At 41.2% G+C, this 500,834-nt stretch overlaps 21 protein-coding genes and 1 long non-coding RNA gene across 34 annotated transcripts; 9 read left to right on the top strand and 13 right to left on the bottom strand.

Moving 5' to 3' along the window:
- Positions 1-34,560: 34,560 nt before the first annotated feature.
- Positions 34,561-36,999, bottom strand: LOC309699479 (uncharacterized protein). The gene is made up of 3 exons (XM_082522508.1): positions 36,843-36,999; positions 35,375-35,485; positions 34,561-35,104 (listed from the first exon to the last, which is right to left on the bottom strand). The coding sequence occupies exons 1-3, from the start codon at positions 36,892-36,894 to the stop codon at positions 34,869-34,871; spliced, it is 399 nt and encodes a 132-aa protein (XP_082378634.1). The 5' UTR covers positions 36,895-36,999; the 3' UTR covers positions 34,561-34,868.
- A 441-nt stretch (positions 37,000-37,440) lies between these two features.
- LOC309699480 (lymphocyte antigen 6B-like) lies at positions 37,441-45,834 on the bottom strand. The gene is made up of 3 exons (XM_082522509.1): positions 45,673-45,834; positions 39,077-39,187; positions 37,441-38,565 (listed from the first exon to the last, which is right to left on the bottom strand). The coding sequence occupies exons 1-3, from the start codon at positions 45,722-45,724 to the stop codon at positions 38,354-38,356; spliced, it is 375 nt and encodes a 124-aa protein (XP_082378635.1). The 5' UTR covers positions 45,725-45,834; the 3' UTR covers positions 37,441-38,353.
- Positions 45,835-60,571: 14,737 nt separating this feature from the next.
- csnk2b (casein kinase 2, beta polypeptide) lies at positions 60,572-69,900 on the bottom strand. Its single transcript, XM_082521845.1, has 7 exons — positions 69,768-69,900; positions 69,037-69,118; positions 67,596-67,698; positions 66,865-66,980; positions 65,369-65,444; positions 64,767-64,956; positions 60,572-62,744 (listed from the first exon to the last, which is right to left on the bottom strand). Exons 2-7 carry the CDS (start codon positions 69,106-69,108, stop codon positions 62,654-62,656), a joined length of 648 nt encoding a protein of 215 aa, XP_082377971.1. The 5' UTR covers positions 69,109-69,118; positions 69,768-69,900; the 3' UTR covers positions 60,572-62,653.
- Positions 69,901-72,366: 2,466 nt separating this feature from the next.
- On the bottom strand, positions 72,367-90,264 carry prrc2a (proline-rich coiled-coil 2A). Of its 3 annotated transcripts, none has more exons than XM_082522510.1 (17): positions 90,134-90,264; positions 84,092-84,243; positions 82,692-82,869; positions 82,471-82,567; positions 82,265-82,346; positions 82,038-82,181; positions 81,543-81,784; positions 81,341-81,429; positions 80,996-81,147; positions 80,317-80,419; positions 80,007-80,196; positions 79,429-79,521; positions 78,641-79,190; positions 78,207-78,463; positions 77,727-78,033; positions 77,354-77,576; positions 72,367-77,159 (listed from the first exon to the last, which is right to left on the bottom strand). In XM_082522510.1, the coding sequence occupies exons 2-17, from the start codon at positions 84,204-84,206 to the stop codon at positions 74,138-74,140; spliced, it is 5,844 nt and encodes a 1,947-aa protein (XP_082378636.1). In that variant the 5' UTR covers positions 84,207-84,243; positions 90,134-90,264; the 3' UTR covers positions 72,367-74,137. The 3 variants fall into 3 exon arrangements, with proteins under 3 accessions (XP_082378636.1, XP_082378637.1, XP_082378638.1); XM_082522511.1 differs by lacking the exon at positions 90,134-90,264 and adding an exon at positions 89,936-90,117; XM_082522512.1 differs by lacking the exon at positions 79,429-79,521 and having other exon boundaries at positions 90,134-90,263.
- A 3,975-nt stretch (positions 90,265-94,239) lies between these two features.
- Positions 94,240-106,155, bottom strand: neu1 (neuraminidase 1). The gene is made up of 6 exons (XM_082521699.1): positions 105,884-106,155; positions 103,173-103,362; positions 102,536-102,798; positions 99,259-99,441; positions 96,250-96,469; positions 94,240-95,466 (listed from the first exon to the last, which is right to left on the bottom strand). Exons 1-6 carry the CDS (start codon positions 105,968-105,970, stop codon positions 95,246-95,248), a joined length of 1,164 nt encoding a protein of 387 aa, XP_082377825.1. The 5' UTR covers positions 105,971-106,155; the 3' UTR covers positions 94,240-95,245.
- A 547-nt stretch (positions 106,156-106,702) lies between these two features.
- LOC309698943 lies at positions 106,703-112,511 on the top strand. Its single transcript, XR_014274222.1, has 3 exons — positions 106,703-107,230; positions 111,358-111,492; positions 112,429-112,511. It is a non-coding gene; the product is annotated as an uncharacterized lncRNA (long non-coding RNA).
- Positions 109,407-117,389, bottom strand: LOC309698942 (sialidase-1-like). Its single transcript, XM_082521700.1, has 7 exons — positions 117,155-117,389; positions 116,593-116,782; positions 115,378-115,640; positions 113,039-113,221; positions 112,412-112,631; positions 111,272-111,505; positions 109,407-110,680 (listed from the first exon to the last, which is right to left on the bottom strand). Exons 1-6 carry the CDS (start codon positions 117,236-117,238, stop codon positions 111,285-111,287), a joined length of 1,161 nt encoding a protein of 386 aa, XP_082377826.1. The 5' UTR covers positions 117,239-117,389; the 3' UTR covers positions 109,407-110,680; positions 111,272-111,284.
- Positions 117,390-120,222: 2,833 nt separating this feature from the next.
- tmem268 (transmembrane protein 268) lies at positions 120,223-131,890 on the top strand. 2 transcript variants are annotated; one of them, XM_082522718.1, is made up of 9 exons: positions 120,223-120,465; positions 123,114-123,252; positions 126,736-126,830; positions 126,907-127,014; positions 128,354-128,506; positions 128,592-128,702; positions 129,148-129,237; positions 129,421-129,627; positions 130,748-131,890. In XM_082522718.1, exons 2-9 carry the CDS (start codon positions 123,120-123,122, stop codon positions 130,907-130,909), a joined length of 1,059 nt encoding a protein of 352 aa, XP_082378844.1. In that variant the 5' UTR covers positions 120,223-120,465; positions 123,114-123,119; the 3' UTR covers positions 130,910-131,890. The 2 variants fall into 2 exon arrangements, with proteins under 2 accessions (XP_082378844.1, XP_082378845.1); XM_082522719.1 differs by lacking the exon at positions 120,223-120,465 and adding an exon at positions 126,142-126,372 and having other exon boundaries at positions 123,178-123,252.
- A 2,475-nt stretch (positions 131,891-134,365) lies between these two features.
- On the bottom strand, positions 134,366-147,047 carry prrt1 (proline-rich transmembrane protein 1). 2 transcript variants are annotated; one of them, XM_082521701.1, is made up of 4 exons: positions 146,653-147,047; positions 143,269-143,606; positions 140,257-140,448; positions 134,366-137,362 (listed from the first exon to the last, which is right to left on the bottom strand). In XM_082521701.1, exons 1-4 carry the CDS (start codon positions 146,669-146,671, stop codon positions 137,186-137,188), a joined length of 726 nt encoding a protein of 241 aa, XP_082377827.1. In that variant the 5' UTR covers positions 146,672-147,047; the 3' UTR covers positions 134,366-137,185. The 2 variants fall into 2 exon arrangements, with proteins under 2 accessions (XP_082377827.1, XP_082377828.1); XM_082521702.1 differs by lacking the exon at positions 146,653-147,047 and adding an exon at positions 145,069-145,208.
- Positions 147,048-147,243: 196 nt separating this feature from the next.
- skic2 (SKI2 subunit of superkiller complex) lies at positions 147,244-167,037 on the bottom strand. Of its 2 annotated transcripts, none has more exons than XM_082522513.1 (29): positions 166,938-167,037; positions 166,484-166,602; positions 165,653-165,774; positions 165,316-165,433; positions 164,314-164,428; positions 164,117-164,191; positions 163,960-164,013; positions 163,704-163,861; positions 160,750-160,905; positions 160,463-160,608; positions 158,898-159,044; positions 158,727-158,811; positions 158,536-158,642; positions 158,193-158,339; positions 158,013-158,109; positions 157,691-157,903; positions 157,104-157,214; positions 156,347-156,458; positions 156,107-156,225; positions 155,224-155,355; positions 154,982-155,119; positions 154,782-154,886; positions 153,505-153,634; positions 153,263-153,389; positions 152,059-152,269; positions 151,191-151,301; positions 149,761-149,979; positions 149,233-149,373; positions 147,244-147,705 (listed from the first exon to the last, which is right to left on the bottom strand). In XM_082522513.1, the coding sequence occupies exons 1-29, from the start codon at positions 166,948-166,950 to the stop codon at positions 147,505-147,507; spliced, it is 3,729 nt and encodes a 1,242-aa protein (XP_082378639.1). In that variant the 5' UTR covers positions 166,951-167,037; the 3' UTR covers positions 147,244-147,504. The 2 variants fall into 2 exon arrangements, with proteins under 2 accessions (XP_082378639.1, XP_082378640.1); XM_082522514.1 differs by lacking the exon at positions 166,938-167,037 and adding an exon at positions 166,759-166,927.
- On the top strand, positions 166,669-172,057 carry nelfe (negative elongation factor complex member E). Of its 2 annotated transcripts, none has more exons than XM_082522521.1 (11): positions 166,669-166,692; positions 167,563-167,648; positions 167,862-167,931; positions 168,252-168,397; positions 168,526-168,600; positions 168,684-168,721; positions 168,813-169,102; positions 170,347-170,491; positions 170,615-170,669; positions 171,522-171,624; positions 171,723-172,057. In XM_082522521.1, the coding sequence occupies exons 2-11, from the start codon at positions 167,574-167,576 to the stop codon at positions 171,800-171,802; spliced, it is 1,077 nt and encodes a 358-aa protein (XP_082378647.1). In that variant the 5' UTR covers positions 166,669-166,692; positions 167,563-167,573; the 3' UTR covers positions 171,803-172,057. The 2 variants fall into 2 exon arrangements, with proteins under 2 accessions (XP_082378647.1, XP_082378646.1); XM_082522520.1 differs by lacking the exon at positions 166,669-166,692 and adding an exon at positions 167,191-167,273.
- A 321-nt stretch (positions 172,058-172,378) lies between these two features.
- LOC309699484 (uncharacterized protein) lies at positions 172,379-185,294 on the bottom strand. 3 transcript variants are annotated; one of them, XM_082522518.1, is made up of 5 exons: positions 184,965-185,294; positions 180,681-180,884; positions 180,404-180,598; positions 179,114-179,320; positions 172,379-173,976 (listed from the first exon to the last, which is right to left on the bottom strand). In XM_082522518.1, exons 2-5 carry the CDS (start codon positions 180,882-180,884, stop codon positions 172,879-172,881), a joined length of 1,704 nt encoding a protein of 567 aa, XP_082378644.1. In that variant the 5' UTR covers positions 184,965-185,294; the 3' UTR covers positions 172,379-172,878. The 3 variants fall into 3 exon arrangements, with proteins under 3 accessions (XP_082378644.1, XP_082378643.1, XP_082378645.1); XM_082522517.1 differs by having other exon boundaries at positions 180,681-180,887; positions 184,965-185,293; XM_082522519.1 differs by lacking the exon at positions 184,965-185,294 and adding an exon at positions 184,752-184,955 and having other exon boundaries at positions 180,681-180,887.
- A 22-nt stretch (positions 185,295-185,316) lies between these two features.
- Positions 185,317-200,869, top strand: ehmt2 (euchromatic histone-lysine N-methyltransferase 2). Of its 2 annotated transcripts, none has more exons than XM_082522515.1 (28): positions 185,317-185,432; positions 186,728-186,797; positions 187,073-187,240; positions 187,353-187,609; positions 188,047-188,125; positions 188,234-188,316; positions 188,403-188,537; positions 188,648-188,719; positions 190,432-190,543; positions 191,322-191,405; positions 191,706-191,842; positions 192,536-192,679; positions 193,077-193,393; positions 193,488-193,721; positions 194,198-194,280; positions 194,602-194,708; positions 195,123-195,245; positions 195,377-195,478; positions 195,701-195,805; positions 196,118-196,290; positions 196,404-196,571; positions 197,420-197,564; positions 197,656-197,733; positions 197,857-197,972; positions 198,371-198,457; positions 198,558-198,636; positions 198,978-199,153; positions 200,092-200,869. In XM_082522515.1, the coding sequence occupies exons 1-28, from the start codon at positions 185,406-185,408 to the stop codon at positions 200,270-200,272; spliced, it is 3,642 nt and encodes a 1,213-aa protein (XP_082378641.1). In that variant the 5' UTR covers positions 185,317-185,405; the 3' UTR covers positions 200,273-200,869. The 2 variants fall into 2 exon arrangements, with proteins under 2 accessions (XP_082378641.1, XP_082378642.1); XM_082522516.1 differs by having other exon boundaries at positions 196,136-196,290.
- A 671-nt stretch (positions 200,870-201,540) lies between these two features.
- On the top strand, positions 201,541-217,031 carry slc44a4 (solute carrier family 44 member 4). Of its 2 annotated transcripts, XR_014274144.1 has the most exons (23): positions 201,541-201,817; positions 205,402-205,450; positions 205,718-205,791; positions 208,170-208,248; positions 208,349-208,448; positions 208,543-208,674; positions 209,132-209,192; positions 209,342-209,462; positions 210,047-210,130; positions 210,832-210,944; positions 211,100-211,222; positions 212,062-212,161; positions 212,363-212,455; positions 212,578-212,680; positions 213,106-213,365; positions 214,326-214,420; positions 214,551-214,654; positions 214,829-214,902; positions 215,064-215,134; positions 216,060-216,154; positions 216,245-216,329; positions 216,427-216,595; positions 216,645-217,031. XR_014274144.1 is itself a non-coding variant. In XM_082521275.1 (22 exons), the coding sequence occupies exons 1-22, from the start codon at positions 201,772-201,774 to the stop codon at positions 216,543-216,545; spliced, it is 2,181 nt and encodes a 726-aa protein (XP_082377401.1). In that variant the 5' UTR covers positions 201,541-201,771; the 3' UTR covers positions 216,546-217,031. The 2 variants fall into 2 exon arrangements, 1 of the variants encoding a protein (XP_082377401.1); XM_082521275.1 differs by having other exon boundaries at positions 216,427-217,031.
- Positions 217,032-222,066: 5,035 nt separating this feature from the next.
- On the bottom strand, positions 222,067-234,637 carry rnf5 (ring finger protein 5). Its single transcript, XM_082521725.1, has 6 exons — positions 234,216-234,637; positions 227,872-227,890; positions 225,639-225,751; positions 225,502-225,559; positions 225,296-225,407; positions 222,067-224,095 (listed from the first exon to the last, which is right to left on the bottom strand). The coding sequence occupies exons 1-6, from the start codon at positions 234,422-234,424 to the stop codon at positions 223,971-223,973; spliced, it is 636 nt and encodes a 211-aa protein (XP_082377851.1). The 5' UTR covers positions 234,425-234,637; the 3' UTR covers positions 222,067-223,970.
- Positions 234,638-235,448: 811 nt separating this feature from the next.
- On the top strand, positions 235,449-238,191 carry utp23 (UTP23 small subunit processome component). Its single transcript, XM_082521720.1, has 3 exons — positions 235,449-235,812; positions 235,930-236,104; positions 236,511-238,191. The coding sequence occupies exons 1-3, from the start codon at positions 235,625-235,627 to the stop codon at positions 236,910-236,912; spliced, it is 765 nt and encodes a 254-aa protein (XP_082377846.1). The 5' UTR covers positions 235,449-235,624; the 3' UTR covers positions 236,913-238,191.
- A 105-nt stretch (positions 238,192-238,296) lies between these two features.
- Positions 238,297-247,664, bottom strand: rad21b (RAD21 cohesin complex component b). 2 transcript variants are annotated; one of them, XM_082521708.1, is made up of 14 exons: positions 247,425-247,664; positions 245,053-245,250; positions 244,112-244,241; positions 243,842-243,941; positions 243,501-243,607; positions 243,136-243,345; positions 242,886-243,008; positions 242,607-242,735; positions 241,574-241,797; positions 241,323-241,479; positions 240,718-240,863; positions 240,433-240,636; positions 240,210-240,293; positions 238,297-239,207 (listed from the first exon to the last, which is right to left on the bottom strand). In XM_082521708.1, exons 2-14 carry the CDS (start codon positions 245,194-245,196, stop codon positions 239,016-239,018), a joined length of 1,950 nt encoding a protein of 649 aa, XP_082377834.1. In that variant the 5' UTR covers positions 245,197-245,250; positions 247,425-247,664; the 3' UTR covers positions 238,297-239,015. The 2 variants fall into 2 exon arrangements, with proteins under 2 accessions (XP_082377834.1, XP_082377835.1); XM_082521709.1 differs by having other exon boundaries at positions 247,106-247,664.
- Positions 247,665-252,325: 4,661 nt separating this feature from the next.
- Positions 252,326-253,819, top strand: aard (alanine and arginine rich domain containing protein). Its single transcript, XM_082521730.1, has 2 exons — positions 252,326-253,197; positions 253,397-253,819. The coding sequence occupies exons 1-2, from the start codon at positions 252,973-252,975 to the stop codon at positions 253,517-253,519; spliced, it is 348 nt and encodes a 115-aa protein (XP_082377856.1). The 5' UTR covers positions 252,326-252,972; the 3' UTR covers positions 253,520-253,819.
- A 10-nt stretch (positions 253,820-253,829) lies between these two features.
- LOC309698959 (uncharacterized protein) lies at positions 253,830-259,137 on the bottom strand. Its single transcript, XM_082521729.1, has 2 exons — positions 258,610-259,137; positions 253,830-254,995 (listed from the first exon to the last, which is right to left on the bottom strand). Exons 1-2 carry the CDS (start codon positions 258,805-258,807, stop codon positions 254,708-254,710), a joined length of 486 nt encoding a protein of 161 aa, XP_082377855.1. The 5' UTR covers positions 258,808-259,137; the 3' UTR covers positions 253,830-254,707.
- A 5,311-nt stretch (positions 259,138-264,448) lies between these two features.
- Positions 264,449-274,827, top strand: slc30a8 (solute carrier family 30 member 8). Its single transcript, XM_082520491.1, has 10 exons — positions 264,449-264,867; positions 264,966-265,077; positions 269,662-269,828; positions 270,194-270,340; positions 271,779-271,932; positions 272,046-272,212; positions 272,329-272,441; positions 273,202-273,307; positions 273,401-273,535; positions 274,024-274,827. The coding sequence occupies exons 2-10, from the start codon at positions 265,004-265,006 to the stop codon at positions 274,167-274,169; spliced, it is 1,209 nt and encodes a 402-aa protein (XP_082376617.1). The 5' UTR covers positions 264,449-264,867; positions 264,966-265,003; the 3' UTR covers positions 274,170-274,827.
- A 6,344-nt stretch (positions 274,828-281,171) lies between these two features.
- med30 (mediator complex subunit 30) lies at positions 281,172-325,562 on the top strand. Of its 2 annotated transcripts, none has more exons than XM_082521727.1 (6): positions 281,172-281,257; positions 281,811-282,094; positions 283,873-284,031; positions 289,678-289,785; positions 324,004-324,087; positions 324,933-325,562. In XM_082521727.1, exons 2-6 carry the CDS (start codon positions 281,909-281,911, stop codon positions 325,002-325,004), a joined length of 609 nt encoding a protein of 202 aa, XP_082377853.1. In that variant the 5' UTR covers positions 281,172-281,257; positions 281,811-281,908; the 3' UTR covers positions 325,005-325,562. The 2 variants fall into 2 exon arrangements, with proteins under 2 accessions (XP_082377853.1, XP_082377854.1); XM_082521728.1 differs by lacking the exon at positions 281,172-281,257 and adding an exon at positions 281,424-281,526.
- Positions 325,563-330,825: 5,263 nt separating this feature from the next.
- On the bottom strand, positions 330,826-461,654 carry ext1b (exostosin glycosyltransferase 1b). The gene is made up of 11 exons (XM_082521846.1): positions 459,709-461,654; positions 373,489-373,582; positions 370,195-370,302; positions 368,163-368,282; positions 361,491-361,623; positions 357,194-357,312; positions 350,868-350,963; positions 340,242-340,331; positions 337,934-338,094; positions 337,078-337,249; positions 330,826-334,846 (listed from the first exon to the last, which is right to left on the bottom strand). Exons 1-11 carry the CDS (start codon positions 460,650-460,652, stop codon positions 334,661-334,663), a joined length of 2,223 nt encoding a protein of 740 aa, XP_082377972.1. The 5' UTR covers positions 460,653-461,654; the 3' UTR covers positions 330,826-334,660.
- Positions 461,655-500,834: the final 39,180 nt, after the last annotated feature.

The following is a 500,834-nucleotide window of genomic DNA, read 5'->3' on the forward strand; positions in this document are numbered from 1 at the left end:
CCATCAGAGCTCAATGAACAGTAACTTCATATGCATGTGATGAAGTTGCTGAAGACTAGTCTTTACCCACTTAAGAGCATAAGTTTCAAGACTTTCAATTGTATGCTCTTTGCATATACAGGGAGTGCAGAATTATTAGGCAAATGAGTATTTTGTCCACATCATCCTCTTCATGCATGTTGTCTAACTCCAAGCTGTATAGGCTTGAAAGCCTACTACCAATTAAGCATATTAGGTGATGTGCATCTCTGTAATGAGAAGAGGTGTGGTCTAATGACATCAACACCCTATATCAGGTGTGCATAATTATTAGGCAACGTCCTTTCCTTTGGCAAAATGGGTCAAAAGAAGGACTTGACAGGCTCAGAAAAGTCAAAAATAGTGAGATATCTTGCAGAGGGATGCAGCAGTCTCAAAATTGCAAAGCTTCTGAAGCGTGATCATCGAACAATCAAGCGTTTCATTCAAAATAGTCAACAGGGTCGCAAGAAGCGTGTGGAAAAACCAAGGCGCAAAATAACTGCCCATGAACTGAGAAAAGTCAAGCGTGCAACTGCCAAGATGCCACTTGCCACCAGTTTGGCCATATTGCAGAGCTGCAACATCACTGGAGTGCCCAAAAGCACAAGGTGTGCAATACTCAGAGACATGGCCAAGGTAAGAAAGGCTGAAAGATGACCACCACTGAACAAGACACACAAGCTGAAACGTCAAGACTGGGCCAAGAAATATCTCAAGACTGGTTTTTCTAAGGTTTTATGGACTAATGAAATGAGAGTGAGTCTTGATGGGCCAGATGGATGGGCCCGTGGCTGGATTGGTAAAGGCAGAGAGCTCCAGTCCGACTCAGACGCCAGCAAGGTGGAGGTGGAGTACTGGTTTGGGCTGGTATCATCAAAGATGAGCTTGTGGGGCCTTTTCGGGTTGAGGATGGAGTCAAGCTCAACTCCCAGTCCTACTGCCAGTTTCTGGAAGACACCTTCTTCAAGCAGTGGTACAGGAAGAAGTCTGCATCCTTCAAGAAAAACATGATTTTCATGCAGGACAATGCTCCATCACACGCGTCCAAGTACTCCACAGCGTGGCTGGCAAGAAAGGGTATAAAAGAAGAAAAACTAATGACATGGCCACCTTGTTCACCTGATCTGAACCCCATTGAGAACCTGTGGTCCATCATCAAATGTGAGATTTACAAGGAGGGAAAACAGTACACCTCTCTGAACAGTGTCTGGGAGGCTGTGGTTGCTGCTGCACGCAATGTTGATGGTGAACAGATCAAAACACTGACACAATCCATGGATGGCAGGCTTTTGAGTGTCCTTGCAAAGAAAGGTGGCTACATTGGTCACTGATTTGTTTTTGTTTTGTTTTTGAATGTCAGAAATGTATATTTGTGAATGTGGAGATGTTATATTGGTTTCACTGGTAAAAATAAATAATTGAAATGGGTATATATTTGTTTTTTGTTGAGTTGCCTAATAATTATGCACAGTAATAGTCACCTGCACACACAGATATCCCCCTAAAATGGCTAAAACTAAAAACAAACTAAAGACTACTTCTAAAAACATTCAGCTTTGATATTAATGAGTTTTTTGGGTTCATTGAGAACATGGTTGTTGTTCAATAATAAAATTATTCCTCAAAAATACAACTTGCCTAATAATTCTGCACTCCCTATATAATGTGAGGTCTGTGGATAATAGGACGGACAAGTTCTAACTGCTGATTAAGACACTCAGGGAACAGATTAAATCTATCAGCAAATGACACAAACACCCCTATGCTACAAAAGCTTACTCCCATCTAGATAGCAGCAGCTTCACATTTTTGATATATGCCTCCCATTAAAACTAGCCAAAGAAAAATATGTGCTCTTGAGGTGTGGTTTTAAATCCTACTCTCCCCAAAAATGTAATCAACAATTGTACCTAACCTTATATGGATCAGAAGAGGCACATCATTATCATACCTTTTGGGACTGCCCTAACTTAAAAAATTACTGGCTGGGAATCCATAAAACTTTGTGTGAGGTTTTTAAGATAAAATTTGACATCAAGTTTGTAAATTTGTACTTGGGCTTGGTTGCTGGCTCGGTCCGGGGAGGGGACACAAAACTCTTACAAGCGCTATTAGCGGCCAGCAAAAAATCAATAACCAGAAAGTGGTTAAATCCAACTCCGCCAACACTTGAGGATTGGTTTAATGTGGTTTTCGAAATATTTAAAATGGAAAAACTGACATTCTTTTTAAAAATTCGGAAAGACAAATTCTACAAAATATGGAATAAATGGATTAGCTTTGTGTCCCCCATCCGCCCTGAATTTAGGTAAGACCAGCCCTGAATTGGTGTATCTTGGTGTATCTCCCATATATCGTACAATGTCAGGTTGAACCTCAACTTCATAATATGTACCTAATGTAGTTTTTGTAAATAAGTTAAACATGCTGCATTATGTAACACATTGTCAAGCCAATGAGTTAATTTATTTTTTTGCTATCAGAATGTAAAACAAAATGACTAAGAAAAAGGGTTTTGTTTTTTTTGTTTTTTTTTCCTTTTCTCTTTTTTTGACTAAATAATGTCAATGCACTTTATTGTAACAAGTCCCTTTTTTTTTCTTCAATAAAAATATAATTAAAAAAAAAAAACAATTTTACCTAACCAGCTCTTATATGGTCTAATTAAAAATTTACAATGCCTGTAGCTTGGCTAACCCAGGTGGCATAGCAGGAACTCTTTAAGGCCTGTTTTTGTTGCGGGCTCATCTGGGAGATTTTTGATGAAAGTCTTGGGATCTCTAAATTGGTTTTTAAACTATGATCTTAAAATTAAGTTCTAAATTGGAGTAACTCTGAGATCTGCAACTCTGAGTTTTCTGTTCCCCAACAGCTGGTCAGAGTTACTTAAAACAACTTTCAACATACAACGGAACATAAATATGCACCAATGTGAACCATGACATTTATCTTAAAATGGGGGCTCATCCAGGATATTTCTGTTGAAAGTATCTCAATGTTTTTGTTTGGTGTTTCTGATAGAAAGCCACTATTCCAGGAAAAATGTTCAACAAACTATGAGCTTAAAAATAAATTCTAAGTTAGAGTAACTCTGTGATCGGCAAATCTTTTTGTTCTGTTCCACGCCAGCTGATAAGGATTAGTTCGAGTCTGAGCATCTTCGTATGATTTGCTCAAGTTTTTTTAAGTGTGCGTGTTAGTCCTCATAGGGAAATAGTTCCTCTGCATTTAACCCATTCAAGCAGTGGGCAGCCACCAGTGCAGCGCCCGGGGAGCAGTGTGTAGGGACGGTACCTTGCTCAGGGGTACCTCAGGGTAGCCGTTCAGTGGAGTCGAACCCCCGAGCTTCCGATCATGGGGCCACCACTCTACCTACTGAGCTATCCCTGCCCCAAGTTTCACTACCAACCACTTTGTGGTTTTTGAACCAGTTCTTGGAGACAAGTTGGCATCTTCCATGCAATTTCCATGAAATTCTTGTGAGGGGTCAGATTTGAAGCTACGCTGTTTTTATAGTCAGATGTCCTTTAGTTAGCAATGGATCTGCCCTTGAGTCTGGCACCTTTGTGTCACTTGGTAATGATTTTTATAACCTGCTTGCTTTTGACTTTTATGGTTTTAACTTTGAAAACCTGTTTTAGAATACAGGATTGCATATGGCACAAATGTTTATGAAAGACCTCACCTATGAAAGACTTAAGCACTTGAGTTGATGTCAACTGGATTGAATCTTGAACCCGGTATCATCCACAGATGAAAAATGGGTCTAAACTTGCCAACAGGCATTTGTAACATCTAAAAGGACTTTTGATGTTTTTTAGATGGGACTTTGTTATGGTTAGCTTTCTGGTAGTCAGATGTGCTCTAAGATACTAGACTATAAAATGTACACCCACTTCCCAAGTGACTTTGGTTGTCTTTGGTAAATACCTGTCATCAAAACACACCGCTGTCACTTTTGTATTCTAAGTAAAGGTGTGGGTTCAAATCCCCGTCTTGACAAAACTTTTGTCTTTAGATTTCATTCAGCAGGTCTTCCTGTGAAGAACCCTGAGTGTCTTAATCAGCAGTTAGAACTTGTCCGTCCTATTATCCACAGACCTCACATTATATATGCAAAGAGCATACAATTGAAAGTCTTGAAACTTGTGCTCTTAAGTGGGTAAAGACTAGTCTTCAGCAACTTCATCACATGTATATGAGGTTACTGTTCAATGAGCTCTGATGGTGAGGACTTCTTCAGTATAGTAACCAGACGAGATGTTCAAAGTGTTTTCCTCATCCACCTTTTCGTTCAACATTTTATAAGTATAGGTTCAAATCCCACACCTGACAAATAGCTTTTCTTACATGTTGTACACTTGCATTCATTCATATGTCCAATAGACTGTTTAGCACAGGTTTAGCTGTGATGTCTCTTTAAATTAAAGTACAAAACACAAGTATATTCAGAAATAGATCACTTCCAAGCAGCTTTCTAAGCAAATTTAAGGTTCATATGGAGTTGTAGGAGCTTTACTTTCTGTTTGTCTGAATAGCTAAGTGGTTTAAGGCATGAAAATCTGTTTTTTCCTGACCAAAGTGACATCTAGCATCCAAATAGAGACACTGGTTCAACCCCAACACCTGCCAAACATTTTATCCAAGCTGTTTGATGAAACTTTACCTCAACACAAGACTTTTACAGTTTTTACCGAATGCCTAAACACTAACTGTGAATCCTGTAGCACAATTTCTAAAACTAGTCAGACTTATAGCAAAACCACTCACTGAGTGTGCAAAACTAAAAGCACAAAAACTGCTTTGCACTCAGTTTGCAATTTTGTAACACACACTTTGCAAAACTGTAGGCACAATTCACTGCACAACACTCAATTACCAAATTTCCAACACACTCCTAGCAAAAGTATACACATGTATGGCTATCATTACAGTTTTTTCTGATTGCTTAAGCACATTTTTTGTAACTATTGGCTAATTTTGCAAAACTCTTCACACAAATAAGAAAACCTGTCACCCAATCATCAAAACATTGTAGTTCTCTTGCAAAAGCAAACACAGCTAGATTAACTCTTCACACCTTCGTAAAAATGGTGTTTCCGTATCAAACAGTACACACAAGCCATCATCTACTAAGCACACAATGCGCCAACTGCACACCGATGGTATGAATACAAAACACATCTGGCGTTTGCCTTCCCTGTGCACAAGGTAGGCTATGTCAGTTTGAGCTCATACTTCTGTCATAGATCCATAAGCATGGAGGGATCCAAACTTCAAGTACTGGTGTTTAGTCAAACACATCAAAACAAACACAAGTGTTTATTTCCAAGTATAGGATTATTTGCAATCGCTATAATGACTATATGGGTTACTTGGTCTGCAGTGAACATGCTTCCTCTGCCCCCTCCTCGTCTTCCTCTTGCTCCTCCTTGTCCTTGTCGTCCTCTTCATCCTACTTCTTCACCTCCACGTCCTCTTCCTCGGCCTCCTCTACTTCTCACTCTTTCTGCTCCCACCATTGTACTCCGCACACACAGCTTACCTGTATTATAGTGCTTAGGCTGATTGCAAAGTGAACGAATTATCTAAGAAAGTTTTCACATGTGAAAGTGTGCCAGACAGTTGGCAAATTAGTGTTAATGATAGCCATACATGTGTATACTTTTGCTAGGAGTGTGTTGGAAATTTGGAAATTGAGTGTTGTGCAGTGAATTGTGCCTACAGTCTTGCAAAGTGTGTGTTACAAAATTGCAAACTGAGTGCAAAGCAGTTTTTGTGCTTTTAGTTTTGCACACTCAGTGAGTGGTTTTGCTATAAGTCTGACTAGTTTTAGAAATTGTGCTACAGGATTCACAGTTAGTGTTTAGGCATTCGGTAAAAACTGTAACACTAATTTGCCAACTGTCTGGCACACTTTCACATGTGAAAACTTTCTTAGATAATTCGTTCACTTTGCAATCAGCCTAAGCACTATAATACAGGTAAGCTGTGTGTGCGGAGTACAATGGTGGGAGCAGAAAGAGTGAGAAGTAGAGGAGGCCGAGGAAGAGGACGTGGAGGTGAAGAAGTAGGATGAAGAGGACGACAAGGACAAGGAGGAGCAAGAGGAAGACGAGGAGGGGGCAGAGGAAGCATGTTCACTGCAGACCACGTAACCCATATAGTCATTATGGCGATTGCAAATAATCCTATACTTGGAAATAAACACTTGTGTTTGTTTTGATGTGTTTGACTAAACACCAGTACTTGAAGTTTGGATCCCTCCATGCTTATGGATCTATGACAGAAGTATGAGCTCAAACTGACATAGCCTACCTTGTGCACAGGGAAGGCAAACGCCAGATGTGTTTTGTATTCATACCATCAGTGTGCAGTTGGCGCATTGTGTGCTTAGTAGATGATGGCTTGTGTGTACTGTTTGATACGGAAACACCATTTTTACGAAGGTGTGAAGAGTTAATCTAGCTGTGTTTGCTTTTGCAAGAGAACTACAATGTTTTGATGATTGGGTGACAGGTTTTCTTATTTGTGTGAAGAGTTTTGCAAAATTAGCCAATAGTTACAAAAAATGTGCTTAAGCAATCAGAAAAAACTGTAATCAAAAACTTTTTTAGTTTGACAGTGAGAGACTTCTATGTGGAGGACTTTTAGATTGTCAAAATGAAAGGAGGCACTCCTTCCTCCTTCCTCTACAGTTCCTGTCCTGCAGCAAACACAGAATGGCTGAATTATCTCTTCATTATGCCATCACATTTGGCAAAGGCCTGGTTACAATCCACTCATTAGATTCAGATGTGCTGGAACAATGATGCATCTAAAAGCAGCAGGATATTAGCCCTCCAGGATTGGAGTGGAGACCCCTGATTTAGTGGAAAAGAAAACTGGCTTTCAATTGCGATAAGGACTCTTACACGCTTAACACAAATAGTACTAGATCAGTGACATGATTGGGTAATAGGAGCATCTTAGAGAAGCAGAGCTTCTGAGAAGATGACCATGCAGTATTTTGGAGGAATCCAGTGAAACTGAGGAAAGACTGGAATCATTTGTTCTACGGAAGAGATTCTGGCAATGACATGAGCCTCTGCATTGTAAACCAGATGAAGTACATGGATATGTTGTTCATAAGTCAGAGGGGTACTACGGTACTTCATTACACAATGGACCCCAGTTTTCCAAGTGGCTTTGGTCAGCTTTGGCAAATGCACCAGAACTGCCAACGGTCACTTATGTGTTTTAAAGAAAGGTGTGGGTTCAAATCCCATTTTTGACAAAGATTTTGTCTTTAGATTTCATTAAAGTTTCCTGATGAAAGTTTGAAACTCATAACATGAAGTGCAGTTTGAAATCCTACATTTTATGATTTCATCTTGCATGTGCTACTGTCTTGCCTGATGACCAACATTTAAAGAACTTAATCAAAAACTTTTTTAAATGACAGTGAGAGACTTCTATGTGGAGGACTTTTAGATTGTCAAAATGGAAGGAGGCACTCCTTCCTCCTTCCTCTACAGTTCCTGTCCTGCAGCAAACACAGAATGGCTGAATTACCTCTTCATTATGCCATCACATTTGGCAAAGGCCTGGTTACAATCCACTCATTAGATTCAGATGTGCTGGAACAATGATGCATCTAAAAGCAGCAGGATATTAGCCCTCCAGGATTGGAGTGGAGACCCCTGATTTAGTGGAAAAGAAAACTGGCTTTCAATTGCGATAAGGACTCTTACACGCTTAACACAAATAGTACTAGATCAGTGACATGATTGGGTAATAGGAGCATCTTAGAGAAGCAGAGCTTCTGAGAAGATGACCATGCAGTATTTTGGAGGAATCCAGTGAAACTGAGGAAAGACTGGAATCATTTGTTCTACGGAAGAGATTCTGGCAATGACATGAGCCTCTGCATTGTAAACCAGATGAAGTACATGGATATGTTGTTCATAAGTCAGAGGGGTACTACGGTACTTCATTACACAATGGACCCCAGTTTTCCAAGTGGCTTTGGTCAGCTTTGGCAAATGCACCAGAACTGCCAACGGTCACTTATGTGTTTTAAAGAAAGGTGTGGGTTCAAATCCCATTTTTGACAAAGATTTTGTCTTTAGATTTCATTAAAGTTTCCTGATGAAAGTTTGAAACTCATAACATGAAGTGCAGTTTGAAATCCTACATTTTATGATTTCATCTTGCATGTGCTACTGTCTTGCCTGATGACCAACATTTAAAGAACTTAATCAAAAACTTTTTTAAATGACAGTGAGAGACTTCTATGTGGAGGACTTTTAGATTATCAAAATGGAAGGAGGCACTCCTTCCTGACCAAAGGGACTTCTGCTCTGCTAATGGTCTTCAAATTTCATTCAAGTTCTGTAAATTTATTTTGTAAGTTGATGATATGAGGTCTATGTCCAGAGGAACAGAATCAACTTTTGGGGATTTAAAACATGCTTATTTCTTTACTTTGAATGTTTGACTTGGATTTTATCTTGACTTAGATATCGTCCACAAATTACAAATACAGCTAAACTTGTGAACAGGCATTACTTTGTGATTAATGTTCTACTAGTCAGAGGTGGTCTAAGATACTGGACTCAAGTATGGATTTGCTCTTCCCAAGTGACTTTGGCTGACTTTGGTAAATGACTTAACAAAGATCCTCTGACGTCACTTATGCTTTTTAAATAGAGTAGTGAGTTCAAATCCCATTTCTGACAACCATTTTTTATTTTGATTTAGTTCAAGTTGCTTAATGAAAATTTGTTTAAAATTCATGACATGAAGTGTGGGTTTAATGATAAAGGTTTGAGCTTTTACATGCTGCTGTCTTACAGCTCTAAATTGGTCAGCAGTAAGGGAAGTAAAATAATTGGATGCTTAGAGTCTTGGAATCGTTCTGTTCTCTGGTTAAGTGTTTACAGAGGTGGAAAGCCTGGCTAGTTCAGTTGGAACCCCATATATCTCAGAGATGTGAAAACATGTTAGCCGTGCAATAAGCGGTCCAGCGTCTACCCCGACTCTCATCCTATGGTAGCTAGAATATGCTCCATTACCCATGAATCAGAATTGGATAAATGAAAGAGGATGGTTGGATGAATGAATGGATGAATGGATTCTGTATCCTCTGGACTAAAGATGAGACAGACCATCTCAACTGTTGTAAGCGTTCAGTTCAAAAGGTTGCATGTCTGATGGTATGGGAGTTCATCAGTGCTCATGGAATTGTCAGCTTGCACGTTTGGAAAGGGACCATCAATGCATTACGAACATTGCATCCTATACTCCAAACAGACGGGGTGCTGTGGGGTAGTAGTCAAAGCAGGGAAGCCTAGACCTCTTTACTTTACTTTATTGATAAACATAAAACAGTACAATCAAATATACAGCACAAGTCTAATTAAAAGCTAGTCTAAATTAAGGAGTCTTAAGATGATGTTTAAAAGAATAAATACAATCCAGGCAATGTAGAGATGCAGGGAGAGAATTCCACAACCTGGGGACCACTGCTCTAAAAGATCGAATACCTCTCTCTCACCAGTCACCTCACCCATCTTTTTTGGAGAAACCTCAAGGAGTTCCCACATCGGTCGATAGATGTAACCTCTCCAGTGTGTCCTGGGTCTACCCCAGGCCTTCTCCTGATTGGACATGCCCGGCCGAAACCCCTTAACGTTATGCCTCAAGTAGCTCCTTTCTAAGTGTAAGAGGGAGGATAAGAAGGACAGACGCAACAACATTGTCATCCCCGTGTAGCCGGTGTATCAGAAAAACTCAGGAGCGTTTTCTCCAAGCATGACATCCCAGTGCATTTCAGACCCAGCAACACGCTCAGACAAAAACTGGTTCACCCGAAAGACAAAACTCCAAAACACAGACTTAACAATGTGGTGTATGCTGTACAGTGCAGCGAGGAATGCCCAGACCTCTACATTGGAGAGCCCAAACAGCCACTTCACAAGCGCATGGCACAACATAGAAGAGCCACCTCCACAGGACAAGACTCAGCAGCCAATCTGCATCTTAAGGATAAAGGACACTCTTTCGAGGATGCCAATGTTCACATTTTGGACAGAGAGGACAGATGGTTTAAAAGAGGAGTAAAAGAAGCCATCTATGTCCACTGTGAGCGACCGTCTTTGAACAGAGACGGTGGTTTACGTCACCAACTCTCTGCTATCTATAATCCAGTTTTGAGTTCCCTCCCCAGACGCCTTAACGCCCACTCACATCCTGGGCCCTCTGACCTCAGGAATTCGCATGATAAGGTGGGGCCAGGTTTCACAATGAGCTCACCCGAAACTCTGGCTGATTGGGACCCACACCCAGTTTCACACCTTGGCTCAGGCGATTAGAGGATCATCAAGGGGTCCTTTTGTCCCTCTGTGGGGGGATACTCCCACTAGGTTTAAATCTGGGACTCCCCACCATTTGACCTTAGAACTGAAGAAGCTTCTCGGATGAGAGGTGAAATGTCTTGAAGCAACTTAAAGAAGTCCAGACGCTTTTCTTTGCAAGCTCCTTTGACTATGATGACCTGGATGACTGAGAACCTTCACAGACATAATTCAAGGCTTTAAATTATTGTAGGAATATTTGTGCTTTGTGATTGTGTGTTGTGAGAAGCATGGCACCTGGCTTGTTCAGTTGGAAGACCATGCACCTCATGGATGTGTGTTCAAGCCCCTAGGTGAGTGAAGATTTGTCATTTAATGGAACTATTTAGTGCAGGGGTCTCCAAGTTCAGTCCTCTACAGTTACTGTCCTGCAGCAAACACAGAATGGCTGAATTATCTCTTCATTATGCCATCACATTTGGCAAAGGCCTGGTTACAATCCACTCATTAGATTCAGATGTGCTGGAACAATGATGCATCTAAAAGCAGCAGGATATTAGCCCTCCAGGATTGGAGTGGAGACCCCTGATTTAGTGGAAAAGAAAACTGGCTTTCAATTGCGATAAGGACTCTTACACGCTTAACACAAATAGTACTAGATCAGTGACATGATTGGGTAATAGGAGCATCTTAGAGAAGCAGAGCTTCTGAGAAGATGACCATGCAGTATTTTGGAGGAATCCAGTGAAACTGCGGAAAGACTGGAATCATTTGTTCTACGGAAGAGATTCTGGCAATGACATGAGCCTCTGCATTGTAAACCAGATGAAGTACATGGATACATGTTGTTCATAAGTCAGAGGTGGACTACGGTACTTCATTACACAATGGACCCCAGCTTTCCAAGTGGCTTTAGTCAGCTTTGGCAAATGCACCAGAACTGCCAACAGTCACTTATGTGTTTTAAAGAAAGGTGTGGGTTCAAATCCCATTTTTGACAAAGATTTTGTCTTTAGATTTCATTAAAGTTTCCTGATGAAAGTTTGAAACTCATAACATGAAGTGCAGTTTGAAATCCTACATTTTATGATTTCATCTTGCATGTGCTACTGTCTTGCCTGATGACCAACATTTAAAGAACTTAATCAAAAACTTTTTAAATGACAGTGAGAGACTTTACTTTGAATGTTTGACTTGGATTTTATCTTGACTTAGATATCATCCACAAATTACAAATACAGCTAAACTTGTGAACAGGCATTACTTTGTGATTAATGTTCTACTAGTCAGAGGTGGTCTAAGATACTGGACTCAAGTATGGATTTGCACTTCCCAAGTGTCTTTGGCTGACTTTGGTAAATGACTTGGCAAAGACCTGCTGAAGTCACTTATGCTTTTTAAATAGAGTAGTGGGTTCAAATACCATTCCTGACAACCATTTTAAATTTTGATTTAGATCAAGTTGCTTAATGAAATAAAGGGAGTAAAATAATTGAGGGTTTTTGTTGAAAGCGTTGCAACTTTCTGTTTGGTGGTATTTTTCCGCTCATTTTATTATTAATGAGCTTTGCACCAAGAAGAAGGGAATATTCCTCGATCACATTCATATTCTGTACTGTGGATAACCAGATATCATGAGATATCGCCACAGCATGTCTTCCAACAGTGCTATAAGGCATGCAAGATGAAACCTTTCAAATCACACTTCATCTCATTGATTTGAATTTGAACTTGAATAAAATCTAAATAAAAAAGATTTGTCAGGCGTGGGATTTGAACCCACACTTTATATTACAACACAAAAGCGCCTTCATGTTGATTTGGTTGCCTGTTCTTACCGAATCCAACCAAAGACACTTGGAAAAGAGTGGTCCATTCTTGAATCCAGTATCTTGGACCATCTGTATCGGGTCTCAGTGACCCAGCACATGAAAGTCTTGACATCCTTGCATCAATGGGTTACTTAATCATAACTAACTCCAAGATATAGGTGGAAAAGACCCTTGTGTGAAATATAAATTCACTATAACCGTAAGATCCAGATAGACTTTTATGAGGAGCACTTTCAGATTGTACAACTGGGTGAGTAGTCTAGGATGTCATACTCAGTCTTTCCTCTCTAAATGATCTGCTGGACTCTGGATGGTTGTGTGTGTTGAACTCCTGCCAAAGTTTTGTCTCCAGATTTCATTCGTCATTAGATAAAAATGTATATTTAGATCTTATGTTCATGGCTAGGGGGCCATGTGAGAAACTTGAAATGTTGTGGATTGCCTAACCCTAACCACAGGGCTACTAAAGCCAAACAAGTGCACTTTCTCAAAATCCCATACTTAAAAATAACTCCTGTTAATGTTGAAACAGGCAAGTAATAAACTTTGTTACATTAAATTGTAACATCCGGATTGACTACCACTTTACCTGACTGTCACAATGGCCAAGTGTGCGATAAGGACGTGAGGATGGACTTGAAAATGATGGAGAGGCTTCAAATCACTTTTCCTGTTAGAGTTCTGGCTACAGTAGTGGGTAATTTCCTTTTGTAGGACACGTTGGATACTTTTAAGACTTTTCTTCCCCCAAATACAATCTGGCTAGCTCAGACAGCATAGCAGCCACCTCCTGTAGTCACCTCTTCTTGCCTGATAACAAACATTGAAAGAACTTAATCAAAAACTTTTTTAAATGACAGTGAGAGACTTCTATGTGGAGGACTTTTAGATTGTCAAAATGGAAGGAGGCACTCCTTCCTGACCAAAGGGACTTCTGCTCTGCTAATGGTCTTCAAATTTTATTCAAGTTCTGCAAATTTATTTTGTAAGTTGATGATATGAGGTCTATGCCCAGAGCTACAGAATCAACTTTTGGGGATTTAAAACATGCTTATTTCTTTACTTTGAATGTTTGACTTGGATTTTATCTTGACTTAGATATTGTCCACAAATTACAAATACAGCTAAACTTGTGAGCAGGTATTACTTTGTGATTAATGTTCTACTAGTCAGAGGTGGTCTGAGATACTGGACTCAAGTATGGATTTGCACTTCCCAAGTGACTTTGGCTGACTTTGGTAAAGCACTTCGCACACAACTGCTGACGTCACTTATGCTTTTTAAATAGAGTAGTGAGTTCAAATCCCATTCCTGACAAACATTTTTTTTATTTTGATTTAGTTCAAGTTGCTTAATGAAAATTTGTTTAAAATTCATGACATGAAGTTTGGGTTTAATGATAAAGGTTTGAGCTTTTACATGCTGCTGTCTTACAGCTCTAAATTGGTCAGCAGTAAGGGAAGTAACAACAACAACAATCTTTATTTATAGAGCACATTTAAAAGCCTTGGGCATACCAAAGTGCTTTACATAAAACAATAAAAAATAAAACAGTTCACACATTAACATCAAATACATAAAGGTAACGAATTATGTTCACAGATAAAAGCCACCAATAAGAGTAAACTGCAGCACATAGGTTATAGCAAGGTAAGACTGTACCACCATGATAAAAGACACCAATAATGGAAAGATAGCAGAGAATTTAATACAATAGGTCAATAGGTCACTGCAAGCAAGCCAGCATTTAACTGGTAGAAAAGGCAAGTTTAAAAAGATATGTTTTTAGCTGTGATTTAAAAGAATGAATAGAATCAGACGCCCGGATGCCAATCGGGAGATTGTTCCACAGCTCCGGTGCAACTAGAGCAAACGATCGATCACCTCTAGATTTCAGTCGAGATCTGGGCTGAACCAACAGTAACTGTGAGGATGACCTTAAAGCCCTAGCAGGAGCATATGGGTTTAAAAGTTCCTTAAGATAGCTTTGTGCAGTGTTATTGGTAATTTTAAAAGTAAACAACAAAATTTTAAATTGAATACGATATTTGACAGGCAACCAGTGCAGATCAGCAAGGACAGGAGTAATGTGGGCAAACTTCTTGGTTTTAGTTAGAATGCGTGCTGCAGCATTCTGAACTGTCTGTAATCTATGTAAAAGGGAAGAGTGGAGACCACAATAAAGTGAATTACAGTAATCTAGCCTTGACGTTACAAAGGCGTGGATGAGCTTTTCTAGGTCTTTATACGGGATATAGTGCCTGGCCTTAGAAATAAGGCGAAGCTGGTAAAAACTAGATCTGACAACAGCAGATACTTGTTTATCAAGTGTAAATGAGCTGTCAAATAAGACACCCAGATTCCTAACAGTGTCAGAGAAAGAACTAGTGAGAAAACCAAAGGCATCCCGAAGTTTGGCACGAAGGGCATTACTACCAAAAATCATAATTTCGGTTTTCTTATCATTAAGGATAAGAGTATTTGCCAAAAGCCATTTCTTGACCTCACACATGCATTCTCGGAAGCTATTCAAAGACAGAGCAAGATCATCGTTTAACTCAAAATAGATCTGGATATCATCCGCATAATAGTGAAAAGCAATGTGGTATTTCTCAAAGATAGCACTTAAAGGAAGCATGTACAATGAGAAAAGGGTAGGGCCTAACACAGATCCCTGGGGGACACCACAGCAAACAGGTACAGCCGAAGAAGAGGATGTGGCCAGATATACCGAAGAGAGCCGATTGGAGAGGTAGGATTTAAACCAATCCAAGGCAGCGCCCTTAATGCCTACAGTGTGCTCTAGTCTCGCCAATAGGATGTTATGGTCAACCATGTCAAATGCCGATGAAAGATCCAATAGCACTAGGACAGAGGGGCGTCCATTGTCAGCCATTAGTAAAAGATCATTGAAAACACGAAGCAGCGCTGATTCAGTGCTGTGATGTTGTTTGAAGGCCGATTGAAATTTATCATTTATATTATTCTCATCCAGGTAGGTCTGCAGTTGAAGCAGAACCACCTTCTCAAGAATTTTAGCCAGAAAGGGAAGCTTAGAAATCGGCCTATAGTTGGCAAAATCACTATGATCAAGGTTCCTTTTTTTTAGAACGGGTTGAATTATAGCATGTTTGAGAGCTGAAGGTACATAGCCAGAAAGCAAGGAAAGGTTCAATATGGACAATAAACAAGGTCCAATTGCATTAAAACAATCCTTGACTATACGGGATGGGAGAACATCATGTACAAAATTAGTATTGTTCAGTTTATCAATTAGACGCTTCAGAGTAGAGAGTGAAACGGGTTCAAATTGATAAAGAGTAGCAGACCTAACATTAAATAAGGCCATCCGAGTCCGAGGAGCCAAGTCCTTAGTAGTAGCCCGTCGCAAGGTGCTAAGGTTGTTATGTTGAACACCACGGCCAGGCGGTGTTATCCAAGATCGAGCAGAGTGGTAAGCCACTGGGCAGGCAGAGTAGGTTTGAAGGCCGACGGAGCATATCCAACGGTGGGTTAGCAATCTAGCCGCAAAGCGGCTACTGAGATAGTGGATGAAACGAGATAGCTCACGGCTTGTAGAAGGGTAATCCGTAGCCATGGCTCTGATATAAGCCTTGAAGCGGACACGGACACCACTCCTTCTACCCCGTTTCCTGAGACGTTTCCTGCGGAGCATGGGAAGAGGTAGGTAGGTCACATTGGTGGGGGAGACAGGCATCAGGGGGATAGCGGCACCCGCGGTCCCAAGGCTGTCCAGTCGTTGAGAACAGGAAAACCGAAGATTCAGGAGCGTGTCTCTATCATAAGTTATTAGCGTACAATCACCTAAAGAACATAAAACAAAAGATAAAACAACGAGGAGTACAACGCCGAGGCGCAGACGGGGTCGAAGACGGTCAGCCATGCACACCGGCGCCATCTTGAACTGTAAAATAATTGGATGCTTAGAGTCTTGGAATCTTTCTGTTCTCTGGTTAAGTGTTTACAGAGGTGGAAAGCCTGGCTAGTTCAGTTGGAACCCCATATATCTCAGGGATGTGAAAACATGTTAGCCGTGCAATAAGCTGTCCAGCTACTACTCTACTCTAAGCGTTCAGTTCAAAAGGTTGCATGTCTGATAGTATGGAAGTTCATCAGTGCTCATGGAATTGTCAGCTTGCACATTTGGAAAGGGACCATCAATGCATTACGAACATTGCATCCTATACTCCAAACAGACGGGGTGCTGTGGGGTAGTAGTCAAAGCAGGGAAGCCTAGACCTCTCTACTTTACTTTATTGATAAACATAAAACAGTACAATCAAATATACAGCACAAGTCTAATTAAAAGCTAGTCTAAATTAAGGAGTCTTAAGATGATGTTTAAAAGAATAAATACAATCCAGGCAACGTAGAGATGCAGGGAGAGAATTCCACAACCTGGGGACCACTGCTCTAAAAGATCGAATACCTCTCTCTCACCAGTCACCTCACCCATCTTTTTTGGAGAAACCTCAAGGAGTTCCCACATCGGTCGATAGATGTAACCTCTCCAGTGTGTCCTGGGTCTACCCCAGGCCTTCTCCTGATTGGACATGCCCGGCCGAAACCCCTTAACGTTATGCCTCAAGTGGCTCCTTTCTAAGTGTAAGAGGGAGGATAAGAAGGACAGACGCAACAACATTGTCATCCCCGTGTAGCCGGTGTATCAGAAAATCTCAGGAGAGTTTTCTCCAAGCATGACATCCCAGTGCATTCCAGACCCAGCAACACACTCAGACAAAAACTGGTTCTTCCGAAAGACAAAACTCCAAAACACAGACTTAACAATGTGGTGTATGCTGTACAGTGCAGCGAGGAATGCCCAGACCTCTACATTGGAGAGCCCAAACAGCCACTTCACAAGCACATGGCACAACACAGAAAAGCCACCTCCACAGGACAAGACTCAGCAGTCCATCTGCATCTAAAGGATAAAGGACACTCTTTCGAGGATGCCAATGTTCACATTTTGGACAGAGAGGACAGATGGTTTGAAAGAGGAGTAAAAGAAGCCATTAATGTCCACTGTGAACGACTGTCTTTGAACAGAGGCGGTGGTTTACGACACCAACTGTCTGCCATCTATAATCAAGTTTTGAGTTCCCTCCCCAGACGCCTTAACGCCCATTCACATCCTGGGCCATCTGACCTCAGGATTTCGCATGATAAGGTGGGGCCAGGTTTCACAATGAACTCACCCGAAACTCTGGCTGATTGGGATCCACACCCAGTTTCACACCTTGGCTCAGGCGATTAGAGGATCATCAGGGGGTTTAAATCTGGGACTCCCCAAAATTTGACCTTAGAACTGAAGAAGCTTCTCGGATGAGAGGTGAAGCGTCTTCAAGCAACCTAAAGAAGTTCAGATGCTTTTCTTTGCATGTTCCTTTGACTACGATGACCTGGATGACTGAGAACCTTCACAGACATAATTCAAGGCTTTAAATTATTGTAGGAATATTTGTGCTTTGTGATTGTGTGTTGTGAGAAGAATGGCACCTGGCTTGTTCAGTTGGAAGACCATGCACCTCATGGATGTGTGTTCAAGCTCCTTGGTGAGTGAAGGTTTGTCATTTAATGGAAAGATTTAGTGCAGGGGTCTCCAAGTTCAGTCCTCTACAGTTACTGTCCTGCAGCTTTTAGGTGCATCCCTACTCCAACACAGAATGGCTGAATTACCTCTTCATTATACCATCACATTTGGCAAAGGCCTGGTTACAATCCACTCATTAGATTCAGATGTGCTGGAACAATGATGCATCTAAAAGCAGCAGGATATTAGCCCTCCAGGATTGGAGTGGAGACCCCTGATTTAGTGGAAAAGAAAACTGGCTTTCAATTGCGATATTGATTCTTACACGTTTAACACAAATAGTACTAGATCAGTGACATGATTGGGTAATAGGAGCATCTTAGAGAAGCAGAGCTTCTGAGAAGATGACCATGCAGTATTTTAGAGGAATCCAGTGAAACTGCGGAAAAACTGGAACGATTTGTTCTACGGAAGAGATTCTGGCAATGACATGAGCCTCTGCATTGTAAACCAGATGAAGTACATGGATATGTTGTTCATAAGTCAGAGGTGGACTACGGTACTTCATTACACAATGGACCCCAGCTTTCCAAGTGGCTTTAGTCAGCTTTGGCAAATGCACCAGAACTGCCAACAGTCATTTATGTGTTTTAAAGAAAGGTGTGGGTTCAAATCCCATTTTTGACAAAGATTTTGTCTTTAGATTTCATTAAAGTTTCCTGATGAAAGTTTGAAACTCATAACATGAAGTGCAGTTTGAAATCCTACATTTTATGATTTCATCTTGCATGTGCTACTGTCTTGCCTGATGACCAACATTTAAAGAACTTAATCAAAAACTTTTTAAATGACAGTGAGAGACTTTACTTTGAATGTTTGACTTGGATTTTATCTTGACTTAGATATCATCCACAAATTACAAATACAGCTAAACTTGTGAACAGGCATTACTTTGTGATTAATGTTCTACTAGTCAGAGGTGGTCTAAGATACTGGACTCAAGTATGGATTTGCACTTCCCAAGTGTCTTTGGCTGACTTTGGTAAATGACTTGGCAAAGACCTGCTGAAGTCACTTATGCTTTTTAAATAGAGTAGTGAGTTCAAATCCCATTCCTGACAACCATTTTAAATTTTGATTTAGATCAAGTTGCTTAATGAAATAAAGGGAGTAAAATAATTGAGGGTTTTTGTTGAAAGCGTTGCAACTTTCTGTTTGGTGGTATTTTTCCGCTCATTTTATTATTAATGAGCTTTGCACCAAGAAGAAGGGAATATTCCTCGATCACATTCATGTTCTGTACTGTGGATAACCAGATATCATGAGATATCGCCACAGCATGTCTTCCAACAGTGCTATAAGGCATGCAAGATGAAACCTTTCAAATCACACTTCATCTCATTGATTTGAATTTGAACTTGAATAAAATCTAAATAAAAAAGCTTTGTCAGGTGTGGGATTTGAACCCACACTTTATTTTACAACACAAAAGCGCCTTCATGTTGATTTGGTTGCCTGTTCTTACCGAATCCAACCAAAGCCACTTGGAAAAGAGTGGTCCATTCTTGAATCTAGTATCTTGGACCATCTGTGACCCAGCACATGAAAGTCTTGACATCTTTGCATCAATGGGTTACTTAATCATAACTAACTCCAAGATATAGGTGGAAAAGACCCTTGTGTGAAATATAAATTCACTATAACCGTAAGATCCAGATAGACTTTTATGAGGAGCACTTTCAGATTGTACAACTGGGTGAGTAGTCTAGGATGTCATACTCAGTCTTTCCTCTCTAAATGATCTGCTGGACTCTGGATGGTTGTGTGTGTTGAACTCCTGCCAAAGTTTTGTCTCCAGATTTCATTCGTCATTAGATAAAAATGTATATTTAGATCTTATGTTCATGGCTAGGGGGCCATGTGAGAAACTTGAAATGTTGTGGATTGCCTAACCCTAACCACAGGGCTACTAAAGCCAAACAAGTGCACTTTCTCAAAATCCCATACTTAAAAATAACTCCTGTCAATGTTGAAACAGGCAAGTAATAAACTTTGTTACATTAAATTGTAACATCCGGATTGACTACCACTTTACCTGACTGTCACAATGGCCAAGTGTGCGATAAGGACGTGAGGATGGACTTGAAAATGATGGAGAGGCTTCGAATCACTTTTCCTGTTAGAGTTCTGGCTACAGTAGTGGGTAATTTCCTTTTGTAGGACACGTTGGATACTTTTAAGACTTTTCTTCCCCCAAATACAATCTGGCTAGCTCAGACAGCATAGCAGCCACCTCCTGTAGTCACCTCTTCTTGCCTGATAACAAACATTGAAAGAACTTAATCAAAAACTTTTTTAAATGACAGTGAGAGACTTCTATGTGGAGGACTTTTAGATTGTCAAAATGGAAGGAGGCACTCCTTCCTGACCAAAGGGACTTCTGCTCTGCTAATGGTCTTCAAATTTTATTCAAGTTCTGCAAATTTATTTTGTAAGTTGATGATATGAGGTCTATGCCCAGAGCTACAGAATCAACTTTTGGGGATTTAAAACATGCTTATTTCTTTACTTTGAATGTTTGACTTGGATTTTATCTTGACTTAGATATCGTCCACAAATTACAAATACAGCTAAACTTGTGAACAGGTATTACTTTGTGATTAATGTTCTACTAGTCAGAGGTGGTCTAAGATACTGGACTCAAGTATGGATTTGCACTTCCCAAGTGACTTTGGCTGACTTTGGTAAATGACTTCGCAAACAACTGCTGACGGCACTTATGCTTTTTAAATAGAGTAGTGAGTTCAAATCCCATTCCTGACAACCATTTTTTATTTTGATTTAGATCAAGTTGCTTAATGAAATAAAGGGAGTAAAATAATTTAGGGTTTTTGTTGAAAGCGTTGCAACTTTCTGTTTGGTGGTATTCTGCAACTGACACAACCTAGACCTGGATGTCAGAATTGGCACCAGATTGCCAAAGTTGCCTATAGTTTTTACCCCTAAGCTGTAAAAGGTTGAGAGGGTGTTGCTGTTACCCTTAGAGACACCCTTGGCAAACTGGTAGCAATCATTAAAGTTTACGGTGTAGCATCTTTTTTGCTACCTTTTCTGAAAATCTTGTGAACATGATACCTCAAAAAACCCCAAATCCAAGACATTTACAGAGAGAGGGGGGGTGGGGAGTTTGCAGTCTTTAATTTAAATAACTTAAATTACAAATTGCCTTTCGACAAGTGGGATTTGAACGCATGCCTCCTTTTGGACACTATAAACCCGTCACACAAGACGGGTTTATAGTGTCCAAAGAGGGCTTCAAAATCCTCTTTCTGGAGACTGTCCAAATAGCAGGGACCAGCAATGTGAACGACAGTGACCTTAAGGTGCTTTAAATAGTAAGGTGGAGACCCTACAATATTATTGTGAAGTAAAACAATGCAGTTTTGTGTCACTTTCGTCTTTAAAGCATGTCACTCTGCACCAAACAGGCTTGACTTCAACTGGGCATATGCTAGCAAGTTTATCTGTCCCCACAGCCTTCTGGAGGCCAGCACCCTCACTCTCTTATTCTGTTTTGGGACAAGACTCTTACAGATCCCAGTATGGGTCTTGAATTTACAAACCTGAAATTAAGAGTTCAGGTGGAAAAGAGATGCTTTTTCAGCTGAGCAGCAGCAGTGCATCTATAGCCCATACAAAAGGCTCTTATTTTTTGTGCTGTCAGTCAATGCAATTTTGTAATTTAACTTAATTGTATATATACAACTGTAGTGCATATAACTACTGATTCACCGATTCACTTTTTTAATCAGGAAGTGTTTGCAGACTGTATTACAATCTGCTAACAACCAAAGAGACCACATAGAAGCTTTTGTTGCAGCATCTTCTTTGCTTTAGATTTCACTTAGTATCAAAGTCAAAAACAGGAACAGCCCAGCTAGCTCAGTTAGCGGAGCATGAGATCCTTAATCTCAGGATTGTGGGTTCAAGCCCCAAGATGTGTGGCGCTAACAACAAAATGACAGTCCACTGGAGGAAAATATGGGGAACTTCCCAAGGCAACAGATGATTGTGCTGTAATGCTGTTAACTGGGTTGGTAGGTGTCTTCCTCTTTGTTGTAAACAAAGCTATTCCAAGATAAGATGACCCCATTAAATGTGAAGTCTCCTCAAATCAATAACAAAAGCTTGTGAGAAGGCAGGGTAGGGAACTAAAAGAATTACATACAGTTTAGAGATAACTAATAAAAGAATTTCTATGCGTGGAGTGAAGCTGTGGAACAGTTTGAGTATGGAGTTGAAGCAATGTCCAAACACAAAGCATAAAGAAAGAAAAAAAGAGTTATAAAGATATGATCTTCATGAGTTATAGAGGAAGGGAAAAGGATGAAGTTTTATTCATGCTTTTTGGATTGTGCAATTGGCTATTGCAGACCTGGAGGTGTTGGGTTTGTTGTGTGGAGGCGGGGTTATGGAATCACAAGACATAATGACATAATAATTTGTACTTTATGTGGTGTATGGATTAGATTAGAAATATGTTCATTATTATTACTGCAGATTATATTATGTATGGCGAAGGGGTGCGATTAAATAGTGGCTGTAGCTCAGGTGGCAAAGCAGGTCAGCCACTAATCAGAAGGTCGGTGGTTTGATCCTCGGCTCCCTCCTGGCTGCATGCCAAATATCTTCGGGCAAGATACTAACCCCATGTTTGCCTACCGGTGGTGGTCAGAGGGCCCGGTGGTGCCAGTGTCCGGCAGCCTCACCTCTGTCAGTGAGCCCCAGGGCAGCTGTGGCTACAACGTAGCTTGCTATTGCCAATGTGTGTGTGAATGACTGAATGTAGTGTAAAGCGCTTTGGGGTCCTTAGGGACAGAGTAAAGCGCTTTACAAATGCAGGCCATTTAAATAAGTGTGTACTTCTTGCCACTCCTTTTCAATATGTAACTGAATCATAACAGGTGAAGCAATGTTGAAATGAATTTTTCTTGCTTTTGTTTAGCATTTTTTCTTTTCTTTGCTAAATGGACTTCTGTAATCATACATACACATGTATACATGATCAAAATAAAAGTGCAGCCTGTATGTCAACAACTATACATAAACGAGTAAGTTATGAACTTTGACTTTAAAACATTCACATCCTCTGATGATTAAAAACAAACTGATGGCCTGATTGATTGTAGCTACAGGACAGAAGGAGCCTCCTGTTGTACCCAAATCCCAGCAATCACAACAGTGATTTTTTTCCCCTGTACCCAACTGCAGACTTAGTTGTTATCTCTTCAAAGATAAACAATGTTATACGTGTGAAGAAGGCTGGGAGCAACGTGCTATTACGTGCTATTATTTGTCCACCAGAAAATCATCCTGAGAAGAGAGCAGAAGACAATGTAGGATAAAAGGAGGAGACCTGGTGAAAACAGACAGCAGAGAGGAGCAGGTATTCTTTTTAAAAATCGGAAGAAGCTGAAGACCTTTTCTGGATTGGACTGACAGACTCAGCAGAATGCTTTGACAAGCAGCAGGGTGCTTTTACCTACCTGCAGAGCCGCTTTCATCAGAGTTGTTGCTTGTCAGACACCCATCACCCAACATGGGGCTGAAACCCATGACAGTGAGTTAAAGCATCTTATGCACTTCCGACTGAGCTAGGTGGACTATGGGACAGAAATGGACACATATAACACTAAAACTATAGGAAAATATGGAATATGGCATTCTAAATGATGAGAATGACAGGAAGGATTAAGATTTATGCTCACAATAAAAAACAAAACTGCAGGCATGACACTGGAGGGCAACAGAGTGCAGTCACCCTCCTTTGTACAGTTCTATAACCTTAGTAAGGTTTGGCAGAGTATGTCACATGCTGAACACTTAAAAAAATAGGCAATATAAAATGCAACAAAAGACGCTCCCAGCCTGACAGTACAAGGTTTGGCTTCATTTGATTGCTTTCAAAGAACTTGTTTTGCAGACCTTGCGGTTAGTTATGCTTGTTAAAAGCAACAAATAATGCAGTGACCTTTCTATGGCTTTGTGATGTGACTGTGTCTTAAGATCAGTGACTCAGTTCTTATGGAATGTAGATGCTTATAATACTGACGGCATCATTCTCTGAACATTTCTGGAACTATCCCCTATCATCCAGTGCATTTAACTGAACTATATTTAATTAAGAAAATTAAAATGAGCTAATGAAGACTATCATATATTACAATTTTGAAACAGAAGGAACCAGAGCTAGACAATGGACTTGGGATCAACGTGAGTCCTGTGATATGATACAGCTTTTTCCCAGATTATCAGAAACCAGATTTTTAAAAAAATCCACGTTGGTTTCTGTACATCAATGACATCACAACTGACACGCTGTTCTCACTGAATTTATATACCATGATATCAATGCTTAAAGTCTGTTATAGAAACCAGAACATCAGTAATGTAGTAGCTCTTCATGCTAATATGTGAAGTACAGAAGGAAAGTGTCAAACCTGTTACCACTGATGGCTCTACTGTACAAACTAAAGATAATTAAAATCAACTGAGAACTTATGGAGGCTTGTGAACTGTCATATATGGGAAATTAATGTAGCTCACATGTCGAGTTCAGCAGTATTGTAGTTAGTAGTAACCATGGAAATAAAAAGCATGAAAATATGTGGACACACCCCATGTCATAGGATTAACTGGACTACTGACCAGCTGTTTGACACTCCCTCCAGCACTTGTTTATCATGACTAATAATGTCATGATCAACAAGTGATATGCAGCATTTGTGGTAAAGGGATATTTCAAGTTATCACATCAGTGTTTCGTGAAAATTCTGTCTTTATCATTTTTGGCATACCAAATTTATCAACATGGAGAGTTTTTTGTTAAAGACTTCAGGAGTGAGAAATAGATTTTAATAGCTAAAATCGTTGACTCTGTTTTTCAGCACTTTACTTTATTTTACTTAAGAAGTCATGAATTTTTAATCCAAATTAAAAAGAAACTAAATTTGACCCATGTCATGTTCTTTTTCTACAACAAAACTGTTTATTCTAAGAAAGTCAGACCCTGAATTGGACAAGTGGAAGCAAATAGATGGATAATCAGCGTAAGAATTTATTTTCCTTTAAATCAGCTTTAAAAAGTAATTAAAAAGCAATTCAAGTAATATAATGCATCTGGTTGTTATATTTTGGCTTGAAACTGTATCAAACTGTAGAATTGCATAGAAAAACCTATAGTTTAGATTATTAAGCACATTACATCATCACACTGACACTTACATGTTAGAGATATTGTTTAACTCGTTTTTTTTAATTGAACGTTTTGAAAGTGAATTATTATGAAATGGAAACTCAAAGCAACACTCTGTTGTGTCTTCTCGTCATCTTTAAAAACCCAACTGGCTCCAAACTGCTAGCAGGGCAGCACACAGAGCTGCAGTGAAGCCAGGCTGGATGAAGGTGGCCCCATTGCACAGGTCGGTGCTGCAGCAGGTCCTGGTGACGGTGTAGTTCACATACAAGATGGAGCCCGTCTCGTTTCTGCACTCGGCTGGTTCTATACAGCCACGTTCATAGATGTTCAACAGGCTGATCGTAAACTCTGAGAGAGGAAAGGACAGTCCATGTTTGACTTGTTTATCTCGTTTTGGCTTGTTTTAGGTTATTCAAAGTTTTCAATGTTTTTAAGATGTATTCTTTTTAATACTTTAACATAAAATATTTTGAAGCTTGTAAAACATTTTTTTTGGATTACATGTTAAAATGTGTTTTTTGTAGCACATGTTAAAGAAATGAAATATAAAAAGATTTATGTCCCTACGCTGGAAACTTTGACAAAAAGTCTGAACTGCTTTTTGACACAGTGAACAAATTCAGTGGAAAGTCTTATCACTGTTGTGAGAAATCAAAATGTAATTTTCTTCATAGTTCCTCTGTAGCTGTGCCACAGAAAGTTCTGGGTATTTCTCTTACTTGCAACTCCAGTGAAGCAGTTAGTCTGAGATCCTGTGCAATTTACAGGATCAGTGTGCATGCAGTAGCCAAGGATCTTAAAATCACACGTCTCACAGGTGAGAGATTCAACTGTGGGAAAGAAAACAATAACCAAAAAAAGCAACTGTAAATAAAAAAGGTGCTGGAAAGTATCAGAAAGTGTTTTAATCAGCTGTGTCAAATATCTGACTCCATTTAATTACAATTTTATCAAAATAGGAACCTCCTTTATCACAAAGTACACAAGCAGAAGTTGTTTTTTAACCTGCCAAGGTTAACAGGCTGTTTATATAAGAAAGCAATTCAAGCTACATACCATGTTTTTCGGACCATGAAGCGCATGGGATTATAAGGCGCACTAAGCGAAACAAAACAGTCAGAGAAGTCAAATTTTACTCAACTCATTCCTCTTGCTTCCTCCACTTCCGTACCATTGATTCATTAATGTTGAATTCTCTTGCAGCTACTCTATTCCCATGTTGTTGCTGTTGACTGACCTCGTATTGTGGATAGATTTTTCATGACTGAAGTTTAACCCTTGATGAGTGAAAAAAGTTAGCTGTGTAACATAGCTCTGTCGCTAGCGATCACGTAGCACATCATTATACACAGCTAGCTAGTCCAAGCTAGCAGCTAGTCCAACTTAAGTAACCCCACAATTGATCAATTTATTAAAGGTGAAAGAATTTAGACAGTTTTTAACTCTCAGTGATGCCACAGTGTTTTGGACGGAGTTTTGGACCCAGATTACTTTGTGAGGCTCCCGACTACGGTAGCCGTAATGCTCTGACAAGCCATCAAGCAGTGCGGCTTCGAAGCTTACCAAAGTCATACTAAAACATTTTTTGAAATATTTTTGAGCACCGTGTACCACATAAAATCGGTTTGAAGTCAGTAAGCACAATAATACATAAGGCGCGCTGTTGATTTTTGAGAAAATTGAAGGATATTAAGTGCACCTTATAGTGCGGAAAATACGGTATATATATATGTGTGTGTGTGTGTGTGTGTGTGTGTGTGTGTGTGTGTGTGTGTGTGTGTGTGTGTGTGTGTGTGTGTATATGGTTTGTGTGTCTCTCTCTGCATTAGCCCTGCTAACACTTGCGACCTGTGACATCCTCTGACATCCTTTCTACAGTGGAATTAGGGAGGTCCATTCCAACTCTGTTTCACAAGTAGATTTCTTTGCTTTCACCTTTGTCACAAATTCATGACAAAGGTCAAGGGTTTAAGTTTGGCGACTATTCGTCATCTGCAATCTACCTCCTAGATCGTTTTTCCCCAAATGTTTTGCCTTTCATCTTTCTGACAAACTCTTAACAAACCAGTCCTTCTACCTGCATTTTCTCAGTATTCAGAATGACTTCGAGCAACACTAAATGCCCTCATTGTGATTCTGGGGAAACATTTACATGGTTTTAACAACACTGCAATTGTTGTGAATAGTTTTCATTACAAACAGGTGACAGACATCATGAGAAAATGACAAACCTTATTTTATGGGAGGTGCTGGACCATTACATCATGCTAGAACAGCTTTGGTATTTTGAGGCATTGATTCTTGATTCTAAGAGCTCTATGCATGCTTTGTTATCTTAAAAGAAAGTGGCTGCATTAGAATAGAAAATTTTTATGATAGGATAAAGGTGATCACTTTTAACATGTCTGTATGAATTTTTAGTGGCCCTTTACTTTAAGGGAGCAGTCCCTGACCTATGGTTGAATCACAGGCATGGAAACAAGGGCAAATACACAGCATAGAGTTTGCTGATGCTATCGTGCTGACCTTCATTTAACTTTAGCTACAACTCCGCTCAATTCTTTTAAAAAAATTGTTAATAACCCATAAAAAATTGTTGTAGGTTGCGAAAGGGGTGAACTTCTTCAGCTCATGAAACATTTGAGAAATACAAGTGGCTCTACACCATAACAGAGCCACTGGATCACTCACTGTAAGATCCAAACCCTTTTTCTATGGCTTCATGGATGCTGCAGGTTAATCTGTTTATTGACCCATGAAAAAGTTTATTTTCCATCAAACTCATTAGTCGTTTTACCACAATTCACAGATTACTGCCTGTGAATTCTACAATTTCGGTGAAGACCATATCAGATGTTAGTCTGAACAAAGTAGTAGCAGTGATCCTTAGGCATTATGAATGGAGGGTTGTGGCATGAGCTTAATGGTCCTTTAGCCATTTCTGCTCAAGTTTAAAATACACTTTTGTTTATCAGATGGTCAGAAACAACAGGAAACTGCACAGGCTTCTATTAAATAGGAATATGCAGACTCTTTGCCTTACCTATACATGGGTCAGCACTGCTTAGGGGCCTAGACACCCTCCAAAAAGCTCGAGCTGAGCCAGATAAAACCCTATTATCACTTACCTTGGTTCTTTTAAGGATATTCTAATAACAATTTGGAAGAACAGCAGTGTAAAACTTTTTAACAGTCGAGTAAAAACGTTTTGGGGTTATGAAATCAGACCCTTCAGAAACACTGAACAATATTCTCGATTGTTGATTTGAAGTCGTAAAAAATTAAATCACTTGTTCAAGGTATTTATATTTATACATATTTTCAGTTTTTCCCAAGACAGGATATACACATTTTAAAGTATCTCTGAAAATAACCAGTAGTATTTGAGTCCAAGCAGAAAGAAAAGCAAGCAAAAAAACCTCCTACCTGTAACAAACAGAGTCATTACTGCTGCACAACTCCACAGTAAAGTTTTCATCTTGATGTTTCCAGAAGTGCAGGTGAAAATACCAGAAAGATAACTTTTATTTTATTTTTCTACGAACTCACTGTTACGGCAGCTGTGGGAAATCTGCTTTGACGAACAATGCAGTCATATCTTTGTTCACTGGGGGAGTTGTATCAGAAATACACATCAACTGGACTGATAAAGTTTGCAAGGAGTGACATGAGTGTTGCTAGATGAATATGTATAAGAGAAAGTAAGATTAAAGTAAACCTATTATTTACTGTAGGGTTTATGTATCAGCCCATAATAAAAAAACGTTATCTGATCTTTATCAGGTCTTGATTTAAATATATTAAATGATTTTCAATTCTGAGATGAAGAACAACACATGACATATTACACCATGTCATTATTTATAGATTATAAACTAAGGCAAATTTCAGAAGCAGTGCACGAGCATGAGGTGTTCAGTACTGTGGCTGCAAAACAAGCCCAAGTCATCACTCCTCCAATGCAGTTGGCATGAGCTGATTGTGCTTATTCACCAAACGTGGAGCTTGCATTGTGTTAGCAAAGACCTGAAAGCTCCAGACCAGCAAACTGCCAAAATGTCTACATTTTTATTACACTTGCTGGGGGTCAGTTAATCAAGTGCATTTGATTAGCAACACCCTACTCGATCTGTTTAATTCAAATGGAAGCAGTGAGGGTGTACTAAATTTCTCACCCACTGCTTCTGCACAACCAGATACAAGAGCAAAGGATGATCATTGAGTACATTTTTCTCATCATTTTTACACATACACAGGACCACTTCCAGCTCCATCTTTTTCATCTTTAACTCTCCTAGAGTAGCTTTGCATAATTCACAATTTACAGAACCATGAATGAACAGTCTGAAATTCAGTATTTAGACAAGCGTGAAGGAATTATTTGCACATATGTTTGAAGCTTTGGCAACATTTAATATGAAAATCTACCCCATTGTTGCGCTGTTAACCCAACATAAAGAGGAGCTGGCAGCAGAACTCAAGACTGAATTAAAGTCTTCCTTTACTCAACTTTAAGTTTGACCAGGTTGGGCTAGCAGTGGATGAACATGGCCAGCGTTTGTCTTCGCTTGGGCTGGCAGCAGAAGATGCAGGTCAGCGGATCAAAGAGCTCAAAGAAGCACATGGTGACCTCCGAGAGGCTAACTCCAAGCTGGGCGTCAAAGTTATCGACCTAGAAGGCCTCAGCCTTTGGAAAAACCTACAAATACTTGACTTAGCAGAATCCACTCAAAGTGGACTGACTTTTTCGTCGCTGCCCTCTGTGAAATCGTTGGTGGGGATATACTCACATCGCCTCCAGAAATTGACAGAGCTCACCGTACCTTAGTGCCGAAGCTAAAACTGGGTGACCAACCGCGACCAGTGATTCTCCACTTTCATGTGTTTCAGACCAAATAGCTCATTATCCCACGTCAGAGGGGAGTTCTCAACTACTGGGACCAGCGGATTCGAGTTAGACTCAATTCAGTATATTTTTCTTGCCTTCTTTCTGGGTTCTTCTCTCCCTCTATCCATTGACAACTTTACATCTAATCTGATAATTCAGCACTCCCTCAGGGTGTGGGCTCAGTTCAGGAAACATTTCAATCTTAAAAATTTCTCACTTCAAAGCCCCATCCAATCAAGTCACCTATTCCTCCCTCCAGCTTTGGACAATTTGTTCCAGGTCTGGTTTAGAGATGGTATTATCTACTTTAAAGATCTCGTTATACACAATAAACTAGCATCATTTGATCAGCTGTCAGCAAAATACATTCTTCCCAAAAATCAATTTTTTTAGACATTTACAACTCAGACAATTTTTGCAATCCCACCTCTCCAATTTTCCAGAAGCTCGAGCTGCTAACTAATGGACGAGCTCCTTAATTTGCAACTGTCAGGCAAGGTATAATCTTCCGCATCTATAACAAACTGTGCAGTGTAACTTCAGCTCCCTTTGAAGGCCTCAAATCCACATGGGGGAAGGAGTTGGGTATAACTATGTCAGATGACGTATGGAATTCAGTCCTCACTCTGGTAAGTTCCACATCACTCTGCGCACGCCACTCCTTATTCCAATTCAAGGTAGTCCGTAGGGCCCACTTGTCTAAATCCAAATTAACTAAGATTTATCCTAGCTTTGACCCTCACTGTAACAGGTTCTGGTATGATGATGCCAGTCTTACCCACATGTTTTGGACCTGCCCTGCCTTGGCAAATTTTTGGGAAGAGGTTTTCTGCACTTTGAACAAGGCTGCCGGCCTGAAACTGGCTCTCAACCCCGTACTTGCTCTCTTTGATACAGTAGGTGAGGATGATAAGTATATTACCGGGATAAAACGTCGGGTGCTGTCCTTTGGTTCCCTCCTGGCTAGATGTGCCATTTTGAGAAGTTGGAAGGCTCCATCCAAAATAAAAAAGGCACATTTTCTGACAAACTTGTCTAACCTTAAATTTAGGGATGCTCCTGCTAAATAACAGATTTGCTTATTCCATAGATGTTCGATGACCTACCACTGTAGGTTTTACTGTGTTAATGGGAATGTGAAGCTCAGTTGTGTTGCAGCTAACTTCTTTGTGGTTTGCAAGGAAAGGTTTTGTTAGTATCAATCGCCCCTCCCGGGTTCTTGTGCTTTGTTACTTTCTTCTTTTTTTTTTACCTAAGTTGCAACATGAGAAGTTCTGTTTTGTATTCAATGTAACCAGTTTTTGTGTTTCCCTTTGTTTTTGTTGTCATTTTTGTAAACTGTATCCACAATCAGTCAAATACAGTTTTTTTTAATTGGTTTGGTACTATTTTCATAACTAAAGTGTACATTTTCAAATCTCTCAGTACAAAACTCACATTTGATCACATTTGTAACACCACTAGTCATTCTTTCAAATCTGATGTCATGATTTCATTGTATTTGCACATATTTTCATTCCACTTAATCATTGTTGCAGAACATATGATCATTGTGATATATTCTGAGAACATTTGCGTTAATCACCCAAACAAAACAGTAAGATCTTTTTTCAGCTTAGTACTTTTACCAATCATTTCATTCAGGAGCAAATAATACAAGGTAAGCGTTTCAAATTGTCCTTGGTGATGAATGAGTGTAACTGAACTGTAAAACTTTACACAGCAAATATTACACTTATGTTCAGGCATAACAAAAGAAAAAAAAAAAATTTGAAAGCTGACATTGTCCCACACAACAACATAGACGATGTCTTCTCCCTGACAGGCCTGCTCCAGTTCATTTACAGTTTTTTCTGATTGCTTAAGCACATTTTTTGTAACTATTGGCTAATTTTGCAAAACTCTTCACACAAATAAGAAAACCTGTCACCCAATAATCAAAACATTGTAGTTCTCTTGCAAAAACAAACACAGCTAGATTAACTCTTCACACCTTCGTAAAAATGGTGTTTCCGTATCAAACAGTACACACAAGCCATCATCTCCTAAGCACACAATGCGCCAACTGCACACTGATGGTATGAATACAAAACACATCTGGCTTTTGCTTTCTCTGTGCACAAGGTAGGCTATGTCAGTTTGAGCTCATACTTCTGTCATAGATCCATAAGCATAGAGGGATCCAAACTTCAAGTACTGGTGTACTTGAAACACATCAAAACAAACACAAGTGTTTATTTCCAAGTATAGGATTATTTGCAATCGCCATAATGACTATATGGGTTACTTGGTCTGCAGTGAACATGCTTCCTCTGCCCCAGCATCTGGTCATCTAGCAATTCTGTAAAGTAACAATTTCAGTATTTTTACATCAATGGTATTGGTGTGTTTCTCATTGGCATATGGCAGTGCTACAAATCTTTGTGCGAAGTGACTGTACTCACCGATTCTCATTTCAAGATGTCCTTATGGTACTTGCTACAGTGTAGCGGCTCGAGTTAGGCTGGACCCGTTGGCCAGCTACCCTCAGGGTCATTCCACGGTTGATGACATGGTCCACTATTGTAGCTCTGATGTCATCAGCAATTCTATTTCTTACTCTTCCTACCCTTCCTCTCCCCCCTCCTCATCTTCCTCTCCCCCCTCCTCGTCTTCCTCTTGCTCCTCCTTGTCCTTGTCGTCCTCTTCATCCTACTTCTTCACCTCCACGTCCTCTTCCTCGGCCTCCTCTACTTCTCACTCTTTCTGCTCCCTCCATTGTACTCCGCACACACAGCTTACCTGTATTATAGTGCTTAGGCTGATTGCAAAGTGAACTAATTATCTAAGAAAGTTTTGACATGTGAAAGTGTGCCAGACAGTTGGCAAATTAGCGTTAATGATAGCCATACATGTGTATACTTTTGCTAGGAGTGTGTTGGAAATTTGGTAATTGAGTGTTGTGCAGTGAATTTTGCCTACAGTTTTGCAAAGTGTGTGTTACAAAATTGCAAACTGAGTGCAAAGCAGTTTTTGTGCTTTTAGTTTTGCAAACTCAGTGAGTGGTTTTGCTGTAAGTCTGAATAGTTTTAGAGATTGTGCTACAGGAATCACAGTTAGGGTTTAAGCATTCAGAAAAAACTAAAAAAAAAAAAAAAAACACCACACAACTATCAGGTGTTCAGTGTTGTATGACCCTAGAACTGGTCTACAGCCTACCACACCATCTTCAGATATAGCTGCACACATTGAGATGTTTCCCCCACGTTGTCCAGGGACTTGGATGGTAGCCCTTTGTCCAATAAGGTTACGTCCTCTGCGTCTAGTTTTTGCCAGATTGAAACCGGCCTCATCAACAACAATATACTTGTGATGATTCACAGCAGCGTCCAGCTCCATCACCCTCTAAAATAATAATTTAGTTGTTTTTTTTTTATACAACTAATAGTTGTCAGTACTGTTACAGTAATTGCATGCCAGTTTAGTGTTGTACCTGAATATATTCTGAACGCAGTTGTTTCACCCGGACATTGTTCCTCTCAAAAGGAACCAAGTAAATTTGTTTCATGGAAACCTGGTGCTTCTTCAAAAGCCGGGCAATCGTTGGAAGGCTAACTGATGGCACATTGGCAAAGGTGTCATTGCTGTTCTCAATAGCCTGTTTGATTTCAGACAGCCGTATGTCATTCTTTGCCCTGACCATTTCCACCACAGCCAACACCTGCTGGTCAGTCAAAACACATGGGCGACCACCACCAGGTTGTCTCCTGTTAATTCTGAGGACAATCATATACTGTGAATATTGAAGTATTACAAATTACATTACTGTAAACTGACAATTACATGTTGTTCATCTATACAATAGAGTATTATATTTTAGAAGTGAAGTTGCTATAGCAGACATACCGGTTTTCTTGGCGAAAAGTTCTGATGATAGAGCTGAAAGTTGACCTTTGTAAATTAGGCTGTACCAACCTGGCAGCCTCAGCCATGGTAAAGCCTCTGTTAACCACATGGTCAACAATGATGGCCCGGACTTCATTAGAGATGATGGTGCATTGTCTTCTGCCTACATTTCTCTGAAGACCACCTCTCTGTCGAGGAGCACCACCACCCCTTCGATGAAGATCTCCTCTCCCTAAGAGTCTATCCTGCTCCATATTTGAACAGTGCAAAGTCTCAAACACAGTTCTACTTATATGGTAACTAATTGTGATCATCAGGGGGAAACAATTAGCAATTAGTATTTCTAGATTGAAAGCTCTTGCAGCAATGTGTAACTTACAAATGACCAGACAACAATCAGTCAAGTTGAAAATCCATGGACATAATGAAGGATTCATTGATTAAACATTAAGATCAGTTGAATTAAATGATAGAATAATGTATTAAACTGAATAATAAGAGATGCAAATCAAAAATTTGATAGTGATAACATTATAAAAGGCAGTAACTGTGAACAAAACATTTATTTAGATGAAACACTTATTTTGTGTAGTGAAAAGGATATTTTGTCATAATGTGTATTGTACTGACACAATTGAAAATATGCTGAAATGTTTGAAAAACGTGCACTTTTGATGATCTGTTGTGATATAAGTACTAAGAGTTTTGAAAATGTACCAATTGCTTGTGAAAACTGCGCCAAACCAATTAAAAAAAAACTGTAATAAATACTCTGAGGCTAAAGATGCTTTTTAGAACTTCTTTTATTTTCATATAGTCATTAAAAGGAGAAATACAAAAAAGGAAAGCAACAACATGGAAGACTTAAAAACTCAATGTTTCCCTGAAACATCTCATAGATTAACTTTCATGACGTTGGCACTAGAGGTTTGTGTTTTATGTGACAAACAAAACTTCGCTTCATGACTATGCATGTAAGTTTACTTAATAACTGCTGAGATCCAAAGACTTCATTTTAGATAGAGTGTAAAGAACATGTTTTTTCTTAGGTTTTTGGTACGAATGGCTTTAGCTAGCATTGTGTGAAGTTTGATCACAACATGCTTCCCCAAGCGGAGGCCAGGACGGCTGCAGCAATGGCGGCAGAAAGGGTGATCTTGGCAGATGGGGCACCGCTTGTGGGGTTGCAATTATCCGTGGAGCAGCACGTGATTGCGAGGTTGTAGCGGACTCCCAGCAGGGTGCTGTTAGACGTAATGTTGCAAGCTGTAGTGTCACCTCGGCAGCCCCGGCTGGTGAAGCCTGAGAAGCTGGTGAGTGATGGGAAAGCTGGAGAGAGAAAAGTTATGTTAGGCTATTGAGACTTACAGAGGTGAAGAATGTTTTTATAACCTTAAACCAGTTGAACTGACTTTTCTTTAAAGCACAGCACCTGTTAACTAGTAATTTTCCACTGTCACCACACCCTACTTTGTTTTGGCAGCTGAGGACATCGGGTATGTCTTCAGATACATTTGTGAAAGTAGACAGGTATAATTTATGTGATTCATTCCTGTGCTCACTTGCTGTGATATTTAAAACAATCAGGAGGTGACCTACCCACGGTTCCAGTATAGCAAGTGCTGGTGTTGGTAGAGCAGGTCTCTTTACTGCTGGACAAGCAGAACCCCACAAGGCCAAAGCTGCACTTGTTGCATGACAGGGAATCCACTGAAACACACAAAGGAAAGCAGAAAAGTGAACATCATTTTGAGAGGCGATCAGAAGTGATTGACATATTCGCTTGGCAAGGAAACGGTCACCGGTTACTTTACAGCCAGAGACACACATCCCGTGTTGGTCATCCGGCAAAATCAAACATGTGGCACTACCCGGAGTGACAAAGGGAGTAGCCAAAAGTATTTTTATCAGTGAAAAAAAAATCAGGTTGATAAAGCAGTCAAGTTTTTGTTTCTGATTTTTTGTGTTTTTCCCCCTGTCCAGTCAGTTTTGCCCTGCGCCAGGTGTGACTGAGACTCAGACACACTGCAATGGAAAATGTCTGATCTGCCACACCCTGTACACAGGTGTGAGCAACAGCTGTCAGTCAATCAGCTTTATATGTTAAAAGGCTATCATCTCAATTCAGTACAGAAACATCTGTTAACAAAAACACTTTCACTAAATGGGACGTCAAAGTAGGTTTTATTTAATTTGGAGGATTGAAAAAGAGTCAGTCTGCTGTTATTTTAGTAGACTTGTCATTAATCATAAATACACCAGAGGCCTGAACTTTTATAGACCTCACCCTGAGCAGCAGCTCAGTCAGTTTTGGCGTTAATTATTCAGATAGTTAAAAAAAACAGCACGGGCAAATATCCAAATATCATATAACGTATGAATTCTGCTTCCTGCATGCCTCACCCAGGCTTCGCATCTTGGCAACACACACGAAAAATGTCTGCATTTCCAGAATGTGAGAAAGAGCATCTTTGGGCAAAGCTGGAGCGGATTCTCCTGACATCGTGTGGTGCTCATGTGCAGTTGGCCCAAACAACACAAAGCAGGAACAGTGTTTGCCTCTGACGCAGTTACAGGAGTCTTACTTAGATGTTACCGTGAGGAGAATTTGACCAGTTTTGTCAAAAAACCAACAACATCCCATCACTCTCGATAGTCCCTTAACCAGCTGTCTCCTACTGTTTTTTAAGTGCCCTGTGAAGTGAATGATTACCCTCAGCACAAAGAAAAAAAACTTTTTTTTTTTAAATGCTGGGATGATGGCAGATGTTTTATTTCTGAAATTATGGAAAAATAAATAAAAACCACCACAATAAGTTTGCCAGAGTCCTGAATTTATTTTTACCCTGCTACCAAAATAATTTACTAAAGACAATGATTTTTTTATCACCAAAAAGGAACTTAGCAGTAATACTTGTCTAAAGCATTTCAGGAAAAAAAGATAATTTTACACCTTTTTTAGCTCCTCTGATTTCCTTATATTATATAAGATATCGTAATATTTATGTTATTTTTGTAACCTCATTTTATCATTAACCAATGCAGAGAACTGATTGGATAACCTTACCCAGCATGAAGGATGCAACAGCTGCGATGACTGCAAGCACAATCTTTGCCATCTTGTGTTGATTTGGTCGTTGGCTTTGAGTCCTCAGAAAGTCCTTCCACAGAGAGGCTGCTGGCTCTTGGCACTTCTCGATAAACTGATGAGCTTGTTTGGTGGGGACAGATTTATATTTGACAGCTGAAGGGAGTGGACAGTTTTTTTTTCCTAAGCCTTTTGTCTTTGTCACCTCAGGTGGACGGGAGAGGGAGTGCTAATGAGCGAAGGAATGCCATGAATGATGAAAGCAGTGAGGCTGAAAAACGTAAAAACACAAAACCAAAAACAGAACTACCGACTAAGTGGTTCTTCTTTGTAAGTAAAATTTGCTTTTATTACAGAATTTAATGAGTTATTTCTAGGTTTACCCCCTTTTTTCCCCCCTCTAGAAATGACATCAGAACCCCAGAATAATCTTTTTAATCTCACATATGACACATCGATAAAGTCTCTCTCTGCAAAGTGGCACGGAAACCTGGTTAACCAGTAAATCTAGCAGTTTCACAAAAAGAAACATTTGTTTCATCAGCAGTAAAGAAATCAAACCCGATACACACATCTCTCCAGTTTCAATAGTTTTATTTAAAGACTTTGAAGCATCAAAATATACATTTTTAACACAAAAAAGGATCTCTTTTGAAAGTATTGCCAAACTAGCCATTTTATAAAAAGTTTTTGCAAACGGGAAAATGTGTATATGAAGACAAATCCGATCAAGACGCATTAGTCTATACATCCCCATCACTCCCATATAGCCAACATACACACTGGAGGGACCAAAAAAAACAAAACAAAAAAAAACCAAAAAAAAAAAAAAAAAAACACGTTATTTAGACCTGGCAGGGGGAAAGGGGGAGAAACAAGAATGATGAACCGGTGCCAGCCTTAAGCTCCATAATGCGTTCATAAACACCCTTTATGCTTTGGTATGTTTCACAGGTAGTAATAATGTTATACAGCTAGTTTACACTTACTCCCCGTCTTAGTTTCCACTCAGTAAGATAAGAAACACATTTGGTTTAGCCTTAAAATTAAGCCCCCCACCACCACCACCATCTTCAAATGCAATGCTGGCAGCGATGCTCAGAGTATCAAACTCTTCGTTTGAGGCGTTCTGACAGCGACAGAGCTAGAAAACAATTAGGAAATTCCTCACAGGTTATTCACCTAATTAAACCAAAATGCACATTGATATCAGTATTACACCCGATTAATATAAACAGACTTTATTAAGCATCTGTTACAGTAAATGCAGGCTGACCCAAATAAAGAAAAATGTTTAAAAGATTGAATTAATTGAAAAACATCTGAAACCAAAACTGCAACATAACTGAAGGACAGCAAACAAAAGACCCATAATGAAAAAAGAAAAAAAAAACTCCATGATTACAAAAACCTCATGTTTAAGGACATTTTATCGAATCTCTGGTGTGTGTTGCATCCATGTTTGCATTTTAAACTGGTGGCATCTTCTGTCAAACCAGGAGGTTTCCCACAAACACAGCAGAGATGGTGGCGAGGGCCAGGGTCAGCGTGGGGGTGCCGGGCGCTGCGTTGCATAGGTTTGTGTTGCAGCACGTCTTGGTCATCTTGTAGACGGTCTTGTTTGTGCCAAAGTCCACATCTTCAGTCTTGTTGCATTTCGCTACTGCTAGGCAACCCTTCATCTTGATGTCCACAAATCCAACTGTGGAACAACAAACAGCGTCAGCGTTTACCACTCAGGGTGCTCGCAGATTCTTTAGAGTTTATCATATGTCAGCAAAAGTCTAGAAAGTGAGCAAAGTTCAGTTTGCAGAAGGACCAAGCATTATAAAAGAGATCCTGCAACCGTTTGTGAAGTCTGTTCATGAAGCATTTTTGCTCTTGCCATTTTGAAATTTGGAAAACTAATGTGTGAAAGATGAATTGGACTGAAACCACATGCTCTTTGTCACCAGTCAATAATCATTTAGCTTATCATGGAAAGCCTGACAATGTAATATGGCTACATGTTACAGGTAGAAATTCCCCAACTGAGAAGGATCAACTTGAATGGGATCAGTGACAGGGCAATCAAGAGTTTGTTCCTGCAGCACAATGTCTAAAACTTCCCCCTTTGTTTGCATTTTAAGAATGCAGGGGTTTCACCTGAGAGCTGACGACAAGCTTTACAAGAATGCAGTGTGTTCACATTTGTAGCCACTGGCGGTGCTTACTTGCTTTCCCAACTCCACTGTAGCACAGTTCGCCGCTTGCACACGTTTTTTCAGACGTCACACACAGACTTCCAATCCCAATGGTGCATTGGTAGCATACAAGAGCTTGGGCTGATATCAGATTTGGAGAAAAAGGGAGAAGAAAAGAGGAAACAGTTTAGTTTGTTACAGGGAATAAATGAGAGTTCAAACATTTGCATTGTTCACAGCCGCTTGAAATAGAGGCTGAGAAAAAGAGGCCTTTCAGTGTTTGTCCTCCATTAGGGTATCGACGTCTGGCATTTAACAGATAAGGACGACAAAGTCTGAGATAAAGAAAAATATGACCTTCAGTCTGAAGCACAGGGGAGGCTCTCTTTAGGCCCTACATGTGTTAAAAGGAACCCTCTGGAGCGGTTCTTCTGAGCCGATTATAAAAGAACGTTGTGCTTTCATGACAAGACTGGGACTTCCTCTTATTCAATTTTTTAAGACTGTAAATGTTGCTCATGTATGCAGAAACCCTTAGAGACCAATTCAGCTTTTTCAATAGAACCTGTGAGACAGCTGTAATCTGCTTTAAGACAAAAACAAGAAGCATGACTGGTCTCTGATAACACCATCCGGGTACAAGCTGTGATTTCACAACCTGTTATTTGTGCTGGGGTTGGGCGAAGAGGTAACTACAGTTTCCTTCAGTGCAGAGAGTGTTGACAAACCTTGCAGGAAAGAAAGAAAAAAAAAACAAACAAAAAAAAAAAAACCCAAGATAAGTGTCACCCATGGAATTTCTAAGCTACCTTTGAGTGCGTCACTAGAAAGAATTGGGCACAAACCGTACAACATTGAGCAGTAACCAATGAGACAGGGAAATTAAAGCATTGTAATACCGTGGCTTATTAGAAATCAAGCTGCTTATATTGCGAATGCAGCATTAAACAAATAAAACAGTTTAAAATGTTCAAAGCTTATAACTTTACCCTGAAATCATCTTTGTAGTTTTGGGCTACAGCTTAAGTTGTTCCTCAAGTCTACAACTTTTAATTATTGTCTTAAATGTGACATTTTAAAATTACAGACAATTTAGAATTACTGCCACTTCTGACAAGCTGGGAGGGGAAAAAAAAGAAAAAAAAAAACCCAAACAAAACACATGTAGCTGTAGACAAAATCTTCCAGATTATTAAGCTAATAAAACATCTCATGATGAGTAACCAATCACAATTGGAGTGTTCCCCTGAAGTAATTGCATAACTAGCGTGATGACTAAGCATCATCTGCCTTGCTGCATTGACTCACGCCCTTCCTCAGCTCACTAGTTCCCTCCTTTTTATCGTCCAATACATCGAGGGGGGGGGGAGATTGTGTTGTGGCGTGAGCACTGTAACAATGTGTTCTGATGTTTCAGTTCAATTACAAAGAAAAAACAAAAACAAAAAGGATGTGGATGTGATGCGATAGAGATATATCTCCATCTCATCACATCTACACCTTTGTACAGAGAACACAACCCCACACCCGCCCCAGCCGGTTTCGGTTACACCCCTGAGCTCATGTCATGTGGCAGTTTATGTAGTAGAGGTAAACATTAACTTTTGATTTAAAATAAATAAATCTGTATTAGGATACAACCAAGATTTGAATTACCGTATCAAAAAGCTTTCATATAATAGGACAACTAATTATAAACATGTGAATGTAGTCAAACCTGGAGGTCCTGTTAACAACGGGAGGAAAGAAACATCAAGTCATCAAATACAGCACCTTCAGTAAAAAGTAGCTATAGGACCACAGTTTTATTTTTCTTGCATCAAATTTGATAGAGATACATTTGAGAACTTTCTTATGGTAGGTTTGTTTGTTTAGTTATGGTGACAGGATATAACCAAGACTGCTGAGATGTGTTGCAAGACTTCCTCTCCAATCCAACCAGTTCCTCCACCTTCACGGAACCAACTCATGCACATACGTCACAGAAAACAAACCTGAGGTAAGGCGTGTTATTTTTAGTGTTTCAGGGTTAAAGGGTGCCCAGTTACAGCAGCACATTCGTTCACTTGAGGTGATGCATCAGCATATGACTGGTGGTCTTCACTGCCAGCTGGAGAACACACAGTTTAAAGATCAGCCTCTGGACCAATTCTTCCCGATGGTCAGCTTTAGAAAATGTGAAGGCGGACATTTGTTATCTTTATGGCCATTGATGCCACAGAGTAATTAAGTAATGTAATAATTAAATAACAAGGAATTTCCAGGGTTTTTTGTTTTTGTAACCACTATACAAGTGCTTTAAACACAATGGCTGGATGTTTCAAAGGACATTTACTCTGAATTAACAATAATTACTTGCATGCATTTCAAGCCTAGAAACTATTTAGCATTGAACTGTAATCTCTTTATTCTTAGCTATTAAATATATCACATCGAGTCATCCTTTCTAAAATGTAATGACTTTATAAATCTATATCCAAGCTACAATACTTTTAGAAAACAAGGCACAATTCTGAAAATCCTCTTTGGTCCAGCATAATTCAGATACTTCCCTGTGTGATACCTATGAACAGTATTAATTTAAGAAATGTGAAGAAGGCTTAAGGAAACAAACACCTATATTTACTTTGAACATTTATAGATAACATGTTAATGTGATCATTTCTGAGGGATTTGCAGACTCTGAGGAGCATAGGCACCTTGTACAAGAAGCTTTCCAACACATTAAAAACATAACAGGCACAGTTCTCCTTTTTACTGAATTGCCCAAATTTAAAATGGATTTCGTTAGCAGGCTGTTCTTTAATAATGAAGGAACACTCTGAGCAGTCAGATGTGCCACATTACTAACGAAGTTGAGCCTCAGTCCTACACTGCCCTCCATCGCTCACAGACTAAAGCTGCAGGCTGTGGACCTGTGATTTTCCACTCCAAGGTCAAAGCACATACTAGTTGGACAAAGTATATTGAAAGGTGTTGTGTCTATGGTAATGAACGCAGAGCTAAATGAAGATGTTTCTTTTGTTGTTGCGGCAGTGGGGTGGGTACTGTTTACAGTGCCAACACCGTCAACTGCACAGGACTGGAGGGGCAGGACAATTTGGGAACAAAAAACAAACTCACAAGGCTCAGATTTAGAACTGTGGGAATCTGCTGGAAAAGGACGAAGGGAGGAGGCACTGACTAAATACCCTCAGCCAAACAATGAGTCATGTGCTGCAATATGGAAAGAAATTAAACCAGGAAGTCGGGAAACATGCAAACAAGCTCATGAAATCTGTTATGAGGGCGACTGTATTTAAAGGCTTCTTTCAAGGAGGGATGATGGCCTGTATTTGTATAGTGCTTTTGATGGCCCATCTTTACTCCCTTTGTATTCCTATCATGTTTACTTTAGTCTCCATTTAGTCTAATTGTTATAATTGCTTTTCTTTTTGGGGAGTATCATTGACCTACATTGTTTTTGTGAAGTGGCTACTGTTAAATTTAGTTTCTGCCTCTGGGCTTAATAAAGTATGTCATCCATGCCTGCATGTCTGATTTTGGCACAGATTCACTCCAAATACGCTTCCTGGTGCAACCCTCCCATGTATCCAGGCGTGCCCCTTCCCTCCCAGTGTGAGTTTGTGGCTCAAGAAAGGAATCTTTTGCATGCAAGGAAAAATGTGTAAACCACTACAGTCACTTCCACATCACATCTCAAGCATATCAAAAATGTCTCTTTGGCAGGGAACACTGTAGATTACTTAGATTTATTGACTAAGGATTTAAAGCAGCTGGTAGCTGAACAGAGGTGACGATTTGTCTATTTTTATGTGAGCTGGTGATTTGGGAAACATTTCACTGGCCTGTAACAAGTTTCCTTCAGAAATGAACCAGTCCACTGTCTGAATCATTCACTTCAGACTCACCCAAACACCTTTATGCAATTATCACCATATGGGGATCACTTTTTGGTCACACAAGTAAAAAGGTCAGCATTATCGCCTGAAGGTACAGCAAGCAGCCAGGATGACAATACAGATCCCAGAAAGGTGTGGTTTGAAATGGAATACAAAGCACAGCAGCTGAAATCTCAAGGACAAAACTGGACAAAGGGTGTAAAACACAATACAAGCAGAAAAACAATAAAATAAAATAGGAAGACTGGACAGCAGAGGAATTTGAACCTTTGGGAAAGTCTCAACTACTACAAGGACAGAAATTTAATGTAATGCCTGGCAAGTTTTTACTTGACTTTGTGTTTAACAGCCTGGGGGTGGATTTAAAAAAGCACTTCTCCGCATATCACAAACAAGCTGCCTCACCCTGGAGCCTGCAATAATCAGCATTAAAATAAAGCCTGGGATGTGCACAGAGGGTAAACACTACACCCAAAGTCTTAGTCACTCAGGTGAATCATACAATACACATCATTTAACATGCTAACAAAATAATTTAATTCTCTAATAAATGTTAAGAAATTTGATTTCACCTCCATCTAGACATTTTCACATTATTCAGTTTATTTTGAAGTTAAAAAAAAAAAGTGTAAACCTAATTGTTAAGGTAAAAACAAGACAACCAATTGAAAACAAAACACAGACCTGACAATTTCACATAAACTTCTTTGAGCCACTTAAACTGTTTAAAGACTTAAAGCAGAGTGTTAGCGCTACTGCTTCTAGCTAAACCAGGTGATACGGATCATTTCTAGGCATTTGTACATGAACCTCGATACAAGTTTCATTCTTTGAGAAAAATAGTCATTTAACCACTCTTTAGCAAACCAATTCCTCAATTTCAATGGAAACTCCGAAAATTAAAACGACTGTAGCAGTTTATACACTTTGTTTTGGTATATTTTAACAAAGTGGCTCAATGGTTTACTTTTTCAGTCAAATAAAAGTCAGTTGTCTACTCATTACCTTTAGCTAGAGGTTTAATCACTGCTGTTAATACTTTTGAAAAGAATTTTTTAAATTTAAGTCAACTATGAAGCTTTAGTTTCACCAAATCTATTAGCTGCCATCTTTAGCCAACGCCTTTGGTAGCTTAACCTCTTTTCTGATTATTTTAATCAGTTATTCGCACTTTTGGCTTAACCAACCAATTTAAATAAAACTCTCCATATCATTTCACTTACCAGTAATGCATTTAAGTCACAATGCCAGATAATGTATGGAAGACAAATTTAAATATTTTTGGAATTTTTTTGCAAAGGTCCTTTGCTCATTGAGCTATAAAGATTCTTTTTAAAACAAATTAGCCCAATTTGCCATGGGTGACTTTGAATCGGCACTTAAGCTTGTCAATATAAATTTTTCACAGGACAACTTAAGTTATTAGCTACTTTTAGCAATAGGGCACCATCATACATAACACATTGGACCCGATACCACCATTGGTTGCGAGGGGAAAGAGAGGCTATCCCTCAACTGGTTGTTGAAAACCACCTTGCAATTGTTTTGATCACAAGCTGATTGCCACAAAATCTGAAATAAAATTGAGTGAAGCTGACATTTAACACATGTTAGCCATAGTGCTCAGGCAACACCTCTAATATTTCTGCTTTGTGAGTAGCTGTGAATGCTTACTGAAAACGTCATCTTCCGTGCAAGCTATGAGCAACCACAAAATCTAATAATGATCAGATGAATTGCATGCAATCATGAAGACACAATTTCCCCTAGCAACCTCCAACCGGCTGCCTACAAAACCAGCACAAGTTTATTAAGGGTCAAACTAACAACACTCATTTGAGATAAATGTCAGCTTTGTATGCAGAAGCATTTATTTTCTGTGCAACTTTCTTATTTCTTATGTTTTTTAGAGTGGAGTGTCTCCATTTTACCCAAGCTACACTTAGAAGCAGCGCATTTCCATATACATTTATAGTTTACAGCATAAATAAATCAGAGCTGCATTTCATATGAGTGGTTTAATATGCATTACTATTCACAAACTTTGATATGCGGCTGGGGTTTTAAATGTTTCATATCTTATCTGCAACAGTCAAAAGATCTCTACCCAGATTATGAGATGAACTAGAACATACCATTTAAAACCACAGAGAGATATGGGGAAAAAAACAAACTGATATTTGATTTAGTTTACGCCCAAAAGGGAAGGTTTCCTCATCTTTACATTCGTCTAGGTGGTGTTTATACCTTCTTTTGCGCACACACCCAGCAAAAACAGCTCTGCACCCTCCAACAAGGACACACCCATCAAAAAAAAAAAAAAAAGGGCGGGGGGGGAACACGTTTTCCAAAGAAAGTGGAAAAATAATGGTAAAGCTTCCAGGACCAAAAAAAAAAAAGATACACATAAAACGGTATTAGAACATATAAAAGCTCAGTTTAGAACTAAAATAAAGATCTTAAACATAATTTAATCATAAAACTTGTACAAAAAAGTAAGGCGTTAATTAGGAGCGCACACATGACTGTGCAGGTGATAGTTACCGACTACAGCAAAGTTCAACTTAAACATTTATTGCTAAAATTCAAACTTAAGTCTTTAAAGGTAGCAGTTCACTTCAAACGTATTTAGAGAAAACTCATTTTTATTGAATAATTCGTATAACGGGTAAGCTGCAATTAAATCGAATATTTACTTGTGCGTTTGTTTGTTTTTAAACTTACCGATTGCAAAGCACAATCCGACTGCAAAAAGCTGGAGGATAACTCTCTTCATCTTGGGTTAAAAGAAGAGAGGGAGAGAAACAAATGAAGAAAGTGCGCTTTAGGAGCTGGCTGCCTGTGAGCTCTCAGACCGTTATAATCTCGACCTAACGACAAAATTTTCCGCCATCGCTGTATTTATAATCCTCCCCCTCCTTACCAAATGTCACCGTTACCCAATCAGAGGAGCTCATTCTGAACGTCCATCGTGATTGTGTCGACCTTCACACAGCTCATACAGGTAGGAAGATTACCTGAAAGCAGGAAGTTATAAATACAAGAAAGCTGGGAAATGCTGAGTTTGTTTGGCTCGTAGCTCATTTGTTGTTGACGATATTACAGTTTTTTCTGAATGCTTAAACCCTAACTGTGAATCCTGTAGCACAATTTCTAAAACTAGTCAGACTTATAGCAAAACCACTCACTGAGTGTGCAAAACTAAAAGCACAAAAACTGCTTTGCACTCAGTTTGCAATTTTGTAACACACACTTTGCAAGACTGTAGGCACAATTCACTGCACAACACTCAATTTCCAAATTTCCAACACACTCCTAGCAAAAGTATACACATGTATGGCTATCATTAACACTAATTTGCCAACTGTCTGGCACACTTTCACATGTGAAAACTTTCTTAGATAATTCGTTCACTTTGCAATCAGCCTAAGCACTATAATACAGGTAAGCTGTGTGTGCGGAGTACAATGGTGGGAGCAGAAAGAGTGAGAAGTAGAGGAGGCCGAGGAAGAGGACGTGGAGGTGAAGAAGTAGGATGAAGAGGACGACAAGGACAAGGAGGAGCAAGAGGAAGACGAGGAGGGGGCAGAGGAAGCATGTTCACTGCAGACCACGTAACCCATATAGTCATTATGGCGATTGCAAATAATCCTATACTTGGAAATAAACACTTGTGTTTGTTTTGATGTGTTTGACTAAACACCAGTACTTGAAGTTTGGATCCCTCCATGCTTATGGATCTATGACAGAAGTATGAGCTCAAACTGACATAGCCTACCTTGTGCACAGGGAAGGCAAACGCCAGATGTGTTTTGTATTCATACCATCAGTGTGCAGTTGGCGCATTGTGTGCTTAGTAGATGATGGCTTGTGTGTACTGTTTGATACGGAAACACCATTTTTATGAAGGTGTGAAGAGTTAATCTAGCTGTGTTTGCTTTTGCAAGAGAACTACAATGTTTTGATGATTGGGTGACAGGTTTTCTTATTTGTGTGAAGAGTTTTGCAAAATTAGCCAATAGTTACAAAAAATGTGCTTAAGCAATCAGAAAAAACTGTAAGCAATCAGAAAAAACTGTAATCTAGCTGTGTTTGCTTTTGCAAGAGAACTACAATGTTTTGATGATTGGGTGACAGGTTTTCTTATTTGTGTGAAGAGTTTTGCAAAATTAGCCAATAGTTACAAAAAATGTGCTTAAGCAATCAGAAAAAACTGTAAGAAAATGTAAGCATTGTGGAAATGTGTTCACTGACTGCATATTGGGTGAACACGACATGAAATGTGTGAATGGTATGGCCACAACAGACCAATGCTGTGCTAATTGTGTTTAGAGTTTTGCAAATGTGACAACTGTTTGGACAAACGCTTGTTAGCGACTGAAAAAAACTGTAAGCATTCAGAAAAAACTGTATTGACATTACAAAAACTGCATAGACTTTTATGTTTCAGTTTTACAGGTATTTGCATGCGAAACATGCAATCCACCATTTTGACACCAGAAATGTCTTGGTTGGTAACTGTATGTCCACATGTACAGTAATGTTCACATTCAAAAGCATTCCAGTAAAAAGCAAACAAGTTTTTGTTCCTTTACTGTTTACTACAGGAGGTACAGTAGAAACACGGTATGGTAGGACAGAGAAAGTTTTACAGTATTGCTTACAGTGAACAAAATATCCATGAAACACACAAGAGCATTCTGAACAAAAAAACAACAGCAAAAAGCCAAGATAAAAGGGGGGGGGGGGGCTAAAAAAAGGCAAAAAATGTGCATCTAATCTCTGCGATCTTCAGGGTTAGGACACATGTTTTCATCAACATCCCATCTGATGTTATCCAAGTCGATGCACCTGGGATAAAACCGCATGGTATGTCGGATCCACCCTTGGCAATCGTCAACTGTGATGTCCCTGGAGCCAGCATCCATGGCTTCAAGGAGGGACATCTGGTCATGTGGCTGATGGTCATAAACCTTCCACCGCCATGCAGAAAAGAACTCCTCTATGGGGTTGAGGAAAGGTGAATAGGGTGGAAGGAAGAGACTTACCAGTCTTGGGTGGACTTCAAACCATGTTGTTATTGCTTGCGAGTGATGGAAAGCCACATTGTCCCAGGTAATTACAAAGGTCCTCATGTTTTCACCCTCCTGACCCTGCTCTGGAACCAGGCGCTGGTGGAGATCATTGAGAAAGGCAAGCAAGCGCTCTGTATTATAGGGTCCAACCTGACATCTGTGAAGGAGTAATCCTGCATTTGCAATTGCTGCACACATGGTAATGTTTGCCCCTCTCTGTCCTGGCACATCAACTGTGGCCCTTTTTCCAATGACATTTCGTCCACGTCGACGCCTTTTGGCCAGATTGAATCCTGCCTCATCGATGTATATGAATTCATGAGGGGCCTGGTTGGCCTCCAATTCCATAACTCTCTGAAACAAAGTTTATGTAAGTCATGTTATTACTGTATACCATACTGTACTGTAACCTAGTATTGTGTAGGTTACCTACTTGCAAAGTGCAAAGCTTATAGAACTGGACATTGGATTGAATATACACTATACCTGGACATATTGTCGTCGTAGCTCCTTGACCCTCTCACTGTTCCTCTCAAAGGGAACAGCGTAGAGCTGCTTCATCCGCACTCTGTGTTTGGACAATGTCCGCGTAATGGTTGTGAGGCTGATTCTATCGATATTGTCAAATATCTCATGGTCCGCCACAATTCTAGGTTGAATTTCACGCAGTTTTATTGCATTATTTGCAGTAACCATTTCTACAATGGCAAGCTCCTGATCATTACTGAGGAGCTTTCCTCTTCCCCCAGAGGGTGGAAGACGTTGCATTCTTTAGAAAGACAAAAAATTCAACATATGCATTACTGTATGACCATATTGACATGTCAAGTGAGAATAGAAACAATCCATGTAAAATGCAATACTTACCTGTTGGTTTGTTGAAAGATGCGTATAATGGAGGCAACCGTTGACCGCCTCAAATTGGGCTGCACTCTTTCACCAGCCTCTCTTAGTGAAAGACCATGGTTGATTACATGGTCAATGATAGTGGCACGAATTTCATCACTGACTACTGTTCTTGCAGCCCTTGGAATGCCACCACCACGCATTCTTACACCTCTTCCTTGCCCTCTCCTTGGGCCTGCTCTTCTCCCTGGGCCCCTTGCTCTTACTCTTCCTCGACCAGACATTACAGTGTTTGTCTTTTTTTTGTTTCCAAAAACATCACTCCTCAAGGTCTTGCCTTATAAACCCCACTGAGTCTAAGCCAGAATGGAAGAAGCTGTGGTTGGCCCAATTTACCCAACATAAATCAGCTGTGTGTCAATTATTCAATTGTTTGTTTATTATCAGCTGAGATATATTTTTGATATTGATATTGTTTTTGTACTGATATCATTGCAGAGGCAGAGGTTTTTATGCTGTATCTAAGGTTTGGAATATTGTTTTTGCTATTGTGGGATGTTGTGTGTTAACATTCGTAGATACTACAGAAACAGTCCATAATTTTGTTGGTAGGTATAGCTTGTCTGTTAAGAAAATGTGAGCATTGTGGAAATGTGTTCACTGACTGCATATTGGGTGAACACGACATGAAATGTGTGAATGGTATGGCCACAACAGACCGATGCTGTGCTAATTGTGTTTAGAGTTAAGCACATTTTTTGTAACATTTTTTTGCAAAACTCTTCACACAAATAAGAAAACCTGTCACCCAATCATCAAAACATTGTAGTTCTCTTGCAAAAGCAAACACAGCTAGATTAACTCTTCACACCTTCGTAAAAATGGTGTTTCCGTATCAAACAGTACACACAAGCCATCATCTACTAAGCACACAATGCGCCAACTGCACACTGATGGTATGAATACAAAACACATCTGGCTTTTGCTTTCTCTGTGCACAAGGTAGGCTATGTCAGTTTGAGCTCATACTTCTGTCATAGATCCATAAGCATAGAGGGATCCAAACTTCAAGTACTGCTGTTTATTCAAACACATCAAAACAAACACAAGTGTTTATTTCCAAGTATAGGATTATTTGCAACCGCCATAATGACTATATGGGTTACTTGGTCTGCAGTGAACATGCTTCCTCTGCCCCAGCATCTGGTCATCTAGCAATTCTGTAAAGTAACAATTTCAGTATTTTTACATCAATGGTATTGGTGTGTTTCTCATTGGCATATGGCAGTGCTACAAATCTTTGTGCGAAGTGACTGTACTCACCGATTCTCATTTCAAGATGTCCTTATGGTACTTGCTACAGTGTAGTGGCTCGAGTTAGGCTGGACCCGTTGGCCAGCTACCCTCAGTGTCATTCCACGGTTGATTACATGGTCCACTATTGTAGCTCTGATGTCATCAGCAATTCTATTTCTTACTCTTCCTACCCTTCCTCTCCCCCTTCCTCGTCTTCCTCTTGCTCCTCCTTGTCCTTGTCGTCCTCTTCATCCTACTTCTTCACCTCCACGTCCTCTTCCTCGGCTTCCTCTACTTCTCACTCTTTCTGCTCCCTCCATTGTACTCCGCACACACAGCTTACCTGTATTATAGTGCTTAGGCTGATTGCAAAGTGAACTAATTATCTAAAAAAGTTTTCACATGTGAAAGTGTGCCAGACAGTTGGCAAATTAGTGTTAATGATAGCCATACATGTGTATACTTTTGCTAGGAGTGTGTTGGAAATTTGGTAATTGAGTGTTGTGCAGTGAATTGTGCCTACAGTTTTGCAAAGTGTGTGTTACAAAATTGCAAACTGAGTGCAAAGCAGTTTTTGTGCTTTTAGTTTTGCAAACTCAGTGAGTGGTTTTGCTATAAGTCTGAATAGTTTTAGAGATTGTGCTACAGGAATCACAGTTTAGCATTCAGAAAAAAACTGTAATATAGGGCTGTTTTAATTTTTATGTATTATGTGTTTTATTTATTTATTTTGCTGTTTTCTGTTATTCTATTGTTTTTACAGTTTTTTCTGAATGCTTAAACCCTAACTGTAACCCATGTTCACTGCAGACCAAGTAACCCATATAGTCATTATGGCGATTGCAAATAATCCTATACTTGGAAATAAACACTTGTGTTTGTTTTGATGTACTTGAAGTTTGGATCCCTCTATGCTTATGGATCTATGACAGAAGTATGAGCTCAAACTGACATAGCCTACCTTGTGCACAGAGAAAGCAAAAGCCAGATGTGTTTTGTATTCATACCATCAGTGTGCAGTTGGCGCATTGTGTGCTTAGTAGATGATGGCTTGTGTGTACTGTTTGATACGGAAACACCATTTTTACGAAGGTGTGAAGAGTTAATCTAGCTGTGTTTGCTTTTGCAAGAGAACTACAATGTTTTGATGATTGGGTGACAGGTTTTCTTATTTGTGTGAAGAGTTTTGCAAAATTAGCCAATAGTTACAAAAAATGTGCTTAAGCAATCAGAAAAAACTGTAACCGGGTTTCCCACTTTCCCAGTCATATAAATCACGCAAAGTCAGGATTTTTGGATACTTCCTTAATACCACAGATGATTATCAGACACAAAATCAGATGAAATGACAGTTTTAACAGCTTTTTGTGGTATAAAAGATGCACAAAAGTGTACAAAGACTATCACACAAGAACACTGGAAAACATACACTTCAAGTTTTTATTATCCTTTATTTATCCAAATAAAACGTAAATCTGATTTCCAAGAGAGATGTGACCAACAGGGCAGAAAAAGTTACAACAAATATAACACACAACAAGTAAAAGACAAATACAATATTCCGTACAGACAAGTGTTCACAAGGCAGAGTGATGTATATGATTTCCACAGCCAGTAATAAAACATAGAGCACAATGTTAGACAGTATCTGACCTCTTTAGGTACTGGGCACATGCATTCATAAAAAAGCAGACCATGGTAATCCAGTAAAGGTAAAAAGCAGTTGTGTAAATCAAATGTTTGCTCACTTGGTAAGATAAACCAGATGGATTATAAGCGACTCTGGTTTGTTTTCATCTTGGGCACAAGCCTTTTAATGTGAGTTTTATTGTAAAGATGTTGGAAAAATATTTTTGGTACAAAATACAGAATAATTTCTCCTCATGTGATCAATGCCAAACCTTTCACCTGAATAACTGTTCTAAAAGTCCTATATTGTAAAAGATATATCAACATTTCAGACCTCGATATAGTTCCACAGAAATGAACAGTCTGATCCACGTGTAGCTTGTTGGGCTCTGGTTACCCTATGTGCTTATATTTTGATATATTACAGTGTTTCTACCCGGGTTTATAATGTTTCTTTGATGCTCATTAGTTGCCAGCATAGACACAATGTATCAACATAAGTGGTAATAGATCTGCTGATCTGTGGATACTGAAACCTAGACACACTGTGTCTCCATGTGTTTATAACATATAAACTATTTATGTCTACACAGGTGATTTATTGTTGCTAAATTTGCAAGATTTATGCCATTTTTACTCCAATAAATTACTAAATGTGACCAAAAATGACCAAAGATACATAGTGTGTCCACTTATGTATGTATTTTTGGTCATTTTATGAGTTTAAGTGGCCTCATCTTTAGACACTTATTATATGTTACAGTTAACAGAGTTGAGGGAAATCAAACAATGTTTGCTTTCTTATTCCTAAAAATTAAATTTAAATTCACTGGACGAGTGAGACCTGGTAGTAAAATAAAGTTGTGATGTTCATGTTCAAAAGGACACTGCCCTGTATTTTGAGGAATTTACAAAAGTCCCAACACAAAGGCTACCATATAGGATAATTAAAATCATACTTTCCCTAATAACTAAGAATAAATCAACTCCGTTCAGCTCAGTATTAATTTTCATCTCTTTATAAGCTTATTGGTTCAGTTTCTGCTGGTCCGTCACAACAATCCTAGTTTCTAATGTTGCATCATGGGAAAATCATTTGCCCATCCCTGGTTTAGAGGGATCTCAGGTGTTATGACCCAGCAAATCTTTTCAGCTTTTCTTTGTTACTGAAATACAAAATCACTGAACGAGAGTGGATTTCTGCTCTCTCGTGCGGTGTTATAAGATACAGCACTGACGTTCGTAAGGAGGACACAGCATAATGTTACACGTCTGTGTCAGCTTCTCATTTGAAATATTACTTTTCTTCTAATGAGCAGACCTGTTATTTCACAATTACATCATAATCTTACGTGTTCAAATTCCAGAAAATAATTAACATAACAATTTCTGGGAGGGCAAAATCCCTTTGAGCTGGCTGACACCTTAAAAGAACTTAATGAGAGGTCTTCTGGTGAAGGCCCAGTTAAAGCATCAACTTCTCTCTAGTAATATGATACTGTTATTTCCCACAACTGGATGAGGGTTACACATTAGTGACACACAACAAACTGACAAACAGTTGGGAGCAAAAAGAAAAAGAACTGATACTTGATTTTTTTTAAAGGGTTTATTTCAGCTTTCCCATGTAATGGAGAAAGGGACACGGAGCTACTTTTCATGCTTTGATTAAGATCTCTCACATCGATTGCTGGAAACATAAGTAAACATCCCTATTAACAACTTGTTGGATAGCCTTTAGCTATTTTTCAACAGGTAGGTGATGGCAAGCAGCAACCTCCAGAGCTGATGCAGAAGTGCAAAAAAAATGATGTTGATTTTTGAACAGAACCACATTTTATTAGTAGTCAGTACGGAAACATTGGGAAATAGGCTTGCAGAATTTTCCCCTATAATGACCCACGCCATGCAGCCATTTGTTAGGCAAGTCTGGTGTGCACTGAAGGGCTGCTTTGGCTCGTTTCCAATAAGTGCTAGTCCTTGAAAATCCCTCAGAGCTCAGTTATGATGTGGCACTTCATGGACCTTGGTTTGGGTTTCTGCACTAAACTGGTTTGTGGGGATACCTGGGCAGGTGTAAGCTATTAGCAGTGATTGAATGGTTCTCTGGTGTGGTGAGTTTTGTCTTAAGCGGACTCTCTTACACTGTAAGTATAGCAATGTGAACTTTTGTTGTTTGCTAACTTCCAACAAAATTAATAACAATAAAGTTGTATGGCATGTGGTTCATTTGAGCTTGTGCGTTGTGTGTGTTTCTTTATTGTTATTTTTGTGTGTTTTGTTTTGTTTTTTGTGTGTGTGCTTTGCTTTACATTTACAGCGAACCAAGGAGAGAGAGAACCAGCCTAACTGGGTTACATGGGATAATTAGCATAAATATATACTCACTGGGCAACTGATCATGTACACCTCGCTATTACCAGGTTGGACCCATTTTTGCCTTCACAGCTGCTTCAGTTCTACATGGCACAGATTCAACGCGGCCCTGGAAATATTAGTCAGAGATTTTAGTCCATTTTCACATGACATCATCACGCAGTTGCTGCACAATTGCTTGTTGCATATCCATGATGGGAATCTCCTGTTGCTGCACATCCCAAAGGTGCTCTATTGGCTTAAAATCTGATGATTGCGGAAATCATTTGTGTGCAGGGAACTCACTGTCATGTTCCGGAAACCAGTTTTGAAAAAAAAAAATCCTGTACAGCATTAGGCCACCGTCAGTCTGATAGGATGGATGTCAAATTCTGTTCCTTACATTGTGTTTTGCAGTGTTACAATAGAAATCAAGACTCATCAGATCGTGTTGTTCTAATCTTCTGTTGTCCACTTTTATATCGATGCATCTTTGCTGTGCTTACGTATAAAGGATACTGTCTATTATTGAGCACCAAGATTTATTACAAACCTTAAAGCTCTTACCCACAATAGCATGTTGCATGCTCGGGTCTGAGTTGACTAAGTCACTGGTTCATTCTGATTTATGAGGCCATTCTTGCTTTGATCCCATCTTACTTACTGACTTACATGCATTAAAAAAAGCAAGAGAAGTTATTGTCCTCAGTCTCAAGACTTTCTTTGGTCTGTACTGAAAGTTTGCACTGAAATTAGAAATAAGGGCAGCTTTGTCTTCCTGAAATTAACAAAATCTTAATTGACCTGTCTCACTGAATCACCTGAAGGAAGTTACTTCAGGCCAGCCTGAATAATAGTACCTCTGTTTTGACAAAGAAATGATATCTATCGTGCTTCTGTCATGGACACGGTGATGAAACAACTTTACTTTAGTTCAAACTTTGAATGGTTGACCTGCTTTGAAGCAGGTCTCGTCTTGCCCAGAATTTGTTCTCCAACATATTTCTGTTTGCTTGTCTGCAAACATGCAATTAAGTGACAGATGAGCAGTCTTGGGTGGAGGAAGTTCCTAGCAGTTTTTTAACATCGCTCACAACATATTTGTTGGATTTTGTTTTCTTGTTTGGTCTGTATGGTTGTTTGGGTTTGTTCTGCAGAGGAAATAGAGGAAAATTTGCCTTCTCGCTGTGGAGAGAAAGAGTTATGAAACAGCATCTTTAGAGTCATGGTTTTGAAATGCTTTGGTGTGAGGGAGGTTGTTTGAGCCCGATGAAATGCCTCTATTGTTTTGCCCACAGTTTCTCAATTGCTACAATTTGGAAAGCGGGCATGTGGTAGAAACCAGCCAGAGAAATAACAGAGGAAAAGGAACGTCCAAGAGTGTGGGATAAAAGCCAACCAGGAACAAAAAGCAGAAGCAGCAAGAGACATAAAATATCCAGTTTAAAAAGAAAACAAATAAATATAAAGTATGTTTCAGAGAATCAAAAATGCCTTTAGTACTCCCTTTACATCTAAAATCATGTGTAACTACACAAATGGAAGCTACCTGTGTGTAGTCATGGGGCTTCATTTCATTGTATGTATAAATACACCTTTGTCTGGGTGTTTCAGGTGAATGAGCACTGAAGGGAACAAACAAAGAAACACTCCAAGCAGCAGTTCATTTAAGAGCACAGCAGCTAAATAGGGTGTAACAGGAGTGTCTCTCAGTTACCCGGAGGATACATGCTACAGCCTTGAATCTGTGATCTGTGACAGTCTGAGCACACAGATCACTTTTCAAAGCAGAGTATCTAAGCATCTGTGCATCTGTGTGAAGAAAGACTTCAGTGGTGTTTTGAATGATGTTTAGAGCACCACATTTTAAGCAACCTGATTTTCTCAAAATAATGCACCTTTGTGGTTGTACAGGTCTTAGAAAAGGTAGTTACACAGCAGCCACGCTGGACGGATTTACCGTACCTTGATAAGCTCTCCTCACGGTTTGTTTTTTAATATTGCTTTTGTGGACGGTTTGTTGAGACACTATAAAATGACTGAACTGAACTGAAGCAATGCAGCAGGTGTGCAAGGTTCATGTCACACCTCACTCATAGAGGTTTCTTAGTTGCCACATGTGATTCATTTAAGTTTATGTCACTTCTGATGGGAAGCATGAGTGACGCTGAAAAACTAGTTATTACTTCCAGGCTGGACTACTGCAATTCATTATTATCAGGATGTCCAAAAAACTCGCTGAAAAGCCTTCAGTTAATCCAAAATGCTGCAGCAAGAGTCCTGACAGGGACTAGAAAGAGAGAGCAGATTTCTCCTGTTTTGGCTTCCCTTCATCGGCTTCCTGTTAAATCCAGAATTGAATTCAAAATCCTGCTCCTCACATACAAGGTCTTAAATAATCAGGCCCCATCTTATCTTAATGACCTTGTAGCACATATCACCTTATTAGAGCACTTCGCTCTCACACTGTAGGCCTACTTGTTGTTCCTAGAGTATTTAAAAGTAGAATGGGAGGCAGAGCCTTCAGTTTTCAGGCCCCTCTTCTGTGGAACCAGCTTCCAGTTTGTATTCGGGAGACAGACACTATCTCTACTTTCATGATTAGGCTTAAAACTTTCCTTTTTGCTAAAGCATATAGTTAGGGCTGGACCAGGTGACCCTGAATCCTCCCTTAGTTATGCTGCAATAGACGTAGGCTGCCGGGGGATTCCCATGATGCATTGAGTTTTTCCTTTCCAGTCACCGTTCTCACTCACTATGTGTTAATAGACCTCTCTGCATTGAATCATACCTGTTATTAACCTCTGTCTCTCTTCCACAGCATGTCTTTTATCCTGCCTTCCTTCTCTCACCCCAACCAGTCGCAGCAGATGGCCCCGCCCCTCCCTGAGCCTGGTTCTGCCGGAGGTTTCTTCCTGTTAAAAGGGAGTTTTTCCTTCCCACTGTCGCCAAAGTGCTTGCTCATAGGGGGTCATTTGATTGTTGGGTTTTTCTCTGTATCTATGAAGCGCCTTGAGGCGACATTTGTTGTGATTTGGCGCTATATAAATAAAATTGAATTGAATTGATTTGAAGCAGTTTTTGGATTTGGATTTTAAGGGTCTGAGTTGTTTTTGTATTCATCAGCTGAGAAATATTAGTAAACTGTGTCCTATTATTTCTAAATCTTTTGTAGAGATTGTTCTTCATGCTTTTCTCTTATCTCACCTGGGCTATTTTGATTCACTCTTTACCTGCCTCAGTAAAACTTGCATTGGATCATCTATAGATTGTACATGCAGAAGGTTCCTTACCTTCCCCCAAACGTTCTCATATCACAGTTCTGGTTTTCACCAATGGGACTCTGCATGGTTAAATACCTACAGTGAACTCTTGCAGGCATGTGCCCCAGTAGGACTCTGATGTGGTCTGATCAGGGTTTATTGTCCATCTCCAAATCTAGACTGAAAACTAAAGATGACACCAAAGATGAGACCTCCCACACAAAAGCACAAATGAAACTGTTCTTGATAAACATTTAGGTGGTTTTAACGTCTTTTTGTACATGGTGTTATATAAATAACTATTACATGATGCAATTCCTAATGAGGCTGCAGGTAATTCCAAAAGTGTTGGAAAGGCCAGTCAGTTTGTTCCTGCTGTGTACTGAAGACATGTTGTTTGTGTATGAGATTACAAGATGACTATGAGGAGAGACATCCAAGTATCAGCTTGAATTCCCTGGTATTTATGTCTTCATACAGTTACTGGAAAAATAAAGCACGCCCTCGCTCAGTTCTCTTGTCTTACGTATCAGGACCCGAGGCCAAACAGTTACCAAGAGAAATAAATCTGATCCACAAATTCCAGAATCAGACTATAACAGACAGAGGACTGCTAAATGTGTTCCAACAGTTAGTCTAAACACATTAACTCCACCTTCCACATACCTGCAAAAACACCACCATCTGCAACCAGAATGAGACCTAAAAACCAGGCCTGCAGGTGTCCTTTATAGTCAAGCTTTGACTTTTTTTTTGTACTTCTCTTTTCCTCTCACACTGCTGATTTGTCTGCACTAGCAGTCTATTCCTAACCTCTGTTGCCAGTATGCTTATCCATAACTGTGACTGGCTGCCAATGTCACCCTTTCATGTGAACATGAGGGGGGAACTCTGTGTTAACAAAGCGAGCTGATAAGATGAGTTAATCCACGTGAAAGACAACATGGGTATGTTGAACTCATTATCTAGGCCTGTGATTGAAAGGATGTTCAACAAACCCTATTTCAGGAAGCTATCCCTGCTTCCTATTTCAGGAAGCTATTCCTGCTTCCTGAAATAGGAAGCAGGAATAGCTTCCTGAAATAGGAAGCTATTCCTGAAATAGGGTTCTGGCGTTCTTGGAATCATTGTCCCATTACATGATCCAGTTTCATCCAAGCTTTAGCTGTCAGGCAGATGGCCTCACATTTGACTCAAGAATACTTTGCTATACAGAGGACTTCATGGTGACTTAGTTTATCTTATTTCTGTATAGTCGTATATGTGTATATTTGAATTTTTTAATTTTTATTTTTACAGTTTGCACATTTGATCCAGGACAACGATATTTCGTCCCACTGTATACTTGAGCGTATACTGTTGGTACGACAATAAAACTCTTCTTGACTTCGCTTGTGGCTCCAAGACAAGCCTAGATCGCCACCATGGCAGACAGTTGGTATGAGGTATTTTGTGCCGTTTTCTCCAAATGTGGCTCTGTGCATTATTGCCAAATATCTTTGCTTTGGTTTCGGCTGTCTGAGACAATGTTCCAGCCAAAACAATTCATACTTGTTTCTAATTCTGCAAGCATGAACTTTACCATTTAACATGTTAGCTGCGGCCTGTAGAGTCTGACATATAGCTCTTGGTTTCTCTGAGCATTGCACAGTCTGACTGAACTGACTGGAGAATGGTCCACTCCTGGTAAATCACTGGGGCATTTTGTTAACACACCTGGATGCTACAGACCAGCAAACTGCCAAAACTTCTGCTTTTGTGGTGGTGGTCATACTTGGCTTAAATCCCAATAAGTAATGTGCACTGTCTTGAGAGTGTTTTGAACAGTGCAGATGACAATGTAACAGCAATTATGTGGAAAATAAAACAAACGAAGAAAAATCTGATGTTTTTTCCCAGCTAAACGTGCGTCCAGCTATAGAGGACTGACATATAATGTAAATAAAAACAAATCCTTGCCTGAAGTGGCCTTGAATTTCCCCCCGAAAAAACAAAACAAAAAAAACCCCAAAAACATAAATAAAAGGGTACACGGACTGAAAGGTGTCAAGACATTTTTGCAAAGTACAGCAAGCAATGGAGCTCCAGAGTGAATCTTCTAACAAAGGAAGATCATTTTTAATCTGTAACACAGATTTAGACGGGGTTTTGTTTGTTTTTGTTAAAATGCATGTGTCCTCAGAGTTTGCGGTGAACATTTTTTCTTAACAGCTCGATCTGCTTTGGAGTGACATCATGAAACAAATAAAAAAAGAAACTCAGATGAAAATGGTGCAATGTTGTCTCTGGGTGTGGCAGCGCAAAGGGCTTGATATTTCACATCACTACAGTATTAGGAGCTAAACGAACCAGATTATTCCTGTGGAGACTGTCTCAGGGCTTCTTTTGGCTCCCGGGAAAACAAACTACTGTTACAGAAAAGTCTGTTTTTCCCCCAGTGTCTGTACGTCTCAGCGTATTTCAAAACAAAGTCGGAGATTCCTTTTCACTGGGCTGAGCTAAGAGGAGGAGGAGACGAAGGGCAGGTCCCAGGATGTGGTTTGAGGTTATCCTGAGTCATGAAGGAACCTCCTCTGGAAAATCTTACATGCTATGGTCAAATGAAGACAGCTCAGCTCTGCCACCGATTTAGCCAGACGGCTGCTGTGCAGAGGGGAAAAACACTGAGTCACACATAAATACGACCATATCACGGTGTCCTGGGTGTCTTTTCAACTTACCCCGAGTGTGCATACTGAATGTTTTCAGACTAAAAGATGTGTTTTACTCACTTCTAACTCCAAATACGATTTTTCCATGTCCCTAAAAGTTAATTTAAGAATAACCACAGAAGCATGACTGAGATCTTATGACTTTTTCCATGAAATAATTGTTTTCTGCTTGTGTTAGACCACTGCAGCTGTTGTTCAGTCATGTGAAATGGCACCAGAACCACACCCAGAAGCAAGACATCCAGCCCTACCTCCATCACTGAGGGAAAACACCTCATTAGCTCCAACATCAAGCACAATTCAGTTAGTTTACAGTCACTCTGCATAATCTTATAAATTCATCTGGCTGCTTTAAGTGGATGAAAAGATGAAGAAGAGGACTCTCTACTGACTCTGAGTGGCCAGAAAACTTTGGTGCTAAATAATAATAAAAAGGAGGACAGAAGAATATGAAAAGAAAATAGAAGTTTATTGAGAATTCTGAATCCTGCTCACCCGTCCACAGTAGCAGAAAGAATACAACAACACAGACAAACAATTAGTTAAAATCTGGACACATAAATACGTTTCTCTTGTATCATGAAATCCAAAAGCAAAAATCTATCGCAGTCATACCAACATAAGACAGGAGTGGAGGGAGCGCCGCCGAGTGTGTGCCCCCACTGTTTAGGAGACGCCACCTGCCTCCGAGCCCAAACATAAACAAGAAAAGAAAGACTGTGCTGTGGTGGAGTGAGCTGAACTTCTGAGGCCCAGGCAGTTTGAGATGAGAAGACTGATATCTCATGTTCATGTTAAATCTAAAGCTACAGACAGGAGGAGATGACTAGCTAAGCTCTTCCGAGACTACGAAGCCCTAGCTTGGCTCTGTTTGGCAGCAACAAATCCACCTATGGGCATCTAGTTTGTTAAACAATGTAAAGAGAATTTGGCCTTTTTAAACCTCTCATCAGCACCTTGTGATACACCAGCTCTGCATGAAGAAAAAAAAAAAAAAGCATCCTTTAGCATTATTACTACTCTCTTCGTGGCAAAATGTGTTCAAAAAGTGCGCCGTTGTTCACTGACTTAGTTGTGTGTGTGTGTCTAATGAGGCTTATTCAGACTTTATGAAATGAGAGTAACATAATTCAATGCCAGTACAGGTGAGCAGTCTGAAGAGGAATTACGTGAAACTTTACCTGCAAACTGAAAAATATATACCATCTAAATACTGTTGTCTTTTACTTGACCCTTTTGAAAGCCTGAATAAGCTCATTTGAAGTAACACACTGGTATCAGCACACTGGACGTCACACTTCACACTGCTAGTCATTATTCTTCTGGTTTTTGTTCTGATTGAAACAAACTTAAGCTCGCACAGTAACGTCTGTTTATTAAGGTGCAAACTGCTCGTCGTGGTGAAAACCTGGAACTCCAGTGGACTTTACATGGGTTGAAACTGGCACACAACCGCACACTTAATGAGGATTTATATAATCTGAGCAGACTCAGCTTTGTTGCTGATCTGTAACCACTAGAACAGAGCCAGGATACCTGCTTCCTTATTGAGTTTAAGCTAACCGTCTGCCAGTATTTGCTTCATATTTACCATAAAAGCATGAGCGATATCGATCTTCTAATCTAATCACTGCCAGAAAGCAAATTTCCACACTATCCAGAATATTCGGCTGTTTCTGTATCAGAGATGAAGCTACACGGGAGGGAGGGGTGGGTGACAGTACAAACCTGCTTCTGCAGGACGTGATGGGTAGAGGAGGGTGTTGTTGTTTGACACACGCACAGACAGCTGGAGAAAAGACACCAACTTGTTACAATTATCTGACGATTCATAAATTGTCTCATTTGACCTATTTCTAGTTCATCTCCTCTAACCATGGAAAGAAAGAGAAAAATCAGACACTCGAAAGGACAGAAACAGCTCGGGTGTTTCTCTCTACTTTAAGGCAAATTTAACAACGATGGGCCAAATTTTACAAATCAAAAAAGGGAGGGGGAAATAAAACTGTCTCTGCGAGTGCCAGCCTCCATCGGGGTTAGGTGGGACTAACGGTGGAGACGAGGCATCGAATGACAGAAGGTTTTACCACCACCTTTACCAAACTGTGCCAAATACACAAATACACTGATCGTACTCTGGTGTCATCCACCGACGACATAACTCCCTCCTCTGTGCTCACAATGCGATTGAACAGAGCCCCCGCCCCCCCGCCATGTTCGGCTTCCTCTTAGCTTGCCTTCTGTTTTTGGCACGGAGGAGTTTGGTAAGGAACGTCTGAAAACCAAATGTGTGTTTGTCTTTAAGATCATGGCTGTGCATTTTTTCTCTCGCTCACACTCAAAGGAAAAAAAAAAGAAAAAAAAGAAAAGATCTTTTCATTTGCCCTAATCTAAATCAAAATAATACAGTCTTCTTCAGGGTGAGGAGGGGGCACATGAAGAGCTTTGAAAAATGCAGGTGACCCCTCTCCATCCTATAATAACTCTTTCCTCTCTGGCTTCTCTCTCTCCCCCCTCAGTCCTGGGCGCTCTAGCGGATAGCCTTGACGGGGCTCTTGAAGCTTGAGGCGGCTTGCAGCTGCAGCTGGTAGGCCATCGGGTGGATCTTGAACCCATAAAGCCTGAAGAGGAAGAAGAAGAAAAAGATGATGACAATGTTTAGACTGATCAGTCATGCATTTTCTTTAAAGGGAGACAGCGCTGACATTTGATGACAAACATCACACCACCCTGACTGTGTTCTATGTAATACAAACAGACATCACAGCGTATTGACACAGGATCCAGGAAAGGATGTGCAATCGTTGCCATCTAGTCAGCCTGTGCACGTAAGTACATTTGAAATAAAATAAAAACAAACATTATACTTGTGCAAATATTAACTTGATGAGTATTTTTGTGACTAATGACCAACAGCAGGGAGAACAAGAACTAACGTCAGAAGGTGACAGTGGAGGCAAATCAAATGAAATGTATGTCCAGTTTCGAGCACTAGGGACAAGCTCAGGGATGTCAAACTTATTTTACATTGTGGGCCACATACAGCCCACTCTGAACTTAAATGGACATTTAAATATTTAATCCCTGAGATTTATTTAAAATACTTTAATAATGCCATGTTTAATGCAATGCAATTTTGAAAAACAAAAGTAATTTCTACAGTAAAGTAAAATTCTATGCACTTGTTTTAAAGCTGTCCAGTGGGCCAGATTGGAATCTTTGCTAGGCCAATTCTGTCCCACAGGTCTTATTTTTGACACTCCTAGGCTAGCTGGTTAGATGAACTGATGGATTTAAACAAAACAACTCAATATGAGAGCCCTGAAGTCAGGCTGTGTGACGTTCACAGCGCAGAGGACCGTAACACAAATAGGAAGAGTAAGCAAACATGTCAAAGTCAAAGTTACCGCCTGACTTCATAGCTCAAATAACCAGCTGTGTGTGTGTCTGTTTGCATATGTCTTTGTCTATGCATCAAAGGAATGGGACTGTGTAACACACAGAGACACACAGTCCAACAGGTTAAACCATTAACAAATGGGCTTAAATGGCAAAGAGAATGACATCAGAGTAAATATAAATAAATATCACAAAAAGCAGCACGAGAACATAGAAACGGGCTGCAGTCTCCACAGCAGCCGAAGGGACAACATATTCTTCTTAACACTGCACCCTGGTTACGGTAAACAGTACAGCATGCAGACAATGGTCTCCAAGGGCAGGCACAGGATTAGTGGACAACCACGCTAATCTGCTGCTAATCTACCAAGAGATGCAGCAGGTATTCACAAACACAGAGAGACTAAACCTTTTCGGCATTAACCACACCCACTCTTTCTATGGAAACAAACAGGAACATACATTTCCAGTGTTGTCCATCTGGGACGGCATCCCATACGACCGATAACGAGCTGCTGTGTTTTATGCACGCACAGGCAAATAGTCAGAGCTAGATAATATGTTGTTAGCATGGAAGTGAGTGAAGGCAAAAGCTTGGTAATGTAAACCATGAGGGAAATCAAACCAAAGAAAACAATTGGAACAACAAACCTAATGAGCCAACGACAGAAAAACAGCTAAAGCTAAAGCTAATGAGAGACACAAGGCAGCAGGCTCAGTACGAGCCTCAGTATGAGCAAAGAATCAAAGCAGTTACTGAAAAAATTATGAAAAAAAAAAAAAAAAAGGGTGGATCCTGTCTTATCTGATGATGTTATAAACATGAAAGAAGTAACAGATATTTGTTTTGTTCAGTAAATCTGGTGCACTGTTATTGTTCTTTGAAAGAAAATCTTAATCAGCTGCTCACACTGAGGAAAATCTGAATTGTCAGAGAAAACTGCAATGGGGGCATCTCTAGTGTTTATATTAAGCCATATTATTGTGCAGTTCTGAACTTCACATATTTTGGGCCCTGACACTTTAAAATTAAAATTAAAATAATAATAATAAAGCATGTATTTAAAACACTAAAAAGTGAAAGAAGCTAAGCCAATATCACTATGGAAACTAAGAAAAAGCAGAACTAAAATGAAAACAAAATCAAAACAATCAGTTACAAATTTACAACAAATCTGCCTATGAACATCAGCAGGAGGTGGATTTAGTGCTCGGAGTCTTTACAGCTGAATATCAACGCTAACCTTGGAACAAACTGGTTGGCAGGCCTCTTGGGCCTGTACTCGGGATGAACCATGAACAGCATGTGGGGGAACCCGGTGCCAAAATAAGCTCCATCTGTGTGGTGATGCCTGGAGGACTTGGGTGTGTAGACATCCATACATTTGGGGCAGTACAGCTTCACCATGGCCTCTCCTGGGATGTCTGACAGGCCTGTGAGAAGTGTGGAAGAGGAAGAAACCCATTTAAGTATGAGATCAAGACACCCGAGATAATTGGCAAACAATCCCTTGTGGATCAAAGTTATCCTCACCTGCAGGAAAATCTAGATTCAATAAAAACAAATAGCATTTGTTTTGTACTGATTGGCACAGCCAGCCAGATACAGCTGCTGTGCCTTTTAATCACAGATTTAAAAACAAACAAGCAAACAAAAACAAATTTCCCCAAAACTAAATATCACACCCATGAAGAGTTCCTGACTAACTTCGCTGCATCGAGGAGAGACATGCAAGGCAGGGAAGAGCAAACTTTTAGTCACTCGTGAAAGCTGTCTGCCACCTTGTGGTAATCCTTGGGTAACTGTTTAACGCATGCATGAGGGCATTCACATCAGTTTACTCACCAATAGGAAGCATAGGCTGATTCTCACAATAGACCCGGGGGCAGTAGCCAAAGTCTCCCTGCTGATACTTCTCCAGCTGAGCAAGCAGAAATGAGCCCAATAAAGAGTTAATATATGAACAGAAGGTAGCTCCACAATCCTGGGTTAATTCATATCCTGCTGTGTGGAAAACAACATTTGAACCTGAGGAAATTTTAACATGACTGAAATTAATGGGTGACTGTGCTAAAGATTAAAAAAAAGCAAGCAGACAATATTGAATGGACTCTTGTTTGCCATTTTGGATGCGTTGCATTACAGGATCAAGTGATTCAGGCTTCGTCACAGAAACTAGAGACCGATCGTGAGTGGAAAAATTTGTATTCTCCGACCTTTTGTGGTTAGCTGATGGCAATTGTAGGGAAAATGATTGATCAAGTCCCAGAGACGCAAATCTGTCACTAAAGAAAAACATCAAGCGTGCTGCTGCAGTTCGAGCTGTACGGAAACAGTGAAAATTGTGACGCAAACTGGAGAAGGAGAAGGGTTGCCTTTAAAGTAAAAGCTGCACTTTATTCTATATGTTTCAAAAATAAAAAAACTTTTACCTTAAAACGCGAACCTCCAGAAACTACTGACAACTGTTCAGGCAAAATGTGCACATGATAAACTTTAATAAAGCAGTTTTTCCACATAAACATCTTGATGATTTCCAGAGAATCAGGCTGGAACATTTTCCACAGTTGTGCTTTTTCACATGTAGCCCACAGCAGGAAACAGTCTGCTTTAGATGCATCTGCACCACAAGGACCTGTCTGCATGGAGCACAACGGCCTCTACTAGGAAGTTAACACACTGGACTAGCAGTATTGCTGTTCTCACACTGGTGTAGCATGAAACCATGTGAACTTTGCACAGGAGAGCTGTGCAAATTTTGTGTTTTGTTTTCCTATGCACATGTTGTTGTTGTCAGTTTGTTGAACATGGTCGTAAAAGTGTAATACTGTCATTTTGCATTTTGAACACATTTAATCGTGTTTTCCTACATAAAGTAGACGATAATGACTAATAAACAGGAAAAAATACGCCGTTATGACAGTGTGGAGGAGGAAAAGAATAAAGAAAACACGGTCTTTACTTTTTCTATCAGCACCATAGGAAGGAGATGAATGATTTGTTTTCAGCAGTAAAAAGCAGTGAAGCTGAAAGATTTTGCATTTTATGCCGTTCCCTCAGACAGACAGCTTTTCATGTCCACTTTTATCTTCCTCTGAGGGATGAACCCACCCTCTGCTGCCACACTGGACATTATTTCAGTCAGGACTTTATAGCTGTGAGAGCTGTTCTCCCAACCCCCCCCCACACACACACACACAAGATTATAATTTAAGTACAACTATCCTGATTACCACGTATGAGACATTCACATCTCAACAACACTTTACTCCATTACGAGTGGAGTAAAATCTGACTCAAACAACATGTAGAGACAGAACTGGTGGATTTTTGGCACCTACCATCTGTGCAATGCCTCGGTTAGTGAGGATGTAGCGTGCATGGATGAGGCCGTACAGCATCTCAGCAGCCTGCTCAATCAGGTCGCTCTGGTTGGGATTGTCCTCAAGCTCCTCATCTAAAGAAATCAGAAACAGGGAAACTACTCACGCTTTTGACAGTTGGAAAAAACATAAATTTATCAGAGGAAAAGGAAACGCTGGGAATAAAACAGAGAGACTGGGACACATTATGGTTTTCTAAAGGTGCTCCAGCAATAAAAGAGCATGAAACAAAGATGTTCTGAGCAAGTTTGAAAAGAGAGAGGAAACCTGCACAAAGCACCTCAAATCAAAAGAAAGCCGAGATCAAATGTCCCCTCTCATTATTTGTTAATGACAGAAGGAACACATTAAAAGCTCAGGAGATGTCACAGACATGAAACACTCGCAGCTCTTTTAGTCTTACTTCCTGATGTCTGCTGCAGATGGGAGGTGATAAACAGTAATACTTCTGCATACAGACAACAAACAATAAAGCGACTTTCCACTCGCCACAGCAGGCAGCTCCTCATGTTTTGTTTGGCAGATTTTTAGGCCAGATTGGTGATACAACCCCAGAGGGGTTTGTGTCTCCTTCCGGGATCAAACTGGGGATCTTTTGCTTTTTTGGCAAATGTGTCACATAAGCAAACACTGACATACCTTATTTACTTAAAACTGAGAACAATGAGTCAGGAATGCAACATACAGACCTGGCTCAAGGTCCAGGATCATGTCTAGAGCCTGGCGGTAGTGTGGAACCTGCTCATTGAGCCCAGTTAGGTTGAATTTGTCCTGGATGTAGTCTTCATCCACCTGTCGTTGGAGAAACCACAAATCAGACTCATTTCAATCCATGAGGAATCAAGTAGCTGTAGGAACAGAACTCCCTGAAAGTTGATTCTGTTCATCTGATCGTAGCGTTTTCAGCAGGAAAAATATTTTAACAATCCTCAAAATGACTTGTTCGGTTTGAAACAGATCCTCCGATTTCTTCACGAAGCTGGATGTGTGATAAAACATTTCTCCAACTGACAACGCACCTCATGAACAGAAATCACTTTCTGGGATTTCCTTACCTGGGTGATTGAGGATCCATCAAGACAGGAGTATGAACTGTTTAACCCTTACAGTGACTGACCCAGACATTTTTTGCTAATTTATTACTATTACTGTGTTATTGATATTTTTAACTTTTTCATAGTTTTTTGTTTTTACACATTTTAGCATTTCTGCACAAAATATTTGAATTATTACACATCTACACACAAGATGTGTACAGAAATGCACACGTAGGATGTTGCCTTTCTCCAGTTTAGAAACTGCTGGGAGAAAACCCAACTGTACACCAGGTAGCTGTAATAAATTTGATAAGCAGGAGTTTTTTTGAAGGTCTCCATCACTTTACTCTAAAGAAATCTGAATTTTTCCTCTTTTGGTAACAGAAATGTTATTTCATTTTCTCATTCTGGCTGCTTTCTTTAGGTGAATCATCAGTCTGCATCTCATCCTATCCCTAACATCTTCCTCATTCACACCATCCCTCTGCATGTCCTCCTTCAAAACATCCATGAACTTGCTCTGTGGTCTTCCTCTTTTCCTCCTGCCTGCCAGCTACATCTTCAACATCCTTTGTCCAGCATATCCACTATCCCTCCTCCGCACATGTCTAAACCATCTCAGCATCACCTGTCTCACTTTGTTCCCACACCACTCAATCTGAGCCCTCCCTGATGTAGCACATTTAAAACCGAAGGCACACCAAAGTGCTTCACAACAAGGTTAAAACATAAGATATAAGATAAAAGGCTACCGTATATATAACAGAATACAAACAACCCCAAAAAGTACAGACAAAATAAGAAATAAAACATTAGAGCATAGTTTAGAAGATAGAATTACTGGGTATTCATAAATATAAAGGTGGTGGGTATTTATACAGTGGAATATTGGTAGAAGATAAATAACATAAGGGTAAAATACAGGGCATGTGCACTAGCTAATTTCTATCCCTGTCCATCCTTGCTCTTTTTCGTGATAATCTTAGCAACTGCTACTCTGCCACTTCTCTGTCTCCAAACCATGCATGGCCTTATATCACAAATAACCCCGACACTCATGTGTTGTAAAAATATGTCCGCCTTGGTTCCTCACCTCACAGAAAAACTCATTCCCCCGCAGCCCACAGAACCAGGAGATCCATGAAACCTCTTCTGAACTGCTCATCTCTGAAGACCTGAAAAACGAAACAGTAAATTATGAGTGGGGAAAAAGCCAACATTCAACAGCTTCATATTACAGTAGCTAGGTCTGGTTTAACGCGGCACAAAAAGAAGCTGTTCATCTGGTGTGAGCACCTGATTAGCATTGATGCTAACCCCTGGAAAATAATGGGCCATTTCTTGTTTTTTCGATAACGCTATGAATGCAACACTAAGCGTTCACTCACTAAATAACAGATTTAACCGATACTTTCGCCCAACTGGATTGTTTGTTAGTCATTTATTAACCTTTTCTTGTGAAAAGATCATAAAAGTATATCAGTAACAGTCGCTGCTCAAGATCTGTAAAGGCTAAGCCAGCTAACAGGTATTACCTTCTCCCTGTCGTTAGGGTAACTTTTAAAGTTTGCTTTATCACATTTAGCGCAGATTTTCTGTCAAAAACACGTCTAATGAATAACAAAACAATGGGCTAAATCCGGCCTTACATGTATGCTGTAGTCCTGCGTGCCGGGTAACGCTAGCATGCTAAGCTAAAACCAGAAGAGCGTCAATATGGCGCCTGGTACGACTTCAGGCCCCGGAGCGGGGGTCTGCCGTGGCTCTTCTGCCTCTGCGCTCAAACGGCTCAACGGACTGATATGCGTAACAATGCTAACTTACCCGGCTTTCAGCTTTAACAATCCCGAAGAAATCAACAGATCAACAATTTAGCAATCTCACGGGTGTAAATAAGATGGACACCACCTCCCAGTTCACCCCGTAGGTTACGCTCTTCCTCTTCCTCCGGTCTGCCGTCGGAAGGTTCAAGACTTATCGGTGCTGCCGCTCACTGTTCAGTCCCGGTACTGCATGTTCGTGAAAAAGCTGTTTGTTAGCCCTCTTTTCCATCCTGTCTCTCTATAATAATTTATAAAAGTATATAAAATATGGCCCGTTCAAAGTTTTTTTCTGATAACCATCTACTAATGAATACATCAACTTCCATATTATTCTCATCCCTATCCCTAGAATTCTCCTTTGACATTATATCCATGAATTGCTGGATATAATGTCCAGCAATTCATATATGCTCCTCCTGCATATGTCCAAACCATCTCAGCCTTTCCTCTCTTTGTCTCCACACCCCACCAACATGATCGGTCTCTCTCATGTACGTACTCATTTCTGAACTTATTGTGACTCCCAATGAAGTAATGACTAAACATTAAAATGTTTGTCATGAAACTTGGACCTAGAAATTTTAAAGAAAGCACAATTAAAATTTACAAATAAATGTTTTCTTCTGGATAACCATTGTTTGTATTATGGCTTAAAAGTGAGATTGAATCATAGTAAATATAAAGAAAAAGGAAAAAAGAAAAAAAGCTTCAACTTCAGATGATTGTTCTTTCAAATCATTCATTAACCACCATCAAAAATAATCTCATGTCGAGATAAAAGTACAAGTAACCTGCACCTTGTACATTTATCTCAACAAGAGCCGTTCATGTACAGTTATTAAATTTAATTAAAGTGGAGCTACTGTCCTGACCTTCAGCTTATTTTATGCTGGGCCTTAGTGTAGCCTGTGAGTTCATCCTGATTGGTTGCCCCTCATAAGCAGAAATTTTAAACAGCATGAAGGTGTGACTTTTGTACTCTGAGCCAGAGCTGTGGAAAGCTGAGGCTCTCTCTGACATCATACAGAACCATGACTATACCATGAATAGAACCCCCCCCCCCCCCAAAAAATAAATAAATAAATAAATAAATAAATCAAAACAAAAAAACAATTGGACACGTATTTAGAATAGTCTGACTGCGGAAACAAATCGGTCGCTTTTGCTCCGTCCACTAAAAGATAAACGAAAGTTCAGGACAAAATATTCTCATTTCACTAAAATCCTCCAGGAGGAGCAGAGACTCCTGCGAACTGCGGCCGGATGAGCTAAAAATGGACCCAACGCCGCTTTTAGCGATGTGGAGGACATGCTTCTGAGACGCTCCGTGGCACATCTTGTGTAATTGAAAGCAGCTCTGTGTACTCCTGTGGTGGAGCCTGAGGTTTTCTCTCAGGGATTGCTTTCACATACGCAGACCTCACGATCAGAAACTCAACATGAACATCTAACACTGTAACAACACATACATGTCACACACAAGCACCACCACCATCAATACAATCTTTCTTCTACCACACAAGCAGGCAGAGAACAATTTTATCATCAAAGAAACAGACGCACAACTTAAATGTTTCCATTAAATCAAAAGTAGTTTATTTAACTTTGCCTTCTCTGTATAACTTTATTATAATAAGACACTTCTCTGCTTGTACATTGCTCCCTTGAACTAAAAATGGCAACATTTGTTTGTGGGAATGTAAGTTGGGGTAGACAAAAACTTAGATACATACCAATATACATACATGTGTGTATATTACGGTTCCATTAATAAAACCATAAATGCTAAAAAAAAAAAAGTCTGACCCACTCCAGGTACCTCAGTAATGCTGGAAACATAATACAATCTTGAGTAATTTTTTCTCTCTTTTATCTGGAATACACTTTTGTTTTTAACATGGGTACATACAATAATGCGCACATCAACATTAAGAGTTAAGGAGGGATGAAGGACTCTTTGAGCCAGTGTTAAAGAGTATAGCTATCAATGAAGAAACCAGTAACAGGCAAGGCAAGCTGCACCCACGTGTGTTCATGCTCAGAAGTCATAGTGGAAAAATAAAATATGTCCAACTTCGCTTGCCTGCTGATGAACGTAAGCTTAAATTACACAAAAGAAAACCAACTGGTGACGTTTCCCACTGCAGATTCTTAATCTGGATGAACATATACACACAGCTGAATGTATATATATGTGGATGTATTTAAGAAACAGTAGAATTGTCTTAATAATAATAATTGGTTAAATCACTCGCGGGCAAACAAGGCAGAAAAGTGCTCGCCATTCATGTTATAACCCTCTGGTCCCCCACCCTTAACCCCCCCCCCCTCGTTATTACACAGACACCAGAAAAAAACAAAAACAAAAACAAAACAACCAAGCACACGTACATACACGCTCACGTACACGCACACATACACAAATCATCAAATGCCCTACTCACAACATCCCAGAGACAACCTTCACACTGTTGTCAGTAAACAAACGAACCCCAACTTACAGCAGTGACAGAATTGATGAAGATGTGAAAACATGTTAGTTCACCTTTGCTGTTGTCTCCAGTCTTTCTGTCTCTCTTAAACTTGTGTTTGAGTGTGTAATCTTACATCGATCCCACATTTCCTCACTTCAGGTCAGCATTAATTGTTGCAAGTAAAATCTTGAAAACCGTGCAGCAAACTGCAGAAGGCGACGCTCGGTCACCCCCCGGTTCGGCTTTAAGTCCTGAATTTTAATTTGAGCTCCCGCTTGCTGCCGTCCAAACGAAAACAGCCTTCCCGAGTAAACACGCCTGTGAAAAATACTTCATACCTCAGACAAGGAGTCCTTCTTGGTGCGAGGAGCCTCTGCTACGACAAGCAGAGGGGTGTACAACACTTGGCCTTAGCTGTGTACTCTGGGCCCAGACAGAGTACCCCGTCCTGCTTTATCATGTGTAACTTGCCCAAGTCATTAACACAAAAGAAGAGGAAAAGAACCAGCAAAAGTGGATGTTTGTTATACTACAAGGAGTGCTTATTAGAACATACTCGATCATCTATCGAAGCATAAACAATTTCAGGAAAAGTCAAACATCTGCTTTATTCTATCATGACCTACATTTTCATTTAATTCATTCCCCCCAACTTGAAAGGAGGGAAAAACACATTTCCATTAAAATGGAAGTCACCCCGAGAAAATAATAGATATTAAAATAAAGCCATCACGCCATCGATACAGTCTTCAGGAGGGCAAACGGAACTCAAAGAAAGGGAGCTTCAAACTACTGTCTGTGGGGGGAAACTTTAGATTTTTGCAGTGTGCAGAAATTCTGCAGGTGAAGATGCTACGACGAGGCCAAAAACCTCCTCTTTAAAGAAAAAAGAAAATAACAATTATAATTATAATGAAATGTCAGAGCAGATCATTCAAAAAATAAAAACAAAATTCAAACCATCGACCTGAACAAGCAGCAGAAACATTGATATAAAGACCAATCACTGAGCAGTAGTACTTTAACAGGTCTCATCACAGTAATCGGACCAAAAAGTCAGTCAGAGGAGGAATTTGGACATTTTTAGTAAAAATTTAGTTTAATGACTTGCTTTGTTGAAGAGAGAAAACACACACACGCGCGCGCGCGCACACACACACACACACACCCCTAAAATTCCTCACGAGGCTGAAAAATCAGAGCTGACACGAGGCCAAACAAAAGACAGAAACAAAACGTCTTATGGTACATTGTTCTTATTAAAAGATGTAGCTGCACCCCTTTCACTTGTGAAGGAAGTGATGCACAACTGCAATACAGAAAACCACACGAGGCCAGAGTGTGACAGAAATATACACAGACACATAAATATAAAAGTTTGGCCGATCCAAATATTCATGCCAATTTAATCCCACATTTTCCTTCTGGGCTCAAGTGACCTCACATGCTCTTTGTGGGGGTTTTAAAGATGTCACATTTGTGCTTGTATGTGTGAGTGTGTGTGGAGCTCAGTGTGACTGTCTTCTGTCAAAATGAGGTGTAACCCCCCCGCCCACCAATTGAACAATCACATGCTTGTCAAATCCAACCGGGGTGAGGAAGAGTTAAAAAAAAAGAAAAAAAGAAAGAAAAAAAAAAAGAGAGGGTGGGGCACAAATGAACAGAGAGCAAGATGGAACAGACTGAGAAATTTACAAGAACGGATGGCAGATACGAGGATGATGCAAAGGTGAAAGAGGTGACTGGGTGGGGAAGGAGGGGTGAATACCATCTCCATTTACTGTACAAAGCACTAATGCCAACAGATAAGCTGTGAAATTACGATCAAAAGGGATTAAAGGCGTAACAGGGTGGGGGTTAATGTGGGTGGGGTTTAACTGAAATGTCGCATATTCCGTCACTTCCTATTTTTCGGTGAGGGCCAGTTGCCACGCTTCTCTCCCCGGTTGCCGCCTCCGCTGCCAGGTCCACCAGGGCCGCCGCCAGGTGGGCCACGGGGGCCTCTTCCCCCCCCTCCACCACCTCCAGGTCCTCCGGTGTTGACCCTCCGGTTCTGCCGCTCCATCCCAGGACGCTGACTCGAGAAGCTTCGTTTGTTAGCAGAGGGTTCTTTACCCGTCATCTCACGCTCCACGATGCTGCCGCCTCCTCCTCCTCCTCCGCCTCTTCCCATGTGGTGGTGGTGATGAGAAGCATACGACTTCCCTCCTCCTCCTCCCCCTCCCCCCTCTCTGTCTCTGAACTCTGTGAAGTCGCTGCTCTCAGAAGCTGTCTCCCACTCCTCATTGGCTTGGTCTGAGTTCTGGTTGGTGAAGTCAGGCGACTTGGCACCGTGGGGGTGCTGTGGGTGCGTGGGACCCACACTGCCCTGGTTGTAGTGGTGATGGTGGTGGCTGTTCGCATTACTGAGATGCCCGCCACTGTTGTTACTGTTGGCCGTTAATGTGGCGTTGTGGGTAGCATTCTGAGCATTTCCTGTCATGGGAGCAGAGACTGGGGCTCCGTTACCATCTTGCACAGAATTCATGGAAGGAGATGAGGGCCTTTCTCCACCAATGACCCCCACACTGCCGTTGATACGAGCAGCATTCTCCCGCTCCTTCAGTTTCCGGAAGCGGGGTGGCTTGTCCTGCTGGTGCTGGGATCGCCCATGACGACGGCGCCTAGGTGGTCGCTCAAAGCCACGATTAGAAGGAAGAGGAAGAGCATTTGGCCCTCCAGAGTTTGACACAGGTTTTGCAGAAGTTTGCTGGGTCGCAACTCCACCATTTTCAGTGGAAACCAGAGTAGCAGAGGTTGTTGTAGCAGGCAGAGACGGCTGAGGGGGGTTGGTCCCCTGACTTTGAGTTTGACTTCCATCAGCCACCTTGTCCTTCTTCTCACCAGCATTTCCTCCTCGGCCTAAGTCTTTATGCCCAGAGCTCTGTGGCGGACCTTGCTGTTTCCGGGCTGAAGCTGAAGACTTGGAGGACCCACCATGCGAGCCTGAGCTGGGCCCAACACGGTGTCCCCCAGCTGTTGCTCCCATATTGCCACTACTCCTGTAGATGTTTCCTCCTCCACCTCCGCCACCCCTGCCCCTTCTAGAGGGCACACCCCTAGGGGTGAAGACACGGGCCTGGGAGCCTCTGGGTGGAGCAGATGAAATGCTTACACTGCTAGTGGTGTTATCAGAGCCATTCTTGGTGTTCGATTTCTGGCTGTCTTCTTTGTCCGAGTGGCCGACATCGCTTGCTCCACTCTCGCTGCCCGTCTCAGAGCCTCTCTCCCTCCTCCTCTTGGGGATTTCTTCATACTCTGAGCCCTCACTGCGGGTTTCACTGCGGTTTCTGGCCCTGGCTGGGTTATGCTGGGACCGATCTTGACCATGCCTTCCACTGGCTCCTTCACCCTTGGATTCCTGATGATGGCCACCACCGGCTGTTGAGCGGTAGTCTCTTCCACTCCTGCCACCCATTCTGCCCCGGCTTCCACCTGTGGGTCCAGCACTAGCCATGTAGGTGCCCCGGTACCCACGGCCTCGCCCATAGAATTCTCCCCCTCTTCCTCTGCTGGCTCTGCCGCCTTTCTGGGGGACTCCATGGTGGTGAGAGATGTTGCCTCCCTTTTCAAAGGAACGGTCTCTGTCTCTCCTGGAGGAGGACCCTGAAAAACCTGATGAAGTAGTGTCTACATCTTTTTGACCTCTACCTGACCCTCCTCCAGCTGAGGATCGCTCTTTTCCACCATTTCTGGGTTTGGCTGTCTGGGGTGGCTCGTCCTTAGATGAAACTGATGTGTTCTGAGAGTTGGAGGAGGCATCCTGCTTCATAGAGACAGGCTGTCCACCATCTTGCTCTTTATCTTTTCCAAATCCTGTGCCTTGTTTTTCTCCTCCATCTGCATCCATTGCCTCTCTCTTGATTTCTTTCAGCACTGGCTTCTTAATGGGCCCAGCCCTCCTGTTGGCATTGCTCCCTCCTGATTGGTTGGAGGGTTTGTGGTCCAATGGAGTGTTGGAAGAGTCCTCTCCTCCACGGGAGTTGTTCCCACCTCCTGCATTGTTGCCCCTCCTTCCGTGAGAGGAACCCCCAGTAGTATTGCTGCCAGGCCGTGGACCCCAGTGTGTCTCTGTCTTATGCTCCCGCCCTCCTCTTTGGTTTGATTTAGGATGAGGATGCTGCTGCTGTGGGGGCTGACTGTGGCTGCCAAGTTGAGCCAGAGGTGGGCTAGAAGTGTTGGCTGAATGGGAAGTATATGCCGGACCTGTCTTCTCTTGTTTCACATGGCCACCACCTCCAGCGTTACCACTGCTGCCTCTTTCAGCGTGACTGTGCCCGACACTGGTTTCGCTCTCTCTCTGTGATGGGTGATGGTGCGGTGCCACTTTGACATTCCCATCCTCCCTGGCGGAGGAGGAAGAGGAGGAAGAGGAGCAGGAGGATGAGAGGGAAGGTTGGTGAAGAGGAGGAGAAGAGTCAGTCTTCTTAGCTGGGGCCTCACCACCTCTGTTCTCTGGCTTATGGGGATGGAGAGGGAAGTGAGGCTGTTGAGGGTGGTGGCTGTGAGGGTGGTGGAGGTGAGAGTTGCTTTCAACAGGAGGATGATCTGGGCGCCCGCTACGATCATAGTGAGGATGTGGGGCTCCCCATATCTGGCCCTGCTGAGCTCCTCGGGCAGGCCCTTCATCCTGGTGGGGGAACCCATGTGGCTGGCTTCCCCTTTCACCCGCCCTCTGATGCTGGTGAGGAGGCATCCTTGCGCCCTGATCGGGGAAGTTGCTGTAGTTGCTCTGTCCGCCGATGTAGTGATGAGGGTGATGGCTGCCTCCCTGGTTGCCAACAGGGGGTGGGGTTTGATTGGATGTCCCAGATGCAGAGCTGGGCTGCTGAATGGGTCCCAATCCACCCTCTCGCATGCGGTGTGGAGGAGTGTCGCTCCTATGATAAAGAAAGACAGAATACAAAATAGCAACTTATTCACTCAATAAATGAAAACACAGATGATTAAAAAAAAAAACAATACAAACTTACATGGACACTTTTATAATTGCTCTATATAGCAACAATCTAACAGTAAAGAAGGAGGTTTTATCTTCGATCTCACTCAAACAAAACAAAACGAGTATCCATACCTGGGCCCTTTGGCCACATCATCATCCTCCGATGCCTGCTTCTGTCTCAGGGGAGAAGTTAGCCCACGGTTTTCCCCTCCTCCAGGGAACACCTCAGGCCCCCAGGCCAGCTTAGGATCCATAGGGGGAGTCCCACGGTGAGGATGCCCTGGATGCTGTTGCTGTCTGTCAAAGGGGTCTGAACCAGACCCCCCAGAATCAGACCGCTCACGCCCAATAAGCCCTGAGTAAAATTTTAAGAAAAATATCTAAGTCAACAGCCAACATTGTGACTTCACAGTAACACAATACCACTGAACATTTTAAGCATGGCCTGTAATACTGCAATATTTCCTGATTTAATTTTATTACTTGTGTTTATGCATCCACTTACCAGAAGGATGCATGCCGGCCTGATAGTATTCCATGGGTGAAGGGCGACTCTGTATCATACGAGGGTCCATGTAGGGCATCATCATCCACCGAGGGTCAAAATTCAATGGTAAGGGTGGAGGTCGAACCATACCGCCAGGCTGATACAAGGGTCCGCCCTGTTTAGGTCCAGGTACAGGCTGGGGAGTTGAACCTGGTGAAGGACCTTGTGGAGCCTGGGTCTGTGGGGACAGCTGACTTTGTGATGCCTGGCTGTGTTGTTGCTGCTGTTGCTGTTGCCACTGCTGCTGTTGCTTTAGGAGTTGCTCCTACAGAGAAGTGAATGGAAAAATGCAATCACTCAGGTTGTTTAAAAGCACTTCCCTTTGAGGAAAAAAAAGTAAAAAGAGAAAATCACAGTGGCCCTGCTCAATCAGAATGCAACAACAACTTTTAACTGAATTTCTCTCTTACGTTTGGAAAAAAAAAAACAAAAACAAACCTGCTGCTGCCTCTGAAATCGAGGTGGAAGAGACTTCTGATACTTTGAGTAGCCCTGGCCAGGAGGGCCACCAGCTTGACGACCGGATCCCCCTCCGATATTTTCGACCTTTACTTGGTCGATTCCTCTTTCGCCTCCACTTCCTGTACGGATGTGAGGAGTGCTCACAGCTTCTTCCTTACTCTCTCCTAGTAAAGGTACATCCAGTGTGGGCTGCTGCGGCTGTGGTGCAGCCAACTGGGGACACTGTTGGGTATCTAAATCAAGAACAAAGTTGCAGGGTTAAATCTGTAGTCATCATGATTATTATGTGGTGTATTTACTTAAAATGCTATATTAAATAAAGAATAGAAATGTTATTTACTTGAATGCTTCTTGATGATTTTTGTCAGGATAGGTCTGTGTTTCAGGCCATTTGCATCTGAGAAACTCACCTGCACCAGAGTCATAACTGCTGTTGCTGCTGGGTCGCTGGCGGTCATTACCAGCTGGACCTGTTCCTGACGGGACAGCTAGCACTGGAGGCTCCTCAGAGTCCACGCAGGGGGAAGGAGGCTGGCTGATATTAGGGGAGGAAGCTGAAACTGATGGACTTGGGCTGCCTGCCATAGCAGCTGTTGAATTTCCATCAAGGCTAGGGGTTTTGCTGCCGCCACCACCACCAGCAGCACTTGTGTTGCTGCTCTGCTGCTGCTGCTTTTCATCCAGCCTCTTCAGCTTTTCCGCACAGGCTGCACGTCTCTCCTCCTCCATCCTGCGTTCTTCCTCTTCACGCCTGCGACGAGCTCGCTCAACAGCAGCAGAAATCTCAGAGGATGACTGCTTCCTGCGCTGACGCCACGTCTCGTCCTCATCATCCCCCTGGGCTGCATGAACCAGCAGACCAGGCTGTGTAAGAGGGTTAGGGGCTCCTGCTGCTGGTTGATGCTGGGCAGGGGCAGGTTTCCCCTGGCCAAGAGAGGCTCCCTGATTGTGGGGCCGATCCTGAGGAGTTAGAAAACACTGAATGTTTTATCATGAAGTTTTTAACCTTCCAAGTGAAATTACTGTAATCTTTTAAAAAGTAGAAATGTATGTATGAATGATAATCTCCACTGTAACAAAAACCAAAGTGAAGGGGGGGGAAAAGGGAACTAAAAATGACTTGGCTATAAGACCCGTAGGTGGTGGATGAGGCAATGACAGAAATGATTATTCTATGAGGCCCTGTCCTGATGTCTACCTGTCGGTAAAAGGAGTAGGGCCCTGGTCCGAGGAGCGGCCCAGGTGGGGGGGAGGGCTGCTCCTGGGGACCACCCAATCCAGGCCTGCGCCCCTGTATACAGGCAGACACAGTTAGCTAAGGTCCACCACAATGATCTACACTGATGCAAAATACAGACACTCACACATGCCTGCCCACTAAAAAAGTCTTGCCTTAACAGAATTAACTCTGTAACCTGTTTTCAATTTGAAAACTTCACAAGGCCTCAATGTAAGGTAAAACCATAGGGCCTTATCCACTGCAGGAACTCAGAGCACACATTTACAACCCCAAATCAGCCCGTTTAAGCCTGTTCCCATTGCGGTGTAGGATTCACCACAAATCTTCCTGTTCCAAAAAAACCCCAAAAAAATATCGAGGGATTCAAGAGGACAATTCTACGTTGCTTCTCTTCCTCACCTGCATAGTAGTTATAGGTAAGTTTTTTTTGGTCTGAAAACACCCCTTTAAGAGGTCCTAAAGGGATGGTTCCTAAAAGAGCCCACAGGTTCCTGCAGTGAAAAATGTCTTGTTGTTACTGCTGTTCAACACAGTACCTGATAGGCGGATGGCGCTCCCTGGCTCACCCAACCACTACCTCCCTCCTCGGCCCATCCTGGCTTGCTGGAGGGGGGTTGGGGGCCATTGTCAACATTAGAGGGAGGGGTCCTGCGGGTCTCTCCACCGCTGTCTGAGGCTCGAGAGTGAGAGGTTGCATTGGGGGCATCCTGAGACCTCTGCTGATCACTGAAGACAAGAAGGACAAAAAATGTAAGTGAATAATATCTAGAAAAACAACAACAACAACAACCCCCCCCCCCGAGAGTACTGTAATTTATCACACATTAAATGTACTTGGTCACTCACCGCGGATCAATCTTGCTCTCGTTTCTATCCTCTTCTCCCTCTTCCTCTCCTTCATCATCGCTGAATTTCAGCTTGGCGGAGTAATCTATCTCCTCATGAGCTCCTGTTTCAGCAAAACAACAAAAAACAAAATGGAAGCCATCAGAACCATGTTTGTGCCAAACATCCACAGTGTAACATTATTCAGCAACCATCACTAATCCTTCTCCCTCCCTCTAGCAACTTAAACCATGCTGGACGGATCAGCATGAAATTTGATATGCACCAACAACAGCAATCCTCGAAAGCAGAAAAAGGAAGGCTCAGCAGAACACGCTCTGCACAGCTGAACTAAATTAACTTGCATAAGCAAGACACACAAAAACAAGTCTTTACTTAAAACACAGAAGGTTATGATTCTTGTTCTAGGTCTGTAACAACATTAAAAGTAACCAATTATTATTGTTTTAAAGCCATTTGTTAAAATTTCTGTTTCTGCATGCTTTAGAGCCCTCCTCCAAACAGAAAACATTCTGTTTTTATTATAGATAGGAACAACTTCAAAAAGAAAATAACTTCATTTAACAAAAACACTGTTTTAGTGTATATTTGGAGGTGGCTTACAAACTTAGAACCAGTTTTATGATGTTTCACCTTTGTGAATGGAATTTTATTTTATATTATTTATTTATTTTTTTACCTGCCCAGCCTTCGTCTCCATCGTGGTCCAGCTCATCTAGCTCCTTCAAATCGTCTTGTTTTAAAATGGAGGGTCGCTTTACCACCTCTCCACCCACATCGCGTGGACCGCCCTGTGACCTGCTCTCAGGACCAACCGGCCCACGAGAGAACCTGAAATAATGGGGGAGGTTCTTTTTTAAGGGATATGATGGAGAAAAAAAAAAAAAAAAAAAAAAGCATGGCCCAAAAAAAGCAGCTCTTGATTACTTAGGAGTTAAACTATAGGCCATTTGACTGCACTGAAGAACATTTTCCCTCCACAGTGAAATTAAAAGTAGATGAAGTAGCATCTCAGTGAACATACCTTGGAGCTGTCCCTTCACCAGGTGGTGGGTACCTGTAGGGCCCTTGAGGCCCATAGGGGCCCGGGAAGGGCAGATAGGGAGGATACATCTAGGGAGTAATAACAGATCCAGTTCAGACACCCATTTCTTTTGTTTTTGTTTGTTTATTTATTTGGGCGAGAAGATAAAGATAAATGCTAATAAAAGAAAACTAACACTTACGAAGGGGGGTATGATCCCTCGATATTGGGGGAACCCAGGCCCCACAGGAGGCTGGGGCAAGGGCAGGGCGGGGCTGCTTGCAGGAGGGTTCCTAGGTGGCCCGTGGTTCTGTGAGTTTGGAGGGGGGACCCCTGCTGCCCCATCCATCACCAGAGCTCCACCAGTGCCACCCTCGGTTACCCCCTCCCCAGGCAGGGTGGGTGCCAGGGCTCGGCCCCCACCATCCCGCCAACTTGTAACGTCTGAGGACAGTGAAGACAGGAGAGGACGGAGTGGTTAGTATGATTTATGGACTTTTATGTAATCAGAACAAGAATGGAAAGTCATTTTTTATGATTATGAATGTGAAAAGCAATGAATATCAATACTGTCAATTAGTAAAGTTAAAAAATAAATAAATACAAATGAAAATCCTGCCCGAGGTGTTTCTCTCCAAACTACCATAGACAAATAAGTGGATGACAAATTATTAGAGACAAAGCTTGCATTACTCACTCTGGGGGCGGAGGCTTGGTCCGGGCCCATACCACTGATCTGCAGTGCCCTGTTCTTTGCCAGCTTTGTCCTGGTCGCCAGCCGCCTGCAGGGTGGGAAATTCCTCGCGAGAGAATGGCGACGGTAGGTTTGATCCCTTTCCACCTGCAAAAACATATGATGAAAAGAGGGGCTGAGTTGCAAACAAACAAACCCATTGAAGGACATGCAGCAAAAGAAGGACTCACCATCCCCTTGTGTTCCATGTGTTCCACTGGCCTGTGCCCAGGACCTTGCCCCTACGGCCTGGGTTGAAGCTGGGGCCAGAGCCTGAACACGGTGCACACACAAAGTCAAATACCATATGATACACGCCAGCTAGTAGTGCTAGATGTCTTTCGGCAACCATTACTCAGGGTATATTCTGTTTTAATGTTATGGAGATAACGTGTACCTCTGAAGCTTGCGGGGTTCTCGGGCGGGTCGGTGCAGGTGTCTGTGAAGCCACAGGCTGCTGCGACTCCGGCTGCGGTGCTGACAATGCATCGGTACTGAGAGGGAAAAAGCAGACATACAAGTCTTCAGACCGAATGCAACAAGCAATCACACAAGAATAAAACTACTTGTTACATTAACACCCAATAACTTAAAGGTGTTTGATTACAGCTTTCTTACCTCTTTGGGTCTGCTGCTTCCTGTTTGCTTGCCCATCCTGTGCCGTCTTTGGGAACGAGCGAGACGTTAGGATCGTTGCCTTTGTTCTCTGCCTTCAGACTGGGCAGGTTGGCAGGGGGTGGCATACGCCGCGCAGAGGCAACTTTACCAAGAGACTGCAGGCCATGGCGTGGGGGAACTGATATGGAAACAAGAATAGAATAGAATAGAATAGCAATAATTCTTTAATTGTCCCACAAGGGGAAATTTGGTTGTAACAGCAGGAAGTCGCTAGCACAGATGGACCACTGAAACCCTACACTGGTGAAATCCAGAGGGAGCCTGAAAACAGGGATGGCGTTCTGATTACTTTCTGGATGTAAAATTAGGGTGCTGAATCACTGAGAAGGCTAAAAACGTGGTGGTTTTAGTCTGGTGATTCTAATGAATGTGGATTTATTTATTTTTTTAAACAAACAAACAAAAAAACTCTCTTGACGTTATTAAAAACATTCAGCAAACCCACTTCAATTACAATTTTATAGAGAAGCATTAGCACATTGATGCTTACAGAACCATGGAAAAGCCTAAAAGCGAAGCCGTTCTGAATATCAATCCCTCATTTGTTTTCCTAAGGCTCAGAGCAACCACAGCAGCTTCAGGCCTTCACTATGTAAGAGGGGGCAAGTCTGTAGTCGGGGAAAGGGGACAGCTGCTTGAATCTAGAGGGCAGCCTCTGAATAAAACATAAACTGGGGTCTCAGCATAGAAGTCAAACAGCATCCACAAGTAAGCCTCTGTCTCTGGTCAGCCTCAGTGTCTCTGGAGCTCAGCTAATACATCGAGCCTCGAGAGCCATTCACCCTCCAGGACCCCCTTTTCCCTTTGTTATTTCTTTAACACGTCAGTGCAAACACTAGTCAATAACAAACAGTATAACACAGTTTCATCAAAAAACAGTGCTGACAGATAGATAGATAGATAAACTTTGTGTATTAAAAAGCAGCGCCATTAAGGAGACCCTAAGCTAACACTTCAAAGTTGCATTAGTTGGTGCAAACACAGTACAACGAGAAAATTGTAATCACACTAATGAGCAGATCTGACTGAGATATGTTTGTTTAAGGTTCAAATGATCAGTGACAGCACAGGTTTTTACTAAACCACACCACCTGGCAGAATTTAATTAGAGCCCTTTGAAATCTGTTACAACTGCTTAGAAAGTGATGTATGTTGAGGATGTAGATAATAACAATGTTATCATCTACATATTATGATATGTTGTGATAGCCATAAGCTCTGACTTTCAGGTTTTACCAAACCAGCTAATTCAAAGAAAGCCTGGCTATGCTGAATCTGATTCATAATACACCCCCTCTGGATGTATGCTGTGAAAGCTTGTGTGTTCTGAAGATACTCACCAACAGGCTTTTGTGTTTCAAGGCTCTTTCCTTTGTATGTATCAAACAGGTTGAGAGACGCATACTTGGTTTTGCCTTCCTTCCCCTTTGCAGTTTGCCCAGAGCGATCTGACATTGCGCTGTCCGCTCATTGAGTATGGTGAGCCCTGAGACTGTAGAAGAAAGAAGAGACAAGGATAACAAGAATACACAGAAAGAGAATGAAAGTGCTGAATTTTAACTATATTTAACAAGGGATTACAGATATGATACAGTTATGTTTCTTCCAGCTGACATTAGGTATAATTGCTTTCAGATTAATAGGTGTAGCAAACCTTTCTTTTAAGATAGCTCTATGAAACAGGATATTCTGAAACACAATGACACAGCACGTAGGGATAATACACTCAGATTAGTTTATTTTTTAAATTTTTCTACGAATCAGAATAATTGGCAATTTACAGCATTTTCTGGGGCTTTTCTGGTTTAATTTTACTTCTATGTCTGAAGCAATATTCCTCCATTTTAAATTTTTTGTCAATTCAAATGACAAAAAAGATGTCAACAAAATATTTGGCAAATATCAGCATCATCTGATACCAGACTTACTGATTTTTAAACAAATTAATGAGATGCCATGTACCTACATGAGTGGCTCATATTTAACTTTTTACATTCCTTTTGCACTGGCTAAAGGAAGACAGTCTTTGTTTCTCTGACACAGGTGGGAAATACAAAAAATACATTTAAAAACATTAAAACACAAGAACTCTTGTCTCATTATTAGCTGAAGTGTTATTGTAAACATCAATATTAGCCCACAATTTTTCAGCCTGTCCATCAGTAATTTAAACAAAGGATTGCAAGTTGATATATTTTAACATCTGCTACATTTACGACCGATACATCTGATTTAAAAACACTTGTTTTTATATTTTGAGGTATTCATTCAACACTTAGCAACTTAGTAAAGACTGGTGTGACTTTGACTGACCTGTCTGTAGACAGGGGGCTTATGAAGTTAAACAACTTCCCTATGACAATGTGGACAACAGTCGAGGAAACCAGCTTCGTAACATAAAAATTAACTGAAAGCTTTTGAGCATGTGTATAGGTAAGACCATAAGTTTTCTGTCACATATTGCTGAATGTCATCTAACTTGGATTTGGTGAATCAACAACATATAAAGACAAGAATCAACACAGTTTTTGGATCAGATAATGGTCCAATCCTGACTCAAAAAGCTGGACTAATATATTGGTGACCCCTGAGTGACCTATGAGACAAATATATTCAGTTCAATTCCACTTTTCTAGCAGGAGAGCTTAACACAACATGGAAGAGGCTAACAATAAAGCAACAGTGGTTTAGAGGCGTTTCACAGCTGTGACGCCAACAATTTTTCTTTGTATGTTTGCAACAGTTTTGAATTTAACCAAGAATTGTGGCCACGTGACTGGAAACGTCAGGCGACAGGAATGCCTTCACTGCCCTTTGCTTCGAAGCACTTGCAATTTTTATGATAACATAATGCATTCTTGACAACTTGGTTAATATTATTTGAATTTCAGGTTTCTAGTCAACTCTACTCCAATATGTGTGTCAAAACGTTAAGTACTTAGCTAGAAAGGAGAGACTAGCGTGCAAAGAGCAGTAAGCAGTAAAGAATAAAGTAGAATTCATGGTAGCATGTTCATGTTTATTTTGGTAGGCAGCCAAAAAATTAATTAATAAATAAAAAAGCATGTAGCAGTGATGATATGCATGCATAGGATGCTGACTGATTAAAAAGTTGGGTCGAACATTAAAGGAGGTGATAATGCAGTTCACCACGGAGAGAAAGAAGTGTTAAAAAAATAATATTAATAAAGAAAATAAGCATGAGAAGCACAGAGCTGCAGTGTTCATTACTTTTAACACCTGGCTTCACATCACTACAAAGAAACATGAGTTTGTTCTCTGTGGCAATGGTTAAAACTAAAGGACAAATAACAGCGCAAACACATACCTTTTGGTCTACACAGTTTTAGCTCTTCCCCCTTCTGACAATACATAGACACAACATGCAGACATTGGTCTGCAAAGCTCTGCATAGGACTAACACATAGCCAGGGTCATTCCTTAATTTAATTTGTCTTAATTTGTCATCCCTCACCACGAGGTCCCATCTACAATTCAAGAGATACTATAACGTACTAACTAAGCCAGCACCTTTCATCAAGACTTAAAACTGTCTTTATCGACAGTGTCTGCAGTTGTCCATATCCACAACTGAGTACAATCCCTAGCCAGCTATCCACTATTCAAATACATTAGATAAACTGTGCATTTCTGATTTTTAATAAAGACCTTTTGGATGCATTTATTTAACAATTTGGTTCAAAAAGTCAGAAAAAACTTTATGTGTAGACTACTGTTGCCTTATATATATATATATATATATATATATATATATCATATTCGTTGTGTTCCCACTAGTGCTTTCAGGTTGATCTCGTTGAAATGACCTTAACGCCACAACACGGCAAATCTCCGTTAACGAGCTACCGCCAATCGCCCCGTGCATGGGGCTAGACAGCCAACACGTTAACGAGCTAACTGCGCTAACACACTAGTTCCCACCCATGTAATTGAGCATTGCATGGCACATCCAACATACTGTTTTACTTTAGTCCATGACTCGCTTACCTTCAGGGTCATACGTCACATGAAAACCAAAATAATTCCAAACGCCAGATCTGAATGTTGCAAGGAGAGCTTAACTTCTGTCTTGCTAGCTTGCCCTGCGCTCTTCCTTCTGACTATGCTGTCTGTGTTGAGCGCTCAGTGGATCTGCACTCGACAGTGCAGCCTAGGCGGAGTAGTCGAACGCAGATTCACTGAGCGCTCAACACAGACAGCATCGTCGGAAGGAAAGTTGATAAAATAAATTACAAATGTTGTATTGTTCGATACATATGCGTACCGAACCGAAAGCACTGTATCGAACGGTTCAATATCGATACGAATATCGTTGCACCCCTAATATATATATATATATATATATATATATATATATATATATATATATATATATATATATAGAGAGAGAGAGAGAGAGAGAGAAAAGACTCCAGCTTATTAACTGAACACTAGTACTGGTTTGGTACTGTATCAGCAGCAACCTGGAGCCAACATGTCAGTTCTATTTTCTATTTGTATAAATTCAGATAAGCAGATCTCTATATGCCCATATGGATACAGTTTAATGGGAGCATATGACTGCACCATTTATAATACAGCAATAACACCAGCATAATTTTTTATGTGCTATAAAAATGTCATACCATATATAGCAACATTATACGTTTATGATCTGTAGTGCACACAATAAGACAAGCCTGTCATGTCTGATAGCAAGAGCTGCGTAGTACCTAAGAAGCCCCTCCCAAAGTAGTGCTCTGTAAAATATGCAAGAAAACTGTTCCTGTTGAGTGTAGAAAAAAAAAAAACTTGTTACAGTGCTTGAAGCAAAAACAGATGATCAAGTACAACCAGCTAATAAAGGAGGAGATACTAGGAGCTAGTGATGTGCGACTCAAATGTAAACAAATGGCTCCACTGAGCAATTTGCTAACTGCACTCCATGTGACAGGAAGAGCAAATGGTGGATGGAAATTACTGATGTGGTTACAAGGTGGTGAAGCAGGGCTATGAGCAGGTGGTTAAAATGCACAACCCAAAGCACAACACCCCAAGAAATATGCGACAATACCATGAATCTCCGGAAGACTTAAGGTTAAGTTACTTTATTTACTGTTGTTCTAAAGTGTTAACCAGTTATTTTATACTCCTTAAACATTCCAGGAAAAACAAAACCTAGGCTATTTTTGTGCTACGTTTGACTTATGCTGTGTCACTACTATTGCACCACAATGCTGCTGCTGTCATCTTGCTTCAATTGATTCAAACATCAAATCGAGAAGTGTGTCATCAAATACAGCAACTCAATGGAAAAGGATGGATAATGCCAAACTGCTAATTTTCTTAAAATATCATGACATTTTAGGGCTATACTGTTCAACCCTAGTTAGCAGACGTTCACTGCTTATCAGATGAACATTATTTCAAAAAAAAGGTGGGGAAAAAGCAGAACCATGGTTTCTATGGAAACACATTATAAATGATATTCTTCATGCCTTGAGACAGAGGGTTCGGCTCCATGGCAACTGCCAGGCCTTTAGCTTGAACTCATTTTACTGCACATCAATAAAAGACAGGGCACTGACATCTGTCCAATTCACAGTGATTTGGCTGCATCCATCAGGTTAAACTGCTGCCACCACCTCCTACTCCCATTAGGCACAATGACTGCGAACACACGGGTCTCTAAGATCGTGAAGACTTTGTCACATCGTCATATCATTTCATTCACTTGGCTTCAATAAAAAAATTAATACTGACGTGAGAAAGCCAATCTAAATTGTCTGTGTTTAGAAAACAGCGATTATAGAGATATAGGTCTGTGCTACAGTGACTCAAGCATTAAATAACTGAAAGGTGGGAAGACGTCTCATTAGATGGCTGCATAACACAAACAGCAACACATTCCCAAGATATGCTTGAAGACTCAAATATGCAGCCTTCTACTGCGCACTGACGATCATCAAAGGAGCAAAATGTACGATTTTTGCTTTTACACACATCACTTTTAAAAAAACAAAAACAAATAACCCTTCGTTCATTACTTTTTAAAAAAGGTTGCACACGGTAACTACGAAGCTGCGGCAGCCTCAATAACCAGATGAGATTAGAAAATTAGGTCGTGGGATGGCTGGTCAGTTAGATGTTGGATTAACTGGAGCCCTAAGTGCAGCAACGTATACCACAAAGAGGCCCTGTGAAGCTAAAGGCTAACCGTCAACACCAACTACGACGGGCAAAAATCAGCTAGTAGCTCCAGGAATCATTGCCTTGTACATATATATGCAAAACAGAAACATCCGGAGCGGTGATGTTTTTCTTATTTTTTTTTCCTCCTGTGGTGCTAACCAGCTCGATGCTAACAGAGGCCCTCGGTGATCTCGTTGGGAGGGGGACTGCGTTGATGTTTCATAATGTATTTTCAACACCTCGCAGCTATCACTTAGCTCACCGCTTGTCAGCTCCATGCTTTGAATCACAGAGTGACATTACGACTGCTCGTCCTTACCAAACTGTTATGCTTACTTACAGTTACTGGGAGGCCCGGGGTAACGCAGAAAAAAAACACAGATTTTTATTAGGTGAACAAAACAAAATGGCGGTGTAGATGGGCCCTGTGCATACTAACCCAGGCCGGTTGGGTAGCATTAGAGAGCTGGCTTGTGTAGGTACATACTACTTAAAATACACTACACTATACAACTTAACTGTGCTGGAAAAAACAACCACTGACAAATCATCAATACTGAGCAACGGGAGCATCTTTTAATCGGACACCCTCCGAGCTAAAGCTGAAGCCTCGCTAACGTTTATCCGTTAGCACTAGCCACGAAAAAAAACATCTAATAGTAAACAGATATTTCATCAGCACACAAACGTCCCAGAGACCTTTACTAAAAGGTAAATAAATGTGTGTTTACACACTAAAAAAAACAAGTGGCTAAATTCAGAAGCTAGCGAATACTAGTCAACCACTTAGCCAAGCTAGGCTAATGAGCTAGACAGCCACCTAACGTTAGCTATGCCTTTACAAAAATAAAAATAACCTCGATCCTTAACCAAAAACACCCTCACAGATGCGCCGAGCCATTGCCCAGAGGTAAGAGTAACAATGTCTCTTCGGTACAATGTAACTGCCCAATGTCCGCATGGAAACATGCACAATTTTCCCAACCACTGACCTGGTCTTGTCCCGACTTGTCTCGAGGTTGTATCGCTGAGTGAGGTTAGCTTATGCTATCACGTATAGCCTCTTTCCAGCAAGTGACCCAGCTAGCTAAGCAACGTTATCCTCTCGCATAGTCAAACCAACACACTCTGGCTTTGCTCTAACTTTGATACCAGCGGCAACGTATGGATAAAGAAGATATTCGGCTTACTTGTGCTCCTTTTCTTTTTTTTGTAACTCCCAAAAATAAATGAAAAGGGGGTAAAAGAAAATGGTTAATGCTGGACTCGATCCGTCGCCTAAAGAGCCGTCAACGGCTACTGAGCCGTTTGGGACCTCTACAGTAAAATAAATAAGCCACTCTTATGTTTTTTAAAGTGCAAGTGAAGCCTCTCCGAAAGAAATGTGAATATTGCAAAGTTAATACCAAAAATATCTAGCAAATTTATCCATGAAAAGTTAAACAATTAATTTTACAATAGAAATCTGAAATTTCACGTTTTCAATATGTAGATGGTGCATTATCTTTTTTAATATATGTTAATTGTAATACATTTATAAACAGAAATCTAAAAATTTGATTACAAACATTTGACATTTTTTATATGTTACGATTTCTGTATTTATCACTTCATAAATAAATAAATAATAATAATAATAGAAAATAAAAATGCTAAAAGACACAAAATTAAAACTTTTCCACCTCTGTGCAAAGACTTTGAGCCATGTTTCTTTATATTACCTTTGAAGGAGCCAGTCCTTGTTTTTTAAAGTGGTCTTGAACTATACTTCTCCAGTCTTTCTGAACATCTTTCAAAGTTTTCCTTTGGCCATTGGCTGCTTTTTCACTCATTTTCAGTCCAGTCTTTGTACCTGACCATTTTCAGAGGAATGTTTGTTTGTTTGTTTGTTTGTTTGTTTGTTTGTTAAGCACTTATCAGTCATGGATTGACCTCAATGTTATTGATCATCCTGACAGAAAATACAATAAAAGGCAGGCACTGACCTTTGAGAAGACTGGAAAGCCATTCCTGAAGACTACATAAAGAAATGAGAAGAAATGAGGACTGGCTCCAGACTTTTGGTTGTACTATAGATGGATAGATAATTTGCAGTGTGAAATTCCAGTCATGCCTATGGAGCCACTTATTTTTTTAAAACAAAAAGATTGCCAGTAAAAGTCTACAGCTGATTACTTACACCGAGATGTCTTTTTTTTGTAAGTTTTATAAAATGTTATGATTTAATTTTCCATATATGCACTAATTTGCATGAATATTGACTATAAGTGTATGAAATAAAGACCTATATGTGTATTTGAATTTACTTTTTCCAAGCGTAAACAAAAACATGTCAGAAAAATTGACGTTGGCGTGACATTTGCAACATATTTTTTTACCTCATGACTCAATTGTGACTTTCAAAAGGCGATTCATAATTAATCTATTTTTTTTAAACTACATTCTATTAAAATGCAAAATATGTTAACCTGTTGATATGCCTAACTGCTGATCATTGTCATCTTGGTGGCTGTCTATGTTCCCCCCTCTGCTAACCCCACAGCTGCATGTGACACTATCCACTCTGCCATAGCTCGGCTACAGACTCAGCACCCGAGTGCCTTTATTGTGATCTCGGGTGACTTCAACCATGTATCACTGGACAATACACTACCAACATTCAAACAATATGTGGACTGTCCCACCAGGGGAGAGAAAACTTTAGACTTACTGTATGCTAACGTCAAGGATGCATACAGCTCCTCCTCCCTCCCCCCACTTGGTAGGTCAGATCATAACCTGATTCACCTCACCCCCCGCTATGTGCCAATTGTGAGGAGGGAACCTGTGACCACCAGGACTGTTAGGAGGTGGTCAGAGGAGGCAATAGCGGAACTACAGGGCTGTTTCGAGGTGACCGACTGGGAAACACTCTGTGAGCCTCACGCCGAGGACATCAATGGGCTTACTGAGTGTATCACAGACTACATAACTTTCTGCACCGACTCCATTGTTCCAGCTCAGACTGTTCATTGTTACCCAAATAACAAGCCGTGGGTGACTAAGGACATCAAAGCCCTCCTCAACAACAAGAAGAGGGCTTTCAGAGGGGGCAACAAAGAGGAGGTGAGGAAGATCCAGGTGTTACTAAAGGACAAGATCAGAGAGGCTAAGGACAATTACAGGAGGAAGCTGGAGTGGAAACTCCAGCAGAACAGCATGAGAGAGGTGTGGAGGGGCATGAAGACCATCACTGGATTCAGGCCAACCAACAGCAGGGGAGCTGAGGGAGGTGAGAATAGAGCCGACGAGTTGAATCTGTTTTTCAATAGATTCGACACCACAGTGTCTGCTCCCACCCCCACAACCTCACCTGCAGTCAGCCTGGAATCCAGAGCCACACCACTGTGCCAGCCTCTCTCTTCACATGTTGCCTCCTGTGAGATTCCTGACACCCCTCCCCCACCCATCACCTTCACTCAATACCAGGTTGAGATGCAAATGAGGAGACTTCACTCAGGCAAGTCTGCTGGACCAGACGGAGTGAGTCCCCTTGTCCTCAAGGCCTGTGCCCCCCAGCTGTGTGGAGTCTTTCATAAACTGTTTATGCTGAGTCTGAGTCTGCAGAGGGTCCCGGTGATGTGGAAGACATCATGCCTCGTCCCTGTACCAAAGACGCCTCGTCCCAGTGGCCCCTAGGATTACAGGCCCGTGGCACTGACCTCCCACATCATGAAGACCCTGGAAAGGCTCATCCTGGACCAGCTACGACCCATAGTAAGACCACATCTGGATCCCCTTCAGTTCGCTTATCAGCCTCGTCTCGGAACAGAGGACGCCATCATCTACCTGCTCAATCGTGTCTACACCCATCTGGACCAGCCGGCGAGCACTGTGAGGGTCATGTTTTTTGACTTTTCCAGTGCTTTCAACACCATCAGGCCGACCCTCCTGGGTGATAAGTTAGCAGCGATGCAGGTGGATGCTTCTCTGGTGTCCTGGATTGTTGATTACCTGACAGGAAGACCACAATATGTACGTCTCCCACAGTGTGTGTCTGACAAGGTGATTAGCAACACAGGGGCACCACAGGGGACTGTCCTCTCCCCCTTCCTCTTCACCCTCTACACCACAGACTTCAGCCACTGCACAGAGACCTGCCATCTTCAGAAGTTTTCTGATGACTCTGCGGTGGTTGGATGCATCAGCAGGGATGATGAGACAGAGTACCGGGCTGTGGTCGACTCCTTTGTCACGTGGTGTGAGCAGAATCATCTGCAGCTCAATGTGGCAAAGACCAAGGAACTGATCGTGGACTTCAGGAAGACCAGGAAACACTTGACCCCTGTTTCAATCCAGGGGGTCAGTGTTGACATTGTGGAGGACTATAAATACCTTGGAGTACACATTGACAATAAACTGGACTGGGCTAAAAACACCACAGCACTTTACAGGAAGGGCCAGAGTCGTCTCTATTTTTTGAGGCGACTGAGGTCCTTCAACATCTGCCAGAAAATGCTGAGGATTTTCTATGAGTCTGTTGTGGCCAGTGCGATCCTCTATGCTGTTGCATGCTGGGGGAGCAGGCTGAGGGTCGCAGATGCCAACAGACTTAATAAACTGATCCGTAAGGCCAGCAATGTTGTGGGGATGGAGCTGGACTCCCTCAAGGTGGTGTCGGAGAGGCGGATGCTGTCCAAGATAAAGACAATGTTGGATAACACCTCCCACCCACTCCATGACATGTTGGTCAGTCACAGGAGCACGTTCAGTGAGAGACTGAGATTACCGAAAAGCACCACTGAACGACACAGGAAATCATTCCTGCCTGTGGCCATCTCCCTGTACAACGCATCCACTTAACACACTGTTTGCTGCTACAACTACACGTTTCTTTTCCAACTATTTATTTATGAGTGACTTATGTATGTATGTATGTATGTATGTATGTATGTATGTATGTATGTATGTATGTATGTATGTATGTATATGTATATATTGTACTATTCTTAGTTAGCGTATTGTCCGTCTTGTCTTAATGTTGATTTAAAATGGAGCACTGTAACAAAAAATAATTTCCCCCAGGGATCAATAAAGTATTCTGATTCTGATTCTGATATTCATATCCCAACTAAATGTTCTTTCTTTTGGAAAACTCAGCACACTGATTTTCATTCTAATGTAAAGTAAGTTTCAAAATAAAAGCAGTAAATATTTTACAACTTAAAACTGAAAAAATGAGTTTTTTCCCTTATATTAGAGTTGTATCAGAAAGACGTATAGAGAAAAACATGAAGTGACATTTTTTGCCTTCAACTGTGGTTTAAATCAGTCCCTCCCTTTTATTTTCATTTCAGACATAAAAAGTGTGTTTTCCACAATCAAATCCATAAAAACAAGGACAATGTGACAAGAAGGAAAATCCATTACAGCACAGATTCATTTATCCGCCAAGCAACTACAGACAAAGGACATTTGGTCATAATCTGACATTTAAAATATACAAATAAAATAACTCCGCTTCCGCTCCATAAGTACAAACAAAGACATTTTGGGTTACGTTAGGCACCTTTTCATTCACACATTCTTCCACACATGTATATGAAACAATTATTTAAACCTCAAAGAAACAATTAAAGAGAATTTATAAGTGAAAATATATATCTTTTAAAAAAGGTTTTGCTTTTTTAGGCCATTATTTTACACAATTACAAGTTTTCTAAAGGTAGAACTGATTTCAATCAGCATGAATTCACAGCAAACTTTATGATAGTAAAAGAAAAAACTGTTGCATCTATAGTGGTTCAAAAGTAATTTTCACTTTCACACACTCAAACATTAGTTTTTTTTCTGTCCCAAAACAATTAGGTTTACAAAATACTTAACAATCAGCTTTTTGTAAACTATGTACCCCGTCTGTAAAACATTCTTCAGCATTTCCTGCTTTGACATATTTCTCTGCCCGAATTTTGCAGCTGTGTAGTTACTTGGCAAATAAAATTAAAGGGTTACAAACACGTGATTTAAACCCCCTTTGAAAAATGTAAAGGACAGAAGGATTAAATCAGAGAAAAATATTTTTTGATGGCGTAATCACAAAATGTGTGCGTGCAGATTCTTCTTTCTCCATTTTCGTGATATCCTAGAATGAGTCTGTTTATCTTCCTGAGAAAGATGATGGATTAAAAAAAAAAAAAAACCCTCTTCCGGTTTTCTTTTTTCCCTTAAGTGTTTAAATCTGAGACAAAACAGATAAGTTATTTATGTTTAGTTTGCACCATAGTTCATGTCTGACTTTGCTCTACCTACGTCCTCGTGTGCTCTTAACGACCACCATACAGGTGGATCTTGGTGAACGAGACAGTCTCGAAATAGTCTTTCTGGCCCTTCTCGTAGATGACAAAGATGTACTTGCGGTCTTCTACAGAGCCGCTGTCCAGTGATGTCATACTGGAGTAGCCGCTCGGACCCGCCCATATCTGGACAGCTTTGTTCTCCCAAGACATGCCGTTTGTCAGCGACCATTTCAGGGTTAGATTCACTCCTGAAGGAGATAAAGCATCACTTATTTATCCACTCAACTTAATCAGGATCATTTCAACCTGGGTTTTTTCTCATCAGTGAGACTCTGTGTTTTATGCTGATTAAGCAGTTTCCACCTGTACTGCAAAGATTCAGGGAAACAAGGTCAATCTATCTGATTACAGCATTGCATCATGGTATCATTTTCTGCCAGAAAGTTTGCCTCAAACTGGCGTGCATGGATCACTGCGTAGCATCAGATTTCTGTGTTTACTTTCAGTTCAAATTGAAACCGAAATAAGGTGAAAGTCACTTTTTTATGAAGCTTTACTGAGCTTGTACTTTAGCTCATATGTGAATACAGTTCATAAAAAAGTGGAAAGTTGCCATGATTTATAGAGCTACAGTAAAAACAAACCAGATAAGTTAGGGGAGCTGAAATAAACTTAATTATCATTGGATTCCATAAGAATATAAAGTAGTTATTGTGCCGTAAAGGAAAACACTAAAAGTGGCCAAAGTAACCAAATATTAAATTAAATTTATTAGTGAATACTAAATTTACTCAGGAACTAACTGGGTGGACATTTTTGGGGTAACAGGACATGAATATTTAATAATTATAACTAATGCAACTGATATGAGCCAAGAGTAGAAACGGGAGCAGAGATCACCATGTTTCATATTAGCATTTCTCACTAGAATGGCATACAGAATACATAAAGAGTAACATTCTTAATACACAAAACTAACTTTTTGCTAGTCTTACACAGAGATGAAAAAGCTTAGTGCTCGTGTTTCTTACTCTTTTGCTCATTGGAGGGGTTGGTGAAGTAGATCACGCCCTCTTTTTGCAGAGCTCCGGCTGCCACTACAGGATCCACCAGTGCCTCGTCAAAAATCAGGCCTTCTAAGGGCAGGGTCAACCCTCCATCATAGCTGTGCACCACAATGCGGCACCGGCAGTGGTAGTTGTTCTGGTTCCGGACGTTGATGGCGATGGTCCCGTCAGTCAACTCAATTGGCTGCAGAAGAACAGACGGAGAAAAGAGTGTATCAAAGGTGAAAGATTATAATTACAATTGTAATAGGGATGCCTTCATATAACTGCACTGAATAAAATAAATGGGAGAATCTACACTGAAGTTAAAGACAAAAACAACAACTTTCTGTCCACTAGAGGGCAGAACCACACTTCACAACAGTGCACTATGAGCATTCACGCTTCCTCATAATGTCACTAAATAAACTAATGCTAACTCCCCTTTAACTTAATAACCACCAAACTTTATTTTTGCTGCTACAAGTGTGACTTTTCCCCAAGAACCACTTGATAATTTTCTGTAATGCAAGCAAAACAAAGTCATTTTAAAACTCCACATAAACATTTCCAAAGACAAGAGAGAAGTGGCTGTTTAACGTAGGTCTATCAGAAGATTCAAATCATTAGTTACACTCAAGAACAAGAAGACCAAATGATACTTTTCCATAAAAACAACTAATAGAGCCTCCACAGGTTTGGAATATATTGGTTGAAGAAATTAAACCAAGATTAACTGATACCAGAATGATGGGAAGATACAGAATGGAGAAAGAAAGGAACTGTTCATGATCCAAAGCAAACCACATCATGTGTCAAACATGATGGAAACAATATTATGACATGGAAATTTACGGCTGCCAATGAAACAGAGTCACCAGTGTTTATTGATGATGTGACTGCTGACAGAAGCAAACTGCAAACCACACTCAAGAATTTCACAAGAAACTGGATATTCCTCATAGGCCAAGCGAGTCACCTGATCCAACCAAACACGGCACGCGTTTCAGTTATTAAATAGAAAAGTGAATGTAGAAAAAGCCTCAAATAAGCTGCAAGGAAGGAAACCATCTGCAGTAAAGGACTGACAGAGCATATTAAAGGAGGAAATGCAACATTCGGTGATGTCCTTGACTTCAAGGAGTCGTTATTAAAAGCATTAAAAACAATCCTTATGTTAATTTTTCCTATCGTGTTTGAGCGTCTGAAATGGGGGACTGTGCATAAAAAGGGCCATCATTTATAAACAGTTAATCGTTTTGTAATCGTGAATTAAGCTGAAAGTCTGCACTTTTAAATCCATCGTAGTAGTGTAGTGAAACTCTGGTATTATTTATCCTGTACCACTTTATTTATAAAGCAAGTAAGTGAAGGAGATCACCTGATGTGCGATGATAAATCCTTCCACAATTCTGGAGCCGAGAAAGCTCTATCATCTCAGAGTTTGCATTATGTCTTTGGAACGAGTAAAAGCACGTGGCCTTCTGACCTGACCTGCTGACCTGTACATAAACATGTGCTAGAGTAGGTATGAAACAGCACTGTGCTAAAGTATGCAGATGACTCTGTTATTGTTAGTCAGTTGCAGGAGGCCAGCCTCATGATTCTGTTAAATGGCACGTTGAGTCCTCTCTTCAGTTAAAAAATGTCAAAAGATGTTAATCACTGATTGGTCTGATTTTAGGAAATGTTCTCACACACAACAGGTCACAGCTATAAAGGGCCAGGTGGTATAACGTCTTGAGTCTGATAAACATCTTGGAACAATTATTGATTCAAAACTGAACTTTGAGGCAAACAAACTGTGAAGCTGTGAGCACAGAAGGCACCAGCAACTGTCCTGCTTGAGGAAACGTTCTTTCTTCCACAAAACCACGATGACTTTATCCCGCTTTCACCAAGTCTGTTTTGTCCTTTTCCTTGGTGGTCTGGATATTTATGTGTAAAAAAACAGAAGCTCACTCAGGCACAATGTTAAATTACAGGCTGACTGGTGAGCCACAGCTGAACCCAGCTTCTCTGTATGTCAGGCAGTTACAGCGGTTGGCTAGTTAACTTTCACTTGATGACTCACAGCCGTTGCATAGCGAGTTTCAATCTCAATCTCTTCAATCTCTAAGGATACAAACAGAGTAATCTAAAGCTGAATGATGTTTGATCACCACTGTTATGTTTATATAAATGATATGCAAATACAGGATATGGAATGTGAAAATGTTTAACATTTGCTGATGTTATGGCTGTTTGTTGGTTTCTTTAATGGTAATTTTAAGTCTGATTATTTTGCTCAGGTATGTAGATTTGAGGATTGGTGTAAATCTTGTTATTTGCTGATTAATGCTGACAAAGGGAAACGCCTTGAATTACACGGGCTCAAAAAAACAGGTTTTTCACTTTCTGATCAGTCTGTTTAAGTCAGTAAAAGCTTCAAGCGTCTGAGGACAAGATGACAAGATTTATGGGAAGTATGATTTATGGAAAATATTGATGTCATCAACAAGAAAGCTAGTCAGTTTTTTTTTTTTTAGGAAGTTAAAAAGTTAAAAGTCAACAAAAACATTATTTTTTTGGTGTATGTCAGCTTCAATATCTCCATCTGGGATGGTAACCCGAGTGTGGCAGATAGAAACAAACTGGGCAGCATTGTCAGAACTGCTGTTGGTTGACAACAAACCTCATTAGATAATCTGTATCACACTGGCGTCTTAAAAACGCCGTTCTGTTGTTGCTGTCTGAGAACGTCCTCTTTATTCTGATGCCACTAGGTAGAAAAAAGGTGTGCATGTAGTTATTATTGTATGAATAATTACCAGTATTTTTATTATGGATTGATTATGAATTGATCTGCAGCATGGTGAACCAAAGAAAGTTTTCCGCTAATGTCGACAACAAAGTTAATTTAATTGTGGAAATGACAAAAAAACTCTGTAACTGTTCAAATACTAATGGCTCTAACTGTAATCTCTAACTGACCGACGGCACCAGCAAACATACCTGGCACTCATCAGGGTTGAAGTCCTGCGCTTTTTTCTTCTGGTTGTAGGGGATGCTTTTCAGCGCTGCACCGTTGTACCAGGTTTGTCCGTGGTCGTCGCTCAGGATGCAGAAAACACCGTCGCCCTCCAGTGTCCCATGACCGCAAACCACCAACCTCCCCTTTGCAGGATTGAAGCGCTTCTGTAGTCCAAAAGACACAAACAAAAAACAGTTCAGGGATGCAGCTGTTGGTTATCATCATTTAGTATTTTTTTTAATGTTTAAACACGGTTGGTGAGCTGAGAAGTCAGAGAAAACAAAGAGGAGAGGAATTAAACGAGTGAGCTGTGTTCAAATAATTTATTTATTTTTTTTACAGATACTGTTTTGTGTCATATTACTGATTAAAAAGGTGTAATATCCACAAACATAACAGCTCTTAAAGATTGATATAGACTGTGGAGAGAAACAAGCAGCTGCAGACATTACTGTCTGGATTAAATGCATTCAAAGCTGAAAATAAAGCTATGCATCTGGTTAAATTCAATTGAATAAAGTCCATATTAGAAAGGCAAGTATAAATATAGCTCACACAAAAACAAAGAGGTTCATTTACTGAATATCGGTGCTGTTACACTTGCAGTGCCTTACATTATGCTCTAACTTTTTCTTTTATAAACCAGCTTTAATATTCCTGTGTGTGAGCTGAGCACCTCTATGCAAGGAGAGGTTTGCTTGTCTGGAGCATTCATGTGTGTGTTAACACCAGCGATGATCTCAGAGGAGCAACTGCTGCTGCCCATCAGTCTGGGTTTCCAAACAATTTGAAGTTGACTCAAAAGTGGAAAACATTCAGGACAGCTGCTGATCTTCCCAGGACTGGACGTCCCAGCGAATTCACCCCAAGGTCAGATGGTTAAATGCTGGGAGAAGCTGGATAAAAATCCCTGAGAGCTACATCTCAGACTCAGCAGGCCTCATCTAGCAAATTAAATGTTACAGTTAATGTTCGTTTAGAAAAAGACTGAACAAGCACAGCTTGTTTGGAAGGGTTACAAGGAGAAAGCCTGTCTTCTCTAAAAAGAACATGAAAGCACAGCTTAGGTTTGCAGAGTCGCGCTGACTCCTGGAACAATGTCCTTTGGACAGACGAGGCCAAAGCGGAGCTGTTTGTTCATCGTGCACAGCACCACCTGACAACCAAACACAGCATATCAGCACAAACACCTCATACCAGCTGTCAGGCACGGCGCTGGAGCACCTAGCCACAGGACCTGAGCACCTTACAGTCATTGAGTCATAAAGTCAAACAGTGGTGCTACAAGCTACTGAATCACAGAGTGTACTTAGTTTTTCACATGACTGTAGCTCATAATAATAATAAAAAAATTAAAAAATGAATCTGCATGTTCTAGGGAAGGCAACAACATCATAAGAAGCAGATTTTATTACAGCAACGTTTATAGTTCACCTCGCACTTAACATAATGTTTCAGTGAAGGTTCAAAACATATCAGCAGGTTACGGCATTAATTGGGATTCTATTATCTATTTTTATTTCATAAAAAGGTAGACCAGTGTATCCTCTGCTTAACGAAATAATACTTCAGCACTTCCAGCTCACTTCACTTCACACAGTTAGGACCCTTTCATCATCGACAGCCTTACTCTGACCTCTCAGAGGCATGCAAGGGGAAAAAGTGACATTTCAACTGAACATTTTTTATACTTCTCATTGTTCTGGAAACCCCATTATAGTTTTAGGGAGCATTCATGGTTACGAATTTATGCTACACGTTCGGGTTTCACACTTAGGATCCCAACTGCTCAGCCACTGAGGTGATTCATAGTATATTTAGACATTTAGTAAAGACACAAACATCCCAACATGTACACTTTATCTTCCACTGATGCCTTTCTTATTTATGTCTGATTTAAGTATTGCTTCCCTGTTTAGGATTAATGAAAGTATTTAAGGAAGTCATGTCAGTGTGAGGTATTTTGATTACAATTACAGGTAACTGAAAAATACTCAAGTACAATCGTTAGACCACAACTAAGACATACTGTGCATCAAATGCAACAACAAGAAGCTCCGTTTGCATCTGATTCTGAGTCCATTTTAATAAACTAACGCTCTGTGAGAGGTTTATATACTTTCAGCTGCTACTACTGACCCCTTTTTGTCTGAAATGAAACAAGAACAAAGCCAGGTGTCGTTTCTCTAATCTGGACAGAATAATAAAAGAGACAGCAATCACGAACCAGTGCAATCCTCAGTAATCCTTTATCTTCTGAGCTCATGACTTCTTTTTTTTTTCCTTTTTATTAAAGCTGGCCTGTTTTTATGACAGCTGCACATTGCAAAACTCTGATGTCAAACTCAAACCAGTGCTTTTGTACCCGAGTCACATTGGAATGTGTGTGTGTGTGTGTGTGTGTGTGTGTGTGTGTGTGTGTGTGTGTGTGTGTGTGTGTGTGTGTGTGTGTGTGTGTGTGTGTGTCAGTCAGAGTGTCAGAGTGTGACCCCATAAACAACTTCCCTTAACCTGCTGGTCTGGAAAATCCAACAGTTCATCTATATGTAAAAAAGCACTTAGACTAAAACTGACATAGCTACGTTAATCCTACCGTAAAACAATAAGACAAGGTACAACCTCTCCCATACTCCCAGGATGTGGGGGTGAACGCCAGAACACCCTGGAATGTCACAGACCCCCTAGGATGAGACATTCTTTCAATATGCCACCAACTATATACTTCTAAACACTAATGATTACATGCAGTATTCTACCATATGCAAACTTATATCATTAAAGGATTATACTGACTACTAAGTACAATTTTCTATTGACAGATAGGGAGTCAGATTGATAAAGAATGTAGTCTACAAGTAGGATCAATAAAAGGCTTGTGGCTTCTAATGCATGAACACACAATCACTCTTTTTGCTAAGCATCAAAAGAATATTCTTAATGCTAATTTAATGCAAATTAGTTTTTGCACATTACACCTAAACCTCTTCAGAGCATAATTACAGAGGTGGAAAACAGATGCATGGAGCAAGATTTCAGGAACAGGAACCAAATTTACATTATAGCCACAGAGAAATCTGCCTGGAAAATCTCACTTTAACATCTTGAATCGTGACTCTGTGATGGGAAGTGCTGAGCACCCAGGAGCTCATGATCACAATAAAAATAAATCCAGCTTAAAGGTCGTTTCACTTACATTTTAGCTCATTTTACAGCTTGAAAAGTTCTCTCACTTCAGTGTCACATGTCTTGTTCTCTCACCTGGAGGCCGAGGCCCGGCCCGGGAGCAAAGTTCTTCACGCCGAGCGTAACCGAGAGGTTTCTGGGCGGGGTCCAGCTGAGGCCGTCATCCCGGCTCTCCACCATCATGATGCTGGCCGGGCTACAGTGGTAGTGGTGGAAGCACACTGAGTAGATCAGAATCACTGAGCCCACTTCCTCGTCCACCACAACAGAGCCCAGGTTTATGCCATCCGGTGCCGCCCCGTCATCGATAATAAAGGTGGTCGGGGACCAGGTGGCTCCTAGAGAGATGATAGAGGAAGAGGAGGAGATGAAGCAGAGAAAACGTGACCTGTTTTTTGTGCTTTTGTGATTTTTACTTTTATTTCAAGGCTCAGTCAGCAGAATTTATATCATCAGTCTGTTTGAACACTGCGTAGAACTCGTTGATCCAGTTTCAAGGTATGAAATGTTAAAAAAAAAATAAATGGTAAATATAAATAAAACCAAACATCTACTCAAAATATCAATTATGGTTGATGCTAACAATGACATACACTCCCAGACATTCATTCAGAAGCGATAAACTCTCCTCATTTGCGCCCATGTGACTGCTGACTGTTTTCTGACACACTGTAAGTTTTGTGTGACTGTCTATCTCTTGCAGTGGTCTTGCCTTTGTCTGTGGAGCGCCGCAAAGCAAAGAATTTCGCTCCAATGTCAGAAGAAGAAGACTTCCTGGCTTCTGCAAACGCCAGCAGGCTTCCTTTGGGGGTGAAGGTGAGCAGCGGGATCCTGTAAGTGTTCACCTGACCCTGGGCTCCGCTCACCCACAGCAGCTGCTCCTCAAACACCAGGGGGTCGATCTGAACAGCGGGGAGAAGGGAAGGTAAAAGAGAGGGAAGAGATATTTGTGAATTATCTGTAGGCAGGAGCATTTTCAGCATGCTTCAGGTGTCATGTAACAGACAAACATGTGATCTGGCTTTGAGTTCAGGAAATGAAAAGAAAATCAGGTGATCTTGCTTTTCCTTTAAGGAAGCGATTTTGTGTCCTTCAGCCACTAGAAACTATTATCAAAGGTCTAAAGTGGCATCCTGGCACCTAAAATAAATAAATAATTCAACCTGATAGGTAATCTGGTACAGAATAGTCTAAATCAGTTCATTTTTCATGTGGTGCAGCCTGACAGTCCTTTCAGCTATGACTATGAAGGCAATTAAAGTCATCACATGGCCCTGTCGTGCACCAACTCCACTGAAGCGAGGAGCTTCCTCCTTCTGTTTTTTTAATATGTCAAGTAAGTTAAATTCAACATTTCAAACATCTCAACTTCTATCACCAAAAACACAAACTGTTTCTGTGCAGTTTGAATATTAATACATCTGTTAGCTAAGGGTAGAGCTGCAGTATTTTCCAGGAGCACAAAAGTGAATATGATTTCACACTGACAGACAGGTCAGGAGAAGATGAGAGATTATTTTGAAGGGTAAAGACTGTAACAGATAAACTGGAAATTTAAAGCTTACATACCACGTCCTAGTGCATGCCAGATTTTAAAATCAGGCAGTGGATCTGTACAGGATGTGCAGCTGAAGTTATCTGATTATCTAATATCTGAAGACTATCCTCTGATAGTTCTAACATGTTATTAAAAGTGTATACTGTGTTGTATGGTTTACAGCTGCATGGTGCACTAATGCAGGTCAACAAAGCCATAAGACAGATAGACAGCAGACATTTACGTGGGAATTATGGTTTTAAGTTTTTTCATAGGATTCGACATAAAGTTCTGGCCATGCAATAATATACTCAGCTGAAATTAGAGTTAATTTTGATAATGCATTAAAATAAATGTCCATATGCATATGACTAAGTGACACATGTTGCTTCTAGAAGGGTTTTGGTAGGAACAATCAATACGAATGTAAGCCTTTCTTTAGTAACACTTACCAAATTCCACCTTTACCCTAGCTTTAAGGTTTAAAAGCAGCAATGATGATTCATGTAACATCAGTACTGTAGAAACTTGTTCTTTCAGGGGTCACAACAGCTCAGCATTTCATATCTGCCTCCATCTCACCCTATCCTTAGCAACTCCCTCTGCATGTCCTGCTTCACATCATTTGTGAACCTGCTCTGTGGGCTCCCTTGTCGACGTCCTGGTTTGGCAGGTCTCTAAACCTGAGCTCTCCCTCTGATGTGCTCATTTCTAATCCTGGTCATTTTGAACAAAAATGTTAACATCTTCAGCTGCACCTCCTGTCGTTTTGTCAGCACATACGTCTTCAAACCATACGTCATAGCAGGTCTAGTAACAGTTTAATTCTTCTCTCCAGAGCATGCCTGCACCTCTCCAGAGTCTCTTCCACATGCTTAGTACTCTCACTACAGATCACAATGTCATCTGTAATCATAGTCCATGGAGACTCCTGCAGACTCCCAATGCATGTGAAGGTTATCCTGTCTAACGCTATGCCCATCAGTCAAAGTTACAACTCACCAATAAGACAAAAAGGCTTTTAAATATGATGGAAACTACCATAGAGAAAATGAAGCAGCAGTATATTTTGAGAAACAGAGTTACTGTCTTTTTTTTTTTTTGTTAGTGTGACTTTAAAGTGTCACACGAGAGGAAATGGTTCGAAGTGATGTGTCATAACTGGCTAAAAATGGTCTGTTACCAGAGAGAGCAGCAGCCCAAATAACAGTGAAATAACAGAGAATGCAGACTAGCTCATGAGGCCACAAGAACAAACTTCTTATGGTGTTTACTTAGCAAGAGAGATGGGCAAGTTTCATTCAAATGTAATATATCTGCTTTAATCCCAGCATTGTTAACGCGTCCCACACAAACTGTTTGTCACACATTTAGTTTGTTAGTTGCAGTTTGTATTCAGCAGCAGGCTGAATCCGCGAAGAGCAATAACCCTAAGAAATGCGGGGCAATAGGCGACAAAGAAACTAAACTACATGCGCAAACACAGAAAACTTCAAGTTCCCCCAACTGCCAAATCCCACTTTAACCCCTGGTTATATCCACTGTTGGGTTGCTTGCCTTTAGATTACTCTCCACCCAGAAAACAACCGCGCTAAACTAGATAAGTGATGGATGATGATTTTACTACAGTCATTGAACGTCTTTGCACTGTTTTATCTCTGAAGCAGGAAATATATAATATTATTTTTCTTTTATATATTCTTATTGTTATATGGTTGCGCGTTATATGACCTGAATGAAAGTAAAGTGCATGTTTGTAGTCCATCTTCTAAAGTTGTAGTTTCAGCACAGACATCCGCTGTCACATTATTGCTCAGAAATTCATGCCGAGCACTTAGCATGCTGTTATGAAGAGACACTAAGCAGATAATTGCGGGCTACTGTACCTGCTGAGGGCTGACGTTAGAAACACAGCAAGACACCACAACAAAGAGCTGTAGCCAAAGAGCAGCGAGCCGGCTTCCTGCTGCCATGTTGGCTCTTTCTCGTAACTTCTTCTTCTTCTTCACTCCGGCAGACACAAAGAAGCGAGTGAGGAAAGAAAGTGTCGAAATAAGTCCGCAAAAACAGAAACAAAAAGAGTAGTAGGGATAAAATTCTCTCCTCTACTTCATATACCGAAAGGCCTGCCCCTGTGAGTCATATGACCCAAGGTGGGAGTCACATGACTAACGTCACTCGTTGCCTACTTCGGATTTAATGGTATTTAACCTGACATGTTTTCTATAGCCCTTTATTAACTATTAGAAATTTATTATTATAATTATTATTATTTTTTTATTTGGACTATTTTGAAAATGTTACTTTTCACTTTAATTGCTATATTTTATTGAGTCTACAAGAAAGCCTGTATGCAAGTGGTGTAAATACATGTATAAAATTGCAAATACATAATATTACACGTGTTGTGACATTTTTAATTAATTATTAATATAGCTGATGGATCAGCAGGACTTACATCTATATCGTCTTGGCTCAGTTTTTTCTCGAATATACATCCGGAAATACCGTCCGTGCGTAAATATGTGCATCTAATTCAAATTTACTTATGCACTAAATTATCATATCTCTATTCACAATACAGCAGAATGGATGCACTTATTACTTTTATCCAAACTGTGGCAGAATATCATGAAAATAGCACAGACGTCAGGCAATCTAAAGTGTGCTGTACAGCAGAGGTGTGGACTCGAGTCACATGACTTGGACTCGAGTCAGACTCGAGTCATTAATTTTATGACTTTAGACTTGACTTGAAAAAATGTTCTAAGACTTGTGACTTGACTTGGACTTTTACACCAATGACTTGGGACTTGAATTGGACTTGAACCGGTTTACTTGAAAAGACTTGATATTTTACCCCAAATATAAAATTTAACATGCATATTATATAGAGATTGAAAATGTGACGTCATTCACGGGTAGAACCGCGAAGGATTCTGGGAACTCGTGGCAAGCGGTACTAGCGCACGCAGGCTTTCAATTAAAATCAGTTATACAGCGATAAAAAGAAACACAAAAATGTCAAGAAGCCGTTGTATTATTAACTGCAATAGCCGGTCGCATGACAGCCACGGGAAGCCGACGGGTAAAGAGATCGGTTGTTATCGGATTACCTCGTTGAAGAGAAATTGTTCAAGCCATGTTTCCGAAGTAACAAAGAGGCGACAGATGGCCTGGATTGCAGCCATTCAAAGATCAAATATAACGTCCCAGAACACTCCAGCTCACAGGTTAGTCTGCTCCAAGCATTTACACGAAGGTCAGTGTTTTTTAGTAGTTAATATGTCATTTTCATAACATAATTGGTGATATAGGTTACAAGCAAGTCTGGCGCTGAACAGAAATTGTCACGCTATGCTCCTTTATTTATTGTGCATAAATAGTGAATTGTCCTGACACAATATTGCGTTTCGCTTCTGTTATTATGGTACATTGACAAAAACATATGCTTTTATTCACAGGATAAAACAGGTTTTTTGTATCACTAATTGCCCAGTACGATTACAGCATACAATATTGTTGTCACTGCTACATTTCTGTGATGCTACCAGAAATTATTTCCACTACTAATTAATTACCGTTGAGCTCAAAGGTCCTATTAATAAACGGTTAAGGAATGTATATTTATGACGACGATTTGTGAGACTGGTAAACTTATGATACGTACGATGGTCTTTCGTTCGACACGGTGCGTTTCAAGGTCCTGTACCCATCTGTCGGTAAACTGTACCTGGGCTTGTTGCAGTGACCGGAAGTTACTAAACTTCATGAGTGTATGCACTCACTCCAAGAACCGTATGATTATAAATATGCATATAAATATGCTAAGATGAGATAGCTGACTTCATCTAACTAGCAAATGTTGTCCAGGCTACGTTGGTGATACAGTTTTTTTTAATGTGTATGATATTTTTGTCATGCGATTTTAAAGCTGGTCCTACAACCGCATCCAAGAATAACATGCAGCTTATCTCAGAACTGTCGGTGAAAATTATTCTTGGAGCTAAGTTTAATTGAGCTGCATTTTAAAGAGGTGCAATTTCACAATTTGTGTATATTTTCTAAGTTCACTATTTTGTCATGTGTTGAGAAAAACACAGATTTTAAAATTACATGGTCTAATATTTACATTTAGCATATAACTGCAACATGCTTTTTTTTCGTTGTTTTTTTTTTTTTAAAGACTCGAAAGGACTTGAAATTCAAAGTTTCAGACTTGTGACTTGACTCGGACTTTTACACCAGTGACTTGAGACTCGACTCTGACTTGCCTGACATTACTTGAGACTTGACTTGAGACTTGAGGATAAAGACTTGAGACTTACTTGAGACTTGCAAAACAATGACTTGGTCCCACCTCTGCTGTACAGAGATAATCATGAAATCGTGCACATACACACCACAGAACCACAGACCAAAAAACTCAAATCAGCTGCAGAAAACAATCCTTTACATTTAACTAGTGAAGCTGCAAACATCAGCTCAGTGGGCACTAATGACCCTCCTTCAAACTGTTCTTTAGATTTTATTCAAAGAGTGTATGCATAAAGATTTAGATACATATAAAACATAAAGTTTATATATTCTTGTCACGATCTGGTTACAGGGACTCAAACGCAGAGCGGTTAGGTGTCTCCAAGGTGTAGTTTATTTACAGTGCCAGTGCAATGTATGTACAGGGAAGGGATCTAAAACTCCGGGGAATCACAGGGTAGCTCTCTCACACTCGCTCACGTCTTCTTTGCTCACACTCACACACGTTCACACGGCAGGGAGGACGCAGGTCCGGGGTGGGGAGAGAGATCTGAGGCAGAAGAGAAGGAAAGTCACCAACTAATCACAAATCACGAATTATGAAGCACAAGTCCACAGGAGCTGTGAGAACACTAACGTCAGTAGTACAATCCTCCAGCGACGAGAGGATCTGTGTTCCAGCCTCAAATAGTGCTCCCGGTGATGACAGGTGATTGTTGTCAGGTGTGTGTGTGGGCCAAGGGCGGGAGCCCACAGTGAGCTCCGTCCAGGCAGAGAGGGAGAGAACAGAAACAGCAAATGTAGCCTTGTGGGGCCGACCGGGCAGGCACGGAGACCATGACAATTCTGCATAATACAGTGTCATGTGGATGCATTTCCCTGTGTGGTTGGCCAATAAACAGCATATTTTAAGGGTTAAATTGTAGATCTATGACTTTTTTTCTATGCTTGCAATGATCAGGATCGTTTATTTATTCTATAAATAGTAGCCATCCTTAACCCAACTGGACATTTACAATAGATAACTAAAACGACAACATATTCTCCTTACATACAAACACAGTTTTATTACGTCATTCACACACAAACACACACAGGTAAATGTAAACCACTCAGATTAAAAACTCACTTTGCAAAAATGATGCAGAAAAATGCAGAAAGTAAAAAGAAGATTTTATTTAAAATAATATTTAAAAAATCCAACTTCACATGTACAACTTCATGAAACAGTTTATTTGTTGATTTGCCGTACAGCTGATTAGTAAAGATCCTCCCCGTGTTTTCACATCCCAACTAAATCCCTGAATAAACAATAAAAACAGAAGTATGTTGGAAAATAAAAGTAATAAACATTTTACAATTTAAAACTGTGAAAAAAGGAAATTCTTTCCTACATTAGAGCCATATTTATATCAAACAGGCACTCAGAGAAAAACATAAAGTGACATTTTCCATCATAGAAACAGAAACAAGAACAATTTCATTACAAGGAAGAAAATCAGCTACCGCACATTTAATGTACCCGACTTGTATTTTAAAGTGCTCAGAGTGGTCAGTAAGACCAGAAAAGTGTTGCTTAATGCAATTACAGTACACAAGGAAACTATTATTATTATTACAGCAGATCTAATGGACTCAGCTGGACATTTAAAACCCACAGGTAAAAAAAAAAAATGCAGCATTTTCTATAAAAATCTAAATATAATTCCTTTGGTTACATTAAGCACCTTGTTTTTTTCACACATTCGATCACACAAGTACCTGAATTTAATATTTTACATCAGTTTTCTAAGAGGAGAACTGATTTCAGAATTTGAGGCATCTTGTATATTTAAGAAGTTCACTTATGTGACTACACCAGGGGTGTCAAAGATAAGGTCCGGGGGCTAGAATCAGACTGGCACAGACTCCATTTGGCCCGCAGCTTTGAAAAATGTGAAGGTGCGCATAAATTGTGGACTTTTAACTGCATTTTCACTTCGTCTCTATGCAGCTCTAGATTTTGGCAACACTGTGCATGCGTCGTGGCCTGGTTAAAGCCAGATGTCTATGACTGTGTCAGTTTTACCGTCATTTCAATGATATATCAGAAAGGTAGCTCAGAAAAGAAAGGGTGGTAGTTTTTTCAGCATCTCTTGCTTCATCATTCCTGTGTGAGGTCAGGAGTCTGTCAGAATATTGTGGCTCTGCAGCTATTTACCAAAACACACATAAGAGCTGTGACATACATCAGCTTTGGAAAATGTAAAGGATAGAAAAAAAATTTTAAAAAAAGATTTTTAATCAAAAATAGCGTGACATTCATTGTGCAGATCCTTGTCTCTCCATTTTTTTGACATCATAAAATTCGTTTTTAAAGTCTCTTTGCGTTCCTGAGAAATTCGATGGATTAAAAAACCCTCTTAGTTTTCTTGCAGTGTTTCAATCTGAGAAAGAAAACAGGTGTAAATATTGTTAGACAGTTCACACTGTTCTGCATAAGACAACAAATGAACAGACGTAAACCCGGCTTCTCATCCACAACTTTGTCTCTGCGTGTTGGGGTGATATAGTTTAAATGGATGCTTCTTCTGCCACCCGAAGCGTCTTGATTTTGATCATCGCAGCGTGCTGCCATGTATCAAGCGTAATTTTCTTCTCTTACTAATTTTTGCACAGTGCATCTTACATGAAAAGTCGCACGGTCCTCCTCAGTTAACAGAAGAGAGCAACATTTATGTTTATTTCGAGGGTTCTCTTGCAAACGCTGCCTGCTTACCTCTGCTCTTTGATTACATTTAAACACAGTAATTACAACAACAGGTCACAGGCCATTTTAACTTCACACTGAACTTTAAATACTCGAAGTGCGCTCTCTGATTTCACTGGAACATTTTAAAAGGTTATATTTATTTTTGTGCAAATAGCCATGTACGTGCTTTTCTTATCTAAGTGCAAGGACACATTAGATGTACTTCATGAACTTTTGGATGTTTAAGTAAAGGATTTAATAATATTTTCTGACATTTTCTACCTACCTTCTCGTCTGCTTTAATGGCCACTATACAGGTGGATCTTGGCGAACGAGACAGTCTCGAAATACTGATTGTGGCCTTTCTCGTAGATGACAAAGATGTACTTGCGGTCCTCTGCAGAACCGCTGTCCAGTGAAGTGATGCAGGAATAGCCGCTCGGTCCCGCCCATATCTGCATGGCTTCCTTCTCCCAAGATTTGCCGTTTGTCAGCGACCATTTCAAGGTTAGGTTCACTCCTGAGGGAGATTATGAGGTTATTTACTCGATCACCCAACTTTATAACATAAATCTTAGAGAGTTTTCAGTTCAATTAAAAAAAGCATTAAGGGAATCCTCGATCATCGTATCTCAATCTCTCCACTTAGAGAGCATAAACCATTGTGACTCTATTTCGGCTGCTTTGGTGCAAATTAAAGTGACAACATGAGAGGCAACGAGGAGACAAACTACCAAAAAAGGGAGTACTTTTGCAAAGACCATTGCTCTCGCCTTATCCATCCTTTCTGATTTTTCTGTAGTGTTGCTCTGTGTTAGTGTCCTTCTCACTATTGGTACTCTGGTTGCACAGATAGTTCAGTGACACATCCATATGTGCCACAAGAAGGTTTGCTGTGCCACCCAGTACAGTCTCAAGAGTGTGGAGGAGATACCAGGAGACAGGGGAGGTTACATGAGGAGCTAGGCAGGGACGTAGTCTCTGCTCCTTTGTGCAACTGCCAGAGCACTACAAAATGAGTCTACTGACATTCTTCAAGATTGTGCTCCATTAGTGTATGTTCACTGGAAGAGGACTTATCCTCATTATCGGCTCCATATTTTGATTATTAAACTCTGGAAGAGAATTACTCATCAAAACAATCGTTCTTTATTTTATTTGGGCCTTTGTGCAGCCCTTCAGTTCATCTACTATTAGAAACAAGACATTTTACCTCCCTTTCTGTCCTTTGAGCTAACTGCTCTCTTTGACATCATACAGAGACAAGAGTATAAAAAAACTGTGTGAAAGCTGAACATTTCGTATGAGGAGAGATCAGTGTAACTATATCTTTACTTAAAATAAACAAAAGTACTGCATACAAAACTAGAAACTGTGCTTCTACAGAATTAAAGTGCTTTGTTTACTAGAGTTTAGCGCTTCTCACTCTTTTCCTCGTTGCAGGGGTTGGTGAAGTAGATCACGCCCTCTTTTTGCAGAGTTCCAGCTGCCACTACAGGATCCACCAGTGCCTCGTCAAAGATCAGGCCCTCCAAGGGCAGGGTCAACCCTCCATCATAGCTGTGCACCACAATGCGACACTGACAGTGGTATCTGTTCTGGTTCCGCACGTTGATGGCGATGGTGCCGTCAGTCAACTCAATGGGCTGGAGAAGAAGAGACGGAGAGAAAAGACTAAATGCTTGTGTTAATGCTTGTGTGTGTCACTGCACAGACCTAGCTTTAGTGATATCACATTTTATGAACTTCTCTTTTACTATGATGCCAGTTCATAGAATCTACAGAAGGAACTGAAACTGGCAAAGCAGGTAACTATGTGGAAGTTTCATCCAGTTTTATAGGAATGTGAAAATACTGCTTTGGTAAATGTGATTTCTCTTAAAGTCACACTGAAATCAATTTAAAACTTAACCTTTTTATATTCTTTATATGTTCTTTTACATCATCATAGTGTTTACTTGTTTGTGCTGTGTGGTAGCTGTGTGTCTGTTGGATCATTGTCAAAAAAAGACATTTTTAATCCCAGTGACACATTTTCCTGGATACCTCTTACCTGGCACTCATCAGGGTTAAAGTCTTGTGGTTTCTTCTTGTGGTTGTAGGGGATACTTTTCAGCGCCGCACCGTTGTACCAGGTTTCCCCGTGGTCGTCGCTCAGGATGCAGAAAACACCGTCGCCGTTCAGCGTCCCGTGACCGCAAACCACCAACCTCCCCTTTGCAGGATTGAAGCGTTTCTGTAGTCCAGAGCAGACAAAACAGGAAGAAAGATGGTGATCAGAGTCAGCATCGTGACCTCTGTTATAATTCTTATCAGTGCATAGTATTACATCTGAGTAGATCACTAAACACCTAAAGGTTTCTATTTAAAAAGCAAACCTTTTGGGTTTACCGAGGCTTTAAACTGAAAAGTAATGACTGAATGAATCTGGGGGGGGTTTATTATGCATGTTGTTGTTTTTGTGCTCTCCTGCAACCTCAAGTATTTGTTCCTTGTTTAGGTTCTTGTTTCAGTTTTTAAGTCTTTTTTTATTATGCTTTAACTGTGAAAATTGTTTAAAGTCATCAAAATCTTTTCCAAATCTATCTGCTTTAGAGATACAGGTCACTTACATTTTAAGTAGAGCAAAAAAGCAGTAAGCCAAGAAGTAGATTTTTTTTTATTCCCTCTGAATTAGAGCAATAAAAGCACTCGAGTTCAAACTGGGCGCTGGTACAGCAGGTAAACCATATGTGATAAGGTTATTCCTTAGGCCCAGGTTTGAATTTTTCCCATAGCTTTCCTGGTTTCTTTCTTCTGTCCTTTCTAGAATAAAAACTAACAAGCCACAAACTATATCTTAAAACGTATAAACGCCAAATATAGTTGTTGTTTTTTTACATTAACAGCAGTAACACCTGTTGATCACCTGTGAACTATTAAATCTTTACCAGAAAAGTTTTTTTTTTTTAAAGAAAAAATATTAGTTTGCATATATGAGTTTAAATTTGCATCATTCTTGTCATGGCTAACTGTGTGGGGAAATAAATGAGGACCCAAGAGCAGGCACTCGCTGAGATACGAAGGAGGTTTATTGCAAAATAAAACACAAGGAGAGAATGGCAAAATGGAACAAAAGATAATCTAAACTGGGAGGAATAAACTTTACACAGACGTAAAGCTGAAAACACTCATATGAGACAGAGACCTTCAGAATAAAACAGGAAACTCACACATTCGAAGACACAGACCAAGAAACATGGACTTTACACAGAGGGAACACACGGGCAGAGAAAACTAAACACAGAACAGAGGGGGCACAGAGAAACACGAGGGGCAAGGGATCAAAACCTAGGAACCATGGAAATAAATCACTAATGAACTCGACATTATACAAAAATCTCAGAGAACTGAAAACGCTGGGTCAAAATGAACCAGAACCGTGACAATTCTTGCAACATCAGGCATTTTTGTGTAACTGATTCTGCATTTTCAGGAAAAACTAATCTGTCTATGACAATGTTGAGGTCACAGAAACTGAGAATAGCTTGTATGGAATATGATACACGTGGCATCACGAGGTCAGGCGTGCACATGGTCAGTGAGTTTCAGCTTGTGACGCCGAGGCTGAATACATGTCGGCACTTTCACATGGTGGATCATTTGACCTCAACAAGAAAAGACGAACAACGCGCCTGAGAGAGGCTGTGATATGGCATCAAAAACAAAACCAGGCAGCTCAGTTTATAACACTAAGTTCATTTGTAATGAACTGGTTCTCCATGAGGGATTTAAACCCTGTTGTGCCAAACTGTTGCACTTTCAGGTGCTATACTGACCATTTTCTGTCTGAGCTTGAAGCTATGAGGATCTCTGCTCTCACTTCTTTAATTTGGACAGGATAAAAAAAAGAGACAGGAATCGAGAACCAGCTCCAAACTGTTCCATCACTTAACCTCCAGGCTCATCAGTTCCTTTTGTTAAAGCTAGCTGCTAAATTCACAGCAATGCAGCCTTTTGCACACATGAAAGTGTTTCTACACAGAGATAATAAAGCAGTGCAGGACAGCTCTCCTTCTACACAGAAAACTGATCAAGATTAACGATCTGATCCATCAGCAGATTCAATAAGGGCCTTGGTGCTTCTAATGCACAAAAAACACTCTTTTCACTGACAATAAAAGATTCATACTGCCAAACCAGTGCACTAAGTTTGCACACACGTGCAAAATTATACATAATTACAGAGGTGGAAAGCCACGCAGTAAAATCTTACTTTATGACTTTCATGGAAATACTGAGCTGTCAGGATTCACATGATCTAAATAAAAATGAATCTGGCTTAAAGGTCATTGAAATCATTTTACATCTTGAGAAGTTCACTCACTTCACTGTCACATGACTCTCTCTCACCTGGAGGCCGAGGCCCGGCCCGGGAATGAAGTTCTTCACCCCGAGCGTAACTGAGAGGTTTCTGGGCGGGGTCCAGCTGAGGCCGTCGTCCCGGCTCTCCACCATCATGATGCTGGGTGGGCTGCAGTGGTCGAGGTAGAAGCACACGTCGTAGATCAGAATCACTGAGCCCACTTCCTCGTCCACCACAACGGAGCCTAAGTTCAGGCCGTCCGGCTTCATCCCGTCATCGACGATGAAGCTGGTCGGGGACCAGGTGGCTCCTGGAAGATGATAAATTGTTCAATTTGACGTTTTATGATTTAACTTTCTACTCACGGAACAGTTGTGTTATAACTCTGAATTTTTTTTGTCTATATTTTCCACTAATTTTGTGCATTTTCTCCTTTTAAAACCAAGATTTCAGTTTTATGTTTGGGGCTCAATCACGAGAATTTATGCAATCAAGCTGTTGTATTGCTGTTTTTTTCTACAAACCAGGGCTAAAACTGTGACATGTGTGACATAATTTTGAAAATATTTGTAAAACCAAATATCTGCTGCAAAAACTGACTGATGCTAATGATAATGGCACATGTCTCTTAACTGAACTGGTCTCCACAGAGAGGGCAAACATCAGAGACAGGTGTGTGAGTCTCTGCATCGCGCTGCACCGTAATTGTTTTAATCGCACATGAGGTTAACACAGGGACAGTTTTCAGAGTTTTCAGGGGGATGGACAAATGAATCATGACTGTGCTGCTCTTCTACAAATCCTTCTTAACGTTTTAAGCTATCGTGTCTACAGACAGAGCGATGATGCTACCAAAAACACAACCTCTTGAGCAGAGGTAAAAAATAAATGCTGTCATGGCTCACGACAGGTATTAGCTGATTGCTCATTTCCAGTGTATTGTATTTGATACCTCTTTTATGTTAGTTTTTGAGACTTCTACATCATCAGCGTGATTTTTCCCCCCAGAAAAAAAAACCTAAACAATTTGCACAAAAGTTACAGATGTAGCAAAAATGATGCAAAAGTGTTTTAACACCTTTATCTGTTTATTTATTTATTATTTTTTGCATTTGGCTTTGACGTCTGCCTTTCTTCCCAGCGCTTCCACTTCCCAGTCTTGTTTAAAAGTGAAGTTTTGCATGTTTTGACCCTCTGTGTTGCTCTGACTTGTGATCAAATGCACGTATACAGGCTGTTAGTTTGACTCAGCTGAGTCTTGCCTTTGTCTGTGGAGCGCCGCATTGCAATGAACTTCGCTCCACGGTCAGCAGAAGAAGTCTTCCTGGCTTCTGAAAACGCCAGCAGGCTTCCTTTGGGGGTGAAGGTGAGCAGCGGGATCCTGTAGGTATTCACCTGGCCCTGGGACCCACTCACCCACAGGAGCTGCTCCTCAAACACCAGGGGATCAATCTGAACAGCAGGGAGGAGGGCAGATAAAAAGAGTCAGGGATGACTGAGAAGTATCTACAGGCAAAACCAGTTTGGCCAAGAGCATCTTCAGCATACTTTAGGTGTCATGTAACACACAAACATGTGATCGTGCTTCGAGTTTTGGAAATTATTTTATTTTATTCAACTGCAACATTTACCTAAAAATTATTTATACCTTAGAAATCCCCAAATCATGCAAGTTCTAGAGAAAAAGAAACAAAAAGCCTAACATTTAACCTTTAATGAATCGATTTCACTCTAACCAACCTTAGCTAACACGTCACCAGCTCCACCGCACACACTGCAGGGCTTCAGCATGCTGCTATAACCCGGTAATAACAGGCACTGTACCTGGGAAGGGTTGACGGTGAGGACACACGAAGACGCCAAAGCAGAGAGTAGTAACCACAGTGCAGAGAGCCGCCATGCTGCCATGTTTGACTTCCTTCTCGGATTTCTTCTTCTTCAGAACAGAAACACACAGCAAAGATCGCGCGAAAGCCTCTCTTTTATCTTGCCTTACTTCTTTAACCAACACATCTTCCCAATAAGTCATATGACAAAGACGGTCACATGACTAAAGCACCTATCAAAATAAAAGAGGAAACTTTACTTGATTTAATTTTTAATCCTAACGACTGATTATAGAATATCGTTATTTACATTACATAAGCAAATAATGCAGTTACTTTTATCATGTCTTTTTTTTAAAAAAGGTAATACGTATTCAAGGTTGTATTGTGCATGTTGTACAGTTTTACACATCCTTGCACATCCTTCCTTAATAATTAAAGGAAGAGTTTCATAGTTAAACTAATATTATAGATGTTTTACAGAGAAGCAGGGAAGTGCAAATCACATGTACAACATCAACAACAAAATAACGTTTCCGAAAGCACTTTTACATAAAAAAAAAATAATACAAACAAATAAAAGAATTGACAACAAACTAACATTTAGGAAAACACTTTAACAAGTCCGCAACAAATTAACAAGTGGCTCTTGACGGAAATGGATTGTCTGAAATACCGGAAGTGACTCAACGATTAGGCTTACTACATTATTTGTAGTACAGAAAAGTGATTTGTAGTCAGCTAAACAAGGGCTTTTCACAGAAGTAGTGTTCAGTTAATGTTTGAAGAGATTTTACAAAAGAGTATGGGTGAGATAATGAAGTTCAGATTTTTAAATGCCACGGGGATTTTCTTAAGAAAATATCCAGGCCTTAAAACCGTCATGGTCCACACTCCAGCCCAGCAGGTGGCGGTAAAGCGCCTTTAAGTTGACGGCAGAAGAAGAAGCAGCAGCTAAACACGGGATTTCAACAAACGGACTTGTTGCGGACTTGTTAATTTGTTTCGGACTTATTAAACTGTTTTCTTAAATGTTATTTTGTTGTCATTTTTTGTTTTTGTTTTTTACGTAAAAGTGTTTTTGGAAATGTTATTTTGTTGTTGATGTTGTAAATGTGATTTGCACTTCCCAGCCACCGTTCTATACAGTATTAAACATATTTTTGTTTGTTTGTTTTTATTTTTGGAATAAATGTCATTGGTGTGTAAATTTTGAGCATGTAATTCTAATTTTCTTCGATTTCAGATGTCCATTCAAAAGATAAGAACATGGAAAAGGTTTCATGCACTTACCATTTTTATACACATGGGGGCAGAAACAGCACGGACGCCTGTCATGCACGCACACACACACACACACACACACACACACACACACACACACACGACCAAAAAACAAAACAAAAGCAAAGTTAGAGCAGAAAATGATTTTTGTGCTATTTACTGAAGCTCCAAACCTCAACTCAACTTAGTAGGAAGCTGCATGCGGAAATCCAGTTTTCAGAGAAAAAAGTTTAAACTTTAAACCTTTACAGTGAGGAAGGACTCTTATTGGTGCGATATAACCTTTTCTTGAAAAGATACAAAACATTTTCAAAAACTGTGAGTGCCTAGAGGTGTTTTTCAGTAGGAGGGGCGGAGGGAAATCTGGTGGTTAAGATATAAATCAGTAAACTAGCATACTCACTTAAGTGTCAGTGCACATTATACATCTCTCTTTATATTCTATCATATTCTGCAGCAGAGCAGCTGCTGATTGCACTTTTAATTATTAAAACTGCCAAAAACATGAATGCCATGACACTCCTGTGTGGATGTGGAAGGTGCTGTTTGTCTTTTAAGGGAGCTGGTGCCACATTTAAAGGTAAAATGTGAAAAAATTACTAATACACAGGGTGCTGTGGCTGTAGATGTCTGATTTATTGTCCAAATTTTTATGTCTTTTGGGACTGTGTTAAGATCTGACCTTTCTCTGTTCTGTATGATTTAGCACGCCTTGGTCTGGGGATATTATATTTAGATCTTCACACGTGTGAATCCATATTGACCCACAGTGGGGTCCTTGGACCTTATGAGTTAATGTGTAACAGTCGTTCTGAAGTTTTAGCTTCTTGCAACTACGGATACTGGATGCCTGTGCTGGCATTTCTCCTGCGGTGTTGCTATCAGTGTGTGAAGAGTGGGAGAAGAGGGCAGCACATTGAACACATTTTATAAGTGGTCAGAAACGTGTAAATAACTCATGAAAGAATAAAGTTATGTTGAAACCAAGCACACCATTGTTTTTCTTGTGACATTACCAATAAGTTTGATGTGTCACATGGCCCTCTTCCAAACAAAAGTTGTATCCAAGATGGCTGACTTCAAAATGGCCACTATGGTCACCACCCATCTTGAGGAGTTTGCCTCCTCACATATACTAATGTTTCACAAACAGGACTTTAATATCACCAACCATTCCCATTTTATTATAGTGTATCCATATAAATGGCCCACCCTGTATATATATATATATATATATATAGACAAACAGAAGAAGACGGCCGTAGTGATCGATGTAGCGGTTCCGAATGACAGCAATATCAGGAAGAAGGAACACGAGAAGCTGGAGAAATACCAAGGGCTCAGAGAAGAGCTCTAGAGGATGTGGAGGGTGAAGGTAACGGTGGTCCCCGTGGTAATCGGAGCACTAGGTGCGGTGACTCCCAAGCTAGGCGAGTGGCTCCAGCAGATCCCGGGAACAACATCGGAGATCTCTGTTCAGAAGAGCGCAGTCCTGGGAACAGCTAAGATACTGCGCAGGCCCTCAAGCTCCCAGGCCTCTGGTAGAGGACCCGAGCTTGAAGGATAAACCGCCCGCAGGGGCGTGCTGGGTGTTTTTATATATATATATATATATATATATATATATATATATATATATATATATATATATATATATATATATATATATATATATATATATATATCAAAATGAAGCTAGTTTTTCTCAACGGGTCCCTGCATGAAGGCCATGAGCCTCTTTCTAATGCTGACAGGTTGAGCTGAACACCACACAAACCACATTCCTGCAGTCATGAGTTTGGGCTGAGCTCAGTCACGAGAGAGAGAAACAGAGCGAGAGAGAGAAAGAGAGAGAGAGAGGCTGAGACTCATTCGTGTGATAGAGGCATACGCTTCAATTCTGTGTGTGTCTGTAGGACCATCATGTGGTAATTCTCTCGATTAACAGGAGTTATGGTAGGAAGGACAAAGGGAATACAAAGATGACAGCTTTGGTGAACTGATGGAGTTTCATCTGAAGTTCAGGTAGGACATGTTTAGTCTTGCTTTGGAACTCTCACGTGTACAGGTGTCAGGAGAAACAAAATAACTTACAGAGGAACTTTTGCGCACAAAAAAAATGCGTAGGAGCAAAAATATTCAACCATTGTCATCGTCGAGGCTTCAGTTTAACGTCAGGTTAAGGATACACTGTTTAGTTTACGAGCAGGCAAAAAGGACGTGCAGTTTGCAACACCGGACATGAAAACATGATGCATTGTAAAGATAACAGCTGGGTGTTTACTGATAAAGCCCTCTGGGTGGTAAAAACATGCACCGAGTGCAAGATACAGCCTGCCTGCACATGTGTGAAATGTGTCATTCTTTTTCTTCCCCATCCTCATCTGCAGGTGCAGTGTAAGCAGGCAGTGATAAACTGTCTCCATGCCAGTACTGGCATTGTTAATAAGGTCTAACGTTAGACCTTATTAACAATCAAGGAAGTGAAAATGAAAGTAAATAAAGTCAGAATGAGAGCAGTGAGGAAGAGGTTAGACTTCAATAGGTTAGACACCGACAGTTTAAATTTCACACTTAACTGCTAAACTTTGTTTCCAACGACAGCCAGAGAGAGCTGGTTAAAAAACATTTAAGTTCATTACTTTTCTTTTATTTGACGGTCAGTTTTGGTGCTGGAGAGGGATCTGGTTCAGGTGTAGTGTCCACAAGAAACCTGTGTCTCCTCTTCTTTTATGAGACAGCTTCTCTGCTATGGCATTTTTGCACGTTTGTGTGCAACGAACGAGTTTTATTTTGGTAAAACTCTAAAATAATCACAACAATGTAATTTCTCAACAATTCAGCCCATTTGTTCTGCCTCCGTAAGCAGATATTGTATCAGTATTGCACAGCAGTAAAGGCCCACATCCCCGAAAGCAGAAGTTAAAGTTTCCTGCAAGGTTGCAGACTTCTCACAGTTAACTGTAAATGTGTTTATTAGCGATAAAGGCCTCTTTAAGGTTTTTTTTTTGTCCCCGTTATCGTTATGGCTGTGGTTTCTTTAACATATTTAGCTTTTAGCTTTAGCTTTTTAAATTACTGGTCACAGATCGACTTTGGGTTTAGTTTCTTTTAGTTTACTTACAGAATACTGCAGTTTAGGGGAAACATGAGCTATACATGTGCACCTAAAGCTCTCATAGAGTTTATTCAAGTGGTGCAAAGATGTAGGGATCCATGGACTGCTGAAATGAACATGAAATGGAATGAGAACCTTACCTTATATGCTACATAGTCACCCTATAAAGGCCTCAGCCTCCTGTCAGATCAGCATTTAACACCTTACTAGTACTTAGCTGGGCTCACTTTTTATCTTCAGCGCTGCCATTCTGGATTCTGTGAACTGGTCCATTATCCAACCATTAAGTGATGGATACACTGTGACTGTTAAAAGGATGGATATGGTCAGCAACAATAGTCTGGTAGGCTGTGGTGTTTAAACTGTGCTCACTTAGTACTAAGGGGCAAAGTGTGTAAAAAGAAATGACACATCCACCATGCATCCTTGATGCGAGATTGGATGGCTCCACGCTTTTTATACCAAATTTAGATCCTACTATCTGAATGTGGCAGCAGAAATCGAGATTCATCAGACCAGGAAATATTGTCCAGTCTTTTTACATCCAATACTGGGAAACCTGTGAACAATGTAGCCTCGGTTTCCTGTTCTTAGCTGACAGGACAGGTATTCTGCTGCTGTAGTCCATCTGCTTCAAGGTTTGACGTGTTACATTTTCAAATGCTCTTACCTGTTATACCCACTGGTGATTTGAATTACTGTTGCCATTCTCCTCTGACCTCTGACATGAACAAGGCATTTTCACCACCAGAAGTACTGCTCACTGGATTTTGTTTTTTTATTTTTCAGACCATGTTTATGTACCTAAATGCATAAAGGTGCTGTCATATGATTGGCTTATTACACTTTTGTGTTAATGAACAGTTGAACAGGTGTATCTAACAGAGTGGCTGGCATATAGAGACTAATATACATGCTTTTCTCTGTGTTGGAGGACTGTGTGCTGCATTTGTAACATTTGACTGATGTAACTGATCATCAAGGTGATGTAAGAGTAAAAAAGTTCAAACATGCATCTAATATACAACATGCATAAAACTATGCAGCGCTACTGTTTATGTAAAACAGTACAGCTACACTTTTTTCAGGTGCTTGTCAAGTTACTTCTAGTATGTAATCAATGCAAAAGTGATTTTAACTTTTCCAGTCATTTCTCTCTAATATATTGACATGCCCATGACTCAGCTCTCTGCGCAGTTCAGTACTGATAGTAGCTAAATATTTTACTTCCTTTGGTTTTGTGTGTACCGTCTTGAAGTTCCCCTTTGTTGGGACTCATACACTAGGAAAAGAATAAATGAATGCATTCCTCTTTACTTTATCTCTTATCATGACGTGCTTCCTCACAAATGTGTTCTCCAGGCTTACCAAACAGTTTCCCAATGCTATTCATACTGGCAGTCACAACCTCTTACACGCACATGATTTTCTTTCTGACTGTCTTCTTGTGATTCTTGCAAAATCGTGCATGACTCTGCCATCACATGAGCCAGAGGAACTTTTAAGCTTAACAGTTTAGATTTTTTTTTTTAAATTTAATTGTTTTGTTCTTAAGGACACAATGACCCCCGAGATGATGGAGGACAGCAATGGAGTTTGCCACATAGTGGAGGAAAGGGAGGGGGACGTTCAAATTCAGTACTCCAGACCTCATGCGCGGGACAGCATCAACAGCAGACCTGACTGGTCGAACGGTAACTGCATTTTTTATTGTATGTATTTGATAAACAGCTCTTCATTCATCACATCCTTAGTTCGGTTTTTGTGCATCAAAGATCAGCTGCTGATGGAAGATGAATTTATGGCATATAGCTTTTTATGCTGATTTACTGGCAGTATTGTTTTGCAAGTTGACATTTGTAGCTTGTTAATGAAATGAATTGCCTTTTTACTGCATCTGTTTGAAGGAACAAGGCTTCTGGTCTCAGTATGAATCAGGATGTTTAGCTGTTAGATATAAAACAGGAAGTAGGATAAATAAATAGCAAAATCTTTGTGCCTAACCCTGGCCAAAGTGTAGCCTACTAAGGCCTATGGTGTAGAGAAATAATTGAATCAATTCATTTGGATTACTTTGATGTTTCTGCTTCTTTTTGCTGATACAAAACAGTCATGAGAGCATTCTTAACAGTGTAGGAAACCCTTCATCCTCTGCAGCTTGTGCTACCTGTGGTGCAATTTGATTTTCTATTTATTCGCTTCCCGAACCTCTCTTTTCATTCCTACACCTGGGACAAGCAGATATACCTTCTAATGAGACCTAAAAGCCGAGCTGCTTTTTTAAACCACCTCAGTGAGGTTAAATGTTGGACGTCACAGCAGTTTCTGAAACAAAGTACCACAAATGTTATTGTTCAGTCCCACAAACTGAGAACTTCTCTTGGGCATTTGAAAGCTGCCAGAAACATGAGTGTTCACTTCAATTCAGGCCTCATGTTTGAGTCTCACGTTAAAAAAAGTTCTCCTAGTTAGAACCATCTATAGAATTAAAGCTACACTTTCACACTCAGATCTGCAGAAAGTCGTCTATGTACTTTTTAAGCCTGGATTATTGCACCTTCCTGCCATCTGGCAGGTGCTTGGCATCTTACTGGATACTTCAGACAGCATCACATCACCCCCATCCTGGCTTCTCTCTGTCGGCTCAACGGATGAACTGATCTAAGAGTTTACTGATCGCTTTTTTAAAGCTTGTTTGGGTCTGCCTCCGAGCGAGGCAGCAGAATAACTGACCTTGTATGAGCCTGCTCGAGGCTTCAGGTGGGGCTTTTTAAGTGGTTCAAAAGGTTCAAATCTAGAGACAACCCTCAGCTGTGATGTGACCTTTCTGAGGAGACCATCCTTCAGAATTAACGGCTTCTTTTAAATAGCTTCTAAAAATTCATTTCTATAGACTTGCTTAGATGTGATGCCTTTTATCATCCTTTAGCTGTCTCCCTAACTGCCTGCCTCCAGTCTCTTTAAATATGTTAATATTTTTTATTCTTTTGTGTGTGTTTGTGTGACCTTAATCTTTGGAATTCATTTTAGTAGCCTAGATTTCCAGTTCTGTCAAAGCACTGGATTATTATCAAAGCTGTGTGTTTTCTACCAACTGATCTGTTGAATTGGTTGCAAATAACATGAACAAGCTGATAAATCATATTTAATAAAAGCCAAATTGGGTAATTCATCTCACACACTATATGGAGAAAAGTACTGGGCTTTGAATTCAGGTGTTTTCAGGTGTATACGACCAAGCACCAAACATGCAGTCTGCCTTTAAAAGCATTTGAGAAGGAATGGGTTAACTAAATCAGAGCGTGGTGCTGTAATAGGACGCCACCCCTGCAACAACTCAGTTCCTGAAATTTCCTCCTTCTTAGATATTCCACAATCATCTGTTATTTGTGATATGTGACGTGATAAGAAGTGGAAGCTTTTAGAGATCACGGCAACTCAGGCATAAAAAGTTACAGAGCTCGGTCGCTGCTGAAGTGGACAGTGTGGAAAAGCAGCCAACTCTGTGTTGGCTCAATAACTGCAGAGCTACAAGCCTCGGCTAGCATTAACATCAGCACAGAGACCGGGTGCTGGGAGCTTCATAGCGCAGGTTTCCATGGTCCAGAAGCACCTGTAGATGTAATGTGTAGGCAGTTTAGTGCTTTAGTCAGACCTACACTACCTTCCACTATGATTATAGTGCCTGTTTCAGTTCAGAGAAAATATTAATGCAACAGTTGTGTAAAGGTTGAAAAAGCGAGTTAAAATCTCGTTCTTACTTACAGACTGTTTGCGTCAATCTAACCAATAATTCAAGAACTCTCTGGATGGATTGTTTGCAAGTTGTTTCTGACTCTGGCCTGTTTCAGTCTGTGATCCACACGCGTGTGTTTGGATATCTTAATACATTTTTAAGCTTTTTAGCACTAAAACAGAAATCATGGTACCACACTGAGTGCCCTTGTGCAGGCTTTTAAATACAGAGTGAAAGATTTTGGGTATGCAACACATGCTTACATGCAGTCCACGAATTCAACAGCCCAATAGCAATAACATTATTTGTAGGTGCAGTGCTGATTGGTTATAAAGTGGGCTTGCAAAGGAAGAAAACTGCATCGGAGATTTTAAAAAGCAGCACAGATCTGACTGCAGTGGGCAGTTTTCATTGTTTTTAGCACTGAGTTTCACTTCACTAGTTCTTTTGACTGCACAACTTCTGTGGTCTCCTCAGCAGCTAAAGATCCAAAAACAGACAAACCAGAGTAGCCCACAGGCAAACTGACACTGCCCCCATGTGACAGTACACAGCGACACACACAACACACAACCGTGCAGATTATTTCAGTGCAATAGCAGTGATCATCATCCTTCAACCTAACGTCATTCCTTATTTTTCCCCTCACTGTCCACGCCCCATCTGGAGTGGCTCCACACCCAAAGAGACTTTTGAAGCGGTGTGTGGGAGGCATTATGATCCCAAAATAGTTTTCACACAGACTTGATCTTGATGACATGTTTTATTTTCATATATTCTTGGTTTCCTGTGACAAATGATTGAATCACACATGGCACATTTTAAACCAGCACAATCATTCTTACAGCTAACAGAGACGCTCTTTGAAACGAGGACAAAAAAAACCTGGATTATGCTCTCGTGGAACTGCTTCTGCACTCGCCTATTCAAACCTGAAGTGTGAAATTCCTCCTGCGCCTTATAATGAACCACATACCAGTGCTGGGACTGTTGTGCCAGGAATGCTTCGAGCCTGCACGCTTTACCAGAAACACATAAAGGCAATTTTCACCTCTGAGCACAGTTTCCTCATTTCCTTGTAAGTTACACAGTGTTAGATTTTATTTATGTTCTGTAAAGGTCTCGGATTAAAAAGCCTGCTCTAAATCTGTGGCGCATATTTTAACCCCACAGCTCATCCTGTGGCTACTTTTCTTAAAGTTGTTTGTGATGACTAACACACCAGAGGTGGACTGAGGTTTTAATGACCTACATTTAACAAAGGTTCACTATTGAAATCAGTTGATCTTTACGATTACTTTTTGGTCTTCCTTATTCTCATCGCATGCACACTGTCAGGTGTTGGTCTGTGATGTTTTTTGGTTTATGTATATGGATGAAATGAAATGAATCAATCAATCGATTCAAAGGTTTTATTTCCATACTCTTGTCTTTCTCTCAGGTCAGTGTGTGGCGTCAGTGCCGAGCTGCTCGATGCTGTACCCCAGCTTTAATCTGCTTCGGTGCCGTGCCAAACTGGAGAGGGAGGGCTTCCAGGTTAACACGCGCACACACTGAACAGCAGCACGTTAGAGATCTTTACCAAATTAATTTGTTTGTTTCACGATTTTAGATTCCACGTGAAGACATGGAGACTCCACTGAAAACAGCTCTGGACGTCCCCTCGGTCAGGAGATACATGGTTTTCAACTCGGCTCAGTTTCATTTTATAATGGCGCCGGTATGATGATCTTTCTGTTCTCCATTATCACTTCCTGTGTTTATTTTGTTTGTTTTCAATATTTTTCTTTCGGTTTTCATTCTTTCTTTGAAATGTTTTTCTTGTGCAGACTGTTTCTGGTAGTCAGAGTGAAAATAGAAAAGAGAGCAAAACAGACAAAGATCTCCATCAATCAGTTTGAGTAAATTCTGCACTTTCATCAAACCTCCAAGGTCTTGACTAACTGGATAGACAGGAAGTTTTCACAGGCTCATTGTTCAGAGGAATTCCCCTTAAAGGCTGCTACAACATCTTACAAAGAAATGCGGAAAAGTTACACAGATTTCAGGTTTTATAGACAGTGTACTCTCAAACAATCCCGAGAAAAACAAAACAACAATATTTATTTATTTTTTTAGTTGAAACTTTTAAATTATTTAACTAAATGATTTTATTGTGATTATCTATGTGCTTTGACTTATAATCTATTAAAATATCCATCAAAAGTATACCACATTTACTTTATTTCAATTGACTTTACACTAGTTCGGTATTAAAAAGCATTGTTCTTTATTAAATATCCAATACAAATAAATCTTCTTGTTTAGATCCAACTTTGCAAGCCTAAGCTATGCTTAGAAGAGGCCGTCCCCCGGCTACCCTTACAAACAAACTACACTTGTTCAGTCTTTTTCTGCAACATTTAGACTCTGATATGTAGCTCTTGGGGGTTCTTTTTTCTCTGGCCATTGCATGTTTGGATTTGCTGGGTCATCCGGTCCTGGAAGACCAGCACAGGACTGCGCAGAGTTGTGTGAAACAGTTGTGTAGTTTAGGTGACATATGGCAGAGAAAACAGGAAGTCCTTTCATTTGAGAGTCATGAATAGAGTAATTGCCATGATTTCAGTGTTTTTGCTCTGGCTGTAAGTATTGAGTGAAAAACTGTAGTTACTAATTCTTTTATGTTTATCTAGTAATTAATAAACAGACTAATAAGTTTGGAATTCCAATCAAAACAAGCATCATTAACACATCTCTGTGGGTTCTGGGTAAATTTGAGGTTTTTCATAAGAAATCCTTTATTAATAACTCTGAACAAACATCAACAACAACAGTAAAAATCACCCTTTTAATGTTCCATTACCAGTCACACAGAGGCAGAGTGAAATCCAGCTAGACTTAAATTCGAGCAGAGTTTGTGCTCAGCGAAGATGCAAAAACATCAACGTTCTTATTCGCTTAGTTTCACTCAGTATTTTCACAAGTGGGTCCGCCCTACAGTTTTGAGAACCAGAATATTTAATGGTTTAGCTTCACAGCTGACACTCCTAAAGCCTCCTCCCCTCTGCTTCCACCAGGTGCTGTATGTGGTTTTGTGGTGTGCGGTGTTTTCCACCCTCCACCTCTACATCACCGTTAGCGACTACTGGGTCCTCTGTCTCTCCGTCAGCCTGATCTCCATCGTCCTCACCACTGCCGTCATCCTCATCCTTCACTGCAGTAACAAGGAGGTAAGTCAGCTGTCACGACATGCCAGTAAAGCCAGTTTTGACACAAGTCTGACCCTGAACTGATTCTCAAACCATTCTGTGTCAGATCAATGTGAATTTAGATATTCGGTTGGTCCAGGTTAACGAGATGCTGGTGAGACACAAGCTGCTGGTGGGCGTGGCTGACTGGGTGCGAAACTGCACCGGAAACATGAAGGTTAGTTTGATAACATCAGTTCAAACTGGCAGAATATGAAGCTGAGTATGGGCTGTTTCATACAGTTCAGGCTACCAACTTCCATTTCATTCATTTCCCCCTTCTTTGTTTACAACCTGCCAAAGATAAATACACAAATACAGAGATGACTGACGATTCAGCACCAATGACAGCAAACAGTCAGACAGAAGGGAAACGGCCAATGAGAGGAAGTAAAACCTTTAATTGACCTCAGTGGAAAACATTGTGATGTGGAGGAAAAGTGTGCAGGATAACGATAAAGGTTTAGGAAAAGTTCACAGGAGTAATAATATTGCATGTTGTGGTGCAGGGCATCTTCCATGCTTTAAACAGATCTATTAAAATGAAATAATGTGGTGATTAATAGACATCAGTGGTCCACTGAAGCTCGTGTCTGCTGTCCCCTCTCTGTGTCTCTCTGTAGCTGTACTTCGTGTATTGGGACATGTCCCCCTGTTTGAGGGCGCTGAGTGAAACTTTAGAGGAGCTCAGCTTTGCGACGACTGACACTCAGGTGAGAGAGTCAAGTACATCTGTCGCCCGGTTTGTTCTGCTGCTGCTGCCGCATCGATTTTTCTGGAGCTCCGCTGTTTGCCCTCCTTCCAGATCGATAGAAATATAACTCCAGGTTGCCGCAGGAAACAAACGCAGACATTTGGTCTTTAAAATGATAAAATCGATGTCTAACTCCCATCAGAAAAAACTGAAGAGCAAGATGTCTCACTTCGTCCTGGTGACCAAAGTGTCGGCCGGAGAATCAGATGCGGAGGAGCAGGACTCCGATGAGCAGACGCCTCTGCTGGAGAATGGCAGCGCAGCCAGCGGCCGATCATCCAACCAGCAGAAGGACGCCACAGCCACCAAAAACTACAGCCTCGTCCCCGATGCAGCTTTACCTTCTCAGGTGAGAGACATGATGGTCTGGGCGATAGTAGACCCACGTTAGTCATATCAGCAACAGATCTATCACATCTGGCTGATCACAGATGTGTGCAGCTTCACGGGGCACTAAAATCAGAGCTGAAGCGTTCTGCTTTTCATTGGAGGAGCAAAATGGCTTCTGTTACCAAACCTCACAAGCTTGTTTTATATCGTGGGTCACATTCAGCTCACTTTGATCTTAAATGGGCCGTACCAGTGCAAAGAAGTTTAACTACACATGTAATCCCTGAGTGCGGTTTCAACAGGACGTGTCAGTTTTTCTCTTTGACAAAGACATGCTGCTTTTGTGAATAAAAAGAAATCTGTCAGCACGACTACTTGGGCTTAAATTCTAAGAAATGAATGGGTAAAACAGCTCAGTAGTGGCTCATTACCCAAACTGTGTTTTTCCCCCCTCTCTGGTTCTTTCTTGGTTCTTGCCAGATTCTAAAAATAGGTAGAGCCTCAGCTGAACAATACACAATATACTGTATTACACCATGTCATTATTTATTCAGCGGAAATTAAGCCAAAAGCAGTGAGTGAAAAACTGAGTATGTGCCATGATTCAGTAGCTTGTACAGCCATCTCCAGCACACGTGCAGCTAGCCAGTTGGATGTGGGGTGAGCACCTCCTTCTTATATCAAATAGTCACTGAAAAATGTGCCACCCAAAAGAAGAGGAGGGCAAAAATGTTTATTTAGATTTGTTTTTAAAGTTGTTGTTTTTTCATGTAAAGGTTTAGGAAATATTAGTGTTTGTGCCTTACATTCTTTGACCCACTTACCCACCACAGGTGCTCAGACTCGCTGATGATCAGTCAGTCGAGTGCATTTGAGCAGCAGCGCCTGTCTGCTGATTACTGTTGCACTAGACCTTGCACTAGTATTTTCAGTTAATGAGCATCTGATCGTTTTTATGGCTACGTTTATATGACTGAGACCTTAATAAGCCCCTTGTTTCAAAGTGTAGCCTGCAGAAAAGGCTTAACTAATCATTTCAAAGCACATTTAAGATTGCATTTTGATAGTTTCAATCCCACCTCGCATTTTCTCTCACACACATCCAATATCTGCTTATGTCCCTGTTTTTATCCTTGCAGGCTAAAGCCTACCAGCTCCTCATGACCTACAGTGCGGCTTATGTGAAGCTCCTCGTGTCTGAAAGGCTCTCAGGATCGTCACACCACAGAGGTCAGAGAAGCCACTGCACCACAGCCCCCATCTGCCTCTGTCAGTACATCAAAACAAAGATCCTTCAATAACAACCAAAAGCAAACCAGAAACACAGAGAGCTGCTGGAAACTACACAAACTGACATATGGGAGAATTTTTCTCAGGAGGCATTATGGATCAAGAACATTTTGATTCCCAGAAGGACTTGTTTGGAGCCTCAAACTCTTCATTTCCTTAGTTTTAAGGTTATCGCTCTCTTGCTGCATGTCAGCTGCTGTTTTCTTGCCCGCTCTGTTTGCACCAGCTGGATGTTTACTCATTTGCACGCTGCCAAACGCTGTCACTGCAGAACACAGGTCCGTCCAGCTGCTGTAAAACAATGTTTGTCCTCCCGTGTGCATGGCAGTCAGCCGTGGCCACTGCTTACTACTGTTTAAATTATTTGTACATATATTAAATACAGGTTATTATGACTTGACACACAGTATATGTATATATGCGTTTTTCTCAAGTAGAGTTTTGAGGCACTTGTGCTATTTCCATATTATGTTACTGCTCTGTCTCACTACATTACTCCAACCCTAGGCAATCACACTTTGTAATTTTAGTAATTGTTAAATTGTTCTTGCAAGTCCAGACAATCACATATTCCACACGTATTAAAACCTATCCATATTTTTATCAAAAAGGCTCATTTTGCCGTTTTTTTTTAAAGAGTTTTGTGGGATTGAGTTTTGCATCTTTGATAGCTTAGACCTTAGAGGGTAAATATTTATATTGTGATACAAAAATCCCAGTTTTTAATAAAAACACAGAAACAAGCACTGGTATGTTGCATGGTTTTTTTTTAGGTGTTTTCTTGTAATTCACTGTAGAAAAACTTGAAAAAGTGCATTTGGGGTAAATTTAAGGGTCATAAAACATCGATGGCTGCCTGTGACAGGTCTCCTTCTGACTGATGAACAGTAAATGAAAATGATGAAGCAATATGTACGTATGTTTGCCTTTAAAATGCATTCAAGCGCAGTATTCGATTGAATAAACTTATTGTGCTGTTGTAGACAAGGACACTAAGCCTGTCGAGTGATTTGTAGACAAAGACACAATGTGTGAAGGGAAAGTGATGTCAGTGTGTAATGAGCTTTGTTTTTTTCATCCTGGCAAAAAAATATTGTTTTGTGCTTCTACACCTGCGGTTTTACTTCCCAGAATCCATCCTGAAATATTTCCAGACGTCGCCCATCAGTCCTGATGTTGGGGCCGGGATGACAGCCCAGCGAGAGAGCAGCAAGATGACACAAACACAAACAGCAAGACAGCCAGCGTGGCCGACACGGGGGGGAAGCTGGGACCGTGTGATAGAGGAGAGAGGCGTGCAGCGTGAGGCCAAGTTAAACGATCTCAGAGACACCGGCTCTCCTCAGGAGGCTAAACGACCATCTGTGATCCTGCACACACGGGCTGGCTCGACTCCCACCTTTTCCCTCCAACCTCTTTTCTGTTGGACAGAGACCTCGCACCATTTAAAGAGGCAATACCACAGATTTTAATGATTCTTATATGCAAAAAAGCAATATAGAAGAGGTTTCAAATGCAAAGTGACAAACCTGTAATAAAAGATCACTAAAAGAAATAAAGTATACCAAACTTTGGGTAATAAATTGCACAAAAATGCTAGCGCTAACAAAAATGATACTAATTAAAACTCACATATGAAAACTGATATTTAATTCCTTATTTTAAATTCATGAGAGACTTTAATAAACCCTCCAAGGCTTTCAGGCTTTACATGAATAATTTTCATAAAATGTGAAATCAGTGCAAGATTCTCAGAATAGATGAATTGCATGGAGGGAAGATGTAAGGTCTGGAATTCAAATAGCCTATGCTGAGATCAATAAACAAACAATAAATACACATTTTTAAACTGGTGCAATATCAATAACTATGTGCGCAATTAATTATAGTAGTGTTATTGAAGAAAAGAAACGGACCAGTGAACAAATAAAAAGGCATGAAAACTACCACTGGAAAAAAGTGACCTGTTTTCTAAAATGTAAGAAATCTTCAAATGAGGACTATTTAGGGACTTTATGTGAGGGGGGCCTGACAGACATATGTACATAAAAGCAGTTCATGAACACAGAAATTGACGGGAAAGAACGCATAAGTCTGGGAAGGAACAACAAAAGGGGAGGTGATAAAATATTTGGGTGACTTACGTTACTTTCTGGTCTCAAGAGAAAGGAACTAATTGAATAAGTCCCCACTAGATAATGAGGGCATGCAATGTACTTATTTTCTTGGGTAAATTGTTCATTCTATTCAGTTCATTTTAAATGTTAGCTTACTTCTGATCCATTCACTAACTCATCTAAGTCTTTATTTTATGCCAGCAGATGGTGCGTTTCAGTCACAGCCCTCCTTTTCACCCAATCATTCTCCAAGTCTGTAACTCTTTTGGTTTCTCGCGGTCAGGTTAGTGAAATAAAGGAGCTGAAATCTGCTTTGAGATCTGCACTATTCAGGTTGAAAGTAAAGTCGGGGAAACCCAGAAGCATACTGGTTCAGACAGCAACTAAGGGGAACCACAGGACTGTATATACACTGAGAGCTCAGGGGTCCCCAAAACTCACATACAGACACTGCTTTCACTTTTTTCGTGCTTTTACTTTTATTTACAACAACAGTTGTTGCTTGTTTGGAACCTAAAGTGACCATAATTGTCTTTAGCTTACAATATAAAGCACCTTGAGGCAACCATTATTGTGATTTGGTGCTATATAAATAAAACTGAATTGAATTGAATTGAGAGGGTGGATCACCTAATGCTAACAACCTTGGTCAGTAATGCTTTAATGCTAAATATTTTTATTTGTAAGTCACTTGAACTCAGGTCTCGCCTGGCCTTTAAACTGTTTGTCAGTCATTTGTCCATTTACTTTTGAACATATGAAAATAGCTCAGTTAAACCCTTTGACCTAAAGCTGAAAGTCTGCACTTCAATCACATCTTGATTCTAGGATTTAACGTCCACTGTGGTGACAAAACGACAAAAAAATACTGTCCAAAGACTTAATGGTGTGGAAAGGGAGTGAAATCAACCTTGTGGTGGTTCCAGAGGGGAAAAGATCCATTTATAATTATTAATCGTGTTTTCGATAACTGTGGGTTTGATAATGAGTCTTTTTTTCATCCATTCCGGACCAAAGAGGCAAAAAAAAAAGATGGCCAGGAAACAACATGAAAGTGACCGATGTGATATGATTTTACATGTTTATACAGTAAAACAGTTAAGGAAGGTTTATTAATTTTAATGTGCAGAGCCCAAAACCTGCAGCACATCCTGTGATTAAACAGAAGATAGCAAGAGACACTGTAGTCCATGTTCTGACAGAGGAAGGAAAAAAGAGACAGAGAGAGGCAGAAAACCGGGGCAACTATAAATAGCATCCTAGTGATGAGGGAGAGAGGAGATGCCATAGAGACCGAGAGGATGGAGAGGTGAAAAACAGACCCAAAGAATGAGACGCTGTCTTCGTTGATTTCTTGTTCACAGCTCAAAATTATTGTTTTATTCATTACTCAAACAACTGAAGTCAGAAACAACCAATGCATGTGCAGCACAGCCATGAACATAATTAAAATAATAAACCCCAAGAGAACCACATGTACACGGTAATTTTTGGCTCTTTGAACAAGCAACCCGCTGCATTTACAAGCCGAAAAACAAAACAGAGAAATGAAAAGGAAATAAGGAACACACATCCCAGCTGTAGCGCCAACAGCTGCAGTTCATCCCATCAGAAAGGATTGCATACGAAGATGCAGCCAAGCAGCAGACAAACTAGGAGTGACTCCATTCAGTCAGCACACTCACTGCCAGAGCCTTCTGTGCAATTATAATACTAAACAGCCCTGTGTTTCATTTAACACTGATTTTAATTCAGTGTCACCATACTGACTGGGCTTGTATTTGCACTGGGAAAAAGAAAATGTGAGTCTTAAGAGGAAAATTTTATTTTTATTCCTGCTTAGAAACTACTTTGACATTTTGGGAGACACATTTATTTAGCTCTCCTGCAGAGAATGAGACAAGATGAGATGAGAATACTGACGCTCATATTTTAGCACTGAGGGGGAGCTAATTTAGCTAAGTCCAAAATATAATAAAAAATACACTTATTAGCATCTCTAAAGCTTAATACTTAGAACATTACATCTATTTACTATATATAATACAAGAAGAAAGTGTAAAAATAAATTTAGAGATGCTTAAAGGCAGATTTTGAAACAATTGGACATAGCTAGCAGTTTCCCGCTCTTTTCCAGGTTTTATGCTAAGCTAGCTAAGCTAATATCTCAAGGCCACAGGTAGTAAAACTCTCTACAGGAAAGATATTTCATTCTCTAAAATGCTGATCCATTTTAAATGCTGAAACACAACTCCTCTAACATGTTTGGGAGTCACATAGCATTTTTAATCTTAACTTGTTAAAGCAGTTTCAAAACAACGACAGTGTTAGCGATTAGCAGCCTGTTTAGGTTTAGTGTTCTTTTTTGTTCCAGCTTCAAATTGTTATTGTTTTATTCCTGTTACTTACATTTTACATGCAACAGAATAAATAAAATGTACCTAAAAGGATTGAATAACATGGGATTTGTAAAATAAGTAATTATTGTGGGTTAAATTCCTGTCTCAGATTAAAAATATCAATATAAATGTTTTTCAATGTGTTAAACAATATATAAATAATAATATTAAAACTGTTAGGTAATTATCAAATTATAAACTTTCCCTATTGTGTTAATATTTTTATAAAACTTTTTTTTTTGGAATATTGTCGTCCTAGGGATCAACAGAGATATGTTAATAGGTCCAATAACTCCTAAGAGGAGAAAGAGAGTATGAGAGAGTCATAGGTTCATCTAAGGTAATATGATAGAGCTGAAAGTGCTACAATAGAACACAGGCATTAAGTTTTCCTCTCTCTCACACTAGAAACATTCATTTTACCACCCCGGAAACCTGACTTTATAGTTTACACAGTAACGGTGGAGCCACAGAATTGCATGAAAACAAACTCTGTAGATAAAATTAAAGGAGCCACACTTCTAGCCTTAGTATTTAAGAGAAATGGAAGCAAACTGAGGATGACATGCAGGATTATGTTGCCTCATTCTTCTAATTTTTCACTAAGTCTCATAAAAAGTGTTTTAAAGATTAAATAGCAAGAGATGTGCAACACAAAAAAGGCTAACACACTTCTAAAATGCTATATTCGCAAACCTAATATTTAAAGACTTATCATCTAAGTTGTCTCCTTTTCTTGTTTTGACAGTAGCTTCGTTGACATCTTGAAAAATACTTCAGCACACATTTATTACAGGGAAATGTTCCCAAAAGCAGCAGCATTTTTTTTTTTGCACTCAAAGCCCATTAGCTTAGATTTATATTCATGCACTGTAAAAACTATAAATGTAAGCAGCTGCATCATCTCGTCCTGTTACTACAAAGTGCAATATCATAGTGGTAAGATATCAAATTCAGGCCAATTCAATCAGTCCGACAAATTCAATAAAACAGCGATATACTGCAAATTATAGCAGACAAAGTCTATGCATGGGTAAATACTGGATAAATGAATAAATTTCAGATTATAAATAAATAACACATAGTTCATATAGTATCATTTTAAACAGATAAGTGTTGATATAATACATAAACAGAAATATATACTCTGATTGGTCAGTCTAGTCTGCATTTGGCATGTTATAAATGTACATCGACTATCCCCTCTGACACTTCTACACTGCAAATCAGCACTGCTTCCACATGGCACGCATAAAGAAGAGAACACATGTATATCTGCACCAGCGAGACTTAAATAAGCTAAATAAACCTTTTTTTTTTTAAATGAGGCATCTGAAATTTCATCAACCGTGGGGGTCGCCACTTGGTCAATTTTGCTGCTAAAATATGTAACACACACACAGCGGCCTATCCTCTCATCCAAACACATCAGTGAAGGACGTATAAATTAATCAGCATCACATGAATTGTTAATGCAAGGAGCTTTGTTTCCCTCCTGCAGCTCATATCTAGGTGTAAATATTAAGCGGCCGCTGTGATAACAGCAAAGCTGGGCCTCGTTTGACAGCTGTTTGCATTTGGACGACAGCTGTGGTTGGTTGTGAGTGTGTGATGGCGGCAGGTTAGGTCAGAGCTGTGTGTGTGTGGCTGTATGCAGAGGGCCAGCAGCAGTTTTGAGTGCATTTTTTTTAATGCTTCTACATCCTCATAATGATTGAGAGTTAGCTAGCTAATACAGGCCATGATTTCCCAGCAGGACTTAATAGTGGAGTTACGGCTCCCAGTCGTCATCGTGGTGCTGCGATGCTATGATGACTACCACGGTGAGGATGGTGCACAGCACAATGGAGGCGATGCCAACCGCCAGACTGATGAAGGAGAAGTTGCGCGCCTCGCGGGAGGCTATTTCCGCCGTCACCATGTCCCCTCTGGCTATCGCCGTACGCACCTAAGTGAGAAGGAGGGAGGAGAAATTCGAAAATGTGTTACGCAACAAGCAGATACACGAGTGGGAGCAGGAGAGAGTCTGAAACAGCATGAATGGATCGATTTCACTGCAGCACAGGCTGAATGTGCAGTAACACCCTATAACATCATATAGAGCTCAGACCGGTGGGTCCATGCCCTGTCAGATCAGCTCAGCGCACAGCCAGCTGAGCAGGCCCAGAGGAAAAAATCCATTCTGTCCCATTGCACTGACAATGGTGCAGTTATGTAATGATGTGGTCTGTTGAGTGCGTGTTGGTCAGCACAGTCTGCCATTAGATAAACAACAGAGCAACATAAAAGTATGAAAGTCACCAGACGGAGCTCTAACTTTACACCACCTGCACAGAAAAACAGCATTTAAAAAAAAAAAAAAAAACTGCGCCTGCTGATGCAGATTATGTAGAGGTGACATCAGTGAATCCACAAAGTAACATCTTCCATCTGTTTTTTTTTTTTTTTTTTGGTATGATTATGAATCACAAAATACTGGCTCCTGGTTTGCAGTCGGTAAATTCATAGCCACGTCGTTTTCTGTATTTCAGATCCTATCTTGGCAGGAAGAAAGAGCCACAGCCTGTTTTGACACAAACAGTCAAGGGATGAATGATCTTTCCTGACAGTCACATGCAGCTGGAAGGCTTTTTTTTTTTTTTTTTTTAATTCACAACCCATTAAAAAGATAAAGATAAAATAATTTTGCCTGAAAACCTTTATATATGTGCCATTTTACAAGAGTTGCTTTCCAAAATATATGTCAAGGCTTGAGATAATTTAGTTTTCTCATTTGTAGTGTCACAAAGTGTGAAGTATCTCATTCTTCTGCGACTAAGGGCTCCAGTGTTGCCCTAAAAACTACTGAAAATACACAAGAGAGCAACAAGTGACACATCCCCTACAAACTGTAGATAAAAGATGGATGTAGGCACCCTTTTGCTTAACTGCCTTTGCCGTTTTATTTTTTGGAAACCTGCAGTGACATATTTCAGTAGTAGCGAGTCGGTAAAAGTGAAATCCAGGGTTTTTTTTGGTTGTCCTTAAAATTAATCGCATAAAGGTACAAGTCCATTTTTAAAACTACCGTAAACACAGTTCAGAGGTCCAATTCAGTGACGTGAATAAGGTGAAGCGAAGCTCAACAAACAGCTAGCGGCATAATCGACACCTACTTGACAATTACCTCCCACAGGACCACCGCAGTAGATGTACCACAGATTTTTCACACAATGATGTAGTTCTGCTGTAAATTTGGACATTTTGACGTGGAGGTCTGAGGAAAACTGTAGTTTCTGTCACATTCAATAACCTACACATGTCAAAGCCATAGATACGCAGTTCTGCTGTTGCCTTTACTGAGCTGTTCGCTTATCAACAAATGTGTAGTCTTTCAGAGCTTAAAATAATTCCACAAAATGTATTTGGCTCCTTCCTAAATACTTAGTTTTTTGCATATTTGTCCCACTTACATGTGTCAGACCATCAAACAACTTTGAAAATTAGACAAAGATACCCTGAGTAAATATAAAATTACATTTCTGATTTCATTTATTAAGGGAAAAGGTTAGCTAAACCTACCTGCACCCTATACCTGGTTTTGGCAGCAGGAACTTTAATCAAGTGTGTGTGATGCTTGGTGGTAAGACTTTCATATCACCGTGTAGGAATCTTGTCCCAGTTTTCTTCACAAAATTGCTTTTATTCAGCCAGATCGAAGCGTTTTCCACCACAAACAGCCCGTTTAAGGTCATGCCAAAGCATGTCAATCGTTTTAAATCCAGACTTTGACTCAGCCATTCCAAAACCTTCATTTTGTTTATTTCTGAGCTATTCAGAGGTGAACTTTCTGGGTTGTTTTGGCTCATGCTGCATAACCGAAGTAAACTTGAGCTTCAGGGTGTAAACTGATGATTTTCAAGATTTTCTGGTAGACAGCAGTTTGATCAATTACAGCAAGCCCAGAGTCCAGAAGAGGCAACCCAGCCCCAGACCAGCACCCTACCATGTTACTCTCCCATTTTTGTCCAGTCTCTTTCTTACTGTTGAACTCTGACCTTAACTGAGAAAAGTGAGGCCTGCAGCTCTTTAGATGTTGTTCTGGTTCTTTTGTGACCTCCTGGATGATTCGTCGATTTGCTTTTGGAGTAATTTAGGTAGGCTGGACACTCCTGTTACTCCATTTGTATACAGTGGCTCTCACCGTGGTTCACTGGAGTCCCAAAACATTTGAAATGGCTTTGTAACCCATTCCAGACTGATAGATGTCAGTGACTTTGTTTCTCAGGTGTGTTTCTTCAGACTGTGGCATAATGTGTTACTTTTTGAGATCTTTTATCCTTCTTCAGGAAGGCTAGCTAAAATTTAACTCAACTTTCAAAAACTGTAGGGCATGTAAATAAATTTGGATAGCTTTTTATCCCTCAATCAATAAAATCATAATTTAAAAACGTCATTTTGTATTTTCTCTGCTTATCAAATATTACAATTTGTATGATAATATGAAACATTTAAATGTAAGAAAGATACCTGTTCTGTTTACTGAGAACCACACGGCTCGGCTGTTTCTAGAAATTATTGAGAAATTACTGGAAGTAAAATATTCTCTTAAATATTGATTTTATAGAGTCTTGTTTTAACGTGCAAAGAAAGAGCTTTAAGTCACTGAAAGTTTTTGTCTTATTTTACAGGACGACAAGAAAAACTGCAGGATTTCTATCATTTATCATTTTAAATGGGAGCATCTGCGTCTGCAAATAAAATGGCTTTAAAGTGAAAATTCATCGCAAAGTCATCTGTAAAGGTGATATTATATCGATATGAAAGCCACAGATGAAAAGGAGACTATGAAGCAGCATTAACCTGCACTGCTTTGATGATCGCAATGATGCCTGTTGGCCAGAAGCAGCAGACGGTGGTGAGCACTGCGATGGGCAGGTAGTCGTGCGGCGGTCGGCGGTCCATTAGGGTGATGCTCGGTGGCATTTGCATGGGGTGAATCTGGCCCGGTGGGATCCCCGGGTGAGTTCCTCCAGCCGGCATGTAGGGCTGACCCTGAACAGAGAGAGAGAGGAGGAGAAGATGGAGAGCGGTGCTTTTAAAACAGTCCAGCAGCTTGCAAAGCTCTTTCCACACCAAAACACAGAGGAACATGCTAATGTGAGTGAAGAAGGGCACAGCAGCCGGGCAGCAGGAAGCAGAGCCTGCTAGGATCGCTGGTGTCAGAGGGGGCATTCGGATTTTTGATTGTCTCATTTTTAATTTAAATGAATTTCTCACAGTTGGACGAGACGTTGGAGGCGACCTAATCGTGGCGCGGAGGCACTGAACATTAGCTCTCTATGCCAAGTGGACAATTTTAGCTTTATTTTAAACCACCTGCGGAGCTGAAACGTGACTGCACTGCACCGTACAGTCATATCTGTAATTACCATTAGCTGTGAGACGAGATATCAGAGTGCAGTGCCGCTTTCAGCCTGTCGGGATTAAAAATTATGTTCAGTACTTGGGGTTTTTTTTCAATTAGATGCAAGAAACGCATCACAATTCGCTCTGCTTGAGCTGTGCATGTTTATCAGCTCAGCAGGCCAGACAGAAATACACTTAAAAAAAAGAAAAAAAAGGAAAAGGATTTTGTGATTTTGTGCTGCAGTGCAGATTTTGCTCTCGATATTATTCTCCTCGCATTCAAACCCACGCTGCTTTTAAGAAATTACCGACGGGAAGCTGGACAGCTGCACTTTCAGATGTCTGATGATTCACAGTCTCTTTCCGAGGCCTCGTTTTACAACTTTGATGTTAGTTCAGGGTAAAATATAAATTGTTTGATCTATTAACGTGGACGAACGTGTGGCTGTAGTTCAAAAATCCACTGTGTTCTCCAGCAACAATGAATGGGCAAAGAGTACAGATTGGTCTTTATAATACATGATGTTGAAGCTTAATAGTTCAACCAAGGATTTATGTCGTCTGCTCAAATGGTCTCATTCCTGTCATTGCTGTTATTAATATATTAGAATACTCCGAAGCTCCCAGGACAGTGAGATGAGACCTGGAGAGGTAAAACTCTGCTGCAGAATTAGAAAAACAGGAAAAGATTTAATATTTATCATCCTCTGACCCCTCAAATATCCCCATCTGTCAGAGATGCTAAATTTATGAAATTTATGTTTTATTTTTGAAAAATGAGCCTCAGAAAAACAGTAGAAACTGAACAATACAGAGAGAAGCAGCTCTACTTGTCCTTCAACCCTCCTCCACCTACAAGTACTGGCCTTTAACTTCAGTTTAAACTTATTTAGTGCTGCACATGTTTTAGTTCCTCCCTGCAGTCATCAACTATATTGTTAGTTTACAGCTGTGCTGCACTTCCTTTGTTCTGCAGAGCCCCTGATGTCCCTTGTGGGGACATTTTTAATTTCATGCACGCAAATTATTGTCTTGATAATTTGGAATAATGCTCCTCTAATGATTTCACAGTATTTTGCAACCCAGATCCGAGCTTGAGTGTCATAAGATGCTCTTACGCATCGGCATCGTCTGTTGTGAAGGACATCTCCTGCGCAGCCAGTTATTCCTGCTGATCGTGTGTCTGTGCAAAAGCAGCAGCAAAGCCCAAAGAAAAAATATGGATCTCTTTATGCAAAATTAGCTTCTCTTAAAATCTAATTGTCTTGTTTATGAAGGATTTGTGCACAAATTATTTTTAAAAAAAAAGCTTTACAATGACGTTCAGCAACAAAAGATTTGCTTTCTTTTTTGTTGTTGCTGTTTTGTATATGAATTGATTTAAAATCAGCCAAATCAATTAATTTTACTGGCTTGAACTGCTGCTCTGTGACTCATTTTTCAAACTTACGGCTCCTCTAATGTACGAATATTGTATTAGCATTTATATTCCACCTCAGTGACGCACTCAGTTATGTATTAGAGTGTAAAAAAAGCAGTATAATTTATGTAATGTGGGTTAACTGATTACATTGATATTAATTAACTGACACGTCAGCTTTCATGTATTATAATTTATGTGTGGCTTCCAGACGATCTTTCACTTTAAGCACACTTTACCACGAAGTACCGATTTCACCCGTCAGGCTCAAAGCTCAGAGAAATATCTCGATTGTTATGAGAATCAAACAAACACACTCAGCCTGTTTTTGCTGGAAAGCTGCACACAAAAATGAAACCACATGTCCTCTAGCCTGAAAAATGTCCTACGCCTTTATATAAGTACAAGGACAATCAATGCAAATTACTTCAGCCTAATAATGCAACAACGTGCAGAATTAGCCTGCATGTTTACGTCCCTGTCTGACCCTGCAAAATTAATGAAATGAAAGCAACACCAAAGAGCTTATTCAAAACACTGCTGTGTGCATCATTAATCATTAAAAATGATCATTCATCATCATTAAAGATATTTAAAATCATACGAGAGGCTCTTTGTGGGCTGGTGGGACACGAGCCTGATGAATAAAGACATGCTCACTGGAACAAATCAGGTGGTTTGTAATTTTCCTTTTTCTGACTGAGCTTTCCGGACATTTATTGCTGATTATGTGGGGAAAAAAAGAGACATCGTTTGATTAATAAATGTCCAGCTAATTGACGCAACAGCAGGTGCCACAAACGAAGCAGAAAATGAGCAAATTACTTCACAAAATGCGCATTTTCTCTGAAGATAGAGACAAGCCCCTGAGATAACAGAAGAACGCTTGATTCCCTGCATAATAAGCATCGAATGACATTTAGTGGATCTTACTGAGGAGTGAATTATGGACAATTTTAAACGAGCCGGAAAGAAGTGTGGAGGTTTAATTCTGCTGCAGCCTGCTGCCAGAGCTGTGAAATCTTTCAAGGCTGTGTCTCACTCACCGATGCCATGGGGTAGACGGGAACGTAAGCTGTGCACGGCTGCAGCTGAAGCGGGTAGCCCGGGTGGAGGTATCCCACAGGAGGGTGCGCCATGGTGCCTCCCGGAGCCTGGGTCTGGACAGTGTAGCCCTGCGGGGCTCCCGGAGGCCCCATCGGGGCACACTGGAACTGAGTTTCTTGGAGGTATCCCTCTGAACCCGGAGGAGGAGGCGGAGGAGGGTAGTTGGGCTGGGTGCCCGGCGCGGGAGGCATGTTGGGGTGCTGGGGCATGTTGGGGTCCTGTGGGCCGGGCAGGTACGGAGGAGGCTGCATGGTCTGACGGCCAGAGTCATCGAGCCCTGAGAGTGGAAGAGGGAGGAAAGATGAGGAAAGGTAGGTGAGCAGTCAGAAATAGACAAGGCAGAGGAAGAACAATAAAAGAAACAGATGTAAGAGCGAGAGCGTGTTATCTAACTCGAGCACGGCTACACGTGTGTTTGCATGTTGGCTCTAATATGTCTTATTTCACTGCCGAGGAGGAGAGAAAAAAAACAATTACACGGAGCACAGCTCTTCAGCAAGACTTAAAAAAGCAGCTACAAAGCCTGACATTTCCAACCTGCGCAGGCTAATGATGACAGTGATTGGCATTTTCACTGCCGGCAAAGGAAAAGAAGAAAGGCCTTTTTCTCTGCTTATCCTTCACAAAGAAGTTTATTAGCAGCAGAAATTTGGCATTTCAGGTGTCGAGAAACACGTCCCGAAGCATCTGTCTGCTTCTGGACGTCTGAACACTTTAATGCTCACACCTCTGCTCCCTTTGTGTTTGCTTAACACTGAAAACAACTGAGAGGGTTGGAGGAATAGAAGACGGAGGATTTGATGAGACATGAAGAAGGAGAGCAGGAGGCAGTGTCAGCGAGCGGGAGAGAAGCTGGGTGATGAGGGATGACGACTTGTGCGCTCGGGGGACCGGTTTTACGTAAGAGGCCCCAACCCTGTCACAAGCAGGAAGTGGACCAGAAAGAGACAGAGGGGAAAGGAGCGAGCGCGAGGAGGAAGACACCTTTGAAAGGTCATCACGTGATGAGCAGAAAATATATCAGAGTGTGTGTGTGTGTGCGCAGCATCTTTGGCAATTATAACTTGAATTCCATATAAAATAACATGAGACGTCACATTATTTTCTTCTTTATGATAAAGATCTTAATAGTGCAACGACCTGCATCCAGATGAGAGAAATAAAACTGTGGGAACACTCAAGCCGAGTAGTTAATTTAATCGCTCGTCATTACTCTGCAAAATGCAATCACGCGCAGTGTTTTGTCATCACTTCAACAACAGATTTAAGCTAAAATACACATTTTCTTCTGTTATTTCACTGAATAAATAATGATAATGTTTCTTTTTAATTAAATCTCTTCCATTTTCTGCCTTAATGTTTGAATTCTGTGCAGGAATAGATCACTGTCTTAAGCAAGTTGTCTGCTACTGATCCAATTCTAGCCATCATTATAGATCAATAGTCTTTTAATCAAATATATATTGATTTTTTCCCCTTTCCATTAAACTGTAATGCTTAAACATTAAAGGGACAGTTCACCTCAAAATCAAATGTAGATCTAATTCATCCATCTCAGTTGTTTTGGCACGTGCTGTCCAGTTTTTTAAGGGATCAGGTGCAGAAATGCTCCTCTTCTCTTGGATATAATGGAAGTAAAGTACTGCCTTGTGGTGCTCAACATGTTAAAAAAAAAAGCTTATATTGGGAAAAACCCAGCAGCAGCACCTCTTCACAGAAATAATGACCAGGTTACTCACAAAGAAAATCTTGATGTGAGCAGTTTCATGCGGAAACTCCCAAACTACTCCATCCAGCTGCATGAAAGTGTCAGCCTGTCCAGGCGAGGCTGTGACAGAGTGACGGCATTTAAACATTCATGGCTTCCTCTCTCAGATCAGCTGTAACGTCTCACAGCTCAGCAGCCATCTTGAAACATCCCTGGACTCTTGCTTGGCCAGCAAAGTTTAAATTTGCCTTAATCTCAGTGATCACTGGGACATAAAACAGTTGAATCTGTAGCATCCATCTATCTTCCACTTGGTTGCATTTTATTCCAAGTAAAGTGAGCATTTCTGAGCTGGTTTGGTGCCGATATCATAAAAAGTCACACTAAAAACAGCTGAGATCAATAAACAACAGGTTAAGGCCCGAGGTAGGATATGTCTGATTTGGGGTAAAGTGTCCCTTTAAGGTCGCAGTCAATCTGCAGCGCCCACAGCTGCAGATTTTACTGACCAGAAGCCGTCAAACACACCTAATCAGAAATATTGATTTTCTCTGTTGAGTTACAACCTGAGACATTTTGAGCTGTGGGAAATGTTTGATGATTCACCCAGAAGCATGCACAGAGCTGTGGCAGTGGCACACCTGAATGTGATGCTGCCCTCGAGTTAGAACTAAAACCGAGTCCGTCTGTCATCAGCAAAATGCCTGTAATACTCTCTTCTTGAGGCATTTGCTACTTAGAAGCTTGGAACAGTTAACTAATACCTGTACATCCATTTAGCTGAACACATTAACGTCCCTGCTGTATTTTAATGGTTTTGCATTCCCATGAGTGTCTTCTGAGCATCAGCAGATGTCCATCCATTGTTTAATTATAGCCTCTCAGATCTGATTAAAGCACAAGACAGCGGTCACGTTTACAGCCGGCTCCACATTATGCTCTTCACACCTCCTGAGGCAAGATCAGGTGTCATCGTCTACTTTGTTTTACTGTTTATTTGAATATTTTTAAGAGGAAAGATGCAGTTCACCAGCAACATCAGTAACTGGTGCTTCAAATTCTAAAATATTAGAAAGTGGAAGGATTAAAGTGTGTGTGTGTCTGTGGAAGAGAGGCTCGGGTTCACGAGCAATAAATGGTTGTTAAAGGCGTGCACGCGCAAAGGACACCCACATCCTGTCTATAGTCAGGAGAGATGTACGTAGGCCCGTGCGTAATGATGTGAGACATATATAACAGAGGGGAGGAAAAATAGGGAACAGGGAGTCCAGGAAGGATGTGAAAGCTCACTTCAGTGAAGAAAATCTGAACATGAAAATAAACTAAATGTAAAAGAAATAAATTCAGCAGATACACACAGAAAGTCTGATGATATTAGTTTAAAGTCTCCACGGCCCTGCGGTTATTTTTTCCAACCCCCACCAAAGCTGCACCCACACAGCGGTGCATCATCTTGTAGACACAGCAGAAGCAAAAGCGGATGGAGAGGTTGACAAGGGGGCAGCTGGGAAAAGCGCAGATGACAGCAAACTAGAAAAAACCAAAACACACACACATATATATAGGCCGATGCCCTGGATCTGCCTTCGTGCTTCAGACAATTAAAACGCCTCACCGTGCTTTTCTGACGACATGCTTTCAGATCTTCTGTCCGCCTCCTTTGATCGGATCTATTTTTTTTCCTTTACTCCAGTTGGTGGTGAAAATCCTCCTTCAAGTGCGCGATGATGCAGACTTTTAATCCAAACGGGTGCAGCCCATCCTCAGGATGTTTTCATCTTTATTTCTTTAGCGGCAGTAACAACTTGAGGTGTTTTTTCTTCTTCCTTTGTTGCTTTAAACCCGGCTCTGTCACCGCGCACAGCTCCGTTCAGCTCCCCCTCCTCTCCTCTCCTCTCTGTGCGCGCAGGGCAGTCTAATAATGTTTCTCCGCTAACGCGTCGCTGTACATTGAATTAATGAGACACAAAGCTATCGCTGTCTTAAAGCGACAGCTCGGACTCGGGCAGCGCGCACAGGCAGCAGGCTGGAACATCTCATTACAGCTCAACAAACGAGGCAGTCTCTGAATTGGATGGATCTCTCTCACCGCCCTCCCTCACACATCTTGTCCTCACATGATGACAGATTTGTAGTTAAGAAACCCAGAAGAATAGACCCATGCAAACAAACAAACAAAGGCAGGCTTTGAATAGAGTTTTTTTTTTTTTTATTACTGTACAATAAATTACAATGCAGCCCCCAACCCCCACCTCACAGTCTGCACTTTGGTCTGTTTGATTAAAACAAGTCCCTCCATCCTGCTAAGAATTTATATGTAAACATCAACATGTTTTGTAGGCACATTCAGCTCCAAACATGTGAAGACACCCTTGCCTCAATTATCTCCTCCCTGTACATCTCCCTCACCCCTCCACCTCAAAGAAAGCACTTGGCTTCAGGCACACGTCCCCCCTCCTGCCACCTTTCAGTGGGTGTACAGGGAGGCAGTGAAGACAATGTCCCTGCGGATGGCCAAGGAGGCCTTCTCCATCTTGCTCCCCAGGACGGAGTCTCCCACGATGCGGGCGGCCTGCCTCACCTCCTTCAGCACCTCGTCCAGGCGTTGGATGCAGCGGACCACCGTGCCCTCCTGGACGTCCGTGAGCTGGGCGATCTCTGCGAAGGGCTGGGACGGGACAGAGGAGGTGGTGAGCGACGAAGAGGAAACTTTAACAGCACGAATCACATCTTAAGTTTATCCATTCATAAAGTAAAGAAAGGAGACAGTTTCTATGGTAACATTCTGGTACTCCAGGATACTCTGTCTGGGGTGACATAAAGTGATAAACTCATTATATTTTGTAACATTAAATTGCATGTGATGAATAAAAACATGATTAGATTTGCAGGCAGCTTTAAAAAAACAAAGAGCTTTTTAAGAACCACAAATCCTGATACCTGAAGCCAAAACTGAGAAGTTAGTGTTTAAATTCTCATGATTGTTCACAACATGCAGTTTGAGTAATCACACTACTTGTCTTCTAATCTTTGTCCTTATTTGCAACTGAATGATCGGGCTTGTTTTTGAGCTTTACTTTTCTTTTGGCAAGTACAAAGACCTGCAAAAATAAACCAGTGATGCTGTTTAACCGCTCTGCAGATCAGAAAAACAACAACAGAGTTTAAAACAATTTTCATTTAAGAAGAAATCATCTTGGGTTCTTCTGAGTAAAGAAGTAAAGCTCAGAGGACAGAAGTGGAGTCAACATTTCAAAGAAATAGAGTAGTATCTACATTATAGCAGCAACTGATGGAGAGGAAATGCTACATGTAATGGGGGGGGGGGGGGGGGGGGGGGTGGTGTAAGAATATTTCTGAGGTTGCGTATGTTGAGAAGACAACAGTTAATTTCTTAAGATTTGATAACACTTATTGTCAACACCCAGAATTAAAAGCAAGTCTGAATCTGCAAACAGCCATGTTGGAGTAAATATAAATGTCTTTTGGCTCTAACCTGGGACTGTAGATTTCAGGGAGTGTATTAATTTGGTAACTGCCAAAATTACTGGGTCATGTATTTGTTTAAAATCTTGTTAGCAGCCTGTAAGAAATCCATCACAAAGAAATGACAAAAACTGGATCCACCAACGCAAGACGAATGGCAGTTATGAAACTGAGTCACATGATAAGACTTCAGGAGGAACAGTGTTGAGAAAAATGGAAGAAAGAGGCCAAATCCAGGTGTCAATGACAGGTAATAGGAACAAATTATAGTTTGTTTGTTTTTTATTCCTTTTTGCTTTAAAGGGTTAAAAATAAATAAATAATCTTATAAATATCACCAGTCCCAGTAACAGCAGGGATTAAAGTGCAATCTCTGTCATCTGGCACTGAGTGTTGTCTTAATCTGGATTCTTCCCTCCTGTTTGGGGCTAAATGTGCTCATCAGGTAGGCAGAGCTGGTGGATTAATATTAATATGCGTTACACTTTCTCGTCTCAGCAGAGGAACAGCACATCTGTGACCCGATGACTTGTTAGGTGGATTTAAGAGGATCACGCTCACCTCTGCTCCGAGAGCCCCAGCAGACTGAAAACTGCTTTTACTTCCTCTGTTCTCAGTGAAGTCATTCCCACACATTCTTAGACATACTTCCTCTCACCAAAAGGTGTGACTGGGGTCAAATAAAGCCCAACAAAGTGTTAAACCTCACCATTCCCCTGGCCCAGCAGTAAACCACCTCTGTGAGCCCAAACTTGAACTGGCCTACAAACTCCTCAGCCGTCTGCGGTATCCCACACTCCCGCTGCAGCTCTCCGATGCGCTGAGCCACCGACTTCACCTGCTCGATGCCCTGGTAGAGAAAAATGACAAGATCGGGATGCTGAGTTCAGCTGGTGGCCGGATTTGATCATGTAGGTACAAGTGACTCGCTCTCCCGCCTCTCAGTGTGGACATTATGAACCTGCTTTACAAACCGCGTCGCTGTACTTCTGATCTTCTAGTGTCTGCACTGCTACTTAAGTCATCACTAATTCAGGCTGCCATAAAGCTCCTTCGTGTTTAAGCAAAAGACTCGGCGAGTGATTTAAAAGTGAGGGAGTGACTGGGGTGAGTCAGGTGACGTGCCCTCGCCGTCCTTCCTGCGGGACGTTGTTCATCAAATGTGCACAGTGTCACGTGATGTGAGTGTTTGTGTGTGAGTGAGTCATAAGGAAAAAAAACTCCTCTGCCTCCTCACCTCCTGCAGCGTGTTGGTGATGTGCGGCTCCACCTGGGTGTTCTGAGTGAAGACCAGACAGGACAGCAGGGCGGCGCTCTCCTCGGGCGCCAGCGGGCTCAGGACGTTCTCGAACAGAAGCTCCGTCAGCAGCAGCTCGTGGCTGCTGATCTGACAGGCTACGCGGCCTTTCAGCTGCACTGCCCCGCCGCTGTCGATGTACTGGAGGGACTGAAGGACCTGAGGGAGGCCGGCGAGGAAAATAAACCTCTGAGTTTGTTTATTTTTGTGGAGTTTTGAAGGAAAAAGTGCTACTAAAACCTGGGAAACTATGCTAACAGATAAAAAATGTCAAGCATTCAACAACTTGAGTCCAGACTGAAAAATCTCACTGATATGAAATTTGAGGAGTAAGAAGAAATGTGGAGGGATTGCACTAGCTGTGACTGAAAGGTGGTGCAATCCCAGACATTTTACTGCAAAGGGAGCCTGAGGGAGTTCCTTATTGGTTCAATGTCCTGATGAGGATGACTGGATCCTCCATCACCTGACAAAGAGCTCATGCAAATGGCCGAGTGTGTGCACCATTACTGAACGTGCAGCTGAACGCTTTGAGCTCGTTTACTGCCTCAAACCAGCTCTTTAATATATAATACTTAGGGCTGTCCCACATTTCTTTGGCAAGCAAGTTGCTGGTTCGATTCCAGATGTGCTGGTTCGATTCCACCTGTGGAGCCAAAAGTAGCATTGTATAACATTTGTACTTTGATTTACTGATTCAACTGTTGGGATCATCTTCTGTGATGAGGCGGTGAATCTTTGTCACTTTTAAAGAATTTTTTTCCTCAAGCGCCACCTAGAGGATGAATTTTGCTTCTCTTGTGACAGCACAGCGGGTAGAGTCTGCTTTAAGTGCTGAATAGCAAACATATGCATGTTAATACTAAATTCTATAATGGCAAAAATAAACAGCTTGTTAGCATCACTGTTAGCATAAGGTAATTTTTAAATATTAGCTCCTTTCTTTGTCTCTAAATTAAATATTTGTAAATTTTTTTCACCCATTTTAATGCTTTTATTAGAGACATGATCAGCAGAGAAAGACAAACGCAGCACAGATCCCATCTGGACTCAAATCGAGGACAATGTAGCAAACTTCTGATGTCTTGGGAATTATTGAGATTATCAAAAACCTCATTTAAGCAAACTGACTTTTGGGAAATTGTGATGGGAACATTTTTTATGTCTAAAGGTATTATAAATTCAATAATTCATAGACCTACGATCACACAGGAAGATGACGAAGAGGAAAATATTCCGATCTGAGAAGCAACCGAGAGGTCTTTACACTTTTTTTTTACTCAGTAAATGACTGACTTATAAAAATAGCCGGTGATTCATTTTTCTGCCAACGGACAGAAACACGTCAGGATAAAGACTCTCATCCAAACCTTGATCCTCTGGTGGTATTCTGGCAGCAGAGTCAGAGACTGGTCCGACACAAGGAAGAGGAGCTGGTCCAGCTCTTCCTGCAGGCTCATCCTCTCCTTAATCCGAGCAAACTGACACACACAGACACACAGGATACTCAATTTGAGAAATGAAACAGCAGAACTTGGCCTAAATCCAGTGAATTCAACAGAGAAGAAGATAATAAAAAACTTCTGTACTCTCATTAACGCATCTTTAGCTAACGCAGCTTTAAACCACTGAGGACGATCTCCACACCGCCAATTTTTATTACCCACAAGGTTGAATAAAGACATAAGGAAGTGTGAATGTGCAGTGATAACAGGAGACACTGATACTGCAAGTAAGAGCTTGTTATCTTGCAGAGTAACGAGAGAGAGTGTGTGTGTGTGTGTGTGTGTGTATTGGTGGCTCAAATAACACGCTGTGCCTGTGAGACAGTGATGAGCTGCAGCTATGAGCCTATATGGGTAATTATAGAAGCAGTCAGCTCAGATTCTTGCATCTTATCTCCCCAATGAAGCTGCCAGGAAGACAGGAGAGACGGCACAGAAGCAGAGATCTGGTTTTTGAGTTTGATGTTATTATTGTGAAATTAGAACAGGGGGGAAAAATTGGAAGGATAAAAAGAAACTGGCGGTGTTGTGAGAAGGGAGAAACGAGAGACGCTATCAAGGAGGGGGGCCGGTCTTATGTAAGGATGTTAATTAGCTGCATAGATGTGTAACTGCTGCACAAAATAAATGTGATTTTCTTTCTTTATGAGCAAACACTCGGGCTGAGACACTTTTCTCATTGCAGGATATTTTAAAAACTGTCGCGCGCACACGCACACACACAGACACACACCTGCTCTGCGAACATGGGTGAGTGGATGCAGTTGAAATCTCTGAGGCTGTCTTGCAGCACACGGAGCCTCATGTTGGCCTCCACCACATCAACGCTCTTCAGCTGGAGGTCATTGACGGGGTCAAGGGTTGCTATGCCGCTGGGGTTAGCCTCTGCCAATCGAAGCAGCTCCTGTGTCGCCGTGGAGATGGCTTGACCAGGAGGATCAAGCCTAAAGGACAAAGGGAAGTGATGAAGATTTTTAGCTTGACAGTGTAGACTGATCTGAGAAATGCAAGAAAATGGCAACAACAACAAAAAAGGCCAGATATTTTTAAACTATAGCAGTGACAAAAAAGAAAAGGTGGTAATCCATCTGGTAGAGTGATGAGGCCCTTTTCATTTCTCCCTGTAAACCCTGTCAATATCTGTACTGTCGCTTTCATAAGAGAACAAAGAACACAGTAAAAACCAGCTAAAAATAAAAGAAAATACAAAAGAAAATCAATAAAGATATGTAATTATGAAGCACAACCAGCAACAGAATCAGACAAATGTATATATTTTCACCTCCTACTTCATTAGGTACACCTATTCAGCTACATATTACATGCCAACATTTAATCAGTCAATCACATGGCAGACATTCAGTGGAATTAGGTATGTAGACATGGTCAAGACAACCTGCTGAAGTTCAAACTAAGCATCAGAATGAGGAAGAAATGTGATTAAAGTGATTTTGAACGTGACATGGTTGTTGGTTGAAGTATTTCAGAACTGCTGGTCTCCCAGGACTTTCCCACACAACCATCTGTAGGCGGATAGAAAGGCAACAGTAACTAAAATAACCACTAACTACAACCAAACTATGCAGAAGAGCACCTATGAATGGGCAACTTATTAAAACCTCGGAGCAGGTGACAAACCGAGGTTACAATTCAACCAGGAAAAATGTTGCCTGGTATAATGAGTCTTGATTCTTCCTGCAACATTCACATAGTCGGGTCAGAATTTGGGGTATATAACATGAAAGCATGTGAGAGATATTTTCTTGGCACATTTTTGGCTTCTTAGCACCAACTAAACATTGTTGCTGATCATGGTGATCCCTTATGACCCATCTTCTGATGGCAGTATAACACGCCGTTTCACGCTGTTGAAATAGGATCCTCATTAGAAAAATAAATAAAGTTCTTAAATCACGACAAAGACAACAAATGCATACTTGAATCGTGGCTGTTGCCTCTTGTTGTAATTATCGATGATCCTTTCTGGAATCACTTTGAGGGTTTTCACCGTGATGGCTGAGATGTCCTGAAGCTTCAACTTCTGCACCGTGTGGCTGCAGGGGCCTGATGAACGTTAAAGGCAAAACAGAAAATTAATTACATCAAATAATTGAAAAGTGGTTCGTGAAAGCGATCACACAGAGCTGGCTAGCATCTGCAGCTAACCCCACCTCCTCACCTTCAGGTATGAAGAGAGACGTGTTGTGGAGGTGAGGCAGAGCGGCGTTGTCGTTGTCTTTTCCTTCCTCGTTGCCCTTCTCACAGATGATGAGGGCTGTGAAGGTGCGGTTCACAGAGGCACTGGACACCTGACGCACAGAGAAAAGTCAGAGAACGATACGGGAGCAAGGACACTGTACACTGTTCACACATGAGGGAGATCTGTGGCAATCCAAACACATGCAGGTTGGGTGACGCAGAAACTCTACACCACCCTCTGCTGAGAATGAGCGTCTGGATGTATTTCCTCTTTTACTGGTGACCCGTTCAGCTTTTATGTCACCTGTCTCACCAGTGAGACCAGAGGCTGGGCACAGAGCTCATATGGAGACTTGTTCAGCTCAACATCGCCGACAATATTATTTAAGAAAAATTCTTCTTTGTGACTCTGTATCACTTGCTGATTGTCTCACTGTCCGTAACATTTTCCCATTTTCCTTTTGCCACGATGTTCATCAACTAATTCCTCCACTTTAGCCCAGAGTTGATCTAATAGGCAGTAGCCACTGTCAACAGAGAGCAAACTCAGCACATAGGATACGGTCCACACATGGTTCACAAAACACAGGTATTTCAAAGAACAGACCCTCAGCCTTAATTTGAGCAGATAAAACAAAAGTATTGTACTGACTTTGAACATCTAAGCACCAAAGCAACCTATAAATAACACAAACTTCATTAGAAAAAAAACAACAGAGCTGAAGAGCCTGATTAATAGTTCCGTTTTATTTTTTTTTTAGGCAAAACAACATCTTTGGTACCAATTTTTAAAATTTTATTTGTGTGAGCAAAGAATTTGAAACAGGATGATTTTAGGTTATTGTTTACTTTCTGTGTATTCATCTCACTGGAGGAATTAACGACACTGAAACATGCATCAAACTAGCAACTTTCACTTTTCGCTCAATAATCAGCCATTTTTTAATCCTAGTTTGCATTTTTATACAAAATCTGATTATTTATTTCACTTGTTAATTGCCACTGTTACATAATTCTACACAAATAAGCTATTCTTTTCTTTATGAAATAAATCCTATGTAAGATTTAGCCCCTCTTTAGGTTTTTATCTTTTGCACAGCACAATCAGGTAAGTGTCTGATTGCTCATGCATCCACAGTCACACAAAACCGTCTTCATCCACAAGTAGTATCTGCTCTGAAACAGGTAATATGACCCCAAATAGTCCTGGTGTCACAGAATAGCTGTGGTTGGGTGTCACACTGAATATACACCTACCTGTAGGATAACTCCTAAGGCGTTGAGATGCTGTTTGTTGTTAACTACAATGACTCGACCCACTGAGAGAGCCTTGAGCCCATTCACAGACTCCAGAATAGCGTGCTGAGATTGAGACGGGGAGGAAATGATAAAGGTAAACAAGCAGCTGATTAAAGCTGTATGAATGTAATCGTGATTCTGAATATGTGCGAGTTTACCTGGACTGCTTCTGTGGTTTTCTTCAGCTCAGTGACCGTGTGGTAGTAAGGCAACAGGTCAGAGAGCTGGCCCTCTGTGTCCACGGAGGGCATAGCGGACAACATCTGCTTCAGCTGGCTGATCCTCTTCTCGTGGGTCTGCAGCAGCAGCAGCAAGACAGATGAAAAAGAGACATTTCTCAGCTGCTCTTAGACAGGAAAAATGTTACAGAGCAAAAATTCAATGAAGCTGTAAATGTTACCTGAGTATCTCTGTGGCTTTCAGAGAAGCTCCTCCTCATCATGTCGGTCACACGGAGAGCTTCGACTCGCAGCAGGTTGAGGATCATGGTGTAAGTCAGTCTGAACTGGGACTGGAGAAGGGTGGGCTTACCCTGAGGGAGACACACAGGAAGAAGAGTCAGCACAGAAATGGGATGCAAACCATTTTCTAAAGCTAGAAAATCAAAACTGCTCTGATTCCAATTCATCTACTGACGCCACTGATTTCTTTTTTAAAGCGTAACACTTTGTAATTGCTTACAGCCACACCACCCAGCGTATACCTGATCTCACCCCAGCAGATTTTGTATTTACTTGGGTTATCTTAGCCTAATATTAGGATTTGTTTAATGATATGAAACATATGCAAAAAAGAAACTAACAAACCAACAAATATAGGAAAGAGGAAAATACTTTTTCACAGCACTGTATATCTCAAAAATTAATATCAGCCTTGAAAGTCCAGAAATATTGTGAAAAAAGACCACAGCCTATTTAATTTTGCACCATCTGTAGAAGAGGAGGCTCTGGCTTTCTACATTTACAAAAGAAAGTAAAGCATCCATGAAAGAAAAAAGGATAAAAAACACAATTTGTGTTTCAGTTCCACACTGAACCCAAAGCAGTGCTTTTCAAACTGGCACAGAGGGAGACTGTGTTAAAATAGCCCACTCAACTGTGTAATTAAATGTTAAATGAATAACGGAGCGTGCAACACCTTCCTTGAATCACAGCCAAAATAAACAAGCGGTGCAGCTTTGCTTTAGATGTGGAGAGATGGGTACCGAGAGACTTGAGTGGAACGATGTATAAACCCACGCGGCAGGTAGATGTTATGAAATGAAACCCTGCTGCGGCCCTCACCAGCATCATGACGTGCAGATCTGCCATCTCGTGAACGCCGGCTTTACACAGAATGATCACAGTGCCCGTGGCGTCCAAACCTCTCCGGCCCGCTCTGCCCGCCATCTGAATATACTCACCTAAAAATATGGTTCATGGCATGAGCACAGGTCTCAAAATGCTTGTTTTTCCTCAGCTACAATTTATCCTCAAGGACTAGAAACACATTAGTGATGGCGGCTGAGATGGAGAGTATCAAACCTGGCAGCAGATTTCGGAAGCCGGTTCCATCATGTTTCCTGATGCTGTCGAACACCACGGTCCTGGCGGGCATGTTCACTCCCATCGCAAAGGTCTCGGTGGCAAACAGCACCTGGGAGAGGAAGGGAAGATGCAGACAGCTGGTAGAGCTATTTTTATTTGCAAATGAAGGTGAGTGTAGCAAATAGGTGGGGTTGCAGCACAAAATTGTCTCTTTTTCCTCTGATCTCATTCTTCCAAAGAGAAAACAAGCCCTGTAGCTACATCTCATCCAAGATTCAGCCTGCAGGCTCACTAACCATCATCCGCTTTTCTGACCACAGCTATTACAGAGAAATTCCAAGTCATTTCCATCAAATACTTCCCCACCTGATCATCACAGATTTGCTTGAGAAAACAAATTCCAAGAAAAAGACGCACTTGATATTAAGATATGGAAAGATATTTTTCTACCACCATATTTGTTTTCACAGAATTCTCTGATTTGCTAATTGTGCATAACTTTAGTTTTTTCCTCACTGCAGCGTTACTGACGATATTAGTGCAGGTGGTTACACCACAGATTAACATCTGCACCCCATGAGACCATTAATACTTATGTATTAAGTGTGGTGCATTGCTCCCTCTGCCACAATAATCTCAATAACATCCTGTAGTGTGTGTTGCACCAATATTTTCAAAAGCATGATTTCAAACACAGCTGTGGTCCAAGCCACATTAGCATCATAGCTTTATTTCAACTTCCAGTCACGCTCACCTTTACGAGGCCTCTGGAAAAAAGCATCTCAATGACCTCCTTCAGGATTGGCAGGATCCCGCTGTGATGGACTGCGATTCCTCTCTTCAACAGGTCTCTCATGAGCAAGATCTAAAAGAAGACCCCAATGACAAGTTTAATGTTACATTAACATGTTCTATTGTGGGCAAAACACCATAAATCTTTGACTGGAAGTCAGTTTAAGTGTGCTGCAAATTAAGCCGCTGTTTAAGAAAAGTCTAAAATCCTAAAAAGCACAAAGATTCAGTCATTTTCAAATTAAAATTGATTGTATTTACGGAAATAAATTAATTATGCATATTCTTTCATGTCCATGTTGAGTGTATGTAAACTAACCACGTCTGTGCATATGCTGCAGTGAAACTGCACACCAAAATAGCAAATCTTTTTATATGCCTTCATTATTATGATGAATATATTGTACCTAGGGGAGCTTTTTGTTCCAGATGATTATTAAATACTCATATAAAAGAAGAAATTATCATTCATCACAATTCAGAAAGCAGCCTGTATTAACAGTCTGGGGGAGAGGAAAAGCAGGGCCCCTGCTGACTGCTCGTTACTACCTGAGGCAGCTGCCGGTCTGCTCCTCGGAGGCGAGTGAGACTTTTCTGGAAGAAAGAGTGAATTTCCGCCTTCTCTATGGAGGTGGTTAGGTCCATGGAGTCCAGCGAGCGGGCGTTCTCGTCACAGCGTGTTCGAGAAAAGGTGAACGCAACCACCGGGGTCTGCTGCCGCTGGGACAGGAAGTGCAGCAGGGTGAGCCACACTGATCGGTCCTGTGGGGTGAAGCAAATAATTAAAAAATAGGGAGATGGATGAAAACAGGAAATAAGAGGATGACTTTGAGAGAAATCAAAAGGCAAAATAGTGACAAAAGAGAATTACCTGACTAGCGGTGGTGTTTTGAGAGGTGTTTTTTGTGCCAAATGACTGAGCATGTTTGCTGGTGCGCTCCTTCTTAGCATCGACGGCTGCGTAGTATCTGAACAAGAAACACAACTTCCTCTTTGAGAAACAACTTCAAGAAATTATTAACTAGGGAAGCACCACGCGGCGAAGCTGTACCCTTTATTGAGGAAGTTTCCTGTAGCATCCACCAGCAGGAACATCTCTTTCTGAGTCTTGGTGCTGTTCCCCGTGTACAGATAATGCTCCAAGGGCACGGGTCTCTTTAGTGTGCTGATCACATAAATGTGCCTCTTCTTAATACGACTGGGGTAAAAAAAAAAAAAAACAATAATAAGGGCGAGACAGAGAAATGCAATTAATGGCAGAAGCTGAAGTCTTGCTTTGAATCGTTTTGTGCGAGAGCAGATTTCTAAAGGAGAATTACCGACTGCAGCCACTGTCACCACTCCACAATTAGCTCTCTAATGCTCAGTGGCTGCTGTCAGCGTGGTGCACCTACCCGATCCACTCACTGAACTCCAGAGCGTTTGGCACTGTGGCGCTGAGAAGAATGATACTGACGTGATCGGGAAGCATAATCAGAACCTCCTCCCACACAACCCCTCTCTGAGGAAAGCAAACACGAGAGGAAAGTCAATTAACCTCGAAAATCAGCTGGAAAAAAATGAATCCGTGGGTGCGCTCCCTGACCTCAGCGTCGTTGATGTAGTGAACCTCATCGAAGATCACCCACTCCAAGTCCCTGATGACCTCTGAACCGTTGTAAAGCATAGACCTGAGAGAGGAGAGGACGGAGCAATCTAGAAACTTTACTCTACTCAATACGTTGCTTCTAATATATACAACAAACAGTCCGAGCACCTGAGGATCTCAGTGGTCATGATGAGGCAGGACGACTCAGGACTGAGCTGGACGTCGCCAGTAAGGAGTCCAACGTCCCCAAATGTGTTTTTAAAGTCTCTGAACTTCTGATTGGACAGAGCCTTGATAGGAGATGTGTAGATGGTCCTTTAAAAACACAAGAAAGAGAGAGAGAGGAAAATAAACCTCTAATAAACCTCTGCAAAGAAAAAACACTTTAATCTGGATGTTATAGGTCTAATTATGTATTAAATATATATATTAGAAGACTACAGACTGTGAAGTCTAATAATGCCAAACAAGAACAAAATAATGACATTAAAAACTTTATGTTCGACCACAACACTAAACAGCTGTTTACCCGTTATACAAAACCTGTTACTTGCCTCACTGTCAGGTAACACATGATAACAACAAGCAGTAACAGTCTTCAGATTAAAGGGTTACATATGTTAAATGTATTGATTCCTGCATACACTTTAAGTATAGAAAAATTAAAAAACAAACACCAGTCGATAAATATAAATCACCAAGTATCAGCCATCCATTGGATAGGAAGGAAAACAGTGTAAATGTTTGGAAACGCAAAGTATTTGACTTTTGTGCCACCTAGTGGTTGTGTCAGAATAACAAAGACTGTGAAAGTGCCAACAAAAGCTGCTTTTATTCTGGGGTGTAATATTTATTTATTTGAATCTAAGTCATGTTAATCATCTGCCACAGAACAGTTTGAAGTAAACCTTAAATAAGAAACTTAGCCATAATATAACCACTCTATCATTACCTAATGGTGAGACTCCTGCTATTAAAATATTAAAAGTAAGTTTTTACTATTTATTTTATGATTTAGTTATGACACTTTAATCTGTGTGTGTTTGTTTACTGTCCTCAAAGCTACATGATCGGGAGTCAAAGGTCAGCAGTGGCTCAGGTGACATCGTGAATCGTGAATCTCAAGTGAATCGTCGGTATGATTAAAAGTACTGTTTTAATGTTTGTGTTTAGCACTATAAACAACCCCTTTTTAAGATTTTTCTCAATGTGATTAAGTATAGCAGTGAACAGGCCAAACAATACTGCAGCATGGCATAATTTGATATTTATTATTATTTTATTTATATATTATTATTGTATATTATAATTTAAAATGTCGTAGCAGAGCATTTCCAGCTTGTTCCATTCTTTACTGGGGATTTATGTACTTTCATTTTAAGTACATGAATTAAGTTCATCTTGTCTTCTTTCTTCCTGGTGGTTCCTTCCTGGTATTCATTTGTATTCGTATTTCAAAAGTATTTATATAGTGCTTTTTTATTCCTATGAAGCACATGTTTTACACATGTAGAACTTTCATCAGGAGCAATTTGGGGTTCAGTATCTGGCCCAATGATGTGACATGTGGAGCTGGGGATCAAACCACCTTCGGCAGACAACTATGTGAGCTGTGAGTCACAGCTGTCTCGTGTCATTAGTGTTTCTTGCTTCTTTTCCAGCCTTGAAGACAAGAACAACCTCTGTACTGAAAAAGGGTTTAGCTCACCTCTGAGCTGTGCACAAATACACACCTCGTCATGTGTTTCTGTGAGAGAGCGATGGCGTACTCGGCCACCACTGTTTTTCCAGCAGACGTGTGCGCGGCCACAAACACGGAGTCGTGAGCTTCCAGCCTCAGCACGGCCTGCTTTTGGAAAACATCGAGCTCAAAAGGCCACTGCAGCAGAGAAACAGGAAAAAAGAAAAAGGTTTTCACTTAACAGCTCACCACATGCCGTGTTCAGAGAAGCAACAGAGAGAGGTGAAAATATCAAAATAAGACAAATGGATTTTATTTTTTGTTATGTTGAACCCAAACCTTGAAAGCTGGGTTTGGGATGCGTTTGTGGAAGTCATCGCAGGGTGATGTTATATTCACAGGAATGGCCCATTTCTTGTTTTCCTCTGTGTTCTCTTTTAGCTTTGATTTCTCTTCTTTTCCTTTCTCTGGAGGAGACGAGGATGACGCAGCATCCTGCAGGCAGAGGAGAAGGAAACAAAGCTTCAGAGCAGTTCATATTTAGCAACACTCGACAGTTAACTCACATCAATTTTCTTTTATTTTAATGTCTGTCTGTTTCCTGCTACGCGAATAGCAGCATTTATTTTACAAATTCTGCACTGGAAAAAGACTGAATTAAAAACAGAACTAAATACTGAAAATAGCTTTATCAACACCACAATTAAAGGATGAATGCAAGAGAGAAGGATTTCCAGATTTTACCTCTCGTCTTTTCTTTCTGCATCTATGACAACAAAGAACTGCAACTCACTGAGCACCACAAGCTCATGTAAATTAGCCTCTGGGCTAAATCTAGTTGGACAGTCATGGTCTTTAAAATTAATTTCTAGGGAGAGAACTGTGATGGTGGGCAGTAGTGTTAGGTATATTATAGGAATATTATACTGTACTAAACAACCGTGCTCCTGACTATCTCACCGACCTCCTCAGTCTCTATACTCCCAGCCGTTCTTTACGATCATCTGGTCAGTTACTTCTGGCCCAGCCCGGGCACCGTCTGAAGACTAGGGGTGATCGTGCCTTTGCCTCAGTAGCACCAAACCTATGGAATACTCTTCCTGCTATCATTCGTGCCTCTGACTCCATTCGGTCCTTTAAAGCATGCTTGAAAACCTGGCTTTTCCGACATGCTGATTGTCACCGCTCATTAGTTGCTGTATCGTTACTCATTTCTCTGGATTATCATGAATTCTCCCTATCCCTACTTACTAATGCCTTTGTTTGTTTTTGCTATTTTACCTTGTTTTAATGACTTACTGTTCAGTGTAATCATTTTACTGTTTATTCCTTACTGTGAAGCACTTTGGTGTACTCCCTGGTTTTAAATGTGCTATATAAATAAAATTGCATTGCATTGTACTCTGAACAATTCAAAGAAAGAATAAAAGAACGCATTCATGCCTGATACCAAACTTGCTTCCCATATTTCAAATTTTTCATTCATTTTCAAACGGTCTGTGTTTGAATTCATCTTCAGGGTTTCTCCTTGTTTAAAACAGGCTTTTGAGGGTTGGTGATACACATGTCAGAGTATGTTACTCAACAGATCTCCATGTGTTTGAATCCATTTCAAGTTAATTGAGTAAATGGCACCTCTGTTACATTTTAGGTGAATCTCCTTTGGTGGAGAACTAAATTACCGTATTTCCCGGACTACAAAGCGCACCTGAATATTAGCCGCACAAGCTAAAATCAGGGGAAAATCCTGTTTTGTACATACATTAGCCGCACCTGACCAAAAGCCGCAGGTGTTTCAATATTGACTTATCATATGTAAGAGAATATGCACAAAGCGAATTGTCAGGAAAGAGATGGCTGTTTGGAGACACACCCCTTTTATTAATATTTTGAAAATCAAGTTATGGGTACATATTTGCACATGTGCTGTGCTTCATAAATGAGTAACAAATGTAGTACATAACAGTAACCTACAGCACACCAGAAAAATAGATTCAGACTACCTTTTAGGCTCAGGTGCAGTGACACGGCTTTAACAAGAAGAAAAGTCAGTCATTCACCACCATCTTCCTGCGCACTAAAACCACCAAAGTCCTCTTCTCCAGTGTCGGAAACGAACAGGCTCAGGATGGCTTCGTCATCCACTCTCAGCTTCTTTCCTTCGTTGTCACTTTCAAAACCAAAGATAATCCTCATTGTCATTGTCAGTGTCGGAGTCGAACACCCTCTGAAGGGCCGTGGCGGTGTCCTCCTCTTCATCATGCAGCAGTCCAGCCCTTCGAAATCCGTTGGTGATCGTGGATGTTTGCACACTTTTCCACGCTGTCAGAATCCACCGGTAGAGTTGAGCACAACTTGCTTTTCGCAAGTTTATCGCCGCTCATCATCCACGACTCCAGCTGAACGCATAGCGCTACTTTGAAGTTTGTTTTTCGCGCTACTTGTACGGCACTATGTTGCCTGGCGGATGGACATGTGACCAACATACCACTCTTGAACCCCGATCCTTCCGCCAGGCAACGTAGTGCCGTACAACAGCGGAACAAACAAAACAAATCGTCTTACGATATCACAAAAATCATGGACAATCTATAGAAAAGCCGCACCTGACTAAAAGCCGCAGGGTTCAAAGCTTGTGCAAAAAGTAGCGGCTTATAGCCCGACAATTACGGTATGCTCAATGCATAAAAAACCCAACCTGTACATCAAAACTTTGTTTAAAGGTTGTCAGACGTCCACGTGACATCAGGCAGTATGTTTTTAAAAAAAGCAAATACGTCATTCGTTTGATTGTATAATGACTGTGGTCAAGAAACATATTTGCCCTTTACATGCATCTACATGTAAATGACATCTCTAAAAGTGTTATGTCTCACTGTGGGTTGCACCGTGTTACTGTGGTAGAAGTTACGTTTGGTAGTACTGCTGCCTTGAGGAAGAAGGTTCTGGGTTCAGGTCTACTGGTTGGCTAACAGGCAACCACTTTTCTTTTTTCAATGTTTGTTCAAGATCTGAGTTTTCACCTTCGAACCAAACCTGAGCATTAAGATGTCGGGCAAAACTTCCTTTTCACTGAGTGTTTGCTGGATGGGAACCATCTCAATACACAACACAGGCGAATTTGACCACATGTAAAACTTCTCCCATCATATTAACCTTCAAATTTTTAATCGAGCTGTTTGCTATATTTACTTAAAGATATTGCGCTAATATTTATCATTCACAGTCATTCATTTCAGGGAGTATAATCTGAAGAAAAGCATTTTACCAGATATCTGAAATAAAAGATGTACCTTGATGCCCAGGTCTTCAAGACTGTTTGTTCGTGGTAGTTTGGGGGCATCTTCACTTTCTTTGTCTTTCTCCTTCTCCTCAAGCTGCAAACCACTAATGCCTTCCACGGTAGACAGGAGCGACATGAGGTTGACCTCTGGCTTCGCTATTTTGGCATCTTCAGGATACAATTTTAAAAATACAAAATCATTAATTTATCTACTTTTAGACCATGTAGTATTTTTTTTTTTTTGTTGGGACAGTCTGAGTTCTAACCTTTGTCAGTAAAGTCCATCCCAGCTTTCAGTCCAGGGGCCACCTTCAGTAAATCTATAAAAGAGTAATGACAAACTCAAACTCTAAGAGGTGAAATAATAAAATATGTTTGACTTTATTTTACGTTGATCCTGCTTAAAAGAGGGAAAAAAATCACCACTCTCAAAGTCAATTTCCTCCTCCAGCTCAGATTTCTTCTTGATTTGTTCAAGCGTCAGTTCCTCCATTCCTCCTGTGACAATAACAACAAGAATATTAATAGATAACAAAACTCCTCAGTTTTGACATCTGAACTAAAGAAAGATACAGGAAATCACTAAGAAAAAATGCTTTGAATGAATGAAAGAATCTCACCGGGGAGGAACGGGTAGTTGGTGTTGCTTCCTCGAAGGCTTTCAGAAGGAGGCCCAGGCTGGCGCTGCAATGACAGCGAGTTCTTTGCAGACAGGCCGGTGTTCTCCAGTAACACCTACAGGTGAAAAAAAGAAGAAGAAAGAATACAGACCCAAAATGAAATGAATCAAGCCAACCTTTGATTACAGTGATAATGCGCAGGACCATAATGATAACCTGCTGCTAGACTCTGACTCTTCAATATGAACAAACAGATCTGAAGATAAAAGCAGAAGTGAAAAATAGTGACAACTTGAGTGTGAAAATTTTGTTTTTGCTTTTTAAATTAAATCTAGGTGGCCCTAAAATCTAAAAGATCTATTTTTTTCCAAAATGGATAAAATCAGTCTTGAAAAATATGTATAGAAATATGCATGTAAAGTTTTGGCCAATGACACAGTTGCTATACACAACCACAGTGAATTTCAAATCAAACAATCAAGATTTGATTGAAAAGCAAACTTGGCTTAATTCAAGGAGTTTAACAAAAGTTTTAACTGTTAAGGAATTACAGCCATTTAATACACAGTCCTCTAATTTCATAGGCTAAAAAGAAACTGGATAATTGATTGACAAGCAGTTTTATGATTAGGTCAGGCCTGTTCCTTCATTCTTCCATGACACATTAAATAAGAGAAAAGCTCTGGGGTTGATTCCAAGAGTTGGGCTTGCATTTGGTAGCTGTTCACTGGATCACTAAAAAGCCTAAAGAGATGCTGAAGAATGTGAAGGAGACCATTTTTAGGCTGAAAAAGCCAAATTAAACTTCTCAGAGAGTAAGGCATCTCCAAAAAAAGAAGTTGATCCAAGTATTAAAATGAACCACATATTTAAAACGACCACACATATTTAAAGCTGAAACAGCAAAGCACTTTTAATAAACAATAAGATACTCTTTGTCAGGTTCAATAATGATTTGACAATAATGATTTTATTTTAATAAGGAAAATGTTGCCACGTTACCTCAGTGAAGTCCAGCAGCATTCCTGTGGTCGGATCTCTGACAACAGACAGTCCCGAGTGAAGCGGAGATGGACAACAGTTGAGCAGAGAGTCAACGTCAACCTTCCTCTGGGTCACCCTGATGAGAACAGCAACACACACACACAAAAATCACATCTTTAAACATACGTTGATTTTAACCCAATAATAATTACAATATCAGATTTGACTTTCCCCCCGTAGACACGTTAGATTTCAGGAAGCAATGATTTCAAGAAACTCTCTTAATTATTTAGTGAAATCAATAAATATGCCTATTAGTGTTTTTTTTAATTAGCAATATAACAAACATAAATACTTGAGAAACTTCTGGAAGGCAAAGTCTTTGTCGTGTATAGGAAGCCATGCAGGGTCTCTTAAAAACTGTTTCTCTACTTCTGTCTCCAGGTTCAGGTTTGTGGGAGGAAGCCCGTGAGGGAGCTGTGGATGGAAAAAAAAGAGATCAGAGAGACATCCTGAAGAGCCACATAAACAAAACAAGTCAAATAATTCCCCTATATTTACATAAGTTATAAATGAACACCATCAACTATCCCCCAAAGATAAAACACAATCAAATCTTATTTAATATAAGCAATCAGCTCAGGTGAAACTAAACCATAATGTTAAGTCACTTAGATAATATGAAATTTTAATAAGCATCACTTTGAATAAGTTCTGAAGAAGCTAAATGTGCTAGATTAGGTGACTTGAATACAAAAATGTATGGGTAAAGCAATTGTACAAGGATTGGCTTTATTTGTTTTTGTTTTTATTTTGTTTCTTGTATCTAAAGTAATTCTCATTAGGAAACAAATAAATTAAATATTTTAAAGTCTTTGGGTCAACCCCCAGATTTGTATCTACTCCCTTGTTTATTTCAGAATGGGGAAAAAGTAGGTCTACATGGGTTTTCACTCACACTGCATAATCATAAAATCATAATACAAGGGAACAGGGCTTTAGTCTTAAAAAGCTCCACTGCAACGGCATCAGTGATTTCCAACCACAAGCCCGGAAGCATGCCATTATCGTTGAGTTGAAGAATTCTTAATCCTTTACATTAGGTTGTAACACAGACCAAATCATTTTATTGGACTACAACTTAGCTAAAATAGTATGAGTAAACAGTATCTTACTCCTTACTGACCGTGCTATGTGGAGGTAAAGACTGGCCGGGCACGGGGTGTGTGATAAGCTCAAACCTGCCAGAGCATCCCATCTCCAGCAGGGACATGGGCAGATCCATGGGGCCCGGAGGGGGCACATCTGCAGAGAGACAACATAAAGAGTCTGAATGGATGAGCAAGCACACATTCACGCAGGCTGCATTAAAAAGATGAAGAAAAAGACTGTCAGGTTAAATTAACCATTTATCTGGTCGTATTTATTCCGTAAATGCTTAACGGATATTACCACACTTACTTGCTGATTAGCTAAATATTAAATCTGTGCTTTATGAGGGTGCAGAAAGAAGCTACTCTGTTAGCCATAGCATCATAAGCTACATCAATGGAGCTAGTTAACCAAAAATAAACATAATACAGTTAGATATTTATAATTATTTAAGGAGCGGGCTTGACAAATTACAACCCACAACGTACTTAGTCTATCCATGCCCCCACAGTCGTTAACGAAAGCTAAAAGTTGCCACAAAGTAGTTGCTGCAGTGGCCACGGAAGTTGCCAAAATTGACAAGCGGAAGTGGCTAGCAAAAAACTGCTCGACTTAAACGCAAAGACATAAAATTCTTTAAAAAAAATATTACAAAGACTTTTATAAGATAAAATGTTTTATAAGTTAGAAATATCGTTTTCTGTACTTTTTAAAATAATATTATAAACTTTTTTGCAAAAACAAAACAAAACATAAAGAGAACAACGTCACATTTACGCGCCGGCGTTATTCTTCCTATTAGCCATTGCAACTGTTTGAAGCAGGTAAGCGATTAAAACAGATTAAAATAATGGACATTTCTTTATTTTATAGCTCCTGTAGGACTTCACTGGTATCTTGATATTGAGGTAGACTTCGGATTTACACCCTGTCTGGATTGAGTGAACAGTTTTTTTATTTTATCTGAAAGAAGTCGAGTTGTGGTTTCTGGCTAATTAGCTTGTGGCCAGCTGGTGGTGGTAAATCAATAGGGGAATCTGTTATTTTTTGTTTACCTCTCTTAAAATAGTATTTTTCTTCTTCTTTCATTAAAACATGTTTTCTGCATTTTAGTGATTGCCATCATGGTGGTGTTTCCGAGCTCGCTGACGGAGGAAGAGGAGGCTTTACAAAAGAAATATGCTAAACTCAAGAAAAAGGTATGTAAGGTTTTTGGTCTGTACTAAATTGTGGAACATTCCAAACAGGAAACCATTCCTTTTTCATAATATAAGCTTCCTCTTTGCTACACTATACAGAGATTTAACATTTCATCCCGCTTCCAACATCGAAGACACACGTGAATATGTAAAATAGCTATACTGAAGACTCAAATAAAGCTTTGTATGTACACTTTTTACCTCTCTATTCAGAAAAAGGCACTGGTTGCTTTGAAAAAGCAGAGTTCAACCAACCAGACAAACCAGAGTGGCTTGAAACGGAGTAAGTGCATCCAGCTAACCGCTGGATTTCTTTTTTTTTTTTTTTTTGACTCAATCACTCTGGTCTTTTTTATAATAAGGCTTTAATAAAAGTAAACATCAACATTATAATCTGAAGCACCAGCAACTAACTGGAAAAATCTGACTTGTCATATATGGGACTCATAGGTTTATACTGTAAAATTTAAACATAACACCAGTAGAATATTTGATCTAATCTAAGACATGTATTTTTTATTATTGTTCATTGGAGTGGCTTGTTTTAAACACTGGTTGTACTGTTATTTACTTTTTTTTGTCTGTTTCTTTTCTTTGTCAAAGCACTGTCAGACCAGCCTGTTGTTGACACTGCAACAGCAACAGAACAAGCAAAGATGCTCATCAAGTCAGGGGCCATCAGTGCTATTAAATCTGAGAATAAAAACTCTGGATTTAAAAGGTCTCGAATGCTGGAAATTAAGCTCAAGGTGGGATGTCAGTAAATACATTGCATGACCTGTAATTCTTATTTCTGGCATTTACGAGCAGTTGTAAAATTATTATTAAACTCTCTCCTCCTCACATGTGGTGGATTTTTGCTCTTCATGTCTCACAGGACCCTGAAAAAGGCTCAGTTCCTGCTTTCTTACCATTTCAAAGGAGTGTCTCGACAGATGAAGACCAGCCTGAGGTATAATACAGGACATTAAGCATTGCTTTACCACTTTGTTTCTGTTAAATTTAATATTGTCATATTTTTTTGGTTTCTTCTAGTCTGGAAAAAGAGCCCACAGGAAGTCTCTGTATGAGAGGTAAATTCCAAATCCATAATGAACAGCATGTTTAATACGCCAAAATTCTGTATCTGTGGGTCTAACTTGGTTTCTTTGTTTTCTGCTGCAGCTTTGTTAGTTCAAGCGACCGATACCGGGATGAGGACGAAGGAGGCAGCATGTCATCCAGCCGGGACATGGAGAGAGACAGAGAGCGCGAGCGGGACCGTGACCGAGATTTGGATGGAGAACGGGAAAGGGAGAGAGACAGAGAACGGGACAGAGATCGAGACCGAGGCAGGGAAAGAGACAGGGAAAGAGACAGGGAACGAGACAGGGAACGGGACCGGGAACGAGACAGAGACCGAAGCCGAGACAGGGATCGAGACCGGGAAAGAGAGAGAGATGGACCCTTCAGACGTAAGTAACCATTTTCTGTTATGTGAACTTTAGACCTAATGTTTGTCTCTTTGCATTTTTTTTATTTCCATATCTTCAGAAAAAAATCAGATGGGGAAATAAAAAGATGGGGCGACTGTGGTTCAGGGGGTTGGGAAGCTCATCTTGTAACCGGAACGTTGATCTCCAGCTCTGTCTGTCTTGGTCGTTGTGTCCTTGGGCAAGACACTTCACCTACCGCCTACTGGTGATGGCCAGAGGGGCCGATGGCGCGATATGGCTGCCTCTCTTCTGTCAGTTTGCCCCAAGGCAGCTGTGGCTACAACTGTAGCTTGCCTCCACCAGTGTGTGAATGTGAGGGTGAATGAATAGTGGAATTGTACAGTGCTTTGAGGGTCTCGAAAAGCGCTATATAGATGCAACCCATTATTATTTAGATGTGGTTGGCCAAGGCTTGCTTATCTTTTGTAATATACTATGTCAAGAGTTTACAAATTCATCCTTGACCTAGTCTGCTTATTTCTAATCTTATTGATAGGTGTCAAAAGGTCAAAATCAAATTAGGGTTAAGAAATTTTAAGGCTGATTGCCTTACAGACGAAACACTAACCAGTTCTAACCAAAGATTATGAACATGCTGTCAGAGAAACCTGTTGGAAGATACAAGAAGAGAAAAGATGTGTTAATATAATAGTTAAGGAGAGGGTAGGTGCTCAGTTCGTCGTGGGCTTTAAAAACTGAGGGATTGTTCAAAATACCTGATCCAGACCTGAGCACAAACTAATCTAGTCTGCATTTTCTCGAGCAAGTGAAGAGAAGCTAACTGGAGAGTAATATGATCTCTCTCGGATTCCTGTCACTGCTCCTGCTGCAGTGTTTTGGATCATCATTCTTTTCAAAGTGGTTATTTGAAAGAGGTTTAAAGAGGTTTCCACTGTGATATTCGTAAAAGATCCAAAAATAGCCCTGGTTTGTGTACTTCTAGAAAGCTTTGTGGGAACAGCTTTGCTACAAATCCAATTATTGGCAGTTATAAAGTGGAATTAGTTTGTGGAAACGTGTTGACCAAAAAGTACATGTTAATACAATGAAGTCACTTATTCTGTACACAGTGCTGCTTCCATACTTCTCCAGTAATTTTTATCTTATTTTTTAGTTAATTTTTCTGTAATACTTATGGAAGAATAAAATTGTGAAAAAACAAGCTACATTAAAAAAACATTGCTGGTTTATGATTTGTCCCTGTCTGCTTTTTTCACTCTCAGGGTCAGACTCGTACCCAGAGCGCAGAGGAGTGCGAAAGGGGAACACCGTTTACGTTTATGGCTCTGGGCTCGGCGAGGACAGCCTGCGCTCGGCTTTCTCTCAACACGGAAACATCATCGATCTCTCGATGGACAACCCACGCAAGTAAGGAGGCTTTAAACAAAACTGTGTGCTCATAAGTGTCATTTCTGCCTGCATTTTCATGCAGTAATATAAATAGTGTGACGATGATTTATTCTTCCTTTTCTGTTTTGTTCTTCTGTCCAGTTGTGCATTTATCACTTTTGAGAAGATGGAGTCTGCAGACCAGGCTGTTGCTGAGGTTAGTGCTATCTTTCTTCCTGCCACCCAGCTGTTATGTCTATTGTGTTTGTTTTTTGTTTTTTGTTTTTTTCAGGTATTGATTTGGTGAATGTCTAAATTGCAATACAGGCAAAGCTGTACCACAATAAGACTTTATATCTTATTGTGGTACAAAGGGGCAGGGATAGCTCAGTAGGTAGAGTGGTGGCCCCATGATCGGAAGGTCGGGGGTTCGACTCCACTGAACGGCGACCCTGAGGTACCCCTGAGCAAGGTACCGTCCCTACACACTGCTCCCCGGGCGCTGCACTGGCGGCTGCCCACTGCTTCACTGGGTGAATGGGTTAAATGCAGAGGAACTATTTCCCTATGGGGACTAACACGCACACTTTACTTTAAAGAATACACTGCATTATCTTCTTTGATTAGGTGCATGGTCAGCATGATCCCTCGAGTTGGCATAACGTTATCATACTGTGGCCCATACAGTGGTTAAAACGATTAAAGAATTTGGAAACTCCTTCAAAGGACAGTTATCTTATTCAGTTGAATACAAGCAGCTCATGGAGGACAGTATATCTTCCAGCTACCTGGGTGGTCTCAATACTGATTACTGCTTGGCTTCAAAAATGAGCATCTTCAGTCTAAGAAATCATCCAAAAAATCCAATTATTAATTTAAAGAGGGGGAAAAGTAAATATGACTCTTTGGTATGTCCACAAACATGCAGGCGCTTTGCCCTTGTGGCCTTCATCAGAGCACAATAATGACTTAATGATAAAGACTTGCTGTAGTTTTACAGGCGCCTGGTTTTATTTCTACACAGCAGACTAAAAGGCTGGACTGGCTTTGCTGTTTTTTTGTTTCACAGTTGAATGGAACCACGGTGGGAGACGTTCACATCAAAGTCAGCATCGCCAGGAAGCAGCCGATGCTGGACGCTGCCACTGGCAAATCTGTGTGGGCTTCACTGGGTAAATAGAGCACTCGTATTGTGCGTTTAGACACTGATCAAACAGCTTGTGTGTCTGCACAGCATGGATTAACCATCACCCCTATCTTTCCTTTACAGCCGTGCAGAACAGCACTAAAGGCTCCTACCGGGACAAAAGGAACCAAGTGGTGTACAGTGAAGATCTTTTCCTGGGATGAAAAGTCCATGTTTTTGTTGCTCTGTTTCTGAGCTGCTAACCTGCTGCATGTGCTTTGTAGAAGACATAAAAGATTATCAGTAGCCTTTTTGATCAGAGCATTGTAGTTACTCTAGGCTGGATGTAATGCTACATATGCAGCTTTGCATGTGAAACTACACATCTGAGCTCAAAAAGTAAAAGAATTGTATTTGTGAATGTTTTCTTTTGTGTAGGTCACTCATTCATATTAAAAAAACATGCGACTTCTAATTTATATATTAAATGACTCAGTTTTGACTCTAAAAGTACCTTCTAGAAAGAAACATCTTGTCTTCTGAGATGTGCCCTGCTATCTGTTTTCATGGAAAAAAGTAGACTCATTATCCTCATTGTCAGCTTCATGTTTTTTATTCTTGGACTCTTCTGGAGTAGAATTGTATGAATCTAACCTTTTCTTATCAACCATTCAGCTCATGCTCTACAATAAGCCAGTTTAGCTCCTGTCCTTCAAATTGACTTTCTTCTGATTTGCTACTCCTTGCAAAAAGGTGTTGGTGGGGCTTTAGTGGATTAACAGTAACTCGAAACAGAGAAGTTTCTCTCTAGCTGTTTTATTTACTCATTCACAGACTCTTTGACTTGCAGTCAGTCACTGCGCTGACTCCACGTACAACATATTCAAGTTGAAGACTGCAGTTCTGAGTCAAAAACAATGTTAAAACGAACACTTTACACAGTAGGAAAAGCACAAGTGTGAATAATAAAAAATATGGACTGTTAAAATTTCCTCTGCTTTGGCTTCGGGGTCCTGGTATTGTTCATGCAGACTCATTGTCACAAACTAAACAGAGCCATCAGATATTTTTATACCAGTGTTTTACTATAATGTCAAGTAACATTTTTTTCTTCTTCCTTTTTACTAAAAAAAAAAAAAAAAAAAAGCTATATGTGAAAAGTCTTTTATTTGGCAGCCAGAATGTAAAGGCATTTATTTTTTAGCACACACTTAATTTCCACATTGTGTTGACACTGATCACATGAAGACCAAATGTAACTGCAACAAGCCGTCAAGCCTGAAGTCTGTAACAAGACTTATTACTCAGTAACCAGACATTCTTGCTCCTCCTCTCGTATTCTCCCAGCTGCTCCTCTTGCTCTCTCCCTCTCCTCCTGCTCATGTAGGGAGTTCTGCCCCGTGGTTTTGCCGTGCTGCTCCTTCAGGTGCCGACGTAAGGCAGGCTTGTGGGCAAAGTGGGCGTGGCAGTAAGCGCAGCGATGAGGCCGCTCGCCACTGTGGAGGTTCATGTGGTCTATCAGAGTGGATTTTTGGGTGAACGTCTTGTAGCACAGGGGGCACTGGTGCGTTTTGCCGGCCCCTCTGTGCACGGCCATGTGCCGGGTGAGGTTCGTAGAGTGGTGGAAGTGCTTCCCGCAGCAGGGGCAGGCATAGAGCAGGTGAGTGGAGCGGGAGTGGATTGCGAGGGAATGGGCTGAAGGGAAAGTCATGTTGCAGTGCTCGCAGATTACAGGGCCAGCTACGCTGGAAGTAGACCCCACCACGGCAACAGACTCATCGCTGCCTTCGTTTGTTCCAACAGTCGTCAACCCTGAACTCCCTTCACCAGCACCACAAGCAGACTCTTCCAGGGAGAACTGGTTAAGACTGTTAGCGGGTATCGGTGAAACCTTTTCCCCCTGTGTGCTGCCCATGCTGAAGTCCAACTCTGGGATCTCAACCGTGACAATATTTCTTGATGCCCTCAGTCCTTCTTGGCTGTAGTCCAGGCCAAAGCCACCTCCAGCAGATGTAAGATACCAGAGATCCTGGTGTTGGGTGATGCCTATAGGTCTTTTCTCCTGAGATGACACCCACCTTTTTCTTTTTAAACCCCTCCCCCTTCCCCTTCCTCTGCTATGGCCAATATTAGTCTCAGAGATTCTTCGACTTAGAGCGCGGAGACTTTCTGCTGAAAACTCTCCAGAACTGAGACCTGCTGGATTCAAGTCATACTCGCCACTTTCTCCAATCACAACTTCTTCTGTCTCTGAGAAGTTGGTGCCTTGAGGTACCTCAGAGGGAGCTCCTTTTTCCTCCTCCCTGTCTCTGTCAGTGTGCTCATTTTCAGAAATATACACTCTTAACATATTGTAGTTCTCCTGTCTGGCCTCTTCATCCTCATCTGATGCATGGACCTGTAAGAGAAGTGCAGACTTGGTTACAACTAATGATGCCCGGAAACTACCAGAATATCCATCAAAATACCCATGTGTGCTTCAGACTGCTTACTCCAAACCACTTTTAACACTACTCCCATAAAGGTGAGATCTGACGACCTGCCCAGTACGCTTAATGATGATTTTTTTCAGGATTTTTCTTGTTCTTTCAAAAGCGTATTCTTTGCTTGAATAAATTAAATACCACTTTAGAAAAATAGGACACATGAGCAAAGGCTTCGGTAAATTGTGAGGATTTTTTTTTTGTCATTATCCTTAAGGTCTTTTCCAGCTCTATTCATTAGGATGGACACCTCTGCAACCTTCATCTCCTTAATTGGACCACATGGCTCCAAGTAGCTTTAAGGGAAGCTGTTAGGACTGAAGTTCACTGAATGTTTCCAGGCTGCACCGTGAGTGATTAATCAGGGGGGTAACAGTGTAGCAGATACCAGAGGCCAAAACAGCTCCATCTCACAGGCTAACATTCCCCATGCTTGGCCTAAACCCGACCTCTGACCCTAAACCATAAAAGTGACAAACTAAACACTAAACACGTGAAAGAAGAACCTTTTCGTCTCCTTACAGAGCGATACGTCGGGGTGAGTTATGGCAGATTTTGGCAGGACTGTGCAGAACCAACAGGATAAGAAAGTTCAACCAAAGGATCATTTGTACAACTGAAAAATCAGAAACTACAACATGTTCTTTAGGATACAGAAATGACCACAAATATCATTTTTATTCTATTTTGAGTAAAAAAAAATGGACTGCCATCCTATTCCAATCTAATTTCCTATACCCCTCCTCACAGAGACATTTCTTCTGATACTGCATCCCCTCTGAGGAGACATCTCCCCATGTCTCCACCATAAATCAGTACGCACACCAGAAACAGAGCAAAACTTAACTGAAAAAGAACAGCATTCAAATATATATAGTGTTTGTAAGCCAAATTATATTTCAGAAAATGCTACAGTCGGGATAATTGACAGTATGATCTTTAATCTGTTAACCAATGCTAGAATAAGAACTAAATTATTTGAATTACAAATAAACTACACTTTATTTTACTTTGTACAAAAATGAACTAAAGTAAAAAAAATATACAGGAAATGTGTAAACCAGCCCAGAGGCTTTGGTACATGACAGTAACATTCCGAGTGCAAGTCAGCTCTGTCGCCGACAGCATTCACTTAGCCGGCAAGGCGTCTTATTTTGATAATTGACTGTGTTCTCTATGCAGTTTCTCTGTCTGACTTCCTGTCCACAAAAGGCCCCTATATGACAATTCAAAAACCCTAAAAAGAAACACTGAAAGCAATAAAAACTAAACTGAAATGCACAAACCTAACCGGGAAGTGAACTGAAACCAAATTCACCTGAAAAATAAATAAATTAAAAAGAATGAAAAATGTAAAAGTAATGGGCTGCTTATATCCTCTTTACTGAGTAATAATGTTCGAAATTTTGTTATGATCGACTTTAAATTATCCTTAAAATTAACCTTTTTCCTTACTCACAGAAAAGTCGGTTAGTCTAAATTATTTTACCAGACATCATGACAACATCCTGTTACGGCCGCTGGCCTCAGGTGGCCCCGCCTTCCTCCATGGAAGCTACAGTGCTCCAGGACTCACGGGGGATTGGCTGGCCCGGACATATGCCCGCCCCAACTTCATGCGGATCCGAGCCTGTCAGACTACGCACACCATTGGCTGCCGCAGGAGCCTGGAGTACGACGGACAAGTGACACAGCTGTCTGCAGTTATGACAAGTGACACAGCTGACTGCAGTTAACTGATAGTATAAAAGGCTGAGGAGTCTTCATTCGTCGAGGGACTTGTTGATTTGAACAGACTGTACAGAGAGTCCCTCCCTTTTGCCTTCTGCCTGTGTTTTGTGTTGCCTCCTGCGAGACGTTTAGTAGAGCAGTGCTCTACTGGTGTTATTAATCGTGGTGTTTGTTTAAAGTTTCTCTGCTGCCTAGTGAGTTGTTTCACTAACGGATTTCAGTTGTGTTAATAAACCTTATGTTTGTCTTCCTATCTAACTCCTTGGTCTCTGGGCTCGTTTATGTTACGTCCGCTGCCGCCTAGCAGAGCCGGGCCGTAACATAAGTGGGGGCTCGTCCGGGATCCCTCATAGGGGGTCTTTGTTCCTGGGAGTGGGGGTCAAAAAAAAAAAAAAAAAAAAGAAGAAAAAAAAAAAAACCGGCTCAGAACCGGCGGGTTCAGCTTGAAATAAGGAGGCTGGAAATAGAGGCGGACAAGGCCGTTAGGCTCCGACAGCTTGAGCTGGAGTCACAGTCTCAAGCCTCATCTGTCTCTGCTGTCCATTCCGGTCCCACCTCCATGTCCACTTCTGCTTTTAAAATTGATAAGTGCATTTCTTTAGTGCCCACTTTTAGAGAAACTGAGGTGGATACATACTTTGCAGCATTTGAACGTATCGCTGGTGCGCTGCAGTGGCCTAGCGAGATTTGGCCTCTTTTGCTACAGTGCAAACTGTCCGGCAAAGCTCAAGAGGTGGTGGCTGCTCTTTCTTTAAAGGACAGTTTAGATTACTCGTGTGTTAAAGCAGCTGTCTTGAAGGCCTATGAGCTAGTTCCAGAGGCCTATAGGCAGAGGTTTCGCCAGCAAAAGAGATTGCTGTCGCAGACTTATGTGGAGTTTGCAAGAGAAAAGGGGGTTCTCTTTGATAAGTGGTGTGTTGCGTCAAAAGCGACTGACTATGACGCTCTGCGCGAACTAGTTTTGTTAGAGGACTTTAAGAAATGCATTCCTGAGCGTATTGTGCTGTATTTGAATGAACAGAAAGTGACGTCACTAACATCTGCTGCTGTTCTTGCTGATGAGTTTGTACTCACACACAAAGCCTCATTTACTGACAGTGAGAAGCCACGGGTTAGCCCTGTGCAGCAGCGCCACACAGCTAAAGAGTCTGGGTCCAGGGAACACCGTGAATGTTTTTACTGTCATAAAACCGGACATGTGATTGCTGACTGTTTAGCATTAAAACGCAAAACATCACATGCTCAGCCACCCAAAGGGGTGGGTTTTGTAAAAGCTGAGGCCCGTCACGAGGACCATGAGTGTGGTGGTAGGGTGCCTGACCCCTGTTTCGAACCATTCATTTTTGATGGCTTAGTATCGCTAACAGACAACCCATCCGAGTTAAAACCTGTGCGTATTTTAAGGGACACTGGAGGTTCTCAAACTGTCATCCTCTCAAGTGTATTACCATTTTCTGCTAAAAGTGAATGTGGTTTTAATTCTGTTCTGCGGGGGATAGAGATGGGTTACGCTCCTAGACCAGTTCACAGAATTTTTATTAAATCTAGCCTTGCTACAGGATTTTTCCCTGTTGCCGTTTGCCCGGCCTTGCCAATAGAGGGTGTGGCCATGCTGTTGGGCAACGACATCGCAGGAGGGGTAGTGCTCCCTCGTCTGGAGGTTTTAGACAACCCCCTGAATCAGAAAACTTCTGATGTGTCTATGCACCCTGGGCTGTATCCAGCCTGTGCAATTACTCGAGCACAAGCTCGGAAAGATACTGATATTGCCCTCTCTGATTCTGTGTTGATGTCCTCGTTTTCCGGGGAGAATGATGTACCCACTAACAGAAACAATGTTCTGTCACCTCCAGACTCTGTGACGCCCGAGGAGCCTGATCCATTTCCTAAGGACTCTGTACTGCCTTTGACTAGAGATCAGCTGTCAGCAGCTCAATTAGCTTAGTGAGTTTGCCAAAGCTACTGTGACGTACTTAGGCAGGGAGGTGGGACGTGGACAGGTCCGGCCCATAGATGCCAAAGTGGAAGTGATTAAACAGTTTCCCACGCCTACCACCAGGCGTGAGTTACGTCGGTTTCTAGGGATGGTGGGCTACTACAGGAACTTTTGTAAGAATTTCTCCTCTGTAGTAAAGCCATTGACTGACCTGCTCAGCCCAAAGGTTGAGTTTAGCTGGTCGAGTGAGTGTCAGGATGCTTTTGAGAGTGCAAAAGCCCTCCTCTGCCATTCTCCTGTGTTAGCTGCACCTGATTTGACGCGACCATTCAAACTCGAGGTTGATGCCAGTGCTGTCGGGGCTGGGGCAGTGCTGTTGCAAGAAGACTTGCTGGGTTTGAACCACCCCGTTTGTTACTTTTCCCGCAAGTTCAATAAAAATCAGTTAAACTACTCCACCATTGAAAAGGAGACCCTGGCTTTGTTGTTGGCTCTTCAGCACTTTCACGTGTACCTGGGGTCCAGCATGTTGCCTCTTGTCGTGTACACAGACCACAACCCACTTGTGTTCCTGGCGCGTATGTTTAATCACAACCAGCGCCTTATGCGCTGGGCTCTGTTGTTGCAGGAATACAACTTAAGTATCCACCACAAAAAGGGGACTGAAAATGTTTTAGCCGACGGTCTGTCCCGTTTGTAAACATGTTTTACTGCTTTTGTCTTTTGTTGTTGTTTTTGCTCTGTAACGTTGGCGTCAGCCCAACATAGTTGGTATTTTAAGGGGAGGGGTGTTACGGCCGCTGGCCTCAGGTGGCCCCGCCTTCCTCCATGGAAGCTACAGTGCTCCAGGACTCACGGGGGATTGGCTGGCCCGGACATATGCCCGCCCCAACTTCATGCGGATCCGAGCCTGTCAGACTACGCACACCATTGGCTGCCGCAGGAGCCTGGAGTACGACGGACAAGTGACACAGCTGTCTGCAGTTATGACAAGTGACACAGCTGACTGCAGTTAACTGATAGTATAAAAGGCTGAGGAGTCTTCATTCGTCGAGGGACTTGTTGATTTGAACAGACTGTACAGAGAGTCCCTCCCTTTTGCCTTTTGCCTGTGTTTTGTGTTGCCTCCTGCGAGACGTTTAGTAGAGCAGTGCTCTACTGGTGTTATTAATCGTGGTGTTTGTTTAAAGTTTCTCTGCTGCCTAGTGAGTTGTTTCACTAACGGATTTCAGTTGTGTTAATAAACCTTATGTTTGTCTTCCTATCTAACTCCTTGGTCTCTGGGCTCGTTTATGTTACGTCCGCTGCCGCCTAGCAGAGCCGGGCCGTAACACATCCTATGCACAAGTACAAGTGATCTAAAATGTTATTAGAAAAAGAAATACCTTAATGAAGCCCTCATCCAGTGCAGCACTGTCATCATGCAGCTGACTGCTTCCCTGAGCAGACAATTCGCCGTTGCTCTCCTCCACCGAGCGCACTACAGGGCTGTGGGAGTGCACAGGGGAAGGCTGCCTAGGTGGAGGTGATGCGACTGAATGGACACTGCCGCTGACGATCACTGGCCTGGTTTCAGTTTCCTCTGTGGGCGTCTAGAAAAAGGATAAAATTTGGATGTTTTACGCTGATGTCAGCATTGTTAATATGGAAATTTCCTGTAGCATATTTTATATCCTACAGTAGGTTATATAGATCCTATAGGACATTTATATTTTTTGTGTCATTGTCAAATCAGTTTCTTGATGTAAAATTCACTGTTGCCAACAGGAGCAGCACTAATGGGATCCCCTTAAACTGATTTTTAGTTTTAGTGTCCTTATTTTCCTCTAAGTTAACGATTCTGTCACATGACGTCATGTTTCATACTGACAGACGATGGCGCTAAACGTGTTTTTAAAATTTTAAGCACTTCTTTCGTAAACCCAGCTTCACGGACAGTTTTACATCTATGTCGCATTTTGAGACCAGCGCCTGTAAATTAGCCTTTATATGTGTAACGTTTCATGTCCCCTTTAAGATAAGCAGTGTGTGATCTGACGAAAATGTATGGCATCACTGTGTTGACATAGGGCGTTGTGTTGAAAAAATAAAAAGTGTGTTGTACAGCTCTCTCTGTGCCCGTTCACGTGATATACTACTCAATATAGTTGCTTGGAATTTAACCTTGGGTGCTTACAATGACACTCAAAGTTAAATGTTAACCCAATCAAGGTACTCAAAATTGTGGGTAGTATAACGTTTTTACTGATTTTCACATTTGGTGTGACCTTGACCTTGATATTGGTAGGCAGCTATAACAGCTGAACTTGATTTTCACCTAAATTAAACAGCTCGAGCTGTTATTGGTATCTACCATCTCACAAAATTTGAAAATTATATCTTGAAAACTGTGGATGCTAGACTGCCAAAAAACTGAGATAAATAAACTGAACCGAGTACATACAAACAGGATTACAGAAAATCTACTAAAACTTTATCAAGTTTTGCAAGTTCTGAGAATGTGCACACAGCTTAGGGTGAAAAAGGTGCAAGATTTCCAGTTGAAAAACCTGTAATCAGAAAATTAAAAAAATTATAGTTGGACTGCTTTACGTGCTAAATTACTAAATAAATATTAATAATTAAACTCCAGGTAAGAAAGCAGGAAGAAATATAATTAATGTCTACTGACTGACCTTAGATTGACTGGGGTTCTTCAGCTGGACATATTTCTCCAGAGCTCCTCTGCAGCGCTCTACGATGTGCTCCATCTGAAGGTAGCTGGCAGCCGTCAGGTAGTTTACGATCTCCTCTGGGTTGAACTGCAGGATTCCAGTGTAGCAAGACTGAAGCAGATCACACACCACTGTGGAGCTGTACAGCATCGACACCTGGAGAAAAATCATGAACACAGAACAGCTTCATTTAATCTGAATAGGAGCCATAATCTCACATGTGCTGATGGGGGCCTACCTGAAGCCTGGACGATGGGTTGAGGAGGAATTGATCTCTCAGGAAGGGTGAGCAGGCAGCCAGCACCACCTTATGTCCCCTGAACGTCTGGTTGTTACTGGCCACGATGGTGATGTCGCAGAAATGCTGGCGGGATCTCAGTGAATTCATGTGCTTCAGGGTCATGTTCCCATGTCCCGGGAGCCGGAAAAACACCAACTCCATCTTCTGAGGAGAAACAAGAATCTGTAGGTGATTTCACTTCGTTAAATACGTACAGGTGAGCCTTTCATAAAAGATTAACAACACAAATCAGTTATTAGACTCACACAGTGTAATGTGATGAGGGTTTAAGAAAGGATATCATATCACAGGTTTGTATTCTGTTTATACTCAAGTGTCCACACTACAAGGTCAATGCTGGGAGCAAAGATTTGGAAACCGAAATCCCAGCAGAGGATTGGAAATCAGCTTGTGCTGGGATGGATGGATGGATGGATGAATAGATAGACCAAGACAAGACCAAGACAAGAGGGTAGGGCTGTTCGATATAACGATATATATCGGATGACGATATAAAAACGTCGATCGTTTCATTTTACGCTATCGTTTGTTTTGTGCTGTTGCAAAATAAACTGTTTACGGCAATATTTTTTCATCGTTTCGATGGTCACTGTAGTGGCTATATTAATTTCCTAAAGTTCTCTCTTTCTCTTATATGTAATATAATCACACTACGGACGGACAAGTGCCTGTTTTTATGCGTTGTCGTTAGCAACAACGACGGTAAAACCATCACGTGTCCGCTTGTTTATTTTCTACATAAACCTTTCACAATAAAGCTCAAGATCCTGTTGAGACTTTTCAAAATAAACTGAATCATGTGAAAGAGTATGCAGAGTATTTACCGATGAGAAGTAAAAAAAGAGCCGTCAGGTGCTAAAAAATAAACCTTAGACTCAAACGTTAGAACAGGCTTTTCCCTGCAGCATGCCGTGTAATAAATACTCAAAGAAAACGGTGGCCGTTACAACCTATGTCTAAAAATGTGTAGTTTAATGCATTGGTAAAACACTCGACTCTAGATACACGACGCCCAGCTGGAAACACTTCAGCTACCCGAGATTCACAGAATTTACAGAAAATGTAAAATTTTTGTGATTTATATCGTTATCGGACGATAGATTTTTTATATCGGGATATGAGATTTTGGTCATATCGCACAGCCCTAACAATATGTATGAGTCTCAACAAACTCAAGAAAACTTCAGATCCATGAGAAACAACCCAAAGAGTACAAAGAGCTACTGAGATCTACTCAACACCTGAGGTGTGATCAAAATGTCCAGAAACCTGCCAGTAATAACCCTAAACCTGGCTGATCTGCCCTTCGGGGTTATCATCTTCTGCACCTCTGATCTGGCCTCAGCCCAGCTGCTTTTTATGATAACTTCCTGACAGACACATTGCCCGCTCTTTCAACCTAACTGGATAACCCTAACTAGATATCGTTCAATACTTTTAAGTAATCAGGTAAAGTCTATGATTTTTTAAAATGTGCCTGTTCCCTGAAACTTTTCTCTGACTTCAAAGACACACTCATTAAAGACGCTCTTTTATATTGCTGGCTTTATTATTGGATAGCTGAAATGTGGTCCAATTATAGGAGTATTTTATGTATTATTTTTTTTCTAAATAAAATATAGACTGGCTTTTTCTGTAAATATTTTGTTTATAGAGGACTGACAGTGACAAAAAGCACCTCCTTCAGCTGCACATTTCATAAAAATCACACACACCTTCTGGTCTCAAAGTGTGTAACAAATGTGGAATGTGTTACAGATAATGAGATCAAACAAGGACAATGCAATACTGCCTATTGCCTAATAAAGGAAGCTTCCTAAAAAGAACAAAGCGCTGCAGAACAGGAATCAGCTGATGGTTTGTTTGAATAACAAATCTTTAAAGGGGAAATCAAACGAAGAGATCAAAGTGATGACTGTTAATCATCTGCTCAACTGACACTAGGATTAATTACTAATCTGTTATCAAAATAATCAGTTTCATTGATTGTTTTTTGCCTAACAAAAGGCCAAACATTCTGCAATACTGACCAGCCAGTATTTTTTCTATACATCTTAGGGTTTTAGATTTTTAAGGTGGAAAAAAAAAGTTCTGATACTTACTGGCCCATATTCTTTCTTTTGTTGGGTAACTGTTTCATGTTTAGATCTGTGATTATTGGTGTGAGAGAAAGAAATTAAAATGCCACATGACCATTAAAACCATTAATTTGGCAAATAATTGTCTGATTAATACCTTCTTATCTTCACAAAATCTAACTAATGTGAGTAAACTCCTTTTCTGTAAGACTGAGCTAACAGTCTTGAGTCTCCCCTGATTTCTTTATATTTTACTAGGAAAATGGGAAATGGGTGCAGCGATTTATTAAAATGAATGCAAACTTCCATGGAAAAGCAATAAAAAAGGGAAAAACAGAGCTTGTACATTCTAACAAGCTTTAAAGTCAACATTTGGTAAGATCAGGCTGAACTCTCTTAAGCAGGTTTTCTTGTAATTTATTTAAGTAGTCTTCAGGAATACTTCATGCTTACTAATGGCTCTTTGACAGCCAGTTTTCCACTGATATAATTTCTGAACAGTAGATGAATCAACTGGGGGGGGGCAAATGCATCTCTCGGGTCCTCTGTCAGGTCTTTGTCGGACTTTCAGATACTGTCCAACAGCTGTAGATCGTTTTTTTCTTCTTTGGACCTCTGTGTCTAGCTTAATCAATTTATAAGGACACACTGCACACCAAGTCAAGCTATGCCAAGTCTTCAGCTAGTAACTTGTTAGGAATCACCTAGTTCATGCAAAAATAAAATTTCATATCTCTGAAAGTGTTATTTTTGGTACTTTTCATAGATTCGGCTAAAAAGAAACAGGAATAAATTATGTGTTAAAGCAACAGGCACCGGTAACAAACTGCCTCAAGATGAAATTTTAAATTGGTTCTTTGTTAAGTTGTCTGTTATGTGTAGAGACAACAATGGTTCATCCCTTAAGTTAGGAGCCTTTTTTAAATGCTCGAATGAGTCATAGGTCAGTCTTGAGTGGCTTAACAAACACCCGCAAAAAAGTTTGTCGGCAGACAGAGAGTAGCAGATAACAACAGACTCAATAAACTGAAGCCAGTAATGTTGTGGGTGTAGTCTCTGACAGAGGTTTCAGAAAGGAGGATACTGTCCCAGTTATGGTCAGTATTGGCCAATCCTTCACACCCTCTCCATCTTGTGCTGGACAGCCACAGCTGCTTTTTCACTCCACCATGATGGACCTCATAACCATTCCTACCAAGAGCCAACAAATATCACTTCTTTATCACACCTCACCTATTTTTACTTGTAATACCTTGTCTATACAGTAGGGGTGGGGGGAAAAAATCGATACTGTGTAGTATCGTGATATTTTGTTTGCTAATAATGTATCCATACAGGGACAGCAGAAATCGATATTTTGTTACAAAAAAAGTTTTTGTGGACTGGAACATGCTCTGACTTCAGAGCATTCAGATACAAAGTGAGTGAAAAAACAGAAGACAACATCCAAAGAAATATTTTAAAGAGCATTTCAGAAAGCCTGGAGTACTATTGCTCAAGATCACTTTAATATAAATGACAAGAAAGCTTGGATCCTATAAAGAAATAACGGGTGGCTCAAGACTTTTGCATAGTACTGTCTCTCAAGATAATGACGACAAAATAAAGGATGAAAACTGGTCAATTAGCACAATAAATATGTAGATTAAACATGCTTCTAGTGGCCAACAAAAAATAAGATCCATGGTAGGCGCAAATCAAACTGACAAAGACAATTTAAAAAATCAGTGTTTGTAAATAGTGGTATAACACCAACTAAGGTTAAGAGGACCTATGGGACGAAATTATATAATGCTAGCTCACTTTAGTAACATGTTATATTAATGTAATCCACTAACTGATGTGATATAAACAGACTAATTATATCCACACTGAAAAGTTAGACTGGCTAACATTTGAACTTGAAAAGCGGATATTAAAAAAAGCTTACCGTTTCGTGTGTTTCAACAGTAGTGGAGCCTATAATAAACTAGTAAAGGTAATTATAAGCTGGCTATAACACACGTTTTTGTCCTCTTTTCATTCCAGTCCAGCTAGCTAACGTTAGCCACTCACTAACAGCTCGCTTTTCGTGTCGTCTCTCCAGTGGCAGCCAAACAAACAAAACCCCCTCAGTTATTGTCAAACTTTGTCGCCTGCTCACCTTCGCCTCTCCTCTCCTTGAATGCCTTGCGGGCTCTCCAGAAAGCAAATCGGAGTTTCTTTAAACGAAGCGACTGTTAAATGAGGAGATGCTAGCCGAACGGGAGCGCTGTCTGTTCATTCCTCCAGACGACACCAGCCTCTGCCTCGGTTTCTGTTTACTTTTCGGCCCCTTTATTTTTTTCGGAGGGGGGTGTAGAAAGCATACCTCGTGACAACAAACACAAACCGCCCCGTATTTCGCCGCTAAGCTGACTTTGAGTCTGTTTTCGCAAGCGACTTCGCCTCGCGGTCAGCCGTAAAACCAGAGCACGTAGGCTGATTTCTGATCAGCGAGTTTTAAAAAAATTAATGGACACCACCCCCCTCCCACCATCCATTGAGGGGCGGGGCTCCGGCCGTGACGCAGCACGCTCACATACGTTGACGGTCACTGGGAAACATGTCGGCTTCTGAGACAACGACAAAGGTAGCTAACGTACTGCAGCTGAAAACTGCATGCTAAAGGAATTTATGTCTATTCGTCTACCTTTAAACTCCCCAGCTTACCGATACTGCATACTGCCAAGCTCCTCTTGATTTTACATGTCGATTATAATAGCTTTTTTTATTGAAACCTAGGCTGCACTGCTAGCAATGTTAGCCTGTAACAGTTTTGTGTTACCTGCAGGGTTACTCTTATCCAGATGATGTTTTGTTGCTGTTTTGTATTTATTGACCAGAAACCTTTGTAGCAATCCTCTGTATAGCAAGTATCGCACCTCGATCTGTTTTTAGGATATGTTTTTATTCGTAGTTGCTAGTTAGGAGCTTTTTTTAAGTAAATTTTGCACCAACGAGACATGGAAACCAAAAGAATTTAAGCAGTCATAGTTTAAAATCCCGTTTTAAATTCACTTTTCTATTTGGTGCACTGCTTGAGTAAGGAGTTTTTCTTGGGTCGTGTAAAAAGCATCAATGGAATTACTGACTCATGGCGGCAGTTCATGTAACATAACAGAAAATTTCACCTATTGGCCGACAGTTTTTTTTTGGAGAAGTGAAGGCCGAAAGTAGTGGGGTTTATTTTTTACCTAAAATAACATTTGTGACAGTTTTGATTGTAGTGCCAAAGAACAGACACAACACTTTTGAGATGAGTGATGCTGTGATGCTCACAGTATCCTCATATCCTTGTCCTGCTGCCCCTGGTTGAGGTCCTGTGTTGTTTGTCAGTAGGAAGGAAGCGTTTCTATCAAGAGAACTTGCTGGGCCCAAAAATATTACCATAAGGCCAGAGATAGAATGAGTGTAGTGGATACACATTTAGACCTCTAGAATGCATGTTTTTACATGTACACTGGTGTACATCCGCAAAGATGAGTAGGCTAAAATTCCTTCACAGCACTAGGAGTTATTAGGTTTAGGGGCCAATACCTTTTTCACACAGGGCCATTTGGGTTTTGATTTTCCCTTAATAATAAACAGCTTCATTTAGAAACTGCATTTTGTGTTTGCTCATGTATTTTTTGTCTTATTATTAAATTTGTTTGATCTAAAACATTTAAGTGTGACAGACATACAAAAATAAAGGAAGGGGGGCAATACTTTTTCAAGCAACTGTATATTTTGCATGCATACAAATATACAATATAATTTCTTTGTGTATTTATTCTACCATCTTCGAGATGGTTGAACTGCAATCATTTCATTAAATCATTGAAATAAGAGCCTGTTCTATTATCAGTTTTACTCGTTTCACTTGTTTCTTGTTTTGTCCACCAGGAGCACCATGAAAATGACGAGTCAAAAACATCAGAGGAGTCATTAGCTGGGTCAAGTCAAACAAAGGAAGGTAAATCACCAGCTGGTTTATGCAGATTATGTTAATATTTGAAATATATTGAAAGACATTGTATTGGTTTGCAATTAAATGGCCTGTGAATGCCATTTGATCTCATATGAGTACAGTGAATTGTCATATTAAAGAAATCAGACTGAGATGTTTTGAGATTTATGACATGCTGCACATCATTACACTACCATCAAGCGGCAGATTGTAGCATTATGCCCAAGAAATGATTTCTCCTTGATAAACTTTAAAATTCTTGCACTCCGGATATTCCTCAGATAATGCAGCCTCCACCTCATCTGCTGCTGCCACCAAGACGGAGCCCATGGGTGTTATGTCATCACTGTTGTCGTCCCAGCAGCCCGGGAAGGATGCTTCCACAGTCAGAGAGGAAGGAGAACAATGGTCCCCTGCTGCCTCCCCCCAGAACAAACCTGCTGCTACAGGTGAGCTCAGATTGCGTTAGATGCTGTCGAAATTCTCTGCGTTGATTTCGTTGATTTAATCGGACTTAGTATACAAACTGAGGAGATAATCCCTTTTGCTTTGATTTGTCAGGTCACACAGCAAATTCCCTTCTTTCGACAACCTCGTCGTCATTGTCGTCGTCTCCTTCCACGTCCTCGACTTTGTCTCCTGGCCGAGCAAAGATGAGCGTTTCAGGGCCTGGTAGCAGTAAATCTGTCCTTCCACCTGGTCCTCCATCCTCCTCCTCTTCTTCCTCTACAACAGCTGCTTCTTCTCCATCTGTTTCCCCTGCACCACCCAAGATCCATCGGGCGCGAAAGACCATGAACAGGCCTCCACCAGGGCAGGTGAGAGAGGAGCTACTCCTATTTGGTATGAATCATATTTGGTAAATTTCTTTTGATTCTTGAGTTTTCATGATTTATTATCTGGATTTCTACCAGTTGTTAAAGGTGCTTATTGTAAATTATTGTGTTTTAAAAATGACTTTAAACCTTTCAAACTGACCTAAAGCTGTCAAGAATTTAAATGCCTGTAGAAAAATCCCTGCTGTGTGTTTAACAGGGTTTAAAACTTGAGGAAATTGGATATCATTTAGGAAAACAATTATATTTTTGTTCCTTTCCAGATTGATAAGCATATCTGGACAGTGTTCTTAAACTCAGAAAGGATCAAAAGGATATTTGTACTTTAGGTTTCTGCTTCCATCACAAGTTTGGTCTTAAGTTGCATTTAAAATGATATTAATATACCTGCAAACACTCTGGCTAATTTTTCTCCTCAGATCAGTCAAATTGAGGGACCTGTTGCATCTGTGACTCCTTCAGGATCCTCAGCCAGCTTTTCTTCTCACTCTGAACCTGGTCAGTAGGTCTAAACTCACAGTAAATGAGTAAAATGAGCATTAACTACTGCTTTACTTTAAAACTAAGCCTTGTCATGGTTTGTATCACATTGTTTTGTTTCTAAAGTTGCAAAGAGGAGGAGGCTGGATCCTTTATCAGACAGCACACCTGAGAGATCTGAAAATGTTTCCGATAACACTCATACTGAGGTGAGACACTTGTTTTGGGGGGGGGTTTGGTTTAAATAACAGTTGTTTGTGGTCCATTTCATATCTGTCTCTCATCCTACTTTCAGGAAGGAAGCTCATTCCATAAAAAAGCAGAGTCTGAAATTGCATCCGGAAAGAGCATCAGCTCCGTGGGGAAGTCCGCGGAGGAAGTAGCCGAGAGAATTCAGATTTCTAGTCCGTCCAGGCGAGATTCTGAAAAGGTTTGAAGCCATTAAAAGTAAACCCACATTACACTGCTACAGTGTGTTTATGAGCCAAACTTTAAACTAATGTAAACTAAGCTTCTTCTTTTTTTTTTTTTGCTTTACAGTTTGAAGATGGTGAAGAAGAAACAAGACAGCAAGCTAAAGACACAGAGAGGCCAGTAAACACCTCGGATCACGTGAGTAGCTTCTTGGCTTGATATTTGCTTTCTTGTTAGATACTTCTTTCCTCATTTTTGTATTAACTTCGTGTTTCATTACTGTATTTGCACCTGTACATGTGACTCTAGCCAGCATGGCCATGCATGTACTCTAGATATGCAGGGTTATCTACAGTGGCTTGCAAAAGTATTCGGCCCCTTGAACTTTCCCACATTTTGTCACATTACAGCCACAAACATGAATCAATTTTGTTGGAATTCCATGTGAAAGACCAATACAAAGTGGTGTACACGTGAGAAGTGGAACGAAAATCATACATGATTCCAAACATTTTTTACAAATAAATAACTGCAAAGTGGGGTGTGCGTAATTATCCAGCCCGCTTTGGTCTGAGTGCAGTCAGTTGTCCATAGATATTGTCTGATGAGTGCTAATAACTAAATAGAGTGCACCTAATGTCAGTACAAATACAGCTGCTCTGTGACGGCCTCAGAGGTTGTCTAAGAGAATATTGGGAGCAACAACACCATGAAGTCCAAAGAACACACCAGACAGGTCAGGGATAAAGTTATTGAGAAATTTAAAGCAGGCTTAGGCTACAAAAAGATTTCCCAAGCCTTGAACATCCCACGGAGCACTGTTCAAGCCATCATTCAGAAATGGAAGGAGTATGGCACAACTGTAAACCTACCAAGACAAGGCCGTCCACCTAAACTCACAGGCCGAACAAGGAGAGCGCTGATCAGAAATGCAGCCAAGAGGCCCATGGTGACTCTGGACGAGCTGCAGAGATCTCCAGCTCAGGTGGGGGAATCTGTCCATAGGACAACTATTAGCCGTGCACTGCACAAAGTTGGCCTTTATGGAAGAGTGGCAAGAAGAAAGCCATTGCTAACAGAAAACCATAAGAAGTCCCGTTTGCAGTTCGCCTTAAGCCATGTGGGGGACACAGCAAACATGTGGAAGAAGGTGCTCTGGTCAGATGAGACCAAAATGGAACTTTGTGGCCAAAATGCAAAACGCTATGTGTGGCAGGAAACTAACACAGCACATCACTCTGAACACACCATCCCCACTGTCAAATATGGTGGTGGCAGCATCATGCTCTGGGGGTGCTTCTCTTCAGCAGGTGTACACCACTTTGTATTGGTCTTTCATGTGGAATTCCAATAAAATAGATTCATGTTTGTGGCTATAATGTGATAAAATGTGGGAAAGTTCAAGGGGGCCGAATACTTTTGCAAGCCACTGTACGTGTCGTGACAAATGTCTTTAGCTCAAATAAGCCATCAATAAGTTGCAGCAGGATCATTATTAAGGAGTTGGACCATGAAGATGCTGAGACACTACTTCATGTTTAAAGTTGCTGTCTTGTCTGTAAACTGAGGAATTTGTACTTTAAAGGTAGACGTATTGTGCTTATTTTCAATCCCATATATTTGTTCTTGGACTCTGTAAAAGTCATTTTGCACACTATAAGAGAATCCATGGATGCAGCTCTTCATTTTATCCACCAGCAAGGTGTTCTAGCGCCTATTAAGTCAGCTTTCTTCTGATTGGCTGCTCTTCGTATAAACTAGTCTTTTAGCTTGAAACTTTAACAACCTCAAAAATGCAAACTTTGGTTGGAGTTTTAAAATAATCAGCCACTACTTAAAAACCCCACTATTTCACAAATGTTATATTTTTATATTCAGATGTTTATTTTTTATTTGTCTTTTACTTTCAGAGTTCAGAGCCTAAAACACAGAGAGTGGTCAGAGAGAGCGAAGAGTCTTCGTGGCCACTGTCCGATCAGGACAAAGAGAGAAACGCGGCTGACGTCGTGGAGACAGAGGGAGGTGAGTGATGTCATCTACTTCCTACTCTCTGAACCACACTTATCTGTCAAAGAGATTGGTAACCTGAAACACGCTCCTTGAAATAAGAATTTTTTTAACAGTAAATTTTGAAAAATCCAGGCTCTTACAAAAAGCAAATTGGTCACAATTAAAAACAATGTGCCGCACTCATTCATACATCACTTTTGTATGCATAGAGGGTTTTAGTCGTTTATAATACACATCAATGCATGCACGTGGAAGGATTTAGTCAGTATCTTGCCCAAGGACATTTGCATACTGGAAAAGTTGTGAGAAAAACCACCAACCTGTCAGTTAGTGAAAATGAACATGAAGCAAAAAGCCAGAGAAACATATTGTGTTGCGCATTTGTTACACATTGGCATTAAGTGAAAAGTTAAAAGGATCATAGAAATGATCTAAGACAGCTGTCAGATAATGCATAGAGTAGGCCGTCATCACAAACAGGACATATATGTAAAGAAAAGCTCTAAAGGACACCACTGCCACCTCAACCAGGACCTAAACACTCTTGTGAAGAGGAATCCTGTGTCCAGACTTGCAAAGATGCCACCCGCAGACTCAGAGCTGTAATTAGAACCAAAGGTGTCTCTGAAAACATGTTTTCTGCTGATCAGTGAGAAAAGGTCTAAATGGCTTTTTCAAATTTCAGTGTTGTAAAGCATTAAAAGCTGTGTAGCATGAGTGAAGAGCATCATGTTCCAGTTCCTTTTAGTGCTTACAGTTTTTTTTTTTTTGTTTGGTTTGTCCTTGACAGGAAGGTCTGCAGAGTACACAGAGGTTCCCTTGGGTGCTCTGGACATCGCTGCTGCTGACAGTCTGACACTTTCTCCTCATCCGGGTAGGTGTAAGATGGATGTGTCGCTCTAAAGTAGATTATACAGGGGCAATAAAGTGGTGTTTACCTTTAATGATGCAATCTACTGCTTTGGTTGTACTGAGCAGTTCAATTAGAGCAGTAGAACAGTTACTTAACAGAGTGGAATTCATTTCCTTTAAAAAAGATTTATATTGGATAACACCAAAATCACCCAATTATATTTTCAAACCTAAGTATTGTCTTCTGTAACAGTTGAGGTTTAGATGACTTTAATGTTAACCGTTAAATCACAAGTCAAACCCTGCCCCTCCACTTTTGCAGATGGAAGTGATGCAGGAGACACGGAGCGGCTGGAAGAGCTCCCCCTGTGCAGCTGCAGGATGGAGGCTCCTCGGGTGGACAGCACCAGCCACCGTGTCAGCAGACAGTGCATGGCCACTGAGAGCATCGATGGAGAGGTTTGTCCCTGTGTTTGCTCTCTGTGTTTACCCTGCAGGTGGCTACTTTTCGTTTTATAACATACAGTATTAATTGATTTCTTTAGCTCTGTGTGAGGTAAAGTATTCAACATTGGAAGACTTTTTATTTTTTTTAATTCTCAGTTTACTACATGTACAAATGCATTCAGGAAAATCAAAAGACCGTTTCTCTCTCACCTTAGTATAAAGAAGAATTTAGAAAAAATCTGAGCATTTCAGGGAATGTATAAAACTCAAACCTATGTACACTATGATAGCAGTGCGAGATATAAATCAGTAGAGCTGTGTACAAGGACAGTACTGAAAATGCACGCGTTATGTGTGTAGGGGTAAAAGAAAAGCCGATGAAAGCTGGATTTAAGATCAAGGGTAACTTTGATGTGGGAAAAAATTTGGAGGATCAAATATATGCTTTTCATCTGGATCAGACATTACTTTCTCTTTAGCAGTTATTATTATACAGCTGGGAAGCGCAAACAAAAATATGACCTAATAATTGTTCATAGAGTTTTTTTTCTCTCTCATTCTCTGCCTGTAAAACTGTGTAAAATGCAGTAGATGTCATTTTTTATGGCAATAACATCTTAAAAATATTTAATCTAACTCAGTAAAGGTTTCAGAAATCCTGGAGTTCATTTAAGTTCATTTTTTTTCTCCTGTTGTGTTTGTCAGCTGCGAGCTTGCACCAATCGGACTATTAAGGGGGAGACCATGAGGCCGTCCAGTCGGGTTCCCCTGATGGTGCTTTGTGACGTCCATCGCTCACACATGGTCAAACACCACTGCTGTCCCGGCTGTGGATATTTCTGTATAGCGGTAAGTGTTAAAACCACCTGTTTTCATATTTGAAGACTCTAGAGTGTCTATCGAATGTGGTTTTGGCATCTTCTTACACAACAACCTGCGAGAATGTGGCTCAAGTTTGTTCCTGTAGAGTTTTACACGTGAACTGAAACCAAAGGAAGTTGTTTACAGAACTTTAGACTTTAGATATTTCCTTAGTTCTTATTTCTCCTTCTCAGTTCTCCTGTATATCGTCTCTGATAATGGTCTTAGTCCTCTTTTTCTTCCTTCTCTCTTCTTGTTTATGCTTTTCTTCATCTGCCTCAGTATATTCTGTGCAGTAGACTTGTTTTTCCTCTTTGATATCTTTTTTTTTTTTTTTTTTTTTACATATCTGGTTTTATTCTTCTGCTTTATGCTCCTCTTTCAGGGCACATTTCTTGAGTGCTGCCCAGACCAGCGCATAGCTCACCGTTTCCACCGGGGGTGTGTGACGGTGCTGGGCGGCGGGCGCAGCAGAGCAAATGGCGGAGGCATGCTTTTCTGTCCCCATTGTGGCGAAGATGCCTCCGAGGCGCAGGAGGTCACTATCCGGTCGTTCGGCACGGCCTCCGCAACTACGGTCGTCACCATGTCTGCTTCCTCCACCACCACACCGTCTCTGCCACCATCTGTCCCCACGGGACCCTCTCTCACAGCCTCCACAGGTGGGATGAAGGATGGGAAGATGCCCGAAAGACCTGTCAGGTAAGGCTAAATGACATGGGAAATGTCAGAATTTAAAATGTGGGGGTTTTTTTTCTTTTTCTTTTTTTGCTTCCATACTTTCCTGTCTTTTCAGTGCTCGTATGCGTAGTCACGGCTTGGTAACACCTGCAGTAGAGCAGCAGCAGCCTCCTCAACCTGTAGCTTCAGCTGCAACTGCGACCACCGTCCCCCCAGCAGAGGAGGGCGTGGACAGCGTAGGACCTTCGCTCTGCATGCCAAATGGGAAGCCAGTCAGCCCAAGTGCACTTCCACCTGGGCCCAGTAGGGCGGCGCTGCAGAAAGCCATTCTCACGCAGGACACAGAGAGGTTGGAGACTTGATTTAAGTTGAATTATTTTCAGCTCCATCTGGTTAAAGAGCTGAATACCAGGCTGAAGCAGGTTTAGTTTCAGCTTTTGAGCTTCATTTGTTTCCTTAAAATATACACACAGCTCTCTTTTTATATTTTTTCCCCAAGCAGAGCATTCCTGTCATCTTCTGAAATCTCTTAATCTGTGAACTTGGGGTTGGGCTTTATTTCACAGAGGTGCAAACTCAAATGTAGTATTCGCTAACGATAAATGCACCACTCTGTTATCTGCTCTGTTCACACATTGGGCTGTAATGTGTGTAAAAACTGCTTTAAACTTGCACAGAAAGATGATACATTGCTGTAAATGCAGGCATAAACATCTTCCATCACTGTTTGCTCAAAATCTTCCAAAAACAGTGGCTTTCTCTGAAAAACTAAATCGCTAGTTGTTTGGAGGCCAAATTGGTAAATTACTGCTTTTCATTTGCCAGGAGGAAGAAACTGAGGTTCCACCCTCGTCAGCTCTACCCTGCCGCCAAGCAAGGAGAGGTGCAGAGAGTCCTGCTCATGCTCAGTGAGTGGCAAAAACTGCAGCGCTTCCACTGTGCTCCTTTATATTTCGACTTGTATACTTTGACAAAAATGGTTGTTGCCTGTTCTTTTAATAGGTATTCATCATGATAGAGTTCATTATGTAATCAGCTTACGATCAGTTTAAATTCCTCAATCAAAGAAAATGTTACATATGAACACACTAAAGAAAATAAACAGGCACGGAAGTGCTGTTACTCCATCACATCACATGTACACTATTGCCCTGAAATCTTCAGAGTGAAAAGAAAGCAAACACATGACCACTAGTTATCTATTAAGTGTGTGTGTGTGTGTGTCCCAGTGGAGGGTATCGATCCAACGTACCAGCCGGACTCTCAGAACAGGCGCTCCGCTCTTCACGCTGCAGCTCAGAGAGGTCTGCTGGAAGTCTGCTACATGCTGATACAGGTGAGAAATGAATCGCCTGGTTACACTTGTCTTTGCTTCTTTCATCTGTGGATGTGAGCTTACTCGTTTTCTATGAGGCTGCAAATAGAGCTTACTTTTGAAATTTCAAAATTAGTATAGTTTGTATAGTTTAGCAATGGAAAGAAAAAGCTGGCATGCTTTTTAAGAATCCCAGATGAGTCATAGAGATGGTTGCTTTTTCTGATTAATGGCCCAAAACATAAAGATAACTCTTGCACTGAACAGCCTTTTTTTTTAAATTTTATGATGCTGTTTGCATCTGATCCTTTCAGCTCTGCATTTTCACAAACAATTAACCATTTAAAAATGAAAATGGGCACACATCATTGCTTTTAGGATGTGCCGAAATTAAAGTATTTCATTTAAATATTACACTTGATTCCACACTGACAGGCTGGTGCTCAAGTTGATGCCCAGGACAAGGACCTGAGGACTCCTCTGTTGGAGGCTATCATCAACAATCACATTGAGGTGGCTCGCTACCTGGTCCAGAATGGCGCCTGCGTCTATCACGTTGTAAGTGTCTCCAAACAAATAACTGTGAACCATAAGAGGTTTGCTGGATATGGATTTTTTTTTTTAAAATAAATGATTATTATTTATTTATTTATTTTATTTTATTTTTTTAATATATCATTGTTCATCAGGAGGAGGATGGATATACTGGCCTCCACCATGCTGCCAAGCTGGGAAACCTTGAGACTGTCAACATGCTTCTGGAGACGGGGCAGGTTGATGTGAATGCACAGGTAAAGCAAGATCCCGGATGTCTATTTTAAAGGAGCAAGATAGCATTTTTGTCTGCCATCACTTACTTTCTCCCTCTTCAATGAAAATTTCAGCCTTTTTTTGACAAGGAAATGATTTGATTAGACTTTGTAAAATAGCCAGAGATTGAACCACCAACCTTCTACATGGCATATGATTCGCTCTGTTGTCCACTCCCGACTCTTCCTGTGGGCTTGTTTCAGGACAGCGGGGGCTGGACGCCAATCATCTGGGCCGCAGAGCACAAACACGTCAATGTGATCAAAGCGCTGCTGAACAGAGGAGCTGACGTCACCATCAATGATAAGGTAGATTTCTACCATAAACTCTGCAAAAGTACACGATACAACGTCTTTGTGCAAGCAGGTGGAGTCGCTCCCTGCTTGGCTTTAGCAAGAATGCAAATTTTAGGCATTAGCCTCACTTTTAAGCCATATTAAATGTTATTGGATTTTCCTAAATTCAGATTAGGACTTTGGAGGGAGGAGTGCATCCACAGCTTAGATAATGGAAACATGTTTAAGCATTATGAAGTGGTTAAACAATTTCCTAGCTCATTGGTGTGAGAGACCACATAGATGCAGTTGTATGAACATATTTCAGGTTTTTACTTTAAACAGTCACGTCTTTCCCATCAGGAGCTGAATGTTTGTCTCCACTGGGCGGCGTATGCAGGAAATGTGGATATAGCAGAGCTGGTGTTGAACGCCGGCTGCTCCCTCTCCTCTGTTAACGTACACGGAGACACACCACTCCACATCGCTGCCAGAGAGGGCTACTTGGAATGTGTTACGTGAGTTTATATACATCTGCTTTTATCCATCAACACATTTAAGGAAATTGGAGACATTTTGCTACAGTTGGTTGGACATGAACTTGTTTTCTCTGGGTTTTTGTTTTGTGCAGGTTGTTCCTGTCCAGAGGTGCAGACATAGACATCATGAACAGGGAGGGAGACACACCTCTTACATTGGCGCGAACTGACACACCAGTGTGGGTGTCACTCCAAATCAACAGGAAACTGCGAAGGGGAATAACCAATCGCATGCTTCGGACGGAAAGAATCATCTGCAGGTAGGTGTTTTGGGTCGATAATGTGTTGTTTACATGAAAATAATCAGCAGTGCAAATTCAAGGATACAATTTCTTGCCAAGATTGATGTAAGAGCTAGTATTTGGTACTACAAAGAAGTGGAACCCCAAATACAGCGATGAAAGCTCCACTTTTATTTGGTTTTCTAAAATGTTAACAGAAACATGAAAAAAATCCCTGCTTAAGTCTACCCCTAAATAAAAAATCCATGACTCAGATTGCATAATGAGGTATGTTGTCACATTGGTTCTGTATGTTGCAATATATTTTTAATAGATGAGACTTTGAGAATTGGACTCTATTTAACCCTTTCATGCATGAACTATGATAACATCAATCCAGATTTTTTTCTTAAGTATTTTTATTCCTCTTTAGGCATGTAAAAAAGATTTTTGACTTCATTTATTTAAACATGTACTTTCCAAATAGTTTTTTACACGTCCACTTACACATGTCCACTGGCTGACCAGTGGGTAGCAGGGTATCGACTGACACATCAGTGTCCAATGTAGTGGTTTCTGTGCAAGTATACCATCAACACTGACACAAATGCAAGAAAACAGCCGTTGAATAGCTGTCCACTGTAGTGACCACTATGCGTAAGTTGAAACCTATCACACTGTGTACTTAAGTCTATGCTAGGCACACCCACCATTTATCTGGCAGCTCAATGCCAGGCTCACGCCCCAAAACCATTTTAGTTTTGGTATCAAGAGCCATGAGTGCATCATGTATGCTAAATGATGTGATTTATGATTAGGTCCAGGGGACTTCCCATGGTCGATCAGTGGGGAAACATGCAGATTAAGCTTTTTGCTTTGTGTGTCAGTGACATCGCACAGGGCTACGAGAATGTTCCAATCCCCTGCGTGAATTCGGTGGATGATGAAGGATGTCCATCGGATTACAAATACGTTTCAGAAAACTGTGAAACTTCAGCAATGAACATAGACCGCAATATCACACATTTACAGGTAACTTCATTTTGTCTCCACACAACAGAACTTTTATTTTGAAAAATGTATTCTTCATTTTTCCTTGTTTTGTTTTTTTCTCCCCCTTCAGCACTGTAGTTGCACTGATGACTGCTCATCTAGCAACTGCCTCTGTGGACAGCTCAGCATCCGCTGCTGGTATGACAAGGTAACAAACTGTCTGGGGAAAAAATACCATCATAATCATTAGCAGCAGATTTCATATGAAGTTAAATTGGCAGAGTTATTCTTATTCTATCATATTTTTTTTCACCTCTTTTTCTGTTACAAGGATCAACGGCTGCTTCAGGAGTTCAACAAAATCGAACCTCCACTAATTTTCGAATGCAACATGGCTTGCTCTTGTTATCGAACGTGCAAGAACAGGGTGGTCCAGGCAGGGATCAAGTGAGTATCAGCAATTAAAGAAATGCATAAATCTCAGCCAGATTACACGTCAGACTACAAACCGACACCAAAGAATCTTAACCTCATATCATCTGGAGAGATTTCTAACAAATAAACTCAACTGCTAAAGTTTTGATTGGGGGGGAAAAAATGATTCTTCTCTTGTGCAGTAATCAACAACCTGCTGACCATCTTTCTACATCTTGCTGAGGGCAGCAATGGTAAAGGAATAATTATTAATCACTCTGCACCTGAGTCAGTCACAGATGTTTAACAGTGCAGAGGCAGCCATGTGTTGCAAATAGCCATCACTGGCTTTTTTTCTTTTCCCCCCCGGTTGATGAGTGTCTGCTTGATACTTCACCCTTAACCCTATTTTTTTCATCTTTCCTCCTCAGAGTTCGTTTGCAGCTGTACAGGACAGAGAAGATGGGCTGGGGAGTTCGAGCTCTGCAGGACATTCCACAGGGAAGCTTCATCTGCGAGTAAGAGGAAAAAAAACCCTCTGCTGGCACACACTAGGCTGCTTTTCTGTAAAAAGCTAGAGGTTAAAAAAATGAAGCTTACCTTCCTCTTTCTGCACAGATATGTTGGAGAGCTGATCTCAGATGCAGAAGCAGATGTTAGAGAGGATGACTCCTACCTGTTTGACCTGGACAACAAGGTGAACCTTCTTAAATTGTGTATTTCAAAACATGGACATCATGTGGGGAAAACGGAAAGAGGGGGCACACAGCTTATTAACTGTATAATTATTAATCAAAAACTATGAAGTAAATAATTGACCAAGTCTTAATCTTGTGTTTCGAAGGTTAGGGTTTAAGCCCCTTTCTTGTGTTGACACTGATTCTAAAAATATGAAGATACTTTTATCGTGGTACTTTGAATTGATGATTGTGTTGTAGTATTTTAAATTGTATTTAATAATTTAATAGGAATAAATATGCCCATAGCAGAAATAAACGTCTGCTATGATTTCCTCAACTGTCTTTTTTTTCTGTATAGGATGGGGAGGTGTATTGCATCGATGCCCGGTATTACGGCAACATCAGCCGCTTCATCAACCACCTGTGTGACCCAAACCTCATCCCAGTACGTGTGTTCATGCTCCATCAGGACCTGCGATTTCCGCGCATTGCCTTCTTTAGCTCCAGAGACATCCTCAGTGGGCAGGAGCTGGGGTAAGAAGTCATAAGTGCCTGGTTGGACCTTAAAGTTGTGGTCAAGAGTTTACATGCACTCATCATGGGCAAGAATTGGGTTAATCCAAGAAGAATAATTGTAGATTTACATCAGCTGGGAATGGCTGTCATAGCAGTTTCGAACAACTGCTATGACAGATCATCTTAGGTTTTCATCTATAGGTTTTCATCTTGTGAATAACTTGATCATCTTTTCAAACAACTGTGCTGTACGTAAGTACAGTGGATCTCTCTGTCACCCTCAGGTGAGAAAAAATTCTTAGGATGTTTGGAATAACCAGGAATCACCTGCCATGAACCAGAAACTCCTGGTATCCGGTCTTTAAGTGATGACATATGAACTTTGTCACATATGAGCTTCCAGGTCCAAACTACTCTGTTTATTAAAGCTGTTGTGTTTTTAAACATGTTTTAATGCTTTGTATCTTGTTCCGTGTAATCTGAACAAGCCCCTAAAAACAGTCAGCGATCACTGTCGGCCTCTCTCGGTTTTTATTACACTAATCATTTTAAAGCTCAGTTTTTAAAACCTTACGATGTAACTACAGCTCAGCTCATGCTGCAGTGTTTTAATGACTAACCTCTTATTGCGGATGGATTATCTCAGTTAATCTCCTGACTCAAGTTTGGTCCTTTTACAATCCTGCCATGCAGGTGCATTTGTTCCTAACCATCGGAAACCCTCGCGTTAACTTTTATAGAGTGGAAAAAAGTTGGTGTTCATCCTCCAGCTTCACTGTTTTTACATTATGAAAAAAGAAATTAAATTACCATAACTGTACACTTGCCCATGAAAAGTGTATGTGAACTAAATTGAACACAACTGTGTGTAATTTATTTCCTGCTTAGTTGAGTCCTCTTTTCTTTCTGTTATCTGGAAATCTATTCTAATGGTCTGTCTTCTGATTGGTCCTTAGGTTTGACTACGGAGATCGGTTTTGGGACATTAAGAGCAAATATTTCACCTGTCAGTGCGGCTCGGAGAAATGCAAACATTCTGCCGAAGCTATCGCCTTGGAGCAGAGCCGGCTAGCTCGGCTGGAGGCCGGCCCAGAATCAGGAGCTGACTGTGGGCTGACCATGCTAGGGAACTCTTAAACAAACAAAAAAAAAAGACACTTACCCATGGGGCCTTTGGATTAACCCCTTCTGTTGCATACACTAGTAATGGAAATACATCATAGCGGGGCTACATCTTCATTCATCATTCAGTTTTATATCTAAGGTGCTGTGTGTTTTTCTACTTGAACTGCAATTTCTTTTCCTGAAGCTGTCAACAGCCACTTTATCTTGTCGAGGATTTGGGCCGGAAGATTTTTTTTTACCATGTAGGAGTTTGGAGAAAGAAATGACAGAGGTCTTGTAATTCTTTACGCACAGTATTTTAACTGTAAATCATAATGTACTCATGCCTTGACTCTTTGCGTGTTAGCAGTCTGCCATCATGTACCAGTCATATATACAAACATGTATTTTATACTTTTTCTTTTTTCTTTTTTTTTGTTTCTCTTGTGCCAACAAGTCATGCATTTTGATACAGAGCAGTAATGGTTCGGGTGTTTACTCATGCTGGACCGAGTAAGGTTGTTTTTGATTACCATGTTAGCTTTGTTTTGTTTTGTTTTTTTTGTTTTGTTTTTTTTATACCTGCTGTTTACTGTCACATGTAGTGTAATAAAATAACTCGTGAGTTGACTTCTGTGCTGTGGCTTTATTAAAATTAAGAATCATGGCCTACACATGTTTAAAGTCACTTGATTAATTTGTTTTATTTGTGCTCAGCCTTGACTTTGTCTGGTTTTTGGTTTCCTAGTTTCTGTTTTAACAACAAAGGCCCTTTAGACAATAATGCAAAGCAAGAGGAGTGGGAAGCAGGACTGGGTATGATCAGATGTGAAGATTAAAGGTGGAAGTCTCACTCTGAGCAAATTCAATTTCAACACAGAAGAGACTCCACACTAATGTCTACAAGTCCAATTTAAAATCACCAGTTAATCTAAGAGGCAAGACACGTAAACACAATGGCTGCAGACCTTTGCTGCCCCCTAACAAAAATGCTAGCTCCCACTGGAAGATAATAGGACACACACACACAAGTGTCATTTATTTATTAGACAAAGCACAGCTCTGGCTCAGTGAAGGAAACACTTGTACGCATTTTAAAAACCCAACAAATCTAAACATTTTTACTAGGACTACACACGCAATGACAAGGCTAAAAAAGGGCTAAAAATAAGATTTTTTGAAAAGCTTCAACTGAATTATTTCTCTTTATGTATTGATTTTAGTCATGCCAAAGTATTACCATAGACCTCTACCATTACACTATGCAGAGCGAGTCCTCTTGTTAATAAACAATCTTTGGTCCACCGCGCAGGTGCGCATCCCTCAGCAGGTGCGCGTGCAGCGTCATTCCCTGGTTACAGCTGCCAGGAAGAAAAAGATTTCTTCAGTCATTAGTTGCAATGTCCGCGCTAACGCGGCGAAGCTCCCTCGGAAAAAGTCGGTTTTAGCTTCTTGTTTGTTTTAAGCTCGCAGTGTGTAGAAGAAGTTGCATTTTATGAGTAAGGAGGAACAGGTGGAGGTCCAGGCGGAACATGGCTAAAGAAACACAAGAAGAGGAAAATCCGAACTCCGAATACGGTGAGCTGACGTTGGCCGTTGGTGTTCTCAGAGGATCTGCTTTCAGCGTTAAAGTAAAAATTTCCAAAGGCAGCTGAGAAAACTCTGAAATGAACGAGTTTAGAGTTAAATACTTTGTGAGAGCTGTGTTCATTTTTTGTGTCACGCCATTTTCTTTTTAGAGTTTTAAGTTAAAGTTTCTAACTCTTTTTTTTTCTTTTTTTTTAAATGAAGTGGTTATTAGCATAAACCCACTGTTTCTAACGTGGATTTTTTTAAATGACTGTTAGGTCGTTAAAGTTCAGTGATATCTTAATTATCTTCCTGTTTAACAGTAGGCCGTGTGCCAATATTAGTCTAATCAAACTGTTTTATTGTTTTACAGATAACCTAGTTTTAAAATGTTGTGACAGTTTTATTACTGACAAATCAGGACACCTCAGAAACCTGACTCTAAGAAAAAAGACAGTATCCAATGGGAGAAATAAGAAGGCTAAAATAGTTTTAAATAATTGCATCCTTTCCTTTAAAATTTCTTCCATTATTAATGTAATGCTTAGATTTAATCACAGTGTCAGTTGAGCATGGCCTTATGGTCAAATGTGTTAACTGTGTAGTGTTGGGGTTCGAAGGATTAGATACTAACTAACTAAATACTTGGTTATCTCTCATCTAAATACCAGTTTGTTCTCCCTGATGAGAATCCTCAGTTATTTAGGCTTGAAAGTTGCCTAAATCAACGTTTTATCATGAAAATATGTGCAGTTTATTTCTATAATGATCAGTTAACATTGTTTCATATTAGGGCGAATGTACACATAAGCACTATTGGTCTGCATAGTGTAAAAGCAGGGAGTCTGTGTTGCATTAGTTAACAGATTGTGGCCTTGTGGCTTGTGATTGTGGTTTGCACACAAACTCTAAAACTGGAGATGCTTAGATTCTTAAAAGACAAATTCTGTTGCTGCTGATGAAAACGTTTTGGCCACTTCACCTTGTGGAACGGAGTCTGCTCTGTTGGAGTACGTCATGAGTCTGTTGGCACTCTGGCAGGTTTGATAAGGCTACAATAAACAAACCCTCCCTGGAGGTAAACATACATGGATGGATGGATTTCATGTCCTTCCATATAAGATGTAAAAACCAGGTGACCACAGCATCACTGGCAGCTGAACCTCTGTTTCTTAAAAATTTGTGTGCATGTGTGTGTGTGTATGTGTGTCTCAATTCAGATGAGTGGTCTAATGATGATTCAGCTTTAAAGCTATTCTTTGTTGCTCTGATTGGCTTCACAGGGAAGTAGAAATCATTTTCAGGGCTTTGGACACTTCCTGATTCATTAGTGAGAGATTTGTTTGCTCCCTTTTTTGGAGCTGTTGCACTTTGGTCTCGGTTAAGAAAGTTTAGACAGTGTTGAGAAAGATGTGCCTTATTGCAAATCATTGGCCACAAAACTTGTTAAGCCTGCCTGGTTCAACAGGTGAACCAATGTTAGAACATAACTCTGTTAATAAAGCTAATGTAGGAGACAGGAGAATCGCACATAGGCTTTATTTTACATTCTTAACACATTTATAAAATGACTGAGTTAAATAAAATGATTTTGGTGTCAGCTGTCTGATAGTGAGTTGGAGTTTGTAGATTTGTTGCTGTTCTTGGGATCATTGTCCTGTTACATTACACAGCAACACACAGCCAAGCTTAACCTGTCAGACAGGTTTGGCATTTCACTCTACGGCATTTGACAATTTCCCCAGTACCCTTAATAATGGGTTTTGACACCTCTAGTATATATCAATAAAAACATGGTTAGATGCTCATTAGAATAGGTTCCTATTTTTTCCAAGGGTAGCTACACTGACAAAGACAACTCTCATTCCACAGGTCGGATTCGAACCAAGCTGTACAGTATATGGTCGCCTGCTCATCCCAGTGAGCTAAACTGGCTCTTGTTCATGGTTGACTTTACACAGTTGGTATGGGGTGTTTGTGCTGACATGGTTGTGTCTGTCTGAAGGACACTGTCCTAGAACTCTTGTGATTTGTTCACATACAACTTTGCAAACTTAAATCCTGCAGCCATGTTCTTTTGTGGGAGAATAAGCTTCTTCTTTCTTTTTCATTATTTTTTTCAAATTGATGTTCTAATAAGAAAACCTTTCTCTGGTTATTGTAGCCATTGGAATGTTTAATCACAAGATATCCAGGAGTCGCATAACATTTGAATATTTAAAAAACCCAAAAACACCCCCGTTGTAAATCAGTCTCTGCCGGCTACAATTAACCAAGCCATAATTTCTTTTTACAGACAAACCGAAGAATTTAGGCAACATCTATGTTTTTCTTTGTGTCAGAGTCTCCTTGTGCCACTTCTATGTTAAGTCATTGCTTTAACTGGTTGCATTGCTGTGGGTTTAAAGGACTGGGTCTGTTCTGTCATCTGCCTCATTCATCTTAAGACAGGGTCATGCGATAACTTTCGTATTCATGGTCCTTTGTAATTTTTTCAAACTCAAGCTGTAAAATACCAGCCTGTATGAGGTTCAAAGTTTAAAGGTTTAAGGCTTTGCATCAGTTTTTTACGAGGTGTGTCATCTAAAGGTGCAGACTGTCATTTACTCTAAACACACAACAGCGTCCTAGCAGATGAAATCTGACACTCACGGAAAAACAAACCAGTGAAAAGCTGTCTGTGTTGTCAGCATTTTGTATCTCTGACGTTTCTCTAAGTATTTCTCGAGTGGAGATTTGGAGGACGTTAGTGTAGTCTTTTCAATGAATTGTTTGTTTGACACACCTGATATTTCAATGACTGAACAATACTGAGATGAAAAACTTTCTGATCTTATGTGTTGCAGTAATTGGCATTTTATTAGCCCTTCCTGTTTTGAAGGATTACACTATAATGTACATTTAGCTTTTTGTTATGGCCACTTATTGCCAGCTTTGAATCACATGATTGGCCCTGAAGTTCATACATCCTGTTGTAATATTTGCATCCTTCTCGGAAAGCCTGAGGGACTATGTGCAATGTTGACACACTGTCCTTTCAGCTCTATTCAAATTACTCAGTGAGACGACTTTTAAATTTTATTTTATATTCAGACCCGCTTGATTTGTAAGTCCACTGTATTCATTGTTGGTTCCTGCTAACTGTCCCTCTCTCTGTTCCAGGAAACAACAATGACATATTTCTTCCTAGTAATTCAATTCCTGTCATAGTGATTATACAGCAACACCTCTATGAACAATCAGCCCATAAAATATGAATGCAAGTCCCTGAAAGTTTTCCTTATTCACTTAGAAGTAATTCATTAACTTTAAACAGAGGGTGCCTGTTTTTTAAAGTTAAACAAATCTAACTATAAGAAATATTTCAGGAACTGGCTAAATAAAACTCCAGTATAACCAGGTTGAAAGATGGCAATGGTCAAAATGTCTTTATCCAAAAAGGCCTGTTTTAATAACTGCAACTTGTCCATTGTTGCACAGTTATACATTAAATCAGCAGTTCAAAAATGTGTAAGAAACTGCTAATGTGTCCTTGATCATCTGTTCACAAATAAGGAAGTTGTTGATTAATGGCGAATGTTTGCCTTTCCCAGGACAACCAGCGCAGTTTGACCATAATTTCAAAGGACCTGTAAAGAATAGGTAAGTCTGACTCAAAGCTCACTGGATAGGTGGTGAAATTCTTACATTTTAACCCCCCTGTCCTCTGTCCAGCTGTGTGGTTCCTGGTGTAGTGTGTGTGTGTGTGTGTGTGTGTGTGTTTTCTTTTGGCCTAGGAAGACACATTTATCACATTTAATGAAGACACATTTAACAAAATCAAAAACCCATGCAAAGCTTACCCTGTTCACTTTACTTAATACTATCTCACTTTCTTTTTCTTTTCTTTTTTTTCTTTTTTTTACACAGAGGGTGTACAGATATAATCTGCTGTATTCTCTTCCTGCTGGTCATCATTGGCTACATAGTAGTTGGAGTTTTAGGTAAGAGAAACCCAACCCTGCCAGCACAGGCATTATGTGCCCAACTGTGTTTTCATATGTCCTCATGTTTTTCACTTCATACTCATTGCTGCTATATACTATAAAATACTATAAATACTATAAAATAATAATGACAATAATAGTGAAAGAAAGTCCTAGGACAGTTATTTGCCATTGAGGAGACAAGATGCAGTGGGGATAAAAGAGACCTGGAGTCTTTTAGTCTTCCTCACAGGTACTCTAAAACGGCGGTCGGAAGGCAACAACTCAAACTCACTGTGAAGTGGATGGTTCAAACAACTCATAATAGAATGAGCCTTTCTAAGCACATTTCTATTGTAAATGGCCAAAAGTCCATCTTGCCAGCGCCCTGAAATTTTGCTAGCAGTTTTTACCAGAAGTCCCAACCGATTCTTATTCTTCACTGTCAGGTTACCAAACCAGGCAGCGATACAAAAAGACATCACAGATTCGAACACAACTTCTATAAAACAAAGACAACATCTCAGATGAGACATTAAATGATCTCATTTTCCTTAAAAAGAACAGTCTTTGTTGAACATTTTTTTTAGTAGTGGCATCAGCATGAGATTCAAAACACAGTTTATGGTCAAGTACCACACCTAGATATTTATAACTCTCAACGATCCCAATATCGGCAGATTTAATGATAGTGGGTGATGAGCTATAAGAGGACTTCCTAAAATCAATAATCATGTCTTTAGTTTTTGACACGTTAAGTGAAAGGAAGGACTCATCACACCAATTCACAAAATCATCTACAACCTGTCCATGGCCTGACTCGTCCCCCACTAGAAGACTGACGATCACTGTGTCGTCAGCAAACTTCAGGATATGTCTGTTCGTGAAATTGCTGCGACACTCATTCGTGTACAGAATGAACAGTAGGGGAGAGAGGCAGCAACCCTGGGGTGATCCAGTAGAGGAGGAGAGCACATCAGAAAATACATGATTCACCCTCACGCATTGTGACCTATTAGTCAGAAAGTCTGTCACCCAGCCGACCAGACTAGTGTCAAGCTTGAAATAATTGTAAAGCCTGTCAGCAAGTAAGAAGGGTTGAATTGTATTGAATGCTGATGAAAAGTCAGCAAATAATAATCTTGCATGGGCGTGGGGGGGCTCAAGATGCTTATACAAGAGATGCAGGAGTGTGACAGCAGCATCCTCCACACCTCTCCCTGCTCTATAGACGAACTGGAAGGGGTCAAGATGGTGTTCAACATGCATTAAAATCTCCATCTTAATTATCTTCTCAAATAACTTCATCACTAAAGAAGTCAGAGCCACAGGCCTAAAATCATTCAGTACCTTAGGAGAACTGCCCTTAGCAACAGGAACAATGATGGCATGTTTCCAAATCTTAGGTACTGTCTGTAGCTCTGAAGAAAGTGAGAAGATATGGTGAAAAATCCCACTCAGCTGATCAGCACAAGTTCTCAGTACCTGTCCACAGATGTTGTCAGGTCCAGGACTCTTGCTTTTAGTGTTTCTAAAAAGATTAGCTACCCCCCTCTCATCAATACAAATTGATGGGGGAGTGATAGTCTTTTCCCTCAGTGTGCTGGTCTGCCTAGAACAGTCAAAGTTCTCAAAACGAAGGTAAAAACTGTTAAGACTGTCTGCCAGATGTTTGTCAGAGGTAAACCCCTCTAAGGTCTAATTAGTCATGTGTCCGTGTTTTTCGTATGAAGCTACTATGTAGTTGATATAAAGAACTAGGTAGGGTGGAAGAGCAAGCCTGCCTCTATACAGCAGGCTATAACAATATGTAACCCATCAAGTCACTAGTTAACTTTCTGACTTCACAGAAACTACTGGTTTTTAGAATCATTCATCGTTCATGAATTTTGTTGCATTTAGACCAATTTGTGTTAACTATTTTTCCCTCTTGTCAAACCAGAAGATTCATTTAATGGCAGAGATTTACAGCTCTTGATTTATAAATGCCAAGTAGATTACATGATGTAAAGGATTACACTTGTTGTTTCTTTCAGTTGTTTAGTTTCTATTGTTACTATGAACAGCTATGTTTTTCATATAGTTCCAGTCAGCAGCTTTTTATTGCTCTGTCATCAAACTCATTCCAACACTCAGGGCCATCTGTTATCTAGAGCAAACACAGCGGCCTGATGGGTCATGAAGTGACCTTATTTGTGTGTTCAATGGCTAGTATTTCCCAAATCTATTTCCTCCATTGAGATTATTAAAAGCACTGCACACAAGGGTGGATTTATAGTGGGAGAAATCTGCAAGCAACACATTGAACAAGATGGATTGGGTCAAACATTTACACGATTGGCTTATAGTTTCTTTCTGAGTATTAATTTGTGCTTTTTTTTTCTCCCCTCTGTCAGCTTGGATCTATGGAGATCCAAGAGATATTCTTTACGCAAGAAACTCAACTGGCTGGTTCTGTGGAGTTGGGCCAAATAAGTAATTTAACCATTGTTTAGAGTCATTTTATTTAAATATAGAAAATATATACACACTTAATAATATAATATGAAATAAAAATTTTATTCATGTCTTTCAGAGACCGACCCAACTTGCTTTACTTTGACATTCTCAAATGTGCAACGTCTGTCAATGTGATGGCAAGTGTTCTCAATGGTTTCCAGTGTCCAACCACGCAGGTACACACAGCTGCTGCAGTTTGCTGTTCCTGTTCAAACTCTTTACTTTCCTCTCTGTGCTGCATAAATATTCCTATTTTTTCATTACCCATAGGTGTGTGTGAAAGAATGTCCCTCTGACTTCTGGGCCGTGAAGATAGAGTCGTACCTTCCAGGTGAAAAACCTGCAAACGTTTTCAATCCAAATTACTGCGTGCCATCTCTTAACCTCAACAATTCTAACTTGGTAAGCTACAAACGGTGTTTAAAAGAAAGTATTCTTGTCACGCTACTGGGCTGGCGGCGTGAACAGCCAACTTTGTGAAGATCATAACTCGAGAACAGGGAAACTTGAGACTTTCAATTTGATTTTCAAATCTCAGTAAAGTTTGAATATTAGTGACCTCGATGCTTAAAGTCAAGGTCAGAGGTCATGTTTTTTGTACAATATCCTAGGAAATCAGATCTATTAAAAATCTTGGACGAGTTCAAATCTCGGTGACCTTGACCTCAAAGTCAGTGTCAGAAAATCTTAAAATAACTTGCATTAACTCATAGAAGATGTTGCGTAGAGGTTTCAGATTTATGCCATAGCTGCAGTCTAGGAGGCAGGGCTAGCACTGGTGGCTGTCTCTATTTTTATGTATTCTATGTATGCAGTATTTATTTTTGGCCAAAACTTGATTGTTAAACATGTTTTTCAGAGTGTTCGTGAGATTGTACAAAAGGAGCGGTGTCCTTTCATGCTCATACCTACAACCCCTGGTCAGTAACAAATTCACATTACTGCTTTCATTTAAATTTCCTTGTATGTTCAATACACAGTACAGTACCTTGTGTATAGAGATCTAAAAAACATTCTAACTCCATATTTATGGTTAATTTTATTTTCCCTTTTTGTTCTGTGTGGTTAGTGCTGGGGAGATGTTTTCCTGATATCACAGCCTTGGGGAACATACCTTTATACTTTGCGAATGTTCCAGGCTTGCCTGCCTCAGTGAATGACACTGTTGCCCTCATCAAAAATGGCACTGGGTAATAGACATTATCAAGATGACTATGAATCTAAATGAACCCACAGACTTTAATAATCTTGTGTCTTTTTCCTCCTTATCAACAGCACAGGGTTGGTGGTTTTGTGAGTCTCTGTTGAGCCGTAGCGTAGCAGCTAGTTCTAGTTGCTCTTGTTGCTGCGTTTAACTCACTTATACACAGCGGCCTTAGATTTCATGTGACACACTGTCTTGGGATTTGCAGCCCTAAAGCATTAATGAGTAGTTGTCTTACACTCTCTGTCTGCCTATGCTGAATATCTTGGGTTATTTCTGGTTTCTATGACTTCCCAGCTTTATTAGTGTCACATTAGACATGTAGAACATAATTATATAAAAATGGTCACTGTTGGCTGCATGATGATCTTTTTACGCACCTTTTAATTACCCCCGTACCACTTTTAGAAATGGGTTTTAAATGCTGTTGTTCGTTGTTTTGTTTTTTTTGTGTTTTTTTTTTTTTTTTTTTTTTTTCATTTGTAGTATTTGTTTTATCTGATGATGACTTTTTACTATTTAAAAGCAAAGGTGCCACCATCACATCTTGTCCTGTTTTGTCTTCGTTAGGGGCATTATCAACAGCTTTAACGCTAAGGACATCGCCACCCGAATCTTTGCAGATTTTGCATCGTCATGGCCGTGGATCATCCTGTGAGTTTCCCTGCTGAACCAGCATTGCACACTGCCACCTGCTGATGTACAGATAGAAGTCAGATTTTGTAATGAAGTTTTGATGATATCGAATAAGCCTTAACACAAAGTAGTAGTGTCAACTTAATATCTAAAATGCTGTATCAGGTGCTCTGTCTTAATAAGAAAACTAACAGAATACAATCACTTTCAATTATTATTTTTAATATAAAAATAAATGATTACTGTATATTAATATACTTGTCAGTGAGTTCAGATGATCTGTTTGCTATCAAAAAGGTACCAAGTTATTGTTTAAAGCATGTGGTTATCAGCATACACTTACATCCTCTTCACGGGGAACACCTGCACAGTGTAATTCAATTAGAAACATGACATGAATTCTGCTTTTACATAATCTATGCATTTTCTTTTTGTCATGTAGGTTAATGATTTCAGTGTATTGCAAATACACTACTGCCCTCACAATTGCTTCAGGAGCAAATATAAAATATTACCTTATTGACAGTGTCAGCAAAAAAGTAAATGGTACCAGTAGAAGTTGTGGCAGAGGCTTTGTATGAGATTACATTAAGTTGGATATGTGTTCTTAATATAGTTTACATCTTTCTCACGGCTTTCTTTTTACCTTAAAATCGTTGCTTTAATTTCTTATAAATGTCCTAACTGTCCCTCCATCCTGTCCACTTGTACTGTCTCAGTGGTTTGGTGATAGCCATGCTTGTCAGTCTGTTGTTCCTGTTGCTGTTGAGGTTTACCGCTCCAGTCATGGTGTGGGTCCTCATCATTGGAGTGTTGGCTGCTGGAGCTTATGGTAAATACACACCTGGAATAGTTTTTAAATCAGGCACACAGAGGTGCAGTGATGTCTGGATATAAAGAGGACCTAGTTATTTTATTTGTTGAAATACAAAGTGAAGTTAAAAAAAAAACAAAACTATTTTTTTCTTTTTTTTTTTCTTTTTTCAGGAATATGGCACTGCGCCTGGGAATATATAAACTACAAACAAAACTCTGCTACCATCACTACAATTGGATTCACCACAAATTTCCAGAGTTATCTAGAAGTCCAAGAGACTTGGCTGGCATTCTGTGAGTGTCATTAAAATGCTATTTAGTTCTAACCTTTGCTGTGCTGTTCAAATGTCACCAAATATTTCTCTGTCTCGTCTTTGTAATGTTCTCAGAGGTTGAGAGCGAGCAAGCTGTGGGTGCATTAATAAGCTAATTGGGTCAAGTGTTGGATATAAAAGTAAATAAATTAATCTAGAACTGGAAATTATGCATTTACACTAGAAAGAAAGTGCTTTTCTTTATATGGCCATTTTGACAGTTTATGCACAGCAGCTATTCTGTGGTATTTTACAAGTAAGAGTACAGAGGAAAAGAGAGGTATAAAATCTAAATAAACAAGGACATTATTGGCACATTATGTGTGTACTGAAATCAGTATATCTAAAAATAAATGCAATAAAACCACTGTTGGCTTGCAGGAATTGCATGTCATGTTTACAGCACCTCTTGAATAATGACATTGTAAAACAGATTCAGTAACACAAATATCCTTTAGTTTGGGGGTTATAGTTTTCTTTGTTTTACACTGACACATTAAGCATTGGTAGCTTAATGTTGATTGTTAAAAGATGAATTCTTTTGTGTGTCTGGGCCAAAGGCCACAGTTTATTCGGCAGTAGTTACACACAGTAAAATATACAAAACAAGTATACACACATACACATACATGAGTAAGGTACATGGGTATATAAAAGTTCAAAGCTAGGCATGTTAAAAGATCAGAACAAATAAAGTACATTACAAGTAAAGTAACAGGGAGAACACATGTGGGCTAATATCTGTGTGTATGATTGTGGTGTGTAGCAGTTGGGTGTGGGCTTGTTCTTTTTTGTGACTCTCGTTATTCTGCTCCTCAGTGATAATTTTATGCATAGTTGAGGGGATCCTTCTGCTGACCCTCATCTTCTTACGCACAAGAATCCTCATTGCCATCGCCCTCATCCAGGAGTCCAGCAAGTAGGTTAAACAAAACGAAAAATCATCCACAGGACTGGCTCGCTTTTAACAAATGTGATGTGAATAATTCAATTCTTAATCTTAAAAGGGACTCTATTAGTTTTACTTATCACAATAAAAGTAACAGTGCGTTTTTTATCTTATTGTGAAAATGTCACACAACCTTGGCATGACCTCATGATGTGTGTTGATATTCTGCAGAGCTATCAGCTACATGATGTCCACTCTGCTGTACCCTGTGGTCACCTTTGTTCTCCTGGTGGTGTGTGTGGCTTACTGGGGAGCTACTGCTTTGTATCCATTATTGTTATGTTTGCATGTGTGTACATGTTATTCTCAGGCTACACTATGGTCTGTAATATATAGATGATATTTGATAAACGCTTTCAGTTCTTTTCTTAAACAAATGGATGCAGATATTTGGCTACTTCAGGAAGTCCCACCTACAAAGTGGTGGCTCTGAACTCCACCATGAACGGCTGTAGTAGTATCGATGGCACCAAGAACTGTGACCCTCTGGTGAGCCTACTGGGGATAAATTTTCAAAACATTTTTTTCCTTGACTTGTCTAGGAGATAATTAACTGTAATTCAATTCAGGGTCACCTGATCCAGCCCTAACTATAATCTTCATAATAAGGCTGAAAGTTTTGATTTTTTTTTTTATCTTAAAAATAGAGAGGGATGTTTTGTGAATTCAAACTGGGACCTGGCTCCATAGCAAAGGGACCTGATAGCTGAAGTTTTACCTCACGGTCTTGGAGCAAAGTGTTGTGATATGATGATTGATAGAGTCTTGTCATTCAGGATTAAAGAGGATTTAAAACGATTGTTTAATTGGTTAATAATTGGTTTACTGTTTGTTTGTTTGTTTTTGGTAGCCTTTTGGCAAATACATGCACAACCATTTCATATGGTTGTGCTACTTTCTTGTTCTCCTCGCAGAACTTCACCTCATCGGATTACCCGAACTGCCCCTCAGCCAGCTGCATCTTCATCAACTACAATAGCACGGACACCTTCCGGAAGAACCTCCAGTACCTGCACATCTACAACGTGGTGGCTTTTCTCTGGTGTGTCAACTTTGTCATTGCTCTTGGACAGTGCACGCTGGCTGGAGCTTTCGCCTCCTACTACTGGGCTTTCGAAAAACCGTCTGACATCCCCATGTTCCCTCTCTTTGGAGGTTTTATACGCTCACTCAGGTAGGTTAATGAGCAACTACCACATCCTGCAACAATGAATGAGTAAAGAGTAAATGACCCAGAGGTGCCATTTTGAGACCCAATTCTTTTTATATGATTACAGTATGTTTCAGAGGATAACGCACACAAAGCCTAATATTTTCATAATTTATAATTGGGGGGGCTGAAGAAATATTAGAAACGTGGATTATTTTTCCATTAAGCTGCCGCGGATGACTGTGAACGTAACTTTGTTTTATGTTCTGTAACTAGTCAAACGTTTTTACCTAGAAGTCAAAGTCTTCAAGTAGAGGGTGATTCTTAGTATAGGCCGACCGCAGCAATTAAACCAGCCACATCTCTATTTTTTATTTTAACTTTGATTTGTAAATTGTCTGCTGTACACAGCTAATCTAATATTTCCTGACATGTCCCACATAAGTTTTGTTCTTCTTAAAAAAAAGAACTACATTATCAATGCTGCTATTTCATCATTCATTCTTCAGCACGTTGCATTCAGTAGCCAGTAGACACATGTCAGTATAAAAGATGGACATGCCAACATAATGCCAGCCACTGATTTTTCATGTCCTGTTTTGAAGCCTTGACTTGAGCGCTGTAATCTTAGTGTTTTGAAACCAGATGTCATGAGGCTGATCAGACTGAGAAACTGAGGGACACCCCATTCATTGCTAACCATTGGCCATATCCTAAGTAATACTCCTTCCAGATTCTAAAAATGATCCCAATTTACAAAATGGACTTGATGTTGTATTTACGAAACTAACAACTGGACCTAAAATCTTACCACAGAGCGAAGGAGCTAAAGAAGATTTTCACATATGTCTTTGTAAAAACAGAAGTGTCTGTTTAATTGTCGTTGCCAGTTTTAGGCATTCAGTATTAGTTTAGTTTTTACACCTGGAATCTATATATATCTTTTAAACTGGCTAAGAATACAACATGTAATGATTTTTCAAGGTACCATTTGGGCTCTTTGGCATTTGGTGCTTTGATCCTGACCCTGGTTCAGATCATGAGGTTGATCCTGGAGTACATTGACCAGAAAACAAGAGGTAAGAGTGATAATATTCTCAGATGTCACTGCCACAGGATACGAGTAAAAGTATATTTTGAAATAACTGGGTGGTCAAAGATGTTTATATACTAAGACACTAAGAATTTTCCCTGACTTGTCGTCTCCAGGGTCGCAGAACAGTTGTGTGCGTTTTATATTGTGCTGCCTGAAGTGCTGCTTGTGGTGTCTGGAGAAGTTCATAAAGTTCATCAACAGGAACGCTTACATCATGGTGAGAGGACATCATGTGAAAAACAGCCTTTGATATTAACTATAAGCGTTTCTTTTTCTACTCTAAACATGATAAAATTTGTTTTACTATCTTTACATAATTTATCCAGTATTTCACTGGAGTCTGAAAATCACTCTGTTTTTTTTTTGTTTGTTTGTTTGTTTGTTTTGTCAGATTGCCATTTATGGGAAAAACTTCTGTGTCTCAGCCAAAAATGCTTTTCAGCTGCTCATGAGAAATGTGATAAGGTTTGTGTTGTAGTTATTTCCACAGTAAAGGGTCTGTGCTTAGTACTTCATGCTTACAGTTCCTGTAATGCTTGTACAGAACATGAATGTATTTGCACATGTTTGAGAGACTGAGTGATTTAGTGTCGTGTTTCTCCGTCCTGCCCTGCTTGTGCTCTCAGGGTTGTGGTGCTCGATAAAGTCACAGACCTGCTGCTATTCTTTGGGAAGCTGATGGTGGTTGGAGGTGTAGGTAAGGATGACATCGATTCATCTAGCAAATCTGTCACTGTGGAGGTTTTTTGTAAAAATACTCTGTAGCAGGTTTTATGTTATTATAGAATATTTTCAATTAAATTTGTAGATTGATTTTTAATCTGTTGGGGAGATGTTCCAATTTATATTTATAAAGGAACTAGACGAGTCTGGCCTGGTCCAAACTCGTCTGCCTTTTAAGCTGTTACAATTGTCAACAAGTTGATAAATGGTCTTTGTGCTGTGTGCTGGTGAGTGTAGTGGAAGCATCAGAGAAAACTCAAAACAGCTGCAAGCTACATCCGCAAACATGGTGGAGAGGCAAATTTATGAGATTAAAAAAACAAATCAGCCATGCTGTGCATAGAGCTGGTAAAGAGTGCACAAGGCAGAAACACTGCCAGTGTGTTTGGAAGCTGCCAGGGACGAAATGTCACAGACACGCACACGATGTGCACCCAGGGTGAGACGGGAACGCCCTGTGGGTTGATCACTGTGACTGACTCTGAGACACTCTCATTTAAATCACCAGTAATCTCTCATTGGAGTATGATTGAACTTTGAAGTTAAATAAGTGGAAACTGGAAAAGTTCAGTTTCTAGTTGAGTTCCTGCCAAACAGAATCTGTTTCATTTGTTTGTAGCTGCATGTTAAAACAATTAGTGCTTTAAGGGGAGTGCTAAAACACAGGAAGTTCAAACAATCAATTTAAAGAAAAAGAAAAAGTACAACTAAAATATATACAAAGCTGCAATAGTTTACATTCAATCATTAAAAAAAGTGATAAATGCTAAATTAGAAAGTACAAAAGAAACCCTGAAAATGATGAAAGCATCTCAGCAGCATTTGGTCACTGCTGATTAAACTCTAATATCTCAGTTTGTCCGAAAGAATAGGTTCTGAAGTCTGAATCTCCTTTCCAGGTGTTTTGTCCTTCTTTTTCTTCTCTGGACGAATTAAGCTGCCGGGCTCCAGCTTCCGTTCCGAGAACCTCAACTACTACTGGATGCCAATAATTGTGAGCTAATCTCTTTTTTTAGGATAGTTGTCCTTGTTTCCATTTTTCAGGGATTTGTCGTTGATTTATTTTTTTCCTTTGTTCCTGTAGACGGTGGCGTTGGGTAGCTACCTCATAGCACACGGATTTTTCAGCGTGTATAACATGTGTGTGGACACACTCTTCCTCTGCTTCTGTGAGTAAATACAGTTTACTGAATAATGTTTGATCACATTATTTCCACATAAGCGAGCAGCGCATTGCTCACACTCGTCTTCCTGTCTCACCCACAGTGGAAGATCTGGAGCGTAATGATGGATCTGCAGAGAGGCCGTACTTCATGTCTAAAGGCCTCATGAAAATCCTCAATAAATCCAACAAGATTCAAAAAAAGCAGAAAGCTAAGGACTGAAGATATTTGTTGGGGTTTTCTGCATATGTATATGAAACCACACAAAACTGTCACACACATTCAGGATGTCTTTCTTTGTATCTCTTCACTTTTAGATATCATTAGCTAGGTTTAACAAAATTACTCTGCAATTTAGCACTTTTTAATAGCTTGCTTTTTGTTTTAACATTTATATTTAGTATTAATGACTGTACATATAAAAGGACCGAGAGATTCCAAGTAATGCAAATCTATTCATCTGTTAATTTGTTTTTCATAAGCACTTTTCCAGCATTTAATCCTCCTGCTGGTTGATTGGTTGTTACAATTTTGAATGTCAGTTGAAAGTTAAGACTCAATGTACAACTTGAATTCTAGAGAAACATTTAAGCTAATTTCTAAAAATGCTCTTACCGGTATATATTTTGAGATTTGTAAAGTTTTTATGCATTTTTATGTTCACAATATTGTTAATTAATTGTAAAAGAATAAAGTTGTAAATATGAACATCTGCCTCCAGCAGCTTCTGTGTGGATTCTCATCGTTTTAGAGCCATTTTTTCCTACCTCTGAGTTCAGTTTCATATTTACTACCAGAATCACCTTTTTTACTTTCACAAGTAAAATATTACGGTATTCGCTATATGGTCCACATGATAGTCCTATTTTATTAGAACTTCATTAGGATTTTTGGGTAAAACCCATCTCACATTGGCCTTGTATAGTGCACTCTGCAGGATTGTACTGCATGAATTGTAGATTGGGGTTTCTAGTCAGTTTAAAGCTGACCGATAAATCTGCCCCATTTCACAATAGGAAGAGATATTGATTTATTCACTGATCTGATTTTGGAGAGTGCCTTGTATATTGTAGTCAGTAGTTTGGGGGTTTTGAGATTATGGATAGCACCACAATTGATAGTGTTTATAATTTGACCTGATTAGGCTTAAATTTCTTTTTTCACTGTAGAATTAATTTGATGATGGTCTAAAAATGTATTCACATTAATCCCTTATTGTAATTCTAATCTGTCAGATGGAATGAAGTCTATTTCTAAATAAATATATGTTTGGAGCATTTTAATTCCTTTACAACTGCAATCTAGGAAGTTTATCATGTTATTGTTTTGTCAGGCTTCGGGGTTGTTCCAGATGGGTGTATGCATGGGATTAATGAAGACTGAAGATTTTTAAAAACTCCCACCATGCTGTCATAGATGAGCCAATATTAATGCTTTTAAAGCATATGTGTCATTTGATGTTTCAGCTACTGAATGGTAGCACTGAAATCTCTATTTTTACATAGTTTTACCTAGAATTATTTTATTCCTCAATTATTTTCATTAAATATATTTTATGAATATTTAATTTTCCAGTCTGAATAAAAGTCCCTGAAAGTTTTGTTTATTCTTTGAGGCTCCAGTACTGTGTTCTGAGCACATATGGGTTTTCTTTTTTCAACTGGTTAGCTAGAAATCAACCTGATTTGTTCCCATGTTCAAAATTTGGCAAGTGCCGTCTTTGTCCTAACAATCGAGTTCTGTTTCATTCTTTTTTTTGGTTTGTTTTAAATCAATAATTTCATTTGATTTTAGTTTTGCCTTGTGTATTAAGCTCAGCATTTCCTGTTCCTGGGAGAAAACATAGGCTTTGTCTAAGGATTTAATTGTTTCTTCTAATTGTTACCCTAACACAAGAGGAAGGTTAAGTGCTTGATGATCAGTTGAACTCTTAGGAGACTAAAATAATGTTGTGCATGTTTCTTATCTCATCCAACTAAAAGCTCCACCCTAAAATGTGTGGATTAGATTGAAATCTCTGATTATTTACTTCAAATTACTCTTAGAAACTACAATAGCTCATCCAATTAATTAAGCTGCTCTTGAATGTAACATTGTAATGTTTATCCAGTTTGATTTGAGCTTTGCAAATGTGAAAACATCGTATTCTATTAATATTAATCACAAGGCACTGGCATGCATGACATTATGACTAGGAGCTGAGCCCCCAAAAAACAGAGCACCATTCCCTGGTTAATACAACCAGGGAAGGGTGCTGGGGTTGCTGTAGAGCTATCAGTCCACATAGAGCCAGTATTGTGCGAAAAAGTGATTTTCTGTATTTAAACTGCTTTAAATAACTTGTTGGCCTATAACAGGGGTCCTTAATCCCAGTCCACGAGGGCTAGTGTCCCTGCAGGTTTTAGATCTCACCTTGGGTCAACACTAGGGTTGCAAAATTCCCGGAATTTTCAAAGATGGAATCTTTCCATGGGAATAAACGGGAATTAACGGGAATTTATGGGAATAAATGGGAATTAACGGGAATTTATGGGAATAAAGTGGGAATTTTCAAAATTGAAGGTTGGCTCTTCTTAGGGAACTTAAATATAGTTGAGCAAAGTATATTTTAGCATAATATTGACAAAAACAAACAAATGCAATTCAAATACACTTGAATATCCATGCCATTCCTTAATCACATGTACAGAGCACAAGCTTGCTGCATGGCTATTGAGACCACCTACTGGCACTGTGCATGCCTCCATCACATGTACACATGGACCACACTTTTGAGCCTGAAGTACAAAGAGTATTAAAGGCACACATTTGAGCCTGTGGACTTAACAAGTGAGGTAAGTTTTGGTGATATTATGGGAAAATATATTCATTAAATGTTTAAATTGTGAATATCACAAAAAATGTATTAATCTGGTAGATAGCAATCTGATAAGATGCTAAATAAAATGCTAGCATCTGTTAGATGCTAAATAAGCCATAGCTAGTATAACATAAAGAAGATGCTAGCTTCCTCATTTGGCTGTTTTGTTTTGAAGATCATTCCAGTTGTTTAGCTAGCCTTACTATTTATATCTGTTTATTATCATATTGCAATTGTATTATTACGATCTCTTGCATTGCATTCGCATTTTTACAAGCTCTTGTTTTATTTTACAGAAAAATGCCATGTGCGCCATCTGATGTGTGGAGACATTTTACACCAGCTAATGTACAAGGGAAATCTGTATATATGTGTAAGTATTGTGATAAGACGTACGTGAAGAATGCCACAAAAATGCAGCAGGACATTGCAAAGTGCAAAAAAATTCCTCAAGGCCCAACACATGCAGCAGCCAGGAGTTCCACTCAAGGGGAAAATTAATCTGTTTCAGCTGTATCAGAGTCAGATACCCACTCATCAGCTCCTGGTCCCTCTGGCATCGGAGGATTTTATGGATGACACTAGCCAGAAAAACGCAGATGAGTGTTTCGCTCGTGCAATCTATGCAACTGGCTCACCCCTGATGCTGACATCCAATGTGTACTGGAAGAGATTTTTGAATGTTCTCCGACCAGCATACATTCCCCCAACCAGACATGCATTGTCTCCTAATCTACTGGATGAAGAGTTCAGTCGAGTTCAAGCAAAGGTGAAACAGACCATTGACCAAGCTGACTGTATTTCAGTCATCTCTGATGGATGGTCCAATATCAGGGGACAAGGAATTATTAACTACATATTCACCACTCCTCAGCCTGTGTTCTACAAGAGTGTAGACACAAAGGAAAACAGACACACAGGCCAATACATTGCAGATGAGCTAAAAGTGATCATCAATGACCTTGGACCAGATAAGGTTTTTGCACTGGTCACTGACAACGCAGCCAACATGAAGGTTGCCTGGGCACATGTGGAGGAGACCTACCCTCATATAACTACTATTGGCTGTGCAGCCCATACACTAAATCTTCTCCTAAAAGACATAATGGCACTAAAAACAATGGACACTCTGAATAAGAGAGTGAAGCAAGTTCTGAAATATGTTAAAGGCAAACAAGTAACTTCCGCTACATTTCTGTCAAAGCAAAAGGAAAAGAACAAGAGTACTATACTGAAGCTTCCCAGCATAACGTGATGGGGTGGTGTTGTTATCATGTTTGACAGCCTTCTGGAGGGAAAGGAGTCTCTGCAAGAGATGGCCATATCCCAGTCTGTAGGCATCGACAGTGACATCAAGAAGGTCATCTTGGATGATGTGTTCTGGGAAAGAGTATCTAGCAGTCAGAAAATCCTCAAACCTATTGCAGCAGCAATAGCGAAGATAGAGGGGGATGGTGCCATCTTGTCAGATGTCCAGTGCCTTTTTGCAGAACTCAAAGAAGAAATCCAGACAATTCTGCCCACTTCCCTACTACTGAAAGCAGAGGAAACGGCTGTGGTCAAGTCATTGGAACAGCAGAGGGAGCATGCACTGGCTTCATGCAGCCAGTGCATGCAGCAGCATACATGCTGGACCCCAAATATGACAAGGGCATACTTTCTGGGGAAGAGATCAACGGTGCCTATGCGGTCATTACAGCCATGTCTGACCACCTGGGTCTCGATAAAGGCAAAGTTCTAGGCAGTTTGGCAAAGTATCGAACAAAGCAAGGCCTTTGGAAAGGGGATGGAATATGGCAGTCATGCCGGCACATATCTGCAGCCACCTGGTGGAAGGGACTATGTGAATCTGAGGCCCTTGCACCTGTAGCCTCCATCCTCCTCCAAATCCCACCATCATCAGCCGCCTCCGAGCGCAACTGGTCACTGTTTGCGAACACCCACACAAAGGTTCGCAACAGGCTCACAAATGTGAGAGTGGAAAAGCTGGTCGGCATTCGGGCAAACCTACGGCTCTTTGAGCCTGACACAGAGCCATCCTCAACAAGGCTGGAAAGTGACACTGAAGAGGAAGACTCAGAGTTGGATCCTGAGGAAGTGGACATGTTGTTGGATGATGATGAGGTCCAGGAAGAGTCTATTGACTGAGCAAAAATGAGAAAAGAGGATTGCTTGAAGGAAGATTTGCATGTTTAATGGGACGTTTTGGAGGATAAGTGGCATTTTTGAATGAGCGGGGTTACGGGATGGTAATATTGAACGCAACATTTCTGTTTTTATTCATCCATGAAACAAGTTATTGAAACATGTTCTATTCTACTGTACTTACAAATAAATCTGTTGAAAACATTTTGCATGGAGGTTTTCTTATGATTTCTGTTTATATTTATGCTTGGAAATAATATATTCCCAGTTAGTTCTCCTAAATTCCCATTAATTTCCATAATTCCCATTATTTCCATGGACAGTTTCCAATATGGAATATTTCAAAAATTCCCAAGCTTAATTTACCATGGAAATTTACCGGAAACTTTTCGGAAATTTACCGGAAATTTTCCGCCCCTTTGCAACCCTAGTCAACACACCTGAATCACATGATTAGTTCATTACCAGGCCTCTGGAGAACTTCAGGACATGTTGAGAAGATAATTTATCCATTTAAATCAGCTGTGTTGGATCAAGGACACATCTAAAACCTGCAGGGACACTGGCCCTCGTGGACTGGGATTGGGGATCCCTGGCCTATAATATGTGAAACATGTCAAATGAATCCCTTGTGAATGATATTAAGCCACAAACAGCATTCCTGTTACAAAGGAAAAGTCCCAGTTTTTAGCACAACACCCATTTTACCTCTGACTGCATAAATATATGACAGAAAAATAATGAAAAATCACAACAGGTCAGCTTTTAATGTAGCAAATGATCACATCTGAGAAGCTTTCAATAAATAACTTGATCATTTTCTGTAAGTTAACTCAGTTGTTTAATTGCCCACTTCAATAAAATAAAAAAAATAAAAAAATAAAAAAAAGACAACACAGAACGAGACCATGTTTTAATCTTAGTTCATTTTTGGTTTTGCACTACGTCTCCATGTTTCTCCAAAGACTTCCATCACTCGTTTTAGTGTCACATAAGCCTCACAACATCAAGTATTGAGAGAGGATGAGCCCTGGGCAACTATAGAGGACCCGCATTCATCTCTGACCCCGATATGATTGTTGAAGTGCTAAAGACCTGGATGCAAATCAGCGGAGCTCTGCTTGAGTCATTCTGGATTCCCAGGCAGAGCTCACCTTTCAGTGTGAAGTGTGTCTGAAGAGGGGAAAAATTATAAGAGGAAGAAGTGCTCATCAGACTCCTAGTAACTCACACTTGAGTGCAGTTGATTTCTGCATAACTGGGGGAGATTCTGATGTGGGAAAACATGAAGCATAAAGCGCTATGACTCCGATTCGTTTATTTTGGCCCATGTTTGACTAGAATATTCAAGAAGAAAAAAAACAAAACAAAACAAAAAAACAAACAAAAAAAAACTCAGGGGTCACTTAACACTTTGCACTTCACATTTTTAAACACATTAAAATGAATTTGTGTCAGTTACTCTGCTGTACAGTCAAAAGAACTACAAGCCTTGTCAAATCATCACATTAGCGGGGCAACAAAATTCTGCTTTCTCAGGAGGGGGATTATTAACTTTTTAAATCAAACGAGCTCCGAAAAGCAAGAAGCATCTCAAGACCCACATCTTGTTCTCTTTTGCTCTCCACGGCTGGTCCTCCAGTCAGAAATACATAAAAACAGCATTTACAATATCCATATGTACAAATACAGAATGTATACACACGCACTCAGACACATACAGTCAGGAAAAATCAAAGGACGTAATTTAGATCTGTTTTTTTTTTTTTTTTAATCATGTGTGAGGAGACCAAACTGCTGCTTTTCAATCCTGCATATTGATTTATTCTGCCCCCTTTTGTTAACCGTGCACCTCACACTCTTTAAAGTAGCTGATGTGGGCATGAAAAACAACCTAACCGGCCCATTTTCCCCCAAACACACAGGGAACTACAAGGAACAAGTGGTCCGACAACGGCACGCGCCCCGAGGTGTAGGGCAGCTCCGACTACAGACAGCTTCACAGTGCGAAGGCAGTTTTTGTTAAGACAAATGTTTAGAAGAAGAAGAAAAAAAACCCAACAAAACACAAAAGCATCCCACAGGGCCGCTTCTGTCTGTCGCCAATTCTACGACAACGTCTCCTCCCTGTATTCTAACCCCTCTCACACCCTTCCTCTCTGTGCTTCAGGAAAACCCACTTTCCTAAAGACTGCTCCACCCAGCTTTCTTCTTCTGCAACACTGGACACCAAAAGACGAATAAGATCTCGCGACGTAGCTCACCCTGATCATGTAATACTGCCTCTTTATGCTCTCTGTGCATCCATCTACAGCTGTGTGCACACTGGGAGGGCTTACTCGCCTTGGGGGACAGGCGCTGCACTACTTTCCAGTGAACTTCTTGCATAAATAAAGAGCAGGTGGAGGAGAGGGGTCCTGAAGTGATCTGATATAGTGAGGAAGAGAAAAATCAAACTTCTGTATTCATGGTCTCAAACACAAACCTCCCTCTACCCCCTCCGGTTAGAAAATGGAACGCGAGTGTGTGTCTGTGGCTCGAGTTAAGTGTGCGAGTTGTGTTTGCCGTTTTGTTTTTTTGTTTAATGCGCCCCTCCCTCTCAGACATCAATAATCACTTGTGTGTCCGCCACCAGGTCTGCGTCACACGCTTAGCAGCCAGAAGAAGAAGAAGATGGCGACGAACAGGAATAGAGAGTCTTGCCAGTTGTTATTGCCGTTGTTGCCATTGCCGTTGCCGTTGCCCTGGTGGTCACCGACGTACTGATCTACAGGAAGAGGAGAAGGATTGTGAAGTTTAGTATAGCTGTGAGTGTTCATAGTTTGTTCCTTGGGGAATTTTCCTTGTGCACCTCTGGATTGCATCCAGTTCTGGAGCAATTTTCAGGTTGCTCCTGCTCTGATCATTTCCTGTGCCAAACTGACTCTGAGCCCACATGTCTTTAGTCGTTTTCTTCTCCGTTCTAGATCTATTTTAACGGCCTGATCTGAGTTTTAGTTTTGTTTTTTGTTTTTGTTTTTTTTTTTGGGGGGGGGGGGGGGGGGGGGTAGTAGACTGATGCAGTTTTCCCATTGATAAAACGCGATGTGCACTGGAACATTTTGACCTCTAGAGGGCAGTGTTACTGCATGCTCACACAGCAAATTTCACATTCATGGTACAAACTCCTTAGTGGAAGATTTTGCCACTAAAAATAAATAAATGTATAGCTTTCTAACTCCAACTTCTGAAAAAAGAAAAAAAGTGTTCATTTGTATTCTTTTTGCTCCTGTGGTAGAAACGACCTTCCATACATCAGCACAAGAGAGACTGTGCTGACCCCCAGCAAAGAGAGACTGATGGGAAACAGTTTTCACTATAATGCTGGTCAATTTAAATTTAAAATAGAATCTATTACAAGTATCTGGAGATGAGTGACGGAGAAAACACGTGCTTTAAAATGAAACTATACTAAATCTAAGATGGGAAATTAAAGACCAATTAAACAGGTCCAGCAGTGAAACGTGGAGAAATAACAAGGAAGAAACTTTTAGGGTTTTAATCGTGGCTTAGGGGATTAATGCTGCTTAAAACCAATCATTTAGCACACTGATAACCTGAGGGCTTCAGACTCGCAGTCTTGTAATTATTCACACTGATGAGTCAATTTATTCAGGCCTGACTACGGATTTGCTAATGCTTGCATGTCCTACAACTATCATACGCATTCATGTGTAAATCCAAGGAAGAAAATCCAAACATCATTTTTGGATTTGCTAAAATTCTTTTGAGCTGGACTTTTACTAAACACACAGGCTCCTACAGGCACACAGAGAGCCTTGTTATACACTCAGTTTGAATGAATACAAAAGCACAATAATTAATATCTGTTAACGACAAAACTTTATATTATTTTTATTTATATCTCTAGGCTGATATTTTCTGGGGTTCAGCTGTAATAGCAGAAGACTTTATTTCCTTTGTTTACCTGCTCTGTGGAAGGGGTCATTGGCGTTGAAGACTGTCGTGAAGAAGCCGAAGGGGAACGCTCCGATGCCGAAAGACATGTGGAAGCCAGTGTCCCCGAAACCGCGGAACATCTGAGCGAAGAGAGAAACCCGGCAAAGAAGCTTTAATATAAGCTAAACTCAGCTTTTTATTTAAAAACCAGTGTGAAAATATAAACCAACTCACCCCGCCTCTGCTCTCAGGCTCTGTTCTCTGCCCCTGAGGCCGGGGTGGAGTTTTCAACCTGAAACAGCAGAAACAGTCACAAACAGACAGAAGCTAACAACCAAAAAAGACACACACACACCGAAGACTCTGCTCACCTGGGGTCCTCCTGGCTGGAGCTCCCTCTGCCGTACAGCGGGATTACCTTCTCTCTGCTGATGCCCGCCTTGCACACGGGACACTGCTGTCGGCTTGGCCGCGTCTCCAACCACTGATGAGGAGGAGCAGAGCAAGGAGAAGGATGTCAAAATGATTGCAATACACGTCACACAAACCGATCTTTATTTGCCGATTCAAGAGTGGAACCTAAGTGACGCTACCCACTAGGGCTGGGCCATATTATACCGTTCACGGTAATACCGGTATAATGTTAGGCAACGATAGGAAAATGAAATATCGCGATAGAATGGGAGTAAAACGCGCATGCGCAGTGCCTTTGTTTTCATACGCACATGGCCGATTGTTGAGTGAAACAGATGATCCAGAATTGGTTTGTAAAAATGGTGCAACTTCCGTGATGTGGAACTGGTTTGGTCAGATACACAACAAAGCACATTTTTTTGCAGAACATGCAAGCGGCCGTTCTAAGATGCTCTTAAATCTGGGAGTAATCTGGGTCCTAAACTCCGTATGCTTCAGGTGAAACAACACTGCAGCATCACTTAGAGTTAAAAACTGTCTAAATTCTTTCATCTTTAATAAAACGATCAGCATTGCTGCTTTACCAGGTGTAACTATAAAGTTTAACTTCCAGGCATCCATGAAAACAAAAGTTATTACATTTAACGGAGTTAGAAGTTAGCAGGAAGCTAGCGGAAGTTAGCTCGCTAGTTTCGCTAGTTACCTAAGCATGATATAGCATGTTCTGACTGAGAGATTTCTGAAAAAAATCAAACGTACACCTCTGCTATCACTTGCAACATAAATGAAGACAGGAAACTAAACAGCAGTGACGTTTGTAGGGTTACTGAAGTTGGGCTAGCTGGTATATAATGATGTGCTACGTGATCGCTAGCAACACAGCTATGTTAGCATAACATAAACAGTGAAGCTGGAGGACGAACACTAACACTTTTCCACTTATAAAAGTTAACGTGAAGGTTCTTCATGGTTAGAGACAAATGCAATCGCATGGCAGGATGCTGTAAACGGACCAAACTTCAGTCAGGAGAACAACTGAGATAATCCATCCACAATACGAGGTTAGTCATTAATATACTGCAACAACATGGGAATAGAGCAGCTACCAGAGAATTCAACATTAATGAATCAATGGTACAGAAATGGAGGAAGCAAGAAGAATGAGTTTAATAAAGTTTGATTTATCTGACTGCTTTGTTTCGCTTAATGTGCCTTATAATACCGTGCACCTTATGGTCCGAAAAATGCACACTGCAGTTTAATGTTGCAAAGCACCTCTTTTTAACTTCAGTGGATATTATATATGGTTATGCTCAGGACATGTCAGCCCATTTCTAGTGGAAATGCCTTTTGGTTAAACTTTCAGCAAGGAATTTGCATTTGTACTGTTACATTTTTATAAAGCTTTAATGTACATAAAAACCAGCTTCTTGTTTAAGTGAATATAAATGGAAGGTTGTCTTTTTGCGCTAGTAATGTTGTGGAGTTGTATTTTGTCTCGCATCAATTATATCGTCGGTTATATCGTTATCGCAAATTTTCAAATATATATCGTGATAAATATTTTTGGCCATATCGCCCTGCTCTACTACCCACTGCATTTTCTAAAACTTTATTTACAGCAAGAGATGTGAAGCACAACATGTTTACAGTGGTGAGCGGTGAAGGAAGTGGCAGTAAGAGGAGGCATTAAGTACATTAGCATCTTTAAGCTGCATTAAATCAACCGACAGGTGCAGCTTCCACACTGAGCTTACATCATCACCCTGAACTGATTGTGCTGATTACAGGCCTCCTCTCAGGACTGTGGACCTTCACTGAGGTCTTCCTCGCTGTGCTGTTAGTTTGACCCCCTTAAAATGAAGCCAATAATAATCCTGAGCTAAATGCTAGGAGCCCTTACAGACTGCTTCAGCACAAAAAGCCCCACCCACCTGCTGTCTGAACCTTGTGGGGGGCAGCCAATCAAAAAGAAGTTTACTTAAATGGAAATCAGCTTATTTAAGAAAGCTGAGGAGCCTCGTCAAGTTCCAGTATAATATAAATAATCATAATTTTGAGCTGTGAGTCAGGTACACTTTAAAAACAAATATCACAATTTTCAATATTGAAATTAAATGACCTTGAACTGCTTAATCAAGTCTCTAAAAACCCTGTAAAAACACACTACAGGAAGTATGAAACACTCACCTGATGAAGACAGGGCCAGCTGTAAAGAGCGAGAAAAGAAAAGATTAATTTACATTCTCACAACAGCATCTTTCAGTTAAAATAACAGACAAACCTGCTCCTCAAAGGTGGCTGATTAAAATGCTCCCTATTGTTTGCATTAATTGGCTTCATCTGTTTTCAAGACTGCGGGCCAGGCCAACCTGCTGCTGCATTGTGGGAGGGCAGGATGCAGGTTTGGGGAGATGCCCCAACACTGAGGTATTTTCAAGACAAACAGTTCTCAAGTGCTGAATATTTCTTCATATTAACAGCTTATAGCTACTTCAAGGCAAACAACAGAAACAGTTTTTGTCACTTTGTGTCATCCACACAAAATTACCAACCTTGAATAAGAAAAAACATATTTACAGCCTGGTACAAAAAACTAGTTGGTGGCTGCTGACAGAGGTGGATGTGCAAATACAGTAACTTTTGGCTTATGCATCCATCTTTTATATATGATCTGCACCACTGACATTCTGTCTCATTGGATACCAAAAAAAACAAAACAAAAAAACCCCTATAAATAGACCAAACTACCCACAGCAGACCTCAGCAAAGATAAGAGTCCTGGTGCACTTACATTAAATCACAGTCAATATATTTAAGTTAATAGCGTGAGTTCTTACTTGAAACTTATTCAGCTGATAAATTAAAAAAGTTGTTTAAAATATTGACCAGCTGTTTGTGACCTGATCAACATATTATACCATTAAAGATTTAAAAACAAAAACAAATTACTAAAAGTCTGATTTTCAACTTTCAATGCACCAAACTGCAGTTATCAAAACTACACAAAGCCCATAACTGTGTTTTTTGGGTTTCTTTCTGGCCTAATTCATGTGAGCACACCGCAGACAAATATTAAACCTATTGTTCATTTTCTTATTTACTGTCACAGTGGTGGATGTTCATATTAAACATGGGCAAAGGTTAAAATAACGAGGTCAGTGTTGTGCTGTGACTTTTACTGAAACGCAAGCTGAGAAAATGAACAGGAGATTGTCCAGTAATGGTTTCCCATTACTGTTACAGATCACACAGGTTTATCCACAAAGGACAGAAGCAAACCGTAAGAAAAGCTGCTGGGCTCTCAGCTTGACAAACTTAAACTATTTTTACAATGACATGGACAAGCCTGTGAAATGAAGAGGTGCTTCAGATTCCACTTGAAGCAAAGTTAAACCCGCTTCCAGAGACAACAGGAAACTGTGGCCACAAGATGCCAGATTTAAAGGATGTTGCAAACAGCAATGAGAGATGCTGTTTGAGATGAAAAGAGGGAGATCAGTTTCACTTCACTGTGCAAGCAGTGCTTTCCTTGCTTGCCCTGCTGGAACAGCACTCGCATTCCTCTAACCCCATTCATCTACTGTTTTAACCTTCTGTTTGTCAGAGGTAGCCAATCAGAAGAAACTTAGATTAGTTGGTTTAAAGATTTCAAGAATAAAAAGTATAAAACTTAAAATTTCTCCTTGAAGTGAGCAGAACATTTTTCCACTGGCAATATTTATAAAGAAAACACAATCAACAGATTTAACTGTACCTTAAGTGTGCTAGAAAGGTGAAAACAAATTTCTGTGGTTAAAGTTTCCTCTAAGTGCCTCAACTGTTTTCTGTTTGTAAATCCTTTCTAAACGCCAGAGATTCTTTGTCAGATAAACTGATAACGTTAAGTAACTAGTGCAGTAGTACTTATATAATTCTTTTCTACTCTAACCCCAGTCATGCAGGGGAACAGGCAGGGCTTGTTTTTGACACCATAACAATTACGTAACATTCACCGCATCAGGTGAGCCCAAGTCCACAACTTAATGTGAACAAACTAACAACCAGCAGAGCCAATCCATAACACAAAACCCTGTGTTAATCTGCAAATCTTTACACACATGCTCAGACTTTCACAGCACGTCTCAGTGTGTACATTGCTTTAATACCAGCTATCAGATTGCTGCTGAGAATGGCTTTCTCGTGGATACCAACAGCTGAACAAAGTGCAAAGCCAAAGTTAATAAAACAAACCTATCAGCTCTGACTAAGCATGTGGGCACACGTTTAGACAACCTGAAACTAGCTGCTTAATATCCAGTAAGTGGCAATGAAGCCAGAATGCAGACTATATGCCTCCTTACGGTACCACAGACTCAAGTGACGTCACTTGAGTCATTTTATAACATTAAAACAAGAATGCAGCAATTAACAAAACAAAAACCCTACTTTGTGACAGCAGGAAGGAAAAACCTTTCAACAGGAAGAAACCTCTGTCAGAACCAGGCTGACCAGAACCAGGCTGGGCTGAGGGGAGCGGGACAGGACAAAAAACGCACTGTGGAAAAGAGCCAGAGATTAATAATAATCCAATAATCCGTACGGCTCATTCCATGTAAAATTTACTTAATTTGGAAGACGTTTCCATCTTATCTCAATAGAAAACTGCGTCAGGCTGAACAGCAAGTAAACCAACTAATCCCGAGGCTCTGATTTTTCATAGTAGCGTTGTTTTTGTAAAGACTCTTGCGAAACCTTGTCCACACCTCACCAGATAAAGCCAGAAATTTCTGCTCTCTTGTTAAGAACGTGTTCGAGTCTGATCTATGCTTGTCATTAACCACTTTTAAGTTAACCATAAGCGTCAATAAAGAAGGCATAGGACAGTTATGTTATCCACATGAGTCACATCACATTAGTGAGCCTGAATAATCAAACACAGCAGAAACATCAAATAGAGAACTGCTTCCATATCTGTCAGGCTCCAACCTAACCAACATCTTTTATCAATCCTGCCATATTATACTGCACACCTGATTTGCATGCAAGCTTTTGTTTTTATGCTTCATTTCTACACTGTTTACACTGAACAATGTGACCTATAAGCAGAATCAATAATTGCACTGCTGTTGATAAAAGATCATCAATCACTTTCTAAGCAGTAACTGTAAAATATCAATATCTACAATATATAACTATTTTCAAAAGATCCAGCACTGCTTTACAGCACATTAGCCTATTCCCGGAAAACATTTCAAAGTCACGTTTACTGCTGGGAGTGTGCAACAAACCACAAACACACCGATTTAAAAACAGCCTCATTTCAGCCCCCAGAGATGGATGATGCACTGGTTTTCATCGCAAAGAATAAGACTGTCCACAAACATCTCAAGATACAGTCGACCAAAAAAATCCTAAGAACCACTTGTTGCATGACATGATCGAGGAAGTGAAAATAATACCTGATGCAGAAGAGAATCTCTGAATACACGCAGGTCAAACCTTTAGTCTAACGAGTGTTCATTTCAGTATTTGGATGATAGTCAGAGTTAGGTGTAGCATGAAAGCAAGGATCCATCTTGCTTTGCATCAACAGTTTAAGCTCCTGGTGGTTTGATGGAGTGGAGGATATTTTATTGGTACGCTTGGTATCAACTGAGCATCATTTAAACACCCCTGTCTACCTGAGTATAGTTACTGACCATGTCCAACCATTTATGACTACAGTGCACCATTTTCTGATGGCTGCTTCCAGCAGTTTAACACACCATGTCACAAACCTCAGATCATCTTAAACTGATTTCTTGAACATAACAATTAGCTCACTGCACTCAAATGGACTCCACAGTCATCAGATCTCAGAGCACCTTTGAGATGTGATGGAACAGGAGACTCTCATCATAATATGAGCAGGAACTGTGTGATGCTATCATATCAATATGGAGCAGCACATTGTTCGATATATGCCACGAAGAATTTAGACAGATCTGAAGGCAAAAAGGGGTCCAACTCCTAAAAGTAACCAATGAGTGTAGATTTATGTAGTGATTAAAAGTTGGTGGTTCCCAAAAGAGGGTTTGGGATGTCTCCAGTCAGATTAAGGAAAACCTAAATGTAACTATTTTATAATCATACCTTTATGTCAAACTCTTTAAGGTTTTAAATATCTCAACTGAAACGCGGGATTCTTTTCAGAGGCTTACTGGATAATATTAATGAGCATATTTATTTTTTTGATACATTTCTAATTCTAACTTGATGAGCTCTCATCCTGGAGGAGCAAATTCATTTGCTCTGCAGCCTGTGTGGACGACAAGTATGTTCGAGTGTGCGCTCACTCTGGGACTGTAAAGATGTCACACGCTCATTAACCTTGAAGTGTTAAAAGGAAATTAACATCTCTCACACATAAATCTGGAAGCTGCACAATGTATAAACTAGCAGGAGTCTACCGATGGAGAATCGGCCACACACAGTCAGAATGAATGCTCGGCTGATCAGGTGAAAGGCTGGGAGTTTCGTGTGGTTAAAAAAGATTAGATGTAGGCTTGCAGCGCTGATGCAACTTTAATCTAAAGGTGTTCTTCTATCCTTGCTGACGGTTTCATCATCGCCGTTTCATCAGGACTTCAGAGAGCAGAGGGAGACACGAGTAACACGGCAACTAAATTACATCAGCACGTAACGAGGGAGCCTAAACACAACGCTGTAAGGCAACTGTGCCCCTAACTGTAGGGTTGTTTCTACTGATTAACAGAAAAGGTTACTGATAAACAAAAAAAAGTTCAACCAAACTAAATTAAGCCTGACAAAGCCGGGCGAAGAGTGAGTTTGGTCCTTTTGGAAGGACCAAAATAGACAAACCCGCACCAGAATTGTGTAATGATTAGTAAGGTTCTTGTATTTCACATCATGCAATTTGTGCGAAACACTGTCGCCTCACAGCAAGAAGGTTCTAGGTTTGAATCCACTGGCAGCCGGAGCCTTCCTGTGTTGAATCTGCACGTTCTTCCTGTGTTTGGGTAGGTTCGGCTTCCTCCTACAGTCCAAAAAACATGCATGTGGCCATGGAGGAGTCGTAGATAAAGTGCTTGAAGTCTATACAATATGTATGTATGCAAGTATGTACGCTTAGCTGGGGTTTGTAGTCTAAATGAGCTCTTAAAGGCCTTTTTAAAACTACAAGCCACATTTACCCTCCTCCCCACACATGCAATGTTTCATTCTATGCCTTTAGGTTTATCAGGGTTTCTGGTTCAGTCACCTGCAGACTGGAGAAGCCAGTGGTAGCTGGTCTGCTCTAGTTCTTGCCTGCTTAGATTTTGCAACCCTATCAGAATTTTCATTTCAAATAAAAGACAAAATAAAAAGTTAAATTACAGGTTGCTCCCATCCTGCGGATGAGATGATATGATGGATCTTGGACAGTTAAAACACGTCTGTTTTTATTTTCATGTTTGCTGCTGAGCTTTTCTCCACCCAGCAAACGCCTCACCTGTGAAACCGAGAAAACAAACATCACAAACATGTCACTGTGTAAGCCCACACAGGTCTCTGTTGCCAAAACACACTCATCCAGCCTTTGTGACTTAAAACTACAAACAGGTGCCCTCTACGCTTTGACATCAGCTACAGTTCTGCTGGAAACGATTAGGATGACCTTCGGATTGGCCCTAATCCCACATTAACCTCAGCCAAGAGTCACAACTCATGAATGAAGCCACCACATCACTGAGCGTGTGTAAATATTCAACACAGAGTGGACTGAAGGTTGAGCCTTGTGCAAAGCCAGAGCCAACAGTGATGGAACAAACTAGAATTACAGCTGTTACCCAACACCTACTTTCAGTCTTTGATAAAACTTGTCAGCTATGTTGTTTTCTAATCTCAGGATTCTGGCTCAGCGAGGCCATAGCTACAAGGCGTTTTCACTGCCCATTATGTGCATTCAGCATATTGTGAACCTGATCTGAAAGCTGCCCATGATCAGCAGGGAGGTGGAACACAGAAGTTGATGTGTCACCGATCAAACCAGGCGCCAACTGCAGCTGTGACCTCTGACTAGGGCTGGGTGGTCTGACCAAAAACTTGCATCACAGACTTTTTAACGACTCGTGTGGTTTCACAGTACGCACTTATCTTGGTCTGTTAAATCAGACATGAAACACTGAGAACTGATAATAATCCAGCTATGAAACTGCTCATCAGCTGAGAGTCTGCGCTTCAATCCCAGACTGATTAATTTGAAATCCACTGTGGTGGTGTACATCTGCTGATTCCAGAAACTTTATTCCCTTAAAAGACATGAGATCACTCTTTAAGGCATTAAAAAGGCGGCTTAGTTCACGGGTTAAATAAAGTTCAGCTACATACTGAAGACAAACACCCTTCACAGAGTTATCTAATAGTCTCTTATCCCGTTCACAACCGACTGATTACCGGAGCGTCGAGGGGCGTGATTCCGCCGTTAGAAACAACCCAAAAGAAGGCCTAACAGGCGGCTAAACAAACCACACTAAGTCCGTGTTTGCGAAACAAATGAAACCAGCACGTACCAGAACAGGTGTCCGCACAGACTGATGACGGCGTCCCTGGCAGTGTCCAAGCAAATGTTGCACTCGAAGGTGGCTCGATCCCGCTCCCGTTCGCTCTCCCCGCTGCCGCCACCCGAACCGTCGCGGTCGTTGCTGCTCTCCCCGGCCGGGAACCCTCCTCTGCTGGCCGGCCCGCCGTCACTCGAGAACCGGTGATCCGCGGCCGCCATAGTGTTTATTTTCCAAACGAAGAAAGAAACGAAGCGAGCCAACCCGCAGCGGCCAGACCCGAGCTAACGTTAGCTATCAGCGGTAACGGTTGCTGCTGTCACCGACCGAGCCGAGGCTGCTGTCTCTGCCCGAGAGACGACTTCCGTTTCCGGGAGAAACAGGACGCGTCGGGCGGGCCTAATTTAAACTCCACCGCCACCATAATAATAATAATAATAATAATAATAATAATAATAATAATAATAATAATAATAATAATAAGAAGAAGAAGAAGAAGAAGAAGAAGAAGAAGAAGAAGAAGAAGAAGAATTACTGACACGTACACCTTCGTCTCTAGCCAATCCTCATTTCGTTTGTGGTAGGAAAATAGAAGCGATTTATTGAAACATGACAAAAACAAACAAAAAGAATCGCTTAATAGCTCTTTGGGAAACACAACATTCTGGCAAAAATGCCATTTTATTTCCGTCAAACTCTTATTTTTTGGCATTTTTCATAGACTCGGCTAAGGAAATTGTAATAAACTTTGTTGGGCTGTGAATAGCAACGTTATATGTAGGCACAACACTGGTTCATCCTTTTTTATCCTTGAATGATTCATAGCTCAGTGTTAAGTGGCTTAACTCACAGAAAACGTTCCTCTGAAAATAGTCAGGTAAGGACTGAAATTAAAAAATAAATAAATAAACAGCTGCTTACACCACTTTAAAAATCACAAGAAAGTCTGGCTCCATAGAAGTAAAATATAAAGATATGAGTAGTGACTCGAGACTGTTGCACAGCATAAAAAATGTAAACTCTAACGCCACAACAACAAAAACATTATTTATTCACTTTTACTGTTTAATGAACTTCATGAAAATAGGAAGAATATTTGCTGCTCAGAGAAAAATAATTAATAGCGACAGGCTGGAGGTCTTCTATAATTTAAAGCAAATGTTTTACACTAACAACATACAAGAAAGAAAGAAAGAAAGAAAGAAAGAAAGAAAGAAAGAAAGAAAGAAAGAAAGCGGGAACATTAGTCCTACATGTTGTTTCCAGTCGGACAGTTGAGGGGCACCGACCGTAAGCGTGTTGTGTACAGCGCACATGGTGTGTTTGATAATTCTAACGTTAACAGTATTTTCACGGTTAACGCGCGTCACTGACGGTTGTTTGTGTTTTAATACGCGCTCTTTCATCACTGGCCCGCCGCCATGAAGATTAAGCGGCAGAAACAAGCCAAGAAGACGATCAGTTTCTACAAATACAACTTCGGCTTCAGGGAACCCTTCCAAATCCTCATCGATGGAACTTTCTGTCAAGCGGCCTTGAAGAACAAGATTCAGATCAAAGAGCAGATGCCCAAATACCTAATGGGAGAGGTGCAGTTGTGCACCACCAGGTGAGTGTATTCACCTCTGAGCACCCCCCTCCTCCCCACCCACTACCCCCGGTCACTTTTTGGCACAACACCGTCATCATACACCTTTTAATAATATGTCCACGTGTTCACGTTCAGCTGTGCGCTGAAGGAGCTCGAGACGCTTGGAAAACAGCTGTACGGGGCCAAGATCATCCTGCAGAGGTTTCAGGTCAGGAAGTGTCCGCATTTCAAGGAGCCGGTCTCAGCATCAGAGTGTCTGCTGTCCATGCTGGAAGAGACCAACTCGCACCACTACTTCGTTGCCACACAGGTAAATAATGAGATGAAAGTTGGAAAATATTTTTGAAAGCCAGCTTTGGGTGCTCCGATAAACTCGATTCCCAAAAAAACATAATGGAGCGATTTGCATTTTCTACCCAGAGTTGAACATAGAAAACGTAGAAAATGCTTAAATTGATTCCTTTTACTCTTTTGTGAAAACATATTGGCTTATTTCGAATTTGATGGCAGCAACAAGTCTCAAAAATTTTTACAGGGACATGTTTTGTGTGTATCATGCCCTGTTCTTTTGACAACAGCCTGTAAACATCTGGGTACCGAGGAGATGGGCTGCTGAAAACTTGTTTTCATTCTTGTCTGATTTGGGATTATAACTGCTCAGTGGAGCAGATGACAGATAAGTTACAAATATCTCCTTGGTCTCATTGTGTCTTCAGGACCACACAGTCACCACGGGGCTGAAGAAAATTCCAGGAGTTCCTCTGCTTTACATCATCCTCAACACCATTGTGCTGGACAAGCCCAGCCAGGCGTCCCTCAACCACGTCCAGGCCGTCCAGCTGGGAGAGCTGGTCAGCCCGGCCCAGCAACAGAGTATCCGGACCCTGAAGGAGGAGCAGGGAATTGGCCAGAAGGACGGAGAAAGGCGTGGGAAGAAGAGGAAGAGGAAACAGTCCAACCCCAACCCGCTGAGCTGCCTGAAGAAAAAGAAGAAAGGAGTCCCGACACCTCCGCTGAAGAAGACAGAGCAGGAGGGGAAGAGGAAGAGAAGCCGACACAAGAAACGAAAAGTGGAGGCAGGAGATGGCACAGCTGCCCCAGCAGCTGCTAATACATAAAACAGCAGGAAGACAGAGACTTCAACCTTCTCCATTCACCTGATTTATAGGTTTACTTTTTGATATGACTGCAGAGGAAAAAAAACGTTTATTACATAATATTTTAAAAATGCCATTTTGTAGTGTTATTTGTTTTATTTTGAAAAACCTTACAGGTAAGGGAATGAAACTGTTCTCAGACAACATCTTTATGATTTCTTTTATACAAAATCAAAAAAGCAGGTTTCGTTACAGGCACATAGTTTAAAATATAAGATGCACTCAGACATTAAACAGTTTACCCTTTTTCTTTTTTTTAGATGGAAGGGGATATCAAAAACAATGCATTTAGCTGTCTCTGGACACACTAACTTGTTTCCACTGTTGATATTTCGTGCAGATTAAATTTAAGCTGCAGTATTTTCTCATACCACGATGACTTGCAGCAACAAAAGTCCATCCAGTTTCCATCTGATCCTGTCATCCAGCCATTCTAGAGATTAATAATGAAATCTGCTTTTAAATGAAAAAACAATTCATTCTCTTTAGCTGCTATACAGCAATACAACAATAAATTAATACTATCAAAAGTGACACAGAGCACAACAACTTAATTGTCTTAATAAACAAGACAGTGCATCACTGTATCCATATACAATAAGGACACTGAGTAAAGTGAATCTGACCTCAAGTTATTTTAAGGATTTGAAAAAAAGTAACATGGCAATGAAAAGAAATTTCACACAAATTGGACTTGATTCAAATATTTCAGGATAGCATGCAAGTATAGCAGACCACTCATGTTTTTATCTATAGGCTGAGGTCCCGAAGCTAGGTTTTATTAAACTGTGTCCCAAATCCACAGCACATAGTAACAAGGTCCAAGACAACGTGATGAAAAGTCTCAATATTTCATATTTTATACTAACAGGCAATGATGGAGAAAACTTAATTCCTTCCAAGTTTAGAGAGGAAGCAGCAGGAGTTGTTAAAGGTGTTCCCAGAACTGTTTTATCAGAATTTTAAATCTGAATCAGGAAAAGTGTGCATAATCACGATGCGCTGAAAAAACAGGTGATTTTTACCCCTTAACCTGAAGGTTGATGGGGTTTTGTTATCCCCTGGTCAGGCAGGCGGGCCTCAGACAGCGTGAACATGAGAAAAAGGCGATATAAGATTTTCAAATTGATGCCACAGATTTCTTTACTAAAAAAAAGTTAGAATTTTGGTGAAATTTACTGAAAATTAACACAATTTAAATTGTTTAAATAGACCTTTGACAATAAACAATGAAGTTTAATCACTGTTTTGTCACTTTTACTGTCTTTCCCAATGCCGGTAAGAACACACCTTGAGTAAGAGAACAGCCATAAATTAACGGTGCATAAATTATGCTCACTTTTAATGTTTCCATCATGACCCTCCTGACACAAATCCTTCCAGAGGATTTGTGTCAGGAGGCTGATAGCCATCACTATTTTTAAGTTTGCACAATCCTCGAATCCTGCTTAGAAATTAGTATGTTGTGTGGATTTGGGTCATGTCTATTTTTTTTTTTTTTTACTGACAGCAACAGCAACAACAACTTAGAGTCTGTAATACTTAAAGTGCTACTCTACAGCTGTATAATGATTAGCTGCTGGTTGAGTCTGTAGAGAACTACTATAATAACTGTTTAAATGTACTCTTGGAAACAGTGCATGCTCCTTCTTCCTAATATGATGGTGAGAGACTTCAGAAGTAAACCTTCACCTGCAGTAGTGAGAAAAATGGAAGTAACATGTTTGACTGATTGTAAACAAATCATTACACTGGACTCCTTCACTTTGGTGAGACGGCAGAAAACAATGAGATGCAGGTGATCCTTTACAGTGATTGGGATATAAAGTGAGTAAATAATAAATATGTTCATTGTTTGAGTTCCAACTACGTTAGTCAGACCCACTTCCACTGAACCACCACTGCTTCACATCTAAATGATGCAAAAATGAAACCATTTCACAAACAAAACAATCTCAGCATACTTAAATAAGACTTGTGTTAAACTAACAGATAGTGCTGCTGACTAAAAGTACTGACCTCCGAGCAGTTTTTTTCTTTAAAAGATTAAAAGGAATGGGTTTTTTAGACGATGTGGAAGCGAGGACCCGGCGTAGCGATGATATCACTGTAAGGCTCCTCCTGGACAAGCTCCACTGCCTGCTGCTTCTTCAAGACCAGAAAGCTGTAGAACTTGGCAGCTGCCTGCTTCCTGTTGTTGTTCCTGCACAGATCCAGCAGGCTGACCGACTGGGCACCGGTTTTAGCCATCACCCTCTGTGATGCAGTGACAAAGAGTGTGAGCAAGAGGAAGCCTGTCATTTTGCATGCTTTGATATGGAAATGGATTTTAAGCTTATGCAAGGTACATCTACTTATCCGATGCCAGTCAGTAGTCTTAATATTACCTGATGCTGTGGAAATCTGCAAATATATTGAGTGTGGAGCTTGCCTCTGGCATAAAAAATGCTATCCACAAGCGAAACTGTCGGGCTATTACCTAAAAGTTTTATAATATAAGATAATAACCCAAAATCTCAACTGAGCTCTGCCTGAGGTCAGACCTGACCTCACACACTCACGTTGCAGTTTGGCACAGACTTCAGTTCTGTATGAAAAACTTTATTATTGTATTAGTGTGTCTGTATTTATAACCAAACCAATTAACCAGCATCCCATCCTCTCATCCAAATATGGGGAAAAAAACCCTAAAGTTAAAGTTTCACAATGTAGATTTCAAAAATCCAACAGGATAGCATCCTGATTGTGTCTATGGCCACAATCCTAAATTCTCTAAGTCATCTGTAAAATCACAGCTGTGGCTGATTTAAACAAAATAAGTCATAAAAACTTGTATTGGTGGTCTTTTGACATAATAATCAAACTGAATCTGTGAAATGAATTTTTATTTTATGTTATGCACTTTAAGATGTTTCATGTTAACTCCTTGTGAGTTTAGTTGGACTGTGTCATGTTTTACATCTTAATTTTAAATCTAAAAAAACAAACTTGACACCATTAGACTAGAAACAATTCCACTTCAGAGAGGATTCATATGGTTTTCTACTGCACATGAGTATATTTTGGGAAAAAAAGGTAAAATAAAAGCACATAAGTTGTTTCTTCATACAACGAGATGTCAGTCTCCCTTCTTAAAGCACGCAGAAACATCCAGGGTGTCTCAGTGTGTGGATCTGAGTTCAGATATTTCTATAAGTTGTACCAACAACTTATCACTCTGCTGTTTTCTTATCTGGTAAGATGAGATGACATACATACCTGGAGACCATGAAGCATTTGCTGGGTTCTTTTATTCCACCTCCTCTCCTCCTGGTCCTGGTCTCCTCCCTGCGCCTCCTCCTCCTGACATAAATACACATAAATCCTTATACCAACTTACAGATAAATAAACTACATAAAAATGACGTTGCTTATTTACTCTGAATAAATGAAAAAGGTGTGCGAAAAGTGAAGAAGCAAGGTTTGGGAATCTTTATCTCACCTCTTCATCAGAGTCCTCATCATTCTTCTTCTTGTCCTTGTCGGTGAGCAGGTCCAGTTCTATCAGCTGGCTGATGTTGGTGGTGGTTGTTTCCTCCGGGGGTACCTCCACAGTGGATGCCTCGAGCTGTTGGGGTGCATTAGATGGTCTGGACCCCTGCTGTTGCTGTTGCTGCTGCTGCTGCTGTTGGTCCAAGGCCCCCATCTGGAGTGAGGAGGGGTCAGAGGACACATCAGAGAGACAGAGAAAGCACAATGTGACAAACTCTGAAAAACATGTACTCACAGGGAGGGCTGGCTCTGTGTCCTGGGCCTTGCGTTTCAGGCCTCGTTGGGAGGATGGAGGTGGCATGACCGACTCATCCAGGGTTGTCCTGCTCCCCTCTACAGCTGAAGTCTGCAGCACGCTGGCCTCTTCCATGATGGTCTGGTCTGGAAAAAATCAAGAACATATTTTGTGCTACCTCAAATGAACACTGGTGGGAAAACCAGTGGGAAAATATTTTCACAGACTGTATGTAAAAGATGAATGTAACATAGTCCAAATATAAGATGTAATGAATGATGGGGCAGATCTTACTGTGGAACATGTTTCAGTTTAGCTTATTTCTATAGAGCTCTTATCTTTGTTCTAGATGTCTTGTTCATGCATTTGTATAAATTTTGTTATTAAACGCTTGCATTTCACATTAGTCTTTACCGCCTGTCTTATTTTACATTTGTTTTCTTAAAACACTTTGCAATGTATGTATGTGAGAAATAATATTTAAATAAAACTGCAAATAGAGACCATAATTTACTAAATTAATTTCAGTTTGAGGCACTTTATGTTTACTTCATTTTTCAGACTTTTGAAGCTATTCTATCTTTTATATGGAGTCTGTTTCTTACCCATGATGTCTCTCTGTTGGTGGCCTGTTGTTTCCTCTCTTGGCACTTCTGGGTTCTCCAGATCTTTGAGAAACTCATCCAGACTGTCGGCTTCTCCACCTTTCCTCCTCTTCCTCAGTTCATCTGGGACTAATGGTGTCAGGCATCTTGTAAACATCTAGTGAGGGTAAACATAGAGTCAGTGTTTGTAATGTGTGTCGCCGTGACCACTAAAACACTGTGCACAAATGTCCCTGAATGACATCCGTTACCTTGAGCAGTCTGGCGTTCCATAGAGGTTGAGCTGGAAGGGAGAAAAGCTTCTCAACTCCTCCCGTCTCCTTCCACATCATCAGTTTCTTTGTGGGCGGAGCCAGATCCAGGGTTGTGACAATGTCGGAGTAATCAGAAAGCTGTGCACGAATAGTTTTACTATCCAACTCCTTCACGCTGTCTACAATCAGCTTCCTCTTACGCTTTGCCTTGGTCTCCTTCACTGTAGATCAGGAAGACAAGGGCTCATTTTTAGTGCTTAACCTCAGGTAGAGCAAGTCATCTGCTAATTGGAAGGTTGGTGGTTCGATCCCTAGCTGCTCCAGTCTGCATGCCAAATATCCTTGTGCAAGATACTAACTAACTGCTCACAGATGCATCCATTGGAGCTATGAATGTGTGTGAATGTGAATGAGGCAAGTTGTGCAAAGTGCTCAGATAGAGAAAGGTGCTATATAACAACCGGTCCATTTACCATTTCATTGTAGAAACAGGAGTTTTATTATCTTGCTGATCTGGTGCATTTCAGAGCATTTGAGTTTTTGTTTTAAAATCAGTTTTAAGTTAGTTTCCAAAATAGATAAGTGTATTTCAGTTTAGTTTTCATTCGTTTGAGTGTTAGCTTTACTCTTTTTAATTATTATAATATGAAGGCTATTTGTCAGAAGCAAAATTTAAGATACTGTCCAAAACAACATGAACCATTTGAAATCAAATCACATTTTTAATGTTGCTGACATGTGAGGCACTTTGCACCGTGCCTAACATCACACACGTCATGACAGATTAGTCTGCTGAGTGTGAATAACTGGAATGTGGTCACGCTTTGCTCCGGTCAACTGGTTAAATGCCGGCTGACTCTGACATGTATAACCGCTCATTTTCTAGATCACAGCACAACAGAATCATGCTCATTAGCACGGCTTTCATCTTTCTTACGTTCCATCTTCATTAGTTATTTTTTCTGTTACAGAGAGCGAGAGAGCTGCTGAGTAATTAGAAACAAAACAAAAACAAAATTAGCTGGATTACCTGTGATGTCGATGGGCTCCAGGGCGAAGGTTTCTTCCTCGTTGTGGACCAGAGTAGTTTGCTCTGCCTGGTCAGTCATAGCTGGTAGGGGCTCTGTTGGGCCTGAGTCCGGACTATCTGGGGCTCCCGCTAACACCACACACATACACATCATATTAGATCTGCATTTCATGATAATGACACAACTACATTGTAATTTTAACTCTCCGTAACATACCACACTCTAGCTAAAGACTAAAAAATATTATATTTTAGCCCTGAGGAATTTGTGAAACTGACCTGAGAGAGCATCAAAGTCATCGTCATCGTCTCCATGGTCCTGAGGCATCATCACACTCTCTGTGATGGCAGGAGGGTCGTCAAAGATGCCGCCTCCATCCTCGTTACTCAGCAGCTTGTCCACTACACAGAAATACAAGAAAAGAAAAAGTACACTTTTTCATCCACTAGCCAGACGAAAACAGCGTCATCTACAGATGTCATTGAGTAAATAAAATAATCTGTTTTTAAATTTAGTGTTAGCTCTTACCCAGCATTCCTCCCTCATTGCTCTCCATGGGGTTGTCTCCAAAGTCATCCTTGTACTGGTCATCATATTCCAAATGGTTGGACTTATCGGCCATCTGGTTAGCACCACCCTCAGCCTCCAGTAGCAAGTTCGAAGCTGATGCTCCCATAATGTCTACCTCAAACGCGCTCTCCTCTCGCATCATTTCCCGGTCATCCATCCCAAAGTCGGCTGCATGAAAAAACAGTGAGGAAGTCAAGGAATCAGCCTTGAAACAAAGTGTCACTAAAATACTGAAATGTGGTTTTACATTGGTGTTTGGATGTTGGTGTTTAATTGATCAAATCCTACATAAAGATAAAAAAAAAACCCAAAAAACAAAGTACCGAAATCATTGTCCTGCAGCAGGTTGAGGTTGCCCACCTCCTCTCTCATGGTGATCTCCTCCACTCTGCTCTGGTTCAAGTTGAACTGCTGAGCTACATCAATGTCACTGTGCAAAACACAACACACTGTCATTTAAATGCTGTTGTTAATATATTTTGGGACTCTGAGGGGGTGGCTAAGCATGTGGGCCGTGTACAATACAGACAACAAGTTTACGCTACCTTACGCGACACCATTTTTATTTAATGGCTGTGATCTGCACAGTTTATTTTGTACAACAACTTTGTTCTTTGTAGTCTTATTCTGCATTGTGCTCTCTCAGGAAGACTGTAGGACTCACTCTAAGTCTGGCAGTGGCTGGTCAAAATCATGAAACTCCTCGGGCAGAGTGATAGCGTTGTACGCTGCTTCTCTGTTCTCCTCTGGAAGATCCACCACACCTGAAACAACACGAGGTAGAAAAGCAGCTTTAGTGTATGTGACACATGCGTAGTTAGCATGTGCATCTAAAGTAACAGAGGCTCTTTCAGGGCCCTAACTGCTGCTGTATGAGTATGTATTTAATATGGTTTTTGGAAAGCCTAGTTTTGATTTATCTGCTGTTCCCAACCTGGTCTAAATGCCATCTTGATCTTGATGAAGGCCTCATTACAGTCTGCCAGCAGGTATTTGGCCTTCCTGTGGTAGATTCGCACCACCCCCAGCAGCAGATGCCCTGAAGTCCGTAAAGCCATTTTTACCTGTAAAAAAACAAAGACATACATTTAGTAATACAGTAACTTCTGTCTTCTACATAAACTGTGTCACTTCTTCCACATGTGGGAAGCAAAAAAGCAGTCTGTCTCACAACCGATGAGTTCTATATAAATGAAATTAACAAGTCTGTACTATAAAGAAATCCTGAGAGAAAATTAAACCAGAATAATATATAAAAAAAAAAAAAACCCCAATAAGGGCCTACAATGTAATTATAGGATGACTACATGAAGGTAGACACTGAAACCTAATAAGAAACAGCCACATTTTACAGCAGGGATTGACCAATGTGGCTTTTTCAGGGCTAATACCAACTATTAGCAATCAAGGAGACCGATAACCAATTTATGGAACTAATAAAGAGTGTTGCAGGTTCTATTTACATGCAGTAATGGGGTAATCACTTTATCACACGGGAGCGGTTAGAAAAAAAACACACAAAAACTGTGTACCAGGAACTTCATGGCATGGTTTTCAATGGCAGAGCAGCTACTGTAAGGTTAATTGATAGGTGCCCCAGTGCCAAATAGTAATATCAAATACTATATATAGAAATTAATTGCATGTCACTGCAACAAAGTTTATTATTCAGGATTTTTAGAGTAATAAGGAAACTTGTCACTAAGGAAAGAGCACAACTTCAGCAATTTCTGCTGCCTGAACTCTGTTTCTTTAATTCACTGTAGCTGCTTCAGACTGACAGATTTTAGTGGAAACTGTGTTAAAAAATGGAAAATCCCTAGTGTACAGTAATCAAAGTCTGTTGGAGTTAGCTGTGGTAGCCTGAGAAATAACCTTGGGTGAGATGATGCTCTCCACGCTGCTCTCCAAATTGCACTCAAAAACATGTGCCTTGGTCAGCTTCTTGTCCCAGTGGGCCGCCAGCCAGATTTTAGCCAGCGGCCCACGTTTGCTGAGGACAAAGTGTGCGTAAAACATCGTCTCGATGCCTTCTCACCACAAGGGAAAGGGGAAGTGGGGGATGCGTCAGGCCTAGAGAGAAAGAAAAAAAACAAAGAGAGAAACAGTACAGTGCACATGACTGAAATCACCACTATGAAGGGGTAAACTATGTGGGGATGTTGAAAAGAAAACAACTGATTGGGTTATCGTGATAAGCATATAACAAGGTGCAAACTGATTAACTGAGACTTTTTGAAACCACCGCCTGTGATTGGAGCAGTCCCAGTGTCACACAGAGTGCAGATACAGACTGCAGAGGCATATCATCTAACCTGCATGCATAAAATCCAGAGAAGGCAGAGAATGAGCTGCTCATTTTATCGCTCTCATTTACATCCATCAGCCAGACAGTTTTTCTTCTGTTAGTTAAGTTTTGCTAATATTAGTTCAGGGGAAAAAGCCTGAACCCGATAGCCTGCTGCCACCTGACTGCATAGATCAGAGACTATCTCACAAAAAAACCACACTGCTTTCAACTTTGTGACAGTGTGTCTAATGTAGTGGTATACAACACTGGGGCTCCACAATGTAGAGTACTTTCCCTGTTCCTTTTAATCCTTTACAAACTGGACTTCAGATACAACATGGACAGTTGTTGTTGTTGTTGGGTATATATCAGAAGGGGACAACTTGGAATACAGGGAGGTTATTACCAATTTCACTGAATGGTGTGCAAAAAAAACCTGTTTTTGAATAAACTCCAGCAAGACAATGGTGACTGACTTCCTCTGCAAGGTGATACAGTTTACACCAGTAAACATTCAAGGCCTGGAGATTAAGACTGTGTCAGCTTACAAATACTTGCATGTTAATCTTAATAGCAAAGTGGATTGGTCACATAATATAGATGTCCTGTATAAGAAAGGCTAAAATCGTCTTAGGCCCTTTGTTGTGTTCAGGATGCCGTTAAGGACCTTCTGGGACACTGTGGTAGCTCTTTAATCTTCTATGCTGTGGTCTGCTGGGGATGGAGGAACTCAGAGAAAAAAGACTAAAAAAAAACTTGTGAGGAGCCCTGGCTTTGTTGAGGGCTGCTCCTTGGACTACACTAAGGAGCTGGGTGAGAGAGTAAACTTTCAACATAAGACTTTACAGTACAGTCAAATTAAAGAAATGCACTGATCTGTGCAATAATTTAATATTGTATAATAATATAAACAATAATATTCATACTTTAACACTGGTTTCTCCTAAATATTTTACTTATGTGTGTGTATATTTTAAGTAATAGGTAATACTTGGACACAAACAACAGTAGAACCTTATTTTACATGTTTAAAATTTGATAAGATATTTATCAAATCATTTCCATGAATTTAGTGAATTATTTTAGCAAAATCCCTCATTTGGATCAACTCAACTAGCAAAAATATTTGTCACTGCTGAGGGAAAACTGTAAACTTTTATTTAATGTCTTTTATATTAATTACTAATTTGTAATAATAAACAAACAAACAAAACAGTGATAGCCACTCGAGCGATTGGGACTCTATAATTATTAAGGATCTGTAATATAAAGGATGTCAATTTCATTTTACATAGTAGGCCAAAATTGGGACATATTATAGGCTAACAGCTCATTTACAACAGTTTAAATACAAGAAAATATTTTTGGACAAATATCAGAAATCACTTTGTCACTTTATGTCTGGGCAATGTGTCATCGCAGATAATTTTACAGTAAACGCAACATTTTAACAAAGGAGCAGTAGTGTTATTTATCCTAATTGGCCCCTTTTATTTATGGCTAATTATATAGCCTGTTAGGTGTATACCCGCACTTTACCGTGGATACTGTAGAAATGACCTGCAGCTACACCGTTAGCCAGGACAGTCATGATACTGAAGGATGTAATGATTTAATAATAGAAACAACATGCAGCACCTGCAGGATGACTCCAATCAAAGTGCTGGCCCAAATGCAGATGTTATACTGTTATTACCGGGAAACACAGCGACCCTGTAACCGCAGACAGAAGAAGACCGGGCAGGTTTTATTTGACCGTTTTAAATGAGATGTCCGTTACATCGTTGACGCTCCCTGCATCCCAACAGGTGATGCTGCAGATAAGCTAGTATTAGCAGCTGTCTTTCAAAAGCACCGCGACGCTAGCCCCGTTTTCTCTCTTTTATTTATTTATTTTATTTTTTTAATTATCCACACAAATCTAATCTTCTGCTTACGCTAGACATAAAATACTCACCGGTTAGCCGTCTGGCGCGTTTCTGTTTTTGCCGGCCGTGCCGTCGCTGCCGTTGGTTGGGGGTTATTTTTTTCCCCGGTACCCCTCCGCCTCCTCTTCCACTAAAACAAACAAGATGGCGTCCCGTCCCCGTCGGAGAGGCAGGACGCTCTGAGAGCTCAGCAGGATGCAGACGGTGGTGCTGATGAGGGCAAAGAGAGGGAGGGAGGGAGATGCTCCGTTATCTGTGTGCCGCATTCAGATCCTTTACATCCTATATGATGTTTATAAAACATCATCAAACTTGTAATGATTCTTTTTCGTCAATAACAACACAAGAACATTAAACTTTTTCTGTCTTTACTAAGACATTTCCATCATTAATAAGAAGCTCACTCTCCATATTTACTTTTAAGGAAATAGTATTGGGTTTTGTGTTTAATCATTTTTGTTTTCTCTGGTCTTTTTAAAATAACAAGTGAAAAAAAAGTTGATTTTAGATTAGAGATTAGATGAAACTTTATTAATCCCTCGGGTGGGTTCCTCCGGGAAATTCAGTTTCCAGTAGCAAAGCACCAAAAGAAGTTGCATTTTACAGATACATTAAGGGGAATGAGAGTAAGGATATAAGCATAAATACACCACATATACACATATACACATATATAGATACAGAATATACAATATGGATAAATAGGATTGCACATTTGAGTGAGTATATTGCACAGTGATTATTGCACAGTCGAATATAAGCAATAAAGACAAAACAAAAAACAAATATTGCAAATATTGCACAGTGTAGAAAAGCACCTACAGCTCAGTTGTTCCCGCCCTCTCTTGTCCCCCTGTTTCTCCTCCCTCCCCCGTCCAGTGAGGAGTTAAACAGTTTGATGGCGTGTGGGACAAAGGAGTTTTTAAGTCTGTTGGTTTTTGACTTTGGGAGAAGCAGCCTGTCGCTGAATAGGCTCCTCTGATTGTTTACGACTGTGTGCAGAGGATGCCCGGCATTGTTCATAATGTCCATCAGTTTCTTTAAGGTCCTCTTCTCTGCCCCTGTCACCAGAGTGTCCAGCTTCATGCCGACCACAGAGCCCGCCTTCCTGATTAGTTTCTCCAGCCTGGATGAGTCCTTCTTTGCTGTGCTGCTCCCCCAGCACACCACGCCATAGAAAAGTACTCCTTTTGTTTTCATATATACATATCTGTAACTGTAACATACTTGAAAAGCATCCCATGTGAACATTTCATTATCATTTTAAATTGGTCTATGTAGCATTATTATCAACTATTATCATCATTATTATCAACCATCAGTGCAATTTATTGATCTTGAAGGCGAGGTTAAAGTTCAAATGTGACATTGTATGTTAAATCTTCATAAGCTATGCTCTATATGTTAATAATTATGCACATCACACTTGTAAGAATAATATTTTCTCATTCATAAGATGTTTTGTCAATTTTTGACCAATAAATCGTTAAGTTGGCCTTGAAGTCCTCAGTGAATTTTACCTGCCTAATTTTAACTAATTGTTAACATGATCCCACTAATAAAACCCTACAATGTTTTATTAGAATTCATTCAAAACTTTCTGAGCTATCATGTTTACAGACAGAATGACACACACATGATCTACACTGACAACATGTTGAAAAAGAGTATGATTTCTTTCTTTCACTGTGTTTTAAAGCACTTTGTTACATTAAGAGCTGCTTTGCTCCACACTCATACAGCGGTCCCGTTAGGGCTGCAGTAATTTTGCTCTTGTGACACTTGGACAGCTCAGCTGACAGCAGATGTGAGCTCTGCACTCCCTCGGGCTGCTGCAGCATGCTCGATCACACATATCGGGGAAAAGGAAAATGAGTTAGTCACATGTTGTCTCAGGTCAGGCACATGAATCAGAGTTAGTTTAAGATCAGTTTACAAATACAGGGATTTAGCTTCTGTGTGTGTCCTTTTTTCTTTCAAGTTTGTCATGTGACTTTCTGCAAATAGCTGAAGGTACCAGCAGGAGGCAGTAGCTGAAAGATTAAGGCAGATTTTTACTTGTAAATGTTGCAGTTTTTCAGAAGCAGAAAAGATCACCTGACTGTGCAGAATACAGCTAATGAAGTAACAATAAAGCAGTGTGTTTGCTTTAATAATTTCAGTAATAATAATGCCATATCTTTTAAAAGAAATGGTCCAAATCCAACTCCTTTGAGCTGTCTGAAAAATTCAGATTTAAATTTTATGGAAAATTGTCTAGATATCTTAGTGTTTAAATGACACTTAAATCATACTTATTTTCCATCTGTGAAATCACAGTTAAACAGTCTGCACAGGATGACTTAAGTTTTTCAATTCATTACAACGATTTATCTATTTTTGATGGATATCCTTAAAACTTAATGTTCTGCCTAGTCAAGTCGAAATAAAGGCGTTTTTGTGTTTTGAATCCATGGTGGGGGAATTTGTGCTTCAAGCTAAATCTGAAATTAGAATACTCACAAGATCAGTGAGGAAAAGAATTTGCCTAGTATGGTTGATCATGATAAATAATGCTCACAAAAAAATGTAATCCTAGTCTTTGCACTTGTACTAGACAATGTCTGCTTTACCTCTTTGTTAACTGATGAATGAAATGATATTTAATAGTCCACCTCTTTATTTTCTTGATATCTGTTTATATTAATTACTCCACAAATAAAAATTTTATCCCATGGATTAAAAGGAAACATGATTGGCAATAAAAGCCAATGTACTGCATGTGGATAGTAAAACATATGCTGTAGTTAAACGTTGCACAACATAATGTATTTGTATTTTTAATTTTTATTTTCTTTTATTTGATTATGCACCAGGAATGATACATATTAACTTGATTTATTTAAACAGAATACAATCAATGTAGTGCTGGTTAGCCCTTTAAAACAGAATATATCAATACAAATATACGATGAAAAGAAAGTACAAAGGGAAACTTGACTGGGAGCATCATCTTGAAATACTTAGCACATTTTTACACACACAAAAAAAATAAAATTTTTGGTGTTTTGTAGCTTGCACAGGAAGTGTGTAATAGTCCAGTCTTTTAAGAAGAAAGGTGTGGACTTATTCTTTTAACCAAAGGTTTTATTGGCAGATCTCAACCCAAGTCAGGTCTCTCAGCAACTTCAGTGTTGCATTCTTACTCCAAACTACTGGAAGCAGCCCATCCAGTCTTAAGGAACAATTGGCTGACATGTGCTCCCCTGGGCCTTCCAGGCTGTAAATCCTGCCCCAACTGCTTTCTTCCCATAAAAATAACCTTATTTCCCTATGAATGATTTAGTTTTTTGTAACAATAAACAATAAGTAAATAATAAATAATCTATTTTTTAAATGGTAATCAAACATTTTTTCATATGTGGACTTACTAATCCTGTGGAGCCACCTGGTTCAGAACGAGGAACTCTTGTATCTTTATTTTGAATTAATATACAAGATACAGTCAGCGGAAATTCTCTCACATTGTTTCTTTTAATCTAACTTTTTTAATAAATATAAAAGTTTTGTTTGTGTTGTGTTTTATGTTTTCATCTCCCGAGGCACGGTTGTAACAATTGGGGGCTCATCCGAGATATTCAAGGATAAAGCTTGGCTTATAATCTGCTTGCTGCTAGGCTGAATTAAATTGCTTTTCTTGACTATCGGCTTTTGTTGGCACTGTGGAGTAATTTTTAGAAGTAACTAAAAATTTGATTAGGCATTTTCTTTAATTTGCAGACCTATTTCTTTAAGATTATATACTTCCATGGTCACATATAGCTGTTTATGTTTGTATGACCTTACTTTTGTCAACCAAAGTGTCTAATCTCAATCTGACAACAGTGTGAAAGTGAGAATGCGGTAAAGACAACGTTTTGGGAGTATTTTTCTGATTCCCCAAGAATTGCCATTGTGCTGGCCAACCATTTGAAAGAAAGAACAAAAGTACTTTATTGATCCTGTGGGGAAATTCCTCTCTGCATTTAACCCATTCACTCAGTGAAGCAGTGGGCAGCCATTGGGCGCCCGGGGAGCAGTGTGTAAGGACGGTACCTTGCTCAGGGGTACCTCAGGGTAGCTGTTCAGGGGAATCAAACCCCTGACCTTCCGATCACGGGGCCACCACTCTACCTACTGAGCAATCCCTGCCCACTTGTATAAGCAAACTCAATGAGGTAAGACTCAATTAGAGACAGAGATCAGTGCCGCTCCTTTCTTCACCACCTGAGGCTCAGTCTGTGTGTTTGGCAGCTTGTTTTTCCTTGTCATTTCTGTCCTGCATGCGCCCTGCTTCCTTGACCTTCAAGACTGATGACTCAATCTTTCCAACCCCTTCATTTGCTCCACAGACCTCTGCACAAATGGAGTCATAGCTCACACCTTACGAGCCTTGACAAGTGATCCGCTCCATCCAGTTCTTCAAGACACTCTCACATCCATCTTTGCAGATCATTTTATGAGTGAATTACAAATCAAAGCCATTTATTTAATGGCGATTGCATGCAGAAGAACTTGGCCGAGTGGCTGACATCACAAGGTCTCATTCGGTTTCACGCACATAAACACTTTTGTCAGAGTAAAGAATTACTTTGAGAAAAAGCTGTGCACTTTGAAAGCACTGACTGATAGTGATGTCGCCTCCAAATGTGGCCTCTCACTTTTCACAGCCAGGCTCATAAGTTAGGCTGGGAAATACACCGGACCCCTGTCTCATCTCAATATAGAAGTCAGGAGAAAAAAACTGCTTACTCTTGCCAAAAACCATCCCACAAACCCCACTGGGAATGGACTTAACTTGGGCACAAAGGCCCTGGTTATATTTCACCGTAGGATGGCCTTTGTGCCTCTGAATCAGGCAACACTGAGGCTGTGTCTGCTCCTCGCACAACCTGTCTGTCTCCTAAGCTGACAAGCAAGTCTTATTTAGGGAGAAGCACTGAAAAAGTCCACCGGGATTTCATGGATTTTGTGTGTGGCGTACACGGGGGCGCACACACACAGGTTTACACATTGGCACTTTGTCCAAATGAGAGCTCACTCACAGCACATTTCTCACACTGGAATTGTATGGGGGCAGGATTTGCAGAGAAAAAGAAGTAGAGAAAGGGGGGGGAGGGTGTGGTGGCACCGGTTGGAGGGGCCTTTTCAGTTCTTTTTGGAGGCAACAATAGTCTTTGTCCAAGATCTTCCACTATTCTTATAAGGGTTACCGAAAGAAGGAGGAGAAGCAGGAGGAGGGAGGTGGCCACGCAGGCGGAGGGTGTTTCTCCATAGTAACAATGACAAAACAGGCCAGTTCAACACCAAGCAGGCGAAAAGGTTATTGGAGCTGCTGAGGAGGCACACACAAACCTGTGGAGTAGAGCCCTGTCCACAGAAGGAAAGGAGGAAGACCAGTTTGGTGAGGATCTGTAAAAGGGGGGCAGTGTTGTGTAAAGAAGACAACGAGGCAGGCAGCATTTCCGAAAGCTTTATGACAAAGTGTTTATCAGTCAGTCAAAGAAAGCGCTGGGAGGAACATTATCATAGCAGCCAGCACATCTGTATCCTCCGAGCATGGATCGAGACAGTCACAGTGAGGACACTTTGTCAACTATGGTTCTGGAGAACATAAAGAACAAATTAATTGATGCCTTCAGAGTGACAGGAGAGTCCCGAGAAGATCTCCAGGACTCTGGTTCCACAGTCAGACCGGTCAGCGTGGGCAGGAGTTATCAAGCAAACGAAGAGCTGCGGCGGGCACAGATAGATGGAGCGATAACCTGGCTGAGGTCTGAACTGGTAGGTCATCTTAAAAATCTGACTTTGTTTGCTATTTATCTTTAGCCTTCAACAGGTGGTATTAACAGTCATGGGTATTTTATTCATCTATTATTTTTAACCAAGTTCATTCATGCATATGAAAAATCAAAGCAAAGGACTAGTAATTTTATGTGTAGCTTGGTTATGCTAATTATTTTCTTTCATTGTTGTCATGCAGTTGGAAATGCGCTCCCAGGACCTCCAGCTGGCTCAGACACTGCTGGGGCTCAACACAGAGATCCAGAGACTAAGGAGGGAGAGTTTTGGATGTGTGGAGGTAGAAGGGGGTAACCACCAGTAACTGGCTCCAGCAAAAGTCTATTTTTTTTTTTTACTGGAATGAATAGTGGAGAAAGTAAGGACTGTGATGCAAAGATTCAAATGCACTTGCTTATGATAATAAGTTGTATCACTGTAAAGGAACTTAGTTAGCAGTTGCATGTAAAATACCTTCAGTGAAAAAAAAGAAGGTTGCAATATGTTGAATTGTCTTTGATCCTGCTCTTTTCTTTTTTGAAGAAAATTTGCACTTACACAAAGTTGTGATAAACAAAGTGGAAAGAAAAAAAAGACATAAATGTGTGAATGTAAGAGAAATAAAATGTACAATGTCACCGTCTTTGCGTCTTTATTTAGCTGGCATACTGTAACCACTGCAGTACCTGTTTTAAAAAGTGCTATAAAATTCAGGAATGGTTAATAAATACATTCAAGTGTCACTCCCAAACAAGAACAAAAAAGCCCATCTTTATCTACATGTAAGAGCATTTTAAAAACTCATATGTCAAATCAGAATAGTTATCTGCAGTTACAATGAACACATGGAGATATAAAAAAAACAACCTCCTGACCTACTGAATTACATTTCTGGTCAGACAGAATAAATATCAGTGACTTTTCAGGCTTTCAGTTACTGACATGTTCACATGTTTGTACAGTACATGTTAATATTTGTCTAGACAGAGAAAACGCTTAACACAGTGCTTCAAAAGACTGCCTTTAGGTCATTGTTTAATACAGATACTAAAATATAAAGTAACAATATATACATACTGGAAATGTATATACTGTATGATGCTACAGCCATTGATGGGTTAGTTTGGCTAATAAAATACTCCAGACAGCATGAATCATGAATCCTACTTTTCCTGCTACATCATACTCTTTAAAAAATATTTTTTTATTTAATCTGTAGTAGTCTGTAGGAAAACCACTCACATAACTATGACTTCAGTAAACCTGGGTGTACTCTTTTCTCACATGTCACACTGTTAATTTAGTTCATTTACAATGTCATATTCGTGTTATGAAAATAAAAATAAAGTATAAGCCATGACATTGTTGGCTAATTTGTATGCAGCCGTAAGTTAAAATGACTTTAAGCTTTGTTTTTTCTTAAGTGAAGCGGTGGAAAATGGGGTCACCGTACTCCACCTTGTCTATGTTAACTGCCTTAAAAGGCACATTTTTGAAAAATTTGTCTGACTTTTTAAGGCACAGAGCTTCTCCTGCAGAACATCCTCCTCGATAAAGTGCCCGAATAAAGCTGCTGAGGCATCTTTAGGCAGGAAATGGAAAAGCCCCCCTCCACTGAGCTGAAGTAGAGACTGCCGCTTCCTTGTTCACTCTCAGAGTCCCAGTAGCTCCCCTCCTCTTCTTCCTCATACGTCTCCTCCTCTTGCTCCTCCTCATACAGCTCCTGCTTGAGCTCCTGGATGCCCGAGTGAAGCTCCATCAGCTGTCGAATCAGGGCTTGATCCTGAGAACGCATCTCCATCTACACACGGAGGACACATCTGTTTAGATTTCACAGAAGCACAGAGCAAACAGACAAATAGGACCAAATACCAAACTGTGAATGAAAGAATTGTGAAGCGAACTTCAGAGAGTTTCTTTCCATCTCAATGAAGCTGAGCAGGTTGTGCTCGCTTTGAAACCGTAAGCCATTTCATTTGAGTGTTGCCCTCTTTCAAATGCAAATGGATCTTTCTGTCATTCCCTTTCTTTTCTTTTTTTTATGAGAGGCTGTCCAACTACTGGCATTGTAAAATAAGATATTCAGAATTCCATCTAGTGTCCAAGTCTGTGCAAAGCACTCAGGAATGCGGGCCGATCTGCATTTCTTTTCTCGGTTAATTACAGCACCAGGCTCAAACTGAGGCTGAGGCGGTGCATAAAAGATTCTGGTTGTATTTCCTTTGTCAACACTTAATTAAGAGAAAACCGTGATTTTCTTTTTTTCTTCTTTGAGATCAAGCCATCTTGGGCTTCACCTCATTATGACAAACACTAGTCCTTTTCAAATAATGTAGAGGCTTCTCAAATCAGCTTCTGTCTGTAGATGAGTTTTTTTTTTCCAGGGAGTATGCTAACCACAGAAAAAAACAACCTCAGCCTCAGCACAAAGCTTTGGGACTTTTTGGTGATATTTTATCACATTTTGCTTATGAATTATAAGCGATACTTAATGCATCTTCTGTCTTTGGTGTGTCTGTTTCATTTTCCTTCTTTTTTCTATCCTTAATTATCTTCGTTTAAGTGTGGGAGAATAATACCATAGAGGCATCCGTGTCATTAAATTCATCTCATGAACACAAAAAGTGGAACAGCTATGGGTTGGGGGAAATGATCATATTGTAAATTCAAATGTCTTTAAATATAAGGTTATGATAAAGATTACTTTGAATGAGGCTAAAAGAAAGTTAATAAATCGTTATAAAATATTGATGAGACGGATAAAAAAAATCTCCTTAGGCGATTTAAACAAGATGTTAAGTTTAGAAACTAATGAAGTAAATAACATAGAAAACAATTTATTAGTCTAGTTCGACTTTAGTTGTTTTCTCCCCCTAATGCATTTTGATCAAAAGCTCTAGAAAAGCCACAAATCAACCTTAAGATGAGTAGAAGCAAAAAATTTTCCAGAGTGAATAAAGATCTTTGGATTGTTGTATGCATTAAATAATCACATCTACAGATGTGCTCTATTCAATATTGCAATGTGATTATATTTGCCTATAATACTTAAAGGTAAGTACACTAAAAAGAGGGTAAAAAGCCAGGTTTTACAATAATTGTACTGTAAACAAATTCAAGTACTCTATAAGTCATTTTAAGTAATGCGCAAGTAATTTCAAGTATTGCATAACTTCATGTATTTTACAAGAAAGGAAACACAAATGATTAAGTACACTGTACTTTTCATGGCCGCGGATTGCACTATGGAGTGGCTTGACCTTGGCTTCCAGGTATTTTAAAGGAAAGGAGGTCCTTTTAAAAGTCTTCTTTGAATAGTGATTGTAAAAGAAAAGAACATTAAGTTGACTTGACCCCATCACGATAAGGTCACATAAGCCTGCAATTTTTGATGGTACTTATTTTTTCTAAATTGATGAAAGGACAGTTGAGTAATGGAACAAAACAAAACAAAACAAAACAAAAAAAAGTAAACAGGCAAGATGAATCCACTCCATAATATGGCCTGGCCATGGTGTATAAAGTATATTTATTTAAAATGATTTATTCACTACTTTTATTTATTTATAATTAATGTGTAATTTATTTACATTATAGCTTTTTCTGCATTTCCTGTAAAAACCTGATTTGTTTCCCCTTTATTGTATTGGTTATCTTTAAGTATTTGCAGGTAAATATAATTACATTGTCATTTTAAATAAAACACATAAAATTCTATTTGATAACAGGAGAATTACATACTTTGTCATTGACTGTATTATGAAGTGTTACCATATGTATAAATAAACAGAAAACTCTGAAAATCTGAATTTATTTTATTTAAGGAGGCAAAAGTGCGACAAAAAAACGGAGACTGTCTAATTTTGTATTTTTACATGCAAAGCTCGTCCTGCTCATAAAAAAAAAAAGCAATGTGAGCCAAAAGCTTGACATCATCTAATAAATAGACTTGAGGATTATTTCTGGAATTTAAAGGTTAAAGGTTTTAGCCTGAGCACCTCCCTTAAACTATCTGAAGGAAGGTGAAACAGACAATTTAAGGATCTCATTCACTGCTGCTCCTCTGAGGCCTGTTTCCAGGATGTCTCTGTTTCTCCTTGTTGCTCTTCTGTCCGGCTCCCGCTCAGACTGTTTTCTTCTCTGTGTGCTCAGGACACTCGGTTACCATGACGAGCAGTCGCAATAAATGCCAAGCGATAAATCAAGCCGTGACAATGAGCCTTGCACTCGCAGACACACAAGCACATGCACACACAGCCTCTTTGCATGGTGACGGTGGTTTAAAAGGGAGTGACGTTGTAAGAACATGACTTACATGGAGCCGGAGGAACAAAGAAGGCAATAACTTGGGCCTCACACACAAAAACATCAGGGCTGACCATAGAAGTCGTTCTGATGGTGGGACAAATGACTTGATCTTTATCACAACAGACAATAAAAATGTTTTTAGACTTCCCACAGACGTCACAAAAGGGCCACGCAGAAGAATTTACAGGTCATAGATTTTGTTGCTATTTAGTAAATGAGCAAAATTGATATTTTATATTCACCTCAGTTTGAATTTAGAAAAATAAAATGCTTTCAAAACAATAATTCATGCTTTGTTTATCTGTTGAATTCAACTCATTTCACAATTCACTTTGGAAATAAAAGGGTCATTTTAACCCCGAAATTTCAAAGTCTACTCTTACCTGTGCAGATCAGAAAATAACACACATCAGTGGTGAAGGAAGTATTTAGACTGTTTCCTGAAGCAATATAGCCAATGTGGCCCTATCTATGAAATATTTGCTGAACAGTGGCCACTCTGACTGTCTGAAAAAGAAAAATGCAAAACTATGGGACAAGATTTCTAATCTTAGTGAACTAACTCAGTAATGTTTGTCATATTCCATCATTTGGCTAAAACTGCTAAATAAATTCATGAATTTGGTCAGCAGATTAAGCAAGTCCAACAAAATCAATTTGTTTAACTAGAACATTTACTACAACAACATTGTACTATTGTACTGCAACATTTTACTAGATTTAAGGAAATTATATACGAAATAGTTATTTCTTCATCAACAATGATTGACTCTGACTTACACAGAACTTTGAATCGCACTGACCCAAAGTTCTGAAAGTGTTTTAAATTTCATTTTACATGCACAAGATTATATTTTTTTGCATGCAGCTTTTAGTACAGACAAATAATATTTTTTAAATCTTTATTGTGTAAATAAACACCCCCTATTCCCAGAACGCATAGTTTTGTACAACTCTAACATGAGCTGCCACAATAAAACTAAAGAGGGCTTTAATATAGTTGTAACAGGAAACAGGAATCTGCAGGTGTTATATACGTATAGCAAGACAAAATTTATTAGGGATACACCGTTTCCCTTACAGGCTCGATCAGAGTCCCAGTCTTACCAGTTCCCTTCGCAGCCAGGCCAGTGCACTCTCTATGTCCAGTTTGCTTGCTTCTCCACCAGATGTGCACCCTTCCTTGACATGGTTGGTTCTGGCCTCAGGGTCCCTGCTTGTGCTCTCTTGTGCTCCCTTGCAGTCATCAAAGGTGGAGGTCTTGCAGGAGAAGTCCCGCAGTCTTGTTAGGACCACCTCCATCATGTTAGGTCAGTGATAGTTCTTCTAACCGGAGTCTCTTCTACACCCTCTGCTGCGTCTTGCCTGTTTTCGGCCGTAATGCAGCTGCAAACAGCCTCGTCTTCTGTTATGAGCCCTGCCAGCTCGGAGGACTTAAGAGGAGCTCTCTCTCTCTCCCGTTCTCATCTTTCAAACATGCTCCTTCCTCCCTCCCTCTGCTCTCCTCCTTTTTCTTGCCGTCTGTTTCGCAAACATTAGCCCCCAACTGCTTGGCAGAGTGAACTGGTAGCACTGGTCTGGCGAATGCCACTGAGCTGGTATGACGTCAGTGAATTGTCCGGATGCCTGATGTGGAGCTGTTTGGTTTTTTGTTTTGTTTTTGTTTTTTTTAAAATCAGACACACAAACACAGAGATCATTAGGAAGGAGATGAGGGAATTAGCCCGGTGGTTGTCTTGAAGATGACACAAGGGTCCTGTTGTGTAAACTCACACAGCTTCAGTGAGTTTTGGTCTGTTAAAAGATGATGGAAGGTGATGATGCTGACAGAGGCATAAACATTAAGTCCTATGGTGTACGTGGAGCTCACTGCCCTGAGTGGCCTACGTCAGGGTCAGGATCTAAAGAACAGTGTGAACAGCCATGTGTAACTAACCCTTCTCATGCCATTTTCCCTTCACTCTGTAGCCCCTGGCAACCCACTCCTCATCTATTCACACGCTTTGGTAAACCAAACACAGGCCGGCTGTACGGAGCCTGCATCGACCAAAATAGCCCCAACACACTATTTTTAGAGTTAAACTGACTCCACTTTTAGACTTGTTTAAGAAAGCAAACGTCACCCCTCTCAAAAGGAGTTAAAAAAGTCTTCAAGTCTCATTGTGCAAGTGTGTCATGTTCCCACTACTGCTTTCAAAAGGAATGAAAAGAGCTGATGTAAGTGTTTTAACGTCACACACTGCATTGGGTGAAACTCTCAATTATATTTCTGCAAAAGGCACTTTGTCTCAGCCTGTCGGCGGTTGAATGTAAGATCGATTTAAAACTGGGGTAAGCGTCATGGTTTTGGTATCCCTGGACAAAAAAACATGGCACAAGAAATCTATGGGACAATCATTTCTAACAGCAGAGATGGTGTGAACCAATCATGTTGCTGTACTCTTGCACATAGAAGTGCTGTTAAAAAGTATTGCCCCCCTTCAGACCTCCTTTGTTTTTTTTATTTTTTGCCATATTTGTCAGAGTTAAATGTTTCAGATTGTAAAACAACTTTTAGATAAATCTGAGGAAACACAAAATGCAGTTTTTAAATTATGATTTCATTTATCAAGGGAAAAGGGGATTGAGAATCTACCTGGGTGTGTGTGGAAAAGCAATTGCAGCCTGAACCTAATGACGGGTTGTGTCACTCTTGGCAGCAAGAACTACAATCAAGCACTTGCTGAGTTAGTCATTGCTGTGGAGAAATTTTGTCCCACCCTTTTTTTACATATTTGTTTCACTTCAGCCATATTGGGAGGGTTTTTCAGCATTAATGGTCTGTTTACGGTTGTTAAAAAAAACCCATCTCAATCAAATGTAAGTTCAGACTTTGACTAGACCACTCCAAACCCTTCAAACCCTCCATTGCTTTTAAGCACTGATGTGATGTCTTGTGGAAAATCCTGCTGCATAGCCCAAGTGTGCTTGATCTTTGGGGAACAAATGGCTGCACATTCTCCCATGGGATTTTCTGGTAGAGTTTTTATGCTTCAAGTAGTAGTTTTAGGTCCGCTTAAAAACAAAAAATCAATCAGGGGTTCCTCAGGGGTCTGTCCTTGGACCATTATTGTTCAACCTTTACATGCTCCCATTTGGTACTTTCATAAAGAATCATATCATAGCTATAATATCTCATTCTTTTGCAGATGACATTCGGTTGTACCTATCATTTTCCTCATATTATCTATCTCCTGTTCACAAACTAGTAAGTTGCACTGAGGAAATGAACTGCTGGATATGTAGAAGCTTCTTGTAACTGAACAGAAACAATAAAAATATTTATTCTTGACTCAAAAAGTCAGAGACAGAGAATTTGTTCATATTTATCATGCCCTTCTCTGAAACACACAGCAAACAAATCAAGAGCCTTGGCATTATTTTGGACGGTCACCTCAGTTTGATAAACACATCAATATGATTACCAAAACTGACGTCTACGACTTAAAAAGTATATAAAAAGTCAACAAGTTATTATATTAAAGTGACTAAGAAATTGATGCAGTAAATGGATTAATCCATGCAGGATTATCCAAATCATCATTAAAATGACTTCAACTCAATGCAGTAGTAGCCAGTAGTGCATGGAAATGTGAACATATTACCCCAGTATCCAAGTCTCTCCACTGGCCCCCAGCTCAACACAGGCTAACCTTTAAAATCCTTCTGTTAGTTCATAAAGCTCTTAATAGTTTGGCCTCCCAGTGGATCTCTGACTTCCTCAGCGTCAATAACCAAATTAGACCTCTCAGGTCGTCAGGTGCAGATCCTTTAACTGTCCCTAGAATTAGATTTAAGTGTGCTGAGGTTGCTTTCAGTTTTTGTGGTCCTGCTCTTTGTTTTTTTTTTGTTTTTTTTTTTGGCCTGTCCCGTTTGGCTCTTTTGCCCTCAGAATTGTTGTCTAAAGGCAAAGAAAGATGCCCAACGGATTTACTTTACCAAATTGACCATCCCAGCCTTGCTGTAATGGTCCATTTGATTCACCTTTTATTGTTTCTTTTATTTTCACTTACTGAATACGGGACAGACTTGACTGGGGGAAAGAAGGGGAGAAAGAAAGAGGGAAAGAGAAACAGCTGAGAAGAGGGACGGGGGAGAAGGGCAAAAGACAAAAACCAACAGAACGGGCAGAGAAAAAAAAATGCATATATCAATCACCTGGATCACCTGCTGAGAAAGAAAAAAGAAAGCAAGCAGAAGAGAACAAGAGTAATAGAATAAACAACATCACAATGATATATGGGAATATGACAGTAAATACTAAATATTAAACATTATTGTGCAGCACATAAGATCAACAGAACACAGTGTGCTTTGAGGTAGGAGCCAAAAAGGGTGTAGTTTGTGGGTGTGATCACCCGTGTGTACACCTGTGAGCATGGACGCGCTTGTTTTTTTAAAAGGTTCCTTCATGTAATGATCTGCTAGAGGGTGTGGGGGGGCCACAGCCCCGTCCTCCAGGGCATGAAGCAGGTATGGAGGAGATCAAAACTCCAGACATCCAGAGGCCCCCAGAACACAAGAGACCAAGGAAGACCAACAGAGGGGCAGCCGCGCCACTGTCCCAGAAAGAGCTGAGGAGAGTCCCAGATGAGGGCTCACTCAGCAGCCGCGGAGCAGAAGCCAGGGGGAGTTGCAGTGACGCGCCCGTGAGCTCCGCCGGCAGCCAGCCGCGCCTGAGTGACCGAGCCCCAGGCCGAGAGGCCGGGGGCACCCCACCTCCGAAGTGGCCCGAGCGAGCCCCAGGCTCCAGGCCCCGATACGCGGCCGCCAAGGAGTTAGCCGGTGTGTACCTGGACGCCCATCCCCGGACACAAAGAACCACCAACGCACCGATGTCTGAGGGGGTCCGCCACTGGCAGGGGAAGTGGTGGTAGGGGGAGATAGGCCTCCAAACCTTGGAGGGCCTGAGATGTCCCCAGAGAGGTGGCGCCTGACACCCAACCTGACATATAGACACAGACATACAGGCACACACAGATACAAACATCCATTCCCACCCTCATGCTCTCATATGCACTTACTCCACACTCAACCAACGTGGAGACAGACATAAAGAGACGTTGTACACACGATCACACTCCCCAAGCGTACTCTACAAACCGGGTCTAGGTACCTTTGCCCCTGGAGGGGGGAACTGCACCCAGACCCAGGTGGTGTTACCCTTTTCCCTGCGGTGGGGGGAGGCAGACCGCCCCGACTCCGCAGCAGCAGGAAGGCCCCACACTCCAGACCGCAGTCGGACGGCCAACTCCTCCTCCTAGCCCCCCCGCTCCAGCAGGTCGCAGAGAATGGGGGTGAGAGAAGACTCCAAACCTCCCTCCACCCGCTCATTGTAATGTTGATGCATGTGTGTTCTAAGGTGCATTTAAAACCCAGGAGGGCATGGAGCTACCTGCCAGAGAGCAGCAGGTAAGCGCATGGTCCCTCCTGCTAGCCCTCAATGTCTATGTGTATTTAAAATTGAGAGGTGGGCAACGATGCCAGGGGTGGGGTGTACACCCTGATGGTACTTTGGATTCCGTGTATCGTGCCCACCCCCAAGATCCTATATGTATGTGTAATGAGAGTGTGAGTAATGTGAATGTCTAAGTTGTGGTCCTGCTCTTTGGAACCATCCGAACGCTGATCTGAGGTCAACTGGAACAAACTCAAAACCTTTTTATTCTCACAGGCTTACTGTTCAAAACTTTATATATGTGTGTGTTAACTTCTATTTTATGTTTTCATAAAGTTTGTTTTGTTTGTGTTTTTATTGCCTTAACACTTCGCAGACCTACACTGGTTTATCTTAAAGGAATGTACTGTATAAATAAATTATCATTGCGATTGATCACCACCTTGTAGGAAGCTTAATTTTGAATTAAAGGTTTAATTCAATCAAAAGAAAGAAAAAAAATACTAATGTTTGCCCTGTGATTGCTCCAATCTGTACTCATCCCACCACCTCCTCAAAGGGAAGCCAACTTCTCCATCTTCTTCCATTTCCTTCCCCTGACCTCGCCTCCTCCACTCTCTTTACCACCGTTCTCTTCATCTATTATCACCTTCTTATCCCAGCAGATCAGCTATTCAAAATCATTAAAAAAAAAAAAAAAAAGCAATCTCTATGATCGATCAGATTAAAAACACTGTTACTGCCAACTGATAACGTATCAGCATTTACTCAGCAGGGCTAACGCTTTTAATGCCAGTTATTCTTTCAAACATTTCATCCGAGTCCGAGTTTTTCTTTTAACATCATTTTGATAACTAAAGCGAATGAAGACACACTTTAAAAATAGAAACATAGATCTAAATTAATGAAGTGTAGACATGTAGGTCTGTTTAGTGGATCCTTGTCGCCATCTTCTGGTATTTTTTTTTTTTTGAATCAGTCGCCAAAACAAAAGCGAGACTAAGTTTTTTAGAAAGACTTGCTACCCATCCACTATCTTGAAACTCCCCCGGGGCTGTTATTGGCTCATTACCGATCCAAATAAAGAATAAACAAAATAAAAAACATCACCGACATAGCTGCTGTTTAATCCACCCACAGATTGAAAATTAGTGTCGTTTTTCTTTTCTTTACCTGTCAGCTCCACGCGAATATTTCTTCCTTTTTTTCTGTTTCTGCAACTCAGTCAAAGCTGTTCAGGTTGAACTAATAATATGCTCCACACTGCCAATAAAGACTCAGTGTGAGTGGCTGTTTCCATTCAAAGTGAAAAATAAAGTATCTCATTGATAAGTTAATTCCACTGTACGTGCAGGTGCTTGGGAATCTTTCGGGGGTTAAAATCGGGGTGTTAAGTAAGACTGCTTTCATCGGAGACGAGTTTTGCTGAATTTGGAAATAATGGCTAAGTGATAACGCAAGAGGAAAGGGCACACGGCCCGTGTGGTTTGATTATGTAATCAGTGAGTGCCGGCTGATCAGAGGAGGTGGGCGGACCCCGAAGAACTCGAGCGGTAGTTTGGGATGTGTGAAACAGTGAAATCCTCTCCCGATTAGTGAATTAATAATCAAAGCTGAATTTGGGTTTTAAACACAAAATATTCATTAGCTTTAGGAAATTCAGCTTCGCCCCAAATTATTTCCCTTTAATATGTTACATTTATTACAGAAGTGTGTCTGTTTTGGACCCCATGTGTGCCATCACCTCCCCCGCCGTCCTTCGGGCCGGCCGGCTCTGCGTTTGCACACGGTGCAAAGCGTTAGTCACAAGATTGCATCAAAGTCTTTGCGCCTTGCACCCCAATTCGTTAGAGAAGACATCCAGCGGCCGCTGAAAGACGTCTCAAGAAGGCACAACTCAAGATCAGAGAAGAAAACAAAGATTTTAAGTGAGATAACTGAACATTAATATATATATATATATATATATATAATTATTGTTTTTACTTCTTTTTTATGTTTGTTTAAATACGTTTTTTTTTTTTAGTCTGAGTATTTTTCCGACTGTCTGAGAAGACAGCAGTCATGTTTAAAAGCAAGGATCCAGAGAATTTTCACCTGGTGTCAGAAGAGAAGAAGAGATACAGCACACCGGAAAGGTAAACGATTAAAGTTTGTCTTAATAGTGTTTCAGATTAGAGTAGAGGAACATGTGATTCCCTGTTTCCAACAATAAACAGGTGAATAAAAACAAGCTTAAAAATATTCATTGTGCTTGAAGGTTTGGTGTTAAATTGTATTTTAAATCAAAAGAAACAGAAAAGGGTAGTTTCAAAGTTTTACAAAGTGCTTTGGGGGAGTGTCTGCTCACGTTCCTCTGTGACCTACTGGTTTTCCACACGGGACTGGACTGGTCTGGGGGTCTGATGAGATTAGCTGTGTGCAAATGTGTGTCTGACTCGGATCATTTAGCCGGCTCTACTTCTGCTTAATAGGGAAGTGTGCACAGAGTGCAGCAGCAGCGCATAGACCCACTTTTAAACACTCGTTAATCAGCGATTGTTTGTTTGGTGTCCTCTGATGTTAATATTGTTATTGGCCCTATTATTTATTAGGTTACAAGACCAAGTCAGTTTTAGTCGGGGGGTTACAATGAGGTGTAACAATAGTCGTGCCAAAAAGTGATTTCCGGTGTTCCAGATTAACTGCTTTTATGCTAATTGGTTAGATTTGTTTACAGATTGATCATTTTCATCGAGTGGTCTTCTCTGCCAGTGTGTCATGCGGATTAACTAGTTAACCTGGAGCACCGGTATTTGCCGCTGCCAAGGACTTGGTGATCTATAATCTGTCAAGCACACCTGTCATGGATGATATCAAGTCAGATCTGAGCCAGAAAGAAGTACCGTTATGAAGTAGAATGAGCAAGCAGCTTTTGGTAAAGTGACTTTTACATATCGTTTATTTAATCCAGGTAAAACGCACACTGACATATAACAATGTAACATAACAGCTCTGTAAAGATAGTTTATGCACATTGTTGTCGAATTTGTTATTTATTTGTGGACTGCAGCTTGGTGTGTAGGTACTTGCTCATTAATAAGAAAATAATGACTTCCCAAGCGCTTTCTCCTTCTCATCCCTGTGATGCATTCACATTGCGAGCGATCGTGGCTCAAGAGTTGGGAGTTCGCCTTGTAATCGGAAGGTTGCCGGTTCGAGAATTCATAAAAGCGCTATACAAATACAGGCACTATACAAATATAGGCCATTTACCAGGCACTTAGACTGATGTTTTTAACCAACACCTTTTATTGCATGTAATGCACAAACACACCAACAGAGGGCAGTAATATCCCTTCAACATACATTGTAAAATTACTATTACAACATAGACTGGTGAAGTTATCACTGATTCTCTGTGGCTGGATTGATGCAGAGCTGACTGTTCATGGCCAGTTAGCAGAAATAACTTGATAGTAATATAATGATTAATAATACGTGATGAATTATTATATTTAAGGTGATGGTTTTGATTACAACCCCCAAAGCTGCAGGGTATAATTTAATATTTCTTTGCTAAAATATCAAAAGCCTTCCATAGATGGGAGCTCATGTTCCTCTAACAGCTGTATATACCTTTCAGCATTGATGGTGCCTTTCCAGGTTACAAATTTCAACTCGTCTGACCACAAAAAAGTGTTTCACTTAACCTCAGTCCATTTTTAATCAGCTTTGGTCCAGAGAAAACAACACTGTTACCGGATCATGTTGTTGTATGGCTCCTTCTTTGCACAACAAGTGTTCCTGAGCCCATGCAGTGATTTCCGCGTTAAAGCCCTGTTTTTGAAGCAATACTGCTCGAGGGCCTAAAAAAATCATACATTTTCACAGATTTTCGGCCTTATCGCTTACACACAGAGGTTTCTCCAGATTCTCTGATATTTTTTATTTTTTTTAAATGCTACTTACTGTAGATGAGGAGACATTCAAAGTCTTTCTCAGTTAAATCACTTGAAATGTTCTCTGTTATACTATGAATAAACTATGAATTATGAGATTTTTAAATGACTGCACTCTGTTTTTATTTACATTTTTTGCAACTTCCCAACTTTCCTGTCCTCAGCTTTCTGACCTAATTCTACTTTTTATACGAGAAATGTACTAGTACATTACCATACGGCTTGTCAAAGATTTGCTTAATCTCCAGTCCTAAATATACAAAAAGCAGTGAACATTAATGTAGCAGCACAGGTCAGCTGGTCACAGACTGTACACAAAGATGTTCACAGTTCACAAATGAAATTATGCTTGTGTTTTGTCTTTTTTTGGGGGTTTTTTTTTTTGAGTACCTCTTTTCCTCCTATTGCGCTGCTTCACCCAATCTTAGGGTTTCTCCACCTGCCAAATCCCAAACATGGTTCCAAAGCTAGAATGTCAAGCATGTGTAGGAGAAAATGGTCATCTTTGTATAGGTTATTGGTGTGACCTTCCACAACAGTCCCAATTTGCCATGATTTTCCCACCTGTTTGTCATAGTCAATGACATCAGTAGTCATGAAATGTTAACGTAGACTTGAATTACTGCACATCAAAGGCTGCGTCCCTCTTAACTCTGATCCACATCAGTTTGCTTATTGAGCAAACAAATGTACACAGGATACCAAAGCCACAGCCCTCCTCACCACACTGAACCACCCAGGAAGTCTCTTTAACACAATCACCCCCACTGCTCCTCTAACCTCATACTTAACGCTGGCTTTCGTCAGGGCTGTGTGCTAAGTCCTGTCCTTTATGCTTTGCTTTTTGTTTTGTACAAACGTGACTGCAATCCAGTGGACCCCACCAACACCCTTATTAAATTTGTAGATGACACTTGTGTTGCTGGATACTTAACTTGACATATAGATGAGGTTCAGAAACTGTCTGTGTGGTCCTCTGCAAACAACCTCAAACTCAACACCAGTAAAACCAAAGAGATGATAAAAAGTAAGGCCCAACCCTCCACTAAAGCAACAGATTATGGCTTTAAGTTCCTGAAAACTCATACTGCAGAGGCACTTAGAGGTCTGCCAAGACAGCAGAAATGGTAAAAGAAACAAAAAAAAATCCACATAGAGAATACATTTCCTGATAGTTTATGCAGAGCAGTCACATAGAGGAAAAGCTGTTGGTGGCCTTCTACCCCTCAGTCATTGTAAGTGTACTACATCAGTGTGGTACTCTGGAGAATAAACCTTTGCAGATGGTCGTCAACACTGCCCAGGAATCAAGTGACTTCCCACTGCTCTGCTTGAAGGACATCTCCAGCTCTCAGTGTCTCAGGAAGTCAAGGAAAATAATTAAACTTTTCCACCTTGGGTGGCACTTGTTCTACCTCCTACCCTCAGTCAGACACTCTAGGCATAAAAGAGCCTGACAAACATTCTCGAAACAAAGTTTTTGTTCCCCAGTTCAACCAGAACTCTCACCCCTTTTAATAGCTATTCTTTAGTGAAAGGCATCCCTTTAAGTGATTCCCTGACTGTACAAGTATGAATGTCTTCCTTTAAATCAGACTTAGGGTACATCTAGTCCTGACTGTACCTGACTGACCTGCATGCAGTCAACGGGAAAATAGGATTAAAATGTATGCGATTTGTTCATCGAGGTAACTGCATATGTGGATAGGCTAATAGAACTGGATAAAACTGTCAGGTATTACAACCCATGGCTGTCTAAATCTGACAGGAAAAAATGACTTTTGAAATGGATACAAGATAAAGCTACTGAAATGAACACAGAAATTTTGCACTGTATTATACATCAGAAAGTGTGTACGTTAGTGCTAAAAATAACCATGTTGTTGATGTTTTAACTAAAATAATTTCGTTAGGGTAAGAGCACTGAATCGCAGGACTTGGAGGATCACGAGACTGAACATGGTGACATAGCTGTCAAGCGGCTTCAATCAGGGCAAAGTGCTAAAAAGAGTATAGGACCTAAGAGCAAAAATTTGACAGTTAGAGGAAACTCAACGACATTTCAGAGCTCTCAGATGCTACACGAAAGGCAGATCTTGCATTTGCTGTTAATGTGATTAAACTTCGCGTTTCCACCTCAGATTCTGAACTTGACTGTAATATTCAAACATAAAGCAGGCTAGATTTATTTCATTGAACAAGAGAAAATAACGCAAAAGCTGCCAACGACATAATTAAAACACAAGCAGAATAGCAATGTGCCATTGCTATTAGCACATAAAGTTAAAAGTCTTGAAAATTTTCCAAAACATCCACATTTTTCCTCAGAATTGGAGATAATTTATCTGCATTTCAGGAGCAGGACCACACCGCCATACACTCCCTTTCCAGTTCTTTATCTATATATGAATCCCGCTGCACTATAAGCTGTTCTTTCTTGTTTTCATACCCCACCCTCTCTTTTTCTATCCATCTACTACTCATTAGAACGTGGGGATGTGCTCGGCCCAGGAGCCACCATCAGTCCCCTCTGAGGCCTTCCCCAAACCACAGCCTCAATTCATATTCAAGCCATCTGCCATTATCTACAGCAGATGCTGTCAAACCTAAATGAGGATGTGCTAATTAATTGTTTTGGGAAATGTTGGCATTTTCACTATAACTATTTTACATTTTTATTGCCTAATTGTAACTTATCTACCTCTAGAAGTTTTTGTTAATGTTAAGGGTTAAAAATTTTGTCCACAACTCATTGCATTCACTCTGTTTTTGTGTATCCAGTGTGCCAAACCACAACATCTTACAGAAAGATGGCACGGGTAACATTAAGCACTGCCATGACAACAGCCGTGCTCAGGAGGATCGAGAGACGGAGAGGAAAGTTGCCAGGAAGAGGCTCTACCTGGTTTCTGTCATCTGCCTGATTTTCATGATTGGTGAAATCCTCGGTGAGTCACGGTCGTTTTCTGCTTTTATTTTGTGATGATTTTTTTGTTCTCATTTTCTCGGTGCGTATCCCATGATGACAGCTGATATTTGCGTATTGTTTGTAAGTCAACAATACACGCTGCCATTTCTGTTATTTTCTGTAACCTCTGACCATCTCTGTCTTCCTTCACTCCTCGTACTTCTCTTTCCTCTCACTTGTCTGTCCTCAGCCAGCTCTCTCACACCTACTTGTGGCCACCTTACTTATTTTTCTTGAATTATATATACATTCTGTATCCCTACAAGTGTAAATCTGACATTGCTGCACTAATATACCAAGTAGTTAATCCATTTCACTAACTGTCCTGGTTCTGTCCTTCTGCAGGTGGGTATTTCGCAGGCAGCCTTGCGGTGATGACAGACGCTGCCCACCTGCTGGTGGACTTAACCAGCTTCATCATCAGCCTGTTATCCCTTTGGCTCTCCTCCAGACCAGCTACACACAAACTCAGCTACGGCTGGCATCGTGCAGGTACATTCATTACAGGATGCGTCTTCCAGTTAGTATGTAATTTATTTGAGCTTTTCTTTATTTTATTCATTCCTTTGCAACTTAATTTTCACCAACATGGCATGCAAAATAAGTGGATGTCACTGCAAAATAGCAGAGCTTTCAGTGCCATATGCTAGGAGTTACATCCTGCATCCACACATCACAGATATATTTATAAAAGATCACATCATAGTCTCAAACTAAAAGATTTTTTTTAACTTGATAGATTATACTTTGATACCTTTTTATATTGTTTGTTTTACATTTTGTGTTTTTATGTTTATGTAATGTCGTAAACATAAAATCATTAAAAGCCACAAAAGGTTCAGTTTCTTTTAAATTCGTCAGTTCCTGACCAGTTTCAGGAACACAGCTTACCCCCAAAACATTCTTTTGGGTAAGCTGTGCCTGTAGCAACTTGTGATTTAGCTGTTTAGTACCATTGATTCCTCCTGCACATTTTCGGCTACGTTTTCTCTGCAGTTTTTAAATTTATCAGGGAGAGAATAACCATCATCATCTCAATATAAAGACTAATAATCATAGCATCGATGTAAGCTGCAAAAGATGCTTTTAATTGTGACTGTTGCAGAAACAATGAAAAATGGTTTAGCAGCATAAACCCAAAATAAATAACAATATAAAAATGTGGAAAAAATATATGAACAATATAGTGCAAAACTGAGTCAGTGGAGTGTATTAAAACCTGCTCTAGTACAGCGGTCTCCAACCTTTTTTGCGCCATGGACCGGTTTTGCCCGACAATATTTTTACGGACCGGCCTTTAAGGTGTCGCGGATAAATACAACAAAATAAAACCAGTACTGGTACCGAAAAAAAGAAGATTTATTCATAACACACGTGAAAAGACCCAGGAAAACCGAGTTAACGATAAAAACGATAACAAAATAACGCTAAAAACCCTGAAAACCATACATTTCACACCTGAGCCTCAACTCTCGCGGCCCGGTACCAAACGTTTCACGGACCGGTACCGGTCCGAGGCCCGGGGGTTGGGGACCGCTGCTCTAGTATACTTAAAAGTGGAGCTGGACCAGTTCCTCAATCAAGAACTCACAAATGCCACCAAATTCCTGGAGGGAGGTTGCTGAAGCTATCGGAATATGGAGGTGAGGGAATATAGAAAGAAGTGGAATAACTTGAGGCACAAATATCTTTACCTCTGGGGAAAAAACAAACTGGCTACAACAAAAAGCGGGGACCCGTGAGGGAAAAGAGTATCTGTATTTTATTTGTTTCTATTTTCCCGTCTAGATCAGGTCTTACTGTGTGTATTTTTATCAAGTCATCTTCTCTAACTGCATATTGAAATTTGAGCAATTTGCTGTTTCTTGTTGTTTCCAGCAGTGTGCATGACTGCAGATCCTGTCTCTCTCCTTGTTTCTTATTAATGCAGAGATCCTGGGTGCGCTGCTGTCTGTTTTCACCATCTGGCTGGTAACAGGAGTGTTGGTTTACCTGGCCGTGGAGCGCCTCATCAGTGATGACTACACCATCGAGGGAGATATCATGCTCATTACCTCCGGTTGTGCTGTGGTGGCCAATATCATGTGAGTAAAGTGAAGGCTTGTTCGTTTTGGAGTTTGTGATTTAATTAAAGCCATTGCAGAAAGGAAGGCAGCACTTTTCTTGAACTCTTGAAGAATGGTCCTTCTCTCAACAGCATGGCGGTCGCCCTTAATCAGTCCGGCCACGGCCACAGTCATGGTGGGCTCAGCTTTCATGGGCATGGTCACAGTCACAAGAAAGGAGGAGACAAGAATCAGATCTCAAACAGCACACACTCGAGTGATGACTGTACGGATGTAGAGCAAAATCATGGTGATCACGGTAAGTAAAATAACGTTTTTTTATGCCATTTTAATATTATAGGTCATTATCCTCATATTAAAATGGAAGAAAAATGCTTTCTGTAATTGATTTTATTGTTATTCTTCTTCTGCCAGGACGGAGAGCTCAGCAGGCCAATGCAAGTGTGCGAGCAGCTTTTGTGCACGTGTTGGGAGATCTTCTCCAGAGCATCAGCGTGCTCGTCAGCGCCATCATCATCTTCTTCAAGGTAAGGCCTCTCTCTTTCTGTTTGCACACACAGTGTGACCCAACAGTTTAAAACAATTTAAAAGTTACTACTGAAGTTGTGGATGTTATTTTGATAATTATTAGTCCGAAATGTTCATACACCCAGTAGCTAGTCGCGTGCAGCGTACAGTGGCTTTGATGTAACAATTCCTGCATTATTTTTAGCTTCCAACGCTCAATATTCTCAGCACTAAAAACACATTCCCCCCTGAGAAATGTCAAGCAGCACAAAGCCGGGGCTGTTTCCAAAAGGAAAGATGGTACCATGTTCACTGTTCACGTGCTGTTCAGTCATTTCGTGCCTTTCTGCAGAGTCCTCAGTGAGTCCTCAGTGAGCCCAGTGTGTTGTAGTTCTTTTCCCCAGACTGTCATTACTGCCAAATTAAGGCCTCCTCTTATATAAGATGTAATTAATTACCACTGTCCCGTGTTCTTTAATGAGAAGCAGTTGGGGCCTTTTTTCCTCTGTAACTGGTGCAGATTTTTACACTGAGAAACTGAGCTCTAATAAACAGAACTTTTTCATAAATAGCAGTTGTATAGCAGACGGTGTTTTTCAGCTTGGAAAACTGACAGCACCATTAATGGTGTTACTGTCTGCCTCAATTGGAAAGCACTTTGGGTCAACTCCTGCTGGTTTTAAATGAGCTATGTAAACCGAAGTGAATTCACTAATATAAATGAATTTGTTTAATTAAATATTTCTGCTATAACTCATTTTCTCCGTGCTTCTCTTTCAGCCAGAATATAAGATGGCTGACCCCATCTGCACGTTCGTGTTCTCCATCCTGGTCTTATGTACCACCTTCACCATCCTGAGAGACATCCTTCTTGTCCTGATGGAAGGTGAGGCTAAAATTACTAAATCAACACTGCAGTGCAGTGCTAATGTTTTCATTGGAATCAGAGTCTGATTTGTCTTTTCTATCCATGCCTCAGGTACTCCGTCGGGGGTGAAATACAGTGAGGTGCGAGACGGCTTGTTAGCGGTGAAAGGTGTTACAGCGGTCCACAACCTTCACATCTGGGCCCTCACCGTGAACCAGGCTATGTTATCGGCACATGTAGCCATAGGTAAGAAAGAATTGGGGGGGAATGCTACTTGATGGGTTCTTTATTAATCTGGATGTGATTAATAATATCGTTAGTAATCACATCCATCGTCTATGATGTAGTCTACGGGGAAGACAATGGATGGTATAAGAGGACATACACTATTCTGCCAAGATGGCAACCACTTAGGGTGAGACATATGCACTATTCCACGCTCAGCTTTTTAAGTAATATGGATACACCATCTGGGTACTTGTAGAGGACTTTAAATAGCTGTACTTGATGGTATGAATGTACTTGTGCACTCAAAATAGTAAGTGCAAGACTGGAACAACATAGTCTGGAATAAAAGCAAATTTTAGTTAGATAGGTTGCTACTATGTCTCAGCCTTTTGTTCTTCCTGGTCATCCTTGACCAAAAAATAAAGCTCATAGATGCAATATAAATACAAAAGGTGACTAACATTTGGTTTATCACCAATCCCTTTGTTTTCCTCTCTCCTCCACAGATGAGTCAGTGGATGCTCAGACTGTCCTCAGGGAAATGACACAGGCTTGTTTTGCCTCCTACAAATTCCACTCCGTTACGATTCAGATGGAGAGGCAGGCCGACCTGAAGCCTGGGTGCACACTGTGTGAGGACCCTAAGAAGTAGGAACCCGCCGTAAATCTTCATCTGATCCCAGCGAAACAAAGCCAAGATTTGTCTGCTGTGGCGCATGTGTCGATGGCAGTCGGCGCTGCTGCTGGGGACCTTGAGGGCTTAGTGACAAACTTGCACGACTGTGTCTAGAGTGCCTTTGTATTGACAGACCTAAAGAAATGTTTAAAAGAGCAATGAGGGTGGCTTTTGAATGCAAACGATTTTACGGGAAACACTAATGTCCCCCCTCCTTTGGGAAGTTTTATCCATTCGTAGGTATAGTTTTCATGATCAATTTCTGCTTTTAAAAGTGTTCATTGTGAAACTGAAATCACTGAGGGGTCTATGCAAAACTGCAGTTCAAAAGTCTCGTGTCAGTGATACAGGGTGTTGTGGTTTTGTGTGATTAAGCAATTATTCACTTTATTGACCTCAGACATCTGATACAAACCATCATTTGCACATTCTATCATAGTATGTTTTTCTATACACTGACTGTTATACCAGACTCCTGAGTGTAGTTTCATACATGATGTCAACACTTCTTCAAACTTTGCATAAGTAAGGTGGAAAAACTCAATAAAATATTCATGTTTTTCAAATACTCTGTATTCTGAGTTTTGCTCTGTGTCAGTGGAATAAGAAATGCATCTTGGGGGGAGGGGTTGATTTCCACCATAACTAACCCCCACCTTTTTGACCTTGAGCCAATTTGCAGTTTTCAGTAAACCTCGGGGGCTGTTTCGTTGTACCACCAGCCTCTGGCATGCTGCAGACAATCAGATATTAATGGCTTGTGTGAGTTTGACCTTCGTCTATCCACCTGTGTCCTGCAGTGTGAGCTGCAGGTGTCCTGAGCTTCAGTGGCGTGGACAAGGTAATCATTAATAACAACTGACGTGTGGCTGGCTGGTGCCAGCTAAATCATTCATTTTATATTTTTAATGGACATATTATTTATTGTATTAAATAAAGCATTAATAAACATGCTAATAAGATAAAACTCCTTTTTTTTTTTTTTTTTTTGGTTGACTAGCTACTTGCTCACCGCTTGATTCAAGTTTTGTAAATCTGTTTTCACGTTTTCCACAACCAAAGACACATAAACGAGCACATTTCAAGTCCAGTCATGCTTAAGCAAAAACTACAGCCCCCACTCGGACACGGATGACACCACCTGTCCATTATTTTTAGAAGGACAGCTCAGTAGGCCTCTGAGGTGTTCTCATCAAGGTTGTTACTTTCTTTTTAGATCAAACTAAATGATCATACAGTCGAAGAGGAAGAAAAAAGCAGCTCACAGTTCAGACTTTTAGGTTGGGTTTTTTTTGTTTTTTACTTTATTGTGCTTTTTAAACTCTTGAGTCTTAAATGGTGACTAAACATGCAAATCAGAAAAATAATAACAGAGGTGATAAATTGCAGCCTGAAATAGAACCTAAACAAATTAAAATCTCTGAATGGGAACACTGATGTAATGGTTTAGTGGACTGCATTCTCATGTTTGTAACGAGTGGTTATTTGAGTTACTGTTACCTTCCTATCAGCCTGAAGCAGTCTGGCCATTTTCCTCTGACATCAAGAACTGCTGCTCACTGGATATTTTTTCCCTAGAGATGGTTATGGAAAAATCCCATCAGATCAGCAGTTTCAGACCAACCCATCTGCCGCCAACAACCATGCCACATTCAAAATCACCTAAATCACCTTTCCTTTCATTTCTGATGCTCAGTTTGAACTTCAGGAGATCATCTTCATCATGTCTGCATGTCTAAGTATTGATGTATTGAGTTGCTGCCATGCGACTGGCCGATTAGACATTTGCATTAACAAGGAGTTGAGCAAATGCACCTCATAAGGTGGCTCGTAAGTGTATACCCTCCCTTTTGTTTTTATCTGTTTGCAGCTTGTGAAACAGAGCAGGAAATTCCTCTAGGACTGCAGGACTCACAGACACACAAACTAGGAGGAGTGCCAAGACCGAATCCCAAGACACAAAACACACTCACTTGCAGATAAAAACAAGAGTAGGTTAAAAGACACTGAAAAGACAAGGGAGACCTGGGGTGTATACACACAGATACTACGTGGAAAAATCGGAGTAGTGGAAACGTGTGAAAAATGAAGAGCTGAAACTAATCAAAGGCAATGGGACAAGAGGGGTAAAACTAACTATAAAGCACAAAAGACTATCAAAACAGCACAGGAACCAGCATGACATAGAAACAAGTACCACAAAGACAAGATACAAGGGAACATGGGGGTACCAGTAAAAACGGAAAATAAACTACATCTCTAACCGCAACAGTCTTACTTTAAAAAAAGGTACCAAAACTAAGAAACGTAAAGAGTAAACTGAGAAAACAATTAAGGAAATTATACCGGAAATATCTACCCGAAAAAACGTCATTCAAAACTCAAAACGTAATGAGCACAGGAGTCTACACTCGCCTAGAAAGGAAGCACAACTAAGAACAATGAAACTCATCCCAGGACCTACATATTAATAGAAACCCCTTAGACAACAGCCACAAAACCCCAGGTCCATGATAGTTTGTGTTTCTATCTTCCCCTATGCTCCAAGGCTCCTGGGTCTTTTTAGTCATTTTAGGACGTTTGCAGCTCAATCAAGTGATCATTTTTTCTAATGTCTTACGCCTCAGTGTACTGCATTTGGGTCCTCTCTTCTCCTTACGTTGCTTTTTTATTTTCTGGTCTTGGCTCTGTATGATGCCACTGAGATGAGATACTCCAGATCAGCTCATTTCAGGCACATAGCTCTGGCAGTAAAACCTGCTTACTGTTAGCACTATCACTGTTTAAATATTTTGCTTCCAAGAGGCAGCCAATCAAATGAAAACAGCCTTAAAGGGAGGGTGGCCTAACAATGATTGATTAAAGGATTATTATTTTGAACTCTAAATCATCAAAACTATTATGGCAGAATCCAAAAAATATATATTTAGATGGAAACGAGAGTACCCCTTTAGATTGTGTTTACTCAAGGCTCTTTGTGATGTGTCTCAATCAGCCTCATGGTAGCAGTTTGGGATTCAGAGTGTTTCTGAAAGAGTCACCAACCATGTCATTGACACATAACCTACTCTGCCTCCTTAGCCACAGGTATTGTAATACCTAATGAAATGACATTGAAATGTCAGGTAATAAGACTATAGCTGCTGAGTGGAGTGCTTCTAACATGCCTGCCTGCTTTGGCAACCTCACTCACACCCATAAACTGTCCTGCCTCTCTGCTCTTGTAGCGCCGGGTGTGCTGATCTCATTCTTTGTAAGTGAATTTTCTGAGAACAGCTGAGTGGACTTTACATGCTGCTGCTTTCAGAGCAAGCCATTGTACTCCCTGCTCTCCATCTGAACTTAGCCCTGCAGGGATCAGATCAGTGTGCATTTAATTAAAGCATAGGTAATGCACTAGGTGGATAGATAATCCATTTTAGTTACGATACCCCCTCCGCTCATAATTATTACACTGTTTCTATTTCCCTATAAGGGGTGATCAGGTCGCCTGTTGGCCTTCCTCTCCACTCTATCTGTCTCCATCTTTCTGTCGTGCATTCTCATCAGGCTCCTGCAGAACTGACTACATGATGCGGTACTGCAAGCCTGTCGTCACTTTCATGGTAATCTGTGCTGCTTGATTGTGTGCTGTTGCATGTAATCAGTAGAGATGGCACGATACTACTTTTTTATGTCCGATACCGATACCGATATCATAAATTTGGATATCTGCCGATACCGATATGAATCCGATATAGTGTTTTTTAATCAACAAAACTGTTTTTTAAAATATCTTGCTGCATTTTGCAAGTCTGCAAGTTCATACTCAAGTTTAAAACAACAACTACACTAAAGCTATTCTGTTATACCTGTATACAAAAAAAATATTTCATAGTTCAGCAATACTGATCAATCTAATAAACTTAGACCTACACCATCCTCCCTATTCTGGTATTTTAAAGAGTACTTAGCGTAAATATTAAGCAACCTAACTAATAGGGTTCCAACTCCCAGCAACAACAAAAATAAATAAATAAAAAATAGGGAACCACCCTCACGCGCCACCTCATGATGCTTAATCGACGTAATCAACCTTAATTTGATGCAGTGTGAAAAAAAATGCACAGAAATCAATTATTTTTCAAGAAATATTAAATAGATTCAACATCTTTCTTCAACAAAATTGCAGACTGCACAGATGGTACCTTCCCAAAGGAAAAAGCACTATAGCTTACTAGGGTATATATATTAGACTTAATAGTCACTATATACAGTAATTGACTTCTATTCATTTTACATCAAATTAAAACTTTGTGTGTCAGATAATTATTTATTAAAAGCTAGACATTTTAAATGAGAATAAGAAAGAAAAGTATGTCTTTGTGCCCCCTTTTCCCTGTTAATGCCCTATCGGTCCCCCTGGCTAAACTTTGCTAGATCCGCCCCTGCACAGTTACGTCAGCTGTAGAAAAAGATCCTGGTGTAGAAAGTAATATTAAATAAATTCTAACAACAGCTTATCAAGCTTAAACGTGCTGCTGTTGTTCAGCCGCTGGTTTCCTCTTTCTGGTGCAAAGTGGGCCAAAAACAAAGATGGACTCACGACAGAAAAGCCGATCAGCTGATCATTTAAGCAGTTTCACGATTGAAGTAGCAGCCAGAGAGCGAGAGGCAGTCGCTCGTTAAGCTTAACGCAGGAATGCTTTACAAACATTCAGAGATGGACTTACACACTTGCTTTACTTCTCTCGGGGATAACTTTGTCGGAGATGAAATGCCGGGTTGCTAGCGAAGCTCCAAATGCTATCCAGACCACAGGTCCCGCATGCCACAGCACGTGATGCATATTGCTCCGACGTGCTAACGTTCTGAGGCGAGTTACGGCGTGTTGCAAGTTTTGTGAGGTGCTTTCGTGATATTTAATGGATCGGATTACATTTTTTATTTTTCTCCGATATCCGATCCAGTCATTTAGGTCAGTATCGGACCGATACCGATACGTAATATCGGATCGGTCCATCTCTAGTAATCAGTCTCAGTTGTGTTTTCCGTGAGTTTTCGTCCTGCTGCTCATCAGTGACGGTTGGAACTGTTCAAACAAACACACAGTTGAGTAAATACGAAGTTGTTAAGATTTCTGAGAGCCATGCCTTATGATGAATGAAGGTCTTTTATATTTTTATTTTGTTGCAATGAGGTTTGATTACATCAACAAGAGTGGGCCCTTTGGAATCAATACGTTTTTCATCAGCTCGTTTTGATGTGATCAATACATTCTGCTGTTTCTCTATTCACTTTGAACAGTGAGGACAGATGAGCTCTTGGTTGATCAGGGCCTGGAGACAGCTGTCTTCTTTAGGATTTGGGACACATTTACGTTATACAATACTGTGCAAAAGTCTCAAGGCACCCTTATTTTTTGTATTTTGCCAGGAAAGTGGGAAGGAGCTGCAGCAGTCACAGTCAAACATACATGGAAAGGTTGAAGTTCAATATTTGGCGTGACCATCTATATTCTTCAATACAGCCTGAACTCTATTAGGCAAGCTTTCTTGTCATTTCTTTAAGCAGTCTTCAGGCTTTTTGAAGGATTTTTAAAGCTCATATTTGGATGTCGGCTGCCTTTTGTTCTGTTCTGTGGTGGGATGCTCTCACACTGCTTCAATAATGTTGAGATCTGGGTTCTGCCACTTCTTCTTTTTGAATTTTTGTTGATTCAACTGAAGAAATAAGAACAAATGACGTATTTTTAAGACAAACAAAACAAGCAAACAAAAAATCTGTCTCCTCTGAAGCAAAATATAAAGAAGTAAGGGCCGACTCAAGGGTTTTGCACACTCACTCAAACTTTTATATTTTCCATCCTTCTCCTAAAGTTGCATCGTTAATCAGCAACATAGCAATATGGGAAAACGTATTCATCTCGCTACCTGCCTCCACCCACTCACCATCGCTGCTTCCTCTTTCCAATTAAGCTCACCAAGACATGCTGGATGATTATGGAGGAACTTATTTCCAAAAGGCATGCCTCAGTTAGTCTGGCGCTACAGCAGATGGGGATTGTGAGAGTAACACTCATTCATCCTGGCAAGCTAACCAGCACTCTGTCTGCAATTAAGAAGTTGTGGGCAGTCAAGTGAACTCAGTGTTTTTCGCATCAGTATTGCATGTTGCTGCTAAAAAGAGTGGGAAAAAAGACTCTGGGTTACCATTACATAAAGTGTGTTACTGATAAAAGAAAATTGAAATCCAGCCCATGGCCCTAAATTTCAGTGAATGGTGTATATTAAGTAATAGCATCCTAATCTACTTTTTTCAGCCTCATTCAAGCCTAAAGGTAAAACCTTTCCTTTTTTCCCCCCCTTCTTTTTAAAAAAGAAATAAATAAAACTCTTATTTCTAGTGTCTGTAAGTCACTAGTAGGGCAGTAATTCTGCAGCACATGCTGAGGAAGCAACCTTGGACAGCTTGCTGTCTGTTCGTGACACCTCTTGTATTTCAAATTAATTATAATTCTGATGGCTCAAAAAACAATCCAAGCACAACTGTACAGTAGACTATAAATAATGGATGGGTAGATGCACTGAGGGATTTAATTTAACACAGAGTAAGGGAAAGAGAATGACCCATGAGAAGCAATCATGTGGCGTAAATTGGCCTGGGGGCTGATGAACTCAGATGTGTGGTAGTGATGCTGTTATAAAAAAAATGAGCCAGTATGTGTCGCTCTTACCCCAAGTAGCCCGAACACATTTTGGTGTGCGCGTTGCTTTACCGTAATGTTTTCATGCCTTAGAAGCATTCAGAGGGAAGCAGTAGTTGACCAAAGGCATATTTGATATTAGTACATGTCCGTTATAACATCTTATTCTCGTTAAAGTTATACCAAATTAAAAAATAAATAAATATATACACACACACACACACACACACATTTTCACGTTTCGCTTCTATTACATTGTTTACAACCCAAAATAACGGCGTCAACTTAAGACTTCTCGCGATAGTTGCAGCAGCAGCTGAGATCCCTGGAGCAGAGGGATTTGACATGTCAACAAAAGAGATAAATTATCACCACACAGGTAACCTAACATGTTGTAATTGTGCCGGTGAGCAAACATGAATACTCTCTGTGAGTTGATGTGGTAGAAAAATTATATATATATATATAAAAAAACCCACAAAAAATAAACGTAGAGAAAGCGAGAGTGTCGTATGGTGTGACTGTCCACTTAGCTTTTGTGACAATCACTGTACTTTTACATGAGCGATGATTAACCCGTTACTCTATTTCATGTATCTGGGTGTGTCTTTCAAAGCTCGGGGTGGCATTTGAGAGACTTGTACTGATGTGAGTTATCGTTTAAATAGATTCAAATCCGCGTAGATAACTTATTTTAAAGGCTATGGCGTTAGCACAGAGACTAACGCGTTGTTTTTGTTACTTTTTAGCACTTGTGGAGTTTTTATATAGCTGAAAATATGTTTTTATCAAACTTTAGCCTAGCTAAAAGCTAAGCTGATATTGCTAAACTCTATGCTGTTGAGTATTCACAAAGCAAGCGCAATGACCAAGACTTCCTTTAACTTCTCTAAATTTCCTTCTCTTTATCCTCTTTAAATTGCTCCCTAAAGGCATGTAAATGTCTCCTGGTGTGGAATAACCTGACAGGGAAACACGTGAACCTCCCTCCAATCCATCCTCTCCAGCAGCATCGTCACCTGCAGTCTCCATGACGACCCCTCCTCTCGTGTCACCTTTTGGCGGGCAGCCGCCACCTCAGCAGCAGCAACAGCAGCAGCAGGCTCAGGCAGCACGGGACGTCAACACGGCCTCGCTGTGTCGCATCGGTCAGGAGACGGTCCAAGACATCGTCCTCAGGACCATGGAGATCTTCCAGCTCCTCAGAAACATGCAGGTATGGTCACGTTTGTAGCTCTAGAACCAATGTGAGACTCTTAAGTATGACACAAGATGAGTAAAATTAAAGGTTTGGACACGCTGTCATGAAAACAGACCAGCCAAAAGATGTAAGGGGGAAAAAAAGAGATACTAACATAACATGATGACTATTATTCTAATAACAAAGCAAATGCCAGTCAGGATGGCAGTTCTTTATCAACACATTTTGATGCAGGATTTAAAAACAACAGGATGCCTGCAGTCTTGATGGTAAATGGGAGACGACCACAGCCAGCAAGAAGCGCAGTGCAGTTAAAAGGCCAAAATCACTTGATTTGAGAAGCCTGCAGAGGCAGTTTAAGGTTCATTAAAATAATGTGGCATGTAGATTGTATTCTGAAAGAATTTGGCAGAAAGTACAAAGATGTAAGGAAGCTTTTAATCAGTGTCTAGGCTCCAAATATGCCTTTTTCACAAATTACATTTTGACAACTAGGAGCAGGAAAAGTACAGACCCTTTTTTATGCCTTCAATCATTAAGGCAGGGAAAATACATATTAGCATAAGGCAGTGCCTCTTAAATCTGGGGACAGGAACCACAGCATAAAACTGAAGTTAAATTAATATCACTTTAAAAAAATGTTGTTTGACAAAATAAACAAGAGTTTGCTGATGTGATTCCAATCACCTTTACTTCCCAATTTTCAGTTGTTAATGATAAAAATGAGGCATGTGGGGGCCTGCCACGCAAAAATTGGAGAACTGCAAGCAGATCTTGTTCGTCTTTCTTGAGATAGGAAGTTTTTTTGGATATTTTAATTGCTCAAAGTTCAGCTTACTGTCAGGAATTTATGACCAGAAGTGCATTTTTCCATGCAGCAATGTGATATGACAACCATTGTCAAAGTGATTGCGATAAATCCAACACTGGCTAAGCAAGGATGTTGCCTTTGTGTGGTTTCCTCCTGTGTTTGCAGGGCTTTGTTTATGTTGTCATAACAAAGAAGGAGCGCTCGTAGATAAGACTCATGAAGTCATCCTACATATATCATTGAGCTGAACGTATTGCTTTTATGTCAGATGTGTTAGTGCACTTTCCTTCCAAATGTTTTCTTTTATTTCCAAACAGTGCATCAGTCTTTACTGCATTTAAGTGCCAGCGGATGCTTGTTATTATTCCTTGAGATCATTTATTTGTGCATTAGCTTGGTCTGCAGTTCACATGTAGTTCAGCTTTGACCTCATCTTAAAGATGCAACTGGAATGAGTTTATCGTGGATGTCTGCCTGCTCCTCCGAGACGCCGCTCCCGCACCTTGTTAAGATCACAGCCAGCAAGATGGGCCGAGCGAGCGCGACCTCAGCCGCAGAATGCACAAACAGCATTGTTGTGACTTGTTTTTTTAGATCACAGGCCGCCTTTATACTTGTAAAAATTCCTCATGTGTCTTCTCCTCCCTCCACTCCTTCCGTCTCTCTCTGTCTGTCTCAGTTTATGTTTGGTGCTTTAAATTGTGATTATTAAAACCACATGTCATATTGTTGCAGGATCACAAACGTGTTAAACACATTTTAAAGCGTCTTTTCAGACTGATGGCTCCCGTTCTTAAGTAGAAAGAACACTATCACTTTTTTATCAGAGGATTTCCTAATGCTTTCTTATCAGCTGGGGAACAACAGAGGCTTCGTGATGCTTTGGCAGTCAGTGAGGATCAATAAGTTTAGCTTTTTTATTAGCACTAAGAAAATTCTAGTACTTTATTTAACACAGAGTTTCCCCGTTGGTTCTTCTTAGCTGCCTAATGGAGTCACTTACCACCCCAACACCCACCAGGACAGGCTGGGGAAACTCCAGGAGCATCTACGAACGCTTTCTGTGCTCTTCCGCAAGCTGCGCCTCGTCTACGATAAATGCAACGAAAACTGTGCCGGCCTCGACCCCATACCTCCAGAGGTGAGACACGACAACACTAAGAAATATGCTAATCACAGCTTTCTCTTACTGACGTTATTGAATTTCTGTTAAAAGTTGGTAAAATAGTCACATTTGTGAAACTTCCTTCCATTTCCAAAGGAAACCCGTTGTGCTTTTTCCCCATTTCCTGTCACATATATACACACAGTTATATCAGTTATTTTATACCACCAGTGGTGCACTTTCCATAATTATTAAAAATAAAGTTGTGAAGTTTATTAATGAAATGTTTTTGCAACATTCATCAATACAAAATATTTCAGAAGAAACATGTAATAATGAAGAATGTGTCAAAATACAGTCATACAAACGGGGGGAAAAAATTAAAGAAGATTAGAAAAGCATAAATGTAAGCTCCAAATGATTGAACAGTTGGTGTATTAATATAAAACAGAGTCATGAAAGTGCAGCATCAAGAATGAAAATACAGTGCAACTCAGTAGTTAACAATAAAATAAAAAAGCCTTAAAGGTTTAAAAGAAAAGTAAAAAGTTATAAGAAAGCTTGCCGATATATTTAAATCTTTAAAAGAGGTCTAAAAGGAAATGGCAGCAGTTTGTTACATAACAGAGGAGCTCTAACAGCTAACGCTCAGCCGCCTTCAGTCTTTTAAGTGTGAGGTGGGAACAGTTAGCAGGTTCTTACATTGGCTGGTTGGTTAGGGGACAACAGAGTGCACTTATAAATCATAAAAGGATTGACGAGGAGGGAAAATTAATCTTAAGATGAGCCTGAAACATAAAAAATGGAAAACTTTGAACTTTCCAAAAGGGCTTCTAACATTTCTTTGATCCGTATTTGCTGCACACGCCGGTCCTGTTGCAGAGACTGAAGCAATATGACGCACGTCTACAGTGGCGGCACGCACTGGTTGCATAACGCAGACAAAAGAAGCAGTTGGGATTTGTTGGCTGTGATGTGGAGGAGAGGTGATGACATTGGTGCAAGTTGATTTAAGTATACAAAAGATTGGCGTGCACCTGGGAACACTGAGATTTAATCATGGGTTGATGCATGTCAGTGCACTCGGGTAAAGGTAAGGTAAAGTTAGCCGAAGAGCTCTGTCTGATTACACACATGTACTGATGCACTGAACTTTCCAATGCATTGCCAGCATGGATGTGTGTGAGGACATAAATGTCAGACTCAGTTGGACAATAAATTGTTTTTAAGTCATTAGCTCCATATTACAAAGTCAGTGTGATATGTGATATCAGGCTATGATCTGATTAATTCACCCTGAGTGAGCGAGTGTAATGTGTCCGGCTTCCTGCAGGCTCTATACAGGCACCGCCCTCACCAAAAGTAAATAAAGTATTTGCAGTAGTGAGACATGTTGATTGTGGATTTTGTGTGTTGCTGACATACTGTCCGGAGTCCAGAGTCCACCCAGCCATGCTCAGCCTTAGAAATAACTCCTCTCCCCACCTTAAAGGCTGAGCCCGGCCAACCTATAAAGGAAACTCATTTTGGCCTCTTGTATTCGTGGCCTTACTCTTTTGGTCATTACCCAGGACTCATAATTATAGGTAAAGGTTGGATTTGTAGGTTGACTTGTAAAGTTCAGCTCTCTCTTAACCATGGCAGTCCAGTACAACGCCTATATTTCTGCTCAAACCATACCAATCTGCTGGTCCACCTCTCAATCCGTCTTCCATTCACTCATGAACAACACTCTCCCCCTCTTCACAAAAGATTAATGAAACAAACAAATAAAATTAGTGTGTAAGCAGGCCCGGATCATGCTACAAACATTCTGCTTTGGATTTGGTTAGGTATTACATGCTGAAAGGAGATTAAATGAAATACACATTACTCCCAGCTTAATATAGTTGTTACCTGATAAAACACATTGTATTATACTTTGTATTTTACATATTTTGTCCATTTGTTATTACTTTCAAGATGCTGTCTTACCTCAAATTAGGTCATGCTTTTATTATATAAAGCACACCTGCAACTGGATTTAGGTTTTACATGATGAGGCTGTAAGCGGGGAAGTGCTGATACTACATTTTAAGTTGACTGATTGATCTTTTTAGATGTGAACGTCAACAAATGCTTTATATGCTTGTCAGGATTTTTTTTTTTGTGCTTTCAGCCGTCGCCTCTTTTCGTAAAAGCTGTCTGCTAAATTAGGAAGCTGTTGGTTTAAAGGAAGTAGGCCATTGTAACTTCCATATCCCCTTGCTCATGCACACACACACCCTCTCACAAAGCTGCTCACACAAACACACACATATTTACCCTGGGGAACTCTTATCTCACCTACTCCCTCTAGGTCTGTCTTTTCTCTGCCTGCAGCAGATTCATTGGTTGTTTCAGGTGAGTCTCCAGAGCCTCTTTACTGCTGGTTACAGTCACCATCCACCTTCAGGAGCAACAACACCACTTTGCCTCTTAGCCCCGCTCCTTCTGTGCCTGCCTTCACAGAATGATTGCACAATTGTATCCCCCCCCCGACACACACATAAATGTACAACATAGAAATGCAAGTGGTGCAGTGTAACTTGGCACAATAGCATGTTTTCGCCACATGTGCAATTCCACACGCACTGGCTCGCTGGGGGTGCACTCTGTGAGGCACCATGCGGGGCTCCGGCACAGCTATCCACTACTGTTTGATTGGATTTATGACTGCGGCAGTCCCTTCCCAATTTCTACAGATTGGCTCGGAGCTAATCTTTCTCACCAGGCTCCTACTGAGGATAAAGGAGGATGTGGGAGGAGACCAGTCTTAAATTGGAACAAATTTGTGATGGCTGCCACCACGTACATTTTCTGCATTGAGGAGTACAGTCAGCGAGAGGCATTTTGAACGATCTGTTCAAAGTGACTCTCGTGTGCAGTTGTGCCCTTAAATCAAAGCCGGTGACGGGTTTTCTTTGACATTTTCCTTTTGCCGTTCCTTCATTGAGTCATTACACCATCTGGCTATTTTTTTTCCTCCCCCTGCTCATTCCACCTTATTTAAATGTTTATTCATTTCCCCCCGAGGCTGAGACCCAGTCCGGTGCTGACCAGCCAATAGCTCCTCTCACCATGTTTGTCTGGGGCTGAGGGGTTGTTGATTTTGGCCCCAGCATGCATGCCATTTATCATCCTAGAGAATTCAGGTGGCTGCCTGACAGCCGCTCACTATTGGCTGCCTGAAACAGGAAGTGGAATCAATGACTCGGGCAGCGTGACCTCATCTCAGCCTAATTAGCAGCAGACCCGTTTAATGAACAGCTGGACCAACTGCACACGTCAGCGCTTTCGCCCCTTTTTCTTTCCACTTGTCGTTCGTTGCAGCTTTTTGCTTGCCCCTTCTCAGACTTTAATCTGCTTTCTTCCTTTTTAGATGCATTTTTCTTCCTCCTCCCCACATTTTCTACCACTTTCATCTTCTTTTCTCTGATATCTGCTAGATATTGGATCTCTGCTCATTTCCTTCTTTCTCTCGGGCCGGTCTGTTTGTCCTTGTTGGCTTTGTCTCTCTGTCTTTTTCTGCTTTTCCCATGTTGTTCTTTCCCTGTGGTTCCAAGTCTTGCTCTCCTCTTGTCATTTCCTGCAGTGAACAGCTATGCCATTTCATTTCCCTCTCCTCTTACACATTCACCCTGCTGTTTTTTTTTCCAGTCTTTTTTTACCCTTTTCTTTTTGTCTCACTGAGGCAACCTGGAGAACTTCATTAGGCCATTCTTCTCTGTCAGCCAGGAAACCACATCCATCTTTCTGTGGAAGAGGCAGGGGTTATGACTCACACTTTGACGTGCACGTGCTGCATAGCTACATGTACACACACACACACACACATACACACACACACAAAATACACTCTCCATCCATCTCTCCCAACCTACTCAGCACATTTCATTTTCCCCCCGCGGGCTGCCAAACTGAGCCCACCACCTTTAAAATGTGATATGTCGTTGGCTTCGGCCTCAAATTATCTAATGAAAAAACTTTCATCTTTTCCTGCTCAAAGTTGAAGGCGAGCTCATAGTTTGTCTGGTATAATATCCTGCACATGTCCTTGCTGTCTTTTCTCCCTCCAAGAGTCAGTTTACAGTTTGGCGCAGAGCTAAGCCTGGAAACTGACAGGAGTAAAGAAACTTTTTCCAGACTTTTATGTCTTTTTGTCATTCTTTATTTTCTTCTTTGTCTGCCTTTCTTTTTCCCGTGCCCATTTTCTGTTCTCACCTCTCTCTGGCTCTTTTCCCACGACTCTTGCCCTCTTCAGTGCTATCCTACTCTATTAGTCTCCTCTCTCTGTCTGTATTTTATTTTATTTTTTTATAACTTCCTTTGTGCTTGTCTTGATATTGTCTGGCTCCAACTCTACTCATACACTAGTCAGTCATTGCTTCCAGATGAATCAGGTTACTTAAATCAGCCGTCGACTGTCTGCAGGGCCTCTGCTCCAGCTGCACAACACGGGCCAAAATCTGTAGTCAGTCATAATTTACTGCTTTGCCAAGTCATTATTGGAGGAAGGTTTGCTATTCCACCATATGGGATATTTTTTTTATTAGCTAATGTTGCTTGGAGACTGTCCTACCTAATCTATGTTTGTGATCTTGTCTGGTATGGCAGTATTGTTTTGGAAAGGAAAACAATGTTTTTCTAGATGTTTTTTTGTAACAGGAACTTCTTGCTTCCAGTATTACAAACCATAGCAGAGTCGTCCACAGCCTTTATTAAAACCCATAAAATGTCATGCTATATAAAACTGTTGCTGTCTTTTGAGAATATGAAACTCAGGTTTGACTCCATTTTCACTGCGTGTGCTTTACAGTCTATTATTTTGTTGTTGACAAAATTCAATTTTGTGCAGTCGCTCTGCAAAGATAGCATAACATCAATCACACATTGTCAGTGCAGGTCTTTTATATCCTTGCTGTCTGTGTGTTATGAGGAACAGTGTGTTCTCAAGACATTCATAGATTACTTGATGTGTGACTGCAGCAAGCCTCCTGCTCCCCTACCCACACCGAGGTGCCCACTAGGGGGCAGTGTGACGCAAAGCAGCAGGCAGTGACCCTGTCGGCTCTCGGGAACGCTGCCTCGCCTGAAGGCTCTTGCACATCAGCCTCACTCTAGTGTCAAGCAGACAAGGTCAAGCACACAGAGTGTTTAAAAATGAATTAATCTCCCACTCGCTTTTCCCTCTCACTCTTTTCCTGTCCCTGTCTTTCCACGTTGAAGAGAGTGTTCGAGAACTTGCACACAATCCCCATTTTCACCACTTTGTGGGAACAATCGTGCGAGAAGGCATAGAGATATGTTGAATATAGCTTAGTTGAGATTTCCCATACACATGTAAATGTGGCCTATAACTGCGCTCAGTGGGCGTATAGGAAAGATGTGACTAGGCAGCACAGTGCTTTTAATTTATTTGGACCTTAGACGTTAGATTGGGGAAAAACATAGAAGTAGGAAAGAGAATAATTGCATCAGGAGGTGAATCTTTAAACAGATTTTATTGAAAAAACTACGATATGGATCTTACTGTGCGACTCCAAGCAGGGAAACACAATCCAGTTATCTGAATAAGTCAGCATTTTGGGAGCGATCCTCTTACGCTTGTCTTGCTTACAGTAAGTAATACAGCCACATTTTTTTGTTTGCTGTCCCTTCCAGCAACTGATACCCTTTGTGGAAGATGACGGCTCCAAACATGAAGACCGATCAGGTGGACAGAGCCGCTCTGCCAGTGAGGAAAGGAGAGAAATCCTGGAGGTCAACAAGGTATGGTGTTCTGGATGAACAGCACAACACTGACAGGCTTACAGGTTTGATTTCCAGCCTGTAACAACACGAGGAGAAGCTTATTAGAGAAAAAATGGGAAAGGTTTGAAAAGGCTCACAGTGATATCTCAGTCTCTTTTTATTTCAGCTATAAACATGGTGTTATTTCAGTGATGTTTCAGTATCATTGTACAGACAAGACATGATAATTAGGCATGCAATTTATTCCAGATGAATAATTTTACTCAACATCATTAACCCGAATTTTTAATTGCAGGTTTGCTCTTATTTGAATTGCAACCATCCAGGTTGTACAGAAGGTTTGTGCAAAAACAAAATTAAGAGGCCACACTTGATAAACTTTGTCTGATAATAGTGGTTGTGTGTTTAAAGGAGGTCATGATACCACTGGGAAATCCTATTAACCACAAATGCATTTTACAACATTTTCCTGGGGACTAGATTCATCCTCAGCTATCTTTTTTTTTTTTTAGTTTAATTTTTATCAAAACCTGAATCTCCTGGTCAGTCGGGGAACCTGAGGAGCAGTTTGAAGACCCAATATTTGAACCTAATGACATTTTTCCAACTGTGCAGGAGGAGCGTACGGTTAAAATGAAGGAGACTCATCTCATATGAGGTTTACTGTTGATCTTATTGAACCGAGCAGATATTATGTTGTGACTGATTCAAAATGAACTCAATTTGATATGTTGTGCAGCTGATTCTGTTTTAATGCGCACCACTCAAGCATCACCTCCACATTTAATCCAGCACAGTGTGGTATACAGATTTTATTGTAGTAATTATTATTGTTATTATTATTATTATTGGGTTTTTAAAAATTAATTTGAAGTTGTCTAACTTAATTCCTAATTCCTACGTTTTTGAAAAGGCTTTGTAGTCGTGTTGCACCTCGGGTGTCTGAGAGTCGTGTTCGATGTTTGTCTGTCTGCATAAAAGTGTTTAATATTAGTTTGAGTGCAGCACCTGGACTGGCTGACTGATTCTTACCATATTTAATGAAGAGGCGGATGTAATTCCAACCTCAGCCTTCCAAGGAAATACAGGGACTTTTGGGAGTATTTGTGGAACATTGGAGTGCTGATATAGACCTACAGGCATGTGATTCTTATATAATCATCATATTAATAATACGTTTGTTGTCTTTGTTGCCAGTGGCAGGGAAATTGAATAACACATGATGTCTTCCAGGGGGCATCCCTGAGTTTTGCTGACAATGTAGTTCTGTTTAATTGCATTTTCCATGTAATTTTTGCCAATCTGGGAGTTGATTATACAGTAACTTATTTAAATGAGACCTTGGCTGAGTTGCAACTTCCTGTGAACTCACCTGTATGTTAAAAGACATGCTACTGTGTGCCTTACCCATAGACTGTACCTCAAAGATGGATGTAAACACTGCGACTACACCCACTGGTTACTGGACTATCATTTTAAAACCTCGCTATGCTGATTAATTTAGTTTATTTGAGCCAGAAAGCACAGCAAACTGCACTATTTTTTTTGTAAAATCCATTAAAAATGCTCATACATCAAAGGCGGTGAAAACATCCAAATGAGTATATGAAATTAGCAAAGGTGAGATCTGAAAAGCAGCTGTCAGCTACAGCTTCCTGTTTGGCCTTATCAGCCATATGCCATAACTTTAAGCCTTATTCCTCAGATGGATGAGTTATAATAAAAATCTGCCCCCTGTACTGGTTTTATGGAGGAGGAAACTATCCATAGAGGCCAAAATGTTTTGGGCTTTTTTGTGCTAAGCTGTAAATATACTTTTTAATCCTGTACAGTTTGACATTTTAACATGGGAGTCTATGGGGCATTGACTGCTTTTCAAGGCAGCCTCAAGCAGCTGCACTGGGAGCTGCAGTTTTCTGTGCTTGCTGCTTCTTAAACCCCAGAGTTTGCTACTTGGCTGTGCCTCAGTCACTCTTTGCTGCTCCCCCACAGTGCAAAGCAGTGAGTAACACTAGCTAATGTTAGCTTAGCAATAGAGTTCACTAATGGCTACTTGTTCTCAGTGCATCACTGACTGCAACACAAACTCCAGAGACAATTTAATTTGTATTTTGCTACTGACAGCGTTAGCAAGGAAGCAAAGTAAGGTTGGACACTAGCTGCTATGTTGGGTGGGTAGAAGTTTGTCTGTGTTAGCAGGTATGTTAACATTTGGTAATGTAAGCCAAAAAAAGCCATTTTATGTGATCATCCTAGCCAAACGGTTTGTGACCAAAGTAACATAAACAGGTTGTTCGATCTGTGGAGGGATCTTGGCCTCTGCTCCAGCTTAGGGATTCATTAGCAAAGCTCTGCACATCCAGTCATAGTGGTGATATTTGGATTTGTTGTGTTTTGGTCTCAGTGTTCATCTACGGTCATGAACACTGACATTGCTAAGGTGTTTGCAACATATGAAAAATAATTAAAAATAATGGCGGTAATAAATCAAAAAGCAGCGAAAATGCTTATCAGCTTTTTAGACACCTCTGTAGTATATAAATACATTTTAGATCGCAGTAACAGACTGAGCTGAGCTGACCTTCAACTACAAAGAGCTGTGTGGGGAAAAAATAGTAGCTGGAGGTGTTTTAAATATTAACAAGAAGAAAGAAGAGATGACTTGATTTTTTTCCCCCATATCTTGTGTAAGGTGTTCACGTTTGGTTTCAATTGTCAGACATCAAACACACCTAAGAGCTTTTTTTAAATTTATTCACTGTCAGATAAGTTTTCGCTCAGCTGTGATAGAGCGGCTATTTTCTAGCGATCTGAAGTGCAGTGCAGCTTTTCTTCGGACTGACATGCCAGCGTCAGTCAGGACTGAAATGTTGAAGGTAGATTAGATCCCAAGTCACGACCTAAACAAACGAGTTGAGTATGAGAAGTCAGTTACATGGAAATGTGGGCCCTTATATGTTAATTAAACAAATTGCACAATAGGAAATGTTGTGGATGAAGCTTTGAGAGGGAAAAGGCTTTTTAGTGTCATCTTATTCTTAAAATAAAGACCCATCCTGATTGATTTAGTAAGGCCTGTGGTTTCTTTGGTAACAGCAATTGCACTGTCAAAAATGCCAAGAAGTATTACACTCATGTCACATTTTGCAGACAAATGTATAGATTGGTTTTGACCTTGTGGATAGATGCACTAAAATTTCTGTGACAGGTTCATAATGGTGTGTTTCAAATACATTTTTTTTCTGAAGCAATAGCAGGAAATGTTGGCTGTATTGGACCCACTTTATCAAAGATTTAAAGTGATGATACTTCATTCAGCGGGGGAAAATAGACCCCATCGCTATGAGTGAAATCTCTGTAGCTACTTCAGAAAATTTAGGCTAGTATAAAAACAGGGTGTGATTTTAGTCTTAAGGATTTGTAGCTCCATATTTTAATTGCACAAGCACAGCGAGATGTCAGAGTGGACTGTGTGGGCGTCTCCAGGTTCACTTGCTATTTTGGTGTATGTAGATCAGCATGTAAAAGAGGAGGATGAAGCTGGAGGCTGTGGTGGTTAATGAACTTCCAGTCAGTCACATCACTGATTTCATTGTGCTAAAGCAGCTGTACCAATCAGACTGCATGACAAGAGCAGATCAACAAGTGACAGCAGGCTTCTAGCAGTCTGAAAACCAGACGCAGATGGTTTGGCTTTTTGTCAGGCATGTTCAATAATGATAGTGATAAATAATACAAAATGTTGGCAAAGCTAAGAGCATTATAGCTTCACTTTTATTTTGTGTTGGGATAAAAGTCGCATATCTACACACAGTCATAATGAACGCGTGTCTTCCAGTTTTGAGTAGGGCTACTTTGCGACATCATGCTGTCATTTGCATACAATTAAAGGTACGGTAAGTACTGTTTTTGAGTTTATTTAAAAGAAAAAGAATGGTGAACTCATAAATGTGCCTTGATTAGTGTGTAATCATGCCTTCCAACAAATTAATGCATTGTCATAAACTTAAAGCGAAAAAATAAAGAGTGAATCCATTAAAAATTCTTGTGAAGGGGTTGCTGGTTTGTGGAAACCGCTATCTTGCCCCCTGTCGTGTTTTGTGTATGTGGCTAGAAACAGGCCAAATATGTAGTATGCCTTATATAAGTCCCATTTGTGACCTTTAAACTATATATAACCATTTAACATTAGAATAATCTCAATCTCTTCCTCCTCGCCTCAAACGTCATCTCCTGAACTCAAATCAGGATTTATTCCCGATATTGTTACAAATACTTATTGTCAGCTTTTTAGACATGTGACCCTCCCGTCTCAGCTGACAAAGAACTGGCTAAACAACTACAGACAAAAAACAACAAATAACTTCATCCTACTCAGAGTTTTTATTGGTGAAAACTATACGTAGAGGCCAAAACACTTTTGGTAACAGGTTCTAAACATGCTTGTTTCCCCTGTAAAGTTGGGCATGTTAACATGGTAGTCTAAGGGGATTGACTCCCTTTTGGAGCTAGCCTCTAGTGGCTGCATGAAGAACTGCAGCTTTTTAACACTTCCAAATAGTTTTCTTTTTCAGCTCCACGGGTCCAGGAAACATCACAAAATTTATACAGAAAGCGAGAGTCCGTCATTGCCAATTGAATCCGGTTTTTAAGACGTCAAACAGAAAGTGAGAGGAGATCTCACCAATTGGTTCATGAATTAATACCCAAATTGGTGTGTGGACAGTGTACCTCTTGCTTGGGTTTTGGTATGATTCTTTTCTTTCAAAGGTGGTAGAGGCTTGTCCGTTTCTTTCAGTGTAAACCTTTGTCAAATTTGCCTCCATGTCTCCTTTTTCAACTCTGACATGTTTTTTTTTCTCTCCCATGTCCCCTGGATCGTTTTAGGAAAACGTAACACAATTAATCATTGATTCAGTTAAATAAATAAATAAATAATGATGGATTGGATTTATATAGCGCTTTTCGGGGCCCTCAAAGCGCTTTACAATTCCACTATTCATTCACTCTCACATTCACACACTGGTGGAGGCAGCTACAGTTGTAGCCACAGCTGCCCTGGGGCAGACTGACAGAAGCGCCATCGGCCCCTCTGGGCATCACCAGTAGGCGGTAGGTGTAGTGTCTTGCCCAAGGACACAACGACCCAGACTGTCCGAGCCGGGGCTCGAACCGGCAACCTTCCGGTTACAAGACGAACTGCCAACTCTTGAGCCACGATCGCCCCGCAGCCACGATTGGAGCGATCGTGGCTGCGGGGCGGGGAGGATAGAATCAGTGCTTACAACCACAGATCAAGTTGCCGTGGCATCTGTGCCATGTTGAACTGCTTTGCGATCTTTGAATCTGGAGCTTCATTTTCAGTTCGAGTTTTGTCTGTAATGTTATGGCAGAAGCCGGTGTTTGGAATCTTTTTTCCTTTTCTTTTTTTAGAGCCTGGAATTTCAGGCACATTTTTTACTAAAATTCCAACAAAGCCTCACTTGAATGGACCTCCCACGTTTTTGCACTTCTTCTCCTTCCATGTGGTCTGTACTTACTACCAAAATACCACCTAGATCCATGAAGTGAAATTCAAGGTTAGGAAATTACCAAACAGTTGAATAACTACTTGTGCTGCAAAACAAAACAAAAGGGGTAGGGCGAGAAAAACGTCAGTATTATTAAGGTTGACGAGGGTAAATGGGTTGTTGGTTTGAAAGGAATAGGTGCTTTTACATGGCGTTTGTTTGAACTGGGCGATGCGATATGAAGTAGGTTCTCTAAACACTGACAAACCCTGCTCTGTGATGTTTTGACATTTGTCATAATAGATTATTTTGAGTCCTGGATTAGGTTTAATCTCTCCCTGGGAAGCAGGCCCATCATGACGACAGCAAAGCACTACATGCAAATATCCGCCCTGGGTCGATGAAACCTATACCAGGGAGTTAGAGTACGCAGGCAGCAGCCACACAGAATATCTCCCATATCTCAAGTGAGCATAGTGGTTATTAACAGTGGAGTATGGCATAGATTTAGGTAAAGCACACTGTGCGTTATTTAGGATGACTTTTTATTTCCCCTCGTCAGTAGGGGATTTGCTTTGTTTATATATACAGAGAGTGTGTGTGTGTGTACTGAGTGAGACAAAGAGCTCTTAGTTCTTTCTTCAGTGAGAAGAGATCGAGTTTGCTTTACTCGTGTTTCCAGTGTGTGTGTGTGTGTGCTGTCTTGACGCCCTGCTCTTCTCTGTTTCTTCTCTTTGTACGTGCATTGTACTGGCTCTGTACAGATTGAACATGCCACTCTGTCTGCGTTTGCTGCAATGATAATAGTCCAAGGTCAGAAGTGTCAGCAGAAGAGATGAGCAGAGCTCCCCTGGCTGCTTTTTAAATGTTAACACTACAGTGAAACATTGCAGCGAGCCTTCTACTCGACTGCACTCAGTCTCTTCACCTTTGCACACAACGCTGCCACACCCACAAAAAGAACATTAGAAGCCTGCCGGAGCAAGTGCTTAATCCAATCCTTACAATTCTGGAGTAATGCAAAAAAGGAAGGGGAAAAAAGTATCAGATCTGTGTGTTTCTCTCACATTAAACACAAGAGCTGAAAGTGAATAAAGTTTAGACACCTTTGTATCGAAGTGATAGCCTTATTTGTGACGTGACCTTCCTCTTATGCAAAACATTAGCATGCAAATTGATTTCTGTCAAGTGATCCGAGTATATACAGATTGGGAAGACAAGCTGTCCTAATGCGCTCTGGGAAAGCTTTTTTCACATTCTGCAATCCTCAACACTAGCAAGACGTTATTATGGAATATAAATTAAAAACGCTCTTTACACTGTACAAAAGATATGTTATTTCATACTTATTTTTTTAGTTTAGGGCTTGTTGTTGACTTAATAAGTGGGCTTATTTAAAGCATAATTGAGATTTTAATTCATCGTTCCTTTGCAGGCGCCTCCTGTTGTTTTCATGTGGACAAGTAAAACTTTTGTTTACATAAAGCGCTTCTTACCAAACTCTTATGAGTAACCTTCAATCATAACAAACTTGCTGTGTGTGTGTGTGTGTTTGCTTTGTGAAATATTTGAAAACCTGATTTCCATAGAAGCTTGAAACCTGTATTGTTTACAAGTCTAATAGTCTTCCCTTTTCTTGCATGTGTTGGTGCATTGCTGCATATCTCTGAGCTTTACCGTCCCCTGTGGATCAACTAAAAATGCGAAACCACTGGCAAGAATGTATATCACGTCATCGGCAAGCAAAGTAGACACCCACATGGCATTAGTAGTTGTTAGAAATAATACCTTTTATGCTTTGACTTTCCTACTTCAGAAGCTGAAAAACACCCAACAACTGAATATATTTAAATAATGAGTTATAAACCATAGACCATGTGTGCTTTGGATGCTCTGTGGCATGCAGGGTTTATGTCAGTGTATTACAAGCTGTCCAATACAGCTCCACCCTTCTGTCAGCGGACAAAGGACAAAAGCAACAGGTCTTATAGAGCAACAAATCCAAATTTCAAGTGTTTGGTTCAAATTGTCAAGATATTCCAAAATGGTCAGGAGAGAGGTTTAACAGTGGGTGTCTACAGCCATCTGTCAAACATGGTGGAGGCTCTGTCGTGGTTTGGGGGATCTTGACAGCATTGATGGAATTATGAACACAGACAGCAACAGCTTCGTTTTTCCCAGATACATTGCTAATACAGTAAAAGCATAGCTGGATAAAAACACAGACACCACCAGTCGTGGATTGACCTCCCTGGAGCTTGAATCTCAACATTAATGAAGCAGTGTGAGATCATCTTGACAGAACAGAATAAAAGGCAGCAAACATCCAAATAGGAGCTTTGGGTGTCCTTCAAGAAACCTGGAGCACTATTCCTAAAGAATACTTAAAAAAATTACAAGAAATCTTGCCTATGAGATTCTTAGGGAAGAATAAGGGTAGTCATACCAAATATTGACTTTAAAGCTTGTGAGGGTTCTGTAGACTCTGTTTTTTGCCTTTTCTGCTTTATTTTCATGTAAATTTGTACATATTTTTGAACATTTCCACTCCTGCTTCCCATTTCCTATCAAAATATAAAGAAATGAGAGGTGGCTCGAGGCTTTTGCACAGTACAGTACTTGTGTTTGCTCTCATGTTATTTTTTTTCTGTCTGTACTGAGATGTATAACAGTTGTTTGCTTGTGATCCTTTCTGTTTTTTATTGTAATTTTTTTAGTTCTATTATTGAAGAAGTTTTCTACCACGATGAAGTTTTTTAAACTTGAACTTTTCAGACATTTCCAATCTGGCTCTTGGATTTCTGGTGTATGCCTCATGTGTTTGGAAAAAATCGTGTTTAGCTGTGATTCTGCCCAGGGTGCCCAGCTGTGCGTTAAGGCAGCAGTAAGGACACCAAGCTTTGGGGAGTTAGAGCAGTTAGCCTGATCAGCAGAGTAGAGACGCAGCAGGACAGGGGGAAGCAGATGTTTGCAGCCTGGCTACATCTGCTGCACTCACTCCAGCCAGATAGGATAGTTCTGGATGAGAGGGGGAGGAGGAGGGTGCGATATCAGCAAGCAGAGAGAGATAAAAGAAAAACAGAGAGAGAGAAGAGATGGGAGAGAGAGGGCTAAATGGCAGGCAGCGAGATATTATGAAAAGGATGAAGAAGTGAAAGATGAAAGATTTGTGATAAAGAAATAAAAGAAAAGTCTGGGAGCAAAGCTTTCTCTGGAGGAAAAGAAGAGAATGAAATGGACCGCTCAGGTGGGAAAGGTGTTTGAAGATGGATCACCAGACAGATAGCCATTTTGTCATGTTGAGGATAGATGTGTGAAGCAGAGGGAGACAGAGGAAGACAACCGAGAGGGGGGAGGGACATAAAACAAAGCAAACATGTAGCAAAGTGCAAGAAATAAAAGCATTCCTGCGTTGCATTTGTGATGGATCAAATGGTATACAACAGTAGCAACGAATCAGGGACTCCTTGATGTACAGAAAGGTAGAAACAGGTAAAAGATGGATAAAAGGATGGATTGATAGATGTGTAGACAGCTGTGAATTGTCAGAGCTAAGCCGCTCCCATTCAGATAGTGTCTTCAAAAGGAATAACAGAAAACTGATGAAACTAAGCTGCAGCGTTGAAAAAAGGAGGCCTTCTTGTAGCAGGATGCCGACACAGGGGGAAGATTGATGCATAAGTGAAAAGATAAGTCCAAGCTTGCTGCAGACTCTCTGACTGATATGTCACAGTGGTTTAGCTTCATAGTCCCCCACAGAAATGCCAAAAGAAGATTTTTTTTTCTTTGTAGAAAAGATGGCATCTATCAAACTTTAAATTCCCTCACTGCTGTAAATAATGAACAATGGCGTAATGTATTGTCATGGGATGATAGGATGGCGGCCTAACAGAGTTCTGAATCCATGGATGGGTTTTTTTGCATGCTCTGCTCTCAGTGAGCTAATCTCAGAGCAGAAACTATAATGGTTACCGCTCAACAAAAGGGAGTGATCTGAGGGAGGCCGTTGAAGTGCGTTTTGTTTTATACAAAAGGAAAGAATGGAAAGTAAGGACACACAATCATGGTTAAAAGAAAGTAAAATCTGAGGTGTTGCATAAGTTCCTGAAATTAGGTAAATACAACCTGAGATGAGCCATTCTAGTATTACTCCACATCATCATTCATTAAACAAAAAGAACCACGTTTAGCAGCAATGACTTGAAAAAAATCATTTTCTAGATAATTTTCTCAGTGGGTTCGCTCTCTTTCCCATCGTTGCACTAATTCATTGAAGTTTTTGAGAATTTGCACATATGCACAGCTCATTTGAGGTCCAGCCACAGCATTTCAGTTGTTGCTGTTTTGCTTGGGATCACTGTTCTGTTTCGTGACCCTATTTCAGCCAGACTTTAGCTGACGAACAGATGACCTCAGATTTGATTCTAGAATACTTTGTTATTCAGAGGGGTTAATAGTGGACTCAATGATTGCAAGATGTCCAAGTCCTATGGCTGCAAAACAAGCTCAAATCATCACCGCTCCACCACCATGCTCGACAGTTGGTATGAGGAGTATATGCTGTGCATTACATAGCTTTGCTCTCGTCTGTGCAAGGGGCATTATTCCATAGGTCTTGTGGTTTGTTCAGATGCAGTTTTGCAAGAGGCTTCCTCCAAACAAGCAAGCAAGTTTTCAGTCTTTTTTAAAAAAAAATTGTTCTTGCATGAATTTTAACATCTTACATGCTAAATGAGGGCTGTAGCCTGAGATGTCTGACCTTGGCATGAATTTGCTGGAATGTTCTGGAAGACTAGCAACTCTTGCAAATCTTGTCCCTAAATGTGTTTGGCCAAATAACCCTTATCAGATTGATAGGCAGCAGCAATTACTTTTTAAGATCATTGCTGATGTCTTTCCTCCTATTAACACACACCTGAATGCACCAGACCAACAAACTGACAAAACGTGAACTTTTATAGAGGTGCTCATTCTGGCTGATGATCAATTAATCAAATGTGTTTGAACAGCAGCGGCTGGCAACTACTTTCCATCTAAATTGAGCAATAAAAGTGTACTTAATTTTTCACACACTCCTTCTGCATTTTGGGGTTAGTTTTTGTTAAATAAATGATGACACGGTATAATATGTTATGTGCTGTTGCTCACTGAAAGTTGTGTTTACCTCATTTTAATGAAAAGAAATGTAAAACCTTAGAATTTCAAGAGTGTTTACTTTCTTGTTGCCTTTTTAGCCATATAGTTGACTATCCAGATGTTTGTTCACTAGGTAGATATTCAGTTTTTTAATTTGGAGTTTGGATTTTTTGCTAAAATTCGTTTGTGTTTTTTCTTTAATATGTAAGTTTATTTTTCCAGCCAACGTCCCTCTCCCTCACAGCAGCGATCATCACGCTTCATTTCACCAAAATTGCTAAGGTAGTAATTTTGTTACTAAATTTAGCCATTTTCCAAGCCCTCTTGGCAGGTTCGGGTTGAGATTACTTTGTTTGTACCCGTAGGTAGATCTGGTCTGCAGTCGATGAGTCACCCATCCTCTCATGCACATTTCCAAAACACACACAAATAACAGACAACAACATAATGAAGAGATAAATCATGCGTCATGTTCATCTGGGTGATTGCTGCTAGAACAAGCTGTTTTTACACAGTGTTGCTGCGCTTTCAAGGGACACGAGCCTTCGTCCATAAGGAAGACACTGAAACTCGCTGTGGAAAGGGTGCCAACGAATTGGTGCAAGTGTGATTTAGGAACACTGGGTTCAGCTCTGGCTCCCCAACTATGTAAGAATCTGACTTTTTGTTCTTTACAGAAACCATAAATATTCAAACAATGACATTAAGGATTGGGATAAAGCAGACTCAATCAAACATGATATAATAAAATCATCATGATTTTGTTAATGTGAAAATAAGAAAGCTTCATCATACAGAAGAGTCATTCAGTTTTAATTAGTAATTGTTCCAAGATGTTTTTATGACTGAGCATGTCACACCTTCTTGAATGTGACCCTTTGTGTATGAGTGCATGTGATCATATCGTTTGTCTTAAATCCCTTTCATTGAAGATGGGGTTCATCGCTCTATATCATAGGTGTCAAACTCTGGCCCGCGGGCCAAATTTGGCCCGCAGCCTAATTACATTTGGCCCGCAAAGCCATACCAAATTATTATTAGAGCTGGCCTACTGGTATTATACAGCTAATATATATATTGTTTAGTATTAAGCTTTGCTTGTTCCATATTCAGTTTTTCAGCAAAACTTGTTTGAGTCCATAAGAAGAGATTCATTCTTAAATCTGGAGGAAGATTTTTTTCCAATAAATATTAATGTTAGCCCGCGACCTTGTTCCAGTTTTGAATTTTGGCCCACTGTGAATTTGAGTTTGACACCCCTGCTCTATATAATAAAATCATCAAGGACTGGTCTCATTGTCATAGAGCTGAGTAATAATAATAATAATAATAATAATAATAATAATAATAATAATAACAGGCCATTTGGAAATCCTTCAGAGTTTTGGGATGGCTTTAATTAGGAACAGTGACAAAAACTGCATATTTCCGTACATTAAGTACATGCTGTGGCTGTAACCACAGAGTTTTTTCAGTTAAAAAAAAAAAAGTTATACCAAAAATCCTACTGTTTCATCCTGACACCAGCAGTTTCTCTTTCACCAGCATTCAGTGGATAAACGAAATAACTGAAATCACAGCATTGGCATCATCTGTCATTTGTGCATGGAGATTCTGTTGCAGTTAAAAAACTTGACATGAGTAGATATTGACCCCCCCCCCCGCCACTACTACCACCACCACTACAACCACCACCCCCTGCTAAACAAGCAAGACTTTGATTATTCACTGCTGAATATTAGTATAGCCCCCCCCCCCCCCCCCCACCACCACACCCCCAAAATAAATAAAATAAAAAATGGGACAACCCTAAATCATACCAAACTAATCCTTGTCAGCTCAGAAATGGAAATCCAGATAAAACATATTGGCATATCTACTGTGGTGTAAGCCACATGAGGGATGTGGTGAAGCCTGACATTGGTTATTTTAGGTTATTGGATCTGAAATTGGTTAGAGGTGTCATTTTTAGTAAACCAATCAAGTGAAGCTGAGAGACATATTAGTTTATGCAAACATGTCTTTTAGGATTAACATCCCCTTAATAGAACAACCCACCAGGACAGTGTTAAAACTGGTGATATGCAGAGGTTCCATCATCATTGAGATATGATAGCTGTTGGGCGTTGGTGCATTGTGTAATCTCAGTCTCTCACTGAACGTGCTTCTGTGCCTGGCCAGCACACCATGGAGTGGGTGGGTGGTATTGTCCAGCATTGTCCTTATCTTGGACAACATCCGCCTCTCCGACACCATCTTAAGGGAGTCCAGCTCCGTCCCCACAACATTACTAGCCTTGTGGATAAGTTTATTGAGTCTGTTAGCAACCTGCTGCTCCAGCATGCAACATCATAGAGGATGGCACTGGCCACAAAAGACTCATAGAAAATCCCGAGCATTGTCTGAAAGATGTTAAAAGACCTCCGCCGCCTCAGAAAATAGAGACGACTCTTGGCCCTTCGTGTAGAGTGCAGCAGTGTTTTTTTTAACCGAGTTCAGTTTTTTATCTATGTGTACTCGGATATATTTATAGTCCTCCACAATGTCCACACAGACTCTCTGGATTGAACCAGAGGTCACAGGTTTTCTGTTTCCCCTAAAGTCCTCATTCAATTCTTTGTAGCATGCAACATTATAAGCGCTTTGTTTCCATTGTGATTGATTTCTATTTTGTTTTTAAAATTTTATTTCTGTCTCTCTAGACCTTTATTTGACAGAACTGTGTAGAGCACAAAGGGTGGATGAGGGTGAATGCAGCTATGGTGGTTTTAAAATCTGGGCTTCATGGGGTATATACTGTACTGCCTGGGAGCTACTTGGCTGCCCCATCATCCGTCCCTTTTCTTAACCACTTCTCCAGCTTAGGGTCACGGGAACCTGAGCTGTCTGAGGGTGTGAGGCAGGTTACACCTGGGATATGTTGCCAGTTCGTCACAGGTGAACTGATGTGAAAAGGCAAATAAAAATAGGTAGAAACCATAGCCTATGGTAAATGGTAAATTTTTGCCTTTACCATCTTAGCTTTTTGAAAACGCACATCACAAGAGAGGCGTGGGTGTGACTGAAACTAAGCGAGACTGCTGGGACCCTCCTTATGGACATCAGAGGTGACCCTAATGTACAAAACGACCATCATTTTACATTAAATAAAGATTGAGATCATTAACTCATCAGCTCCTGGTTATTTAGAGGAGGTGCCCCCTGTTGGCCATTAGATAGAATGCAAGTTTAATGTACTTGTGCATTAGCTTCACATTTAAGACACAGAAATCATATCCATTATTCATATACAATATGTGATTGAAACACACATATTAACAATACCTGTAGATGCCTTTAAAAGAACTGCATTTTGAGTTAGTAATCTTGACCCTTGTGGGTTAGCTGTCACTTTCCATTTGGCCTCAGACTTCTATCCTACCCTCTGTTCAGCTGGGCCTAAAGCCCACCCTTAAAGCTTGTGGCGTGAACAGGTAGTAAACATAAAGATCAGAGTAGGATGCAGTGGAAGCAGAAGGGGGATGGGCAGAGGAGAAGCAGATAAATGACTCCTTCATGGTAATGTCTGGCTGCTTTATGGGGCGTCCTGGCTGTGAGTGATAGCCTTGCTCTCGTTATCTGTCGATTGGGGTAATTGCTGTTTGTCGGAGTCTGGCTGACGGATGGTGATGCAATCTGCCCAGAGCTGGAATGGGTGGAGGGGGGAGGTTACGCTCTCATCACTCTCCACAAGTGTTTTTATTAGGAAGCACATTGTGTGACACTATGTGTTTTAACTTAAGTGTCTTTGAGTGTGTACATTCCCTTCTATACATGTGTGCGAATATGAATTTGTGCCTTTTTGCCTTATGTTGAAGTATACAACCTATTTATTATCTTTTAATGCTCACTCCCATGCATGCAAGTGTAAGTGAGCTGCAGTCTTTGCATATGTTTGTGAGAAGAAGCAAAGTTTATCTGAGCGTGTGCAGAAGTCAACAGTGTTTGCATAAATGTTTTAGATGCAATCGTCATAATTCATTGAAGCCTAATGGGTTGCGATTGCTCAATCTCTGTGCTGCAGACCCCTGGTAGCAAGGAATGTGATTGTGCATATCAATTCAGGGTCCCCAGTCAGCCACATGTTTCTGCTCCAGTAAAAAAATAAAAAATAAAAACAGGACTGAATTATCTCGTCCCCAAGTGACCATAAATTGCAGCCATTCATTACTGGTCACACGCCAATTAATGGAGGAAAACTAGGAATATGAGAAATAAAGTAGCCAGCAGATCATTTCTCAGAGTGCTGATTCAAATACAGCTTTGTGATTTGAGTAGCTTTCACTTTTGCCAGCTTTCTGTAGCGAGGGGTGTCCAAGTCTGAGGGAATCAGCCTCCTTTCTGCCCGCCTGACTGACTGATTGGCTAACCGATTGACGGACCGGCCGGCTGTCTGGCTGAGTGACGGTGCATTTTGCAGAATGGAGTAAGAATGATTCATTGCGGCTCTCTGGACTACTTGATAATCATTCCATCTGGGGCATGGGACAGGCTCTCTTGTCGTTGGCACATCACTCATCCTTACTTCTCTTCATACAACCCTTCCTTGCGCCATCTCTCCATCCTTCTATCCATCCCAAGGGCCTTGGAGATGACCCTCCACCTTAGAGAGGGACTGTAATGCCAGACCCTTGTGACATGGCAGAACCCAATGCTTTCTCTACTCCATCCCCCCACCCCCTGCCCCCCGCCCCACTCCACTGCTGCAGCCTGCCACTGCCACTCGCCTTGCGTTTGATTTAATACCAGCCTAAGTGTGAATAAATTCCTGTCACAGCCCATTAAGGAGGCCTTGGAGAGATCTGGCCTGTTATTAATTCTCCACAGCTCCTCTCTTCCTCTCCCCTCTTTTAGTTACTATCTCTCCCACTCTGCTGCTGCTGCCTCCCATGCCCCCTCACCCTCTTCCTCCTCCTCCTTCGCTCCCTCCCTCATTGCACACTGTTTTGCTTTTTTAATACCCCGTTAATTACCGTGTCTGTCCTCTTTATTCAAATAAGAAAAGGAGAAATTAAAAGCAAAGGGATGTTTGTAATTTCAAATAGAACAGGCATCCACTGTCTGGCTTTGCTCTTCTCTCCTCTCTGGACCTGTCTGAGCTTGCTGCCGGCTCGGTGTATATAATGAATTCTAGTGTTACTGGTGCTTAGTTTTATCTAAGAGCAGGCGCGTATTCTGCCGAGGCCTGATGATAAACAAACGCAACCACCTCACTGTAATAAGACCAGGAGAGAGGGATACTGCTTGACTGGCAGATGTTCTCGCTGTGTTTTTCTTTTTTAATTTCTTTTGCTTTGCTCCGATTCCCCGTCTCTGTCCTTTTTTTGTCTACCTTTCCACTCACGCAGACATTACTCCCCCTGCTGTGCTCCACTTTCTCCCCCTCCTTTTCATACCTATTTCTCTCTCTCTTTTCTATCCCTCTATCCCTGTGTCCCTCTATTCCCATGCTCTCCAGCTATGTTCAGGCTCCAGAATTAGTACGCTGTGCACAGTGGGTGTCCGTACCTCTGTCTTATTAGCAGCCTCATATGTGGCCCATTACTAGCTCTTTGTATGCCGAGGGCTTTTTAATTGTTTTGCTGGGGTCAGAGGGGCATTGTAGCCGCAAAGCTCTTGCAGGGGTGGTATCAGAGCGTTTATTTGGGGAGGGTATTTTGCAGCATTTTGTTGCGTTTTGTTTCAAATGTAACCCCAATTATTTCTGTTTTGTGTTGCACTGTTTAAGGGCTATGTAAGCAATTAGAGAAGCAGAGTTTTGCTGCTATTGTTTGACTGCTGTTTACTCAGACGAGCAGCCATGAGAGTTGGAAAACCTTGTTCAGCTTGTATTGTGCACATAATTTGCACAGGTTACTTGTTTAACTAAAAAAACCACATTAAGCCTTTATATTTTTTTGTATGCTTTTGAAGCTAATTTTAGCATAAACTGGAAAATGTAGGATGCGCGTCAGAGGTTAATTTGTGTGAAAGAGGTTTCAGTAAAGATGAAGCTGGTCAGTAAAGAGAGATGTCTTTAATTTAGTAAGAAGGAGACTAGTGCTGGGGCACTTTCAGGTCACCAGGGTTTCACTAAGAGTCTGAGTAAAAGTTTCAACTTATTTATAATGTAAGAAAAACAAATCCATTCTTTTAATGTAGATTTCTGTAGAATTGTTGATTGTTGCAGACAGCATTTATGTAAAAAAAAATGCATGTCTCTTAAAAGACTGAGGGTTTTTTTGTCAAGGAAGTTATTTGTATGGTGGTGTGCTCCTAGGTTTTCTCAGTGTAGATTATAAATAATAGCAAGGTACAAGAGAAGGTTGAGGATATACAGATGTTTGAGGACAGAGGTTAGGATCCTGATGGCCAGAGGAAAGAAACTTTTTCTTAGCTTCTCGTTTGCATCAAAAATAATAGCAAAAAACAGGACAGCACAAGTTTAAAATAGATTCTTTAATAAAGATTACATCCAGTTTATGCCATATATGCTTTCAATCAATGTTCCAAGTACATGTGGGAGGAGGTCAAGTTATTCTAGCAAGCTTCTAGGCTCCATAATATATCAGAATCCAGCCTACAGTGCATCATGTCTATCTTCTCTATTCATCATATTTCATATTAGTGGAGACTGCATGAAACATAATGGCTGAAACGTGGTGTTTATTAATGAGGTGGTAGGAGTAGTAGATGTGGTGTAGTAAATGTAGATGTGTTGGGATTGTAGATTGTTGTTGTTGAATCAAGCGCTTCCCTTCTTTTCTCTTTGTACCAAAGTCTGGAGGAGGCTTTTGTATCAGTCACATCCTGGGATGCACCTCCTCCTCCTCCGGTGCAGCGTTAGGCCAAGTTCCAAGCTTACAATAATGTGTAGTCCAGCTGAATGCATCATGCATAGTTTAAAGTTTTATGTAGAAAAACTTAAAACTAAGGTGTATGGTAGATGTGCTTGAGTTTTAACAAATTTGTTCTGTAAACTTATGACTTACTAATCAAATAAAAACACACAGCCACATCTCTGTGACTCTCCCATTCTCCACTTTTCGACTTTCTGTTCTCTTCCACTGAAGAAACATGCGTTGTTGTTTACAAGTGCAACTTTGGACGTGTCCTAGTGGCCAAAATCGACAAAGTTATTTAAAGTAAAGGTAAATGATCGATCGGTTTAACTCTGCATCTTGCTCTGTGGCAGGGGCTTGTAACCTTTACTATCAAAAGAGCCATTTAGTATAAAGTATAAATTAGCCCATCAACATAATTATTAGGGGCAAATACTTTAACTACTCGTGACTACGCAGCAGTGGGTTGTTTGTGATAATTTAGTAGTTTTAAGTGGATTTTGACTACAATAATACAGGTTTTTAAAATTATTTTTATTGCTGCCAAACTGAGAAGTGCAGGTAAATAAATATCTATTAGCGTTTTTTAACAGGCAGTTTGAGAATGGGAGGAGATGCGAATCTCTTTATGGTTGGATCAGGAAGGGCATCCAGCATTAAACTGGGCCAAATCGACCATGCAGAGCTACCCATCGTGGTGACTCCATCCATAGAATGTAGCGGTTAATGTAGCTTTAGGAATACTTTGAGAGATAATTCCTGTAAGGCTATTCCTGTAATCTCTGTTTGTGCAAATTAATCAGATTAAAACTAGATAACTTTGATAATAATTAAATTAAAACCGATTAAAAGCTTTTAAAGTAGTAAAACCAAAAATTGTCTAGCCACAAATCAAGCGAATAAAGGAATCAATTTCTCTTAAATCCTCTATTTTCCTCTACAGTGTTTATTTCTTGAAGGGACTCACTGTGGATACATCCATGCTAACCACTGCTATAAAAGATCAACTAAAGTATAAGTATAGCAAACAAACTGACAGACAATTAGGTTTAAAAACTTTAAAAAATAGACACTGTTCTGTTTTCTTATCCTTCCAGAAATCAACAAGCACAGGTTCTGTGAGGTGTCTGTTGTCTGTTCACCCCTCCACTTTTCATAACACTTGCTACTCCTCCTACAATATTGATCAAAGCTAATCAAAATTACAAAATGACACCCTAATGGATCTTTAAATTTTGCTCAAGGTTACATTTGATGCTTTATGAATAATAGCTTGTAAATTGTGATGGATGAGGAGCTGGATGGATGAACGTGTCCGTCACTGACGTTATGGGTTTGTCAAAGCTGGAGGTGGGAAAAAGAGCTATGTTTGGTTCTGGAGCTGAGTGGTTGTGACCTCCTGGCCCCTGCAAACAAAGAAAACGTGTCAGTTCTCTAGATTAGATTATTGGTGTTGAAATTATTAGAACACCAACTCATTTGAGGTCCAACAGGTCGATGTTGAGCAGAATGAAGAATAAGGTGCCGAAGAGCCAAATGTAATTTCCCCCATGCATGTGTGCTGGGATTGGCTGGGCTGGGAAGTTGTTTGTTTTTGATTGTTTTGCAATCTACTGTACAGGGTGAGTTACAGTATAAAGGGCAGTTTGTGTGCGCTCGGTTCAGAGCATGTGGGTTTCCAATTCAGCACTCAGCAAAATATGGCAGCTAATATCAGAACCACGAAATCAAGGAGTAGACAACAAACAACAGCAGCCTCTCCCGTGTGCTGTGTAAGGGATGCGAATGGTTTGATAAGGTGCGTTTGTTTCCAGATTTAGCTGTAGTCAGGGTTTGTTGTCAGGAGCTGATTGAGGATCTGTGCTGTGACTGCCAAAGGGCATGTTACATCACCCGAAAGCCTGCTATGTTTTGTTTTGCGTCAAACCCTGTCATCACTTTCCATTCCACTTTTTATTTAGTAAAGGGAAAGCTGCTTGCTCAGGAGCTGGTAGAAATGTGTACATTTGAACTTCAGAAACTGCTTTCTGTGTATGTGAAGAGTCTATTAGAGTTTTGATGAGGGTGAGGCACAAGTAACAGGCTGTTACTCTTTTGAAACTCTTCCCTGCACTCAGTAAACAGCATCTCATGTGAGTGCATTGGAGGCTTTAAATTGAAATTACCTCTCTTTTATCTTTCCTGAAATCTGCCTGCCTTTCTCTTTTTCTCACCCTCCCCACACTGCTGCTTTCACTCTTAAAACGATGGAGTTAATTAGAACCGATATTACTTTTTGGAGACGTGCCACAAAAGAGCTGATTTTAAGTGTATGTGAGTGATTGTGCCAATTTAACACATCACTGCGTCACATGATGCTTTTCATGTATGAAGAACTGTTTTTGGCACCTGAAGAACTTTTTTTTTTTTTTTTAAATTTCGGAGGAATCCTTTTCTGCCCATTAAAACCCCTTGAAGTATCATGTTTACTTAGAGTGTGAGAGGTGGTGTTCGGCTTGGCCTCAGATGATATAAGGTCCTGACAGACATCTGAGAGAGATGAAAGAAACAGGTCCTGTCTGCTCTGAGATTGAGACGGCGGGGTATCGCTCTTCAAATACTGGCTTCAAGCTCTCACTTCTCACATGTTCACACAAACCCATTAAGTGCACATAGCATGAGCAATTTATATGTTTGAGAGGTACAAACAAACACTAATAGGTAAATAAACAGAAAACTCGCACATCATCCGCTACAAGCCAGCTCTGCAGCAAGCCTGCAGAGCCGGTGTCAGCTCTCCGAAGCTACTTCCACATTCACCTCTCCTCTTTAGACCGTGTCAATAAGCTAGCTAGTTAGCAGCACAGGTTCAGCTGACTGTAGCTGTTTACGTTTGTGTCTCCAGGCAGAGCCTAACTGATATTGATCAGTCAAAACAAGTCAGTCTTTTTGATTGCTGTTAATATGGGAATATTATGGGAATTGATATTAACATGGGAATTGTGAATATGAAAGCATAAAATGGCTGGACGGGTTGCTTCCTTTTTTTGTTTTGATGACAGTTTATGAAAGAAAAAAGATAAAATATCATATATACAAAGGTGAATACAGTAAATGGCAGTACAATATATGCAGACATGTGACAAAGAGTTTTCAGAAGACTCTTTGTAAGCCTCAGTTAGCATGTTACATGTTAAAGTTCATGACAGTCCAGTTAGAAAAACACTGAACAAGCCTGACTTGTTTGGAAGGATTTCCAGGAGAAAACATCTTCTCTCTAAAATGAACATGGCTGCACTGCTTTGCTAAGATGCAGCTTAACAAACCACAAGCCTTCTGTAACAAACACTTGGACAGAAAAGACCAAAGTGGAGATGATTCACCATAATGCACGGCGACATTCTTGGAGAAAACTAAATATAAACAGAAACACTTCATCCCAGCTGTCAGGCACGGTGATGGTGGGTGATGATTTGGGCTTATTTTGCAGACACAGAACTTGGGTGCTTTGCAGACAATGAGTCGACCCTGACCTCTGTATATCAAAGTATTCGAGGGTCAAATGTGAGGCCATCTGTCTCACAGCTACAGTTTGGCTAAAACTGAGTAACTCATATTTATAACTCTATACTTACAGGATTCTGCCTCTGTATACTTACCAGCCCTCTTTAATAGGTACATTATCAAGATGATTGCAAAGGGGGAAAATGCTTAAAAGCAAACAAGAAGAAAGTGAAGTAATTGGGTTTTTCTACTATGTTCTGCAGAATGTTTTAGAAGCGTGCCAAAAGCTTTTCTCTCCTCTACTAAAAACATACACCTTGTCTATTTTTGATGTGAGTCATGAAAAGCTGCACAGCACAGCTGGAGAACAGGGGAGGAGGTCAAACAAAAGAGCGGTCTAAAGAATATGCTCAGGCTTCTAAATAAAAACATTGCACAGACCAAGCAGAACACAGAATGTAATGCATTCGTCCCAGCATGTCTCTGCCACTATATAAATACAGTTAAGTGGAATTTAATATCACCCACCATCATGTTTTAAAAATAATATGGCATTGTCCCTCATAGCCGTGCATTTGTTATGTATTGTTAATGTTATGTTGTTTTCTAATCTGTTTGCATTCTCTTCACACTGCAATCTGCTGCAGTTAGCAATCAATTCAGGAGCTCACATGAGCTAAATATGACAAGAGAAGATATAAGAGTACCGTGCATGTGCATTTGTTTGAAAAAAAAAGAAAGAAAATGAATTAATAATTATTCAGTGAAATTTTGCCAGAGGTTAAGTTGCTTGCATGGTTGCCCATCAGTAGTTTTAAAGCAACAGCACTTCACCCGCTCAGCCCTCATTCATTATTTTTGGGAACCAAATCACAGAGGAAAGCCCGATCGATGGGGCTACCTGGCAGAGACTCAAATGCTTTGGAGAGAGCGAGGAGGCGACTAGCCTCAGATACTGAATCGATTGCAACCATTCTGCATCAGTCGGCTGACACTGCAGGCTTTCCACCTCAATGCTGAGGATGTATTGAAAGAACCCCGTTGGTAGGTGTATGCAAGGATGACAACATGGCTATTGTATTTCTGCCACTGCTGGAAGAGAAAGCTTTTATCTGCTTTCAGAATCCCTTTAAAGGCCTTTACTCTCCTGAGACAGCCCATGCTAAACACAAAACACACTCGCACTTAAACCTTCCCATTGAGGAAAAAGCCATAAAGTTTATAAAGTCAATTAAGGCTTTTTTTTTAAACTGATGTCAGGCAAATTAAAGCTGCCTGGCCTCGCTCCCCGTGGGTATACTGTCAGATGGTAAACCAGGGCCCATTTAGCGTCACGGGGTTCCCCAGGCAGGGCGCAGAGCAGTAAGCCTCTTACTTACCCCCAACTCACTTATGCTTTTTACAAGTTCCCGTAGAGTGGCAATTTGTTTTTGTTTTATCAGGGAGTGACATTTTACTTTGGTGGAACATTTTTAATACACATGGACTCACATCATCAAGTGCAATCTGGAAGCATTCATGTTAAATTGTTCATTCAGAATCGTATACATTAATCAGCTTAGGGGAATTTACTGCAGCAGACTTTCTAAAGCGGCGCTAATCACTGTGAAACAAGAGCTGCGATGTCTAATTTGGACAGCAGAAATCAATGAGTTTCCTGCTGTGTCTGCCCAACGTATTGACTCACCGTGTATGTCCAATATTTGTGAGCTCAAAGCGATACGAGAGCAAATACATCATATATATATACATTATGCATATAGTTTAGTGGTGCAATGTGAACTATATTGTTTTGTGTGTAAAAATTTCCATCGTTAATATTTTCTATTTGGCAGCATGTGATACAGTTGTGATGCTCTGTGTTGTCATGTTTGTGCTGGCGCATACCATCGAGGTTGCATCATGAATATTCTGTCTGCTCTCCAAATGCTGTCAACTGGATAGCCTCTGGCTAGGGCGCAGAGATGCACAGTGGCCTGAAACTAGACTGTGCTTTTGAATCTTGAATGCTTTCTTAGGTAAAAATACATGCACATGGAAAGGTAGGAGAGGGTCTGCACATACAAAAATAATCAACGTCTCACTTTTTCAAAAGCTGATAAAATGTGAAAGTTGTTTTTTTTTTTTTACTGTGAGCCTGCCTTTAGTACAAACCGGGCATGGAGTCAAGCCGAGCCTGTAATTCTGGCACATCAGCTGATAACAGCTGATCTCAGCGCCAGTTCACAACAGCTGATAGCTCAACTGATACCCTCCTGCACATCCTCTGGCTAATCTCATATACTGTGTGCTTTTTAAGTTCAAGCTTTAGCCTGCCTACTTCTGCCGTGTCCTCTGCAAGCTGCTCTGCCACCCAGCCCACCCCCTCCTCCTCCTCCACTGAATCAATATCCTAGTTATTATAGCCTCAAATCTATATCACAATTTTGCAGTGAAATTTGCAATGATATTTAACATGATATAGAAAATGAATACTGACCAATGTTTTCTGGGTGAGTGCCGCTTGCAGGCAGCAGCAGTTACTTAGTGCAAATAAATGAAGGGCTTTTCATCTGTCATCAGTGAGCTAGTGTTAGTGATGTCAGTGAGTTTAAAGTATAAATCTACTGAAACAAGGTGCCAGCAGGTGAAGCATTATAGCATTATGCACTGTAATACAGCATGAGCCCACGTAGTGCTTTCCATAAATATTTAAAAAGAAGTATTACAAATAGCTGCTTAATAGTTTAGTTTAACAATAACTAAAGTAACTTAACCTTCCACAATATTGTCACATAAAAAATGTTTAATGAAAAATATTTTCTACCTTTTGGTCTCTCCGTTGCCATTCTTTTAGCAAGGTCAGTAATTTCCATCCACTATTTGCTCTACCTGTCAAATGAAGTGCACCTATCAGCTATTGCATTTGATTCTATGTTTTTGCCTTGAGTGGTAAAACAAGCTTGTTTTTTTGTAGCTCCCTTTACAGGTAAAAAAAATCCTTAGTAGGTGATGACATGGGCTCTGGCTTTCCAGCATGTCTAGGCTTGCCTCATTGTTTTGGGGGAAAATAAAAGCGTGGTGTTTCTATGTCAGTGATATTGTGATGTGACAGTTTATCGCATTAAATGTGATGATATGGCATAGCCCTTATCTGTTATTACTGATGCCTGCTCTGTTCCAGACTGGGGGTCCTGCTGCTGGGACCTTCCCATACCACAAATAATAAATTAATGCAGACAGATTAAGAATCGCTGTAACTTTTGACTTAACTGTGTCTAAATGAAATATAATATAACTCACATTTAAGCAGCTATAACAGAAACTGTGTTACTAGGTAATGAATTCAAACAAAGTATTTGACTGAATATTACAGGAATGTTGAACAAAGCATGAAAAGATAAATAAGTTGAACAACCCTGTTCTTAAAAACTACATTTTTGATACAGATATCATTTTTCAAGTAGTCCTTGAATAATTTCCTGTTGGCTTTACAAATAAATATCTCGACTTGTTATTTTTATGCACATAAAATGCAATCAGCAATCAAACAGTGTAGGGAAATTCTCGCACCTTACTAAACATTCTAAGGTGAGGTAAGGAATCTGCGGCTTCAGTTAAGCAGCGATTAATGATATAATCAAAAGGACAACCCATAGCCTTATTACACTCACGTTTTCAGTCACGTTACTGGCAGTTTGCCACATATCACCAGTGGACTTAGTCTGTGCACCACTTTTAAACTAAGTTCTTAAAGGAGTTGGTGACTGCAGATCATTGCAGCTTATTTTTACTCATGCTGCATATTCTGTGGAACAATCTAAATGATTGATTACCCAAGCCATTTTCATTCACTTGTAATAAATATGCAAAAGTTAGGTTGCGAAATAATCAGTAGAAGGTCCCGAAAAGATTTTATGCTCATCAGCGTTATGGCTGCATGGACAGAGATTATAGCACTTTAAGAACAGAGCCTGGAAGCTTTTACTGTAGACACTCTCGATGCTAAACGTGTTGGCCCCATGAGTTTGCTTTGTCCTAATTCTTCTTCCTGAACGAGAGTTACAATTCCTTCAGGAAATGAGTCATTTCTACATAATTTAGGGGATCACTGGATTCTGGGGGAAAAAGAGCACCTTTACACATAGCTGTGGCTCTTCTCCATGTTTCCTGTCACGCTTGTTATGAATAATAAAATTTAATTAAATTTCACTCCGGCGCAGGCACCCAATCTCAATCTCGCTGTCTGAGGATAGCCAGGGGGTTTGCTTTAGCCTTAGCAAACCTTGTGGAAAAGGCAGAAGCTGTTTTTGTTCACTTCGAGTTGTGGGTTGGGCGATTAGACGAATATGTATCAATGACTGGCTAAACCCACTGCTAGCTAGACTATTTGGGTCATTTTTCTCATGATTTATGTTGTTTTATTTTAAAATTTATAGTAATCTTCAGCGCTGTCAATAATTACTTTATAAAGCACAGTTACTGAATAGCCACAAGGTGGTGCCTTCTTACTTTTTAATGTGTTAAGCTTTAGTTGACACCGCCCTGACACCGCACGGTCAGTTTACTTTACTGTAGAACAAAGCACCAGTCTAACTGCCTTCACACCAGTGTTGCTGATGAATTTCTGAGCTAGCACGCTAGCCCATGCTAGGTAAGCTAGCAACTTGTAGGTAGATGGTTTTCCCTTCCTTTATGTCTTCCTACTTGCTGGTTTTCTGTGCTTTAAAATAAATATTTTTTGTTATCTTGGTAATTTTTTTTAAAAAACATTCTGGCAGTATTATGGTATATCATTATATTTCCTTTATATAGGTTTGCAGTGCTCTCGCTGGCCACTTCATTAGGTACACCTTGTTGGCACTGGGTTAGAAACACTTTTAGATTGACATGACAGACTTACAAAGTTGCTGTTCCACCACATCCCAAAGGTGCTTTATGGGACTGAGATCTGGTGCCTGTGGAGGCCATTCGAGTACGGTGAAGTCACTGTTGCGTTCAAGAAAGCTGTTTGGGATGACCTGAGCTTTGATACATTACCTGGTTGGGTAGAAGATGGGTACACTGTGGTCATAAAGGGATGGACATGAATGATGTTCTGTTAGTACTAAGGGATCTGAACAAAGCAGATATTGAGACTCATCAGACCAGGCAATAATTATCTAATCTTCTATTGTCTAATTTGGGTGGGCTTGTGTCAATTGTAGCCTCAGTTTACTCTAGATGGCTGGAGTGTCACACAGTGTGTCGTCTGCTGCTGGGTTAACATGTTGTACATTCAGAAATGCTTGTCTGCATACCTAGCTATATAGTCGGTCCCTAAAAGGATACCTGCTTTTGGCTTAGATTTAATGTCACTTTTGTTGAGGAATGTTTTTTGATCTAAGTCAAACACAAGGTTTGTTGGTTCTGAAGTGCTGCTTTGACACAAACTCCATTTGGACTGATTCTTCCAAACCACCTTAGTCTTGATTAAAACCTTTCTGTGTCTTTACCTCGCTTGGTTCATGGTGTGTGGAGGAGCTGCCTGAGCCCTGTCTGCAGTGAAAGCTCAGTACATTGTTAGCACAACCAGATGGGAAGCACAAGTCTCTTTTTTTTAAACCAAGTGGAAAACCATATATTTGGAGTAAATTATGATTAGAATATCATCCAGTTCTGGTTAAACAAACAAACAAATAAAACAACCCCCAGAAAGTGATTTTGCATTATTTTTTCGAAGGAGTAAGAGCATGAATACCTGCTGCTCTCTCGCTGGACTGACAGTGTTTGAAGGTTTTAATTTATTTTATGATTTATAATGGCTGATGTCAGGCATGATGAAAAAGATCAAAGGATTTTGAGTGTGTGGATGGTAATAGTTGCAAATGATGATATAGAAGCGGTCATATGTCATGAAAAATCATTCATATGACTGTTTAAAAAAGGGTAAAAAGGTCTCCCATCTTCTCTTCTCTTCTCTTCTCTTCTCTTCTCTTCTCTTCTCTTCTCTTCTCTTCTCTTCTCTTCTCTCCTCACTCACAGACACTTACACTTGTAATTCCCAGCCAGATCCATTGGAGTAAAAGCTGTGATTTGAGTTGCCGGCGACAGGCCGGATTAGCAGAAGAATCCTGAGTGAAGGCAGGTTTTTGCTTCACTTGCTACATTCCTCTGTGTGTGTGTGTAGTATTATTTTTTTTTTAATTGAAGTCTTTTCTTTCCAGCCCTTCATCAAAAAGCCCACAAGAGATTTTAATGTGCTCAAAGAAGTGTGGTGGTCGTGTTTTTAATTGCAGATGAAACACGGTAAATGGTTAAAAAGCAGGTGAATACTTCATCCTATTCACACAGTAATATAATTGTCAGATTAGCTCGATTTTTCTGTAATGTCTAAGGGATAAAAATAACCCCTCCCCAGTCAGCTTTAACACAGAAATAATGCAGCAGAATTAATTCATATAGAGATGGCAATTATCAAGCTCGATAACCCTGGAGACGCCCTGTTGTTTGATGGCCTACATTCGACAAATCCCGAGTGTTTACAGATTTAGGTTTTGTGCTGAGTTGTTGCGCCTGACTGTTGATGAATGCCGTATTGAAGGTGCGCAAAGCTATTCACTTTAATCGAAAGCAATCTCCAGTGGGCCTACACTGATGTGAATGTATGAATATATTTGTCACTAATGGATTTCAGGTCAGGGAATGTCCTTTGGTGGCCTGAGTCAGAATCTGTCTTGACATGACACACAGATATAGTCGTTAGAGCTTCTCTTGTGGCAAACTTTCAGTGGAACTGAATTTTAATGTAGTGATTTCGATGAAAAATTCATTTTTTTCCTCCCCTTTTACTTCTGTCTTTCACTTGTCTACCGGGGACAGCAGCTTTGATCTAGTTTGGACGAGCGGGGCGGATGGGGAGCGTGATGTAGGAAATCAGAGAAAGGCAGACAGGGATGGAAGAGACAGAGAAATATCCTTCATCCATTAAACAAACTGGTATATGGCTCGGTAACCAAGACCTCATGTGTCCACTCTCCATTTCGTGTCCTTTATTTGTACATCTCATCATTTTCAGACATATTCAGCCGACCTCTGAATAATCAATGGTCATTTTCTCCATGAGATCCAAACTGGTAGTTTTTTTTTAAGTTGATGGTGAATAAGATACCAGATACTGTCTGGATAAAAGCTACAGATACTGATGGATCTCATCAGTGTGTGGCTCAGAGCATGTATAGGATGGTTTTCTTTTCTTTACAGAGCAGCAGCGTACAGTGACACAGATACTGTAGCTGCTCGTCTTATCTGTGTCACTTTCATATCAAAGAACAACACGAGAATCTTATGAAGTGTCTGAAGTATAGAAGGGAACATGAGCGTATTATACAGTAGCCCTGGGAGGTCAAACGCATTGGAACTTAACGAAACGCCAGCAAATAGAAAAATGCGAAAACGCAATAAAACACAACATAAACAGAAATAACCCACAAAACAACATAAAGAGACAATAATATGACCTGTGTAATGATTTAACAGCTCAGCTAACACCTAATAGCAAACATCTATAGTATTATATATCCTCCACTCAGTCCTGTAAAGGTTAATATACTACATTATAGATATATCACTCCTGCACACACAAAGTCGTACTCTTTAATATTATATATAATACAATATTGCTTTTGTTCTTTCTTTTGGTTTTATTACTCATTTGTTCTGCTGCATGTTCTGTCTTCTTCAAAATAACGTGTTTTTTTTAAAAGTAAGATTTAAAAAAAAGGTCACGCTGCTCTTTGGCTCTGGTTTCTCCGTCTTCATAAGCATGTTTTTTTCCTCTTCTTTTTTTAAATAGAAATTTGCTATTACTGTGTATAAATCAGAGGTAAAGTACAACACAGACAGGTACTCTGACATGTCTTTCATACTTAGTGGAGGTTACAGGGATGGGAACTGGATTTCTCCCACTGCTGCCAAAATGTTTAATCTCTTTAGATGATGTGTTCCCAAAACTGTGTCCGATAAACAGCTCTGTGAGTCCATGTGACTTGTTTACAAGGCTCATTCTGCGTGCAACTTGCCTGTGCTTTGAAAAACACATCTCACCCCGGCCTGTCCTCTGCCCAGATGTTCTGCAAGTGCACCTGAGAGCGTCCTGCAGTTGGACATTAGCATGACCTTCTCTTCCTACTCTCAGATTCCACACACACACACACACACACACACACACACACACACACACACACTAACAAATTCACTCAGTTGGGTACCCATACTAGCGATGCACTGACCTGACTTTATTCTCTCTATAAAAATCATATTTATTTGACCTTTGCTGAGTATTGATTCACTCTTTTTCCAAATCTAAAACCTGTCAACCTCTGCCATATTCCCCTTTATATGCAGTAAGATGAGGCGGTTGTTACATGGCTTTGGCTGCAGTGTTATTATGTTCAAATACAGAACCTGCAAACAGCACCGAGCTTCTGTGATAAACGGTGATCGCGGCTGCAGTGGCTTTCTGTCTGCACAGCAGATAAAGTAAAAGCCTTTTTTTTTAAACGTAACAGCGTGACTTGCGTTCTCCTTTTGAATCATTGATTTCTGCAAACCACAGATGTCTTGATTCTGATTTTTAACGTCCAAAGTAAAAACTGTGGATAAATCACCTGCACGACAGAGACTGATGCACACAAACACACCCTTATCCTCCCACCCTTTCCATGTACACACACACACACACACACATCACAACCTAAACACTTGTTCTGGACCATTATTTTCACTCCCCTCATCTCGCTGCTTCTCTTCTGGGCGTGCCAATCACAGTTTCTATCTCAGGTCGCTGTTCTTTTAAGCTCTACCGCAGACTACTACCAGCGTTTCCAGGTTATACGAAGCAGGTAGGAAGTCTCCCAGTCTGCAGGAGGCCCTCGGAGACAGGACTCAGACAGACATGAGTTGTTGACTGGCCACCCTGCAGTGGGCGATGGCCTGTCAGTGCTCTTGCTGTGGATTGAAAGGACATCAGAACATTATTGTGGGTCCGAACATAGAGAAACGAGGGAGCGTATTTGCTGGATTCCTGAAGTGTGTGCAAAACGCCTGGTAATTCAGACAAAGAGGAGACAGTTCAGAGTTCTTTGTTCTCTATTGTAAACCCTTTCTCCAAATATTGCATTATAGGTGTGAAGTATTAGAGTTCCGCTAATTATGAGGTTATGAATGGAATTATATCTCCCTGAGGTTGCCGAATCATTACTGTGATAATAGCAGTCTTGTTATTCATATATCAAGATATGCCAGCGAGCCTTTTATAATAAATGTGCTGTGAAGGCTTTGCTGCCTCTATAGTCTTATTTCCACTGTGAAAAATGTATAATTTTATTGCCTGCTTTCAAAAAAAGCATAGGGCACAATTTTGTGGAAGAGTCTGTATTCAAAAGTGAAGACAAAAAATGCATCTTTGAAGCCATATGTGGCTGTTTTATTCTTAAAAAGCAAGATGAAAAACATATTTCTGAGTGCAGCTCCTTTTTTTGAAGCTTCATGGAGCAAAAAGTGTTTCACTTTTTAAAAAAAAAAGGGGAGCAACGTTGTATTCTTGGAGGAAGATTACAAAGACTCTGGGTATCGTCTCATTAATACGTAAATGGCCGAGTTATTTCAAGACTTGCTTGTCAGATTAATGAGGCATATCCCTTTTAATACACACTCACTGCCATCTTCTCACACACACACACACACACACACTTAAGACTCAAAGTGTAAGTTGGAGAGATAGAAGGTAGGATGGAGTAAGAGAGCTTGAGATGCTTTTAGAGCCCCCCAGAGAGAGGGGAAGAGTGAGGGGGAGAAAGACTGGAAGGCTTCCAAATGTTCCACTGTGGAATATCTTCAAGGACAATCAGCTAAACAGTTGATATTAAAAGAGCTGTGTGAAATCGATTGCTCAAGGTGTTATCTGCGCTGCAAAAATGGCTGGTAATTAGTCATGGCTAAAGGAGTGTTAGCGAGAGAGTGAGATGGATTTAATCTTAATAGATTTCACTGCACTGCAGATACAGTAGCTCCTGAGTGAAGGAGCTCTCCTCTTCTCTCCCCCTCACTCACTCTGGATATCTATCAGAGGAGAAGCGGCTGAGCGAGTCGCTGTGATGTACTGCTGCTGCTTGATTTGCCCAAACCTCCAAATGGCAGAGTTATTTTTTCAAAAGGCACATTTGGCAGCTGTACTCACTTTTATTCTTCTGGCTCTCCAGCAACAGCAGCTCAGGAGCTATTATTTGTTTATGTATAAAGCTTGGGCAATGAGGCACTTCAGTCCATGGCAGCTGTTGACTTAGAGATCTTGGTGCGGCATTTAGAGGCAATCAGCGAACAAAACCCTGAGTGACTAACTGGGAGATTGTGTTGTTTGCTGCTCTGTGATGTACCGGTACCCTCCCGAAACAGGCCAGATGCGTGTGTTAGTTTAGCGATTAGTGGGGCGAGGATTGATGAAGTGAGCTGAAGCAGGGAGTGTTTGGGAGAGATGTCAGCAGGCAGGTGAGGAAACTTTGTTTATTGTGTGCGAGAGAAATACCTGGAGTTAAATGTGGCTTTGAAGCTTTTATTAAGCCTCCTGCCATACACATTTCAGAAAGAGGAAAACAAAACACATTTCATATGTTCTGTCCATCCACAACGCTCTGCAGCTAATTTCCTCAAGGGACCTCAACTGGGGTCTAATTCCAACATTTACCAGTAGCAGTTCAGAAAAAGATAAAGAGATAAAAATTAATATTAAGATGAATTTAGTTCGTTGGGATGGCCCTCCGCAAGAGTCCCAGTTTCCCTTGTAGCCCCTTGGGAATATTATTAATATTTGTCCACCCCTGATGGTCCAACCCTGTGTTGATTTTCCAGTCTGGCCTCTGACAGGAAACTAATCTGAAGAAAGTCAAAAATGAAATGGCATTACTGCTGGAAGCTTTAACATGGGAGTCTGTGAGGACTGGAGCCAGCCGTTACAGAGACTGCACTTTTTGGCTTCATTTTTCAGCCTCACAGCTTTGTTGAAACCTTTTGAATATTTGATTTCTAGATCAAGCCAGTGAGATAAATGATTTAAATGGCTAAATTACCTCCTCAACATGTCTTGAAGTTCTCCAGAGGCCTGGTAATGAACTAATCATTTGATTCAGGTGTGTTTGACCCAGGGTGAGATCTAAAACCTGCAGGACTCCGGCCCTTGAGGCCTGGAGTTGGACACCCCTGTCCTAAACATAAGTTGGTTTGTGAATTCGCTTCCGTTACATGGTTGTTGAATTATTTGTTGATTTCATCTTGACCACAGTCTTAGTTTCACTCAATGAAAGTGACATTTTGTGAGTTTTGATTTTTTCTTAGGTTTTCTGCCAGTATATTTTCAGCCCGGTAGCTCACTCGGCTTAAACCGACGCCCTGCTGGGTCTAAGCCAGGGGTAGGCAACTCCAGGCCTCGAGTGCCGGTGTCCTGGAGGTTTTAGATCACACCCTGGGTTAACACACCTGAATCAAATGATTAGTTCATTACCAGGCCTCTGGAGAACTTCAAGAAATGCTGAGGAGTCATTTAGCCCTTTAAATCAGCTGTGATGTATCATGGACACATCTAAAACCTCCAGGACACCGGCACTCGAGGCCTGGCGTTGCCTACCCCTGGTCTAAGCAATGGGCAGTTTGTATTTTGAATATGTTTTTTGACATCAGCTACTAACCTTACATTTCCTAATGTATTTTATTCAATTCTTCACTTAATGCGGTTGATTATGAATTGTTCAGCTGACAGTTATAATCACCACTTGAGCAGCTGTACATCTAAAGTCTGAATTAGAGAGAGCAGCACCTACACAGCTCTTCTGTTTCCACAGACTTAACAGCTTTTCAGGTGAAAAACAAGCTTCTTATTCTGCGCAGCTCAGGAAACAGGCAGTTGCATTTAGTGCTGATTTTTCTCCACAATCCAGGACGAATTCTCACAATCAGATGTTGATTACCTACACCACTCAGCTTCACAAAGGAACTGATGCTAATTAGTAAATGTGAGCATGTTAATACAGTAAAGTAAGATGTTGAACAAGGTAAACGTGATGCCTGCTAGATATTGGCACTGTTTTTCTTAGCAATAAGATTAAAACCACCAAAATGTTTAAGTACAGCAAGGATCATTTTTAACCAAAAGGTGGGGGCTCCGTAGTTTATGACAGACTGGGATTAAATGGTTCATTGTTGGAGACAATCTTCAGCTGCAGAGAAATGCACATTTTTTATTTTGCCGATCATTTATAGCAGCAGGATGGTGGATGAACGATTGACTCGAATTAACCCTCTAGGGTTTCACCACACACAAACAACCAGAAAAGCACTCAGCTGTACTTTTGTTTGTCAGAGGCCAAGTTTGAAGAAACAAAACACTTTATTTCATTGAAAAATGAATAAAATATTGGAAATTCACTTTCTACCATTTAAATTATTGATAATGTTATTTTGAGTTTACCGAAGCATGGCGTGCTTAAAAAAATTATATCCGCAACCTGCTTGTGTCTTACGGTGCAGATTTTTGGAGGAACCAGTTAAATACAAACTAAGCCCCTCGAGGGTTAAAGCGGGTTGTTTATCTTAATTAAGGAACAAGCTGCACATTGCCACCATGTGACTCATTTTGTAGGAACAATTGAGCCCTGTAGAACGGAGGAATAAGTGACGTAATCCTGCGCCTTTTACCGTGACGTTTTTCTAAACCACTCCCAAATCTGGCAGTGATTTTTGACACCAGCCCAAGTATCAGCAGTGTCCCCACTAAAAGCCTTTCCCAGTCAAAAGTTGTGTGTGTGCGTATTTTAACATTTTATTTGCCTTCAGAATAACTGACTAATACTAATTTTGAAAATATTTGTCGAGCCAGACTTTGTGGTTAGAACTTGCTTGTTTTCTAATGGGAGCGGCAAAGTGGCAGCGTCATTAGGAGCGAGATCACATCTGGAATTTATTTTTCTTCAGTAGCGTTTGTTAAGTAATTTATGTTACAAGGATTTACAGTGTTATAGTAAATGGTATGAATCAGCGTTTGTGTTGTTGTGGGTAGTAGCTGCAAACAAATCTGTAATTATTTGTGTGTGTATATAATTGCTTTGTTGGTTTTACACTGTTTAAGCAGGCCTTTTTTTTTTTTTCCAGTAACCAAACTGCTCTCACATTTGTAGTTTTTATTGCTTTTGTATCTAAAACATGCTTTTTCCCATCTCTTTTCTATGTTTTTCCTACAGAAGCTGAAGCAGAAGAACCAGCACCTGAAACAGATCATGGACCAACTCCGCAACCTCATCTGGGAGATCAACTCCATGCTGGCTGTCAGGAGCTGAGCCACACACACAAACACACGTGTACAAGGTGCAATCAGAAAGTTTAGAGACGGTATCTATAAAATCTTTAAAAGTAAAGTAGTCTTTACGACAGGCTGCATCTCATCCACAGCTTCCAAATAACAGCTGTTGCTTAATATGAAGCTCATTTTGTGAGCAAGGATGATCTAAGCAAACAGCTTGTAGGGACTTACTTGTTCAGCAACAACACGAGGCATAGGGTGGGTAGTGGGTGTGTCAGTGTGGCCAAAGAACCTGTGCAATGTCACCACGAACCACCGAGCTGCCGTCGTGCCAAAGTTTGTGTTGGTTGAATCTTCTCCCTCAGGACGTTGCTGCAGACCTCATTGACAGTTTGACACTGTGGATGAATTCACAGTGCACACACTGAATGTTGAAGAAAACAATGCAAAGCATGCTCTTTGTTCTGCACTTCATGCTTTGGCACTTTAGGTTCTTCTCCTGCAAAAACAACCTGTTTAGTTGTTAAGGCAAAGCAAAACAGCCAACTAAAATCGATGATCTGCGAGACAGATTTTGGCTCATTCTGGAGTCTGTTGATAGATCTGCTTGCAGACTCTGAGACACTGTGCCTGTTTCACAGCATAAATGTGCACCTGCACGTGGACACAAAAATATCAATGACCCCTGACTCACAAAAGTTAATTTAATCACCCGTTCACATTCACATAATCAATGTCTCAGTCGATTCTTTCTCAACAGGCACAAGCTCAGATTTTTTTTGATTGCACCTTGTATGTAGGACATCCACAGGTACACATGGACTACAGATAATGGATTGGTGATGGGTTCTTAAACTGGATCTATGACAGGTTACCACAGACTGGCTGAAGCAGTGCTTCACAGAAGGAATTGGTACTCTAGCAATATCAAAAGGCTTCTAAAAGAAGACATTAAAGAACAGAGGATACACGAGAGGAGACAAATGAGGCCAAGACATCCCATGGAGGAGCCAGGGGATGGAGGGCACCGGTGTCATCAGCATGGCAGAAAATATTCTGTCTACCTCGACATTCAACATTACAATCAGCATTTTTTTCCTTCTCAGTTAATCTGAAGAGTTAATGTTTTATCTGTCTGTAGCTGCTAGCTCAATAGAGGGTTTATGCCTGTAGAGAAATTGATATATTCTATTTAATCCTTATATTCTGTTACATGCCTATGTTACAAATGTATATTGTACTTGAGAACTTCAATAAGAAAAAACACTGTGGCAAAATCACGAGACTTATTGTGAATATGTTGATCTTTTTAAAGTGGATGTTAGCTTGTATTTTAATCCAACCGATTATCTGGTTCCAATTTTCATTTTCTTGTAAGTAATGGGGACAACACATGTTCAAGAACATTAGTATGCCAAGTGTACAAACAAGATTTTAGTAAAACAGCTTATTTACATCCGTAATCCTATAACAACTGAACTAAATCTTCCTGTGATTTTATTTTTTGAATCACTCTTTTTTTTGGTTTATTTAATCTGTATTTTCATTAAGCATTTCCCACAGTGTTGCTGTTTTAACACTGAGGGAAGCACAACTGAAGGGTACTAATGGACCCTCCTCATACTCTCTGATGGTAAATTCATTTGTGTTCTTCTGCTGGACCTCAGTACAGCATTTGATACCAGTTTGTGGATGTAAATGAGGAATCTTTCTCACACAGCGAGTCATGGAGTTCCTCAGGGTTCTGTGCCGGGACCTTTAATTTTTATATTGTACACACTTCTCTTAAGTGGTAGTATTACAAAACACAACATCCATTTTCATGGCTAATCAGATGAATCCCAGCTTTATTTATCCATGCAGTCACTCAAATCAGTTGGTTAAACTAAAGGCATTTCTTAAAGGCCTGGGTGAGCTCTAATTTCGTGCATTGTTGAAGTCAGCCCCAGCTGCCATGGAGTAAGAAGCAGGATACACTGCCTGTAGGGCTGTCACAGAGAGACAGACAGCCATTCACACCTGTAGGTAATTTAGAACCACCAGTTAACCTAATCCTACAAACTGCATGTCTTTGAACTGGGTGAGGAAGCCAGAGCACAGACAACTTGACGTAGGAAGGCCCCGGCCAGATGGTGGATTTGAACCCAGTACCTTCTTACTGTGAGGCAACAGCGCTAACCACCTTTACAGTTCAGACAAGAGTGAGGTCATTATATTTGGCCCTAAAACCTTAGAAATATGGTGTATGTAATAAGATGCTTGCTATGGATAGCATTACCTTTGCCTCCAGTAATCAGGAGATGTCATTCAATACATATATAACAAGTATGTAAGACTGCTTTCTTTCATCTGCACTGTTTTGCCCAGTTTCACTGGCTCCCTGTTAAATCCAGGATTGAATTTAGAATCCTTCTTATCATATACAAAGTCTTAAATAATCAAACCCTGTTGAATCTCAAAGATCTCTTAGTATGATGAGATCTTCCAGGAGACCACTCTCAGCTCTTAGGTCACCAGTTCATCAAAGGTTTAACACAGAAAAAGGAATTATTCACACCTACAGCTGATTAAGATTCACCAGTTAACCTAACATACATGTGAGGAAACTAAAGGGAATCACGCAGAAACAGGAAGAACATCTAAGCACATAGAAATGACCCGGTCGACCAGTGGAATCAAACTTGGGACCTTCTTGCTGTGAGGCGGCAGTGCTAACCGCTCCATCCTTTGCCTGTCATTAGGAGGAATGCAGATCCAAAGGCACTTAGGCATTTGCTTCACTTATCAGACCCGGAGGCTACATCACTTCTTTTTATATGCAGTCTGGTCCAATCACTGGACCGCAGCGTGCTTTTACTGTGCGTGAGTGTGTCTTTATTGAAGACAGAATTTCTCCTCTTCATAAAAGTCCAGTTGATATTTCAAATCATCTGGTGTATTATTACAGGTGAGGCCAATTATAGCTCATCTACCCACTGTTGGAAAAATGTCACTCAATATAACTACATCTTAGGTAAAGGTCAGCTGTCAGTAACTCTAAACCAGAGGTCTCAAACAAAAGGCCCAGGGACCAGAATCAGCCCGTATAAGAGTCCAATCCGGCCCTCTGCACGTGCGCACATCTTTGGAAAATGCGAACAAGGGCATAAATTTTAGTGTTTTAACTCAATTACAGTATTTCTTACAGTGCTGATAGATTTTTTTCCCATTCTGGTAATAGAGCAGCATTTTTGTGAAGTTGAAATTGCACTTCTTTTTCTTTTCTTACAATATCTCAGTGTAATTTGATTTCGTTAAACTTCTTTACGCTGACTGAAAGGGGAGTTTCACTGTTCCGGCCCACTTAAGATCACAGTGAGCTGTATGTAAAACAAGTTTAACATCACCACTCTTAAAAAAATCATGCAGCTCGTTTTTCGTTAATTCGCTCCAAAGAGTTTGGAAATAACAAAAATATCCGCAAAGCTGCACCAGGAAAATAACAAAAACACCGGTTGTGATTGGAATCGAATCAAAGCTGCATTCACCCTGCTGAATCTCCCACAAAGTCCATAAAATAATTCCTCATTTTAATAAGCTTTAAGTCATTAATGACATGTGCTTCAAACGCACGTTTCAGCCTGAACACCATCTGCTTGTGTCTCCAAACATGTTTGCACATGTCTCAATCTCTCATAAATATTAGAGAAGATAAGAGCCATTTCATATAATGTGGGTTTTTCTTCTTAGAAGCTTAAAGCACGTCACTCTTGATTGTGATTTCTTACTGTGAGATGCTTGATAAATAAAGGCCCTGCTCTGATAAGAGGAGCGCCAGATCAACTCGTCAGAGCTTTTTGGTCTCTGTTGGTGTCCTGTGATTCCAGCCTCAGTTTAAAAAAGCCTCATTTATAGATCAGAAAAGAAAGAAGCAGTGAGAAGAACTCACAAAGGGCCTTATTCAACCAAACATGAAACATGAGCTTAAATCTGAGTACATGTTCGTGGCAACAAATCCACACACACACACGCACAAATACGGCACTGCTGTCAGGTCACAGATATGCATGAGAATATCAGTGTCTGATATGGGTGCTTTTAATAATTCAGAACAAAGCTGGGGTCGTATCTTAGATGTGTTATGAGGCTATTGTCCTCAGGGAGACGCAGAGGGACAGATGCAGCTTTGGAGCAGTGAGAAGGCTTTCAGCATTGTGGGGGGAAATCAATGCTCTGAGTAGTGACTAATAAACCCCTCCTCAGTGGTCTAATACTGGGGTGGTTATTATATCACAGAGGGCAACGCAGCATTGAGGGACTATTATTACTGTACAAATGGAGTGTGTTCACATTCAGCTGAGGCAGAGGTCAGGGGCTGAGTACTTGTCCGTGCACACTCTGTCACAGATGATGAAATTAATAAAAAAAAATGTGCAGGGTTGCACTCGGCTGTTGACAACGTGTGCACAAAAGCAAGCACAAACAAATCATCAGTGTTGTTGCAGCGTCTGTTCGGGAAAAAGTAATCCTCAGACACTGGGACATGTAATATCCTTTATTACGTCCTTCCTGTCTGGAAGATGAAAAGTAAACCTTTTTGTCTTCCAGAGGAATTAAAGCATCGAGGTGCTGCTAATCAAAATGACTTGACTAACTGTGAGCACCTCTGTAAAAGAAGTTTTGGAAGTTTGCGGGTCTAAAGCATTCAGGTGTGTGTTAACACAACACCACAGGATTCCCAGTGGAGGTTGCAGCAAATTCACCCCAAGGTCAGACCATACAATGCTGAGAGACAACAAAAGCCACAGGCCTCAGTGAACATGTTAGATGCTAAGGTCATGACAGTACAATTCAAAAAAGTATGGCTAGTTTGGAAGGGTTCTCTCTAAAATGATGTCATTTGGAAAGACAAGACTTAAATGGAGCCGTTTGGCCCCAAAGCACAGCATTGTCAGTAGTTAAAGCCAAAGAACATATCAGCACAAACACCTCATATAAGCTGTGAAGCACTGAGGTAGAGAGCTGATGATCTGGGCACCTTTACAGCCACTGAGTCGACCATGAACTCCTCTGTATCCCACAGCGATCCACAGTCGAAGTTGAGGCAATCTTTCCCGACAGTTTTGTCCAAATTGTGTAATGTAACAGGACAATGGGCCCAAACACAGCATGGAATCTACAACAGAACAGTCTTGATATGTGCTCAATCATCCAGGTAAGGAAATCCCCCCCAAAAATGAACAGAATCAACTTTTTGGGTACAAAAGAACAGCTCAAAAAGAAAATCAAGGAGTTGCAATGGTCCAAAGTCCAGATGTCAACCCGAATGAAATGCTGTGGTTGGCACTTTAGAGAGCTGCGCATAAACAAAAGTAAACCTCAGTGAACTAAACTGCATACGGTCCTGTGAAAACTGCACACGACTCTATTTGGGTTTTCAACTGCAGATGGATGACATATTAAAGAAAAACCCAACGTTTCCTTCTTTCCACTTCCACTCAAAAAGGTCAAGGATCACTGAAAATGTCATATCATTTTCAGTGGATTTGATACTGATCCACAGCCATTTCATTTCTTCCGTCATGCCTTTGGGGACCCATCCCACATTTCAAAATGTTTTAAGACTGAACTTTGCTTAGCTTAATGAGCAGAAGTTGGGATACATTCCTCTGGAAGAAATTTGTGAGGAATTTCTTGTGTTAGCCCACATCTGTGGCTCCAACTTTAGACTCGGCTATTTTGTGGTACGTTTTGGATCACGCCGTATTGGCATTGTTTCTCCCAAGTCCCGGGAATTTAACTGGTGCAATGAACATTCATTCAAAAGATAATCCCATATTTTTTGTGTAGGCCATAAATTATAAGTTACATTTTTTCTTTATGTACTATTCTCTGGCTAATTGAAGTGTTTCGTCATATGGTAAAGGTGACCACTCAGAACAGCTTTGTATTGATTCAGAGTGACTCTTCCAGTATAAAATACAGGATTATGCTTAGTTAAGCCTTATTGTTACATTTGGATACCATGGATAAAGAAGGAGCCTGTAGGGAGGAGTCAGCACCTCGTGTAACTGGAAAAGTAGAACCTCGGTATAACAAAGCTATCAGATCTTCTTCATAGGAGGCTTTTCGAAATAATTTGTCACCATTTTGTGCACTCGCTTGAGGTCTAGGATGAGCTGCCTGGCCTCTGTTGGGTTTTGGTTTGTGCTTCAGGCTCTGGTGGAGGCCTTCTTCTATGTTTCTAGTTGGTGCCCACTGCATTTTGGTCTTTGCTGTAGGTTGTGGCCACTCTGGAATTCTGGGTTCATGTGGGTTCATCACCACTGTGTGTTTTGGTGTTGAGTCTGGTGATTTGGGTGGCCTTGGTGGGAGTGGAACCACCATACTGCCAGTTTCTAGTTCCTTATCTGTCCTTGCTTGAGTTTCTGGTATGTGGATCTCATTGTGTTGCATTTTGCCCTCTGTGATAGTAGATAGTTCAACCATCATGGTTGTTGAAGGCGTTGGCATTGGTTGACATTTCAGTTTGCTGCCTCTTTCACCTACCGGATTGTGACAACTGTCAACACTTTCCTACTTATATCCAGTTTTTCCTAATAGCCTCACACATTTTTTCTCTTTTAGTACATGTCATTTGCTTAGTCTGTCATGTACTGTATGCTTTTCCCTGTTGCACTTGCAGGTGAAGATTTGAAAACAGAACTGGTCCATGTGAGGCAAATCATCACGTTCTTTAAAGAAAAATTAAAAATGAAACAAAAATAAAGGCACAGAGATGCAGTTACCATCAAATATGAGTTTATTTTTTTATAAATCATTCTTACAAAATTGGAATTTATTCTATTTAATCTGTGACCTCTATAAAAGTCTTCTCTTAATTACAAGGTAGGAGGGAGGAGAAGGCATCAGGACAGCTGGGCTTGACCAAGTCCTTACAGATCAACAGACACTACTGCTGATTGCTCGCATAATACAGTCAATCACTGATAAATAATCAGAAACAGGAAGTGGTCATGCGTTGTCGCCTTAGCAACAGTGTCCGAACACAACAATGAAAATGGGGCGTCAAAACAAGAGAATGGAAACTGTGACTCATCCAGTGTATGAAGGCAGGGATATGAGTCCTCCGCACATGGTGCTATTGCTGCCCGTCTACTGGAAATAACAAGTCTGGGACAGACAGTGCTCAGCATGTCAGGAACTCGCATGTTGATAAAAAGGCACAAATCAAATCGAGAGCAGACCAGTTTCCAGCGCACACGCCAACCGCCTGGCACGTTTTGGGTAAACCTTCTTCCATCTGTGTTGAAGCTCAAGATGATAACTTGCATAATGTTTCCCTGATCAAATGACGGAGGCATTTTAAGGGGATACGAAGTTTAGTTGCTGTTTCTTTTCCGAGGGCCCCGACTCACATCCATCACACTCTGACTGAGCTCTGGAATTGAAAGACTGTAGATACACTTCCGTTTCTGTTTTGCGAGCTACGACTTGAGCCCCAAGCTGCGACAAAGACAATTTAAACCACTGTGTCACAGCCTCAGACGCATTACTGTAATGCATGAGGGGAAGATGTTGCGGCAGAATGTGAAAATGTTTCCATCTGGTGCAGGAGAGAGAGGGCTGGGGGGCCCCAGCTGCTTATTATTTTCCACGTGTCAGTTGGCGTAGTCTTTATTGGGACTTTACAATTTCACTCCCGCAGAGAGCCAAGATGGAGCGGCCCAATCCAATTCTGGATCACTGGTGTATGCAATCTTTTCCAGGAGTTAAAACTCCACTACGGCGACTCTGGAAATGGGGAGCTCTGTATTAGAAAGAGTGTGATAGATGCTTCCCCTGGAAAACCGATGCAGAGTGCGACATAATACGAGCTGCATATCGGCATCTGTGTGGATTAATGTGCACAGCGTGTAGAAAATAAACTGAATAAATACCACTTACTCCCCTCAGCGACGCAGGATCGGTCTCAATGTTCTCGCCGCGTCATCTCAAATCGTACACAGTCTTGTTTTTTTTCCTTTTCAAAAAATAAATATGTCTATGTACAGTGCTGAGACCAGGGATTTGAAATAGGTGGTGGGTTGTTTTTTTTAGTGTGTGTGGATTATCTGCAAAGCTGGGGAATGTGGTTGTCTTGAGACGATCAACAACAGTAACTCTGACAATCAGACATAAAAGGCTTGATATGGATTGAAACAATATGACTCTTTTGAAGATGAAATAGAGGCCAGATGCAGACCGTGCGAGGAGCATGAGTTTCCCAGAATCGCAACGTATCGATGTTGTTACACTGACGACGAATCTCCCGGGAAACGACTCCAAGTTTCAAAGTTTCAGAGTACAAGCACAAACAGCGATATTCAAAACAGTGACATGATTGGGGCAAAAAAAACGAACAAAAAAACAAAACAACACAAGTTAGTCCTGCTGGGTTTGATATGACTCGCGGAAACAGAGCAGCTCTGCTATAGTAGCATTTGGATATGGCACTTCAAAGCACGTCTGTCCCCTTTGTTGAAACAGCGAAGGCTTTACGATACATTTTACATCGACTCTTTGTCAAGCGAAAATAAAAACAAAGTGTGAAGAAAGAAAAAAAAATGAATCTAAAGCAGCCACTGAATGTGTGACACTGATGTTGACGATGTCAGTGACAGCTAACTGATTAACACGCTGAGCAGCTTTGGCTGAGACATTATGCTGAATGCCTGTCTGATAGAAAAGGCCACTAAAAGCATGCTGCTTTCATCCAAGTGTCTGCAAACTAAATGTGTGACTGGACCGCCTGTGCTCCCGCCTGCACGCTGCATGCAGACCTAATGACAGCATATAGCAGCTCAGCTATGAGCCAGCCACCTTTATTTTTTCTTCCCCTGACAGCCTGTCTTTAAAAATGATCAATTAAAGGTCAAGATATCTAGTTATTTAAGCATTTTGATCTGGTTGTCCGATACCAATAAGATCATTTAAGGTGCAAAAAAGTGTCAGCCGTAGAAAAGACACCGAGCGTGGCCACCGTCTCTCTCACACACACACTGATGCAGGTAGTGTGTGCCAAGGGGGAAAAAGCTGTCATCCCAAGGATCGCATTAGACAGCAGGTAGTGTTTGCCGGTCACTGTTTTCGCAAACGCTATGCTCCATAATGTTCGGTGTTTCATCAACAGCGTGTCCCCTGGGAATAAAACAGCACTTCAAACGAAATACCTAATTGAAGCCTAAACGTATCTCTGCCTGACAAATGGAGGAGAAAACCTTTTGTCAATTTAATGGCTCCGAGGTCCTTGGATATGTCACGGGGGGGGGGGGGGGGGGGGGGGGGGAAAATAAAAATAATCAGGGCGCCAGGAGAGACACATAAAAGTGGCGATTACAATATTTCAACACAAGAGCATCTCAAACGGATGTAGGCAACGTGATGTGCAATAAACAACTTTAAAGGCAGACCCTGATGTCAGAATGGCACTGATGCGCTCAGCGTTAAAAATCTGTCCTCTGAAATGATGCTGGTCACCAAAGACCTGCTATGGCCCCCCCCTCCACAGTAAGGTTGGTGCTCAGAGACCATGCAGGAAGAGGGGTGGGAGGGAGAGAGAAGAGGGGGAGGAGAAAAAAAAAAGTTTGGGTTAGAATGCAACGTTCTGCTCCATTTCATCCAGAAATGTTCATTTCGCTCATTCCAACGGAGGGAAAATGTACTCCGCTCGGGCTTATGGTTGGATGAGCCAACTTTTCAAGGGTCTGCACACACAACACACACACGGACAAGAGGGAGAGCAGAGAGTCTGAAGGGAGGGAGGGGATAAAAGATGATGAAAGTAAGTGGGGAAAAAAGATGAGAAAAGTACAACTGCTGTGGCGAGTACGAGAGGAAAATGGGACATGAAATGAGATGTTTTCCTAACTTATCTTTGTGATAACACGGGAGCAGATAGACCATTATAAAAGCCAGATCAACTCATAAAGGAACGAGCCAAGGGCAGGAGACGCGGGGTGTTTGTCAACTGCTGAGAATATTAGGAAGTAATGGCTGCTAAAAAAAAAAAAAAGGACAGGTTGGACAATCTTTGTTTTTTAACTTGAGGCAACAAAATATTCATGGGTTTACAAAGCAGGAGTTTGGTAATGAGTCCAGTATTATGTCCTGATCCAGAGTAGGGAAGGTTGCTTGGGATGACAGGTTGGGTTGCCAGGTTTGAGATCACAAACACCTTCCTGTCTTCTACCATCGCCCCGCACGTGTGCCGAAAGAGCAGGAAAGACGATGTCGTCCTCGTCCGTGTCATACAAAAAATATTCTATCCAAGAGTTCTTGTCGTCAGTAGTGCGTGCTGCGTGTTTGCACATGTGTGAAACACAGTACTGTTTGGTAAGCCCGTCAGTTTGTGTACTCTCTTTGCTTTTTTCACACCCAAACGGCCTACGCTCGTTTCCCGTTTATCCCTTTCCTCATCGAGTCTTTCCAGCAGCGGCGCTCTGGTCATTGGCAATGTGCTGAGTGGAAGACAGACCTGTGTCTCTCCCTGTCCATCCCCCTGTACTCTGATGACTCCTAATCTCCACAGAGTCTCTTTCCCCCTGCGTAGGGTCTCCCCCGAGGGGGCGGCGGTCTTGTCAGAGCCTCTCAATGTCCCTGTATTTCTTGCGGAGGATAGAGACCTGGTCCTTAAACAGGACGGGGTCCAGTCTCATCTGGGAATGGACCAGTGGCATGGCGCCAAACCAGCTGGCGAACTTGTTCATGCAGGTCTGCCGCTGGGCGAAGTGGTCTGGGTCAGCCCAGCGAGAAGCCCTTGAAGACTGGAGGGAATGGAGAAGAGGAGGAAAAACAAAAAGAAGAAAAGTTAGAGTTTTCAATAACAGATGCAGATCCTGGGGGAACATGAAAAAACTAATTACAAGTCGACTGTGTTTTGGAACAAAATCCAGTTTTGCAGATCTTTATAAAATATCAGTGGTAACGTCTTAAAAGAGCCTCAGATGCTTTTCCTTAGTTTCTGTCATATGTATCCTGTTACAGCAGTGAATAATTATATTAAACATGGCCACATTTTCAAATAATGAGCTCAGAATACGTTCGGGTAATCCCTGTGAGCCAAAAGCATAGATGTCAAACTCCTCTAAATCCTATAAATGTGGAATATTTTAACTGTAAATCATTCCAAGCAAAGACGAAAAGTATGGAAATGACCGCAGTAGGACCCCTTTAAAACAATATTTTGCAAGTGTGCAAGAGTTTATGAGACCAAATCTATGATGTATGAGTGAGGCAGAGAAAGAAGGAACTACTTTACTTTTTCATTTTGCCACAGTTCATGTCATATGCATGAGCATGACCGAGGAGGGCTGCATTTCTCTTATGTCTGCATTATTCCATTATAGCAAGCATGGCGAATAAAGCCGGGATTATAATGTCATGTGGACATGCACATGTTATATTTATACTATGCAGCGCTTGAAATGATCGGAGCCTTGAATTCCTCTTCTTAATGGTTGGCTGTAGCTCAGGAGGGAGAGCAGGTCATTGCTAATCGGGAAGTTTGTAGTGTAATCCCTGGCTGCTCCAGTCTGCTTCCCAAAGTGTCCTTGGGAAAGCCACTGAGTGTGAATGTTAGATTCACACTCAGTAGAAAAAAAGTGAATGTGTGTCAACGGATGAATGAAACATGTTTTATAAAAGGGCTTCAAGTGCTCCAGCAGAGTAGGAAAGCACAATATGTGAACCGGTCCATTTAGTAATGACACATTTTTTGTCACCGGTATCCAGGCGGACTCCTGTATTTTTACATAAACCCTCCTGATAATAACAGGAAATAACAATAATACATAATAATAAAATGAATTGCATTTATATAGCGCTTTTCGAGACCCTCAAAGCACTTTACAATTCAACTATTCATTCACTCTCACATTCACACACTGGTGGAGGCAAGCTGACAGAAGCGAGGCTGCCATATCGCGCCATCGGCCCCTCTGGCCATCAGTAGGCGGTAGGTGAAGTGTCTTGCCCAAGGACACAATGACTAAGACAGACAGAGCTGGGGATCAAACCGGCAACCTTCCGGTTACAAGATGAGCTTCCCACCCAAATTTTTTGATTGACCGCTAAAAGAGTAAAAAGCTAACTGGGGTAGCCGTGGCTCAGGAAGTAGCGTGGTTGGCCACCAGTCGGAAGGTTGGCGGGTCAGATCCTCATTTGCTGGGGTTTGAATATGTGAAGGTTAAAAGTGTGTTGAGTGCTCCAAAAGAGTAGAAAGGCACCAAGTATCTGTCCATAACTGACTAAATACTCCAATACTGAAACTCTTATGTTATGCTAGTTTCAATCCACTTTTCAGTCAGCGTATTCGGACCACGATCATTAACAAGCAGGGATTTTAGACGTATACTAAACAAAAAGAAGCTCTTTGACTCAATCATGGTCAAACTTTCATCGTAGTAACAAGAGAAAGCCATCACTGAACGATGGCTGATGTCAACTTCTCTCAATAAATCGTCAGCTCCGCCATATTTGACAGGCCGGAGCCCGATGAGAAAGCGTGACGCAAGGCTTCGGGACCGACACGACTTCTTTCCCTGCTTTTGTGTGTGTGCCGTTATGACTTGCCCTGTTTTTTTTTTCTTTGTTTTTTTCCGTGGCCCATACCAGAGGATTTTTAAAGAGAATAATTCATGCTGTTCATAAAGCAGCACGGCTTCGCTCCAGCTGAAAGGCCATGACACACTCATGAAGGGAAGAAAACAACACTGGCTTCAGCATGAATCACGGCTCATGAAAAGAAGGACAAATTCAAAGAGGTCCGTATAATAAGGCTGCTCTGTATCCAGCATTGTAAATTGTTACGGGCTCAGTCACATCCAGTAATGAGATGCAAACCAGTTTTCTCGACCGGCCGTTATCCTCTTCTTTTTAAAAGAACCCCAACGCTAATAAGCTCTCCAAGTGCAACAAAGAGATGGATCTAAGCATTATAAGTATTCATACTTCCACATGCGGTGTGGTGTAGTGGTCACAGCTGCTGCCCTCTTACCTGTCCCATCATGGTCTCCTTGTACTGTTTCTTCTGTGTGACCTTGATGGGCGGCAGCTTGGTGACAGCAGAGACCAGGAAGTTCATCAGGATGTCCTCACAGTTGGCTAACTGGTCCACCATGCTCTTCAGGCTGGTGGGCAAGTAGTTGGTGTACAGGAAGTGATAATACCTGAGAGGACAGGAAGAAGAGTATTTAGAGGCTCCCAGATTGAAACCAGTGGCACTTAAATCCTTAATAGTCTTAATTCTACTGAAGCTCTTATTTTGAAAGTAATGCTTTAAAAACTTCTAAATAAACAGTGTTAGAGCTTCAAAGGTTTAAAGCCGGTTGTGCTGACAGCTTAAATTAAATATAAAAAGTGAATATTTCACATTAAAGGCCACACCATCGCTGTTAAAGCTCTTGGATGGATTGAACGAGTGACTTATTGAAAGTGATTAAGCGTTCGGCTGCGGTGATTGGCTGACTTAAGCTTAATGGACTGCTCCCATCACAGCTGAGTGAAGCCATATTGAAGCTGACAGGACTGTAGTCGAACTAAACGCGGGAACTATCGAGGGCTGCGCGGCAGACAAATTGACATTTTTTGGGGATAAAACATACTCCGTGTCAAAACACTGGTTTCCCGAGGCTGTGCCACACTGAACATCACATCTACTTTCATAATCTACAGATCACCGCATCAAAGCGCCGCATCAAAAGAAAGACAACCGAACACTGGAGAGCAGAGCGGAGCAACAGCGAGCCTCGTGTAACGGAAGGAGAACGGAGCAGGAGTGAGGCGAATCAAAGGACATGGAGGTAAACAGCTGCTTGAGAAGGGAGGCTTTAGTTTAACAGCCTGAAGTGCACCTGTGATAGATGGCAGCCCCAGTCAGGACCATCGAATAGTCGTTGGTCCATTTGGAGGTGTAGCCCCAGCGCTCCTTGTTGCTGTCCCAGAAGTGGCTGCGGGCGGGGTAACCGACGATTCGCTCTGGAAAACTCTGCCAGACAGTGAAGGCAAAGTCCACCTAGACAGAGATTAAAACATTTAAAAAATCAGAACATTAATCATTTCTAATAACAAACTCTAATTTAGTACCCTCTGGACACCTTTGTGGCAAAAATGTACACATTTTTTTCTTATTTTTAATCAACTTCAGCTGATCAAAATGAAAAGCTACTGTTCAGCACTTTTCATATACAATAACCCTTACTATGAAACTGTGCAAAAAAAAGCACGACAGCCTGGTACTGTAAAAAGCTGCTTTTGCTTTGGTATTTTTGGGGGAGAGAAGGATAAATAAGGGGGAATTTTCACAGCTCAGCAGATGTTTTCCAGCTACTCGGGATGCACCGATCCAATGTCTGGATCAGATTGTAATCCAGTTCCAAGGGTCAATCTCTTCAGTCTTGTTCTTTGTTGTTCTACATCTTCTAGATCATTAGTGGAGTAAAGCAAATCCAGCATGGACGCCAAGGAGGTCGACGTCAAGGTCACACCAAATCAGTAAAAACTTTATGGATCTTGACCTCGATTGTTAGCGCCCAAGGTCAAAGTTGACCCTAAATCTTTTAACTTATGTTGGTCCAGTTTCTTGTTATTTACCAATAAATAGCAAATCAGTCAATTTGTATTCTTGGATATCAGCAAAACAATATTTCAATGGCGTCAGAACGGTCCTCTATCAGTAAAAAAAGGTTGGATAAGTGCATCAAAATTATTCACACCATTAACGTCATTATAAACCCTTGTTGGAATGAGCTGTGTTAAATATTTTCTTACAAAAGACAAATAAAGTGAAGTTGTTGTTTTCATTAATCAAAGGTGTAAAAAATGTATCTATTTACGGTGTGTTGTGTGAGGGAAAAAAAGATAAAGAGGAAATGAAAGAGACTACAATGAAACCCAACAAAGGAACAACACGTTCAAAACGCACTCGAGTGAAAATACAACTGAGGCAAAGCCTCATGAAACACAAAGCAGTCTTTCCTAAGCAGCTGCTTGTAGCAAACGACTGCAGCGACGATCAAAGCGCTCAATCAAATAATTAGACAAAAACATCAGAAAGGTCTCAGCGGCTCCTCAAACAGCCTGCTCTGCATTACACCGCACATCACTATACTACGCTGTGAGGCTGCTTATGTTGTTGAATATTAAAAAAGAGAAAAAATTTAAAATCCACCATAAAACAGTATCTATCTGCTCTTCCTGCCAAAATTTGTACATATGAAAAAGCCCTGAAGGAAAATAATGACTTTCTTCTGCTCCTGCCTGCAGTTCAAAATAAAAGAGATGGAAGCTGAATGATGTTACAATCACAAGGAAAATATTTCACAGACTTTCATAATTCTGCCTACTTTCCGACTGAACCGGGAGTCATATTCAAAGGAGTGAGTATCATTGTTAAAGACAGCTCTCGTCGTCGCCATCTTCACTTAAGGGTGGAGAGAGTCGGATAAAAATGAGAAAACAAAGACGCCGGGGCCAGAAACTGCACTTTGAATCATTTGTTTAAAAGAAGGAGTGGGTGGATGGGGAGATTACCGGTTTTACCCTTCATTTTTTCCCCCCCTTTTCTCAAGTTTCCTGGCATCGACATTCCCTGAGCTCAGAACCTTTGAGAAGTGTTTGCTCTCGTGATCCAACCGTCTTCCTGGGAGTAACGCAGGTCGATTCAGTTGTCGGGGATGGATTTTCCCTTCTGTCTTGCCATCTTGATCTGCCACATAAACTCATTTCTTTCTGCTATGTTCTGGCTTCCCATGATGCCGCGCCAAAACGTATCCCCAGGAAAAGAAAAAAAGAAAAACAGGAACAGCCCCGCCAGCATGTGGAACAAAAATGCCCATAACAGTGCTGCCGTCGAATAGGGGATAGGAGAGGTAGAGCCAAAAACAGGAGGTGGGCGATAGGAAGAAAAGGAGAGGGAAGGAAAAAGAGGCAGAAAAGCGCACGAGAAGAGAGAAAAGCAAGCAAGGCCTCAGGAATGAAAGTTAGACTTTAAAAGATTAAAGAACCAGGCCACAAATTTTGGGGGGCCAACTTGAAAGCAGCAGGGACAAACAGAAGCTAAAAGCTAAAAAAAGGAAATGCAATAAGGGAGTGTCGAACTTTACAACTCAAGTGGAGGAGACGGCGATACAAAGGAGAGTCGCTGTGTTTATTAGAGGATACCTCAGTGGTGGACAAAACTGTGTCTTCATCCAGGCTGAGGACAGCGTCGGTCACAATGATCTCGTAGGGCAAAAAGCGGCTGCTCATCACCTGCAGGGGGAGACACAGAGCACAGAGGGTTAAAAATCATTGGAGTGACATAAGCTGGGATCCCATCTTCAAACTACACTAATAGCAAATCTAGATCCGAGCACAGCGGGAAATAATAAAGTAAACCTCTCTGACATTCATGCTCTTATTAAACAGCACTCGTGCAGACAAGAGTTTTAATCAAACTTGACTGAACAAGACGTTTTCAATTTTGAGATAATGCATTTCAGGGAATTGTTGCACTTTAAAGACAAAATCACGTGAGCTGGTTTCTGCTGCTTTTTTGGCGCTGATGGTACGAGAAAACTTAAACACGGCATAACCGAGCTGTCTTTTTTTCCCTTGCCAGGCAAACTGCAGCTTTAGGGTCACCTCCCAGGATCAAAACTTTCATTTACAAACAGAGAACCGCCTGCACAGTCTGTAAACCTGCTGTAACTGGTTTTCTTTGGCACTTTGGGGAAGCAATTTTCATAAACAATGAGATAATATCCTCCTTTTTACATCGGTATGACAACCCCCCTTTTATGTTGGTGTGTTACAGCGTTTAGCTGGAATTGTGTTTCCGTCTGCCTGATCAAAGCGAGTTCACTGTTCACTCTCCTTTTAGCTGTTTGTTAGATTTATATCAACTCCTGGCAGAAATGTGTCTCTCTTTAGCTCCTACATGCTCCGTTATTCACCGACTAACAGACAGACAATTTGCATTTTTGTCCGTTTTATCTCGCTGAAAATGGCTGCAGTGAGAGTGTCGAGACTGAATTAAAATTGTTAAATCAAGGCAAGAGTCTTCCCCCCCCCGAAAATTGAGCTGAAAGATGCTAAGGAGTGCTCAGTGGAGCTGAGAACAAAACATAAACGGAGAGCTTAAAACAAGAGACACATTTTAGAATAACAACTCCGTTTGCTCCTGAAGTCTACCACGTTCATTTTTAACAATTCCTCATAATTTCATGAGATTCAGAGTAGACAACAAACAGCTGCTTATTTACACACAGAGCGTACAGGTGGAGGTGTATTCCTGCCCACCCGATCAATACACGTTCACTATTCATTCTCTGTTTAGTTGATTGTTAGATTACTCCCGGCAGATGCTGCTTTGTTGTTTCACCAGCTAGCTGCTTACTGACAGATAAAGCTGGCAGCTATTTGCTTGGTTTGTGCTACCAACCTCAGTAACAAGCATCAGACTAAAGTTGATGATTAGAGGTTTTACTGTAGCAGAAAATGGCTTCAAAGTGAGACTGCACATGTTGACACTAAAGTAAAACAGTAAAATTGAGGCTAGTAACTCCCAAATCTGCTGAAAGTTGCTAAAAAGCTGAAAGTAGAGCTCATGAAAATTACATGCAAGTAGTTATTATTCTAAAAATAGCACTTATAGCTGCTGTATAGCTCAGTCACAATACAGTAAAAACAGGATGGCAACCTCCTTGGGACTAGAAAAAACACCTAAATAAATAAATTGGTGCTTGCCTGATGATTGCTTTAAACTTTCTTGCTTTTGCAACTGTGTTTGCAACATCCTCTAGCTGACCACGTTTGATTGCAAGGCCACTGCACAGGTCACCTGGTGGGAAACTTGTCTGATGGCAAATAACTGCCAACACGTTGCACTCAAACAGAATCAGTCTGTGCTGATGTTAAAGCAACGATGTATCTCTTTGCAATAGGGGACTGAACTGGTTGCCAACTGGTTGGATTCTGGTTATATTCTTACATGCAATTAAGGCTGCTGAGGGCTTATGTCATTATGGAGTTAACTTGATATCCTGCAGCATCTACGTCACTATTTGTGGAGGAATTTCTGAAGTGCTGTTGCAAATCTCGTGGGTTCTGGCTGGAGTCTGAGAGGAAGTAATAAATGTGAATTTCTTGCATGTAGATGGAAAAAGATTTGCAATTGCTGCCGATTTATCCCAGATATATCACAGTTAAGTTAATCACCTAACTACCACAAAAAGATTGCACTTAATTGCCAACTTTACGTCCGTCTTACTGCCATGTGATCATCATCAAGTCAGCAAGTGATCACATCTTTGAAGTCAACTACTTCCAGGGCAACAACATCCCAAGTTTATCACAAACAGTCGCAATCATTTTGCTCGTGGTGCAACCTCCAGTCATAGTCACTGCAGACGAGCCCAACCGCTCTGAATCGCTACCCACGGCTCACTAGACCCCAGTGCTAAATGCAGAGTTTCACCTTGAGATAAATCTTGGAATAAAAATTCCTTTTTGCTCTCAATATCTGCCACATGCATTTTTAATGATCCCTCACAAATTCATGAGATTCAGAGGAGACAACAAGCCATGACATCAACAAATAGCGGTGCACAGCGAATGAGAGAAAAGCCAATATCCTACGCTTTACTGCAGGCTGCACCCTGTCGATTGCTACAGAGATAGAGTGCTGATACTAGTTTCCATTACTGCTGCAGGGTCAACTCGCTCTTTTAAATCAATAAAAACACACAAATGTAGTCAGACACCTAGTGTGAGTCATGTGTCTTACATGTGGCCCAAATTTACTTTATCTCAGCCGCTGTTGAAAACACAATATGTATATTTAACAGTGGATGAAACCCAACTGTATAATGCATGACGGTCCTTGAATATTTACTGGAGGCAGAGAGAGTGTTCGTGGATGGGGGTTTGGTGGGTGGATGGAAAGATCAACATCTTGAGGATATTTAGACTTGTTTGGTCTTTGGCTGTGATGAAAGGCATTCGGATGAGAAAACAGCGGTTTCTCGGTGACAAAGAGCGTGCGTGTCGTAATCTGGATGTGCGCTCGAACTCGAACCGCCTCCCACGCAATTAGAAAACTGCAGAGAAACGCACAGCTTCAATGCGCGCGGACATATCGAGATACACGTCCCATATATGTAAACACTCTCACGCACCGTTGTTTAGTTATTCAGCACGGCTCTGAAGGTCAGGCCTCTCTGAGGATTCTTGTTCTTTTAAAGCACCGCCTGCACAGAAAAGCCATTACATTTACATTTAAGAGTGGTCAAAGCTGACCTCGTTTCCCTGTAAACACCTGCCATTGTCTGCCTGCCGAGCGTCACTGCTGACCTCACTCTCAACAGGTCTTTATCACTTCTGCAGGCGAAGGGCACCAAAAACAAATAAATAAAACAACCAAACCGCTCCCAAAAATTCTGGTTTTGCAGTCGAGCTGCGGAAAGCCTCTTATCTACTGTAGTGCTCCAGCTCCTGATAACTTTTATTGTACAAGCAGTGTGACCAAGCACTTTGTCCCGCAAACAAAAGGAAAGACACGAGTTCCTCAAACACTTAAATCAGAACTGATTTGCACAGCGTGCAGACTTCACTTGTCTGCCAGGTCCTTTAGATAACAGGAGGAAAACACGTGGCCAGTTTTACTGGATGACTCAAGGGACTTTTTGAAAATCTTTAAATTCAGCTGATTATTAGGTGAAACACAAACGTTTTAATACAAGAAGGAAAACACTTGATCTCAAATTAAAAAGCCTAAAGGAGTATAAAATAAGATTTCAGTCCTTTATGTGCAAATATATGTAAATTAAAAATTGTTTTACTATGTAAATGTTCATATTATTTAAGTTAAGTCCAATATCTGTTTTAATTTTTAGCAGAATAAAAAAAAAAGTGAAGACCTGATATATGCTCTTTATTTGAATTTGTTTTAAATATATATGCTAAGACATGCAGGTGTGCTGTAATGAAAAGATTACAAGTCTGTGGTTGAACTCTTGATGTCTTGACTTAAACTTTATGAGTTAATTTTTATGAGTGTAGAGAAAAATAATGTTAATGACCCCATTTTCAGGCTAAGGGGAATCTAAATTGTTAACAAACTGCTCTAAAATCGCAGACACAGGCAGATGTAGCATCTGGTTATGACAGGTGGAATACCTTAAACCTGCTTATTATATGCAGACAGGAAAGCAGAGTGTGTGGGAAGGACATGCAGGAAATGCTCAGAGCCTGTTGCATATGGGCCGCCTGCTAAACCAGGTGAGCTAGAGCAACGCCCTTCCTGGTGCGTTTAGGGTCTTTTGTCAGTCGTGGTCCCTTTTACAGTCAAAGACAATGAGCAAAGTTTCTTCTGATGTACTTCTTTGGGATTCAGGAGTTGCTACCCTGTGAGCTTGCAGGAAAATCAACCCCTTGCTAAATTTCATAACAATAAGATGAAGCCAATATTACCTTGAACCAGAAACAGCCCAGGAACCAAAGCACATCATCTGTCAAGCACGGTGGAGGTAGTGTTATGGCATAGACGTGTATGGCTGCCAGTGGAACTGGGCCACTTTATTGATAATGTGACTGCTGATAGAAGCAGCGGGATGAACTGAGCTATACTCTCTGCTCAGCTTCAGCCGAACACTGCAGAACTGAGCAGACAACGCTTCACACTGCAAATGGATCACAACCCAAAGCAAACTCCAAAAGCAACCCAAGAGTTTCTCAAGGCAAAGATATTCTTTGCTTTTTAAGTCATTTGACCTCAGAGCATGTTTTTCAGTTATTAAACACCAAACTGGAGGCAGAGAGACCCAAAACACGCAGCAACTGAAGGTGGCTGCAGTAGAGGCCTGGCAGAACATCTCATGGGAATAAACACAGCATTTGTGTTTATTCCTATGGGAATGCGAACTGAGATTCTTTAAATTCTTATAATGCTTCACATGTTGCTCACACAGCAATTCTAAAATTCATCACACTCCCGCTCACACGGTGGAGCCCGACAGAGATGGGAACGGCCTGTGCCGCGGTGTTCCCGTCTTCCCGAAAATACTCCAGCGACAAGAGCAGATGAAAATTTCAGCTGTCGCTCACATTCGAACGGGGTGGAAGAGCCGAGGTGCGTGAGTGACAGCGAAAGATGAAAAAACGCTGGAGAGAAAATGAGAAGAAAGATGAGAAGCGGTACCCTCCCTCTCATTTCATTGTCGTCATTACTGCCATGATGTCCTGCGGGCATAAAGCGAGAAACAAAACAACCCCTTCTCTCCGCCCCCCCCCCCCACCACTTGTTTTCCCACCAGAAAGACACATAGAGGATACCAGAAAAGACCAAAAAGAGGTGAAAGACCAGGGATAGGAGACAGGAGGTGAGGAAGTGACAGTGAGACAAGCAGCGAATACTGAAAGAGACGAAAAGAGACAAAGAGAGGATGAGAAGCTGATGTTTCCAGGCCCCAGATGGTTTGTAATGTTAGAAGTGAGACATATTAGCCTGGGGCTTCCTGCTTCTCTCCAGGAATGTGAGCTCTTGCAGCAGGAATCTGCCTGCAGCACTTCACCTCCTCTCTAAAGGACAGCAGCAGAGGAGAGAGACGTAGGGAACGTCGGAAGGGAGGACCACCAGTGCATGTAAACCATATCAAGTGCCGCCGGGATCCTCACACGGCCTAAACCAACAGTCACAAACCAGATTTTGTTGGCCGCCGTGAGAAGACAACAGAGGGAGGGGAAGACAGGATGTGGTTGAAGGATAAAATCTGTATTATTCTGTGTTTTTTTCCGCGCTGTCGACAAATCCCTCAAACAAACCAAAACCAACAATGCAACCACATGTCTGTTACTAAGAGCCAAGCTTTCAAATGAAGGCATACACCCTAAAAAAAAAAAATACAATACCAAATCCATAATTTAATATTATTAAAGGAAAAAAGCAATTTCCTGAAACAGCTGGGCACTGGACTTGTTTGGAATGGTTCGGAACGGCTCGCATTAATAACTATTCAAGGCTCTGGTGGGTATTTGCAGCAGCAGGAGTGTGTGGGATTATCGCAGCGGCCGTGTTCACTTTAATGCCAAAACATGCCATCCAGTGCATTAGTGTGATTCACTGACGTGTTTATATAATGCCGCCGATAGAAGAATAAATACAAAGCTGAAGAAGGATCGACTCATTTGTTTTATTTTTCTTGGACTTAACTTTTAACTACCGACACTGCATGAGGAGGCGGCGCTGGGCGAAGCGCTAAGAAAGGGGGGGAAAAAAGAAACGTAGTCCTTGTTTTCCTGGGTGTTACACTTAGTTTGTGCAGCACCTATCCACAGTTTTCATTAAACTGCAATGGAAACTGCACACTGTGCATCCTGTAATTTTCTTCTTCGGGGCTTCAGACTTTAAATTATCTTCACCTTATCAAGTGCTGACCCACGGGCCCTCACGTGTAAACAGAAAAAGCTGCCAGTAAGCAAAATTTTCTCTCTTCCCCTTTTCTTCAGATGGAAAAGCATTTCCAGTGAGTTTTGGTAAGCTGATTTGTTCAGCTTTAGGAGGCTTGTGCTTGTCTTGCATGGTGTTTAACAGGAGTTTAATTGCCCACAACAGAATAAGAAGTGGAAAGTTACAACAGTTTGTTTGGACTCATTTAATAGAGAAATACTGCGGACTCGACAGCCACTCTATTAGGTACAACTGCTCATTTTGTGCAATCACATGGCAGGAAATTAATTCTCTTGGACATGTAGGTGAGGTCAAGGTGAGCATCAGAATGGGGAAAAGGTGATTTAATTGACTCTGAATGTGGCATAGTTGTTGGCACTGGTTGGGCTGGTCTGTTTCGGAAACTGCTCATCCACTGGGATTATCCCACAAAAGCATCTCTGGCGCTAAAAAGAAAAGAAATTTCCACTAATCTGTAGGAAACGCCTTGTTGATGTCAGAGGTCAGAGGAAAATGGCCAGACTGCTTCAAGCTGATAAGAAGAAAACTCAAATAATCACTCACTACAGCCAAGGTATGCAGAAGAGCATCTCTGAAAACACAACACGTTGAACCTTCGTGTCAGCTAAAAACAGGAACCCAAGGCCACAGTTCACACGGGGTCACCAAAACTGCACAACACAAGATTTGAACAATGTTTCCTGGTCTGATGAGTCTCCGTTTCTACGGCAACCTCAAATAGTGAGATCAGAATTAGACGCAGATAACATTAAAGCCTGGATCCATCCTGGTTATGTAATGGTGTGGGATTTTCTTGGTACATTTTCCGCTGTTTGGTCTCCGCCCATCCTTTGTGTACTATCTTCAGATAGCTGCTTTCAGCAGGATAACTCACCATGTCACAAAGCTCAAAATGACCTCAAACTGGTTTCTTAACCACACCAATCAGTTCAATGCACTCAAATAAGCTCCAAGCCCAGATCAAAGTCTAATTGATGTGGTGCAAGAGGAGATTCACATCGTTTACGCTCAACAAATGTCTGAGGAATGTCTGCGGCACCGGCAGGAATTGGGGCAAAAGAAGGTCCACGTTATTAGGCTGTACCTAATAAAGTGGCTCATTTTTTGAGGGGAAAATTGGATCTGCTAAAACTGCTAGATTTCTTTTCTGCAGAAAAACAACATGCCACAATTCATCCACGCATACGCAAATAAGTGAGAAGACGTAAAAACCACAAAAGGAAGCGAATTTGGCGATTCTTCCAACCACGACTCATGACGTCAGTATTTCTACACTCCTGGTAACATCCGGGACAACAAGCGAGAAAAGAAGGTGGGAGAAAGAGATGCAGAGATAGACAGAAGCAAAAGCAAGATAAAAGAAAGAGTAATGATAAAAACAGTGGATGTGTGAGTGAGGGAAGGAATGAAGCAGAGATGGGATAAGGGGGGGAAAGTGGCAGGGAAAAGGCGAGAGGGATGACAAACTCTCTCTCTCGCTCGCGCTCTGTGGGGTGGAGGAACACAGCTTGGCTCGCCACGGTAAACACATAAAACGCCACAACCACAACAAACCACAGGCTGCCTGGCGCACGCACATAAACACACACAACAGCAGTGCACTAAGCCCGTTCTGCTCGCTTTTCACAAGCAACACAGCTACACGCAGAGGCTTCCCACTGTGATTGACAGCTTGGGAGAAACCACTCAGAGCCACGGGGAGAGGTAAACCATAAACCCAGCCTACCGCTGAGTGACTGACACTGATGTGAAAGCCACTTTCCCTGATTGGCAGTTGAAGTTAAGTCCTCAGATGAAGAAGGGGAAAGGAGGGCTCCGGATGGGTCTGATGTCCAGGAATACAGCCGAGCAACAGATCCCGCTTACCCTAACCCTCTCAAAAAACACCTCAAAGACCCTCTTTGAAAAAGAAACAATTCAAATGTCAAACTGCGTGTCCGCGTTTGACCTTTGACTCGTACAATTAGAGGTCAGAGGGAGGTTAAGGTAAACATAGCAATGCTTTTCACAGGACAGTACCTTCAGCATAAAAGCCTAATGCGGATGTCATAATAAATGCCACTGAGGCATGCTCTGGGTCTCGCTGGAGGGTTTACTTAAAAACCAGGAAAAACATGCATTTTATGACACCGCCAGTCATAACAGAGGGAAAAATGTCTCTAAGCTGACATGCTGAGAAAATTGACGCCCACTCGAAAAACATAGCTTTTATGCACATTACCCATCGTCGAAAGCTTTTTCTTACCGTCTGTGTGGAAACATTTTCGAAGAGAAGATTTCAGAATTAAACAAATTTGTCACTTCTAACGGCTTGTCAATTTAAGGGAACTGAGCTGTTGATTTATTTAACCGATTAAATAGAATCTTTTATATTTTATTTAGGCGATTATTCTTCTTTCAAGAAAAATATCAGAGGCAAGGGTTTGTTTCTTTTCATGGTTTCATATAAGTGTTTTTACAGGCAGTTGTCCCTATTTTCTAATCACCATCTCTATACCTCAATCTATCACGAAAAAACCATTTTCAGTTTCAGTCATATACTGTATATAAATGATGGACACATCCAATGAGAACTCCTGAGGAGGATGTTGATCTGACTGAGAAATCGAGGACACTGCCTTCTAGTTATTTTCTTGAAATTTTGACTTATTAACTTGAAGTTTTGAGAGAAGTAACTCGAAATTTCGAGCTAGCGCTGCCAATCAGCAATCTACGTGAATAACGTCTCTTTCTTGTTACCCAGAAGGTTATGGCGCAGAGGGATGTACAAATTGACGCTTTCGAGAGTAGGTTTGCTGATAGTAACGCCATGTGATTCAGCTAACAGCACAAGGATTTCATCATTTGTGAAGCCACATTGAAAATACTCAGCAATCTGTGCGTTCATGACTGACTGTAATACTGACTGTAATGCTGTAGCATTTGTACCTGAGGGCTTCAGCTTCTGGGTAACAAGGAAATGACGTCACTCATGTAGATTGCTGATTGGCAGCGCTAACTTGAAATTTTGAGTTAATAGATTGAATTTTCGAGTTAATAAGTCGAAATTTTGAGAAAATAACTCAAAATTTTGAGTTATGGATCTTTTTTTGTGTGGCAGAAACGGGCTTCCATACATTTCTGATGAGGCTTCAGTGAACTGTAGCTGGATTGAATGAAGGGCCAGTTGCATCTCTTGGGTCCTGCGTCAGGTCTTTTATAGTTTCTTCTTCTTTTGTTCTCCATTTGTGCACTTTCCTCAAATCTTTTCAGGACACCCTGCATGCAGTGCAGAGATATGCCAAGTTTTTGGCTAATATCTCTTTGGGAATCACCTCAGTGGTGCAAAAATGGAACGATTTATGCCTGTCAAAACGGCGCGTGTTATTTTTCAATGGTATAACTAAAGAAACTGGACAAATAACGTGTTATTGTGACAGGTTACAAGTAACAAAGTGGCTAAAGATACAATTTAAGACAGGCTCTTTGCTAGGTTGTCTGTTATGTGTGGACACAACGCTGGTTTATCCATTGTGCTAAGTGCCGTGTTTATGCTTGACCGGTTAATGTTAATGCTTACCAAACAAAGAAAATGGTCAGGTACAGAGACTGGACTGAAAAAACAGCAAATGTTCAAAGAAAGACTAGAGCACTATTGCTCAAGAGCACTTTCAAAAATTACAATCACTAAAAACCAGAGATTAAGAACCCAAACTCATCAGGGAAATGTTTACTGAGATCATATTTAATCATATATAAAATGAGTGGTTGAGCATGTCCTCATACATTTGTATCCAATCTGATTTAAAGCTGCAACCAGAGGTGTTGCCCCCTGTTGGCTGCTAAAAAGAATACAGATTTACAGACTCAGGCTCCATCTTTTATAAATAGCCTATATTTACAGTCCTAAAAAGTTTTAAATGGATGAACGATGAAGAAACGTAAATGCTCCAAGTGCATTTATGTTGCAGATTATGGCTCAATTGTTACTCTGCAATGATTTTGTCACTTTCTTTAGCTAATTGGATATTTGGTTCCGATCAAAGTCTGCCTGTGCACTTAGCCATTATTACCACCTTATCATTCCAATACACAATATGCATTAGCCTTTCAGGCCTTCTGTTTTCAGTGTATATTATTCTCATTACTGAGCTTTAATTAAAACCACACAAACTGTCCTCTAATGGAATCATTGCGACACAAATCGAAACTCATTAACTCCCCGAAACTCTCAGACTGAATAAAATGTCTGAAGATTCAGTAGCTTTACAGAGAATATATGTGTAAGACGAGCTAGGTAATTAGAAATGATCGGGATCACAGCTTTGAGGTAACCGAGAGGCCGAGCGTGCGCGGCTCACCTTATTCTCTCCCTCTATCACGATGACGGGCACTGAGGTGGCGGGCCAGCGGTGCTTTGCGGGGAGAGGCTTGTCACAGTTCCACAGGACGATGATCTGAAAGAGAGAACAAACAAAGGAAGTTTTATTTGTGCGCTGAATCTAATTCAGCTCCTCAAACCCAAACAAAATGAACTGGCCTAAGCAGGCGACATTTATGTGCTCCGCAGCCAGCAAATGTCACCTTATTACAAGCTGATTAAACGTTTAAGAGACAAAAGGGCAGCTGAAGTGATAAAATATTTCCAATTATGTCCCCAGCGTGCTTTTTACATTTCGGTCTGTAGCCGATCTCGTTGCATTATCAGGTTGTCCTTCTTAATGCTACATCCCTGTGATGCTCCACCTCCCTTTAGATGATGTTTTCAGATTAAAAAGTCATGTTCCCAGCCACAGTCACATCATGTTTTATATGACCTGCAGGTCAGCCGATTCGCTGCACGACGACGGCGGGCCTCATTAATATTTGATGAAAAATACACACACACCCAAATATGACACGATCCTAGCTGACCTTATACACACATTTACACACACAGTTACATCCCTATATCTCGAACCATTCTTCTCATGCATCTTAAATTTGATGTGGAATAATGTGGCGACACAAGCTTGCTAAACTCCTCTAGCTGGACGTGGCGTGCCTGTCAAACTTTGGATGGCGCCGTGGAACTGCGGTAAGCCAAACATGGTTATGTTACTCTGGACTTAAAGACTTTGGAAGGTTTTCTCTGCATTTCAAAACAGCAAATGAGTAAAGAACAACCTGCTCATCTCTGCTCTAAGCTACAACTGTTGCATAAACTAGATGTAACATATGCTGCCTAAGGCTTCAATCATACTAACCCCACGCAACTTCCAGTCACTGAGGACTGATCGGATCATGTGTGGTTACTGGGTGGTGCAGCACAAATCTCCTTGTCATTGCTTTGGTTTCTTGCAGTTGCATTAAAAAATTGCATCTTTTTTGCAAACACTTGCCAACTAACCACAGCGTGGCAGTGAAACTTGTGCCAACGTGTTTAAAAGGCGCAGCTTTTACTTTGAAGGTGGTTTGCGTCACCCTTTATCCAGTTTAACTACGGCTTAGTGAGTAGTTGGCGAGGTGTTTGCAGACAAGTCAGTGTCTTCCAACAAAAGCAAGTAAAGTGGTTGTGCAGTTAAAGGTTAAGTAGCACAACTTCTGTAACCTCCAAGGAGAAAATGGAGACCTTTATTGTTGGTGTTGGTGCCTTTTGAGGATTAAAAAAAATTATTTGGCAAATAGTACAGCCTGCTGTGAGTGCCACGAATGAGTGCAATTCCAGCATTATTATTATTATTTATATATAAAAGCTAATTAGCAGAAACCTGTGTCTGTGCAGTGCACAGTACACTCTGTAGATGTGGTTTGCATTTGCTGCAACTTGGTTCTTCACCGCTCTCATCACAAAACGCGTCCTCGTGCCTCCAAAAAATGCTATCATTTAAGCTAAAAGGTTTACACTGAAATCAGCAGTTGATTTAACAGGAAGCAATTTCCTTGATAGTATGCTGTCTTTCAGTGTTTGCACTGAATCTTAGTATTTTGATTGGTTTTTTCGAGATATTTTGTTTTGGTCTAGGGGTGGTTGTGGTTGTAGCTCAGGAATTGGAGGAGGTCATCTACAAATTGGAAGGTTGGTGGTCCGACCCCCAGCTGGTGCAGTCTGTATGCCGGAATATCGTTGGGCGAGATACCGAACTCTGCGTTGGTGCGTTCATCTGAGTGTAAATGTTAGATAGAAAGCACTTAGGTGTAAATAAAAGTGCCTATATGCGTGTGAATGCGTGAATGAGAGGAAAAGGGCTATACATACATATAAAAATCAGTCCATTTAGCATCTATCAAACTTCCTGTGAACCTGGGGCAGATGCTTGTTTCTCTTTCCTGTACTCTGAACTCGAGACTTTTATTTGCATGCACCATCAAGCGTCAGAGACATTGACTTTTTGTCTGTGACTTGCAAGTTAAATCCTTTGTTTTTTAGATTTTCCCTTTAAGATGATGAAACCATAGCCTGCAGTGTGTAGTTAATACCCAGCTGGTAAAGAAGAAACTGATAGGGCCCCATCATCAACATCCAGTTGCTGTGTGCCAGCTAACATCTGCCCTGCTGGAATGTCCTTGAACGAGTGAGCAAATTAATCCATCCCAGTTCCAGTGTGCAGAGCTGCGGCTGACACCGTGCTCAGGCGTCCCTGATGGAGGCAACCCATAAGAATTTCCCTGCAGGGATCAATAAAGTTTCACATTATCCTGACATTAACTGTGTCACACGCAGCGGTTCCCCTCGGGGTCTCTGCACCCTGACTGGACCTGCCAAATTATGCGCTGGTAGCTATTCAGATATCTGAGCTAAGGTGTTTCCATGTGTCTACGGCAGCTGTGTGAAGAGAAAGAAGATGATGTTCAGCTGTTTGATGAATTGCAAAATCATCTCAACATTATCAGCGAACAAAAACACTCGTGATGCCAAATCTGGACGGAGAAAATGCCCGTCATTGTTAGACAACAACAACAGGTATGCAGTCTGCATGCATGTGCACGCACCCGCACACACACAGAGCTGAGCTGTTACAGCCTTCTATTCCTGTTTGATTAGAAAGACAGATGGTGTCTCTGTCAGCTCACCAGCTCCCAAGGGGTGCTGGTGGAGGCTCTGTATGTGTGCGCCTATATGACTGCAGGAGAAATGGTGAAGGAGCTGTTGTGTGTCTGCAGCACGAGAGGAAGAAACGCTTCCCACAAGAATGTGCGTGAACACATTCACACATGAGCACACACACACACACACACACAGCGGGAGGCTGTCAGAATGTGCTTCAAAAGCTTTCTTGTGTCCAATTTAGCCTCCTCCACCCTCTCTGTTCTTTCATTCTGTCCCCTCCATTCATTTATTTATATCCCTTTGCTCATCCCCTCATAGCCCAGCAGCCCTGCTCTTCCTCTCCTCTCCTTCTCTCCTCACGCTGAGAGTGGAAGAAAATACTCCGGCTGCGTACCTGGCTCTCCACTCTGCATGCACAGCCAGAGGAACGCAAACACAAAAGCACCTCCATAAAAATAATAGGAGGGGAGCATCTACTCATTCAGCCAGCTGCTATGAGAGGATGCGTCTGTGAAAGCTTGTCGACGATAGGACGTGCAGCTGGGTTACACCACACCGAGGAAGGGCTGAATATTAAACACCCATTCTTCTCACTAAAACAATGAAATGTTCAGGAGAGGCAGCATTGACTGCTGGGCTCAGATTTATAATATTCATAACACACATAAATATTTTTTATAATCCAGGTCAATTTTTTTTACTTTTGCTTTTTCAACAGTTTTAAGTGACTTCACCAATTTTACATTTCAGTGCCGTTAAAAATAATACCGCCCCCTCTGAGTTACACAGTCTGGAAATGTAAATCTTAACTTTGCTTATTTGTTGAAGCCACACTGCTGACATAAGGCAGCAGGGGCAACATTTAAATATCATTAACCACAGTCTCCAACTTTCAAGCTTTTCTAGTGGCACTTCTCTTCTGTCAGTGTAGTTGTTATTATAAAAATTATTAATGTTGACTTAGAAAGAGAAGGAGGTTTTTTAAATTATTTGGTCTGAAGTCATACCAGTGATGCCTCTGGATTAAAACAAGGCTCATCTAGCATTTTCACTAAATATATATTTTATAGTATTATAAAACATTGTTTTTTGTAAGGTTTATTCTTTTTTCCTTCAGTTATTTATGTTGAAAGTATATTTCTTGATAAAACAGTGTTTGTGTTTAGGGCTGTTCGATATAATGATATATATCGGATGACGATATAAAAACGTCTATCGTTTCCTTTTACGCTATCGTTTGTTTCGTGGTGTCGCAAAATAAACTGTTTACGGCAATATTTTTTAATCGTTTTGGTGGTCACTGTAGTGGCTATATTAATTTCTTAAAGTTCTCTCTTTCTCTTATATTTAATATAACCACACTAAGGACGGACAAGCACCTGTTTTTATGCGTTGTGGTTAGCAACAAAGACGGTAACAGCATCGCGTGTCCGCTTGTTTATGTTCCACATAAACCTTTCACAATAAAGCTCAATATCCTGTTGAGACTTTTCAAAATAAACTGAATCACGTGAAAGAGCAGATTATTTACGGATGAGAAGTAAAAAAGAGCCGCCAGGTGCTAGAAAATAAACCTTAGACTCAAACGTTAGAACAGGCTTTTCCCCGCAGCACGCCGTGTAATAAATACTCAAAGAAAACGGCGGCCTTTACAACTTATGTCTAAAAATGTGTAGTTTCATGCATCGGTTAAAACACTCGACTCCAGCTACATGACGCGCAGCTGGAAGCACTTCCCGCAAGTCGAGCTGCCCGAGATTCACAGAATTTACAGAAAATGTTACATTTTTGTGATTTATATCGGTAGAATTCTTATATCGGGATATGAGATTTTGGTCATATCGCACAGCCCTACTTGTGTTTTCAGAGCCTTTCTGCATGTTCTCCCCAAGTTCTCCAGCTAACTTAGCCACAGGTGTGAATGTGTGAGTGAATGGTTGTCAGCTCAGCTGCAAATATTGGGCCAATATTGCCAATACTGATACTTCTCACCTATAAAGGCAGCTTATGTAGGGGAGAGCAGTGTCCAGTTTGCAAATTGGACACTTTGCACTACATCACTGAGATTTTAACTTTTCATGATAATTAGTTAACACAACAAAAGACACCTTTGAGTTTTTGTTCATGTATTCTGTGTTTTTTGGCCACCTTGAATGTAAACGTGCCCGACTCTTAAGCACTTGGGCTCAGCTTCTGTAATTTTTCTGTGGTACAGGCTATAAATAAATACACATGACAATCAACGTTTTTCACAGTGTATGTTCAAGGTGTATTTTTCATTTACAAAAATATTAAAGAAAAATATTTGTACAATTTTGTGGGCTAAATGGAATTTAGAGCAGAGAAACAAAGGAAAAGAAATTAGACTTATTTTGAAAGTCTTTCAAAACTTTGTTCCAAAAAGTTTCATCTTTTGAAACTGGTGCGACATCTTCCTCTGTTTTAATGATGCATGGGTACAAAAGCTCAGAGTTTCAAACTCAGAGCTTCTGTACCCATGTATCATTAAAACAGCTGTAAAAACCGACACGGCTGTAAACACTCACGTCTTCAACCTGGCTGCGGCGGCACGACGAGTGAGGTTTCAAAAATCAAGAGATGCACTACCGGCCGGCTTGTGCTGATGGATCTGACACATCTTTTGTTTTACGGTGCCGTTTGCCAGGGTGAGAACAGCAAGCTTAATGGCCTCCCTAACCCTGCAGCAGACTGGCAACCTGTCCAGGGTATATCACACCTCTCACCCTATGACAGCTGGGATAGACTCCAGTCTCACCATGACCCTGAATTGGATAAATATAAGAAGATGGATGGACAAGCTAAGAAATCCTGATTTTAATAAACTGTTATTTATTTTAGACAAGCTGTTGTCTCCATCAGTGGGGCAGTGATCACAGTAACAGATACGGGCAAAAATGGCCATAAGGCATCAGTGAATAAGGTCAGATGTAGAATCAACATGTTTAGATGAAAGAGAGTGATTCACGATGAGCGACATTTCCAGGAGAAAATAACCGTGATCCAGGCTACATCATGCCTTAACTACAGCATGTATGCAAGTGGGCTTTATAATTACAAACAACAAGTGCCTTAAAGATGGCAAGCAAACAAAAAGATGCAATTAACATGCCCTGCAATCCTGTACCAACACATGTACTACTATCCAAAATGCATTCCTCCTACACAAAATACAAACTCACTTGGTCATACATTCTGCTGGTCGCAGAAACAAACAAAAAACACACACACACACACACACACACATATATACACCCACACACTCAGGCAAACACAAAAAACAGCCATCAGGGAGCAAATTCCATTTCATTTCCCGCTTTAGTAAGGAGCAAGCAGGGGAATCGATACATGCCATCTCCAGCTGTGCTGAAGGGGGTTTGGCTGCCATGGAGACAGATGTAGCACCGCTACAAACTGCTGCTCTAATTCAATCCACCGGAGTTAACACACAAGCACACGGTGATGGAGGATGAGCTCTGCTGCTGCCCTGGTTGGAAAATACGATTGCAAAATAGCCGTACGAGCGAGCCGCATAACACGGCACAATTTAGCAGATGCGCGGTGGAGACGAGTGGAGGATTCTTGAGATAATGAGTGAACAATCACACAATCACACACACAAACACACAAATGGTGTACCTGTGCACAGTACTGGGACTTGGCCACGGCCGCCAGGAGCTTGAGTATGGGCTGGGATTGGGACACCAGAGGGGAGACGGCATGGATGACAGCTGTGAACTTCGGGTACGGTCTAATACCTGAAACGCAACAGACAGAAAACACTCAATGTATTTCTGAACAAAAACAGCAAAAAGAGCAGACTGTCAACCCATCAATGCAATTTCAGGCTTTTGAAAAGAGCAAAGCCGAGTGAGAACCAGAGCTCTGCATTTCCAAACACCTCATATCTATATTCAGTGAAAGCTGTTCCTTAAAACCAGTATGTCAGCATTTCAGTGGCACAGATTACATAATTGTCAGCGATGGAAGTTTTTCAAACCCCTCTTAAAATATTCAACATTGTTAATGTGTTTTGAAAATGCCAGATCTTTTGATCACTGAATATTTCATTTTAAAAACTCCTCAGCTGTATCAGCAACCCAATAAACACACGACTGCTAACTGCTGATGTGACTTTAAATTCAGTCTGACTTGATAGAGTAATTGAGGCTGAAAATGAGGAGGAAATAAGATATTGAGCAAGACGGATCATAGAGGACGTCCAAGTTTTCCTAATTTAAATCTAATCTAATCCAAGGCAGCAAAGCATGGCGGGGAGGAGACAGCATTAGATGAGTCTCCTTTCCGCCACTGAGCAACTTTTATGAAGAGGAATATAGTTCAAACTTGGTAAACTATCCTTTAGATTTGTAATAAAAAGTAGAGAGACTGCCGACTTTTTTAACACCTAGGGATGTAAAACTGTAACAAGCTCATAAACAGACTTTCATGAAACATTGAAGAAAACAAGGAGCAGGATTATTATCACGCAGCATATTCTGTATTTTGAATGTGCATGCTGTTTTCTGCCTCTTAGCACATGATGCTCAGTGGCTTTTATCTCATCCGGCATCAGCACATTACACATTTCTTTGGCTAAAACTTTAAAGCAGTACGCCAGGCAGATTAAAGACTGATTCAGCAATTTGAGGCAGTTTCCTACTTACAATGACCCTCCTCGTCTAAGAAATACTGCATGGACTGTATACTAGATAGAGTCGAGACTTTAAACTAATTACCAATTATGGATTGTTTTAATACAACAGCATGAGGCCTGTAATTCATAATTTCTTTGGCTTTTATTTGCAAAAAAACAAATATACATATACTTGAATGTTATAGAAAAAGAAATGCAAGACGACTGCTCCTGCAAACTCTTGTTTGTGTTTTTCTCCTACATAAATCGCATGTGGGACTCAGAGACCAGTTGGAGACCACCTGGCAACCATCAGTATTCTCTGGTCAGCTGCGAGTGGTTGCTGATGGTTGTTGTGGCAGTCGCTGCGAAACCAAGTGCTACTCCCAAGTCAAGCAGGCCTAAAGATTGGTCTGTGAACCCCAACTATGGACACTTGGCAAAAAAAATGTGTATTCCCTGACTGGTTGGCAAGTGGTTGCTGGCTGTTGCTAGGTGAAAACCTCATCGCGATAGCTTTGGTCACTATAAGTTGCCGTGGTAGCTCGTTGTTTGTAAAACCTCACCAACTTCTCGTGTTTGTGAAACTGAACAAACCGTAAATGGAGATCGCTCCCCTTCAAATTAAAAGTTGCTACTGAAATGTGTTTGTTGCAGCTGTAATATGCAATGTTCTCAGTTTCCAGTGTGTGCCGCACATTGATTAGTTAGCAAATGTTTGAAGTTGTCTTTCATGCAGGCAATGGGGGCAATCTGCAAGCGACCAAAGAAATCAGGAAGTTATTGATTCAGTTTGCTCTCGGCAGACACACACCAGCTGGTCAGAGATGACACATTTTCACTAGTGACTGGAGGTTGCCAGGCAGTCACCACCCAGTCTCTTGCCTGTATGACTGAGACCATAAGTTTCACTCCAAACTGTGGTCATCTTTGTCCCACTTTAAGTGTTGAGAACCACTAAAATAAAACATTTGAAGACATAAAAAGCAAAACTGGCCAAAATTTCACAACAAAACAGCAAAAGCCCAAATAAAAAACAACAACAACTAATGTTTTGTTGCATAATTTTATCATTACTCCAACAATCATCTTGTGACACTTTAAGGTTTATCCTGTTACCCAGAGTGGAAAGTCAAGCCCCATCAGTCCCACTTTGGTTTGGCTTCTGAGTCTTGGCCCTGACCTCAACCCCATCCAAAACATGAGGGTTGACAGCCAGACCAACATCTGTGGCTGACATTAATAATACTGATGAGAGGAAATCCTTGCAGCCACTTTCCAAAGCTTTCCCAGAAGAGAGAAGCCCATTTTAATTTTACTGCTGATATTTTTATGAATGAGATGCTCAAACATTATTGATGTGTTTCGGTGCGTCTCAATACAGAAGTTTTACCGGACCCAAAGTGAGAGACAAAGCAGCGAGCTGGAGAGATAAAAACTATTGACTGTGACTATTTTTTTCTCGACTGAGGTTTCGCGCAATCGCGTCAATTCTAACAAAGTATCTGAGGTAATGTTTTATATTCACTTTGTTATTTTTACTGTTACAGTTACACTTCTTGCATTCTGGGTGAACTCTGCTGCCCCTCCCTCCCCTGTTTGAGTACACTTGTATACAAATCAACATTAGACTGACGCACAGTGTCATCCGTGTGAAGGAACATCCTGTTAGGATTTTGGAGTTTCGGTTGGCTGAAAATCCCTCTCTCCTAGGCAAATACATACGCAAACGGACACAACGGCGATACTATGACGAACTCAGCCTTAATAAAATTATAATAGGTGAGCTAATGAAAAATAAATAAATATAATAAATATGCTTTTCTTTCTGCTGTGTCAATTCAGTAAAGCAGTAACATGGTGAGTAAAAAGTACATGTAAATCGTTTTGGTGCTGTGGGCAGGACTCCTGCTGGAAAAAGAAATCTCCATAAAGCCTGTCAGCAGATGGAGGCTGGAAGTGCTCTAAACTATCCCAGTAGATGGCTGCATTGACTTTGGACCTGATAAAACACAGAGGACCAGGTAAGATCATCTGACATTGTCTCTCTGTCTTAACACAAATTAATCGATACTCAACACCAGCATCAGCATCCACCCAGTCCTTGTGAAGAGCTCCCAAATTCTTAAATGAACTTTTCCCCATGATTGTTGTTACATGTACTCAGAGATCAACAGTATTTAGTTTATTTAGTTTAGTTAAACCCAAAATTAAACATTCTAATAATATTAGATACTGGATTTCTTTAAAGAAAGTCATTGGAATAAACACGAAAAACACCCACTTTACATGTGCTGAATATGAACACAGAGCATATGAAAGTTTACTTTTTTTTAATTACATTTTTTTAGTTAAATTATGAAAAAGGAAACTTTTTTTTAATGATATTTTAATTTTTAGAGATGGATGAGTATTTTTGCTCAGGGTATTATTATTACTATTCTTAAAGATGTATGTTATGATCATCCTAAAAAAACCCAAACTTATTTCTGCTTCTTATTAAAAGGAATATTCTGCTAAAGCAATCAAAACAAACTCTTCTCCTGCTGTGTGAGTCTGAGTGTTAATATGCTGCATGAAAAAGAGTCTGTGTGTGTCTTGTTATTGGCTCTTGGACAACAAGAAGAAATATCTCTTAGAAGCAAACTCACATTCTTTGATTTCACTCATTTACCCGTCAGCGACAAGCCACCTTGTCTCCTAAAAACCCATCCGTGTTTAATTGCTTCCTCTTTGACAAACAAATAAACTTGCCAGTGTTGTAATCCATGCCTGTCACCGCGCCCATCCATTTTAATATCCGCTCCACCTCGGGTGCTACATCGACACATTTTTGCATTCGCACTGTTGCTTTCTGGGCGTCTATGACTTTGTGCACGTGGGGACGTTTGCAGCGGATGATGATGGAGTGGAGAAGCGAGGGATGGAGCAGCTCCCGGGTCGCGGATTGCAGTGGGGGGTGAGAAATCAACACTGCTGAACCGTAGCGGGCAGCGGCAGAAGCTGTAGCAATGCTGACTCAAAAACCACTAATGGACGCGGCGATGTGTCAGCAGCGCTAATACAAACATCCGTCAAAGGCCTGTTCGTCCACTCCACTTGCTGCTATTCACAGCCGTTCGAGGAGGGCAGTAGACCAAGGCTGTTTTTCTAGTGTTTGTGCAAAGTCCACAACCACAGCTGCACACAAATCTACTGTCTTTATTCAAAAAGTCTGTGACAATTTAATGGCTATGCAGGGTGGGAGAAGCGTAACAGCACTTTACAGTGAGAGTGTGTGTGTGTGTGAAGGCTACTGACCCAGTGTGTCGTAGTAGAAGGGGAAGTCTCCCAGGTATCCAGAGTACTGCGGCAGAGCGAACAGGCCCCCAGGGTGACTGTTCCACATCAGGCTACTCCTGGAGGCGTGCTCTAGTACACGGTCCTGAATGATCTGCACACAGGAACAAAACCACACACAGGTTAGATTACAACGTAAAAAAACAAAATAAAGCCTAAATAAAGCCTGTATAAATTAAGACAAGTCTCATATGAGAGATATGAGATGGATCTTTATTTCCACAATTAATTTTATTTTGTGCTGCTGCGGGGACTTTGTAGAGCCCTGCCAATATTAGGCTTTTAAGGCCGATATCAATACCAGTACAAATATTTGGTGAATTAACAATCTAATATATATATAATTATTTTTCTTTTCAGACACAACAAATAAAAAAATAGAAATAGCTACACATTTAAAATGTAATCTAAGTTCTTACTAAGATAATATGACAATGTGGCTTAAAAAGAATCTGGTTTTATTATCACAACAAGTTGTTGTTTGTGGCATTTCAAACAAGGTTACCAAAATTAAAGTAAAAGTCAGCTAAACTAAAACTAGATGTGAAAGAAAAAAAAACAATTTTAATTAAATAAAACAAAAATGAAATTTAGATTCCTGAAATAATGAAAGCTAACTGAAAGGATTTTGTGACTCAAGTAACCAAAGTAAAGATGTAGAGGAAAAATGATACAAATATGTCTCTGCCAGTTTGGTAAAAAATTGTTATCACAGGTCGTCTTGATGACATTTTGATGTGTTTACTGAATTGTTAGATGTTTACATGACAACGAGTTAACTGCCCTCAAAAAGTACTGCAGTTCTATCTATCTATCTATCTATCTATCAAAAACAATTAAACCCAGAAACTAATACAAACTAAACTAAAACTAGAAAACCCAATCTGGAAACTAACAAAAACTAAACCTAATTAAAAGCTAGAAATTAGATGAAAATTAAAAACTAATTAGAAAATATATTTTTAAAAGCCTAACAACTTTGTTCCATATATGTGTTGCCAGTCAGCACTCAGGGTGTTTCTTCTGTATAGTCTTTACTTTTTTTTATTTTAATTTATCAGCTATTATAAAAGCTGATCCCAGTTTATTTGAAAATAGACGATAGATCATCGGGGTTCTAGCGCTTAGTTTAAAAGTTGTACGAAATTTAAAGGGTTAAAAATACCAAAAATACCTGCAAAGTAATGAACTTAAAATGGTGCGTTTATCTGTGAGGACTTTGAACGGCAGCTTTCACTCTGGACAGAGTTGGGAGAGTTAAGTCAAGGCATGTCCTCTTGCAAATGCACTTCAGACATGTTCTCACTGGAAATGCTCGGCCTTTGTGGACCGCACAGGACTCGGGACACACGCCATCGCCTCGCTGGCTGCGAATCCACCGGGACGGTTAATTACCTTCGCTATTCTCACTTGAGTGCAGTTGGACATTACTCTGACTTTTTGCTAGGCCGCTCAAAGTTTCAGTGCATATGAATCCAGAGTCTGTTTTACAGGATTAAAACTGTACTGCTTTAATTACAGCAGGGTCTATGTATACCTCGGGCCACTCTGTCGTTTGTGCCGCTTCTTCATTAATTCAAACTCAGAAGAAACACACAAAAAAAGCAGCATGAACCCAACAAAGATTACCTTTAAATAACACTTCTTAGATCACAAAGGACTCATAACAATCAGAAATATTTGTGTAGATGAGCGAACATTCGTAAGCCTTTCAGATTATGCTGAATGAAGGATTTGATCAATGAGCCTTGTAATCACGTCTATAAAATATCTCACACTGAGAAATGAGTTTTCTCACAAAAAGTGCCAAGAAGAAGACAGTCGTAAATGTGAATGAGAATCAACACGGCTAATGCACCAACTTACAATAACCCCCCCCCTTCCTTTCAGCTCTGAATAATACTCGAGTATTATTCAAAACTCAGTCGGTGTATTAGAGGTGAAAGCAAGAAAAAAAACTGGTATAAAAGTAAGTCTGCGGGCGTTAGATGAAAGCAAAAAGCTAGCTGAGCTTTGCAAATGTTTGCTTTGTATCACCTCAATAGCAGCCATTGATTGTGTCAAGAGTGAATCGCACTGGCACAAAGCGAGGCTGAAAGAAATCTATGTTATTGTGCAATATTTTCTCCGCTGACAACCCAAACTGTTTTTTTCCCCTTCCCCTTCTTTTTTCTTTCCTCAAGCCAAAAAGCATCTGTGCCGGTCAGTCACACAGACAGTGGGGGGAGGGTGGGTATAAGAGCCAAACGGTGGACACGGACAAAGTCATCAGCTGCATCTAAGCACCAGTCAGTCAGGCCTGCCCCAATCCTTTCTGCGCCCAAATAGAGCAGTCAGTCAAACGGGTCGGACGTGAGAATGGGCACTATTTCCCCCCAGCTGCAGCTCGCACCGGGCTTCTGCTGAACAGGCAGACAGGAGAAAGAGATATTGCTGCTGTGCCCTTGAGCCATGCTAAATTGCTTCAGTAAAACAGACACGGGTTTGCGGCCGTGTTTTATGGCCGCTATTGAGCGGGAAGGTGCTGGCTGCTTGGCTTGGCAACTCAAAGGATGGATACATAGCATGGAAAGAAGTAGAGAGAGTCAGGTGGGGCGATGGCTGAGCTGCTGATAGCTGTTCAAATTGTAAAAAAAAAAGAAAAAAAAGAAAAGCTAATAACATAGCTCGAGGGCCTTACTGTAATAATATTGACAAAGCGGCATAAAAATTCATCATAGTGAGGCGGGGATGTGAAGAAAGAAAGGGGGAGAAAAAAAAAATCAGCCCCGTGTGAGTCTCTTTTACTTTTCCGAGCTTTGTCCCCGAGGGCAGTCGATAACCATTTGCCTCAGAAAAACAGATTAACTCGGAATCCGTTAACTTCTCTATAAAAACACTGCCTGCCACCTTAACACCCTCAAGCCCTTTACACCTTATGAGGGGCAATTTTGCTCGCTTGGCTGCTGCTCCTCCCCCGTCGGCAGCCCTCAGTCGGGACATGATGGACGACTCAATCTCACCTCAGAACAGCCACAATCAACCAATTAGAGCATGATAGATAAATCCTGCCTCCGTGGGAGCACACTGTGAACTCGCTTTTAATAGGTGAGTTTAATAGGTGTACCAGCAGCACGGAATCCGGCGATATTGACCTTGTGATTGGTCGAAATGTGGCTGCTTCCTGACAGGAAAGAGCGCATGATAGGTTGAACTTGTGTTTCCTGCTTGCTCGCTGCACACACACACACACACACACACACAGGTAGTCAATAAAACAGGCAAGTGTGTTTTTTAAATGCGCGCAAGCAGATTCAATCTGTCAAGATATCAGAGTGTATATGTGTGTTTTGAGCATGTGTGTATCCTTACAGATCTGCAGTAGAGTTGGGTGTGTGTGTGTGTGTGCAAGTGCAGGCCCAACAGGATGAATAAACCATGTCGCTCGTTATCTGGGGGCCTGCCACTGCAACGCCATTTACATATGTCACCCCCACTCCTCTTCACCCCTTCTCTCCCCACTCTGCTCTTTTAACAGGACAGTCAGTCAGGATTAAACGTTTAGCCACTGCCCCATTCAGCACACACACACACACACACACACACACACACAAACATGCAGGCAAACTACGCGCACACCCTCACAGACGCACGCTGAGTCACAGGCCGTGTCACCTTGCACTTCAGCGTGGAGTGACAACATGTCAGCAAGGTTATGCCTGGGTGGTGCCGTGTGTATCTGGCCTGACACATCTTGACATATGGAGATGTGTTTCTGATTGCGTGTGTGTGTCTGTGTGTGTGTGTAATAGCTCACAGTGAGACATGGCTAGATAGAAAACAGACTAGAGATGTAGAGCTAGCTGAAATCAGACAACTCTAGACACTGAAGTCACGACAGATTACGTGCAGTGTGTGTGTGTGTGTGTGTGTGTGTAAGATCTGGTAGGTTATAGTGTCAGCGAGATTGTAGCATTGAGAGGGGAATCTTGCTTCAGCAATGCAGTAAGAAAGGAAATTAAAAGCGTGATGGGGTGCTTGAATGAGGGAGCACGCAGGAAGGAGGAGACATTTGCAACCGCAGCATGAAACTAGCAGTAAGCCCCGGTGTTATCCCTGCATCCATAAACAATTTGTTTAAAATTAATAATAAGGGATGGAGGAGGATTGAGTGGATAAATTGTTTTTCCACTCGCAGATTCCTTAAACTGGGTTATTGTTAACAAAGTCAATGTGCATGATAATATGGGGTTGGGAGGAGGCTCTGGCACTTTTGAGTAGTTTTCAGTTTTGTGCCTCCTGTGGTTGACGTTTGGTTTGGATTGCATGGATTTATTAACCCATCCTTTAAAACCTCTTAAATGACTAATACGTCTACCATAGCATGACTACCTATACTGCTTTCATCTTACTAATCCATGTGCATGCTGCTAATCAAGCCTGCATGTAGCTATGTGCATTGCTTGTTAAGTTATTTTAAGAAAAGAAAGAGCAGGAGCAAAATCTAACTGAACAACAGCAGTTCTTAGAAAAGCGACTGCTCCCCGTAGACTCCGATGTTAAAATGCCCAAATTTACTACAGAAATAAGCCTATTCCCCAGTTTTTAACCACTATGATGGGTGATTTTTATATCTCACCAATTCAAATTTTATTAAAGTCTGAAAGATATGAATAATTAAAGCTGTGGCTGCATATAAAAGACGGTTGTAGCCACTGTGATGCCACCCACTGATTTACCGAGGCCTGTTTTGAATCCACAAACTGAGCATTGTGGTCGACGTCATTACCTTGCCGTTTTAAAACCACACATGAAGAGACTGAGGGATCTGCTAGAGAAACCGAGGGGCAACGCTCTGACATCTTAATGTATGCTCCTTTTGCACACTAATGGTGATCAGAATGTAGAAATCAAACCTCATATTTTATTTAATAAGACCAGAAATTAGCAAATTAGAAAACAATCTCATCAGGACCACAAGAGTAGGCCCCTGCTGGTCACTGGAAATAATGCAGGTGCACTGGCTTCATTTTAGCAGCTTCCAGAGCTGAAACTTGAAGGTACATCCTCGTTCTACGTCATCTCTGTTATCAGCACAGGCTAGTATACTTATGACATGTTAGGAGGACCTGTCAATGCCGTTTGTAATGTCGGTGCCTCAGGATATTTAACTATCTGATAAATAACATGGCTTCCTGTACGCTTGTATTAACTGACCGTCTGAGAAGTCTGCGCTGTGGTTTTACTGGTGAGTAAAACTCTAGTATGACATTTATATACTGTACAAGCACTAATTAACAGTTATCTGTGTGTGTGAAATCTTGTTTAAGGATGCACCTTGCCAACAAGAATAACTCAGTATTTCCACCGTCTCATATAAATATGCACACTTCTGCCTCCCAACTACAAAATATCGTGACGACCTACAGACCTAAGTTGTTTATTTCTAGCTTCCAACATAGTCCCATCATTTTATGACCTTTTGAACCAAGCAGTCTAGAGAATGATTTAGCTGTGTCTGGCCGAGACGCGGAAGTATGCAGGGTTTCTTTTGAATACTTCTCTGATGCTCTTATTTTTAAATTATTTACAGCTACAGTCTTACAGTCACTTTAAGTGACTTCAGATGAGCACACTGTTATTCCAAATCCCTCTGTCATCGCATCATGCTCCAGCGTTTGCCAGCAGGCATACTGCCTTGCCTTTGAGCGGGGTCATTTGAAACAACCATAAACACTTTTGCTTTTAGACGTGTTTGGATGACATGTTGTATAAACTAGATTGTTTCAAACACCCTCTGGCCTTTTTGTCATATTCAGAGTTGAACACAGATGCAGACTACACTGATGTGAAACACGCTAAAAGGGATGTGTGAGAACTTTCCATGGACCTAAAAGGACCTCAGAAACTTCACCCACAGAATCTGTGACAAGATCTGAAAACTGCTGTTCACAAACGCTGTCCATCTAATCTGACTGAGCTGGAGCTGTTTTGCAAAGAAGAATGGGCAAGGATTTCAGTCTGTAGATGTGCAAAGCTGGTAGAGACATACCCTAAAAGACTGGCAGCTGTAATTGCACCAAAGGTGGTTCTACAAAGTATTGACTCAGGTGGCTGAATAATTACGCACACCCCACTTTTCAGTTATTTATTTGTAAAAAAATGTTTGGACTCATGTATGATTTTCGTTCCACTTCTCACGTGTACACCACTTTGTGTTGGTCTTTCACGTGGAATTCCAATAAAACTGATTCATGTTTGTGGCTGTAATGGGACAAAATGTGGAAAAGTTCAAGGGGGCCGAATACTTTTGCAAGCCACTGTAACTGTCTCTACTGGTGGCATTATAAATAGTACTACCCCGCCAATTGCTGCAACTACTATTGATATATCATAAAATAGCATTTAATAAAAACAAAAAGCGGCCTGTGAGAAATTCTACATGAACACGTTCCGCAATTTCCATTTTTTCTTTGCTCTCTGTCAAAAAACACAGAAAAATTCTGTTTTTACTTTTAGCCTCACACCAAACAGACCAAACAGAGAGCGCAGCGATTATGGAGTCTGCAGTGACACTGCAGCCCTCGGAGAGAAAGGCTGATAATGGACGAAGGAGAGTTTGTACAACTGTGCATGTGCGTCTTGACTCCTCACCTTCAGGGTGGTCAGAACAATCTTTTCCACAGAGGAGAAGTAGGCTTCCCAGAGGAACTGAGTCTGCTGTCTGAGGGACAGGATCTTGTCCTGGTGGATGGAGCGCACCGTTGTGGGAATCTGCAAAGAACAAACGGCATTCGATCAGTATTGCACATCGCTGTTGAAGAACGATTGATCTGGGCATGAAAACGTTTTGCTGTGGGTATGCACCTGCTTCTACTGTCTTGTCATAGACATATGCATGTAGATGTGAACTACATGTACATGTAGGTTCTTAGTCATCCAGGTCATGCTAACTTTTAGAGCTTGGGGAAAAAAAGTGCAGCTGGAATTATGTCTCCTTCATTCTAAAAACAAAACTGGAGTTCCCGATATGTAATCTTAACCCTTGTGGGGGTTTCCCCCTTTGCTGGGACCCACTACTGAGTACTACTGCTACTACAACGGATTATTCATGCAAGCTGTCATGTGAGCCAAGGTGTAAGAAGGGGGCCTGGATCATTACCATCACCACGAGTGAAACCACTGTGAGACCTTGCCCCACCCTGTCATGTGACCTGCTGAGGTCACCTGAGGTAAGTTATGATACCTGTGACCCAGTTCTACCTTTTGTTCGTTTTCTTCTTTTGTGTACTTTTTCTTTGCCTTCACAGAGAGCAGTGAGCTGCTGAACTTTTAGTGATTAGGTCCAGGATTTAGATCTTTTCAAAAACTTCAAGACTTCAGAGCAAGTTTTAGTAAAAAATAGCAGCAACATCAGAAGATTTGTGTTTTCTGTCTGTCTCTTTTTAACCTGGCAGAATTTAGTCCCAATCAAGAATGAAGTCCTATTTGTGTAACTCAGTTCAATTCAGTTTTATTCATAAAGCATCAAATAAGATTCTTTCCATTCTAAGATAGAGCCCCTATGATAACACAGAAAACCCCAATATTCAAACAACCCCTTTTGAGTAAGCACTTGGTGACAGTGGGAAGGAAAAACTCCCTTTTAAACAGGAAGAAACCTCCAGCAGAACCAGGCTGAGGGAGGGGGGGACCATCTGCCGTGACTGGCTGGGAATGAGGGGAGGAAGACATCACAAACTCAAGGTAGGTTTAAAAAATGTTTTGTTTTAAACCGGCAGCATTTACAGGAGACAAATATGTGCCGTTCATGAAGGAAACAAAGCACATGAAAGAAGGAATAAAGTTAACGGCCTCTATCAGTCAAACAATATTACGAGAGAGAAGCTTTAAATGCTTCAGCTGGAATTTAATGGACAGTTTTACACCTTTGTTCCAATAGATGTGTAGTTTCTGTTGTGACCATTTGTCACAGTAAAGGGGAGATAATGGCCAATAAACGGTATTTATCCACTCTAGTAAAGAGTACATTCCTCTATCTGTTAGCATGTTTATTGGAGAGGTAGATCCACTGTACGAGCAATATTTTCTAGATATTTCTGTGGTTCCGATAAATACCTCTAATAAAGAGTACAGGCATCTCACATTTAGTGAAAAACACACATATTAAGTGGGTGTTGTGTGCACCTTGCCCCATTGTACTGCAGCAAAATACATAAATCTGGAGAACGATCCAGGACGTCTCAGACCTGTTTGTAGCTGCACAGAGAAAGCCGAGATGGAGCTCCTGCATTATAAAACTCAAAGTCAAACAATATTATTACACACTTCATTCAAATTAAGGTTTAATGGGCGTATAATTACTTTTCCCCCTATGAAGTTCAAGCCGTTCCAACGAAATCCATTTGGTGGTTTTATTTATTTGCCCTCTCACAAAACAATGTGGGGCTTTGTAAGCAGTCTGGGACTTGGTATGCCGCTTGAATTTTGTTTAGTTAACAGCCATGTCGCTAGAAAACCAAACATGGTGAAGATGGTGAAGACAGAGCGTGTGCCGAGGGTATCGAGAGTCAGAGAGAGAGTCTGATTTCAGTTGTGGGAATGCTGCGGTTTCTCTTCGCCGTGTCACTTTCAGGTGATATACAGAGCATGTGATTGTTGTGCGAGCGCGTCTACGGGCCGTTACCTGCAGCAGGAGCCTCTCGTCGCCGATGACTGCGGCCGTGTTCCAGTCGATGATCTCGGAGAAAGGCAGCTCCCAGCCGTTACTCAGCATCACTGGTACACATGCAGCCTGAGACACACACATACAGAGAGTGAGGCCTGGAATCATTGCTACCTGCCTAATCTCGGCTGATTTACTGGATATTGATCCTCGTCATTACAGCGACAATACGCAGCTCTGTTTATATAAAGCTGTGATAACTGGACTTCATAATAATCGATCACTCTGTTATTATCTGTGTTTGAGTTTCTTTGAATTGAAAGAGTTTACTTTTAGTGTTTTTCCCGTTATTTGACAATGTGACCGGTAGAAGAATAGAAAAGGAAACGTGAAGAGAGAAAGAATAAAAGTTCAGGTGGAGGTTAAGAGCCTTGTAGATTCCTAACGATTCAGCCATTAAGCCCCCCTTAGGTTTGGACATACAGTGGATAAAAAAACACCAATGGAAGGAAAGAAACCACGATCCAAGCAGACATGCCTTTTTTTGCTCAGTCAACTGTACCAGCTTAAGACTAGATCCTGAACTTTCATGGAGTTTATTCACTCCTATTTATTTTTTCCTAGATATGAGAAATACGAATCCTGACAAATAAGCCACAGTTTCCTCTAAATAATACACTTTTGATGGAAATTTCAAATATTTAGCAAACATCTTTTCAATTATAAATTTGCAGATATGACTCATGATGGATTCCTCTGGGGAAAACCACAGGCCTGTGGATGTGGTTGTTATTTAAACATCTCTGTGCACCTTGAAAGGTGGCGACTACTTAGTTTCAGCAAATATTGCACGTACAGCTGCTTTTGGACTACTTTTTACTGGATTATCTGACATGTTAAATCTAGCTAATCTATCTATTTGACTTGAGCCTCTAAATGACGCCATGTGCACACCAGCTATTCTTTAATAAGTTTCAAACGGGTCCCTCCACCCTCTCACTACACCACTGCCCTCATTCAGCTTGTGAAGGGTCTGTGACATTAAGTGCTATTCCAACCAAACGCCCTTAAGAAGAAATGGCTTACAAAAGCATTTAATTGGGCGAGTCGGTGCTCATGTAGGTTTACTAACAACAGGTGCAGCACCTGTTCTGTGACCTATTAATATACTGATTAATATTGATTAGAGCAGCTTAAATCCTACAGGACACGACCGGCCTTTTTTCCTTTTGCATTCACTCTGACAGAACAATGTGACACATTTGGACTTAAACCCATGTTGACTGGCTCATAGTTGCAAAAGTGGTTAATATGAACCTGTTGGGATCTTAGGAGCGTATGACGTAACATTTCTAGATTTGCATGCTAATAGACAGGCTATATGCAAAGACAGCAAGACAACTATTGGGGGGCGATCGTGGCTCAAGAGTTGGGAGTTCGTCTCGGAATCGAAAAGTTGCCGGTTCGAGCCCCGGCTCCGACAGCCTCGGTCGTTGTGTCCTTGGGCAAGACACTTCACCCTACTGCCTACTGGTGGTGGTCAGAGGGTCCGGTGGCGCCAGTGTCCGGCAGCCTCGCCTCTGTCAGTGCGCCCCAGGGCGGCTGTGGCTCCAATGTAGCTTGCCATCACCAGTGTGTGAATGTGTGTGTGAATGGGTGGATGACTGGATGTGGTGTAAAGCGCTTTGGGGTCCTTAGGGACTAAGTAAAGCGCTATACAAATACAGGCCATTTACCAACTATATCTCATTATGAACTGAAAGCACAGGAGTCCAGACTCAACTTCAGATGTGTGGAAAAAATTTTAAAAAGCCAGATTCATAAAAACATTTTCTCACACTGCTGCGACAAGAACTACAAGAGGTGAAACGTTCACAAAAAGAATTCCTTAATTACTCGCCCTGTTTCAGTTTATTTGATTTCTGAAAATGTCTGAATCATTCACAAGTCTGGAAAATCAAAGAAAGGAACCAGGCCGCTCTGGCTGTTTTATTCACTTCATGTCTTCACATCAACGTTTAAAAATGACGACATTAGGAGCGGGTGTGTTAATTACTCAAAAGGAGGTGAGCTCGAGGAACGATGAAGGGATGAAGGGAATTCATAAAAGATGAAAAGGCAGATGAACGCGGATAAACAGATATGAATGATATGAGAGGTGGGGAGTTAGTAAAGCCGCAGATGACCTTTGGCAAAGGAATGGCAGAAGGATGGAGGGGTGAGAGGAGAGGTACAGGGGAACAGCTGGTGTGTGCGTGTGTGTCTGTGGTTTGATGTCAATGACGGCCCTGTCGCTCCCAGGTCATAAAGGTGTCAGCTAAACCAGAACTGGCCCTCAGGCTCTGCTGCTGTCTCTCACACACACACACACACACACACACACACACACACGCACACACACACACGCACACACACACACGCACACACACACACGCACACACACACGCACACAAGCGCTGACCTCTATGAAGAATTGCTTTTTCATGCAAAGACCAAAGCTGGCAAATACTCTCTCTTTGTCGTCACGGTTTGAATTCGATGGTTGGAGTGAGTGTGACAAATGGAGAAAGGAGAGGAGAGGGCAAATTTGCCTCCTGAGTGAAGTGTTCTCTGCGCGTGCATGTGTGTGTGTGTCAGCTGATAGTGAGATAAGCACACTTATGTGAGTGCACTCTGTGGACAGCGGCGTACGGTAAGGAGAGGTAAAGGACAGTGCAGTAGTAATGCAGAGTGCTGCGCAGTTACAGAAATGGATGAACAGAGAGGAGGAAAAAAGAAAACGATTGGCGCATGTAAATAAAAGGAGGCAGGAAGAGGCAAACTGGAGGTGAATCCAGAGCCAGTGTTAGGAAATTACTATGATGACTTATGTTTATTATGTGCAGCAGTTTCACCCGTAATCCAGCTTAATATAAACCTGGGCAGCAAAAAGCTAGCAAACAGTCTCTGCATGTCTATGCAAATGCATAAAAAAAACAAACCATCTTTATTTATTTTTTTTCATGAAGTCAGGCAACAATTTAACAGTGTATCTGCAAAATGAATATCAGTGTTTAGAGGCAGGAAGCAGCAGCTAATCCTCTCAGCGAAGGTCTCGTTTGTTTATATTAATTACACTATTAGTCTGAAAATTAAGGTGGTAATGATCTAGTGATCCTTTGCTAGAGGTAGCACCATTAAAACAAATGCTAAGTGGAAGGTTGAGTGTAGGTAGTGATTATTTTTCTTCATAGTGATATTTGCTGGTTAGCTTGAATTTAGAGCAGTGAGCAATGCTCTCTCGCAGTGCTGTGGATGTGTGTGTTGCTTGTTTACCTGCAGCGCTTCAAGGAAGCGGAAGGAGCCCAGCCGTCTGCCGCGGGGCACCAAACAGAAAGTGGAATTGTGGAGCATCTCCTTGTAGTCGTACCTGCAGGGACACACACACACACACAGACGTGTTGTGAGTTCACTGATGTGAAAATGACACTAAAGGAACGGGCTTAGAAAAACATGTGAGTGATCATCAGCCACACAGGCCTGGAGACAAGTCATTCTCCCATGGACAACCACGGGAGGCTAACGGAAAATGTGTATTCCCAACCAGTTGTCACCATCAGTCTCAAAGAGAGAGCTGCACCTAAAGATCTCCCTGTAGCCACAGTTTCACTAGCTCTCTGTAAGGGTTCTGAATGGTTAGAAACAGAACACGTTGCCTTGCCAGTGCAACCAAAAAGCTGCAGAAGGTGCAACTGTTACTCGTCCGTTTCCAGGTTCACCGCCACCACTTAGTGAGCTGTTGGGGAGCGTCATCAGACAAGTTGCCGTCTTGCATGCACATTACTGTCGACTGCATCTGTTACTGACCGAAGAAGACGCAATTGCAATTGGAAAAGGTTGCACCTAGCAACTGCCAGCAACCACTCACCATCTGGTTTGGGACTGCCCATCTTTCTCTAGCAACCTGTGGTAGTCAGAGTGGTGTCTCTAGTCACGTGTCACCGGTTTACAGATTAGACGATTGCATGCTGTATGAGCTAGTTCTCATCAGTCAGTTAGACAATTGTTTGATTGTTTGATGAAGGGATGAAATCTTTGCCACAACATGTATTAGGGTGGAAATTGTGATGTGACTCTGGATACGATGCTATCTGGAATCATCGCCCATGATAATGCTGTTATCATGACACAGTGATTATCATATTGCAATTATTTAGTATCTATGAGAGTATGAAATCTGTGTAACTAACAACATCAACACAACTGTCCTAAAGAGCCAAAAAGCAGAATTTGATTCATATTACAATATTTTGAATGATTGCAAGAAGATGATGCATCACAATGTTGCTCTTTTGCAGCGCTACTGTTATGCATGTAGTTTTCCACACACTCCCACACATTTAATGACATAAAAACCAAACAGTTATATCAGGAGGGCTCAAACAACTTTTTTAACAAGGTAAAATACAATAATTATCTGAGGGATTTCAAGAGAAAGGGGAGTTCTCACATTTAAAGCGTTGCTTTTTGTGTATTGTAAAGTGGGTTTAACAAGTCAGCAGCTGGCTAATAATCCCTTGTTCCTGGAAAACAAGGTGTATGTGCGAAATCACAGCAAGAACAAAACCACGAGTTGATTTTATTATTATTTTATTATTTAAGGTCCCCAGAGTGTCTGATTTTGCTTTTGCCTTTTTCCACCGAGCCTCCTCTTTTCTGCTTTTTCCTTCCACCTATGTTGTCCTCCACTTCCTGTCATTTATTTCTCACAGCTTTTCTACATCTTTTTCCTTTTTCTTCTCTTTCCCCCAATCTCAAGATTCACATCCACCTGTGCACACCTCCCCTCTTCTGTCTGCTACCTGTCCCGGTTCTTTTTATCTCTCGGAGCAGGAGGCCGAAGCTCCCACCCTCCCCATCTTCCTCTCTCTGCTTTCCCCCGCTCATCCCTCTATTTCTCTATTTCTCCAGTGAGGTGTATCTTATTGCTCTCCAAACAGGGTGATCAACCCAGCCAGGGGTAATGAGCTGAGAGTGACACCTGCTTCCACCACACAGCTGGCTCTGCGCGTGCATGTGTGCAACAGAAATAGACAAACTGTGCATCAGTCTATGCGTTCATGTTTGCATGCTTGGTGCTTTCTCATATTTTGACAGGTTGTGTGTTCAGACCAGCGTTGGCTGTAATGACACTTTTTTCCTTAACACTGTAATAGGTTGTAATTCTATAATCACACTAAACTTACTCAAACTGCTACGCTGGTAAGTTTTTAAACTCTCTGCACAACAGGAGGACGAAGCGTCTTCAACTTTTGAGCAATGGAGATATGAACGTTAATCTTTATTGCAAAAAAGGATGAGAATGTAATGGTGAAGCACAAATGACTTTCCGGGCCAGAAACAGCAGCATCTAACACAACATTAACTCTTTCTGAGCATCTGCAAAGCCAGTAACGAAGAACTCTGGACCCAGAGTGATGTTGACCTCAGTCAAGGAGCCAAAGCTTGATTTTCAACGGGTAGGAGAAGCTGTGATGAGCAGTCAGGTTTGTAGAATTGTGGCCTCCATTTCTACCCATACCTGTCTCTCCAAAAGAAATATCTTGTTATTATTCTGGCCTCATTAGGACAGGGATTTCTTCCAGTGTGTGGGCACGTATTCTAAGGCCTAGATTAAACTCTGCTGCAGACACGGACACAGACAGCTGAAGCTTGAGCAGACATCACTGCTGTACTTCTTTAACAGTCCACGTGAAGTCCATCACCAGCAGTACAGGAAAGAATAATCCCAGTTTAGGACTTGCATCGTCAGCTGGTTATTATGCGATCATGCATTTCAGGCAATCTTGCCCAATAATGCGGAAGTAATGTTATATCTTTCAAGGAGTAATTTATTACTTTTTATAAAATAAAAATAAGAGGTAATTCATGACTTTTTTGCTATAATGTCCCCATAATTGACCCTGACACGGAAATGCTGATGTTAATGCGTTAGTTACACCAGGTTGGACCCCATTTTGACTTCACAGCTGCCTTTGTGGCAGAGTCAACAAGGTGTTGGTAACACCCGTCAGTGATTTTGGTCCATATTAACATGATAGCATCAGACAGTTGCTCCAGATTTGTCGAATACACTTCAATGATGAGAATCTCCTGTTCCACCAAATCCCAAAAGTGCTGTATTGGATTGAGATCTGGTGACTGTAGAAGCCATCTAACTGCAGTGAACTCATCGCTATGCTCAAGAAACCAGTTTGAGGTTATTTGAGCTTTGTGACATGTTACAATCTGCCTGGAAGCAGCCATCAGAAGACGGGTAAACTGTGGTCATAAAGACACGGGCACAGTCAACAATAATAGTCGGTTACTCTGTGCTGTTTAAAAGATGTTCAACAATACTAACAGGTGTTCCAAGAAGACTACACGGACTACAAAAGAAGAACACCATCACCCTCAGCCGACAGTTCTACTCTGGCTGAGGATCTAAATCTCTTTTATGCCCGTTTTGACAGGGAGAACACCGACCCTGTCCTGTCCCCTCTCCCCTCAACCGACCCTGCTCCGGTCCTGAGCACTCATGAGCTGAGGCGTGTGTTCCGGAGCATTAACACCAGGAAGGCGGCCGGGCCGGATGGAGTGCTGGGCCGGGTGCTAAAAGACTGTGCTGCGGACCTGGCGGACGTCTTCACCTCTATATATAACACCTCGTTGTCCTGTTCACTGGTACCATCCTGTTTCAAAGCAGCAACCATCGTTCCCATCCCAAAACAGTCAAATGTCACATGTCTGAACGATTTCAGACCTGTGGCACTCACCCCCATTCCCGCCAAATGCCTGGAGAGACTGGTCATTAAACACATCAGAGCTGCTTTTCCACCATCCCTGGACTCGCACCAGTTTGCATACAGGGAGAACCGGTCAACCGAGGATGCGATCGCCACAGTGCTGCACACATTACTGAAGCACTTGGAACACAGGAACACCTATGCACGGCTCCTCTTTGTAGACTACAGCTCGGCTTTTAATACCATCCGGCCATACAAACTCCGTCCCAAACTCCACCAACTGGGACTTAACTCCTCTCTGTGCAACTGGATTGTGGACTTCCTCACTAACCGTAGACAGAGTGTCAGAGTGGGTAAGAACACCTCTTCCACCCTTGTGGTCAACACCGGTGCCCCTCAGGGGTGTGTTCTGAGCCCTCTGCTATACACTCTCTTCACCCATGACTGTATTTCCTCCTGCGCGTCCAATCTCATTGTTAAGTTTGCAGATGACACTACAGTGCTCGGACTTATATCCAACAATGATGAGACAAACTATAGGACAGAGGTGCAACAACTAGAGTCATGGTGCCACGACAATAACTTGGTCTTAAACACCAAAAAGACCAAGGAGATCATTGTAGATTTCCGGAAGAGGGGCCATAACAACCATCTGCCTCTCTTCATTGGCAGTGAGGCGGTGGAGAGGGTGAGCAGTTTTAAATTCTTGGGGGTAACTGTGACCGAGGACCTGTCCTGGGGCAACCATATCACCTCAGTTGTACGGAAGGCCCAACAGCGCCTCTACTACCTGAGGAGACTGCGGAGCGCACACATTCCCAGATCTCTGATGTTGAACTTCTACAACTGTGCCATCAGCAGCGTTCTGACGTATGGATTTCTAGTGTGGTTCCCCAGCTGCACCAAGGCCGATCAGCAAGCACTCCAGCGGGTGGTGAAAGAAGCTGGCAGAATTATTGGAACAAGTCTGCCAGAGATCAGTAATATCTTCCCCACTCGCTGTCTGAGGAGGGTGCACAGTATCCTGCGGGACCAACATCACCCTGCGCGCCACCTTTTCCATCTGCTGCCCTCAGGGAGAAGGTACAGGTCTATACAGGCCAGAACATCCAGACTGGCCAACAGCCTGTATCCACAGGCTGTGAGGCTCCTGAACTCTCTGCCCCCCTCTCACGGACAATAACCATATCCAACTTCTTAATAGCAATGAACTGGTCTGCATTGGTGCATCATATCTTTATTCTCTTCCCCCTCCTGCCCCCCCCCCCCCCCTCTTTCTTAAATAGATAACTATCATATCTGATATCATATCTCACAGTACAATAATGTTGAATGGGTTGCATTGTTGTATTTTGTCATGTTTCTCAGGTCTTTGTCTGAATTTCTACGAACATTATTGCTAAGGATTGTCTTATTGCATTGGAGTCACACTGGGTTAAATATGTACACTTGGGTTTTAAGGGGTATTTATTATTTTCTTCTTTTTTTTGGGTTGTATGGAAGCCCCAAACGCAATTTCATTGTTCTTGACAATGACAATAAATAAATAAATACTAAATACTAAGATATGCCCCATTACACAACCACCAGCAGCCTGATATGCTTTTGTGTTGTTTACGCCAAATTCTGAGCCTAAAACCCGAACATGTAGCCCATCTGCGGCAAGTTTTGACAGAGACGCTCTTCTGCGTTGGTTGTAACAAGATAAGATAAGACTTTATTGATGGGAAAGTTTTGCTTTACCTCAGCTCAGGTACAGATAGCAGAAGGAAAATACAAAAACTCAAATAAAATACAAACAAATATAAAATAAGTAAGATAATACACTATATACAACGGTAGCATACAAAGTATGTGATTATGGATATGGTTGTGGAAATATGCAAGACACTACTATTCCTATGTAAGTAATAGATATCTATAAGTATAGACATGTACACGTACACACACACAGGTACACACTAAATATACATATGCATACACACGTCCATACACATAGAAGGTGCATTATGCATGAAGTGGTGACTGTGGATGTCCACAATGCCCAGTGACTTATGACATCGTGATTGAGGAGTTATAGAGTCTAACTGCTGTTGGGATGAATGATCTGTGAAAGCGCTCCTTCCTGCAGCGAGGGTGTTTCGCGACTGGTTCTTTGAGTTACTGTTGCCTTCCTACCAGCTAAAAGCAGTTTGGCTATTCTTCTCTGACCTCTAACATCAACAAGGCATTTTCTCCCAGACAATGTATAGTCAAAGGTAAATTACCAGCCAGTGGCGCATTAGAAAGGAAGCATCCTTCATAAATGATCTTCAGACATATTTTCATGACACCACATGTGATGAAGACAATAATCAAAACAATGTAAACTAAATCTTCCTGCAACAATGACAGATCTGATAGCGTGTTTTAGCATTAAGAAGATAAGAAGGAGATAAACTGGCATAAAGCATAAACACGATCATTTTAATTAGCAGTAGCCTGGTGCCCGTAATGCATTTGCATGATTACTTTTACATGTATCTTCTACTCTACTGATAACAGAGCGGCTGTGCTGTAGCACGTAAGGAAGTGTGAAGGTGATTGCTGATGCTGCCTTTGGTGTGTTTCTCTGACTATGGCCCACGCTGACGGGTCAAAGGTAGAAGCCAGTCAATTCTCTCCCTCTTTCTTGTTCACACACATACACACTGATGGGCGACTGCTGATGGTGCCTTGTCCCTTCTCCAGCCGAGCTCTAATAAAGTGCGGCGACATGACAGCCTGTGATAAAAATCCCACCCTCATTCACACCTACAGGCGCAGCGTTCTGCACAGCACATAAGACAGTTATCGCACACACAGACTCGCAGACGCGCGCGCCGCAAGAACAAGCGACAGCTGCACGCCCTCACATTGACGTTCCGTCACCTGTCGATGGAGACGAAGAAGCTATATTAGCCCATATTTTCACACCAGCTGTCTCTCTGGACAATCTGTGTGTGTGTCCCCGCGTGTGCGTATGTGTGTGCGTGCACGCAACAGCCCACAAAACAGACCAGCAGCTGATGGCACTGAATATCAATGTGGGATTTAACACGCAACAGCCCTATAGCATGTTTTATCCAGCCATTGCACTTTTCTTTGTCACATGTTTAATGCGACACAAATGTTTGCCATTTATCCGACACAGCCGGACATGGAAAGAACTTTTTTAGCACCAGGTTTTGGGATATCTTAAGACCACTATAAGAAAGTGTCGAGGAAATCACTGGCTTACTGGATGCAGATTTTAGGTAGGATGTGACAGCTGGCTCCCTCCCACATGATCCACCTGCTCTGCACCTTAATCGTACGACTGGGATTGTGCCTAAAACCGATAATTTTCTTTTCACGAGAGTTCTGGTGGTTTTAGATGATGTGATGAGGTTTCATGACGAGACCTCTAGGAGGCGAGTTCCTGGTGGACAAACCCACGTTCCTCCTTCCTTTAAATGTCCTGTTTGTTTGCACAGCCTTCCTTTACCATCATCTCCTTCTATCCCACCCCCCTCTCGCTCTCTCTGTCTCTCTTTTATTTTCTTGCCGGCTCTCTCTCCTCTTTGTGTCCTTGAGTTAGCGGTGGGGGAAAAAAAAAACACCTCCTAGCTGCATGCCTGCAGGCTGTGATCGTGTGTTTATGTTTTTCAGACACTTGCGCGAGCCGCCACATTTGCAGCCAACAATTCGGGGAGTGGGAAACAGAAAGTGTCCAGAAAACAAGACTTTTTGAGTGTGTGCGTTTTCCCCAATGTACAACAAGTGTAAAGCAGTTAAGTAACATTTCTTCACCAACCCCAATGTCAAGAGCCTACACACACTCACCATGGCAACCTGTCATTAAGTGCCTTTATTTGTAGCAACGTAATTACATGGAAAAGGTGCGTCTTTCAGACAGATGGGGGGGTACAAGGTGAAAGTGGAGAGGGAAACTGAAATCTGCTTACCCCTCCATTCCACTAAGGTATAATCAGCTGGTACAACATCTTCTGCTTCTTATCTCGGTCATGGGGGCAGTCGCCTAAGCAGTAATGCCCTGACCTCCCTCTCCACCTTCCCAGCTCTTCCAGGACATATAATGTCTCCAGCATGTCCCATCTCTGTCCCTGGGCCTTCTCCTGATAGGGCATGCCCTAAACAACTCACCTAGGCATGCAGGAGGCATCCAGGAGGCAGATGCAGTGGCCGAGTAGCCGCTCTACTCCGAACCCCTCACCCTGTCTCTAAGACTAAGCCTGAACACCCCACAGAGGAAGCTGATTCCAAGCTTGTATCAGCCATGTTATTCTTTCAGGTCACTACTCATAGTTCGTGGCCACAGGCTAAGGCATAATGACCAGTAAATCCATAGCTTCCCTTTCTTGTTACCACGACACCCTCATTAGCCATTTAATTTCACAAATAAAGCGGACACATGCCGGCTTCAGATTTCAAAATAGATGATCAATTCTTTGCCTAAACTATAACCCTGCACAGATTTATGCCTCCTTGTTGGTCTAATAAACCGATATGGTTTACTTACATGACGGGAAATAATTTAAGCATGAAAACTAACCAATAAATTTGGGAAACATAAGAAATTAGGAAGGCAGGATTTCCCACAGGCCTAAACTAAATTAAGGACAGACAGCTGTAGTCTTTTTTTTTTAAGTAACCCAAATAATCATGTAGCCAGTTGGATTTGTAAAATATGGCTAGATTAATAAAGAAATCTTACGTATGTAAATAAGGTGAAAGATGAATGAAGGAAGAACATCCAAACATGCATTTCATTTCCACGTGTCTTCCTAAGTGAGATGCAGTTTGTATTTTTTGCAACCTGGAAACAGTCAGAGAAATGAATACGACTTTTCTGTGTGTGACCTGAGAGCCGGCTGCGAGAGCCTTGCAGAGAGGCAGTGACAGATATAGTTGAAAGTAGCTTGTCACAACCCCAGCACTAATAGCAGCGCATCCACGCACCTATAATTAAAAATTCGTCTGCTTTTCTCCTCATCATTGTTGCCATCTGCTCACAAAAATCACTGGCTTCCACGGCGCAACGACTTATAAATGACTTCTGCTTGCTGTTTACTTCCATACAGTATTATGCTGCGGGTGATGCACTACCAACAGCCAGATTGTATTAGTAGCCTATGCAACGACCACAAATCTATAAGAGCACACAGTGGACTCATTCTTGGTTATTTTCCTGCCGTTGTGGCCGTGCAGGCACCCACCAGTCGATTATACTGTCCACTGCCTAAACATGGAGCTCCAGGGTGACGAAAACACAAAACCTCAGTGTCTTGCAAAGAGCAGAGAGAAAGAGATCCAATTTACTGCTTATTGAGACTGTTGTTACATTAGCCTCCCGGACCTCTCTCTTGTCTCCCTCTGCCACTCTCTGGATAATTTCTAATTGTCTTCCAAAGTGGGTTTCTGTGCGAGTCTTGCGAGAGTCTGTGGAAGAATAGGTGTCTGGAGGTCTGATGATGGCTGGAACACAATCCTGGAAAGTTTTTTCTCCTTCTTTTTTCTACTCTACTGTAGTCGGGTTTGAGAGTATGCGCTTGAGGTTTTGTTAAAGGGAAAATGATCTAATAAAGACCTCTGACTCATCTGATTAATAATTCATGATTAAAAAAAAGCTCTGGTGTCTTGCAACTTGGCCCCTTTTGGCGCATAAGAATAGAAGTGAACCTCCAAATATAGCAGTCAAAAATCAGGGGATATGAAAAGTTATTTAGATTTATGAATACCATCTCACAGATGTGCCCATTTGTCTGGTAAATAACTACCAAACAGACTAAGGACAGATTCCAGCAGTAATTAAACAGGAGCCTCGTACTCCCCGTAAAAGTGCGAGTGTCTAAGTTGAAGCATATTGTGGTGTGTGTTCCCACGAGAATACGACAGATGTGCAGGCTAAGTGAGCTTATGGAGAAAAGGGGACGTTGTTGGCTCTTGACTAACTGAGATAGAGCGTGTTTGGTGAGGGGGAGTGTGTGTGTGTGTGTGTTGGCTGTGTTTATCTACATATGTCGTGTGTTTAGTTAAGGATTATAATGTGCGTACATGCATATAGTGAGAGATATGAGCTTGAGAGCACCTGCGTGTGTTATGTCCTCCCCCTCTTAATCGTTGCTTTTTATTTACCCTGTGGCAATACGGAAAAAGCATGTGTCAGCAACTGTATGTGCACATCCTGATCTGTGCTTGTCCATTCTTTCCCATCTTCCCATTCATCTGCTCTTTTAACGCCTACAGTACACTGTGCATCTAATTCATTAGCCTAATTAGAGCTCATTAGCCAGCTTATGCTACTTCCTATTAGCTTTCTAGCGTGGCATGACCCCAGAGTCCGCATGGCCAAACATACGAGCTTTCTGTGGACAACCAACCATGATGATGGTGAGGTCCGCCTTCAAGGGCAGCAGATTTAGTGCTGGCCACACGTGAGAGATGTACGCAAACATATATGGCAGCATAAAGAAAACCCCCCAAAAAACCACTGAGGCTGAAATGCCAGCAGTTCTGGTGCTGTAATATGGACTGACTGAAGGTTTTTTTGCTGAACTACTGTGGCACAAGATAAGAAGAGGAGAGTGCAAAGGGGTCGTTCTGATTTTAAATGGGTTTTCAGCACTTACTGGCCATCGTCTGTAACTTTACTGACCATCGATGATCAGTCAGTGAGTTTAAGAATCTAATTTTCCCAGCAACACATGGTAACAGTCTACCAACAAAGGATAAAAAACATCAAACGTGTTACTAGATCAGAATAACAAGGGATTCATACTTTTGTGTTAATCTGCTCTGTAGCTACGTCATAACCACAAACCCCTCTGAACCCCTACATGATCTATGCCGTAACCTGAAGTGCAGCTCCCTGGAAATGCAACTACAGGTCATATCAAAGAAGCGATAGGCCCGTTCAGTACTGTCCATTTTGAATTTACAAATAAAAGCCTAGAAACAGAGCCCAGAAAACATGTAGAAGTCTCGGTGTTTCCTGTCAGTCCAGTGACCCCAGCTTTAACGAAACTCATTTCTAACGTCCTCGGTACAAATCACTGACACGAAAGGAGCACGATGGGCCAAAAATCAAAGATATTTAACAACAAGAGTTTAACCCCATTAAACTAGAAATTAACCAGACAAACACATCCAGTTTGTAATACAGCAAATATTGTTATTAGGGAGATGAGGACTGCATCACAAGAGGACATCTGTTAGCCCACATGTGGGAGCTAACAAAACAAAGAAGTCCCCGATCTCAGCGTGCATTCTGATAAATGACACCAAAGTCCATCTTGAGCAGATTTCACCTGAATATGTAGAAGATCTGAGCAGGGCCACGATGTGACAGGCCTTCCTGACCCGTCAAGAGCTATTTCTTGAGGGGGAACTGCTGACCGACAGATCCAAGGTAATATTTCTGTTGCTCCTTTTGTCTCTATCTCTCCGTCCCTCTTAAACTGTGTGAATACAGAGCGCCTACAGTCACACAAACAACCCCCGAAACACTTCTGGACACGTCTCTTCATAGCTACCGAATGCTGTGTTGCATGCATAAATAAAATGTGTGTGCAGGCTTCACATAGACCATCTCACTGTGTGTGAGCATGTCTCCAGGCAGCCAGATTTTGAACTCAACTCATAACAAGGCATCAGGAGTTTCTAAGATGTTATGCTAGTTTGCACAGCTGTACTGGATCCATGTCACTATTCAAATGAGATCTTGGAAGTGAGTATAGCTGTAGGTGCTGGGTGTCAAATTAGTCTAAATACATTAAAAAAAAACATCCACACATAAAGACGGGGCTCATATACATGCAGACTCACACTTGGTATGCACTCCTGAATCAGTTCAAGTCAGCAGTCTGTTCTTTCCCTTCAGCTACGGTCCCCTTCAAACCCCCCTCCACCCCCACCGCACGTGTAAGCCTGAATATTTTACAAATACCCCGATAACAAGAAGTCTTCCTGCCACGACACTAATTCAGTATGACAGCTTTATCCTTGCAATCTTTTCAATTTGTCCTCTCAGATTTTTTCCACTGCCAACAGATGGAGGCAATTTTTCAGTTACATTTAGTGTCTGCACAGTAGTCAAAGTCCCAAACTGCATGCACACACTCTCAACTCTCCGGGGGATGGAAGTGAGGTGGATTTCAAACTAGGCGATGCCTGCTCCTCACATGTACACAGGGCTGCTCTGGGGTGAGGGGTGCAAGATGACCGCAACAATTGCACTTCACACTTGCACGCAGACGTGCTTCACGTCAGCGGCCGGCGCTTCGCTGTGTGATCTCGTGGATGAGGGAGGGGCTCGGACTCCGTGGATGTTCACCGGAGACCAGCTGTGCCTCGCTCCGCTCTTCCAGATGGCCCTCGGGATGCCTCGCTGTGCCGCGGTGGCTTGTGTGTACATGTGCGCAGATCTATGTGCGTGAGACACTATTGGATTTAGACATGTCAGCGCGTGCTTTGCGGCGGGCCTCTTTTTAAAAACACTGACACGTTTTGTCATCAGAGCCGCCAAAGTGAGGAGCGCGGAGGAGTCTGGAGCTACCCCTCACCGAGATGTCCTTTCATCTGACGTACACAGACTCGGGGAGAGAGAGGGAGACAAATATTTCAATTCCTTCAGTCCACATTATGGTCGCTGCAGGCTCTTTCCTGGCAAATCATTATCCAAAATCCTGAAGAGCCTAAAGACTACACACACACAAAAACCCACACTGAGTTACTCGCACACACATTCAGTCACTCTTCCCTCCACGTTAATATGCATGTACTACACAGACACTAACCCCCTTATTTTCAAAGCGCCATCGACCATTATCATGGTCCCATCTGCCAGCAAAGGCTGGTCCGACTCTCCTCCAATAGGTGAGCAGAAATTTAATCACACCTAATTTCTTGTCTACAAATACATCCTAATGCAATCCCTCTGAAGACTTCTCTAAATCAGAATTTAAACCCAGTCTCGGAGCCACCTGGGTCCCCTCAGCACAACACCGCCAATCATAGAATGCTAAGACCCCACCAGAGCATCACCATGAGTAAATGGACGGCTCTGCATGTGGACTCACACGGAGAGATGTGCTGTCGTCGGTCACGTCTGCCCCTCTTTGAAATGTCAGCTTTGGAAAACTTTAGAGAAGCAGCGGTGACATCACCGACTGTTTATGTTGGAATTTAACTGACCAAGCTACAAAGTTGCAGCTATTCGGGGACGACAATAACGTTTTTAATGTTCATGTTCAAATTGGGATTTTTAGCAGGCTAAAAACCATCGATCCCTCCATTCTTCTCCACTTATGTTGGGACTGAAGTCTATCTCAGCTATTGTTAGGCCTAAGAGCTGGGATACACCCTGGACAGGTCGCCAGCTTAAGAAATTAATCCTGTCAACATTCAGTGTGGGGCTAAGGTTTATCTAGCATTACCAGCCTATTGTTAGCCGCGACAATGAAGTCATGCTATCTGCTTGCGCTCACGCTTGTTTCATTTCAGCTCAGCAGTACGAGTCCTTCCTCCTGCTTTGACTGCTCCCCATTTCACTGCTCTCTTCCCACCATGTACCACTGTGAAGCAGGCATTCACAGGGTGGAGTAAAGTGAAGCAGACGGGTGAAGCTAAGACAATGCTTCTGGAGTCTCAGTTCGTCCCAACGACGATATGTTATCTGACTGTAAAGGTAACAAAAGGTTTTTATCTCCTCTCCTCTCTCACGCCCTCCTTATTTACTTTGGCAGACTGGCACCATTTTTGTTAGTGTGACTTACTGCTTAGTGTGGGGGGCGTTCCAGTTAAAAATTCTGACTGGGAACTTCAAATGGAACCCCTATATGCAGTAGGAGAACTGGGGTTCGCAAACGCAAGGGAAGAGTGGAGTGGTGTGAGCTTGCAAGTGGCGAATGGATATTTTTCATTGAAAGAACTTCTAAATATGTAATTTTGACGAAAGGAGGTGAGTATTCTATGATTTAATCAATACATTGAGAAGTGCTTTAAACCAGCGGTCCCCAACCCCCGGGCCTCGGACCGGTACCGGTCCGTGAGTCGTTTGGTACCGGGCCGCGAGAGTTGAGGCTCAGGTGTGAAATGTATGGTTTTCAGGGTTTTTATCGGTTTTCAGCGTCATTTTGTTATCGTTTTTATCGTTAACTCTGTTTTCCTGGGTCTTTTCACGTGTGTTATGAATAAATCTCCTTTTTCTGGTACCGGTACTAGTTTTATTTTGTTGTATTTATCCGCGACACCTTAAAGGCCGGTCCGTGAAAATATTGTCGGGCATAAACCGGTCCGTGGCGCCAAAAGGGTTGGGGACCGCTGCTTTAAACATTATATTATGTTACTATCTCAGCCCCGCCCGTCGGGTTATCATATAGCCCGACGGGCGGTGCTGAGATAGATTTTGGTCGCCTGACGGGAGATATCACTAGCTCCAGGACGTCGGGCTAGCGATTTTGCGATCCCTGTTGTTAGTTCACTGTGAATGTCCCACATAAGGAAACAAAAAAAGTAAAGAGTAAAAAATATATGCTTTTTCGTTCTTGCATATGAGCCAATATTTTTAATTAAAAACAGATCTCTTTTTTTCCCTCAACACACACACACACAAAATCATTTGATAGTGAGTTTGACATCAGCATCAAACACAGAGTACGTCATCCCTGCATGACACTGGAGAGCAGCATGACGCCTGAGACAGTCGGAGCTCAGAGGGTGTGCACGTGTGTGCGTGAGAAAGTGAGAAAGGAGGTACAGCTGTCAATCACAGCGCAGAGGCAAGCAGAGCGATACGCTACCCAGTGGGTTCATCAGTGCCATGTGTCAGTCACACCCTGAGATCACATTGATTGTCTGTCGGCACCCATCTGAGTGTGTGTATGCGTGTGTGTGTGTGTGTGTGTGTGTGTGTGTGTGTGTGTGTACCGCATGTGTTTGAGTGAAGGGGCCATATTTGGCCTTGAGAGAATTACAGAGGGCAGTGGAATAAAAAGGGTGAGAAAAATAATAAGAGAAAGAGGACGAAATATCCACAATGATGCAATTATGATTCAATTTAGATTCCCGCATCAATTATGCAAACATATTCAAGAGACATGTCAAATATTGATAGGCTCTTCAACTTTTCAAGCCGTATTCATTAGGGAGCCAAAACTTAACCCATACTCTCTCATTAATCATGGATAGATGTCAGCTGGAGGTCTACATTCATATTCAGCCAGCGCCCCCAAGGCTCCACCAGCAAAGGCATGTCTACATATGTCTGTGTGTATCTGTGAGAGCTCATCTTAGTCTGCTTATCGGTCTATGCATTGCTATGTAGCTTTGTGTGTTAGTGCTGAACTGTGACCCATCAACTTTGAGTCTGTGCATGACAATTGACACATGCTGCTGTGGTGTTCCTGGCAGGAAATCTGCTGGGAAATAGTGAATGGATGCCATAAACTGGGCCCGAGCCCGAAAAATTAGACCTGGGGGGATTGGTGAGGTTTGGATTTTCTTCAGTAAAAGATGGCAATACAATACCTGATGCAGTCTGTCTGTACTGAGCATTTATGAATGCATGCTTTTGTAGAAATCCTTTTTCATGGCCAACAAAAGTGCCACAAAGCGATGAAAATAATGGGAATATGATAAAGCCTTGAGTGCAGCTTTCAATACATAACAGCTTCCTATATCTTAGCCAGTCTCAGACTGAAATGTCTTGAGAGCTACTTAATGGATCCTCATGACATTTTCAACTGACTGTCACAGCCATCTGTTTTCCATCTAGTTCCATCATCAGATCAATATTTGACCTTATTAGTTTCAGCAGCTTATGTCCAAATCCTACAAAACTGCACTGTGATTAGTGGTTAATGTTGCAGCACTGCCTCTACCACCAAACTCACCAGCACCATTGGTACAATTCAGGTTTTAAGAGTGCACCATCTCCAAGTGCTTAAAGTTGCATAGACTCTGTCATTGCACATGCCCAGCTGAGGATGTACATCCTGCACCAGCTCAGGAAGTTCAGCCTGCCTCAGGCAATGCTGATTCAGTTCTACTCTGCAATAATCCAGTCCGTTCTCTCTTCATCCATCACTGTCTGAATTGGATCGGCCACCGAACACAGAGAGACTATAACGGACAGTCGGGGCTGCAGAGAAAACTGGTGCCAGCTTCCAATCCTTTCAGGACCTTCACTCATCCAGATTCAGGAAATGAACAGGAAACATCACTGCAGACCCATCGCGCCCTGAACACAACCTGTCCCAAAGACTTCCCTCCGAGAAGAACACGCTCACTGTGCCAAAAGAACAAAACATGAGAACAGTTTGTTCCTGATACAGGCAGATAGTTATCAGTGGCAACCGCTGGAGCATGGATGCTGGCAGGGATGAAGTTAATGTGATCGACTAAAAAAAAAAAAAAAGTGTCTAGATTCAGCCCAATTTACAGCATAGCACAGATCCAAAGGTTGTGTCCAGGGTTCTCTGCCCTAAAATGAAGGAAATTAAGGCCAGTCTGCCTAAAAATCCAGGCTAGCGTAAAGATACAGCAGCTTAATAAGTTAAATTGAAACTGTGAAAACCTCTGCAAAGTCATGAAACCTCAAGTTTCCCAGCCATTGTTTTGATTGAGAGATACCTTGGTGCAGAAATCACATAGTGTGCGTTTAAACAAGGAGGCATTCAATAAGTGAAAACAAGAAATGCCTTCAGAACAGCTTTTTTAAAACGTGCAGCAATTCTGCATGTTTTAAAAAATATGTTAAACATTAATTGCAAACTTTGAACAAAGCATAAAAAAACTCCATTCAAATGATGAAAAGAGTCCAGTCAAACAATGTTGCTGTATTAAAAATGACTGATAGTAATGAATGCCGATGCTTTATTACAACTGCATTGTATGCATTCCTTTATACCTCTGTCATGTCACCACTGAGAAGAGCCCCTGCAGCTACAACCGATGCATCTCAGTCGTGACATCTTGATGCACTAACCTGGTCTCATATGACTGCGCTTAGGCTCTCTAGCTGGGTGGGGTCAGGAAACCTGGGTCAAAGGTCACAGTAGTCCCCACCCTGAGGAACAAAAGCGAGGAGTAAGCCTTTCAGTGAGGATCTTGTTGGCTTAGACTGGGGGGGTTGTGGTGTCTGTCTGGGTCATTGTGTTCGTGTGTGTGTCTTGGGAAAGTGTGTGTGTGTGTATAGTCGAAATCTGTCAGTGTGCGTGGAGTGTGTGCATACATTTTTACCGTATGATCTGTAGCTTATGTCTTGTGGTCCAAGTGCAGAGTGCTGAGATTCACACTCGTGTCAGAAAACAAATGTGTGTGCATCTGTGTGTGTATGTGCACGTCTGTGTGTGTGGTAACTGTGATGAAGCCAAAGAGTGAACCTACTGCCCCTACTGCAGGCCTCCCCTGAAGCGTTGCACTTGGCTGGTTGGTGTGTGTATGTGTGTGTATGGAACAGCTGTTCTCCAGTACTACATGGGGAGGGTCAGGGGGGAGACACAGACGAACTACAGCTGTGGCCCTGGGGCTTGTGGGAACTGTGGCTTGAACAATGTGGGAAGAGAATCAGGGGCAAGAGGAAGGACGAGAGAGGAAGAGAAGAGATTCACTGGGAAAAGAAGCGTTTACAAGCTGAGACAAGATGAGATGGCCAAATGAAGAGAGAACACATGGCAGCGAGAAGAGAAGACACCAGAGAAAAGAATATGTCCCTCTGTGTCGGAGTGCTCTGAAGCAGGAAAAGCCACAGAGACCAGCAGGCGACGTGGACCGCGGCATAATTTGGCCACAAGGTCACTGCAGAGAGACATGGGATTAGAAACACGTAGACAGTGGGCTCTTATCCAACGAGCTGATCCAGAGCCATCAACCACAGTCACTTAGCATTCCCAGAAAAGCTCTTAACTGTAAGAAAATTAATCACGGCTATAAGGCTCATAAACAACTTGACTTTCCTGGTAGCCTGCTGGCCAAGATTGCAGAGTAACTCGAATAAAGACCCACTGTTGGAGATAATGCTTATTTCAGGACAGCACATAATGTGATAAGTCTGAGAAATCACTTTACAGTTTTGCACAGACAATCATGAGCTGCTGTTGGGAGCGGAGCTCCTACAACAGAGAGAAACTAGTGGCAGAGGGAAGGGGACTGACAGTGAAAACTAATAAGCCCTGTGCAACGGGAGAGAAATAGGCTCATCTCTCTGTGGCACCAAGAAAAACTATTGGAACTGTTGTACACCATTTCCAAGAACAAAAAAAAAAAAAAAAAGCACCTCATCTATGCTGAAACCCAACAGTAAATCCCTTCTGCCCGACAGATTCAGCAAAAGAATAATATCTGAGGCAAGAATAATATTTGCAGCCTACATTATATAAGAATGCCAGGGAGTAGAGCATGAGATGGAACTAGGCCAAAAGCCAATTTATGGCTTTTGTGGAACCCCCCAAAAAAGTAAAAAAGAGTGAGAGCGGTCCAAGGTGCTACTTAAAATCCTCTCATCCACTCACTCGCAAGCCTCAATTAAACACTGCCGATTGCCATCTGCGAGGCTACTGAACCTAAAATCATTAAAAGTCTAAAAAGATTAAAAGCAGTCGTGGGTGGAAAAAAATTGAATAAAGGAACGAGGGAAAAGACGAAAAAGATAAGAAAACGGAATGAAGCGAGTTCTCGGAGATGAGTGTCAGAGATGACCTTCATGGCAAGTGGTTTGACTGTGAGCTTTGATAGGAAGTAAACTGACTGAACTAGATGTAACGGATAACAAATTGCTTGCCAGACTGGAAAGTAGCAGTTTCCTGTGCTGTTTCTGTCTGCATCTTTTTCTATCATATCATGCATATGACATAAGAGACTGAGCTGTTTGAGATAGCAGCCATCAAGTGTTGTTTAAGAGGGTTAATTTCAGCCAGTGGTGTCACTGGGAGGAAGGTGCTCTGACGTGTCAGTGCTCTGATTTCCTGTAACTGATAAGCAATAGTCACGTATTTTCAATACACAAAAGCACTGTATATGCTGCTGACAGTAACTCACAAACAAAAACAGGATGTAGGTGTCACTTTTTTTCACCCAGAGAGGTTTTACCTTTACTCAGGTCTTTATACAAGAACAGTACAAAGACAGATGTGCATGAGGCGGCTGTTATCCTTGAGCTGTCTCATATCTGCAGGCAGTGTCACAGTCATGACATGTTTGTTGTCGAGGTGGCTCCGTGAACTTGGGATTTATCTGTCAGGATGTCAAGAAGTTCTAGAAAGCCAACTAATTCTGCTCTTAATGCACCGCAGATTGGATAACCTAATGCATGTCATTCAATTGTAAAGCAATTGCGCAGGTCGTTACCTGGTGCAAAGCAACCGGTCTACAACAGTCTAACTGGGAGTGACTGCAACCTGTCTCAGACAGACTGCAAGTAATTGCAATAACTGCTGTTTAATATTGGAAATCAGACGGATTGCCAACACTCTGCAATCAGTCTGAGCCCGTCTGTGCTGATACGCGTGACTCGTCTGCAATTTACAGTTTAATCACCATCCTGTTGTAACTACACTATTTTTTGAGGATATAATGATCTATGATGCTGTGGCTGGACTCTAAATGTAAGTAGTTAATGTAAACAGCAATAAAGTTGCAATTTCTGCCAATTCATCACAGTTAATTGCCAAATTATCACAAGAAGATTGCACGTAAACGCCAACATGACCACATTCAGTCACAAACTGACAGCAGGCCGACTGTCTTATTGCCGTTTTGACGCACTAAAGTCGCTTCGTTGATATGAACTGTCTGCAAGTGCTCAAACACTAGGTCACAGTCTATAAGGCAACCGTTTCACAAGAAAAAAGATCGCACACGTCATTGTAAATAGCGGTTCAGGAAGCGGTCTCTAACCACTGTTTTTCTTAGTGGTTGCGTTTGGTTAAACTTAGTGGGCATGCGTCTATGAGTTGCAGTCGTATCAATTTTCTTTCCTCGTATTTACCGACATCGCTTCACTTCTGCCCACAGAGAGAAGGCCTAAAGTTGCGCAGATTAAAGTTTGTGTTGCCATGCAATTCTCTCTGTTCCCTTAAAGGTCAGCACTGTCAAGATGGCTCGCAACCAGTCAGCAGTGCACATTTAGAAGTCAAAGCTTACCAAAGGACTGCCACACAACAGTTCTTGCTCTTGCTACTCATCTCCCACTATTCAGTGATTTAGGCTTGAAGCTGTGTCGTCAAAAAATGCTATTTTGTCCGAGCTCCAAGTTTAAAAGAAACATTTTTTTTTAATATTATCAGGATATTTGACTACAATCTCAGACCTTCTGCTTCTCACATAAAAATAATTCCAGCCGCTTTTGTAATGTAGAGAAAAGTTCACGTCCTTTGAACAAAAGCAATATTCTTAACAAAAGTCTTCTTTTTAATAAAAAGTGAACGATGCAAGAGAAAACATGAAGAGGCAGTTCTCGGTGAGAATCTCTAGCTCAGCACTCGAAACTCAACAATACATGCCTTTGAGACATTCCTTGATGTTTTTCGGTGATCTCCGGCTCTCTTGCTTGCCATCTTACTACGTGCATTTTTCTAATCTCAGGGTGAGTATTTTCCTCCGCAGCTGTGTTTTTATCTGTCTGTCTGTCAAGGATGTGCTGAGGACAACAGAGGTGAACGACAACTAAAAGACACGGGAAACTTTTGACAGCTTTGAATAGGTGCATTGTGCCCGAGAAAAACCCTTCGAAGACTACGGGGAAAGAAAAGGAAAATCCTTCCTCCTGTCTCATTTTAGATGTGGCATTCTCAGGTAAAGAGCACGCCACGCTTAATGTGAAGGCGCAGAAACATTTTTAATGCCAGGCAGAAAATGGGCTGCCAGATTAATCGTATCTGGATACAATCTGGGCACCAGGCAAATGTTAATGCGAGGTGCGAAAGGGCCCCCGGCCTCGTTTCTTTTTTCTTCTTTTCCCCCCCCTCTCCTTATTCTCTTTTCTATCAAGAAGCAGCCATCTCAGGCATTTCTTCAGTGCAGTGGAGCAGAGAGCCAGCCTTCTCCCCCCGTACCTGTAACAGAGGGATATTGTTGCCACAGAACCATGCCTTCAGTTACCGAGCATTCCTGCCTCTTCATTTCAAAGACAGAAATGCTAAAAGGTAATGTGAGGTGGGAGAGAGAGAGGACAAGTAGGTACAAAATAAGCAGGCGCAGAAAGCAGGAAGAGGAGCACGGGGGGTTGCCAATTACCAAGTGACTTTCTCAACTTCCATCTTGGAAGAGATTATTGAAGTGCAGTGGGGCAGACGGGCACAAGCAAGATATTTTGTGAGAGCTGACAACGACAAAAAAGCCGAGAGGCGTCGCTTCTTTTAAATTCGACAAAAGTCGTCTATTCCACCGACCGAACAGAGCCGAGGAGAATAATCTGGTTGCTTTGATCTTACTCGGTGAGAGAATGTCATCTTCGATACGAGGCATGTAATTCCCTCTAACGGTATGCTGCGGTACCAGCTTTGTGTTGTTAGTCACCCCGCTCCAGCAATGGCACACTTTCCACTTCCTGAAAGTCATAACAATTCCACCACTGCTGCTGCATTAACCATCCGCGACAAATGGACCCATGTCTAGCAAACCAGTCAGAAACACACACACACACACACACACACACACACACACACACACACACACACACACACACAGTAAGGTTTGACACATGTCACACTGACTCAGCTCTGGCAGCAATTTCGTTAGTGTGCATGCACACATAGGGCTCTTATGAGATTGCCTTGGTTTAAAACACTGTATATTCATGCAGTAAATAATTTCATGCATAGGGAATTTATTATACACACACATCAGTTGAGGAGATGTGGGGGGAAATTTAATCCCACAGTAATGGATTTACCTCCAACTGAGAGTCCAATTACCAAAGCTATAACCGCTAATGGCAGTGCTAATCATAACAATGGCATCATGGTTTAAAACTACTACTTACGACACGGTCCTTGGTTCGCCTCGGCAACTGCGCAGCGCAATTACACCCAAACACATAAAGCAGGCGGCTCCAGCTGATTTAATCCGTTATCGCTCCGTTCTCATCACTTTCTGCCCTTAAACGTGTTTGAAATTCACTCACTTACTTTTTTATCTCGTTTTCCAAATTCTGCTCTTTAAAAGTCCAAAAATCAATAATGACGGTTTAACTTCATTATTGATTTTTGGGGGGATTCCAAAGGGCAGTAAAACAAGCTGTAAACATAATGTTGACATACTGCTTGATAAAGACGTTGTGTTAACCAACAGCTGACACTCTATTGGAGTTAGAAACCAGTGTAAGCTTTTATTCTGAAGTGTATTTAGAGCAACATGAAAATTGTAAAGTTCAATATTTGTATTCCTTTTTGGCAAATGTTGTTTTGGGTTTTTTCCCCCCCATGTCCTGAGAAATAAATTGATTTTTAACTGCTGACTATAAACAATCCAGTTCATGCAGAAGTTAGACATTGGCTCTCTTTGTCTGTTGCTGCTGAACTGGCTGTTTTAAGTTTTTCTTTGTTTTCCAATTGACTTACTCATACAAACCTGTCAAAAAGCTCAGAATCAACACCACCTTTCATGTTCAAATGTTCTTTATTAAAGAAATTTGAAAGTGAATCTTCCAATTTCTCAATTCAGTCAGGACTAGTACAGTCAAAGATTGTTATTTCCATCTGCAGTCACTTATATTTGGTGGTATAGCCAGGGGTGCACATAAGTGGTCTGCGGGTGCGCATTCGCTGTCAAAATAAAAGACGCGCACCAGATAAGAAGTTGCAATGTGCGTTTGCATACATATAAAAAGGCACTGTTTCTGTCCGCTAGAGTGTACTGTAAAGTCTGTACAATAATACAGCGAAAAAACTCCAACAATCAGATGTAACACAAAAATTATGCATCAGTGGAGCTTTCCAATGGCAGTACTTATTTCTTTTTCCAGTCAAAGCCAGTCATTGTCTCATTATATACCATAGTAGTTTTAATACCTATAATTTCTATTACTTGCCAAGTCCCTTATTCCTTTACAGGATTCATATCGTAATAATTACACAAAAGAAATGCAATGGTTGAAGTCTTATTTTTTCAACACAAGTGTAATTAAAAAACAAAAAAACAGAAATCTGGACCAATACTACTGATTACAGGGGACAAGGTTATATGATTAAAGCCTTAATGACATATAATACTAATACTAATAATAATGCTTTAATTATCCTTGGTTAAAAAAAATGAGGATCATCAGACAGGAAAAAAGACCAGCAAAGTAACCCCGGGAAATATCTGCCTGGTCATTTATTCAGCCTAGATCTCTCTGGCTCACCTCCCATCCTCGCTGTTAACTGGGTCATCTGTGGGAGAGGCATGGTGCTCTCCTGAGACACACGTGTGCGCGCAGACACACACACACGCACACACACTCGGAGTAGTTCAAAGAAGCCCAATAAAACATTTACAACACGGTTAAGCCTTTTTCTTCCCCCGCTTCTCTCGGTCTGCTTCTTTGGCTTGTTGTGTATCCTCCCTTCTCCATCGCCCTCTCTCTCCCTCCCGTGATTCGCTGTGCTGTCTGGACTTTGAGTCTTGTACATTTCTTTCACTCAGCTCTGTACATGACCTTGGGTTAAACACATTTAATTAGCGCTCACAGGATCTGCACGCCCCCTCCTACTGGCAGCTTAGAGATGCGCCCCTGGACCAGGCAGCTAGTGCAGCATGTGTGCGACTACATCAAGTGTGTGAGCGCGTGCATGTGCGTTTGTGTGTGTAGGCTGATGGTAGTTTCGTAGGTGATGTCAGATTTCACATGGGCAAACACACTCTCCTCAGGCTTGATAATTACACTGGTCTGGGCCAAGGTCTTGTAGCACTAAAAACAAACGCGCACATACTCACAGAGAACATTGTAAGAGCACTCTCTTCTCGCCAACCTCAAATCCTCCTTCATTCCTCAGATTACAGTGAGCCACAATGGAGCCACTTGCTTTGAAACACGCAGCCCTGTCAAGTTTCTGCTGAGCCAAGACACAACAGCAACATGTTTGACACAGCATTGGCCAGGAGTTTCTATACGCATATACAAACATGGTGGTCTTTCATGTTTCTGACAGCGAGAGGTTATCTGGAGAGGAGCTGCAATATGCTTACAGAGAATATTGAAAGGCACGGGAGGCCCCGTGTGCCCGGCTTCCCGCTAATGAACTGCAAAGAGAAGGTGATAAAGAATACAGAGGTCCTTGTAGGTACATGAAAACACAATATAACAGGTTAGACCCTTTAATGGTAATGAGTGGAGTATGTGCGGTCTCCCAACAAGGGGGTGTTTGTGGTAAAGCGAGAAGCAGCGCTCACCATTAGAAAGGAATAGGTTTTCTAACGTCGAGTGGCACTCTAGGGGTTTTACACATGAAGCTTAATCACAAGGAGCCCTCCTTAGCTCACAGAAACAGCTGTATCTCTTTTACAGTGCTAAAGCAGACTTTCAGGTTGAGATTTAAATTCCTTTTATAAAAAGTCTGGAAAATGAAAAAGTGGAGTATAAAAGGAGTAGATTCACAAAACTCGCTATCATTTCACAATGAAACATGGCTTCTGCTAGTTTTGGAGAATGCCTCCACTATGAACTACATCTTGGTTTCTTTTCCTTTTATTTGAATTTTTTGGAGTAGCTCTTTTGAAGCCATACTGCGACGCGATTTTGTGACCATGACATTAAAAATGAACAGTTTGGGAAATCATGTAGCTCAGGCTTTCTTTTATGCATCAATAGATTCTATATATTTTTCTAAAAATTCTTGTAAAGCTCATAACTGCTAGCGTAATTTCAGGTTTCACAGGAAGGATACATCATATGCAAGATTTCTTTTTAAGCAGTAGTGTAATAAATGTCACTGTACAGTGTATTGTGCAATGACAAAGGAGCTGTGAATCTTAAACCTTGAAAAATAGGACATTCAAAAACATAAATAAGGCAGTTTGTGGCACAGTATAATGATAAATAGAAGTGCTTAGTAAAACAATAAAACAGGTTAACTCTTAAGAGTTAAAGTTCCTTTTTCCAATTTCATCATAATCCAAAAAAGGTTCCAAAAACAACACCAATTTCACTAAAAAAAAGAAAGAAAGAAAAAAGTGCTGCTCTATGAGGATTTCTCCAAGCATTTTAAGTTATATCTGAAAGAAAAAACATAATAATAATAACAATAATAATAAAAAGGTTGTAAAAAATCCAGAGCAGGACACAAATCGCCTCTAATTTTTGAAGAGAAAAGAGCAATCTACTAGACAAGATGAGAGAAAATAAAGCAGCGGTGCTTTGTTTGAAAGCTGATGCAATCTACTTTGCAGTGAAACATCGGGGAAATAAAAAGGTCACACGGATTTATATTTAGATGCCACAGGGAGAAATATGTTTCTACACTGAGCACTGTACCCGCAAGCTAACAATGGCCTGCGACGGAGAACCAGATTAATGAAGCATTAATGGCAGCTCACTGCACGGTTAATAGCTGCTAGTTTTGTTTCCGCTAGCAGTGTGACATGGGTATAAAGTATACTCTGGTGAGCTAAACACATGCTAGCTTTGATATTTTAATATGTTCTCAGACAAGGAAGCAGCAGTGAGGTTTCTGACTGCTTCGGGTGTTTTACAGTGAAAGCAGGAGTCTTATGTAAAATTTTTAAAAAAAGTAAAATTTAACAACACCATTTGTTTAGCTTGGCGTAAACCTTTACATTAGCCCTAGCTTAAACATTTACCTTAGCCCAATCTAGCACTAAGGTAAAAATAAAAACAAGGTGGTTTTTTGCCTATTATGTAAACAAGTTGTTAGATTAAACAATGTCTTGAGCGTTAGAGGCATTTATTACAGATTTTGTTAGCTTAGGCTGAGCCACACTAGTTGTTTTCTCCTGTTTCCTGTCTTTACGCTAAGCTAAGCAGCTATAATTACCATATGCAACTGTTTCAATCCTCTCTGCAGAAAATATTTAAAAAATGTTAATGTCCTCCTTTAAAGCCTTTAAGGGTGAATTTATCCTTGAAAAAAAAAAAACCAAAAACCCCCAACAACAACTATGAAACACATCTAAGGTAATTTACTGAATCCATCCATCCTTTAATGTGACATACAGTGCTGTGAAAAATACTTACCCCTTTCCTGATTTCCTATTTCTCTCATATTTGTCATACATTCATGTTTCAAAATGAGTAAATACAAAAGACAGTTTTAAAATTATAATCTCATTTCCCTTGCGGGGAGGGTGTCAGGTTTTTGGGAAATGTGCTATGTATAGCTTTCCTTCCTTTATAAATAAAATCATAATTTAGAAACTGAATTTTGTATATACTCTGGTTAACTTTGCCTCGCATTAAAATGTGTTTGATTGGACCAGAAACATAAAAGTGTGAGAAATTGAGAAAACAAACCAAAAAGAATTGAAGATGGCGACAAAATTGTAAGTATTGGCTGTGAATTATATAATGTTTATGTGGTATCAGTTTTGTGCTGGGTAAATAATGGCTAACGATTGCATAGCAAAGAGTTTGAAAAACTTTGAAAGCGTTCAGTTATTAATTAATTCTTTTCCAGGCACAACAGCAGCTAAAGCAGAAGCATCGGGTAAACTGTTACATTAAGCATCGCTAAAAGTACACCCCTGCACATTACCTTTTACTCTGTGCTAGGAGTAATGTTAGGTTTGAATCTGATTACTGGCATTAAAGCCTTGTTTAGCTGTAGGTGCACTAACATTAGCTATGAGGATCATCAGACAGGAAAAAAGACACAAGCTGAGATCTCATCAATCTTTTTTATGACTATTTGTGTTGGAAATCCAACTCCCTTCGGAACGCTCGGATACTTGAGCGTGGGAAAAATATATGGTAAATATGCAGAAGGAGAATGGAGCTGATACCACAGGGACCAGAGTGAAGAGAAAGTCAGGGAACATTTCAGGCAAATACAGGACTAATTAGGGTGCATGAAAACACCCCAGGGTGCCCACGAGGCCTCACTTTCCTCTTCTGCTTCGAGAGGCACAGAGGTCTTCTTTGCTATCTCTCCACTGAAGGCCTAGCAGACAGACTGTGATTAATGCTTAAGACTTGCTACTGGGCCTCTCCTCTGCTTAAGATTCCAAGGGGCAAACTTTTAACCTGTGATTGAGCCGCGATGATTCACCTCTAATAAGTCAGAGGAGGTATTCCACCTCCCAAACACTTCGGGCAAGGCAACACATCACTTGATATCAGTCACAGGACGCTCGTGGAGCACTAACCCTGTCAAAAGCACCATCTGTTGGCTGTCTTTTATAGAATGAAGGAGTCTCTGCTGATAGGCAGGGGAGTTTCATCTTACTGGCACCATGGGGCTGGAGTGTGAATATACAGGAATGGCAAAGGAAATTAATCCGTGCTTCAATATTTGTAAGCTTCTGAGCTCTGTTGTATATGGACACCTGAGGAGCTGTAGAGGATATTGGCTAATGCTGATTCGGTGTAGTTCACCGTCAAGTTTATTGCCAAGCACCAAAAAAAACATCTGAAATGAGATGCTTTTTTTACAGACAGCCTGGAGTCTTGACTGAATATAATAAATAACAAACAGAGCTTTAAAAATGCAGCAATAACAAATACAGTCTCAGTAATATTAATTTAAATAAAGTGCATCAGCTATTTATAAGGTTGAGCAGATAACATATAGTTCATCTAAGGTAACTCAGCAACAAGGGATGCGATTAGTGCAAATTCTCGTGTATAAAACAGATTACACGGTAATTCCATTACATGCTAATGCTATTTGGGAATTAATTAACTCACTAATCAACTTAAATACAGCTTAAATGCAACAAGAAGACACAGTGACATCAGTGACACTCTAAGAGCTAAATAAAATTACATAAAGAGGCTTGTAAAGGTTCATCACAGGTACTTTTTGCTTCTGTACAGTGGATTACAAGAACACACAGTCTAAGAAGGACAGAGCTATTTATCATTGTCCCTTTATCTAACAGCTTTATACCATTTTTTTAAAGTTTCACAATTAACTCATTACTTACTGTTTAATATAACACAAAAAAGTTGCCAACCTGTGTCAAGCGTGCGTTTGCGTGTACAGACAGTGTCCGTATCTGAGGGCACACATCCGATTTCCTGTGTGTGCCGTCGCCGCCTTAAACAAAGCCCCTAGTCATCTTTTCCAGATGTACTTTGAACATGACGCAGTGGGCGCCGCAGGATTCATGAATCACCGTGTTATGACAATAACACCGACTTTTGGGGATGAACAATGACTTTGTATGGACTTGGCAGATATCTGAAAAGCCCAGGTTTTCCTAAAACAGTACACAGAATGAGCTCATCTTTGAAGGAGGGTTTTAAAGTGAGTAATGCCAGTCTCCTCAGCCATGCTCATTACAGCCGAATTAGGCCGTGTCGTCGCTGTAAGCTCCAGTAATCAGACTACCTTGGCAGCTTGGCTTAATTGGCTCATCACTCAGCCGACACTCACTCCGCGCACATTAAAATAGACAGGACTCCTGTCATTTCTCCGCTGCTTGAAACAGCAGAAACAAAACATAGAGAAGAGCTGTTTCCTTGACGTGTCTTTTCTGATTTGGAACAAGGCGACATTGAATCTGGGTCAAAGCAAGAAAAAAAGAACAACATGATAAGGATATTGCAGTCATCAAGGAGACTGTTATACTGCTCGTGTTTTAACCAGAGCTACAGAATGCTAAAGCTACGGTGGCCCTGAGAGGCCACGGACTGCAACTTAAGAAAACAACAGCAATAAGAAAAATACCGCAAAAGCACACAAAATACAACAGAAATAGGAAAAAAGAAAACAGAAATAGAAAAAAAAGGAAATAGGAAAAAACACATTTCCAAAAGCACAAGGGAAGTGTTTCTGGGGAGACAATAACCCGACGCACCAGTTGCAGGAATCAAAACATGTTAGGTAAGTGTGTTTTAATCTCATGCTTCATATAATACTGATGACGGATTTTTAGGCTAACAGTTAGGCTAACACACTTACCTCTCATCTTTTCTTTCCTCACAAAACCAATAGATCCTCCACTTTGTTTAAGTGTCTCCCACAATTCTTAGCATGTTTTGGTTCCTGCAAGTGGTCCGTCGGGTTATTGTCTCCCTAGAAACACTTCCCTTGTGCTTTTGGAAACGTGTTTTTTCCCCATTTCCATTTTTCCTATTTCCGTTGTGTTTTGTGTGCTTTTGCAGCATTTTTCTTATTGCTGGTTTCTTCTTAAGTTGCAGTCCATTTGGCCTCTCAGGGCCACCGTATAAAGCACCTCTGTTAGAAAATATTCCCCCTCTGCTGTATGACAGAGAACCCCAAAGACACTTGAGAGGCCTAATAACCTTCAGCTCCACATGTGCAATTCTGAGAACAGCAGCGTTGACCACAAACCAAAAGGAAAACCTATTACTGAGAACTGATTTCATTCTATCGCCTCATCTAGCTCAACCTTGTAAACCCATGGGAACTTTCTGCATCACCTTCAAAATTAAAAAGTAGAAAGGGAGGGCTCAAGGCTTGCGTGTGGGTTCTTTTTTTTTTTTTTAAATCACCGCTGCCCATGTATTAAAAATAAACATGCAGGTTAATTCACAGTACAGTCCACGAACAACACAGCGCGAGAAACAGGAAACAGATAAGTGAGGGAGATGGAATCAGAGAGACCGGGAGCGGAAATGAATAAACAAGAGTGGGAGACTGTGATAGAGGCTGGAGGTTTTTGTTGGCCCTACTGTGCCAGCCCCTCTTGGAAGCTCAGATATCCATCAGGTTTGCCTCGCTCTGTGCTTGACAGCAAGTCTACAGAGGGCCCTTTTTAAATCAAGCCTCTCCTACCGCTGGCACAGCTCCAGATAAAGGCCCACTCTGAAGGGGATTCCTCAGCCCGCAGACCTCCGCTGGGAAACGGCCGAATGAACACTTTTGTACAAGGAAAGAGCGGGCAGGGCGGTCAAGGAGACGGACACAGAGCAGAGAGCAGGGGGGAATAAACAAGGAAGAGAGGAAAACAGAGGACAAAGACGAATTAACATACACCGACACACAAGCTCAACATGGGGTCCTTGGGGACCTATTCGACATTTGTTAATTGCATCCTATAGACATTTGTGCCATGTATCTCAATGTACTCACTGGGAGGCACGACGTGATTAAGAATAGCAGCTATGCATTTGGTCCTGGTGCAAGAAAAAAAATGCATCGGGACTCTTGAATGGATTATCAATAACAGAGTACGATCACCTGTGACGATATCGGGTAACTTTCACACCAGCAGTGCAGGAAAGCGGGAAAAATGGCTTTGCATTCAAGGTACTTTTGTGGGTACTGGAAATGCAGAGTTGAAGATTTTTGTGAGCTGTTTGTTGGACAGTTTCTGTGACCATCCATCCTCATCTTCAGTTCATGGAGCCGTTAAAGAAACCAGAAACTGTATTCAAATGCACCTTCTGGGCTTAAATAGGCATGTTGTGGGTAGGAACGTACCAATTTACTGCATCTCAGAAAAACCCTAAGACAGTGGCCCCCAACCCCCGGGCCATGATCCGGTACCGGGCTGCAAGAGTTGAGGCTCAGGTGTGAAATTTATGGTTTTCAGGGTTTTTATCGTTATTTTTTTCATCGTTTTTATCGGTAACTCCTTTCCCGTGTGTTATGAATAAATCTTCCCTACTTTGGAACTGGTACTGGTTTTATTTGTTGTATTTATCCGGGACACCTTAAAGGCCGGTCCGTGAAAATATTGTCGGACATAAACTGGTCCTGGCGCAAAAAAGGTTGGGGACTGTTGCCCTAAGAGGTTTAGGTATCAGTCATACATTCATCACTTATACTAAATAGGCAGATGACTCAATATGCTATCCCAGTTATAGTACTTGTACATTCTAGTACTTATGCTACCCATAAACCCAGAGGTCAAACATCTGTTCCTATGCAAAGGAATCCATATCAGCAGAAGAATGCTGGATCCATCAGTCTGACCCATTTTTTGGTTAGAAAAGCCTGGAACTGCACCTCATTTATCAAAACAATTACAGATACAAGAAATGTCAAACCAGAAGATTTCTGTACCCCAACAGGCAGGCTGGTAGGCTGATACTGAATTAATAAAAATCATGATTTCTTAAGTGAATAACTGTTTGAAATACAAAACTCACGTGTATTATTCTGGTTACTAAATAGTAAATACTGGCTATTAACATAGCTGGTAGAGCACCAACAACCACCACATTAGTGTGTTTATGTGACACAAATATTAGAAAAGCAAATATATCAGAGTTCCTTCTTTCACACTTCATGAATTCAAGTCCAAATTTCTAAAAAAGCGCACCTGCATCTCATATAAACTCCCCTATTCATACGCTTGGTTTTCTTTGGTCCAAAGCAGGACAGGATTAGAGCTGCAATAGCATTCTGAAGCGTCACTGTGAGAGAAAACGAACCCCCGTTTGAATGAATGACACCTGTAACACTGCTGTTAACAGCCTCTCTGTCGCCATGCAGTACTTATCAAGCTTTTTTGAGGAGCAGTGGAAAGCCAATCTGGCATCGCTCGCCACCCTTCTTCCACTATCTCAGTCACTGCGACTTGTCAGGAAGCCGTGATTCTTAGATGAGACCTCCTAAGGGATGACAGACAGCACTCGTGTTGACTGAAGCAAAACAAGCCTTCGGCTCTGCCATGGTTGCTAAACAGGAGAGCTTAATATCCACTTACAGCGCTCGACTATTTAACAGTCAACACGGCCGTGGGATTGGTTTAGTTATCTGTTTACGTCGACCAGCTGACAGATGGTTTTTGCCAGAGTTAGTTTTAGAATACAATGGAGGGAATATTCTGCAGCGTTTTCTCCATAAGCCCCTTGAGAGTGTTTACTTATCAGTGGGCACACACCCCTATCAGCGCCCGTGCACCGATGCACTGTGAGCTTAGGAGTGTAAGTTGAAGAGAAAAGATGAGGGGAGTGAAAGGACGAGGCAGGGAAAGAGGCTCTCTGAAACGTTTTGATATATATACTGAAGAACATACATGGCTACTTCAGCGGCTAATGCTGCACTCCCTAAACACATCTGTGTGTGGGGCGGGAGGGGGGCCAGCTTCTGAGCATCGGGGAGTAAATTCCTCACTCTCTCCTGTCCCTGTGAGACCCATTCTGCTGCCTGGAGATAAGTGTGGAATTCAAGCTTGGTGGCAGGCGTGCCGAGGTGAAACGGATGCTATGGCTACAGCTCGGGCGAGCCGGCGCTGATAACCGACGGCAGGCCAGAACTGAAGCCTGCCAGCACACACAGAGTATGGAAGCTTATGAAAACAATATTAACATTCATATGACAGGCATGGGCAGAAAACCAGCCACCTATTGTGAACTACACAAGGCAAATGAAATATACGTGCTTCAACAATGTCAGGATGACCCAGTGAGCTGTGTGGGCTTCATTACTTGAAGTGGCCGTGCCAGCGCTAGTGAGATATCCCGCGGCTACCGAACACAATGCGGCGAGCACCGCTGACTGCTGTCTCCTCTCTATACATCTGAAAGCAAAGCACAGTCACTTCTAATTAAATTTATAGGAATAGGATAGAATGGCTTGACAGTACAATGTAAGACTGTGTGTGTGTTGGTGTGTGTGGTAGAGTGGGAAAGAAGACAAATTAACACACAAGTGAAAGGATCTGACAGTCCTTGTCCCTCAGCAATGGAGTTGACTGAGGAAGTTCAGACACACTGAGAAAAGAGAGATGGTCTCTGTACCTTTATATAAATAATAAACCATTTAAAGCAGCGCTACGGACTCGTCCTTATTTCTTCAGTCTCTGCGACAGGAAACAGTAATGACATTACATCTCTACTATAGGCATAATTCCAGAGACAGGGACAAATTAATCATCGTCTGTTTATTTACAGAGCATTTGAAAAGCTTTCAGGCTTTCTGACTCATCTTACAATGGACTCGCATCATTTTTCCTCATCAGGATCCTGCAATAACAACGGAAAAGCTGGTTTTGGGGGGGTTTCGTGAATTCAAAGTGAGCTACACGACACAGGGATGAAGGCCAACGCTGTTCAGAAAAGTGGAAAAAGACCACCACAACTCCTAAAAAGGTGCCGTAGATAATCCTACGGGAGAAAATGAAAAAAGGTGTAAGAAAGCTGCCAAAAATGAAGTGTAGAAGCAAAATGTCATCGGCCTGTCAGGCTCTAATTCACTTTTATTCCCCTACACTAAAATTTCAGGCCTCTTTGACAGCTTTGCCAAAACAAGACCTCACAGTCGTTTCTTTTTTATCGTAGGCTGTTTTTTTTTTCTAAATTAAATTTGATTAAATTGTGAGTGTTTCCCCCCCCCAGCCATCATGGCTGTCTGCTCTACATATGTGGTCTGGCTCATACATGTGGTACTAACACTGACACTGACAGACTCATGTCTATTCAAGCTGCCCAGATTAAGAAAAATAACAACTAAATATTCATTTATAAACATTCAATCAAAAAAATTTGGAAATTTCTAGTTTCAAATAATATAAAAAAAAGAGGAAAAACAACAAACTTGCCAACCTACAACTACCAAGCTTTAGGTTTATTTAAGAACTTGATCTCTATTAGGATTGTTCTTAATATTGATTCCTCAATTAAGAAAAGCAAAACCGTCCAGTGTCTGTTGACAGGTTTTTAAAATGTAATTATATTTTCTAGACAAGATCCTATATACAAACCAGGAAATCTACGAAAATCTAATCTGTGACAGAAGATAAGAGACCCGTCAGCGATGTCACTAGGGAACAAAAAGAAAACGCAACTTTTACTATAAAAGCAAATGGTCTCCGTTTCTGGTTTGTATCAGTTTTGCTACCAGTCATCAAGCAGTTGGCAAGTGTTTGCAGATAAGTCTGCTAGTAGTGTGTGTCTTTCACACAAACTACTAGCAACCAAAGCAATTGCAAGAAGGTTTTTTACCTAGCAACTGCCAGCAAATTTTAGCAACCCCTCACCTAGGGCTTTAGCAACTGAAGCAACCTTCAACAACCACTCAGCAACCAGTTGGGGACTATAAATTTTTCCAGAGAGAACAATCTCCAGGTCTATATGATCTTAAATGATTAATCTCGGCTCTAGTCTCCTTCCTGAAGTTATTACTTACAGCACAAAATTTTAAAGTTATGCTCTTTCAAAAAAATAGAAAAAATTAATAATTAATCAATATGCTGCTGGATTCTGAGTTTTCATACATAAACTGTCAAGATGCCTTAGCGTCAACACCACCAAAGTTATTACTCTATATTAGACTGAAGACTTAAAATGTTTATTTCAAATAATCAGTGAAATTGTGAGTCCCTCCAGGGGAGACCATGCGTTGCATCCAGCCTCAACTCAAACAAAGTGTGTCTGAGACCGTGTGCTGCTGCCTAATGTTGATGAAAAACAAGGGAGTGTGGGAGCAGCCATTGAAGCAGCGTTAACATAGGCGAGAGCAGGGGAGGTGCGAAGGAGGGAGTGTGTCTCGGTAAAGGCACGCGAATGTCGCCGCTTCCACCTCGACCACTTCGTCTGACTGATGAGTTCAAACAGGACATGGTAATAGCCTGTCTCCAACATTCCCCTAACCATAAATCTCCCTGCAAGAAAAATGGGAAAGCAATCAGGTGGGAAGAAGGTTTTCTGTGTGTGCTGGTGTGTGTGAGAGAAACAGAGAACTACAAAGAGAAATGAGACAATAAAAGAGCATGTAGAACATAGTCCATGCACTGCAGGCATGCAAGAGGAGGAGTGCTTGTGTATCTGTCTGAAATCACAGGTAAAACTAGTCCTTCAATGAGCATCTTCTGTACGACAGGACACCGGATGATGAGTGGGCACTCAAGCACTCGAGATATGAAGTTTGTTTTAAGGTGCATCAAAAAATGAAGCTGTCATTCTTGCCCAGCACTTAATATGATTAAAGAGTGAAAGACAATAGCAAGGCTTGCCCTTTTCTTTAACGTAGTTAAACCATTAAATGGCGAAAGAAGAGTTATTCCGCAGAGAGTTTTGGCAGGCATACCAAGTGGAGAGTGGCCAAAGATTTAAGGCTTTTCAGCGGAGAGTGAGAGGGAACGATGGAGACGGAGAGTAGCTAATTGATCAGAACCTGGTTCTTCCCGTTTATCATTCACCATGTTACCGTGCTGGTTGTTAATAAGCATTCCCACACCCCTTTGACAGCTGCCGGGAGGCCAATTTGAAGTCCCAAGGTGTTGGAATGCACACAATGTGGTGTGTTTGCATCTGCGTGCGTGTGAAAGTCCGCAATGTGGCCACACAAGCATGACCTCGCCATCAGCTACACATACACACAGTCACACACGCCTGCTCTCGAGGGACTAAGATGTAGGGCCTCATCAAAAGCACAATGCAGCCAGTGTGCTCGGCGCGCCGCATTCAACCGTCGGCACTGTGCGACAGGGCCGTCAGGTCTGCCAAACAGCCGGCTGCAACACTGTGGCAAATGAAGTCTGAGTTTATTGAACAGGGAAGGAGGGACTGAGAAGGGGTGGAGGAGAGCAAGGGAAGGAGGGCAGGGAGGGGGAGAAAGAGTGCGAGCGGGAGATAAAGAATGAGGGAAAACTTCATTATTCTCCAGTATGAAAGAAGGAAAGGAAAGAACGAAAGAGGTGGAGGAGCAGGTGAAGGAGGAGCTCAATGACTTGCACGGGGTTCCAGTGCGAATGCTAGGACTACATTGTCTGTTTTTGCTGCTGCACCGGCTGTTTGAACTGATACTACAATGCTCATTAAGAGGTTACACTGCACTGTAGGTCAGTGATTATTGAAGAATTGATTTAAAATGAGATTTGTCATCTGTTTATTCCAGTGATGTTGAACTGTGCCAGCTGAACTGCAAAAATCTGAAAGCCATTTAGCAAATGGCCCATGTGGTTAGTTGTAATGATTTTTCCAAAAGGACAGTTGTGTAATGTTCTTCACTGATAACCTTCGTTAGAATACAAGCTTAAATTGCTCTGGTGGTGCATGTCGGACACGCGTGTCTCATCTTGTGGGCTCATTTGATCGTCTCTGTGAGGAAGATGTTCAAGAAAATGCTAATTGGCTGTGGAAGCCGAACACATGAAGATATCCCACAAACGCACACATCCTCTTTCCTCTTCCCCCTCCGTGCTCGGGTCAGTCACCCCGTTCCAGTCAAAACAGAGGACACCGTGACCACATCGTTTCCAGCAACTGGCGTGGGAGAGAGTAAAGCAGAACTTCAAAGCTTTGTTTGTCTGCAAACAGTCCTCAGAGAGCAGACCAAACACCCTCCCACCGGCTGCTATAAACAACCGAGAGACCTCACACGGGAGAGGGGAGAAGGAAGGGAGGAAAAAAAGGGCAGGTAGTGTTCTGGAGGAAGGACAGGATGGTTGTAAGAAATGTTAGAAGGAAGGAGGTGTTTTGATCTTTTGACCTGTTATGGTAGCTCCTCTGAAATCTTAACTCCAGGCAGGGAAACTGTTGCCCTTTGCATTCAGTTTATATGCAAATGTATACTAAACCTGTTCACCCTAACAAGTGGGAGTAAGGCAACCATGCATGAGTATAATACACAGTAATGCACCATATATTATTACCACTGTGTGGGGATGTAAGCAAATGTGTATGCTAATTGTGGACTGTGTGACCTATAAAGGGTTTTAATTTACAAGCCACATTTACGGGTGAAATCACACAAGCACACAAGCTAAAAACAAACACAAACACACACTTTTTGTTTCCCTCAGCACGTATTCAGGTTTGGGATTTCCCGGCAAATCGCAGGAGCATCGCTGCGGCCTGACATGTTTTCAGCAGCAATCAATTCGAAACCCACAGCAAAGGAAAAACAAAGAAAAAGCTTTAATATTGCTTTGAATTATTAATTCCCTGCAGCAGTAAAAATATATAAAAGAGAAAGTGACCCAGTGAACTAGCAGCCAGCTCAGACAGTCAACTGTCAGCTACCACACAGTGCGAGGAATGACACATGGGCGCAGTCTCACAGGAGCAAGCTGAGCGGCATTGTACGAGGAAGCGGTCATGACAGTTGTGAGATTCAGAAGGCTATACTGAAATTGCCACAGTAATACTGTTTAAATAATGTGATTGAACTGTGAATCAAATAAGTGCTTTTTGCTATTAGTCCCACCTGTGAGTTGAGCCCTCTCATGCAAGCAGAGCAAGATATTTCTCTTTTATACATAAAATGTGAAGGGAGAGAAGCAAGTGTAAAAATAACAAGAACCAGAATGTAATTAAGTAAATCACAGAGGTTCTGTCAGCTTACTAAAAAAAGTTAAAACCTTCTTGTCCCAGTATTTGTAACCACTAGAGTTTAAAGTACCTATTTACAGTTGGCTTGCGGCAATAAATCCTAAAAACTGTTCATTTATGGGTTTTTAGACATTTTTTTTAACATGCATAAAACAGATTATAATGCATTATTCCTGAGGAAATGTTTGCCCTGTGATGCCAACAGTGAGGGGCGCCAGTTAATGTTAGGCCAGAAATGGAGTCCAGTAATCACTCGAATGCAACACGACAACATGGCTGCACGTTTACTATGGCTCACACCGCTCATTGAGTTTATCCCTGCATCAGCCGCACCCAGTTCAACTGTGCTAAACTTTGGTGTTCTGTGTTATACATTTGCAACACCAATAGAAACAAGGAATCACAGGGAGAACGGGTGCACAAAGTATACAAATTGGCGCCAATTGGCAACAGTCACCTCAAGGCGCTTTTTACTGTAAGGTGAAATACTGATAAAAAAAATAAAAAAAACCCAACAATCATGTAACCCTTGATTAAAGCGAGAAAGAAAAACTCTCTTTATCAGGAAGAAACCTCTGCCAAAACCAGGATCAAGTAGGGGCAGCCATCCTCAATCACTGGTTTGCTAGGCGAGGAGAAATTACATCGTATAGATAAAGCAACAAATTTGAAGCAATTTGCTCAACCAATTAGCCTAGCAATTATGCTGTTTGTGCTATAACTTCAGCAAAATGGCAAAGGACAAAAAACCCAAACAGGCTAGTGATAACATTAGGGATGACGCAACTTTAAGAAAGCCAGCTAGCTGATACGCAGGTAAAAATGTTAGCTAAGATTAGCCAGAAAATGCCAGTTTCATCTAAAGCTGGTCTAAGTTTCATCTTTTCAGTTGTACTTTTTATGATTTTTAGACTTTGTTTAATAGAACAGTGGAAAGAAGAGCAGGGGAAGCCCCACAGTAAATGGACATGGGGCAGATTTTAACTCGGGCAGCTGCATTAGCTTTGCGCCATAAGGGTTACTGGCTCAACTCAGGGAGCTAAACCAGCACCCAGACACCTGCCTCTTTAAACATAAATTCATACCAATGATAGCAAAACTAGACTAGGATCAATATCAGGAAAAGTCTGCACCCAAGCTTTTTTTGGCTAACGTTAGCAAGCACTAGCTTGGCTGCTAAGCTACTGTCAACTGCTCCCTTATTTCCCAAAGGATCGCCAGTGTGGTTGGATCCACATATTTGATTTGGCACAGAAACATCCTTCTCATTTATCCAGGCTTGGGACCAGCAATAGCTTGTGACCCCCTGAGGCTGTGTTTTTGTCTCCTGGTGGATGAATTCTAAGCCATGCATTTCATCCCTAAAAGTGACTACAGTTCACTTAGAGGCCATGGGTGTCATTAACAATGATTTTCTGGCTTCTATGCCAGAACCTTTAAAAATCTGGAGCCAATGCTAAGACTAATTCCATTTCAGAAGGAAAAAAAATTCTGCAAAATTCAAGTTTCTATTTGTCTTTTAGAATTTTTTATCCAGTTTCCCTTCTTCTACTGTTCTTTCCTTCATTACATTTCAGCAGATAATCTCTCTTTCTGGCAGGCAACAGAAGAAGAAGAAAGTGTCTCTTTATTCAGTCAGTTGAAAGCGGTCCACAAAGCTGGCCCTTTGACAGCAATCCTGCCTCTTATTTACACGTGAGCTATATGTTTGAGAGCTGCTTGCGTGCAGAATTCGGGCATCGTTAATATGCTGGGCATGTTCCCCCTGCCACCCTGCCAGTTCTCACGCCCCACCCAGCCTCCCACACATTTACACGCCATGCACACACAAGCTCACAAGGAGAAGGAGAAAAAGTTTTCTTACCTAGATGGTGTAGATCGATGTGGATGACGGGCAGTGCAGGGAGGCAGAGAGAGGAGAGAGAAGAGAAGGGGGTGGGGGGAGAAAACACAAGGAGAAAGCTTGATTAGTGTGCGAGTTCAACACTTGTAACCTCTCCTACAGCGAGTTAAGCTGCTCTCTCTTGTTCGGCTCAAACAGGTTGATGCCAAGAGTACGCCTTAACAAATCCGCCGTGCACTCCTGAGGGTGAAACGCTCTTTCCTCTGCTTTTTCTCATTCGCCTCCTTTTCGCAGGTTCCCCTTCTTGACAGAGAAGAGGCCGTATTCAGGTCTTCCTTTTTGATTCCTTCAGTGCTACACTTCTCACATTGCTATTCTCTCCTCTTCCTCTTTGCTTTCCTCTTACCTTCAATTACCCTACACCCATTTCACCCTCTCATTTTCTCCTCTAATCTTCTACAGGACTTCTCCGCTTATAACCCCTTCTTCTCTTCGAGCTTTTCAGTCTCCCATTTTCTGCTCTCTTACCACTTGTACCAAACCGACAGAAACACCCCCCGTGGGAAGCCAGGAAATGATGAAAACCCCAATTAGAAGCAGTGAAACCAGCAGGTGGGCCATCTTGCAACTGCTCCACTTGACAAAGGTGACCATTCACTACAAGTTACATCATTTTATTTCCTCCCTTTCCTGTCTGCAGCCTTACAGTGGTACACACTCACTCCTCCTCATACTACCCCTTGGGGAAAAGACATCAGAAACCTAGAGGCGCAGGTCAAATATGAAGGTAGATTGGGAATGGGCTGGATGGAAAGCTGTGCACAGAGCTAAAAAATCCTGAGGTGGTAACCAAGAGAAATAAAATTCTGGAATTACCCCGTATAGCATGTTCCATCCTATTATAAAGAGGATGTTGCTACATGCCCAAAGCAGCAGAGTGAGGTTATCTGCACTATAGCAATGTCATTATTCCCAGCTTTTAGTGGTAACCTGATTTCAGAAACATGTTAGCTGGAAGCTGGATTTCCTCTTCTGGTTTTTTTCCCCCTTTTTTTGGGTCAAGTAATTAAGGGAAACCGATCAAATGAAGTACTCTGGCTATATATTAGAGCTATTTGAGAAATTCAAACATCCACTTGAGCACAAGAAAAAAAATGGTTCAGTCTGTAATGTTCTGAGTTCACGAGTCAGGGTGCAAATACCACAAATTCCAAGTGTATAATATTCAGCCACTCTGGTCAATTGTACATTTTGCTGCAAGATTATTATATATATTATCATCAAAGCTCCTGGCAGACCACCAAGCAATTCTAATTTATCCTCTGGGGAGCATAAATATCAAATGTTTTACAGTGGCAGGAGAAACTGGAGTGTCTGGAGAAAACCTGCGCAAGCATGGCTGCACTATGCAAACTCGAAGTGGAAGTGTGCTGCATGGCTTTGAACCCAGCCAAAGCAGTGCAAAAAACATATTTGCTTAAATCTTACAGTACCAACTGTTTATGAAGCAAGGGATTTAATACAGTTGCGAAACAAAAACTGCGCTTAAGGATCCACAGGGTTAAAGTGGCAGCAGCTTAATGTAAACTGTGGTTTTCGAGCAATCACACATAATCAGCATAAGCTTATTTAAAGACAACAGATTCCTCACTGCTTTTGATAACAGTCCACGGGCATTTCAACAAGATAAACAGATGGGTGCAACAATAGCAGAGCGGCATATTAGTTTAGTATTACTCTGATCTAACACAGTGCAGACATTGTCTCTTTTTTGTCATAAGCAATGTACCAGATTTCCTGTGAAACAGTCTGATGATGATGGGAAATGCAGAGTTGAAACTCGCATGCAAAACTTCATTTGTGTAAGATTTCCCTTTGTTTTTTAACCAAGTGTGACAATAATTGTGGTTTTATTTGACAGGTTTTAAAGTGGCAAGAGAGCTGCATCACCGCTCCGGCTTGCTCTCAACCACACCCACACGCACTCCTAAACAGTGGCTCAAGGAACCACTCGCTCCTTACTGTAAATATTTCTTGAATGTTTTTTTGGGCGCTGGTTCTGGCATGACAAGCTTTTTTCTGATGAGCCCTAAGCCTACCAATTACTGTAAGTTGAGGACACTTAACGGCAGCCTATGGCCTGAAAGTCCCTTTTAAGTCTGCCAGGCAGCCGTTCAGTCAGACATTCAGTCAGCTGTTCATACAGCCTGCGGCGACGGGAAAATTTCCTGCGGTTAAAACAGGAAGAAAGAAAGAAAGTCAGCTTGCTGAGGAGGCGAACATGGCCTCATGTGGCTTACGACAAACCCATCAGGCAACAGGGCATGACAGAGAAGACAGCATTTTTAGTTGCTGCCACACAGCAGGAGTGTATGTGTACATTTAAACCAAGTGCACTTCGGCTTCTGTATGCAAAAACTGTTGGTACAGTGTTGGGCAAGCAGCCAATCAAAAGCTGGGAATGACTTTCCACTTAAAGCCAGGGGAGAAATTATGTGCAAAAATATAATAAGTGGGTCTAATTTGCAGTCAACTCTAAAACTAGAATTTGCTAGTTTCTGCTTTGTATCATTGTAATTACAATATCTTTGTGGTTGGCAGAGTTGGTTGAAAAGAAACAAACAATTTAAAGATACCTGAGGGTGTTTTTTTAGGCCTTTGGAAAATGCTAAAGAGTAGCAGACACAGGGATAATTAAAATTAATCTCATTTACAATGTTTTTACTGGACACTTTCTAGTTCTGGGAAAAAACATGCACTCTTAATTAAGAATATAAGTACCAAACAAGTGCTGCGAATCAAATGGACTTGATTAAGTGATCATCAGCAAGTGTGAGCACTTCTATAAAAACAGGTGAGTGTTAGCACGATGACGATCTTTCCAGCAGAGTTCCTGGCACAAAAGCCCAAAAGTTGATGTTAATAGCTAAAGTTAATGAAAGCCCAATTAGAACAAGTATGCTTAGGTTTGCAAAGTTTCATTTGAACAAAAACAACAAGAATGTCCTTTGGAGAGATTTGGCCATCATGCACAGCTCCGTGTTTGGCAAAAAACAAACACAGCATATCAGCACAAACACCTCGTACCAGCTGTCAGCCACAGGGGTGATGATTTGGGCTCGTTTTGCAGCCACAGGACCTGAGCACCTTGAGGTCATTGAGTCAACCATGACCCCTCGGTATACTAAGATATTATAGAGCCAAATGGAAGGCTGACTAAAGCTTGAATGAAACTGGGTCACACAACAGGACAACGATGCCAAACAAAAGCAGCAGAAAATGTACAATGACCTGGCTGAGGCGTTGCAAAGGGCCCAGTCAAAGCTCAGACCTCAAACCTATTAAAATACTATGGATATTACGAGAGCTGTGCATGAACGAATGGCTGAAAACCTCAATAAACTAATGTGTTGGCAATGTGAGAGACTGATAGTCATACAGAAAACAATCAAAGTGATTTCTGCTAAAAGTGGTTCAACAGACGACTGAATCATGGGATGTACTTTTTCCCCAATCTGCATATTAGTTGTTGCAATGAATAGTCTTTCAGACTGTGCATTAAGGAGAAAGATTAGCTGATTGTTTAAAAAAAAAGTATCTCCATATTAATGAGCAGTTTAGGGCTGAATGTAACAGTTATTAGCAGATTTGTTTTACCTCAACTGATTGATGTCTATCTGTTCTAATGTCTACAAAGACTCAGGTTTAATAGAAATCTCATTTGAGAAATTCAACCATAAAATATGTTCTTATAAATAATTAATCATCCATCAAAGCGGTTGCCCATTAAATTTTTTGCTAAATTGCGTCTTCTGTTTCTTCTGTTTTGTTAAGCTCCAACATCCAGAAGTTTTACTGCCTGCATGGTCGAAATTTTGAATTAATTTCTGGTCAGCTGACCGCCCAACATCTGGCTAGAAGGCCACTTGCCTGACAAATCACACGGCTGGCATCTCCCTTCTGGCAAAGCACCAAACTTAGGACAAATTGCACATTATTCCCACTGAGACAAAAATTGCACACAAGTGGAGCAGCCTCCTGGATTAGGCTTCCCATAAATCTTTGCAGAGCCGGTAACAGCTGTACCGAATACTGACGGCTGAACAGCAACGCTCTCCTTCCCCTTTAAGGCTTTGTTAAATGCCACAGCGCGCATTGTAGGAAATTCATGGCCACTAAATATCAAGCAAGGTTGTGTCAATTAACATGCAGGGAATAAATTAGACGGAAGAGAGCCTAAAGCAGCCCTAATGGGATCCGTAATAGTCTTCCTCTTTTTAAACATGCACATGCGGTGTTTATTAGGCTCTTTGGTCGTAAGTTAAGGCGGAGGTAAAGAGGTGAACCAGTCGCTCTATGCGCTCCAGCAAATCACCTCACGTGTCCTGAAGGGGAATATAAGCGGCGCCTAAAATTCATGTTGGTGTAAAGCAAAACAAAAAAGAATATGATTTGAAAACAAATAAAGGGCAGAGTGCTTACTGGAAAGGTTACACAGTTATCACTGAGGTTTCCAACCAGTTTTTGTCAGAGCGCGTGAGGCAGAGAAAGGTTGATAGTTGTCAGGTCCAGGCACAGCCCACACCCCCCTCAGGTGTTTTGACATTTTGAGTGAATTTAAGCACGGCAGTCTTCTGCTGCAACCCTACACCACAGCGGTCTCCATGCCGACAGCAGCACCAGCAGTTGTCTCCCAGAACCAGCCCTGACATTTTGTCTTCTTCTCGGCATGAAGAGAGTGTGTCTGTTCCTGCCAGTGTGTGTGTGTGTGTGTGTGGCTTCATATGTGCCTGTTCAAAAGCTGGTGTGCTGCTGTGTGCTTCCTTCCACCCACCACTTTCTTTAGATAATGTAAGACACGAAACCTGCACACACTCAGGTGTCAAACCGCAGAGAAAAGTCTGCGTGGGCTGCAGAATGAGAGAGAGGGAGAGAAAAGATGGAAGGGAAGTAATCCTCAATAACACATCTCCCATACATGCCTCCCAGTAATGCCCAGATTAGAGCGCTGTTCTCAGAAACTGGAACAAGTGGAAGCACAAACACTGCCAGGTGTTCTCAGAGGCCCATTAGGCACATTTTCAATTAATTATTGCAAGCGTTATCAGATTAGCCTAATATTTTCCCTTTGCCACTGTGACACTGTATAATTAGATTATAGTGAGATTATGGGGATTTTTCACTGTAGTTGCACAGCATGAAATTATCATAACCACAATCTCGTGCCCTTTCATCGACACTGCCGGTCTGTTTTTTTGTTGTGTTTCTTTTTTTGCGTGCAGTAAAACATCACAGGCCTCGTTCAGCCATGAGGTCGCAACACATCTGTGTGAAATGTCAACGAGAACAAAACAAAAACGCACAAAACGTGTGTTTTCGCATATGCTCGGTGGTGAAGAAATACTGGGAAGAGTCGTGAAAAGTTGATTTTTTTCTAAGTAGTTTGGCTACAAATGATACGACAGACGTATAGGAGCCTAGCATCTTACAGAGTCTGTGTGGATGTGTGCGCTTTGTGAGCCCTTATAAGAGACTATAGCTTATAGTATTATATGTTGGTTATTAACAGGTTTTCCCGCAAGAGATATTAAACTTGATTTAATGTTTAATATGGTGCGGTATAGTTTTTATAGTTCTTTAAAAAAAGCACCATGAGCAGCATTTTTGAGGCAGTATGCTTCAGTCAGTCTAAGAGACTGTTTAATATGTTACACATTTAGGCTGTTGTACTGATACCAGGGAAAACTCCTACCAGTCTATGTGCCAAAGTACTATTGAGCAAGGACTGTGTTATGTGTCGGCAACCCTAAGGCATAAATAAAAGTGCTGCATGAGTGAGACTTGCAGTAAGAAAGCACTTTAAGTGCTTCACTGAATAGAAAGGCACTATATATATAAGTACCAATCCGTTTACCACACACCACGCAGGATTTAACAAAGTGCACAAGCCAGATTTGCTGATAGAATAAATTGCAACTGCTATCAAATGAACTTTAAAGAACTTTAAATATGTGCATGTGGTCAACAAATTGTGGTAAACTTAAATGATTTTCTCCCCTAACTGTTCTATATTGTACAACTAAAATGCACATTTCTGTTTAATCTTCACAACTTTCCATAACGTAATCTTGTTTTGGGCCTTTGTTTATTTTTGTTGTCCGCCTGTACAAATGGACTATGACTTTGATATCTACAGCGATCTGCATCAGCATGAATAATGAGGTTGCCAATTAACTAGTTTTCCCTTTCACCTTCCTGTTAGCACATTCTTGGGGCAGATTTGCTTTTCATTTTATCTAAATCTAGGGTGAAATTACCGCATTAGAGGTTCCGATACTTTCATCTTATCTCAAAAAGTAGGTTGGGGCAGAAAAACAACTACAACTGCCGTCCCATACATTCAGATTCTCATTTTTAACTAAATTTGAACCTTTTACTGGATTTTCTCTGCAAGAAAGCAGTTGTTAAAGCTATAGACCAAGTATGAAAATCGATCTTTAAAAAAAACAAACACACACACACACACACACACACACACACACACACACACACACACACACACACACAGGAACACAACATCCTCCGCAAAAGGAGGATGTTGTAGCAGTAACGCTTGTGGGGAAGTTCTGACTTCCTCACAAGTTTGCTAGTTCCTGTTAGAGACGCGTAACTGTAGAATAATTTCATTATTAACAGATGGAAAAAAAAAAAATTAGGGTGATATAACGTGTGAAGACATGATTTCTGTTGTGTCATGTGTGAAGGTGTTAGCCATCGCAGAGTCGTGAATAAGGGAGCGGCAGACAGAGTCAGTGTGGTAAGAAGCAGGACTAACTACTGTACGAGCTCTTTGATGGGCAGGTTGGAGAGCGATTCCCATGGATCCAAGGGGCACTTATGCAGGGGATATGGAGAAGGATTATGGCCCGGCTCCATGCATAGAGATTACAATTTTATTTGAAAAAACAAAACAAAAAACACATTGTGCAAGATGTAACATTTGAATGTCACAAATCTCTTGAGAAAACCGATCAGAAAGAAACCAGAGCAGGGGAAATCGTGACATGCAGAGCAACTGCTGAATGGCAGGTTTCACTAAAACTAACAGTCAAATCGTTAGAAAATAATGAAGAGCATGTTTGCAGCTAAAAGCACTGGAGAACTCACTAAAATGCAATGGGAATGGTTACATTTTGTAACATGGGCAAGTGGTTAAAATTTCAGATGTTACAATCAACACATGACTGCAGCAACTAACCCATAAGAATCAACAGATGTTTGAAATAGCTGTAAGATTAAGATAACTGGTGGAAGTAGATAAAACTGATACCGGCAGGGGATAAATAGATAGACTCAGCTAGTCATGGTCTATCTTCGGCTACTTTCAACTGATTGTTGTTTGACTTTACCAGACAGTAGATATAAAAAAAAGATATAAGTATAATATAAAAACAAACCCTTATTAGCAGTACTTGTCTGTATGCATTTTAAAAACTGAAATATAATATAACAAGCAAATGTTTGGATGTCTGACTCCCATTAGAAAAGACAACTGGTTGGAAATAAACTGCACTCAATGATTGTCTTATTTATATTTGTTTATTTGCGAGCAGGAGCTTAGAAGGGAGACGCAGATCTCATGTGCATGTTTAAGTGTTTATGTCTGCGTGTACGTACATCCTGATTGTGCTACTGCTGCCATTTTGGAATACAATAGCCTATGGAAACAGGAAGCTAAGCTGGAGACTTCCTGTGGTTCTTCCAATCAAGGCGCTTCCTTTCGGACCTAATTTTGAGTGTGTGTGTTTGTGTCACTGTGGGTGCTGCTTGAATCCTGCAGGGGGTCACTTAGGGAGTCCGCGGAGAGACGGCAAGTTGCTATAAAAACATCAAGCGGCAGCAGCAGACAAACTGTCGTCAGAAGGAGGAGCGCTTCCACCCCAACGAGAAAGGAATTGGGAGGAAATCAAAGCTTTGCCTTAGCGGGGGCAACAGACAGTACCACCACGACCACCTGAAGCTGTGTGTGTGTGCGTGTTCTCTGTTTAGCTGTCAGTCCTCAAATACCCAGAGAGGGAGAGGCTGGCTGATGTTTTCAAAGCAGTGCCTTGTGTGCATTAAGCTGTCGGAGATGACCTGACCTGGATAGAGGAAGCGGTGAATAAATAAATAAGTCTTCCACATTCACAGAGCCCTCATGCCTCTATGTGTGTGTGTTTGTGTGTGAGAGACAGATGATTATCAGTGCAAATATCTTTGATTGATACACAAGTGGGAATATGCTAGTCAGGTCAAGATCAATATACAAATAAGATAAAAAAAACAAACAAACAAACAAACATCCAAACAAACCAAATGTGCGTGTTCCTTTACATACATGCACAGTGCGTCTATAGCTGCTTAATGTGTGTGTGTTTAGTACTTCTACGGGGCTTGAGGGCTGATATTAATGAAGCATTTCTCTCTGCAGAGCTCTGTCAGTACAACAAGCCCCTAACGTGATTAATAACTGCCTTGCTTCCCTTGTGTGTGTGAGCATGTGTGTATTTTTGTGTGCACGCACAACATATGATGCAATTACGTATGTGTTTTGTGAGAGCTTATTAGAGCCCGCCTGATGCATTGATCACACTGATATCGCACGCCAATTCCATCATGTTGATGTATTTGCTCAGACAAAACACTACTTCATTTAATTTCAATGATTATACAGGACCGTTCATCTTTTTGAACTAGTTCTGCAGTGTGCATTATTTGATGTTTGGGTCTTTTTTGTTTTCCTTTAGGGATGTGCAAACTTTTCCTTTCATCTTTTGTTACCAATTATATATCCCGACCCATTCAACACCACTTTCTCCCTAATTTACTACACAGGGAAAATTAGGGAAGAGGTTCCTATGACAGTGACACACAAATGAGCTCATCCCCAATCTGCCTATTAGTCTGAGTATTGAGTCTGGTATCGACCTTTCCTGTCTTCCTCATGCCAGCATTAGTGTTTGTGTTATATTTGATTTTCAAATGTACACTACATTTTGTAAAATTTTCACCGTCAGAAATCAATAGATTGCAAATTACACTCAACTGAATTCTGTTTTCTTACCGCGGCGTTTTCCCCGAATTTTGGAGGGCCGTTAGCGCATTGTTTACCTCAGCTGTCAATGTCAGGTGACGAGTGTTCGCCTCTGCTCTGAAAGAAGCTTTAAATCTTTGTGAAACAAGTCTGATACAAATCGAGTCAGTGAAGCTCACTTCTGTCCGGCGACAGCGACACTGATGAGAGTTGTTGAGGAACTTTGCTGTGCTGAACTTTCCTGTTGGTAAATGCTGCTGTTTTTGCTGCTGTTAGCCTCTGTTAGCTGCTGTTAGCCAGCAGTAGTAAAACTGTCCTTAAAGTGCATATAACATTGTTGGGCTCTGAAGCTTAGTAAATAAACTCTTACACGATGTGAGAAGGCTTCTGTTTATCAAACAGCTTCAAATTGTTTATCAGAATGAAAGTGAACACTCAAGCCCAACATTAGCCGGGATAACGTTAGCTTCAAACCAGCTGTTGTTATTGTGGTTTAGGTGACATTGATCCAGAGACGGGAGGGTTGCATGTCTAACCTGCTAACTATAAGTAACTGTAACAATATCAGGAACAAATAAACATGTCAATGCACATTTTTGTGTGTTAGAGCCAAGATCTCAGTTCAGGAGATGAGGCTTGAGGTGAGGTTGGAAAAGGACGAGATTTTATTAAGATGCCGCTGGCGTTGTCTTGTTCCTTAGAGTTGATGATAAAACAAAGGTATGAGCCTTCATATCTTGAGTCTGAAGGTACAGACATGTCCCTCCACAGCATGCTAACACCTACAACTAGTCTCCTCTGCCTTTGTGTACTACATAGGTGGTCCACTTCTATGTATTTTTAATGGGTTAAATATAAGTTTATGACAAAATGCATCAATTTGTTGAAAGATCTAATTACACACTAATCACCTCGTATTTATAAGAAAAACATGTTTCTATTAAATAACCTTAAGCTCAGGCTAACTGAAAGGCTATATGACAACTTGGTCAATGACTGTGTTGCACAGGTAACCCTGCTGCACATTTACTGACTACATCTTGCGCTCACCTCAATCACCAGCATCTTTTGCTCCCATCGGTTGCAGCGTCAATCATTCATCTTAAGTAGTTTAACTCACCGCCCACTTACTTCCTATAGTTCCCTTTATACTCACAGGACTTCTCTGTCATCAAGATCAGATCTTAAATTCAAATATCAATTAATTCAAAAATCCAGCATTTGTTCTTGGGCTCTTGCTATTTTGTGCATGTGTTTCCTCTTTGTTGCATAAGTGAATGTGCCTGTAGAGGCTTATGGAAAAGCTCAAGTAAACATTAATGAAAGGGAGTACATTACAGTAGCTCTTACTGTTTATGGCTCTATACTCTGCCAGCCACTGTGATTCTTCTCCTCCTGCCTGTCTAATAAGCTTTGCATCGGTGTTGTCTTTCTCTACAGGACGCCAGTACGCTTAAAGCTTCCGGCTGTAATGAGCCAAATGGTTTAATGTGACCACAAAGCAATGCTACAATGCTACAAACATCTATTTTGCATGACAAGCATGACAAGGCACTGTGAGATTTGCAAAATGTCTTTGCCGCCAAAAGACGGCTGGAAACGTTGGTGTATGTGAGTGCCCACATTATCTCCAAAGCTTCTTGCAGCCCTGCTTAGCAAGGTGCTCATCATTCATCTTCATTGCCCAAGGTGCCAGTGTGTGTGTGTGTGTGTGTGTGTGTGTGTGTGTGTGTGTGTGTGTGTGTGTGTGTGTGTGTGTGTGTGTGTGTGTGTGTGTGTGTGTGTGTTAAGACAGAGATTTAGTGAGGGGAAGAAGGACACGAGATTCACATATTTGGACTTTTGACTGTTTAGTACAGCCTGTGTTGCCTTGCCTTATGACAGGGGTAGGTAACTCCAGGCCTCGAGTGCCGGTGTCCTGGAGGTTTTAGATGTGTCCATGATCCATCACGGCTGATTTAAAGGGCTAAATGGCTCCTCAGCATTTCTTGAAGTTCTCCAGAGGCCTGGTAATGAACTAATCATTTGATTCAGGTGTGTTAACCCAGGGTGCGATCTAAAACCTGCAGGACACCGGCACTCGAGGCCTGGCGTTGCCTACCCCTGCCTTATGATGAGGATGAACTTCTCACAACTTCTGTCTCCTCAACACTCCCGTCTCTTCTCCCTCCCTTCCTTCTGAAATTAGATGTTCTACATGCCTGGTTTGCAAGACGCTATCTGTTAAACTTATTTCATCCCTCACCCGTATGCCTCTGCATTAAGTCTCTCTGACATGAAATGCCTCGCTGAGCTATCCACTTCTTGCCCTGCAACATATCAACTTCACAGACCCCATGAGCATGATCAGACTCGGCATCAGCACAGCCAACAGATGAATGGATCCACATGAAACTAAATATATAAAACAACCACTACCACCACATACACACACACACCCACAAAAAACAAAACACAACCAAATGCCTGCCAGCAGATACAAAATCAAATGGGCAGGAACTAAGTCACTCATCACTGGTTCCTGCTTCCATGCTCCATTATACAGCTTCATATGGTGGTTTCTCATCAGTTTTTCCCTTTCTTATCAAACAGCATGTTTTTGTGCTCACTTGGCAAACTGCCTCTAATCATGACTAGTTTCCACAATGTGGAATGCCTGAGAGTGAAATATCAAGTTTCCCTGCTGTAGGTCAAAATAATCATCCCCGATATCTGATGCAAAAGCGCAACTGTTCTTCGAATTGGGGTGAATTGCTGCGATTGTTAATATTAATGATCAGAGTCACTTTAGAGACACAATCTTCATGCATTAACATGAGCTGCTGATTTTATCATTTTGCTTTAATTATGCAGATACAGTTTTTCTCTTGGAAATGGACGAGTGATCAGAAGTGTTTGGGACTAACTGTCAGTGACTGCAGTGTCATCCTGTCTTAATTCTCATTTGCCTGATAACAGACAGACTTAACTCAGAGTCTGATTCTATTTTCGGTGGGGCATCACATCCGCTCGTACCGATTCTGAGGGATCTGATGTTTCCTAACCGATCCCAAACGAAAAGATGTCCTAGCAAATCTGGAATATCTGTTGCTCTTTAAGAGTCAGGCAAACATAATGTAAGAATCAATGCCGTCAAGCTTATCAATGATCGGTGCAATTTTTGGGTGGTCCACCTCAATCTTCTTCTTCTTTAGTTCCTGCATACAGCTTCAAAATGCTCCAAGCACATTGGCTCCCAGTTGGTCTTCCTACGGTGCTCATTGGACTGTTCCAGCCGAGAAAACGATGTCTCATGCCACGATGCCAGATGAATCAGTGAACTCGGTGGAGCAGACCGATTCAAAGGTCTGGACCCGGGCAAAAATTCACAGTGCAACTCATCCAAAAGAACATTGCTAATAAAGCCAAGTGGAGGACAGCAGGAGCAACATATGGCCCGTCTTGGTTGGTTGAGTTTATCAAATGTTTCAGAGCCCCTGAGTTTGAGCTCTGTGGTTTGAAACATTTCAGTGCCGCGGTCTGTGCAGATCCTAGAGTTTTGTTAATGCAGATAATTTTTTCTCAGTTAATGAAAGAAGAGTTAAAGAGCAAAGTAATATCCTTGATCAACACTATGAAAATTCAAAGATAACAACAAAGTAACAAAAACACCACAAAACTCACTTCACTTCAGTAGAAAATTTGCGTTTCTGCAACTCTGCCAAATGAATTAACTAATGAACTGGCAGCTTTTAACTATGTCGGGGAGCATGAACAGCACCTAAAAATAACTAGTTGTTTTTTTGTCACTATTGACTTTAGCAATAGCAGCTGACAAAACAGTCTGAGTTCATTAAGCAGCTGCTTTAAAGCTTTCGAGCCACATGACATTCTATTCACCAGCAGTCCAAACAGGACAATGTCAAATTCACAAAATATGCAACGTGCGCGCACTAAAATCAGAAATATGGGATGGTCGCTCAGGCTCTGTAAGGTCCTCCAGGACCAGGTGACATTCTCCAGCAACGATGCACGGCTGCTTTAGCTGGGCACAGCGAGCCATCAATCTTTATAAATCATTCACTTCTCCTGCTCTGACCTCCACACGTAAACACTGCGAGGACACACAAGTGCACACAACTCAGTCCTGTTCCTCCTTTTTCCCTTGCAGTGCTTTGCCATCACTATGTTGAACCACGAGCATCAGAACAAGATGTGACTGTAACGGAAGCTAAACGTTTAAAAAAAAAAAAAAAAAAAAAAGTTTTCGAAGAGAGAGATGAGACCTGAAATAGCCTGCCCTGCAGAGCTCTACGACCTACATCTGTCATGGTCCTGGGTCATTTTGGCCCAGCGTTTTGTGTTTCCTTGAAGTTCATTTTTGTGCTTTGTGTTTATTCTGATTTTGTATTGGTTTAGGGTTGAACCTGTAGTTTGGTGTGTGTATTCAGCCCTACCTGTGTCTGTCCTTGGTGCTCTGTTCATGTCCCCGTGTTGTGTTGTAAATCAGTCTGTGTGTTCCTGCTTTACTTTGAAGGCTCATGTTCTGGATTTCCTATTCTATTTTGAAGGTCTGTGTCTGTTGTCATTGTGTTCAGCTTGTGTCCTCCGGTCCTCATGTGTATTAGGTTCAGCTGTTCTTCCCTCCTGTGTGTGATTACCTTGTGTGTGTGTATATTTAGTGGGTGTCGGTCTGTGTTCATTGTCGGCTCGTCTGCGTTCTATGGTGTTCCTGTCTCTGCGTCTCTCTGCCCCGCACCCCTTTTGTATGGTCTCAGGTTTGTCATTTAGTTCTCCCAGTTTAGGTTTCTTCAGTTGTTTTGTCATGCCTCACTGCCTGTTTCTGCCATTGTCACTTTGTAAATAAACATCACTCGTATCATCAGTCACTGCTGCATTTTGGGTCCTCCCTTTCCTCCACACCACACGGCTCACTCCGCCAGCCGTGACAACATCGAACAGACCGACATTCAATTGAAGTAAAAATCCATAATATTCCAAAAATTAGACGTAAATTATGCCTGTTTTTTTTTAAATTACATAAAAATTCAGACTTAATAAACCTAATTCATGTTATTTTTGTTGTTGAGCATATGCATTAAAGCTCCAACGTTATAAAAACCCTGCACTGTAGTGAAGTAATGCGCATTAAAGTTTCATCAGCAGCTGCAGTTTGAAAGGAGAGCTTCACAGTTTATATTAGCATCATTAGCTCCTGTGGTCGAGCAAATAACAGAGAAGAGAGCAAAATAAAAGCATTGAGCTTGCAACTGCACACCCTTTACTGCAACTGTAACCAGTTCAGACTCCTGTGGTAAAAGTGATGCACAAATGTTACGTGTTGGCATCGCAACTTTTACAGAAAAGTGACCGCCGTGCTTATACAGACCTGATCAAATGCATCAAGTTAAGTCTAAAAGGTGGCTTAACGTGTAATTTACGAGATCATGAGCTTCCTGAGATCTTGTTTTCAACTGCTTTTGAGTCCCTATGCTCACTCTGTCCTTACTGACTTTTCATTTTAACCCGTGGAAATCCTATAATAGCTGGAAAAATGGAAAAAAATCTCGGTTAAAGGCAAGAAGGGATGGATACGAAGGGTTAAAGATCCATCTCAACGAGAGATAAAGAATTAAGAATTACATTTGCCTGATTGGGACTTTATGGGGAGCCAAGTGGATAACAGTGAATTATTCATCAGCTCCGTTTAAAGATCAGTTGGGACTGAAATAAATGGAAGTTTATGTGGATGGGGTGGGCTAGGGGTCAAATTTCAAGATAAAAAAGGCAGTCTTCTCGTCACTCCCATCAGAAGTGCGGCTGTTGTGCGCCACCTCCCACCCACCGAGCCATCCAGTCCTTCCCCCCCGTGGTCGCCTTGCATTTTAATAACACAGTTGCCCATTGATCTTCGGGGAGAGGTTGTGTTCGCTCCGATTTAGACCAAAGGAATGCTGGAATGTCTGACTCTTGAGTTGGGAGCCTCTTCCTGGTCTCACCTTTGACCCTTGCTACTCCAAAACAAGGGAGCTTTGGCTCCATAGAAGAAGAGCTGGGGGGCTACTGAGGGTAAAGCAGGCGGTGACCATCAATATCTATGTTTTATATCTCACACTACAATTTTAGAGTATGAGATGAATATGAATAAATAACGCTATGATTATTAAACCATAGAAGGAAATATCTAGAGTAAGATTGATATATATTGGAGGCAACGAGACATATTTTCTCCTGGTTATAACAACACTAGTTCACAAACTCATTCCCTGTTTTGCCCATGCATCTAACTTTAGCTGCATGTGCATGTCAGCCTATGGATAGAGTCATGCTCTGTGGTCCTGGGTAAACACACAAGCTAAAGGCTGACTGCACATGTCAACACACGCTGAGCCGCCTGTTCCACAGAGGGAGCAAATACACATAGGTGCTGTTCTTCTGTACTGTGCATGAGTAACTACCTGTGTGTTCATGGATAAAAAGCCTCATAAAAACAGGCTACACGCTACGTGCATGTAGATATGTCCTGTGCTACCAGATATGTCCCTGGTAGCTATACATAACACCCCTTTAACCCCATCAACCTGTGTAAATCTGAAACCTGGAAGAGTGCCTCTGAATATATGTTTTTCCTTCTACCATAACCAATTCCCATGTGACCAACTCGCGAGGCAGGAACGCTGGAAAAATCTGCATCATTACATCATCTGGCCTGTGCTAACCTCAGCCGCTTGGCATGGGCGAGAGCGGCCGGCAGTGCCAGCATGAAGGGAACTTGGAAGCATTTTTAAAAATAAACGTGGAGCAGTAAAACACAGAATGAGTAATCGTGCAGAGGGTTAAGCTGGGCAGCGTGACCGAAGGGGGGAGAAAAAAAATTCTAGAGCATGGCTGAAGTAAGCAGACTGAAAAGGGCTTTTATGGGTGCCATGCCAAGTCTGAAGATATATATGCACAGAGGGACAAATAAAAAGAAGTATGAGGAGCGTATGGGAAAAGAGAAACAGGATATAAATACGAGACAGTGTCAGAGATAAATAAGGGATGGCTGTTTGAGCGCAGGTGGCAGAGAGCAAAAACAGGGAAAGCAATGAGGTAAGGCAAATACATGGCAGATGACATCTATACATATGTATGCATCCATGCAAGTGGACGTGAAAGAGGAAAGATGAGAAGCAGGGGGTGAAATTAAAGAGGAATGCAGATGAAAATAGAGAAAGCATGCACTGGTGCTGCTTTAGACGGAGTTGAGGTGCAATCTGAGACGATGACAGCGCTTCCTTTCCTAACTTCAGTTCTGGCATTTCCAACAGAGACCCAGAGAGTGAAGGACCCCGGCTGTAATGTTATGCTCGACGGAGTGCAAACAGCTGTGCGAGTGGATGTATAGCTGCACAGGTGTGAATGTGTGTTGTGAACATGATGCTGTTACTTAAAGAGAAGTTAAAAAAAAAGAAAAAAAGAGTCGATTCAGCACACGGAGAAGCACGTAGACAACACCAGTAAATACAATCTTTGTGAAAGGAGGGGATAAACACAGGGTATTCCCTCATCGCCACTGGCTGCAGTTTCTGCCGACCGAATAGAAACAGAGAGGAAGCCTCAAAAACGAGCGCAAGAGGGAGAAAATTATAGATCTCTCTGTCACTGTCTGCTTATGTCATGAAAACTACCCGACCACATAGCATTAGCCGTGACGGTTCAGCGCACTCAGACACTGAGACATGGCTTTAGCAGCATGTGAAAGGTTTTGTCACTGCCCCTCCCCAAAAAAACCCTAAGAGGGAAAGGGAAATGGAAAAAATGGGTAAGGAGAGCTAGGAAGGATGGCTTTTACTATCCGGTGAATTAAAACATGCAAGCCTTGTCGGAAAGAGAGGAGACTAAACCATGTGGCGGGTGGGGTGGGGGAGGAGACTTCCTAAAGATGACGGTGTGGTCTTTGAGTGTCTTAACCGTGCAGTCTCTCCCACCATGGATCAAAGGCAGAGAAGTGGCTTGGCTCTCGGCGGCATTAAGTCACGTTAAGCCTAGACGGAGGCCATACACATGCTCCCACAAATAAACCTGACTGGGATTAGACTGACAATGGCCCACAGTGAGTAACAGGCTTTCAAACAAGGTCAGACCACAGTCACATAAGCAGCGAGCATGCAGGAAAATAAAAGATGTGCTTGAAAATGGGCTAAACTGCTTAAGGTGCGGTTGATTTAATTTACCAGTGTAACGTGATGTTTTTGTGGGTCGCTTCGTTGCAGGTGAGATGCTTAAAACTCTTGAAGATTTAGGTTTCGCACAGAAATGCAGCGCTTTACCTTTCACATTTAACTTTACTGAGAATTCTGCCTAAACCTCAACATATGTTAACTGTGTCACCTTTAAATACTTCCAGTATTTAAAGTGGTGCTTTACATGCACTTCAACAGATGAGCAGTGTTTTGTGTAATGTTCAGTCGCTAACCGTCTGATGAGAAAATTCAAGTCGCTTGGACCTGAGGAGACCCTAGTATACTCCTGGATGTGGAAAGTCTGATCCCTTTACTTAGCACTAATTAGCCGGTATGCATGGCTGTGCATTGGACCTTGAAAGTGTATGAATGCAGCTTGCCCTCTTTCGCTGTTAAATTAACACTCCACCCTCTCATTTGTATACAGTAACCTCTTTTATACTGTCTGTGCTAACTACATGCAATAGCAATATATGAATTATTTCTAAACACCAACAAAACACACTGAAATTCTTACCTTGCTGCTGCTTTGGAGCTGTGTAGCCTGTTGCTGTAGAAAAATTAACAATAAAGAAACTTTTTTCCCCCTTTTTGGTCAGTATGTTAGTCATCATCAACATCCATTACTTATAGGCTATCAGTGTAGCCAGCTGATACCCAGCCCAAGACTTTCTTCTCTTTGTACCGATGTGATCGTTTATTAATTCAGATAAAAAGCTATTTATAAAAAGCTAAATTATCTATGATGTCAAATGCAATCACTCTTTTGCTCTCCACACGGTCTGCACCCAAGACCTTGGAGTACTAGTGGACAGCAGAAAACTTCCAGCACGATAAATCCTGCCTCTCGCCTACATGTTGTGCATAATTACAGGCGGATTACTTGTTCAGACGATTACAATTATTGTGGTCAATGCTGAGCTCTATAAAATACCCGTTTTTGTGAAGTTACCTGGGGTTTCAGCAGTTGAACACCACCAAGGTGAAGTAAGCCTTGTTGGGTTTGGATAAACAGTATCCTGATATGGATGTAGGAAAGGCAGAAGCAAAGACTGAGGCTGACATCCTATGAAATACTCAAAAACTGAATTAGTTTCCAAGAGGGGAAAAAATTAAATTACTATGCTGTTTAAAATGTTTTAAAAAAAATTTCTCTCTTAACAGCACAGTACATCAAAGCCTCAACACTCACAGCATGTTTGAGTCCATATTCTGAATTCTGATACCGTGCACCGAGTTTTGATCGGGGCTTTAAAAGAGCTTTTGGAGATTTAGCAGGTGAAATAAAAAAAGCAACAAGTCACTTTAAGGCCTTTAATGTCTTTAATGTCTGAAAGCAGACTGAGGGCCACAGAGGTACAAACCAAGAAGAAAAGTAAAGAGACATAAAAACACACAAAGAGGTGTCAAACTGACTTTAACTTAATAAAAAAGAAAAAAATTTCTGACATTCACACAAACTCACACAGATCTAAGGGTCCCTCTGGTGTCACCGGGCTGTCAGCCTCTGCATTAGACACCCGAGCATGGCAACACATTTGGACTTGCCGACACTACCTGTCAGCACCAATATTAAAGCCCTTAACTCAGACGCAGATATATAAACACACATGCACGCATTTAACAACACGTGCTGCCGTGCACAGACGAACATAAAAACACAGAGCGACAGCCACGGACGACGGCTTTAAATATCGATGCGATGAAAGGGCGAGGCTCTGCCGATTTGCAGGAGGACAGAAAGGATGGGGAGAGACAGAGAGGGAGAGAGTTCAGAGGGGGAACACGGGGAGATCAAAGGGGGTGTTTCATAGTCAGTCCCTTGTTGGACTGTTTGGGAGCTGTTGGCTGTCAGCGGGCATGAGAATAAACACAGATAAATGTGATGCAGAGACTGGTTTACATACAAAAGCTTTGCTGCTTTGCTACACACCCACTCCAGAGTGTAGACACAATGGGGACTGATGTGCAAACACGTGATTATCACACACAGGAATACAAAAATAAACGTAATCAACGGGGAGGCTTCCGAGAAAAGTGATTCTTCTTGCTTTCTCTCTAATTTACATCCATCAATTTTAATGTGCTTTCATCCACTGCGCCTAAAAAGTACAATATAGCATTTTAAACTGGGACACCACCAGTTTTGTGACGTGTACGAGCTTAGAGGATTATTGCTGCCAAGTGCCAATAGAGCTAGAAATAAATAGTAATATATATTCCATTACAGTCCTATTTGGATATTTGTTCACTGGTATTTAGTTATCAGGTTCAATCAGAATGATTGTATTTGGCAAAGCTTTAAAGTTTATTAATGTGCAAGGTATAAACCCGCCTCCTGAACTGTGTTCTCGCAAAATAATTTGCATTATAAAAAAAAAAAGGTCTAGTGAGGAAATATTGTTTGATCTTCCAAAACCAATTTTTTTCTGATTCAGATTTTCATTTTTGTATATCACTTTACCAGATAACAGGATGCTGACACTTGTTTATTACTGCACTCTCCATAAAGCGCTGAGCTTTAGCCACGTTGCCTTTGTTACATTCTTTAAAAATGTCCGTGTTCAGCTCGGTGAAGGCGAGTTAAGTGCCTGATTAGATTTGTTATTAAAAACGTGTTTGCAGTGGTTCCTCCCACGGCCAACTTAGGCAGTGATGTGTTGATACTCGCTGTGACCTCTATGCTAATGACAAGAATAGCATGTAGCACGAGTATTTACCTGCCCATGTTGTATGTGTATAGGGGAAAAATAATAAATACTACTAATAATAAATACTTAAAGTATTATTAGTATCTAGTAACTAATACTTTAACATTAACAAATAATTAAATTCCATAAATGTAAGTTGGCTTATAAAACCACACCTCAGTGCACAGGAAAAACACCTCCTCGTGCTGGTGTACTGACTCATTATGCTACTTGACATCATTGATAGTCACCTGTCACACTCATTCTATCCTGTTTCGATAGAATAGAATGAAAAATAGAATTATTAAAATTAATTTCAGTCTGAGTTATCATGAGATTGCTGAAAACACAGAAGAAGAAGGCAGGTAGAAAAAAACAACAATATTAATTAAAAATAACAATAATAACAAAAACCAATAAAACAAACCAACAGCAGCCTTAAATATAACACCTGCTGTTAACACTAATCGTTAAATATTTTACTTATGCTGCATCCACTTCAATGTGGTATTAAAACAACTGTAGATCAATGCCTTTATTGATTACCAATTACTGGGAAAGGGACTTCTGTCTCTCTGTGTTCACATATTCCAATTGTCCACTAAGCACTTCCGGGAACTATCCAAAGTCTACATGTACCACATGATGATCCTGCAGTCTGAACCCTCGCTGACGCAACGATTCCCGAGCTCTGTTGGGGAGTTGGCTTTATGTGTGTTCGTTATGTAACTGTTAAAGCGAACCATAACACTTAACTGCAGGCTGTAAAGCCAAACAAAAAGCTGTAAGGCACTAAAATGGATCACAGGGCTCAGTGAAACTGCAAGACTGGGTGTAATGTTCTGTGAGTTCATCGCTTTTACTGGTCTCTTTTGACAACACATCTAGCCATGTCAAAGTAAACAGCTTTATATAAACGACTGTGGTTTATATCTGCAAAATTGCATTTTAGCATTGGTGGGTTTATGAAAGAGGTCAGTGTGTCAGCGATACAGTGGCCCTCTTCCCCCACACGTCAAGTGAAGTAAAATCATTAAAATCACTCCCAAAACAAGCATGTTTTGCAGCATAACAGAAAATGTCTTCTTGTTATGTGTTGCATCCTCTCCTTCACTCCAACGCCCACACAAATAATCAATCTGAAACCTGACATTTTCAACCTTTTCCACAGGAAAACACTTGCAGATTGAAGCAAGCAATTCAAAGAAAGCCACGAGTCCTGGGATCGCTAGGACTGCTTATTTTTCAGTAGACGTTTTTTTTTTTCTTTCCTCGAGGCTTTTCTTTCCCCTATTGTTTTACCGTGATTGTCAACCTCGCACCTTCTGTTTACATCCACGTGAGACAGGCGGTGCTGTGGTTTCCTATCGACTGGACAATAAGGTGATTGCCCGAGCTGTTTAGCTCAGGCTTCATAAAGATGTTACACATAAAGGGGGGATTGCATTTACTTTGTTTCTAGCGAGAGAGGCATAAAGTACAGAGGAGGAGATGGAGAGGAAGCAGAGACCAGGATGCGTCCTTTCAGGATACTGACCATGTTTTCCCCGACTGCGTCTCGCTGGCCACTTTGCCTTTAGAGGATTAGTCCGAGTGTGTGTGTATGGGTGCACGTGTGTTTGAAAAAATTGGCAGTGGTTGATGGGCTGGAAGGCACAGAGCTTCCCTTCGCTTTATAGAAGTGTGGTTGGTTTCGTGCACTTTCACAGGCGCACGCAAGCACAAACAGCCTTTTTCGGCCCACCAGGACTTCCTAAGCAAAAATATCCACAGAGTCCAAACCAGCTCCGTAGCAGAGATACGCGCTAGGAAATACACAGCACGCACACAAGGCATCTGGCCTCATGCTGTTCAGGTCTAGGAGGAATAGCTAACAGCAGCGGCGGCAGTGAGTTTCTCATAACATTAAGAGATAGGCTTCCCTGCAGTTTCCTCTAGTGTTTCTCTAAAACACACAATGTCCTCCCTGAAGTGCTTCTACATGCACAAAAACCAGAGCGAACAGAGAGAAGAAATCTATGTTGCCGACGGCTCTCTGGCTCTGGATGGAGAAATCTCCAAAGGTGAAGAAGCACTTAACACTGAAAAGGTTAAGGCGTGTAAGACAACGAGGAGGAGACTGCAGCAGTATGAATTCACCCTAAACAGGAAATGATCAGAATGGCTGTTCAAAAGAGGGGGGAAAAAGATGCAGCCTTTGCATCAATCAAATTGGGTCTTTTTTTGGCTGTTCTGAAAACTTTCAGGTTTTGGTAAAGTTATTCAAAGTTTTGAAACTCAGGAAGTGACAGTTCTGCAAACTTGTACCTGGAGCATTCGTCACCAGCTTGCTGAAAGTACATGCAACGAGGGTGTTGTATAAAAACAAGCTGCACAGATGATCATTTCCTCATGTAGTCTATTAACCTAACAGAGTTTGCCTTTTTAAAATGGTAGTTTTCTCTCTCATAATGTGTAAACAGATAAGAAATCACGTTACAGCCCTTTTCATTCAGCTCGAATGCTTACTTCTTGTTACTGGCGGACAAAGGGTTTGAAATACCAGGATATCATATTCCATGAAGGCAGCTATCAGTTAATAAGGCTGAAGAGGAAGTCATCGGCTGATTACAGATCCCCTCAGAGAACCTTTTCCTGTTTTGTTGCTTATATAACTAAACAATTTATTAAATTACAAATAATGTGCAGATTGTGCTGCCTCCTGAAAAACATTTCCGCTTTTTCCCCTCGTTTAGTGCTGTGATGGGGTTTTTTCTCTTTTTTTACAACGCGTGATTTGAGTCAAATCATAAAAGAAACTTGACAAACAATATGCGTCTATGCGTATATGGAGGGAGGGAACTTATAGACCTCACGGTTACAAAAAATGTGACAAAGTCTGGTTTTGCCAAACTTGTAGCAGTTGTACCGCTCACCACAAACACTGTGAGGACTCCACATCATCGTCTTTTCTGTGCCCAGCCACACGTGAACATCGAGGCCCTCCTATCTACTTATCATTATAAGCCTCACTTCTGTCTCCATCTTACTTTGAGCAGTAAATCACCGTACTCTCAGGCTTTGACTTTGATCTCCTCTGCCCCTTTAAGAGGAGTGGCGGCCTACTGCTTGCAAGATGCTGTGAGATCTCGCAGAGTGCCCGGGCATCAGGCGGTATCCCACAGTGCCGAGCAGGCCATCAAATCACACGGCTTCAAAACAGAGGAGCGGCAGGAACACAGGCAGCAAATGGGGCAGGAATGGAGAAAGGAGAGTTAAAAAATGTACGAAATGTAAAGTGTCGAAGGCCCAGAGGTGTGCTTTTACCGTCTTCCGCCAGTTACCCTCTCCCAGTCGGCCAGCAAAACCCAGCAGCTTTTAATGCAGCAAAAAGCAGCGCTGGATGCTCATCATTTGATTATCCCCAGAGACGCATTTTTCTCTACCGTTCCTCTGTCCCTGTAAAATACCCCTACGCCCTCTTCTAGCTCTCCTCCACCACCTGCCTTTGTGGCCACTTCCTCCTACTCCTCCTCTCTGCCAGATTCCCTAATGAGGCTCCGTGGGAATGCTCTCTGGCTCCCTCACTGAAGATAGACCTGTTCGCTCTCTCGTTTCTTAGGAGCTGCTGGAACGGATTGTCTGCAGCGTGGAGCATATGGCCTAGCTGCTCCGGCATTCGTGCACGCACGCACGCGAACGCAAAAAACAAGCGGGCAGCCATGCACTTTAGGACACACTGTTTTTTCGAGTTAGTATGCATGCGTGCGCATTACTTCGTGCATTAATTTAGAAAGGATGAACATATGTGAGCATGCGATGATACAAGCATGCACATGCTGTTTTACCATGTATAGCGTGTAGTGCTCTAGCTTGTTGAAAAGGCACAGCCACCTTAAGTTGAGGAAATGCTTTTAAGTCATGCTGGACTGTAGTTTTGTGATTTATATACGAGTCAATGCTTACACTAATGCATTGACTAAGTTGATCCATGATCCATAACTCAAGCAAGACTAATTATGTCATATCTGGCTATTTTCCCCCTGAATTGATCATCCAACTCTTTTGTAATTTTAAAATTAAGCAATGTGGTTAAAATTAACTGCCTAATTTCATTTTTTACTATTTTATTTTGACTTTTGAAGTGCACTGCTGGCAAGCATTTTTGCACCATCCCTGCAGCTGGTGGTGGCAGATGGCTGGCCCACCCTGAGCCTGGTTCTGCCAGTGGTTTCTTCCTGATAACAAAAGAGAGCTTTTCCTCCACACTCTCGCCAAGTGCACGCTCACACGGGGCAGCTAAATTGCCGGGATTCTCCTTATGATCAATTAATCAAGCCTTTTATTTGTCACGTGCAAAGCGACATGTTGTTCGTTCTGCAATGATACCTGCACTGCACCATCCAACGTTAAATACACTTGATTTTCCAAATGATGCAATAAGCAATATGGGCGGGGTGACTACGCAAACACATGGCCTCTTTTGTTCAAATCCATCACCTGCTGTTTTGTTGGTTGTGCAAATTTTGTGGTTTTATTTTTCTAATTTAATCTCTGCATCCTTGAGAGCATCTATATTCGTAGCCTTCGCCCCACAAAACAAAACTAAAACACAGTACCCATTGCTGGGATAACTTTCCAGACCTACAACATCCTGTGACACTTTATTAGCATCGGATAAGCCTGGAAACTCATGCCCCAACAAATGAATGCACTTCCTGGATCAGGTTTCCTGTCTCTCTCTTTCTCAATAGAGCAACCTATCAATGCACGCCGTGGCGTTGTTCTAACTCGAGGTTACTTTGTGTCTGAGAAGCTGCAAACCCGGCATTAAAAGAAAGAGAGAAAAAAAAGTAACATTTAAATGTCCAAAAAGCTGGATGGGGAAAAATTCATGTTGACAGCCAGACGAGAGCAGCACATTGCACCAAAATTCGCGACGTAAATCCAAATGTGAAACGCCGTCATTGCATTCATACCAAAATCTGGCAGATGACTACATGGAGCAACCGCTGAATGACTTGCCGCTGCTGGCAAAAAGCTTAATGAGAAAATATTGGCTCGGCCGTTCCTGAATTGAATGGCAAAGATGTTTAGCTGCGCTCTCTTTCCAACAATATGCCGGTAATTGGATAATAAAGTCTACCTTGATGGAGAGTTGGGAATACTGTGGTCTTTCTTTCTTTTTCCCCTCCCCGAGCAGTAAAGGTCTGACTCTGATGAGCTTAACGGGCACTTCTTGAGGATATCGAGTGCATCGTGATGGGTCAGGTTCATTCTGTTGTGCTTGCCCTTCGCTTTATTTCGCTCACGTTCTCCTGCTGCGTCTCTCCCGCTTCACTCCTCCCTCTCTATCTGGCTTCTGTCTCGCTTTCTCCTCTCTGTCTCTGACTCTGACTCACGCAGTTAGCAAGCAGACTGTTTTGTCCAGGTCTATTTCTGGATGTCATGCTGTGGATCAGAGAAATAAGATTAAAAACAGAGCGAGAGAAAGAGAGATATTTCCCAGCGGCTTAAGGATCGAGGAAACTTAAACCGTTTTATTCAAGAATAAATAAATAAATAAATAAAAATAAAATGTGACACTCAACAAAAAGGACAGTGTGACACTAAAGCACAGCTCGCCGGGCGCGCACACTGACACTAAATGGAACTAAAACACCATAACCATTCCTCATATCCCACACTGAGCTTTAGGAAGCCACTGACTGTATTATAGCGAGTCCACGGCTGCTTGTAGTCCGATCGATAACTGAACCTGATAACGTTTAACAAATTGATTTTTGAAATGGAGCTTTAAATGGATAAAGGCCACGGATACGCGTTTCATAAAGATACCCGGTATGTTTCATTTTTATGTTTAATACGCCGCTTGCTCAGCCAAGGTGCTTCTCTCAGTCGTCTTTCTCTTCCTCCTAAACTGTTTTTGGGAACTTGCCAATTACCGGCGCCGTGGGATGCATGCATGCATGCATGCAGGTTTTAAAATGTTTTTACACTTTTTTTGAAAAGTACTGCAGGAATGAAAAAAGGATTTCATTTTTCCTGATGGAGCTGTGTTTTGTATTCGGAAAGAAAATGTATTCTTTGCAGCTACGCTAATGGAGGAGCACCTGATTTTCATTTTCATTTCTTGTGACATTTAAAAATGTTTCCTTGTTAGTCTGATGGAAAGTCTGAGTCACTGTGGGGAGAAGAGCAGGAAGGGAAGGGGAAAGGGAATTTCTCTGGTTGCAGCAGATGTCCGCCCCTCCCTGAGCCCGGCTCTGTCGGAGCTTTCTTCCTGTTAAAAGGTGAGTTTTTTCTTCCCACTGTCACCAAAGTGCTTGCTCATAGGGGGTCATATGATTACTACGTTACCTACCTTACAATATAAAGCGCATTGAGGCAACTGGTGTTGTGATTTGGCGCCATATTAATAAAGCTGAATTGAATTGCAGAGTAAGAGTTGCAGAAAAAGGCATTTTTAGGGGGTTAGTTTTTAAAGCTTTAAGCCACTAAAGCCTCTCATGTAAACCAAACAGTTCAGGAAGATTTACTTCAGACATGACCGCCCCCCCATCCCCTCATTTTTTGTTCTTTCTTCCCGTTTCTTGCTTTTAACCTTGGAAACTCAACTCCAGCTGTCCCACATTTGATCAATGCCACCAGCTTTGGAGTTAACAGAGGCTGTGGAACAAGAAAAGAAGAGTCATCCCCTCTCGCATGGATCATAACAAATGCCTCGTATTAATCATCCTTCCCATTAAATCCCTCTCGACCAACATATTCCACTGTCTCTTTTTTCCTATTTCGGTCTTTTTACAGGCCACTAAGTTCCCTCTGTCCCTTGCCAAGGGGGTCAAGGTAAGTTCAGTTCATCCTTACCCACCCCATGTGTGATCCTGTGAGGAGTAATCCTTCTGTCGACACACAAACACACGGCTCTGCATACATTGGAAACCACTAAGGTGTGCCAGCGTGTGCATGACTCATGATCTACACGGAAGCCGGGAGGGAGGGCAAGGGACTAAAAGAACAGGCAAAATGTGAGATGTGTTTTCTACCGGACAAATGACTGCAACATTTTTCCGCTACCGGGCGGCGAGTCAGGTCCGTGTGGATCAGCGGAAAGCCCAAGAATGTGACTTCTCAAACACCGGCTGGACTGAGCTTTGAGCTTTGATCCCTCACTGAAGAGAAAGTCGGATTTTCCGGCACACTGAGTGACGGGCCCGCGAAAAAGGGTCGGGACTGGGAAAAGCCGGGTGGTTACTATGGCAGAAAGGCATTGTGCATGTGTCTGTGTGTAAGTGTGTGTATGCGTGGGAGGGAGAAGCGGAACAAGGGAAGGGGGTGGGGGTCGAAATGGCACCGCATATGCTCGTTTTCAAACTCCTTTCTTTTACCCCACCGCCACCAAGTCATTTCTTTCTTGGCAACTGTTGGCTATAAAGCTTTTCTCAATGTGATACAGAGGGGATGTGAAGGGCTAAGACTCGTCTGCGGTCTCCAGGGGCTTTTGCAGGAAGTACTGTATCAGAGACGGGAGGAGATAGATTCCCGGACAAGCGGGGAACAATGGCGGTGACATGGCATAACTAATCGATATGAGAAAGCTCCAACTTGGGGACAGGGTCAGGGCTCTTGATGTGGCAGACTCCATCTCTCCCGGCCAGTTTCACTCTTGCTCTCCAGTCCCACCATCCCTCCACACCCTTCATTTCCTTTCTCAGCGGCCATCCTTTGAAATGCTAAATAATCGGGGCAAAGTCCACACCTCGGGTTTCCCCTTGAGACGGCAAACTAATTTTCCCCTGGCACCATGGTTCACCCCTGGCTGTCTGCTCATCCCCGCCAGAAAGATGGAGGGATAAGAGGCTGGGAACCAACAGATCAAGGCGGTTTAAAAAAAATAAAAAATAAACTGCATCTCCCCCTCCCCCTTTTCATCATCATTAAGACTGGCAGCTTGGCATAACTAAAACATTTGCTTTCATTTACTGAGGACTTATTTATCCTTTCTGCAATTAGATGATGGAACTAATCTGCACATGAAACGATGCAGCATCTTATGCCTGAATGAAAACGGTCTAGGTTTCTTTTTACTCTGTGCCGTCTGCTCCAACAGTCAGTCAACATGTTATTATTATCTTCATATACTTTCATGGTGCTCCTATGTTTTGTAGCTAAGTAGCTTTTTCCATTTTCAAAGTTTTTTTTTTTTCCATTTACTTGAGCGAAATTACTTTTCATCTAAGAATGATTAGGACAGGATTACACAGATTTTACTTCATTATGTTGCATCACTGTGTTGATAAAACTAAAATTCCCCTCCAGTTGCTGAAAACAACAACGATGGGATCAGAATAAGTTGAAAATTTATCATCCCCAAACATTTTCACAGGCAGGACTTGAGATATGCATCTTGCCCTTCAGCTGATCCATCTACTGTTTCCTGAACTCTCATCACAAATGGTCTCTATCAAATAGGGCTGTTCGATATAACGATATAAAAACGTCTATAGTTTCCTTTTACGCTATCGTTTGTTTCGTGGTGTCGCAAAATAAACTGTTTACAGCAATATTTTTTCATCGTTTTGATGGTCACTGTAGTGGCTATATTAATTTCTTAAAGTTCTCTCTTTCTCTTATATTTAATATAACCACACTACAGACGGACAAGCGCCTGTTTTTATGCATTGTGGTTAGCAACAACGACGGTAACAGCATCGCGTGTCCGCTTGTTTATGTTCCACATAAACCTTTCACAATAAAGCTCAAGATCCTGTTGAGACTTTTCAAAATAAACTGAATCACGTGAAAGAGCAGATTATTTACGGATGAGAAGTAAAAAAGAGCCGCCAGGTGCTAGAAAATAAACCTTAGACTCAAACGTTAGAACAGGCTTTTCCCCGCAGCACGCCGTGTAATAAATACTCACAAAGAAAACTGCGGCCTTTACAACTTTTGTCTAAAAATGTGTAGTTTCATGGACTCCAGCTACATGACGCGCAGCTGGAAACACTTCCCGCAAGTCGAGCTGCCCGAGATTCACATAATTTACAGAAAATGTTACATTTTTGTGATTTATATCGTTATCGGACGATAGAATTCTTATATCGGGATATGAGATTTTGGTCATATCACACAGCCCTACTATCAAAGGGTCGCTACTGAGAATCCATTTTTAAAGGCAGGGAAACTGGGAAACACACCAAATTACACCTGAACTGGACTGAAAATGAGTGGTGAAAGACAACAGAGCCAAAAGTTGACATTTTTGGTTCAAATTACCATTAATATGTACAGTCAGATCATGGCAGAGCAGCGAGTGTCTACAGTCATCTATAGGCGTTTTCTAAATCATGACTTTGATCTTGTTAAAACTGATGCAGATACGATCCATGATGCAATACCATCTGAAAAGAGTCTGATTGGAATGTGCTTCATTTTTCAGTGTGGGAACATCTTGAGAGAGAGCAGAGTAAAGGCCAGCCAACATCCAAAGAGGAGCTTTGAAGGTCCTTAAAGAAGCCTGGAGAACTATTCCTGAGGAGCGCTTAAATATACATTTTTAAAAAGAATGCCTTTGAGCATTCAGGCTCTACTACAGAATAAGGTGACCATGCCAGATATTTTAGTTTCAAGCTCATTAGAACTGTACAGACTTTTACATAATGTATTTCATGTATGTTTGTACTTAACACATCAATTTATTGAAACCTTTTGTTCATGCAAAAAACAGATGAGAGGTGGCTCGGGACTTTTGCACAGTGCATGCATTTATCGTGTTTAGAATGATCTGCTGATATCGAATCATTTGTATCTTTATAAAGCTCAATTTCCTCTTTAGACTTCCACCCTAGAGAAGGCAGATGATATATCACATCCTGAGGCCACGATGCATTAGTAACATTTCAAAGAGGATGCACAACTGAAGCCAGCACAGTTTACTCTTATCACTTATGCTCCTCATGGCCTAGTTGATTATCCACATGCATTTTACCCCACTTGCAAAGCGCTCCCCTTGCCTCCGTCCTTGCTGAAGGCAGTAGTGTATACATACACTACACACTCATACAGCACGGCCTTTACGTCAACAGTACTCTTTAGAGAAGTCATTAATTAATATGGGCAGAGCAGAGGTGTCTGCCTCCACTCAGAAAACACCCTAGAGACTGAAAATATGATGTTAAATGAGCTCTGGGCGCAGCAGAGGTTAGCGCTGACCACACTGGTCGGAGCAGCTGTTTGCCTCCGTTATGTTGTGGTTTTAAACAAACACTGTCACACGTGTGTACATATACATACATATTTATACACGCGCACGCACAGAGCGGGTCTGTTTCTCTGTTTTGGTCGCGGGTCTGTGGTCGGGTAGGGTTCAGCAACACACATGCTCTCTGTTTATGTTGTGCTCTCAGGCTTCCTGTGGTCTGAGCCGCTCCGGCCCGACGTAATCTGCAATCTGAGCACAACATTTCTCATCGTCTGTAACTTCTTTCCTGCCTTACTTCACCCGTCAGGCTGTACTTTTAAAGTCATTTCTTACTTCCTTTTCTCCAAGCTTCAGCGTATTGATTATAACCCCAAAATAAGTTCTGTTTATATTTGGATGGACGGCGGAGATAACCACTCTTTGGGGGTCTGTTTTTTGGATTGTGTGTATTTATGTGCTTTATTCATGCCTGTTGGATTCCCTGGCTTTCTCTCCTTTCCACCTTTTCCCCAACTCGCTGTCTGCTGCATCTCATTCTGCGCTCTATTGTTGGAAGCCTGTGAGTTTACGGGGTTGCCGGCCGGCCTGAAAACATAAACGAGGGGTCGGCGTGGTCGCAGCCGAGCGTGACGGATGCAATAACCCCTGCGGCGGAAGCACCCATGTGCTAAATTACTGCCACAAATGTTCTCCCATCATGCTGCGGCAGGCCCATCAGGACCATTCAGCTATCCCGAGCCTCAACTCGCTTTCTTTTTTTCCCGTTACATAATTGCACCTTGACCAAGAGCATCCAACAAGTAATGCTCCAGTTAAAGGTGGGATGAGGTTGATAGAAGATTGAGATTGCCACTATACCCAAAAATGAATCAAAATTGCTTTGGTTTTCAGTTTGCTCGTTGCTGTCAGACTGCAACCATGGTGTCATATAGGTGGGTTTCCTCAAAATAACTCTATAAAAGTCAAACAACATACACATCTTGTATAAAGGATTTGAAAAACGAGTCTCTATAAAGAAGCTCAAATTCCACAACTATCCTCAGCATTTAAAGTCTGACAGACTAAAAGGTTTCTCTGTGATTTATATGGGATCTCCAGCTCCAGACCAAAGTCTTATGTCAAAGGCAACCATCATGAGTCCAGCTCATGTTTACTTCCCCGCACTTGATCACAGGATTCGTGCGAGAAAATGCAGCAGACAGTTAAAGCTGTTTTGTTTGCAAGATCTGCAGCGCCTCCTCCTCTGGGATTTCACCTTCCTGCCAGCAGCCACAAACACCTATTGTCTGTGAAGGCCATTTACTTTGCGCCTCCTGTTCAGATCGCCTCAAACCCAGCCATTCATCACCAGGAGAAGCTGAAGCCGCACCCGTATCACATTGGCTGGAAAAGACGTACGACTGCCAGAGTCAGATATCTTGTGAACTCCTCGCAAGAAATACGAATAAAAAATTCTAACGATGTGGATTTCTGAGGCTGCGTGCTATTTTTAGATGGAACATTTGTGGGTCTTGTTGTAAGCTGCCATGACATACAGCACAGACAAGCAGGGCGAGGAAACTTAACGCTGGCATTAAGAGTTTCAAAATCCATCACGAGTGTCTTGATGACTACGCCAAAGTAAATCACTGACACGCTGTCGAGAGCATCGTGGGGCATTTAAACTTTATACTGCCATTCAACCTGTCTCACCTTCCCTGAAGTAAAGGTCACTGCTCCTACTGTCATAAGAAATTATAACTTATTCATGAAATTCACCATCAGGCTTATTACGCTGTGAGGAAACAAGCCGTTTGAGTGCATTAAACAACAATGGCTACATAGTCAGTGAGTGGGGGTGATTGCTGATCATCAATCTGAACTGATTATCATAATGTTACCTTAGCATTTCATCGGCTAATGCTGGGAGAAACAAAAGAGGTTGAACTTTAAGTTTAAATAGTACTTTCCATTTTCAGCAACAACGGGAATTTGAGGGACGTAAGGAATAAGGAGTATTCATAATAAACCACAGAATACCACCAGTCAGAAACAAAGGGATAAAATGTGCAAAACGATCCAAAATTCTAAGATGTTTAATTTCTAATAAGAGGAGACAGCAAAGTTTCTGTTAACTAATCAATAACCCAACTAATGTCTATGCTAATATGATCAAGTGAGAACAGCGTTAATTCTGACCAGCCTCGGCATGCAGTGCAATGCTTTTGTTTCCTTTTTATTTGTTTCCATGTTAGTTTTCGTTAATGAAATCGATTAATTTAGCTTTAGTTTCAGTTAAGGAACATGCTTTTTACTTTAGCCTGCTCACAATGGCTGCTGTCTTGCAACCCACCTCTGCCCGAGCTCCTATCTTATCATCTCCTCGATATCATGTGTGCTGTTACTGATGTTTGCCGTGCCGTGCTCTGTGCTCAAGTGTCTTGCTACTGCTGTATCATGGGAAGTAAGGCTGGAGAGGTACCCACACAGATCTCTACCATCAATTAGAAATGGCTGCAAATGCTATTACAGTCTTTTGATTATAGCAGTCCTCACTGCGCTGCTAAAGGGACTCTTTTCTTTGCAAGCTCCTTTGACTAAAGGGACTCTGCTTTACCAACACAGTAACTAACATATGCGCACAGATGGACAGCAAGGCGGGAATTAACACAGAACATTGGCCTTTTATGCTCTTAGTGACCACAGATATATGTGCTTTCTTACAGCCATATTGATTCAGAAATGACGGATGTGCTACTACTAGCTATTAACTGACCCATTAACAGAATACACTCTGATCCTAGCAGCTACTTTGCCACAGAAGAAACCTCCATAAAAACAAAACACATGCATAAAGCTTTCTGAATACGTTCTTAGCAACATCAGGGGATTTCATATGATTTGCTCTCTACTCCAAACTGACAGCAGTGTTTCATATACAGTTAAAATAATCCTTCCCTGCTGCACGGCTCAGTGACCAAACACACCCAACCCTGATCCTGACTCTACTATGTCGGTTCAGGCTGCACATCATCATGACAGTAAATGAGCATGAATTAGAAGAGAGGAGTTATAAACACAACACACCTTAAAAAAGGTCGTTGGTGGCCGCCCGCACGCCTTTCACCGCCGAGCTCGGTACAATAAACTGGCTCATTGGTTTGCGGGTCAGATTTCCCCCTCTCCACATCCATGTTTATTTTGTATGTATGCACATGTGCATCCATCCGTGCGGTAACAGACTGATAAGGAGTGACAGCCTGACACATTATGGCCTTGATAAGGTTATGTTGGGTAATGTAATCTGACAATTATTAACTAGACAGTGCAGTTGCTGCACTACCAGAGTGACCTTAGAGGGTAGAAACGCTTCGGGATCTGATCATAAAAAGCTCCCGGAAACAAAAGTGAAAATACACTAAAATCATAAACTAAACCGTGCAGAACCCGGGAAAACGAAAAAAAAGAAAAGAAAAAAAAAACAATGGCTCCTTGTGAATGAAAACATTTACAACCTATTATTACACTTTCACACATCACCGATATCTATACATCACCCTGAAGTGTTTGTTCCAAGTTAACTGACTAGTAAATAAACATTTCTGCTATTAAAAAAAAAAAAAAGAGATTAAGAGACTGTAGTTTCAGATTTTCTAAATGCGACCTGCTCATATCGATTTTTATCAGCTCTGATTTTCTTTCTGAGAGCTATAACTGATGCATATTTAAAAAACTATTTTTAATGCAATCTATTAATTTCCTAATAAAAGAAATTATTGAACAATTTCTCTCAAACTGCCATAAGTTACAGGATTTTCTCTCACTGAAACAACTCAAATCAAAGTGCTCTGCCACTGGAAACGGGCACAAATAATTAACTGAAAATGTGCCGCTGTACACCCTCCATTACCTGCTGACATATTTTATCTCACCAAACAAAAGGCAGGTGCAGCAGAGTAAGATAACAAAATAAATGGCAGGTACCTCACCTGATAACAGAGCATTATTATTATATTTTTTTCCTTTTTCACTTGTCTCCATAGTTTTCCTGTAGCTAGTTAGATTCATTGCTCATACCGAGGCTGCTAGCTTGTGAGCTCTGTCCATGTTTGGCTGGGTGAGGATAATTTGTAGGTAAGTTTTTTGTGGTGGTCCCTCCACAATTCACTGTGGAAAATTTTAGATCTTTACTACCTGTGAGGAGGTTCCACGCTAATGACGTATTAGTGTTTGGTTGCGAGTATGCGCGCGACCATTTACTTGTGCCACTGTGCAAACATCAGCCAAGTGTGAAATGGACTTCCTTGTAAATTGGACGTAGGCGCAGGATGGCCTCTGGGTTGCCTGTCAGGGCTGGGAAAGTTAGAAATTAGCCAGCGCCGGTGCCTGGCTGATCATCCAGTATGAAGGATTCCACATTAAATACTTTGAGTGAAGTTTATTTAATCTGAAAACACGCATTTACATCACATAAAACAAAACACTTCACAAAACATTAAGTCAAAAGTCCCACATGCTAATTAACTGAAAATAGGCTTTAATTATTTAACAAAAGGTTCATGTATGAGTTAAACAGTATAATACGCTGGCACCAAAGAGGCAGGTGACAGCTTTGAAGTGATTAGAAGATAACATGGCTAGTGGATGCTAATCCCACCCTAGCGCTCTGATTAGCTTGGAAAGCGAAGGTAATCCAAACTTGGCTCTGCTACTGCTCCATGAGCCCATAATGAAAGGATAAAATAGTGGGTAGTTACACCCATAGTACAGGACAGGATGAGGCACCAATATTGTCTCCATCTATTAATCCATTAAGGATCTGATGGGATTTGACAGAATTTCTAATCTTTCACTCAAATTTACAAACCACGCTTAAATTTTTAAGCTGCACAGAAATTTTAAGTGGCCAGCATTGGACTTTTAGTTACTATTTGTCATCCATTCAGCATTAAAGAGCAAACAGACATGGAAAAACTGAAATATACTGTATATCAGTAACTTTTAGCCATATTACTGCAACAGGGTATTGAATTGTTTTAAAGTCTCCGAAAAAGCAAGAAAAAAGAGAGCAAATAGGCACAAAAATTAAACAGAAAAATTTAATTTTAACCTAAAAGAATTCTGAAAGATCTCCGTTTTAAACTGTGAGATTAAAAAAGATGAATAGAAGAGTCACACAGTTTAGTGAATGGTGAAATGAGAAGGCGTGGAAGCTTTCTACAGTGTGGCCAAGCCTCAAACCTCCTCAAACATGTTATAAAGATGATTGCAGCCTTTTCCTCTTCGGTGTCCAAGCACCTGCTAAAACACTCAGAGCAGAGACTATGATCAATGCTCATAGCAGCTTAGCTTAAATCTATGTTATCTGTATACAACAACACAAGGGTCTATGCTTGTTACATCATCTTTAGGGTTTCACTACCTCATAACTTAAAATTTAACTCAGTACTGTCTAAACCTTTGTATGTATCGCACATTGCTTGAAACTGTGCAATGGCCTAGAGACTGATTGGCAACTGGATGGCAACAACCAGCTGCTAGGGAACATTTAGCATTACCAGATCGTTTCTGTGAGGTTGCAAGCAGGCGCTGTGAAATTGATTGCTAAGCCAAAGTCATGCAGACTGGTCAGCAAACCCCTGGTAACAACTGGCTGGTAGGGAATTATGTGGCTACAAGACCTTAAAGGTCACTCTCAGATAGTGGGTAAAATTTAAATGGAATTTATCTTGTTGGTCAAAAGAGAGTGTACAGGAAGTCAGATCCCCCCCCCATGCAGCTTAGAGGAAATATTTGTGAAATCCAGAGGTTGCCCATACCCTTGAGAAGACGAGGAGGTTGGGCTGTGCTGTGTGACTGGATGTGTCTGTGCAGACATGCTAGTTAATATGGAAAGGAAAAAAAAAAGAAAATAAAAACATGAATAAAAACTCCTTTGCTGATACATTATTCATGTTTGTAGCTTCTAGGGGTTCCACATGAGTGGCCACAGTTAGAGTTAGCACCGGGTTTCAGCCAAACAAGATGCTGCACAGTACGTGGGAGGGTGGGAGGGTGGGAGTGGGGTGCGCTTGTATGTCTGCGTGCGGACAGGGATGGAAGAGGCCGGGCAGGAGGTTCGCCTGAAGGCTTAAAAGGAGAACATTCACAGAGGAAAGCAGGGGGAGAAAAAAAGAGTGGGAATGGAAAGACACTATTGAATCAGCACTACTTTGCTAAAGGGAACACACACACACACACACACACACACACACACGCACATATGCATATGCAGATACACAATTTAACACACATACAGCTCAGACTGCAGTGTAAACGTAGCACATACTTGTCTGGATTTCTGTCTGTCCCCTTGTGGGCTACAGTGCAAACACTTCACAAGAGGTGAGCAATCCTCGGCTGTCTAGGCCACATGATACACAGAAAGATAGCAGGTATATTCGGACTTTACTAGCTCATGCTTTCCTTAAGCTCCTGAAAACTCAGTGATCCCAGTAGTATACTTGTGTATTTATAGACTGTCAGCCATGTAGCTATGGGCAAATACTCTGTAGTCACCAGATACTCCACAAACTCCTGACTGGACTCACTAGCTAATACATGTGCTTTCTTTCACACAGACACACATGCAGGACCTCAAACTTTGGCCTATAAGCTCAATAAAGAGGCAATGATACAAAAAAGAAAAAACACTCTGCAGGCTGGAGTCTCATGTTTGAAAAGTGTTGGAAAAGCACTTTTCAAACAATTTTTTTGTTCTTTTTTTCCAAGTATATGAAAAGATCTGAGCTCACATCAAAACATTTAGATCATTTAACCAAGTTCAAATTAGCATTTCGAAAGTCAAAGGAGTATCATGTCGGGCTATTTCTGTAACTTTCCACAGAAGATGCTCTGAGATGCAGTTTGAACTAAAATGAACTTAGAGCTTCGTTGTAGGATGTTTTTAGTTCCTGCTCTAAGATAGCTAAATGGTCCTCGTTTGTTGAGTACCTAACACTAAATATTAACCAAAGTGTAATTTCCAAATTTGCATTGAAGCGACCAACACTGCCGCCCGCCAGCATTTATACCTCTACGGGATGCGCTGACGTGTCATGTAGTTGCATTTCTGGGAAAGGTGAACATCAGGTTAGGGCGTAGAGTTTCAACAGGGTTAGAGTTTAACAGTGGCATAAATCCAATATAAGAGTGAATGATCCGGGCATTAGAACATGTTGATTGGTTGAATACATAGCACACATGCCAAACTGCTAAAGTGTTAGCCAGTCTGTACATGACACTAATGTACATACTATGAAGTTCAGGCTTTGTTGAATCTATATGTCAACGGAATTACAACCCAAGCTAAGCTTGTACACCAAGCTTGATATCGCTTGCATTTCTTTTGGCAATGCAAGTGCAAGGAGGAAAAAAAGCCCTTAAAAGGTATGTAGTTCTCGGTGGAGCTTCCCAGTGGGCAGTTCCGAATGTGCATCCAGGTAGTGGGAAAAGGTAGAAGACCTCAAATTGATTATGTTTGTTGGAAAAACACAATTAGTGTGTGGGAAGTGAGTGGGAAAATGAGGAAAAAGGTCATACAGTTACATACTTTCCTTAAGCAGGCAAAGATGAATAAGCCTAAAGCCACCAACAGCCGGAAAGAACACATCCATGTATGCAGCCGCTCAACATGTGCAACATGAACTCAACCTCATGTGCGTGTAGTGCATCTGTCTCCTAAGCCCTTTCCCTTAAAAATCACATATTTGTAGACGTGCACAGCGAAGGTACAGGAAGTCTTAAACTGATGGCCACTCAACAGATTCCAGCAGAGCAGCGGGTATTCAAGTCAAGTGTATCTCACCTCGGGCTGATACCTGATACTGCTGTTCAAATCGTGTTCCCTGATTTTCACACTCAGTACTAACTGGCCCATTTACCAAACGTTTTCACTGCTGCCATCCACATTCCCATCTTATTACAGGATCCAAATGTTGCATAAGACGAAGGATCCATAGTTCCGCTCATTAGTCCCTCTTCAGATAAAGGCACGACTTGCAAGCGACCTAAAAAAAGACACTTTGAAAACAAAGCGCTGCCATGTCCCAACTTTCTGGGGAAATAAGCACTTCAATTCACTCCCACAAGGAAAACACACCTTGTCGAGCTGCTAAACTAAGCAGGATGCTCTGCTGTTCTTTCTGCCGCACACTTTCTTGCTTTTCCCCCCCACACCTCATTTTTCTGCTTTCCTATTTTCACCTCAGTGGCTCACATTCAGAGTCACTGGCTTTCCACACTCGAGTTACCCATCCTTTACTGACTTTTTTTTTTTTTTTTTTTTAGGTCTGCTTGTATGGAAAGGATGCAGTTGGATAGGCACCACCAGTCATGACGCAGCAGGGCAAAAATGAAGCCACTGAACAAGAAAAAGCATCCTACAGCTTGGCAATACAGCCACAGAAAGAGCTGCAGATAAAGCAGCAGAGCACTGACTTACAGGAATTTGCACTTGATCTGCAGACCAACTTCACATCAACCTGTGGAAAAATTTCACCAAGCCACTTATTATTTGAAGTGCCAAAACTTCATGAGAAGTAATCCATTTTCCTAACTTTTCGCACGCATTCAGACATGAATATTGCCCATGTGGGCTTGTTAGGCTGTGGAAGTGTGAGACAGAGGAAATGACTACGTAAGAGAGGAAGGAGAAGAAAGAAATTGCAGAGAATACGAGTGGGTGTCAATTTGAAATATCAAGCATTACCACCAGCAGCTGCACTTTGTCCTACATCGCCTCTCAAAGACAAGCATGCACTCCTTTGCTTGATCTGAAAAGGAGGCCCTATCAAACTCATGAATAAACACCACGCAACAGCACCGGCAAACAAGCTGCCAGGGAAACTGGGAGAAACAGCGATAAACCACCATAATTCCTTCCTTCCTCTCGGTCAATCACACACCCACGCTCTGGGCATACTGGGACTCTCCTTGGTGAGACCAGATGCCTTCTTTCCTTGTAACCATATCCTCTCATCCTCCACAGCCACCTCCTCCCTGTTAGATTTGGCTAAGCCACTGAACCGTGAAGTGTTGTGAAATCTGCCAAACCAGAGCCTGGTTGTCGATGGCTGGAGCTGTGCGAGCAGCCGCTGTTGCCAGTTGTCGCCCAGGATTTAAAACCAAAAGGAAAGAGATGCAGACAGGAGGAGAGGCCACCGCGGCGGGAGAGGGAGGCTTGATGGAGAGCTGTGAAAACGAGGGAGTGAAAGGGGAGGCATTGGTGTCAACGAGGCCTGGGGGTTCCCTCTGGAAAGAGAGCAAACTTCGGCACAATGGAACCCCTCTAGGGGCAGCCCCAACTTTTACACCCTAAGAGTGGAAGTCATAAAGCAAGATGAACCAAACAGGGATAAGAGCCCTTCCATCAGTCTGCCAGGCAGCCCGAGCTGCTCCAACAAAACCTTCTTTCTCTCCTTGAAGCCTTGGCCCCTTAAACACTGAGCCATGCACACATTCTTCAGTGACATAATGCTTTTTTAAGCTATTGCCCTCTTAAACTCCCCCCACTCCAACATCACCACCTCCTCCCCATTCTCCTTCTCTTTGCTCTTACTCAGATTTCCTCCCTTTGCCATTACTATTTGAATATGAATACCAGGAGAAGGGTTAAGTGTTTGTTTTTACTCTTGCGACAGAGAAGTGAAGGAAGGACGCCAACATATAAGTTGACGTCAAACAGTCCGCCGTCCCATTGATGTGCCGTCAGTAGGTGTTTGCCGAACAGTCTCTCGGGGCCGTAAAAGCTGCCATTCTGCAAGGCCATAAAAACTAGCTAACACCCCACCTCCTCCACTCTCCCCTGCGGAGTTGTTGCAGTGTCTCAAGGGAGGCACAGAGCTCCCAGGAGGGGAAACCTGTAACAAATATTGATGGACTTACGGTGTAATCAGTGTGGGGGGGGGGGTTCCCCCTGGAAGGAAATGTTTATATTTCTACTAGAGGTCTGTGTGAGTGCATCTAAAGGTCATGGTTTCTGCCCACTGATGATCACTGATAATAGAACAGTGGTTGGGTGATCCACAGATTGGGAACCAGGCAGTCATTCAGCCCAAAAGGCAAATCCCCAGGATCACTGGGCTGCCGGAAATCCAGCCACCTCCACACAAACACACCCTATACAGTTTTATAGCAAAACGATAACAGCTCTACAATTACAGCCTAACTTACTCAAAGTGAAACCTGCGTCTACTTAACTAGTCCAGACTAGAGCAAGAAAAGGAGAGAAGAATGAGGGAATAACTGTCTCTCTGTTCAGTTGTGACTTTAAAGGAGATCTTTTTTTGATGACCACAGTTGATACGAAAGCAATGCCGCTGAATCCTAACAATAAACTTGGGAGTGCCACAGCCTAAACACTCATAAAACGCTCCGTAAAGCAACCCTAAATAAATGTAACCCCCATGCACTGCTGCAAGAAACTGGCAGTTAGCGATAAAGTGCAGCAAATATGTGTCAGACGTACTCAACGAATGATAGATATTTATGGGTTAGAGAAATTTAAATCCAAGGACACGTGGCGAGAAAGACTACAGCGACTAACGGTGGGAATGTTGGAATGATGGAGACGGGAGTGTGCGCTCACAGCGGAGTTGTCCTGTCTCGGCATGCCCCCACGCTACGCAGAGAAAACCGAGATGTGAGAATTTCTCAAAAACTTAGTCGACCAAAAAAAAAAAAAAAAAAAAAAGGGGGAGAAAAGAAAAGACAGATGTCAGAACTCAGTCTCCGTTGTGCGAGCCGAACGTGCAGACAGCAGCCGTATCTTCCTTTCATTCCTTCACTGCGGAGATTTTAATGAGAAGCCAATCACGCGTCTGTCCTGATCATCGCTTTTTGCCTCAGCCAGTCACATACCTGTCTACTTTAATTGAGTTCACAGGGATCCAATCAGCTTCGTTCTCTTGCTCCTCTTCCCTTTCTGTTCTGGGCTTGTCAGAAAGACGCGCAGCTACTCACTTACCTGTCTGCCTGCAAACTTTTTACATCACTGCATCGGCACTAGTTAAGCCTGAGCACGCTTCAGTTGTGACAGGAAGGAGAAAGAAAAAAAAAGAGAGACAGGGAGAGAATAGAGAGTTAACTTTTACCGCTGTGCCTGTGTCTCTTATTAATTCATTCCTCTTAAACACTTCCTGACAGTCCTGGGAAGGGAAGGCGTTTTGATGCCTTGTTATTTCTCACTCTTTCAATTACAGTTACCACGAGCACAACAAGCCCTTGGACCTCTTTCTTTCCTCCAGAGTGGAAGTGAGCAGTTTTTAATAGAGAAAATGACGCCAGGGGCTGGCCCACTGCTGTGCTAATTCTCCCATCGATTTTCATTTTGGGGGGGAACCCTCCCAGCTGATCAATCTCTCTCCACCACCTAGCCAGCTGCTGGCCTGGGAGGGGGTGCGGGGTGTTGCACTTGGACTGCGCCGTCTGATCCGATGTGTGCGTGTGTGTGTGTGTGTATGTGCCGAGTTCATGTCCATCCAACCCCCCTCGATTCTTCCCCTCACTTGCTTCCCACCCCTCCACCCCTGCCACCTAATCTGAGGCCAGGGGCGGCTTGGCTGCCCTGATAATCCCTCAATGAATGTGGGTCAGCGAGTGGGGCTTTGCCTTCGTCACTCAGCAAGGGGACAGACAGCAGGGTCGTGACCCCAGCCATCCTGTGCGCACTCGCAAATACACACACATTCAGACAAAGGGCCCAAAGGGGTGCGCACGCACACACTGGCGTGAATAGATGAGCTGCCACACACCAGCAAAACTGCACCGATGAGAACGAGTAGAATGTGAAAGACACACAAATGGAGATGAGCAGAAATCAAATGATTAGGGAATTAATTGAGTTAAAAGAGGAAGTAAACTGGTAACGCTTTTTACAACAGGTGACCTTCTATTTTAGTAAAGACTTTTTAAAAAAGAAAATCAGGATGATGAGTAACTCAACCCTTTCATCTCAGTTATCTTCTAGCTTTATTAGCCTTAATTTGGGGGGGTTTTGACTATTGATTAGACAAAACTACATTTGAAGCTGTTGCTTTGGGCACTGGATACTTGAGATCAATAACTGGTTGATTAAAGGATGATCATTAGTAGCAAGTCTAGCTAGCATATTCAAAAACCTGGTCAACTGATTACAAAGGCTTGTAATGTCTGACAGCAGAGGTTCAGTTCCTAACAGTTTTCACAAGTGCTCCATCACAAAACTGTGTGGATGTGCTAGCTTCCTCTGGTTTATACTGCTGGAAAATGAATATCTTTACATTTCTGACTGTTTGCTGCAAAGAAAACATGAGATGGAAAGTTGGAAAGAGCTTTTTTCTTTTAGCGACTTGCCCTGCGTGTCCCAAAGAGGGGCTGGATCCACTCAAACACACAGGAAGATGGTTGGAATGAGAGGAGAGAAAGACAGATAGTGAAAGTAGAGGGGATTTAAGACGGATAAGATAACGCAACACAACAAACAGAGGGTTTTATGTAGTTATAGGCTTAAATATGTCTCTTACACACATGCACACACAAAAAAATATCAAAGAGTCCCAATTAAGCTGCACCACATTCAGACTAATTATTCTCCACATCATTAACATTCCCCATCACGAGCTGAGTACTTTATCTAAGAGAGAGCAGGCAATCATGAAATATTCATGATTTATTAATCTGACTACAGAAAAACAAACAATGGCAACCCGGGGAGTGTGACACCCTCTCCTGCCAAACACCGAGGTAAGCAACACGACTGTGTCTGCTACTCGCTCCGCTCTCCAACAGGAGGCCGCTATCAGGCGACGCCGCCGAGCTGACATTCAGGTGAATGTCGTTATTCCCACTCACAATTTTTGTTCTCTCGTTTTTGTTTTTTTGTTTTTTTTAAAAACCTGTGTTTAACCGAGATAAGGTGGAAAGGAAATGTTGCTGGTTTTCTTCACTTGGCCCAGATCAGCTACTGTCTCTCACTCTGTGGCGCTCTGTCAACAATGTGTCAAAAAAAAAAGACGAAGAAGGGGAAAAATATCCTATGAAAATGAAACTGTGGCAGGGAGACAAATCACATCATTGCTTCAGTTCAGTGTTGCTCGAAGACAGAAGCAGAAGAGGGGGGAGAAAGAGAAAAATGAAGATAACCAGAGTAAAAGGAGAGAAGGTAAGAATGGAAAGTAAAACAGAGACAACAAGGGTGGGGAGGGGGATGCAAGAGGGCCAGAGGCCGGCCTCTCTCCCCATTTCTCCCTCTCAGCCTCTCATGCTTCCAAGATAATTTTCTCAAGTGGGAAAAATTTCTGCTGATGACACAGTTGTGGAAATGAAAATGCCACAGTGCCTGGCTGATGTTACCGTCATTGACTCCTAATGGGAAAAATCCCACTACACGCGCAATTTTCTGGACTCTCCGTTTCTTTCATTCCGACATTGCTGCCATTATTATCACTCGATATCACACCCACTTGCTCATCTTCTTCCCCTTGCGCCGTTTCGAGCACGGGCATTTGCAAACACGGACGCGTTTCCCGTAGCTCCTCTTGACATTCTCGTTCTGTAAATCTTTCCCTCTACCTCTCCTCGTCGCTGCCCTCCCTCTCTCGTCGGGGTTTTCAAGTCCCCCGGGTGACCTTGAGCGGCAGCTGCCAGTGAAGTAGCTAAAGTACAAAGTCAATACGAGTCAACAAAGCTGGTTAAGTATTAAATGGGGGGATGATGACGCTGCAGTTAGCCGGAGAAAGGCTTCAACGAAGGGGAAAAAATAAATAAAAAAAGAAAAAAGGACATGCTCAGTCAGACTTTAATGGAACACTCAATGATAATAATGATGTACTTTCAGCAATTCACTCCACTGACATTAGATGAGACTATACGTTTGGTTTCTGCAGGATAATCTGCTTGATAGTGAAACAGAGAGCAATTACAGTACTTACACGGTTGATTCACTGCTTGCCTACACACACACACACACACAAACTATGCATGCTACTGCACAGAGACAAATGCAAAAGTATGAGGTGTGTTAAAATGATTCTTCAGCCCTTGTTTTGTCACATAACACAACGGAAAAAGCTCACACCTGAAAAACCGTGGGGCATGACACATGCTTACCATTTAACAGAATCGGGAACTTTATTTTGAACTCCTCAAGTCACGAAGAACAAAAAAAATTATAATAATAATCCCCAGTTTGACGTATTCCTCTACAAAGCAAAGCACTGCTGCAGAATTCCTCCCAACATCAACTTTTTTCAACTGCGGAGCCGTAATAGCCTTTCACTGTCCTCTCCCTGGATTATTGTCAGCAGCCCTGAAACTCAGTGGATAATGTAGCAGTGAATGGCTCCTTTCATCAGCGCCTGGCCATGGAAGTGGACCAGAGTGACTCCAATTGAAAGCTATTGCGGCTAAGAAAATCAATTGAATAAATGTGTGGAGCGTGGTGCGTTTGTGTCTGCGTGTGATGAGTGTGGGTGGGTGGGAATCAGTTTTGGTACTTATATACCGGCTTCCACTCTGCCCTCCTGCTGCATACCTTTGTAGAGCAGCATTCCTCTAGAAGGCTGCAAGGTCAAAGGTCGGGAAAAAAGAAGAACATGAATTTGGATGCAACACCAACCGTGGCACCGTGTATGTATGCATGTAGGTATGTGGAACGGTGACCGATTTCCTTCAGGTGTAGGATCAACCACTGTCCGCACAAAATACCGTGTGCATTTAAGAGCCATTTAAAACTAAGAATCGCATTCTTCAGTGCGATTAATGGATTTCAAATGTTGCTAAAACACGTCAGATTAGTTTGCAAAGTGAAGCTATGACTGGTCATGTGCCAGTTTATTCTGACGCATCACATGTTCGATCATTCACTTTCATTTTTTAAATACTGCCGAACTGCACTTGTCCGACTTTATAGGACTTGGTTGTTTACAACTTCCTGTCACACGGAAAAGAGAAGCGAGTGATTGGCTAACTTAGAACCAACACTATCCTGGCTTTGATTGCACTGATTGCCTCCATCTATTTAAAGTCTGTGTTCCATCATATGATTTATTCTTTGGGATCAAACTTTGAATTACACTGTACATTAAAAGCATCCAGGTACTGCTCACAGGTACATCCAGGTACATGCGCTGTGCAGACACTCTGCTTTGGCAGCGGTCTTGCTTCAGCTGCTAACAGCTGCTGTGACACGTGTGTGCATTCCTGAGTTCCTGCACTGCAGCGTCCCCGCATGGCATCGCCTGTCCGCCCTCAGCCTCTGGAAATGAAGCACTGGCAAACACCAGAGGGTCAGCTGCATATAGATCCATTTACCTTGGAGAGCTACGTCAGGGTTTTTGGCACCCAAAGGACTTTAAATTTGATTAAGAGGGAGGCATCAGTTTGATTAAATTTAAACAGGTTGCTAAATCACAACAAGAGCAAAATTTATGCGTTGCCTCGTTTGTGCCAAATACCAGAGAAAACTAGAAACCTGAGAACTTCGATAACCTGGGGAAAAAACAAAAACAAAGAAGACTAAAGCCACAGAGAGATGTACGGATTGACAGCCCAAATCTAGCTGCACTGTAAATGTGCTGTGTAAAAATGTGATTGGATTTATTGAGTTTTAGTGGGAACAAAAATCAAATACAGCATTGCAGCTGGAAATGAAATGACTGAGATGTAGCAGTATTGATCAAAATTAACTCGACTGTGAAACGCGCTATGGCAGAAAGAATGGGCAGTGAAGACTCAGGTTTCCCTGAACCACTGCCATCAAGCCGGATCAATCATCCGATTACGGTGCTGAGATCTTCCAGAGGCAAAGCCGCCTTTGCGAGAATGAGGCCTGATCCTTTAGCAAACAGAGCCACGAGAGGAGCAGAGGTAGGCTGTCCAGAGCCGACTGGAATGTCAGATAATGGATGGCATATCTCTCCAGGTGACACCGAGCCCAAGGCATCCAGGGAAATGGAGAAGAGGGGAATGTTGGAAGGAGAAGGAAAAGGGGATGATGAATGGATGGACAAGTGCATGCTTGTGAAGTTTTGTTAGAGCTTTTTTTTTGCATTACCAAAACGTCTGGTAAGAGGTTCCTGAGTGCATACACACTGGTTCCTGAGTTCACTACAAGTTCAAGGAAAGTCACTTTGTCTCTCAACCAAGCAAGTGCCATCTTTCCCAGCAGCTCCTTTTTCTCCATCTTTCTGATTAACAGAAAGCGAATACGTCTGTGTTAACTTCCCATATGCTGCCCATCTGTTCTTTCCCTTAACCCTGACACCAGGTACACACACACACACACACACACACACACACACACACACGCTGTGTGTTACCACACGCCTGGAGTTTACTCTGGATTCTTTGCAAACGCTAGGATCCACAGGTTGATAAATGCAAATCAAGCAGATGCTACTCACACACAAGTGAACCTGAGCAGTCGAGTTCACCGCTTAATCCAAATATGTGAACCTGAGAAAACATTGCCCCCTATATTAAAACATACCAAACACTCGAGTACAGCTGCTGATCCCAAGGGGGAATCATTAATTACCACTTCGACAAAACCTGATACCTCCAGAATTAGAGGTAATCAACTGTCCCCGGGGGCTAAATGGAAACCACGCCACTAACTCCCAGAAATGAAAGTGTAATTAACCCATTTTGACTGATTTATTCACACTCGCGTTCAACCAAACATGTTAGGCACGGCAGCCAATGTAAACTACACTGCATGCACCTTCAACTGTAGGAAGCTGTATTTTTTGTCATGGCTGGGTCATTTTTACCTCTAATTTCAGAGCCCAAAACTCCCATGGTCCAACTTTCACTTAATTTGCACTAAGTACAGGGTGCAAATCAAACATGCCCATGCATGTCCTTTTAAAAGGCTTCAGTAGGGAGGTGGTGGTGGTGGTGGTGGTGGGATTCCTTCATAGGAAGGGAAGAAGTGAGGGGAGGGAGGAGAGGAGGGAGGGGTGTCCAGAGAGCCAACAGCCTGGCTGGAGATCTTTTACCTCAGGTAGGAGAGGGAGAAAGGAGCTGGGGTGGAGGGGTAAAGCAGTCAGATATAAACTATGACCTGGCGTTTTAGAGGGGTGGGTGGGTTCAAAGAGGTTCGGGTTTTAAAAAGGTAATGAATTCAATGGAAAGCAAACTTGTGAATGTTGCTGATCAGTGTCTATTTTCAGTTCTGAAGGACACTTAATGAGTTCATTTGAAGTATTCACACACACACACACACACACACACACACACACACACACACACACACACACACTCACTCACTCACTGTGGATGATGCGCTCCTGCTGCGCAGTTTGGAGTGATGACAGCGCAAATAAATAAATAAATAATAACATTTTAAAAAATGTAAGCACTGATTAAAAATAATAACCAACAGATAATCACTTTCCCCTCTACTTGCTCCAACTTACTTGTCATACTCTGCGTTGTCCTTGTCGCACCGTGCGTCTTTGTGCTTCTGCCAGTCTTTGCCGTGCTTGCAGGTGGTGAGCAGCACCACGTCCTCGGCGTTGTGAACGTGATATAAGGCATTCCTTGTGTCCGAGCCGATGCCAGTCAGGTAGCGCTTCCCCTTGAACACCAGCATGTATTTTCTGAAAGGCGGGATGGAGTTGTACTTGAGGTACCCCCTCTCTCCACCCGTACGCGGGTGCTCCTTGGAGAAGAGGGGGATAGACACGTCAAAGTTGGGCCTGAAGTTCTCGGTGCTGATGCTGGCTTTGGCCAGCATGGCTTGACCGATGTCGAAGCCCAAATCTTCCGTATAGTCCGGCCACGTCCCCGAGTACAAGTTAAATATAAGGTGGTTCCTGCCGTCGTTCCACAGGGGCAGGTTCTGGACCTTGGTCTTCAGGTTGTGGACGTATTGAGGGGACAGCTGGTCCCGGTCCAGAGTGTCCAAACTTAGAACGAACAAACATGCCTGTCCAGGGTCCGAGGTGTAAAACCTGGACCCCTCGATGGTCGATAAAATATTCTGGTAACTCTCTGAGATCTTCTCCCCCTTCTGCTGGGGGTAAACATAAACTTTGAATCCGTTCTTTCGACACAGAGAAAAGTCAAAGCAGGAATCCATGCGACACCTTTTGCCTTTGTAAACACTTGTGTTGATGTCCCTCTTCTGCCTCGGAGATATGTGCAGGTTGTAGTCCTCGGTGTCGGTCTGATCCCAGGGCAGGAAAAGATGTAAAGGGTCCGAGAAGTGAGGCCAGGGCTGCTCGGGCCGGTGCCCGTTTCTGCTGCGGTCATGCCGACTCCTGCTCGCCGCTGGAAGTTGAACCCCTCCGAGGTAGAAGAGAAGCACTAGACACGCACCGGCGGAGAGCAGGATCAGGTAACGTTTTTTGGCCTGCATGTGTCCTGAAAACAAGGGCGAGTTGTTCAGGAATAAGAAATGTAAAGTGGCCCGAAGTTAGGCTCTCACTAACCCTGACTACACCGCTCCATCCTCCGGCAGCCTCCAAGGATCCCCAACCCCCCTTCTGCGTATTCGGTTCCCAAATCCAGCAATTGATCCAGTGCATGTGGGCGATTTTAGAAGTCTTGTCCCTTTCTCCCTCTTCTGTAGAGTTTCACCATATCGCACAACGCCTAGCAGCCGGGCTCTGGTGCACCTACAAAGATCAGCGCTCACCGGACCCTCTCGGACACAATCATATGCAGCCACTCTTCTCTCCTGCACTTCTTCTCACCCTCATTCAGCCTGGCTGCACGGAGGGTGGGGGGCTATTGAAATGGAAAACTGTCAGACAGCCGCCTGGGAACTCCGTCCTCCCGGATAAACAGCGGCTGGGGTCCCCGAGGCTCTCCCAGACGTAAAGGTACAGCCCGGATTGGATGTTAAACTCGGCAACACGCTGACCGGGCAGTGTAAAAACACATCGGTACGGCCACCACGCGTGTATCCAAATACCTCTGGGTGAATTCGTCCGATTCTCCCACACACCCCCTCCTTTTCCCCTTTTTATTGCTCCATGGTCCCGTGTGAGGAGAAGCGGAGAAAAAAAAACCGGGGACTCGTCGTAGCGCAGGAGGAAGCTCAGCGGCACAACTGTAACCTGACGAATCCCTGCATTTCTCTTATTTATTACAACCTCCCCACATACGCGCTCTTATTCAATAAAAAGCTCGTCGGCGAAGAGCCGCACGGCAGGCGAAGTTATCCGGAAGACACGCGGGTAACAAACGGTGACCTCAGACTGACTAAATAGCTGAGAAAATGTTCAAAAAGACGGGATTCCTTGATCCTAGTGTCCAATTACCGAGTGCTCAGTTGTTCCGATTGTTGGTCGCTAACATTCCAATCCCGACACGACGGCAGCCGACGCGACGCCCCATCGGCTCAAAGACGCCGCCGATTGGTCAGACTGTGGGAACGGAAGAGGCGGGACTAGCGGAATGCACCCATTCATAACCGGAGTCTTCCGCATGTGCAAATTATCTAATTGTAAGCCTATATGGAAACTGGAGCTTTGCCAGAGAGCAAAACACTCTCAGTTTAACAGAAGCTGATAGCGTTCGGGAGGAGCGGCCCGTCAAAATCTCGCGGAGATGCTCGTGCTGTTTGCGGCTGGATCAAACGTTTTCTGTTTTACCCGCGCGTGTTATATTCAGTTGTCTTTTCTGCATTTCTCCCACAGTATTCTCCGTGGCCTGTTTATCCTTTAACCTGAATGTGCCCAACTTTGATGCTGTAGACAGGGAAAGACTGAAGGGAAAACGACAGACAGTAACTGAACAAAGCAACAGTAATCAAATATTATTGAAATCAGTTCCTGCTAAATTACATACAGTTTCACTTCTTCTTTCTTCTGACATTATTCCCGTTTTAGAGACGGATGTTTTTGTGACTGTGTGTCATTTGTCAACTGTGATTATTAATAGCTGACAAAAGAAGTTAATGAGAAGTCCGCCAGGTTTTTGCTTGATCAGTGTGCGATACTGCACATTTTTTATTAATCCGATGCCAAGTAAATATAGTGTCAGTATTGCCGATACTAATACCGATACTTTTTGGGGGTCAAATTATGTTGTTAAAATATAAATAAAATAGACGTGACAGTAAGCACAAAAAGATTCAGACATTTTTTGTAGTGTTTGATGCATAGTTTTTACATTTCCAGTAGTAGTAGTAATAATAATTATTATTATTATTAATTTAGCAAAGTTTAGTGGGCTACATACTGAGCTTACTGATCCTATTGCACTAATATCGGTCCAGTATCGATTGCTTCAATGCTATCGATATTTACGTCAATGCATCCACCTCTGAGAAATGCTTCTTCAGAAGAGGCTACATTTAGTCAGTCACAGATAGACGTGACTCTGTGCACAGCTGCTCCATCCTGTTTGATAGTAGTTTGGCTGCACATGCTGGACAGGATTCCAAAGTGTAGGGTTATTATTAGGGGCTAAGACCCCAAGAACATGAATGCAACTCTGCAGGCAAATATTCGCCTGGTTCTCATCAACCTCCAACACTGACCTTTGCCAGTGCTGTTAACAGGCTGCTGGCTTTGAGCACGGCTTGTTATTCAGTATTTGTATTTCTCACAGACTTAATAATATTACCTGCAAAGTCCACAAATATAGCTGTGTTTGAATAAATTAATATCATAATTGCTCAGCAAATAGCCTCCTAATTATATGGAGATTTATGGCTGTAAACAAAAAATCTGCTGCAGTCACATTGTGTTGTGTCTCAACAGCCAGACCACCAGGACAGCCGGTCCAAGGCATTTATTTTCTTAAACATTAGCTCTATTAACTTGATGCATGGTCTATTGTTAGACGGGTTTTCATGGAAATCCCAAATCACCTACCCGCAGTCCTGACTGTGCAAAGAGAAGGAAAATCCACTCAAGTAAGATAAGCCCTTTGTAATTTGCCTGTAACAAGTTGTAACACCGATATCACCCAGGACTCAACATCTGCTCAAATGAGTGATCTCATTGTTCATTTGTACCAGGGCGCTAAATGAGAAGAAGTTGTCGGAAGTCAACCCCGGGCCAAAGTTTTCTCGCATCCGCTTACAAACCAAAGTGACACAGCAGAGGCGACCCGCTTGACAGGGAAATTAATAGCAGAGGAGTGGTTCTCGCTGAGTGTCACCATGCCTCATAAGCCCGCATAATCCTCCCTACTGCCGTCCCTACTGCCGTATGGTGGCACAACATTTGGGCTGGGTGAAGAGGCCATCCTCATTTTTTATCGGCCAATTAGCTCAGAAGAGGGGGAGTAATTAGCAGGGCTGGCTGGGAGACAGGCCAGGATCCTGAGGTTGGCCAGTGCTCATCGTCAGAATATGTTGGTGATGAAGAGGCCTGGGTGCTGTTCCAGAGGGCTGCTCTTGTCTTCAAAGTTGTCCCGCTTAATCTGATGTCCAGCAGTCCAAAAATGCTTCACATTTTTCTTTATGCAAAATGTGGTTGTTCTGCACCCCCGGTTTAACTCCAATAGTGTCTTCTTGCAGCAGTTCCTGCACCCTTAGAGCGTCTTACAGTTGCCATACTTGCAATGCCGCTCTTGCCTTTGTTTATGCCTGGGGGGACTTTTCTCTCTTAATTGCTTGGAACTCTAATGAGACTAAATGACACTGGTTGCTAAATGACACTGGAAACTAGGATTGTGTTAACCAGAGAATTTAGTGTAATTTGAGACGTGCTCTCTCAAAAGAAAGCTTGTATCTTTTGAATGCAGTGTGTGCACATCATTTCACATTTCCGTAAATCAGGTGAGACAGAGAGACGCAGTTGCTTGAGCAGAGGCAGCTGTGTTAACCGCTCACCATCAAAGGCACCACATACCCTCCCCAGTTCATCCCATGTATTCCAACTGTTTTGGAACATTTTGTGGCTGTGTGGTCTCGGCATGATTGTGATGAGGGCTGGGAGTCGTTCCAGTGAGCTTTGCCTTGCTCCGCTCGCTCATCCTTCCTTGTGTATGCTTCTAATATTCCCACCACAGAAAAAATTCCCTGCTACAGTGACGCTTTTGTCTCGCTTTCCTTCACAGGACTGTATTAGGGTGGAGATTTGTGAAGGTGAGAAAGCCTTTGGTCGCCTGTGAAGCCCTATAAGGTGGATTGTGCAACACTGTCACGTAAAACATTCCTTTTTAATCAGCCAAAAAGAGAAAAAGAAAGGATCTGAAATAAAGAAAAACATGTGCTGATTTTCTTCCCACCCCCTTAAACGCAGCCCTGATGACAGTGTGATCATGTGCAGGGAATTTAAGAAGTAGAAGTGACTAGTTTTTACTACCAGGAAAAGAGAGAGGCATTCAAAGGCTATTAGGACTATTTGGAATAAAGATTATTAAAGTAATGCTACATAAGTTCACCATCACTAGAAAATGCTTCCCAGTGTGTAAATGGCCAAACATTTGAGAAGAATATATGGGACTGTAAACCATGTCTATAGAAAAATATTACACATTTTTAACATGGAATGTAACAAATTACCTGTTAACAGCAAGCAAATACTTCCAGTCTCATATGCAGCATTACTGCACAGCTAATATGATTCTCAATTTGTAGATTTAATAAATGGATGAATTTTTGCTTGTGCAATCTCTACATTTAATATCTTGACCTGGGTACTCATTTGGCATTTGAATAAAATGATAAGCTGCTACACAGTGTTGTCTAATGAAAAAAAAGAAGCAATAATTTCTCTTATTTTAAGCCGTGACTGAGCAAACACGCTAAGAAGGTAGTTAAACAAAGACCTGGATTACCGGTGGACTGACTCTCCTTGCGCAGATAAACTGTGTATAAAACACTTCCCCTCAGTGATGGCAAGTAGCCACGATAAAGACTTGCAAATTCAGGCTGCGGTAAGCAAATACCCATGGCTGAAAGGTAATCTGTGAGTTCAGAGAGTTTCAGGCAAAAGGAAGACAAAACAGCCTTTGGGCTGCTGCTGATTGGTCGCTGATAAACTCCCCTCAGGATGATGTAACAAGCTCGGCTTGACAAAGGGCATGTATGTGTGTGGTGTGTATGACGGTGCGCGCAGGCTCTTATGCCCCAAAAAGACTGGATTTCAGGTGTGTTTGGGTCCATGCACCCGGCATGCGTATGCACTGGAGACTATATTTTGCTGGCTGTCTGTGTGTGCATGTATACGATGAGTCACAAATCTTATTGAGTTTGCTTTTAAAGCCTGTGAAGTCCCACCTAATACCTGGGAATAGAGTTCCACTGATGTACTGTGTAATCTTGGCTACATGGTCTCACTGGGAGTGTGCTCTTCCAGCCCAACACTGCCGCTTTTATTTAGAAGATTCAGAAAATAACACAAAAGCTTTCAGAGAGCTCTTATTGAAGCATTTGTCTTGTCACCTGCTTTACAATTCCCAAGTGCTATATTGTTGCAAAGTTTGGGTGGGTAAAAGTTGAGAGTCACGGAGATGCAAACATATTATAATGAAATGCTGGTCAAAACAGTGTCTGCGTTGCTCAACCTGAGGCAATAAATTAATTCCACATATTCTCATGGCTGACAAACAACAAACGGCACAATGACAAACAGGTCAGAAGTTTAGCTTAAAGAACTGATGAAGCTGTGGCAAGTGAGTGGGAGTCAATCTGGACTTTCTGTTCTGACTGCTAGCCTCACGGACTGCTCAAGGCTACTGAATGCTAAATGGTGTAGCCTTGGCTATCCTTTCAAAGTGCTGCTCATTCCGTGTGTGGGATGCCTAGTAATCTCCTTATTCTTTATTTATTTAAAGCGACCTTTCGACTCCCGAGCCGAGATTGCTTTGGGCAAACTGAGCTGGGTTTAAATGTTCGGGGGTGTGGGAGAGAGGCCATCGTTTGTTGCCAGGGCCCTGAGCGAACCGCGCTCAAACTCTACAGTTTTAACCCCAGAATTCTTCTGGGAAGCGCAGGCTGGCAGGCAGCGGCAAATGAAGCGTTTCAGGTTAGATGTGGTGATAGGTTTTTGTCCTCATTAAAAGAGAAATCCCTGCCACTGCTTCCTCATTTGTATTCCACGGCAATTCATTCGAGGTGGATTTTGATTTGAGGGATTTGGATGGTATAAGGCCACTGAAGCCAGGAGGAGAAGAATGAATCTTGTAGCTTCATCTTACGCAAAGCCCTGAAAGAACAACTTTACATATACTTTTCCCTCACTTACTTTCCAACTTTGCTATTAAATACAAACCCTCCGCCTTGGCTGAGCAGCAGGAAAGTATTCCTGCATATGGAAGGGTCTAACCCTCGTCCCGTGAAACACCTATTCTTAAGCACACTTACTGCTGAATGTGCCAATCACTTGAAACATTGGCCCCACTTCAGGGAGCTGAAACATAATGAGTGTCAGTATCATTAAATCTACCGTGCTGATATTAAATCAGTATCATTCAAAGGAGCTCATGCTGATATCATTGCTTCAGAAAGTGCTGATGCTGCTCTGGGACCTGCAGGCTCCAGTACGAAAGGATTTTGCATCCATTCAGAGATTCTCTAATTCCCCCAGGCACTACACTGCACAGTAATCCACTTAATTTACAATTACCCATGCAAGCCACACTCATATGGAATGATAAATGGACTCAAGTAATCCTACGGATAGAGCTTGCGAGTGTGGAAATCAGACCGTACTGTACACGGTGTGTTCTGTCGTTCCATCATTTGTCTTCATATACACAGCAAGGTATATACACAAGGACCGCTCTCAGTTTAGTATGCACACCCACATACTGTATTTACAAATATATATGCTGGACGTACCCCATGTATCTCCCCTGTGCAGACTGCATGAATTCCTCCCTGCCTTTGAGGAGATGCGGGGCTAAAATATGGCTGCGCAGAGTGAATGCTAATGTTTTAACCTCCCTCCTTGTCAGAGATCAGAGGAGAGTTTGCTCTTCTTACCCCTTTGAACTTTAACCTGCTTTTTAACTCTGCCAACCTTTATCTTTGCTTCATCTGCAGGCGGAAAAGGTTTTTGGTGGTTTTTGCGCAGGCGACAAAGCATCTACAACCAGGAGAGAGCGGCGTCGTGAGGTATAATGTTTACTACGTTCACCGTGATTTTGTTAATTGTTACTGACTGCAAAGGAGCAGATTCTAATGCAAATATGAGTTCAACAGGTATCTAATCATAAACCAGAATATAGGGCAAATTGAAAATGCGACTTGCTGATGATATTGGATGAAAAGTAAACAACTGTCACGCTTCAATTGTGCAAGCATTTGCACAATTCAGAGTCCATTAGATATTAATAAAGATATACTTGGTTTTTCAGGAATCAAAGACATGTACCTTGCCTAAAAATATTGAAAGACTTCCCCTTTATTCTTTTTCCCCCCTTTGATTAAGTGCTATACTGCTTGTATCCAACTTCTTAAACATTCAGTTTGTGTTCATGAAAAAGAAAGATGAGTTGCTGAATTACAAGAAACACTGCTTTGGATCAACTGGCAGTTGATCCAAAATGCTACAACAAGAGTAGGGGAGACCGGGGATAGTTGTAACATTTTTGACATTTCTGTCTGTAAATTGGAGCTCGTTTAAGGTAGTGGATTCAAAATGTAATGCAAAGTATTTACATGTCTCTGCTATTAAATAGTGCAGCTATTTTCTCTGCAGCACAATTACCCATTGCATGGTATGGCCTCAAACACAAAGAGTGAAATGTTACAATTAACCCCATAGTCTGGGTTAGTTGTAACATATCCTGGGGTGAAATGTAACACAATGAAATAAGGGTACTAACGAAACATTAACATGTAATCTTTGTTTATTCAACACATGAATGCACTTAGAGCCATTTATGTAGCTCTGTGTGTGTGTGACAGAATGCAGAAATCTAGCTTTTGAACATATTCCAACCCCCCAAAAAAGACAAATTATGGAATTTTCTGCAACTGAATATTTCATTAATTTTGGTTGGTCTTCCTTGAGTTTGGCCTCATTGGCTCAGTGGGCATTATAACCTACAACTCTTGCACCAATTTTGAACATAACAATGAAGCTGAAAAAAATGTAGTTGTTCACCAGCATCGCAATTCCATTACTTTTTATCATGGCTTACCTTGGTGTGGTTTGCAAAGTGCTTCAGAAAGATGAGGAAATCTGTTTCTTGCACCCATCCTGATTTATTTCCACTACCAGTACTTCCTACTGGTCCATCTCTGACACAGTGGTCTGCATAATGTATGTGTTGGAACACAAACAGTGGAGGAATTGTGTTGCCAATGGCATTAACCGCATATACAAAAGTGACCAGTGAACCTCTCTCTGCTGATGTCGTTGCCCCAACTTGTTTAATATAAGTTAAAGTAATAGTGTGGTAAAGTTGTAACATCTGCATTATTGTTACAACTAACCCAGACTGTTGCTGTTACAACTGACCCAGACTCCTATAGCCATGAACTAGCTAACATTACAGCCAACGGCTAAAACATTAGCACTAAAGACCTACACAGAATATATCCCCATAGACATACAAATAACATAATTTAAGTTTGATGAGTTTAACTGCAAAGCAGATAATGCTATTAAACATTGAAATAAAGTAGAAAAACTTACTTTTTGGCATACAAATTACTTTTTTTCATGTTAAATTGTCTGTGTTTGACAAAATGTGCTGATTTTTCACATGTGATAGCAGAACTGAATTGGGCATGCACAGGATGAGTCACATCATTTGAAACGTAGCCCTGATTGGAGAAATTGGAAGTGTTACAACTAACCCACGTTACAACTATCCCCGGTCTCCCCTACTGATAGGGACTAAAACTAGAGAGCATAGCTCTCCCATATTGGCTTCTTTTCATCGGCTGCCTGTTAAATCCAGAATCAAATTTAAAATCCTTCTCCTCACAAGATCTTAAATAATCAGGTTCCAGCTTATCTTACAGAGCTCATAGTACTGTAGCACCCCAATAGAGCACTTTGATCTCAGACCACTGGTTTACCTGTCGTTCCTAGGGTTTTAAAAGTAAAATGGGAGGCAGAGCCTTCAGCTTTTAGCCCTGTCTTCTATGGAACCAGGTCCCAGTTTGGATTTGGGAGGCAGACAACCTCTCTAGTTTTAAGATTAAAGCTTTCCCTGTTAATAAAGCTTACTGTTTGAATTTTTCCTTAGTTATGCTGCAAAAGACCAATGCTGCTGGGAGCATTTTGTCTTCACTCACCTTTTTTCACTCACTATGTGTTCATACAACACTCTACTTTACCCACATTATTTTAAATCTCTGTCTGTCTTGAGTGTGTCTCTTGCCCTATTTTCCTCTCCTATCTCCAACCAGTCACAGCAGAGTCTGATTCCTTCCTGTTAAAAGGCAGTTTTTCCTTCCTACTGTCACCAAGTGTTTGCTCATTGGGGGGTTATTTTATTGTTGGGGTTTTCTCTGCATTTTTGTGAGGTTTATAACTTAAAATATAAAAAATCTTGAGGCAACTGATTTGGCGCTATAGAAATAAAACTGAATTGAACTGAACTTCTTTCCATCTCACTGACAAGAAGAAAGCAATCCACCATTGTGGCAGGAAACAGCCTCTGCCATCACTGACCATCAAAAATACAGACTCTGTCACCAAACAACTAATAGAGATTAAGTTGGAGATGAAGTAAGTTACCAAGTACAGGGAGGGGGGGTTACTTTGTATATGCACGTCTCCCTTTAAGGCAAATAAATCTTATTAATCTTATTCTTTGTCTCTCTCCGTGTCCACATGACATCCATCTCTGATTCGCTTGCTCCCACAGATCTCTCACTTTGGTCTCCCCGACACATTTGATTGGCCTCTATTTCAGTTTCTAGTGAAAGACAGGCAAATCTATCTCCGTCTTTCACTTTTTAATCACCGTCTCTTGCTCGTTTCCTTGTTCTTTCTTTCTCTCTGACTTAGCCTCTCTGACCCTTTGACTCAGTCAATTGTGCTCCCTGTACCTCGCCCCTTTTCTCTGCTTTGATTCACACGTTTTAATTGCCCATTCTCCCATCTCCGGAATTAATGAAATCTTTAATCATACAAAGATTTATTAAGATTTAGACTGGTGGGAAAAGAATGTCGAACAGGAAGGAAAAATGAAACAATATGTGGTATTTAGCTTCTTGCAGAGAACAGCAGATGTTGATAGCAGTGATTAACCTACAGCCAAATAGCTCAATCGCCCCTCGCTAACAGGAAATAAATCACACACGAACCTCAACAATCTCAAATGAGAAGCATGTTTTTCTCCCTCTGCTTTGTGTATCATTCGCTGTCTAAAGCCTTTGAGATCAACGCTGTGAAGGAAACATGGTAGATCAAAGTCTTTTCCCTCAACCCCCTCTTGCTGCAGTCCTCATGCAGGGAACGACAGATGTGGGTGATGGGTTGACGGCAGAGAAAACAATGCAGTGAAAAAGGTTAGAGTGACATGTGAGGGCATGTTATGACTGCTGCTTTGACTTGACAGTGTAGGGTTAATTATGGATGGCCTCCTCTGCTGGTGAGGGCTTAACATTAAGTTGCACAGCCTAAGATAGCCTGGCTGCCTTCTGGCTATGTGCGCATTAGGTTCCCTTATGTTTTATTACTGCTCGAGAATGCATCGGGCCGGTGGAGTTCCACTCAGGATTTTCTGACATGGGAAGTTAACAACAGTTTTTTAGCTGATGTTTTATTGATGACACATTTTACTAATGGATTACGAGTGAAACACATCCCCTGAGTAACGTGGAGCTGATGTAACTGCTTAACTCGCCCGACTGAAAAGAGGAACCAGAGACTCATGAAGAAACACATCTAATTCCTTCTTTCCTCAGCAATGCGATGACAATCTATTCCCTATAAAATCAGTCCGACATTACGGAGAAACACTTCCACTTCTTTCAGAGGGTGAGATGAGAAGATTGATACCAGTGTCATGGGTACCTTAGCGTAGTGCAAAGCATGAAAGTGTGTGTGTGTGTGTGTGTGTGTGGGGGGGGGGGGGGGGGGGGGACGGCTAACTTAGGCGAATCAAAACTCACTAAAACTGAAATATATTAGCACAGAGTTTCCCACACTGAGTCACACAGAGCAGGTATTGTAATACATGCTGTCAGTTTATCTGCACCTGGCAAACTATGTTGAAACAGGCAAAAGCTCTTCCACAGAGGACAGACGTCGATGTTGTTTCCACATACAATAGATGCCCAGTCAGAGCGTCTCTTACGAAACTAACTATGAATCATATTATTACAATAAAGAGGCCAAATACATGTTTCTGTTGTTTAAATCATTTTTAACTGACTGAAAATGAATTTGATTACTAAATGGCTGTGAACAAGTCTCCAATCCAACACTCATAAGTCATTTACCTTTACTTACATGTACATTTTGTCCCATTAGTTGCTCGGTGAACCTACATGACTGGACTGTTAACTCTTTACCTACTGATGTCTACATTTCAAACCTACCGTGCTATTGAATCAGTAGGTGGTTCAGGTAGACTTTAGAGTGTCAGGTTAATAGCTTAACCTTCCTTGGATTTATTTTCTTAACTTTCTAACTCTTTTGTGTTCATTTCATTTTGTTAATATTGATTAAATATAATATAATATAATATAAAACAATCCTTATACACGAACATCAACTTAAAAGCACAGGTGTAATTTGAGAAACACACTGAGCAAACGGTGCCTGCTAAGTACCTACTGGGGAACAGTCATCTATAGGAACAGGAATATTGAGATACAGCAGCGATAACTTGAAGAAATTGTTTAGGTTGATGTCTGGGCCATTGTAATACCCTCATTTTTTTCTTTTTCAGCTATTCTATTGTAAACGTGCAGCATTGCTTGGGATTATCATACAGTTGTAGGTATCAGATAGGTGGCCTCACATTTGACTAGAATACTTTGGTACAAAGATGGTAAGGTTGGGCGATATGTAAAAAGTTTCCAAACAACAGTCGTCAGTTTAATAACGATGATAGGCGATGTATTCGTGCAGATTTTTTGATGGCACTGTAATCATGCACTGACTGATTGCACACTGGAGGAGAAGGCGCAGATAGAAGTGGACTGTTACCTCAGCGAGGCGGTCGTAGACAGAGAAGAAGATCCGCCGGCTTGGTGGAAAATGCATGAAAAATGTTTCCCATTGATATCACACATGGCATGGAAAGATCTGTGTATACCAGCCACAAGCACCCCATCAGAACACATCTTTAGCACCGCTGGTAATATTGTTAACCACATCCAAAAACCAATCAATCAATCAATCAATATATTTGTCCAGTCACCCAACCCTAGTGCACGGTCTACTCAGTGACTTCAAGGTGCCCAAATCATCACCCCTACGCCACTGTGCTTGACAGCTGGTATGAGGTGTTTGTGGTAAAATGCTGTGATATGCTAGCAAACATCTATACTTTGGTCTCATCTGCTCAGAAGTTGTTGGGAAGTCTTGTTGTTCGATAATATGCAAGTCTGTTAAACCTAAGCCATGCTGCCGTGTTAGTTTTAGAGCGAAGAAGCTTCCTCCTGGCAAACCTTCCAAACAAGCTATACTTGTTTAGTTTTTCCCTTCTTCTTTTTTTCTTTTTGACTCTCCTTTACAATTCAGAGCCATGATGGTGACTGTTGAGAGTTGGTAAACCATCCAGCTACTCATAATGAGCATTATGTTGCCATGTTTGTCAGCCTGAAGCAACTTATGGACACGCAAGTGGAAGAACAGAAATATAAAATCTAAGACAGCCTGTGCTTCTGTTCCAAGGAGATGGTTGCTTTGATGGGTTTTATGTTTCCAATTATGTACGGATTACACAAACAAGAAACAGAGTATTAATCAGACAGCTTTAGTGATAGGCATATTTATTCAGTGTGTACATGCATCCTTAACACCTAAGTAGGTCACTAGCTTTAAAAAGATGAAGAAAACCCCTGTTTTTACTAATGATTTATGCGCACACGTATATATAAATCAAGAGATTATTAACCATTTTCTGTTGACGCACCGTTTCATTCCACACTATAAATTTACATCAAATTGTTCAGTCAGGGATAAGTAAGATATGCCCAGTTTATTTGATTCATTAAAATCGGTGCCTACAAAAGCACCACTGGAGGGTCTGCTGTGTTTTCACAAGACACTGCATATTCATAGGCGTTTGATTGCACAGATGCCATAATTAGCTCGGCCGGGAAAAAGCATTCTGAAGTGGTTCTGCCCGAGTGTATCTATTTAAAAGACCTTGTTTTTGTATTGTTCACAGAGTTATGGATCGGAATGAAATGATGTCAGGGTGGAGGAAAAAAGCCTGAAACATTTAGTCGATTTACTGTCTCACCCGTCGTGGAAAAAGTTGCTCAAGCCAGAAAAGTAGTGGATTTGTCTCTGTTGTCTGCAGTGTGAGGAGTAATTTGCTACATTTGGGGAAATGTGGGATAATTTTTGCTTTGTCATGGGGAATGCAATGATTCATGCTAAAAGAAGCCCAACATCTGGCCTCATTAATCATTTCTTTTCAAGTCTGGGTTTTCAGGGAATCGTTTTCTATTTTTTTTTCTCAACACATTCTCTCTATCTTTTTCTCCCTCTTTCCCCCACCCCCCCGTCTGCACTGCTTGTCATCTGTTGACATTCTGGCATGCCTCATCACCCATATCACTCCTCCCTCTTCATTTGCTCCTTAATTTGTTTAGATGGCAGGAGAAGGAGAAGGGCGAGAAGGAAAGTGACTAAGGTGTGGTAGAAGGATAGAAAAGAAGGATAGAGTGTGGGAAAATGAAGAAGTGGAAAGCTGTATATCAAGTTTGATGAAATCCATTTAACAGTTAGGGAGTTCCTCATTACTCACTAAGCTCCGAGTGAATGCAGTGACACATCCACATTAATGCCACATGCTACGCTGCCCGGGGCCAACACAACACAACGATAAGAACAGTGTTTTCCATTCACTGTGATGTCAAGCACCCACACGCCACTCGTCACGCATTTACAGCGTTTGGAAATTGCTGCTTTCTGATAAAGTTCCCATGACCACTGTGATTACAGCTGACACATATGTTACTCTTTATTGCATTACTTTCATAATGTTGACTGATTGGGTTACTGAAACTGAAAGATGACACTCCAACTAATTGCAAAGCACTTGGAAGGATGGAAGCATACATTAGGGTAAAGGAGCAGGTCGAAACACATCATAAACTGCAACTGAAATGTCAGTGCTTTCATGAGAAAAGCATTAGTCACTGCAGTTTTCCCTAAAACAGGATATGTTTACACTCAAGAGACAAATTCCCGATGACTAAGCTCCTTTAAACTTGATGAAGCAGTAATTTAATTCAAATCACTGTTTCTTTATTCTTTATTTTTCTCCAAAACTATAATTTCTTTCCAAGCCAGATCACAAGCCAGTGCTTTCATCCTGCTCAGAGGCTCGACAGATCATAGAACATTTCTTTCTAGAGGCCGAGGATGAATTATGTAATCGGTTGCTTAATATAACATACTTGGTGAGAGAACTAAAACAAGAAAGACCCGACTGATGCGATGGCATTCTTCTTCCTCATTTTCTTTCAGATGGTATCTTTAAGAGTCGCCACAGCAGATGATCTGCCTTCATCTGACCCTGTCCTTTGCATCCTCTTCGCTCATGCCAACCCTCTGGATGTCCTCTTTCACTACATCCATGAATTTCCTCTGCAGTCTTACTCTCTTCCTCCTACCTGGGAGCTCCATACTCAATTATTTGCCTCTCTAACTCAACCCGATGTACTCATTTCTAATCTTGTCCATTTAAGTCACTCCCAACAAAAATCTTAGCATCTCCAGCTCTGCCTCCTGTATTTTGTCATTCCCACCATCTGCAAACCTTACATCACAGAAGGTCTCACTATCATTTTGTAAACCTTCCCTTTCAATCTCGCTGCTTCTGTCACAAATCACCCCTGACACTCATCTCCACCCACTCCTGCACTCTCTTCTACACCTCTCTTGCCTGTTGCTTTGGATAGTTGACCCCGTGTATTTAAACTCGTCCACCTCCACTACCTCTACACCTTGCGTCTTCACTGCTACACCTGCCTCCCTCTCAATTACACACATTATCTGTCTCGCTTCTACTGATTTTCATTCATCTTCTCTCCAGGGCATACATTACCACCTCTCCAGGCTCCGTTTCATGTTTCACCCGCTCCCTACTCTTACTACAGATCATCTGCAAACATCATACTGCGTGGACACTCCTCCCTTAGAACAGTAACTTCCGAAAAAACTTGTGTTATGTGACAGGTTCTTTTTATTTTGATGGCTGTTTGTTTGCCAGAAAGATTATGCATAAATAACAAAGCCAAATTTCATGAAACTTGATGGAAAGATGGAGCATACACATTATAATTTGATAAACAGGGAATTAACCTTGATGGATGATGCATTTTCTGAATGTCGCTGCAGTTTTGTTTTGTTTTTTGGCTTGAACAGCTACATTGCAAGGTCAGCAAAAACTGACAGGCAGTAGAGAGTAGAAAGAAAGTGTAATTCACATTTTTTGCGTTACACCCAACTGAATGTAAATGAACAGTGTGTTACCGATTAAAAAATATCTGTAATGTGAGTTGCACATCAACGTGCAAAGTGCAAATAAAGCAGTTCCAGCGAGACAAAGTAGTCTGTCTCAGAATTACAATGCAGCAAGTTTAAGTCCCAGTTTTTTAGTGTGGCATTATTTTGGCACTTTTCTTTGGCACAGAGAAGCTGCAGCTGCAAGGACAAGCTCACTGGCACTTACAAACAAACATATGCTAAACTCACTCACAGCGCCATCAGAATATAATCAAGATCTCTGTGGTGCAATCTGGGCACAGTAAAATTTATAAAAGCTGGGAATTGCGACAGAGCTGTCTTTGAAAAGGCCAGTTTAACGTTGAATCTGGGGCAGCAAAGTGGAAAAAAGGTCACAAAGCAATAAGGTTTAGTGAGGTATTTTTGTGCTCTCAAACCACAGTCTTCTTCCAGATGTTTGTAAGATGGTAGAGCTGCGATAACATGAGCATCCAGCTAAAGGGAGTCATTGATGTTATGATTATTAGATAGGAAGCTACACCTAGATTTTTTTGCAGACAGTGATTCAGTTTTTGAAGAAAATACATACTATATATGAACTGGCTAATCCAGCTGACAGGGCAAAGATGAAAAACACATTTCTTACCTCATTTTCCTAATCACTTAACTTGGAAAACATCTTGAGGTGAAGGAAAATCGAGGAGAATTTCTAAGGACTTAGTGCTGTGCAAAGAATCGGACTAGTCTTGCACTAGAATCTTCACAACGCCTGCCACACTAAACACTACATTGTCCAGAAGATGAAATATAAAATATGCATGTTACTTCACCCCATGCGTTCCTCTGGTGAAGTATTTTATATACCCTATAAATTAAATACATATTGTTTTCTTTTTTCCTGCTGGTGAAATGACCCAGTGGAACTCCTTTTCCTCTGTTTTGTTGATGCCTTCGTGACTGAGTAAACTTCTCATTCAGGACTAGAAGATCCTGAATGGATTAATGTTTATCCTAAAGGCTGCCAGTACAACAATGGACATACTGAGTTATGCAAACTGAACCACAATGAACTTTAAATCATGTTTACTATATTTAACACCTTGAGCAAAGCCTAACGTTTGAAGTTCAGCTGTTGGTGCAACAGGCTGAAAATTCAAAGCACATCAGCAACAAACTTATAATTAAGATTCATAAGATTTTCATCACTTTTCAGGTGTGTTATTAATGTTATGTTGCTATGATTTGTGGGATGGCATTGTCTCCTCTCCTTAAATCAAGGATAAGCCAGTGTATCCTGTGGTAAAGGAGCTAATAAAGAAGCTCTGATGTGGCTTTCCTTGGCATTTAGACAATTCAACCAGCCCCTTTTATGGCTACCGTACAAACTTGTGGGGCATTTTGCTCAGTTAGGAACCTTCCTAAGGAAATTTGACTTCTCAGCCACACCCTTGCATCGATGACATATTTTCTTGCTACAGTACATCAACACTTACAAGTATGAAGCAAAATGCATCCCAAAGCGCCTCGGGAGCTGATTTGAGTGATCAGATGTCAGTGCATATCAGTAATCATTTACACTTTTATTTGGGCTGTTTGCTGTATCCACGAGATATATTAAACTACAAACTCACCCATGGAGACACTACACTACACTGCACCATCTACGCATGTGCCCTTTAAGTGGACTCCAAAGAAGAACAGGAATGATCTCTGCTTTTCGTTGTCTGCAGGTGTCGTGTAGCAGCAGTAGAGGTGGGCTGTTACATGTAAATATAGATAGCATCACTGTCAATGTGGGTATTGGAATTGGATCGATACCAGTGTGATAAAATCGATATTTCGTTTCTGCCCTCTAAGTTTAGCATGTGGACCACTGAACTGTGTCAAATACACTTTTTCGGAAATGAAAATATACACGCACTGTGAAAAATGCCTCACCCTTTTGGTTTTTAAGTTGGTTTTATTTATAATCTGTCACACGTTTAAACAACAGAAGTTGACCCAAACTGCTTTAAAGACCTTCCAGGTCTGCATAAAAACTGATTTTTCGAAATACACGAAAATCTGAAAGGCACGTTTTGTTCTGTTAGCTAGCAATTTTGGAGAGTAAAAATCTAAGTGATTTAGCTGCCTTTATAAGTTGAAAGTATCAGTATCAGCGTTGGTATTGGCAATACTAGCCCCATATTTACTTGGTATCAGATCAAATCAAAATGTGCAGTACCGCACAGGACAATGCAGCAGCACTAAAAGGAGGTGAGATGGTGTCTTTGGCCAAGAATGATGTTTAAACCTCTGCTTGGCAATTATTTTCCTGAACAAAGACAGTTACCTCAGTGCCCACTTTTCATTCTGCAAGGTCCTCAGATCTGATATCAGTAACGTCTATAATCTCCACGGACTCAAATTTTAAGCAAGTAATCCTACATAATCCTCAAAGAACAGCAATTCATACACGCCTGCCGATTAGAGAATTTATAATCGCATAGCTCACTGTAAGACATTACCATCGTTTTTTTCACATATGAAAAAGCACATGTTTTTAATGAAACCTGTCTGGAAGCTGTAAAGAAATGCTCAGGTTTCAAACAGAAGCTCTGACAATACAGTCTGTGTGTATAAAAGTGTATGAAAGATGTATTCTTTAAAAATATTACCCTGTTTTCTGTTGGGTATACAGTATAAATATCAAAAATTACTACAAGCATTCCTTATAAATAACAAAAGTCTATTTTAAATCCACTTTGTTGTATATACAACACACAATGACACTAAAACTTAATGTACAGACGAGCACTTAAGACTAAATAGGCTCAGCATCAATACAACCCATTATACTGAAATTACAGCTACACAAAGCAGAGAAGCCCCAAACATACAAATACTCACACATACCCACTCACACAAGAACAGGGAGTCATCCAATTTAGTGAATTTAATGCAGTGTGCTAAACAATAGTCTACATCACAGGGAAATGCGCACAATGAAGCCATACGAAATAACATAATTGTGGTGTGTTTGCCAAACAGGCAAAACAAAAACCCAGGCTCATGCGTGAGTGCTCTATAGACTGACTTCTATTCAGAGGATTTCTGCGCTTCATGGACGTGTCAGAGAGAGATGTCATTAAACTCTCACATACTGACAGCGGCAGCAGCTGAAATGATAAATTATGGGTTTGTCCACTTAGATCTGTAGAATGTCATGAAAACAGCATTAAACAACAAAAACCGGCACTCTTCAAATCGATGAAGATTAGGCCTCAACTTGTAACAGGACATGGGAGATTACCTGTTTTAAAGATGAACTAAAAATATAAAAACCCTCCACCAAATCAAGGCCAAATCCCAACTGAGCAGTTGTAATTTAGCATGAAAGATCTGTCGGCTTTATACTTCCTTATGTGTGGAGTTTGCATGTTCTCCCTGTGTCTGTGTGGACTTTCTCTGGGTATTCTCCCACAGTCCAAAAACCTGCATGTGATTAGGTTAACTGGTGATTCTAAACTGGCTGTAGGTTTAAAAGGTTGTCTGTCTCTATGTGGCAGCCCTGCGACATACGGGTGTACCCTGCCTTTCATCATGTGACACCTGGGAAAGGCTCCAGACTCCCCGTGACCCTGAATTGGATAAGTGAAAGAAAAAAAATTCAGCTTTAGATACTCATTTACACACTCAAAGTGCTTTTATCTACATTGCTCATTCACCCAATTAGACACACATTCATGCAGGCTTTTATATACTCCTAACCACTTTCTAACATTTGCACACACTCACACTCCAGTGGAGGGTTCAGTATCTTGCCCCAGGATACTTCTCCCTCTGTTCAAGAGTCGGGGATCAATTCGCCAACCTTCAGATTGGCAGATGACCCACTCAACCATCTAAGCCCCAGCTGCCTCAGCATGGTGGGCATCACAGTGGTGCTGTGGTAAGCAGTCCTGTCTCATAGCAAGAAGCGCCTATAGGTTCAAATCTACTGGCTAGCTGGCCCTCTGTGTGTGGAGTTTGGATCTTTTCTTCCACCTTCCTCCCAAACACATGCCTGCTAGGTGTTGGCTGTAGGTGTGAATGTGATCATGAATGTCTTTATCTGTGTTACCCTGTGACAGACTGGTGTCCTGTCCTGTTTGTACATTGCCTTTCACCCTGTGACAGCTGGGAAAGGCTCTGCCACACCATGACCCTAAATTGGATAAGCACAAGAAAATGGATTCATGGATCAAACCATGTCATTCTGCTCTTTATTCTGTGGGTAACAGAATGAATCTGAAGTCCCTTAGGTCTCTCTGTAGTCTGCTTTTACTGTCTACCTTTGTCTGAAATCCAAAGCATTGTTTCATAGCTCAGGATTCCAAATGATAAGTCAGAGTGAGCCGTGCAATAGTGAAAACCTGAAAACTGGTGTTTATTTAAGTATGTTTAAATGAAATAATGCCAACAACATCATGTTACACGTTTTTATGCTTATGTCTCTTTATTCTGTTTTCTTTTGGTGAAAAACTACTAACTGATTATGGAAAAATAAGGAGAAACTATGCAAAATAGTAATTAATCCCTCATTATGAAAGCTCAAGCGCTACAGAGCCCCTTATCTCCAGCTGGCTTGGACACCGATTCCATAAGGGATTTTGAGCCAATAGTATTGGCAAAGAACAAAAACTACGCTCGAGAAGCTCAAGGACACCCCACTGGCAACCGACATCTAAGAGTTAGCTTGGTTCATCGGGGTCCAGAAAAATAAAGACACGCAGATCAAGGTTTTCTCGGGCCAGTATTGTGTGTATATTCTCCAATTTGAGCTCAGCTAAGATAGAAGATTTTCAGCCTCTTGCTGTTTCATCTGTTCTGTGGGAGAAAAAAAAAACTGAGGGGTTTTGGGGAGGGGGTTAGCGGGGACACTGAATCATCTGGCCTTTGTTGGCCATAAACCTTTGTAAAATTGGGACTCACCCTAACCCTTTATCAAAATGCCAGATGAAAATAGAGGGGAGGGGAGGGGGAGCAAGAAAAACCAACAGATAATAAAGCAACATGAAAGAAGAGAGAACACAGGGCGGAAGGTGGATGGATCTGAATATCTGGGCTGCAGAGTACACTGAAGAAGGGGTGACGCAAGTGGCGTGAGACACAGATTAGAGTAACTGCCATATTTTCTTACTGACTTCTCAGACACGGTGTTTCTAGCATATCTAACTATATCACTCATTCGTACAGTATTACTGCGGCACATGCTCATTCTATGCATGCATCGCAAACATCACATGTTGTGGAGGTGGAGGACAATGTGGAGTGGAGTATTCCTCTTTCTAAGAAGCAGACCCAAGGGTTTGTTCTGGCCTCAGGGAGAGCACTCTCCTCATCCTCTCAGGGAGGTACTTTGCCAAAGCAAAGGAGAGGAGTGTATGCCATGTGCAATGCCTTTGTCAGGGTCTTTAAATTTTAGTGAAAAGTGTATGGGTGGCATTTAGTTGTCGTAGAGCCAGAGTTAGAGCTTGGTTTGCATTGCTAGTAGTGATAAAAACATGTTCCCAGTGGGTGTGGAACTCTACCACAGCTGCTCTTTGTCCCTTTTACTCTTCATAACTTTTCTAGAATTTCTAGGTGCAGTAGAGGGGTAGTTTGCAGCTGGGGGCAAATGAAAATCAGCCCCTCCAAAGACAGGACTGCCTGCTGCTGTTGGCTCAAGTGGGGGAGTTCACATACCCTTGGGTCATGTTGTTGAGTGGGAGAAGATTGGAGCAAGAGATATGCAGGCAGATCAGTTCTCTGCTGGAGACAGAGAACCACAAGTGTTAAACCTAAAGGCAAAATCAGTTTATGATCTGCATTCTTACATTCACCTATGGATGCAAACTGTGAACAGGGACTCAAAGATTAATACTGGCGGTACAAATGATGGAAATAAGCTTCCTCGAAAGCGTGTCAGGTTTCACATTTAGAGAGGCTTGAGGTGCCTGGACAGTCTGCTTCTCAGAGTAAAGTTAGTATTCCTCTGAATGGAAAGGAAGCAGCAGATTCCTGCCAGCTGAGGTGTCTTTGGCATGTCTAAGTGGGAACAGGCACCCAGGGCAGATTCATCCAGCAAAGAGGTAAAGGCAGTGGTGACAGAGAGAGCTCTGGGCAGCTCTTCTTAGACTGCTTCTCCTGCAACAAGGACCACGATAAGTGGTATGAAATCATGTTTGGAGTGAGGTCTGTGGATGATTTTCTTTTTTTTTTTTAAACACAGCTGTTCTTTTAATTGTATATTAATAGGATGCCTCTATAGATTTGTCAGTAACATCGATTTTTATTACTATTTCACTAATTCCAGATGAATTCAGTTAAAGTATTACATCCTACTGGCTTTAATAATCCCTTAATCTTACCTCCAGCACCAATAGGTGCTGATAAAGCTTATAAATACAGTTCAGTGGCTGTTGGATGGGCAGCCTTTTTATTGATTGTCATCACCAGGCAATACATAAAACAGAGCACCAAATTTAAATTTGTTCATGACCAAATACATTTTCATTAAGTTTAGATTGCATTAAGTACAAGTTCATGAATGTTAGCATGCTAAAGTAGGATATTGTTGCATACGGTTAGGAAGCAGAATGTGACAATAATTTCACCCACTGATTCAGTAGCTTTTAAAACCACCTTTAGTAGCAATAATTTGTAGTTATTATTTTCTGTATGACGGGTATTATTTTAGGTTACGCACAGCTCTCTTAAGGTCCCACTACAGTATTTCAGTCAGGCTGAGATTTGGCCATTTCATATGACTGTATGCTAGAGAATCACAAAGCCGCTGACATAGCTGCAGATGGTCTCTCCTTTAATTTTTTAAAGACGTGAGCAATAAAAAATAATGAGTTGGCTGATGGATTCATGAAGCGACTCATTTTTAATCAAAATTTGACCAATGGAATTGACTTGATTTATTTTAGTTTCTAAAAATTTACCAATATCAGGGAAGTAAGGTTAGTTCATGTACAGCAAGACACGAGTTAGGCGAGTCAGAGCAGGCATCAAAAGATATACTGGAAGAATAAAAATGCATACAGATATTTCAAAAAAGATGTAAAAACTAAGTTACAATAACAAAAACAGCAAGCCAGTATTTAATATTTTGACAATCATGTTTTATAAGTGATAAATCGAAAAAAACAATTAAATGGGCAACATGAAAATCTCCTGCAGGCTGTCACCATGATTAGAGCCCTTGGTTCTTTCCTCTTTCCTAATGACTCAAGAGTCAGAATTATTAGAGAACCAGTGCTTTTAATTAACTTGCTCTTCCTGCTCCTATCATATTCATCAGCACTGTAACCCTAATGTGCAACATTAACACTGTAGATTGCATTAAGACACCCAACAGAAAGTGTGTCAGTGTTTGCTTGTGTAGAAGAGGGTGAGAGAAATATATACGAAATGGAGCCGGAGAGCGTTTTTAAAACTCGTGGTTTGGGCTGTGTAAACAGACAAATTCACAAATTTGTAAGTGTCAATAACTTTCTGTAGAATGATTCTCTCTCTGTATATATATATATCTCCTATCAGACATGTAACTTTAACTAAAGCACAGTTGCCAAGTCTGAAAAAAGTTGCTCTTTTTTTTTCTTTTCTCACTGACCCCCCTCCTCGCTTCACGCTACTCTGAGTTTGAGCTTGCCTGAACAGCTTGGCGTGCATCTCTGTGATACATTCCATCTTCCAACGGCTCCGGAAGATCATAAGAAGGATTTCCTCCATGATTTATTCCTGACAAATTGTTAGTATGGAGGTAATATGAGGCAGACACAGAAAGTAGCATTATTCAGATTACTGTGCAATTTGTAGCACCCTGTCGTACCCTTAATATAAAGAAATTGTAAGATTTTTTTGACTTATCCTGCTTTGTTTTGTTTTGTTTTTTACCCTTTTTTTTACTTTCAGTATGTGGTGGAAATGTGTAATACTAAGATTTGCAGGTGAAGGATCAGAAATATGGTTAAACGGATCCTACATCTGCACAATGAAGTAGAAGGGAAGAGAATGAAAGAGGAAAAGCTGTATCGCTGTATGAAAGCTCATAGTATTCATAGCATGAATGCCTCGGGCAAGAGAAAGAATTACATTGGGAGGGAATGAATCTCAGGCTTTTCTTGCATTAAATGAGAAAAACAACAACAAAAACATATTACAACTGACTTATGGTTGACTAATAAAGTGCAGAGCTGCACTGGAAAGAACAACTTAGTGAGTATTAGCAATTTAATGACCCTGTATTCTAAATTATGTCCAGTGTCATTCACAGGAAAATAAACACAAAGCTTATTATAGCCGAATTTGGAAAATTAAATGTAAACCATCATTCAGTTAGTCAGCGGTAAGGTCAGTTATTAATCACAAGCTTTAGATTTAAATAACATTTCAGCAAAGAAAGCAGCAGCAGGACTTTGCAGTCATCGCCATGTTTCTGAAAAGCTGAGCTCGAAGTCTAAAAGCCACGTAGCTCAGAAATATAAAGGAGCAACATTCAGAGCAACCTCTGTTGGACTAGAGCACCAGGATCTTTTAATCGATGCACCTCACCTGTCGCTTTTCCTTATATTTGTTTAGAACAGGTTACTCAAGTTGTGCACGTTAGACACAGACTGAGTAACCTTATCTTCACTTCACCATTGTCTCTTGTCTGTTGTGTCCATTTCCTTGTGACACACACACTCACACACACAGTGAAACAGACAGAGAAGCAGGGAAACAGCAGTGGTGAAAGTAGTTCTAGTTGTCCCTGGTGAAAGTACCTTTCTTTGCTAAGGACATCATTACTACATCTTTACAGAGTGAATAGTTGCTTGCTGAGGCCTGTACCATGAAGCAAGTTCACCATACCCCGGCTATCTTTCTGTTATCTGGATTCACTTACCCTGACACTGCCATTAATGATAAGTTGTCAGAGGAAGCTGGTTATCAACTTGCTGAGTTAACCCAGAGCTTCCTGGTGCACGTTCACATGAAAGGGCCAGTGTTGGCAGTATCTGACCAATCGCAGTTATCGTCAAGTGTATTTGCAGGAGAGTGGCCGATCTTTCAAAGGAGGATGGAAGTGTGGGACGAGGGAAGGCTGAAGAGGTTAAACACACAAAGCAAAGACTAAAAGCTACACGGCAGGGTGTTTGAGAGGAGAAGCATTGTAGAGTAATAAAAAGTTTGAGCTTTGGTCAGGAAGACTGGAAAAGAGTTACTGTGTTAATAAAGTTTAATCTATTTGAAGCTTGGAAAGAGAGCCGGTAAAAACGGCAACTCTGTAAGTTTACAGACTGCTCAATATCACAGCTCTAGCATTAAGATAGAATACTGTGGATTATTGAGTATTGGAGTATTTCATTTAATTAATGGTAAAAAGAGTGTTTTAGTTTTTTCAGCTGGTACGTCTGTGGTGTTTTAAAAGTCTGATAGTAAGAAATAATTATAAAACGTAGACTTGGTCTACATGCGAATATGATAAGCAAAGATAGCAAAGGTACAAATCTTTTTAAAGTTTTAAAGCAGCCAAACAATCTATAAATATCTATATTAAAATGCTCATAACAAGGCACTTTTAAGTAATTTTGGACCCTGGACTCGCTGTACAGAGGTCCAAGGAATGGTGACACTATTTTCTTGAGAACTCAACTGGGGTTAATCCTGAAGTCACCTGGAAAAGATGAAATCCTGCTTCACAGTACAGGCTTCTGCTGCAGTAATACCATATACATTGTCTCATAAAGAAGGTTTAAAATAGGAGGGCCAATTTCAAAAGATGTATGTCCTTCATATCCGTTACATTATGCCCTGGCCAAGGGGAAACCAGAGCACAACACAGAAGAAGTGACTCCCCTGCTTCCCATTTCTGAGTCTAGAACGCTGCCACTGTGAAATCTGCTCTCCAAACAATTTTAGCTTATTTATCAGTTTTCTGATAGAAAAACATCCGAGTGGGAAAGGACAAAATGACCAGTTATTACAACCTGCAATAAAATAAAAAAATAAACACAAACATTAACATACACGGGTATTTTTGAAAATGCAGATTTTTGTGTTTAGGTGTGGACGAAGAAAACGGAGATTAAGTCACGCAATGCCAAAGGTGTGCACAGTTTTTCACGTCACGCTGTGCCCCACGTTATTGTTTACATGAGATACATTTCTATAATAAAAAATACTGTTGCTGTTAATCTTACTATCTGCAGTTTTTAGTTGCTTGCATATACACACGCAGTTACTGTCCCTGATTTAGAAAGACAGAGGAGTCCGAGTGAACTTCGGACGTGGCTTCTACATTTAACACAGACGCTCTCACAACCCAAATCTCGATGTCGGTTTTGAGTGAATTTCATTTAAAAAAAATTACATTTATGATTGCTGTATGCATTTTGTTCATTCCTAAGTTGTGAGCCAAAAATAGTCTTTAATTATTAACATTTGAAATGATGAAGGCACTTGAAAAGTAACACAAAATAAGCTACCTTTTCAGAAAAGTTAAGTTTTTGGTGCTTACATGTGGATGGAGAGATTTTTTCAAAACTGGAGGTGTGGATGGGATTAAAACCCCCCGGAACAAAAACGGAAAATCTCTGTTTTCAAAAATACCTGTGTATGTGTGGAAGTAGCCTAAGACCATCAAAAAAAAAAAAAAAAAGATTCCCAAGATTCAAAACCACTTTTACTGCTGGGTGTGTGTTGCCAGGAGGGAGAGTCAAGCGTCTTGTCAGGCTTGAGTTTCAAGGTGGTTCCTCCAGTCTTTCACCTATAGAGCTTACGTAATTGGGAAATTAGCTCTAACTGTAGGGTTTAACTAATAGCAACAAAGGCAAAACAAGTACCTTCCAACAAAACGTCACTTGGAAGCTTGTTTCCACTACTAATTTTCTTCTTTTGTCTGTCTGACAGTTAAAGTTACAGGTTAGTATCTCAAAATTTGATTTAGACAGTGGTTGAAAAACATTTCCATGAGTAACAGATGCGGTATTTTTTGCTAGATGCTAGCATTAGCTTGCTAACATGGTCACATCTTATAATATTTACTTATGATATAATATTACTATAATATTATTATTATTATTATTATATATTTATTATTTATTTATTATACTAATAAACCTTGCTTAAAACTTACTTCTAAAATATAATAGTAAGCACTTACTGTGTTCTGTATCTTAGCATTTTAGCATGCTAATGGGAATTTTATAATGCTTTCAAAGCCAATTGTAGACATTTTATTTGTTATTATTATGTCTATGGATCTAGCTGAAATGTTAGATTTATCAAAACATTTGCAGACATTTTTATGAAAAGCAAATATTCATGGTAAATGGCCTGTATTTATATAGCGCTTTACTAGTCCCTAAGGACCCCAAAGCACTTTACATATCCAGTCATCCACCCATTCACACACACATTCACACACTGGTGATGGCAAGCTACATTGGAGCCACAGCCACCCTGGGGTGCACTGACAGAGGCGAGGCTGCCGGACACTGGCGCCACCGGGCCCTCTGACCACCACCAGTAGGCAACGGGTGAAGTGTCTTGCCCAAGGACACAACGACCGAGACTGTCCAAGCCGGGGCACGAACCGGCAACCTTCCGATTACAAGGCGAACTCCCAACTCTTGAGCCACGATCGCCCATATTCAATTCAATTGAGTTTTTTTTATTTAGCACCACACCACAACAGAAGTCGCCTCAAGGTGCTTTATATTGTAAAGTAAAGACCTAACAATACTCAGACGAGGATTTATCACCTGCCTCAACAGTGATGAGTAAAACGAAACAAACAAAAACCATATTTCTACATTACTGGGACAAATATTCTTAGACATGGTCAGATGCCAGGTGCAACATCACCCTACTGTGTCTCACAGCTAGCAAACTAAAAGTGAAGTTTTACATATTTGTGGCACATCAAGGTTTTGCCGCCTAATAGTTAAGCAGGTACAAGCTGACCTACATGCGGTAAATAGAGCAGTTCTTTGAATCAGCTATTAATCAAAGTGAGTCCTTACAAACTGCTGTTGTGCTGCACAGTTAGACGAGACTAAAGGCAAACACTGTTATGCATCATGTCGGCGTTATAGTCCTACTGAGGATCTGTTTTTGAGTTTCTCCCAGGTAGGAGGGCCCTCAGGTTTCTCTCTGCATTACTTCTGCGGGAAGATGATACGTAACGCTTCATCTCTTCCCGTCTTCCTACCTGTCTTGATATGCCAGCTACAAGCAACTGTATCCATTTACTGTAACTGTCTGTCAACGAGTTGGCCCACCTGCTTTCTAGTGTCTTTTTAAAACAGGAATCACGGCTTTTTTCACTTGAAATGAATTCATTTCACCCATACTGGACTCGTGCCACTGCACACCATGCTATGGGCTGTTGGTTTGTTATTGTTTCACTCAGCTGTTATTTTTTTGGGGGGTGAACCTTGCTAAGGAATGGTGCATTTGCACAAGTGCTGTCAAAATGCATGACTGTTAGTCGTCACAAATGTGTGGGTGGGCATGTGAAAAATGAATGGCATTTTGAGTGAATGCACTCTGTTGTGCATAAGTTTGTATCAACACAAGGAAATGTCCTGAAATGTTGCTCTAACCTTGCGCTCCAGATGTTTTCATTTGGTATTCAACAGACTTTAATATTGACTGACTCCGAACTGCCAAAACACATCAGAGTGATAATGCACATTGCAGTAGGCTACACTGTACTCAGTTCCCAGATGAGGCACATTTTCCCATATTTTTTTTTTTATGCTGGTGGAAATATCTCTGATGCTGACAAGCTGAAAGATCGGAGGTCTCTCCTGTTAAGTAGTACAAAAGGCCGCTCTTTGTTTCCTTCTATTCTTCCTGCTTTCCATCACCTTCTAGCCCCTCAGTATAGAAATTTGGATTTCTTTGATTATGTAAGTTTAACACTGCACTCTCAGTTTTGCTTTGACTAGTTTATTTTGTAGATTTCTCCGTCTTATGAACCTTTCTTAACAATGCATATACACCTTTTGGTATCTGTAAAGACTATCAGAGGAAAAGAAGAGTCAGAAAAGGTAACACAACTCATTAATAGAGTTAAACTTTATACTGGATATTCATCTTCGTCAGTTACATCTCTTCTGAAGTGGAGCTTGTTTACCAGCTCTTAGAGAGTAGTGACAAATGAGGCAAGTCAGACAGTCAGCATAAAAACCTCAAACATTTCACCTCTGCTGAACCTGATTTACTCTCATTAACCTAACTTCCTCCCTCAGCGGCTTTCAGCTGTCTTTGACCCCATACCTTCAGCCTCCTGCTTTCCAGAAAACATGTCCTCATTTCTGGCTCCCCGATGCCTGAAACATCAACCTGTGAAACCGATTCCTAAACGTTAATGTGTGACTGCGATTTTAATGACTTGTTACACTGAGAGAATAATGTGGCCATCGTGAATGTTTGATCTCGACAAAGCTACAGCATTTGGGTTAAATGAACCAAATATGCTAATCTTAGTAGCCGTAATTTGCAAGGACATTATTATAAAGCATTAATCTGTGTTTTTCCTTTTTAAGAATATCGAAGTCTGAATATTTTTCTATCCAAAAGATAGGAAAATTGTTATTTTACCAAAGTGAATTGTACACTTTTTTCCCACTTTTTTCTGTGTATTTATTCCACCACCCACTGACACAGGAATGGGGAGCAATTCAAAAGATGGGTAACCTCTGAGATAAAAAACTTGGTATACCAGCTGATAAAATGTGTGGTAATCATGAAATAGAAACACGTTTAACCACAAAACTAAGCCCGTCAAACTGTTTGTATATATTATAGAAAAACATTTCAAGCCACGCAGAATGTTTCTGATGCATTTTTGAGGTCTTAAAAATCTCGTTGACTCTTGTTGCAAATAAACAAACAAACATGATTTTCACTTTCTGAAATATAGAACTGATCTTTTGGTATTGGACCAGCACACAGTTTAAAGCCACATTTTGAAATACTCACAACACTGAATGTTTGTTTTTGCTCATGGAAACAAATTGTTCCATTTTGACATTCTTGAAAGAGTAAAAAAATCTAACTGAGCATCTGCAGAGAAATGGTTTCAGTCAGAGCTCATCACAGTTCAGAAGCAGCTTCAGTGGAGGTTACACATGATCTTCTTATGGCCTCTGACAGTGGAATCATCTCTGTGCTTGTCCTGCTAGACCTCAGTGCAGCGTTTGATACTGCTGACCATAATGTTTCAGAACATGCTGCAGGTAATAAGGTACTGCACTGCAGTGATTTGAATCACTGAATCATATCTACTATTTTCAATTCCATTAACATTATACATGTTTCCCATAGGCAGTATTAGAAAGAGGAGCATACATGTTCAGTGCAGATGGTTCCCAACTTTATCTATCCATGAAACCAGATGACACACATGAATTAGCTAAATTAGTTAATTTCCTGCTTCTAAAGTTGATAAAACATGGGTACATGAGATAACTTTTGGATACAGTTTGGATTTGGGAAGCAGAAACCAAATCCATCAGGCTTAAAACTTCTCTTTTTGATAAAGACTGAATCAGGTGAGCCTGAATCCTCTTTTGGTTAAGCTGTAATTGGCCTATGCTTCTGGGGGCTTCCCATGTTCCTTTTTCACTCACCTCTTTCCACTCATTATTTACAATATATATTATATACAGGGGCCAGTAGTTATTATTAATCTCTGGCTCTCTTCCACAGTGTGTCTTTTATCCTGTCTTCCTCTTTTCACCCCCAATTGATCGTGGCAGATGGCTACCTCTTCTCTAAGCCTGATTCTGCTGGAGGTTTCGTCCTGTTAAAAGGGAGTTTTTCCTTCCCACTGTCACCAGGTTCCTGCTCATAGGGTTTCTGATTGTTGGGGTTTTGTCTCTATTATTATAGGGTCTTTAAAATATGAAGCACCTTGAGTTGACTGGAATAAAGAAAACTGATTTGATTTAAAATGAAAATGACAGCAACAGTGTCCTTATTCAGAGGTTGTGGTCAATCACCATTCACTGAGGAGACTGTAATCTGACACCAGTTTAATCCCACATACGTCTGTTTTCTTTATTTCTACTTCTTTGTTTGATATTGACTCTGGTTTTCAATTGTGGTTTGGCTTCTTTATTGGTGATTTTCCTGCATTACGGACACACAACACATTTTACCAAGATATATATCAATTTCATTGTTATACTGACCACAAATAGGGCAATAAGTATCCATTTCTTCTTCTTCTTCTGGCTGCTTTTTCAGTTGTTACCACAGAGGATCATCTGCATCCATCTCACCCTGTCATACCAACCCTCTGCATGTCATGTCCTCCTTCACTACATTCATGAATCTTCTCTGTGGTCTTACTGTTTCCCTCCAGCCTGGCAGCAGCTTCATAACTTCCACATTAACTATCCCTCGTCTGCACATATCTAAACCATCTCACCCATGCCCCTCTAACTTTGTGTCCATACAGCTCAGCCCAAGCTGTCATTCTGTTACAGAGATTTCTTTTTCCCCCATTTTGTTTTAACAAAAAGAAAAAAACAACATTTAAACAGCTCAACACACACCCGACAATGAGCAACACCACCCCCTCGACAGTCCTACTACACAGTCAACAAAACCACAAAGGGTTAGAGTAAGCAGTAATAACAAATAAATGCTATAGTAATAATAATAATTAATCAAATAAAACAGGGGAAAAATGCATCATCTCAGTCTACTATCTATATGTCTTTTTAGGGTATCCAATAAACAGCGATAATAATGTGTTTTACAGAGTGGGCAGAGGACTTCCACTCAGCAAAACTGTTTCCTTTCAGAAGCACATTTTTCAAGTCCAAGGATAGATAGTTTAATAAGAGTAACCAGACCCTCAGGAATGACTCATAATTTCCTTTTATAGTAGCATACAATCTTTCATGCAGGAGGATATTAACAATTTTCCCAGTACCAAAGGTGGGGAAACTTTGATCCAGTTGTGTAAGTTACACTTTCTTGCAATTACAAGGAGCTTCTCCAGCGGTCTGTAATGTGGTGCAGGTAGGTGGAACTCTCTGGAGCGCAGGCCTGAGAGGAAAACACCAGGACCTTTTTACATTTTTATTTAAAGTATTCCACTAAGTTCCTCTGAGACAAATGTCCAGAACCTGAAAATTAATTTTCACTCCCAGAAGGAATGAAAATATGTTCCCCTATCAGAATGGCACTTAATGCACGGTGGAGAAAGGGAGCGATTTATCTTGTGCAAAACAACAGGAGTGATAGGCAGCCTGTGAAGAATCTGCTACTGAGTCTGTCTCGGTCCACTCTATGTAAGGGTGGATTGGATCAAGGCTACAGCTCCCCGTCAGTTGCCTTCTATATATGCTATATGTAAATCATTTTTCTAATTTATGGGCAAACTTTGCATAAATTAGAAGTACAGTGCCAAGGAGTGAATTGCATTTTGATGGTTAACAGAAATGGAGGTGACATGAGAAGATTAGGTATGAATTGTGTCCACCCTGGTCACTCTCAAGAAAATCTGAGCATCTTCGACTCTGTGACTTGTCTTTTTGTCATTTGTAAAACGTCCTGTCCCTCATCCTGCCTGTACTCTTCTTCACCTACTGTGCAATATCAGCTGCTTTTGATGGGCGATCCCTGATCTTCAAACTCATCCACCTTCATAACGTCTTTTCCTTTTGTCTTCATTGTTACTGTCTTGCTTCAACTGGTTTTATTCCTCTTCTCTGCAGTGAACAGTTTGTGTCCACCTAGGTAAACAAATAGATCACATATCGTGACTATTTCCAGTACTAAGTGGATTTCTCAGAACAATGCCATATCCAGCACATAGAGAGAAACACAAACATCCATAGTCCTACTTTTCACTATGGTAATTTCAAATTGACTGCTCTTTAAGCTATTTTTTTGGCCTCTACAAACTGGTAAATCACCAAACTTGTTTGCGAGGTGACTCATAAACTTTCTCCTCCCGTTGTTAGCTACAGGGCAGCAAAAGTCTAAAAGAGAGAGCTCAGTAGTCTAGGGCTTAATGCTGCTTTAAGATTAAGCAATTAAGACATTTGGATGAAGATAATGAAAAAGCAAGCGCTGATTGCATCTTCGTCTGCCATCCTGCATTAAAGTCAGACGTGCTACAGCCTCATCATCACACCCTTTCATTTCACCTTGCCAGATTAAGTACTCACATTGTTTTATTTGTAATGAACAGAGGATCAAAACAGGGGTGAGTGAAATTACGATAGCTCTAAAAATATACATATTTGGGTAATCTGACCCTTTAACTCTATTGGTGTAGGCCAACAGAGTTACTACAGGCCTAATCTAACACAACACAAAACTACTCAGATTAAACACAGTGACATATAAACTGTCTCTCTTTTACTTTTTCTGTCCAATCCTACGTACCCGTGTTTATACATGTGTGTGTCTGGAAGTTCTAACTTGGTTGGCACCCAGGTCCCAGCTGTCGCAGTACAGAGAATCTGTGCCAAGCCGGATACCCACAGGGCACAGTGAAGCCAGAGGCTGCCAGCTGGCCCACCACTCCCAGCCCTCAATGACTTACACACACACACATACACAATCCTCACACTCAAAACCTCTTCCACAGACCTCTCAAACTCACCCACTTCCCCCTCCTCAACACACACATTTAGACGCACTCGGGATGGGCAAACATCCAAATCTTGGCATGTCGGAGCCGTAAAGGCGACAGGAGTGTCAACAACATCATGCTGCCGATACATAATCCTGAGTACACCAGCACAGTCACATAGCCTCAATCAATAAATCAGTCCCCTCACTCAACACGTCTTAAGGAAAAAGAGGCGGGGCAATTGCTGCTGGGACATGAAGTGATGTCATTTTTAATTATGGCGCTCTATTTATTACGGTAATGCGAGATCATAATAGCTGAGATTAAGAGGCTGACTTGGAGATAAATGCGAGAGTGTAATGTTCGAGACAGAATGTAGGCCAGCGAGACAATCAAGACATTGAGCTGTAGCTGAAGGATAAGAGCTGAGTGTGACTTTTGTTCCCCAAATTGTTGTTTATTCACTGTTTTGTTGCCATAGATCTTAAACTGCCCATTCATATTGAAATGGTTATTGTTCAGAGCTATTTCGGCCTACACATTATGCAAATCTCGGGAAGGCCAATCAGCTGAAAATGCTCCACAGTGCTGGTTCTTAGAAATTGAAGAATACTTGTCATCACGGGTTATTGTGGATGGGAGGAAGAAAGCTCAGTGTGTTTGTTTGGTGCGAGGTCATCGTCTGAGGTGTGGACGGGATGTCATTTTTTCCTTTAGCTCGTGTCACTTTGTTCCAATCTGTGCCTGGAAGTGCTCACAAGAATATACCGAAACACACATCCATGCATATCTTGTGCCAACCTATGCACGCACGCACACAATATCAAAAATGCATATGGTGGAAAACAGATACTCCTACTTCACCCATACATGCAGGCAAGAAAGACAACACTACGACTGCATATGCAAAATACACCCAGTCCCTGCAGCTCTGCTCAATTCTGACTCACTGACTCATATGCTGAGTGCAACATCAGATCAGTCAGTGCAAGGGTTTTGCCGAAATTGAATTTCCAAAAACACTGCATAACAAAAGCACTGCAAATATACATGCATACTGTATAACATCTGTATATATAGAAAGATGTATTGTGTGGGTTATTGCAAATAATAATAATAATAATAATACATATTGTTCATCTGTATGCCTTTGCAAAGAAAATGCAGCTTATAGAGATATAAGCTAGCTAGGCAGAACCTTCATTATAATTCTACTGTTTTTTCAGTGCTCACTGATATGTTGCTATTACAGCCTGATAACAACCAATCCGGTAGATTTTAAATTGTTGCCATAAGGAAACCACTGGTCTTGTTGCATCACAAAGCCCATGTAGGGGGCATAATCTTAATACAAAACATCACAATCGTTGTTTGTTTTTGCTTTAACAAATCTATATGAGTGTCTTCTAGTTTGGCACACCTAACACATTGCAAACAATGATATATATATATATAACCAGTGTCGGGTGTAATGCTTTCCCAAAGGCATTAATGTAATCACATTGCATTTCTTGTAACCTAGCAATGCAACAAGTTACTGTACTAAATTTAAAAAAACATATTAAAGTGATAATTATGCTATATTGCGTTATAAAGGTTCTTCGGTTGTCTTCATGCCAGGTGGACAGTGTCTTGAAGAACTCAGAATGATATCCACCTCTAAAATTTGACATCATTGGCCATTTCTGGGTCTTAACTCCTCTTCAGTTCCCAAACTCAAACAAACTGTGGCATCTCTGAGAGTTAAAACTGTCTGAAACAGCAGTGGGGGAAAAACTACAGTAACCAAGAACTTAATCACAAGCACTACACTCAAGCTAGGTAGCGCTCTGCTTTACTTTCAAAACTACTTCAGTCTTTGTGGGTATGGATTCTACAAGATGTTGGAAATATTTACCTGAGAATCTGCTCAGTGTCGACATAATTCATGTTGTAACTCTAACTTTGTCATACTACCACATCTTAAAGAGCCAGTAAATGGTGAGGGCACCGAAGCTTACCAAACCCACTGCCATGTTCATGAGAACAGTGTTTAAATGACAGTTAATCTATCGCTTGGTGCAACAGTATAATGGAAGTAGCTCAAAAGTTACATGTGGATGCACGTGGTCACCAACAAGAGGCTGTGGCATTCAACCAAGAATTACAGCTATTAAGGAAATATTGCTAAAACCGCTACTCAACACCACCACCAGCCCAAACTGTTGACACAAAGGAGGTTGGGTCCATGCAGCTGATGCCAAATCCCAACCCTCGACAGATATTAAGGTTCATTTCTCCAGACTAAAGTAAGGTTTGGTTAAAATGTGCCCACTGCAGCTTCAGATAAGAGTGGAACTTGATGTGCTTTCCTTCTTTTGAGGTCCATCAAGGTTTAACAAGGTGCTCATTCTGAGTTAGCTTTCTGCCAGCTGTAAAACAAACAGATAAAACATAACCAGCCACTGCAGACATTCTCTACTGTGTGTCTGTGTCCAGCCCTCCTGCATGCTCTCCTCAGGCAGCAGTCTCACTCATTTCTCCTACTGTGTGCCAAAGTGCAATTTTTGGACAATGTCACAATCATATTATTGTGACATTTACTGATGTGCAGACTTGAAAACAGCTTTAGAAATTAATAACAATATATTTTTGGTTATCATCTTTGGCAACGAAATGCCACAAAGACAAAGAGACCCTTTCTGCTATGACTCAGAGAAACTGAGCTTCATTTCGTACATGAACTTCTGACAATTTCAAGAAATTTCAGCACTGTTGGATAATCTTACATGCTGCGCACAGCAGGAAATTGTTCGTCTTGCATGCAGTCACATTGCTGGAAAATTTCTGTATGGAACCAGCATGCATGAGGCAGGACACAGGCTAGCACTGAATATACTTAACTATTACCTGCAATATTAGAACATCACAGAGCACCACGTCATATGGACTTTATACGAGCAAGCTGAGAGCTAAAGGCTAGTTAATGTTCTCTCATGCGCCTCTGCCAGCAAGCCTAATTCCAAGAAATGTTCAGTGCATATGCACTTCCAACTTGACAGAGTAATCATAAATTTAGTGCCGTTTAGGATCGGTGAGTGCCAAAACAAGATAAAAACGTTTATGAGAATAATACTGTGAATATACCTGCCTGAGAATTTAGAGATTTTATTTTAATCGGATCCACAGTTGACCAGAACCCACGTCCAAGGTTGCACAACAAGGTAGGAGGAGAATTTGTTTTGTTCCAAACATCTATCTATTACCTGCAGCTGTCATGATATTAGTATAGAAATATGCAAAAGGGTCCAATTTTCTCTGAAAATAAAATGCGATTGTACAAGAGAAAATGGAAAACATGAAAACACCACGAATAAATAAATATAAAACGTTTCCTCATGTGGTGGCTTTACTTGGATTTAGAAAGCTGGCCATATGTGTTTCAATTTCTACTAATCATCAGCCTGAATACAAATATGCCCCGTCATATTTGTTATGTTTAATTGCTTCTTTCTTAGTAACAATTCTGGTAAGAGAGCAATTTAGGACACTGATGTTAATCATTTACCAGGACACTGGAAATACCCTGACATCAAATATTTCTTGCCAAGGTGGGGAAAATGTGGAACAGTAAGCCTTTAAATTAATATTGACTCATACAGACAGTGGATGAAAGCAATGAGGCCATCAAGCAAGCCTACACTTTAAACCCCTTAGGATACCCACACCACCACCCATTTTACTGTCCCAGTTCTGTTGCACAGTGAAAACAGGAATAGACGATTTCTCACCAAAGGCACCACGTTACATCATTTCTTCTGTTCTGTGTTTTTGTTCTTTTTTGTTTTTCTTTCCCCCTCTACATGGTATCATTTCACAGCGAAGTTGTCAAGCCAGTCACTCAGAAACCCGACAGATCAAGGCCCAGCAGTGTGAAATGTGTCGGCCATTTTGGCTCCGTCAGAACTGGTGGCACAGAGAGCTCATTAGAAGGCAAGTGTGACAGAGCCTCTCTCCCCACTGGGTTCAACTTTCTCACCCAAACAGAGGGGGAGAGCAGAGGGAGAGGAGGAGAGAGGCAGATGGCACAGAAATAGAAAGAGGAGCTGGAGCGGGAGGAGGGCTGGAGGGAAAGCGAAAGCGAAAAAGAGGGGGATAGATGGGAGAGAGAGGGCAAGCTGGGAACAGGAAACGTGCCGGCGGATATCATTAGGGTCGGGCGCAGGGCTGTTTAACGAGCAAGCTCACAGCACCCCTCCATCCTCTGTGGCGCCTGCTGGCTGGAGGCCCCCAGGTTCTGGCTACCCAGTAGGGGCTCTGGCATGTTCCATCTCGGCTGAAGGGGAGTTTGGTGGGGAGCTCAGGTTGAGGATTTATTTTCTCTCACAACCTGTGGAGCACATTGACACATGTTTTCACAGACTTAAAAAAAAAAGAAGAAGACAAGAAACATTCACTGAGGTTCACACACACATCCTCAGGGAGGAGAGATTCCCCACATGTGCATTCTGTCTCCCCCCCATTCACGTCGGAGGTATAACTGACACCACCTGAGACATAAACACAGTGGTAATAATCCTGGATTCTCCTTGATGTTGAGCGGCGGGTGCGCACAGCTGTGCGAGGTGCTGGGAAAAGCCATCAGGCAGCAGGTATTAGCTGTTGCCTTTTCAACTGTTTCACCGTGGTGCCACCATGGAGACTGACCAGAAAACACTTCCCTGTAGACCTCTATTAGGAGCCATTTCTTGTTTGAACACATCGATTCAGGGAAGGAAGAAAGACATGAATCATGAGGCTGAGATGCTGTACAAGACGGTACAATAGCTAGGAAGATGAATAAATAGGCCTCTCTTGACTCTGCATCATAGATGGACAATATACAAAAACGTAACACCTTTTTATTTGCTTTAGGTACAGTTAATCTAAAACATTCCTTCCAACTACAGGATCTTAACACATTAATACTCCAAACCTGATTGTGTCTAAATCACTGATTCAGTTACACTTGTATACATAGTAAAATGTACACCTGATACAGCTAAATTTAGAATGGAATTTGGGTCAAATATGCAAGAAGTTGCAAATACCATCTGTATATACATATGTCTGAAGAGACAGGTGGTGCACAGAAGTGTCATTTTATGCTAATATTGTTATCGCTGATACACTTCCTGCCCCATGCAACAAAGTTTAAGTATCTTGGGATCTTGTTTAAGAGTGATGGCAGCTCAGCCAGGAAGCAAATCACCCATACAAACCCTCCCGAAAAACCAGCTACGGATGGTAACCGAATGACTGAGACAATCGATACGAGTTCCTTCTGCAGCGTGACTGATATCCGGAGGGAACTTTGGACACAGCATCTGCTAATTCAGGTGGTACAGGGGTCTGTCAGGTTGCTTCCTGGGTGTCTTCTTTCAGAGGTTTCCAGGCATGCCCAGCTGGACCCCAAGTTAAACTTTCTGGAGGGGTTATACATCCCATCTGGCCTAGTATGTTATCTTGGGATCCCACAGGAGTGGCTGGAAAATATTGGTGGGGAGAAGGAAGTCTTGAATACCCTGCTTAGCCTGCTAGGAAGGAAATGGACGGATCATTCACACGTCCTTACTAGAAAAACACTTTTTAAAATAAAGTTTTAATGTGGACCCATCAAATGTTGCCACAATCAATTAGTGCAACCAATGGGAATCTTGCCTTTGCAGTGTGGCTGTAGCAAACCTTGCAAGATAAACTCCAATGAAATGAGACTGTTGAAAAGGGAGTCGACCAAATGTCAGCTTGATCTCTACCGAATCAACACACAGCACAGGATGATAAGAAGGCTTAGCTAACTTAGGTGGGGAAGGGAGAGACTCTCCTGATGCCCACTTACCTGAATGCACAGCTTTCTGAAGAGATGACATGCTCATGAAGAACACTCTGAAGTCTTTCCTTGCAGACACTGACATGTGCAGAGATAATGATACACACAGAGACACCGTACACGTGTCCCGCTGACATCCAAGGCTGATCCTCGCCGCAATGAGCAACCATCAGTCGCTTTGGAAGTTTTTATATCCGTCATATTGACAGGATCAGTGAGAACAGGATAAAGAGGGGGTGGTGGTGGTTGTTGTGGAGGGGTTTAGGGGAAGAGAGGGTGAGGTGTGGATCAAAGACAACAAAAGGATAAAATGCAAAGATCAAAAACACAGGAAAAAAGGTGAATATAATTTCAACAATGAAAGTGAGAAAATAAAAAATAGTGAAATAAAGAGTTTGAAACAAAACAGGCAGAAAATCAAACAAGTGCAGAAATATAAGATGTGCCGAGAGCCGGGGAATGCAAGAAAAAGACTGCGGGGGGGTCGAAAGGTTCTTGTTCCTTCTTTCCTTTGACCATAAATCATGAAAAAACCAAACATGCGATAACCCTCACTGCTCAGTGGGATGCAGTGTCAAGCACTAAGTAACACACACTGGCAAACACTCACGGTGTGTGGTCAGAGCCCCCTATCTCAGAACCAGTGCTCATCCCGACACTCCAAAGGGGCTCAGTGTGTGCACTGTCTAAGATGTTTAATTCATACAGCTGCCTGCTTGTGCTCGACACGAACGTGTGACGGAAGATGGGAACGTGGAGCATTATGCACGACAGCCAGGCTGGAGATGACGCAGAGACACAAAGCGGGGAGGCTACACAAACAGAGAGGAAGAGAGAGGGAATCTTTGAAGAAGACAGAAGTGAAAGAAAGTCATGTAGGAGTGTGGCGACAAAGAACACAAGGATATAGAAATAGACACGACTGAAAGCTGTGAAGCAATAAAACGATAGCAGGGAGGGAGAGAAGAGAGGGGAACGAAGAGATGAGAGGGCACATGTTTGGGATAGATTCTCAGTCGCTGGCATACAGAGAATGAGTGACTGATAGAATTAGAGCAGCAAAACTCAAAGAGCGAAAAGAGGGACAGGGCAAAGTGAGAAACCAAAGGAGGGAAATTTCCAGATACAAAAAAATTGGGGATGTCACCCAGGCAGGTGGCGAGAGCCCAGAGTGCTGAGGGTGTGATGCGGGTCTCGGGAGAGGAAGGCAGGGATTGAGTGTTAGCGATTTTCTGTCCCCTCTCTCGGTCTCTTCATCCCTCACGCCTGCTGTGCACCTCTTCTTCCTTAGCCCGCCTCCACAATGCAGCATGGCTCTTTTCACAAGCATTTCAGCATGTGTAGCAGTTCTAGGACATCAGTTTTATTTGCAGATCACATGGTTTGTAATACACTGGTATTCTTTAGTTTTTCAAAACTTTTCTTATGAAACCTGTACAATACTGTCTCCTTCTAATGCAGGTACTGTATATGTCCAAATCCCTGGTACTACAATACAGTTCATACCCTACAGCTAACAAGCTCATTAGCTATTTCCTCAGAAGCCATGCTTAAAGAGGTAATTTCATTCATTATTAATTAATACCT

This window comes from Aulonocara stuartgranti (assembly GCF_965226115.1).
Source record: "Aulonocara stuartgranti genome assembly, chromosome: 22".
NCBI classification, from domain to species: domain Eukaryota; kingdom Metazoa; phylum Chordata; class Actinopteri; order Cichliformes; family Cichlidae; genus Aulonocara; species Aulonocara stuartgranti.

Bases quoted from the DNA above. Each gene is read 5' to 3' on its own strand.
- LOC309699479 (XM_082522508.1), bottom strand. From the start codon at position 36,894: ATGGCAAAGATTGTGCTTGCAGTCATCGCAGCTGTTGCATCCTTCATG. The intron at 35,486-36,842 runs GTAAGGTTATCC...TGTGTGTTTCAG, and splicing joins TGTTGCATCCTTCATGCTGG to TGGATTCCCTGTCATGCAAC. The intron at 35,105-35,374 runs GTAGGTCACCTC...TTCTCTCTCCAG, and splicing joins TTGCTATACTGGAACCGTGG to CTTTCCCATCACTCACCAGC.
- LOC309699480 (XM_082522509.1), bottom strand. From the start codon at position 45,724: ATGAAGAGAGTTATCCTCCAGCTTTTTGCAGTCGGATTGTGCTTTGCA. The intron at 39,188-45,672 runs GTAAGTTTAAAA...ATCTGATATCAG, and splicing joins CGGATTGTGCTTTGCAATCG to CCCAAGCTCTTGTATGCTAC. The intron at 38,566-39,076 runs GTAAGCACCGCC...GTTGTTCCACAG, and splicing joins CAGTGGAGTTGGGAAAGCAA to TTGGATTTGTGGACATCAAG.
- csnk2b (XM_082521845.1), bottom strand. From the start codon at position 69,108: ATGAGCAGTTCAGAAGAGGTTTCATGGATCTCCTGGTTCTGTGGGCTG. The intron at 65,445-66,864 runs GTAGGTGCCAAA...CTGCTTGCTCAG, and splicing joins ACCGAGGCATTGCACAGATG to CTGGAGAAGTATCAGCAGGG. The intron at 62,745-64,766 runs GTTAGCGTTGAT...CTTCCTCTTCAG, and splicing joins GCCAACCAGTTTGTTCCAAG to GCTTTATGGGTTCAAGATCC.
- prrc2a (XM_082522510.1), bottom strand. From the start codon at position 84,206: ATGTCAGATCGCTCTGGGCAAACTGCAAAGGGGAAGGAAGGCAAAACC. The intron at 82,347-82,470 runs GTACACGTTATC...CACCGTGTTCAG, and splicing joins GAACCCCGCAAGCTTCAGAG to GCTCTGGCCCCAGCTTCAAC. The intron at 80,420-80,995 runs GTAAAAAAATAA...TTGCTGAAACAG, and splicing joins TGGAGACGAAGGCTGGGCAG to GAGCTCATGAGGAGATAGAT.
- neu1 (XM_082521699.1), bottom strand. From the start codon at position 105,970: ATGGCAGCAGGAAGCCGGCTCGCTGCTCTTTGGCTACAGCTCTTTGTT. The intron at 103,363-105,883 runs GTACAGTAGCCC...CCCGCTGTTCAG, and splicing joins CTAACGTCAGCCCTCAGCAG to ATCGACCCCCTGGTGTTTGA. The intron at 102,799-103,172 runs GCAAGACCACTG...TCATCTCTCTAG, and splicing joins GCGGCGCTCCACAGACAAAG to GAGCCACCTGGTCCCCGACC.
- LOC309698942 (XM_082521700.1), bottom strand. From the start codon at position 117,238: ATGGCAGCATGGCGGCTCTCTGCACTGTGGTTACTACTCTCTGCTTTG. The intron at 116,783-117,154 runs GTACAGTGCCTG...CCTGCTGTTCAG, and splicing joins TCACCGTCAACCCTTCCCAG to ATTGATCCCCTGGTGTTTGA. The intron at 113,222-115,377 runs GTGAGAGAGAGT...TCTGGACTACAG, and splicing joins GGCCGGGCCTCGGCCTCCAG to AAACGCTTCAATCCTGCAAA.
- tmem268 (XM_082522718.1), top strand. From the start codon at position 123,120: ATGACCCCCGAGATGATGGAGGACAGCAATGGAGTTTGCCACATAGTG. The intron at 128,507-128,591 runs GTAAGTCAGCTG...ATTCTGTGTCAG, and splicing joins TTCACTGCAGTAACAAGGAG to ATCAATGTGAATTTAGATAT. The intron at 128,703-129,147 runs GTTAGTTTGATA...GTCTCTCTGTAG, and splicing joins ACTGCACCGGAAACATGAAG to CTGTACTTCGTGTATTGGGA.
- prrt1 (XM_082521701.1), bottom strand. The intron at 140,449-143,268 runs GTGAGTGAGACA...CTCTCTGTTCAG, and splicing joins CCGTCTACCCCATGGCATCG to GGTCAGCCCTACATGCCGGC. The intron at 137,363-140,256 runs GTTAATGCTGCT...CTTCTCACTTAG, and splicing joins CGATCATCAAAGCAGTGCAG to GTGCGTACGGCGATAGCCAG.
- skic2 (XM_082522513.1), bottom strand. The intron at 164,014-164,116 runs GTGATTTTTTTC...ACTCTTTTATAG, and splicing joins GGAAATTGACTTTGAGAGTG to ATTTACTGAAGGTGGCCCCT. The intron at 149,374-149,760 runs GTGAGGAGGCAG...TTTCTCTACCAG, and splicing joins TCACCAACACGCTGCAGGAG to GGCATCGAGCAGGTGAAGTC.
- nelfe (XM_082522521.1), top strand. From the start codon at position 167,574: ATGGTGGTGTTTCCGAGCTCGCTGACGGAGGAAGAGGAGGCTTTACAA. The intron at 168,601-168,683 runs GTATAATACAGG...GGTTTCTTCTAG, and splicing joins CAGATGAAGACCAGCCTGAG to TCTGGAAAAAGAGCCCACAG. The intron at 170,670-171,521 runs GTTAGTGCTATC...TTTGTTTCACAG, and splicing joins CAGACCAGGCTGTTGCTGAG to TTGAATGGAACCACGGTGGG.
- LOC309699484 (XM_082522518.1), bottom strand. From the start codon at position 180,884: ATGGAGTTGGTGTTTTTCCGGCTCCCGGGACATGGGAACATGACCCTG. The intron at 180,599-180,680 runs GTAGGCCCCCAT...ATTTTTCTCCAG, and splicing joins ACCCATCGTCCAGGCTTCAG to GTGTCGATGCTGTACAGCTC. The intron at 173,977-179,113 runs GTATTTCTTTTT...CTTCTCTTACAG, and splicing joins TGGATGAGGGCTTCATTAAG to GTCCATGCATCAGATGAGGA.
- ehmt2 (XM_082522515.1), top strand. From the start codon at position 185,406: ATGTCGGCTTCTGAGACAACGACAAAG. The intron at 187,241-187,352 runs GTGAGCTCAGAT...TTGATTTGTCAG, and splicing joins GAACAAACCTGCTGCTACAG to GTCACACAGCAAATTCCCTT. The intron at 187,610-188,046 runs GTGAGAGAGGAG...TTTTCTCCTCAG, and splicing joins ACAGGCCTCCACCAGGGCAG to ATCAGTCAAATTGAGGGACC.
- slc44a4 (XM_082521275.1), top strand. From the start codon at position 201,772: ATGGCTAAAGAAACACAAGAAGAGGAAAATCCGAACTCCGAATACG. The intron at 210,945-211,099 runs GTAAATACACAC...TTCTTTTTTCAG, and splicing joins GTTGGCTGCTGGAGCTTATG to GAATATGGCACTGCGCCTGG. The intron at 216,330-216,426 runs GTGAGTAAATAC...TCTCACCCACAG, and splicing joins CACACTCTTCCTCTGCTTCT to TGGAAGATCTGGAGCGTAAT.
- rnf5 (XM_082521725.1), bottom strand. From the start codon at position 234,424: ATGGCGGCCGCGGATCACCGGTTCTCGAGTGACGGCGGGCCGGCCAGC. The intron at 225,408-225,501 runs GTGAGTTGGTTT...CTCTTCGCTCAG, and splicing joins AGCCTGAGAGCAGAGGCGGG to ATGTTCCGCGGTTTCGGGGA. The intron at 224,096-225,295 runs GTAAACAAAGGA...CTCTTCCTGTAG, and splicing joins TGACCCCTTCCACAGAGCAG to ATCAGTACGTCGGTGACCAC.
- utp23 (XM_082521720.1), top strand. From the start codon at position 235,625: ATGAAGATTAAGCGGCAGAAACAAGCCAAGAAGACGATCAGTTTCTAC. The intron at 235,813-235,929 runs GTGAGTGTATTC...GTTCACGTTCAG, and splicing joins GTGCAGTTGTGCACCACCAG to CTGTGCGCTGAAGGAGCTCG. The intron at 236,105-236,510 runs GTAAATAATGAG...TTGTGTCTTCAG, and splicing joins ACTACTTCGTTGCCACACAG to GACCACACAGTCACCACGGG.
- rad21b (XM_082521708.1), bottom strand. From the start codon at position 245,196: ATGTTTTACGCACACTTTGTCCTCAGCAAACGTGGGCCGCTGGCTAAA. The intron at 241,480-241,573 runs GTAACGGATGTC...TACCCTCACTAG, and splicing joins GGAACGCCAGACTGCTCAAG to ATGTTTACAAGATGCCTGAC. The intron at 240,637-240,717 runs GTGAGTACATGT...TCCTCACTCCAG, and splicing joins ACACAGAGCCAGCCCTCCCT to ATGGGGGCCTTGGACCAACA.
- aard (XM_082521730.1), top strand. From the start codon at position 252,973: ATGGATCGAGACAGTCACAGTGAGGACACTTTGTCAACTATGGTTCTG. The intron at 253,198-253,396 runs GTAGGTCATCTT...GTTGTCATGCAG, and splicing joins CCTGGCTGAGGTCTGAACTG to TTGGAAATGCGCTCCCAGGA.
- LOC309698959 (XM_082521729.1), bottom strand. From the start codon at position 258,807: ATGATGGAGGTGGTCCTAACAAGACTGCGGGACTTCTCCTGCAAGACC. The intron at 254,996-258,609 runs GTAAGACTGGGA...CTCCGTGTGTAG, and splicing joins CCTGGCTGCGAAGGGAACTG to ATGGAGATGCGTTCTCAGGA.
- slc30a8 (XM_082520491.1), top strand. From the start codon at position 265,004: ATGTTTAAAAGCAAGGATCCAGAGAATTTTCACCTGGTGTCAGAAGAG. The intron at 273,308-273,400 runs GTGAGGCTAAAA...TCCATGCCTCAG, and splicing joins CCTTCTTGTCCTGATGGAAG to GTACTCCGTCGGGGGTGAAA. The intron at 273,536-274,023 runs GTAAGAAAGAAT...TCTCCTCCACAG, and splicing joins ATCGGCACATGTAGCCATAG to ATGAGTCAGTGGATGCTCAG.
- med30 (XM_082521727.1), top strand. From the start codon at position 281,909: ATGACGACCCCTCCTCTCGTGTCACCTTTTGGCGGGCAGCCGCCACCT. The intron at 282,095-283,872 runs GTATGGTCACGT...GGTTCTTCTTAG, and splicing joins AGCTCCTCAGAAACATGCAG to CTGCCTAATGGAGTCACTTA. The intron at 289,786-324,003 runs GTATGGTGTTCT...TTTTTCCTACAG, and splicing joins AAATCCTGGAGGTCAACAAG to AAGCTGAAGCAGAAGAACCA.
- ext1b (XM_082521846.1), bottom strand. From the start codon at position 460,652: ATGCAGGCCAAAAAACGTTACCTGATCCTGCTCTCCGCCGGTGCGTGT. The intron at 368,283-370,194 runs GTAACGGCCCGT...TGTTCTTTGCAG, and splicing joins ACGAGAGGCTCCTGCTGCAG to ATTCCCACAACGGTGCGCTC. The intron at 361,624-368,162 runs GTGAGGAGTCAA...TCCTGTGTGCAG, and splicing joins TTGTTCTGACCACCCTGAAG to ATCATTCAGGACCGTGTACT.